Below are 562,442 nucleotides of genomic sequence, written 5' to 3'. Positions count from 1 at the left end.
CCTTCATCTGAGGTGGTTTTCGCCTCTGCAGAAGGAGCATCATCAGATCCCTTTCCTTTATCAGGAGCTTTAGATTTACAATCCCTTCTGAAGTGCCCTTCCTTTCCGCATTTCCAGCACACCACCTTTGTAGGTTTTCCTGGAGATTTAGATCTCCCTCTAGATTTAGATCTCCCACTCGATGACTTATTTTTGTTTCTGTTCTGGGACCGTCCTCGTACATACAAGGCATCACCATTCTGGTTGTCCATATTTTTCCGTCTCATCTCCTCCATCAGCAAGGCTGAGACTATTTCATCAAACTGCAAAGCAGTTGCATTGCTACCTATTGCAATAACCAGACTATCCCACGAATCTGGTAGAGAACACAATAGACTGATGCACTTATCTTCATCTAAAATTTTAATATCAACAGATAATAACTGACTTATCACAATATTAAATGCATTCAGATGCTCTGTCATCGAGTCTCCATCTTTCATCCTCAGGTTATACAGCATTTTCCGCAGGAACAATTTATTCACCAGAGACTTAGATTGGTACAAAGTCCCTAACTTGACCCACACAGCCTTTTCCGTAGCTTCCCCTGATACATTCAGCAATACTAAATCCGAGACACACAATCGTATTGTGCTCTTTGCCTTCCGATCCAACTTCTTCCATTCTTCATCGGTCACTCCCGATGGTTTAGTACCCGGATCTACCGCGATCCACTGATCTTTATCCACCAACAGATCCTCCATCTTGAGTTTCCACAACTCAAAATTCTGACCATTGAACTTCTCAATCTCTATCTTTCCACTGCTCGCCATCTTCTTTCACCACCAGAATCGATCTCGCAGATCTCCCATTGAACAGGGTCTACCACAGGCTCGAGCGAAACCCCTCAGCAACAAAGGCGTCCCATTGAAGCCAAAACAGCTCTGATACCAAATGTAGGTTTTAACCCTGTACAGAAATTACCTGCATACGAATTCTTAAACAAAGAAAATAAACAATTCGAGAGCATAACCCATAAAACACATATGCACAGAGATTTTTCCCTGGATCCCAAAACCGGGACTACCAGCTTGATTTTTCATTATGTTCCTTTCAATGTTACAATACATATTTATACATGCTGAAGCATCCAATACCATGGACCGAAAACCATTGCGTCCAAAAAACATGTGCGAAAATCATGCACAAAACCATAGGTGGGTCAGCCCAACCTAACATATGGTCCAAAACCAAAATTTTCTGGGGCGCTGCCCCGGACCCCATAAAGTGGGGTTACGGGTGCCCTTCAAACCCCCTATTAACTACGTGGAAAGAATATAACACAACCCAACACTGCGTTGAAAGACTTTAGCCATTTCATCGCATGTCTATCCATTTTTCTTTAATCATTAGTTCCCCATTGCCTAGCAAGTTTAGAGCCATCATTGTGCTGTGACCAAATAAATATCACTGCGCCCTCTTGAGACTTAGAGCCCGAAGGACTCACAAAGCTCCCAGTTACAGAGTCTGTCTCTTTATGAAAGTTTTAATGAAGGCAAGGTTTGTTTTTGGGCGTTTCTATCTTATCTCTCATAATCATAGCTAATGTTAATTATTTTTGTAGGCAAGGACCAAGAGTAGAAAAACGAGGTCAGCAAGCCGATGCATAAGCATCATGAAGGGCTGCAACGAAAGATGCAAAGGGAGCATGAGGTGGTAATAAAATTCGAGAAAGTAAAGCAGTCTCTGAATGATCATCATAGAAATAGTATGCTTAGTCCACATGATACCTCTACCAGCTGGATTTTCGCTACCATGTGTCGTGGCTTTGGGATAGAATGGGGTAGGATGTCCTAAAATTTTGAGAAGACTAGAAGCAGAAAAAACGTTGGTATAAGAGTTCTTATGTCGCTTTGGGACTCTAGATGACACCTTTGCACCACCGATGTCAATATTTCAAAGACATACTCCGCAAGAAATGGATATGGAACTGCCACAGTGCATAATGGAGGCACACTCTATGTTAAGTGGAGGTACTCCTGATAGCATAGATCCATCAAGTTGTTGTTACCTCCATATACACCTTAAATCATGCCAGATGTTCGATGATGAGTGTAATGTCCTCATTTGCCTTCAGGAAATAATAGGGAATAATGTTCAGTCAATACAAGTGCGAAGAGATGGCTTGCAGTCATTCTTCTTTCTGGCGGCATCCATTCATTTCCTCTAGGAAATGAAACGCTCCAAAAAATGTGGCCTCAACGTGTTAACGGTTTCATTTACCGTTCTATGTTTGTATATTTTAATTTGTATATTGAAAAGAACAGGAAGGTGGAAAGTCATGGAAGACCGAGGGTCAGTTTTCTTACTACATAAGTATTACCTCTGGATATGGGTAATGTACTTTCTTTTGGCAGAAGAGGAGTTGATTTTATTATGCTAATAAAGAAGATTGTTTCAGTCAAGAAGAAGCCTTTTTTCAGATTCATTTTCCTTTTTCTTTTATGTTTGGAATCAGGGTGTTGTGATTGACATGCGGATATATATGTTTTGTTTTTGTGCACAATGATAATAGACAGCTTATGACTAGTCTTGGTTATTTGAATATAATTCGTTATCATGGTTAACTCATGAGCGATCTCCGATTCAAAGCTATATTAAACATCAATTTCAAGTTTTATTTGTAGAAAAAGGAATGTGTATTCTTGTATGAATAACTAGATTGCAACTAATCTTAAATACAACCTTGTTCATCGGTGAACTTAGTAATTGATTCATTTGAACTTCGAATCTATATATGATGTTTAATCTCTTTTATTATGCTCATGTAGGATAGATTAGAATAGTTAGGACTAGCGTAAGTAGGTAGAATCAATATAGATAGGACTTGATACATATAGGTTAGTTGTTTCTTTTGTTGATTTAATGGAAGTCTTCCTCCGGGGAGCAATCTTTCAACACCTATAATAGTTTATGGAATCATTTAAAACCCATTGGAACTAGCCACTCCAAACGAAAGCGGATCTAATTGGGGTCTGCGATTGGGTTGGTTCCCTTTGTTGGCACAACGTTGTGTCAACAAAAGGGTCAAGAACACAAAGTATGCAAGCTTGTAAAATCCTTGTATAGCCTCAAGCAAGCACTGCAAGCCTTGTACGATAAGTTGATTGAGCATCTTTTGAAACTCAATTTCAAACATTATGATCTTGATGATGCAACTTTGGTTTTTTAATAAAGTTGGAAAAACAAGTGTATACCTTGTGGTGTATGTAGATGATCTTCTGATGACAGGGAACAATGAGAACTACATTGCATCCATAAAAAAATAAATGAGGAAAGGTTTTGAAATGACATATTTGTGCTATATTCACTACTATATCGGTATTTAAGTAACCCAACAATTGAAGTTTATATTTCTCTCTCATAAGAAGTACATTGGAGATATGTTGAACAAATTTTGCATGACTGAGTGCAATCCTTTAACCACTCCAATGGAACATAACTTAAATCTCACATCCATTGAAGGAAAATAATTTGAGGATGCAAAAAAGTATATACAACTCATAGGAAGTCTCAACTACCTAACTACTACCAAACCAAACATTTAATTTGTTATTGGAATCCTCTCCAAGTTTATGAAAAATCCTTGTGAGGGTCATTGGTCTGCTATAAAAAGAGTTCTAAAGCACTTGAAGGGAACTCCAAACTTTGGACCCAAGTATACGCAGGTGGGCGACTTTAGCTTGGTTGGATATTCTAATTCATATTTCGATGGAGATAAAGAAACTGGGGTATCTAATTCAGGTTATGTTATGAGTCTTGGATCAAGAGTTGTCTCTTGGAGGTCAAACAAACAATTAATTCTAACAGATTCCACAACTGCAGAAAAATATGTGGCAACAGGTGAAGCAATAAAATAAATTGTGTGGCTGAGGAAAATTTAGGAATATTTGCAGGAGAAACAAGTACATTCAACTCCTCTTTTGATTGACAAAGTTTATGTAATAAAATTGGTGAAAAACCCAAAGTTCCATGATCGAACGAAGCACATCAATACAAAATACCATTTGATTTGAAATCATGTTGAGGCCAAAACAATCCACCTACGAAATTGTTCCACAAATGAGCAGATTGCACACATCTTCACCAAAGCGCTTGGAAGATAAAATTTTGAAAGATTCATAATGATGCTTGGACTCACCAACATCCCTTCATATTAAGTGGGGGAATGTTGACACCCAATCTTTGGGATTAGGAAATCCTATGTAAATATTGTAAATAGAGAAATAAAGGAAGATGGAAGATGAAGATATATTAGGATGTTAAACCAAATAATATCCCTCTCCTTGCATATATTCACATCCTCTTTTAATCCAAAAGCAATAATTTCATTTGTGTTACTCCTATGCTGACAGTTCCATACCCAAGTATTTTTTGGACAAATTTTTGTAATATTTTTTAGATGGAATTTTGGCATTAGAAAATCCATGGGTATTGTTTTATGCTCATCTTGTTTTTTTATACATATTTTGTTGTATAGTTCAACAAAAACCTTTTATAATACAAAAACCTATCCATTTTTTTGAAAATAAAATATTGCAACTAGGCATGAAACAATTAGAGTTACCCTCTTCAATATTATACTCACTATTAAAGAGCGTTATTTAACTAGCACTAGAATAATACCAAATTATAAAATATTCTTTTATTATTTTAGCGTGAACCTAATATTAAAAGATGTATATCAGGGTGCTAGTATGTACACACACACACACACACCCCTTATTTCAAGGTAAACTGTATCAAATAATGGTATGAGAAAATGTGAAAACCAAGCACATAATTATCTTTGAATTAACCTTATATTCATGCCTTACTTTTCCTATGAACACATAGCCACATTTCTTGTTAAACTATTGTGTTGGTGCATTGTTCATGTTTATGCATACAACACTCATGGCAAGGAAGCATCATATGCATGCCACTATTTTCTATGGTTTCCTTAATTAATGTGCACAAAGGCCACTATTTCATGTTTCCTTATATGAGGCATTTAATTAACATTTTTACCATTTCAATTAGGTAAAAATAATAAAATAATACATTCAATAATAATTAGTAACATGAGGAACTACTAAGCCCCCAAGGGGTAGTTCAATTAGAAACTATCGTGATAATGAAGTGTTATGTACTAAGAGATTCCAAGTTCAAATCCCCCATATTTATCCATGTTTGCGAAGGGGGTGTATGTAGCAAACTAAAAGTCATAGTGGTAGTGGTCAAAATTGACCCCATGTTAGTAGATACCAAAAGATAAAAAAAAAGTGTCTTAAAAAAACAAAAACAAAAACATGAAAGAGTACTAAATTTCATTAATAATGAATATTAAATACATGGGGTGGAAGGAGGGGGAGGGATTCTCACTATTCACGAAGGAATTATTGTCGACCAATATGCCTGGGCTTGGGAAATAAGTCCAATAACCAAGATGAAGCTTATGGACTTTATCTTGGGCTCCTATTATCCCACCAAAGGGGAATCACAGACGTGACAATTCTGGGAGACTCCTTCCTAATCATAAAGCACATGCACTCCAACTCTTCTGCTCAGAACAACAAGCTCAATCAGCTGCTCCAGTGTGCCCATGGAATTCTCCCTCACTCTGCTAAATCATAATTCTATCATATTTTGAGAGGCTTAAACTCTTAGGCAAATTCACAAGCTAATAAGACATGTCATGGGCCCCTATTTCCTCCACCTCCTCCCTGTCTCTCTTGGGCTCTCCCCTCTGGTAGATCCACCTGGCTCTATTTTAGGACTCATCCTTCTTCTCTCGTGACACGAGGTGGTATGAATTCGACACATGTGAGGTCACCAAGTGTGAAGGACCCGATACGCATAGGATATCTCTTATATGTACCTTGGATTATGGTTTCTCACCAGTATTTTCAAGCGTTCTCCATGCGAATTCCCTGTTCGAGTGAGCCATATTTACTCCTCTTGGTTCAGATCAAACAAATCACTCATATGAAGGCAAGGATGCCTGAAGTTAAGGTCATTTCAATTTGCAGAGAAATTATGGAGCCACCATGGGATCTGGGAGGCATGCAGACCAATCCTCAATGTTGCTCGTGGCTCTTGTATAGCTCATTCTATATATCGTGGGGGTTCAGTTCGATCTTATTTATACCATTGGTGTTTAGCTCCTTCCTACAATTTGATAGTGTTCGAATCCTCTCAAAGGGCCTGGGTAGCCCTGAGCTAGTAGAATTGGCTAGGGGTTGTTCTTATTCCCAATATTGGGTGACTCTGCATTCTATGAAGTTGGTTCGGTTGGTAAAGCATCTGGGGAAGCATTCGGGGAAGCATTTGGTGCCTATGCATGCAGTCATAAGATGGTTCGAAGGGGTTCTCAATTGGATTCCCTCAATGGAATCTAGTTTTTGGGGCTGTCGTCATCCTCGCTCGGGCAGGGTGGCAAGGGCTTTATCGCATGACTGGGTCAAGGTCAAGATGTGCCCTCCCTTGGCCACCTTCTCTCCACCTACATGTGAAATGTGAAACAATGAGCATGAGGAATTGCGTGCAGAAATTACTGATTTGGAGGTGATGTTTCATCAGCAGAGGGAGTCAGCCACTAAGAACCTAGAAAAGATAATGGAAAAGAGAAAAAAAAATGGATGGCTGGAAGACGAGGTCAAGGTGCTTAGAATCATGCTTGAAGATATTCAAATGGAGTTCACCAAGCAAAATTCTCCACCCATAGAGGAAAATTTGGGCATGGAGCTTAATCACCTTGTTGTTTCTGAGGACTAGTATGTGTTTTTATGTCTGGGTTCTTATGTATCTTACTCTGATCACAATTATGTCGAATATATACTAGTAGAATAATAGGAATGCTTTTCAGTTTTGTAGTTTTGCTGGATAATTAGGCCTGCTTTGATAGACTGCATATGCAACTCATGAAGCCTAGCATTTTAATGAAATTGTAAATTTCCTGAGTTTATGCCACATCCGGGGGAGGAAGTAATATAATTAGTACCCGTTGGTGTTAAAAAAAATATTAAATACATATGCATTTTGTTTAGTGAAGAATTAAAAGCAAGGCAAGGTTGACTTGAAAATAAGGAGAAAAAAAAATAACTTTAAATGGTGTGAAGTGAATCTAAGTTTTGGACTTGTATATTTCTATTCTTCATATCCCTTGACATGGAATGCCTTCATTTAGTATGAAAGGATACTAAATTAAAGTATTCATTAATATTATTATGTATATTTTTAAATGAGATATAAAATTAAATGGTTTAATGTATTGTTTCTTTCAAAATTACTTTATTGAAATGGAAAATTCCTATTATTTAATAATTAACAAAATTTAGCCAAATACAATAATTAATAATATAATAAAAATCTTGTTACAAAGTTATACAACTTAAATAAATAAATAAATAAAATTAATTGCATGGTCTCCTATGCTTATCTTTTATTGGTTTATTTTTTACTTTTTACTACATAGTCTCTTTGTGCTGCAACCCTAGATCTTAGTAATGGCTTGCAATAAACAATAAATAACTTATATGTAATTGCTTTCTACTTACATTAAAGGGATCCTCTATTCACCCCTACATTTTATGGATGGTAACACTAACAAAGAAACGTTGCAAACAACCACAACACTATGCCCATCCATCATATTAATCTATGTGTTTCACTTATATGTAATTTTTTTCTACTTACATTAAAGGGATCCCCTATTCACCCGTACATTTTATGGATGGTAACACTAAAAAATAAAAGTTGCAAACAACCACAACACCATGCCTTCATCCATCCTATTAATGTGTGTGTTTCACTTATATATAATTTTTTTCTACTTACATTAAAGGGATCCCCTATTCACCTCTACATTTTATGGATGGTAACACTAAAAAAGAAAAGTTGCAAACAACCACAACACCATGCCTTCATCCATGCCTTCATCCATCCTATTAATGTGTGCGTTCATAAAACATGTTTTTATATGCATTGTTATATTATATATGCATTCATGACTTGGTTTATATAAATAATTCAAGTGTGGTGAAATGTAGAGCACCATAGACATAAACCATAACCAAGAGTGTTGGTCAATGGTTAGGTTACTAAAAACCATAATATTATTATATTCTTAAATGGTGATGGGAGTCCCATCACCATCTCAAACAAAAAGTCAATATGATCAAAACCCTTGCTAGAAGAGCATATATAATTTCAAACCCTAAACATTTAAATCATGAACTTTATCACCTTCAAAAAGTCTTTGAAAACAATGGATACCAAAGAAACATCATCAACAAGGCTATCCAACAATCCATAAACAAAAATCAACCTAGAAACCCTATAAACATCCCTAAAACCATCCTTCCTTACATCAAAGGAACCACAAACAAGATTGCAAAAATCCTAAGCAAGAAAGATATCAATGTTTCTTTCACCCCTCTTAATACCATTAGTAAAATTATTGGCTCTATTAAAGGCTTAGTTGACCCAAAGCAACACAAAGGAGTTTATTTAATTCCAAGCTTATGTGGGAGAGAATACGTAGGAGAAATGGGAAGGTCAGTTGGCATTAAGTTGAAGGAACACACAACTGACATAATAAGAAATAGGGCTTCTAAATCAGCCCTACCAAAACACACATGCTCCTCCCACTATATTTGTATGGAAAATTCCAAGCTCATTCAAAAGGAAGACCATTATTTAAAAAGAAATGTAAAATAAGCCATAGAGATAAAAAAAAGAACTAACACAATGAACTAAGATGATGGTTTAAATATCAACAATACCTGGAAACATTATTAATAAATATTGATAATAATAACGATGAGTCGACATGAAAATAAATCTCCACAATATAACCATTAATATCTCTATAATGCTCATATTAAAGACATCTCAATGAAAATTGTGATCCCCTGATGATAAACTCACCTGGAAGTCTGAAATGTTGGGTTAGAAAAAACTTCTAACAGGTTCTTTCCACGAAATTTTTGAAAAAAATTAAAGCCTCCAACAATATGAATATTATTTCACCTTCAGTTCTTATAGTGTATAATAAGGTAATTGACCAATGATAATGCACAACACTATAATATGGATCTATGTATAGTTGAAATTTCCTCAAGGAAAAGAAATCACCCAACGATGGTAATAAAGTTATAATTTCATGTAATCATGTAAAATATCCCTTAAAAATGTTGTCACACTGTTATCTAGGTAGTAGGCTTAGTGCAAATTGTTTGCTCAATTGGTTCTTGCTAATGTCGCTAGTCATTTGACTGGTTCCATGTTAATAGGTGCTTGGTTTGAATCCCTTTGTGTGAACTGTACTAGTCTATGTCAATGGTTATGTTATAGATTCCATATATGAATGTAGGAAAGCATATCTTAGGTTTCCATACAAGGTTTTTCTTGGAAAAAGTAAGATGCCAATGAGCCTTTATCAATATTTATTTTCGCAAGGTTAGGTGATAATTTTCATCTTATATGCAAAAACTAACTCATTAAAACCCTAATGGATTTTAAAGGTAGATGGGTGATTACCTTTTATGGCTATGAAAGACCTAAGATTAATCCCTTTAAAGTGAAAATAATTAAAACCTATAATACAAACATCTATGTTGTATTTATATGCACTTTATGATTAATACTAGCATAGATCCATCTATAACCCATATTTATTAACCACCAATAGTGATCAAATTTCTTATAGTGTAAATTTTATTATTATTTAATTCCATGTCATGTATTAATTCCTTCATATGAAATGATAAAATAAATTACACCTTAAGAAATTTGATCCCTCTCAATGCTTGATAGATCTAGGCATATGATGGATCTATGTTGGTTTATTCCTTTAGATATTGTTATGTACATATGTACACACATGGTTATCTATTTATTTTTGTTGTTATCATGCAACATAACATTATGTGACCCCCTGCATTGGGTGATAAAAGATGTGAGTAGGTAAGGGGAAGGTGTGGATGTCACCAACTTCCACACATAAAGAGGCTGACATTTCGCCCTCACTCTCTACAAGTTGAGACATGGTATTATTTCACAACATGTAGCTCAATGGCTTTAGGTGTGTTTTCATGGTTGAAGTGATGGGCCATATGATAGTGACATTCGATGCACGATCCACATGACTCCCCTTCACAATCCATCTGCTAGCTATCATTGAATTCAGATCCTTGGGTACAAATAGAGACAATCCCATAATCTTGACATATAGTTGGGATTCTAAGGTGGTTACTTGGTCATGTTATTTCCTTATTTGCAATTTCATCCCCTTTCTATGCATTGGCTTCTTAACAAACAATTGACATTGTTGACAAGTTTCCTTTTTATTCTTCGGCTCTTATACAATTGAATTTTGCTATGATTTTCAACATTTTTTCTTTACTTCTCTTTTGTGCACTCTGCTTTCTCTTTCATGGTTGCATTAACTTTGATTTTTCTTCATTTTGGTGGAGTGGTAGCCATGATCCAATAGAGATCTCACAATCTCCATGAGGAAGGTGGCAGGGGCTTGTCGAGAGGTTTGTGAGATTTTATGTATGTAGAGACCTCAACCCTCATCTATTATGAGAAAATATCTCAACAAATCAGGGAGAATATGGGTGAGGTTGAAGCCAAATTAATGTGGGAATTTTTTTTATATCAAATTTTGAAGTGGTGGATGTTGTGGCTATATGCATACCATATGCTAACCACACCCACGGTAGACAAAATCAAAATATGCATACCATAGATCTATATTGGTGTAAAAAGGCTCCAATTAGCAAGGTGAAAATAGGCTCCACTTAGGAAGGTATTATTGGATAGGAATGGTGACAAAGAGAAAATTCTATTGGCTTTGGATGATGTGGTGTTGCGTTTAAAATCAATTAATGCCTAATTGAAATATTGAATTGGTGTAAAAAGGCTCCAATTAGCAAGATGTAAAGAGGCTCCACTTAGGAAGGTATTATTGGATAGGAATGGTGACAAAGAGAAAATTCTATTGGCTTTGGATGATGTGGTGTTGTGTTTAAAATCAATTAATGCCTAATTGAAATATTGAGGAAGTTTTTGATCTAGGAATCACACTGAGCCACCCAAATCCCCATGTTATAGAGCCCATTGAGGTCAATGCCTCCACTTTCACCTAGTTTCCTCTTGCTTAACTACTTTCTATTAATTTTAGTTTTTGGAAGAACGCCTGATAAGGCTAGTAGGCTCAACATAGATAACTCCTCTAGGTAGTTATAGTTTGATGGCTCTTATGAATCCCATAGAAATTTATACATTATTTTGTACAACCCTGTTATATTTTTAGACAATTTCTTTTGGAGCTCTAATAAAGTTCTATTTTGTCAGTGGTATGGTTTCCCAAGTGGCAGGCCACTGACAGACAACAACAAATGACTTATGTAACTAGAAATTCCTATCTTAGTTATTAATTAAAAAAAAAACATAAAATTATCTGACAACATATCCCCCATACCAAGCTATAGAGTGCCTTGGTACTCTTGATGCAAGGACACAATCTTGACTTTCTATGGAGCTAAGAAGTATGAATTATAACTTTGTTTTTTTTATAACCAAAATGAAAATTTTATATTTGTATTCAAGTTTTCACCTAGTTCATAGCAAATACATAAAGTAGTACATAGCTATATCTTCAAAAAAAAAACTTGAGCCCTCTTATCTAGCAAAACTACATTTTTTTTTTGAGGGACTCCAAACTACATAACCAAAAACATGGTTTTGTAGTTATAAACCTTACAAAAAGGACCCACCATTTTTTTTTACAAGTTATAATACCAATTATTAATAATGCAACCCTTCAAAAATGTTTAATGCCAATCCATTTAGCTCTAAGGAATAGGAGAGGACCTAATTCAACGATTGATTTTTAAATCTCCCAATATTAATTTACACTGTTCAACAACACATAAGTGTGCATCTTTATTGTCAAGTGGAGACATTGTGTGCTCTAGATTCCCATGTGTTGTGACTTGAATGGTGTGTAATTCCCTTTAGCACTTCACTCCACAGGCTCTGAATCTGGCTCGGGGATGGTTAACCGCAAGAAAGGATACCAATGCAGTTGGCCTATGGTTGGTAGGAGAGTTGAAGTCCCTCTCTCATTTTCCAGTCATTTAGCTACTAAGATAAGTTTCTTACTTGTATCTCATAATTATTGGTGTAATATGAATGATGAATAATGTTATTACATGATAATGAGTGTATCAACACTATCAATGAGATTTGAAGTCCCTCTCTCAGTTTCCAGTCATTTAGCTACTAAGATAAGTTGATTACTTGTATCTCATACTTATAGGTGTAATATGAATGATGAATATTGTTATTACATGATAATGGGTGTATCAACACTATCAATGAGGATATGTATTCATGTATGTTGTAATGTGATGGTTTGCGAATGATTTCCATGGTTGTAAGGGGCTTGCAAATCCTCGTGATGTTGAAATACACTTGAATGGAAAGGTTACTTGCATGCTAAAGACTGGTTGTTTGACATGACCAACTGACTACGACTATGTGTGATTTTCCATTATATGATATGTGTGAATATTTTGCAAAATTGTTGTGTAAAGGTTGCTAAAGGCTTGTGGTAGTACTGTGTATCACTATTTAATAATACTCAGTAAACTATTGTGGTATGTGGAAATCCATGGGTTGTATGTTATATGGAGAAGGAGTCTCTGTGTCTTAGTACTAATGAGCTCTATTGTTAAAGTGCCAGATATGGCATGTTGAAACATTGTATGAATTTCTAATATGTATGATGGGCCATTGCCTTCCATTTCAGGTTATAATCCAAAATTGAGATCTTGCATTAGATATGTTGGGAATAAATATCCAAGGCCTCAAAGTCCTTAAGACTTCGAGTTTGGCTTCGCAGAAACAAGATTGTATTTGGGTCCAACAAACCTTGAAAATTTCTAAAGGAAGCACCATAAAGATACTAAGGAGCTAAGTTAAATAAGCGTGAGACGATAAAATTCCTATTACCTGCTATATATTATTCATGTTGCATTGTGCTAGGAATTCTAGGAGATTTTTTTTCCTAAGGAAAAGTCATAATTTTCATTAAGTAATAGTGAAAATTACATGTTGTAGATGCTTATAGGAAGCATATTCAAAATATTGCGTTCAAGATCACATGCTAGCAGAGTTCAGTATAGAGCTATACATATCCATCAACATAAATACTTCATAGTGACTAGTAATAACATTAGATCAGAAGAAAAGTATATGAACCAACCGGTTATATACATATAAGCATCTAATACAACCTCTATCAAAACTGAAAAAATTGGGCCTAATTTCCCTCTGATAATTGCTTAATAAAGGGCCTATGATAGTACTGGAAGAAGTCATGCTCAAAGTGTTCATGGATCAGCTAATGACCACAAGGTTGCTACGTTGCTTTCTTGGAAAGTTGATCGGAAAGCTGGTTTGTTTCCTTGTAAATAGGAATTACAAGAGATTTCTTGTGAAATGTAGCATGATTGATAGAAGGCATGGGATGAGAAAATTCTCATCACTTGCCTCCAAAATTGTTGTTGTGTTGCAAAGGTGTGACGGTGGGTACTTCCTAGTTGGGCATGTTGGCGTTGTTTATGGAGGGCACAACATAAATCCCTCTCCATGCTTAAATGGGAAAAAAATTGTTTCACAGAGGTCTAGGACCTAGTGTAACCTTTGAATTAAGTTGAGGTGGCATATGCCATGCGGGACACAAATGACTTATACTCGTGAAGTGGTCAAGCTGCTGATGTGGCATGCATTTATGGCCTTTTGGTGGGCCAAATGGATATATTTTGGGTGACACATGACACCCTTGAGGAATGCCACATGGTAGGATGGCATCACCCTAATGTTAGCATAACATCAATAGGGTGCCAAAGAAATGAGTGACGTGGATGCTAGGTTGATGTGTCACCTAGAAGACATGCGACAATGGCTTGTGGTGTCACCTGGATTGGGGATTTCCATGCGGTACTATTGTGGTGTTGCACATGGATGGGGGCCATGTTAACCCAAAGCTCAGGACCACAGAGGGAATATGTTGTGTCGTTTAATAAAGGGCCACAAAGTTAACAAAATTTTCTAGATAGATGAAAGGCATAGGACAAAGAATATCTCCATTACCTGGCAAAAATATTTATGATGCACCGCAAAGGTCAAGACTAAGTGTGTCGAGAGGTAAGGTGCAATTTGATGAGATTCCTAGAGGGGGATTCTCACCATTGGATGATGTGAATAAGTCTGTCAGGACATACTGTTTTTGAGTAGATCATTCTCAAAGGGTGGTTTGATGACGTTGTGTTGCTGTTAATTTTCTTAGGGTTGTGTTGGTATTTAGTCTAGATAATTGTATTTCACAAATTTTATTCAACACTTTTATATCTCATTCACCCCATAACATCTTAACATCATTAGAAATTATGTAGAAATAACAATAATGTAGCAGAACACTAAACAACAATAAAAGAAAAGCATGCACAAATAGAGACACCATGATTTAGGTCAGAGACCAGGGAAAAACCCACAAGGGGAAAACCCCATCCAAATTATTCTTCCTTTATTATATGTCCATGAATTGTTTAATTGAGATAAAAAAGTACAATGAGATACATCATGAACATGCCTCCTAGGTCCATCCCAACTCAGTTCACAAATACGATTACATACTAACATCCAATAATCCAAGAAAGATTCTACTATATCATAGTTACAAGAAACAATATCATTGGAAAAAGCAAGGTCACCATCACAACTAAAAACATATGTCATACTATCATGTCATGGCACCTTCATATCACGATCACTGTCATAAATGTCATATAGAGGTTAATGCCATATTTTGGGGTGTCTAACATATAAGAATCTTATTTCTTCCAAATAAGTATCATCACTGTCAAGGGAGATAGTTTAAATCATACATAAGAGAAGCATTACTAGTCATAGCCAAACATCAATGTCATTGTTATCATGTGTCAAAATGGCTAAGTCATCATCATGTGTCATAAGAACAACATCACTATAATCATGTATAATAAGAACAATGTCATAACTATCATGGAACTAGGCATCTGCTACTGCTATTGTCAGACATCAACAAAGGTCATTGTCTTAGTTAGGGTTACTATCACACGTTGGAATATTACTGTTACTTTCATAGGTACACCAAGTCTCATATCACTATTACAATATAAACATCTCTGTTATGAAAGAGTCATCCAAAACATACACTGTTAGAAATACACTGTAGATTACCTTTCCGTATACGTCCTTGGTGACAGTCAATACTAATCTCAAGGACATAGTTATGTATTATAAGATAAATCACTGCTCATTGAGTCATAACAAGTATCATAACATTGAGTCACAAATACTATTTTCGATCTACTAAAACATTGTGAACCAGAGTATGTGAACAATAATTTCAATGCAATGACTCTGCCTATGATTAAATGTGATGTAATTATTCTAATCCAATGTGATGCCTTTGTACATGAGACCACTTTGAACTATAGAGACATGCTACCCAAATGTTGCCACTTTGTGAGCCAATTATAAGTGTGATGCATACAGATAATGAACCTTTGTGATGTATATAATCAATGAAATCCTGTGATCTTTGTAATGCATATAGTCAATGTACCTTTGTGATATATATATAGCCAACGAAATTTTGCAATGTATATATTCAATGAACTTTTGTAATGTAATTGAAGTGATCCACAAATATATACAAGCTATCACAAAGAATTTAATGTGTGCCAATGATTGATGCAAGCTGCACTATAATAACTAGACGAGAGGTTCAGAGAAGGATATGCAAGACATTCATTGATGATGAACAATATCCATAGAAGTAGCCTGAATTCCACAAAAGAGAGAGGCCAAAAATCATAAATAAGAAGGGCCAAAAAACTTTCATGCCAAATTGACTAACCCAACTGGGTATTTATAGTGATTTCCATGAGTGAAAAAGTCATGTCTCTTGGATGAGCTGACTTGATTTTTTTTTTTTTGGTAGGTAAGACCCATGGGGGATTTGAACTAGTGACCTATCACACGGAGTGCCTTAACTATGCACCCATTCACCGTCAATCCAAAGCCCCATGGGCAACTTGAAATTTCAATATATATATATATATATATATATATATATATATATATATATATATATATATATATATATATATATATATATATATATATATATATATATATATATATATATATATATATATATATATATATATATATATATAGATATAGATATATATTGAAAGGAATTATTTATAACATTACTCCAAGTTGGTTATAAACCTTGAAGGGAAAATTGTTTAATAAAATTCAAATTTTCAAATTTAAGTCAACTCATTTGATCAAGTCGGCTTGGCAAATAGACTTGTCTTTTCGGACCCTCAAACAATTATAAATACCCTATTATATTAGTCACTTTTTCGATAATAAATTCATATCTCTTCGCAACTTCGGATGGCATATTTATTTTGATATCTTCAGATGCATCTTTCACAAGGGTTAAGGATATTTCGTAAAGGGTTATAACCTAAAGTGTGACAAGACTACGCCTATGTTTCAAGACTCTCACATACTGTTACAAACTCTCTTGCATTTTTCTACAAGATTCTTGCATTTTTCTACAAGTCTCTCACATATTATTCAAGACTCTTTTGCGTAGCCATACGTTAATCTCGCTCACCACAGGCCTACACTCTCTCTCTCTCACTCAATACAAGACTATAGTCTCTCACGTAAATATTCTGGATATGATCTCACATTTTTGGCATCGATATATATTAGGTATGGCATTATTCTTCTGCAATATTGTTGGCATCGATATACATTATGTATGGCATTATTCCTCTGTGATATTGTTGGAATCAATATATATTATGTAAGGCGTCAAATCTCTGTCTTGTATATATTTATGTGGCATCATTACTCTATGATCATTCAATTATCGTTCACTCAATGACATATTCTTATATGGTTCTCGAATGTACATCATGAGTATTTGACATTGTATGCATAATTATTTGTATCATATCGAATCTTCAATGAGGCAACAGTGGTATTACTACATTGGTTTATTGTGAAAGTTATGCAACAAAATACTATGGTACTTGTATAACAATATTTATACAGTGATACATTGTGCAAGTTATATAGTATGGTATCTCTAAATCGTATCATGGTAGCTCTTTGGTGACTATATATTATATTATATACTGACAAACATTGGTTGGAATACTTTTGTTGACTCGGGATGACTCAAACCTTGATATATATATAACTGTGAGCTTTGTACTTGATAGTGAACATATATATAGAACCTTGCCTGTTTAGATCAATGTATTCTGATAGTGATCTTATGTCTCATGCCATATGTTTTCAATGTGATAATGACCTGGCTCTTTTTAGTGATATTGTTTCTTACAACAGTGATATGGCAAAATATTTCTTGCATTATCATATGTCAGTTCACAAAGGTAGTTGTGAATTGACTTGGATTGGCCCTAGGAGGACAAATATGTTAGACGTATCTCACTATGATTATACTTCCTATCTCTGTTGAAAAATTGATGAATATCTAATAGAATAAGAGAATTGAATTCTAGGTTTCCCCCCTTGTGGGGTTTCCCCCTGGTCTTTGACTAAATCTTGGTGTCTCTGTTTGTGCATGCTTTTATTTTGTTGTTCCTTTATGTTCCACAACATTCCTAATGTTGTTTTTATTTCTACATAATTTCTAATGATGTTATAATTATGTGGGTTGAATTCAATGTGTAAAATATGTAATGAAATTATCCAAATCAAACAACAATATATCCCTAAGGAAATTTAACATGGATTCAGATTTAGGCTGAAGAAAAGTAATGGATATCACCCCTATGAAGACACCAATGGATTAGGTGGAATGAAAAATATTGGAGACCTAAAAGAATGCTAGGGTTTGAAGGAAACCCCAAGAAAATTTGTTCTAGCAAGAGAAGTTAGGGTTTGGAAGAAACTCCTAAAGTGTGCTTGGAAGAAGAGCCCGAATATGATAATGGCTTGAGTTATACAGTATTGAAACCCTAGCATGATTAGTGAGAAGTTGTTCTATCACTTGTTTATAGATTCAATATAACCCTAGATGGGTTAGTCTCACTATAAGAGATGATATGTTATTGATAGTTTGGCCTAACATTCCAATGAATTCGATCAAAAATATTGATGGCACCAAGATGAGGCATCTCCTCTTTTGCTGATATATGTTTGATGACCTATGGTATATCATGATAGGTATTATTTTGATGTATTTCATATAAAGGAAACATTAACATGTGGATTAGAAAAAGTAATGACTCTTGGAGGCTATTTCAAGATGGAGCTGATCACCTCTCATTAAAGATAAGCACCTTCCAAACTATGTTATTTCCTTATGGCACTGCTCTTATTTATATTTATTTTTTTGCTTCCTGCATGAATATTTTTGTATTTATAACCTCCTGATGAAGATGTGATCATCAGATCCTTCTTGATATCATATGGTTGCTGAAAAAGTGCAGGAAAAGAGAGCTAGTGCATAAAGAGAAAAACTGGAGCCTAAACAAGAAACTAGAATAGGAAAAGGAACTTGATGCAAATTTATCTAGGAGATAGTGAAAAGCATTCTGAACATATGCGAGAATATATGCTACAAGTTGCTAAGGTATTTGAATACTAGAAGGTATGTATAGTATAAAATATTTGTTACAATGTTATGATTTATCGACAATGTTGGATGGCAAGTTATTCCCTGAGGCATGCCAAGAATATTACCTTCAGAAAAGTATTGATTCATATAGCACACTTGAGTAATGTATATGTGAGTAAGTTTGATTCTAAATACATCTAATATACTGATGCACTTTATAATTTTAAATCTCATTAATATTTGAATATCCTGATTTTTTCTAAAAAGATAAAGCAAAGCCAAAAGCATTGACCCTGATATACCATAACTTGATACTATTGTCAATGCTTATAATAAGTATGGTAACCTTGATGGAAATAGTGTTGTTATAAGATTGATAACCAAAATTTACTGACTATCTTCATATTGATCTTCATAAGGTGTTAATAAGATGTAACTGCTATGATGACTTAACAACATGATAAATTTGACAATGTGAAAAAAATGGATGCCGAATTTGATAATGTTGGGACTCTAATGGAAATGATTGTATAAGTAATAGAGATGTGATATTGAATGGAGTTATACTTGTTAGTTACCCTAATTGAATAACCCTTGATGAATGATTAATAACATACACATGTGTGACAATGAAGCCAAATTGAATAGTCGATGATGACCTGTCATGAAAATGACATATATATATACATACATATATATATATATATATATATATATATATATATATATATATATATATATATATATATATATATATATATATATATATATATATATATATATATATATATATATATATATATATATATATATATATGTATATGCATATGTATATAATTTGACTCTGTGATCTGACATAAGACTGTTTTGTATGAACTAATATAACTATTCCTTGAAGAAACAATGATCTTGTAAAAAGTTAGACATGTTGAAGTCTTGATTGATGATGATTGAAGAGGGATCCCATTCAAAGGGAGAGACCCATGAGAAGATCCAAACACCTATTATTATTTGTGGTGGATGAATAAGAAATCCCATCATTGTAAAATGATACAAGGATTGATGAAACATTTGATGTTGTTGAAGGTATGTCTTTGTTAATTAACATGACTAGTTTACCTCAACCAGTTTCAGGATCCACTTCTTGTGTAGAAGTGTTTTTTCAAAATCATGATGGATTATTGTTGCTATATTTGGTGGCTCCCGTAATGAGAAAACATTTAATTGGGTCCTTGTGTTTCACACATGCATCCCAAGTTAGATAAAGCCCATACATATATAGCTGAGAAAGAGATGATCTTCATGAATTAAAATAATGTTGTTGTATGAGAAAAAATTAGGATTGTGGTTACTGCCTCCTTGTGTGAGAGGGAGAAAGGATGAATATGGTATTCTCTTCTTTATGTCATGTAATTTATCTAACATAGCATTTAATTTGATGTCTTGTATGAATAGGAAAATAGAGGACTGCTGCTCAAAACTACCACATAAGGCATTGTAATTTAACTCTTCAGTAATTTGTTTGAGCCAATACCAGATATGAACACTTCGATATGTTGCAAAAATAAGCAGTGATCGTATGTCATATTTTTTGATGTTTAGAGAGAAACTTGGAATGATGGATGTGACCCTCCTAGGTAAGGAACTTGACTAATCGAGAATAATAAGCATATCTCTTCCCCCTTGTTTGATCTCCCAAGGAGGGAATGGAGCTTTGAGGACTCCTAGGGTTGAGGGATCTCTAGACAATATGATGGTTGTGATCCTTACCCTTTGTGGTAAGTAGTATCTCTCATATTGTAACCATAGGTTCTATACGATCCTTGCCATAGGTGAAAATTTGAGTATCTCCCCTATCATGATTGACATAGTATACCCCAGTATGCATTCTACCCACAAGCAAGCTTGTCAGGATTGCCTCCCCATCTGGGTAATGGGTTGAGATGATTTGAGATGGTGTGATCCTTTCGTAGAAATTTATATCTCGCTCAAGTATTTAGGATGCAAGTGTTCTACCACTTGAATCTTGAGGATCAATGTGGGAAGATCAACATACATTGGGATGGATTTGATCACTACCTTCTATGGCAAGTTTGGTCTTTCCTGTTAACTTGACAATGAGATGGATGTGATCCTTGCTGGTAGATGGATCTCGCCGATTGTCATTGGATGATAGGATGGATGTGATCAGTACCTTCTATGGAAAGTTTGGTCTTTCCTGTTGACTTGACAATGAGATGGATGTGATCCTTGCTGGTAGATGGATCTCGCCGATTGTCATTGGATGATAGGATGGATGTGATCATTACCTTCTATGGCAAGTTTGGTCTTACTTGTCAATCTAATAACATGATGGATGTGATCCTTGCCAGGTATATGCATCTCACCTATTGTCATTGGATGATAGGATGGATGTGATCATTACCTTCTATGGCAATTTTGGTCTTGCTTGTTGATCTAATAACATGATGGATGCGATCCTTTCCAGGTATATGGATCTCGCCTATTTTCATTGGATAGAGGGTGGTAGATCGAGCTACCTTATGATGTCATATTATTCCTCTTTAGATTCAATATTGTTCAACAATGGGAGATGGGTAGAAATAATCCAAGACAAGATATGACTTGATGAATATGATGATTCATTTTCAAATGAAAAAACTGATTATTAGATATACAATGGAAGCTAGATGCTCCCCTATGATAAAGTTTACAGGGTGGTAGTCGAAGCTCCCCTATGATGATTCTTCTCCTTCTATTAGATCAATATTTTTCAACTAAAATCAAAGGAATCAAGTTGAGACAAGAAGAGACATGATGGATGCCATGTTGTAATGGCTGAGATAAAAGTCATGAATACAGGTAGGGTTTGGAGGATTGATCTCCCCTACCATTGGTTATGGGTTCCTCTTATTTTATGAGATAGGTCTTATTTATGATACAACTATCTGTTTTCACATGATTGAGAGATGCAACATCCTTGATGGTATTTTGGCTTGGTTGATGGAATTCCTCCCTAGTTGAGAGGGTAACGAGATAGGGCTTGAGTGTCTAGTAAGGAACTTACCTTGTTTAAATAATATAAGAATATTCGATATGATGGATCTCTTTCTGTGAGATATATTGAGATAAGATAATATTGCAGATACTTTGATTTGATGTAGTGACTAAATGACCTTGGGACTATGATGACCTGACACTCTTGGAATTCCTCCCTAGTAAAATAAGTATTCAATTATTCATGTAGGAGGAATAAACAATAGTCCAAAAGTGACACATCTAAACAAGAGCAATGTCATAACATAAGCCTTGAAAATACTTATCTTTAATGAGGTTTGAAAGAAGTTGTTAGCTCCCTCTAGATCCAACCTCCATGTGTCACCACTGTTCACCAACTATATGCCATCGCTAGAAGAAATGCATCCTGTTGAGTACCACTTGTATCCTTTATCTTCTTTCATTGGTAGCCAAGACCTACCATCAATGACCTATAAATATGTAACATACCCTTCTCCTAGGGTTTCTTTGAATCTATCAGGTACTTGAATAAATGAATGGCATCTTACATTTCATATTATATCATGAATACTTCTAAATAATACCAAGCCTCTTTCATATTAAGGCCATTCCTAGAGTTTCTTCCAAACCCTAGTTTCAATGGGATTTTCACTAATCATCTCATATAAAAGAGATTCACTCAAGGGTTTCATTGTTGTAAGTATTGACCATATCCAAGGTTGTTCTGAGGATTTTCTCACAAACCCTAACCTTTATTAAAAAACACGATTTTCCTAGGATTTCCTTAAAACCCTAACATTCTTTTAGGTCTCTGCCATCCACATCTCTTCCATTCTCCATGGACCATAGGTGTATTCATAGGGGTGATCTTCAATGACTTTTCTTCAGCCCAAATATGATACCATGTTAATTTTCTTAGGGTTGTATTGTTCTTTGTTGTAGAAAATTTCATTTTACACGTTTTATTCAATATTTACATATCTCATTCACCTCATAACATATTAACATCATTAGAAATTATGTAGAAAGAACAATAATGCAACAAAACATTAAACAACAACATAATAAAAGTATGTACAAATAGAGACACCATGATTTAGGTCACAAACAATGGAAAAACCCCACAAGGGGGAAAACTCATCCAAATTCTTCTTCTTCTATTAGATGCCCATCAATTTTTTAATTGAGATACATCAACAAGCCTGCTAGGGCCACCCCAAGTAAGTTCACAACTATGATTATGAACTTAAATCCAATAATCCAAGAAAGCTTCTGCTATATCATTGTTACAAGAAACAATATCATTGACAAGAGCAAGGTCACTATCACAACTGACAACATATGTCATACTATCATGTCATGGGCACATTCATATCACGATCACTATCATAAATGTCCTATAGAGGTTACTGCCATATGTTTGGGTGTCTATCATATATCAAGGTTACTTCTTCCAAATAAGTATCATCACTATTAAGATACATAATTCAAATCATACATAAGAGAAGCATTACTAGTCATAGCCAAACATCAATGTCACTACTATCATGTGTCATAAGGGCTAAGTCATCATCATATGTCATAAAAACAACTTCACTACAATCATGTATTATAAGAACAATGCCACATTTGTCATGGAACTAGGTATCTACTACTATTACTGTCAGACATTAACAAAGGTCACTGTCCTAGTTAGGGTTACTGCCACAAATCAGAAGATTATTGTTACTGTCATAGATACACCATGTCACATATCACTATTACAATATAAACATCTCTGTAATGAAAGAGCCATCCAAAACATACACTGTTAGAAATCCACTCTAGATTGAATTTCCATATATGTCCTTGTTAACATTCAATACTATGCTGAAGGGCATAGTTATGTACTGTAAGATAAATCACAGTTCACTGAGTCATACGAGTCATAACAGGTATCATAACAACGAGTCACAAATACTGTCGATGATTTACTGAAACATTGTGAATCATAGTATGTGAACAGTAATTTCAATGCACTGCCTCTGCCTCTAATTAAATGCGAAGTCATTTTTCTAATTCAATGTGATGTCTCTATACATGAGACCACTTCGAACCATAGAGATGTGCTACCCAAACATTGACACTTTGTGGGCCAATTAGAAGTGTGATGGATACACACAACAAACCTTTGCGATTTATATAGTCAACAAAATACTACGATCAAGGACATAGTTATGTATCAAAATATTAACCATAGTTCGTTGAGTCATATGAGTCATAACAGGTATCATAACACCAAGTCACAAATATGGTTGTCAATTTACTAAAACATTGTGAATCATAATATGTGAACAGTAATTTCAATGCAATGCCTCTGCCTATGATTAAATGCCAAGTCATTATTCTAATTCAATGTGATGCCTCTCTACATGAGATTAATTTGAACCATAGATATGTGTTAAATTTTTGTTAGGGATATATCGTTCTTTGCTTTGATAATTGCATTTCTTCATTTACACATTAAATTCACCCCACAACATCGTAATATTACTCAGATTTACATAATTATTCAGCAACATATGCAACTATGTAGAAAGAACAATATCATCATCATCAATGTAAGGGAACATCAAGGAACAATAGAAGAAAATAATTCACACATAGAGACACCAAGATTAGTCAGAGACCACGGAAAAACCCACTATGGGGAAAACCCTTTCAAATTCTTCTTCTTATTAGATTGTCATTGAATGATTCAGCAAAGGAGAGTACAATGATCCATATCTTCATCCATACATCCAGTAAAACTAAACTAAATAATATCCATGAGATGAACATAATCATGCTCATACTCAAAACCCTAATTCTAAAGCTTGTAATGAACTGTCACTGTCAGCAGTCAACTGCCAAACATTGCGGCCTATGAGTGAAAACTTCAGATAACTGAAAATGCAAACCCTAACTTCCGGCTGCATGGAGGACATGCTGTGTGAGTGACTGGAATGCTTCAATCTCACCGATAAGCCTACCAACGAGTGACTGTAGCCTAGATTTCTCTGTGTTATGCCTATGACTAAGGCCAAAAACCCTAAAACATAGATTCGAGCTTCAGACCCTGTAATTTCACCTTCGTGCGAACTCATTTCTTCGTGGATCTACCTTAGGCCTATGTGCCAAAAATAAGAAAGAGAATAGAATAATGTCTCTTGATGATGTCACAATGTGGTTGGGGTCACTTGTATTTATAACCTTTCAAGGTTGTCCAATTTTCTTTAGGTCTGACCTGATCAAATATGCACATGTGGGCTTATAATTCAAAAATTCACTTTCCCTTGTCCAAATTTGATGATCTATAGGTCGATTTTGGTCCTCTTGAAAAGAGGAATTGAATTCAATCATAATCTCCATCAAATGAGTTGTAAAAAGTGTAATTTTTCCATATCTGCCAATTTTAACATTCCCTCTCAATAAGGGGGAATTCTACCTGCATCATGTAATGTGTATCCTGTCATCATATCATATCCAATCTCAAGAATCTCATTATCATGTATCACCACGATTCATCTTTTGCTTATTCATGCTTATCTCTTAATTGTCCCTACTTATATGTTTAACATTCTCAAATCTAAAAGAATAAGAATTTGACATCAGAGGGAAGCCTAAGATACCACCCCTATTCATTTGGGAGCCACTACTACCACCCAAAATCACTACCAGCAGGGAGCCCAATGCTACTGCCCATGAAACATTAGTGGGGACCCAAATCTATAGTCCATATCAACATCGAAGAGCCTAGCTCAATTCAGATTAAGATCGGGGAGATTAATCTCAACCTGGAAACATGTTAGCGAGCACATCTCAACTAGAAACCTCATGGGAGAGCTAAATATATACAACCCCATATTGAGTAATAAGAGATATACGGGAGCACATCTCAACCCATCCTATTGCTTGCCAATCTTCCCAACAATGACCCTCAAGAATCATGTGGTACAACAATTGCATCATAATAATATCTTGGGATAAATATCTGACTTACCAAAAGGTAAGGATCATAGGCCCTAAGCCTCCTCAACCCGTTGTCCTAACGGGGAGGGACAATTCCAACAAGACCGACTTGTGGGTATGATGGCAACTGGGGTATAATCTCAAAGACCAAGATAGGGGAGAAACATCTCCAACCCTATGGGTAACAAATAGGTGTGATATCTTATTGCCCAGATATCCCTCAACCTCAGGAGCCCTCCATCTCAATTCCACACCCTGAGAGCTAAAACAAGGGGGAAGAGCTAGCTCAATGTTCTCGATTGATGATGCTCTCTATAGATCATAAACATATCATCGTGTTCATATATGGTAATAATTATTCCTCAATAGAAACAAACTCCTATTCATACAGGACATCAAATCAAATATTATATTAAAACAAAAATATAGATATCATGAAAAGGATACCATAGTCATCCTCCCTCTCATGGAGGTGCCAACCACAAGCCTAATCTTGTCTCGTATAGAAACATTGGGTGAATATATCTTAGTCCCAGCTATATATGATATTCTCTTCCAATGCACTCATTATTGTTGCAAAGTATCCATGTCATATCCATAACCCGCTCAAGCATCTCTCCAAAGAGCTTCTTCATCTTGCCTCACAGCTAGCCATGCTAGCAACATCGTACTCAACCTCAGTCATGCTTAATGATACAAAAATCTCATCCAAAATATCATGTATCTCATACTAAGGTAGCACCCAAATGTGCTCATCAATAATGATCCCAAACCTCATCAGTAAATCCATGCAATCACGTATTATAGAATGAATATCTTAGATAAAAAATGGTTGTCCCATGTAGATATCTCAAAGGTTGTTTGTCAAAATCTTGTGTTATCCCCTCATCTGGGTGAGAAGTTGGACACAATGAAGATGTAGTCCTACCAAGCTTACAAAAAAAAATCATATAAATTAACAAAGAGAGGGATTACACCCCATACGAAAATAGCAAAAGTGAAAATTCTGGAAGGTGGATGGAGTCAGCGCGACCACACCCTGACACGAGGTAGGTCCTCTGTGGTACACCTGGTACTAGCCTACAACTTAGGTCCATTCTCTTGCAGCTCCTCGACCGTAACCATTTCGTGACCTCTGTTCCTTCGCACCCCAGCTTACCTCTCGCAATGGTGACTAAACCCCATCGTTTTCGGTTTCACGTTATAGATTTTGGTCCCCGCCTGTGTTGGTTACTACGGAAAAATGTGGTAGCTAGCGTAATCCCTGGGGCATCAATGGAGACAGACCTTATAGATTATTCTGAGGACCCCCTTGAGGGCATCTCCATCTTTGGCAGGAAGTCCAGTTCTGAGGCATACTTCCCATTCAACAGGGAACTCACCGAGGTTATCGCTCCACTTACATCCCTCACGGGACACACCAATGCTGTTATCAACATCCTGGAAGTGCCTGTTACCTGGCCAGCTTCACTTGTGCCCCCTTTGATGCTCATCCCCTATAATTTTTCCTCTAGGTTATCTAGCCCAGATCAGGCAGCTAGGTCATCCGGCATATCCTCCCTCCAACCTTCGGCGGCCTCCCATTTCCCATCCCAATCTCTACTCGGAGAGGCCCTACCCTATCTTGCTCCCTCTTCCCTGCCATTGGAGCCTGCACAACCCTCTGGCTACTATACTAATGTCCCTCCCCTCCCGGACACTTTCCCTACTAGCCCAGATCCTTCATCCCCAAACCCTAACCCTAACCCTATCAACCCTAACCTTGAAGAAGCCCCTGAAGGTGCTCAGGACGTAGAGCCTAGTCTTGGGAAGAAGCAAAGGTGTGTCAAACCTAGGGTACATGAAGTATTCATCGATTTGGAAGAATATTTTTAGTGGCAAGATACCATGGACATGACAACGACAGTCCTGGTAGGCAGAGTCAGGGGTAGAAACTACATTGTGACAAGAATTAAGTAGTGGGTTGCGGAAATCTGGGGCCATCACCTGGCTGATCTACAAATTGTTTAAACATTTGTCTGTGGCTAGTTTTCCCTGCGCTTCGCCCGAGCATAACACACCAATTAGGTCTTATCCTCTTTCTGACACATTGAACAGGTCCCTGTTATGTTAAGGAGATGTAGCCTACTATTTTATCCAGACAGAGAACAACTCGACGCAGGGCCAATTTGGGTCCATCTCCCTGGTTTTCCACTCCATTTCTGGACCAATGATATCTTTAGAAGAATTGGGAATTCTCTAGGTACATACCTAGACTATGATAGATCTTATCTCTCTACTGGGGCCATGGCCTATTCGTGGATACTAGTTCATCTGGACATTAGAGGAGGGTTACAAGAAAAAGTCACTCTTCGATGGAGGAACTATAATCAGATCCAGATTCTGGACTATGAGGGTGTCCCCTTTTGTTGCAGGCACTGCCATAAGGTGGAACACCTCTACAAGGACTTCCCTCTTCTCGCAAAATCAAAGATGTGCAACAAAGGGAATACCTTTTTAGCTGGGGGAGCTTAGCCACAGGCGGATCACTAAGATGAGGCCGATCAAATGGAAACTGATGCAGATGGATCTAGGCTTACCTCAATGGCTTTGAAGAAGCACGAGAAAGAACCTCTTCAGCCACCTTCACCTCTGCTGACTAGGTCTAAGGCAACCACTGGAGTCGCGCTATCTTCGGGTATTTCCAATCCTGTCCCTTTCTTTGCATCTATTAATTGTACATCTGCTCATAAGGATAATTATAAGGGAACTCAACAGGACTCATATAAGCCTCAACCCTATCTAAGCCACCCTGTTTGTCCCCTCGACTCCCATGTACTTGTTCCATCCCATATTTCCCCTACCACCTTAGTGGAGACACCATGGGAATTGAAACCTGGATCTGATCCCACCCCTCACTGATATCACCTTTGGTCACATACTCGGACACCAAAGCTAGATGCTATTGGCATTGGACTCATCCCTCCCTCCACCACTCTAGAGCTCCCTCGAGGTAGACCTTCCTCCCTATCAAAAGCTAAACAGAAGGTAGGAATGGAGGTGGCCACCGAAAAACAACTTACACTCGATAGGGTCCTTAGAGCACAGAGCCCCTTGGAGTTGTCTCCCCCATGAAGATTCTTTCCTTCAACTGCAGAGGGACTACTGGTCCCGAGAAAAAACTAGCTTTGAGGAGGCTCCTCCAAAAGGAGCCGATTGATCTGGTCTTCCTACAAGAAATGTTGGGTGCGGCCGATACAATTTCCCCTCTAGTGGAATCCATGCTCCCAGGATGGCATTTCCAAGATATTGATGTAAATGGATGCTCATGGTGCATCGCTCTAGGGTACAATCCCTGCTCAATAAATCTAAAGGGAACTTGGGGGGGCATAGGGTTCATTGGGGTAGACATATACTCTACAGAGCTAGGATCAGAGATCAGAACGATAAACATATGGGCCCTACCACCGTCAAGAGAATTTCTGGGAGAGGCTTTTGGCAGCCAACATTTTACAATCTGATAATATCATACTAGGAGGAGACCTTAACTTCTCTCTAGGCTACTCAGAGTCTTGGGGGCACCACGCACAAGCTGACCCCTTAGCGGTTTTCTTTGAGTAGCTCCTAGATTCGCACAATCTCATTGATATCCCAACTGCTAAACTTTCCCCAACCTAGAGGAATAGAATAAGCCGGGAGGACAACCTTTCCAGGAGACTCGATCGTTTCCTCATCAAGGAACGATTCCTAGAGCAGGGCTTCACTTATCGCCAATGGGTGGGATTGGGTGGCCTCTCAGATCACCTGCCAATTTACCTTGACATCTGAGGTAATGTTAGCAAACCATGAGCACCTTCCAAATTCAACTCTACATGGTTGAAAGATAACTCCTACATCTACCTCGTCACAGAATTTTGGAAGACCCACCCACCGGTGAGTAGAGGGAACATAACTGAAGGGTTCGTGGCCAACCTGAAGGAATTGAAGAAGTTATCCAAGATATGGGCTCATAATAAGAGGTGTGCAGAAGAACATCTATTAAATAAGATCGAACTAGAGATATCCAATCTGGATGGCAACAGTTGGGGCACCTTCCCTTCAAATGAACCGAGGGACAAGCTCATAGAATTAACAGCCAAACGAGGAAACATTCTCAAGGAAAGGGAGGAACTTGGAGATTGTGGAGTAAAGCTATTTGGCTGAAGGAAGGTGATGATAATTCCAAAATTTTCCATAAATTTTCTAATGGAAGGAAAGTTATTAATACTATATGGAAACTGATAAATGAGCAAGGAGTTAAGGTAGACACCTTCCCTCATCTGGCTTCCCTGGCTACCTCTCACTTCAAATAGGTCTATCAGGCCCCCCCAATGCTACCCTAGTAGAGGTCATTAGAGTAGCACACCTTTTCCCTCAGTTCATTGAACAAGAGAATGCTATGGATCTTTACAGAGAAGTCACATTGGGGGAGATGGAGGCCACCCTGAAATGGTTTAAGAAGGATAAGAGCCATGGTCCAGATGGGTGGTCAGTAGAGTTCTATCTAGCTTTTGTGACATTCTAGGACAAGCTTTGCTTAAGGTCATCGAGGAATGTAGGATGACTGGCCATATGCATGGGGCCATCAATTCCACTTTCATCGCCCTCATCCCAAAATCAGACAATCCATCATCTTTAAATGATTTTCAACCCATCTCCCTGTGTAACTACCTATACAAAATCATATCCAAAATCATTGCAAACCGCCTCTGCCCCATCCTATCCGCCCACATTTCATCAAAATAATTTGCCTTCCTACAGGATCGTCAAATACATGAGGCCATAGGAACAACCCAAGAAGTACTGCATTCCATTCAGACTAAGAAGATGAAAGGTATGATCCTCAAATCTCATCTACCAAAAGACTTTGATCGAGTGAGTTGGATTTATATCAGAATGCACCTTACTCATCTAGGATTTCCTGCGAGAGTCATTAAATGGATCATGTGTTGCATTACCAATATATCCTTTAATGTACTAATAAATGGGACTGCATCTCATTTCTTTGGCTTTGAAATAAGACTCAGACAGGGGTGCCCTTTATCTTCCCTTCTTTTCCTCCTAGTCATGGAAGGTCTAAGCAGACTGATCAAGGACATGCACCATAGAGGTAGGCTCTCAGGAATCAGGATATCAGACAGATGCACGATAACACACCTCCTTTTCATGGATGATGTGCTAATGTTTCTAAATGGGGGGATAGGAGACCTTACCACCATCCATCACACCATCAATCTATTCAAAAGCACTACAGGCATGATCATTAATAACTCAAAGTCCACCATAACAATTTCAGAATGCTCTCCTCATGAGATACACTTTGCATTACAAAGGTTCCCATTTACCCTGATGCAACTAGATGAAGGCCTTTGGTACCTGGGATACAGACTGAAGCCACTTGGATATAAAATTGTGAACTGGATATGGTTGATCTCTAAGCTCGAGAGAAGACTCAATATATGGTATCAAAAGCATCTTTCCAGTGCCGAAAGATTGGTGCTCATCAAAGTGGTTCTGGAGGCCACCCCCATTTATTGGATGTCCCTCGCATGGATTCCAAGAGGCATCCTCAATTGAATACAAAACCTCTGCTGCAGATTCCTATGGAAAGGAAAACAAACAGGGAGGATATATGCATGGGCAAAATGGGATCTTATGTCTATCCCTAAGAAATGGTGCGGTTGGGGTATAAAGAATTTGGAAAATTCCTACTCTGCAATTGCGGCTAAGCTAGGGTGGCAATTAGTCACCACTAACAGTATCTAGACCAAAATTGTAGTTGCTAAGTATATTGAACCAATAAGGCCATTGGACTAGATGAGACAAACAAGCTGGAACAAATATGGGGTCTCAAATATATGGAAAGCGATTCTGAATTAAATGTCACTTATACAGGACAACCTTACTTAGAGAATATCGAATGGGACATCCGTTCAAATAGGCTGTGACCCTTGGATATGATGTGGGAATGCACACCTGCTACCAGAAGGCTTACTCCAGAACCTTAACGAGAAAGGAATCACACACTTAATGCACATTGTGGACTAGGAGAGATCAACTTTCCTGCACCAAGTGTGGAAGTCAACCCATAGCCTACTCCTTCCTATTTAGTGGCACCTAGCTTGGATCACTTACACAACGGCCCCCACTGAATCTCACATTTGAATAAGAGAAGGGGAGGATAAGATTACATGGGCCATCGCAAAAAATGGTTGGTACTCCCCAAAAGAGGGGTATCTACATCTGGCCAATCGACACAAGACTCAACACATAGATTCATGGTGGAAAGGAATGTGGAAGCTCATAACACCTCCTCAAACAAGGTTACTCATGTGGTCCATACTGAAGAATAAGGTACCAATGGGAGACAACTTGAATAGAAGAGGGCAATATGGACCTTATTGGTGTTGCCTTTGTAAGGACAACACTGAAACATTGGATCACCTTTTTCTCTCATGTCCCATCACAATCGAACTTTGGAGCTCCATTCTATCTCACACACCCTCATCCACCAATTGGAGGGGACATACCACTAAGGAGGTATGGGAAAATTGGTGGTCATTTGTACCTACTCCTAAAGCTAGGAACCTCCCCCTGCTCATTAGTTGGGAAATTTGGATAGCTAGGAACCGCACCATCTTTCAGGACTCCGCCCCCCATTGGCCATCCATCATAGCCAGAATTCTAGCTGACTACAACGCACTACCCGAGGATGAGGCCGACTCTCCTCCCAGAACTATCATCCCTGAGTCCATTGATCACTCACAGCCCTGGGCATATTTTGATGGATCGGCACAAGAGACAGGATGTGGTGGTGGGGCAGCACTATATATTATAGATTCACATTTCTATCATATTCAAATGGGACTTGGAAATGGCACAAACAACTATGTAGAGCTCATCACTACAAAAAATCTCATACAATTTGCAATTGAAAAAAATTGTCATAATCTACAAGTTTTTGGTGACTCGAAAATTGTCTGCAACTGGATTAACCAAACATAAACATGTCATGCATACACATTGTAGCACATATTGGATGAGGTGCATAGATACATTACATACTTTAACAAATTTTCTTGTCACCATATCTACAGGGAATGGAACACACTCATTGAAAAACTTTCCAAAGAGGCAGGAATCAGGCCATGCAACCTCTGGATGATCCAGGAGCATCCGAAAGGAGAACAATACTCGTACTACCACCGCCCATACATGGACCATGAAGCTCGGGCTCAACAAGAGCCTGAAATCATTTGATATTTGACCTGTTTATTTTTGTTTATATTTATTATGCTTATACATAATCAACACAAGTTTACAGGAGTAAATTAACAAAGTTTTGAGTTTATTAAACAACACTTTTTTAAGGATTGTCTCCCTGTGTGGAGAACATATTTTTGTTTCTTAATTTTGGACAGGCACACAACCTACTAAATTATTCATATGCTTATAGCATCTACAACATGTAATTTTCCTATCTTAATGAAAATTACGATTTTTCCAAGGGGAAAAAAATCTCGAAGGTTATTTGGCAGAAACTCAATGTGTATGAATTAGGTCAATCAATATATATATATATATATATATATATATATATATATATATATATATGAATGAGTGTTGGAACATCAATGCTTCAATCAACTATCGGTTGCCAAGGCAAGTTCAACAATATCTCTTCATAACTTCTTGAAAAAGGTAAGATGCCAATAAGCCTTTATCAATAACTATTTTCGCAAGGTTGGGTGATAATTTTCATCTTATATGAAAGAAACTAACTCATTAAAACCCTAATGGATTTTAAAGGTAGATTGGTGATTACCTTTTATGGCTATTAAAGACTTAAGATTAATCCCTTTAAAGTGAAATTCATTAAAACCTATAATACAAACATCTATGCTGCATTGATATGCACTTTACAATTAATACTAGCATAGATCCATCTTACACCCAAATTTATTAACCACCAATAGGGATCAAATTTCTTATAGTGTAAATTTTATTATTATTTAATTCCATGTCATGTATTAATTCCTTCATATTGATAAAATAAATTACACCTTAAGAAATTTGATCCCTCTCAATGCTTGATTGATCTAGGCATATGATGGATCTATGCTAGTTTATTCGTTTAGGTATTGTTATGTACATATGTACACACATGGTTATCTATTTATTTTTGTTGTTGTCATGTAACATAACATTATGTAACCCCCTACATTGGGTGATAAAAGATGTGAGTAGGTAAGGGGAAGGTGTGGATGTCACCAACTTCCACACATAAAGAGGCTGACATTTCGCCCTCACTCTCTACAAGTTGATACATGGTATTATTTCACAACATGTAGCTCAATGGCTTTAGGTGTGTTTTCATGGTTGAAGTGATGGGCCGTATGAGAGTGACATTCGATGCATGATCCACACGATTCCCCTTCACAATCCATTTGCTAGCTATCATGCAACTCAGATCCTTGGGTACAAATAGAGACAATCCCATAATCTTGACATATAGTTGGGATTCTATGGTGGTTACCTGGTCGTGATATTTCCTTATTTGCAATTTCATCCCCTTTATATGCATTGGATTCTTAACAAACAATTGACATTGTTGACAAGTTTTTTTTTATTCTCTGGCTCTTATACAACTGAATTTTGCTATGATTTTCAACATTTTTTCTTTACTTCTCTTCTGTGCACTCTGCTTTCTCTTTCATGGTTGCATCAACTTTGATTTTTCTTCATTTTGGTGGAGTGGTAGCCATGATCCAATAGAGATCTCACAGTTTCCATGAGGGAGGTGGAAGGGGCTTGTCGAGAGGTTTGTGAGCTTTTATGTATGTAGAGACCTCAATTCTCATCTATTGTCAGAAAATATCTCAACAAATCAGGGAGAATATGGGTGAGGTTGAAGCCAACTTAATGTGGGAATTTTTTTTATATCAAATTTTGAAGTGGTGGATGTTGTGGCTATATGGATACCGGGTGACAACCACACCCATGGTCAAAAAAATCAAAATATGCATACCATTGATCTATATTGGTGTACAAAGGCTCCACTTAGCAAGGTATTATTAGATAGGAATGGTGCCAAAGAGAAAATTCTATTGGATTTGGATGATGTGATGTTGCGTTTAAAATAAATTAATGCATAATTGATACATGTTGAGGAGGTTTTGATCTAGTAATCACACTCAGCCACCCAAATCCCCGTGTTATAGAGCCCATTGAGGTCAATGCCTCCACTTCCACCTAGTTTAATCTTGCTTAACTACTTTCTATTAATTTTAGTTTTTGGAAGAATGCCTGATATGGCTAGTAGGTTCAACATAGATAACTCCTCTAGGCAGTTATAGTTGGATGACTCTTATGAATCCCATAGAAATTTCTACATTATTTTGTACAACCCTATTATATTTTTAGACAGTTTCTTTTGGGGCTCTAATAAAGTTCTGTTTTGTCAGTGGTATGGTTTCCCAAGTGGCAAGCCACTGATAGACAACAACAAATGGCTTATGTAACTAGAAATTCCTATAATAATTATTAATTAAAAAAAAAACATAAAATTATGTGACAACATATCCCCCATACCAGGCTATAGAGTGCCTTGGTACTCTTGATGCAATGACACCATATTGACTTTCTATGGAGCTAAGAAGTATGAATTATAACTTTGTTTTTTTTTTTAACCAAAATGAAAATTTTATATTTTTATTCAAGTTTTCACCTAGTTCATAGCAAATACATAAAGTAGTACATCACTATATCTTCAAAAAAAAAAATTGAGCCCTATTTTCTAGCAAAACTAAATTTTGTTTTTTGAGGGATTCCAAACTACAAAACCAAAAACATGGTTTTGTAGGTATAAACCTTACAAAAATGACCCACCAATTTTTTTTACAAGCTATACTATCAATGATTGATAATGCAACCCTTCATAAATGTTTAATGCCAATCTATTTAGCTTTAAGGAATAGGAGAGGGCCTAATTTGACAATTGATTTTTAAATCTCCCAATATTAATTTACACTCTTCATCAACACATAAGTGTGCATCTTTATTGTCAAGTGGAGACATTGTGTGCTCTAGATTCCCATGTGTTGCGACTTGAATGGTGTGTAATTCTCTTTAGCACTTCACTCCACATGATCTGAATCTGGCTCGGGGATGGTTAACCGCAAGAGAGGATACCAATGCAGTTGGCCTGTGGTTGGTAGGAGAGTTGAATTCCCTCTCTCAATTTCCAGTAATTTAGCTGCTAAGATAAGTTGCTTACTTATATCTCATAATTATTGGTGTAATATGAATGATGAATAATGTTATTACATGATAATGAGTGTATCAACACTATCAATGAGAGTTGAAGTCCCTCTCTTAGTTGCTAGTCATTTAGCTACTAAGATAAGTTTCTTACTTGTATCTCATACTTATTGGTGTAATGTGAATGATGAATACTGTTATTACATGATAATGGGTGTATCAACACTATCAATGAGGATATGTATTCCTGTATGTTGTAATGTGATGGTTTGTGAATGATTTCCATGGTTGTAAGGGGCTTGCAAATCCTCATGATGTTGAAATACACTTGAATGGAAAGGTTACTTGCATGCTTATGTTTGGTTGTTTGACATGACCAATTGACTGCAGCTATGTGTGATTTTCCATTATATGATATACATGAATATTATTGAACAATTGTTGTGTAAAGGTTGTTAAAGGCCTGTGGCAGTACTGTGTATAACTGTTTAATAATACTTACTAAACTATTGTGGTATGTGTAAATCCATGGGTTGTATGCTGCAGGGAGAAGGAGTCTCCATGTCTTAGAACTAATGAGCTCTATTGTTAAAGTGCCACATATGGCGTGTTGAAACACTGTATGAATTTCTAATATGTATGAGGGGTCACTGCCTTCCATTCCAGGTTATAATCCAATATTGAGATCTTGCATTAGATATGTTAGGAATAACTATCCAAGGCCTCAAATTCCTTAACACTTCGAGTTTGGGTTCGTAGAAACAAGATTGTATTGATCAGGTCCAATGAACCTTGAAAATTTCTAAAGGAAACACCATAATGCTACTAAGGAGATAAGTTAAATGAGCGTGATACGAGAATATTCCTATTACCTGCTATATATTATTCATGTTGCATTGTGCTGGGAATTCTAGGAGATTTTTTTTCCCAAGGAAAAATCATAATTTTCATTAAGTAATAGTGAAAATTACATGTTGTAGATTCTTATAGGAAGCATATCCAAAATATTGTGATTGAGATAACATACTAGCAGTGTTCAATATAGAGCTATACATATCCATAAACACAAATACATCATAGTAATTGGTAATAACATTAGATCAGAAGAAAAGTCTATAAACCAACTAGTTATATACATATAAACATATAATATAGCCTATATAAAAACTGCAAAAGTTGGGCCTAATTTCCCTGTGAGAGCTGCTCAATAAAGGGCATGTGATAGTACTGGAAGAATTCATGGTCAAAGTGTTCATGGATCAGCCAACGACCACAAGGTTGTTGCACTGCTTGCTTGGAAAGTTGATCGGAAAGCTGGTTCCTTTGTTTGTAAATAGGAATTCCAGGAGATTGTTTGTGAAATGTAGCATGATTGACAGAGGGCACATGATGCAAAAATTCTCATCACTTTCCTCCAAAATTGTTTTTGTGTTGCAAAGGTGTGACGGTGAGTACTTCCCAATTGGGCATGTTAGCGTTGTTGATGGAGGGCACAACATAAATCCCTCTCCATCCTTAAATGGGAAAAAAAATTTGCATAGAGGTCTACGACCCAGTGTAACCTTTGAATTAATTTGAGGTGGCATATGCCATGTGGGACACAAATGAATTGTACTCGTGAAGTGGCCAAGCTGCTGATGTGGCATGCATATATGGCATTTTTGTGGGCCAAGTGGATATATTTTGGGTGACAGATGGCACCCTTGAGGAATGCCACATGGTAGGATGACATCAACCTGAAGTTAGCATAACGTCAATAGGGTGCTGAAGAAACAAGTGACGTGGATGCTAGGCTGATGTGTCACCTAGAAGACATGCAGCAATGGCTTGTGGTGTCACCTGGATTGGGGATTTCCATGCGGTACTATCATGGTGTTGCATGTGGATGGGGGCCACGTTAACCCAAAGCTCAGGACCACAGAGGAAATATGTTGTGTCGTTTAATAAAGGGCTACAAATTTAACAAAATTTGCTGGATTGATGAAAGGAATAGGACAAAGAATATCTCCATTACCTGGAAAAAATATTTACGATGCACCGCAAAGTTCAAGACTAAGTGTGTCGAGAGGTAAGGGTACAGTTTGATGAGATTCCTAGAGGGGGATTCTCATGATTTGATGACGTGATTAAGTCTGTCATGACACACTATTTTTGAGTAGATCATTATTAGAGGGTGGTTTGATGACATTGTGTTGCTGTTAATTTTCTTAGGGTTGTATTGGTCTTTAGTCTAGATAATTATATTTTACAAATTTTATTCAACAATTTTATATCTCATTCACCCCATAACATATAAAATCATTAGAAATTATGTAGAAATAACAATAATGTAGCAGAACACTAAACAACAATAAAATAAAAGCATGCATAAATAGAGACACTATGATTTAGGTCAGAGACCAGAGAAAAACCCACAAGGGGGAAACCCATCCAAATTATTCTTCCTTTATTATATGTCCATCAATTTTTTAATTGAGATAAAAAGTACAATGAGATACATCATGAACATGGCTCCTAGGTCCATCCCAAGTCAGTTCACAAATACGATTACAAACTGACATCCAATAATCTAAGAAAGCTTCTACTATATCGTAGTTACAAGAAACAATATCACTGACAAAAGCAAGGTCACCATCACAACTAAAAACATGTCTTATTATCATGTCATGGGCACCTTCATATCAAGATCACTGTCATAAATGTCATATAGAGGTTATTGTCATATTTTGGGGTGTCTAACATATAAGAAGCTTACTGCTTCCAAATAAGTATCATCATTTTCAAGGGACATAGTTTAAATCATACATAAGAGAAGCATTACTAGTCATAGCCAAACATCAATGTCACTGTTATCATGTGTAAAAAGGGCTAAGTCATCATCATGTGTCATAAGAACAACATCAATGCAATCATGTATTATAAGAACAATGTCACAACTATAATGGAACTAGGTATCTGCTACTGCTATTGTCAGACACCAACAAAGGTTATTGTCTTAGTTAGGGTTACTGTCACATATTCGAATATTATTGTTACTTTCATAGGTACATCAAGTCACATATCACTATTACAATATAAACATCTCTGTCATGAAAGAGTCATCCAAAACATAAACTGTTAGAAATACGCTGTAGATTACCTTTCCATATATGTCCTTGGTGACAGTTAATACTGTTGGAAATAATACTAAGAGGGGGGGGGGGGGGGGGGGTGAATCAGTATTTTCAGATCAATAATTTAATTTTCCAAATAGATTTGTATACGCTATTTCATCTAAGTGAACTAGCGTGTATACACGACTGTACTTAAAGCAACCAGTGTATATGTAGAGAAATTTTGATTTACGCAATTTTTCATGCATTGAACTTTAACTAGTATATCAGAGATTTATTAGACATTGCAGTAAAATCAGAATAAAGAATCACACATAAGCAACACACATGAACACCAAGATATAAGGTGGAAACCCAATGTGGGTGAAAACCACCTGCTATTGTCGTCTCTGTCTTCTTTTAATAATAAGAAAATATGTTTACAATTTTGTACTGGTGCAAACTTATACCAGTACATAGGCTTCTACCTGCAGAAGATTACAACCTTCTCTCGTTCTCCAGCTTCTACTGGAAGGGAGCTACAACCCCCTAAATCTTGTACTAGCCGATATGTTTACTAGTATGTAGGTTGTAACCTACAGAAGGCTATGACCTTCTTTCTTCCTCCAAGGACCACGTTTCATAAATTTTTAGACTGGATCCATCAACAACATTATAACTGTAATTCAATCATCAAATAAATCTGCATCAACCAATCACTTTCTAAACCAACCAAAACCGAATCAATCAATCACTTTGACAACCCATCAATCTAATCATTCAGAATACTGTTACCAAAATACAGTGACAAGAACCCAAACTAGAACCCAGAACTCTGCAACAATAAACATAAACAATTGAAACATAAATTATAAGGTATATGCTACTTCCATGTGTCGAACCTGCGTGTATACACGCTTTTCTCAAGGCCAACCACCGTATACATCTGCAAATATTAATTCATAATTCTACAGCTATTCCAGACTTCAGTTATACCCAGATCATAATATTTACAGAACAACATATGCGTTAGTATTCAGATCTAGAATAAACATGATCAAACCATATAAAGATAATTCATTTCAAGCCTTAAGATCTCCATCCATCATAAGATATTATCCTCTGTCAATTGCTAAGGTTCATCCCTAGTTCAGATCAAGCACAACACCATAAGCCAATAACCTGCATACTAGATCTCACACTTCATCAAATATTCGATACTTGCACACTTTGGGCTAATGATCTTCTCCTCCTTCTATATTTTTAGGCCTTTCTCAATACCATGGACCAAAACCACTTAGGACCAATACATTAGACCAAATACCTAGGGTCAATACCTTGGACCACATACCTTGGACCAATACCATGGATCAAAATACCATGGACCAAAAACTTAGTTTTCCAAGGTATACGCGCTTTTCCTTCTGTGAAAGTGCATGTGTACATACACACTACTTGTGGTTAGTGAACCTGCGTGTATACGCACCTTGGTCAAGGTGAACTTGCGTATACCTATCTTTCTTCATTCTGTGTAGACTGATCTGTAATTCTTTGCTTTTAACCTGTTGTACTGTGATATTTCATCTGAGTAAGTTACCATCAAGGACAATACCTGTATCATAATGCCAACAATCTCCCCCTTTGGACTTTATGGCAACAACAACACCAAGTCACTCTCCCCCTTTGACATCAAGGGAAAAGGGTCATGCTCCCCCTGAGTACATGCTGAATTCTCTGATATGCTGAAGTGTATTGATTGAGCTCCCATGATTGAGTCCATGCTCCCCATGAGCACAAGAAAAGTCTACAAACATGACTCTATACATACATCACCAATGACCTTCCTATCACCATTGACTCATACATACATCCATCTCCCAACCAAGTGGGGATATACCAAATTTGACTCATCCACCGAATCAAGTGGGGATATACCAATTGTTTATACATGAAAAAAACAAGAAATATTACATCATCCATCCCATGCATAGTGGGGTTATAAATTAGGTATTTTCATGACCTTTACATTAAATGATATACATGACATTTATAATAAGGACAACTGATCTAAACAAGACCATAATAGTCATCAACAACTATCATACACCATATATGATCTACACCATCAACAACATCAGGATCAATAGCCTGTATATTTCCATCATCAAAAGAGTCACCTGAATCAAAAAAATTATGCGGATTTGTACCAAGATCTAATATAATGTCAACAATGCATTATTAGAAGCATATGATCCCCCTGAACATGTGCCAGATGTTCGTTGTCAGATCTGATTATTGCATATTTCAGTAAGAAATATCAAGGCATCATCACCAATCAGATATACATCAAGTTATCAATAACTTATGAGGACCAATATATTTCCACATGTTGTCAGCAGATTTTATCCATCACCAAACAGATCAGATAATTAACAGAACCATAGCAGACCCCTTTTCCTTGATTCTGTCCCACTTCTTTTCTTCAAACCAACATATAAGTGACTGTGCCCATAGAAACCCGCGTATGTACGTGACTACGCTTTATGAAACTCGCGTATAACAACCTTTCTCTGAAAAATAGGATTTAACAGTAGGATGATGCAACAACTACTCCCAACTTTTGTCTGAGATATTCAAATGTCTCTCTAGGCAGTGGTTTAGTGAATATATCAGTAATATGTTCTTTGGAGGGAACATACTCCAATTTGACCTTTTGTTCAAGAACTTGTTCAAGTAGAAAATGATATTTGATGGGTATGTGTTTGGTCTTGGAGTGCATGACTAGATTTTTTTTTTTTTTTTTGGTAGGTAAGCACCCATGGGGGATTTGAACCAGTGACCTATTGCAAGGAGTTTCTTAATAATACACTCATTCACCATCAATCCATAGCCCCATGGGCTCATGACTGGATTCTTTGAAATGATGATGGCACTTGTATTATCACATAGAATGGAGATGGGTGGAGTAAATGTGATCTGAATGTCTTGCAAGGTTTGCATCATCCAAAGTAGTTGTGTGCAGCAAGATGTAACAGCCACATATTCTTCTTCAGCTATAGATAATGCAATTGAGCTTTGTTTCTTGATGAACCAAGACACTAACCTGGAACCCATATAGAATGCACCACCACTAGTTATTTTTCTATCATCAACACTTCCTGCCCAATCTGCATCTGTATATGCATGAAGAGTAAGATTTGTATTGTTGTCATTATGACTCAGGTTTGGTGCTATGGCACAGGTGTTGTCCTTGATGGCAACTCACTCAAGTGGCAAATCTCTGTTCAGGTTCTCAAAATGATAGAAAATGAGATACCCGCAGGTGAGCCTAACAAAAGTTGTGGACCCGCAGGTGCCCCAAACAAGAAGTGCGGGCATACCCGCAGGTTCTCCGAACAAAAGGTGCGGACGTCAATTGCACTCACTTCAATGCAGAGAAGCGCGCGCACGTGGAAATTTTTATGATTGATCCATGGTATTTAGGCTAACGTGTATGGTCCTATGGTTTTGGTCCGTGGTATAGCATCTAAAATATTGAACCCCAGTTTTTGGTCCCTTGTATTGGTTTTCTATGGTTTTGATCCATGGTTTGTGTAAGGGCTTGCCTATAAAAAGGAAAGGAGATCATTTGGCTAGGCACTTGTGAACATTGAATATCTTAAGATCTAAAATTTTGGTGATCGGTTTGTGAAGCTAGATCTAAATCAAGGAGAAAACCGTGAATTGTAAGGCAGATCTACTGATAGGTCGAGGTCTCTTTGGCGCATGATCAGATCTGTGAATTAGACAGACTAGGGTACAATTGAGGACTGATAAAGTGTTTATATCTGGAGGTCTGCAGGTGGGATACGGGTCAAGTGCGGAGGTCCGCATTGTAGTAGAAGGCATAGGTGCAGAGGTATGTAGTCCAGTAGACGGCGCAGGTGTGGAGGTCCGCAGTGCAGTAGAAGGCGCAGGTGCGGAGGTACGCAGTCCAGTAGACGGCGCAGGTGCAGAGGTCCGCAGAGCAGTATAAGGCGTAGGTGCGGGGGTCCGTAGAGTAGTAGAAGGCGCAGGTGTGGAGGTGCGCAGTCCAGTAGACGGATCAGGTGCAGAGGTGCGTTATCGAGTAGACAGAGCAGGTGCGGAGCTACGTAGGCTAGACACAGAAGAAGTGCGGATATTCACAGGTTTCTATTGGTGAAGTTGCGGACTTTTCTTGAAATATTTGTTGGCTGCCTTTTGTCTATTGCTGCAGAGTTCTGGGTTTAGATTTCTGGTATTCCTTGTCTGGTTATTGCATTCTGAGAAGCTATTGGTTGATTCATTAGTTGATTGTAAAAGGAGATTGGTTGATTCACATGTACTTGATGATTATTTGATGTTTATGGATCCAGTCTGAAAATTGATGAAACATGGTCCCTGGAAGAAAAGAAGTAGGTCAACACCTACGTACTAGTAGCTTAGCTAGTACAAGAGCTAAGGGGGTTGTAGCTCCCTTCCAGGAGAGTCTGGAAAATGAGAGAGGGTTGTAGCTCTCTGCAGGTTGTAGCCTGCGTACTGGTAAAGGACTGCACCAATACAAAATCATTGTAAAAGAAGTTTCTAATTGAAAGAAGATAGAGACACATTGCAGCAGGTGGTTTTCACCCACATTGGGTTTCCACCTTATATCTGGTGTTCTTTGGTGTGACTGTCTGTTTTTCTTATTCCTGTTCATTATTATATGGTACTAACATTCAAATTAATGGTCAACATCTGAAGAATAAATTAAATTATAAATCTAGAGGGAATATTGAAAAGAATTTGATAATACTGATTCACCCCCCCTCTCAGTATTATTTCCAACAATTGGGGTAATATCAGGTTCTTTAGAAGAAGCTTGATCGCTTGAAGGAAGATCTATCATCATGAGCAATGACGAGAGAGAAGCATCGATCAGGCCACCGATCATTGATGGGACAAACTTCGTATATTGGAAGGTAAGAGTCATTGCCTATCTTCAATCTCTTGGTACATAAGTATGGGATATCATAGATATAGGGTACACTTTTCCATCAGCAACACCTACAGATCTGGCTGGTAAGAAGCAATATCAAACAAATGCAAAGGCTATCAATACTCTATTAGGATGTCTATCTCAATTAGAATTTGTCAAGGTTATGCAGTATAAATCCGCAAAAGAAATATGGGACAATATTGTTCTGAACTATGAAGGAGATGAACAAGTAAAACAAGCAAAACTTCAAACCCTCAGAATTCAGTATGAAAATCTCAGATTGCACAATGATGAAAGTGTGGCTAACTATTTCCTTCGTGTAGATGAGATTGTTAATTGTATAAAAAACTTGGGTGAAGAAATAAAAGAGGTTGTTGTGGTTGAAAAGGTTCTAAGATCTTTGTCCCCTAAGTTTGAATCTAAAGTTTCTGCAATAGAAGAAAAAGAGAATCTACAAAACCTTACCATGTCACAGCTGCACGGAATTATTACCACTTACAAAATTAGGAAAGGAGGACCATCAGACAGAAGAGAAGCTGCATTCAAGGCTTCAGGCAAAGGAGATTACTATGAGTCAGGACATCTATCAGAAGGAGATGAAGAATCAAATTTTGTCAAGAACCTTCAATGGGGTGCTAGAAGATTCAGAGGTAAGTTACCTTTCAAATTCTTTGCTTGTGGAAGAGTCGGTCACTATGCTGCAAAGATTCCTCATAAAGGTAAGCTTGATAAAGGTATGGAACCTGTCAGATGGAACAAGAAACATAATGTAAATAAGAAAAGCTATTACACTCATGAAGACAGTGATGGACTTTCAAATAGTGATGAAGATGAACAAGGTAACAATTATAGACTTTTAATGGCTTTTGAAGATGATGATTTCATGGATGTTATAGATGAAGAAGGTTTGTATGAAGAGATTTCTAAACTCAAAATTTTTTAGAAGAGAAAAATATGATTATTGATACTTTGCAATTCCAACTGGCTGAAAAATAAAAACTTCATGAAAAATTAGAATGTGAAATTGTTGGTCTTAGAAAAGAGATTGAGAAAACAAAAGCTCTTAATCTTAGATTGTTAAAGGATCTAAAACTCTAGATGAGATTATTAATCTGCAGTGTTCTCCACTATTCAAGACAGGTCTGGGATATAATGAAGAAGCATCTCAAGCACAACAACCATCCACTTCCAAAAGTTATCTTGATGCAGCAAGGAAGAGTGAGCAAAGGTAAAATATAAATCATCAGGTAAATCAAGGACAATTTACCTCAAGAATTAACAAACACTACCAGGTAAATCAGGGGAAATCGACCTTAAGGATGAACATAAGCTACAACCAGCCACAGGTAAAATCTTCCCAATTTGCCTCAAGAATGGATGTCGGTAGAAACTACAATTGGTTGGGTGGTGGAGTTGATAATCGCAGGAGTTTATTCAATGGCCAATGTTTTTCTTGTCATAACTTTGGTCACAAAGTAGCTCAATGTGTTGCCTATAAGACAATCATGACTAGAGAAGCTCACAAACAAAAAAGTATGACTGGGATCACGAAAAGAACCTACAATAACTTTTCTACCCTTGAGAATGAAATTGAATGTTCTATTTGTAACAACTTCGGTCATGAAGATTCTGAATGCAGGAAAAGGTTTCGGCAAACAAAGGAACAAGACTCAAATGCCAAAACATGGAGAATCAAAGAACCACAACCAGAAAGATGTGGTATAGCCTTATATGCAGAAGGGCAAGAAAATCAATGGTACATCGACAGTGGATGTTCGAAACATATGACGGGTGATAAGGAAAAACTTCAATCATATAGTGCCTTAGAGAAGGAGAAGAAGGTCTCATTTGGAAATGACACCCCTGCGCTAATAAAAGGTAAAGGTTCTGTTCATTTGAAAGAAAAGGTCAAAGCTAGAAATGTTATGTATGTTGATGGGTTAAAGCATAATTTATTGAGTGTCAGTCAGATGTGTGATAAAGGAACGGAGGTAATATTTCGATCAAATGGATGTAGTGTTTGTGATCTTGATACAGGAAAAAACAGTGATCAAAGGCATAAGAACTCCAAATAATTTATACATATTCAAAGAAGGACAACATCAATGCTATCTAGAAAGAACGATGAACACTGGTTATGGCACAGAAGATTGGGGCATCTTAGCTTCTCACAGATAAGGAAAGCATGTAAATACCAGGCAGTTCGTGGTCTTCCAGACATCAGAATTCTAGACAATACAATTTGCAAATCATGTCAGTTTGGTAAGCAACCCAGAGCTAACTTCCCTGAGAAGGAAGGATCAGCTAGCAGGCCACTTGAACTTGTCCATACTGATGTATGTGGTCCATTTAGGAAAAGGTCACCTCAAGGAGAAGAATATTTCATATTATTCATTGACGACTTTTCCAGGATGTTTTGATAGGACTTATGAAGCACAAAGACGAAGCCTTTGAAAAGTTCAAATCATTCAAAGCCTTGGTGGAGAACGAATCAGATCAAAGAATCAAATGCCTCAGGTCTGATAGAGGTGGGGAGTTTACCTCAAATGAATTTTTCGACTTTTGTGAAGAACATGGAATAAGAAGGGAATTCTCTATAGCTAGGACTCCTCAGCAAAATGGAGTAGTGGAAAGGATGAACAGAACGGTTCAACAAATGGCCCGTGCTATGCTTGATGAGTTGGAACTCCCGCAACCTTCTGGGGTGAAGTGGCATTTGCTGCAGTTGTTATTCTCAACAAGACAAATATTCGGGTGAACAGCACTCAAACTCCTCATGAGCTTTGGTACGGTGGGACTCCTTCGGTAAAACATTTCAAAATTTTTGGAAGCAAATGCTATATTAAAAATAATGATGAAAATCTTGGCAAGTTTGAACCTAGAGCAGATGAAGGCATTCTCCTTGGTTATTCTCCTCACAGCAAAGCATACAAATGTTACAGTAAAAGGCTTGGAAGATGTCAACAACATTGATGTAGTGGTGGATGAAAAAGAAAACACTCCCAGGCAAGTAAGATCTGAAGACTTCGAAGATGATGAGGACTATCCATCAACATCAAATCAGATTCATGATGAAGAAGAAACCCATGAGGCACCAGAGAGGCAGATAAGGATAGAAGAAAAGACTCCATCCAGGTATGTTCAAAAGAATCATCTAGAATCTCAAATTTTGGGGCAAAAGGAGGCAGGGATACAAACGAGAAGAACAATTGCAGAAGCTTCAAGCTATTTGGCATTACTCTCCTCCACTGAACCAAAAAATATAAGAGAGGCATGCAAATATGAATGCTGGGTCAAGGCAATGGATGAAGAACTTGAGCATATCTAAAAGAACAACACTTGGGAGTTGGTTCCTAGAACAAAAGATAAGAATGTCATAGGGACAAAATGGATCTTCAAAAACAAGTTGAATGAAAATGGGGAAGTAATTAGAAACATGTCTAGACTTGTTTGTAAAGGGTACGCTCAACAAGAAGGAATAGACTTTGAAGAAAATTTTACTCCCTTTGCTAGACTTGAGGCCATCAGAATGTTCCTTGCCCTCTCTAGCTTTCAGAAGTTCAAAGTATTTCAAATGGATGTGAAATCAGCCTTTTTGAATAGAGACTTAGAAGAAGAAGTGTACTTTGAGAAACTAGATGGTTTCATCCTTGGGAATGATCCAAATCTTGTATGTAGACTAAAAAAGGCTCTCTATGGTCTTAAACAGGCTCCAGGGGCTTGGTACTATCGCTTGGACAAATACCTTCATCAACAAGGTTTTTCAAAAGGATCAACAGATATCAATCTTTATATAAAAATTGAAAATGACAAATTGATAATACTTGTTGTGTATGCAGATGATATTATCGTTGGCAGCAATGAAGAAGCTATGAGTCAAAACTTTGCCTTGGTGATGCAGAAAGAATTCGAAATGTCATTGCTTGGAGAACTGACATATTTTCTTGGTCTACAAATCCAACAAAATGAAGGCGGTATATTTTTATCTCAAACCAAGTACCTCAAGCAGATCTTGAAGAAATACGACATGGAAGATTCGAAACCAGTATGTACCCCTATGGTTACAGGATGCAGCCTCAGTGCAAATGATGAATCAGCAGCAGTGCATCAGCCAACCTATAGATCCATGATTGGAAGTCTGCTTTATTTGACAAGTACCCGACCAGACATCATGCATGCAGTGGGAATAGTTGGAAGATTTCAGGCAAATCCAAAGGAAACTCATCTTCAGGTAGTTAAGAGAATCTTCAATTACCTTCAAGGAACTCAAAAATATGGATTATGGTATCCTAGAGATACAGATCTCACACTTCATGCTTATACAGATGCAGATTGGGCCGGAAGCGTGGATGACAGAAAAAGCACTAGTGGTGGTGCATTCTTCATGGGTTCCAGATTAGTATCTTGGTTCAACAAGAAACAGAGTTCAATAGCATTATCTACAGCTGAAGCAGAGTATGTGGCTGCTGCATCTTGTTGCACACAACTTCTTTGGATGATGCAAAATTTGCAGGACTTTCAAATCACTTGTACTCCACCTATCTCCATCCTATGTGATAATACAAGTGCTATCAACATTTCAAAGAACCCAGTCATGCACTCAAATACCAAGCATATACCTATCAAATATCATTTTCTTCGGGAACAAGTGCTTGAACAAAAGGTCAAGTTGGAGTATGTTCCCTCTAAGGAACAAGTTGTTGATATACTCACCAAACCGCTACCCAGGGAGACCTTTGAATACCTCAGGAAAAAGCTGGGGGTAGTTGATGCATCATCTTGCTGTTGAATCTTGTTGGTTGTACGCGAGTTTCATATACGCGTACATTCGCTGGTTTATGGATTGGTCAAAGACCAAATGGCACAGGTTCAGGGGGAGCATATATTCTTCTAATAATGCATTGTTGGAATTATTGTAGAAGATCTTGGAGGAGCAAGTACAGAAGGAGAACATGGATGTTGATCTGAATATTGCTACTAATGTTTTGTCTCTATTTCTTTTGTCAAGGTCATGTCATGGCCTATGTCTGGGATGAATGATATAATGTACTGGGTTGTCATATATAAATTTCTGATGTAACCCCACTTGGTTGGGAGGATGATCCCCACTTGGTTGGGTGATGAATGTATGTATAGAGTCTTTTGGTGATAGGAAGGTCATTTATGGTGTATGGTGGATTATGGTTCTTCTTGAAGAAAATTTCTTTTGCAGATCTGGCCAACAGTTAGGGGGAGCACGATCAGCACAGCAGAGCAGAGTTTTTAGCATGTTCTCAGGGGGAGCATAACCCTTTTCCCTTGATGACAAAGGGGGAGAATGACTTTGAGGGTCTTGGGGTTGCCATCAAGTCCAAAGGGGGAGATTGTTGGCATTATGACTCAGGTTTGGCGCTATGGCACATGGGTTGTCCTTGATGGCAACTCACTCAAGTGGCAAATCTCTATTCAGGTTCTCAAAATGATAGAAAATGAGATACCCGCAGGTGAGCCTAAGAAAAGCTGCGGACCCGCAAGTGTCCTGAACAAGAAGTGCGGGCATACCCGCAGGTTCTCCGAACAAAAGGTGTGGACGCCAATTGCACTCACTTCAATGGAGAGAAGCGCGTGCACGTGGAAATTTTTATGATTGATCCATGGTATTTAGGCTGACGTGTATGGTCCTATGGTTTTGGTCCATGGTATAGCATCTAAAATATTGAACCCCGGTTTTGGGTCCCTTGTATTCGTTTTCTATGGTTTTGATCCATGGTTTGTGTAAGGGCTTGCCTATAAAAAGGAAAGGAGATCATTTGGCTAGGCACTTGTGAACATTGAATATCTTAAGATCTGAAATTTTGGTGATCAGTTTGTGAAGCTAGATCTAAATCAAGGACAAAACCGTGAATTGTAAGGCAGATCTACTGATAGGTTGAGGCCTCTTTGGCGCATGATCAGATCTATGAATTCAACAGACTGGGGTACAATTGAGGACTGATAAAGTGTTTATATCTGGAGGTCCGCAGGCGAGATACGGGTCAAGTGTGGAGGTCCACAGTGCAGTAGAAGGTGCAGGTGCGGAGGTACATAGTCCAGTAGACAGAGCAGGTGCGGAGGTCCACAATGCAGTAGAAGGTGCAGGTGTGGAGGTCTGCAGAGCAGTAGAAGGCGCAGGTGTGGAGGTTTGCAGTCTAGTAGACGAATCAGGTGCGGAGGTGCGCTATCGAGTAGGCAGAGCAGGTGCGGAGCTATGCAGGCTAGACACAGAAGAAGTGCAGATATTCGCAGGTTTCTATTGGTGAAGCTGTGGGCTTTTCTTGAAATATTTGTTGGCTGCCTTTTGTCTATTGCTGCAGAGTTCTGGGTTTAGATTTCTGGTATTCCTTGTCTAGTTACTGCATTCTGAGAAGCTATTGGATTGCTTGCCATTGTGAAAAGGTTGGAAGAGCTCAAATAAGAATAGGGGTCACCTAATAATAGTAAGTAGGGCGACACACTAATCTGAACCTATGGATGGAATCAACCCAATATATCTATCCTGTTGGCCCCGATTGGAATCCTGTAGGAAAAAACTGGCTTAGTCAATCAATGCTTGAGCAGAAACATCCCTCATCTCGCTGCCCATCCAATACAGCTGGGCATCCGATCTAAGTCAGACCTCATCAAGGTGTCGAGCATCCATAAGGTAATCCGATCAATAAGCAAGAACGAGCGCATGAATGAACCCTTTATAAGTCAGGGGCCTGCCTGTCACTTCAAACATAGAGTTGATTTTAAAAGGAGATTGGTTGATTCACATGTACTTGATGATTATTTGATGTTTATGGATCCAGTCTAAAAATTGATGAAATGTGGTCCCTGGAAGAAAAGAAGTAGGTCAGCACCTACGTACTAGTAGCTTAGCTAGTACAAGAGCTAAGGGGATTGTAGCTCCCTTCCAGGAGAGTCTGGAAAATGAGAGAGGGTTGTAGCTCTCTACAGGTTGCAGCCTGCGTACTGGTAAAGGACTGCACTAGTAAGAAATCATTGTAAAAGAAGTTTCTAATTGAAAGAAGATAGAGACACATTGCAGCAGGTGGTTTTCACCCACATTGGGTTTCCACCTTATATCTGGTGTTCTTTGGTGTGACTATCTGTTTTTCTTGTTCCTGTTCATTATTATATGGTACTGACATTCAAATTAATGGTCAACATCTGAAGAATAAATTAAATTATAAATCTAGAGGGAATATTGAAAAGAATTTGATAATACTGATTCACCCCCCTCTCAGTATTATTTCCAACGGATCTCTAGGATACCATAAACCAAAGTTCTGTGTTCTTTGAAGATATTTGAAAATCCTTTTGACTGCCCGAAGGTGTGATTCCTTTGGATTTGCTTGGAATCTTCCAACTATTCCTACTACATGCATGATATTAGGTCGGGTACCTGTTAGATAAAGCAGACTGCCAATCATGGATCTATAAGTTGGTTGATGTGATTTTGTTGATTCATCATTTGAGCTGAGACTGCATCTTGTGACCATTGGGGTACATAATGGTTTAGAATATTCCATGTCGTACTTTTTCAAGATCTGTTTGAGATATTTGGTTTGTGAAAGAAAAATACCATCTTTATTTTGTTGAACTTGTAGAACAAGAAAATAGGTAAGCTCACCAAGCAAGGACATTTCAAATTCTTGCTGCATTACTGAAGCAAAATTCTGACTCATGGATTCTTCATTGCTACCAAAAATGATGTCATCAACATAAACAACAATATTAGCAATTTATCAGTGTCAATATTTGTATATAGATTGCTATCTGCTGACCCCTTTGAAAAACCCCGTTGGTGGAGATATTTGTCAAGAAAGTAATACCAGACCCTTGGAGCCTGTTTTAGACCATATAGAGCCTTTCTGAGTCTACATACAAGTTTTGCATCATTTCCAAGAATGGATCCTTCTGGTTGCTCAATATAGACTTCTTCTTCTAAGTCTCCATTAAGGAAGGAATATTTTACATCCATTTGGTATACTTTGAATTTCTGAAAACTAGAAAGAGAAAAAAACATCCTTATGGCTTCAAGTCTAGCAACAGGTGCAAAAGTTTCTTCAAAATCTATACCTTCTTGTTGAGAATATCCTTTACAAACAAGTCTGGCCTTATTTCTAATAACTTCTCCATTTTCATTCAGCTTGTTTTTGAATATCCATTTAGTTCCTATCATATTCTTATCATGAGGTCTAGGAACTAATTCCCAAGTATTATTCTTTTCAATCTGCTCAAGTTCTTCATTCATGGCCTTGACCCAAAATTCATCTTTGCATGCTTCATTTACATTTTTAGGTTCGGTGGAGGATAGTAATGCTAGATAGCTTGAGGTTTTTGCAATAGTTTTTCTTGTTTCTACACCTGCCTCTTTTCCCCCTAAAATTTGAGTTTCTGGATGATTTTTTTGAACATACTTGGATGGAGTCTTTTCTTCTACCATTATCTCCTTTTTGTGCTTCATTGGTTTCTTCTTCAGAATCATTGTGATTTGATGTGGGAAAATAATCCCCATCTTCTTCATTTTCATAATCTTCGGTTTTTATCTATTTTGGATTTTTGCATGTTTCATCAACTACAACATCAATACTTTCAACAATTTTCCCAAGTCTTTTTTTATAACATTTATATCCTTTACTTAGGGAAGAGTAACCAAGAAGAATACCTTCATCTGCTTTGGGCTCAAACTTACCAAGTTTTTCATCAGTACTTTTGATATAGCATTTGCTTCCAAAAACTTTAAAGTATTTTACCATAGGAGTCTTACCATACCAAAGTTCATGTGGAGTTTGAGTGCTGTTTACCCGAACATTTTCTTGGTTGAGAATAGCTATAAAAATGAATGCAGCTTCACCCCAAAAGGTTTCAGGAGTTCCATATTCATCTAGCATAGCTGGAGCCATTTGTTGAATAGTTTTTTCATTATTTCTACCACTAAATTTTGCTAAGGAGTCCTTGTAGTGGAGAACTTCCTTTTTATTCCATGTTGTTCACAAAAGTCAAAGAATTCATTCGAGGTAAATTCCCCTCCTCGATTAGATCTGAGGCATTTGATTTTGTGATTTGATTCATTTTCAACCAAAGCTTTGAAGGCTTTGAACTTTTCAAATGCTTCATCTTTATGCTTTAGAAGACTTATCCAACACATTCTGGAAAAATCATCAATGAACAATATAAAGTATTCTTCTCTACGAGGTGACCTTTTCCTTGATGGTCCACATAAATCAGTATGAACAAGTTTAAGAGGCTTACTAGCTGACCCTTCTTTTTCAATGAAGTGAGATCTGGTTTGCTTACCGAATTGACATGGTTTGCATATTGTATTTTCAGGAATGATGATATCTAGAAGATCACAAACAACCTGGAATCTACATGCTTTTCTTATTTGAGAAAAGCTTAGATGTCCCAATCTTCTGCGCCATAGCCACTTTTCATCATTTTTGCTTAGATAACACTGTTGTTTTCCTCCCTTGAGTATGTATAAGTTGTTTGGAGTTCTTGTACCTTTGATCACGGTTTCTCCTGTATCAAGCTCACGAACAACACATCCGTTTAATCAAAACACCAATTCATTTCCTTGATCACACATTTGATAGGCACTCAATAGGTTATGCTTTAGACCATCTACATACATAGCATTCCTAGCTTTAACCTTTTCTTTCAAGAAAACAAATCCTTTACCTTTTATGACAGCAGAAGTGTTGTTCCCAAATGAGACATTCTTTTCTTTTTCTAAGACATTGTATGAGTGACGTTTTTCTTTGTCACCTGTCATGTGTTTTGAGCATCCACTGTCGATGTACCACTAATTTTCTTGTCCTTCTGCATACAAGGCTATACCACATCTTTCTATTTGAGGTTTTTTCCTTCTCCATATTTTGGGATTTAATGGAGTTTTCTCATTTTGAGATATTTGCCAAAATTTGCTCCTGCATTCAGATTCTTCATGGCCAAAGTTGTTACAAATTGAGCATTCTATTTAATTTTCAAGAAGAGAAAAGTTATTATAGGAACTTTTCTTGATCCATGTCACATTCCTTTGATTTCATGCTTCTATAGTCATGGTGGTTTTGTAAGCAACAAATTGAGCAACTTTGTGTCCAAAATTATGACATGAGAAACATTGACCATTAAAGAAGTTCTTGCGAGTATCGAATCTATTGACTTGGTGATTTTAGTTTCTATTGATATTCATCTTTGAAGTAAATTGAGTATGATTTACCTGAGGTTGGTTGTGTCTTATGTTCATCCTTGAAGTAAATTGAGCCTGATTTACTTGGTGATCTGCTTTATGCCTTTGCTGACAATTGTCATATTGTTCACTGTTCTTTGCTACATCAAGATAGCTTTTAGCGGAGGTTGACGACTTCTGTGATTGAGATGCTTCTTCAGTATATACAAGACCTTTCTTTATTAGAGGAGAACACTGCACTTTGATAATTTCATTAAAGGTTTCTGATCCTTTAGCATATCTAAGATTGAGATATTTTGTTTTCTCAAGATCCTTTCTTAGACCCACAATTTCACATTCTAGTTTTTCATTGTGTTTTTCTCTTTTACCAAGTTGGTATGTTAAGGTATCTATAATCATATTATTTTCTTCTAACAGATTTTGAGTTTAGAGATTTCTTCATGAAGGTCATCTTCTTCTAAAGCATCCAAAAAATTATCATCTTCATAAGCCATTAGAAGTCTATAGTCATTACTATTTTCATCTTCATCACTAATTGATAAACCATCGCTATCTTCATGAGTATAGTAACTATTTTTACTTATACTTTGTTTTCTATTCCATTTTGCAGATTCCTTCCCTTTATCATAATTATCTTTATGAGGACATTTGGCAGCATAATGATCGACTCTACCACAGGCAAAACATTTGAAAGGTAGTTTACCTCTAAATCTTTCGGAACCCCATTGAAGCTTCTTGACAAAGTTTACTTCATCTTCTTCTAAAATATGTCCTGATTCATTGAGTTCTTCCTTTCCTTTTGTTGAAGCTTTAAATGCGACTTCTCTCATATCTGAGGGGCCTCCTTTTCTTATCTCAAAGGCAGTTAAGATTCCGTGAAGTTGTGTCATAGTGATAGGCTGTAGATCCTGTTTTTCTTCTATGGCAGATACTTTTCATTCAAATTTAGCAGACAAGGATCTTAAAACTTTCTTAAATAAGGTAACTTCCTTTATCTCTTCACCCAAATTCTTCATGCAATTAACAACCTCATCTATATGTAACAAGTAACTAGCTATACTTTCATCATTATGCATCTTAAGAGTTTCATATTGAATTCTAAGAGTTTGCAATTTAGCATGTTTTACCTGAGAGTCTCCTTCGTAGCTTAGAAAGATTTTGTCCCATATTTCTTTGGCTGATTTGAGCTACATAACTTTGACAAACTTTGATTGTGACATACTTCCCAATAATGTATTTACAGCCCTGGCATTGGTTTCATATTGCTTTTCACCTTCTGTATTTGTAGGAATTACTAATGGAAATGTATATCCTCCTTCCACGATTTCCCAGATATCTATTCTAAGTGATTGTAGATAGGTTGTGGTTCTTGCCTTCCAATAAACAAAATTTCTCCCATCAAAGATTGGCGGTCTGATGGATCCCAAGCTTTCTTTATTACTCATGATGATGGATCTCCCTTCAAGCGATCAAGCTTCTTCTCTGCTTTGATACCAATTGTTGGAAATAATAATGAGAGGGGGGGGGTGAATCAATATTATCAGATCAATAATTTAATTTTCCAAACAGATTTGTATATGCTACTTTAACTAAGTGAACTAGCGTGTATACACAACTGTACTTAAAGCAACCAACGTATATGCAAAGAACTTTTGATTTACTCAATTTTTCATGCATTGAACTTTAACCAGTATATCAAAGATTTATTAGACAGTGCAGTAAAAGTAGAATAAAGCATCCCACATAAGAAACACACATGAACACCAACATATAAGGTGGAAACCCAATGTGGGTGAAAACCACATGCTGTTTTCGTCTCTGTCTTCTTTTAATAATAAGAAAATTTGTTTACAATTTTGTATTGGTGCAGACTTATACCAGTACACAGCCTTCTACCTGCAGAAGGTTACAACCTTCTCTCGTTCTCTATCTTCTATTGGAAGGGAGATACAACCCCCTAACTCTTGTACTAGCTAATATGTTTACTAGTACATAAGATGCAACCTACAAAAGGCTACAACCTTTTTTCTTCCTCCAAGGACCACGTTTCATAAATTTTCAGACTGGATCCATCAACAACATTATAAATGTAATTCAATCATCAAATACATCTGCATCAACCAATCACTTTTTGAACTAACCACAACTGAATCAATCAATCACTTTGACAACCCATAAATCTGATCATTCAAAATACTGTTACCAGAATATAGTAACAAGAACCCAAACCAGAACCCAGAACTCTGCAACAACAAACAGAAACAACTAAAACATACTTTATAAGGTATATGCTACTTCCATGTGTCAAACCTGCATGTATACGTGCTTTTCTCAAGGCCAACCAACATATACATCTGCATATATTAATTCATAATTCTACAGCTATTCCAGACTTTAGTTATACCTAGATCATAATATTTACAGAACAACATATGCGTCAATATTCAGATCTAGAATAAACATGATCAAACCATATAAAGATAATTCATTTCAAGCCTTAAGATCTCCATCCATCATTAGATATTATCCTCCGTCAACCGCTAAGGTTCATCCCTGGTTCAAATCAAGCACAACACCATAAGCTAATATCCTGCATACTAGATCTCACACTTCATCATATATTCGATACTTGCACACTTTGGCCTAATGATATTCTCCTCCTTTTATAGTTTTAGGCATTTCTCAATACCATGGACCAAAACCACTTAGGAACAATACCTTGGACCAAATACCTAGGGTCAATACCTTAGACCAGATACCTTGGACCAATACCATGGACCAAATACTTCGAACCAAAACTTAGTTTTCCAAGGTATACACACTTTTCCTTCTATGAAAGTGCATGTGTACGTATACACTACTTTTGGTCAATGAACCTGTGTGTATACGCACCTTGATTAAGGTGAACCTGTGTATACCTAACTTTCTTCATTTTTTGTAGACCGATCTATAATTCTTTGTTGTTAACCTATTATACTGTGATCTTTCATCTGAGTGAGTTGCCATCAAGGACAATACCTGTATCATAATGCCAACAAATACTAATCTCAAGGACATAGTTATGTATCGTAAGATAAATCATAGTTCATTGAGTCATAACAAGTATCATAACAATGAGTCACAAATAATATTTTCGATCTACTAAAACATTATGAACTAGAGTATGTGAACAATAATTTCAATGCAATGCCTCTGCCTATGATTAAATGTGATGTAACTATTCTAATTCAATGTGATGCCTTTGTACATGAGACCACTTTGAACCATAGAGACATGCTACCCAAATGTTTCCACTTTGTGAGCCAGTTATAAGTGTGATTCATACAGATAATGAACATTTGTGATGTATACAATCAACGAAATTTTGCGATCTTTGCAATACATATAGTCAATGTACCTTTGCGATATATATATAGTCAACGAAATTTTGTGATGTATATAGTCAATGAACTTTTTCAATGTAATTGAAGTGATCCATAGCTATATACGAACTATCTCAAAGAATGCAATGTGTACCAGTGATTGATGCAAGCTGCACTGTAATAATTAGATGAGAGGTTCAGAGAAGGATATGCAAGCCATTCATTGATGATGAACAATATCCATAGAAGTAGCACGAATTCGACAAAAGAGAGAGGCCAAAAATCACAGATAAGAAGGGCCAAAAAAATTTCATGCCAAATTGACTAACCCAACTAGGTATTTATAGTGATTTTCATGAGTGAAAAAGTCATGTCTCTTGGATGATCCGACTTGAAATTTCAATATATATATATATATATATATATATATCGTTATATTGTAGTCGACCCGTAATATTTTAATTTAATTTGCTAGTTATTTCTTTAACTAATTGAATTATTCTTTGGGGTTTAATGGATTTCCTTTGGAGAAGTAGGATTTCTCAAGGGAAATTCTTCCTAAAGTAGCTCTAAATTTTAACACTCCCTCTCAGCTAGGGAGAAATTTCCATTTGCATCATAAGTCTCATCTCATATCTATAGGCATGTATCAATAGATAACTTCATCATCATTACATCTCATTTCATCCCATAGAAGAAGAATAGTCCACAACCAAAGTTAGGGGAGATTGATTAGATCCTCTAAACCCTACAAGTATCCAAGTTAATTCACATGACTTGCATCTAAACTATATCAAAAAGATAACCATCTCATATCATGTCTCAACTTGTTTCCTTTGATCATTAGTTGAACAATTATGTCTCTATCTAAAGAACAAGAATCACCATAGGGTAGCTATGACTACCACCCTATATCCAAGGACAATAGGCGATATATACTTATCGCAAATGTAAGGATCACACTCTATCCTATTATCTAATGAGAAAAGCCAAGATCGACTTAAGGATCACACTCTGGCCTATTGTCTATTGATCCTCCATCTAAACCCTCAAGAGTCAAGTGGTAGAAAACCTACACCCAAGTCTTGAGAGAGATCAACTTACCTGACCGAGTAAGGTTAACACCCTATCTCAAGTCACCTTGAACCATGTTAATTTTGGTAGCTAGGGAGAAATCCCCTAGTCCTCCCTCTTAATTCAGAAATCAAATAATATATATATATATATATATATATATATATATATATATATATATATATATATATATATATATGAAAGGAATTAATTATAACATTACTCCAAGTTGGTTATAAAACTTGGAGGGAAAATTGTTTAATAAAATTCAAATTTTCAAATTTAAGTCAACTCATTTGATCAAGTCGGCTTGGCAAATAGACTTGTCTTTTCACACCCTCAAACAATTATAAATACCCTATTGTATTAGTCACTTTGTTGATAATAAATTCAGATGTCTTCACAACTTCGGATGGCATATTTGTTCTGAGATCTTCAAATGCATCTTTCACAAGGGTTAAGGATATTTCGTAAAGGATTATAACCAAAAGTGTGACAAGACTACGCATATGTTTCAAGACTCTCTCACATTCTGTTACAATACTCTCTCACATTCTGTTACAATACTCTCTTGCATTTTGCTACAAGATTCTCACATTTTTCTACAAGTCTCTCACATATGATTCAAGACTCTCTTGCGTAGCCATAGGTTAATCTCGCTCACCACATGTCTATACTCTCTCTCTCTCTCGCCCAGTACAAGACTATATTCTTTCACATACATATCCTGGATATGATATCACATTGTTGGCATTGATACATATTATGTATGGCATTATTCTTCTGCAATATTGTTGGCATTGATATACATTATGTATGGCATTATTCCTCTATGATATTGTTTGAATCAATATATAGTATGTAAGGCATCAAATCTATGTCTTGTCTATATTTATGTGGCATCATTACTCTATGATCATTCAATTAGCATTCACTCAATGACATCATCTTATATGGTTCTTGAAAGTACATCATGAGTATTTGACATTGTATGCATAATTATTTGTATCATATTGAATCTTCAGTGAGGCAACAATGATATTACTACAGTGGATTATTGTGATAGTTATGCAACAAAATAATATGGTACTTGTATAACAATATTTATATAGTGGTACATTGTGCAAGTTATATAGTATGGTATCTCTATAATCGTATCGTGGTAGCTCTTTGGTGACTATATATTATATTATATAGTGACAAACATTGGGTGGAATACTTTTGTTGACTTGGGATGACTCAAACCTTGATATATAACTATGAGCTTTGTACTTGATAGTCAACATATATATAGAACCTTGCATGTTTAGATCAATGTACTCTAAAAGTGATCTTATGTATCATGCCATATGTTTTCAATTGTGATAGTGACCTTGCTTTTGTTAGTGATATTGTTTCTTACAACAATGATATGGCAAAAGATTTCTTGCATTATGTTGGGTCCGTATAATACTAGTGATTACCCCATTACTAATGTAGTTATACCCCTTATTTATATCGTTGTGCCCCTATTACCCCCATGTTATTTCTGTGCCCCATATAATCCCTCTATTGTTATTTTTGTGGCTTTATATTATTATTGTTAGGTCGGCTGGATTATATTGTGACTCCTTAGACTCCTATATATAGAAAGGAGGTTTTGTCATTTGTATCATGGAAGAATTGTTCATTTATGTAATGTAAAGGAGGTTGCCCCCTCGAAGAGGCTAAATTCTAAGGCGTTGATCTATCTTTTCTATCTTTTCTTGAGTTGGTTTCATAACATTTGGTATCAGAGCTTTGGATTCTAGGGTTTCGCTGCTCCAAACAGGTCATCGTAGAATTTTCGCTATAACTTTTTTTCTGTGACATTTCAGAAGTCACAAAACAAACCCATTTGAGAAGAAATCATGCTGAACCTTGGGTCTGAATTTCAGAGCTTTTCGCACAATATTTGCGGAGATATGATTTGAGGAAGTTGGTCTTTTTGCAGACTCCTGAATTACATTCAAAACAGGTGACCTGGGGAAAATCTTCATAACTTTCTCTCTGGGGATCGGATTGAAATTTAGTAAGAAGGTATAGAAATAGGATGGACTGTAGTTTTTTGTATCCATGTTTCAGATCCAAAGGTTGAAACAGTGACTCGTGGCACGTCATACAAGTTCGCTCTACTGAACTAGTCTAAAAAAGAAAGTCACTGTGGGAGATTTCACATAACTCTTCCTTGGAGAATCCAATTTGGGTCAGACTTGTGGCATTGGAAAGAGGACGCAGAAGGATACTACAGGTCGCAATTTCAGAACTGGATGATCCAAAATTACAGAGATACATCAGATTAAATATCAGGCTTCTATAAAGTGAAAAAATGTGTGTAGTTTTTTTTAAATTTTTGTGTAAGCTTGGTTTAACAGAATTCAAAGGGCATAATAAAGCATTATTATCGGTAACTGATGCCCCGAGGAAAGAAAATGCAAACACCTAGTAAGGAACCTGAAAGCTCTAGCATGACTCATGAAGAGGAGGAAGAAATGCTGCATGATATATCAAAATTACAAGAACAAGTGCAACAAATGTCACGCTCACAAAAGCTAACAGAAGCTAAGATAAATGGCGTGGAATCTAAGATAAAGGGAATGGAAGCTAAGATGGATGATTCGAAGACAGATTTGAAGAGAGACATGGTAGATTTGAAGACATATTTGAAGATAGACATGGCAGATTTGAAGACAAATTTGACAAATTTTCTACAAGAAATACTTACTAATGGTGAAAAGGTTGTAAAGGAAACTCATGATGTGAAAAAAAGTAATGTTAATCATGATTCCATAGACTCTAATGTTGGATTGAAGACCCACCATATTCCAAAAATCGATATGAGGAAGTTTGATGGCAAGGATCCCGCCACATGGAAATTACAGATGGAGCAGTTCTTCGATCTCAATAATGTGCAAAACACACAAAAGGTACGTATGGAAACTGTATATTTGGAACCAAATCAGTTTGTATGGTATCAATGGCTTTGCTCTCGTAAAAAATTTATCACTTGGGCAATTTTTACGGAAGAATTGATAGCACATTATGAAGATACAAAAAGCAACACTTTTTTTAGCCAATTGATAAGTCTCAAACAAAAGGGTTCAGTAATGGAGCACATTGAGGAGTTCCAAAAATTGAACATAAGGGTAAAAGATATTCCAGAGGAGCATAGGATTGATGTGTTCATAGGATCTTTAAAGGATAATATCCAACATGATGTTCGCCTTTGGGAACCTGATTCATTAGAGAAGGCATTCAGGTTAGCAAGAAATGGAAAGCAAAATTATGGCAACCAGGAAGCATACCACTCACAACTATAAAGACGAAAGTGTTGTTGCCCCTAGTCTTCCACAACCTATAAGGTTGACACCACAACAATTGGAAGAAAAAAGAGCAAAAGGGCTTTGTTATAGTTGTGATAGCAAATACACTAAAGGTCATAAGTGTGCTGAGAAGAAATTATTCTACATAGATTGTGAAGAGGAAGAAGAAAAGGAGCAAGAAAGGTCAAAAGAAGAAGATATACTCCAGGAAAAAAGCCTAGATGAAAAACAAATAAATCCGACCATATCTTGTAATGCATTGGCGGGAATTACCACTCCTCAAACCATCAAGATAGAAGGACAAATCAAGAAGAAAAAGGTAATAGTGTTGATTGATTCAGGAAGCACCCACAATTTTATTCATTGTAGGGTAGCAAAAGAATTAAATTGCTTCCTATATCCAGCACCAGAGTGTCAAGTGATGATTGAAAATGGAGGAACAATAAATTTCTCTGGAAGGTGCCATAATATCAAGCTATCCATGGGAGAATATGTATTGACTAGCCCAATGCTTTCCATTCCAATGGGAGGTGCTGATGTTGTACTAGGAGTCCAATGGCTACAATCCTTGGGTACAATAGCTTTTAATTTTCAAGAACTTTTCATCAAATTTTCTGTGAAATGAAAGGAAGTTGAATTAAGGGGTATTGCAGGGAAACCAGGAAAGATAATTAGCTCTAATGGTATGACAAAGCTTCTAAAAAAGGAGCAAATAGGTGTAATTGCACAATTATGTTCGCTAGATGTTTCCACATCGGAATCATCTATTTCTCCAGATCTCCAAAAAGTCCTGGAAAATCATTCCAAGGTATTTGAGACTCCCAAAGGTCTCCCACCTATGCGTGATCATGATCATGCTATTCATCTGATTCCAGGAAGTGTTCCTCCAAACATCAGGCCGTACAGATATCCATATGTCCAAAAGAGTGAAATTGAACGTATGGTTGTAGAAATGCTAGAGGCTGGTATAATTCAACCAAGTCAAAGTTATTCTCTACTCCAGTAGTATTGGTGCACAAGAAGGATCGATCATGGAGCATGTGTCTGGATTATAGGGAGCTCAACAAGCTCACTATTAAAGATAAGTTCCCCATTCCTGTCATTGATGAATTACTGGATGAATTGCATGGATCAATTTACTTCACCAAGTTGGATCTTCGTTCGGGATATCATCAAATCATAATGAATATTGAAGACATTCCGTAAACGGCATTTAGAACTCATGAGGGTCATTATGAATTTTTGGTCATGCCTTTTGGCCTTACTAATGCACCTTCAACATTTAAAGGTTTGATGAATTCAATTTTCAAACCATTCCTTAGAAAATTTGTGTTAGTATTTTTTGATGATAGACTAATCTACAGCAAATCTTGGAAGGATCATGTTGAACATGTTGACAGGGTGCTACAACTATTGGAGGAGAAACAATTATATGCAAAAGGATCCAAATGTTTCTTTGGAGTCCAGGATGTGGAATATTTGGGTCATATTGTATCTCATGAAGGAGTTAAGGTAGACCCTAGCAAAATTAAAGCCATTAAGGAATGGAAAATCTCCACATCCATAAAGCATCTGCGAGGATTTCTTGGGTTGACAGGGTATTATCGCAAGTTTGTTAAGAATTATGGGAGAATAGCAGCACCTCTAACAACATTATTGAAGAAAGATGCATTTTCATGGACTCCGGAAGCAACAAAGGCCTTTGAACATCTTAAAGAGGCAATGTGCCAAGCACCGGTCTTAGCTACACTAGACTTCACAAAAACCTTTATTGTGGAATGTGATGCTTCAGGAAATGGAATTAGTGTTGTTCTAATGCAAGATGAAAGACCCATTGCTTTTGCAAGTCGTCCAATCAAGGGAAAGTTTTTAAGCAAAGATATTTATGAGAAGGAAATGTTGGCAATACTCCATGCACTTAAGAAATGGCGACCCTACCTAATGGGAAGACACTTCAAGGTAAAAACGGACCATGATAGCCTTAAATACTTTTTAGAACAAAGATTATCCTCTGAAGAGCAACAAAAGTGGGTCACAAAGATGTTGGGTTATGACTTTGAAATCATCTACAAAAAAGGGAAGCAAAATGTGCTGGCAGATGCACTCTCAAGAAAGGATGAGGATGTGGAAGCATTGTTGTGCGTCATTTCTATTTTCCAACCAGATTGGATAAACGAAGCAAGGGAGGAATGGAAGAATGATGAAGAAGTGTGGGCACTTATTCGAAAGCTACAACAAGATTCCAGTACGTCTGATACATTTAGCTGGAAAAATTATTCATTATGGTACAAAGATCGCTTATACCTCTGTAAGAATTCCCAGCTAAAACAAAATATTCTTATGGAATTGCACACTTCTCCCTTAGGAGGGCACTCAAGATTTTTAAAAAATTACAACTTGGTTAAGAAGGAATTTTTTTGGGATGGCCTTGAATCAGATATTCAAAAGTTTGTGGCAGAATGTTTGGTTTTCCAACAAAATAAAGTTGAAACAATTAAGACACCGGGTCTATTACAACCTTTATCCATTCCAAGCTAACGTTGGGAGGAGGTTTCAATGGATTTTATCACAGGTTTACCCAAGTCTGAGGGAAAGAGTGTCATCATGGTGGTAGTTGACAGACTTACCAAGTACGCACACTTTTGTGCATTATCACATCCATTTAAATCCAGTATAGTTTCTACTGCATTTATGGAAACAATTCAAAAGCTACATGGAAACCCAAAGATTATTGTAAGTGACAGAGATCCCATTTTCACTGGAAATTTTTGGACAAAATTATTTTCTTGTCTTGGTACTCAGTGAGCTCATATCTCATCTTATCATCCTCAATCTGATGGGCAAACTGAGATAGTAAACAAATGTTTAGAAGGATATCTTCGTTGCTTTGTATCTGATAAACAGACACAATGGGTCAAATGGTTGCCTCTGGCTGAATGGTGGTATAACACTTCTTTCCATACAGCAACAAAAATGACCCCATTTATGGCACTTTATGGGTATCAACCACCATCCATCACATCATATTTAAGAGAAAGTTCTAAGGTTCAGGCAGTGGAACATCACATCGAACATCAACAACAAGTCCTCCAACTCTTAAAGGATAACCTCGTGTTGGCACAAAATAGAATGAAACAACAGGCAAATCAACATTGCAATGAAAAAAGTTTTGATGTAGGTGATTGGGTATTCCTACGGCTACAACCATATAAAAAAATGTCCCTAAAGCAAGCTAAGAAGGATAATAAATTATCACCAAAGTATTATGGTCCGTACAAGGTGTTGCAAAAGATTGGTACTATGGTATACAAATTGGAGCTTCATGCAGCTTCTCGATTGCACCCAGTTTTCCATGTTTCATGTTTAAAGAAGGTTATAGGCGACAAGCTCCCAGTTCAAACAATATTGCCAGAACTTGACGAGGAGGGAAAAATTATATTGGAACCAGAAGCAGTCACAGAAACAAGAACTCGACAGCTACGAAATCGATCAATTTCAAAGTATCTTATCAAGTGGAAGAACTTATCCGCTGAAGATTCCACATGGGAGGATGAGAATTTTATGCAGAAGTATCCAGAACTACTCAAGCGTTGAGGACAACACTTTTTTGAAGGAGAGGGGAATGTTGGGTCCCTATAATAATACTGATTACCCCATTACTATTGTAGTTATACCCCTTATTTATATTGTGTGCCCCTATTACCCCCATGTTATTTCTGTGCCCCATAGAATCCCTCTATTGTTATTTTTGTGGCTTTATATTATTATTGTTAGGTCGGCTGGATTATATTGTGACTCCTTAGACTCCTATATATAGAAAGGAGGTTTTGTCATTTGTATCATGAAAGAATTGTTCAGTTATGTAATGTAAAGGAGGTTGCCCCCTCGAAGAGGTTGAATTCTAAGGCGTTGATCTATCTTTTCTATCTTTTTTGAGCTAGTTTCATAACACATTATCAAATGTCAATTCACAAACGTAGTTGTAAACTGACTTGGATTGGCCCTAGGAGGCCAAATATGTTAGATGTATCTCACTATGATTGCACTTTGTATGTCAGTTGAACAATTGATGAATATCTAATAGAAGAAGAAGAATTGAATTCCAAGTTCCCCCCCTTGTGGGGTTTCCCCCTGGTCTTTGACTAAATCTTGGTGTCTCTATTTGTGCATGCTTTTATTTTCTTGTTCCTTTATGTTCCACAACATTTCTAATGTCGTTATTCTTTCTACATAATTGATAATGATGTTATAATTATGTGGGGTGAATTCAATGTGTAAAAGATGTAATGCAATTATCCAAATCAAACAACAATATATCCCTAAGGAAATTTAACATGGTATCAGATTTGGGCTGAAGAAAAGTCATGGATATCACCCCTATGAAGACACCAATGGATCAGGTGGAATGAAAAATGTTGGAGACCTAAAAGAATGCTAATGTTTGAAGGAAACCCTAGGAAACTTTGGTCTACCAAGAGAAGTTAGGGTTTGGAAGAAACTCTTGAAGTGTGCTTGGAAGAAGAGCCTGAATATGATAAAGGCTTGAGTTATACAGTCTTTTAACCCTAGCATGATCAATGAGAAGTTGTTCTAACACCTGTGATAGATTCAATATAACCCTAGATGGGTTAGTCTCACTATAAGAGATGATATGTTATTGATAGTTGGTCCTAACTGCCGATGAAGTTGATCGAAAATATTGATGGCACCAAGATGAGGCATCTCCTCTTTTGCTTATATATGTTTGATGACCTGTGGTACATCACGATAGGTATTATTTTGATGCATTTCATCTAAAGGAAACATTAACATGTGGATTAAAACAATAATGACTCTTGGAGGCTAGTTCAAGATGGAGCTGATCACCTCTCGTTAAGATGAGTACCTTCCAATTTATGTTATTTCCTTATGGCACTGCTTGTTGGCATTATGACTCAGGTGTGGCGCTATGGCATAAGTGTTGTCCTTGATGGCAACTCACTCAAGTGGAAAATCACAGTTCAGGCTCTCAAAATGATAGAAAATGAGATACCTGCAGGTGCGTCGAACAAAAGCCGCGGGCCCGCAGGTGCTCCGAACAAGAGGTGTGGACATACCCACAGGTTCTCCGAACAAAAGGTGCAGACCTAAAGTTCACAGACTTTCATGCATAGAAAAGCACACACACGTGGGTGATCCATGGTATTTAGTACGACGCTTTTGATCCTATGGTTTTGGTCCGTGATTTTTGTTTCTAAAGTATTGAACCCCGGTTTTGGGCCCCTTGTATTGGCTTTCTATGGTTTTGATCCATGGTTTGAGTAAGGGCTTGTCTATAAAAAGGAAAGGAGATCATTTGGCTGAGCACTCATGCATTGAATATCTAAAAGTGAGAAAGATCTAAAATTTTGGTGATCGGTTGGTGAGTGATAGCTGGATCTGAATCAAGGAGAAACCTGAGCTTTATAAGGCAGATCTAGTGATGGGTCGAGATCTCCTTGGCACATGATCAGATCTATAAATCTGATAGTTTGGGGTATACTTGAAGGCTGAAAAACTCTATAACCGCAGGACCGCAGGTGCGACACAGTGCAGGTGCGGAGGTCCACAGGCCAGTAAAGGAGAAAGTGCATAGATATGCAGGTCTATCAAGGAAAAGGAGCAGAGGTACGCAGTTCAGACACGGGTTCAGTGCAGAGGTGCATAGTTCAGACACGGGTTCAAGTGCGGCAGTGCACAGTTCAGCGATAGGTGCAGGTGCGGAGGTCCGCAGGATCGACATAGACAAAGTGCAGATATCCGCAGGTTTATATTGGTGAAGTTGCGGAATTATATTTTTGAAGTTGCGGACTTTTCTTGAAACTTATTTTAGCTGCTTTTGTCTATTACTGCAGTGTTCTAGGTTTGTTTTCTGGTTACTGCATTCTGAGAAGATAGTGGTTGATTCAATAGTTGACTTTGGAAAGGAGATTGGTTGATACACATGTACTTGATGTTTGTTTGATGTTCATGGATCCAATCTGAAATTTTATGAAACGTGGTCCCTGGAAGAAAAGAAAAGGTTGAAGCCTTCAGTAGGTGAACACCTACATACTAGTAGCTCATCTAGTACAAGAGCTAAGGGGGTTGTAGCTCCCTTCTAGGAGAGTCTAGAAAATGAGAGAGGGTTGTAGCTCTCTGCAGGTTGCAGCCTGCATACTGGTAAAGGACCGGACCAGTACAGAATCATTGTAAAAAGAAGTTTCTCATTGAAAGAAGATAGAGACTTATTGCAGTAGGTGGTTTTCACCCACATTGGGTTTCCATCTTATATCTGGTGTTATTTGGTGTGACTGCCTGTTTTTCTTGTTCCTGTTCATTATTATATGGTACTAACATACAAATTAATGGTCAACATCTAAAGAATAAATTAAATTATAAATCTGGAAGGTATATTGAAAAGAATTTGATAATACTTATTCACCCCCCCTCTCAGTATTATTTTCAACAATTGGTTTCAAAGCGGGTCCTTCAGAAGAAGCTTGATCGCTTGAAGGAAGATCTCTCATCATGAGCAACTATGAGAGAGAAGCATCAATCAGGCCACCAATTTTTTATGGGACCAACTTCGTCTATTGGAAGGTAAGAGTCACAACCTATGTTCAATCTCTTGGTACAGAAGTCTGGGATATCATAGATACAGGGTACACTTCTCCTTCAGCAACTCCTACAGATCCGGCTGGTCAAAAGAAATATGAAACAAATGCAAAGGCTGTCAATACTCTATTAGGATGTCTATCTCAATCAGAATTCGTCAAGTTTATGCAGTACAAATCCGCAAAAGAAATATGGGATAAGATCGTTCTGAGCTATGAAGGAGATGAACAAGTAAAACGAGCAAAAATTCAAACCCTCAGAGTTTAGTATGAAAATCTCAAAATGTACAATGATGAAAGTGTGGCTAACTATTTCCTACGTATAGATGAGATTGTTAATTTCATGAAAAACTTGGGTGAAGAAATAAAAGAGGCTGTTTTTGTTGAAAAGGTTCTAAGATCTTTGTCCTCTAAGTTGAATCAAAAGTTTCTGCAATAGAAGAAAAACAGAATCTACAAAACCTTACCATGTCACAGTTGCACGGAATTTTAACTACTTACGAAATGAGGAAAGGAGGAGCATCAGACAGGAGAAAAGTTGCATTCAAGGCTTCAGGCAAAGGAGATTACTATGAGTCAGGACATCTATCAGAAGAAGAGGAAGAATCAAATTTTGTCAAGAACCTTCAACGAGGTGTTGGAAGATTCGGAGGTAAGTTACCTTTCAAATGCTTTGCTTGTGGAAGAGTCGGTCACTATGCTACAAAGTGTCCTCATAAAGATAAGCTTGACAAAGGTAAGGAACCTGTTAGATGGAACAAGAAACAGAATGTAAATAAGAAAAGCTATTACACTCATGAAGATAGTGATGGACTTTCAAATAGTTATGAAGATGAACAAGGTAATAATCATAGACTTCTAATGGCTTTTGAAGATGATGATTTCATGGATGCTATAGATGAAGAAGGTCCGTATGAAGAGATTTCTAAACTCAAAATTTGTTTAGAAGAGAAAAATATGATTATTGATACTCTACAATTCCAACTGGCTGAAAGGGAAAAACATCATGAAAAGTTAGAATGTGAAATTTTTGGTCTTAGAAAAGAGATTGAGAAAACAAAAGCTCTTAATCTTAGATTTGTTAAAGGATCTAAAACTCTAGATGAGATTATCAATGTGCAGCGTTCTCCACTAATCAAGACAGGTCTGGGATATAATGAAGAAGCATCTCAAGTGCAGAAACCATCCACCTCCAAAAGTTATCTTGATGCAGCAAGGAGGAGCGAGCAAAGGCCTAATAGAAATCACCAGGTAAATTGGGGGCAATATATTTTAAGGACAAACAGAAGCTACAACCAGCCTCAGGTAAAACCTTCTCAATTTGCCTCAAGAATGGATGTCAATAGAAACTACAATCATTTGGCTGGTAGATATGATAATCACAGGAGTTTCTTCAATGGCCAATGTTTCTCTTGTCATAACTTTGGTCACAAAGCAGCTCAATGTGTTGCCTATAAGACAATCATGACTATAGAAGCTCAAAAACTAAGGAGTATGACCGGGATCATGAAAAGAACCTACAATAACTTTTCTGCTCTTGAAAATGAAATAGAATGTTCTATTTGTAACAATTCCGATCATGAGGATTCTGAATGCAGGAGCAGGTTTCAGCAGACAACTCAGAAGGAGCAAGCCTCAAGTGCCAAAACATGGAGAATGAAGGAAACACAACCAGAGAGATGTGGTATAGCTTTATATGCGGAAGGGCAAGAAAATAAATGGTACATCGACAGTGGATGTTCGAAACATATGACAGGTGATAAAGAAAAAATTCAGTGATATAGTGCCTTAGAGAAGGAGAAGAAGGTCTCTTTTGGAAATGACACCCCTGCACTCATAAAAGGTAAAGGTTCTGTTCAGTTAAAGGAAAAGGTCAAAGCTGGTAATGTCATGTATGTTGATGGCTTAAAGCATAATCTATTGAGTGTCAGTCAGATGTGCGATCAAGGAATTGAGGTAATATTTCGATCAAATGGATGTAGTGTTCGTGATCTTGATACAGGAAAAATAGTGATCAAAGGCATAAGAACTCCAAATAATTTATACATATTCAAAGAAGGACAACATCAATGCTATCTAAGCAAGAATGATGAAAACTGGCTATGGCACAGGATATTGGGGCATCTAAGCTTCTCACAGATAAGGAAAGCATGCAAATAATAGGCAGTTCGTGGTCTTCTAGACATCAAAATTCCAGACAATACAATATGCAAATTATGTTAATTTGGTAAGAAAACCAGAACTAACTTGCATGAGAAGGAAGGATCAGCTAGCAGGCTGCTTGAACTTGTCCATACTGATGTATGTGGTCCATCTAGGAAAAGGTCACCTCGAGGAGAAGAATACTTTATATTATTCATTGGCGACTTTTCAAGGATGTGTTGGATAGGACTTATGAAGCACAAAGATGAAGCCTTCGAAAAATTCAAATCTTTCAAAACCTTGGTTGAAAACGAATCAGATCACAAAATTAAATGTCTCAGGTCTGACATAAGTGGGGAGTTTGCCCCAAATGAATTTTTAGATTTTTGTGAAGAACATGGAATAAGAAGGGAATTCTCTACTGCAAGGACTCCTCAGCAAAACAGAGTAGTGGAAAGGATGAACATAACAGTTCAACAAATGGCTCGTGTTATGATGGATGAGTCTGGAACTCCCGCAACTTTTTGGGGCGAAGCTGCATTTGCTGCAGTTGTTATTATTAACAAGAAAAATGTTTGGGTGAACAACACTCAAACTCCTCATGAGCTCTGGTATGGTAAGACTCCTACGGTAAAACATTTCAAAATTTTTGGAAGCAAATGCTATATTAAAAATAATGATGAAAATCTTGGCAAGTTTGAACCTAGAGCAGATGAAGGCATTCTCCTTGGTTATTCTCCCCATAGCAAAGCATATAAGTGTTACAATAAAATACTTGGAAGAATTGTTGACAGCATTGATGTAGTAGTTGATGAACAAGGAAACATTCCTAGGCAAGTAAATTCTGAATATTTCGAAGATGATGAGGACTATCCTTCAACATCAAATCAGACTTATAATGAAGAAGAAGCTCAAGAGGCACCAGAGGAACAGATAAGGATAGAAGAGAAGACTCCATCCAGATACGTTCAAAAGAATCATCCTGCAACTCAAATTCCGGGGCAGAAAGAGTCAGGTATACAAACAAGAAGAAAAATTGCAGAAGCCTCAAGCTATTTGGCATTGCTCTCCTCCACTGAACCACAAACTGTAAAAGAGGCATGCAAAGATGAATGCTGGGTCAAGGCAATGGATGAAGAACTTGAGCAGATTGAAAAGAATAACACTTGGGAGTTGGTTCCTAGACCAAAAGATAAGAATTTCATAGGGACAAAATGGATCTTCAAAAACAAGTTGAATGAAAATGGGGAAGTGATTAGAAACAAGGCCAGACTTGTTTGTAAAGGGTATGCTCAACAAGAAGGAATATACTTTGAAGAAAATTTTGCTCCCGTTGCTAGACTTGAGGCCATCAGAATGTTCCTTGCTCTCTCTAGCTTTCAGAAGTTCAAAGTATTTCAAATGGATGTGAAATCAGCCTTTTTGAATGGAGACTTAGAAGAAGAAGTGTACATTGAGCAACCAGATGGTTTCATCCTTGGGAATGATCCAAATCTTGTATGCAGACCAAAAAAAAGGCTCTCTATGGTCTTAAACAGGCTCCAAGGGCTTGGTACTATCGTTTGGACAAATACCTTCATCAACAAGGTTTTTCAAAAGGATCAGTAGATAGCAATCTTTATATAAAAATTGAAAATGACAAATTGTTAATACTTGTTGTGTATGTAGATGATATTATCTTTGGCAGCAATGAAGAAGCTATGAGTCAAAACTTTTCCTTGGTAATGCAGAAAGAATTTGAAATGTCATTGCTTGGAGAACTGACATATTTTCTTGGTCTACAAATTCAACAAAGTGAAGGCGGTATCTTTTTATCTCAAACCAAGTACCTCAAGCAGATCTTGAAGAAATATGGCATGGAAGATTCGAAACCAGTATGTACCCCTATGGTTACAGGATGCAACCTCAGTGCAAATGATGAATCAACAACAGTGCATCAACCAACCTATAGATCCATGATTGGAAGTCTGCTTTATTTGACAGGAACCCAACCAGACATCATGCATGCAGTGGGAATAGTTGGAAGATTTTAGGCAAATCCAAAGGAAACTCATCTTCAGGCAATTAAGAGAATCTTCCAGTATCTTCAAGGAACTCAAAACTATGGCTTATGGTATCCTAGAGATATAGATATCACACTTCATGCTTATATAGATGCAGATTGGGTCGGAAGCGTGGATGACAGAAAAAGCACTAGTGGTGGTGCATTCTTTATGGGTTCCAGATTAGTATCTTGGTTCAGCAAGAAACAGAGTTCAATAGCATTATCTACAGCTAAAGCAGAGTATGTGGCTGCTGCATCTTGTTGCACACAACTTATTTGGATGATGCAAACTTTGCAGGATTTTCAAATCACTTGTACTCCACCTATCTCCATCCTATGTGATAATACAAGTGCAATCAGCATTTCAAAGAACCCAGTCATGCATTCAAAGACCAAGCATATACCTATCAAATATCATTTTCTTCGGGAACAAGTGCTTGAACAAAAGGTCAAGTTGGAGTATGTTCCCTCTAAGGAACAAGTTGTTGATATACTCACCAAACCACTGCCCAGGGAAACATTTGAATACCTCAGACAAAAGCTGGGAGTAGTTGATGCATCATCTTACTGTTGAATCTTGTCTGTTGTACACAAATTTCATATGGGGTATACGTGTACATGGATTGGTCAGAGACCAGTTGGCACAGGTTCAGGGGGAGCATATATTCTTCTAAATATGCATTGTTGGCATTATGGTAGAAGATCTTGGAGGAGCAAGTACAGAAGAAGAACATGGATGCTGATCTGAATAATGTTGCTAATGTTTTGTCTCTATGTCTTATATCTCTTTTGTCAAGGTCATGTAATGGCCTATTCCTGGGATGAATGATATAATGTTCTTGGTTGTTTCTGGATGATCCTCACTTGGTTGGGTGATGAATGTATGTATAGAGTCTCTTGGTGATAGGAAGGTCATTTATGATGGATTATGGTCCTACTTGAAGATCATTTTTTTTACAGATCTGGCCTACAGTCAGGGGGAGCACGATCAACACAGCAGAACAAAGTTTTCAGCATGTTCTCAGGGGGAGCATAACCCTTTGCCCTTGATGACAAAGGGGGAGAATGACTTTAAGGATCTTGGGGTTGCCATCAAGTCCAAAGGGGGAGATTGTTGGCATTATGACTCAGGTGTGGCGCTATGGCATAAGTGTTGTCCTTGATGGCAACTCACTCAAGTGGCAAATCACAATTTAGGCTCTCAAAATGATAGAAAATGAGATATTCGCAGGTGCACAGAACAAAAGCCGCGGGCCCGCAAGTGCTCCGAACAAGAGGTGTGGACATACTCGCAGGTTCTTCGAACAAAAGGTGCGGACCTAAAGTTCACAAACTGTCATGCAGAGAAAAGAACACGCACGTGGGTGATCCATGGTATTTAGTCCGACGTTTTTGATCCTATAGTTTTTGTCCGTGGTTTTTGTTTCTAGAGTATTGAACCCCGGTTTTGGGCCCCTTGTATTGGCTTTCTATGGTTTTGATCCATGGTTTGAGTAAGGGCTTGTCTATAAAAAGGAAAGGAGATCATTTGGCTGAGCACTCATGCATTGAATATCTAAAAGTGAGCAAGATTTGAAATTTTGGTGATCGGTTGGTGAGTGATAGCTGGATCTGAATCAAGGAGAAACCTGAGCTTTATAAGGCAGATCTACTGATGGGTCGAGATCTCCTTGGCGCGATCAGATCTGTAAATCTGATAGTCTGGTGTATACTTGAAGGCTGAAAAACTCTATAACCGTAGGACCACAGGTGCGACACGATGCAGGTGCGGAGGTCCGCAGGCCAGTAAAGGAGAAAGTGCAGAGATCTGCAGGTCTATCAAGGAAAAGGAGCGGAGGTACGCAGTTCAGACACCGGTTCAGTGCGGAGGTGTGCAGTTCAGACACGAGTTCAGGTGTGGCAGTGCGCAGTTCAGCGATAGGTGCAGGTGCAGAGGTCCGCAGGATCGACACAGACAAAGTGCGAATATCCGCAGGTTTATATTGGTGAAGTTGTGGACTTTTCTTGAAACTTGTTTTAGCTGCTTTTGTCTATTACTGCATTGTTCTGGGTTTGTTTTCTGGTTACTTCATTTTGAGAAGATAGTGGTTGATTCAGTAGTTGATTTTGGAAAGGAGATTGGTTGATACACATGTAATTGATGTTTGTTTGATGTTCATGGATCTAGTCTGAAAATTTATGAAACGTGGTCCCTGGAAGAAAAGAGAAGGTTGAAGACTTCAGTAAGTGAACACCTACGTACTAGTAGCTCAGCTAGTACAAGAGCTAAGGGGGTTGTAGCTCCCTTCCAGGAGAGTCTGGAAATGAGAGAGGGTTGTAGCTATTTGCAGGTTTCAACATACGTATTGGTAAAGGACTGCACTAGTACAGAATCATTGTAAAAAGAAGTTTCTCATTGAAAGAAGATAGAGACATATTGCAGCAGGTGGTTTTCACCCACATTGGGTTTCCACCTTATATCTGGTGTTCTTTGGTGTGACTGTCTATTTTTCTTGTTCCTGTTCATTATTATATGGTACTAACATACAAATTAATGGTCAACATCTGAAGAATAAATTAAATTATAAATATGGAAGGTATATTGAAAAGAATTTGATAATACTGATTCACCCCCCCTCTCAGTATTATTTTCAACACTGCTCTTATTTATATTTATTTTTTTGCTTCCTACATGAATATTTATGTATTTCTAACCTCCCAATGAAGATGTGATAATCAAATCCTTCTTGAGCATCATTTGGATGCTGAAAAAGCACAGGAAAAGAGAGCTAGTGCATAAAGAGAAAAATAGAAGAAAAACATTCACACATAAAGGAAAAATAGAAGAAAAAAATTCACACATAGAGACACCAAGATTGGTTGGAGACCAGGGCAAAACCCACTATGGGGAAAACCTTTTCAAATTCTTCTTCTTATTAGCTTGTCATTGAGTGATTTAGAAAAAGAGAGTAGAATGATCCATATCTTCATCCATACACCTATCCAGTAAAAATAAACTAAACAATATCCATGAGATGAACCCAATCATGGTCATACTCAAAACCCTGATTCTGAAGCCTGTAATGAACTATCACTGTCTGTGGTCAACTGTCGTACACTGCAGTGAACGAGCGAAAACTTTGGATAACTGAAAAAGCAAACCCTAACTTCCAGTTGCATGGAGGACATGCTGTGCGAGACACTGTAATTCTTTAGTCACACGAATGAGTCAGCCAATGAGCGATTGTAGCTAATATTTCTCTGTGTTATGCATGCGACTGAGGCCTAAAACCCTAAAATATAGATGTGAGCTTCGAACCCTACAATTTCACCTTTGTGCGGAATCATTCCTCCACAGATCAGTCTCAAACCTGTATAGACCAAAAATAAGAAAGAGAATAGAAGAATGTCTCATAATGATGTCCAAATGAGGTTGAGGTCACTTGTATTTATAGCCTTCTAAGGGTGTTCAATTTGCTTTAGGGCCAACCCGATCAAATATGCACATGTGGGTTTATAATTCAAAAATACACTTTATCTTGTCCAAATTTGATGATCTTTAGGTCAATTTTGGTCCTCTCGAAAAGAGGAATTCAATGCAATCATCATATCCATCAAATGAGTTGTCCAAAGTGGAATTTTTACCTAGTTTTCTTAGTTGGAATTTGGACATAGTTATGTATCATAAGATAAACCACAGTTCATTGAGTCATACGAGTCATTACAGGTATCATAACATGGAGTCACAAATACTGTTTTCGATTTACTGAAACATTGTGAATCATGGTATGTGAATAATAATTTGAATGCAATGCCTCTGCCTCTAATTAAATGAAAATTCATTATTATAATTCAATGTGATGCCTCTATACATGATACCACTTCGAACCATAGAGATGTGCTACCCAAATGTTGCCACTTTGCAAGACAATTATAAGTGTGATACATACAAACAATGAACCTTTTTTATTTATACAGTCACCAAACTTTTGTAAGCTTTGCAATGCATACAATCAATGTACCTTTACGATGTATATAATCTATGAAATTTTGCAATGTATATAGTCAATGAAATTTTGTGATGTAATTGAAGCAATCCATAGATAGATATGAGCTATCACAAAAAATGCAAGGCATGCCATTGATTGATGCAAGTTGCACTGTAATAATCATATTAGAGATTCAGAGAAGGATATGAGAGCTATTTATTGATGATGATTGCATTTCATAGAAGTAGCCTGAATTCCACAAAAGAGAGAGGCCAAAAATCATAGAAAAGAAGGGACGAGAAAAATCCTTCCAAATTGACTAACCCGACTGGGTATTTATAAGTGATTTCCATGAGTGAAAAAGTCGTGTCTCTTGGATGAGCTGACTTGAAATTTTAATTTATATACATTTTTTTCTTTATATTGCAACCAACCCATAATATTTGAATTTAATTTGCTAATTCTTTCTTTGACTAATTGAATTCTTCTTTGCGGTTTAACAAATTTCCTTTGGGGTAGTAGGATTTCTCAAGGGAATATTTTCCCGAAGATGCCCCAAATTTTAACAGGTGCTATGATGTGGTGGGTTCCATGTTAGAACATGTGTAAGGAGGAAGTTCCATGTGGGTGCCACGTGGTTGATCCTTGTTGTCGTGGCAAGGTTAAGGGGCCCAAACTTCAAATGGGCATAATTTTTTATTTGGATGTTGGATTGACAAAAACTTTATATTGCCAGAAATTCTCGACACGCTGAATGTGATGATACCATCTAAACTTAATTTCAATAACTTCAAGGAAAGGAGAAAACTTATAAACCCATTTCCATGATGAGATAATGGAGGTTCGGTGATCAAAACTTATGCAGGAATGCAACAAAATATAGATACACACATAAACATAGAGATGCAACAGAAATAAAACTTCATTTCATTAATATCAAAGAATTGAAATCTTCTTACATATTGAAATAGAAATAACTAGCTTGGGTGATGGTAGCTTATCTATGAGAAGAGATGTGGTGGCTACATGCCTTTGAACTATGTTACAATGATGAACTATGTTACAATGAGGCTCAAAGGCCTATTTATTATTGAGAAATAATGGAAAACCTTAAACATCTAAAAACCTAACCCTAGGAGATGAAGCGCCAAAAATGTGGGCCCCCTTTTGGTAAATTGGTATATCAACTTTCCGGGGTCATAACTTTGACATATGATCTCGGTTTCACTATCATAATACCTCATTTTGAAGATATCGAAGAGGAGGCTGAAAACAAATTGGGAAGTCAATTTTGGTCTTTCTGTTTTCCCTAAAAACTTCTTTTAGTCCCTCAAAACGGCTCCGGAAGTTTAGGACCCAAAAAAATGTAAAAAAATAGTAGGTTGTGCTACAATTAAGGAAACTGAAAAGAAACAACGGTGGGGGTTCTAGTGGTATAGGCGGGTGGCCACCAATATTCACCTGGATCATTTAGTTAAATAAAAGTAACACCTCCCATTCATTCGAGATTAGTCCAAGGGGGTGGGAGGGAGTATTACAATAGGGAGAAGAAAATCTCATGTAAACACCAGATACTTGAAACTGTATCTAAAAATGAAAAATAAATGAAGGAGAAACCCCTCAAGCTCTCTAAAATAATGAAAAGTTATCTTGAACTATTTTGAAGGATTTTGGAACCTTAAAGTTGTTGAAGACCTTGGGAAACACACTACCTAATATTTTGTGCATGTGATTGGTGTTCTTAATTTGGAATATTTGATGTGTCATGCAATTATTTGTTTATCATTGTTGACTACATGTTTATGTTTTTGTTGATTGTGAGCATGACCATGCTTTGCGTTGTTGTCATGTGTTGCCATTGTGGTTCTTTTTGTTGACATTCTTTCTTCTTTCCTTCTTTGTTTGGTCTTGATTTTCTTGTTGGGTGTGACAAAAGTGAAGTGAAGAAGCTTACAAAAAAGAGATAAATAAAACCCACCAAGAGTTCAAGACCCCAATTAAATCCTATGAATGAGGTGAATTTGAGTAGAGGGTAGAAAAAGATAGTGGATTAGCAAAACTGGCTTAGCTAGATCCACTTCAACAAAATGGGCGATAATGTAATAGGTATGAATATAACATAAGAAGGAAATATTGTTAGATATAAGACTTTTGTGATTCATATTGTATATAAATTTCTTTCGGAATAATCACATTCTTAGGTAATATTCCTAAACCTAAATAATGCTTTGTTTGTGAAACCACTCAGTGCTTGTAGTTCAATTGTTATACCACCAACTGCATGCTTTGTCTATGAAACCACTTAGTGCATGCCGAACAATGATGTCTTCCTCAGTGGGAGATGATAATGAAGTTATGATGATATCTTCCTTGGGGGTAGATGATGATGGAGTTGTGATGATGTCTGCCTTGGGGGTAGATGATATTAAAGTTGTGATGATATTTGCCTTAGGGGCAGATGATATTGGAGTTTTGATGATAACTACCATGGTGGAAGATGATAATAGAGAAGTGATGATATATGCCTTGTTGGAAGATGATATTGGAGTTGTGGTGATGTCTTCCTTAGTGGCAAATAATATTGGGGTTGTGGTGGAAAATGATAATTTTGTCAATAGATCAATACCTCAATGGTATATGATATTCCCACAGTCACTGGGAGGTGAGAAAGAGGGGGAGGGGGCTTATTTGGAGTTGTACAAAAAGGTGCGTGTAGAAGTATATATGTCATTGAGTGCTAGCTTCGACCGAGAATCCACTTAGTGAGATGAACTTGACGACAAAGCTGACTTAAGGTTGCATGAAGACAAAGGAAGCAAAGAGTAACCATGAAGATAAATATTAGCTTTAAATAATTTTTTGATGAAAGTGTGGTTTAATTTGATTTAATTTTTTTACTATTAATCTCATAAGAATCTTGTGCTTATGATCTAGGTGAGGTACTGAACTATATAGCACATATATACAAGGATAATAAAAATTCAAAGTAATATCAACATAGTAATATCAAAGAGGGTAGAAAAAGCCTAGTGGAGTATACCAAACTGTTACTTGGCCATAAGACTCCATGCATATTACATTAGAGCATGCCAAACTGGTACTTGGCTGTAATACTCTAATGATTACCTCATGCACAAAATCCCTTGGATGGGTAGACTACTTGGAATGGGGTTTAACTAGGCCTGTGAAGATGAGTAGGTGATGGGAGACGATGTAGGAAAGCCTTTAGATAGGTAGAATTCCTAGAATGGGGGTTTCCTGGGCTCGTAAAGGTGAGTAGTTGATGAGAGAAGAAATATGCCTCAAGATCACTAAGATGTGACCATAAGTGGAATTGTTAGGTAAAGAAAAAGTTGTAGTGGTTCGGTAAAGACAAAGCTAGAATTATTACTTGAGAAGACAAAGGAAGAAAAAAATAACTATAGAGATAAGTATCTTCTTAAAGATTTTTCTATTGAAATTGTGGTTTAAGTTGATTTAAAATTATATGATGAAATATTACAATAATTGGATGCTTGTGATATAGGTGAACTGTAGCGTTAACCAACAAAGATATATGAGGATAATTACAAGTAATGTTAGAGTGATGTAGTGGAAGCATAGTGGATCTAAAGACTTCAGGAACTAGGTCATTGTGGTGAATTGGAACCCTATGATATGCATTGATTTCCATGAGATATGTTGTGAAAAAATAGTTATGTTGTTACAACAATCCAAAGGAACTCCTTGGTTGTGAGACTCCATCAAGAACATTATTGTGTGAGCAATCCTTTCCAAGGAATGGATTTCTCAAGGGACTGGGGAGGTAGAGAAGAGGATGCCTAATCTTGGAAGGCATGTGACTACACTGAAGATGAAACTTGAGTGAATTAATTTTTAAAGATTCATGTGCAAACTCATTGGGATCAAAAATGCATTGGGTGTACCCTAAGAAGAAATGAGCTAATTTTGTTCCTTGTGGAAGCCTTAAGGAGCAACAAACAACTAGGCATAAATGTTTCAGAATGCCAAGAAGTCTAGAGTTAACTAGGCTGTAATTTATGAATGACATTACTCAAAGTGGCAACTTAGGAAATGGAAGATGTTGTTGATACAAGAACTATGATTATAAAGCTCAAATTTTGTTTTTGTTTTCTTTTTATAGAACGCTAAGGACAATGTTCCTTTAGGGGGACAGGTTTCTAACATCCTTCACATTAACCTATTTTTTTTAAATTTAAAATTATGACTGTATGACACTAGCATGGAGGCCATGGCTGGCCGAGACATTATGTGTAAACATAAAATAAATTAGATGTAAATTTAATTGGTGGCTGGCCTGAACGGAGGGAAACAAAAATCCAAATTATGAGGGGGTTTCCTATAACATGCTTACTGGTTGCATATGGTTACACCTACTACATACAGGTTGGGTTCCTATTACATGATATGAGAAGGCCCATACCTGACAAACATCAAAATGGGTGAATGGAGAAGTGAGGATGGAATCCTCATCTTCAAGATAGAGAAGGTGGCATCAAAGACTTAGCCACCTTTGGACACATAGCAAAGATGTGAGTAGATGAGGGAAAAAATCCAAGTCTTCTTGAATTTTGAAGTATGGAAAAAGAAAAAGCACAACATCTTCAAGGGAGCAAGGAAGAGAGATTACATAGGGGAGAAAAGAAGGGGAAGCATTTAAGAAGGCGACACTCTCAAAGGAAATTGATAACAAAGGAAAATGGTCATAGAGGAGCAGTGAGAAAAACTTAAAGAACTAATTGTGCTAGAGCTTGGGCTGAGACGCTATGATTGAGATAAGAAGGGTGAGGGATTTTCTATGGTTCATACTGTCAAAGGGCAGGAAATATGCCCCATGAGAAATAGGCTTCACCTCCTGAGTGCATGACCCAACCTTTGGTGGGATTCTCTTAGACAAGCATCCCCTCATACTTTGGATCCAACTCGGGGGTGGTCATCGACAAGAAGGATTGTAGTGTAGTTGGCATATGGTTTTGTGGAGAGTTGAAGTCCCTCCTTCAATTTCCTGTTAAATCCACTCATACAAGTATATTGATTGATGCATATTTGATTTATGGACATTGACTATACTGATATAATGATTGGCTGATGTAGGGTCTTATTTTATTCATGAAAGAATACCTAAAGCACTATATATTCATGGTTAACAAACTAACTTATCTGTCCATGGTATTAATGAACGGTTGAATTATGTGGTTACTTCCATCCTAAGGGATTGCAGGTTGTCCAATATGTCTATGACGAGTGGTATGAGAAGTACTCAAGATAAACCTTTTATATTATAAGTTCTCTGATATATGATATATTTATGAATTGGAAGCTCATTATCATGCTCATGGTTGTAGAACATCCTACAAGCTAGAAGTCTCATGTTATATATATATATATAACATATATATATATATGTTATCATGCTCATGGTTGGAGTTAGAAGCTAGAACTCGGGTATATATATATATATATATATATATATATATATATATAGATACCCGAGTTGTATTGCTCATTGCATACTCATGAATAGAAGGATAACTTTAAGCTCGTGAATTTTAATGCATGTAAATGTGTTGTACTTTATTATGTTGATGCTGAATGAGAGAAATTGAGTATCCATATGTATTCTGATTTATTCCAAAGGGTTGTAAATCAAATATGTATAAATACGTAGACTAACTAGTTTTATGATGTGGTTTTATGTTAAATTTAAAGGTTTGGGCCATAGACCCTTGGGGTCATAGTTTCCAGAAGTTGACGATCTATGGTTTCTTTTCTATTACAAAATTATCACAAAGTGGAGGCCTCGATTTTTAGGTTCTTGGGCCATAAATAATCTTATTACATAAAATGGCTAGGTACGGGTGAGGTGTTCACTTCCTTGTATCATGACCCAACCCTAGGTTTATTGATTCATATGTATATACATCATAGGTACTAGCAAGGAGTGGAGTTAAGAATTATTTGTATGAGGGTGGGATCAACAAGGAATGGGGATGGGTGGAAGCAAGTCCCAATGAAACCAAACTCCATCGCCCACTACTCACCGCCCCTCACCTTTTTTGTATGGGAAATCGCAAGTTGCAACACACCTAAGCGACATGACATGGGTCTAGGAAATTTATATAGTGCGGAAACACTCACATGACATCATCGAGAAGGACTCGGTGCACCCTATGCCAATTCCACATGGTAGTGGCCATGTGGATCCCTGATACTTTACCATTTCTTGCCACCTACTACCCCTTCTCCTTTGTGTAATATTGAACATTGTGATGATGATAACATAAGCTACATGATGTGGATGTGAATAGCTGGGACCTTTATGAGGACTTGTCATGGTGACGTGGAGGTCATGTGGGTTCTACATGATCTTACCACTACCCACTTCCCATCACTCATTGATGCATATGGCACATTGGACTTTTATAATCAGGTGGTGACGACAAGTGAAGTGAATCTAGTTGTATAGTAGGGATGTCAATTGACTAGACTACCAACACTATTGGTTTGGCCTCTAGTAATGGTCGATCTCCTTTCGATGGTGCAATCATAGGTACTACCCAATCAACGACCCAAGTTCACTTTGTCCCCCCATCGCCAACCCCCACAAGGTTAACAATGGGGGGGGGGGGGGGTTCGACATTTGAACTCCCGCCATGGGCCCCAAGCTCAAAGGGGGATACTATGAATGGAAAAATCATAGAGTGGACCTGGTTTGGGTCCAATTTATGACCCTTTTTCAGTTCAAGCTCCTCATGGTCCAGTATGAGTTAATGAAGGAGGGTGGTCCAAAACCAGAATTCATCAGTGTAAACCCATTCTAGTATTCGAGGCTTACAACTGACCATAAGAGGGAAATGCCAAAAAGCATGAACAAGGACCAAGAGGGGCTAACTGTCATGTTAACATGGCAAGTGCCATGGGGTCCTGACAGTGGCCACATGAATGACACGTAAGGTGCCACACTGATGTGGACTTGTATTATGTTGACATGGCAATGCCACATGGTAGTATTATGATTTTGTGAACCTATGTGATGATTACACAATGATGCCACATGGGCAAAAAGAGAGCCACATGGTAGTTTAATGCTGGTGTGGCCATAATTGGTTGGTCAAACATTAGAAGGGCATAACTTTCAATCCAAGAGTTCAATTAAGATAAATTTTAGATCACCAGAAAGCTATTAATGAGCTAAATGCAATGGTGACATCGATTTCAAGTTTTAATGACATTGGAAAAATTGGACTTTTGTGAACCCATATTGATAATAGGCCTTGGAGGTCAGGTTAATTCATTAAGTGACACCTCTCGTAGCCTGAGATGGTATAAAGGGATAGGAGGGAGTGTTACAAAGTGGAATAAAAATGGATGAAAATGGATGAAATGAGCGATATTTATAAGGAGAATGGTGATAAAAGGGCGATTAAAGTGATAAATTCAACCCTCACTATTAAAATACCCATGCTATGGAAGATAAGTTTTAGGTGTGATGACTAATTCCATCTGTGAACCTTAAGTAGATTAGATCACCCATCGATACCTGCATAATCATACATGTCACCAAAAATCCAACACAGTAAAGATTGTTATGTAGATTAATTACAAAATAAAGAAAATGCTTGAGAAACATCTGAAGCCTAATACTTCTTGAGATAAAGCCCATTTATTGGCCCAGAAAACACATGTCCATCATAATCAAGCAATTCGTAAGGCCTTTTCTTTAACATGCATTTGACAATGTAAGGACTATACCACATGGGTTTGAATTTTACTACCCCCGGTGTGTCCTTGTCATGGTCATAAATCAACACAAGGTCCACTTCAGAGAAAACCCTAGGATGCACAAAATTATTATACTGAGCCTTCATATGCCGTTTATGGGTCTCATTCATCATGGTTGCATATTGATGTTGATCGTGAAGTTGTTCTAAGTGGATAAGGCATTCTTCAAGACTCGGTGTGTTAGGAAGAAGCTTAATTGGTAATATAAGAGATGGAGTATCACATTCAATTGGGAGTATTGATTCAATACCATATACAAGATGGAAAGGACTAAAACCTATAGTAGTTTTCATTGATGTATGGTATGCCCAAAGGGATGGATATAGAATGGTGTGCCAATTCAACTTAGATTCATTTATTATTTGCTGCAAAATGGTCTTTAAGGACTTGTCAACTACTTCTAATTGACCATTTTCTTGGGGATAGTATGGAGAGGAATGCTCCCACTTCAATCCCAATTTGGAAGAAAACTTGGTCATCATCCTATTCTGGAAATCACTGCCATGGTCAATGAAAATTTCCTTAGGGACACCGAAATGTGAAATGACTTGGTTGAACAAAAAGAGTGCATTCATATTAGGTTGGCATGGCCATAACCCACTTGGTGGAGTATTCTACTATCACAATAATGTACTTGTTCCCCTAGCCAAAGTTGTGCGACAAGTAGTTAAATCTTCCCCCAACTTAATGAATGGATCAACGGTGAGAACAGGGAACAGAAGAGCCGTATGGGCGTGCATTTTTCTTGTATATACATGAAAAAGGTGGCACTTCTTAACCGCCTCAATACCATCCTTGAATATAAAGGGCCAAAAGTACCCAACGCGTAAAATTTTCTGAGTTGTTGCCAAGCCTAACAAATGATCACCATATGCTCCACCATGGAAATCATTAAAAACTCTCTAGCCTCTTCACGGTTTAAGAATTGACATAGAATTTAATTGGCTCAACGATGATATGACACATCTTTGATGATTAAATACTGTTTAGCAAGATTACATAGACACCATCGATTGTCCCTTGGAAAGCACTTAGGGAACTTCAATGTCTAGAGATATATAAAAATGTCCCTATACCAAGGATCCTGTGAGGAGATTAGGAAGAGGCGCCCATCTAGAAAGGAATCCTCATTAGAAGCAACATCATCCTCCTGAGGTAACTATGCAATAAATTTGATGAAAACCAAATACTTTTAGCTTTTACTGACATAATTTCAAGATCAAATTCTTGCAAAATAACTATCCATTTATTAAATTTTCCCCCAATCACTCACTTACTGAGGGCATATAGAAATGAATTAACGTTAGCAATTAAAATGGTCTTCTTAAGAAGAATATAATGCAAAAGTCTCTGGACAACATGAACTTCTGCCAATATTAACTTCTTGACATGAGAATATCAAAGTTCAGGACTTGATAGGCCATGAATAAGGCAATATATGACATGTTGATGAGGCACATCATCCTCCTAAAGTAGAACCATACCTATGGTAGATTCTATCACTAGGAGATATAAAAGGAAATATCAACTATAATTAGGTGGAACGAGTAATGAACCAAAGATCAATGCCATTTTGAAGGCATTGAATGACCATTAAGAAAACTCGTCCCAAACAGATGAGGCTCCTTTCTTTAATAGATGCATGAATCCCTTAGTAATCTTAGTATAATTTACGATAAATCTCCTTAAGTAGTTTCCTTTTCCTTAGAGACTTTGAAGTTGATGCATATTGGGAAAGGGAGGCAACTGAAGTATTGCCTCAACCTAAAAGGATCATTCCTAATCCCTTCCTTCGACACTATGAATCCAAACAACCAACTAGAAATCACAAAAAAAATGCACTTGTGAGGATTAAATTGAATGCTATAAAACCAACATCACTCAAAAATATTTTTAAAATGACTTAGTGATATGCTCTTTTCTAAGAGCGAGCATCGAGATCATCCAAATAAGCTTCTCCAATATGCTTGATGTCATGGAAGGCATATGACATGTCCCATTGAAAAGTAGTGCCAATGTTTTGAGGCAGAAAGGAATTTCATAGTATGAGAACGTGCGCCATGGGAAAATGAAGGTTGTCTTATGTTGATCCTCCAAATGGATTTGTATCTTATTATAATTGGAAAATCCATCCATAAAGGAAAAAATCTCATTCCCTACACACTCATTAATAATTTGACCAGGTAAACGGTGTGGGAAAATTATCCTTCAGACAAGCCTTATTAAGATCTCTAAAATCTATGCATACATGAGTAATTCCTTAATTCTTATCTATAGGAACATGATTTGAAACCCATTCATTCAAAACAACAAGGTAGATAAAGCCTATTTTAAGTAGCTTTTCAACCTTAGCCTTAATAGCTATAGCCTTCCTAGGATTTATTAGTCGAGGCTTCTGGAAGACCCTTTTTATATTTTCATGTGACTTGATCTCATGTTGCATGATGCTAGGATCAATACTAGGCATCTCTTCATAAGACCAAGAAAATACATCATGAAATTATTTGAAAATATCTGTGTAGATCTTGACCTCACCGACATAACAATCTTCCCCTAGGAAGACATTCTCTATGACATTAAGATTCTTGGAAATATTTACTGCATAGTCTCATAAATTTTAGCCATATTCCCTTCAGCAAAAAAATCCAAAGGTTTTGAGAGGTAGTGAACACCTCCATATGAAGGCAAACATGAAAAACTTTACTCAACCATGTGCAAGTCTAGGAGTAAATATGACCAATGATGCAAATCATCCTGTGATCTCTTTGAACCAACCATTGCTTCAAGAATATCCTCATCAGATGGTAAGACAATATTGAGACAATCTATAGACATGGTTGAATCAATTTCCCAAACCGGTATGGTATTGTAGTCCAAATATTTTATCGAGGGAGGGTTTGGAACAAAGTTTGTAGCATTATCAAGGACCACTTGGTAAGATATTTCAGCTACAAACAAATGAACAACCATTCTCATGATTTATCCTTCTTAAAATGTGGCAGAAAGAGAAGGAAAAATTCCAAGGGTCCTCAAAATAATTGGTATTGAAAGAAAGGTTTTGAGGAATCAACATGGAAGCCATGGAAATGGTGTTAATAGACGTGAATGGGGATGATAAATGAAAAATACCTATTAAAGATGAATACATACCTACCCCAAGTTCTCTATAGGCTTATGGGAATTTTTAACCAATAAAACGATGGAATCTAGTGAATAATTTGGATTGGGATAGCTATAAGTGATTTGATCTATAGTAATGATTCTCCCTTCATGAGGGAAGCATAACATGTGGAAAAGGGTTGATATAATAGCTTGCATCACGTATATCCAAATTTTCCCCAACAAAAGAATGTAGTTGAGTTTAGTGTCGACCACTTCCACCTACACATTGACAATCTTCCCACCTACTGTGACTGGAAAGATGAGAATGATCCCATGAGGCCTATGTGAATGACCATAGAATATGGTTAAAAGAGTTGGAGATGGAACTGACTTTGGAGGCATGATCACTTTCCAACATGCCATAGACATGACACTTGTGGAAACTCCATCATCAACAATATTTTGGAAGATGTTCTTCTTACAATATTGTGCTTGATATAAACGGAAGCATGATAAGGGAGTCTAGGTTTGACACTAGAAGTATCAAATGTAATAACCTAAGAATTCTTAGGGTCAATTGTTCCAATCGTAGTGAGTAATGCGCTCCTTGGCGTGGGACATGAATTGAGCAAATCTACCACTGACATCACATAAGGTATTTGGGATAAATTCTCCAAAATGAAATAATTTTTGCAGCCCTAACATTGGGATTAAAATTTGAGCATTTTATAGATCCTTTCGGTATTCGAGGTACAAACTCAACTATAGGTATCTAAATTTGAAGAGACTCCTACAGATTGGATGTTCTTTTGGCCTTAGAAGACTAAGGGTCTCCATAATCATGCACTTGAGTGGACAAGTCTACTTGAGCATTAACCATATAGACATTCAATGGAAGATCCCCTTTAAACTGGTTTCCCCCTTGTGGGCTCTAGCATTAGAAGTGGTGCCAACAAGAAGTTTCTTGCCCTAGGGGAAAAGGTTGTCGAGCATAGTCTATGAACTAGAAGAAGCCTCTTGTGCCAATAATAATTGTGCATCCTAAAAGTTAGGGAAAAGATGAAATAGATGATCTCCCTTACAAATCTTACAATGGAACTTAACTTTCTTATTTTGTTCTTTCTTTCCCTCCGTGTTCTTATTCTTACCATGACCTTTCTTCTTCCCTACACAATGTTGGTTTCCTTTGGGATAAGAAGAATGGACTAAGTTGACTTTGGAAGACTGCGAGGAAGAAGTATATGACATAGTTTTCCTAGCAAATAAAGAATGTAAGGTCATTTGCTACAATTGATTAACTAGAAAATTAGTTGTAGTTAAATTTAGTGACCCCGCTACCCCATTGGTGTGGGGTCCCAGTTTCAGTTTAGCCGATTATGTTTGCGGCATTAGAGTGCTTGGAAGAAGATCATAGACACCAGATTGGGAATAGATCATATCCAACTCTTGGACCCTAAAGATGGCCAAATCTTCTCTATACACCCCTAAGAGGGACACATCTTTTGAAATTGGCAGTTGTAGTGATTTCAAAAACCATTTATGAAAACATTCATTAGGAATTTATGCTTTGATCATCCTCTTCCTTCTTCTCTACTCTTGTATGTGGCTTGAGATATTGGTGGCTTTGTCTTGTTTAAAATTATTCAAGAGATTAGTCTTGACATAATATCACATAGGCAATTGAAAATGGATAAAAAATATTGTATCTAAATTGTTGAACCTAGAAACGACCCCCCCTTCAATTCTATATACGACTTAGGCACACTCCCTTTCTGGGTGCATTGAAAAAGTCTTAACGTAATTGAATCATCAATCAAGGAATTTGATGAGCACTAAAGATGAAAAGTGGTAATATGGTGAGAAATATTTGCACTAAGCTTTGCTTCAAATTTTGGAATGTACGAGGGAAGTGTGGTGGGGAGTAGGGGCCAATTCGGGCCATACTGAACTGAGTCATTCATTAACTTAGATAAATTTAGAAAATTCAATGATGCTAGAGATAGGAAAAAATTTTGGCGCATGGGGTTCTATCCCTTAGAAGGAAAACCTCTTGATTGGCTATAGTTAGGAAAATATTAACTTGGAATTTGACTGACACTAGGCTTCCAAGGGTTGTTTGTAGAAAATCCCTGATTAAAATTAAAACCTTTGGGATTAATGAAGGAAACCCTCCACTCATACTAGATTTGTGAGTTGAAGAGGTATTTCCCCCCTTCGACATACCATATGAAGAAGAAATATCTTGAAAAGGGTTCCATAAATTTGGAAAAGGCATTATGCCTGCCAACACTATAGGTTTTAACTCTAAAAAAAAATACCTGCAAACAAATTCTTAAAACTAAACTAACAAAAATGATACAATGGAAATGACAAAAAAATATACACAAAGATTTTTCTCCTAGAACCCAAAAGTGAGAAAACTAGATTGATTTTTCATTATGTTCCTTTACAACGTTAGAATACATTATATAAATTCCTAGCATTCGTAAACCCCCAATCCATTAACCCTAGTTGGAATATAGCCATAGTTCCTTTGACTAGATCTACAAAACCATGGGAAAACCACCATGTGCCTAAAAAAAGCAGAGGAAAAAATCGGCCAATTCTTTTTGGGGGCACTACCTCAAACCCCATACAATGAGGTTACCACTCCCCTTGAAAAACTCCTGGTAGGGGTGGTTGTTCCCCCCCTTGTGACTCGCCCATTGCACACAACACATTCATTTTGTGCTGGAGCTAGTCATGCAAAAAATATAACACATACCCAATAAACACACTACTAGTAGGGAAGGGACCACTCCCATTTGACAAAGATCATCAACCACCAAACCACTTGAAGACAAAAAAACTCCACCACCCTGCCTCGATAGTCCTTGAAAAAAATTGAAGACCGAAGAGAAACCAGGAAATGGAAAGGAACCACTTCCTAAAGAGGACCTTGAAGGGGGCACATGTCCACCACCAATTGCAAAACCTTGCAAAAGGCTAAAGAACTCACCATGCTAGGCATGGATGAGGGAATTATAAACCAAAAAGCATATGAGGTTATGGAAATACAAACTGATGACATCTTAAAAGGAAAGGCATCAACGAAAGAATAAGAAGGTTGGGTTCCCCTGCTCGAATCAAGAGTGGAGGTAGGGAATACAACAACTAAAAATAGTGAAGTGGACACATTGCAGAAGGATAAAGTTCCTCCATTATGAATTGCAGGAGATGGGGTGTAAACACCCGCAGATTCAATAGTCAAACTAGTGCCACTCGCATTAGCCATACCAATAGAAGGATACCTCAGAAGAATACTTTGAACCAAAGCACCTACAAAATATACAAAAAGAGGATGGTCCTATTGGCATTATGATGAAAGTGTTGTCCTTGATGGAAAAACCCTTGTAATAGAACAAGTATTGGTAACCAGATGAATCCATAGGTTAGTTTAGAGGTAACAAAATGATGGAACAGAATACTAGAATGATGGGTCAAAGGTTTACAGATCAGAACTAGAAACTTGCTACGGGGAAATTGTTGGCATTATGAATTAGATGTTGTCCCTAATGGCAACCTACGTGATGAGTTGTCCTTGATGACAATCTATTTGATGAAATGGAATCCTACTTGATAAGTTGTCTCTTGATCTACTTGTTAAAGGTACAAGCATGATATGTTTACAGATGTGACAGAATGCATGGTAGTTGTGTTAACATATGTGACAAAATGTATGACAGTTCAAAGGATTCAGTTCAGAGAAATGATAAGTTCGGAAGTTCAAGAACTATACGCGGGTTCTGTTAATCAAAGTCGTGTACGCACGCGAGTTCAATGAAGAAAAATAACGTATGGTTTTTGCACCATGGAATTCTAAATACCAGGGGTTCTTACCATGGTATTGGCCCATAGAAATGAGCACAAAAATAATATTTATCCCGTCAAAGAATACCATCAAAATAACTATGCTTTTGTCCCGTGGCATTGAAAAAAGGCTAAAACTATATAGGTGATGAAGATAAATTATGCAAGGGGTGCAAGTGGTGGAAATATTATGAAGAGTTAGATCAAAATAAAATATGCATGTTATGGGTTTTTGATACTTTGCTTGATCTAAACTAAGTATGCACCTGAGAGTTTGATGATGGATGAGATCCAATAGATCTAAAATAATTATGCATGAATGAATACAATGATGGATCAAGATCATGAGACCTGAAATGAATTTTCATTGTATGATCTGCTCATGGATTGACTAGATCTATGTACTGATGCATGTTTTTATCTTTGAATATTATGATCTAGGTCTTTCTAAAGTTTTGAAGAGCTGCACAATTTTAGGTCAAAATTTGCAGATCTATATGCTGGTTGGTCTTGGGAAAAGTGCATATACACATGGGTTGGCCTCTACAAAGTAGCGTATACAAAGTAAGGGTTTTTGTTCATAAATGACTGATCAATCTGATCAATGTTGCTACTTCTCTGTTGTCTATCAATGATGTCCTCATGATTGATCTGGGTTAAATGATAATGTCTGAAGTAGATCTGATTGAATGATGAAGTTGAATGTGGTTATGAATAGTGTTAAGATTACTTGTTGATTGTTATTGAAGATCAAGTTCTATTTCGTGATTGGTTTAGAGTGTTGCAGTAGATTTGAGTATGGCTCAGTATTGTTTTCAGAATTGTAGTAGCCAAGTTTTCAATTTTTTGTATTTTAAGATTTGTACACGGGTTTCTCTACTGAAAAGCGCATATGCACGCGGGTTGCCTTAAGAGAAGTAGCATATGCATTTTGGAATTTGAATGATCAGGACTATAATTGATTCTATGTGTTGATGCAGTATTCTGGGTTCAGTTCTGTTTACTGGTTACAATGATCTAACTATTCCGGTTGATTGGTTTAATTTTGATTGTGTCAATTGATTTGGTTTTGAGTGAATGGTTGATTCAGTTGTATCAGAAATTGATGATTGGGTTTCGGTTATGTCAGATATTGTGATTGGGTTTCAGTGATTGATTGATTTAGATGTGTTAGAGATGGATGACTATGTTACAATGATGAGTTATAGTTTGATTTTTGATATTGAGCTTAAGTGTTGATAATGGGTTCAGTCTTAAAATTTTATGAAAAGTGGCTTACAAGTTATTATGTGTTGAAGCAGGTGGATCTAGTGTGAAAAATCATGAAACGTGGTCCATGGATGTTGCTGAGGGTTAGAGTCTTCATTGAGGAAGTCGAAGCTTCCTGCCAGAAGTGGCTGGTAATCAGATCAGGGGGTTGGAGATCTCTTCCAGTAGCAGTTGGAGAACGAGTGAAGGTTGTAGCCTTTTGTAGGTTGGTACATGCGTATTGGTACACGTTTATGCCAATACACAAACTAGGGGGTTGGAGCTCCCTTCCGAAAGGAGCTGGAGAATGGTAAAAGGTTGTGGCCTTTTGCAGGTGGGTGCCTGCGTACTGGTATAAGTATGTACCAGTACAAGATTGTAAAAAAAAAAATCTTTGTATAAAAAGAAGACAAAGACGACAACAATAGGTGGTTTTTCCTGCATCGGGTTTCCACCATAAATCATGGTGTTCATGTGTGTTGCTTATACATGACGGTTTATTTTGTTCTTACAACACATGGTTACTGTTTATCTAATGTTTAATGCACTGGTTGAAGACAAACATATGATGAATTAACTGAATCTAAGAACAATTGCATACACACGCAGATTCCTTTGAGTAAAGTGGCGTATAGAAATCTGAATATTAAATGTAAAAAGTTATTGATTTGAAAATATTGATTCCCCCCCCCCCCCCCCCCCCCCCCCCCCCCTAGTATTTTTCCCAAAAGGTCCCCCAGGAGGGGATATATACCAAGCTTGGAAGTCTCTGAGATATATTCAACCTCAACTTGATCCTCAAAAGATATTGACTAGAACATAATATGATTAGAATTATGAGTGTGAAGGTCATGAAGGAAACCCTAAGCTTCAATTTCATCCTCTGACTCGATGATCCCTATGAGGGAGGGTTTGATTCTAGTGCATTTGGCTGAACTAATTCAAAAGAACCAACATAACCCTACCTATGCCTTTGGGGTGAAGGATTGACACTCATAGGAGAAAGCCCATGAAGCCTCTCAAATTAGCAAATTTTCCAATCAAAAACTTTTGAAAAATGAGAATAAAAAAAATAGCAAGCACCCTAAGACAAGCTAGGAGCACAAAGCGTTCACTACAAAGATCCTAAAGATAACAAACAAGCAAACAACCTTCAAGTATTTATACTTTGAGTGACTAGGATTGAATACCAAAATATGAGAAAGTGGAGAAAGGGCCTTCCAAAGGCAAGCTTGGGATGATGAGGTCCCAAGTCCTACCAATGAAGGTAACAGACATAATTGTGGTGATCTCTTGACAATAGCCCTAATAGGTGCAAGTACCCTTGCTTCGCGAAACACCATTCAAAGCACTATGAAAATAATACAACATCTGTCTTAGGTACTGCATGTATTCCCCCTTATGGTGACATAGGTGGTCCGTATGAAATGAAACTAAGCTTCTAGTTCATGATCAAATAAGAACATTTAAATACATGCAATGCAACTCTCTTTATTCGATGAAAAATGATTTCAGTTTGAGTTCTATGAAATACTATTCAATATATTTATTTTCCTTTAAAATGCAAAAGATATTTTTTTCATAATATAGATCAAAGTCAACAAAGATACATAAAGATTTTTATCATGCAAAATGAACACTACACTAATCTAGCTAAATGGGATCTAAGATGCCAAAATGCACTTATAAATTTGTATGCAACAAAAGCAAGAACAAAATTTCAAGTAGCCAACAAAATACAGAAGTGACAAGTACTAAAAGGTAACAAAAAATAACCTTCAAGCACAGATAAAGATTGAAACAACTACTAGTTTCTTATGGTAGTATGGAAACCAAATAATTTTTTTTGTTTTGATTCCCATAGCAAGAGAAATGAGAAAAAAGAAATGAAACAAAAAGAAACACAAAGTAACTTCTTTTTTTCTTTTCTTAAAAGTGAAATCCACACTCTAATAAAAAAAATTCAAAGAAAATGCAATAGCTTACATTTGAGTATACAACAAGAGAAATGAATGAAAATGAATTAAATATTTCCAAACAAACAACAACAAATGGTTTCCAACAAGGCTTGAAGTAATTAAAAACTTAGAAACTAAGTCCAAGTATCCAACCCAAACCCTAACACACTTGCACAACAAGAAATCCTAAGCTTGTATAAGATAACCTTCACATAAACTAGCCAAGTATGCAAAAATATTTTCAATTTCAAGAATCTCACAATCATACTATCACAATGGACCACAAATAGATATTTCCAAGCCTCTTGGGCACAAAGAAGAGTGGATTTTTTTCCACCTTCAGGACAATACAAGTATGTTATTTAAACAAAATGCATGCATACACTTTAATTAACAATACAACCCACATATAAATGATTTACAAACAATAAATAAGAATATATACACCACTTTTATAAAATAAAAATACATATCCATGCAAAATTGAAAAAATAAAAAATAAACCCAGATCCAAAGGATTAGGCTAGAAAGATAGATCCAAGAAGGGATCTAGAGACTCATAAAGAAAGTAGGAAACTTACTAATCACCCAAATCAGGGATACAAACCTTATAAAAATACTCAAAGAGTATTTTTCCCAGTGGATTCGATAATTATGTTGTATGGTGAAACCCATGAGGCTAGGGTTGGTAACCCCAACAGAGCGAAAATAGAAAATCAACAAAGAACATTCGAAATATCATATAACTCACATAAAATTTACAAAAGAAGAAATGAGGATTCACAAGTAGTTCCTATATTTGATGTCAATCCACAAGGTTGAAACCCTTTTTTTCACTCCAAATATGCAAACCTACAATACAAGCAAGAAAACACAGAGAAGATTCACATGGTAAATTTTAGGGGCGAATTTTAGCCCAAGGGCGAAATTTAAGGGATTTTTCATTTTAGAGTGAAGGAATTTTTATAAAAACACCCATTTCATATATTTAGCCCAACTTTTATTTAAAAAATAATTATTTTTTTCATTTTAGCCCAAAAAAAATGGGCATATAAACTATGAAAAGACTCATTTGACCCGATTTTCTTGGTCTGGGAGATTATATTCCATTATAATTGCCCAATTTTCTGCTTTGCAATGTTAAATTCATTTGCAATCGCCCATTTTCTGATTTGGGAGGTTGTATTTGGTCCCGATAAATAAAAGTATAAATAAAGTGGAGGTATGGTAAATAAATAAAACCTCCTTTTATATTTAGTCCATAACCCTCTTTCGATTTAAGAAGGCTCAAAAAAGAGGTTTTATTTAAGTGAATCCTATGAGCCAAATACCATATTTATAAAAGAGGTATGGTAAATTAATAAAAATATGACTAAATGATAGGTATGGTAAATAAATAAAACATTTTTTTTTATTTACTCCATAAGACCTTATATTTATGAACACACAAGGGTTTAAATAAATAAAAATACAAATAAAGTGGATGTATGGTAAATAAATAAAACCTCTTTTTATACTTACTCCAAAGGTATGGTAAATAAATAAAAATATAAATAAACTAGAGGTATGGTAAATAAATATAAATATAAATAAACTAGAGGTATGGTAAATAAATAAAACCTCTTTTTATATTTAGTCCATAACCCTCTTTCTATTTAAGAAGGCTCAAAAAGGAGGTTTTATTTAAGTGAATCATATGGGTCAAATACCATATTTATAAAAGAGGTATGGTAAATTAATAAAAATATAAACAAACAAGAGGTATGGTAAATAAATAAAACAATTTTTTATATTTACTCCATAAGTCACTTTATATTCATGAACACTCAAAAAATGCGTTATATTTAGGTGAAGCCTATGGGCCAAATTATTATTAATACCATGCAAAAAACATTGTTAACCCTAATATTAGTATTAATAAAAATAAATATGGCACATGGTATTGACCCATGGTATTCACGTGGAATGTAGCCTATTTAAAAGGGGGAATTAAACCAACATAGATTCATCTTTACTCTAGATCTCCTGAGAGGGATCAAATATCGTGATATGTAAACTAGCATAGAGTGAAAAAAATATTTGATCCCTCTCAGGGTTTGGTAGATCAAGAGTAAAAATGGAACTTGTAATTTAATGTCACTTAAACATTTTAACTTGGTAATAAAAATTAAAACAAAAATCAATTATTAATTTTATTAATTTTTATAAATTACTAATAGTAGTTTTTGAGCTCCAGGTTTATGATAACCCGTGGTATTGATCCATGGTAATACCATGGAGTTCATGTGATCATAGACTATTTAAAGGGGAAATTCTATCATCTTGGATCCATCTTAATTCTGGTTCTACCAAGTGCTGAGAGGGATATAGAGATTTCATCCCACTAAGAGTGGTAGATGTGGAGTTAAGATGGATATAGGTTGGTTTTTATGATAACGAATATATTAAATAGACTTAGGAAATTATATTGTAAAAAACATCTTAAGGTGAATGGTTAAAGCTATATTTAGTCACTTCACAAAATTTAGTAAAAAACACCAATATCTCCATTAATATTGGTTTTTCTGATTTAACAAAAAATATTCAAAACGGTGAAATCTTATCACTCTTTCGACATCACCCTCACAAAAGAGAGATAGTTGCTTCCCAAATTTCCCACCATTTTTCAAACGTTCTCAATATGATATCTTCATGAAAATGTTAAGGTACTGATGTTGGATTAGTTGTTTGAAAAATATGTTGGTTTGTACAACCTTTCATCTTCTTTTTTATTCTTATTTTGTCGTAATGATCTGTAGGGGTTGGGCCACTACACCATATTGTCCTAAAAGGTGGAGATTGTGCACCAAAAAACAAATTAATCCACATGTTACAACGTTGTTAAAAAATGCAAGACGTATGAAGGTAGTGAATTATGTTAATAAGAAATTTATATTGGGAGAGACGTAATTAAATTTTATTATTTAATTGAAGATTTCTAATTAAAATAATAATAAATCTACATTTATATATTGATTGGAAGGCTTCTGACAACGGTCACTTCTTTCCATTAGATCCCCTTCAGGCCTTTGGGATACCTACTACTTTCTTATATTATATAGTTGGGGCTTGCTACTTGTTGGAATGTTGGGGTAAACAAACTTGATGCGTTTTTTTTATCTCGCAGTTGGAGTCTGTGGAATAAGAAAGAAATTTGATAGCTTGACAAAAGTGGTAGCTTGACAAAAGTGGTAGAGAAAAGATTAATCTCTCCTACCTTGACAGAATTAGTGGTCAAGATCAACACCTACAAGAACTTTGTTGTGGAATATTATCAAAACTAATAGAAGGATATGAAAGAGTGTACAATAAGAACCTTGACAAATACGACCACTGAAACTTGCAACATTTTTTGTAGGAAGAGAAAATTATGTTTCTTTTTTCCAAACATGTATGTTATTATATTACAGTAAAACGAATATGTTTCCTACTATCATATATGGTTTTATACTTTAACAAAACATTCGCCAAGACTTCACAATGTTTTATTATTTAGTGAAATATTTGCTAAGATTTTACAAGATTTTTTAATTCAGTGAAAGATTGTCCATGGCTTTACAAGAAAATATAATCTGGTGAGAGATTCAGCAAAAACATTATATATACATATTATATTATTGACAAAATCGCCTCCCATTTTTCCTGTGTATCATGGGGATTCACCCATTTATTATACATATAAATTTAGGGTGGTTCTTAAAATTTTCCCTGGAGAAGAACAACAAACTCAAACATATACAAGTACATATGACAATTTAGTCTATAAACAATTCCATTACATATCCACAATCATGAAACATAAACAATATGCTTGGGACAAGATATGAGTTTCTTTTATTGATACCCATAATAGATAGGTAGTTACATGATCACCTGATCTTGGTTGTTGACACTGAGAAAAACCTTCCTTTGGATCCTCCCTTCCCGATCTACTGAAGGTCTCCTGCTCGAATAGAATCTTGATGGATGTGAGATAGAAGGGACTCAACATCACAATGTGGAAACAAGGGTTTCCTAGAGATAAGGGAGTGCTTAAAAGCACGGTAACAACAAACCTAATTGAGGAATTTTTTCTAGAGTACTGATATGAAGGTTAATGATGCCAATGAGCGCCACCCAAGGTGTATATTTATACCACCATAAATTGGTTTGGGTGGTTATGCCATGGGATCCTATAGGTGATTTTCTAGTGTAACACATAAACCCCACTTGAAAAATCACATTTTTTCTATTTTTTCTATATGTTTTAATCCATATGCATGTTTCTTTAGGAGTAGCTACATATATACACGAGCTTCATGTGGGTAGCTTTTGTACATAATTTGGAATTTTTTTTTTGGGATAAATTTATGTCTGCATAGTGGAAAGAGATGCTTCCTTAGCCAATAAATGCATGTAATGATAAGTGAGGCACAATTTGCTATAACATATATGATTATTATAATGAGAAACAAAAGAAGAAAATAAACAATTTAAGTTGTTTTGAATACCATGATTGTTCTTTGAAAATTATACAAGATGAATATTAAAAAAATGAGAAAAATGTCAAATTATTTTTAATATAATAATAAATGATATGATTGTTGCTTGGTAATAAATTATTCATTTAGTATAAATGTTGATGAAATTGTGTGATGTGTTGCATACAATGGTAAGAGATGTTTCATTTAGGATGAATATTGGTGCAAGCATGTGATGTTTTGCATTGACATAGAGGATTGAAATGTGAACCTAATTAAACATTATACATTATATGTTATGATTTGATGTGTCATGATGATTATGAATGAAAGTTATTTTTTCTTCCAAATTTAGTAAATTAGAAGATATGGTTGGAAGTTATTCACAAGTGGACAATACTTATTATATATTACAGAAAATATGTTGATGTTAAAAATTTCAACTATCTTGTATGGATATAGGTTACTTGATCTCGATAGAGATGAATACAATATGCAATGATGATATCTCAAAGCATGATTCAAAATGATTTAGTAATTACATGAATATATGTAGGATGTGGTTATGATATATATGTTAAAAACTAGATGGAATTCCCAACAACTGATATTTGTGGATGGCAAATGAAATTGGCATTGTTGTGATCTTTCGATATAACATGAATTATTCATTGACGTTATGAACATGATGTTACATTGACTTTTCATATATTGTGTTAATATGGATGGAACTATAATGTGAATTTGTTATATTTTATGAAGCCATGTTGGACCTACATGTTCAGATTATGATGTTCTCACATGGACCATGATTAGCTTGACATATTGATGAGTGGAATGCACGTATCGTTCGAAGTGATAGATAATTGAGTGCTTTAAAACCATGACTACTTGATGATTACATATGTGGATATGTGATATGTTATGATCCAAGAAACTTGAAAATGATAACATTTTAATGAATATCATCCACTTTGAGTGGTAAAATTCCTTTTACAATTAATCCAATGTATAAGAAAATATATGATGATCCTAATACTAGGTCTCCTTGGTATATATATGGGAGACAAGGGTACACAATTATAATGAAAGGGTACAATGAAAAGACCTATTACACTTACTATTATAACAATTAAACTAATAATGAATGCTTATTAGGGTCTTAACATAGGGGCCTTAGGGCCTTAACATTTCCCCCTTCTTTTAAAAAATATTTTCCCTCAAAGCTTGTAATTGAAGATGTTTGTTCAAAAATTTCTTATTTTCCCATGTAGCTTCTTCTAGAGGCATATTATTTAATTTGATTAGGAATTTCATAATGGCTCTATTCCAAAGATATAGAGAACATTGATCTATGATTTTTTCTAGTTCAAGAATCAACTTCTATTCTTATAATTATGAAAGTTCTGTTTGCACTAGCATAGTTAGCTCCAAAACCTTTTCCAATAAAGATAGATGAAAAACCTTATGAATGTGAGAAGAAGGAAAATATAACTCATATGCCATTTGTCCAACCTTGAAAATAATAATGTAGGGTCCATAAAATTTTTGTGCTAATTTTTTGTTTTGTTTTGCTTGAGTGTAGATTGCGTATGGAGTTGTAGTCTAAAAAATATGCAATTACCCTCCTCAAATTGTCTTTCACTTCAATCTTGACATGTTTTCTACTTCATCTTGTTTTTCACCATTAGAAGGATTTACTTGAGAATTATCGAAGTTTCTCTAGTATTCTCCATATGTGATTCTATTGCATAGATTTTGGACTTATCTTGTAAAACATATGAGATACTAGGAGCTAGATATCCACAAATCATCTCACATGAGACATTTTAGTAGATGTGCAATAGCTAGTACTATACCACCATTCTACCAGAGGAAGCCCCATTATCCATTTAGTTTCTTGTCTAATGAATACAACTAAATATAACCCTCTAAACATTTGTTAACTATTTATATTTGACCATTTTCTTGTGGATGATATGGCGGATTCATAACTAGTATTGTTCTACTCATCTCTCATATTACTTTTCAAAAATTTGTTGTGAAATTTGGTTCTCTATTGCTTACTATTACTTTATTAAAACTATGAAGTTTATGGATTTATTTCATGAACATTTTTTTCACTTGTCTTGTTGCACATGTACTTTGAATTCCACAAAAATGCACATTTTTTGTGAGTCTATCCATAGGTAAACTTTTAAGGATGGAAATTCATCTTAAAGTGTAAAAACTTTGGCGAATCTCAATAGCCCCTTGTATGAAAAATGTGAAATATTTGATGATATTTTTATAAAAATATTCAAATTTCTAATGACTTTGTAGTCTCTACAAAATTTTGGTGATTTTTAATATAAAATAATTTTATCCTAAAAGATTCAGACAAGTCGTGTTTAGAAAATTGGAATTTGGAAAATCTTTTTTTGGAAACAACATTCAAAATTAGCTCATTTGTGAAATTTATCCCCTAAAATGTTCCCTACCTCTTAGCAATGACAAAATTGACATTCTTTCCTTCAAATTTTGGTAATCCTTTGATGAATTGCATTGATATCTCTTCCCATATTTGATTAAGGATATGTAACGGTTGAAGTAAACTTGGAGATTTTACTATCTATTTTTTATTTATTTGGAAAACTTGATATTTCTTTACAAATTTTTGAACATCTTTCTTCATTCCTTCCCCAAAAAATATTATTTGATCCTTTGATATGTTTTGAGGAACCCTGCATGTCCTGCCATCTGAGAATCGTGTGACTTTCTTAATATTCTTTGCTTCAAATTTGATTACAGATATAAATATATTCTACCCTTATATCAAAGTATATTTCCCTTCAATTCCTAATTTTCCTTAGATTTCATTGCTTCCTTTATACATTGTATCTTTTGTTTAGTATTATTTTCATTTTTCTATTCATGGAGAGCTTCTTCTAGCCATTCCTAAATAAAATATAAACTCGAGGCTTTTTTTTTATTCTAGAAAGAGCATCTACTACTATATTTTCCTTCCCCTTTTTGTAGATTATTTCAAAATCAAGGCCTTGCATTTTTTCTACCCATTTTTGTTTCTCTTTTTATGATAATGTTTTCTCCAAATGGTACTTTAGGATATCATGGTTTTTCCTCACTTTAAAGTACCTCCCATTTTGAGAAGTGTAGCAAGAAAGTCTCAATTTGACATAGCCTTGGTCAAATTGAGAAAATTTAAAATTTCCACATCAACAGACAACTTGGAGGTAGTTAACTAAGGTGACATGGATCTTATCACTTAGTTATCTTAGTAAATTCGAGTTAAGGGCTTGGAGTTCAATTTGCATGTGTTGATTCCTAATTTGTAGCAATTTGATTCAGTTATTTCCAGTTCTATTCAGTTAAACTAGTTCTAACTGTTGATAGAACTAGTTGGAGGTCAGTTGTGCAGTGGGACAATAGTCTAACTCAGTGATCATCTAATTAATTGATCAATCAACCAAAAATAGCTCATGCATGCAAGGAATTAAAATTGCTCAGTTGTGATGGAGATTCCAAGGCAGTGTAACATAAGTTGTAGAATAGTTTTGAGTGTACAAGTGTTGCATGCAATCAATGATCAATCCTTGCGAATTGCATAATCAATTGGAGGAAAATTCCTTAAAAATAGGGGTCTAATTCCTCAATATTTGCGCAAGGAAATAAGAGCTTAGATGGAGGCATAAATTGACTAAGTCTGGGTCAAAGCGTTTCATTGAGTAGAGATAACAATTATTCACTTGCAGGTAGAGATCAGAATGAGAAAGCAATTGTAAAACATTCTCTATTCACCTGATTAATGCAAGGAGGCTTAAGGGGTTTTTACCAGTTGGTTTCCCCTAGATAAATATGTGTACTTATGTATGTCATGGATGCATGTTTGTGAATGTTGTTCTAAATTATGAATTAATTTATGCATAGCCGTAGAGTAGAATTGTGTCTCTTGATTAGATTAAATTTCTTGAGTAGTTGCAATTCTATCGCTATATTTATACATCCCAATGACACACTGTCATCATTTTTATATTTCATGTAAAATTGCTTCCATTTTTTTCATATGTATATCTCACCAACTCTTTTACCTTAAATATTTTTCTTTCAAAAGAAAATGGTCTTCCTTCTTGTGTCAATATTTCTCCAATTCCTTATCCTAATGCATCACACTTTACTATGAATGTTTTACCAAACTCAAGTATTGCTAATAATAGTGTAGAAGACATAACATCATTTAAGAGAAATAATACCAAAGTAACATCATCAATCCATAAAAAAGGATTTTTCTTCAATAGAGATGTGAGTGGACCTATAATGCATGCATAAATTTTATCAAAATTGTTGATAATATTTTAAAGTCCACAAAATGCTCTAACACTCTTCATGTTCTTAGGAATATGATATTTTGTGATAGCTTGGATATTTCTCCTCCCTCTGAAACATTATGACCCAAATACTCTACTTTTTGTTTCCTAGAAGCAGATTTAGATATTTTTACATACATTTTTTTTCTTAAGAATTTGTGGAATTTATTCACATGTTTAATGTGGTATTCCTGTGATTTGATATAGATAAGTATAGCATCAAAGAAAACCATCCCAAATATTCCAAGATGGTGTTGAAAATTTTTGTTCATAAGGATTTTGAAAGGAGCAATAATCAAACCAAAAGACATGAGCAAGAACTTATAGTGCACTTAATGTGTTCTAAAAGTTGTTTTCGAATGCCTTTTTTTCTTAATCTAATATGGTGGTATCCTAATTTAAGATCAAAATTTCTAAAATAAGCCACTCCACGAGGCTCATCTAATAGTTCATCAGTTTTTTGGATAAAAAATGTATCCTTAATGGTAATTTTGCTAGATCTCTATAATCATGACACATTTGTTAAATTTTGCTAGTTAAGGTCAGTCTTCAAGTCAACAAAGTCAAAGAAAATTAAAATATTATTTTTAAGGTTCAGGTCAATGCCACCATATGAATGGGCTTTACCCTTGTTCAAAACCCTCCTTAATTGGCCTTTATATATTGACCAATTGACCTCCTTCATTTGGCATCAATTCAGATAATCTATTCTTATGTTTTTTGTTGGGTGTGTAGCCTGATTATCTTCTTGATTCAGAGGTCTCAGCCGCGTTGGACCCCAGTTCCTAAATAGGGTGGAAACACCACTCGTATGATAGCCGCCAAGGGGGGCAAGCAGCTACTTTTAAAGAGACCTCCCCCCCCCCCCCCTAGCGGGGGTTTGGGGGCACCACCCCCAAAGCTAAAAATAGATGAAAATTACCTTGTAAATATTGTGTTTTCATAGTCAATCTTGGTACTTCATTAGGCAAATGATATGATGATAAAAGTTATGTTTAATTTAGGTTTTATTTTGCCATAGAAGGAAACCCCTTAGTTTATATGAGGTAATTATATTGCGGTTGTGTATGATTATTCTAAGAGAGAGAGAGGAGGTTGTGTGAGAGAGAAGAGGAAATTACAGCGTATTTGTTGTAGGTTGTATGTCTTCATTTTGTTGGATAAAGGAAGGACTGATTATTTCTCTGTGGATGTAGCCCAAATTGGGTGAAACACGTATATCTGCATCTCTCTTGTTTTATGCATTTTTGTATTTGTGTTTCCACAATATTTTATGTGTTCCATTTCTCTATAATATATAATTTTCTAACAACTAGTATCAAGCTGAAGGTGTATTTGGCTAATAAACTCGCAGGAGAAAAGGGTTCCTAGTTCCAGTGGGAGAAATGGTGGAAGATGGTAGGTTTAGGGTCAAGAAATTTAACGGCCAAAAATTCTAGCCGTGGAAGATGAAGATGAACATTATCTGTATAAAAATTATTTGTACCTACCATTGAGTGGAAAATCAAAGAAGTCGACGAGTTTGACAAATGTAAAATGGGAGATTGTTGGCAGAAAGGAACTAGGAACAATACGACTATGTCTAGCAACGTTGATGGCATTCAAGATTTCAAAGGAAAAAACAACATAAGATTTAATGACGACATTGGCCAAACTATATGAAAAGTCCTCGACCTCAAATAAGGTATTTATTATGAAGCGTATATTTGAAATGAAGATGTCAGAAGGCAGATCTGTTGCTGATCACTTAAATGATTTTAACATGATTACCAATCAATTACGTTCTGTGGGGGTAAATTTTGATGATGAAGTTAGGGCTCTGTTATTTCTGTGTTCATTACCAGAAAGTTTGAATCGCTTAGTTATGGCTATTAGTAACTCTATCTACATATCTAGTAATTTAAAGTTTGATGATGTTGTTGGTGCCATCCTTAGCGAGGAAATGTGATGAAAAGCTCTGGTGAGACATCGAGTAATGCTTTGATTGCAGATACTAGGGGAAGAAAAATGGAAAGAGGAAGGAACCCAGGAAATCATAGTAAATCAAGAAAAGGCAGATCCAAATCTAGATTAGGGATAGTGTGCTGGAAATGTGGGAAGAAAGGACACATGAAGAAAGGTTGCATATATTGGAAAGGAAAAGAAGGAGATTGACAACAAGAGAATAATCATGAAGAAAATGTGAGAGGAGATGTGTTGCAAGATTCTTCGATTCTTTCATTAGAAAATATTATTGATGCTTGGGTGGTTGATTCAGGATCTTCATTCCATGCTACACCTAATAGGAAACATTTTCATGGCTATGTTCAAGGAGATTTTGGATATGTTCATTTGGGTGATGATAAACCCTGTAAAATCATTGGAATGGGTAAGATTTTTATAAAGCAACAAAATGGAAACCAATGGCTATTAAAGGAGGTAAGGCATGTTGCAGATTTGAAGAAAAATCCAATTTAAATAGGGCAGTTAGGCGGTGAAGGCTGTGTAACTACATTCACAAATAAAACCTAGAAGGTCACTAAAGGAGCCCTGGTAATAGAAAAAGGAGAAAAGGTTGGTACGTTGTATTTATGCAATGGTATTTCTAATTTTGTTAATTCTTTAACCTCTACAAGAGAAGATACAACATTGTGGCATCATAGGATCATACACATGAGTGAGAAAGGGATGCAAATTCTTCACTCAAGAAATTTTCTCCCAGGTTTGAAGCATGTTGATTTGGATTTCTGTGAGAATTGTGTTTACGGAAAACAGAAGAGAGTTAGATTTATCAGAGTTGGGAAGGAAAAGAAGAGAGAAAAATTAGAGCTTGCGCACATATGTATGGGAACCAGCTCAGGTATCATCTCTTGGTGGATCTCACTATTATGTTTCTTTTATTGATGATGCAACTAGGAAAACCTAGATTTATTGTATTGGAAATAAATTTGATGTATTTGATACATTAAATAAATGGAAAGCTTTGGTTGAGAATGAGACAAGAAAGAAGTTGAAGTGTCTCAAATCAGATAATGGAGGTGAATACTGCATAAAAGATTCTAATAACTACTATTTAGAACATGGAATTCACAGAGAAAAGATAGTTCCATGAACACCACAGGAAAATGGTGTGTCATAAAAGATGGACAGGAAAATCATGGAGTGTGCAAGGTGCATGAGATTGCATGCAAGATTGCCCTTACAATTTTGGGTAGATGTTGTAGATATTGTTGTTTATCTAATAAACAAAGGGCCTTCAATTTCTTTGGATGGTGGTATTCAAGAGGAGCCATGGATAGGTAAAAAGGTAAACTACTCATTTTTAAAGACTTCCGGTTGTGAAGCCTTTGTCCACATTAACAAAGAAAATAGAACAAATCTTGAGGAAAAATCAAAGAGGTGTACCTTTATTGGATATTGTGTTAATGATTTTGGTTATCGCTTATATGATTATGAAAATCACAAAATCATTAGGAGAAAATGTTATATAGAAAATGACCTCCTCATCACTTAGAGGAGAAGGACACTTTTTGATTGGAAGAAAACCTTACTTACAGGCCTATTTTCCAGAGTAATGTACCCCAGAAACAGACAAGAAGTGTTCTAACATGACCTATGACCAAGAAAGGTGCGTTAATCCCTAGGTTAATGCTCTGTTTTGAATAGAGGGAAGTGTTACTGGATTTTTATGGGATTCTGGAGGTCAAAGTGTGAGTTAAATGACTGAAACTTCGTCTTACACTCAATGTCATCTCCAAAAAGCTAGAAACATCCGCCACCAGACCTGCCAAAGGAAAGAGCAATAAAGCAAGGAAACATCTAACTTTTGCATAAATGGAACTTATGTAGAAATTGGCAAGGATTGTGCCTCTCAGCACCTACAAATTAAAGGACAAGCCAAAATATTGAGGATCAAATTTTGTGCATTATTATGTTGTCGAGAAGTTGATTGAGAGAGAGGAGCAAGGGGCTGAGGGAAGACTTGATTGAGAAATCGTGGTTGTAATCATTCTTCTCACATTTGATAATATATATTTGATCATGTTTTTTCTATGTGATGATATTGATACCTTCTTTCTATATATGTTGGTTCAATGGCAAGACTGATATTTATCATTGATGCATGCTAAATTTATATATCTTTATGTGTTAATGTCTTAAATTGTTAAGGTTTCATATGCTGTGAAGGTTACATCGTGTCTTTTCTATGTGCAGGTCCTCATATGAGAGCAGACTAGGGATATTTCCCCCGTCACACTGAAAAACTATAGTGGATCTACACCAAGGACTGAAAGGTAATCCTTATCTATTGCTTTTTCGATTCCTAGATTAACATGATTGTTTGCATGTATCTATGAACAATTATAGGTCACTTCATTCCATCTGCCTTAGGTTCTAGGAGACCTGGGAGGTTTTTATGTCTACAACCACCCATGCTTTAATCCCTACAGTAGAATTGGCGACTGCATTTGGGACACTCATAGTTCCCGACTTTGATATCCTAGTTCCTGGATCTCTATTTCTCTCCAGATCTTTTTGCGCCTCTCGATCTGAATTCTGATCACCCTATATGATTCCAGACTAGTTCTGTTGTTTAGAATTTCTACTTAGACCCTGATTAGACCCTTTTTGCATCCCAATCCTCTATAACACACCCCTCTAGTGTTGTCCATAGCATTATAACGCTCCCCTACTTCTTGGACAGAGAGTTAGCCCTGCTACTAACACTCTTCTTAACAAGTCAAATTCTTGGTATCCACCCAGTCTTGTGGACTCTTGGGTTGATAGGTTTCCTGAGGTCTATTCTTGGGATCTGTAGCTGTGAGATTTTTCTGGTTGGCTGCTTGCACGATCATTTTTCTTTTTGAAGAATAGCTTAATTGTGTTTAATTTTTGGAAAAAATAGAAAAGAAAATTGTTTAGCTTTCTGTTATTGTAGCTGGATCTATTCTGTTATATTGGGTTAGTTGTAAGAGCATGGTATGTCTGTCTTTCTTTGCATGTGTTTAGACTACGTTTAGATTTTTGGTTTCTGAAAATGGTGTATAGTTACTCTCTCCCTGTAAGAAACTCTTATTCATTGAATTGAAATATAAAAACATTTTTTGTTTTGCATGGTTTGAGTCAGAGTCCCACTAAATTCTATATGTGAACACCCCATCCAGAGACATTATTCAAGTTCACATAAAATGAATCACTTAATAAAAGTAATTAGCAACTCTTTTCTAGCATACACATAGATTAGTTTAAGCCAGAATCTTGGGCTAGGATGTGGTGAGTAAACTGCCCAAGGTTTCAAAATTGATACTAGTGTCATTAATGAGAGTAAAATCTTGCTACACCCATATCATCCAAGACCACTCCACTTACAATGGATTTAAGCTCTAGACAACATCAAAGTGTGAGAGAAGGTAGCCCGCCTTCGATTGCATTTCAGTGGGTATTCTTTGTATTGGGGATCCCCTCTAGGATATCAGAGATGAGTCGGGGACGCAGGTGTCCTGCCCATATAGCATACTGTCCATGACTGTGACACCCCCGGTGGTGTCTGTGATTTTAGGTAACCTTAGTAGCTATATTTTTAGGGACAAACACAAGGTGACTTGGGTGGGCTTCCTTGGTACCTAAACAGATGAACCTACTCCGCCTTTAGTTTTTTGGGAGGGTGCTCATCTTCACGAGAGTACTTGGACCCTTCTTACCAAGGTTCAGGTGAAGCTAAGGAGTAATCGTAACTGTACATTTGGAAAAATCTCTCTTTTAGCCCCTTAGATACTAGGTTTCATCTCCAACTAGTTGTGGTTATCAGACAAAGTTGTGTTCCTTGGCTGCTTGCTGATTGCCTTTAGAGTATTTTTTGATTTTAAGGTGCTTTCTCTTTTACACTTAGACTATAACATATATCACTTTCAAATTTTTTGATAAAATATATCTTTCTCTATGGCTACATTAGGCCCTTGTCATATATTTAGACGAAAACAGGGTCTTCCTCCACTGACTTTAGAGGACCTGTGGAGCTTTGGTGAATCACTCACAAGGATATCAGTCTCTAGTGTCAAACATTGAATCAAATAAAAATTCCCAAGAGACCTTGTTTCTTGAGGACTTTTCAATGAAGGTGTTGTACCTCACTTTAATCCTCCACTCATCGACCCTCTTGGACCTGTTTTGGTTTAGGTAACACCTGTGCCTGTTATGTCTTCATCAATTCCCACATCCAGTATTTTGATGGTGACTAGTGGGTTGTGGTATTTTGTGGACAATTTTGCTCCAACATCACTTCCTTGCCTACTGTCAGTCCTACACCGTTGATTGGTCACCCTTCTATTCAGACTATGCCTAGTCCAGGTAACCATGTTACACCTACTATGAGTGGAGTTCAGTATATTCCTATCTCCATCCCTTTTGTGTCAACTCCTGGACCTCTAGCTATCACCCCTAGTGGTTTTGTTAGCATGACCACCTTCAACAATCCATTTGGTTGGAATCCCTTTTTATGTTCTGACCCTAAGGTATCGATGCCTGGCGGTTATGTTTCCAGCATGCACATACCTGTCGAGGGAACCCCTATTCCCCTACCACTTATAGGACAACCTCGTCCTTTGCTAATAGACCTGCTTTCTCCCAATGGACACTCTGCAGGTGTTAGTCCTGCACCTACTGCAATCTATGTGGCTAGCCATACCCCTCAACCCGGTCCTGCTACATCTATTCAGGAACCTCCTCCTCAACGAACATTGAGTCAAGGGGGTAATTTCTATCTTGGGGGTAACCATCCTTTTATCAGCTAGCCTAGTATGACATATTGCCCACCATTTTATATGACCACACCATTATCCCTAGGAATTTATTATCCACTAAATGACACATATCCTCCTGGAAACCAATTGATGGGGGGCCCTACTGGTCCTTCAAGTCATCGTGCACCTCCTTGGTCAGATTCGGGGGCACCTACGCCTTTGCCTTTTCTGAAAACATTAGACATCCCGGATCTATATAAGTTTACTAATGACCCCATTAATCACAACTTACATTAGCCTCTAATCCCGCATAAGATATTTGCATACATCCCGAAGTTCAAAGGAAAATAGGGAGATGACCTAACTACACATGTGGCCACTTATCACATATGGTTGTCTCGATCTCCATAATTGACGATAGAATCTGGCTTAGACTCTTCCCCTACACCCTTACTGACAATACTACCAGGTGTTATATTGAGTTACCACACGCATCAATCAATACTTTTGGTTCCCTGACAATGGAATTTCTAGAGTACTTCTAGCGTCCTATTTGCTATGAAATTAGAACGAAACTCCTTACTACCTTATGCCAAGATACTTCCACCCATATCTATGATCATATACATGACTGGAGACATAGGTAGAGGCTTTTCAAGACCCCCATTCCATATTACCTCTTAGAAAACTAGTTATGCAAGTCTCTTCTTCCCCCCATTTCCAAGGAAATTGCCATGGATGGTATTTTTATTGAAGACCAATCTATTCATTATGCCCAACATTTAGATTTGATTAACTCGCAATCTGGTACACTTTATGATTTTCTCCCCAATTCCCCTCGAACTCCCAATGCTCCTGCTACTTAGCAACCCGACGCACATGCTGACGGTATCGTCGACACTACCTTTGGGTTTGTTTTTAAAAAACTGAGTGTAATTTTGGGTTGTTACACTGAGAGGGAAAGCTACCTAGTCATTTGTTACTGCCAATATCGCTCCTACAACAAAATCTATTGCTCATCCAACTGATGTGATCAACTCTATGCAGTTTACACAAAAAACCAATGATAAGAACAAGAAGAATAAGAAAAAGAACGCTCATTCTAAAGAGCAACAAACTACCCAGAATAATCCCAATCAGAAAGCTTCTGCTAAATCTAAGGAAGGGAAAGAAAAAATTGTCAAGTTCCCTTGCAAGATATGTGATGAGGATCATATGACTTATAAATGTCCTCATCTTCAAGAGTGCACAAACCTTCTTGCATAAAAGGATATTGGACGACCCCTGTGGCCCTCAACAACCCTTTCCGTACTCAGCAACAACAACATCTTGTATTGAACCCACCACAACCTCTGCAAGGGGCAACAACGTTTTGTATCCACCTCCTCCTCAAGAAAGATCATCATCTTTTTACACCTTTGGAATGGTTGATTTGCAAAAAATGAGCCAAGGATTATGGAAATCTAGTCGCTAACACTTCAGATGTTGCCTCGGGATCTAATCCACCATCGCCTAATGATCTGCATATTGAAAGGTTTTTCACTGACTCTATGATTCGTCCCCCCAAATGGACACTTTGTCAAAAAAGCCATAGTACATCTGCACGTGCTACCCAAAACTACAGTATTGTAGAATATTTGGTGCAAGTACCGTCTGGTATATCTACCCTCGAAGTATTACAAACCTGTCTAGCATAACGGAAAGATTTTCTTTTTACCATTGGTGGAATTGATCCTTAGGATTCCAATCTAGCAATTTTCGACATGGAAAAGAGTAAGCCTCGCCTCTCCCATCAACCTTGATTTCAAGTGCAGGTTGTGGTGAAGGGAAAATATATCCACCAAACTATCATTGAAGAAGGTGCTTCGACCTATGTAATGTCTACTTCCTTTTGACTTGCCTTCGGTCCTCCCACTCTCTCACCACCATCGAATTCCCTCAAAGTGTTTGATGGTCACAGTTTCATCCTGAAAGGATACCTTGTTAGCTACCCCATCACTCTGAGTTGGAAACTATAATGGTGGACATTAAAGTTGTAGATTGCCATCTCGACTATAATCTACTTTTGGGATGAAGTTGGAATAATGCCCTGACTGTTATTATTTCTTCAGTCTTCCTACTCATCCTTTTTCCTTTTGATGGGAAAATAGTCACAGTGGATCAACTATCCTTTTGTACCCTAGATTACTCCTCATTACCCAATGGAAACGTGCCCTCAGTGGGTGGCATACCTAACTCTTATGTCAGTGTTGGCTTGAGGGGGCTTGGACCCAGGTTCGGAGTCAGCTGCGCTAACCAACAAAATCCTACACTATCGGCCCTTTTGACAACAACCCGCGTAGCGCAGGTTGCAGTGTCACCCAAGGTAGTATTGGGGGATGCCATAACCAGGTTTTTGCATCCAGAGGACTATGTGATGTGTTTATGCCAAACTTAGGGCTTTATCTTGACCTTCGTGAATCCTTAACCCTCAAAAACCTGGAAATTACAGTATTTAACAGCTAACAGATTTATGCTCTTCGCCGTTTGCGCTAAACATACATAACATCATATAAATAAACAGATCTACATTTTCACGACTCTAATAAGTATTTTCCCTGATTAATTGCATTCAATAGATCATAAATATAGTAAATTTAGAAATAAACAACAATACTCAGATACACAAATAGTCTTTCAAAACAAGCCTTTATTATGCTTCATTTCCTTAATTACAGTTCCTTCCAACCCTCCGCACACAGCTACAGGGACCTGCGGACTCAGTTGTAGACTTACCAAGGTCTTCGCCCACACAGCTGCAAGAGCCTCCCCCTTCGCCCAAGAACAAAATAGACAAAACATACTCAAATCATGCACTATATTCTATTCCATGCTTAGTTACCCCCCTATGACTCTTTTATGACTCCTTTTTATATCCTTTTTCATTACAATACCATGGTCCGCGAGCCATATGCGGGTCTCAAAACAACTTGACTCTTAACAAAATAAGGGGCTTTGACCTTTTAAAATCCCCTTTGACTCCTATCAACTTGTGCTACTTGCGCTCCGCTCCTCAAAATGAGGAGACTTTACAATATTTAACAAAACTTTACAAAATTTGACCCAGGGGACCCTGTCCCAACAGGCCCCCAACACAAACTCGCGACTCGTCCCGAGTCACTCTGATGGTGTTGCCTCGATCCTTGCTTGTAGACCAGTGAACTCGATCATCAATGCTTGAATATCTACTTCTCCTTGCGCGATGTCCTGACGAACTTCTTCGACCAGTTTCTCCGTTGTTGGACCTTCAACTACAAGGCCCATGGTTCTTTGCATCTACTGTCGAGCCTTTAACTTACTCTATATTGTCTATGATAGTTGGCTTGCCTCATTAGCCCATGGTTGCGTCCTTAAGGAGATAATGGAGGCCTTCCAACGTATCTCATCAATCTGGGTCTAGATGAACTTTCCTTCCTGAAGTTTGGTGAACCTTTGCACAGGTGCTAAGGTCGGCACTATCACGTTGATCTCGTCAACCTGTTGTTGTTTTTCACAGATGTTTGCTTCGATCATCTGCAAGTGTGGATCCTCCTGCAGTGAGGTCCACATCTCCATTGTCTACTTGAGCAAGTGGTTGCAGTCCTTGACTGTAGCTTCCAGAGAGGTTATGTCTACTTTAATAGCAGCCTCATGCTTCTCTCTAACTTTCGGAGGAGTGGTTGGTTGCAGCTTAAGTTGAAGCTTGGAAATCTGCAACTGCAGCTCAAACTAGACCTTTCCAATTTCCTCCTTAGATTCCTTCACCATAGCAGCTAAATTCTTAATTTTCTCCTCTGGGGCTGCTTCTGCTAGAATTTGGAGCTCAAGGAGCTCACTGCACACTTGGGTAAGGGTGGTCTCTAGCTGCTGATTTTTCTCTATCACCTTGTTGCAGGCCTACAAGGCATGTGCTTTCTCTTCAAAAATATGTTGATTGTTAGTTTTTACCTTGTTGATAATCAACATTGCTCATTTCTCTCAGACGTGGAACTCATCTAAAACCCCTTGGTGCAGCTCATGCAAGGTATGGATCTGTAGTGCTACAAAGGTTGATGCTTAGATTTTTCTAGAACTGTGCACACTCCTGGTCTTCAGTTTTTTCAAACTGGAGAGAGCCCCTTGTCAATTGTACTGGGCAGAGACTGGATGTGATTTTGATTGCAATAAATCTTGACACACTCGCTTGATCCATGCTCGCTTGTCCCACGCTCACCTAGATCACCCCTGTCTAGACTTGCAATTCCTTCAGGCCCAGCTGTACTTTGTCCAAATCCTAATGGTACTGGTCTTCAATGTGTCCCTAGATAGCTTCAGTGGTGGAGTGGATAACATCTCCCATCTCATTAAGGTCCCCCTTCGTGAGGACCAATGGTGTCGCACTCACAGACTTATCATACTTAGGCTTTTTACGAGGTCCCATGGCACTGTGCTTCTGCCTCTTCTTGACCCTGAAGGGGGACTTTAAGTCTGCGCCCACTTCCTCTTCACCTTCGGTTTCCACCTCAAGATCGATGTGTGGTCTCAGGCTCTTCGAGATTAATAGTGACCTGCGATGTTGCTACTTGCAAAACTTTCTCCTTTGGCACTTCCTTTTCCTTTGCAGAAGCCTTTTCTTTCAATGCTTCCTTCTCTTTTATAGAGGTATTTTCTTACGGCGCTGACAGTTCTTTATGTGATGCCTTTTCTTTCTGCACTTCATTTTCTTTGGTAGAAGCATTCTATGATTCTTTCTCTTTGTCTTTCTTGGCCGCTGTCGCAGCTGCTATTTTGCTTGTTTCACGTTCTATGGCCTTTCTTGTTCCTGTGCCTTCATCAAATGGGGTGATCCATTCACTCAACCATTTACTGATGAACCCCAGAATGCCATCTTCTGAGGCTAAATATGGCAACTTATGCCATGTTCTTGCGACATCCTTTTTTGTGTGTATGGAAAAATTGTGAAAATCTGCCTTGAAATCTACAATATTTGTATACTGCACATGTAAACTAGGTGACAACTGCGGCCGTTTGTTGATCATCATACACAACTCTGACTTGAACAATACCCATAACATCTTAGTTTCGATGATGTGGTTAGGAGCCTTCATTGCCCACAGCAAGGCAAATTTCATAGCCTCACACAAATCTGGATCTTGTGTTGGGAACTGGCTATCCTTAGGCATCCTCCATGCTACCAGCACAATCAACAAAAGTAATCATGCATAGTGGAATTAATTTCCATCCTCTTGGGCTTCACAACAATCCTCTAGGAACTCATGACAAAGGTACTTGGCTCAATTTAATTGGACCCTTTTGTCGCATTGCATGGCTAAAGAGACTACTGGTGTCGACACTTCATTGATACGACACTTCCACATTATTTTTCCTGCCAAAATCTATGGAGAAAACTGCACAACTCCATCCGATATGGAGCTAATGGCATAGCCACGTGACTTTTTCACCAGCCCAAAGTCACTCTTCATCTGATCTGTGAGCTTCTTCTCCTATGAATTTCCCACAAATGCATCCGCGGGGTTCATGCCTTGATAAGGTAACAAGGTGATTCTATGGACTAGCATATCATCAATTGGAATGGACCCTCCTAGCCAGGCAACCATCATGAACCAACACCAACAATTGACACACACAGATAATATTAATTATGTTTCAGCTAAAGTGTGGAACCCATAACATGTTGACAAATCTTGCGCGCTTAATTCTGACTGCCCACTTCATTGGCTCAAGCCTTGTAACACCCGACTCCTCATAGTAGATTGATTTCAAATATTTGTTGGGTTCCAACTCTGGGAACTTCGCGTGATCACCTAGATCCCAGCCCTCCATTTTTATAAATGGTACCCGGGCCAACAAGTCGCCCTCCACAGGTATGTCCTTCAGAAGCAATCATGTGAAGACCTTGTATTTCACTAAGTTTGGGTCCTTAGCCACTTTGGCAGTGGATTTCCTAGGGGTTACATAAGGTGGTAGTTGAGTAATCGACAATGCTTCCTCTGCATCGATATCTTTGACCCCCATAGTCAATTATTCCTCATCCAAGTCTAGGGGTTCCGTCGGTTTCTTGCTTCTATCCATTTGACCATTCTGTGTTACGAATAAAATATATATAAATAATATAAATATAAGTAATGAGGATAATTGTAGTTATGCTTAAGTTAATAATAATTAGTAATTAGGTTGAAGAGGCATGTCTAAATAGGACATGACTCTCCATGAAGAGACACCTGCTTGATATATAAGCAAGCCTCTCGTTCTCATTGTAAATCATTCATTCTTATTCTTATTCATATATTTAATATAATATTTATATCCTCAATGGATAACTTCATATTCCAAGTCTTCTAGAGTAATTAATTTATAGAAGGAACTTTGTTCGCTTCATTTTGTATCAGAGTAGTCGATCCTTTGGCCGCTTCACTGCTACACAAAGCTCATTCTCCGGTCACCGGCCCTTGGCCATCAATTGTCATCAACCTTGTTGTTGTCATACTTGAAGCGTTTCGCTACACATTGGGAGATTCTCCATTTTTTAGGTCTTTGGCCATTTGTTAACAAAAAAAGAAATAAGAAATAAAATGATATATATATATATATATATATATATATATAACAAAAAAAAGGGGAGCATATTAATTTCAGCGGTAGCGGCATTGTCAACATACAGTCGTGGGAAGAACATACCACTATCCAAAATCAACAGTTCAAATAGCTACTAGTCACAATAGGATCCACGACATCCAAATTCAATAGTATATTTTTATGCTGATGCAGTCCACCTCGTCCCCACAATTATCTTCGACATTAAATTTTTGCAGTGGTATCATTGCCACTGCCAACAGTAAGTTTAATCATTGACTGTCATTGCTGCTGCCATTGCTTCATCTGTGTTGGTGCATTGCCACCTTGCAAGATAATGCCCTTGTTTGTCATCACGTCCATACCCATAGTCGTCTGCTGCACCCACTGCCGGAGCCCTGATTCCCATCTGCAGCACCCAGCAAACAGACACATTGTCACAACATCAGCAACTGAAGCGTTGTCCTCTGCTCGACTCCCTTCAGTCGCCGCTAGTTTCCACTCAAACACCATTCACATTGTCGCTTGAGCCACATCAACACGATCACAACAACTTGCGGCTAGCTGACTGTTGTCATCGTAGTGTTGCCACCAGTGCCTACTCCACTGCTATGCAAAGACATCCTTACAAATTTCTGTCACTGATTTTCGTTACATAAATTCACACCTATGTGAAGCTCAGACCCTCTTAAAGTGCATAAACACAGATCTGCGAGGTATTCCAAGTTTGTTGGTGCAATAGAAAATTGAAGGGTCACTCAAATTATATGGTGAACATTGTGACCCTGTCATATGAAAAGACGTGACCTTTATATTTATTTAGTGTGGTGACATCATACAAGTTTATATTAAGTGTGACCTTTATATTTATTAAGTGTGGTGACATCATAAAAATTTATAATAAGTGGGACTTTTATATTAAGTGGGGTGACATTAAAAAAGTTATCAAGGGAGTAATTAAGAATACAAAAAAAGGGACCAATTTGTTATTAAAAAAAAGAAGTGAAACTATTATTATTATAAGATAATAAAGTTATTTTGAAAAGGGGTCTTAATATAAAGAAAGACATACATACATAGAGGGCAACAATATAAAGGAGTATTTTTTTTAATAGAAGGGTATTCAAGTTTTAAACAATCCACATTAAAGGAGTTTGAAAAATATATATAGAAATAAGGGATATTTTATAATAAAAGTAGCTCAAGTTGACATATTGTTTACGTAAAAACATCAACGCAAAATGGAAACTAGTGAGGGAAGATTTCCTAAAACCTTCAGTAAGAGATATCATAATCTCTATCAAAGGATCACTCGCAGGAAGAGATATCATAACCTCTATCAATCCGACTGAAAGAAGTAATTATGTTAGTCCTAAATGTGCTAACCAATTGATGATTCCTGAATCAAATATAGTTGAAACAATTTTTGTTGACACAAGTGACAAACAATACGACATAAGCAATCTACACCTAAGTATTGGAGATTATATTTTTACCTCATAATTCACCGTGAAAACCTTATCTTTTGACGATAGTGACATTGTTTTGGGCTCACCCTGGATGGAATCTCTAGGGTCCTTTATTCTAATTACAAAAAATAATTTTTTAACATTTTCTTACAAGAAGAAGAAAATAACACTCCAAGATGTTACACTAAAACCAAATTCAGTAACGTTAGAAGATATATCAGATATTTCAAAAGTAATTTCTCAAGAAGGTAGAAAAGTATTACAAAATATGCGAAATGAAATTGAAAAAACCATTGTTGACAAAAATGAAGAAGTTTCTTGACTTAAAAACCATAGTGAAAAATTACTGAAACAAATTAATAAACTTAAGAAGGATAAGAAGTCATTAGAAAACAAGGTACAACAACTTATCGAGAAGGAAGCATCAAATGTAGGAATTCAAGTTGAGGACAAAACAACATATACCGATCTAGTGAAAGTCACAACTCAGGAAGAAGACAAGCAAGTTGAAGAAAAGACACGCTTGGATGTTGCAGTTCAGATGATAAACACCCCAAGTGAAGGTTTGGTAATGAACTCAACAACATTATCCCCTGAAGTAAATCAAAAAATTTCCACACACCTAATAAGCGAAAGTAAAGTCCCATATCGACATCTGAATCATGAGAGTAGACAACTCAACCAAGCTATGTATCGAAACCATTCAGAACAGAAACAACATATTGATGTTTTAGAGAATAATGACATACAATCAATCTCGTCTTATGCTGACAAGTCATTACAAAATTCCAGTGATCATAATACTACACAGAAGATTAATCTAGGATGGTCTGATCCCTTCTCAATGCGACAATTTTGTTTGTCACTTAGAAGATCATATGAGCTTGTATCGACAAAGATGATTGTTCCAAGAGAGAAAGTCATTTGAAGCCGAAAAAGAGATCAAGCATTTTTCATCGACAAGCTTTGAGGACAAAGCTTTTTGAGGAAGAAGGAAATGTTATGAATAAAATATATATAAATAATAAAAATATAAGTAATGAGGAAAATTGTAATAATGATTAGTTAATAATAATTGGTAATTAGGTTGAAGAGGCATGTCTAAATAGGACATGACTCTATGGAGAGTCATGTCCTATTTAGACAAGCCTCTTCAACCTAATTGCTAATTATTATTAACTAAGCATTATTAAAATTATCCTCATTACTTATATTTGTATTATTTATATATATTTTATTCGTAACATTCTGTCTAACCTCAGTTGGGTTTTTGCGTGATAATTGTTGAACTGGTGCTTCCTGGGGCTTCTTTTTCTTCTTCTCCCTTACCAGAGAGGAAATAGGTTTAGGCCTTGGTGACCTAGGCGTTTTGGTAGGGACTGGTGGAGTTGTAATCATTCTGTCAATGCTGTCCCAGAATAGTTTCTTCTGCCACTCAGACAAATCTGCCTCAAACCCAAACCCTTGTTGTGAAAACTCCTTCTCTATCTCTAGCCAATCTTGACTAGACATGCAGCAATCGTCTCGACTCAAACTCAGGCACAAAATTTCAAGGCAATCTATCTGGAAGGAGAGTGTTCGAATGTGGAGCAGGATGCTCTATTTATAATTTGTTTTGAATTAAAATCAATCTGTTCCCTCCAGATCTCCTTCATTAATGCTCTTTTGGCGACAAATTTCCAAAGATATGCTCCTTAAATGCTCCCCACCCCGCTCCCTTTAACGGAAAAATAACCATCCCATTATCTACAATGTTTCCAACGGTTACTTTCTGGCCAGACTACATGGAACCCACCTTGCTAGCATAAGTCCTTTTTTGCAACTCCCATCTGCGCCTTTCTCCTAATTGTCGTTCAACCCATTCTCTTCACCAAACTATACTTCTGGCAATGTAGTTTATAGTCCTAAACTTCCCTGCAACTTCGTGAAGTACTAAGACCGTCTTGCATCCATATAGTCATTGTGCATGGGTGGGATCACCCCTGTACAACTTCAACTGGCTACCATTGAATTTTCTTGGAAATAACTACCTGTTCAACTTCACGAGTTGAATGACACGTGCATCCATAATCTCTTGGATGATGTATGGTCCCAGCCAATGCATCTGAAACTTTCCCTGAATCTTAATAAAATTGCTATCATACATCAGTATTAAGTCTCCACTTTTAAAGGTGCGCTTCTTAATGTGGCGATCATGCCATGCCTTTTCTCTAGCTTTTTGTACCTGCAAAGAAGCGATCTTCTTCTAACTCAGGTATCTACACGAGGCGTTATTCGATTATATCCCAATCTTCCATCTCTGTGACTACAACAATCCTCAAACTGGGCATGATGTACTCCATTGGCATCATCTCTTCTTGTCCATAAACTAGTCTAAATGGTGTATGTCTAGTCAAATTCTTATAGGTAATTCTATAAACCTAGAGAATAGCTAGTATGCACATATCCCAATTGTTCCTATTTGCATTACAGAACTTTGTCAAATCATTCTCTAGGATCTTATTAAAGGCTTCAACTGTTCCATTTTCTTAAGGATGGTATGGCGTGCTCTTCTCGTGATACATTTGGAATTCTTCAAAAAAAACAACAATCGTTTTATTCAGGAAATGCGAACCCCCATCGCTCATCAAAATCTTAGGACATACAAACCTAGACATAATGTACTCAAATATAAACTTCGCAGTTGTCGGTGTGCTACAATCCTTCACGGTTGTGCCTCAGCCCACCTGGTCAAGTATTTTGTCACCGTGATGATGTATCGTGCTCCTGTCTTCTTTCCTAGTGGTTGAATAGGTCCCATAAAGTCTATTGCCCATTTGTAAAATGCCTATAACGAGACTTGCGGGTTCAGAGGTAATTCATCCCTTCACGATGAATTCTCGGTCCTCTGACACACATCACATGCCCTATAATATTCTTTATAATCTTTGTGTAGATTTGGCCACCACAACCCAACATGTAGGATTTTTTGCGCAGCCGCTCTTCTTGCATAATGTCCCCCAACAACTCTTCCATGCATTTCAGCTACGATACTTTGTATTTCATAATTTGGTACATACTTGTGAAAAACTTCATCTGAGCCCATTTTATACAAGTGCCCTCCAATGATGAAGAAATCTGTAGCCCTCACCACCAATTCTTTCTTCTACTACATTGTATATCCTTCAGGAGATGTACATGTAGTCAGGAATTGGATTGTATCTGCAAAATGTTCATCTGTGATGCGTGATGCAAGAGCATTCAACCCAAGAGAAAATCATTGTATTTTAGTAGACATAGGGGGGTCATGTGTTTTAAGGAAGTTGGATTCCTAAGTATTGAATTAATGTAATATTTAGGCTTTTGAGTGAGTAGGATAGGAATTAATTAGATAATGTGAGATATTTTGTAAATGCTCTTGAATGAAGGAGAACATGAGTGGTTAATAATGACAAGAGAGTTAGAAGTCAATTATAACTCTTAAGGTAGTTTCATGATTCGAGGAACTAGAGAGAGTTCTTTGGGATTAACTAGAGTTAGAAGTGGACATAGATGACATTTAGGAGTCAGTTCAGTAGATTAAGGATTTGAATCAGAATTAGTTCAACAGAACCTTTCTGGTATAAATGTAAGCCTACGGGCAGAGTGTAGAGGGGAGGCCACTGATATTGAAGACTAGGCCTGAGAGACAGAGAGTCTCAATATGTAATCAATTGTTTGTATTTATATAATACAGAGGTTTATCTTGAAACTGTATAAAGGAGTGTGTTTCGAGTATTGAATGATGTTTTATGAGTGAATCAGAATTTTGTATAATATATGTGTGCAGGAAGAGTTCTATAGAATACGAAGAGGAGAAGAATGATTCAGAGGAATCATAATGGATCATCGAGTCCAATTGAAGGATTAGAGTGAAGCTCTGGAGAGGAAACGAAGTGAGAATTTGCGAAGTTAAGCTCAGAGAGAGTTGAGCAGTGGAAGAATGGAAGAATGAAACCATGAAGAAAACCCGAAACCACAAAGTAAACATTGAAGAAATGAAGTAAAGTCAAAGTAAAGGGACGAACGAAGAAGCAAGTCGTCGATGGATGGAAATCATTGGATCTCGGAGATCAACGAATGAGGTCGAAGGAAATGAGCTGGCAAGATTAAATTGCGTAGGATTGAGTTAAGAATGAATGGTGGAGATTAACTTAAGAGTTGGTGGAAGAAGAATCGAGAGGAGCCGTCTTAGCCGTCGGTTGAAGATCTACAGTCATTAGGCACGAACAAGTCTGGAAGTTAACCAAGAAGAAAGGTGGGTTTATAAGCGGAAGTGGTATTTCAGGCGTGATAGAAATCATAAGTGGTAAAAAGGAGTGATCACCCGATTCCACTAACCGAGCGACACGTAGCAGCGAGGATGAGAGAGGAAATCACTTCATCGGGCAGTTAATCCTAATGCTTGTTGTCTACCCGAAATCATTTTGAACTATCAGATCAAGCGGGTCCAAATCAATGGTCAACAAGTGTCGTGCAAGTTTGATTGATCGGAACTAATAGGGATATACAGGCGCGGTTATTATATTTTTAGTTCCGGAGGTTAATTGCATATCGAAGGAGATGGGGAAACACATGTTAATGTGACCCGCAGAGATGCGATTGCAATTAGCGATAAAGAGAAACCTCAGAAACTATGCAAGGGCTTTAAAGGTGGAAAAGGTAAGTTACACATGATTATTGTGTATTTCTATTATATAAACATTATAATAGAAATAGCATGGATATAAGGGTTTCATGTGGTTAATTTCTATATAACCAATGTTAAGAGTGGTAAGGTTATATATATATATATATATATATATATATATATATATATATATATATATATATATATATATATATATATATATATATAAGGGTTAATGAAGATTTATAAGAGTTGAAAGAGTCCTGATAGAAAGGTAAGGATGGATTAAGTGTTAGACTTAGCTAGTCTATAAATTATCTTGCAGAGATTAAGAAAGGGGCCTTAACCATATTCTGAATGAATATTTGACTCCTTAGAGAGTTAAAATTCTTGGGACAAATGTGCTTATGCATTTTACATGCATACTGTGGGTGTAAGCGGGGGTAACCCTACGTCATTTGGTATCAGAGCATAATTGTTATTGGAACAATTGACAGTAGAATAGAATAAGGGAATTCTGTAGGAAAGGACTTAGAACAAATTTATGTGTTTTAAGATGTTTATGCAGGCAAGAAAGGATCAGATTCTAATCTGACAGAAAGTAGGCACACAGAGGTGATGTGTAGCAGAACTTGCAGATGCAAGAAACAGAGGACAATCCATTCAAGGTACAGGTGGAATGGTGGAACAAGATCATGCAGAGATCTTGAAGGTGAGGTGATATGTTCTGTTTTGATTTGATTGGAGAATGTGTGTTTGTACATTGATGCACAGATAACAACAAAAGAAGGTGAGAAGGTTGCAACATCTAGAGCAAGGAGTGCTTGAATTGGTTCCAGAGGAAAGAACCAGAGAAATGCTAAGAGACTGAGCTCAGGGAAGGGAAGCTTAGTACATCATATGTAGCAAGAAGAAGACTTGTTACTGCAGAGGTAGTGTTGTAGCTCACAAAGGCAATTCCACAAAGGATGTGGGTAGAATTGCTAAGGGATGAAGAAGCTGGTAAGACTTTCTAAGTGAAAGAAGAGGTGGTCAAAACCAAGTATTTCATTGTGATTGAAATACAAGAGGACAATTATGTTCTTGAGAAGTGCAGAAGAGTTGAAGCCTAGAAGGAGCAAAGAGAAGTGCTCAAAGGAGGTTCCACAGACAGAGAATTAAGTGCTTGCCAAAAGACCAAGTACAGAGGAAAGCTTGGTGAGGTAAGTTGCAACAAGGAGGACTTAATGCAGCTCATAATAAGTGAGTAAGGAGCTCATGAAGATAGAGAAGAAGAAGATGGCTACTAACAGTCATAGCAGAGGTTCTGAGGAAGACCACAACAGAAGAAAGATGAATAAAGAGGATGCCAAGGCAAATGGCAAGAGGATGAGTCAAGAGAAAATTGAAAAGGAAATTGTGGAGTTAAAAGAACAACTTGATGCATTAAGGAGAATACTTAAGGAAAGCCAGAGACTAGGTTGGGTCTTGAGGAAGAAGCCAGTGAAGTGGAATAAGTTGCAGAGAAGGCTACAACAGAGGTAAGTAAGGTGGATGATGGAAAAACTCAGAGAAGATGAGTTGGAAATGAAAATGGAAGTGTCCATTTGTGAAGCAGAACATGGTGAAGTTCTGAGTGAAGATGAAAAATTGAAGACTGACACTTCAAGTGAGGCCAAAAGGTTACATGGTTTTAAATCTGACAATTTGTGTATATTTGCAGGCGAAACATGTAAAGAAGGACAATTTGTTGATATTGTCATAAAGGAGGAAGAAGACAAGAAGAATCTAAATTCTGTTCTGGAAGAAGATGAGATAGATAGGCCTCGTATACAGTCGGGGAAAGATATCAAGCAACCAAGTGAAGGGCTTGAGGAGATTGAAGAGGATACCATCGAAGAATTTATGAGTCATAAAGAGAACTTGGAACAGCAAGGAGATATGATGGCTGAAACATCAAGTGGGACCACAGGGTCTTATGTTTTTAGGACTGATAGTTTGTTTGTGGATGAAGAACAAATGCACGAGAATATTAATGCAGATGGTGAGACAAGGATAGCTCTTGGAGAAAGTAAACATCAAGATATTAAAGGAAAACTTGAAGAAGAGACTATGTTAGCTGAAAACATAGTAAAGGATCATCATTCACCATGATGATAGGCACAATGGAAATAACCGTGAAAGATGTTAAGAAGGAAGAAACCTATGCAAAGGATTTAACCTTGGGAGAAAGGACATATGATGATTGTTCACTAACAAAGGAGGCTTTTTGCAGAGGATGAGAAATCTTTTGAAACTGTCAAAAGTATGAAAAATATCTTTCAGAAGATGAATACTCTGGAGTAAAGGATAAGGGAGAATATCTCTTGAATGAGGAAGGTAGTGACTTATTGTAGCAGAAAGAACTTAGTAATGAAACTGTTACCACACAGGGACGATTTCTTGTGGGAAAAAGAGATGAAGTTCAGTTTGAAGAACTGATATGTGAAACAACAGTTGAAACTATTGAGCCTTGTAATTTTCAAATTGATAATTCGTTTATAAATACAAGGATTATAAGTGATGATGAAGTACTTGCGAAGTGTCATAGAGAAATTGCATTGCTAGAGTATTTGCTGGGAAATTCAGAGTATGACAGTGTGATTGCAGAGGAAGAAGTTCACTACAGTGAACAAGGATAGAAAGACATCATTAGAGCAGATGGTGTGGAGGAGAGACTAGTTGACAATCTCATGAATTCTTTTGAGAATTCAAAACAACATACTGATGTGCTGACAGAGGAGAAAGAAACAGAGCAGCAAACTGAATTGTTGCCAAAGGAAGATAAGGCATAGAAACCTTATGTTTCTTATTTTAACAAGTGTTTTGTGAGTGCAGGTTTAGTTGTAGATGCTGGAGGAAATTTGGCACAGATGAGCAACCAAATAAATATGAAAGAAGAAGATTATGTAGAAGAATTTAATCAATGAAACAGAGATATTCAATTGCTGGAGAGAATGCTAGAAAGTCATGATTCAGTGCAGACAGAAATAATCATGAAAGAGGGTAAGGATGAAAGGGAGGTAGTAAGTGTAGGAGTCAAAGAAAAAGTTGGAGCAAGAGCAAGAGCAATGCCTACAATGGTAGCAAGAGCAAAAGTATAAGAAAAAGTAAACCAACAACTACAAAGTGGGAGTAACCTACAACAGTTTGAAGAGTTAGTGGACAACAACATCAACCTAAAGTAAAGAGAAAGAGGAAGAAGTAAAAGGCAGAATATGGACCAGTCCAAGGATGAATTGGAGACAGAGATTGAAGAATTATGGCAGTTGGTGATGAAACAATCCATGTGGAGGAAATTGATAGCAGCAAGAAGCATGACCAATCAGAACTTGAACATGATTGACAAGGAGAGGAAGATGAAACAGAATACAACAGACATACAACATCAACAAAGGTGCAAGGCATTTGGGTAGCTACAAAATAAAGTTTGGGACCTTGGAGGTTTTCTATCAACTTATGAAGACACATGATCAGGAGATCATGAATATTTTCTACTTTTGGAGTCTGATGCAGGAGCATTCAACCCAAGAGAAAATCATTGTATTTTAGTAGACATAGGGGGTTCATGTGTTTTAAGGAAGTTGGATTCCTAAGTATTGAATTAATTTAATATTTAGGCTTTTGAGTGAGTAGGATAGGAATTAATTAGATAATGTGAGATATTTTGTAAATGCTCTCTAATGAAGGAGAACATGAGTGGTTAATAATGACAAGAGAGTTAGAAGTCAATTATAACTCTTAAGGTAGTTTCATGATTCAAGGAATCAGAGAGAGTTCTTATGGATTAACTAGAGTTAGAAGTGGACATAGAGGACATTTAGGAGTCAGTTCAGTACATTAAGGATTTGAACCAGAATTAGTTCAACAGAACCTTTCTGGTATAAATGTAGGCCTACGGACAGAGTGTAGAGGGGAGGCCACTGATATTGAAGACTAGGCCTGAGAGACAAAGACTCTCGATATGTAATCAATTGTTTGGATTTATATAATACAGAGGTTTATCCTAAAACTATATAAAGGAGTGCGTTTCGAGTATTTAATGATGTTTTATGAGTGAATCAAAATTCTATTTAATATATGTGTGCAGGTAAATTTCTGTAGAATACGCAAAGGAGAAGAATGATTCAGAGGAATAATAATGGATCATCGAGTGCAATTGAAGGATCAGAGTGAAGCTCTAGAGAGGCAGAAAAGAGAGAATTCATGGAGTTAAGCTCAGAGAGAGTTGAGCAGCGGAAGAACGGAATAATGAAACCCTGAAGAAAACCCGAAACCATAGAGTAAACACTAAAGAAACAAAGTAAAGTCAAAGTAAAGGAATGAACGAAGAAGCAAGTCATCAATGGATGGAAACCGTTGGATCTCGGAGATCAACGGACGAGGTCAAAGGAAATGAGTGGGCAAGATTAAATCGCGTAGGATTGAGTTAAGAATGAATGGTGGAGATTAAATTAAGAGTTGGTAGAAGAAGAATTGAGAGGAGTCGTCATAGTTGTCGATGGTTGAAGATCTACGGTCATTGGGTGCGAACAAGTTTGGAAGTTAACCAAGAAGAAAGGCGGGTTTATAAGTGGAAGTGGTATTTCGGGCGAGATAGAAACCATAAGTGGTAAAAAGGAGTGATCACCCGATTCCACTAACTGAGTGACACATAGCATCGACGAGGAGAGAGGAAACTGCTTTATCGGGCGGTTAATCCTCGTGCTTGTTGTCTACTTGAAGTCGTTTTGAACCGTCAGATCAAGTGGGTCCAGATCAACAGTCAGCGAGTGTTGTGCAAGTTTGATTGATCGAAACCGATAGGGTTATACAGGCGCGGTTATTATATTTTGAGTTCCAGAGGTTAATCGCATATCGGAGGAGATGGGGAAACACATGTTAATGTGACCTGCAGAGATGCGATTGCGATTAGCGATAAAGGGAAACCTTTGAAATTGTGCAAGGGTTTTAAAAGGCGGAAAAGGTAATTTACGCATGATTATTATGTATTTCTATTATATAAACATTATAATAGAAATAGCGCGGATATAAGGGTTTCATGTGGTTAATTTCTATATAACCAATGTTAAGAGTGGGAAGGTTATATATATATATGTGTGTGTGTGTGTGTGTGTGTGTGTGTGTGTGTGTGTTATATATATATATATATATGTGTGTGTGTGTGTGTGTGTGTGTGTGGATAAGGGTTAATGAAGGTTTATAAGGGTTGGAGGAGTCCCAATAAAAAGGTAAGGACGGATTAAGGTTTAGACTTAGCTAGTCTATAAATTATTTTGCAAAGATTAAGAAAGGGATCTTAACCATATTCTAAATGAAGATTTGATTCCTTAGAGAGTTAAAATTCCTAGGACAAATGTGCTTATGCATTTTACATGCATACTGTGAGTGTAAGCGGGGGTAACCCTATATCAACGCGCACAACAAAGAGTTGCACATCAGGATATCCTTCATCAAGACTTCTAGGTGCTTCACCATTCTCCATCCACGAAAGGTGATCTGGTGAAAAATTTAATCTCTCGGGCTTCACAACTACTTCAAAGTTGTACTCCTAAAATAGCAATAACCACCTACAAATTCACCCCCCCCCCAACACAGGCTTTTTGACCAGGTAATTCAAAGCGGAATGGTCGGTGTACATTTTGAAGTGTGCACCCAAAAAATAATGTCTGAACTTATGGAGTGCATATACCATCGCCAACCCTTCGCACTCCGTGGTTGAGTAATTGTTCTTTGCCTTAGACAATTTTCTCTTGTGAATGCAATCGGGTGGTCGATATCTCCGATGCCTGGTTGGGTTAAAACTACTCCTAATGCTATGCAAGACGCATCCACGTGTACATGGAATTCCTTCTTCTAATTGGGGAACACTAGAATAGGTGCAGTAACCATTTTTTCCTTCAAAACATCTAAGATTTTATGGAAATCATCATCCCAACAAAATGTCACATCCTTCTTCAATAATTTTTCCATGGGCACAGTGATTTGCGCATATGCCTTGATGAACTTTCTATAGTATCCTGTATGGCCCAATGTTGTGCGCAACTGTTTTACATTCCTTGGAGGCTCCAAATTGATAATCACTGCAATTTTAGTAGGGTCCACCATCAACCCTTTCTTACAAACAATATGGCCCAAAAGTATCCCATATGATACACAAAATATGCACTTTTCAGATTGAGGGAGATTTGATACTTCCTACAAGTATCCAACATTAGGCAAAGACTTTCATCATGCTTTTTCATTAACCCAAACATTGTCCAATCATCAAAGTAAACCTCCAAAAGCTTATGAATAAATTCTTTAAAGGCTACGACTACCACCCTAGAAAAAATCACAGGGGCATTCTTAAGTCCAAAGGGCATAACTATATACTGAAAAGAGCCCCAATCTGTAGCAAAGGTAGTCTTACTTCAATCCTTTGGCATGATCTTGATCTGGTGATATCTCGAGAACCCATTTGTAAAAGAGTAGGCTTCTTAACCACCAACGTTTTCCAAAACTTCATCTGTGAACGACATAGGGAATGGATTATGTACACAAGCATTGTTCAACTTCCTTAGATCTACGTAGATTTTGATTTTTCCATTTGTCTTCTTCTCCTGAACCACCATAGGGCTAACCCAATCTGATTCCTTTACAGGTTCAATAATTCTGTATGTAAGCATCTTATCCAATTCTTTGTGCACCTTTTGTTCTTATATTTAGGATTCAACCGGTATGGGCGCTGCTTTACCGGTTTCACATTTGGCTTTAGATTGATATTCATAACACCCAAATCACCTACTATCCCCTTTATATCAAAGAATTTTGTTGGGAATAAGTCCTGATATTCCCACAATAACTCCTTGACCTTGTCAACTATGTCCTCATCCTAGTAGTCACCTATATTCATGAACTTCAGTTGTGCTTCTGACCCGATGTTTACTTTCTTGGTTTTCAACGGTTTTGAAATGTTAGGAACCTCTACATTAGGCCTGATGAATTCGCGTTGTCCTTTTGACTTAGGGATACTGATATTCCTAGGATCATCCTCACCTTCTTTTGTGGTAACATTGTAGCACTCCAGAGCATGACGCAACTATGTACTCCAATCTGGTTGTACCCATGTGACAGGCTCTACAGGCATTATGAATATCATAGCCTTGATTTCCTGTAATGCTTCATCAATACATTCGAATCCATCCTAAAAAATGAATGTTAACATAAATTCTTCCTTCAGAACATCCCCTCCATGGTTCCGTGCTACAACTCTGTTTCTAAATACCAGTTCATTGGAATAGTAGCCAAAGTATTGCAGAATATATGTACCCATTCAGGCTATGGTTCCTCTCCCCATGCTTTTGTCCAACGAGCCAGATGCTCGCGTAGATCATCCCTCCCTATATACTTTTCAATAATTCGGGTATTGGCATATCCAAACTGCAACTTCATCATCCTTTAGTACTCCTTTCAGTCTGCAAAATCGTTCTTATGTGTACCCCACCATCTGGTAGGTGTAGCTCTCAGCGCGATGTCTAATGCCTGGAACCAATGCTCCTCTGGTACATCCCTTTCCAATTTATCAAGAAACAAATTATGTCTTCTAAGCCATCATACAATGGTAAATTGTGTACCTCAGTAGATATACATCAAAGTGATTTAGTAAGTTGGTTGCATCGCAGCATTGATACTTCATGCAATCTATTTTTCCAATGCTCAAGCTCCTCATCCGAATCCGATTTGAAGGAGCTTTCCTTTTCCCAAGTAATTCGTCCATCCACCGTAGGATGATCCAATACTCATTCCGCATAGTAATCTTATAGATCTGTTCAATATCATCCTCCTCATACTAATCTCGGACTGGTTTAGTATACCGCGCACGCTCGAGTAGATCTAATGGAACAATGAATCTTAGTTCCTTCTTCTCAAACGTCATACTGTGCTTCTTCAAGTTGATGACCACATTCATATCAAACACCCAATCAATTCCAAGCAATGTCGGGTAGGGATTACTATCATCCACTATCTCGATTACCTCAAAATCAACTATAGTGTTTACCCCTTCAATGTCTATAGTTATTCCATGTAAGCGCCCCATAGGAATAATCTTCTGTTGGTTCGCCATTCACAGCTGAATTGGGGACCACTGTAGCACTGACTTTTCCATTTGTTTCCAGGTCTATTTAGGCAAAACATTCCCATCAGATCCCAAATCTAGGATCACCTATTCCATTTCAAATTCCTTGATCTGTGTAGTCAATCTCATCTCTTGATCAGTCCTTTTATTACCTTTGTCTACTTTATGCACTATGTGCTATTCAGGTAGCAGATTACCCTTGCTAGCGCAGTTGTCTTTCAACTCTTGCAGTCCCTTCACTACTTTCTAGTCCTTTAAGAGCTTCATGCAAGTCTGTAAGAAATATGTCAAAACTGAGGGATTTGTTTCCTGCGCAACAATGACTTCTTTAGGCTTCTCCATTCGTGCACTCCGAATCTTTGATGTGGAAGCTCCTGAATCCGCAAAACTCTTTTTCACCTCCATAAAAGTTTCCTTTTCCTTGTGCAAATAAAACTCAGCAGCCTTGCATACCCATATATTTGCTTCTAGTTATTTCCCTGCGGCTTTATTAACACTGGGCCATCGTCGTGTGGTTCTAATGTCATCATATGGATGTTCTGAGTGGGATGTTGGTTCTTCTTCTCTTGCATCTTTGCGATGAGTATGGGACAATATTCTATAACGTGGTCAAAATGTCAGCAATATTGGCAAGAGGAGTGTTCAAGTTCTGACAATCTCATGCAAAGTGGTCTGGTTCCTCACAATTGTAACAAATAATCTATCTGCGACCTCTTCCAGCTCCTCCCCCTTGTCCTCTTCCTTGTCCCTAGAATCCTCCGCACACTGTAGGTGCATCTTGATCCTGTTGAGGACGTGTCTCAACCTATACTCTATATGTCAGAGTTCTATCCATCATTAACTCATAACTTCGGAAATTGCACTCATCATGGCCTACAAACTTATAGAAATTGCAGAACAATTGTTGGGGAGTCTGTACAAACTTTTGCAACAAGTGGAAATTGTTTGTGGAGTGTTTCCCTATTATTTGGCAGATAACGCACCATGGCACTACACCATTACTCGATCCAACGGTATTTTTTGGTTCCAGGGGGATAAGACCTCCCCCAATTAGATAGTTATGATATACTAGGCAACGATCCTTGTCATGACCATGCCATTTGCACTTTAAGCACCATACTTCAAAATGAGTTTCATTTTGGACCTCTTTCCCCTTTTTGAGATTCTGCAACTCCATATGTAGGCTAGCCAACTACGACTAAATCTGCTACACTCCCATATTCGTATCCTGAATAGTTGAAGCCTCTAACTTCACAATGATTTGCAATTCTTCAGCCTGTGACTCAACCTTCTACTGCTACAATGGTAATCTCAAATGAGGTAACAACAAAGCAATATACCAATCCTTATGTTGCTCATATGAGATATGTAGATTAGCTTGTTGTAGCAGACATTTCAACCTTTGATCAAAATCCCATGCAAATTTATTCACCTTTTACTTAATTTCTTTTACCTCAGTCACAGATCGAGCTTGAGACTTAAGTTTCCTGAATTCATTATTCAACGCATCTTTTGTGTCTTTAAATGACGCAACTAGATGAGTCATACTGTACTTAATATACCAACTCATCGCCTTGTCTTGCAATGCTGTGACTAGCTATGCTTTCTTTAGATCGTCATCCACTATCTGTTGTGACTTCCACACAACATCTGCTACAAACCAGAATTTATGAGGGTCTTCTATCCCTAGACCCTTGAATATAGGCATCTTCATAGTGTTCACCATACTGAATAGCAGAGGTGGAGGTGGAGGTGGAGGTGCAAGTGTGTGAGGTGGATGTGATGACGGAGGAGTGGATGAATGTGGTATTCCCACAATTCCTTTATCTATTATCTGTGACACACCTTGAGGCGTCTTCAGACTATTACTTTCTTCGTCGTTATCATATGCTCCCAAAAAAGGACTGTATTCATCACTTGTGTCTAGATCTCTTCTTAATGGTTTCCCATTTCGTGTAGCTCTCATTGAGTCTTGTCTAAACATCAATTTAGTGGCATAACCTGTTTCTCACACAATATCATTTTAATCCAAGTTTTCAAAGACTTTAGATACTTACCTCTTGGTCCTTTGAAAAACCAGTGTTAAGCTTTGCTATACTTGGCAAACGTATCAATCGCAAACTCAGTAATAAATGCGCTCAAGATACTATTGACCCAATAATAGACAACCTTCGTGACCTTGTTTTCTGATCCTTCTAGGTGCTTCACTAACTCTAGAGTCCACACAATAGGGTTATCCAGATTCTAGGTAGGTTGACCATCCACCAGTTTAGCCAACATTCTTATAATTCAAATGGAAAAGAGAAGAAGAAAAATTTGTGTTCCTCTATATACAGGTATCGTTGTAGCCACTCTTCTTTCGACAGATGAGGATTCCTATTTTCTTGGGCTGAAAAACTCATGCAACTTCTGATCTATCCATATCCTTCTTAGTTGGTATCCACTTATGCCACATCACACATTCCTTAGATAGATCCCGGTCTTAAAAGTGAAACCATTTGTTGGCTTGAGGGGGTTTGGACTTGGGTTCAGAGTTAGTCATGCTAACCAACATAACCGTACACTATTGCCCCTTTCGGCAACAACCAGCGTAGTGCATGCTACAATCTCACCCGAGACAGTATTGTGGGATGCCAGAACCAAGTTTCTGCATCCAGAGAACTATGTGATGTGTTTCTGCCAAACTTAGGGCTTTATCTTGACCTTTGAGATCCCTTAACCCTTAAAAACCCAAAAATTACAATATTTAATAGTTAGCAGATTTATGCCCTTCATTGATTGTGCTAAACATGCATAACATCATATAAATAAACAGATCTATGTTTCTATGACTCTAATAAGCACTTTTCCTGATCAATTACATCCAATATATCATAAATACAACAAATTTAGAAATAAACAACAATACACAGATACACAGATAATCTTTCAAAACAAGCCTTTATTTTGCTTCAGTTCTTCAATTACAGATCCTTCCAACCCTGCACACAAAGTTGTAGGGGCATGCACAATAAACTACAGACTTACCAAGGTCTTTGCACACAGCTGAAGGATCCTTCCCCTTCGCCCAAGTACATAATAGACAAAATAAACTCAAATCATGTACTATATTCTATTCCATGCTTAGCTACCTTGCTATGACTCTTCTATGACTCCCCTTTATATCCTTCTTCATTACAATACCATGGTCCACAAACCATGGGCAGGTCTCAAAACAACTTGACTCTTAACAAACTAAAGGGATTTGACCTTCTAAAATCCCCTTTGACTCCTATCGACCTGTGCTACTCGATCTCTGCTCCTCAAAATGTAGAGATTTTAAAATCTTTAACAAAATTTTGCAAAATTTGACCTAGGGGACCCTGTCCCAAGAGTCAGTGTGGGTACTAGTCTTCTAAAGGGTTCATTGATTTTAGGTTATTTTCCTCACTCATTGCTTGACGTTCCACAGATGGTCTCAATGGTTTCTACCATTTTTAACGGCCCTACTGGTCCTTGGATCCTCCTGACCCCTTCTGCCATTGATTCCTATGGAGAATAGATGTCACTGTCACTAGTCGAATTGGCTTATCAAACCATTCAATCTGCACCCGAATCTCCCACTTCTTTGGGTATGATTGATGATACCTCTTCCTCTCCCATCACTTTTCCCTCTACTGATCTCCTTAATGAAGTCCTGCCTTCAAATGAAGCTATCTGGGAGATCATGTCTCTAGATGAGTGATCCTAGGACGATTCTCATCATTGCACTTCAATATCTGACTCAGATGAAAAATCCTTACAAATATTTCCTTTTGACCAACCTAAGATTGTTCCTTCTGCTTATACGACTATCCATACTATGGATTTAGAAGGTAACTTGGGTAACCTTTCCAAAACTTTACTCATCGATAGCTTGGTAAAAACAAGTATCATGGAAAATATTCAGATTGAAGCTGACTAGAGTCCCTAGGAAATTGCGAGCTTGCCATACCTCTTTAAGAAATTTTGTGATGTCTTCGCTTGGTCTTACAAGGAAATGCCTGGCATAGGCCCTTTTATTGTCGAGCATGAGATCAAGATTTATGACAATGGAAGGCATGTTCAGTGAAGAATTCGACCTTTCCACCCTTGCAAAATAATTTCCATCAAGGTTGAAGTCGAAAAACTGTTGCGTGCTGGCTTCATCTATCTCGTTCCCTTAACAGAATGGGTGTATAATCTGGTTCTTGTAGAAAAAAAATAAGGTATCATTCGTGAGTGTGTTGACTACTGCGATTTCAATGTTGCCTGTCCAAAAGACAACAATCCTATTCCATTCATTCACCAAATAATTGACGATTGTGATGGTTGCAAATCCTTCTCCTTCATGGATGTCTTCTTAGGATATAACCAAATCATTATTAAACCTGGCGACCAATACAAAACTACCTTCATCTGTCCTTCGGGAGAATTTTCATATCGTAATTTGCCATTTGATCTCAAGAATGTAGGCACAACCTTTCAGAGGGTTATGGACTATGCCTTTCATGATATCAAACACATTGTTCAAGCTTACTTGGATGATCTTCCTTCTCGTTCCAAGAAATGAGCCCAACACCTAGCCCATCTTCAAGCTATCTTTCTTAGCTGTAGGTTCTATAACATTCGTTTGAATCCGCATAAGTGTGTATTCTTTGTCGAGTCTGAGCATTTGCTTGGATTTATTGTCTCAGAACACAGGATACGGGTTGATCGCAATAAGGTCAAGGAAATTACTCAATTTCCCGTGCTACAATCCATTCTTCAACTCCAAAGATTGTAAGGGAAGGAAAAATTCTTACATTGTTTCATCGTAAATTATGTCGAATTAACGAAAGGTTTCATGCTCCTAGTCGAGGAAGCAGTACCTTTCTTGTGGGATGATCAAGCACAATGATTGTTCGACACCTTCAAAAATTGCTCATTTCAGCCCCACTGCTCAATCCTCCTGAATATACGCGTGACTTTCTCTTATACATGAAAGCCTCACAATCCACTATTGTAATAGTTTTGTTCCAAACACACGATGATCACAGTGAGCATGTGGTTTACCACCTCTTGAAAGGTCTTGTTGGACCTAAATTATGGTACTCACATGTGGAGAAGTTATCCTTGGAAGTTGTTTTTGTTGTCAATCACTTTCGATTACATCCTATTGCGTCAGACTACCATCATTGCCTTGGAGAATCCCATGAGACACATTATGTCTCATCAAGCTATTAGAGGAAAATATTCCAAGTTGATCGTCATCCTCCAACAATTTGATTTGGTTTTCACTATTGCCAAGGTGAAAAAATCCTTAGTCTTCGCAGAGTTATTGTCGGACCTTCCCAGAGTTGATCCAGATGAAGTATCCCATGACTCTATTCGATATGAATTTGTTTATCTGATTGAATCTACTAATCTATGGTATAGACACATCCTTATCTACCTTCAAACACAATGTTTCTGCCCATATCTATTGTCAGATGACCATCGTCACATTCACCATCAAGCTAAGCACTACTTAGTGCTCAACAATATTTTATATATTCACAACACTGACTCAGTTCTTCGACATTGTCTTATGCTAGCTAAAGCAGAACAAGTTCTAAATGGATGCCATGCTAGGGCGAGTGGCGATCATCTTGTGGGCATGGTTACTACCCAAAAAATCTTGCGCGCAGGATACTACTAGCCAATTCTATTCAAAGACTCTATTAGTGCAGTCCAGCAATATCATCCTTATCATGTCTATACAAAAAATGTGTGCGCCCCCTACTTCTCTACACTTGGTTGTCTCTAGCGGTCCCTTTTATAAATGGGGTATCGAATTCATCACTTGTTCCCACTTACTCTAAAAAACATGGCTACATTGTTGTTGTTGTGGACTATTTCAAGAAATGGGCTGAAGCCATTCCCACTTTTTTGGCTGATGGAGAAACTGTTACTTTATTCTTGTTCAATCATGTCATCTATCGCTTCGGTGTGCCCCGTACAATCATTACAAACCATGGTTCACACTTTCAAAACCATATGATGTCTGATTTAACATCCATCCTTTGTTTTTTCCAAGATCATTCTTCTCCCTACTACCCACAAGATAATGGTCAGGTTGAAGTCATTAACGACATCCTCAAGACTATGATCTACCGGCTAGTAGGAAATCACAAAACCTGATGGCATAGAATGTTATATTCTACACTTTGGGCATACTAAACGTCATTAAAAACTGCCACAGGCTTCACGCCATTTAAGCTTACTTATGGCCTCGAAGCAGTTCTTCCTATCGAGTGCCATATTCCATCCCTTAAACTTGTTGTTGAACTCCTACCCAGTACCACTACCGAAGAAGGGTGCTTTCTATCACTTAATCATTTGGATGAGACTTATTGAGACATTGCACTAGCTCTCGAAGCAAATAAACGTCGATTCAAAGCTCAATATGATAAACATGTCAAGCCTTGTTCTTACCAAGAGGGCGACCTCATCCTACTTTACAATAAAAAACATGATATCTTTGGGGCAGGAACACTTCAACCATTATTGGTTGATCCATATGTTTTCACTAAGGTTCTTTCCAAAGGATCCTACAAACTTCAAGACTATGACAGAATCCCACTCGCTAAGCCCCTTAACGGGATCTATCTCAAAAGAATTTCACCTAGTCTGCTACTAGGCATGTTCTTTGTAATTTTATGTATATAAGTTTTGTTTCATTTGGTGTGGCTGGATATTTTTGGCTTTTAATGGTTATTTGTCTCATGCACATATATTATTTTGCACAGATTCCCACCTCACTCTTACCATACGTCGGATATGCGAATGGTACCAATCATCACACACGACACATTGCATTAACTGCTTGGGTTCTTTACACACTTGAGTTGGAACTGCCTAGTCCCGAGGGGTTCTTCCTTAGTTATGCCACCAACAATATTATTGAGTATATGTTGGTCATTGAACTCCTTACAAAAGCTATATCTCATGACGTCTCTAATTTAGTGGTCAGGTTAGACTCTCATCTCATTGTTATGGATTTAACCAATCACTATCACCTTCAAAATCCAATATTGTTACATTATTTTTTAGGAGTAAGACTTTTAGGATGTCACTTTGAATCTCTTACTTATGAACACATTCCAAGGGAATATAATGCATTGACCGATTCATTGACAAATTGCGTATTATATTGGCATCTGTCACATTCTTTTTAGCTACACGCATGAATGTAGAATTTTCATTTTAAAATTTACATAAAAAACATCATGTACACCACAAAATTGCCAAAAAATATATGTATATATATAGATTGCTTCTAGTCATTTTACATCAAAAATTCCCAAAAGTTGGGCACTTTATACAAAATGGCTTCACTAAGCCTCGCTCTGACACCCTATGGCCATAATATACTCCTGCTAAACCTGTTGCTCATTTGTTGATGGTGATGGACCCGCCAACATGTCAGGGGATCTCCCCGTGAGAAGTCCCAATTAGACCTCAGACAATTTGGTGTAGGAGTCCCAACAGTGGGTCGTATTGTAATTCCTTGACCACAATTTCGCACAGAGGCAAGTAAGATAATTTTGTTGGTAGCAAGGGTGTGACAACTGCATCGAGCCAAGGAAGGTGCATGAGAGGTTCTAACACACGGGGGTTGAGATGAGTGTGCCCCTTGGAAACCTGTGATAGCACACAATTAAGAAGGGAACACACATGCACATATACATCACAACATGGAAGGAAAGTTAGAAAGCAATCCAAAGTGATTGTTAAACCAACAACACATCTCAGAAATATTCATACATACATACAAAGATAGTTATACATGCATGCGTAAGTAAACAAATACACATATCATTTAGAGTAAACTAGATAGCATAGAATACAATACAACATATGAATGAAATGTATTGGATCTTGTTATATTAAGAGATGTAAGTTCCAGTCATACAATACATCCATGTCCAAACACTAGTTCCGATAGCAGAACGTTACAACCACAACCACCTGCTCCTCCAAAGAGATGTACTAGCTCTGTGTAGTGGGGAAGCCAAGGCTCGTTACAATACTATCCAGGATCTCTCCAAGATAGTCTTATTGGAAGCTTGGCTAACCAAAAGCCTATACAATGACTTATGAGGGAATATTTATAGCAAAGGGTGGGGTGACCCTTGACATTCCCCTTTGTGACATTTCATCTACTCTCATGACTCTTCATCTACTCTATGACTGTTACATCCCACTATCGACAGTTGACTTACACTTGACATGACGTTACATTACAATGCACATGTACCCATGTGAGAAAAATGGCTTGAGAAAGCCATGCTAGACATCACTATGCCTTAGAAAACCATGGAAGTCCAACTCCTAAACATCCTCGCACTAATCAAAAGTAACATACTGATGCCAATATCGGTTGTCTGCGATGGTGTTCATGTGATCCAAGGTGACATCTTTCTGGAACCTAACTCTTGCCTCCATAGCATCCGGTTACACTGCTTGAGCTCCTCTATCCAACTCATCTGTAAGGATGTGCATCATTGTCCTCAATGTGGCCGGACCGACAACATACTTGTGCATGATGTCTACATTGATGGGAAAGTCAGTGCTGGTGGCGATGCACATCAACTTGTCAAAGTACGAGTCAAGCTCTAGTCGTACCTGTGCCTTTGTCTTTGCCTGGGTGAGAGTCCTAATAGATGGGATCGCATGTGTGTGCACCACAACATCCATACTCTTGAACACACGTGCATGGGAATCTTGTATATTAGTGACGAGAGCTCTTCATAGTTCTAGATCTAACTCAGGATACGTGCCTTTGGCTCGACTGCACTAGCCTTCATCATCTTAGGCAAGTGAAGCAGGGCTCCCTTGTATCTCATCATCCATGTTTTCATGTAATCAACAACATCATGCAAGTTCATCAAGATACATGCTCTTCTAGCACATTGCTGCTGCCATCCATTGAGATGGATGACTGCCTTATGTATGATGCCAAACTTGGAGTACAACGCTCGCATAATTGTGTCAAGGGACAATACTTCATCTAGTATTGCCTTCTTCAGTTCAGCTCAGGCAGATGTTGTCACCAACTCTCCTCCTTGCTTGGCCGTCTGAAGTTCTTTAGCCATTCGCTCATTTTCAGCTATCAGGAAGTGAAAATTTGAACTAGTGTCTTCAGCATACACTCTAGTTGCATCAGCCAAGGTTGCTGGATGTTTGTGCACACCAGACACGATCACTCGTTCCTCAACTTGCATAGGAAATGTATGATCATCTGGAGTCGACACTCTACGAGACTGCACAACTCTATGTTGAGACTCGTCGAATGAGATGTTTTGCATCTCTCCTTCTGGCTGTGATCTCTAAGGATCTCAGTGCCTCCTCGATCGCTTGAGACTTTCTCATCATTTGGATGCGGTGAATCAGGTAAGTCGACCTCTTGGTGATGAGGCATAAGATCGATGTCCTCTTTCGATTCCCGTTGCTTCATATCTGTATCCAATTGTTGAAGTGCTTGCTCTATCTCACAAGCAAAGTCTTTCTCCTGCAATGGTTAACCCTATCTACTTGATGCCAAATGTTCTGATGAATCCACTACATGTGCGGGTGTTGTTTCATCTGTTTGCACATGTTGCGCCCCCTGTTGTACCTGTTGCTCCTGTGCTTCCCTCTCCTGCTTGCGCAACTCTTGTTCCTTTTGGAGTTTCTCCTTTAGCTCATGCAACTCCTTCTCTGCTTCCTCCATTCTTCTCTTCTCCCTTTGCCTTTGCGCAATTTGCTTGTCACACTATTGCCTCTTCACCTCTATAGCCATAGTTGCTTTCTCTACCAATGGATCTTCTCGTAACTTGCAACTTTTCCCTTCCTCCATGCAATCGACAATCTTCCTCTTGCCCTTGTCATGCAATAGTATGATTGCCTTTGCTATTACTGTTGTTTCTGGTGCTGGTGCTCTCCGAGATGCTATTTCACATTGCTTTTCTAACCAATCCATAGCGAAGCCGATTGGTTCATTGAGTCTGGAGGATTTGTAATAATATATCCATGGGTCCTCCTTCGCCCAATGACATGCCTGTGGATCCAGTTGAACTGTACTCTCGTGCAGTGATCCTTCACAAGAAAATGTGGGTCATACAAATTGTAACTTCTGAGGTCAAATGGATATTTCTTCATCTGTTCTGCTTCGACATCCACTTGCTTGAAACTCTGAATCTCATATAACCTAATCCACAATGGAAGAGCAGGCCAAGGTGTCGCCTTCTTCGGATGTAGTCTAGCTATCAATCCTTCCGAGATGTGATATGCTACTTCCTACATGACGAGTATGTCCAAGGAAAACATCGATAGAACATGCAGAGGCTTCTCCACACTAAACATACATATGAAGGTGTCGAACGGTGAGGCATACCAATCAAAAATATCTATTAGTGCCTCCATTGCTTCCTTCGACATGTCGTGGGGATCCTTTTCGAACATCATCTTGTAAATTGGGGTGACAAAATGATCGGACAGTCGTGTGATTACTCCTCTAAAGCTGCATTCAGACAACAACTTACAATATGTGGTCACAACAGTCTCCGCCGGTGACCATGCCCACTCTAAGCTCGGGAACTCCTTTGGGTACAGATTGCATCTAATATATAGGCAGACATGTAGATCTCTTCTTGCATACCTCCGAGTGACTGTCGATCCTTCGTTACTTGTTCCTTCAGCTGATGAGCCAACATGCCGGACTAGTTACATGGTTTACCCTCTTTGGTCAGTTGGTCTAGCGCGATCACCCAACTCTGTGGGAAGGTTTCCATGCTTTCTTGGCCACATAGTTGACAGGAAAATATGAGAAAGTATTGATACGCATTCCGCAATATCTTCGTCTTATATATCTGGTTGGGTGTCATCCTGAATCTAGCCGGCGCCTTTACCCAGTTCTTCAGAATGTCTCTAGAGTTGGCACTGCTGTTGGGTAAGCTGAAAGGAGTCTCCAACATAGTTGCGGGCTTTGACATATGATATATCTCATCATAATCCTGTGCTCAGAAGGTGGCAAGTTTTGTCCCACTGACACTGCTCAGAGTCATCGTCTCGGGATTAGTGTGCGAGACGATTCAACATATCATGTCTACACATGGGAACGCAGGGTATCTGCATGAAATCTGGTACAAGCATGACTTGTTAATGTTCACATACACCTCACGGTCTTCGAGGTCTTCCCCAAAAGTGCCTGCAAATGTTTCATTGACCTCTTTCCATTTTAGCTTGATGTCCTTGTCTAGAAACAACTTGGTATCTTCATAGATTGGTAAACATGAGGACACTTTCTCAACTGCTGCTCCAGTTGCACTTCTGTTAGTGTCCTTTTATCCTGCTCTCTTGGAGGCCATTGATTCGGTACTGCTAAGAGGCAGATGAACACCTGAAAGATCTCGAGACAAAGAAACATGTATGGCAAGAAATCTGTGAGCGAAAACCAAAGCAAATTCGAGGAATGACATAACACATACTTGGGGAGTCATAGGCAAGGATTACACAATTTCTTTTGGGAGGTTGGGTGACAGGCTACCAAAACTACGCAAAAGGAAGTCTGGGTTCTCTGGGGGGCAAGACTGGCTGTTGGATTTGCGCAATGCCCATTCCATGTTGATTGCTGACTACTCGGATTACGCAATGCACAATTCCAGCTAGCAATGACTGCAGACTCAGGGAATCCATTGCGCAAATTTTTGAACCAGTAGTCACTATCCTTTAGAAATGCGCAAAGAATTCCTGGAGGACAGTGCCTGGGCAAAAATATGAATTTCTGGAGAGGAAGACAAAGTCTTCCTTCTCCAGATTGCGCAATGTTGTCTGGGGAGGCAGAATCCAGACCAAGGCTGCCTAGATCTGCCGACAGGCAACTGAAAAGAAAATCTGAAAGTGAATGCATGGCGACACTAAGTGAAATCAGAAGTGATTGATCGTGCATGAAAACATCGAATGAAAGATTTTGTGAATAGATCAACATGCATGTGGGTGAAGCAAGTCGCCGAATCGACGACCGTTCGAGCAAAACAGTTTCATGCATGCAACAACAATGAGATAGCAACAAAAACTGAAACAGTGCTAGTAAAGTCTAGTATGCATGTAAAAAACATCAAGCGTTTAAAGAAATCATGCAAACAACACTCACACAAGCGAAAACACAAAAAGTGACAGAAATGCTGAAAAAGACAAGTTGAGACCACTTACCCGTGAATAGTTGAGCCAGATATGTTGAAGAGACCCGGATGAGCTGTGGGATGTCAGAGCTCCAATATCGATGTGAAAGAATGAGCTATGATGCATCAAATAAATAAGTTTCAGCTCATGACACGCATGCCACAAATCTAGGAGAAAGCGACACTTAGAGGAAAGTTTCTATAACTAACTTTGCATGTAACCTCCGGCTGCTAAAAATATCTCCATGAATCAAGGGATGTTTTTTTCACGTTTCCTTTTGCAATTCTGGGAAAAAGAAAGCCATGCATGCAAGTCAAGTTGCCTTGTTCTCGGGTGCAACTGGTCAACCCAACTTCTCATGCATGAGGTTGCTCAACTGTTGGGAGGAAATACGCATTTCTAGATGGGAGTTGGGTTGACTGCCTAGGATATTTGTGCAATTTATGGGCAGAGCAGCTGACTACTGCCCAGGATTGTGCAATTCCTGGGCTGAGCAGGCTTGCTGGGAAGGATTGCGTAGTTTTCTGGGTGAATCCTGACTGGCAGGATATCGCACTTCTTGAGCCCAACATGCTGCTAGACAGAATTGCGCAATTTCTAGAGGGAAGGTTGGTTTCCCTCCAGAAATGCGCAATTTCTTGGGGGATTTGATCAACATGCATCTCGACCAAGTCTGGATGAAAAGCCTGTGAGGGGAATGCATCAAGCTTTGATTGACATATTGTCTTTGTGCAAGAAAAACTTTGAAGCTTGTGTACTTGACAAAGCAAGAAAAGGTGTTGAGAAAAATTGGTAGGGAGGCTCCAAAACGAAGCTAAGGAAAAATTTTGGAGGGTGGTTGTAGCCTCTACAACACTTTGCGACACACTAGTAAAACTCCAACTCTCTGAATGGACCTTGTTCGTGAAAATAAAGTCTAACACTTCAGGAAGTATTGTTCAATTCTCAGTTCGTCTTGGTTTCACACTAGCTTGATTGTAAGATGTAGCATCTGACAGGCTCTTGGTTGATTGACACACATTCCAAGCCAAGGAAACATAGTTGTTTCGATTGGGTAGGTTATACAATGATAGCCAAAGTGTCATTCATCTTGCAAATAACTCAACATCTCATTCCAAAATTAAACATATACAACTCAAGTACCATTTCATACAGTCAATGTTAGAAGATGGACAGTTGAAATTGGAAAAGATACACACTAGCTAGAATCCTGCAAACATGTTAACAAAGTTTTAAACAAGGAGAAACCGAGGTCCTACCCAGTTTCAATTAGTCTTCAAGTATGACGATGAAGGTGAGAAACAACCAGGTCCAAAGTGGAAGCATTATCCAACAAATGAAGTAGCGATGGAGTTGCTATAATCAGTGTCTAAGTGGGAGATTGTTGGGTGTGGAGCCTGGTTATCTTCTTGAGTTAGAGGTTTCAGCTGCATTGGATCCCAGTTCCTATACAGGGTGGAAACATCGCCTGTATGATAGTTTCCAGGGGGGCAAAAAATACTTTTAAAGAGCCCCCCCGACAGGGGTTCGAGCGTAGCGCCCCCTAGGTGTTCGAGAGGATAAACTGAGATCCTGCTCAGTTTCAATTAGTCTCCAAGTATGATGATGAAGATGAGAAACAACCAAGTCCAATGTGGAAGCATTGTCCAACAAATGAAGTAGCGGTGGAGTTGCTATAATCAATCTCCAAGTGGGAGATTTTTGGGTGTGGAGTTTGATTATCTTCTTGATTTAGAGATTTTAGCTGCGTTAGACCCCAGTTCCTGAATGAGGTGGCAACACCACCCATATGATAGTTTCTAGGGGGTTGAAAAATACTTTTAAAGAGCCCCCCCGATAGGGGTTCGAGGGTAGTGCCCCCAAAGCTAAAAATAGAGAAAAAATTTGTATTGTAAAATATTATAATTTTGTAGTCAATCTGGGCCTTTCATTAGGTGGATGATCTGACAGTGGAAATTATGTTTAATTTAGGGTTTTTTTATCCCTAGAAGGAAACCCCTCAATTTATATAAGGGAATTGTACTGCAGTTGTGTATGATTATTTTGAGAGAGAGGAGGTTGTGTGAGAGCGAAGAGGAAATTACAATGAACCTACTGTAGGTTGTATCTCTTCATTTTGTTGGATAATATAAAATGAAGGACTAACTATTTCTCTGTGGAAGTAGCCCAAATTGGGTGAACCACATATATCTTTGTCTCTCTTCTTTTATGCATTTATGTATTTATGTTTCCACAGTATTTTATGTGTTCCATTCCTATGTAATATATAATTTTCCAACATTTTTTTGTCCACACATGCGAAGGGAAGAGAGGGATAAGACTAACGAAGTACATCAACATTTTGACTTTCTTTGACAATCGATGATTGTGGATTTTTCAGGTTGTTTGACCTACATTGACTGAAACTGCTACCGCTCTATTTGACAGTAGTTTGATTGAGGCAGTTGCAGGGGTCAAAATTTGGCTTGTTGACTGAAGTTGCAGAGGCTAAAATTTAGCCTATTTGACCATATTTGATTGACCTTTGAAAATTTTGATTGTCTTTATTGCACTTGAAAAATCAAAAGGAGCATTAATCATTCCAAAAGGCATGACCAATAACTCATAGTGCCTTCATGTGTTCTAAAATTTGTTTTGGAATTCCATCTTTTTTTTTCTAATATGGTGGTATCCTAATTTAAGATCAAAAATTCTAAAATAAGCTACTCCATGAGGCTCATCTAATAACTCATCAATGTTTTGGATAGATAATTTATCCTTAATGGTAGTTTTGTTAGATCTCTATAATCCGGACACATCCTCCAAGATTTATCTTTTTTTCTCACAATTATATTGGAGGTGAAAATGAACTCATACTAGATTGAATATCAACTAAATATAGCATGTCTTGAATCATTTGCAGAATCTCCCCATTTTGTTGATGATAATATCTATAAGGAATTTTATTAGAAAGATTAATTCCAAGTATTAATTTTATTTGATATTCATGATTTCTAGAAAGGGATAAACCTTTAGGAATTTCTTGGAAGACCATATCATATTTTTCCAAGGTGTGTTTTAATTCCCTGAAATATTTTCATCTACCTTCTTAACTACCATAGATAAAATTTAACCACAACTCTATTGATTTTTAGGATCTTTTCCATTCTATGATAGCTAATGAATTGAGAAGGTCCATATTTTAAGCCTTTGATTTCATATTGAATTCCTTCTAATTCAAATCTTATGAGTAATTCTTTATAGTTTTAGAGATTGTACCAAATGTTCTCAACCATTGAATCCCTATAACAACATCTATACCACCAAGAGGAATGTTATACGTTGGGATTTCCAAATGGTATTTTCCTATACTTAGTTTAATGTTTTGGGATTTTCCCATACTTAGTTTAATGTTTTCAAATTTTCCCACACAATCAATTCTCCGACCATTAGCAACCCAAACTTATAAATTTGTTACTGGATATATAAAACAACTAAGGCACCTTGCTAATATTTCATTAACAAAGTCATGAGTACTATTTGAGTCAATAGGCACTATGAACTTTTGCTTCTTAATGAAACATACAATCTTCAAGGTTTGAGGTGCTGACAAACTTGATAATGGATGAACACATATTTCGCACTTGTATGAATCAATTTTGTTCACAACTTTAGCTTCTATTTCCTACTTTTAAATTGACAATTTCTTCCTTATTTCTTTGTGTAGATGCCTTTATTTTCTCTTCATCATTATTTTCCAAGGTGAACAATGTTATTTCTTAAACATTTATTCTTTTTTGACTAATTGTTCTTATAACTAAAGCATAGTCCTTTTGCTCATGTTTCCCGCTTTTCCTTTTGTGATATCCAAGTAGGTTTAGGTAAGGTTGTCCTATGAACCACAAAATGATCTTTGATCTTAAATATCTTCCAATGGTAGACTTATGTGTAGCCTTATTCTTGGCTTGAATAAGACAAGAAAATTGCATAACTTCCATGATATTTTTAGGATGTTTTAGGAAAAAATCATGTTAATGCCTTCTTTTAATCCACCTATGTAAGTTTCCAACAAATGTTCATGACTTACGTTATCCACCCTTGTGACCAATACCTGAAATTCTAAATTATAATGTTCATAATCACCTAACTACTTGATTCTTTTGTATGATTAAAGTGGTATTGCTCTCAAACATTCCCATAGTCTGCTTCTAACTTTGTTGTAAATATACACTAAGTATAATGATAAGCATGGGGATTCTTTTTAACTACTCATTGATACCATTGATAGGGTTTTATATCAAAGTTTAAAGTTTCAATGCGAATACTTTGTTTATCATCCATAATAATATACAATTAAAAATAATTATGTATTTGATTTACCTAGGTTAAGACCTCCATTCCATCAAACTTCTTCAATTCAATCTTGGGAAAGTTCACTCCCTTTGGAAACTATCCATATGTAACTCTATTATTGGAGTTAAATCCCCCTAAAATTTATTTTTTCTCAAAAAATATTCAACCTAAGCACAACCTTTATCTTCACGAGCCCCCTCAGTCACATTATCAATTTTAAGTAACTTCCATATGGGGATTGTATGATCATTTTTAGAGCATTCAAATTGTTATTTTAATCTTTCTTTTGTTGCAATTTCTAGACTTTTCATCCATATTTATTTCCATTTGTTCCTAACCTTTGTCCAACTTATCATTCAATTTGTTGATTTGATTGCCTAATTTGGATAATTGGTTTTGTAACTGTTGATCTTCTTCATGAGTAATGGAGGATTTTTCTCGAGGTTTAATTGGTGAAGCTATTTTGAGAACTTTCTTTGAAATCGTGGGAAAATTTATTAGTTCCTAAGGACAAGGGAGTTTGAGGTACTATAGCTCTCTGATATAAGTGCATGGTCAATCAATAGTATTCAGACCAATATCTTAGGGCACAAACTATGGAGGTTCGATCATGCCCATATCCAAGGCTTCCCGACAACCCAACTACTAGAGAGTTCCCCCCCCTCCAAAGTGATTTTGTTGGTGCACTATAGGAACAAGAAGGTTGAATAGCTTATCTGGTTTTAGGTATACCTAGGGCACTTCCTATACACGTAAAGGTATGTGGAAGTTATATTTTGTATATTGGTATTGTTTGATGTGTTACTACTCAGAGAAGTATCAAGAGGGGTTATAGGGGTTTCTAACAAGGTGAAACTATGTGCAGTTCCTACATATATTGTTCTTTACCAAAGTTTTATCCACAAGATGATAAATCATTATGTTATTTAAAGACACCAAAACATATCTCTAATTAAGAAAAAAAAAAAAAAAATTCTAACCTTAGAAAAAGCTCTCAAAATCAACCAAACTTCCATAGGGTATATTTCATAAATTATAATGAGCCAAAATCTGAAAAAAAATTCCACATGTAATTTGCGATCTCTCCTCAAGATTATGAAACTATTAGAGTCTAAAACTCTGACAAATTTTTATATTTAAAATTTTAGGATGGCTCTTTTAAAATTGATTTTAGGATTTCTCACGAACTCTATCATCCATAGACTATCTATGAAATTGCAATGAACCCAAATTTAAGTGTTTTTTCCCACATGTAATATGTTATTTCTCCTTGGTCTAAGAAATTTCATTGTTTGAAACCTCCTAGAAAAGAATTTATGATAAAAATAACAATATCACTTATTTGAGGATAATTTTAGGATTAGTCACAAACCCTAACTTCCATAGGCTATATCTCTAAAATTGTAGTAAAAAGAAACTTGAAATTTTTACCACATCTACTTCTATGTTTCATATCAGTCTCCTGAAAATTTTGTTGTCTACAACTTCTAAAAAATAAAAATAGAACAATTTATAAGTGGAAATAAAATTATGACTTGTTTGAGAAAAATTTCAGGATTAGCCACAAAACCTAACTTACATAAGATAAATTTATAAAATGATAGTGGAAAGAGCTTGAAATTTTGACCACATGTAATTTTCAATTGCACCTTAGTCTCCTCCAAGTTTTGATATGTGAAAAATTATGGAAGAAAATTTATAGTGAAAATTTCCATGTTTCTTGCTTGAGGAGAAAACAGATTGCAAGCTCTTGATATCAAATGATATAATCCAAGAACCTTGAAAATGATAAAAAATCAAAGAATATCATCCACTTTGAGGGGAAAATATCCCTTTACAATTAATCCAATGTATAATAAAATATATTGATCCAGGTGGATATTGGTGACCACCCACCTATTCCACCTAGACCTCCAATTGGTTTCATCCATTTCCTTGTTTATTGCATCATTTACTATTTTTGGCAGTTTTTCGGGTCTTGAACTTTCGGAGGAATTTTGACCCCCTAAATGATGTTTTCTTTAGGACTGTAGTAAACCTGTTGGTGTAGGCAGGGGCTTGCTACAAATGTTGTAGTAATCAGAGATATTTCCAACAAGGTATCATATGCGCCAAATAGAGATAATATGACCAAGTTACGACCCCATTAAGTTGGTTGCCCAAATAACCCCAATGGGGCCCACAAACTCTTGGCGTTTGATCTCTTGGGGTTAGGGTTTTGGTTGTTTATGGTTTTACCTTGTTGTTCAATAATAAATAAGCCCTTGAGCCTCATTGTAACATAGTTTAGAGGCATGTAGCCGCCACATCTCTTTTCAGAGATAACCTACCATCGCTCGGGCTAGTTTTATTTCCATTCTGTTTGTAAGCATTTGATATTAATGAAATGAAGTGTTATTTTTGCTCCATATATGTATTTATGGTTATATCTGTAATTTCTTGTGCTCTTGTTTAAGTTCAAATCAGCAGTATCAGAGCGATCTTCTCTTTCTTTGTTTTTCTTTGCATGTCCCCAATGAGGTCGGGATATAAGGAGTTAGGGATCGAACTGGTCAAACCTTTGCAAGACTAGCCTCACAAATCCCGACAACCTCCCATGGAGGAAAATAAGAAAGACAGGGGGCAGGAGATCATTTCAAAATCTTGCTCGAAGAAGCCCTCGAGTGACATTGGAATGCAATGATGGACAACTTTGTCCAGATTCTTCAGCGGCTACCCAAAGGTGACACATCGCCTTTCAACAACTACTCTGTAAGCGCCACACCCTTTAAGGTACAAGTTAATTTTAACATCCCCATATTTGAAGGCTAGATATATGCAAACGCCGTAGATAAATGGTTAAATCTGCTAGAAGGATATTTTTCTGTTCATGATTTTTCCAGCCGGGAAAAGATTACTTTTACACTTCTCAAAGCCGCCCCCATGTCAAGGACTAGTGGGAAACCTACTGTGAGAAGAAGGATGAGAGTACACCCTCACTATTTTCAACCGCACCCACTTGGAATTCATTCTGGGTTTCCAAAAAGGAGAAGTACTACCATGTCGGGAGCTATGAGGATAAATACATAAAGTGGACCACGCTACGATAGGGAAGGGACCAAGATGTGCCATACTTTACCAATGCTTTTCATACCCTTCGCACAAAGTTGGGTATCAAAGATTATGAGCGACATATGGTACTCAAGTACTACGACTTCCTACACAGGTACATCCATGACAAAATGGAGTTCCTAGACATCTCCTCACTCGGCACGATGTACTGATACACTTTCAATATTGAGAAAAATTTTAAGCAGAAGAAGCGAGACTTTGGATTTGTGAATCCAAAGCAAGGGAAAGGTGCCCCCAAACCATAGAGAAAAGGAAAAATCCAAGGCGGGGCGACCCAGGACAACCCGCTGAAGCTGCAAGAAAAGAAAAACATCTCGAAGACAAAGAAGGACATGGGAAAATGGTGTGAGTTCCATAAGAGCTCCACTCAAAACATGAGTGAGTGTTGGTCCAAGCAGTCACTAGTGGCCGAGTTGAAGGCTTCTGAATCAGATTCATGTTTCGACTCTAAGTCAGAACCTGACAAGGGGAATGACAAAGGAAAGTAGATTATTGGTGTGGAGCCCAGTGCCACTGTGGCCACAACCAATATCCAGAAGAATGAGCCTGAAGACCTAGAGGAGGGGGAACACCTCTTCCACTCACAGATGTGGGTGAAGGGTTCTCTACGGTAGTTCATTGTCGACAATGAGAGCCGAAAGAACCTCATTTCGGTAGAGTTCATGAAGTTGTTGGGCCTAGTGACTACAACACATCTATAGTTGTACACCGAGTGGCTTCACTAAGGATAAGATCTCCGCGTCAATCAACAGTGCCACCTTCCCTACAACATCAAGCCCCTCACAAATGAGGTATTGTGTGATGTTTCCCCTCTTGAAGTTTGTAATGTATTATTAGGACAACCATACTTGTGGAAGAAACATGTTGTATATGATTCTAGACCTCACCCTGTGATTATTACTTTGGGAAATAATTTGTACAGCATACCAGAGGTAACCCCGCCTACCACTATCTCTTTGATCACTGCAAAGCAATGCAATAAGATCATTTCACAGACTAGGAAATTGGCTTTCCTTATGATTTGCCCTCAGGGCAAGAAGAAGATTGTGGTCACGGTTCCTAGACAGGGCTCCTCCTAAGAAGATGGACAAGGTCATGGAGAAGTACAAAGACATTTTCTCCTCACTTACAGGGGTGCCTATGCATTATCAAGTCAAGCACTCCATTGATCTGACCCCGAGCGCATTGCTACCCAATGGACCAATCTATCGATGATCTGTTACAGAGAACAATGAGATTAAGAGGCAGATTCAGGAGTTGTTGCGGAAAGGGCACATCAGGCCAAGCTCATCACCCTGTGGGAGCTTGATTGTGCTGGTATAGAAGAAGGATGGGACCTGGAGACTTTGTATTGAATATCAGGAATCTAACAAGATCACTGTATGGAATAGGTACCCAATCCCACATATTGATGACCTTTTGGACCATTTCAAGGGGGCCAAATATTTCAGCAAGATTGATTTGAAGTTCGGTTATCACTAGGTGCCTATCGAACCCTCCGATGTGTGGAAGACTGCCTTCAAATCCAAGGAGAGCCTTTTCAAATGGTTGGTCATACCTTTCGGGTTGATGAATTCCCCTGCAACCTTCATGAGATTGATGGATGACATCTTGCAACCCTTCACCAATGCATCCGTGGTGGTGTATTTATATGACAATCTTCAGCCAAAGTTGGGAAGAGAACCTCCACCATATTCAACAGGTCCTCCAAAACATGCGACAATAAAATTTTTGTGCCAATTCGGAGAAATGAACTTTTAGCATGACCCAGGTTCAATATCTAGGGTACATCATTGATGAGAAGGGTGTGCATGCAGACCCAACCAAGATACATGTCATTTGGGATTGACTAGCCCCAACCACTTTAACAAAGCTTCGCAACTTTCTAGGTCTTTCCAATTTCTACCACAGGTTCATGTTGGGGTTCTCTCATATCACTTGGCCTTTAAGTCAAGTCACCAAGGGTGGAGCGAAAGCAAAGTTATTTTGGTCCAAAACCCAACAAAAGGTGTTTTCTGAGTTAAAGCATCGCCTCTTCTTTGCACCAGTGCTAACATTACCAGGCCTGCAATAACCATTTGAGATTTAGACATATGCCTCTAACTATGTTATTGGTGCAGTTCTTACTCAGCAGGGGCATCTTGTGGCTTACCACAGTGAGACAATTTCAGACAGTCTAAAAGTATCCCACCTATGACAAAAAAATGTATTCCATTGTACGTGCCTGTTTTAATGGAAGTGTTACATTCTGGTGAAGGAAACGATCATCCACACAGACCACCGACCCCTGCAACTCATATAGACATAGGGGAAGTTGCAGAACGATCACCATTAGAAATAGTCCACATACCTGCAACAATTCCATTTGAACATTAAGTACAAGAAGGAAAACACCAATAATGTTGCAGACTACCTCAACCGACCACTAGTCCTGGCACTGATCACTATGCTCGACTGACTTCGGGGTGGCTGCATCTTTATAAGAGCAACCCAGAATTCAGTAGCACATACCAAACACTCAGGGAAGGTAAGCAAGTTCCAAATTTTCACCTCTAGGATGCATTGTTATGCCACCTGGAACACATCTGTGTTCCTTCAAGAGAGTGTGCCAAGATGATTTTGGAGGTGCACTAGAGTCGGTTCGTTGGACATTTTAGAGTAGAGAAGATAGTGGACATATTGTAGAATTATTTTAATTAGCTCAACCTTCATCAGGATGTTGGGAAGTACATTCTATCCTGCACTGCCTGCGTCATTGCCAAATCAACCATCACTAAGAAAGGCCTATATACTCCTCTGCCTACTCCTAGTTGACCTTGGGAATCGATCTCCATGGATTACATATTGGGTCTTCCTTCTACTAAGCACAACAACAACTGTGTTTTTGTGGTCGTCGACAAATTCTCTAAGATGGCCATTATGGTGGCCTATAATAAGAATACCACAACATAGGCCACTGCTAAGCTCTTCTTTGAGAAAGTGTGGGTACACTTTGGTATCCCACAGTCCATTGTCTCAGATCGGGACAACATATTCCGAAGTACATTTTGGTCAAGTCTCTGGTTGATGCTAGATACCAAACTTATTATGTCCATGACATTCCACCCCTAAATTGATGGCCAAACAACAAGATGATCGTACACATTCTGTGTATGTGCAACCAAAAGCATCCACGCACATGGGATGAAATCCTCCCCTATGTCCATAACAACTACAATAGAGCTCTCCATAGCTCAACAAGCCACAACCCCTTTCAGGTAGGGTTGGGATTTCATCCATTATGTCCCATCGATGTGGCCATACCATTTGCAACCACTTAGGCAAATTTGGCTCACATCCAGTTTGAAGTTGACAGGGCTAACAACTTCATTGAGCACATTCAACACATCTTCCAGAAGTTCCATGATATATTGGACAAAGCCAATGCTAAGTATAAGCAGTGCCATCATCAACATCGGGTGTCGCACAAGTTCTAGGTGGGCGGCAAAGTTTGGCTACATTTGAATAAGGAGCGCCTCGCTGGACCTTGCTACAAGCTTAGCTCATTCCAATATGGGCCATACACCATCACCAAGGCTATAGGGGACAATGCCTTCAAGCTCAACATTCCACCCTTCCTTGGTATGCACCCAGTGTTCAATGTAGACTGCCTTCGACTATACTTTGCACCATTGTTGGACACATCCGACATTGCAGAACAACTCAAACCAACATAGATAAACCCATACTGCATGGAATAGGCCACAACTGATTAGACCATGGACATGCATATCAAGAACACTCGCCAATAGAGGATCTAGCTATATCGAGTTGTGAAAGAAGGCCAACTCCTCCACTAGGGCAAGTGATTCACCAGGGACTAGGTTCAACAAAAATTTCCTCACCTTATGGAGGCTCTGCACGCGATGGGGACCATTGCTTCCTAATTAGGGAGGTCTAATCCAAGTGGTTATTGGTAGCCACCCACCTATTCCACCTAGACCTCCAGTTGGTTTCAGCTGTTTCCTTGTTGACTGCAACATTTACTATTTTTAGCATTTTTTTTAAGTCTTGAACTTTCAGAGCAATTTTGACACCCTAAATGATGTTTTTTTAGGTTTGCAATAGTTTTCCACAAATCTAGTAGTACTCGGAGAGATATTTCCAACAATGTTAAAATTGGCAACTAGGGCCAAACTCCATATGGGTCAGCTTATTTATGGCAACTGATATTTTTATTGGATCCCTCTCATCAAGAGGTGCAGGATTGATCTAAAGATCATCCGATTCCGATAAGTATTTATGGAGATATGAATTTATTATGATTATGAAATTATTATCAAGCCAACCAGCAACCTGAGTAGGCTCAGAAGCCCAATAGTCATGTCTATTCATCATCTACGTTTTTAGTATAAATATAGAGGACTTGAAATCATTTGGAACACACACCTCTTCATGTGTAGTCTCCTCCTCTCCACGTCTGGGTTTTTGGTGAAGGAGAGAGACACCAAAGAGTGATACGCTGGTCTTCAAGTGATGCCCTAATTCCAGTCATGGAGACATCAAGACGTAGATGAAGAAAGAGGCTCCCGCCACATGAAGCTCTAAAACACCATGATGAACTATAGCCTTATGCATCCCTAAACGTAGGTACCTATACGCTGTCTAAACAGTCCTAATAAAGGGTAACCGCAGTCAATAGAGGCTGTAATGTTCTCGGATCTAGTAGCGTAGATCAGAGCATAGAAGACTCCTTTTACACAGTTCTTGAAGTCATTTATATGCAGGGCATAAAGATTAATACACAGGTCATGAAGATCTATCCGCCACCTAGCCGCAGTAAGGGAAGGAATTTATATGCTGTAATGGAACCTCTGTACATACGCAGATATACATACGCACAACATGAAGACACTTATCACGCAGTCATGAAGAACTCACTCACTCTCTTGAAGACTGTTATATGCAAGGCATAGACCTTACACGCAGTTCATGGAGACACATAGTCATGGTCATAGAATGATAAACCTATGATCGTATCACAGTCTTCTAGACGCAGATTGACCAAGGCCGTAATTCATGGAGGTATATATGCAGCAATCTAGCCGCAGTCACCTAGCTACAGTCTTTATGATGCTTAACCGATGTCAATAGAGGAGGCCTGTTTGATACAAGGGCTATTAAGCTACAACCAGGTTGTGTGTAGGTCGCAGGCCATACCACTACAATAAGGGATAGCGTGGGAAGTTTTGAAGTCTTGTTGTGCCTTAATCTTCAGCGTAACAACACCAAGAAAGGTTTCTGAGATTAAGGGTTGTTCGGATGACTGTTTGAGGACTACTACAGCAGTCTGAGGTGCCCTAACCAATCACCTTCACAACAGCTAGGACAACAAGCTTATTGGAGCATGGACGCCATCATGATGAATGAGATCATGAGCATGGGCAACATAATGATCATGGGCAGTATGTTAGAAGAGATCATGGGCAACATGATAGATGAGATCATGGGCAACATGATGCATGGGCAGCATGATGTATGAGATCATGGATAGCATGATGTATGGGCAGCATAGTGATCATGAGTAGCATGATGATGCATGATGCAGCATGATGGTGCTACAAGGTAAGGTGCAGCAAATGGACGAGATGTAGCACTATGAAAAGTGAATGAGTCACCTTAGAGAATCAATTGAAGCAATATGTCTTCAATTGATCTCTATAGATATCAAAAGTCAAAGCGTTGACTTCTATTGTAAATGTATTATCTCTCTCTATTTCTCTATTGAACATAGAAGAACATAAAAGAAGAATTGATCAAAGGTTTCGCCACATTGTGGGGTTTGTCCCTAGCTAGCACCACATCTTGTGTCCTCTTGTCTTGGCTTGTCTTCTGCGATTTATATTTATGTTCTATCTGCAGTTTACTTTATGTTGATATGATTGCTAATATGGAAAAGAAATTGAAATAAATTGCTCTAGCATAGAACATACCTAAAATTAACATCGTTTCAGAGCTATGGTGAAGACAATGCTTAAGCAAGAGTGAAAGAGTAATCACCAAAGACAGTTGGGACAAGGACAAAAGGATCCATGGGCTCCTCATCCCTCTTCAAATTCACCGAGGGTGAAGTGGAAGAAGAGAATATTATCAGAATGGCGCAGCAGAATTTTCTGATGGCCTTCGTTAAGATCACTTCATTGGGAAGTATGGATCTAAGGGTGGGAGAAAAGGAAGATGCCTTGGTTGCAATAAGTTCGGCCGTCATACAAAGGAGTGTCTGAATGATAGAGACACATCTCTTGATGAAGATAAAAATCATTCCAGGGGCATCTTCAATGATCAAAGGAATGACTGGTAATGCAGGTCATCAAGGAAATGATCGACTCTTCAAAGAAAGCAAGGAACCCCAGAATATCTTTTATGTACCTAATCGCAAGAAAAACTTGCTTTCCATCTCAAACATGGAAGTCAAAGGTTTCAGGGTGGCACTCATCAAAGGTTTTTGTCCTCTGGACACCTTCCTCATCGAGAAATACCCATCTTGGCCCTTGGAATAATTTAATTCGGTCAAGGAAAAGAAATGTTTTTGATGTGAAACCCACATGTGCACAAAAGTTCAAGTTGACCTGGAAGAGGAAATTCGACCACCTTGACCACATATAAATATACATAACTTGATATCATTTGGAGGCATCTCATCACACATCACATCATTCATTCATTGGTTCATACACTTTTGAAATTGCAGGGCTGAGCTACAAAAAGTCCGAAAGTAGAGAGCTACCGAAAGTTGTCTTTTTGTGATCTTCCAACTACAAAAAGTCTATGATCTGCGAGCTACTGAAAGTTGTCATTTTGCAGCTATCAAAAGTTGTCTTTCTGTGATTTGCGAGCTACATAAAGTTTTTTTTCTCTGAATTTGTTGACTTTTGCAGATTGGAATCTTTGACTAGATTTGAATTTGGGGCTCATCTATTGAATATTAGTTGGTTGATCTCTTGGATAGTCGAAGAATTGAATTTGACTCATTTTGTTGATGAATTGATTCATTGTACTCTCCGTTGAACATTTTATGACAATATAATATGAAGAAGAATTTGAGAGGGTTTTCCCCCCTGTGGGGTTTTTCCCTGGTCTTTGACCAAATTTGGTGTCTCTTGTTATTGCTATTGATTATCTCTTACTATTCATTGCATTTAATATTTTATCTACAATTACTACTAATCATTGGAAGATTAAATTGTTTTGAAAATATTGCTAATTAAAGTTAAAAATTGGGCTAAAGTGGTTGTAACAACATAGAACAATGGAAATTTAATAGAAGACAGAGACATCCCACATCTAGCCGAGTCAGACTTTCCTCACCTTTCAAGTAAGAAACAAGGCACTTCTGAGCCCATGGAGGTTGATGAGGGAGATCCTAGCTCGCAAAAAGCCATGATAGGCAAAGCCCTAAGAGACAAGAATGATGAAGACGATGAGGAGACAAAGTCACAAGCCTTGATATTATATAACTGTCAACTGGCTACTCCTTGAAAACATGGATTCACTATGGAGACCCTGCTCTCTTCCATGCCAGGATGAAAGGCAATGGAGTTAGGAGAAGTGTCCAAGCATGGACATGTGTCAATAGTAGAACAATTCATGGAAATACCTAAACAAGCCTCTAAAGAGAGGAAGAGAGGCATCAAAATAGCGAAGAACCAACCAATTCCTCCCATGTAGCTTAAGAGTGCATTGGATTATGAAAAGGGCATTTTCAAGCTGGTTGTGTTGCAATCTAAAGTGGAGAGGGTGATGCCCATGTCAGACTACTAGGTGCATCAAATTTCTTGCACATAGATAATATTCTGCATGCTAATCTCATGGACTTGACTTGTAAGTGACCCACATGGTGCATAGATAGATGCATCAGACAGATGATACAACTAGAAAGTTGCATGATCTCTACACCAAGGAAAACAACCAATAGAAGTATGAGAGGATGGTCTGCAAGACCAAGAAGATGAGGATTAAAGCCTTAGAGGACAAGGTCACGCACTTGGCCACTTACCCTAGGGATTTTAAGAAATATAAGGAAGTAATGTAGGAGAAAAACAGGGTTATAGCCTCAATGAAGAAACAACTCAAGATCTCAGATGCACATCCTGTGAAAATGGTTGAACTAGCAATCGTAGAAAAAAAAGTCAATATCTGAAAGTTAAGCTACATGAGGCACTCACAATGAACAAAGAGTATAAGGACCGAATTGTGCTACTGGATGCACGAGTCCAAGGGTCGAAAGAGAAGACAAATGAGACTATGTAGTCTCAATAGACCCCAGATGCGTTGATTAGGCAGGTGGAATCCATGACAATGTTAGAGGATGCGAAGAAGCTACAAGCTCTACTTTCAAGTCAAGAACAAGAACTGAAAGCAAAAAAAGAACAACATGAGGGGACATAGATAGAAATGTATTGAGCCTAATAGTATGGTCAAAACTTTGATTCTAAATTGGAAGTATTAAGGAGAAAACATCCCAACAAATCCTCTTTCAAGTCAGCTAAAAGGATCATTTAGGATAAAATCATGAAGTTAGTAGACAAACATTGGGGTCACCTATAGTTGGTCTAGGAAAGATAGAAGTTGTCAGGGTGGCCCGCAAGGAAATGAATGCACTTTAGGACATTATTGGAGAAACCCCGACTAAGGTCAGAGTGACCATAAATTTTCTTAACTGTATATCTAGGGAAGAGGTCACAAAGGCAAATCTCAATAGATCCCATTTGTTAGCCAAGGATAACCAATTGAAAAGGAAACAAAAGTTGATAACACTGGTAGAAACGAAAGCAAAAAAAATTGCCAATGAAGTACATGATTTTAAAGATTGATGTGAAGACTTGTATAAGAGAAAGTTCCCACCTTTTTTCAATGGGCATGTAGATTTGTATTCCAGAGAATCCCTTATGAAAAGCTTGAATGATATTAAGGAAGATCAAAGAGGATTTGGGGAGGAAAATTGCACATTACAGAAGAAGGATATCGTCAATTTATATCAGGACTATTTTGAACTTTTATTCATGCCAAAGATCATATTTAAATTACAAGGGAAGGTAGACTACGAACCAGTCACAACCTTGGAAGGGACAATTTTGGATGCATAGTTGTGTGATGTTTCCCTGGGAATGGAATGGAAAGGAATGTTAGACCTACACAAGTTAGCCATTCAGAGTGGATATGCACCAATGTCACAGGTGGCATCGACAAAGGAAGGTTCTAGTTCAGGACCTCCACCACAACAACAGGCATGATCTGGACCATTAGCATTAGCATCAACACGACCAACACCGTCGACAACCCAACCAAGGTAGCGCCCAGTTCAGTCAGCACCCCAACAAGAGAGAGAAGCTCAACGCACAGCCAATAGAGAGATAGACAAGCCACTACAACCAAATCAAGAGGGACCGACCCTACAACTTGTTAGGGTCCTATGATTCATAGGATTAAATGATGATTGCATATTTTTTTTCAGTATATCAAATTATAAATAATATTGCATGTTGCAAATGATTTCCAAAAAAATATAAATAAAAATAAACAATGAGTATATAAAATGAATAAAAGAATAATAAATAAAAAAAGATGAAAAGAACCCCATGAAAAGAAAAAAGAGTGAAAGTGATGCAAATTCAAATGCCACTAGAAGAAAAATAGTTTTGTTTTGAAAAATAAATTAGGGATTGTGTGTAGCTTGTTTTAAATGCCACAATCACATACCTTTGTTTGAATCATACAATATAATCATGGTCAAACACATTTGAATTTCTGTTGTGAGAATAGACAATAATTTAACCAAACTGTTTAAACTTGGTTAAAAGTAGGTAGATAGGTGAAGAAATTGATCCAATTGTTTAAGTTGGATCAATAATTTAAGATGTACGTTAAAACTTAGATTAGAATAAAATCTCTCCTTCAAATGAAAATAATAAGGGTTTGCACATTTGAATGCACCCTTAGTTGGTAGAAGATACTCCTTGATTCCAAAAGTTAGATAAGAAAGTATTTAAATGGTATTATGAATGTTTTAAAGCCATATAAGTTTTGGCCTAAGTTTAGCACTTATAAAACAAAAGGCACAAAAACAATACGTTTTGTCTTGTAGCGGATAAATGGCGGGCTCGATTCATTCTATGTGTCAAACCACGATTGTGATTGACAGTCTATAATGCCTTTAATCCCCCCTGCCCTTCATACCTTTATCAGCAGAGGAGGGTCCGAAAAGGTGGTTTCCTCCCCCTGACCCCACCTAACGTGTCATTCCCACATTCTTTCGCACCCCCCTCTCAATACTACATACTGCCCTCACCCCCCCTTTGAAAACAACCTAATCCGCTCCTTCCTACCAATGGCTCCCTATGCCTACACCACTAATCCCTCCCCGACACTCGTCTGACCGTTTCCGCTACATGTTATACATTAAATTCCCCACTAAATTACCGTTTAAACCCACCAACGGCCCCGCACATTCAACTGACTATTTCGTAAGCATAAAACAACTCATTATCCATTCCTATTACACCTTTGCTCAATCTGATCCTATGAACATTCTTTTTCTTATTCTCGATTTTCGTTCATACAGAAAATTGCCCAGACCCTGAGCAAGAAACCAAGATGTCATAGCACTAGTTTCCTATCATCGTCAACCTCTAGTTACAAGCTTTCCCGGGTAAATTGCATAACTCATCAACCTTTCTAAATTCCTTCAAATTCCCAATATGGCTCCCAAGAGAAAAACCAATGTCAATACTGAAAATATTATGGTTCCCCCATCAATTGACCTTGATCACATCCCCCTAGCGGACACAGATTATAAAATCTCAGAGCCGAAGTGTGAATTCGATTTATTCGAATTACACAACTGGCTCAAAGACATCTTCCTTGACCAGAGTGACGAAATTGGCCTCTCGGAATCTAATTTACCCCTCTACATGTTTCCCCGAACCCATCACTTCCTTGAATTTGTCCCCAAATCCCAAGCTTTCTACCAACCAGACCAGAGAGCCATTGTGGCCCACCATGGTGAAATTCTATTCACAATCAACTCTTAGTCAATTAATCAAATATTGCAGATCCCTCAAAATGATTCCACTATTCCTTTCTCAGTGGAAGCCCTGAATGAACTATATCAGAAATTGACCTTTTCTCAGAGATACAAGATTTTTGAAATCTTCCTACCTGAAGATGCCTAACTCCCAAAAAAGAATCCACCTTATCCCTCCATTTTTCCAGACAAAGTCAAACAAATCATTTCTATACTCTCATGTTTACTAGGGTATTATTTAGATGAATGGGTAGATGAACCTATTTTAGGTTTTTTGTCCATTTTCTCCACTGAAGAAAAACCCTCAGTAATTTTCAATTTTAGCCAGTTCCTTGCTGACAACATTCATGAAAAATTCCTTAAGCTTCCAACTGAAGGAATGTTCATATATGCCTCTATTATTGTGTATATGTTTTTATTTTTTCAAGCATACAAATTCCCATTTACTGTACAAAAGCTAAATGAATAGGGAGAGCCACACTCAATCATCTTTTGGACTTCCATACCAAGAAGAAATTAAGAAGAATACAACTTCAAAAACTTTATTGATCAATTTAAGCATCCAACGACATGTTTTTTGAGCAGTGAGAGAGTACTGAGGGTTAGTGCAAAGATTAAGAAGGTTTTATAATGTTGGGGCAAAGTGATTTCTTGTCATTTAATTTGTCAACTCGGGGGTTTCGTAAACTTGTGAAGCGTGCGTGCACTGTATGTGCTAGAAATTGTCTTTCAGTTTAGATCAATCTAACTACAAAATAACGAAAACCAATTCATCTAATCTATGAAATCAAATAATGAAAATGAAATTCAACTAACCTGTGAAATCAAGTAACGAAAAGAAAGAAAAAAATTCAAAAGAAAATATAGCACATGCAATCGCACTTGCATGAATTGAAATTTTAATCTAAGAAAGCATTTCAAAGCATGTAAGAAAAAAACAACTAATGTAACTTAGTTACTCTAGCATTCAATTATGAAGTGTTACCTTCTTGAGATGACGTGTAAGCAACTATCTATACTTTAAATTCTAATGTCTTAAAAAAGCAAATAAAGTGTGCAGAAAATAACTCAGTAATTGCATGTATTAAATATTCAACAATTCAATCTTGAAATATGATTAAATCAATTTCTTAGAATGATCTTTAGGAATATCAGTTAATGCAATTAAATGAGAATATTATAAGCAAATGTAAAAGCATAAAAAAAGTAAAGCTCAATGATTGCATAGTTGACCATTCAATCACTCAATTTGAAGTCACCTTCTTGGCCTGATCTTTTATTCAATTATACAATGAATTGATAGTTTGATCTAAGAAAGTAAATAATAAAACATGAAAAGAAACTAAATAACTATGAGCTCTTTCCTCAAACTTAATCCAATTGGAAAATAAATAAATATTTCCTATTGAAATGTTTTTAGAAAAGCAAAAATTACATAGACATTCTAAAACTAATACTAAGAAAGCAAATGAACATTAATCTATAAAAGCACTTAAATCTCACACATTTTAGGTAGTTGATCTAAAAGTGTGAGAGATGGTAAATCAAGATACTCCATGTGTAAGTAAAACCAAGTCAAAATGAAAGAACATTCATGATTAAGGTGCCACAATCTAATTTTGTATTCAAAGCTTGAGCATAACTCCAATTTTACACATAAACATGATAGGAGAAAACTTCCCCTATTTATACAAAAACATGAGAAGCTATCTCATTAATGAGAGTCTATTAATTTTTCCCTATATTTATAGAGTTACAATCAAAATAGAAAATGATAAGACACATGTCTTCTTAGAGTTTCAATACAAATAGGAAATGAAACACATATCTTCATGATCCCATGATCTTCTCCATTCAAATTCGAATTTGGCCTTAGGACGCCACATAAAGGTTTTTTAGAAACTTCCTTATGACCTACACATGTCAACAATCTCATCCGACTTGTTAGGTATAAGCATATGCACATTATTTTCTAATTTTTAACCATAAATTCACTTAAAAATGCTAAAAATTAATAAATTTTGGAAAAACATAAATGTGACCCAATAATGATAATGGTAACGTAAATGTAACGAAATGAAGGTAAATGTAATCAAATAGAGGTGGAGTGAAAGTGACAATATGGAAATATAAGTGAAAATGTAATGGAAGTGAATGACAATTTCAAGGCCCAACATACCCCCTAACTGAAGCTATTGCATGTTCTCATGCTCTATTACATTAATTCTTTTTTATCCTTGAGCTTTCGCTTAACTTTGCATGATATCATTTGATAACTTCAAACTTCTACAAAGTCTTTTAGTTGAATTGCAACATGGTTGGTTCTTGTGTTACAACCATATTTTGTTGTTGCATTCAATTTTGATCTTTGAACTTTGCATAATGATAATTTGATTATTGTTGCAAAGTATATCTTTATTGGATTGCATCATGGGTGGTTCTTGTGTGACAACCATGATTGTGTTTGTATCCAATTATCTTTTGAAGTACTTTTGAAAATCCATTGTATGCTCATAATAATAATGTAATAGTTAGTATCTTTTTGAAAGTGTGTGGGCTTCTGAATGTGATGTGAACATGGAAAAATATGAATATGAATGTATTACCTCCCCAACTAATGGTATTGACAATTTTATGAAATGAGAAAAATGAGAGTCTTTTTCCAAAAATTATCATTCTATCTTTTCAAGGAATTCTATGGTAAAAAGTTAGAAAATGACATACCTTAACTTACCCTTTTAAAATGGATGAGCTGAATGTGTGGTGGCTGCAAAATTCTGATCATAATCTTCTTCAAGTGGCTGGACAAGTCATGGAGAAAAGAGTCAAAATGACTTTTTATTCCTTTAATCAAAACTTGTTGAATCTACTATGGAATGGTATTGATTCTGTTGCTGCCATCTGATTCCGCAGTTGTTATTTGATTCTGCAGCGGTTAGCTTATTCCACAGTTGCATGTCTTCTACATTTGCTCCAAAACACTGAAAATGACAGTCTTCATGTCTTCAAAACTCATTAGCACAATTCCTGCTATGTGAATAGATGTTCTGATTTCGAACATAGTAGGAAATTGTTGACTTAGTGGCCATTAATGGATGCCACTAGTCAACACAAGAACTCTCACCATTGATGACAATGAGAGTCAAGATGCCCAAACACATCTTGCTAGGTACGAATAATTTTGTTGTTGTCGAGTACCTAGAAGATCTGATGAACAAGGGACATTAATGTATTCCCATTGTTCATCGACATGAGGACTTGCCATTAAGGCATGCAAGCCTCAAGGTGTTTTTTTGCAAGGATTTTAGACTCAAAGGACTATGGACTCAATAATTTGCATTGAAGCAGGGTTTATTTGCGAAATGAAAAGGACAGGAAAGGAAAAATGAAAATGGAAGATGACAATGGGCAATAAGCATGTAGGTGAGCTTCTTGCTTTTATTTGTGGGTTATAAGTTAGTGAAAGCAAGGAAGGAAAAATGATTGTGAAAGAAAATAAACAGTGAATGAAAATGAGATAAAGGTTTTATTGACTGAAAAAGAAGGAATGAAATAGTGAGACTGGCATCTGAAAGCTCTCAAGTGTTGCATCTAATCTGACATCATATGCTCATGCTTTTGATGTTTCATCTTTGATGTTGTTTTGATCATGTTGTTTTGAAATAAATATGGTCTTTGTGAAAGACATTGTTTGGTTATGGTAATCTATTCTTCCTCATGGAACTTGTAAGAAAAACTAGTACTTCTTTTGCAATGGAATGTAAGATTATCAAAAGAGAGAGGTGATCAATCTTCTCTATTAATGACATTTACACAAAAAAAAAACTGAGAATTGGTACTAATAAAACAAATTCACGAAATAAAACCAAATAATTTTTTTTATTTTTTTTGTATCGAAACTAGTGCCTCATGTTACCTGTTGTGTCTTGTCAGCAATTTATTCATTCTTTTTATGTTCAAACTCAGATGATAACTTTCTCATTATGTAGATCTCGTTGATATCTTTCCAATGATGTTTGAATCATTGAAATTTGATGTCGTATGAGAAAGTTAGGTCGATTTGAAATTTGGTTGAAACAGTGAAAATTGTCATGAGGTTTTTCAGCTACAGAATTGCGCCCTTCCTGCATCTAGAAAATCTTGTCAATCTTCTTTGACTGAGCCATGGCATAAGATTTTCCTTTTGTAATGCCTTCGTCTTTTGTACCTGCAAGACTCAAAGAAACATGATCATTCTTGTATAAAAACATGTTTAACAAAAAGCTATTAACCCAATAAAACCCAATCAACATAAGCAAGGGTTACGAAACCACTAGCAAAGGCAAAGGCTATGTGCATCTGCGCGCTGGAAATCTGGTTAGATAATTTATCCTGCAAGAACCTTCCAAGGGATACATCAAAACTTCCATAGTACTTGATACAAGAGAACTGGTTCCTCTCACATACCGTCCCCTTCAAAATACAACGTCGAGATAATGAAACCAGGATACTTGGATGATCAAAACAGGAAGGCGTTATTGTTGCTTTAGAGAATCCCTGTTCTTTCTTATGTTCAAATGTGTATTGAGGCTGTAATGAAATAGAATCGGCCTTCTTATCAGTTATTCCTTCATTCTTTAACTGCATGAGGTATCAAATAGTGAATATCACTGAATTGTTATTCGATCTCTTGAAATCCCTTCTCATTCTCTCTCATGGTGGCTCCTTCAACAGAGGAAATTAACAAGGCCAACGCATAGTGGATGACTTGGCACAAGCGATTGGGGCACCCAAACTCAAAGCGTTTTCTCCAACTATTTCAAGCTGGAATTTAGCCAGGGAAATTGGATCTGGGCGGATATTTCTCCTGAAGATCAGAGAAATCAGATCATGGCCGCAACTGTGCATTAAATCCGAAAATCCATTTTTCTCACGCAATCTAGAAAATAAGGCTCTAAAGAACCTTGAAATTCTCCTAAACGATTGCGAAATCCAGAAAATCTCTCACGGGTTACCTAATTGCCCCTGTTCCGGAGAAAACCCATGTCTCAGTCTTTTCTAATTTGCCTCAGTTTACCCAGAAAATTCGTTTTAAAATTGGGTGTCAAGACAGTTACACTTTCTGGCAATTACATTTTCTGCAAAAATCAATTTCGGATTTGTCAAATGATTATGCCTCCAGTTTCATTGTAGTTTCTGAGCAAATTTTTCGTCTCCCTTGGTTTTCCTCTCTACTTCTTCAATTGCAGCTTCTTCCTTATTCTACACTCTTCTATCTAAGAACGTTGTTGATGATCTCTTTGATCTGCAGAGAGATGATTATCACGAGCTTTTGCTCAGTTCAATCCAGCCTATGTGCATGCACATTAATGCCTTTATAGAGCCAGTAAAGACACTTGATGTTCAGACTTCAACACTCGTTGAATATGGAATATATTTTGGAACAGTAAAGATGTAAGCCTTATGAAACTCGGCAACACAAGATCCATTTCAATTAGAACCTGTGAAGTAATAAGAACAATCACACGTGCTAAGGCAAATGCAATAGAATTCAAGCTAAGTGTTTGTGTTTCATACTGGAGAAACAACCTTCACAGCAAAGCCTGTAAGTAGTATACACTGAGGAACATGAAGATCAGTGATCATTTTGAATAATTCAGTTGATTTTATCCCAACATATTTTCATCACAATTGCAAAAGTGTTAGGAACAAATTTACAAGTTGATGCAAATTTGAAGGCCAAAGCCCGACTAGCACACAAAACAAGGCCATTTAAATGTTGTTTCCAGCTTATTCGTTTGGAGTTCTAATCTCATTTTATTTTATGCTTTGAACTTTTTCATAACGTTGACCAACATATTTTTTTAAATGTTTTGTTTTAAAAATTATATATGTTACATTTAAAAAAAATTAAAAATATATACATATATATTTCATTTAAACAAAACAATTTATTAATAAAGAAAATGAATTTGGATTTTTTATTTTTATTTTAAATTTTAAAGTTTATTGAAAAATTAAATTAAATTAAATCGAATCATGAAAACAGAAATTAAATGCAGAATTGCATTCTTTAGCTAAATAATGTTTTATGATATACTAACAAAACAATTATTTTTTTTGATCCTCCAAGTCACACAAAGTGCAAAAGGAGAGCATACTTGAGATTTTTTAACTTTTTTTTTTTATATTGTTAGCATAGTCAAGATTTTATCAATCGATTCCTCTGTAAATTTTGCAAAAAAGAAATGAAAAGGATTAATCTCATACCTTAAATTATCGTTCGTGATCTTCACTTGCACTCCTTGTTTTCAATCAATTGTTTTATTACAAATCTTTCCTGCCAAGGGTTAGTAGATGGGTGGTTTTTACTGCACCACAAAACATCAAATTTATCCTAAAAACTATAATTTTTTTTCCTATCTATTTAAAAACTATTTTTTTATTTTTTAAGTATATTCATGCTTCCAATGAAGTCATTTACGGATTAGAATTTTTTAAATTCTCATATCCAAACTTGAAAATGGTACCTGATTGTTTGTAAGGATATGTGAAATCGATTTGACCTTTCGATTTGTCGCAAGGATCTCTTGAAAAATTGATGAATATTGTTGCGTAACCGTTTTTTGATACCATTCCTCAATGTAATCTTTGGGTGGCATTCTAGACTCTTTGTCCATAAATGGTTAGTAAAAACAAAAACAAATAAAATACACTCTAAACTGAATGCTAGTTCCTATGCACACTTCCTTGGCAACATCACCAAAATGTTGGGGCAAAGTGCTTTCATGTCATTTAATTTGTCAACCCCAGGGTTTCGTAAACTTGTGAAGCATGCGTGCACTGATGTGCTAGAAATTGTCTTTCAGTTTAAATCAATCTAACTACAAAATAATGAAAACCAATTCATTTAATATATGAAATCAAATTGAAAATGAAATTCAAATAACCTGTGAAATCAAGTAGCGAAAAGAAAGAAAACAGATTCAAAAAAAAATATAGCACGTGCAATCACACTTGTAGGAATTGAAGTTTTAATCTAAGAAAGCATTTCAAAGCATGTAAGCAAAAAAACAACTAATGTATACTTAGTTACTCCAGTATTCAATTATGAAGTGTTGCCTTCTTGAGATGATGTGTAAGCAACTATCTATACCTTAACTTCTAATGTCCTAGAAAAGTAAGTAAAGTGTGTAGAAAATAACTCAGTAATTGCATGTATTAAATATCCAACTATTCAATCTTGAAATATGATTAAATCAATTTCTTAGAATGATCTTTAGGAATATCAGTTAATGCAACTAAATGAGGATCTTAAAAGCAAATTTAAAAGCACGAAAAAGTAAAGCTCAATGCTTGCATAGGTTGAACATTCAATCACCCAATTTGAAGTCACCTTCTTGGCCTGATCTTTTATTCAATTATACAATGAATTGATAGTTTGATCTAAGAAAGTAAATAATAGAACATGAAAGGAAACTAAATTACTGTGAGCTCTTGCCTCAAACTTAATCCAATTGCAAAATAAATAAATCTTTCCTATTGAAATGTTTTTAGAAAAGAAAATATTACACAATCATTATAAAACTAATATTAAGAAAGAAAATGAACTTTAATCTATAAAAACAATTAAATCTCACACATTTTAGGTAGTTGATCTAAAAGTGTGAGATATGGTAAATCGAGGTGCTCCATACATAAGCAAAACCAAGTCAAAATGAAGGAACATTCATGAGTAAGCTGCCACAATCTAATTCTGTATTCAAAGCTCGAGCATAACTCCAATTTTACACATAAAAATGATAGGAGAAAACTTCCCCTATTTATACAAAAAGATGAGAAGCTATCTCATTAATAAGAGTCCATGAATCTCTCCCTATATCTATAGAGTTATAATCAAAATAGGAAATTATAATACACGTCTTTTTAGAGTTTCAACACAAATAGGAAATGATACACATATCTTTTTAGAGTTTCAACACAAATAAGAAATGAGACACATATATTTTTAGAGTTTCAACACAAATAGGAAATGAGACACATATCCTCATGATCCCATGATCTTCTCCATTCAAATTCGAATTTGGCCTTAGGAGGCCACATAAGGGTTTTTTAAAAGCTTCATTTTGACCTACACATGTCAACAATCTCATCCCACTTGTTAGGTATAAGCATATGCACATCATTTTCTAATTTTTAACCATAAATTCACTTAAAAATGCTAAGAATTAATAAAGTTTGGAAAAACATACATTGTCACCCAATAATGATAATGGTAAGGTAAATGTAATGAAATAGAAGTAGAGAAAAAGTAACAATATGGAAATATAAGTGAAAATGTAATGCAAGTGAATGACAATTTCAAGGCCCAACATATACCTAAGTGAGCAGGTCAGAATAGGTGACTGGTATTTATACCATAATTACACTGAAATAAGAGTATATGGGTGCAAGCTACCACTTTATAAACTATCCAGGTATCTCCCAATGTGGATGTTTTCTTTAGAATACATTCCCAATGTGGATGTTTGCTTTAGAATACATCAAGTAGATGATATACTCAGATGAAGTCCATTTTGTGTTAGCTAAAAAGAAATCACAATTCAGGATAAAGGCTCAAATAGGACCATTTATTTTTAACAACAGGAAAGCAAGAGAGGAGGCAGACATCCTCCTAAAACAAATGAATTTTCCCTTGAGTTGCACTTGGTCATATGAACCATTTGGTATGATCTCTAAATTAATAGTGGAACAAAAAACTACTCCATATGTTCACACTCAGATGCCTAAGATTGAGAAATACATGAACCAAGATGAGTGGGAAGAAAATACTCTATAGGAGGCAGAGGAGCAACTGTTGTCTGTTGTTACTTCACAAACTCTCATACCTCAGGAAAAAGCAGAGAAAATACCAAGGGAAGAAGACTTTCCTTCATTCATAGAGGTTTCAACCAAAGAATTTAAAATTTACACCAAGAAAGCAAGGACAAATCCTAAGATAGATTTTTCAAAAGGAGTAGGGCAAGCTCCTATAGTACTCAAGACTCCACATTTTCCAGCAAGAGATAATATATTTACAGGATCTCCATTCTCTTTAGTTTCACAAGAGAATCTATATACAACTCAGACATTAAAATTAATCCAAGGTCAAAGGGAAACAAGTATCTTTGACAAGTTTAAGGAAATAAAATGTAGGAATGAGCTTCTCAAGGTCAACACTTATGACCAATTTCATAAACAAACTTCTTCTACACAACATAGGCTCTTGTCATCCTTCGACACTGAGAAGGGAAGAATGCAGATGGCATTCTTGCAGGCATAGGTCCTCCACCCTAAATCTACAACAGACTACAAGAAAACTACATTTGAATTTGATACAAAGGATGTCCATCCTGTGGATCAAATGGACATGCACAAGAAGACTGGGGAGATGATCTATTCTACATTGACAAGTACTGCAATGACTGCTTCCAAATTGCAGGTGTCCCTCACTAATATTCAATCCCAATTAAAACTTGAAAATGCTTCTTCTTTAGAAAAATATAATAAGATAAAATCCTTGGAAGACTTGGTCATTAAGATAGGATATGACCCAAGTAATGTTAAGGCAACAGAAGAAATAGTCAAGAAGAAGAATGTTGACATAGTAGCACTCAGAAAACAATTAAAAATGTCAGCAACCGAGGATCCACAAGCAAAAGAAGTAGGGGAGACAGAGAGCCAAAAAGAATATATGCTCAGATTAATTATGGAGCAAAATGCACAGATAAGGGACATGGAAGTAGAAATGGACAAGCTGATCAAAGGGAGAACATAATGCACAACTAGCTATAATCCCACTTGATGAAGTACCTCTTGCAACAATAGTGCAAACAAGAGCTTCTACATCGAATACAACAGTAGCAGCTACAACAACTACAGTAAGAATTTCTACACCTACAGTACCCCCTGCACAAACTTTTGATGACCCAAATAAACTGGTAAAATCCATGGAAGACATGTCTTTACAAGGGGAGGAAATCAAGAAACTACAAGCATGGGTCAAGATTCTACAGGAACATAAAGAAACAATTGAGAATTCTAAATTGACAGAGATGTAGAAATCCCAAAGATTGATGCAAAGGATACAACAAATGGAAAAGGAATCTTCCATGGCTCATACCTTATCTCAGGCTAAGGAGAATATATGGATAGATATCAACCAATCAATAACAAAGATTTGGCCATTAATACATATTATTTTTTAAAGAAGGAGTTGATTCAAAAATCCAAAGAAGCCATTCAAGAAATTAGGAAAAAACTGGGAGACAAGCCAACTAAAGCCACAAAGCTCATCAAATTTCTGAATTCTAAAAACAAATATGAGTTGGAAGAACTAGAAATAGAAGACAAAACTGAGACCATATTGGAAATTAAGAAATTATTAACCAAAATAAATCTTATGTTGCAGCTAAAAAAAAAGTGTCAGGTTCTGGAGACTAGTGTCCAAAGATTCTTCAACAAGTTTAAGGTCCTCAATCAAAAAGGACTTCCAAGTTTGTTGTTATTGAATGACATGTTAATGACATTGCCTGATTACAGCCAGAAATTGATGGCTATTACCAGAGACAGTACCAAATTTGCAGGAATAAAGGGGACTATAACAGGGAAAGCCTTCTTACAGGCATTGGAATTTGATTTCTACATCCAGCGTGAAATCAAATACATTTTTATCACTAAGCCCACCTTTGCCAAATATACAGAGGTAGATGAAATTTACAGGAGGTTACTCAAATTGTCAATTCCAAGTGAAGAAAGGTGGGAAAAATTATGTGAGTTACTTGAGTAAAAAGTCAATTCTTCTCCAGCAACAGGACAAACAACGCAACAAAAGTCAAAGGCCACATCAACAAAAACTTCCACAACTATAGTGCCAACAACCCAAGTAGTTCAAGTTTTCCTATATTTTTGTAAATTAAGAAATTCCTAAATTACATCTTGTTCAATTATGACAAGATATTTTGTAAATAAACTTATAAATACTTCTCCTTTTGAAGTATTAGTGGTTGGTTTTTGTATCTAAGAAAGCTATTGTATATTTTTCGAGCCTCATTGGACTTATCAGTAATACAAAATCTCTTTCACAAGATTCTTGTGTCAAATCGTTGGTGAAGTTCCTCTATCGTTTTATGTGTTTATAATTATTTGTTTACCACACTTATGTGTTTCTTAATCTAAATTATTTAATAGAAAGTTAAAGAACAAAATTTGTTTTGATGTACACTCTGATTCTGGCTTTGAATAATTTTAATATTTTCAACTGATATTAAGTAAAATAATTCTTAATTGCTCTTTACTTAATGGAAATCCTTTCTCTTCTTCTTATTCACTTCATTTAAAATTAAAGAATCCAATTAGTTTGGCTACCTTGCCCTGTGAAATATATCTACAAAATACTGAAACATATCCATCTTTTAAGTCATAGACTCCATAGCCCAATGGTAATCTAGACACCAATCAACCATACAATTCAAACCAATTTATAAACCAAACCTTAAACCTTTATAAGTTGCCTAAGATTCGAAATCAAACAAATCTAAATTTGATAGAGAGATCCCTCTTTGAAGCTGGCAGGGCTAGATCAAACTTCCAACCTCAGAAATTACAGAGTGATAACATAGTGGCAACCATATTGGGGAAGAACAAACTTTCATTTCTAAAGATTCATTTCCCTAGTTCAAAAAACTTTATTTCAGGAAAAGTAATGGTTCAAATTTCAGAAATAAATGTTTAGAGGTTGTAAACTATGTAAATAATTGAGTTGTGTGTTTAATATTAAAGATCTGGCTCCAAAAAGAGTTCACACTAGATCACATCCTGATCCAAAACCCCCCAAGATCTTAGATGACCCTGAAAAATTGATTAGAAAAAGAAGTTTAGTTGAAAGTCAAGGAAGTAATAGTCCCCTACCTAGGGAAAACTCTCTCCCAGAGAAATTTGTCACTATACAGGATATTCAATTTGACTTACCATTTGAACATAGTCTATATATCTGAAGGTCATCTGTGGAACCAGATTTTGATCAGCAAGTCCTCCAAAATTTCAACAAGTTACAAGACCTGGTATCAGAATTATATCGTGTTGCACATGAAGCCTGTGTTCAACAATCTGTTGAACTTTCTGCCCTGATTGTTGCAACATCTTCCATTTCCTCTCAATTTGTTCATCCTGCATCAATTAGTCCTGCTTCTTCCATAATCTCCACTACTTCTCCGACAATATTACGGATAGTGACCCAACCTATTTTAAGGACTCCTACATTTGTACCTCCCATAAGCTCACATATTATTCAACCCAACATGGTAGCTCGTTACACTCTCTTGGTCTTACCTGGGAAATTGCATCCTATGCCCCAAGATTATCAAACCAGAATTCCTCAATTTGATGCCAGTGGTGCCATCATTGCACAACAACATGTAGACAAAATGATTGATTTCTTTGATCTTCAGGAAGTGGATGAAAGCGATGTAAAAATGAGACTTTTTTCCCAAAGTTTGGGTGGAGAGGTAAGAAAATGGTTTAAAAATTTAACAGCAACTAGTATAGCTAATCTTGATGCCTTTCATTAGGCTTTCTTAAATAGGTGGGAAACAAAAAAGAATCCCCTTTAGATTCTGAATGAATATAAAAACTTAAAAAGAGTGCCTAATGAAACCATGGAAGAATATTGTGATAGGTTTAATAAAGTTTATAACACAATTCCAGCTGCTATTAAACCTCCACCGGGCTTGGCCCTTATCCATTTCCCTGAAGGATTTGATGTGGATATGGCATATCAACTGAGAGAGAGACCCTACTACATTAGAGGAAATGCAAGCTAATTCCCTTAAATTTGAGGCTAATTTATTAGCCAAAAAAGGAAAACTAAAAACTGAACGAAGGGTTACTATCAAGGAGGAACCTTCCTCCTCTTTGTAGGAATTTATAGGGTAAGTTCCTCAAATAGAACACTGAAGGACACCACTCACAAACAGATCACAGATCAATACACCAGTATTCTCGACGTGGTTAAAACCCTCAAAGAGGGAAACAGTCCACGACCTGAGCCAATGCGGCCACTTCAGGAAATTTATTAATGTAAAAGAAAGAAAATTTACATAAGCTTCTCTCATGAACGGACACCTTACAAATGACCCTCTATGCTCTTTAAATAGAGATCATGGACAAATCAGGTGTTAAGCCACGATCAAGTGTCGGTAATACCGAGGAGAGAATGAATCGTCAAATCACTTCATGTATAGAACATATCGTGACCATCAGATTGTAAGTTACAAAAGTACATAGTAAAAAAACACACTTTACCTAGCTTTACACTAGACCAAGCTATACTTAACTATTTCCTATGTGTCAAAATATCCTAACATCCCCCCTTAAGAACAACTTGGGATAGGATTGAAGGATGTACAAATATGACACAATAAGAGGAGGGAGGCATTAAGGTATCCCCCCTTAGTGACAAATTCCTGAACTCCAACCATAAATCGAAGTTTAGTGAACTTTGCCTCTGTGAGAGTCTTTGTAAAGATGTCTGCAACTTGATCGTCGGTTGAACAATATTGCACTTCAAGAACATGGTCATGAATGAGCTTTCTGATGAAGTTCATGTGTAGTTCAATGTGTTTGCTGTGCTGATGTTGGACTGGATCTTTGCATTGTTGAAAGGAACTTTGATTATCACACCAAAGTGTAGTCGAACACTGCTGCTAAAAGCCAAACTTTGATAGGATTTGACAAAGCCACGGGGCTTCCTTACTAGCTTCCACGGTGCCAAGACACTCTGCTTCTGCTGAAGAAAGAGAAATGATACTTTGTTTCTTGTAAGCCCATGTAATAAGTCGAGAACCATTAGTGAAGACATAACCTGTAGTAGACTTCTAATCATTAGGGTCACCAGCACAATCAGAATCAGTGAAACCAACCAATAAAGGAGATGCTTCTGCACTATAATGAATCCCAAACTGAATTATACCTCGAACATAATGAAGTATTCCTTTAGCTTCTTTCCAATGAATTTCATGTGGTTTTGGCATAAATCGAGCAATAAGGCCAACGACAAAGGAAAGGTTAGGACGGGTATGGATGAGATACAAAAGGTTTCTTACAAGCTGATGATATAATGTAGCATCAACTTAAGGGGAAGTACAAGTGACTAAAAGTTTGGCTCTAGACTGAAAGGGAGAAGGTGCTGGCTTACAGTCTTCCATGTGAAAGTGGCGTAGAAGATCACATGCATACTTGGACTAGGAAAGGGAAATACCTTCCTTGGATTGCAAGACTTGAAGACCAAGAAAATAATGCAAGTGTCCTAAGTCTGTCATTTTAAACTGGTTTTTATGGTTGGACTTCACATGGTTTATAAGGTTGAGATCACTACCAGTAAGGATAAGATCATCAACATAAAGAACAAGAATAATAAGAGACTTACCCACCTCTTGGTGTAGACAGTATTGTTAGAATGACACCTAGAAAAGCCAGCATTTAAAAGAAAGTTATCCATTTTGGCATACCAAGCCCGAGGGGCTTGCTTGAGACCATAAAGGGATTTCTTAAGTCGACATACAAGGCTGGAGTTTGTTTGTATAAAGCGAACAGGTTGTTCCATATAGATTTCTTCATGCAAGTCTCCATGCAAGAAGGAAGATTTAACATCCATCTAATGGACTTCCCATTTGAAAGAGGCAGCAAGGGAAAGAACAAGGCAGATAGAGTTTGTTTTGGTAACAGGGGAGAAGGTTTCAGTATCTTCAGTGCCTTCAACTTGTGAAAAACCCTTAACAACAAGACGAGCTTTATGTTTATCAAATTTTTCATCTAGTCCAAACTTGGTTTTGTAAACCCATTTGCATCTAACAAGTTTTCGTCCCTTTGGAAGAGGAACAAGATCCTGTGTATCATTTGCCAATAATGAATGATATTCTTCATTCATAGTTGCATCCCAATCTGGATGGCCTGAAGCTTCTACAAAGGTGTCAGGATCATAATTCGTTGAAGCTTGAGCCAGTAAAGAAGAGGCTCTATCAAACTGAGAACGTGTGTGACGCTGATCTATAGGATCACCTGCAAGAGCACCTGCTGCATCCAAGTAGTGCAGACCCATTTTGGAACCTGAGGAGCTAAGGGAGGATCCCGAGAAGGTGGGGGAGGATTGTCATCCCCGCTTGTCATCATCTAAAGAAGAAATATTTTCAGAAGTAGAAGGGATAGAGAGAGGTGGCATATCCACAAAACTAGGCTCGTAGGCCGATATATTTTCAGCAAACTTTACATCTCTTCTAATGATAAACTTTTTATATTTAGGTGGAAGAAGTGTATATCCTTTGACATATTCAGAATATCCAACAAAAATAAATTTTTCTCTCTTAGTTTCTAAGGCTTTATCTTTCTCATCTAGAATATGGACCCATGCTTCACTTCCAAAAACACGAAAGTGAATTACATCTGGTTTAATTGAGCTCCATGCTTCTTCTAGAGTGATATACTTTAAAACCTTAGTAGGAGTGTGGTTTACTATGTAATTTGCACAGTTAATTGCTTTTGCCCAAAAATTAAGACTAAGTCCTTTAGATTGAAGCATACAATTAGTCAATTCCTTTATGGTGCGATTCTTCCTTTTAGCTACACTATTTTTTTATGGAGTATATGGAACAGTATGTTGCATTTGAATTCCATGCTCAGTGCAAAATTTGATGAATTTGTTGTTAACATATTCTCCGCCATTATCAGATCTTAGCTTAAGAATTTGATGTCTTAGCTTAAAGGCCAAGAACATGTTAAATACTTCACTCTTGAGTTTTAACAAGTATACCCAAGTGCATCTAGAGAAATCATCAATGAAAGTTAAGAAATACTTGTAGCCAGAGAATGAAACAACTAGAAGTGGACCACATAAATCACTATGCACAAGCTGTAAAGGGGTTGAGGCGTGCCAAGATGCACGTTTTTCAAAACTATCCCGATGATATTTTCTGAGTACACATCCGGAGCAAACACCATCTCTGCTGTTGTTGGGAAAAGTATCCAATTTGGAATGCCCCTATCCCACTCTAAGGTGTGATAGTGCCTTAGAAACAAACGAAGTAAACTAATTGAGTATTCTTCTTTATGAAATGTAAATGAGGAAGAAGGATCTAACTAACCTGTGTCTTCCGCTAGTTTGTCGACCCAAATCACTCCTCTCTTCAGTAGCTCCCAGCTTCCTGCTCCTTCACCGACCCAGCTTCACCGAATTCCTGCAAGATCACAAGAGAGAGAAACTACACGAAGATACAGATATACATTCATAAAAAGCTCAAGATCAGATTAAGCTAAACATGTAAGCATAACAAAACATCATTGGTACACAGCATGTAGGAGAAACTCAAATAGTTTATTGATATGATAATAAAGTCCAAGAGGAGATACAACCAAGTGAGTTCCAATCCAGCATCTACCTCCCAGCAAAGGAATCCCTTCCTCTCCTCCAACAAAGCATAAATCACCCAATGTACTAATCTCAATCTCAAACCAACAACAATTCTCTGCAAAGTACAAAATTCCAACCTTTTGAACCTCTGGGTGAGAGTTCCATATATAGATGTAAGCAGAGAGGATGAGTCAGCTTATGTTTTGACTTGTGGCTTCCCTCTGTCAGTTCTTGCTTCCACTTGGAGGTTGAGAACCTCTTACTCATCACTTAGTCGAATTCATTGAGGCAAGTGTCATTGGAGAAGATTCTGAAAGCTTCCAGGGTCTTTCCACCTCATTGAATGAGCTTGCCATTTGTCATTTCCCGCTCAACGCACCCTGGTAGTGCTTCCACCTGCGTTGCAGTGCACCTAGCCAGTGTAGACTCTGCATTTCAACGCAGGCAGCTAGTGGAGCCTCTGAATTGATCCTGAATTGACTATTTCTGAGTGGTTTTTCGGTGGAGAACTTCTAGGAGAAGCTGTCATTGGTTGACCTTGTTCCTTTAGGAGCTGTAACAACATCTTTAGGGACTTTGGATCCCTTGAATTATGGACATTTCATGCTTATAGCTGTAAGGCACAAAAATGTCTATAACAGTTGCCCCCTAAAGTATGAGGCCGTTTATCGGGTGAAATGCTTTATTAGGAGGATCCGAAGTTCATTCAATGCTGGGAGGAGACCTGTAATAAGATACAATACAATACATTATTTTTCATACTGTTTTCATGATCTAGCTGAGGCGGGCATTCCCATGCTCAACTTTATAAATTCATTTCTGTGTACATAGGACAGACAATCGTCTGATGATAGACTGATGATCCTGCTGAAATCATCATCCTTTGGTAGGATGATGGTCTGTGCTGCAATGTTGTACATGTCAATGTCTTTATTTTTCCTGAATATATATCGCAGCCCGGATGGATGAAACTAGATCCGGGGTCTTCAAACTCGTTCGATCTTCACTCTAAGTACAAGTCGATCCATATGAGAAATGTTCTGAAGTCGAACATGGAAAGACATCGCTTGATTACCGGTCAATAAGGTAAACCATTAACAAGCGCGAGAGGAATCACCGATAATGATAATGACCCTCAAGGTACTGCAGTACAATTCACGTGGCGTGAATAAAGGACTTGGCGTCGAACACCACGCAAAATCTTTCGGTCGAAGGTCATTGATGTATACCTGTCGCTGGAAGTGAGAAACTTGCCATTGAGGCATGCAAGCTTCAAAGTACTGAAGGGGTTGTTCCTAGATCAACTTCTTGGATAATGAGCTGATGTCGACAAGAAGCCATCCGTCAAAGGAGGGCCTTGATGTATCCCACATCAGTGACACGGAACGGAGCAAATGATTTTGATGGAGGTGAAAACGATCTGATGATATATGGTTCAGGGTGGCGGTCATGAAAGAATGAAGGATAATGTATGGTAGTGGATGGGACACGGTTGACTTCTCTGGATGACTTCCCTTGAACATGTCGGCGACACTTGTGTGATGGATTGTTAGCATTTACCCCAAAGGTGGATGGTATGGCGAGACCATGGCGATGTGACCGGTGAATGAAACAACCCAACCCGACTCAGGCACGGAGTGGAAGTGTCATGTTCAAGAGCGACTTGCTACCAATAAAGTTCTTTGAGTTTCTTCCCAATTTTTCCCCAGTCATTGCTGACCAGTACCTCTTTATTTTTGTCAAGCTTGAGGAGGATAACATATGCTTGTTCTATAATTTGCCCTTCGGGCAAACCCATCGCTATGTTTTAACGAGCCTAGCGATAGTGAAACTCGTTCTCGTCTAAAGACAAGTTTGTCGTTATTTAATGTTTTTAACGAGTCTAACGACAAAGATAACTCGGTCCTTTTCATTTTTAGAGAGTCTAAAAAGGTACGTAAAGTCAACTCCGAAAGTCCTTTTTCGTCATCTAATCCCTTAAGTCCGAAAAAGTATAAAACAATACAGAAGGGATGAGTTTTCGATAGTTTTAACGAGCCGAACAAAACAAGCGCTCGATCTTTTTGTGCAATAATCCCTCAGGTCCAAAAAGATTAAAATCTAGAGGAGGGATAGCACTTCCGGTCGCTTTAACGAGCTGGAAGGCCAAAACTCGGCAATCTTTTCATATTTTACGAGTCAGATGAAAAGAGCTTAAAGAAGACTCATCTTTTGAGGAACGAGTGATAAAACGGGTTAGCAGCTGATTCCAGGTAAGGGTTGGAATTTTCCAATCACGACAGTGTCACAAGGATGGCTAGTGAAATCACTCTTCGATCTGTTCCTCAAAATGGGTAAATAATCATATGGAGGTGAACGATCGGCCAAATGAAAAGTGGAGGTGACAGTGGAAACACGACCAAGGATTTAATGGCTGATAATGTTACATTCACGGTGGTTATTTACCCGAGGGTAGTTCATTTTTTAACGAGCTTAAACACGGAAAAGCACTGCTCGGTCTTATGTTTATTTTTTAACGAGCATGAACTATGTGCTAAAACTGCTCGATCTTATGTTTATTCTTTAACGAGCATGAACTATGTGCTAAAACTGCTCGATTATCCAGTCATATGATAAGAATGTCTCATGTAAGATGACATTTTTTATGGAGCTTGTGCCTTACAAAGCTATGCCCCACATCCTTTCGTTATGCAAGTTCGGAAACGACTAATCCTACGAGTTTAAAGGGTTAGACCTACAGGTTTCAAGGGAGGACCTAAAAATTTAAAAAAATAAATAGCCGCCCCTTGCTTGCACTCAAAAAGGTTTGCATGCCCCCAGGCATAAAGTACGATTTCAAAGTTACCCCTTCTTAGTCCAATAAAGCATTTGTTTTACCGGGAGAGGCCTACCTCTTTCAGGTTACCCAAAGATTGTCTCGTTAATCTTTCAAACAAAACATTTCTTCGGTGGTGTCTACCGAGATAGACAAAGGTGAGTGACAACGAGCGCCAAACACATAACTTTGACAAAAGAATCTTATTCTAGAATAACCCCTCTTCCAAGACGGACGGGGTACAAACTAGTCATATTCTCCCGCGAAACCTACCCTATACCCAAAGTTTTCCTACCGAAGCAGACCAAGACGCATGCCCCCTGGGTTCCAGCCATATCCTTCCGAATTACTCGCGCTCATCGGGAGGACGGACCGTGGGTTGAGACATTTCTCACGTGAAGAGACCATTTAGGGATGGTATATGACTATTTGCGATGCGTGATCCGGGAAATGAAAGCTGGTCCACGAGCTTGACCACTCTTCCTTCGTGCGGAAAACACATTACTCTAAAGAGTGAGGAGACGATGGCTCCCATGCAATATATATAGTCTCGTCCAAGGAGTAGGTTATAATCCAAGGGTCCTTGAACGACCATCACGTTCATTTGAACGGTCTTCCCTTTCAATGTGATAGGCACATTGGGGAGGATCCCTAAAGGTCGATTGGTTCCTTTATCAAAGCCTGTCAGATTTCTCATTTCAGGCAAAAGCGCTGGCGAACCAAGCACTTTCCAAGCAGTGGAGGAAAGGATACTCATAGATGCCCCTTCATCAATGATGGTGCCAGCCATCACCATTCTGTATATTTGGACGATAATTCTGAATGGTATGCTTGCTGGCAAACGAGGTCTGCCTAGTTGGTTCCAGTCGGAGGAGACAACTAGGTTGCTTGGTGGTGGGACCGAGTAAACGGTCGGGTATTGCTCTGACGAACTTCCTTCCTGCGATAAAGGAATGGGGGGAGTGCCCCCGTGCTCGTCGGAGTCCATGTTGATGAAGAGAATTTGGATGGTGTCATCTTTATCCTCTTCAGTGACTGTATCATTCGAAGATAAATCCTCTGAAGGCAAGACCGGGTCAACTGCCGCCTCGACCTTTTGACTTTCGTCGGGTATGGATTCAGCTGGTTCATCTTCAATGACCGGCGCTTCAGCTGACCACTTGAGCGGGCCAGCTGGATTTTCAACTAACGAAGGACTCGGCAAGAGTTTTTTATATCCAGGAGGAAGTCGTAACGGTGAAACCGGACAGTCATCCAAAACTCTTTTCGCTTCGTCTAAGAAGGGACAACGGTGGATGGCGTGATCGCCTTCGCACAGTCTACAGGGAGATCTAGCTCTCCCTTTTTGTCCAAGGACTTCACTTTCGCTAGTTGACGGTATGCATTCAACATGGCTATCAGAGGTTGATGCCACCGGATTGTGCAAACGGGGAGACCAGTCCCTTAGTATCTGAGGGATGCAGGGACAATCTCTGTGGAAGTGGTCTCCCTTGCATATGACACATGGCGATTTAGGCCTAGTCAGTGCTGTGTGTGGATTTTTGTCAAACGACACTTGTTTGCCCCCAGTCGCTTTTGGCTCCTTCTTCTTCTTCTCTTTCTTCTTCTTTTCCTTCTTCTCCTTAGGAACTTGGTTTTTTGTTTTACCAGTTCCGTCAAGCAAAGAGGAAGGAGGAGAGGAAGAATTAGAGGAAGTAGAAGGCTGGTGGGCAACCCTTGACTGGTCTAACTGTTGATTCGATTGTTCAGGAATAGTGGTGTTCTGAACGACATTGGTTGAGAAGAGCCAGACCGGCAAGCCAATTGTCAGTCCTGGAAGCGACAATGTGGCCATATGGGGCGCACCAACATCTCCCCAAGAGGAGAAGGGACTAGGATTTCCACCAAGGGGAATTCCTTGGTTGGTGGGCTCCATTTTTCTCAACCTAAATATCAACGCAGGAAAAAGGGGTGATTGTTCCGTTTAAAATAAATTTTAATGACGCTTTTTACACAACTTGCTTTTTCAGTTTTAAAGAGTCGAGAAAAAGCTAAAGATGACTCTAGTCTCCTTCGATGTTTTAACGAGCCCGAAGTGACAAATGCTCGGATGGACCTTTTCCGTTATAGAGTCTGAAAAAGGCCAAAAGGAACTACTCTGGAGTTCTAGGTAGAGGGTGTGCCAAACTTTTCGCAAAACCGCAGAATACTTTTTAAGGTACGGGCGGTCAATCTTCCCGAATGCTGTGTTCAGTGCATTGCGATCAGTAGGGCGGCCGACACGGCTTCCTAAGGATAAAGGTTTTATGCCTATAGGGGTCTCCCAATATATACTCGACGGTACGTGGGAGCACAATCCGTACTGGCACTATCGTCCCTCAGGAGGAATCACCCAACCATCAGCGAGATCGACAGTCACCAGGTTTTACGACGCCGGAACACGTCTCTAGCCTAGACCTCTATGTTGTGCGTTAAGTTACAAAGCGTTGTTAAGTTCATTCAATTTATTTTAGGTTGATCTTTCTTAGAAGTTTGCCTTTTTGGGTCACCACGAGATGTATGATACAATTCCTAAATGCAGTCTAAAGATGATAAGCAAGCTTTTATATCTTTTCAACAATGAAAATCCTAGCTACAAGGGGAAAAGAAAGACACAATCTTTTCTCAAAGAGAATAGAGCACACTGTAATGCATTTTTCCTAAATCAAAGCATGCAAACTATCAAAATGCAAATGCACAAATGCATGTATTTGTTTTCGCTTTCTTAATATTGATGCCTAAAAAGAAAGTTGTTGTACAAATTTGAATTTGATTTCAAGTGAAAACATAAACAAGTTCCTTTTTCAAAATCAAAAAGACGATTACGACACTTTATGATTTACTTGTTTCGACACTAGAAATGCATAAATTCAAACCAAACGACAAAAGTAAAAGCTCAATCAACTGTGAACAGCAAACAAACTTACTCCTAAGATCAAAACGACACTTACGACAGGTCTAGATCTAAGGGCGACAGTATGACTAGTTTACTTTTGTAATGGGAAACTGCAAATGATGTAACAAATACACAAAGAACAAATACAGTTTCTTTATACAACTGAGGCGGAATTGAGGCAAAGAAAAGGGGTTTCAGATAGGTACACTGACTAATAACAGGCTGCAAAACAGAGATAAAACTAAGCAAAAGGAAGCAGGGAACCACAGCTGCACAAGGCAAAGGTTGATCAGCGCACCCTCAGCACAGAGAAACTGAACTTCAGCGCAGGTAGCCTTCACGGGACCTGCGTTGAAATGCAGAACCTCTTCACAGAGTCTGCGCTGAAGCAGAAACGAGAGTTGTTTCTGGGTTCTGGGTTACGGTTTGCAGTTTAATCTACAGTTTTTGGCCGGATCAAAGCTATCAATTAGGTACAATTAGGAGGATGATTTAAAGGAGGACTAAGATCTATCACAAAGGGTTGTTAGAGCACTTGTGGATCAGTTTGTTCAGATCATAAAAACAGGCCCAGTGAGGGGACTAGAATGGCAGATCTCTACTTTGCATTTGAAAATGGCAAATGCATTTCGATTCGACACTCCTGAGTTTATGAGAAGAACAATAATAGAAACACAAATAAACTAACAAGATACTTTCCCCAGCGGAGTCGCCAATTTGTTGTTGGGAAAAGTATCCAATTTGGAATGCCCCTATCCCACTCTAAGGTGTGATAGTGCCTTAGCAACAAACGAAGTAAACTAATTGAGTATTCTTCTTTACGAAATGTAAATGAGGAAGAAGGATCTAACTAACCTGTGTCTTCCGCTAGTTTGTCGACCCAAATCACTCCTCTCTTCAGTAGCTCCCAGCTTCCTGCTCCTTCACCGGCCCAGCTTCACCGAATTCCTGCAAGATCACAAGAGAGAGAAACTACACGAAGATACAGATATACATTCATAAAAAGCCCAAAATCAGATTAAGCTAAACATGTAAGCATAACAAAACATCATTGGTACACAGCATGTAGGAGAAACTCAAATAGTTTATTTATATGATAATAAAGTCCAAGAGGAGATACAACCAAGTGAGTTTCGATCCAGCATCTACCTCCCAACAAAGGAATCCCTTCCTCTCCTCCAACAAAGCATAAATCACCCAATGTACTAATCTCAATCTCAAACCAACAGCAATTCTCTGCAAAGTACAAAATTCCAGCCTTTTGAACCTCTCGGTGAGAGATCCATATATAGATGTAAGCAGAGAGGATGAGTCAGCTTATGTTTTGACTTGTGGCTTCCCTCTGTCAGTTCTTGCTTCCACTTGGAGGTCAAGAACCTCTTACTCATCACTTAGTCGAATTCATTGAGGCAAGTGTCATTGGAGAAGATTTTGGAAGCTTCCAGGGTCTTTCCACCTCGTTGAATGAGCTTGCCATTTGTCATTTCCCGCTCAGCGCACCCTGGTAGTGCTTCCACCTGCGTTGCAGTGCACCTAGCCAGTGTAGACTCTGCATTTCAACGCAGGCAGCTAGTGGAGCCTCTGAATTGATCCTGAATTGACTATTTATGAGTGGTTTTTTGGTGGAGAACTTCTGGGAGAAGCTGTCATTGGTTGACCTTGTTCCTTTAGGAGCTGTAACAACATCTTTAGGGACTTTGGATCCCTTGAATTATGGACATTTCATGCTTATAGCTGTAAGGCACAAAAATTTCTATAACATCTGCAAGATACCATAGGAAGACTTGTCAGCATATTTTCTTTACATAGATTTTGAAGGGAGCGATAGCTTAAGTGACCAAATCGTTCATGCCAAAGTTTGCTCACTTCATCATTATGAGCTACAAATACCAAGGGAAGACTTGATGACCCAAATTTGTTAAACTTATACAACCTTATAGAATCATCAACAATTCCAGTAGCTAAAATCTGTCTAGGATCTGGTCCTTAATTACAACACCGTGAGGTGAAAATTCAACGTTTTATCTTCACCTGAATGAGTTATCTAAAATACAGATAGAAGGTTGTAGGATAAGGTTGGAACATATAATACATCATCAAATTGACCATTTTCTAGATGAATAGTGCTAGTCCCTACAACACTAAGAGATCTATCATCACCAACATATATATTTTTGGTGGTACAATCATTTAAAGAAGAAAACATGGTTTAGTTTTTGGCCATGTGTTTTGAAGCTCCAGAATCAATGAGTCACTCATGAGAATGAGAAGAAGAAGATACATTTAGTGCATAACCAGACCGAGATGCTTGACAACGACATGCAGAAAGTGTTATTCTTGAAGATGAATTTGAATTTGAAGAGTGCTCCAAATGGATGTTATGCATCTTCATTGTTGCTTCCAAGGCTTCCATCTTCTTAAAGCATTTGGATTCTAAGTGGTCATCTCGATTACAAAAGTTGCAATGTCTATCAGTATTCTTCCCTTTGTTTTTTTTTCCTTATCATTTTGTTGAATTGATTTTTCATTTTGAGACTGAAAGTGCTTAGGACCCTTGGTTGGTTTAGGACCATTCTTTTTAGGACGCTGCTTCTTAGAATTCTTTGAACTTTGTTGCTACTGGGTGGCTAAGGCTTTCTTAGAAGAGTTTCAAAGATTAAGAATACTAAGATGTAAGATTTTTTCTTGCTTTCTTATTAAAAAATCACAAAGACATCAAAAGAGGGGGACTTGTAGTCTTGTTCTTGAGAAATAAAGGCTTCTCTAGTAGAATGGAAGGTGGAAACAAACACAGAGTAGGCTAGTCCCAACTTAGTAAGAATGGAATAGATAAAGTTATCGTCTTCTTTCTTAACCTTAACACCTTCCAAGAGAAATCTAAGGGTCTTGAACTTGGACAAAAAATCTTTAATGGAAGAAAAATTATTGGGGTCCAATGTAAGAAACTCATTTTCGAGTTGATGGGCTCTAATTTCATTTTTAATTCCAAAATTTTTATTGAGTTGTTTCATTGCTTCATCAGGGGTATCAAGTTCTACGATATGGAATCTAAGGTCTGGAGAAATAAACATCCTATCAACCCACGTGCTTGATATTGCCTATTTTCCCATTTGGCTTGCTTATCTTCATCTTTAAGTTTAGACTCTTGGCCTGAGGCTATTCTATAAAGACCTTTACTTCTAAGTAAATCCTTCATGTAGGACACCCATTAGAAGTAGTTAGTGGTGTCAAGAATAATTTGGCATGGAATTTCCATTTTAACAGAAACTGAACCTGTAGATGTTGAAACTAAGTGTTCCAATAGAAAGATTCGAAAAATTAGGCTGATTAAAAAAAACGGCTCTGAAAATGGCTTCCAGATGAAGAAGTTATGACTTTTTGAAGAAAAGTTGTTGAAGATGTCGACGAAGTACGTGAATGTGCGGAAGTGAATGATAATGTTATATTTTTAAAAAAATCCCCCTCTTTCCAAACTTAATCTAATTAACTCACTTTTAAAAAACATATTATGTGACCCACTTTTATAAATAAATGAAAGTCACTTTTACAATGGTACTTTATGAGCTACCCACTAAATTGTAACTTAAATAAAAGATAAAGAGACTTTAGAATTATAAATTACTCATTTTTTATAATGGGTGAGAACACTTTTACATACAGTGACTTTAATTCATAAGTTACATGTGTTTTCTAAAAAAGTAATTCAACAAAAAGAAAGACTTGAACCCAAGACCTCTATTCTCATAAAGTAACTTTGGACCAAGTGAGGTAGTTTAAAAGGTTAAAAATTTTTGGAAAAGAGGAAAGAGTTGGTTATTTTTTTTAGTCACTAAAGCTTTGGAGTACATGCTTACTTGAGAAAACCATTTTTTCCTACAAAACAAAAAAACCACACAACCCAAAACGAACATGAAAAAAAACCAAACATTATGGCTTGAAGTTAGATTTCTCCGGGAACTATATATTTTTCTCAATGTTTCTGATTTTTCGAGATCACACTAAGACGTGACAGAAAAGAGCATACGCATGAAAAAATTCCTTCCTTTCTGTTTCTGATTTGTCCAGATCGCACAGAGTCGTGGGGCAAAGAGAATACACAAGAATGAAAGTTATGGATCTAGTAATAAAAACCAGAAAGATAAATAAACCAAAATAAACAAAGAGATAAATAACTAAAACTGCAAGTAAACACTGTATACCTCAAGATCTTAAAAATGACGTAGTTAGGGCTACCGGAAACCTTTTCGCATGAAACGAAAGGGGTTCTTCACTGGAACAGATGCTACTAACACAATAGAGCAGTCCTCTTGGCCCGAAAGTAGTAAAAAACAATACATCTGGGAAACGATAGTCGGATGCAATTGTATCGGCTTCGGATTTGGATCACCAACAGATGCGACCCTCAAATAGCTCTGATACCATGTAGGAATTTACAGGGTAGGTTCCTCAAATAGAACACCAAAGGACACCACTCACAAACAGATCACAGATCAATACACCAATATTCTTGACATGGTTAAAACCCTCAAAGAGGGAAACAATCCACTGCCTAAGCCAACGCGGCCACTTGAGGGAATTTATTAATGTAAAAGAAAGAAAATTTACATAAGCTTCTTTCATGAATGATCACCTTGCAAATGACCATCCATGCTCTTTAAATAGAGATCATGGACCAATCGGGTGTTAAGCCACAGATCAAGTGTCCGTAATACCGAGGAGAGAATGAACCGTCAATCACTTCATGTCTAGAACATATCGTAACTGTCGGATTATAAGTTACAAAAGTACATAGTAAAGAAACACACTTTACCTAACTCTACACTACACCAAGTTATACTTAACTATTTCCTATGTGTCGGAATTTCTTAACGCTCTTCTTCATCCGATTATAAAATAGATAATATTCTCAGGACAATAGAGAGGATGATAGAGAGGATAAGTATAGCTGATAGGGCTCCTCCTAGAGAAAACCAACCTACTCCCCAAATTAGAAATCCTAATTTTAGGAGAAATCCACCCCAAATCAAACAAAGGGAACAAAAAGGTCCAGATCAGTAGATCAAACCTCCATTTCAAGAGAACTATACAGATGAGGAGGGAGAATTAGCTGAAGACCTTAATGATACTCAAATCAATTTAATGGGAGTAAATGATAATGACTCTACATTTCTTACTCAATAGGAACAAGACCTTTTCCTACTTTCACAAGATGAAGTAGATCCTAAGGAATCAGAAGATTACAAGCAAGGTTTTGAAAATGCAATTATGGAAGTCCATAGGAAATATAACCTAAGGAGTAGGAAAACAACTGATAATCTTACTAAAAATAATGTTGATACTCCCAATAAAAAGGTAGCTGACACCCCTGCTAAGAAAAATCTTGACATTTTTGCTAAAAAGAATGCAGATGTTCCAACCCAAAAGACATCTGATACTATCTTCAAAGCAACTCAAACTGATAGTCCCTCTACTAGCCAGCAAAAAGATATTTCCCAAAAGGATGTTGTTGAGAAACAAGATGCCCTCAATCTAAACAAAACTCAAACATCATTCAGCATAGAACATGAATTGGCAAAACTTAAAATATCCATTCCTCTAACAAAACTTATGAATAAAACCGCATATAAATCACAAGTGATGAAAGCTTTGAATATAGGGGAAGATACAGATACAGTGAATGTATCTAATGATCAACCAGAAATATTGTTTGGGCCTGAAGTTGATGGAAAACTCCAAGATGGAGATGTACCTCCATTTTACATCAGTTTAAACATTCATGATAAAATTTTGCACAATGCAATGCTTGACTCAGGGGCTTCTCACAATCTCATGCCTAAGGTTGTCATGGAAAAATTGGGACTGGATATCACTAGAAAATACAAAGATTTGTATTCTTTTGATTCAAGTAATGTAAATTCGTCTCATTAAGGATTTATGTGTCAATTTAGCACAAATACCAGCTAAGATTTTGGTAATGGACATAGTTATTGTTGACATACCTCCTAAATATGGCATGTTATTGTCTCGCTCATGGGGAGCTAAACTGTAAGGAACCCTTCAAATGGATATGACCTATGCTACCATTCTAGTGTTTGGTCAGCAAAGGAGACTATATAGGGAAAAAATAATGAAATTTATGGTTACCAGTCAGGATAAACCCCACAATTATCCCTTATATTCAGTCCATTCAGACCTTGATTCTTTTATTTTGTACAATGATGGAAACATAAATGAACAAATTGCCAATTTAGAAATTGATTTGTGTGAAATTGAGGAATGAAAAATAGATATGGTGGAACATGATAAACAAAATGAACCTCTATGGAATTTGGGTTTTGATGGGGTTGTCAGTAAAGAGGGATCAGGGGCAGGTGTATGGGTTTCAAATTCACAAACTCGTCACTCAAAAGGCCATTCATATAAGCTAAACTTTCAATGTACTAACAACATAGTTGAATATGAAGCCTTAATTTTAGGGTTACAACTTTTAAAGAAGCTAGGTGCCAAGAGAATTTCAATTCATGGGGACTCTGAACTAATAATAAAACAGATTAAAGGGGAATACTCTGCCAAACACCCAAGGTTAAGGGCCTATAGGAATGTTGTTTTGGATTTTCTTGAATCTTTCATTGAGTATAACTTGTTTGTGGTCCCTAGAGGTCAAAACATCCTAGCTGATGGTCTGGCTACTTCAACTAGTACCTGCAAAATGCCATATCGTCCTAGTCACCAATACATTGTTGAAGTAAAAAATAGACCAACTGTACCAGACAATATCAGATACTGGCAAGTCTTTGGAAACGATGAACAAATTGAAAGTTTTTTGCAATCAAAGGATGAGCTTGAATGTGCTAATATAGATGTAGATGTTGACATAGAAGATAATGTACATAATAGTGTGACTAAATTAGAATTGAAAGAAATAGATCAAGAAAAATAAGAATTAGAAATCTTACAATTGAAAGACAATGTTTTGCCTAGAGGGTTAGTCCCCTTAGAGGATTTGTTTGATTTTAATGACGTAGCCAAAAAGCCTAAAATCGAACCTACTGGAGCTGAAGTTGAAGACTGTAACATAGGAACTGAACAAGAACCCAAGATGATTAAATTATCCAAATCTTTACCCCCAGCTGAAAAGAAAAAGTACATAAACTTGTTCAAAGAATTCATAGATGTGTTTGCATGGAGTTATGAAGATTTGAAATCTTATGACACCAACATTATACAACATAAGATTCCCATAAAAGAAGACCAAAAGCCTTTTAAACAGAAACTTAGGAGGATCAACCCAATGTTGATGCCTCTAATTGAAAAGGAGGTCAAAAAGATGTATGATGCCAAGATCATTGTACCATTGAGATATTCTAAGTGGGTGTCAAACTTAGTTCCAACTAGGAAAAAGACTGGAGAAATTAGACTTTGTATTGATTTCTGAAATCTTAATAAAGCCTCCCTAAAAGATAACTACCCTTTGCCTAAAATGGATCACATTTTGCAGAAGGTGGTTGGATCCAGTAGAATTTCTTTATTAGATGGTTTTTCTAGTTACAATCAAGTCCTAGTGCATCCTAAAGACCAAGAAAATACAACATTTACTACACCTTGGGGCACTTTCATGTATGTGAAGATGCCTTTTGGCTTAATGAATGTTGGCACTACATTTCAAAGAGCAATGGACTTTACCTTTGCAGATGAAATGGGCAGATTCATAGTCATATATCTTGATGATATCATTGTTTTTTCAAAAACATATGAAGAACATTTGCTTCACCTAAGAAGGGTCTTTGAAAAATGTAGGAGATTTGGTATTTCCCTAAACCCAAAGAAAATGTTGTTTGGCTTAAAAGAAGGAAAACTGCTAGGACATATCATTTCAAAAGATGGAATTAGAATAGATCCTAGCATAATTGAAGCTATTTTAAAAATAAATCCCCTTAGAAATGTAAAGGAAGTCCAATCCTTCATTGGCCAAATCAATTTTCTAAGGAGATTTATTCCTAATTTAGCAGAGCTTCTAAGAAATATAACAAATATGTTGAGAAAAGACACTGAGGTAAAGTGGAACAATGAGGCCAAACAATCATTTGATCAGGTAAAACAAGCCTTAACCCAAGCTCCTGTGTTAATCAGCCCTGATTTCACAAAATATTTTCTCATTTTCTCATTTGCTTCTGAGCATACTATTGCAACAGTTCTCTTACAGAAAAATAATGAAGGACATGAACAACCTATTGCTTTCTTTAGCAAAGCCTTAAGAGATGCTGCATTGAAATACAACATCATGGAAAAGAAAGCATTTGCTTTAGTGAAAGCAATTAAAGATTTTAGAGTTTATATTCTTCATTCACATATAATTGCTTTTGTTCCAAATGTTGTGGTAAAAGACATACTGACCCAAAATGATCCTGATGGGAAAAGAGGTAAATGGATTGCCATTATCCTGGAATATGACATTGAAATCAAACCTACCAAACTCATTAAGGGTCAGGGGTTAGCTAAATTGATGGTTGAATCTAATTTACATGCTTTGGATATAAATTTTCTAGCTATACTTGATGAACAAGAAGAGCAGGCAACTCCACAAGTAATAGAGGCTTTTGCAACCTCTCCCCGATATTTTTGTTTTGCATCATTTACAAGCTCCTCTTGGTTTGACCAAAATTAAAGCTAGATTTCTTAAACTCAAAGCTATGAAATTTTGTATTCTAGATAATAAATTGTATTGGAAAGATGCTGGAGGAATTTTACTAAATTTCTTGTTGAAAGATGAAGCAGATAAAGTAATGCAAGAATTTCATGAAGGAGATTGTGGAGGACACTTGTATTGGAAGACCACTGCCAACAAGATCCTAAGAGCTAGTTTTTACTGGCCAACCTTATTTGCTGATGTCCATAAGAAAGTCACCTCATGTCACAAATGCCAAATATTTGAAGGCAAAAGGAAACTGTTGCCTTTACCCTTGAAGCCCATATCAGCTGAAACTCCTTTTCAACAGTGGGGTTTGGATTTCATTGGAGAAATTCATCCTTCCTCCTCGGCCCAACACAAATGGATTCTTACAGCCACTGATTATTTTACCAAATGGATTGAAGCTATACCTACCAGGCAAGCTTCTGATGCAGTGATTATTAAATTCTTAGAAAATAATATTCTTTCAAGATTTGGATGTCCCAGGAAAATCATTACAGATAATGCAACAACATTCAAATCAAAGAATATGGTGGAGTTTTGCAACAAATATCAAATAACCTTAGGACACTCTACTGCCTATTACCCCAAGGGAATGGATTAGCAGAGTCTTCCAACAAAAGTCTGGTTAATATCATCAAGAAATTGTTGCAAGATAACAAGAAATCATGGCATAACAAATTGGTAAATGCATTATGGGTTAACAAACTCACCACTAAGAAATCAATTGGCATGTCTCCATACCAATTGGTTTATGGAATGGACAATGTTTTTCCAACTCCATTAGGTATCCCTGTTTTGAAAATGATGCAATAATTGCAAGTGGGACCGAATGACCTTCAAAGAATAATAAATCAAACAATTCAACTACAAAAATCAAGAGAAGAAGTTCACAATAGAACCTGTTGACGGTGTTGGACCCGCCAACATGTCTAGGGGATCTCCTGGGTAAGAAGTCCCAATTACACCTCAAATCGTTGGATGTAGGAGTCCTAGCAGTGGGTCGTAAGGTAATGCCTTGGCCTCGATGTCGCACATAGGCAAGTAGAATAACCCTATCAGCGGCAAGGGTGTGACTCATGCAGTGAGTCAAGGGAGGTGTATGAGAGGTTCCAACACTTCGAAAGGGGAAGGGGGTGAAGGTGACTTCTAGGTTGAAATGGATCAGTCCCAACTCGGCTAGGAACACACAACACAAAGGACATGCACAGCTTCCAGCAGAGCAAGTCCACTTGGATGCGGCAGTCACATCATACAAGGTAAGATAACACGTACAACACTCATGGACTAGTTTGAGACGAGTGTGACAGTTGTTATAGCAAGGATCAAGTGAAAGGTCTGTTTGATGTCCGGTAGAGCAGTCAACACGGGCGATGACAACATTAAAAACATATGCAACACATTAACAACAAGATTCATATAATTGCATGTGAATCAGTTCATACACAGGTATGTAAGTTAAACAACACATATCATTAAAGCAAACAGAGCAGTCCAACTACAATAACAACATATGCATGAAAATGTGTTGGCTCTCATTATATAAAAAACTATAAGTCACAATCATATAATACATCCATGTAAACCTGATAGCCCCAATAGTGGAACGTTACAGCCACATCTGCTTGCTCCTCAAAAGAGATGCACTAGCTCCGTGCAGTGTAAAAGCCAAGGCGCGTTACAATACTGTCCAAGCCTTCTTCAAGATAGTCTTAGTAGAAGCTTGGCTGACGAAAAGCCTATACAATGAGTTATGAGGGACTATGTATAACAAAGGGTGGGGTGAGCCTTGACATTCCCTTTTGTCATAGTTCAACTACCCTCATGACTCTTCACCTACACTATGACTGTTACATCCAACCATTGACAATTGACTTACACTTGACATGACTCAACATTGCAATGCACATGTACTCATGTGACACAACATGGCTTGAGCAAGCCTTGCAAGACACCACTGACACTCGGTCGCTATGGTGAGGCCAACTCTTTGAAATACTTGTGATGGTGAAGCTGGTGAGCCGATGCCAAGCTTGGTCGTCCATGATGGTGTGTATGCACCTCATGGTGACATCTTGCTGAAGCGAACTCTTGCCTCCGTTGCAACCGGTGCATTGGTTCGGCCCCTTCATCCAACTCGTCTGCTAACATGCACATGGTCTTCTTAGCTGCAGCTGAACTGACAACACACTGATGCATATTGTTTGTGCTGATCTTCAAGTGTGTACTGGTGGTCATGTGCATCAACTTGCCAAAATACATGTTCAGCTCCAGTTGGACTTGCTTCTTGTCTTTACCTAGGTGAGTGTGTTGAATGGGTTGGATTGCATGCGTGCACACATAGACACGCATGTCACTGAATCCCTTGCATGCAATCACCAACACTACTCACCATGTCTGCTTCGTGTTAGCTGGTAGGATGGATCTTTAACTTGTACGGCCGTAGTTTCATCCGTGAGTGAATGATGCAGCCACTGTTGTTCCTATTCCCGTTGTAACTCATTCGTCTGTCTATGCAACTTCATGTTCTTCCTCAGTTGTTTCTTTAGCACATGCAACTCCTTCTTTGTTCCATCTTCTGCCTTCACGCGATCTTCATGTCACACCGTCACTTCATAGCCGGAGTCTCCAAAGTTGCTTTCATCATCAATGGACATGCTTGAGCTTGCAACCTTTTTCTGCCTTTGTGTTGTCAACAACCTTCCTCTTGAATTCGTTGCGTTTGCTACATTCGGTATGTTGCCTTCAGCTGATGTTCATGATGCTTCTTGTTGTGATGTTGCTGCTTGATGGCCTTGTCTATGAACAACTTGATGTCTTCGTGAGTAGGAAAGCTCATAGACACTTGATCGACTGCATCCCCAAGCGTGCACGAAACGGTGTCTTCATCTATGGTCTCCTGGGAACCATTGTACATGTACTTTTGAGAGGCAGATGAACACCTGCAATACCTGGAGACATGGAAACACTCATAGCAAGCAATCTGTTGATTGAAAACCAAAATGAACATGAGAACTGACTTCCAGCATACTTGGGTAAATGATCATGAAGGTTGTGCAATTTCAGTCGAGAGGTCGGGAGACCGACTACCAATACTGCACAAGGGACAGCCTAGGCTGTTGGCAGACTAACTGACTGCTGGAACTACGTAATGCATAGTCCATTCTGGCTGCTGGCTGTTGGGATTGTGAAATGTGCAATTCCAGTTGGGAAAGACTGCTGGCCTAGGGATAGATTTGCGCAATTTCTTGGGCCAAGCAACCACTGTCCTCCAGAAATGCACAAAACAGTCCTAGAGGCCAGTGCTGGGCATGAATGCGCAAATCTGGAAAGGAAGGTGAGCCTTCATTTCCTATATTTTGCAATGCATCCTTAGTGAAGGTAGAGCCCGAGCCAAGGTTGGCCCAACTCGCCAACGGGTAACTAGAAGCAGGTAAGTCAGTGAATGCATGGCGAAACTAAGTGATAGAAGAAGTGATTAACAGTGCATGCAAAACATGAATGAAAGATTTAGCAAACAGATCAACATGCATGTGGGTGATGCAGTTCACCGGTTGCGCAAACGTTCGTGCAAAACAGTTTCATGCATGCGACAACAGTGACATAGTAACGAAAACTGAAACAGAGCTAGGACAAGCTAGTTTACATGTAAACGACAACAAGTGTTCAAATAAATCTAGCAAATAGTACTCCCACAAGCGAAAACACGAAAAGCGACAAAAATGCAACACAAGGCATGGGAAGTGGGCTTACCCCAAAACAATTGAGTTCAATGTGTTGACTGCTCCTAGATGTGATGTGGGATGTCAACGCTGCAAGTCTGATGTGAGGAATGAGCTCTGTAGCGTCCGATTGATGAGTTTTGATAACATCGAGGTCGTGACGTGCATGCCACGAATCTAGGGGAAGCGACACTTGGTGAGAGGTTTTAGAATTGCCCCTTGCATTCAACCCTCAAACTGTTAAACATAGATCCTTGAAACAAGGGATGCCTTTGCATGATGCCTTGGGAGAAGCAAACCATGCATGCAAGTTTGTTTTGCTCAGTCCTAGAGGGAACCGATCAACTTAGCTACAAATGCAAGACACTGCCTGACTGCTGGAGAAAAATGTGCATTTTTGGTTGGGATCTAGGCTGTCTGCCCAGGAGATTTGCGCAATTTCTGGGCAGAGCAGCTGGCTGCTGCCCAGATTTGTGCAAATCCTGGGATGAACAACTTGCTACTGGGAAAATTTGCACAAATCCTGCTAGGAGGGCTGGCTGGCAGGATTGCGCAATCCTGAAGCCCAGCAGGGTATCGGAGAGGATTGCGCAATTCTTGGAGGGAAGGTTGGTTGCTCTCCAGAAATGTGCAATTTTCAAGGGGAAACTGCTCAGCCTGTAGCTAGACCAAGTCCAGGTGAACAGCTTGTGAAGGGAATGGATCAAGTTGTGACCGACAGGCTGCCTTTGTTCAAGAAAGACACTAAAGCTTTTGAACTTGACGAAGCAAGGCAAGCTATTGTGAAAGGTTGGTAGTGAGGTTCCAAAACAGCTAAGGAAAAATTTTGGAGGGTGGTTGTAGCCTCTACAACAGAACCTAATGGGACCAGGAAAACATCAAGAAGATTTATGACAGAAGAACTAAGGCTGATGATTTTCAGATAGGGAATAGTGTCTTGAAATGGGATTCAAGAAGAGAAGAAAAAGATAAGCATGGAAAATTTGATAATTATGGATGGGACCTCACACTATCCATGCTTACAAGGGAAATAATGCATTTTTTTTGAAGGACATGGATGGAACAGAGCTGCCTAGTGGACCTGTCAATGGCAGAATGTTAAAACATTATGTTTTCCAAGAATAGAAGCATTTTTCACCAAAATCATTATAAATATCATTTTCTTTATACTATTTTGATTAGGTAGCTCATGTCGGAAATTTGAAGCCTGAAGAGAAGACCCTGAGCTTTTATTCATGTTTGTCATCATAACTACAGCAACAACAAAATTAGATGCAGAAAAACACTGAAGGAGATGATTTAAGGCTACTAGTCAACAATTATTGACACCTCACAAGGAGAGTGTCATCCCCAGCAGGAGTCACTGTTAGGGTCCTATGATTCATATCATCAAATGATGATTGAATATTTTCTTTCAGTATATCAAATTGTAAATAATATTGCATGTTACAAATGAATTCCAAAAAATATAAATAAAAATAAAAAATGAAAATAGGATATATAAAAATAATAAAAGAATAAAAAAAAAAAAAAAAAAAACATGAAAAAAACCCCATGAAAAGAAAAAAGAGTGGAAGAGGTGCAAATTCAAATGCCGCTAGAAGAAAACTAGTTTTGTTTTGAAAAATAAATTAGGGATTGTGTGCAACTTGTTTTAAATGCCATAATCACAAATTTTTGTTTGAATCATACAGTATAATCATGGTCAAACACACTTGAATTTCTGTTGTGAGAATAGAAAATAATTTAACCAAATTGTTTAAACTTAGTTAAAAGTAGGTAGATAGGTGAAGAAATTGATCCAATTGTTTAAGCTGGATCAATAATTTAAGTTGTAGGTTAGAACTTAGATTAGGATTAAATCTCTCCTTCAAATGAAAATAAGAAGGGTTTGCACATTTAAATGCACCCTTAGTTGGTAGAAGATACTCCTTGATTTCAAAAGTTAGAAAAAAGGTATTAAAATGGTATTATGAATGTTTTAAAACCATATAAGTTTTGGCCTAAGTTTGGCGCTTATAAAGCAAAAATGCACAACGACAATACTTTTTGTCGTGTAGCGGATAAAGGGTGGGCCCAAGACATGCTACGTGTCGAATCACAATTGTGATCAATGATCTATAATGCCTTTTGGTCCCCCTTGCCCTTCCTACCTTTATTGACAAAGGGGGGAGGGGGAGGGTGGGGTCCAAAAAGGCAGTTTCCTCTCCCCGACCCCACCTAACGTGTCATTCCCTGCTAAATTCCCTGCTAAATTACCGTTTAAACCCACCAATGGCCCCACGCCTTCAACAGACTATTCCTTAAGCATTAAACAACTCGTTATCCATTCATGTTACACCTTTGCTCAAACTGATCCCGCGAACATTCTTTTGGTTATTCTTGATTTTCATTCATACAAGAAAATTGCCCAGACCCTGACCAAGAAACCAGGATGTCGTAGCACCAATTTCCTATCATTGTCATCCTCCATTTACAAGCTTTCCTAGGTAAATTGCATAAATCATCAACCTTTCTAAATTCCGTCAAATTCCTAATATGGCTCCCAAGAGAAAAACCAATGTCAATACTGAAAATCTTATGGCTCCCCCATCAATTGACCTTGATCACATGCCCCTGGCCGACACAGATTATAAAATCTCAAAGTCGAAGTGTGAATTCAAATTATACGAATTACACAGTTGGCTCGAAGACATCTTCCTTGACGAGAGTGATGGGAATGGCCTCTAGGAATCCAATTTACCCCAAGATGATGAGTTCACCAAGATGCAATCCCTTGATGAATCACTCATTAACGAGGTTAAGAACTTAAAGTAAGAAAAGAGTAACAAAGAAAAGTTGAAAAATGATGAGCCAAGGGAAGAATTAAAAAGGAAAGATGATGAAATCAAAAGGTTGTGCAAGCATAATAAAGAAAAAATTAATGATGTTAAGAATGTGAAAAGGAGTTTACAAAAGTATGAACCAAGAATAAGGATGGAGATATTACCACAAAAACTTAAAGAGAATACCATCAAAAAAATTGAAGAGGATTTGCAAGAAGATTGAGGAATCCCTAAACATTGATGAGGTAGGGTTAGAAATGCAATCTAGAATTAAAGAATGGCATAAGAATTTGATAGATGGGGCCACATTGCAACTTCAAAAGAATATTTAATAAGGAAACCAAAGATACTTGAAGAAGTTGAACTCCATCTAGAGGATATACATGCCAAATATAATGGTATTATCTCCAAGGTTAGAGTAATGAAAGACCAAGCAAAGAGGACAGAGAATTCCATTATCTCTAAAAAGAAAACAAATGTAATGGGTGTGCCAAATGAAATAGAACCATCACATGTGAAGCCATGTCAACACCCTCATTACTAAGAAAGTTTACAATAAAGATAAGATTATCGACATCGAAGTTACTGATGAAGAAGATAGAATCATCAACAATAGTCATGGAATATGGCATCACAAAACCATTATTCAACATGATATTCTCTGAGACTAACAACTTAGAGAAGTCACAACAATAAAACATAAAATCAAAGGAAATAAAATTATGCAACAACTAAATATCAAGGATTAAGAACAAAGAGAATTGAGTTTGAATGGATTGATCATTATCAGTGGCAACAATAAAGGAGGAATAAAAGGAACTCCTATTATTTGGTTTCATCACATGTAACATCATTAATTGCAAAGCCTTGAGGACAAAGCTTTCTGAATGAGGGTATCATGGGATAACCCCCAAGGGTATATATGGGGTTAAATGTATATGATATAATCTTAAAGGGAATATATATGGGGTTAAATGTACATGTAATGGGTAAATATATATGTAATAGTGGTTGAACTAGTAAAAGGGCCATATGTGCAATGTGTGAATAGGTATTAAGAGCTACAAAATTGAGCTTTTTGCTACAAAATTACCACTATTATTTTTACTTATCCACCTCTTTTTCCCTCAAATTTATCATTAAACCTTGTATGTACACCATGGGAAACTTAAGGTATGAAATATGTGTTTACTAGTTTTCTTATCACGTTTATAGATTAGAATTGGAGGGAGTTAAAAGAGTAGTCATATGTGTGTGTGTGTGTGAAAAGGGGCTAACTTAAACTTGTAAAGGTGCACCACCGGTATTATGTGATTATAGGCATGTGGAAATCATAAGAATGAAACAAACGCATCTATGGATTTAATTACATCTTATAAAGAGGAAACGACTTTAGTTCAAGCATCTACAAGGAATCTAGATACACGTGTAGCCACTTGAGTATCATTCCATGGACGTTGTGCATGAGACCAATCACAAGACAAGCTATTATATGGATTTTATCCAAGTCCAAGAAGGGAATTTTGTGTCTAACAAGTTACTACATTAATGATTAAAGATTTTCTAAGATGCCTCGACACGTAACAATCGTTACAACGCCGAGGGAAAATCAATTATTGCTCGCAAGATTTCCTTGCTACATTTACTCTTTATTTAGACAATTCATGTATCATGTGGTAAATCATTTTGGTTAAAGCAACCTCTAATTTTAGATGGTCTGTTAGGACTTGGATTCTCCTCCATCATATAAAAATATGTACTCATAAGCATAAACAAAGATAGAAAATGTGTGAACTCTATTGTAACTTTGATTACTCTTAATATAAATCTTTCTCGTGGATGCATTGGTTTATTCACTGAAGTTGTGTGGGTGAATTCGTGAGTTCTTAGGCTTAGGCCAAACCTCGAGTTAGGCCCGCTTGAGGTAAGGTCCTGCGTTTTGTTTATTTCTTGTACGTTGTGTGTATAAATTTGAAAGTTGTTTCTTGCAAGTTGTGTATTTTAATTTAATTGCAGATTAGGTAGAATCGATGAGTTACTTCATGCAAAGTGTGCATGTTTGCTAATTTCATTTTTCTGCATTTTGTTAAAGTTCATTGTGTTTCTTTCTTGTATTTTTCTTGGGCCATATTTTAGTTTTCAAGTGTGAAGGGAAATGATCCAACTGTTGCAAAACTAGCAATAGTTGTTGCAAAACAACAACAATGTTTCAAAATCAGCAATCGTTGCTACGAAGCCATAGACCCGCATATATTTCTACTTCTAATTGGAAGAGTGACTTGGAGCTGAGTATTGGATTAGGAATTCAATACATAAGGCACCATGTGGCTGGACCAAGGTAGAGAAGTTAAGCTCTAATAGGACTTAGGATCCGCATCACCAATAGATTTTCATTTTTCTTAAGTCTCTGCACATAGGATTGGTAGGAACTCTAATGATTGTGTATATAACACCAAGAGTCCTGTAAGTCAAGTAGACCCCGGGTTAATAAATTAAATGATCAAGTGAATGCTTAACATCACTATAATTAGAAAACAAGTATTCACACTGTCAGGTATAGATAGAGATCATGTAATCATTATTGAGGATAGGAATTTGGATCTATGAATGTGTTGGGGTATTTGGAGGAGGTTCTCCTATTCCTTGAATTATTGCGTAGCTCATCTCTCTTATCTATCTTAGAGTCATGCTCCATGCTCACATTTGGTGTACATGTTGTGAACCCTCTTATCTATATATGTTATCTTAAGTATTTGGTTCAAAACATATTGAATCCCAATAGTAGGATTCTAGGGTCAACTAGAGGTCATCCATCTACCATGGGGAGGGTCATTGTGTTGGAAATAACACTGAGAGGGGGGTGAATCAGTATTATCAAGTCAATTATTTTTCATTTCACAATCAGATTTGTATACGCTACTTCTGTTAGTGAAAACTGCGTATATACGCAACTACAGTTAAGGAAACTAGCGTATAACCTGCAGACTTATAATTTGATTTATTCTTCAGATGTTGATCATTAATCTGTGCATCAGAATCATATAGACAGTAACCAAGAACAGTAAAACAAAGCAGACAGTCACACACAAGAACACAAGATATAAGGTGGAAACCCAATGTGGGTGAAAACCACCTGCTGCAATTCGTCTCTATCTTCTTTTAATGAGAAACTTCTTTTTACAATAGTTTTGTACTGGTGCAGTCTTATACCAGTACACGGGCTTCTACCTGCAGAAAGCTACAACCTTCTCTCGTTCTCCAGACTCTCCTGGAAGGGAGCTACTACCCCCTAAGCTCTTGCACTAGCTGATGTACTAGTACATAGGCGCTGACCTACAGAAGGCTACAACCTTCTCTTTTTCTTCCAGAGACCACGTTTCATAAATTTTCAGACTAGATCCATCAATAACAATAATCAAACATCAGATACATCTACATCAACCAATCTCCTTTGCTTCAATAAAAAATGAATCAAATAATTACTTCTCTGAATGCTGTAACCATAATACATTAACAATAACCAGAAACCAATCCTGAACCCAGAACACTGCAGCAATAAACAAAAGTAGCTAAAACATTTCATGAGACATATGCTACTTCAATATGTAGAACCAGCGTGCATATGTTGTTGTATTAAGGCCCACCTGCGTATACGCTGTTTTGAATTAATGAACCAGCATGTATACACGCCTCTGCTATGTCAAACCTGCGTACAGATCTATAAAAGATAATCTTACGCTTTTCAGATATTCAAACATCAGTAATACCCAGATCATCGGATTTATAGATCAAGTCATGCACCAAAAATAACAGATCAAATTCACACAAATATACTTCTCTTCAAGCCCTAAGATCTTGACCCATCAATAGAACTTATCCTTCTCCTTGAGCTTAGGTTCCTCCTTGATTCAGATCCAGCTATGCACCATAACCCAATGACCAGTATTCTAGATCTTGCTCTTCATAAGATATTCAATCCTTGAGTGAATGCCTTTGCCTAATGATCTCCTTCCCCTTTTATAGTCTTAGGCCTTACTCAATACCATGGTCCAAAACCATAGAGAATTAATACCATGGACCCAATACTTGGGTTCAACAGTTCGGACGAGATACCATGGTCCAAATACCAAGGACTAAATACCATGGACCAAAAAATAAGTTTTCCCACATGTACACGCTTTTTCTTGCATGAAAGTGCGTGTATATGTATACGCGTCTTTTGATTGGCAATCCCACGACTTGGTTAAGAGGAACCTGCGTATATCTATTTTTTTCTTCATTCTGAGAACCTGAATTATGATCTATCATTTGCGTGAGTTGCCATCAAGGACAACACCTGTGTCCTAGTGTCAAACATGTGTCATAATGCCAACAATCTCCCCCTTTGGACTTGATGGCAACCCCAAGTCACTTAAAGTCATTCTCCCCCTTTGTCATCAAGGGCAAAGGGTTATGCTCCCCTTGAGTACATGCTGAAATCTCTGTTATGTTGTGTTGTCCATGCTCCCCCTAACTGTAGGCAAGGTCTGCAAAAAGATGTTTTAAAAGAAGAAAAATGACATTATACATCATAAATGACCTTCCTATCACCACACATCGATCTCCCAACAAAGTGGGGATATAGCAATATTGACTCATCCACCCAACCAAGTGGGGATACACCAAATTTTTACACATGATAAAACAAGAACATTACATCATCCATCCCAGGCATAGTGGGGAAACCAAAATAGGACGTTACATAACCTTGATAATAACAGAAAAAGAGACTAAATATCTAAGACAAGTCTATGATAGTCATCAGCAACTAACATCAGCAACATCTGTCAATCATCATTCAGACCGGCAACCATGATCTCCCTCTGCACCTGTTCCACCTGAAACAAAAATAGATGTGAAATTGAACCAAGATCTTCTAAGATAATGCCAACAATGCATTATTAGAAGTATATGCTCCCCCTGAACCTGTGCCAGATGGTCCCTGTCAGACCTATATTAGACTCTTTTCATCCTGAGTCTGACCCCACTGTTTGTCTTCAAACCAACATATACGCGACTGTATCCACAGAAATCAGTGTGTGTATGCGGATACGCTTCATCAAACTCGCGTACACCCATTGTTCTCTGAAACAAATAATTTCAACAGCAAGATGATGCATCAACTACTCCTAGCTTCTGTCTGAGGTATTCAAATGTCTCCCTGGGCAACGGTTTGGTGAATATATCAACAACCTGTTCTTTGAAGGGAACATACTCCAATTTGACCTTTTGTTCAATCACTTGTTCCCGGAGAAAATGATATTTGATAGGTATGTGCTTGGTCTTCGAGCATGACTGGATCTTTTGAAATACTGATTGCACTTGTATTATCACAAAAAATGGAGATAGGTGGAGTACAAGTGATTTGAATGTCTTGCAATGTTTGCATTATCCAAAGGAGTTGTGTGCAGCAAGATGCAGCAGCCACATATTCTGCTTCAGCTGTAGACAATGCAATTGAACTTTGTTTCTTGCTGAACCAAGATACTAGTCTGGAGCCCATAAAGAATGCACCAACACTAATGCTTTTTCTGTCATCCACGCTTCCTGCCCAATTTGCGTCTGTATATGCATGAATTGTGAGATCTGTGTCTCTAGGATACCATAAACCATAGTTTTGTGTTCCTTGAAAATATTTGAAAATCCTCTTAACTGCCTGAAGGTGTGCTTCCTTTTGATTTGCCTGGAATCTTCCAACTATTCCCACTGCATGCATGATGTCTGGTCGGGTACCTGTCAGATAAAGCAGACTTCCAATCATGGATCTATATGTTGGTTGATGCACTGTTGTTGATTCATCATTTGCGCTGAGGCTGCATCCTGTCACCATAGGGGTACATACTGGTTTCGAATCCTCCATCCCATATTTCTTCAAGATCTGCTTGAGGTACTTGGTTTGTGATAGAAAGATACCGTCTTTGTTTTGTTGGACTTATAAACTAAGAAAATATGTGAGCTCACTAAGTAAGGACATTTCAAATTCTTTCTGCATCACCAAAGCAAAGTTTTGACTCATGGTTTCTTCATTGCTACCAAAGATGATATCATCAACATACACAACAAGTATTAGCAATTTATCATTGTCAATTTTTATATATAGATTGCTATGCGTTGATCCTTTTGAAAAAACTTGTTGATGGAGCTATTTGTCCAAACGAAAATACCAAGCCCTTGGAGCCTGTTTAAGGCCATAGAGAGCCTTTTTGAGTCTGCATACAAGTTTTGGATCATTCCCAAGGATGAATCCATCTGGTTGCTCGAGTACACTTCTTCTAAACTTCATTTAGAAAAGCAGATTTCACATCCATTTGATATACTTTGAACTCCTGAAAGCTAGAAAGAGCAAGGAACATTCTTATGGCATCAAGTCTAGCAACTGGTATAAAAGTTTCTTCAAAGTCTATGCCTTCTTGTTGAGCATACCCTTTACAAACAATTCTAGACTTGTTTCTACTAAGATCTCCATTTTCATTCAAATTGTTTTTGAATATCCATTTTGTCCCGATGACATTCTTATCATTTGGTCTAGGAACCAACTCCCAAGTGTTATTCTTTTCAATCTACTCAAGTTTTTCATTCATGGCCTTGACCCCGCATTCATCTTTGCATGCTTCGCTTACATTTCATGGTTCAATGGAGGAGAGCAATGCTAGATAGCTTGAAGCTTCTGAAATAGTTCTTCTTGTTTGTAAACCTGCCTCTTTCTGCCCCAAAATTTGAGTCTCTGTATGATTCTTCTGGGCGTACCTGGATGGAGTCTTTTCTTCTACCCTTATCTGTTCTTCTGGTGCCTCATAGGTTTCTTCTTCTTCATTAGTCTGATTTGATGTTGAAGGATAGTCCTCATCATCTTCGTAATCTTCGGATTTACCTGCCTAGGATTGTTTTCTGCTTCATCAGCCACTACATCAATACTTTCAACAATTTTTCCAAGTCTTTTATTGTAACACTTATATCCTTTACTTCGGGAAGAGTAACCAAGGAGAATGCCTTCATCTGCTCTAGGTTCAAACTTGCCAAGGTTTTCATTAGTCCTTTTGATGTAACATTTGCTTCCAAAAATTTTGAAGTATTTTACTGTAGGAGTCTTACCATACCAAAGTTCATGAGAAGTTTGAGTGTTGTTCACCCGGACGTTTATTTTGTTGAGAATAGTAACGGCAGCAAATGCAGCTTCACCCCAGAAGGCTGTGGGAGTTCCAGACTCATCAAGCATGGCATGAGCCATTTGTTGAACCGTTCTATTCATCCTTTCCACTACTCCATTTTGTTGAGGAGTCCTTATAGTAGAGAATTCCCTTCTTATTCCATGTTCTTCACAAAAGTCGAAAAATTCATCCGAGGTAAATTCCCCTCCTCGATCAGACCTGAGGCATTTGATTCTGCGATCTGATTCATTTTCAACCAAGGCTTTGAAAGCTTTGAACTTTTCGAAAGCTTCATCTTTATGCTTCAGAAGTCCTATCCAACACATCCTGGAAAAGTCGTCAATGAACAATATAAAGTATTCTTCTCCACGAGGTGACTTTTTCCTTGATGGACCACACAAATCAGTGTGGACAAGTTCAAGTGGCTTACTAGTTGATCCTTCTTTCTCAAGGAATTGAGTTCTGGTTTGCTTACCAAACTGACATGATTTGCATATTGTATTGTCTGGAATTTTGATGTCAGGAAGATCGCGAACAGCCTGATATTTGCATGCTTTCCTTATCTGAGGGAAGCTTAGATGCCCCAATCTTCTGTGCCATAGCCAGTGTTCATCATTCTTACCTAGATAGCATTGTTGTTGTCCTCCCTTGAGTATGTATAAATTATTTATTTGGAGTTCTTATGCCTTTGATCACTGTTTCTCATGTATCAAGCTCACGAACAATACATCCTTTGATCGAAATATTACCTCATTTCCTTGATCACACATTTGGCTAACACTCAATAGATTACCATCAACATACATAAAATTTCTAGCTTTGAGTTTTTCTTTCAAAATAACAAAACCTTTACCTTTTATGAGTGCAGGGGTGTCATTTCCAAATGAGACCTTCCTTTCTTTTTCTAAGGCACTATATGACTGAAGTTTTTCTTCATCACTTGTCATATGTTTCGAGCATCCACTGTCGATGTACCACTGATTTTCCTGTCCCTCTGCATATAAGGCTATACCACATCTTTCTGGTTGTGGTTCTTTCTTTCTCCATGTTTTGGGACCCAATGAAACTTGCTCCTTCTGAGATGTTTGCCGAAATCTACTCCTGCATTCAGAATCTTCATGACCGAAGTTGTTACAAATAGAACACTCTATTTCATTTTCAAGAGCGGAAAAGTTATTGTAGGTCCTTTTCATGATCCTAGTCATACTCGTTTGTTTTTGTGCTTCTTTAGTCATGATGATCTTGTAGGCAACACATTGAGTAGCTTTGTGTCCAAAGTTATGACAAGAGAAACATTGGCCATTGAAGAAATTCCTGCGATTATCAGACCTACCGACTAAATGATTGTATTTTCCATTGACATCCATTCTTGAGGCAAATTGAGAATGATTTACCTGCGGTTGGTTGTAGCTTCTGTTCATCCTAGAAGTTGATTGACCCCGATTTACTTGGTGATCTCTGTTCATCCTTGAAGCAGATTGACCCTGATTTCCCTGGTGATCTACTTTATGCCTTTGCTGACGATTGTCAACTTGTTCACTTCTCCTTGCTGAAAGTGCTTGAGATGCTTCTTCAGTATATCCAAGACCTGTCTTGATTAGAGGAGAACGCTGCACTTTGATAATCTCATCTAAAGTTTCAGATCCTTTAGCAAATTTAAGATTAAGAGCTTTTGTTTTCTCAATATTTTTTCTAAGTCCCACAATTTCACATTCTAACTTTTCATTGTGTTTTTCCCTTTCAGCAAGTTGGAATGTCAGAGTATCTATGATCATATTCTTTTCTTCTAAACATAGTTTAAGTTTAGAAATTTCTTCATAGAGATCATCTTCATCTATAGCATCCAAGAAATCATCATCTTCAAAAGCCATCAAAAGTCTATAATCATGTTCATCTTCATCACTATTTGAAAATCCATCATTGTCTTCATGTGTATAATAGCTCTTCTTACTTACATTCTGTTTTCTATTCCATCTAACTGGTTCCTTACCTTTGTCAAGCTTATCTTTATGAGGACACTTGGCTACATAGTGACCGACTCTTCCACAAGCAAAACATTTGAAAGGTAGCTTACCTCTGAATCTTCCTAAACCCGTTGAAAGTTCTTGACAAAGTTTGATTCTTCCTCTCCTTCTGACATATGTCCTGACTCATTGTATTCTCCTTTTCCTGAGGCTTTGAATTCAGCTTCTCTCATGTCTAATGGACCCCTTTTCTCATTTCGAAAGCAGTTAGGATTCCGTGCAGTTGTGACATGGTAATACTCTGAAGATTCTGCTTTTCTTCTATGGCAGAAACCTTTGATTCAAACTTAGAGGACAAAGATCTTAGAACCTTTTCAACTAAAGTGACTTGTTTTATTTCTTCACCCAAGTTTTTCATGCGATACACAATCTCATCTATACGTAAGAAATAATTAGCCACACTTTGATCATTTTGCATTCTAAGAGTTTCATATTGAATTCTGAGATATTGTAGTTTTGAACGTTTTACCTGATCGTCTCCTTCATAGCTTAGAATGATCTTGTCCCATATTTCTTTGGCAGTTTTGAGCTGCATAACCTTGACGAATTCTGATTGAGATAGACTCCCCAATAGAGTATTGACAGCGTTTGCATTTGTTTCATACTGCCTTTTACCAGCCGTATCTATAGGAGTTGCTGATGGAAATGTGTATCCTCCTTCCACGATATCCCAAACTTCTGTACCAAGAGATTGAAGATAGGTTGTGATTCTTACCTTCCAATAGACGAAGTTGCTCTCATCAAAGATTGGTGGCCTGATAGATGCCTCCTTTTCGTAGTTGCTCATGATGATAGATCTTCCTTCAAGCGATCAAGCTTCTTCTGAAGGACTTGCTATGATACCAATTGTTGGAAATAATACTGAGAGGGGGGGTGAATCAGTGTTATCAAGTCAATTATTTTCATTTCACAATCAGATTTGTATACACTACTTCTGTTAGTGAAAACTGCGTATATACACAACTACAGTTAAGGAAACTAGCATATAACCTGCAAACTTATAATTTGATTTATTCTTCAGATGTTGATCATTAATCTGTGCATCAGAATCATATAGACAGTGACCAAGAACAGTAAAACAAATAGACAGTCACACACAAGAACACAAGATATAAGGTGGAAACCCAATGTGGGTGAAAACCACCTGCTGCAATTCGTCTCTATCTTCTTTTAATGTGAAACTTCTTTTTACAATAGTTCTGTATTGGTGCAGTCTTATACAAGTACAAAGGCTTCTACCTGCAAAAAGCTACAACCTTCTCTCGTTCTCTAGACTCTCGTGGAAGGAAGCTACTACCCCCTAAGCTCTTGTACTAGCTAATGTACTAGTACGTAGGTGCTGACCTACAGAAGGCTACAACCTTCTCTTTTTCTTCTAGGGACCACGTTTCATAAATTTTCAGACTGGATCCATCAATAACAATAATCAAACATCAAATACATCTGCATCAACCAATCTCCTTTGATTCAATCAAAACTGAATCAAACAATTACTTCTCTGAATGTTGTAACCAAAATACATTAACAGTAACCAGAAGCCAATCCTGAACCCAGAACACTACAGCAATAAACAGAAGTAGTCAAAACATATTTCATGAGACGTACACTACTTCAATATGTAGAACTAGCGTGCATATGCTGTTGTATTAAGGCCAACCTGCGTATACGCTATTTTGAATTAATGAACCAGCGTGTATACGCGTCTCTGCTATGTCGAACCTACGTACATATCTATAAAAGATAATCTTACCCTTTTTAGATATTCAGAAATCAGTAATACCCAGATCATCAGATTTATAAATCAAGTCATGCGCCAAAAATAACAGATCAAAATCACACAAAGATACTTCTCTTCAAGCCTTAAGATCTTGACCCATCAATAAAACTTATCCTTCTCCTTGAGCTTAGGTTCCTCCTTGATTCAGATCCAGCTATGCACCATAACCCAGTGACTAGTATTCTAGATCTTGCTCTTCATAAGATATTCAATCCTTGAGTGAATCCCTTTGCCTAATGATCTCCTTCCCCTTTTATAGTCTTAGGCCTTATTCAATACCATGGTCCAAAACCATAAAGAATCAATACCATGGACCCAATACCTGGGTTCAACACTTCGGACGAGATACCATGGTCCAAATACCAAGGACTAAATACCATGGACCAAAAAATAAGTTTTCCCACATGTATGCGTTTTTCCTTGCATAAAAGTGTGTGTATACATATACACGTCTTTTGATCGGAGATCCCGCATGTATATGTGACTTGGTTAAGAGGAACCTACGTATATCTCTTTTTTCCTTCATTTTGAGAGCCTGAACTATGATCTGTCATTTGAGTGAGTTTCCATCGAGGAAAACACCTGTGTCATAACGCCAAACATGTATCATAATGCCAACACATTGATGACTGGTTGTGATGGGATTCGAACAATCACTTGAATCCCCACAACTCAAGGGTCCTCCATAATCATTCTTAACAACCTTCCATAGTCATTTGTTATATTTATCTATACCAATCAACTAAATTTTTTTGGTGATGCAATCTTAAATTATAATATTATTTGGATGTTCTTGTTTCATTACATGTAGCATGCATGCTTCCAATAAAAACCCACATGAAAATGATGGTGACAAGTGTGCATATATGTCTAGTTTATTACTTATTTGATTTGATTCACAAATTAAAATGAATCCACAATCAATGAAATTCTCTCTCTCTCTCACTATATATATATATAATATATATATATATATATATATATATATATATAGTGAAACCCTTCAAGAGCTTCCTGACATTCCATGAATGGCACCGAGTGTAAATTTCTTCAAAGTGCATGTAGTCTTGACCCATAGACACCCCACTAGACTTAAATCCATGACCTCTCAATGATCGTCACCTTGAAACTAGTTAGTTCGAAAAATTTGGGCAAACTAAATGAGATTAGATAAATTAGTTCAAACAAACTATTTCAAGGCATATTTCTCCATTAGTTAGCTAGTTCTAGTCTAACTGAGGTTCATTAGGTTACTAACGGCTATTATTGTTAGCGGTGGAACACCCACCATTTGGATATTCTAAGGAAGATGGGGAATCTAATGAAGGTTTCGTCAAAATGAATATATGAAAACATAAAAACAATATGGAAGAGGAAGGATCCCATGAGCTTTTGTTAGAAAAAGAAACAAAAATGTCACATGCAGTTAAATGGTCTTACAACATTGAGTTGTGTAAGATCTCTTGAAGTAATACCATTAATAAAATAGAATAGAAAAACAATGATATTCTATTTCCAATGTTAAAGAAGAAAATAACTATTATATATATAAACACACACACAAACATAGATCCACAAATGCCACATATTGTTAAATTTTCAGATTGTTCTATGTTGTACCAATTACATTAGCCCAAATCAATACTTCAATTAGCAATCTTTCTAATTACAATTAGTCTTTCCATTCATCAACAATAATTGACGATAGAACAATAAATGCAATGACAAAGGAGACAATCAACACATCATCAAGAGACACCAGGTTTGGTCAAAGACCAAGGAAAAACCCCACAAGGGGGAAATCCCTTTGAAATTCTTCTTCTATTAGATTGTCATAAAATGTTCAACAGAGAGTACAATGAGCCCAATACAATTTCATCGGCAAAACACCCCAATAACATTCAAAAATAAATTTCCAGCATTAGAATATATTAGAAAACTTTTCCCATTTGTAGTCAACTTTGGTCAATGGCAAATTTCAGTCAAACTTCCCAGTCACATGCATGAGGAGTTGTGCGAGCAACTAGAGGCTTCCGGTCGCACCCTTGATGCTTGCAAGCCAACGACTGTGGTCAAATTTGTCATGTTGTGTACCAGCGATTGTAATCCAAAAACCTTAAAACAAATGCGAGCCTCTGACCCTATAATTTCATAATTTTCCGAACTTTTGTTATCATCCCTGCCTTAGACCTGTGCAAGCCAATCAATGAAGAAGAAGATGCTTGGTGATATCCAAATGAGCTTGAGGTCACTTGTATTTATAAGCTTCCAAGGGTGTACAATTTGCTTTAGGGCCGAACTTGTCCAAACGTGCATATGTGGGATTTTCTTCATAAGTACACTTTCCCTTGCCCGATTTGAGTGATATTTAGGTCAATTTTGGTTATCTGGAAAAGATTAATTCAATGCAATCATGATCTCCATCTAATGAGTTGTCCAAGGTGGAATTTGACCTTAGTTTCATAATTAACACTCCATCTCAACTAGGGAGGATTCCACCTGTCAATATCTGACCATTGATCATCAATATTGTCGTCATGTCATGTCCCATCTCTGATCAACTCTATCTGCTGAAACATTCTCGAATCTAAAGAAGAAGAATCATCGGGGAGCTAACATTATCACCCTCTACATTGTCGAAGAGCATATCTCAATACGAAGCAAGATCAGGGAGTACATCTCAACTCGAAATCTCATGGGGGAGCTAGATATCTCTAATCCCATATCGAGCAATATGTGATATAAGGGAGCATATCTCAACCCGTCCTATTGCCTACCGATCTTCCCAACAATGACCCTTAAGAGTCATGTGGTAGAACACCTGCAACATAATCTGAGCTTGGGCGAGATACCCGACTTACCAAAACATAAGGATCGCAGGCCCCCAAGCCTCGTCAACCTGTTGGCCAGACGGGGAGGGACAATCCCAACAAGCCCGACTTGTGGGTATGATGCCAACTGGGGTATACTATGCAAAGATCAACATAGGGGAGCAACATCTCCAACCTTATGGGCAACAGATAGGAATGATACCCTATTGTCCAGAGATCCCTCAACCCCAAGAGCACTCCATCGCAATTCCTCACGCTGGGAGCTCAAATAGGGGGAAGAGTTGGCTCAATGTCCTTGATCAGTGATGCCCCTTATCAGGGGGGGTCACATCCATTAATCCAAGTCGCTCTCTGAAGACAGAGAACTTCCATTTCGGCAAAGTCTTGGTAAGAATATTTGAAATCTTCTCTGTCGATATGTGATGGAGTCTAACGGCTCCTCTCTGCACCATGTCTCAAATCAAGTGATATCGAATCTCTATGTGCTTAGACTTGTCATGAAATACGAGATTCTCTGCCAGGCAGATCCAACTCTTGTTGTCACAATATATCATTGTAGTATTTAGCACCTGCTCAAATAGTTCTCCAAAGAGCTTCCTCAACCAAACTGCTTCGTAGCTAGCCATGCTAATGACAATATACTCTGCTTCGACAGTACTCAATGCTACAGACTTATGCTTCTTGCTCATCCAAGATATCATGGCAGATCCAAGGCTAAAAGAACATCCAGACGTACTCTTTCAGTCGACAATGTTTCCTGCCCAGTCAACGTTGATGTATCCATGAAGTCGAACATCTCTCGAAGAATATCTCAGACCAAGTGTGATCATTGCATGCAAATATCTCAAAATATGTTTGGCAGCGATCCAGTGTGCATGGAGAGGCTCAATCATGAATTCGTTCAATGTATTCCCTACAAAGCATATGTGTGGATGGGTGTTCACTAGGAACATTAGAGCCCCAATCAACTGTTTATACTCAGATGGATTCGCCAAATCGGGTCTTGCAACTTCTCCACATAACTTCTTGAAGTTCATTTCCATTGGTGTGGGTAGTGACTTGCATTTTGTCATTCCAAATATTTCCAGCAGCTTCACAACATATTTTCCTTGTGAAATGATAATCACATCGGGCCTTTCCCACACCTCAAGGCCTAGAAAGTAGTGCATGAGTCCAAGGTCCTTCATCTTGAATTCAAAGGCTAGCTCCCTCTTACACTCGATTATCAGGGGCTTACTACCTGTCAAGAATAGATTGTCAACATATAAAACCAAAATCAACGACATATCTTGGACAACCTTGAAGTAGAGGTTAGTATCAACATTGCTTATTGTGAATCCCAACTTCATCAAATCACTGTCTATGTGGGTGTACCATGCTCTAGGGGCTGGCTTCAAACCATACAATAACTTTTTCAACATGCAAACATGTGTCTTTCGATCCTCTACTTCAAATCCATGTGGCTCCTCAATGTACACTTCTTCTTGTAACATGCCATGAAGGAATGCAGTCTTCCAATCCATCTGATGAAGGGTCCATCCTTGACTTGTGGCAAGGGCAACTATCGAACAAATGGTTGTATATTGAGCCACAGGTGCAAATATATCATCATAATATTCTCCCTCTTTCTAGGAGAATCTTCGATCCACAAGCCTTGTCTTGTATTTCCCAATGCTACCATCAACTCCATGCTTGATCTTGAATAACCACTTTAAATTCACCACAAATTTCTCCTTCAGTCGTGGCACAACATCCCATACATCATTCTTCAAAATTGATTCATATTCTTCGGCCATAGAATTTTTCCATACTTGTTCTTTTACGACTTCTTCGAATGTGGGAGGTTCGGCTTGAATCACAGTGCTCATGGCTACAACATCTCCCTGGTACCTTCACGGCTTCTTCCTTTCTCTAAATGATCTTCGAATGAGAGCTTGTCTATCATCATCCTGTAATGTGTCTTAAAGCCAATGTGGCCTCTTTTTGGCAGGAGGATCACATGGTGGACGATCTAAGGGATCCATGGGCTCCATGGGATCATCAACAATATCTATCTCTGATTCGGGCACGAAAGGACCATCTAAAATATCCATATCATCATTCTCCCTACAACGAGGAGGCGGAGGAAGGTCCCTTGGTTTTCCAAGGGCGACATCTCCATCGAATGTGACATCCCTTCTAATTTCAGCTTTCCTTTGACCAAGAATATATATTTTAAATGCTTTAGAATTTTCACAATATCCAACAAATGTAACTTTTCTTCCCACGGCTTCCAACTTGTTCCTTTTGTCCTTCAACACATGAAAGTATACGAGGTAGCCAAAGATACAGAGATGACCAACATCACGATTAGCACATGTGAATACTTCTTTGGGGGTCTTGTTGTCCAATGCTTGATGAGGTACCCTATTTTGAACATATACGACGACATTTGTTGCTTCTCCCCAAATGAACTTTGGAAACTTTTGATCATGGAGCATGACACAACATCTTTTATAATGAACCTATTCTTTCTTTCACGTACTCCATTTTGTTTAGGAGTATAGGGCATAATTGTTTCTTTCTTGCTTCCTTCTTGCAAAAATCAATGAACTCCTTTGATGTATACTATCCACCATTGTCAGACCTGAATCTTTTGATTTTCTTCATGTTTGATTTTCGATCAAAGTTTTGAACTCCTTGAACATTTCGAAGGCATCACCCTTATGCTTCAAATAATATATCCATGTCTTTCTTGAGAAGTCATCAATGAAGGTGATATAGTAGAGATGGCCACCAATAGAATGCATGACCATCAGGCCACATATGTCAGAATGGGTGAGATGGAGGATGTCATTTGTCTTGTTCAAGCTAGAGGGGAATCATCCCATTGTCTTCTTTCCACTGGCACAACCTAGACATACTCCATCATGATAGGCTTGAACCTTGGGAATCCCTGAGACCAATTTCTCCAATTTTGGAAGAGAATCATAATGTAGATGGACCAATCTTCGATGCCATAGCTCACTCAGATGATTAGTATCATGGACCAATGCTAAAAGTGGTCTTCCGGTAACCCTGTAGAGTCATTCATATCTTGATCCTAATGTGAATGCATCTCTCATAAGTGATCCAATAGACCAAGTAAGAACCTTTCCCTTGATGACGACAACCCTCATCCCATTGTCTTCCAAAGCGAATATTGATACCAAATTCTTCTTCAATCTAGACACATACATCACATAATGGAGCAAAATAGATTCTCCCAAATTCAAATGAAATTTGACGAACCCAAAACCTTTAATGGGATTAGTGGAGTTGTCTCCAAGAATGATTTTCAAATTTGACTCCCTCTCTACCAAATTAGAGAGAACTTCCTTATAACCAGAGAAGTGATGAGTGGCCCCACTATCAACCAACCAACTATCCCACAAATCCGGAGGAGATGAACTAGTAAGGGTAGAAATAAGAATATATTCAGATTGATTTGCAACATTGCTTTCATACCTGGAGAATTTTGACTTCTTTTGTGGACGATGATCTTCTTCATGATCACTTGGAGCATCTCTTCTTCTTCTTTCATCTCTTCCATTGCGATCATTCCTTCGGTCATCTCTCCTTCTTTGATCATTGAACATGTTGTTGTTGCTTCTAGTATCATAGCATGGTTCATCGTTCTTTTTGGGTAAACCTCGAGCATAGTGGCCTTTCTTATGTCAATTGTACCATTCAATGTGCATAAATTCCTTCCTTCTATTTCAATTTCGAGGAGGAGGTTTTCTTGAATTTGATGGACCTCATTTCTCTTTCTTCTTCTTCTTCTTCTTGTCATGAGTGATGAATGCAGCAGGCTCTCCTTCTCCATGCTTTTGAATCCTTCCTCTTAATATCATCCTTGATTCTTCTTGAGTGAGCTCTCTAACAATTTCATTGAATGATGGGAGGACATTATTGTTGCTTATAGTAGTAATAAAAAATTTTCAAATAAGAGAGAGACCTCTTAGAGTCAAAATTACCAATTCCCTGTCAGGCACAGATTCCCCAACTCTTTGCAACTGATCTCTAAGACGAGATATCCTCATTATGTAGGATTGCACAGACTCTCCTTTGTTCATCTTTGTGTCTTTGAGTTGATCTTTCAAGGAGATGATTTCATTCAGATTGTTGACTTCATACCTGCTAGCTACCTTATCATACATGTCCTTAGACCTTCTCAAGTTTCCAACACATGCAAGTAAATTATCTTGTAAACCATCAACTATTATATGCTTTGCTTTTAACTCACCTTTCTTGTGCTTTGTTCTTAACAACAACAAAAACATTTTCTGGAGGTTCAAGTACTCTTCCTTGAATGTAGTCCAAAACATCATTGTTATCAACGATGATCTCCAACCTGACTTTCCATGCAACAAAATTGTATGAGTCACCCAACTTCTCATTTTCTTTGAAGAAGGAAGACATCTTGACTTCACTTGATAGGTTCTTTCAACTTTCCAAATGATTACTTCAATGCTCGTCTCTTTTTGGGCTTGTCCTTCACCTTAGCTCTAATACCATGTTAAAATTTCAAATTGTTCTATGTTTTAGATAATATTTGTTTTGGGAGCTTGAGGTAAAAAAAAAGGAATTTATCTGCTATACTTTTGGAGTCATAGCCTATGGAAATTAGGGTTTTGACAAGTCCTGAAACTAGTCATAAATAGGTGTTCTTGGTAAAATGGTGGTAATTTTTCTTCTATAACATATCAAAGAAGAAAATTTTAAGGAGCATGAGCAGACATAACAAACCCTATGTTAAAAATTTCAAATTTGGATTCTCTATATTTTTTAAGTTTCAGGGTATGGAAGTTAGGGAGTTTGACAAGTCCAACAATTAGTCTCAAACAATTGTTTTAGGTTAAACAATCATATTTAATTATAGAAAAACCCAAACTAAATGTCATTTGTTCCATTGGAAAGAGGATGGACCATAGTGTTTCAAGTCAAAATTTTAGAATCATATCATAAAATTCAACATATGACATGCCATACAAGTTTTCTCTTTCTAAAGGGTAAAAAATCATGAAGTATTGGGAAACATACCATAAATTTCAGTTGACATATCAAATTTTGGTAAAACTAGTGGCATTATAGAGAAGGAAGGCATATAATAATACTATAGGTTGCAATCTACAATATAAAAGGACCAAAAGTTCAAAGGTACATCAGAAGAAATATTGGCTAACAATATAGTCTCAAAATTATGGTTTTAAAAGGTAAGGTAATTTAAAAATATCACAACTTTTGATTTTTTTGTTTAATGGAGGTGATTCACAAATCCTCTAGCAAGAGAAAACATAGGAGAATATAGTAGAAAAATGAACATAACTATTTGATATCATTATTGATAATATATTGAAGTTGTAAGTTGAGGGTTTAGGTTAGACCTCAATTAAGAATTAATGGATATACCTAACTTTACTAGAGATGAAGATAAAGATGAAATCAATGCCATGGAATGATTGAGGACGATAAAGGAAATTGATTTAAAGCCTAGGTCAATAGCTCTTAAATTTTTGGGTGAAGCTTCTAAGTGGTTAAATGGCATTGTTGAGGATACTATATGTTATTCTACCTGGGAGAAGATTGGAAAAAGATCTTCCCTAATAAGTGGATCAAGGATAAAAAATAAAGGAGATGCATAAAATTCAAGTTGCATTAAAGGAATTAAAAGAAAAAAATTCCAAATTACAAAAGGATATTGAATATATTATAAAGAAATGTGACGAGTTTGTTGAGAAGTAATCCCTTAATGAAACATTCATTAAGGAGGTTAGAAACTTAAAGTAAGAAAATAGTAGCAAAGGAAAATTTGAAAATGACGAATCAAGAGAAAAATTGACAAATAAAGATGAAGGAATCAAAAGGTTACAAAGCATAATTAATAACTTATTAATGATGTTAAGAATGTGAAAGGGGTTTTGCAGGAGTTTGAATTGAAGAATATGGATGGAGATATTAACACAAAAAAATGAAAATAATATTATCAAAAAACTTGAAGAGGAAATTTACAAGAAGGTTGAGGAATCCCTAAGTTTTGATGTCGTAAAATCACAAATGCAATATAGAATTAAAAGAGGATGCAAGAATTTGATAGATGGAGTCACATTGTAGCTTCAAAGGAGAAAGAAGACAAGGTCCAAGATGGACACTAAAAGATACTTAAATAAGTTGAACTCCATATAAGTGATATACACATCCAATATGAGGGTATAATCTCAAAGGTTAGAGTAATCGAAGACCAAGCAAAGAGGATAGAGGATGCAATTGTTTTTGGAAAAAAGAAATATGTAGTGGGTGTGCAGAATGAAAGAAAACCATTAGACATGAAACCATATCGACACTCTTATTACCAAGGGCATTTACAAGAAAGACAAGAAGATAAAGATTGACATTACCAAGGAAGAAGATTGAATAATCAACAATATTCATGGAACATGGCATCACAAAACAATTATTCAACAAGGATATTATTAGATAGCAACAATTACACAAATTGGAGAAGTTACAACAACACATGGAATCAAAGAAAATAAAATTATGCAACAACACATCTCTGTTTGGGGGGATCCACTTGTCAACACATGACAAGGATCTCACACATCCAAGTCTCATCTCTGCTTGGGGGGATCCACTTGTCAACACATGACAAGGATTTAGCACATCCAAGGTTCATCATCCATGACCACCCTCTCTAGGAAGGGTCACATCTGTTAGTCCAAGCTGCTCTTTGAAAACCAAGAACTTCCCTTTCTGCAAAGACTTGGTAAGAATGTCGACGATCTGGTCATTAGTCGCTATATGATGGAGTCTTACTGCTCCTCTCTGCACCATATCCTAGATATAGTGATATTTGATCTTAATATGCTTGGACTTTTCATGGAACACAAGATTTTTTGCAAGTCAAATCCCACTCTTATTGTCACAGTAAATTACCATTATGTCTAGAACATGCTCAAACAACTCCAAAGAGCTTCCTCAACCATACTGCCTCACAATTAGCCATGCTAGCAACAATGTACTCAGCTTCAACCGTGTTGAGGGATACAAACTTTTGCTTCTTGCTCATCGAGGATATCATGGTAGATCCTAAGTTGAAGTAGCACCCAAATGTGCCTTTTGTATCAGAAGAGTTATCAGTCCAATCAACATCTGAGTATCCCTGTAGTCTTATATCACCAACAATATATTTCAATCCCATATTGATGGTCCCATGCGAGTATCTCAACATATGCTTTGTGGCAATCTCGTGCGCATGTGATGGATCAATCATAAATTGGCTCAGAGTATTCACCGCAAAACATATGCCAGGTCTAGAGTTCACTAAAAACATCGGTGCCCCAATCATTTATCGATACTCGAAAGGATTTTTCAAATCAGGACCTGCAACTTCACCACCTAGCTTCTTGAAGTTCATCTCCATTGGAGTATTAATGGATTTACATTTTGTCATATCAAATCTTTCTAACAACTTGACAACATATTTTTCTTGAGAAAGGAAAATCTCACCAGGTTTTTGCCATACTTCAAGACCCAAAAAGTAGTGCATCAAATGAATATTTTTCATTTCAAATTCAGACGCTAACTCCCTCTTACGATGGAGGATAAGAGGTTCACCACCGGTCATAAATAAATCATCAAACATATAATACCAAAATCAAAAGGCATACCTTGGACTGCCTTGAAGTAAAGATATGGATCAACATTACTTCTACTAAAACCAAGCTTCATCAAAAAGTTATCAATGCATGCATACCAAGCTGTTGGAGCTTGTTTCAAACCATAGATGGCTTTCTTCAGTCTGCACACATGAGTTTTCCAATCATGTACTTCAAAGCCTTGTAGTTGTTTCACAAATACTTCTTCCTTGAGGAATCCATGCAAAAAAATAAATCTTCACATTCATTTGGTGAAGGGACCATCCTTTGTTAGCAGTTAGAGCCACAATAGATCAAATGGTTACATAATAGGTAACAGGTGCAAATATTTCATCATAGTATATTCCCTCTTTCTGAGAGAACCCTTTGGCCACAAATCTAGCTTTATCTTTTTTAATACAGTCATCAACACCATGTTTAATTTTATACAACCTTTTCGAAGACACAACAAATTTACCTTGGGGCAATGGAACCACTTCCCATATATCATTATGAATGATGGACTCATATTCTTCAGCCATTGCATCTTTCCACACTTAAGCCTTCATAGCTTTTTCAAAAGTGCATGGTTCAACTTCAATAATGTTGTTCATGGCTATAACATATCCTTGGAACTGGCATGGTTTCTTATTTTCTCAGTATCACAAAGCTATAAAGGTCTCCTTCTAGCACATAGAGAAGAATTCGAGGAGTCCATCGGATCCATGGGTTCATCAACAACATCAAGCTCAGACTTGGGATCTTCTTGTGCATCTAAGGCATCATCTTATCTTTCAACATTAGCAGGAGGAAGAGTTTCTACGGATTTTCAAAGAGTTGCATCTTCAAATGTTATATCTCTGCTAAACTCTATAGTTCTTTTACCAGGCACATATATTTTGTAAGCTTTCGAATTTTCACAATAACCAAAAATTATACTTTCTTACTTGAAGCTTCCAGCTTGGTACTCTATTCCTTTGGCACATGAAAGTAGACAAGGCATTCAAAGATCCTTAAGTGCCCATTTTGTTACGGGTTATATGGTACAGTGGTCTCTTTCTTGATTCCAGCTTCCTTGCAGAAGTCTTGAGCTCTTGTCCACTTCATTTCCACTTAAGTCATGGGATGGCTCGACATCTTCCTCAAACTCGATACAAAGGACTTGGTTCTCACATTCATCAAATGTACTTGTTGATCACATAACAAGAGCAAGAACAACAAAAGAAAGGTAAATAAACATAATCAAAGTATACCTGGTGATGAGGTAGGTCTTTCTTTCTTTTCTAGATGTGAGAGTCGCTCCTTCATTATCCTTGCACCAACTTCCTCTTGGAGTTTACTCTTCCTACACTATTTTGCACCTTAATGATCTTTAGGATTTTCTTTTCTTGATCGCATCCTCATCAAGAAATTAGTGAAAGAATCATTCAAATACTCATGTAGGAAGAATAACCAATGATCTATAAAAATAAATCTAAACAAGAACAGTGATAAAAGAAACAACATAAGACTTAAAAATTCTTTGGGATTAAAGGCAGTTGTTAGCTCCCTCTTGATCCGACTTCTATAAGTTACCATTGTCCATAAGTCATATGTCATTGGTTGAATAAATGCTTATTCTTGATCAACACTCGACAAACTCCAGCATGATACACTCTAATCTCAGGTATTTCAGAAACCATCTTTCTCACATGAGGTCATGCTTTATAGTGAAGAGTGAACTTATGGTGCCACAATTTATATTGATTATTATTTATCATGAATCAATGCATGGATAAGTCTTCTATTGATTTTATATAGATCTTCAAATCTTGATCCCAAAGTGAAGACATGTAATAATAATTATACATATTGACTTCATTGTCTGCAATGATATTAGTTATAATTCATCTTTGATCGCTGCAAAAGAGGTTAATTTAGAAAATTATCATTCCCTCTTTTGCAAAAACCATGATTCTTACATGCAACCACTATTGTTAGTAAACTCTAATATCAAAATTACCAAAACCCATAAGATTATGGACTTTCTCATATAATGTGAAAGAGTCAAAATCCCCCTATCTTTAGCATTCAATTTCTATCTATTATTCTTTCACAACCTTCTATGCATTATACTTTTTTTCAAGACAACACTTTCTTGCACATGCATAAACATAAGTAAAACTACTCTTTACTTTTGCATGCATCAAGAAGTACCAAAACCACAACTATTAAATACATGCAACACCCTAATTACTATTTGCAAAATTACTATCATATCTTGGGTCCCTTGAAATCTTGGACAAACAATAACAGCAAAATTTCAGTAGCAAAATTTTTTGAAGTAAAATTTCAACAACAAAAGAGGAGATATTTCAGCAAAAAGAGAACTGCAAATGGACCAGACATGAAGAGATATTTCAGCAAAAAGAGCAGACAACAAGAAATATTCCAGTGGAAAGAGAGTTGCAAATGGAGTAAAAAACAAGAGATATTCCAGCATAAAGAGAGTTGCAAATGGAGGTTGTCTTCCTGAGCTTGTCTTCACCAAGGCTCTGATACCATGTTGAAATTTTGATGTTTTGTGTTGTAACAATCACTTATTACAAAACTTCTTTATGTTGCAATATTAGATAGGCAATTATAGATAGAACATAAATCAAATGCACAATTGAAGACAACCAAGAACAAAATGAGACATGAAGAATTTAGGTCCAATGACCAGTGAAAAACCCACAAGGGGAAAACCCAACCAGTTTCTTCTTCTATTAGAAATCAATTGTTTAGCAGAGATACAAAGTATGATGAGAAATCAAGAGAATGAGTAAGTTCACCGAAATATGCACAAGTTGTAGCATGAAAATCATTGGTAGCAGCAATAGATGCAAACATTGAATCAATCTTCCCTTCAACTAAATCAACACGGAAACACTGAAGCACTTAATCAACCTTGGCTCACCAAGTTTTGCTCTTACTCTCCAAGTCTCTCTCTCACAATCTTCTTTAACTCTCTCCATATCTTTCTCAAGTTCGTATTCTTCTTTGGATCATGTTAATACAACTTTGGTTGTCATAGTAAATTGTAATTGGTATTAGCATCTTGACCAAATAGACCATGAAGCATCTTGCGAAGTCATAATGCCTTGCACCCTGTCTGACTAGTTGCCATGTACTCTGCCTCTGCGCTGCTCAATGCCACTAACTTTTGTTTCCTGCTGAACCATGACACAACTGCGGAGCCCAATGAGAAACATCATCCAGAAGTGCTCTTCCAGTCACTGACACTTCCAACCCAATCTAGTTTTGTGCAACCAATCAATCTGAACCCATCACATCTGACATAGTCCAACCCATAATCCAGTGTGCCCTGTATGTACCTCAACATATGTTTTACAACCACCCAACGTACTATCCTGGGCTCCATCATAAACTAACTCAATGAGTTGACTGCAACACAAACATTCGATCTAGTGTTGACCAGATACATCAATGACCCGATCAGCTGACGATACAAAGTGGGATCCTTCAACTCGGAATCAACATCATGAAGCTTCTCCTAATTGGTGATCAAAGGAGTAGCAATATGCCTGCAATAATCTATACATAACCTCCTCAAGGTATCTCCTGCATACTTGCCCCAACCCACAAAGATGTGCCCATCCTCTTGTCGAACATCCAACCCCAAAAAGTAATGCATAAGCCCCATATCGGTCATATAAAACTCTGAAGCAAGATCTCTCTTGCAGTATTGGATGATATTTTCCTCCCTTGTGATAAGCAAGTCATCCACTTACAGTACCAGAATGAGTGGATCGTCACCTTCTAGGATAAAGTATAGGATCGGATCTGCATCACTCTTTTGGAATCCCATCTACTGCAAGTAGGCATCTATCCTCTCGTACCATGCCCTCGGTGCCTGCTTCATTCCATACAAGGTTTTCTTCAGCCTACAAACATGAGACTCTCTCCCATGCAACTCAAAGCCCTCAGGTTTCTTAATGTACACCTCCTCCTGTATAACACCAATGAGAAAGGCGACCTTCACATCCATTTGGTGAATCCTCCATCCCATCTCAACTGCGATAAATATCACTGCTATAATGGAAGTATAATGAGCAATTGGTGCAAAGGTCTCCTCATAGTCAAATCCCTCTACTTGTGAGAACCCCCACACCACAAACCGAACTTTGAACTTCTCAACACTATCATCCATAGCATGTTTGACCTTGTAGAGCCACCTGGAAGTCACAACTCACTTCCCGGCAGGACGTGGCACTACTTCCCAGACATCATTCCTCATGATAGAGGCATACTCCTCCACCATGGCATCCCTCTAGATCTGTTGTCTAGTGGCCTCCTCAAAACTAGTTGGCTCTATCTCCACAACATCTGCCACAAAACCACCCAACCTCTCTAGTGATCTACTCTCCCTCACTGACCACTTGGGTCTCCCCACTGCCTCCTGAGCCTCCTTCAAGGTCTCCCGAAGCCATATTGGCTTCCTCTTCCCTGTAGTAGTCTCCTGTGGTGGTATGGGAAAATCCTGAACTGGTACCTCTCCTCCTAGCGAGGAAGGCTCTAAAATAACCAAAGGAGATCCTGAACTTTGAGATATTGCACCAAGTGAGCTTGTGTCAGGAGAAATTGTACCCTGTGAACCTGTCACCCCTGAAGAAGGTGAACCTCCTGATCCTGATGTACCACTTGATGCACTTGAAACATGTGGTATTCCCCCCTACTAAGGAACCTGCTGCTCTACCTGATCAACCTCCCGAGACCTCCTCAAAGCCCTCTCCTCCCCAAATGTCACATCCATCCTCAGGACAATCTTCTTATGTGCAAAAATATATATACGATAGGCTTTGTTGGTCTCGTTGTAACCCATTAGGATACCCCTCTTTGTTGTGGGTTCCAGCTTCATCCTCTTCTCTTCAAGGACGTGTGAATATGTAAGGCACCCAAATATCTTGATGTGCCCAAATTTCGACTTCTTCCTAGTATATATCTCCTCAGTAGTCTTACTCCCCAAGGCTTTGTGTGGGATCCTGTTATCCAAATAAACAACAATGTTACACGCCTTGACCCACAAGAAGAAAGGTAAACTATGATGATGCAACATCGCTCTGGCTGCACACATAATGGTCATGTTCTTCCTCTCTGTCACGCCATTATGCTGAGGGTTATAAAGCACAATGTGTTCTCTCTTGATGCCAACACTGCCACAAAGATCTCTCATCTCTATTGAAGTGTACTCACCCCAATTGTTTGATCTCAACACCTTGATCTGCCCCCCTATCTAGTTCTCCACAAGACCTTTAAACTCTTGGAATCATCGAAAGACCTCATCCTTGGTCTTCAGGAAGTAAATCCAGGTCCTCCTAGAGTGTGCATCAATGAATGTCACATAGTACTCATATCCACTAAATGAAAGATGGGAAATAGGACCACATACATCAAAATGAATCAAATCAAGGATACCTGTAGCTTTGTTGTCACTGCTCTGGAAAGGTGTCTTGGTATACTTTCCCAAAGCACACCCCCTACACACATCATGATGCTCAGTGCTGAAATCTGGGAACCCGGTAACAATCTCCCTCAACATCCTAAAAGCTCCATATTGCAAGTGGGTCATCCTCCTATACCAGAACTCACATAAATCACTGCTACTAGTCTGCGCTACCATAGCTCGAAGACATTGAAACATGAATATGTATAGTCTCCTACTGCGAGCTCCAATTACATGAGAAACCTCAGTATTGGATCCTCTTGGATATATCAACACTTGTCCCTTCTAGAACAATACCTCATATCCCTTGTCCTCCAAGCTAGAAACTGACAGCAAGCTCTTCTTCAACCCTTGAACATAATGAACATTTGTCACTTTCAAAGGAGGTGATGACTCCCTTTGAAATGAAACTATCCCCATACCTGCTGCCTTGACTGTGGAGTTGTCACTAAGCACAACCTCCAAGTCAATGTCAACCTCCAAAAGGCTCGTGAAGTGTTCTCTAACTTTGGTCATATGGCAGGATGCTCCACTGTCTATGAACCATGCATGGGAAGAAGTGACATGAGTGGCTAAACGCACCACCAAAGCACACTCTGAATCAAACAAAGCCACAAAATCATCCACATCTATTGAAGTTGCAACTCATTTTTTCTTCTTACCATTCTTGTTGGGACACTAAACAACATAGTGACCCATCTTCCCACAAGCAAAACATTTCACTTTGCTCATGTCCTTCTCCTTAGCCTTTTGCTTCCCCTCATCCTACTTTGCTCCACTAGAAGACCCCTTTGTCGCAAGAGCAACATTCTCCTCTTCACCTTCCCCCCCCACTCTTACTGCCACCTCTCATACTCCTCCTGATCTCCTCCTGGATGAAATCGCCCCACATCCTCCTTCAACTAGGAAAGTGCTCTCTAGCCACCAAGTTGTGGATAAAACTATCCCAATTCTTAGTGAACCCCTCTAAAGCAATCTGAACCAACTACTCCTCTAGAACAGTCTCTCCAACAACAGCTAACTCATCCTTCACATGTGAGACTCTGGTGAGGAAAGATGTCACATTGTTGGTCTTGGTCATCTTGGTGTTGCGTAGTTTTTGTCTTGACACCATCTTCCTGTTCTCATTAGAACCCTGGTGCAAAGAGATCAAGGACTCCCACATCTTATATGCATATCTCATCTCTGAAAAATGAGGGAATAAATGGTCCTTGATGGCATCTAGAAGGATACTCTTTTCCTTCACAATCTTCTTGTTGAACTCAACGAACTGAGTTGAATCAGTGGGAGCTTGCACAACTCTTTCAACTACATCCCACACTTCCACCTTAATCATCTCCTGCAATGGGCCAAAGTTTTCAGCCCCCATCGATCTGTCATGTACTCTCAATCCAGTAGCCATGACCCCACAACCAACAAAATGAAGCAAATCTGGAACCTAGAACCAACCTCCCTCTAAATTGTTGAAGTTTTTGGGTTTTTGGCGAAGTTTCAAAGATATGGTTCACTGTTTGAAAACTTTGGTAGGTCGTTGCCCTCTTTATTAGCTGTCTTAAAATGAAGATTTAAGCCTCAACTTTGCTCTGATTCCATGTAGAAAATTAATAATCTGCACCCTTATCCTTGTTTACAAGTTTGCATGTGTTTATTTGGCCCAACCCACATGTTTTGTTATGTTATAAATTTTAGAATGCAATAATTGTAAACATTCAAATAGTACTTCTATTATTTTTCACTTTTCCTATAAGCTGAAATTAATACAAAATTTAGGCAAGCATTCAAGCATGTGAAATACTTATTTTTGGTCAAGGTGACCCTAGAAAAACCCCACAACCTCTTCGGGAAAACCGATCTTCAAAGGAGGATTCTATTGTTTGAGAAATTAGTCTAAGTACATAAAATTAAGCACAATACTTATCTCCCTTCAGTTGAAACATTAAATGCAATTTCTGGAAATTTGTGCGCACCGATAATTTTCAGAGTTTACAAATTTTTCATGACCAATATTTTTTGTGCTTTCCCACAGCTCAGCTCCTCAATTTTTGTGCAAAAACAACCTCGATTTCTGTGCAAAAAGGGTGATTGTACCTCCTCAAAATTTGTGCCAAACAACAATTGGAAGCCTCTTCAATTTTCGAGCTTTCTAGAGTAGAATTCCCGAAATTTATGACTCAGATTTTGATCCTAAACTAAGATGATTCTTCCTTGAAATTTGCCTCTGAACCTCCTCGAAAATTGTGCCCAGCTCCATGATTTCCATATTCTTCTCCCTTGAAATTCATGTTGCCTCTTCCTCGAAATGCATGAAGTTGTTTGTACAATCTCCTCCTTGGAATTTGAACCTCCTATGGCTACCTCTCTCCTAGAAAATTGAGCCCTCCTCTTGCTGCAAATTCTCCTTGAAGTTCTCCTCTCCTCTTCTCCTCATGCTCTCTCAAGTGTGAAGTGAAGAATGAGCCTCCCTTTTCTCCTTTTGTCTCTTAGAAAAGATTGAATCCCTAAAACTAGGATCCAATGGATTAGATTTAACATCCAAATCTCAAGATGTGTGCTTGAGATTAACTCTCCCAATTGACCCCCTCACACATTAGCCCCATTACTTAAAAGCCTCCTAGTACCTTTTTCAAGTTGTGTACATTTTTCTATTTTTCTCATAAAGTGATTTTTCAACTCACTTTAATATTAGAAAAGTGCACTTAATACTTTACACATAAAGTCACCTTATAAATTACAAGTGACTTTAATATTAGAAAACTACATGGTACAACACTTTAAGTACCTTTTCCACCCATGCCATTAAAATAACTAATAAATGTCACTAAGACAAAAGTCATTAATGCGTCTACTAGGCTAAAAGGGATAAATGCCTAGTAACACAAAACACTCTCACCATAGGTATATCATGATGCACCATATGGTCGCTTAAAGATTGGGTTGTTGTGCATGACATGTAGATACAATGAATGAATTGGAAAACCGGCCACAAGCACCAAGCATTTTCTAACTAACCATCTAGAAAAGAACCATCACGCTATTGAGTATTGAAGCTCACAAACCTGAGAAACTGCTTAATAGCCATAACCAAGATAATGTGAATGCACCCCTCCTTACTACTTTCTCTTGGTTATAAATGGGAAGACGGTATGAGTTTTTGGGTTGTAGGCTCATTAAGGAGGTTTTAAGAAAAACACCATCCGTAGAAAAGAATTCCCATTCAATTCCATCTCACACAGTTTGTGATAACAACAATTGTTATTTGTTATGCTTCAGGGTTGAACCAAAACTTTTAATTGGATTTGAATGTGACCGATCCAAAGGGAAGTACAAATGTTTTTATGCACATTCACGAATTGTATAAACCTTTTCCTTACTTAGCTCTCTCACAAAATGAGGGGATTAGTTATGTGTGTTTTAGCTGCGACAGTTAGTGACTTGTGTCTGTGGGTCTTTCCCATCCTAAAATGATTTATTAGAATCAATGTAAAAAGAATATTGAAATAATCAGAATGATTAAAATTATATATGCACTACTCTAACTGACTCTTAAAAAAATCTGAATGAGACACTGGGCTAAGGAGTAATCTCCATGTTCTACCTTAAGATATCATTGTTTCACAGATTAAAAATGGTTATGCAGAAGCTATAAAATTGTATCCATCTCACTAAACCAGTAGATATGATCCCCGAAGATGACCGATCTTCAAGTTAAACATCAAATCAAGGTCACGACCATTCCAGAATAGAATTTCAATAACTGTGCAAACCCCCTTATGGTGAATAAAGCTCTCATTTGGCAAGATATCCATTAGGATTCAATAAAGTCTCCCTTGCACAACCATCATTCTAAATGACGTCGACATCCTAGAAGCCTCAACCACGTCAACAGTAATTCCAGAATTTTGTTTGCTTCAGGTCGTGATGAATACAACTGAAATAAAACTAGATACAGAAGATTGAAAGAAAGAATATGCATTAATACTCACCCAATTATTGAGAAACAAAAGAAACAAAGATGCCAATAGCAATGCCAGATCAGACAACAGAATCCAACATCTCATCATGTTCTATAGCCAGTGAGGACGACACCCATATCTTTCTTCGAGAATAGGGGATCAATGAATGTACACAGGTACAGGAAGGTTAAGTGAAGCACAAACATAGTGATTTTTTATGAATCTCTACGAAATTGACTTTCTATGTATTTCATACTGAACCTTAGTTAAGTGATATAGGTGATCTGCCAGATCCTTTCCATGATTTTCATTGTTCATTGATGATAGTGAGATCGTCTCTTAATTAGGGCTTGGGGCAGTGGCTGACAATTCCCTGACCAACAACTTCAATTTCCTCTTAGATGCATTGGCACTAATGAGTTCATTCCTGAATTACCCAAAAAAAAAAAAAAACAAAAACAAAAACATTTTCCGATGTTTATTTGGGCTATACTATTGTTATTCATCGAGTTGATCAATCCTTTCTAGGGAATCCATAACCGCAACTTGAGGTACAAGTGGGTAGATAGATAGTAGAAGTGACAGTTGTAAGAATTGATTCTTAACAGACCCTACTCTAGAAATTGTTGAAAATTGACAACTCAGTGATGAATTTCCTTAAATAAAAACTCATTTATGACAATTTTGGAGTGACTTTCTAAAAATAGAAAGTCATGTCTAGCATCTCAAGTATGAATTTCCAAAAATAGTAAATCACCTTGCATCAATTAGTAATCAAGTATAGTTGATGGAAAATCACTTAACTTATCATTAATCAATCCCAATAGTTCAACCTCGACTTAATCATCAGTATTATTATTATTATTATCATCATCATCATTTATGTTACTACGGTATTATTATTAAAAGGAATTACAAGTCACCTTACCTTCATGTCTCTCAATCACTTCACACCTCTCTCTCCTTGATGACTCTCATGGCTCTACATTACTCTCTCTAACTTAATGGATACATTACATTCTCTCTTATGCTCTCATTAAAGACATGGCATATTCCTTTTACACTCATTAAAGGGATGTCATAAAAGATTCATTTTATACTCTCTTTAATGCATATGTTACACTCTCCTCATTTAAAGTTATACATTTCTCTCCTAAATGATTATGCTTTTACACTTTCCTTAATGCCATACATTACACTTCTTTTAAGGCATGCGAGATTCCTCCATCTAGGCATGTGTTGTGTCACCTTAATGGCATATGTTACAAGGCATGTGTTGCCTCTCCATAATGACATAAGTTACTCTTCCCAAAGAGTGCATGCATTGCACCAACCTCAAGGCATGCAGGTTGCTCTCCTTTCTGGCATGAATCTGCTACTCCTTATATATATGTATCTCATATCATCTCATCTACTACTACTTGTGCATTGTGAAAGAAGAATTTGAACTTGAGAAAAGAGTTGGAGAGACTTGAAGAAGATTGTGAGAGAGAGACTTGGAGAGTAAGAGCAGAAATTGAAGAGCCAATGTTGATTCAATGTTTTAGTGTTAATTCAATTGAAGGAAGGTCGATTCAGTGTTTGCATCTATTGTTGCTACCAATGATCTTTATGCTTCAACTTGTTCAAGTTTGGGTGAACTTACTCATTCTCTTGATCTCTCATTTGTTGAAGAATCTAGGGCACACATAAATTAGGGTGATTCTTCTTATCATGATAACAATTTGTGAAGTATTTATACAATTAACCTTAACTTGATCTTTCATTCATTATTAGTGTGTGTGTGTTAGCTTCATCAAACTGCTATCAAGAACAAAAGAGACAAGAACACAAATATTTGGCTTTTTGCCAGGGCCAAAACCTCTCCCTCTTAGAGAGGAAAACCCATGCAAAATTCTTTTTATAGAGATTCCATTGACGAATACCAAGACCATGACCCTTGATACATTCTACCTCTCCAAGACCAAGACATCAATCATCTTGTTTGAACACTGCTGAGATCATTATCGTGTTGCACCTCTGAAGTCATCACTATTGCATCTCCAAGAACTTCATCACTGCTGCAAGGTTATTAAGAGCATCATACACCATGACTGCACCTTGAGGCTGAGATGATCACTGCACCTTCCTTGAGATCATGACTACACTTTACTGCACTGTCAGATCATGATCCTTGTCACTCACCTTTGTGGAGACTAACCCTCCTTACTACGGTGATCATTGTATCTTTCATTACTGCATATTGTGACTACTTCTGAGATACATGTTCCCATTGAGATCACTAGAGGTCAGATCTAAATACTGTAATATCATTGTGACTATATATCACGTCTCACAAGTATGTCGAGTATCACTGTCTTTACAGAGGCTTATTCCATTACCATGACAATATGTTGAGTATGTAGATCTATACCTTGTACTGTTTTTCAATATGTTTAGATTTCTATAAGGATGTCACCGAGATCTATATGCCAGGACTACTATGCGAGATCCATCAACACGGTATCTTCGTCTGAGATCTTCATTGTTTCATTCATCCGAGATCCTCACAGGTATGCCAAGAGTGTGGTTAGCCCAGAACATAGATCAATGAGGGCTAACATAGATCAATGATGCGTCTCCGAGATCTGGTCATGACTCCTTCTCTGTCATGCGAGATCAGTCTATCTTTGATGTCAAGATTGTCATCATGAAGATCAGTTATATGCTGAGAATGTGTTGAGCCCAGACTTCAACTCATTGTTGCGTCCTCATCCGAAATTATTTTTGCTCCATACATTCGAGATTATGACTGCACCTAAACCCCAAACGAGGTGCAGTCAAACCCTACTGTCGCTCTGCTGCTATATGTGGAATTTCAGAGGCATACGAAATTTTCCTTATGTCATTAGCGTTGACCCTTCGTGGGTATTTCTGGTAGTGTGTGCTCTTAATTTGAGCAGATTTTAACTTATGAACGGACATGTCTTTATGCCAAGCTCACATGACTTTCATTTATACATTTAATTCATTTTTGGAGCCGACATTAGGATTCCTTTGATGTTTTGCTTGTAGACTTCGATAGGCTTGCTTTTGAGTTATTGATCTTGGTCTTGGAGGGTTGTTACACAACTTTGAGGACATGAATACATTTACATAAACTCATGAAGAGTTTCTATACACATGACATGACTCTTTGACATATGAATAAATCCTAAAGACATCAAGAAGAAGACTTTCACCTAGTGACACTTCTTTCTCGTGAAACACATGTAGCAAGGCATAAAAAAAATAATGTATTTCCTTTTATTACATCGTTTACAAAGATCATGTCATTATGAAGACTGAACCTAGTTATACTTTCTTCAACACTCCCTCTTAACTAGGGAGGTATTCATAATGGTACTTGGTCATTCTCAATGTGAAGAATTTCTCATAAGAAGAATCGTACTTGCAATCCATCTGTTATAGCATCATTTCAACCAACATTGTTTACATATAGAAAGGCCTTGACTAACAACTTTATCTCTCATATAGATCAGATCACACAATGTTGGCAAGACCAATGATTGATAGACACAGATCATCATTGTCTCTCTTAGGGTCATACCCACCCGGGTGTTCTCCGAGTATGCCCCACTAGGACTATTCTCATCTTGGGTTCCCAACCCTCAAGAATATCAATCCTCTTGCCCACTCTTGTCTTGGATGCCCTACCACATCCTCAAAGGGTGTCGGATGCCAAGTGATTACCCAATCCTCCATTCTTTCTTCCAAACTAAAGACAAGAATGTCGTGTCTAACTCTCCCTCTTAATCAAGGACGAGTTCCAAGTTTCTCTTCACTCAGAGACTTGCTTGAGTTCCTTTTACTTAAAGGAACCTCCCAGAGCTCCCTCTTACCCAGGGACTATATCATCAATGCTTTATAGGGTCTTCTAGTTGACTAACGATCCAAGACTTCGATGTCATCAATTTCTTCATGTGTAGGGTTCAACCATCCATCACTTTCCTCCACCATGTCATTCCTTCTTTCCTGGAAAGTATCCTCCCTAGCTTTACATCTGGGGCTTCCTTCATAAGGCCATTTATCTTCACCTTTTCTTCAACGTTGATTCACAAGGTACATAGTTGTGACATCCTTCACAATTCTCCTTACCTTGGCCCAGCACACATACCCAGTGTTTTCCAAGAGGTTAGACACTAAAAGCAAATCACATATTACCTTTTGGTGATGGCCTTTTTCCAGTGACATCTTCTTGTAGGTATCAACATCCTGCATACATGTTGACTCATCTCCCAATGATATCAGTTGCTAAGGGTCTTCATCTTTTCATACTTTTATCAAAGTCTTCACATCATTCTGGTAGATTGCTTGGTCAAGTCTTCCTGATCCTCTCAATGTCGATTGCCTTCATCATAGTTGCATGCTTCACGATTTATTTCATCCTCATGTCTTTCATTCCCAAGAGCTCTTAGAGTTCTTCAATTATAGTCAACAACCTCATAACTTCATATGAGGACATATTATGTTGATTTCATCTAGTTTGACTTATGTCTTTCTGCATCCTTTCAGAGGAGGAGATCATTTCCCTATTGATCATGCTCGATCCATTTTACATGCAACCATGTATCATGACATTACTATATCAAATACAAGAATACATACCTCATTTTCCCTTCAGGGTACTTTTAGTAGCTTTCTTGATTGAAAGGATCTTCAATCCCTTGATCTGCTTCATCATGTCATCAGTTCTTCATCTCATGATTTCCATAAGTTGGAATTCTTGATGAAGCACTTGCTACCTTCCCAAACTAGGGGATTCTTCGTTGAGGTTTCCATTAGATATTCTTCAAGATCTAGTATATCCCCATCTGGAAAATGTTCCCTTTGACCTGGATGACTTCTTTTCCTTTAATATCCAAAGAGATTCCCAAGAGCTATGTTCTTCCTATATGAGCTCTTGATTCCATGATGCCACGATGCATCTTCTTACCATGGTCATATTTGTAAGGACTTCTGATAGGACCCATTTGAGAGGGATTCCATTTCATTTATACTGGAGATCTATTACTCCCTCTTTCCTTTAGCTTCCTCTATCCTTCAGATGATATGAACCCTTTTTCATAATCTTTTCATAGTGTTGTTCTGTTTTGTTAACCTTTCCTTTGCACATAGTTGAGTCCTTTCAACTTACCTTTCGCTATCTAGCATAGAGATCACAAACTGTTGATTGAGGTGAACTTGTTCATAAACAATTGTTGCCTTCTTTATCAATGATTATATATTCATCATTTTCCCAGATCTCTCAGTTGAGATCTCATGAAGATATTTCTTCATTCTTTGGCATCTTCTGCACTACATTTTAGAGAGTATGTCCTCTAGCATTTCAAGTATCCTTCTTATGTCTCCTTTCTTACTTTATAGAACCTTATGAGTTCTCATGACTTCAGAGGAGACTTTGATGTACTAACTTCTCTAAGGATAATGACAATCCTTCTTATTCCATGCAATACCTTTGTTGCCCCATCAATATATATAGGTCTTCTTACAATAATGAAGTCATAAAACCAAATTTGATTATAAAATGAAAAAGGTACTTACCTGATTGTGAAGATGACATAATCACCTTGATCAAGTTGGCAGTGGTTGGAGTAGACATCCAAATTGCCTCCTTTGCATTTAAGCTATCTTGATTATGTATTTGGGCTACATAAGGAACCTATGCTACATTTTCTTGTGATTGCTTGCCATGATATAGAGACCCATCAATTAGTGTTATCAACAAACACCTTCATTCTTCATCGAGGATTGTCTATCCAAATCATGTTGTAGATGATCCGCGTCTTTGAGTGGGAATCCAAATTGATCTTTATTGAAAGGATCAGTCATTGTAATGTTGAGATCATTCCATGATGTGAATTGAGGGAGTCACTAAGGTTGTTGCTATGCATCTTCAGATCTGACTATTTCATCCTCTGCTTGTTTGTCTTTCAAACCCTTTGTCATAGACTTCATGATGTAGGATGCCTCTTAGATCTAGGTTTTGTTCTTTGATTGTAGATCCTTCAACTAATTTAATGCCTTGACCTTAAATATCTCTCTTCTGCCCCTTTCCTTGACTGCTGAACCAACCTCCCTCTAATACCATGTTGAAGAATTTAGGGCACACATAAATTAGGTTGATTCTTCTTATCATGATAACAATTTGTTAAGTATTTACACATTTAACCTTAACTTGATCTTTCATTCATTATTAGTGTGTGTGTGTGTTAGCTTCATCAAACTGTTATCAAGAACAAAAGAGACAAGAACACAAATATTTGGCTTTCTGCCAAGGCCAAAACCTCTCCCTCTTGGAGAGGAAAACTCATGCAAAATTCTTCTTATAGAGATTCCATTGACGAATACCAAGACCATGACCCTTGACACATTCTGCCTCTCCAAGACCAAGACATCAATCCTCTTGTTTGAACATTGTTGAGATCATTATCTTGTTGCACCTCTGAAGTCATCACTATTGTATCTCCAAGAACTTCATCATTGTTGCAAGGTTATTGAGAGCATCATACACCATGACTGCACCTTGAGGCTGAGATGATCTCTGCACCTTGCTTGAGATCATGACTACACTTTACTGCACTATAAGATCATGATCCTTGTCACTTAACTTTGTTGGTATTGACCCTCCTTATTGTGGCGATCATTGTATCTTTCATTATTGTATATTTTGACTGCTTCTAAGATACATGTTCCTGATGAGATCACTAGAGGGCAGAATATTGTGATATCATTTTGACTATATATCACCTCTCACAAGTATGTCGAGCATCACTGTCCTTATAGAGACTTATTCCATTACCACGATAGTATGTTGAGCATGTAGATCTATACCTTGTACTATTGTTCAATATGTTTAGACTATTATAAGGATGTCATCGAGATCTATATGTCAGGACTGCTATGCGAGATCCATCAACATTGTATCTTCGTCCGAGATCTTCATTGCTTCATTCATCCGAGATCCTCACGGGTATGTCAAGAGTGTGGTTAGCCTAGAACATAGATCAATATTGCGTCTCCGAGATTTGGTCATGCCTGCTTCTCTATCATGTGAGATCAGTCTATCTTTGATGTCGAGATTGTCATCATGAAGATCAGCTATATGTCGAGAATGTGTTGAGCCTAGACTTCAACTCACTATTGTGTCCTCATTCAAAGTTATTTTTACTCCATACATCCGAGATTATGACTGCACCTAAACCCCAAACAAGGTGCAGTCAAACCCTACTGTCGCTCCGCTCCTATATGCGGAATTTCAGAGGCATACAAAATTTTCCTTGTGTCATTTGCGCTGACCCTTCATGGGTATTTATAGTAGTGTGTGCTCTTAATTTGGGCCGACTTGAACTTATGAACCAAGATGTATTTATGCCAAGCCGACATGACTTTGATTTATACATTTAATTCATTTTTGGAGCCGACATTAGGATTCCTTTGATGTTTTGCTTGCAGACTTTGGTAGGCTTGCTTTTGAGGTATTGATCTTGGTCTTGGAGGGTCGTTACACAACTTTGAGGACATGAATACATTTACATAAACTCATGAAGAGTTTCTATACACATGACACAACTCTTTGACATATAAATAAATCCTAAAGACATCAAGAAGTCTTTCACCTAGTGACACTTCTTGCTCATGAAACCCATGTAGCAAGGCATAAAAAAATATTTTATTTCCTTTTATTACATTGTTTACAAAGATCATGTCATTATGAAGACCGAACCTAGTTATACTTTCTTCAACATCAGTCTACTCAATCTTTGTGATGAACAACTCATATCTGATAGAAGAATCTGGTTGGGTTTTCCCCTTGTAGGTTTTTCCCTAGTTATTGGACCTAGATTCTTTGTGTCTCATTTTGTTCTTGGTTGCCTTCTATTGTGCATTTGGTTTATGTTCTATCTAAAATTGCTTAACTAATATTGCAGTAGAAAGAAGTTTTGAAATAAGTAACTGTATTAGCATAGATCAGAAATTCAACAGAAATCGAACTAGCCCATCAAATATACTCTCACGACCACTGAATTCTGAGCAAAGAATTCACTGGCCAAAACAAATAATATCTAAAGATCTTGACCATGCTTTCTTTTCTATGGTTAACAAAATCATATGCAGCAAGAAATCCAACCATTAATGTTTCCATACATTCTTGTATCTCGCAACTTGACCCTATGCATCAAAGTCTTGAAAAGCCTCACTTTACAACATTTCTAATATTAGGCATTCCACTACCATAAGCTTAGCAAATATGAGCTAAGTAATCAATCTCCAATATGGTAGTGTCGGGAGCATGCATGTAAGCCACAAAAAAAAAAAAAAACCATATAGACAGTAGAAGACCAGATTCAGGATCTTCCAATGATCTAAGAACTGATATTGGATTGTAGCAAGTCCTCCAATGAAAATGCATGAGAGCCCTGGCAGAAGGGAACATTATTATAAACTATATAAGGAAGACTTTCAAGAACTAATGCTTCAATAAGAACCAGAACAACCTGATCTTTGACATGTTGTAAAATCTTTGAAGCTTCTTCTGGTCCATAGTAGAGGAATAAAATGTGCATAATTAAGCTCTATTTAGCCCATAGGTCTGCATATCGAATATCCAGTTTTGAAGGTCACTTCGCCAAAAGCAAGACTATGAAAAAAGAAAAAGAAAAACTGCTAATTCCTTATCCTCCACACTCTGCTCCAATAGTTCGTTTGCTTCAAGAGAGCTCACATTCAAAAATGTAATTCAGGATTTTGTGACATTGAAATCTTTGAAAAATTCCAATTTATCATTTATATTGTGCTTTATGAGATGTTCTTGTACACCACCAAGGTGAAAAAAATGATAATTGGTTTCAAAACCTATAAAGATGCAACTTTCATAAAAGTAACACCTGTTTCTCAAAAAATTTACAACGCTTCCTTAAAAAAAAAGTATGTCGTTGGATTAGTGTTAGGTAAATCTACACATTTAAAAATGGGAAAAAGTGCAGGTCTGAGGCCCACTGGTGTGATAGATTATTCGGCCAATATATTGAAATGAATAATATTATTGGTTCAATAAAGTACAACATATTGGTTAAATGAAATACATCGTATCTATAGTGCAGTTGCTTCACATATGAAAATAAAATAAAATAAAGAGCATTGTATATAATGAAGAACAGACGACAATTGCAGATTGGTAGATTATGCATGCCCCTTGGTCTTTGGTTACGTAATACAGATATATACTATATAGTTTGTCTTTCATATGTGGGAATTTTCGGGAACCATAACCTTTTAATTACCTATAGTCACATAGTTTGTCTTTCATATGTGGGAATTTTTAGAACCATGACCTTTTAATTACCTATAGTCACAATTATTTTTAATTCTTTTAATCGTCCATGGTTGTCTTTGATTAAGTTGAAAACCATTGTTGCAAAGAAAATTCACAAAATCAAAACTCGTGCCGGTGAATTTTCTTGTAGTGCCGCACATTGTATGCAACCAACTTTATGTTGTATAAGTAAATGTGAATAAGGATGGTGAGTTCCGAATTTTCAGAAAACTCCTACGAGGTAGGGCTCGCCTTGCAGCTGGAAACCATTGGTGTTGGAGTACATTTCTTCCAATTAGTGTGCTTGTTTGCTGGAAAAAGTACTTTCTTCTAATTAGTTCCTGTTTTATTTTTCGAAATGTAATTTATTTTCAGTTGTTTCAATCGTTACAATGTTAAGATGAGATTGCATTTATTTTCAGTTGATTCAATCGTTACAATGTTAAGATAGGATTGTATCTTGTTTTTGACTTTCAAAACGGGGGATTTTTTTTTAAGAGTTTGGATTTATTTTATTTTTGACATGCAGTATGTGTTTGGGAATGTTTAGAAATAATTATTAACTAGGATTTATTTTTGTGATGCCATTTGGTGTTGAGAGTTGAGATGATCGAGTATTTAAACTGGTTCTATTTCATAAATGTAAAATATGAAACCAAATAAGAAATATTATTGTTAACGTTGAATATAATTTGAAAAGAATTCATAAATAACTAGATAGGCCATCATTACTTACAATGGGTTATCATTACACAAGGGATTTCACATGAACTTATGTACATAAAGGCATGTATTCATTAATTATATACATTTATATTTGTGTGTGTTAGGAAGTGTGCATATATATACACACATAAAGATATAGAGATATTCATAAGAAATTAATTCGTCTAAAGAGGGGTTATTGCTTCATATGATTCTAAATCTTAACACTATTGTTATTGGTAACAACTTTAATGAGTAACTTGGTAACATAAGTAGTGGCATCTTATGTTAGTGTTTGAAATATTTAATGAGTGTATTGTAATAAGGGTTTCTTCAAGATGGTATGAACTGTGGAACCATTGTCACTTTTCGTATCAAATTAAATTACAAGTTAGTCTAATGGAATTTGGTATTTTCGGAACAAGTACTCATGGTTAGAAGAGGAGCAAGAAGGAGCAGGGCTAATAGAGGGTGCAACATGGCACCAGCATAGCGACCAACTCATGTCACCCCACCCGATGATGGGGAACACATCACAACCCAAGAACAGATACCCTTGGAGAAGTGTTGAACTTAATGAAATCATTCCAACACATGTTGGAGGCATTAATAAACCATCTAGAATGGGAGCAAGGAGGACCTGTCACATAGAATGAAGCACCTCAAAACATCGCAAGAAATGATGTGCGTCGAGATTTGGAAAAGGTAAAATTTCTAGAATTTTTGGGGTCCATAGATAGTCAAATTGCAAAGGCACAACTAGAAAACATGGCTTTGTACTTTACCTTGAGGGACTACACCTCAAATTTGAAGGCCAAGATGGGTGTATTCCAGTTGAAGGGAAATGCATTACTTTGGTGGAAGACATTATTACCCTAGTTGGGGATGGATATCTCCAGGGTAACTTGGGAGTTATTTGAAGAAAAGTTTAGAGAATGTTACATGTCAAAATAATTCATCGAAAGAAAACTAAATGAATTCAATGCACTAAAGCAGGGCAGTCGCTAGTGCCCGAGTATGAGGCTTGTTTCGTGGAACTTCTTCGTTATGCTCCTCACTTAAACACTGAAAAACTCAAAGTGAACAAATTTGTGTATGTACTAAATTTTAACATTCGGGCTAAGGTTAGGATCTTGATGCCTCACACCTTGCATGAAGCAGTTCAACGGGCAATCATGGACAAGGAGGAGATCTTAAGCAATGGACCAAGTAGGCCACCAAAACCCGTAGGGTCAGGAGTGTCCAGTGGAAATAATTTGAATCACATAAACTTTCAGAGGGTATCGATGCATAGACATCAAAACCAGTCAACAGAAAACCAAAGAACACCAAATAGGCATCCATCTCAGCGCTCACACATGGTATCTTAACAAACTCGTCAGCAACTATAGTACTTCCCTATGCAGCAGCACCTTGCCATGCCAACTCAACACCAAAGACAATAGTCTGGCTCTTACTAGCAGGGATCCAAACCAACTCCTAGTTCAACCCAGTGTTGCAGGGGAGCGACCCCCCCCCCCCCCCCCCGGGATCCTGCTCCCAATCCGCGCTCCAGGCAGGGGCGACTCAGGGGCATGTCGGGAGCGCGCTCCCTAAAAAAAACACTCCCTGCCTAAAAAAAATTGCAATGATGTTCCAAATGCAATTTTTTTCAAAGAAACAAATAAGTTTTGAGTGGGGCAACTTAATGATCAAGCCTATGGCCCTAGTATTGATATGTGATTCATGGTAATGTTAAATTTTTAAAGTAAAAGGATGAAATACTTAAATTTTTAACATTACCATGAAATGACTCAAGATGTTTGAGAGTGGTTCCGACCTAATTGGATTTTGTATGGAGAAAGTAGAATTTTAGATTTCATTCAAAATCCAACAGACTTATCAATTTTTCAGGATTGCAATGTTTCCATTGAATTTTGTCATGTATTAGGGTATGGAACTCGTATTTAATCAAGAGCACCAATCCCTCTATGTACCTTGATGTTAGTGACATTGGTTGTCGAACTCCTCTATCATGACCCTCCTAAAAATGTACGCATCACTCAAACAAAATCTTGACTTGACATGCTGCTTTTTCTATCTTATGTTAATGCTTAGAGAGTGATATTAATGACAAAGATCCCTATACAGCTACAAAGGCAATGACAATGATACCTCTGGATATTAACGCTTAGAGGGTGATATTAATGACAAAGATCCTGATTTTCCAGCAAGACTAAAAAACTAGACATTTCTCGTGGTGGCAAGAGGCCCAAGCTTAAGCAATAGATAATAGATTTACTTGTCTTTTCTAGTTTCTAGTAGTTTTTATAACTATTGACTCTTTCATATTTATTAGGATATTTTTTTAAACAATATATGACAATTTAAGTTTGAAGTTGGCAATTATAACTCATTAGTAATGAATTATGAATATGATGCTTCATGAAAGTTGAAAGTTGTTTCATTTCATTTTATAACATTTCATTTCATGTTAGATATTATTTGTTGTAATGGTTACACTTAGCTTACAAGTACAACTTTGTGATCAATGATGATAAATGTTATATATTGAATTTTGAAAGCTTGAAACTTTAAGATTGATGAATCACGAGACTCAATATGTTGTATGTTACTATGTTACTAACTTGTGGACGTGGTTGATGAAGATTATAACTTCTAGATGATTGTTGTTATATGGTTCAATCTATGTTCTTTTTATGTTTTTATATCTAATTCATAATTCTACATGTTTTTGTTGACATATATGTATCAAAATACAAAAATATAAAAAAAAAAAAAAATATATATATATATATTATATAAAAAACGTTTCGGGATTCGCTCCCAAACTAGGAGCTATTAAAGATGTTGCTCCCGCACCCATTTTCGCTCCCGCTCCCAAGTAACACTGGTTCAACCGTTAGTAGAAGCCAAGCTCCTAAGAGGGGGTGTTGGACTTGCAGAGGCCCACACTACGAGGGGGATTGCCCTCAGAAGACAAGTGATACCAACTCAACCCAAACATCAACCACATTGGGAGATCTGGGGAAAGCTCATCGCATCCATGTGACGATGAACAATTGCCAACCTGAACACTAGTTTATTGTGCTAGAGGCATCAAGTAATGTTGATGGTACAAGTTTTGTCATTTTAATATATCTAAGAGCTACTGATTCTTTTATTTCTCTAAATGCATTATCAAAAATTAAACATGAAGCAATTGCACAACATGATTTTAGGCATGTAGAGATGACATGTGGTATGAAAATAAATGTAAGAAAAATGGTAAGGGATTGAGGTGGATTTGGGAGTATGTAAAACCAATGTATCCTTGTACTTTACAATTTTAGGATCCTATGATGTAGTCATAGCAATAGATTGGTTGGAACAACATCAGGCAATTATAGATTGCAAGGACAAGATATTGCATTTCACATATTTTAGGCATGTTAAGATGACACGTGGTATGAAAATAAAAGTAGGAAAAATGGCAAGGGATTAAGGTGGATTTGGGAGTATATAAAATCAAAGTATCCTTGTAGTTTACAATTTTAGGATCCTATGATGTAGACAGCAATGGATTGGTTGCGACATGAGGCAATTATAGGCTGCAAGGACAAGATAATGCATTTCACAGACGATAAAAGGCAAAAAAAGTCCTTGATGAGAAAGAATCAAGGGGTGTCCCTAAGGTTCATCTCATCAATGCAACTGATGAAATATAGACGAAGAAGATGTCGAATGTTCATTGTGGCAGCTCTAAATGATAAAGGGACTCTGAAAATCTTGATAAGCATCCAATTCTTGTTGAATTTAAGGATATATTTCCTAAAGAACTGCCTAGGATAACCCCAAAAAGGGAAATTGATTTCATCGTTGACCTTAAACCACGAACAAAGCTTATTTCAAATGCACCATATCGCATGTCAACTCTCGAATTAAAGGAATTATTGGACTTTGGTTTCATGCGACACAACATATCCTCATGGGGAGTGCCTGTAATTTTTGTTAAGAAAAAGGATGGGTCTTGGAGATTGTGCATTGGCTATCCCAATTGAATAAGGTGACGATAAAAAATCAATATCCTCTACCAAGGTGATCTGAAAATGGGGCACTTAGGTTTCTTGTCTAGCTTACAAGAACCTCTCCCACTTCCAAAGCTTGAATATTCCCAAGTCTTTAATGATTAACCAATGCAGAATTAAAAATGCTTGACAATATAGTGTATGCTTGTATTTGTTTTTAACTGATTATGCCTTAAATTCTATTGTTGTGCTGTAAGTTGAGGTGCTCAAACTGATATACAAATATACATAACAGTAAATAAAACAGCAGAGATAATGCAGCAATAAAGCAGACACGTGAATAGCAATATTAATTTGGAGTTCACCCACAACTCTTGGGCTACATCTCCGTGAGCTCTAGTTAATTCAACTAGGCTCTCTGGGAGTATGGTATAGTCCTTTTTACAAGCTCTTGACTCAACTCCTGTTGTTTTTCCCACAGAAACAGCGGGTTCAGACACCATTGTATCCACTGGCTCTTGAAGCTCTGGCTCTTGGCTCTGGCTTTTGACTCTGGCTCTTTGGCTCTTAGTTCTAGCTCTAGGCCCTCTGGCTCTTTGGCTCTAGTTTTGGCTCTTGGTTCTGACTATGGCTTCTTTCTGCCTTCTACAACCTTCAGCTCTCTGGCTTTTCACTTGAACTTCCAGTGACCCCAAAGACTCTCTCAATTGCTCTGCGCAGTAGCTCTTCAGCTCTCTCTCTCTCTGCTCTCTCGGCTCTCTGCTCTCTCGGCATTCAGCAACAAACAACAACTCGGCCACCGTCAACAACTCAGCAGCCCTTCTGTGTTTGACATCCACGGATTTTAAGCCAAAACGGCGCTATTGATTCATTTCCCTCTCAGGCTCATCGTCTTCCTATTTTGGTCCGCTCGAATCCCTTCTTTGAGCATTAGCAATCATTGCTAAACACCCTCGGGGATGGATGCCACCTATACCGTAACGAAAGGGACTATCAGTGCTTTAAATCCTTTGAAACAAACGTTTTCTGTTAACACAAGAAAACGCTGCAAAACACAAGAAAATCTATAGAAACACTGTTCCCTGGACTTGAAACATTCATAACTGTGCTTTATAGCGCCATCGGGTCCGCTTTGGAATCGCTATCGCATATCACAATTGGCCTGCCCTTTTGTATTTCGCAATACATTAAAACATGTGAAAATACATATAAAACTGCCTTTTGACAGATTTTAAAATATATAAACCCCGGTTCATATCGCCGTCGAGTCTGGCCATCGCATAGCATATACATATATATGTGACCCAACTCCATTGTAATGCACTGATACGATATTGCGATGCGACTTGTCACAATCGCAAATCGCTCATGCCCCGGGCCTGTGTAACGCTCCGTTATGGTCGTCGATTACGATATCGCTCCATTGCAATCGCCGATCGCAATCGCAATAACCGTAGATTGTGCTCCGATATCCTCTGATAGCCACTGCCGATTATGATTGCCAATTGGATCTGGACCATTGATCGGCCAAATCTGACGGCCCCTGTGCAACCACTGTTCAAGCCTCTGATAGCCTTGTTTTCATGATTTTCTTCATGTTTTTAAGGCCCAATAGTGTTATCCGATAAGTCCAAGACTTCTCCTTTTTTAGTGGTTTTGCCTTTTTGGGAGATTTGGAAGACTTACAAGGTCTTTAGAACCATTATTCAAGTGATTTTGCCTCTTTTTCCTTTGAAAAAGGGCAGCTTCATTTTATGATAGCTTTCCCATCTGAAGTTTGTTTTCGCCCATTTAAGTCGTGTTGGATTCAGAATGAAGGGATCCCTGCAATGAGACTATTTCTGAGAGCAACCTGTGACTTTCAGTTTCCTCTGATTTTCAAAGGATTTGTGCCATTTGGCACTTTTTACCTCTTATATGAAGTCTATTAGACTTAGAGATTTATCCAGGATCCATTTTTGGATCACGCCTTCCCACTAAAAGAACTTTTGGTCTCCAAAGACTGATATACTGATCTGAACAGTAAATGAGAGTGACTCACCCTCTTCTTTCAGCCTCCCTACACTTGCCTTTGCATAGTGCCTCTGAACCAAAGTTTCTGACCACTTCCCTTGGATGGGTTGGTATTCCAAGGAAGAACTGTCTTCCTCGTTGCCTTCCTGCAGAACTTCTGTTGAAATGGTCATAGAAAGTAGTTTGAGCTTCTTTACCTTGATCATTGATCCCAGGTGGCTCGACAAATGTGAAGTACATCTGCTCCACAAAACTTTCATTTGTACATCTGCATACAAATGATGGACTAGATAATAAGCCCACAAAACATGCCTTTAAGACAAATGACCCTTCAAGTCAAGCATGTAGAAAAAAGTCCTTCAGGACTCTTTTTCCAAAAGATAAAACTTTCATCATTATCTCCATTTGGAGACCAAGTTAACTTCTCCCAAGTCAACATGGCATCACATGCACGTCAAAGCAATCAACCCAATCTCTTTCAAAGGTACTACATTTGTCTGCACATCAGCGTTGTCATGTGAATCATTTTGAGACACATCATTCATGGAATCTTCACTTCCATTTCTGCCATCTTCTCTTTCCACTTTCTTCAGCTTTGGTGGAAGCATTATTGGATTCAGTGTCCAACATTTTGCAGCAAAATGTCCTTGCTTATGTCAGTAAGTGCATTGCATGTGCATCCTCTTGACCACATGATTTTCCTTGTCCAATGGACCTTTGGTTTCTTGCTTCTTTTCCTTCTTCTGCTTCTTGTATGTGGTCATTCTCTTCCAACATCTAGAAACATCATGGTTATCCAAACCACAAAAGGAACATGCAACTCTTTTCCCATACATATGTGGAAATTTATCATGCTTTGCACAATCAAAAGGAAAATGTTCAGAACTAGATTTATACCTTTCTCTTTCACCTTCATTGCCTTCATGAGGAGGTGAATTGAGTGAAGAAGTAGCTCCCTTTGGAACATCATCAATCTCTTCAAGGCTATTAGAGTCTCCCCAACTCTCTGGTTCAAGTGTGTGCTTCTGAACACTTACATCCTGCAATTGATGTTTCAAGCTATTGTATTCCTCTTGGATACAACCTTCACACTTCTGAGGTAGAGGACATGAACTGAAACTCCTTCTTGGGACTGTTTCAATGGCTTTCATGGTAGCTTTTGAATTCTCTCCATAAGACTGTCCATAGCCAAGACCTCAAATACTTAGGCCTTTCCTCAACCATTATTGGTTCAACAATACCTTGTGCATGCTTTCCCAAGCCCTTTCCTTCATAGCCCATTTTGGACATTACCTTGGAACCTATGCCTTTAGTATGTTTTTCAAAAGAACCAATAAATAATTCTCAGAGGAATTTGAAGACAAACTGGAATGGCTTACCTCTTCGTCAAGCTCGTATTTGACTAAGGCTTCTTGGGCAACAAAGAGTTGTGTTTCCAACTCATGCATCCTCTTCAGGTTCATATTTTCAATATGAAGTTGCCTCTCCATTTCCTGCAACCTATCAATAAGCAACTGCTTCTCTTCCTTCATGGAATTCAACTGCTCTCTAAGCATGTTGTTCTTCCTTCCATCCTCATACATTTCTCTCACCATATCCATCATGGTGGACAATTCTTGCTTCATGTCTTCATCAAAGAATCTTGTGAAGAACGCAGAATTTGAGGACCCACTTGTAGAAGTTGTCATTATGCCAATGACTTCTTCTTTCTTCTTGTCCTTGCTGGATTGAGCTTTCTCTTCACTTCTGCAAACTCAGAAAATAGTCAGTCTGCAAATAAGCATACAATCAATCAGACAATCAATCCTTGACTGCCCAAACACCCTTTAGACAAGCAGTCTCTGCTCTGTCAACCAAGAATTTTGATATAACCTTCTTAAAGGTGTGGTTAAGCAATCTTAAGCTCTGATACCACCTAATCTGAAAATGGGGCACTTAGGCTTCTTGTCTAGCTTACAAGAAACTCTCCCACTTCCAAAGCTTGAATATTCCCAAGTCTTTAATGATTAACCAATGCGGAATTAAAAATGCTTGACAATATAGTGTATGCTTGTATTTGTTTTTAACTGATTATGCCTTAAATTCTATTGTTGTGCTGTAAGTTGAGGTGCTCAAACTGATATACAAATATACATAACAGTAAATAAAGCAGCAGAGATAATGCAGCAATAAAGCAGACACATGAACAACAATATTAATTTGGAGTTCACCCACAACTCTTGGGCTACATCTCCATGAGCTCTAGTTAATTCAACTAGGCTCTCTGGGATTATGGTATAGTCCTTTTTACAAGCTCTTGGCTCAACTCCAGTTGTTTTTTACACAGAAACAGCGGGTTCAGACACCATTTTATCCCCTGGCTCTTGAAGCTCTAGCTCTTTGCTCTGGCTTTTGGCTCTGGCTCTTTGGCTCTTGGTTCTGGCTTTGGGCTCTGACTCTGGCTCTGTGGCTCTGTTTCTGGCTCTTGGCTCTGACTCTGGCTTCTTTCTACCTTCTGCAACCTTCAGCTCTCTGGCTTTTCACTTGAACTTCCAGTGACCCCAAAGGCTCCCTCAACTGCTTTGTGCAGTAGCTCTTCGGCTCTCTCTCTCTCTGTTCCCTCAGCTCTCTGCTACTACTACTTTCAGCATTCAACAACAAACAACAACTCGGCCACCGTCACCAACTCAGCAGCCTTTCTGTCTTTCACATCCATGGCTTTTAAGCCAAAACGGCGTTGTTGATTCGTTTCCCTCTCGGGCTCTTTGTCTTCCTGTTTTGGTCCGCTCGAATCCCTTCTTTCAGTGTTAGCAATCATTGCTAAACGCCCTCAGGGATGGATGCCACCTATACCGTAACGGAAGGGACTATCAGCGCTTTAAATCCTTTGAAACAATCATTTTCTGTTAACAAAGGAAAACGTTGCAAAACACGGGAAAATCCGTAGAAACACTGTTCCACGAACTTGAAACATTCATAACTGTGCTTTATAGCTGTTAGCTCTGCTACATATCTTTAATCTCTGAAGGTCAGAAATGAGCCTAATTCGCTTGGTAATGCTTAAAGGAGGCTCGTGGTGGTCATTCTCCCTTCCTTCCCTCACTCCGTTGATCTTCTGTTACCTCCATTTCCTTTGTTTTCCTTCTAAAACCCAACAAAGCCCCTTTGGTGGCCAACCCCAAGTGCTAAAGCCAAAACCCCATAAAACCGCGCTCATATGACTTTGCGCCCTTATGAAATCATCGCCCGTAACCTTCGTCGTTGGTTTTCCCCGTTGATCCAACGGCTCTCGTCGCGCCTGATAAAGCAACTTGCTCGATCATTTCTCCACCGTCCGATTAGCTTTGCCAAGATCAGACGGCCTTCGCACATTTCACGCCCACAAAGCGATGGGACGTTAGCGCGCGATGGATAGCAGTTTTTCTCTCTCCTCCGCCGCTATGTGTCACGCGCTGAATGGAATCATGCGCCCTCACCCTTTTACCGCCTAACGCCCAAAGGCAGTGTGATCAATACCACTTGCCGCTTAATCCTCTGTCCCCGCCCGATAACTGCCGCACACCTTCGCTGCCCGATCACCGTTGGATCTATCCGTTTGAGATCCAACGGCCCACGTTCATCCCGCTCCCACTTCTTCCGATATCCTCCGCCAGGCCATCTCCGCCATCTATCCTCCCGATCCAACGACCAATCTTGCTCCTTCATCTGACTCATCCACTCGCCATGAAGTCCACGTCCCTTGACCGTTCTGTGTGCCCGAAGGACGAAGGTGACCGGCTCCTCAACAACCACAATTAACAGACAGTATGGCCGAAGAGGAAAAGGACAGAACATGAGCATGTCACTGCATTTAGCAGTTATGGAACTTCATTTTATACGAACACTCCTGAGAGGACAGCAGAGCACCTGAAAAGATCAGATTCACCCACTGAAGCAAGCAAACGCACTCAGAGACTCCATCAGGCAGTTAAATGCAGTTGGTGGTCAATTATGACCCCTCCATACCTAAATCGGCCAAGTGCCTTTGTAACGAAACTCTATATATACCCTAAAACAAGATGTAAGCAGGGTTGATGGTTGATGTTTTGATGTAAGGTTCAACTTCTGGAGACTGTAACTATTTTGACACTTGCAGCGTCTCGTCTTCATTTTCAGCTAATACAAGCTTCTTTTGTTGTTAATTGCTCACTTTCCATTTCTCTTCTGTTCTAAGCTGTGCCTGATATGTTGTATGCTTGAACTCTTGATTTTTAGCATTAGAGTAGTTGTCATCCTATCTCTGTGTTAAAGACTTGTATGTATCATTGCATAAGTTATTCAGGTTTCTATTCATCTAGTGCCAGAGAGCTGTCATCCTGTCTGTGTATTAGGAGATTAGATTTGCAGACTTCTTTACTGGTTGCAGTCGGCCATCACATGGTCTTGTGCATCTGCTGGTGTGGTCAGTATTCTCCATATTCACCCAATCCTTAAACTGTGAGTAGTTGGTGGTCTAAAGCCTTGTAGTATGAGGGTGTTCACGCATGTTTGGAGTGAAACCAAATAGAAGTGGTTATCTGGCTTCAACAAGCATCATTCCTTCCATTCATCCATTTGCAACAATAAGTTGAATTTATATGTTACCAGGCATCTCCGAGCTACAACCTAGGAGAGTTTCTTGGAATCCTAACATAATTGGCGCCACTACCGGGGAGAGGAGATTGAAGCTTAGCTTCCCTGGGAGAATGACATAGATCCAGCTTTGATGATAGACAAGGTCTGGACACATTTCTGGTTGTAATCATCTATCTGGCGACTCTACTGGAGGACCAACTTTTGGCGACTCCACATTATAGTTCTAGCTCAGTTTGTGAGGCATACCCAGAGAAATCCTCAGAAATCACTAGCCAACCCAGTGCCTGACCCTGAGAAGATTGTTAAGCAGAAAAAGATCATTCAGAAAAGAGCATCATGATTAGGTAAGCCTAAACAATCTTATGTATCTCTGCAAGAGAGGCCTGTAATTGAGCAAGTACAGTTTGAAGATATAGAACCTAGCATTGTTATAGAAGAAATACCCTAAGAGATTCGTAAAGCTCCTTGTTCATTAAGTTCCCCCTTGGATCTCAGTCCAAAGAAAACCTCCCACACAGTCCATCATATTCCTTTGTACCTGTCATTCATTTCAAATCTCCCTACCTTTCAAACTGCCAGTATCCATTCACCTACCCCAATCATGGCAGGCCCACAAGCTCCTACTAAGATGGAAAGATTAATAGCGGCTAGGTATGGACCCCTGGTCCTACCTATTCCTTTGAATGCCATGCCTGCAGGAGAATACCAGAAGTACATGCCGAAATTCACTGGTACAGAGGGAGTAATAGCTGAAGAACACCTTGAATCTTTTTATAGTTATGCTGATAACCTTGATATCAACGAGGATGATGTGTGGATGAGAGTCTTTGTCCAAAGCCTTGATGGAGAGGCTAGAAAGTGGTTCAGAGAGCTGACCCCTAGGTCCATAGCAAACATTGAAGCATTGGATGATGTGTTTTTAAAGCATTGGGGAGACAAGAAAGACATGTTGTACTACCATACTGAGTTTGGAAACCTTAAGAGAGAGAATAGGGAATCATTGTCCGAGTTTAATAAAAGATTTAATCGTATGCATAGCAAGATACCAGTTGAAGTAAAGCCTACCCTAACCTCTGCGAAACTCGCCTATGCTAATGCATTTGACTCTGACTTTTGCCTACTGTTGAGAGAAAGAAGATGTGCTACTCTAGTCGAAATGCAAGATGCAGCCCTAGAGGTAGAATATAATATCCTGGCTGTAGAAAAAATCAAGGGTCATACTGACAGAAGGAGGCAAAGAGGTGAAGCTTCCACCTCTTCTTCATCTTCGGAACCCAAATTAGATAAAATGACTAAGATGATAGAGTCATTGGCTGTTGAAATATCTAAGCTGAAGGTTGAACAGAGTTCTGGGAAGGCGAGGCTGCCGAATTCATTTGCTCCTAGAAATCCAAGTTCCTTCAAAAGAGCAAATGATCATTGCAGATCATTCAGAGAGTAAAGGAGACTAATGAAGAACAAAGAGTTAAGACTCCTTTTCAGAACATAGTAATGGAGGAGGAACAATTCGATGAAGAGGATGAGATTCACTGCATGGAAGATAAGGGCAATGTTGCCTTCTTGACATTCGTTGCCTATGAAGAATCATTACTCCAGGACCAGACCAGTCAACAGTGGGACGGAGAAGCTGTTCTGCAGACTAATGAACAACAAAGGTATAATTTAAGGTCAAGAACGAGTAATGTTAAGGGGAACCCTGCCCAAAGAGTTGTTGTCCCCAAAGAACAGCAGATCAACAGACAAAAAAAGCCAGCAGCTAATCCAGTCATCCCCAAAGCTCCAGCTCAAGATGTAATAGGCCTTGACAAGTTCCCTTCCCCTTTCAGTTTTGAATCAATGTCCAGAAGTTAAAAATATCTGTGCCCCTGATAGAACTTGCAAAGAGTGAGGTATTTAGAAAGCCTATCCTTGATGCCCTTGAGCTAAAAGCCTCACCAGCCTCCAATGACTATGTAAATTTGCAAGATGACAAACATGCAATTGTGCTTAGCCCAATGACTGAACTCTCTGATAATAACTCCCCATCATTCTATGTCTCCTTGACCATTCATGACAAAACCCTCCATAATTGCGCACGAGACACCAGTGCCAGCCATAACCTGATGCCCAAAGCTGTCATGGAAGAGTTAGGCCTTGACATTACCAGACCTTATCATGATCTATTCTCCTTTGATTCAAGAAAGGTAAAATGTCTGGGATTAATCAAAGACTTGGCTATTACCCTAACTCAGCTGCCCATGAAGAGCATGATGATGGATATTGTGGTGGCAGATGTTCCCCCTAAGTTTGGTATGCTACTTTCTAGAGGGTGGATTAAGAGGCTGGGTGGAACATTACAAAATGATTTATCTTATGCCACTGTCCCAGTTTTTGGAGGGGAGAGCAGGAGATTGTACAGAGAAGCACAGTTGGCCTACATCATCAGTGATGAGAAGAATCCTACTAATCATCCCATCTATGTTGTGGACACTAATTTTGGAGCATGTATCCTCCAAATTGAAGAATCCCAGAAGGCCTCGTTGCAGCTCAAGAAACCAATAGCCCAGGCCATGGAAGAGCAAGGAAGTCAGGTTTGGGAGATGTTCTTTGATGGAACATGTTCAAGGGAAACTGCAGGGGCAGGGGTGGTGCTGATATCTCCGAAACAAGAAAGCATACATCTGTCTTTCAAGTAGACTTTTCAAGTCACCAACAATATAACAGAGTATGAGGCTCTAATATTGGGCCTTAACGCAGCGAAAGACAGAGGGATCAAAAACATAAGGGTGTTTGGAGATGCTAATCTCACCATTCAGCAAGTCAACAGAACGTTTCAAGCAAAGCACCCAAGGTTGAAAGCATATAGAGATGAGATATGGAAACTCAAAGATTCTTTTGACAGTTTTTGTATCTCATATATCCCTAGAGTCAAAAATCAGCTTGCTGATTCCCTTACTGTGTCTACTAGTATGTTTATCCCTCCCATGCCTCCCAGACTAATTTATGAAGTTCAGGTAAAATATAGACCATCCTTTCCTGATAATGTCCAACATTGGAAAGTTTTTGAAGATGATGATGAAGTAAATAGGTTTCTGCAAGTCATTGACGAATTCTCTGAAATGCAAATTGACCAAGAGAATGAAGCCTTGGAAGAAAACCCCCAATCCCAGCTAAAGAACAAAATTGGCAAAAATAGCATTGTCCAGCTGCCCAGCAATCATATACCTAAAGGCCTAGTTCCCTTAGAAAAGCGATTTGACTAGAATGACATGCCTTATAAGGCTACCCAAAAAGAGGATCAGACCGCAGTCCATAAGCATAACATAGGGAGTCCAGATCATCCAATGTATATAAATCTGTCCACCCATTTGTCTGCTACTCAGAGATCTGAATACTGCACCTTGATGAAGCAATTTGCTAATGTCTTTGCCTGGGAATACAGTGACCTCAAAACGTATGATAAAAAATCATCTAACATAAGATCCCCTTGGAAAAAGACACCATCACGTTCAAGCAGAAGCTGAGACCTATAAATCCTCTGCTCCTTCCTCTGATTGAAAAGGAGATCAAGAAGTTGTTGGCTACCAAAATCATAGTCCCTCTCAGATATTCAAAATGGGTAGCCAACTTGATAGTTGTGAGGAAGAAAAGTGGAGAAATTAGGCTCTGTGTTGATTTCAGACACTTAAACAAATGCTCCAAGAAAGACAACTATCCTCTACCTAAAATGGAGCATTTGCTGCAGAAGGTCTCAAGAGCCAAAGTGATGTCCTTCCTGGATGGATTTTTAGGGTATAATCAAGTGGTCTTGCATCCAGATGATCAAGAGAAGACTGCATTCACCACTCCTTGGGGCACTTTTATGTATTCCAAGATGCCTTTTGGGTTAATGAATGTTGGAGCAACCTTTCAGAGAGCTATGGATATAGCATTCGAAGGAGAGAAGGACAAGTTTGTCCTTATCTACCTTGATGACATAACAGTATACTCCAGCAGCCATCAAGATCATTTGCAGCACCTGAAGAATGTATTTCTAAAATGCAGAAGATTTGGGATATTCGTCAATCCTAAAAAGTCACAATTTTCTTTAGAACAGGGCAAGCGGTTAGGACACATTGTCTCTGCTGCGGGGGTCAAAATTGACCCAGAAAGAGTGAAAGCAATACAAACCTTGCCTATCCCGAGATCGAAGAGGGATATCCAGTCCTTTCTGGGCAAGATTAATTTTGTAAGGAGGTTTATTTCAAATTTTGCAGAGCTTGTAAAACACATCACCTCCATGTTGAAAAAGGGGTCAGAAATCAAATGGACTGAGGAAGCAAGAAGATCTTTTGAATCCATCAAGAGAGCCATTATGGAAGCTCCTACTTTGACCAGCCCAAATTATAGCAAGGAGTTCCATATATTTTCATTTGCCTCAAATGACACCCTTGCAGCAGTTCTATTACAGAAAGATGATGAAGGTTCAGAGCATCCAGTGGCATTCTTTAGCAAAACCTTAAGGGATGTTGAACTAAGGTATGACATTATAGAAAAACAGGCCTATGCTCTTATCAAATCCTTGAAAGCTTTCAAAATATACATTTTGCACTCCAAGGTAATTGCATATGTGCCCTCAGCTTCAATTAAAGATGTCTTAATGCAGCCAGATGTTGATGGTAGAAGGGCTAAATGGATCGCAAAACTGATAGAATTCAACATAGAGCTAAAGCCCACCAAGCTGGTCAGAGGTCAGGGTCTTGCCAAACTAATGGCTGAAGAAAACTGCAGAATGCTAGACATAAATCTCATAAGCACAGTTTCAGAAGATGGACAGACAGAAGAAACAGTTGAACCAAGATAGAGTCAATCAGTGGCAGAAAATCTAGCTTCTTGTGAATGGTATTCCACAATAGCTCAATTCTTGCTGAAGTTAGAGATCCCTTCAGGCCTAAGTTCAAACCAAGCCAGAACCATTAAGCTTAGAGCAGCCAAGTACTGCATTCATGAGGACCTGCTGTACTGGAGGGACCCCTCTGGAATCCTTCTCAGCTGTTTGGATAAAGAACAATCCATAGAGGTCATGCATCAGTTTCATTCCATCATTTGTGGAGGACATCACTACTGGAAAACCACAGCCCACAAGATCCTCAGAGCTGGGTATTATTGGCCCACCTTGTTTTCTGATGTCTTTTCATTTGTTAAATCTTGTGACAGGCACTAGAGGTTTGAGGGAAAACATCAGTTGAAGTCCTTGCCTTTGAAACTTATTCATACCAGTGGTCCTTTTCAGCAGTGGGGCTTGGATTTCATTGGAGAACTCAATCCACATTCCAGTGGCCAGCACAAATGGATCTTAGTAGCCACTGACTATTTCACTAAATGGATTGAGGCCATCCCTACTAGGAATGCTGACCATCATGTGGTCATAAAGTTCTTGACAAAGAATATCTTCACCAGGTTTGGTTGTCCACATAAACTAGTTACAGACAGTGCAGCACCCTTCAGGGCAAAAAAGTTGGTGGACATGTGTGACTCAATGGGCATTAAGCTAGTTCATTCCACCTCATATTACCCTCAAGGCAATGGTCTAGCAGAATCTTCCAACAAGAGCCTGATAAGGATAATTAAAAAGCTGTTGGAAGACAACAAAAGAATTGGGATTCTAAGCTCAAGTATGCATTGTGGGCTGACAGAGTGACCACCAAGAAATCCACAGGGAATTCTCCATTCAAGCTGGTATATGGCACTGAGGTTGTATTCCCAATTCAGTTAACCCTCCCTATGGCAAATTTCTTGCAAGAAGAGCAGAATGAGGAAGATGATATGGCAAAAAGGATTTGTGATTTGGCAGAAGTGCATCAAATCAGAGAACAATTGGTTGAAAAATCTGCAGCACATCAGGGAAGGATCAAGGAAGCCTTTGATAGGAAGGCAAAGACAGACAGTTTTCAGGTTGGAGACTTGGTTCTTAAGTGGGATGCACTGAAAGAGAAGAAAGGCAACCATGGGAAGTTTGATGCTCTGCGCACTGGGCCTCTTGTCATCACTCAGATCCAAGGGAACAATACTTTCATGCTGCAAAGTATGGAAGCAGAGACAGTTTTTGATGGCCCAGATAATGGGTGATTTTTGAAAATTTATGTTGTTTAAGGTCTTCAAGCCTTAAAAGTTGTAAATATGTCGTTTTATCAATTTTAGTGTAGGCATAATTATACTCCATGCCCAATGGAGCACTAGAAGATCTTACTAATCTAGTTTTCGTAGGAAAGGCGATGGTCTGCAGTTCTTGAGACCTCACAGGGAGGATCTCATCCCCAGAAGGAGCCAGTGTTAGCTCTGCTACATATCTTTGATTTCTGAAGGTCGGAAATGAGCCTAGTCCGCTTGGTGATGCTTAAAGGAGGCTCGTGGTGGTCATTCTCCCTTCCTTCCCTCACTCTGCTTATCCTCCATTACCTCCATTTCCTTTGTTTTCCTTCTAAAACCCAACAAAGCCCCTTTGGTGGCTAACCCCGAGCGTTAAAGCCAAAACCCCATAAAACCACACTCATATGACTTTGCGCCCTTATGAAATCATCGCCCGTAACCTTTGCTGTCGGTTTTCCCCGCTGATCTTACGACTCCCGTCGCGCCCGATAACGCAACTTGCCCGATCGTTTCTCCACTGTCCGATCAGCTCTGCCGAGATCGAACGGCCTTCGCACATTTCGTGCCCACAAAGCGATGGGACGTTAGCATGCGATGGAGAGCGGTTTTTCTCTCTCCTCCGCCGCTATGTGTCACGTGCTAAATGGAATCGTGCGCCCTCACCCTTTTACCGCCTAACACCCGAAGGCGGTGTGATCGATACCGCTTATCACTTAATCCTATGTCCCCGCCCGATAATCGCCGCGCGCCTTCACCGCCCGATCACCGTTGGATCTGTCCGTCTGAGATCCAACAGCCCATGTTCATCCCACTCCCACTTCTTCCAATACCCTATGCCAGCACATCTCCGCCGTCTATCCTCCCGATTCAACGGCCAATCTTGCTCCTTCATCCAACTCATCCACTCACCATGAAATCCACGTCCCTTGACCGTTCCGTGTGCCCGAAGGATGAAGGTGACCGGCCTTCCAGCACTAGTCACAGTTGCTCCTCAACAACCACATTTAACAGACAGTGTGGCCGAAGAGGAAAAGGACAAAACATGAGCATGTAACTGCATTTAGCAGTTATGGAACTTCATTTTATACGAACACTCTAGCCACCTGAGAGGACAGCAAAGCACCTGAAAAGATCATATTCACCCACTGAAGCAAGCAAACGCACTCAGAGACTCCATCAGGCAGTTAAATGTAGTTGGTGGTCAATTATGACCCCTCCATACCTAAATCGGCCAAGTGCCTTCGTAATGAAACTCTATATATACCCTAAAACAAGATGTAATCAGAGTTGATGGTTAATGTTTTGATGTAAGGTTCAACTTCTGGAGACTGTAACTATTTTGACACTTACAGCGTCTCGTCTTCATTTTCAACTAATACGAGCTTCTTTTGTTGTTAATTGCTCACTTTCCATTTCTCTTCTGTTCAAAGCTGTGCCTATGCTTGAACTCTTGATTTTTAGCATTAGAGTAGTTGTCATCCTATCTTTGTGTTAAAGACTTGTATGTATCATTGCATAAGTTATTCAGGTTTCTATTCTTCTAGTGCCAGAGAGTTGTCATCTTGTCTGTGTATTAGGAGATTAGATTTGCAGACTTCTTTACTGGTTGCAGCCGACCATCACATGGTGTGCATCTGCTGGTGTGGTCAGTATTCTCCATATTCACCCAATCCTTAAACTATGAATAGTTGGTGGTCTAAAGCCTTGTAGTCTAGGGGTGTTCACGCATGTCTGGAGTGAAACAAAATAGAAGTGGTTATCTGGCTTAGACAAGCATCATTCCTTCCATTCATCCATTTGCAGCAATAAGCTGAATTTATATGTTACCAAGCATCTCCAAGCTACAACCTAGGAGAGTTTCTTAGAATCCTAACAATAGCGCCATCGGGTCTGCTTGGAAATCGCTATCGCATATCGCAATTGGCCTGCCCCTTTGTATTTCGCAATACATTAAAACATGCAAACATATATATAAAACTACCTTTTGACAGATTTTAAAATATATAAAACCCGGTTCATATCGCATATATACATATATATGTGGCCCCGCTCCATTGTAATGCGTCGATGCAATATTACGACGTGACTTGTTGCAATCGCAAATCGCTCATGCCCTGGGCCTGTGTAGCGCTTCGTTATGGTCGCCGATTGAAATATCGCTCCGTTGCAATCGCCGATCATGATCGCAATAACCATAGATTGTGCTCCAATATCCTCTGATAGCCACTGCCGATTGCGATTGCCGATCGGATCTGGACCGTTGATCGGCCAGATTCGACGGCCCCTGTGCAACCACTGTTCAAGCCTCCGACAGCCTTGTTTTCATGATTTTCTTCATGTTTTAGGGCCCGATAGTGTTATCCGATAAGTCCAAGACTTCTCCTTTTTCAGTGGTTTTGCCCTTTTGGGAGATTTGGAAGACTTAGAGGGTCTTTAGACCCATTATTCAAGGGATTTTGCCTCTTTTTCCTTTGAAAAAGGGCAGCTTCATTTTATGATAGCTTTCCCATCTAAAGTCCGTTTTTACCCATTTAAGTTGTGTTGGATTCAAAATGGAGGGATCCCTGCAATGAGACTATTTCTGAGAGCAACCAGCGACTTTCATTTTCCTCTGATTTTCAAAGGATTTGTGCCATTTGGCACTTTTTACCTCTTATATGAAGTCTTTTAGACTTAGAGGTCTATCCAAGATCCATTTTTGGATCACGAAGATAGATGACTTGTTCGAACAAATGAGGGGAGCAACTGTGTTTTCAAAGATAGATCTGAGATCAAAATATCATCAGTTGAGAATAAAGGAAGAAAATATCCCAAAGATAGCCTTTAAGACAAGATTTGGGCATTATAAATTTGTAGTATTACCCTTTGGTCTGACAAATTCCCCAGGGGTTTTCATAAGTTTCATGAACGAAATATTTTGAGAATACCTAGACAACTTTGTACAAGTCTTTATTGACGATATTTTGATCTACTCAAAGACCCTAAAGGAGCATGATGAACACTTTAGGCTAGTTTTACAGTCTCTATGAGAGAACCAGTTGTATGGGAAGTTGTCAAAGTGTTCCATTTACCAATCCAAGATCTGCTATCTTGGGCACATTATCTTTGGGGAGAGTATTGTGGTAGACCCGACAAAGATCAAGGCCATCATCTCATGGCCAACACCAACCAATGTGTTAATTTGGCAATTCAGGGACAAATTCCCTCCTTTGGACAGTCTTCTCATCAAGAAAGACCCCTCCTAGCTTTTGGAAGAATTTAATTTGGTTAAGGAAAAATATATTTTTAATATGGAAACCCACATGTGCACAAAAGGATAGGTCGACCCTAAAAGGAAATTGGACACCCTTGGATGGCTATAAATACAAGTCAAGTGACCCTCATTTGGAGATCATCATCAAGCATTTTCTTCTTCTCTCTTCTTTGGTTTGGCTCGCACAGGTCTGAAGTTGGTTCGTGGAGATTGGTTCGTACAGGTCCGAGATTGTAGGGTTCGAAGCTTGCACGTACGAATTAGGGTTTTTGGTTCACAGCCACAGGGTTGTCACAGGAAATTTTTGGTTGTAGCCACACAAACAAAGCCTCTTTGTGCGGTCAGACCGCTTCAGCCGCACGCAGGATCACTTGCTCCATGCCACTGAGACCAAGGGTTTCACGTGATAGATGACCACAGATTCTGATAGTTGACCACTGATGTTGAAAGTTGACCACAAGCTTTTGAATCATGACTTTGATTAGTAGTGTTGTCAGGTTCATCTCTTAGATATTGTTTGGTTGATTTTGCTGGATAGTTTTGTGGTTGAAGGTCTGGATCATTGTACTCTCTCTTTGCTGAATATTTTACAACGATCTAATAAGAAGAGGAATTTGAAAGGGTTTTCCCCCCTGTGGAGTTTTTCCCTAGTCTCCAACCAATCCTGGCATCTCTATGTGTGAATGATTTTCTTCTATTGATCCTTTATGTTTCGTTGCATTAAAGATGATATTGTTCTTTCTATATAATTGCATATGTTTCTAATAATGTTATCATGTTGTGGGGTGAATTCAATGTGTAAATAATGAAATGCAATTATCAAAGCAAAGAACAATATAGCCCTAAGAAAAATCAACATGGTATTGGAGTTGTGCTGAAGAAAAATCATTGAAGATCACCCATGTGAAGACACCATTGATGGAATCAAGAGAAGATAGAGGAGACCTAAAAGAATGCTAGGGTTTGAAGGAAACCCTAGGCAATCTGGTTATTAGGGTTTGATGGATATTATGAGGTTAGGGTTTGGAAAAAACCTTTGAATATGATTAAGGCTTGAGTTTTGCAATTTTGAAATCCTAGCATGATCAATGAGAAGTTGTTCTAGCACTTGTGACGGATTCAGTGTAACCCTAGTTGGGTTAGTCTCAAATAGGCCTGGTTGTTGATGAAGTCAATGGAAATATTGAAGACAACATTGTTACATGGATAATGTACAGTGCTAACTCTTGAAGGTAGGTTCAAAAGGAAGATGATCACCTCTTGTTAAAGATAAGTACCTTTTAGATGTTATTTCTTTATGACAATATTTTGTTTTGACTTATTGTTTTTGCCTATACTTCCTGCATGAATACTACTAACCTACGGATGAGATGTGATAAGCAGATCCTTCTTAAGGATTAACTAAGGTGCAAGGAAAGAAAGCGAGTGTAGGAAGAGAAGAGTTGGTTGTTGGAAAGGAAAGAAGTACCTGGGGAAATTTTTTGAAATTTTTCAAAGTGGCATCTAGAAATTACAATAAGCAACTGCCACAACTGCTACAACTGCTAATGACAAATAAGTGCTACAAATTGCAAAGGTATTTGAATATTACAAGGTATGTATAGTATATTGTTTCAATTTAGCTATAATATTGGATGGCAAGTCAAGCCCTGAGGTACGTCGAGAATATCATCTTCCTAAATGACTCATGCATGCATATGAAAGTTTGATTTTTGTTCATGTGATGTATTGATATTTGGCAAGTATCTTACATTCTAGACATGGTGGATTCCCTGATATTATAAAGCAAGCTAGAAACATTGATTTTGATAACTTGATACTATTGTTAATGCTTGTGATAAGCATGGTAACCCTGATAATAAAAGTGATACTCAGTATCTTCTTGTTGATCTTGGTTAGGTTTTGTTAAGCTTAGTAAATTTGACAATGTTGCAAAATTGGATGCGCTGACTTGATGTTGTGATCCTTGAAGTATGAAGATACACTTATATGAAATTAACACCTGATGAATGTTTGATGACATGTTCATATCTAATAATGAGGCAACTGACGATGATTTGTTATGATAGATGTCTAAGAACCAGATATAGTTTGATTTCATAGTCTAACAGTTATGTTGATGCATGATAATATTATGATGGACAGGTTGATGTCATGAATGATGATGATTGAAGAGGCTTTCCATTCAGAGGGAGAAAGTCTCCATAAGATCCCAACACCTATTATTATTTGCAGTAAATAAATATAAGACTCGTAATTATTGAAGCAAGGTTTCTGAACATAAATAGATGATCTTGATGAAGGAAGAAGTTTTGACAAATTCTAGCCTGAGCAGAGAAGGTATCTCCTAGTCCAATCCCCAGTCATTGGGAGAAAGACTTAAAGGTGCGGCCATAGGCCTCCCAGCTGCACTGAAGAAGATCTATGGGTGCGGATGGGCCTGTAGGATACAAAAACTTAAAACCTATGCACGAAACATGGAGCACACCAAGAGTATGACATACCTACATACATGAAGCAGATGAGAGAGTTCCATGAGCAGGGAAGTTTAAGGAACTGTGAGATCTATATAATGTTTGACTAGTTGTGGAGAGTGTAAATGTCTTAACTTATCTTGTGTTTGTAGCGGTTTGTGGTATGCAGTGTTTTTATTCTAGCTATTGCAGAAATCTCACAACGAATGGATGGTAGAAACTTACATGACTTGTCCTTGGTATATGCATTCACATTTAGTGATAGAAATGATTCATATTACAATCATGTGGATGGTTTGATAAAGTTTGGCTTGATATTGCTTGGTAAATACCAATTGTTGTCATGACAATAGACAAGGTTGAAACCTGGTACTTGGGGACTTGGTTTGAAAACTTTAACAATGATATTGGCAGAAACTTTCATGGCTTTGATATTAGTTTTGGTTTAACATTTAAGGCTTAATAAGTAGACTTTTTTGATTTGATTACATAGTATTGATTTGTCTAAAGCTGGGTATATTGGTTTGGTCAGTGTTAAGTTTGCAGAAAGCATTGTATGATTAGAAAGCTCCACGAGATTGATATGTACGCATTGACAGTTACATGGTGAAGCTTGGAAGTAGTGTTGATCCAAACCTCTACTTCAAAGTGGTAAGCGATATGCTTTTGATTTTCGTTTTATACGTTGACAATCTACTCTTCACAAGTAATGAACCTCTGATGATCAAATTAAGAGGGAGTCGGCCTCTAAGTTCGAGATGAAAGATCTTGGCATGATGCAATACTTTCTAGGATTAGAAGTTTGGAAAAGGAAAATATGTCATGAAGTTATTGCAGAGATTTGGAAAGTGGGAATGCAAATCCTTGGACACCTCGATGGAATTACATTTCAAGAAATTATGCAGAAATGTTGCTAGACCTTAGTACCAACAATTGATTGAGACATTGATGTTCCTTGTGAACACCTATCTGAGCCGCTTCATACAAATTGGGTTGTCTGTTGATCACATTTTGAAATAATCAGCATGAGACAATCAATCTTGGTCTAAGATATACTACAAGAAATGTACGATTGCATGGATGCACTGATGTTGACTGGGTTGGAAATGTTATTGATAAGAAGAGCACATCTGGCCATTGCTTTAGCTAGGGATTTGCCATGACATCTTGGATGAGCAGGAAATATAACTCTATAGCTTTAAGCATGACCGAGCTTGAGTACATTATTGTGAGCATGGCTATCTGCAAGACAGTTTGGTTAAGGAAGCTCTTTGTAGAGTTGTTTGAGTAGGCCCTGGATATGATAGTGATATATTGCGACAATAAGACTGGGATCCAATTGGCAGAGAATCTCATATATAGTTGGTATAGAGATATATTCATAGATTGGGACAGTACTATTGTATGAGACAAGCTTAGGCTTGTGGTTGTTGCCTCCATGAGAGGGAAGATGAATAAGGTATCCTTTTATGACATATATTTTCTCTAACACAATATTTGATCTAATGTTACATAAACAGAGAATTGTTGCTCGAAAGAACTACATAAAGCAATATGATTGAACTCTTCAGTGAATTGTTTGATTCTGTACTAAATATGAGCACGTTGATATGTTTCTGTTCTACAGAGAGCAACATGGATTGATGGATTTGACCCTCTTGAATAAGGGTTCAAGTTGATCGAGAATGCTGAGCTAGCTCTTCTCCCCTGTCTAAGCTCCCAAGGTGAGGAATTGAGCTGTAGAACTCCTAGGGTTGAGGGATATCTGGACAATAGGGTATCTCCCCTATTTTTCACCCATAGGGTGTGTGTGATCCTTGTCCTTTTTGACAAGTTGGGTATCTCCCCCTATCTTGGTCTATGTAGAGTATACCCCAGTTGGCATTTGTCTTTCCCACCAATCTAGCTAATGGGTGTTGGTTGCTTGAGTTAGGCGATATCCTTACGATTTATGGTAAGTGGCATCTCGTTGAAGTTAGAGATGCAGGTGTTCTACCACATGACTCTTAAGGGTCATTGCTGGCAAGATTAGCAGGTAATAGGATGGTTGTGATCCTTACCTCATATAGCAAGTGGTATCTCGCCCAATGATTGCACAATGGGATGGTTGTGATCCTTGCTTGGTAAGTGGTATCTCGCCTATTGCTCAGTATAGGGTGGTGACCGGATGCTCCCCTATGTGAGATGACTTTGGGTGACAGTGTCCCATAGGACCTTCCCCAATTATCGTAGACATGAGGTGAGAGTGTCCCATAGGACCTTCCTCATTGTCATTGGTTCCTGGGTAGTAGCATTGGGCTCCTCGCTCGCAATGATTCTGAGTGGTGGCAGTGGCTCCCCAATGGATGGAGGGTGATAGATTGGGCTCCCCTCGATGTCAAATTCTTCTTCTTTTAGATTCGAGAGTGTTCAACATATGAGCAGAGATGAGCAGAGATGAGCAAGGATGAGCATATATGAGCATGGATGAGCAGAAATGAGCAAAGACGACATTTGTTGACGAGATATTTGTGATGGGACATATGTTACAGTCAGTAATTTCTCCCTAGCTGAGAGGGAGTGTTAATTTGGCAGCTCAAGGACAAATTCCCTCCTTTGGACAATCTTCCTCATCAAGAAAGGCCCCTCCTAGCCCTTGGAAGAATTTAATTTGGTTAAGGAAAAATATATTTTTAATATGGAAACCCACCTGTGCACAAGAGGACAGATCAACCCTAAAAGGAAATTGGACACCCTTGAATGATTATAAATACAAGTCAAGTGACCCCCATCTGGAGATCATCATCAAGCATTTTCGTCTCTCTTCTTTGGTTTGGCTCGCATATGTCTGAAGTTGGTTCGCGGAGATTGGTTTGTACAGCTCCAAGATTGAAAGGTTTGAAGCTCGCACGTACAGATTAGGGTTTTTGGTTCGCATCCACAAGGTTGTCCTAATAAATTTTTGGTTGTAACCGCATGCACAAAAGCATCTCCATGCAGATAGAACGCTTCAGCCGCATATAGGATCACTTGCTCCGTGCAATTGACACCTAGGGTTTTAGGTGACAATTGACCAAAGATTCTGATAGTTGACCGCAAATGTTCACAGTTGACTGCATGCTTGAGAATCATGATTTTGATTAGTAGTGTTGTTGGGTTCATCTCTTGGATATTGTTTGGTTGATTTTGCTAGATAGTTTTGTGGTTGAAGACATGGATCATTCTACTCTCTCTTTGCTAAACATTTTATGATTTTTCCCCATATGGGGTTTTGCCCTGTTCTCCAAACAATTCTAGTGTCTCTATGTGCGAATGTTTTTCTTCTATTGTTTCCTTATGTTCTATTGCATTGATGACGATATTGTTCTTTCTATATAATTGCATATGTTGCTAATAATGTTATGATGTTGTGGGGTGATTTCAATATGTTAATAAATGAAATGCAATTATCAAAACAAAGAACAATATATCCCTAAGAAAAATTAATACAATGTTCATGACATATGTAGTTTCATGGGCATGGCTAGGTATTGTCATAGATTTGTTGAAGGGTTTTTGAAGATAACAAACCCCATTACCGAACTCCAAAGAAAGAACAAGAAGTTTGTTTGGACTGAAAAATGTGAAGTGTTCCAAAGGTTAAAAGTATTACTAGCAACAACATCGATTTTGAAAGTACTAGATATGGAGCATGAAATTTTGGTTTGCACTAATGCCTCCAAGGAAGGATTGGGTTGTGTATTGATGCAAGAAGGAAGAGTAATAGTGTATGTGTTAAGAAAACTTAGAACCCACGAGGTGAACTACGCAATACATGATCTAGAAATGGTAGCTATTGTTTACACCCTAAATATTTGGAGACACTACCAACTAGGAAGGAAGTTTGAACTAAGGACTAATCATTATGGGCTACAACACATATTCACCCAAGACCATTTAAATGCCAAGCAAAGAAGGTGGTCAAAATTAATAAGTCTATGAGTTTCATATTACTTATATAAAGGGAATAGTAAACATGGTGGCAGATGCTTTAAGTAGGAGACCTCAAATATTTTCGACGATTCTCTTAAACACAAACCTGAGGGAGAAGTTGCTTAATTTACAAGTTGAGGAAACCTATTACAAGGAGGTTAGCAAGAATTTGAGGGATGATGAAATGATGGTCCCAAAGTATGAAGGATACTCCCTCGACTTATACGCTTCCATGGGAGGATATATGTGCCATCGAACGAGGATATACACCAATTAATCTTGAGCGAAGCACATCGAGTAGTATATATTACACACCCCGGTGTGAAGTGTTAATTTTGCAACTCAGTGATAAATTCCAACCACAGGACGAGATTATTCTTTTCGAGAGGACCAATTTTGACTATTGAAACGCTCAATTTGGAAAAGTTAAAATGTATTTTTGAATTAAAGCCCACATGTGCACATTTGATCAGGTCAGCCCTAAAGCAAGTTGGACACCCTTGGAAGACTATAAATACAAGTGACGTCAACCACATTCAGACATCATCATGCAACATTCTATTCCCTTCTTTGGTTTGGCTCACATAGGTCTGTAGCAAGTTCACGAAGATTGGTTGGCACAGGTTCAAAATTGTAGGGTCTGAGCTCGCATCTTGTTTTTAGGGTTTTGGGTCTCAATGGGAGGCATGCCATGGATAATTTTCGACTGCAGTCACAGGCATGTCATAGAGAAATTTCAATCAAAGCCTTTTAGCCGCATGGATGACACATCTTCCCTAAGATTGGGACCTAAAGGTTGAATTTTTCAGTTGACTGAAGTTTTTGTCAGGTTACCGCCGTATTCGGCAGTTGACCGCAGACAGTGACAGTTGATCGTAGTCATGAAAGGCAGGGTTTTGGGTTATTAGCTTCATTGGGTTCATCTTATGGATGTTGATTAGTTGTTTTTGCTCGATAGGGTTATGATTGAAGATATGGATTATTGTCCTCTCTTTTGTTCAATCATTCAATGAAAATCTAATAAAAAGAAGAATTTGAAAGGGTTTCCCTATAGTGGGTTTTTCCCTAGTCTTCAACCAATCTTGGTGTCTCTATGTGTCAATGCTTTTCTTTTATTGTTCCTTTATCTTCCGCCACATTGATGATGATGTTGTTCTTTCTATATAATTGCATATGTTGTTGAATAATGTTGTAAATCTAAATAATGTTATGGGGTGAATTCTATATGTAAATGATGAAATGCAATTATCAAAGCAAAGAACAATATAGCCCTAAGAAAAATTAACACGATATTAGAGTTGGGCTAAAGAAAAGTCAATGAAGATCACCCTTATGACGACACCTTTGATGGAAACATGATAAGATGGAGGAGACCTAAAAGAATTCTAGGGTTTGAAGTAAACCCTTGGCAATTTGGTTATTAGCATTTGATGGATACCGTGAGGTTAGGGTTTCGAAGAAACCTTGGTTTATGGAAAAGATTTGAGATATGCAATCTAGAAACCCTAGCATGATCAATGTGGAGATATTCAAGCACTTGTGACAAATTTGATGAAGCCCTAGACTGTATAGTCTCTATTAGACTTGGTTGTTGATGAAGTTGGTTGAAATATTGAAGGCAACAATGTTATATGGCCAATAGACACTCACGACTCTTGAAGGTTGGTTCAAGAGGTAGATGATCACCTCTCACTGAAGATAAGTATTCTTCAATTTATGTTACTCCTTTATGTCTTTACTTTTGTTTAGACTTATTGATTTGATCATTGATTATGTTTCCTACATGTATATTTGAGTATTTGGATACTTCTAACCTATTGATGAGATGTGATGAGTGGATCCTTCTTGAGGATCATCTGAGATGCAGGGAAGGATGGCTAGTGCAGGGAGAGGAGCTAGGACAAGGAAATTGACAAAATGCTACAACTGCCTATGTCTTTGAATACCACAAGGTATATATGATGTATTATTTCAATGTTATGTTTCAGCTGCAATATTGGATGGCAAGGTAAGCCCTAAGGTATGGTGAGCATATCACCTTCACAAATCGCTCATGCATGCATATGAAAGTGATTTTGATTCATAATACATATGATGAGATGGTGCACTTGGTATTGGACAAGTATCTTACATTCTATTGTAAAGCTACTGAGAAACATTGATTCTTGATATATTGGTATACCTGATATTTGGCAAAGAATCTCACATCTTAGACATGATGGATTTCATAACAAGGCTAGCTTTTTATTTTTGACATATGATAGCTTGATTCATGATTGTGATAAGCATGATAACCAGGATGATAGAAGTATAAAAATGAAAATGATATTCATGATCTTCTTGTTGATTGTGGTTAGGTTTTGTTGAGCTTAGTAACTATGACATATGGTAAAATTGAATGCCCTGACTTAATGGATTGAGTTATGTGATACAGGAGTGATGTTGTGATCATGATTCTTGAAGTATACTCCTTTTAGCTATTTGACACTAACCCTTGATGAAAGATTAATGTCATGATGTGATGATGAAGTTGATGCTAACATGTTATGACTATGATGAATATATGTTCTAGAACCTAATATAGTTTGATTCCATGATCTAACAGTTCTATTGATGCATGACAGTATTATAGACGGGCTAATGTCTTGAATAATGATGACTGAACTGGCTTCCCATTTAGAGGGAGAAACTCTCCATAAGATCCCTACACTTATTATCATTTGAATTATTGAAGTTCTTTTTATCATCTAGAAATTCTTTATTGTTGAAGTAATATTTCTAGACATAAATAGACAAATATCTGATATTGTTGGTTTGCAGCGAGTTTTGGTCTAAGAAGATATGGTTTTCCTTACTCTAAGCCCCAACCGCATGAAAGCAAGCTTAAGAGTGCGGTTGTAGCCTCTCAACCACACGGAAGAAAGCCTTTGGGTGCAATTATGCCTATGGGTCACAAAATATGAAGCCTCATGCAAAAGTGCACCTGGAATATGATAGTCCTACAAATATGGAGCAGACATCAAAAAGTTCTATGAGCAGGGAAGTTTGAATATTTGACTTACTAGAGAGAATGTGAATGTGTTGACTAAACTTGTGTTTGCAGGTGACCGGAATATGCATATCAATATGTCATTATGATTTAACCATTGAAGCTAGTGTATGACAATATTTGATAACAGTTGCAAAGGATTTACAAGATTTGGCTTGTTGGCTTCATTTAGTGAGCATATTGGGTTAGATGATTGATGATGCTTTAGAACTTTGACTTGATGCTTGATGGTTCATAGATATGTTTTGGCTTATGGATTGTTTGAATTCACAGTGATAACAAGTTAGAGTTTTGATCTGATTTGGTATTTGATGTTTGATGATTTGCCTTCATGACAATGCTATGTGGGCATAGTGACTTTCAGTGATTAATGTTGCCATGATTCTCTATATTAACTTCATTGGATTGGGCACATTGGTTGAAGTATAAAAAGTTGTGATTCAGTATGAAGTAATCTCACAATGAATGGATGGAACTTGTATGACTCATTTTTTATATATGCATGAAACTTATATGACTTGTCCCTGATGTATCCATTCATATTTAGTGGCAGAAATGATTCATGCTATGATCATAAGGATGACTTGATAAAGCTAGATTGGATAATGCTTGGTAAATAAAAGGTTGTTGTAACTTGGTATTTGGATGTGAGATCCTCCTGACATTTGGTCCAAAAAGTTTGTCACAAGGATATTGGCAGAAACTTTTATGATTTTGATATTAGTTTTGATCTGGCATCTAAGGCTTGATAAGCTGATTTGATTGCACAATATTGATTTTTGTAAGGTTGAGCATATCAGTATGCTTGCAGAAAGCATTATATGAAGCAAACTCCCCGAGCTCGATGTGTCCGCATTGACTGTTATCTGGTTAAGCCACGAAGACGTGCCAATCCAAACCTCTACTTCAAAAGTGGTCCAAGGTCTTTGATTTTGGTTTTATATACTGATGGTCTATTCTCTATAGGTAATGAGCCTCTGATGATTAAAGTAAGAGGGAGGTGGCCTTTGAAGTTTGAAATGAATAATCATGGCATGATGAATTACTCTTGGTAGTTTGGAAAGAAAAATCTACATCATGAAGCTATTGAAGAGTTTTTGGAAAGTGGAAATGTGAATCCTTGGACACCATGACTAAATTATGCACAAATATTGCTAGAGCTACCTTGGCAACTGATAGTCGATTGAAGCTTTGATGTCCATATGAACACTCGTCTGTATATATATGTTTTGCATAGAAAAACTTGAGTGGATTCATGATTGAGACACTTCATACACATTGAGTTTTCGCCGAGCACCCTTCAAGATATTTGCATAATATTCTTCCAATGATATGTGACTGCATGATGTACTGATGCTATTTGGGATCATTACTGATGAGACGAGCACATTTGGGTGCTACCTTAGTATGAGATCTGCCATGATTTTTTGGAATGAGAAGTCTAGCACAACTGGGGTTGAGTACGATGTTGCAAGCATGGCTAGTTGTGAGGCAAGATAAAGAATCTCTTCAGAAGTTCTGGATATGACATGGATACATTGCAATAATAATAAGTGGGATCCGATTGGCAGAGAATCCTGTATATGATTGGGACTAAGATATCTCCAACCGGGGTTGTAGGACGAGACAAGCTTAGGCTTGTGGTTGCTTCCTCCATGAGAGGGAGGATGAAAAAGATATCATTTTTGTGATATGTATATTTGTTCTAATATAATATTTGATTCGATGTCCTATATGAACATGAGACTGTTGCTATTGAGACATGATGATTACCATATATGAACACGATGATATGTTTCTGATCTACAGAGAGCAAGACTAATCAAGAATACTGAGCCAACTCTTCCCCCCTGTTTGAGCTCCTATGGTGGAATTGAGATGGAGAGCTCCGAGGGTTGAGGGAACTCTGGACAATAGGTGTGTGTGATCCCTACTCTTGCTGTAGGTCAGATATATACCCTATTGTCACCCATAGGTTGCATGATCCTTGTCTATTTTGACAAGTTGGGTATCTCCCCCTATCTTGTTCTAGCAGAGTATACCTCAATTAGCATCATACTTACAAGCTAGGCTTGATGGGATTGTCCTTCCCCATCTGGCCAACAAGTTGAGGAGGCTTGGGAGTGTGTGATCCTTACCTTTGGTAAGTCAAGTATCTCGCCCAAACTCGAATTATGATGCAGGTGTTCTACCACATGACTATTGAGGGTCATTGTTGGGAAGATCAGTGGGCAATAGGATGGTTGTGATCCTTATCTAGTAAAGGAAGTCGTATCTCGCCCATTGACTACACAATGGGATGGTTGTGATCCTTCCTTGGTAAGTGGCATCTCGCCTATTGCTTGACATGGGGTGAGAGTGTCCAATAGGACCTTCCTCATTGTCATTAGTACATCGTGAAGCTACTTGAGATATGTGGGATGGTGGATTGCAAGTTTCTGACTACTCTAATGGAACTTAACTTTAAGAAGCTATGTGGAAGTGTTGTTGGGCCCGGATTGGCGAACCCTACCGAGTATTGTCAACTTGTGGGGGCCCTGATGTTTTTGGTCAACTCTCGTCGTGACATATGCTTTGTTATGAACATGTTGATCAATATATGGCCGAGCCTCATCACATTCATTAGATTGCTGCTAAGAATCTCTTGAGATATCTTCGAGGCACGATCCACTATGGATATATAGATGCTAAATGGGCTGGCAGTGTGGTGGATCGTAAGAGAACGTTTGGGTGTTGCTTCTCTTTGGATTATGCTTCTATATCTTGGATGAGCAGGAAGCAAAAATCGGTTGCACTAAGCACCGCTGAGGCCGAATACATTGCTGCGATGAAGCAATTTGGTTGAGGAAGCTCTTCAGTGAGCTATTTGAGCACGTGCTAGATACCACCATAATCTTCTAGCCACAGTGGGATTCGTCTATCAGAAAATCTCATTTTCCAAGACCGCTCCAAGCACATTGACATCAGGTACCACTTTATTCGGGATATGGTACAACAAGGAGCAATTAGGCTCCAACACATCAGGATGGATGAGTAGGTTGCAAACATTCTCACGAAGCCTTTGGGGAAGATCAAATTTTTAACCTTCCAAGAGAGACTTGGAGTCATGGAACGACCCTCCTATGAGGATCCTGTATGAGTTGGACATAGAGCTCTGGGAGCTCCTGGTGCGTGGGGTACTTCTTGGAGCTATGAGCAACCATAGGGTGAGTGGTTCACCTTCCCCTCATGGTGCATTGGATACAGGGTGAGTGGTTCACCTTCCCCTGTGATACCCCATTATGGTTGACATCTGTGTAGGGTGAGTGATTCACCTTCCCCTACACATGCATGTACAATGAGTGGTTCACATTCCCCTACGATTGACATACACATAGGATGAGTGGTTCACCTCCTCCTATGGCATATGAGCGGGATGAGTGGTTCACCTTCTCCTGCAGATGCCTCGGCACACATCCTACCCATAGAGTTCTAGACTCATTGGAAGTACCTCTCATCTGGCCAATGAGTTGAGAAAAGATGGTTAGGGACCGTAGCACTATCGGTGGACGCATCGTGTACTGTCGTACTCCCTATCGCTAGGATGCATGGTGTTCAACAACTTGATTTGGGATCAAGGACCAGCTTTTGTCAGTGGAGAGTGGTATGATCTTATAACTCACTCTTGATCACTTCTTCTTCATGATAACTTCGTGGTTCATCTTCATGATAACTTCGTGGTTCAGAAGAGCAGGGCAGTGATGACAGGGATGGTACAGGATGATAGGTTGGTATGATGATGACAGTTGGATTGGCAAGTGGAATTCTCCCTAGTTGAGAGGGAGTGTTAAAATTGGCAACTAGAGCCAACTTCCACCTTAGGACAACTCATATGATCGAGATGATTATTGCATTGGATTCCTCTTTTCGAGAGGTACAGTTTTGATATAAAGATCATCTCATTCTGACAAGCAGAAATGGAATTTTGAATTTATTCTTTCTCATGGACAAATTGTCAAGGTCGGCCTCAGTCGAATGTAGGCTCATGAAGCCCAATGGATGTGTCTCCTCACCATCAACGAAGTGTATAAATGGAAGAGACCCTTCTCTCATTTGGACATCATCAAGTCATCACAGCAACTTCTCTCTCCTCTCTTGATTGGTTCATCCACCATGTAGGCTTCTCTACTTCACACGTGTGGAAGAGGATGAATTTCTGCACTGATTTTGGAGGCCAAAAATTTTAGAGATTAGGGCAGCGTTGACTTTGTGTAGTTTGACCATCCTTTAACTTTGATCTGGAGGGCAGAATTTCGATTTCTGTAGACCACATTCTTCGGCACGAATTTCGAGGTGATTAGGGACTGTTTGATAGAGTTGCTTGTTGTGTTGACTTTTTTATTTGACTGCAGAATTACAGCAGACTTTGACTGGGTTGACCAAGCAAGTTTTGGGTTGACTTTGACTCCCTTGGCAGGCTGCATTCTTCTGTTGTTGACCGAGCTGGTTGGAGGATGTTTTGGGGCAGCATTGACCACCGTTGACTTTCTCATTAGGGCTGCATTGACTGTTGATTTGGCAGAACTGTTTTGGGCATGTATTTATGATATTTGTACTCTCTCTCTCGCTGCTGAACTATTGAAGAATAATAAGAAGATTTGCTGAAAGGGTTTCCCCACATTGGGGATTGTCCCTGACATCTACCACATCTTGTGTCCTCTTGCCTTGGCTTGTCTTCTGCATACATTTTTATGTTCTATCTGCATTTACTGTCAATGTGTATAAGTTAATGTGATTGCTACTGAAGATAATTGGAAATTGTCATTGGGTTGATAAGGAACATTGAAGTAAATTTTGATAAAGCATAGAAGATACCATTGTTATCTAAAATTAACAGCGAGGCTCGTCTAGCCTTTCTTAGACCCTTCGCATGTCCTTTTTCCATCACAGATCAGATGAGAATATTTGTGCTTGTATGTATATCCAAATGGAGGTCAAAGTCCTCTTATTTATACTTTTCTCATAGCTTTTCAAGCCTGCATTAGGTCGACTTGAGGAAGGTTGGCCGACTTGGTCTTGGGAGCAAAGAGATATTTCTAGAATACAAAATAAATATTTTCTTCTTGATACAAAACCCTGAAAGGGTCTTCTACATAATTACATGGACCATGACGCATGACACAAACCTAAAAGCCCTCAATGGGTGCTTTGACCTAGAGACAGATGACTTTGAGCATGAAACCCATGCTTAATAAAATACTTTTTTTTTCTTTTACAATGCTATTATTTTTCTTCTTTTTCACAAATATAAGAATTACATCACATCATGAGTCAAACAACAATTATGAAGATCGATACTATTTACAGGTTCAACACTCCCTCTTAACTAGGGAGGTATTCATTGTTGAAGTTTCTAAGTTTACTTAGTTTAGAAACCCTTCATGCACTTTTTCTGATTTATTCCTACCTACTTGTTATTTTTATTTAACAAGTTATTTACAAAGTAAATACTGAAAATAAACACTAGTGCATGCTCAACATATTACAGATCAACAACTAAAAGAAACAAGAACAAACACACTACATGACACCATTATTTTTTGACCAATGTCCCTGGAAAAACCCAATGCGGGAAAATGGGTGCAGCTATCTGAGGGTTTTCTTATTAAGCAATATCATAGTACAATCTGGGTGCCGAAACTGGCCTATCCAACAAAGAATTTCCTTAGCAGCTATACCACACAGTTTGAGAGAAATCTCCTGGCTAAAACCCCGGAAAATCCTTCCGGTAGCTCCTCAGCACAAAACTGCTCTGCAACCTCAGGGTCTGCCCAATCTGGACTGCATCAGCCCCTCTTTGTCTCAAGTTGGCCCTGCATCAACCTTTCTTGGCGTTCGTAAGCCCCATGAGGCCCTGTGTCAGCTTTCCGGGCCTCTGCGTCAGACACACTGGCCTCTCTAGTGCTTTGCGCAACACTTGGTTGCCTCTGCGTGGCCCTACCTGAGCCCTTGTTGGCTCTACATCACTGTCCTTGGCTGCTACGCTGCTCTCCTGGCACAATCTCTACCTTCTTTGTTTCTCTGTACTCAATGCCCCTCAGCTGCTCTCTTAGAAAACCCCGCTCTAGAGAATAGAATTACTAATCACTCTAGTATTCTCTAACTGACCCTCAAGCCTCTTATACTCTCATCATTGACAAATCAACGGCCGAGATTAAGTCCCTAATCAACGGCTAATATTAGATCTGGCTTGATCCATGTCTTTTGGACCACTCTAACATAGATTCATATTAATACACATTAATATTTTATTTTCCCTAATTAAAAATATTAATTATTTTAATATCTTGGATTTAAGATATCTGTGGTTTTTATCTCCTGATCTGTTAGGGTCCCACCCTAACCCCCTTATTTATGTCATGGGATCACGTCATAGTCAAGAGTCAATAAAGCCCATATTAATATTTGTAAGTGGTTAACCCGCAATTAATGACGGGACCACAGTTAGTAGCAAATGGGCGGTAGTATTAGATATATGGTATTAATAAAACCCACGGTATTGGCCCGTGGTATTGCATGTATGAGTCATATATAAAGGATAGAGACTCCCTGCGAGGAGTATTGTGTCTTGTTTTTGTAATCGAGCTCTGCTCTATTGGAGGTTGCCCCCTCGAAGAGGCCTGTGAACATTTCTCTCTGAATAATAAAATCATTACTATTCTATGTTCTGGGTATCTTTTCTTCGCATATTATGTGTTCTGGGTATCTTTTCTTCGCATATTCTGTGTTTGGGTATTACTTTGCAGGTTAAGAGCATAACAAGTGGTATCAGAGCACTTTCCAGGGCTCGGTGGGATCTCCAATTTTTAGCAATTTTTTTTTTGGCTAGAGACGTGTTCCGGCGTCTTTAAACCACGGGATCTGTCGTTAAGCGCATAAACCTGCGGATTTGGGGAGGCATGCACGCAGGAAATACAGGAGGTGGTCACGTCTGTTGGACTCCCTTGTAACCCCTGTGGGTACCCCTTCAAGTAGTAGCGCATCAGACAGAACCGCGCACGGACTGTCTTCCACGTACCCTCTGGGTATATAGGAAGCCCCCTAGCTCCCTTGAAACCTCGCCATAGATAAACCTTCGGTCGTCTTGTGGCTACAGTACACCGAGAACAGCACTCGGAGAGATTACTCGCCCGTACGATAGGGTAGTCGGGTTGTACGGCTAAGGGTACGGTCGATCCTCCTTAGTTAGAGCCCTGAAACATTGGGCCGAGTACTACTGTCAGACCCTTATGTATATTGCGATCTGTAGGACCTGACACTCCTCAAGACCATAGTTCCCTTTCTATCGGGGGATCACAGATCATCTATTCCAGATCAGCAAGTGCAGCAGCAGCAGACATCAGTCCCGCAGCTCCATCAGATCAGCAGCAGCAATTGTTCCACCATTCAGATCTCTCAGATCCACCAGATCCGAGTAGTTGTGAAGGGTTCCTGTACCTGGATATAATTTTCGCAGGACTTTTGGCGGCATTGACATTTTGAGGATTTGGCGACTGCAGTATTGATCAGGAAGGAGTAAAACTCCGTTAGGATTTTTCTAAGCGCTTATTTGTGATCTAGCCCATCAACATCAGGACGACGAGCGGAGCACGGTGGTACCATTCAATTTATTAGAAAAAAAAAAAATTGGCGGTCCCAATTTTTCATCAAGTTGGTGTATGGTAGAAACTAGAGCTCAAGCAATGGCCAATGAAAGGCTAGACAAACTTGAAACAGATATGAACGAGCTCAAAAATCTGATTAACGGACTAACTAGCCAGGTATGGCAAGCAATCGATAAGGGCAAGGAGCCAGCTCTCGAGGAACCGTATAATGACCATGAACACCATGAGGGTGAGTCTAGCCACTCTCCTCACCTCTGGCACACCCATTCACCACCCAGTCAGCGACCTCCCAAGTTGGATATGTGGAAATTTGACGGTTCTCACTCGTCCGCATGGCTAGCACAAATGGACCAGTATTACAAATTGAATCGTCTCCAAGATGATTGGACTAAGCTTGGAGTGGGGACCATGTACTTGGACAATGAACGATGGCAATGGGCGGAATGGCATCAACGTCGCAATGGACCTTTTCCGAGTTGGGCCCAATTTGCCAAAGCTCTTCGAGATCACTTTGAACAGGGAGACTCCTTTTTGGGCCGTCTCACTAAGCTACGACAGACGGGTACAGTGGATGAATATATCACCGCTTTTGAAGCCTTAGCCTTCCGCACTCAGCATCTCTCAGATGAGTTCTACACGGAATGTTTTATCAGTGGTCTTAAAGAAGCCATCAAAGCTCAAGTTCTACTCCACCACCCTCCCACATGGACGGAGGCTTGCCAGGTAGCCCGTAAGGTGGAACATGCCATAACAGCCCAATACAGCCGCCCCAATTTCCCCACTAAAGGTCGTCCCCCACAAGCTCACAACACGACTCAGACACTTAAGGTCCAAAAGGTGTCACCTCAGGAAATGGCCGAAAGGAGGAAGCAAGGACTATGTTACTACTGTGATGAAAAATATTCCCCTGGTCATAAATGCAAGGAGCCCAAGTTTTTTCAAATAGATGCCACTGACTACAGCTCCACCGAGGAAGATCCACCTCTTGAGGAACCGGAGGCGATCGAAGAAGACAACCAAAAGGAGATTGTATCTGACGAACCAGTTATTTCGCTCAATGCGTTGGCAGGAATCTCTTCCCCTCAAACTCTCAAAATCAGGGGTTTTCTTAAACATCGCCCAATAATAGTCTTGATTGATAGTGGAAGTACCCATAATTTCATCCATCAAAAAATCGCTGAAGCGGCACATTGTTTTGTACGGGAAGTTTCTAACTTCCAAGTCCAAATTGCAGATGGGGGCACAATGAAATGTGAAGGCCGCTGTGAAAATGTCAAACTTCAAATGGGGGATTATCAGTTGAAAACCCACATGTTTGCCATACACATGGGGGGATGCGACATTGTCCTAGGCGCTGAATGGCTCCGCACCCTTGGGCCAATCACAATGGATTTCCAGGAGTTATATATGAGTTTTAAGCAGAACAACTCCACACATACCCTTCGTGGCCTCCAGGCGGGAGCCCCCTCTGTCATCAGCTCGCATCGGATGGAAAAATTGTTAAAAAAGGGCCATCATGGAGTGGTAGCTCAATTTAATGCCATCCAGGTAGTCGAAACCAGGTCTCTGCCAATTCATCCTGAGATGCAGCAGATTTTAAATAACTATCGGACGGTCTTTGACAAGCCTCATGAGCTTCCACCCTCGCGAGGGGAACATGATCATAGCATCACCTTGGTTCCAAGGGCCCAACCCCCAAATGTGCGGCCACATAGATATCCGTTCACTCAAAAGAATGAAATAGAAAAAATCATCAAGGAATTGTTGGAAGCAGGTGTCATTCGTCCCAGCATTAGTCCTTATTCATCCCCAGTGGTCATGGTCCTCAAGAAAGATGGGGAGTGGCGGATGTGTCCCGACTTCAGGGCCCTCAACAAGTTGACCATCAAAGATAAATTTCCCATTCCGGTGGTTGACGATTTGCTAGATGAACTTAATGGGGCTCAATTCTTCACTAAGTTGGATCTTCGCTCCGGCTACCACCAAATTCGCATGAAGGAAGTCGACATTCCCAAGACGGCTTTCAGAACTCATGAAGGCCATTATGAGTTCCTGGTCATGCCATTTGGTCTCTGTAATGCCCCTTCTACTTTTCAGAGTCTTATGAATCACATCCTCAAACCATATCTCAGAAAATTTGTCCTTGTCTTCTTCGATGACATTCTCATCTATAGTGGCACTTGGGCGGCACATCTTCAGCATGTAGATCTACTCTTGCAACTGCTCCGCAAGCACAAATTATTTGTCAAGATGTCTAAGTGTTTGTTTGGCATGGACGAAGTTGAGTATTTTGGCCACATTGTGGGGCGTGAAGGTGTCAAGGTGGACCCCAAAAAGATCCAGGCAATGCAAGAATGGCCTCAACCTAAGACTTTGAAGAGCTTGAGAGGATTTTTGGGTCTCACAGGCTATTATCGTAAATTTGTCCGCAACTATGGCCGCATAGCGAAGCCCCTCACTCAACTCCTAAAGAAAAATTCCTTCTTCTGGACCGAGGAAGCACAACAGGCATTTACCGCTCTCAAAAACGCCATGTGTACCACTCCAGTCTTAGCACTACCTGACTTCACCAAATCCTTTGTCATTGAATGTGATGCTTCGGGTACAGGTATTGGGGCGGTCTTAATGCAGGAAGGGCGACCATTGGCCTTCACAAGCCAACAACTCAGTGGGAGGAATCTGGGCCAATCTACCTACGAGAAGGAAATGATGGCCATCTTACATGCAGTCGAGACCTGGCGACCTTACTTATTGGGGCGACGTTTCCAAATCCGCACAGATCATCACAGCCTTAAATATTTTTTGGAGCAACGCCTATCCTCCCCACAACAAAATAAATGGTTAGCCAAAATGCTGGGATATGATTATGAGATCATTTACAAGAAAGGGAAAGACAACAGTGTAGCAGATGCATTATCGCGCCAATTTGAGGAGGAAAGTACTCTGCTCGCAATTTCCCTTCCCATTCTAGACTGGATTGAAGAGGCTCGCAGGGAATGGTTTTCACACCCAGGGCTCTCCCAACTCATTTCTCAATTGCAGGCAGATCCTAATTCCAGCAAGGGCTACTTGTGGCAGAATGATATTCTTCGCTACAAGGACAGAGTCGTAATATCACCAACATCTATCCTCAAAAGTCGCCTTTTGGCAGAATTGCACTCATCTCCCATTGCAGGACATTCGGGCTTTCAGAAGACGTATGCTCGCACCAGAAGATCATTCTTTTGGACAGGCATGAAAAAGGATGTCCTTACTTTTGTAGCCGAATGTGATGTCTGTCAACGCCACAAAGGGAAACCGTCAACACACCAGGCACCTTACAACCATTGCCCATTCCGGCCTCAATTTGGACGGAGGTTTCTATGGATTTCATTACAGGTCTTCCAAAGTCAGGGAACAAGTCAGTCATCATGGTGGTTGTGGACCGACTGTCGAAGTATGCTCATTTCTGCGCCCTACCCCACCCGTTTACACCAACCTTGGTTGCTCAAACTTTCATGGATCAGATCTTCAAATTACATGGCATGCCCACTTCTATAGTGTCCGACCGCGACCCGATCTTCACCAGCAATTTTTGGCAGGAACTCTTCAGAATACAAGGCACTCAACTCAAACTCAGTACTTCATATCATCCGCAAACAGATGGTCAAACCGAAGCCGTCAACAAATGTCTAGAAACCTACCTTAGGTGTTTCACTTCAGAAAAGCAACACCTTTGGGCACAGTGGTTACCTCTGGCTGAATGGTGGTATAACACCAACTATCATGCCACCACCAAAATGACTCCCTATGAAGCAGTCTATGGTCAACTTCCGCCTTCCCCTACTTCTTATCTCAAGGGATGCTCCAAAGTACAAGCAGTGGATCAACTCCTACAACACCGCGCAACCATGCTCGCCCATCTTCGAGAGACTCTTCATCAAGCTCAGAACCGCATGAAGCAACAGGCCGACCAACATCGCTCAGAGCGCCAATTTCAAGAAGGGGATCAGGTTTTTTTGAGGCTGCAACCATATAAGCAAACATCACTCAAAGATAAGGGTTGTCAAAAGCTCTCTCCAAAATTCTATGGACCATACCAAGTACTTCAGCGCATTGGAGAAGTGGCTTACAAGTTGGCTTTGCCACCTACGGCAAAAATCCATCCAGTTTTCCATGTATCATGCCTCAAGAAAGTGATTGGGAACAATTGCCGAGTTCAAACCAGTCTACCTGAATTAGACGAAGAAGGGTCAATCTGGCTTCAACCCGAACAGGTTCTAGACACACGAGACAAGCACCCGCGCGGCCGCATGATTAAGGAGGTCCTCGTCAAATGGAAAGACACCTCTCCGGAAGATGCAACTTGGGAACCAGCCACTATTCTTCAGCAGTTTCCGCAGCTTCAGCCTTGAGGACAAGGCTAGTCTTAAGGGGGAGGGCATGTTAGGGTCCCACCCTAACCCCCTTATTTATGTCATGGGATCACGTCATAGTCAAGAGTCAATAAAGCCCATATTAATATTTGTAAGTGGTTAACCCGCAATTAATGACGGGACCACAGTTAGTTGGAAATGGGCGGTAGTATTAGATAGATGGTATTAATAAAACCCACGGTATTGGCCCATGGTATTGCATGTATGAGTCATATATAAAGGATAGAGACTCCCTGCGAGGAGTATCATGTCTTGTTTTTGTAATCGAGCTCTGCTCTATTGGAGGTTGCCCCCTCGAAGAGGCCTGTGAACATTTCTCTCTGAATAATAAAATCATTGCTATTCTATGTTCTGGGTATCTTTTCTTCGCATATTCTGTGTTTGGGTATTACTTTGCAGGTTAAGAGCATAACATGATCTATTTAGAATCTGTCCAAACCCTTTCTGGGTATTGGAGATCTCATGTGCCCCAACCTCTCCACCAAATTTCATGGCTGGAGTACATCCAATGCTGCCCCAAATCAACATTCATAATTGTTTAGCCTATATAAGGACAATACTCACTTTGAAAAGTTCTCATAAGAAAGGTATCACAAACAACATGTACAGTGTTAGAGATCTACATACCATCTAGGCTAACTACCAAGATATCAACCCTAACAATCAAGATATCAACCATCTAGGCTACCTGCCAAGGTATGATCCCAACAGGGATCCAAGTGTCATCAAGGCTACCTGCCAAGACACCAGGTGTCATCTAGGCTACCTTCTAAGGCACCAATTCAACAAGGATCCAAGTGTCATCTAGGGTACCTGCCAAGACACCAACAAGGATCTAGGTACCATCTAGGCTATCTACCAAGGTACCAACCCTAACAGTAATCTAGATATCATCTAGGTCAAGATACCAACCCTAACTGGGATATAGGTATCATCTAGACCAAGATATCCAACCTAACAGGGATCTGGATATCATCTAGGCCAAGATATCCACCCTAACAAGGATCTAGGTATCGTCTAGGCTAACTGCCAAGATACCGACCCTAAGTACCATCATATGGGCTATTCAGCCTAAGGTACACCAACTCATCAAACCTCTTTCTGAGGTCATTATTTTCTTTGCACGTTCCATCTTCAAGTAACAATGAGGTACAGCTCCATCTTCAATCATCAATGTGGAATCTTCAATATCATCATAGTAGCTCCCTCTTTCCATCATCTATATTAATAGTGTTCCTACAGCTCCCTCTTTCCATCATGCCCATCATGAAGTCTTTCTTAAGCACGAGATTTACTTTTGTCTTGTTCTTACATCTTTTTCATACAATCATGTACCTGCAATTTTTATCAACAAGTACAACCAAGCAAAATATACATGTACAAGAGCATGATGTTAATTTTGTCAGTCTAGGGTTTTCAAAGGATACTACTAGGGTTTTAGTTACAAACCCTAGATATTCCATGACCTGACCCTAAATAGGGTTTTTATTTTCAGTGGAAACATCAGTCCTAGGGATTTTGACTTTCAAGCCCTAGGGTTTACTCAATTCAACCCTTGCTAGGGTTTGACCATATACCCTAGATTCTATCTATAAACCCTAAAAAATCAAGAGATAGGGTTTTATAAGAGGGAACAAATAGTTAGGGTTTCAGTTTTCATTATTCTAGGGGTTTTCTAATTCAAGTTCCGACAAGGATTTTCTAACCCTAGATACCAAAAATCTTCAACAATGTAAAACCCTAGATTCCTATCATGTAAAATATGCCATCTTCATACCCTAACATTTTCATAGTCTTTTGGATATAAGGAAATTGTAAAGATCCTAACATACTTCATAAGCAATGATAATGCATTAAATGATCATACCTCTTTTGTTTTTACTTACTTTTCAAGATAGGGGAGGTGCTTTGATTTTCCAAGTTTTAATACGAGGCTCTCTCTACGTCAAGGCTTCTTCTTCAAAGTTCTTTCAAGATGCAAATCTCCCTTCTAGGCTCCCTCGAATAGACTTTGGAATATACCTGCAATCCTCTTTCAGGGAGATCATAAAAAGAAAAGATATAGTTAAATAAAGTTAGACATGGAATCAACAACAATATAATGAAGGAAAGGGAATAGAATGCTTATCTCTTAAAAATAGAAGAAGCTCCCTCTTTTTCTTGCTTAGATTTAGACATCATTCGGGGATTTCTTCAACTCATTTTGGGGTCTTAAGACTTCGGTATTCTATCCACCATCTTCTTTTGAAATTCTGGGTTGCTTTTATCATAGACTTTCATTCAATTGTTGATGTTAATGACAATGTTTTCAAGATCCTTTGAAGGCTAGCTTCAAACTGGTCCCAAGATGCTTGATATATCCTTCAAGAACCTCTTCTAAAGTCTTCAAGAGTGGTATTCTTAAGATGCTCGATACTGCTACGAATGTCTTACAAACCTTCAACAAGATGAAGTCTACAGGCCCTAGAATTAAGACATGTAACAAAACCCTTAGTCCTTTGGAAGTTGCTACAAGGCCTTCTTTCACAATCCAAGGTATAGATACTTCCACTATTGTCACAAGTACTGTCATGAAGATGCTTTCCTCAAGGTGACTAACTGTAGCTTCTCTTGACTATGAATTTAGATGCTGCTACAGCCTTTCAATCTCGGCTTCTATACTTCTATTAGCTTCAGAAATTCCACAAAAACCTTCTTCTTAAATCAATGTCCTGAACAACAGGTCTGGTACCTATTGTAGCCCTTGTCCTACAAGATCTTTAAAGTCACTGTCACCTCCACTCTGGTTAGGGTATCCTGTAGATGCTGCTTCAGGTCTTCAAGCTTTGTTTTATTGTTGCTTAAAGCCTTAAATAATCCTTGGATAGACCCACCTTATTTCGCTGTCAACAATAGGTTTGACACTCACTTCAAGTCCTTATGGATACCAGAAGCTTTTACTGTAATTTTTGGGCTTCTCTGATTAAAGCTTCTCACTGTTATTACTGTAATAACTTTACAAACCAAACTTCAAATACTTCTTTTATCTTCGGTCCTTCATTTTCTTCAGAGGTCTTGATTCACTGGCCTTTTTCATCCATTGGAATCCTTCCAAACCACAGACCTTGCCATAAATGAAATAGGGCTTTGCAGTCTAAGTTAGGCCTTTCCTAGCGCTGCCTGTAGAAGTTTCTTATACCTCTAATTACAGTGGTTTAAATCCCTTTACAAGGTATTTTCGTTTGCTGGCTAGAATGACTGCTACCAGCCCACAAGACTTGCGTACAGAACTTTCGCACTTGAACTGAGCTCCTTGGTTTATTCGGCCCTTCCTCGGCAATTTTGGATCTAAGCCTAGGACTGCGGCCTTGTATTATGAAAATCTGCTCAGAAATTTAATTTGGCTTTCAAGATAGAAGTGAGCAGACCTTTTTCTGTCATAAATCTTTCTTTACTTATTTCAGCCTTCAAAACTAATGTGCACAGTCCCTTTATCTCAGCTACTTGGAGGAATGTAAGCCATTTCAAGTGATCTTCTTAGCTGCCTATGCCACTTACCTTAGCTCTGGTACCATGTTGAGAAATCCATTAGGGCAACATTATGTCTTTTATTAACTGATTTCTCTATTACTTGACAGTTATTTGTGATGTTATTATCTTTCTTTTCTTATGTTCTGATCATCAAATAAATGCCAATATACTGAAGATCACAAACACATGAAAAGAACACCAGAGATAGGCTCCAAGCCCAGGCAAAACCCCTCACTTGGGGGAAAACCCAGAAATTCTTTTCTTCTAGAATCAACTTCAAAGGAGATTTCCAAGACCAAAACCAATATCTCTGTTTCCTCCAAAGTCCAAGCCAACCAGCCTTTCTTCCTTCTGCAAGACAAACTTCTCCAAGGGGCAGTGAGAAAAACAAGATTAATAAAGCTTCAAGATCGAACTGTACATACTTCTGAAATTTTTGGAACTGAGGTAACCCTAGCAGCCTCAGAAATTTTCGCATTTGTGACCTGAACATAGATGGAGATCCGAATCATCCTCCTTGACTTTATCTCCTTTCTCGCTAGGCTCTTCTTTTTATCCTTCTTTCCTGATTGCAAAGCAAAAGATATATATGCGTGCTATCTCTCTTTCTTCACAAGGCTCATCTAGCATTTCTTAGACGCTTTGCATGTCCATTTTCCATCGCAGATCAGATGAGAATATCTGTGCTTGTATGTGTATCCAAATGGGGGTCGAAGTCCTCTTATTTATACTTTCATAGCTTTTCAAGCCTGCATTAGGCCAACTTGAGGAAGGCTGACCGACTTGGTCTTGGGAGCAAATAGATGTTTCAACTTTCTAGAATACAAAATAAATATTTTCTTGTTGATACAAATGCCCGAAAGGGTCTTTTACATAATGACATGGACCATGACTCATGACACAAACCTAGAAGCACTCACTGGGTGCTTTGACCTAGAGAGAAATGACTTTGAGCACAAAAACCATGCTTGATAAAATAATTATTTTTTCTTTTACAATATTTTTCTTTTTCTTCTTTTTGACAAATATAAGAATTACACCATGTCATGAGCCAAGCAACAATTATGGAGACCGATACTAGTTACACTTTCAACATAGGCCATAGAATTATTGGATTAAAACATTAGGAAAATATAGAACTGTTGCTTGGATTCCTCTTTGGAGTATGAATGTATGTTCATTTGCCTCTGGTCACCTGCATGAAGCATCTCTACTATGAATTTCTATTTTTGTTCATCACAGGGGCCAAACCTTACTGCAATATTCTTTGCAATTTCAATAGAGAAACGAACAATTTTTGCTTATAAACCTTGTTGGAGGAAAAAGGTTTTTTAGTAATTATTTGACTCGTGAAAACAGGTCTAAAGACCATTCCGCTAGGTAAACAAAGAGTTTAGGAGCATTCAATAGTAGAACTCTGCTACAGCAACAAAAAAATCTAGAATGGAGTGAGCATTAAGAATGATTACTTACCATTTTAAGTAGATTGCTATGGGATGCATGCGGTGATTCCTTTCAAGCGCTATTTTTATTCACATATAAAATCATAGTTTTCAGTATTTTCTTCACAACTTTTCTTTTTCTTTTTTCTTTTTGGCCTGGGGAATTTTATCTCTCGCAAGCGAATTTTATCTCTCTTATCTGCTAAATTTCTCTCATACCCAGCAATAATGCATAAAATCCCATAAATATTATATCCCCTTGGTTGTCCAGCACAGGATTTTGTAGGGGTAATCTTGATCACCCAGCGCTACTTAATGAGCAAAATTCACCCAAGAAGAGGAAGGTCACAGTTTCGGGACAGAAATGACTGAAACATATGTTATTCAGATATGATAGTTGAGAAAAATTCAAGTTCTCGGTAATGAACAAAATTTACCTAGAGACAAATGACTTTGAGCATGAAACCCATGCTTGATAAAATAATTATTTTTTGTTTTAAAGTATTTTTCTTTTTCTTCTTTCTAAAAAATATAAGAATTACATCATGTCATGAGCCAAACAACAATTATTAAGACCGATACTAGTTACACTTTCAACACAGGCCATAGAATTATTGGATTAAAACACTAGGAAAATATAGAACTGTTTCTTGGATTCCTCTTTGGAGTATGAATGTATGTTCATTTGCCTCTGGTCACCTGCATGAAGCATCTCTACTATGAATTTCTATTTTTGTTCATCACAGAGGGGCCTAACCTTGCTGCAATATTCTTTGCAATTTCAATAGAGAAACTAGCAATTTTTGCTTATAAACCTTGTTGGAGGAAAAAGGTTTTTTAGTAATTATTTGACTGATGAAAACAAGTCTAAAGAGCATTCCGCTAGGTAAACGAAGAGTTTAGATCCTAGGAGCACTCATCAGTAGTACTCTGCTACAGTAATGACAAAATCTAGAATGGATCGAGCATTAAGAATGATTACTTACCATTTTAAGTAGATTTCTATTGGATGCATGCAGTGATTCTTTTCAAGCGCTATATTTAATCATATATAAAATCGTAGTTTTCAGTATTTTCTTCACATCTTTTCTTTTTCTTTTTCTTTTTTCTTTTTTGCCCAGGGAATTTTATCTCTCGCAAGCGAATTTTATCTCTCTTACTGCTAAATTTCTCTCATACCCGGTAATTAATAATAATGCATAAAATCTCATAGATATTATATCCCCTTGGTTGTCCAGCACAATATGTTGTAGGGGTAATCTTGATCACCCAGCGCTACTTAATGAACAAAATTAACCTAAGAAGAGGAAGGTCACAATTTCGGGACAGAAATGACTGAAACATATGTTATTCAGATATGATAGTTGAGAAAAAGTCAAGTTCTCGATAATGAACAAAATTTACCTAACAAAAGGCAGGTCACAATTTCTGGATAGACAGATAACTCAAATATATGCTATTCAGATATGATGTAAAATATTCAAGTTCTGGATTTTAGCTAGCTTCTCAACACTGAAGAGCGTGAAGAGTCGAAGACTAGGGAAGGAACGGGGATTCATCATTTTTACAAGTAACCATAATGCCATATTTGTATAAGATCTTTGTACAACAGGCATATGGAGATAACTATTTACACAAGGGACCTTCATTATTCCCCGATTTCTAGAGAAGCATCCATCATACCTTGATTTTAACCCATCATCATTAAGGAAGCTAACATAATATGTACCTTGAAAAATTAATAAGAAACACATACACTATACACTATGAGGTGATGCTAATTTCATAAATGAAGATCAAGGAAGTTCACACCTTATACAAATACAAAAATGCACGCTTAGCGGTTTCGTTTACTTTGAATGATTGACATACAATTTGTGTTGCTTGATGTAGTCAATCACAGTGTCTGGTGTCAAGTACTTCACTGACAGTCCTCTGGTCAAGTTTTGCCTGTATCAAAAATAAATTACCAAGACATGCTGTTCAGCTGGATATGACATATCAAGAAAAAACATGAAACTTTTATTTTAACTTCAAGCATAAAAGAAAAATTGAAGTAGCTGGTCTTTCCTTCAGAACTTGGGCATACCATGAGCAAAATTTGCAGCAATATGCATGTCCCTCTCAAAACAAATCTCTTATAGTGTTCAACTTAACCAACTCTTTAGATTTTTTGACTAAGAGGTACATATATTATACCTTAAATTATATGCACAGAAAACTTAACCCCTATGGACATGGTTCATGCTTAAAAAGGGAATCAATATTATGGTAAATATCAAACGGCCATGTGAGCAAACTTCTAGTGAATGGCCTTAATAATGCACAAACTTTAAAAGAGAAGAAAGGATGCAGGGGGCTGGAACATCTCCTCTACTTGCCTTAGTTACTTATGGTTGTCTAATATATAATTGTTCATGCATCATGATTTTATTATGCTTGGTTTTGTTCATATTGTTCAATGCCCAGATGGGACTTGGAACTTTGTTACTTTTATAGTTTTGTGTATAGGCTCTGCTTTGTCACCATGCCTCGTAACTGTTTGGAAGATCACCAATCAGTCATGGTGGTCATATTGTGACTGTTTGGATCTTAGTTTATATTCTCTCTCTCTCTCTCTCTCTCTCTCTCTCTCACACACACACAAACATGGAGAAATAATTAAATGCATTTACGAAATCTGCCGAAAATGATACATGATCAAATATCGAAGTAAAAGCATGAGAATGGAATCGGTTTGTCTAATCTATAAGAAAAAAGGTTTTGGAGATCTCATTCGCTACAACAATTGCATCAAAAACCCTTCTATGTCTCCATAATATGCAATATCCCTATTAGCAATTGGTTAGGCTAAACAAAAATGCATGGCGGATAGAAAATTGAAAAAGGAAAGAAACATGTATTATAACTTTTGTAAATTTCAAAAACAATACTTTACCTAATTTTAGTGGAGCTAATGTCGTTCGGTACCAAATCATCCACAATAATAATATTTCTCTGAGGAAACAAAAGATTGATTAATAATTAAAGATGACAACATATTTTTTCTACAATAGTTTAGTTCTTCTATACTAGCAGTAAATAGCAATAGCCTATAATAAAATCATTCAAACAAAGGAATTATAAAAGAAAACAATTAAGTTTCACCAAAAAATTTAGCCATGAGTAGAAGTACCTTGTTTTCAAACAAGATATCATTCTCAAAGATGAGCTTTGCAATGTCCTTTCCTCCTCTAGAAATGCAAACAATACCATGATCTCGACAAATAGCCCTCACCTGCAAAGGAAAACCAAAGAAAGTAATTTGAGTTATACCCACCTAAATATTGGACTTGGTGTGCAACACATTAATGGAAAGCCTTGATGTTTGGCTTGATGTCTAAGTTTTGACTAATAGGAGATAGTGTTACAGATTCATCATCCCCTCAATGTTGCTTCCTTTGGTCGTTGATTACAATAAACCTAGACATCTATGTGATTGCTTAGATTGTGATGAGCATTGACATTTCTTTTCTGATGATTTGCTTAGCACCAATGTTCTTCATAATGGCTATGTAACGATGTCGTTGATATCATACAAACTTGTTGAATAACATGCCTAATGATGTAACTTCATGTCATGATTTACTTGTTTCACAAAGATGATGTTCCATGTACATTGGTATCAATGGAGGAATTAATATGTTACAAGTTGAAACACTAATGGAAAGACAAGGGAAACACACTCAAGGGAAAGGACTCGTGACTCAATGAGGGTGAAAACCATATCCTAGAACTTAGGAAGAATTGGCAAAGGAGAAAACTTGAGAAAATGATCTCTAAAGTTAACTAGGGTAAAAGGGCCAAGGGGAAAGAGTCGCAAGTTGTTTTTACCATATTCTTAACACTTGCAATTTCACTCTCTAGCTCAGTTTCACCCTTGCCCAAGAAGAGGAAAGGCCAAGAACCAAATCTTGAAAATGATCTTGCACCTAGGAAGGATTACAAAAGAAGTTGCTTGCCTTGCCAAAGGGCTAACTCATGAGGAAATGTTATGATATTTTACTATTGTTTTGCAAGATACTGTGATTTGAATTTGTACTTGGTAGAGCAGATTATTGATTGCTCTAACCTGGTCTAAGAAACTAAGATGTTGGGAATGTACAAATCATTCATAGGATACTAAGGCTCATTTTGTGCCTAGCTACTTCGTATTATTCTTTGCAAAGAGGCGCCACTACCAAGTGTCATTGTGACCCCAGAGATGAGGGTGTTAGTAAGACCCACGAACACCATACCAAGAAGGGTTTAGGAGTCCATTAGACCAAGAACCCCCCTGCCACATTGAGGTTGATCAGTTGGAAGTCTAATCTATGATAAAATACTTGTAAGGAGTTTCTGTGTGCCCTAAAATTCCTCACCTCATTGACTTTATGCCCTACTTGAGGGCTCACACTTGTGAAGATAGTTGCATCGGTTGGGTGGAAAATCAACCCTCGGATGCAATTTCCCCCCTTTTATTGATGAGTGAATTGTGGGATTCTAGAATATTGTTTGGATTAGCACTTGGACTTCAATGAGATAATGATTACAAGTAGTCATTATCATGTTTAATTATTTAATGATTAAATTCTGAAGTAATTATCTACGTCATGGGATCAATGGCATGCCTTCCATATCTTATGTACTTGTTGCATTTAAACTTTATACTATGTTTGACTTAGATCTGATTTATCTTGCAATGTTTTAATTTTAAGTAATGGAAAAATATTATTGTATTACACTCAAATGTGTTGTTAGAAAGTGCTATCAAAACTCCAGGGTTCTGCAATTGGGATATTTTAGGGAGATTTTAAAAATAGCAAATTAACCTAGGAACCTAAGATACTGAGGTACTCAGGAGTGAAGATTGAAAGTAATGATATTTTACTAACTAAATAACATTATATTAACTCATTGTTGCATGCTAACTATGTTTGTTTAGTTTTTAGATTACCTTTCATTTCCAATTTGTATTATTATTATTATTATTATTAGCTTCTTAACTTAGAAATTATTGATATTAATTCATTTCATTGATTGCTTTAGTATAGAGATAGTAATTGACCATTAGATGCCCTGTTTAGGATTGTTCATAGCTCTTGCCTGGTTCTGAATTATAACTTAATACCCAATCATTCAATATTGCATTGGTCTAAATTCATTTGAATCCTGCATAGCAATTAAAAATTGAAACAAATGGCCAAATAGAACATGTAACCCTAGGTCATATGGTGTATTCAGAAAGACTCTAGCCTTCTTAAAGAATCATACTATCAGCTATTACCATAACCTATGACAAAGCAAGGAGATCTTAAAACCAAATTCTTTTGAGTATAAGCATCATTACACACAAAAAATAGAAGGCGAACTTTTGTATTGTAGAATTAGAACACAACCCTTTCAAGAAACATTTAACAGAAATCAGAGCTGCAAGCATCCATAATTTGATCTATTCATTCACAAATGAGTGGTTTACATTTTACATCTATTGCAAGAAATAGTAAGACTGCATTGATTCATGTTATGCATTATCAAAATATATACATATATGTGGTATTGTAGAGTCCAAGTCGTGAAGATCCATTAAGCTTGTTACAAAAGAAATAAAGGTGTATAATCATGCAATGGAGCCATAGCTCACAACTCTACACTCATTTAACCCTATCCCAACTAGAATAGAAAAGCAACAAAGGTCTCAACCCTCATCTTCACTAAAATTTCCATGAATCAAGCCGTGCCCCAACGGATTAGCAGGAAAAGCTGACTTTTATGAAGCTATAATAACCTAAAAATTGTTGAATTTTCAACAAGATGCACAGTATAAACCAATTTTCTGCTATATAATTACTTCCTAATGATTTCACACAATATTCTTATTACACTAATATCATTGAACAATTACACTTCAGAAAATATCAACAGTAAGTACAATAGAAACAGTAAAGATCATAGAAAGACAGACATGCACAATAGAGACAATATTTTTACCCTGGGAAACCCAACTTTGGGAGAAAACCCAGAAACTTTTCTTTTAGGAGAAATTATTCTTCAGCACGGTTTACCAATAAAATTTGTCTAGAAATTTGTGCCAATAACCAAGTCAAAGATACCAGTCAAACCTGGTCAAATTCTAGCAAGACAACACTAGTCAAAACTAGTCAAAATCAACATTGGTGAAACTGTAAAATTTGTGGTCAACACCCTGGAGCCCTGCGGTCAAACAGTCATACTTCACTCAATCATACTGCAGTCAAACTCAGTCAACGTGACCTTCAAGAAGCTGGTCAAACTTGCCTTTTCTCCTCACATGTGTGGTTGTCCAAGAGAAAAGATAAATCTCAGAAAATCAGATCAGGCTTGCTCTTTGTTGGTTGTGAAAGTGAAAAGTCACATCATCTATATATACAAGTTGAATGGGGCAAAATCACCCAAGGGACACATCCCTTCATGAGTTGGGCTGACTTGTCTTCCTGGGCCGACGTAGTGCCCCAAAAATAAATTTCTATTTTAATTTTCTAAGGACGACTTAGGAGGCCCTTTAGCAAAGTGGGAATACCTCCCAATGCTACAAAAAATCAACACTCCCTCTTAGCGAAGGAGGTATTCTCCTTAGCTGCAAACGGATTTCCCCTTAGCTGAATTTTCTCCTTCCACAAGAAAAGTTCATGAGCTTGCTATGTTAATGCATGTCTATAGATCACTCCATTCTGGAGTAGGCAATGTGACTCTTCACATGCACGTCTATAGATCACTCCATCCTAGAGTAGGCAATGTGAGTATCCTGGGCCATTTACACTTGGCCAAATCAGCATGGCTCCTCAGGTAAATGTATCAATCTCTTCTGTTCAAATCATCATGACCCAGCTAAAGTCCTTGATGGCTTCTTAGGAGAGAATCTGCCCCTGGACCATTCACCGCTGGCCAAATCAGCATGGCCCATCCAAAGCCCTTCATGGATTCTTGGGTTAATTACATCTATCTCCTCTGGTCAAATCAACATGGTCCAACCAAGTCCCTCTGGCTTCTCAAGAGAAGATCTATCCAATCTGAAATTTTCCTGGGCCATTCACCCTTGACCAAATCAACATGGTCCAGCCAAATTCCTTCATGGTTACTCAATTAAATGTATCCACATCCCCTGGTCAAATCAACATGACCCAGCAAAGTATGTTTGGCTTCCAAGGAGATGGTTTGCCCGAGTCCTTGATAGCTACTCAAGTAAATGAATCCATCTCCCCTGGTTAAATCAACATGAGCTAGCCATGTACATCTAGCTTCTAAGGAGATGGTATGTCCAATCCTGCAAAGACATCAACACTCCCTCTCAACAAGGGAGGCATTTCGCATCAAGGCTCTGAGGCTCCTGTTGTGCTATAACTCCAATTGTGAATGTTGCCCCATCCACCACGTACCAACTCATCACCTCTCTCCAATCCAATTCTTCACATAAAAGAAGGTCAATCTCATCATGCTGATGTTGTGCTAAGACACTGATGAGTGGCCAACCTACATCCTGTTGCCAATTTAAGCATGTAATACCCCTCACATCTAAGGGCTCATGCAATACAATGCCTCTGACTAAAAATGATACTCTATCAGTAGGGTACCAACTCATGATCTCTCGCCAATCCAATGCATGGACTCTTGTGCAAGGAATACGTCTGCTATGTTGATACTGGTCCATGCTCAACTCCTAAAGCTCTACTTGGACAATCAAAACATGTCCAACAAAGGTTGCCTCTCTCCCTCTAATGGGAAAAAGTCGGCAAACTGTGCTACAAGCCCCATCTATATAAACCCAAAGAGAGCTATTATCTTGAAGTATTGCAACTCTGTTGACAGTTTGTGCATCTATCAGCTCTAAGTCAGTGGTTGGCCCCAAAGAAGACTACTCGTCCTCCTCCACCATGGGCTCAACATGAGTCACGAACTGCCCCTCCAAGACTAGGTCACACCCCTCTATGTGTTCTCCATGTTGTTGCAGGTGGTTGTCATCCCGCAACTCTGTCGTAGATTTGGGTGCCTCTGTACCTATCAGCTCCTCATCAAGGCTAGTGATGTCTCTCGGCACCTCATCATCCTGTCGTGCGCTGTTATCACCTGAAAACTTGGTCACGACCCCAGATACCTCAACAACAGATGTCACCTTCTCAATGGTGGACATGTTTGTGTCTCCTAGCACCTCATCAATGGATGGCCCGAAGGGTGTATTCTCTACACTCTTCCCCAAGGTGTCAACCGGTGCTATTAAAGAGGTCTCCAACAATGGTGACCTAAGTCACAGGACACGTCCTCCAAGGTCCGTGTCCCATATTTTACGTATTGGACATGAAAACGGCCCTAATACGTGTCAAATACGGTTTTTATCGTGTCCTGGAAAATTGAATACGTATTCTATGGTTTTCGTCATGTCCTGAATTTCGAAAACGCGTATTTCGTTTGTTGAAAATGTGGCCCTAACGTATTTCGACCGGTTGAATACGTATGCTACAAAAAGTGTAATTAAAAGGCCGCGTGATGGATTTTTGCGGGTTATTTCCGTCCTGTGTTGTCTGGAGTTGTCGTGTGGAGGAGTCTGGAGTAGATTGTGGTGCAGCTGGTGCGATTGCTGTGCAGCGTTCAAGACCGGCCCGTAAACCGGTGCAGCGTTCATTGTGGGTAAGCTCTGTTTACACTTCAGTTATCTTGACCAGTGTTTGGGGTACTGTGCATCATTGTCTGATGGTAACACAGTTGACAAAGATTTGAATCCTATTATCCTAACATATATTATCTTTCTTTAAACTTCACTGTGGATGCCTTTGTTCACTATCTATTTCATGCAGTTTTGTCAGTTGGAGCATTGCAAGATTAGCCATTGGACTGCGGTTTGAATGTTGGTGTCTTGACTTTGTTTAGAGCACTATAGGCATGTTGATTGGCTGCTAGTGCTAACTTTATCATATCACTCTATTATCACATGATCTCATCATTGTTTGACAATAGACCTCTGGCATGTCAGCTGGTGCATTTCATTCAATCGTAAGTACTGTTCACTGCTCCCTGAATCTACCTTTCAGTGCCATGGAAGAACAACACCTGGAATAACCTCAAAATTGATAGGAAAAATCAGAATTGATAATTTGATGATTCCCTTGAGTACAATGTGGCCTCCTTAACTGCCAGGCTGCTACAGGAATATGATCATTCTCTTGAATATATTGGAACACTTACCTACTGTAAAAAGAAACCAGACTTGATGATTACTCTAATTCTGTCCTCTTTAACAAGCTGCTACAACACTTGGTTTATGAACTCGGCCAAGACAAACCTGCATCTGAAGCTGACTGTAAACATATATTAGATAGCTCCCCTTTTTAATGAAGTGGCCTCCTTAAGAGATGACAGAAATTAGTTCTGGCCCTTTCACTGCTGGAAATTCATCATTACATCACTGACTAATTGTGGTGATTACACTCTTGATAACATACTATTCATGGTAACAATTTGTCCTAGATTACTGTGGTAAATGTGCTTGTAAAAAACTATATTTCGTTATATATATACATATTAAATATATATAAAACGTGTCCCCCGTGTCCTGTTTCCGGGTCGCTGCGTTTCGTATTGAATACTCGTATTTACATGTCCTTCGTGTCTCGTGTCCTCGTGTCATGTGACTTAGATGTGACTCTTATGTAACACTAGGTATACCAATGTCCTCCTCACACTCCTGTGTGTCCTCTGCCTCATGCTCAATCTCCTCCTCAGACCCTTGATGTCTAAAACTAGGTCTCCACCAGCAAAATCATCTCCTTGACTCATCCTCTAACTATCTCTGGCCTGCTTGCTCCTTTTGAGGAGATCTGGTGCTCTGATTATGTCGGCTTTCCCCACATAGTGTAGATGGTTGTACTCCCACGGCTTGTGCACCTCTAGTGTCTCTGTTGTAAGGACAAGGATGCACCTCTAGCATCTTTGTTGTAAGGACAAGGATGGATTTCATCTGACACCTTCCTCAACTGAGCCGGATTCCACCCCAGAATTCTTGCATCCTGAATCTCCATTGAGCCATGGGTGGTGTATCGTGTAACCCGTCACTGTGCATACATGCCCAAATCTCCCATGATCTTACTGGTTACCCACAGCTAGGCCAAGATCATGCTCGGATACCACCGTAAGGCCCCAAATGAAGAAAATTTGGAAAAAGAAATTCACATAAAGATTTTTATTCATAAACAAAAGATTACCATGTAAAAATAAACAAATAGAGCATTGCAATCTCACAACACAATGAATAAGAAAACTCTCAGCTTTATTATATTAAATAAGTGGGGTTTTACATGCACATACAACCCATACAGCTAAGATAATTTGGCCTCAACATATCTACAATAATGCTGCAAATTGGGCTCCAAAACATACTGAAAAACAATACACTGCAACCTATGAACCTTGAATGGTTTCACCAAGGGAAGAGATGGGTGCTCGCCCACTCTCACTGAATCACCCAAGGGTTTCTATCATGGGGCTACTGCTAGAGTAGAGAACCGGGTTCTCAACCTCTCACACAAAAAATATCAAATCCAAGATCCAAGATGTTTCCAAATGACCTTCTCCTCCTCTTTTATAGATCTCATGGATAGATCCCCAAGCCTTTAGAAACATCTTATTTTATTATTTTATTATTATTCTAGAAGCTCCTCCATTGACTTTATCAAGTGACCTTTTAATTAAATTTTATTTCACTTAAGTCACCCTTAGCCCTTTTTCTCTAATTAATTATCTTTCCTTAATTAAATAACTAATTAAAGTCATTTTTAACTAAGGAAAATGGAAAATCGCCCACCATACTCTCTTTGGCCACTGGAAGTCTCTTCTCAGCATCCCATCCTGTACATCTTCTTGTTCTGGTTCCAACAAGCTATTACACTGAGGTGTTCCACCAATTAATCTTCCCGGAATGCCACCTCGAGCATATTTAAATAAGTTATGCCCACTAATAACGTTGATTTTTGAAAGTTGTCGGAATGCAATGGAACAAAAGGAAAATTGTGCGGATGATGGAATAAGCCAAGCAAATGCAATCAAATCCCATAAAAACTCCTCAAAACTCCATCGGACCCCTGATGACATAAACCTGCTTCATTGACCTGGCCATCCCTTGCCTTGGAAATCCACCCTAGTTGTACTATCAAGAAGAATAAAAACGGGGACATGACATTTCCCCAGTAACATATTTTGTTACTTCTTGTTTTTTGAGTATCAAGTCAATTCTTTTCTTCCATGCTAGATAATTTGATGCCCTAACACACTTGTTGATCTCTTTGCAGAAAGAACCCATAGGACGTGAAGATTCAGGCATGATGTAATAATATGTTACTTAATTGAGATCAAGATTCTCCTCAATGACGTGTTCAACCTTGTTTTATGCCTTCAAGATTCTTGAAGAGTCTTCAACAAAAATAGCTTCCAAGATCCTTGATACCTTCTTCAAAGATGCCTTCCAAATAGATCTTCTTCTAGAGAGAGATCAACACTCTTCTTCTCATATCTTCCCTTGATGTGAGCTTGATGTAAACTTGATCTTCTTCAGTGTAGAAACCCTACTTCTAGGTCTTCTACCAATGAGTCTTCAATCCTTCTCAAAGTCTTCTTCTTTAGTCCTTTCTTGAGAGTTTCCTTTTTCCCTTCCCCTTGACAAGTAACTCCTTCTAGTGTCCTTCCAGCTGCCTTCCTTGCTCACTTTATCTCTGATACCATGTTGGAAAATGCAACATGGCAGTTATTAATCTTATTTTCCTTTCCTTTAATATTTGTTTGTGAACTTATTAGCTTTCTTGTGTTCTTTTAATTAGATCTTTCATCAAACAAATATCAAGAACATAAACTACAACAATAGAGGACATAGATATTAGGCTCTCATCCAAGGCAAAACCCATCCAAGGGGAAACCCGGAAACTCTTCTCTTCTTAGAATCTGCTTCAAATGAGATATAAAGACCCAAACCCTATACCATTCCTTCTCCTAGTACCAAGTCAGCCCTTTCTCAAGTCCTTCCTTGATTCTGCACCAAACTGTTACACACTACAACTTCAACCTGCCAGCTTCGACACTGCTACTCAGAATGCCACTTCGACCATGCAATTTCGATCTTGTAGCTTTCAAGGAAACACTAGAGTGTAGGTCCCTTTCCTTCCCTGGATGGTTTATCCTCGAGGAACCACAGATGCTTATCCAATCCTCTGCCAATATGTCTTCATCACCTGAAGAGTAGAATGCACATGTGATGTCCAACATCACTCCCTCTCAAATCGAGAGGTCATCCTTATTCTCCTTTAATCTTGAGAATAGAAACTTGCTCCTATACAAGGATACTCCTTTACTCCCTCTCAAAATTGGAGGAGATCAAGACTTCCTTTCCATTTGGGATGTCATCATCACAAGCCTTACAGCTTGTCTTCATAAGAGTGTCAACTACCAGTTCTTCATAGCTATCTGGCTCCCTCTTTATTATGCATCATCAAGCTTTCTTTCTTTCAAGAAATCATGGAGCCACCTTCTCTCTTCGATCTTGTGACACGTTCCAGGCCAATCTTCTCGTTCATCACTTTCTTCTTTGATATGAAGGCATTACATTGAGCCTTCACAAACTTCAAGTTGATCATAGCTTCTTCTTGAAAGTGATGTTCCTTTGAACTCCAAGTTATCTTGTCGAATTGCTACCTCTTAATCCCAAGATGTCCATATCTTGACTTCACAGTTGTCGGGTATCAGATATCGAGCATCCTTCAATATCCTTCATCCATACAGTTGAACTTGCCTCCACTACCATCATATATTCCTACAACATCTTCCAGGTAGCAAAGTAATATTTTAACTAGCTAACCAACAATAATGAAAATCAGACTTATCTCATCATGATGACCTTCTCGTTCCATCAACCATATCCACTTGAATCTTCCTACATGCATCAGAGTGCCCAAGGATCAAACTTGATTACCAAGTTACAACTTTTCTTCCGAAGAATCTACTGGATATTAATCATTTATATATATTCTAAAGAAAGTATTAAATTCTTTACACCTCCTTAAGTAAATCAAAACTTATTCTTATGAAGTATCATATATCCATATACTCAAGCATATTTTATGACCAAATTTCTTTTCACAAGATTCTATACATATCAATCTTATCCAAAGTTTTACATTCAACATGCATTCCTATGCTTTCATCAGATCATCTAGCTTTTTATATATCTCTCACAAAGCGCCTTGACCCATTGCATTCCTTCATCCCTTTACCAATATTGCTTCCACAGTACATGGAATGTCTACTAACCTTGTCATGATGCTTTTCTCAAGCACCTTCCAAAATGATGGTCTTTCCTGAATCATGATGATTCAACTAAGCAAGATGATAACTTCTAACATAATTCTAGACAATACATGGATGAACATTATACAAAAATGGTCTATCTATTCATCTATCTAGATGATCTCTATAAAGAAACCATGTAAGTTCTAGACATGCAACTATTATATGCTTCTTTCTATGATACCATACAAAACATATTATCCTAAAGGAAAGATTAATCTTCATAAAGAACCTGATAGTCAGTGAACCTTCTTTATTAGTAAAGATCCTTCACTTCTTCCTTTTTTGCCTTCTTCTCAAGTTCTCCCACTACCTCGGCTACATGAGCCTCACTCTTTTCCTTTATGTTGTTGTTCTGCTTGTTTCGACAGTCCCTCTTAAAGTGTCCAAATTCATTGCGTCAAAGGCATTGCACTTTGGACATATCTTTCTTCTTGGACTTACCAAACTTCCTTTTCTTCGGCTTCTTGACTCGGGCTAGAAAGGCTTGAGATTGCTCATCTGATCCAATATCATCCTTGACCTTGATCCTTGATTCTTCCAATATGCACTACGCCCACAACTCATCAAAGGGAGTTGAAGCTTTCTTGGAATAAATGCTTGCTGCAAAGATGCTCCATTCTGGGGCAATGCATTTAGTACACAAATGGTTACTTTAGAATCAGTGATTGGTTCCCCAAGTCCTTGCAGATGGTATCTTAGTTGAGAGACTCTCATGAGAAAGGATGCCACAGCCTCATACTTTGATTTCTTCAATCTATACAGTTTGTTCCTCAATGACATCTTTTGTCTTATTCTACTTACCAAGTACAAATTAACTAGCTTGTCATATGTGGCCTTGGAAGTCTTCAAATTTGCAATAAACGGAACAAGAGAATCCTTAATTCATTCAACTATGATCCTTTGAGCCCTTACTTCCCCTTTCTTGTACTTTGCTAGTACTTGTTGTAGGAATTTACAGGGTAAGTTCCTCAGAAAGAACACCAAAAGGACACCGCTCACAACCAGATCACAGATCAATACACCAGTATTTTTGACGTGGTTAAAACCCTCAAAGAGGGAAACAGTCCACGGCCTGCGCCAACGTGGCTACTACAGGCAATTTATTAATCAAAGAATGAAAATTTACATAAGCTTCTCTCATGCACGGATTACCCGAACAATGACCCTCTATGCGCTTTAAATAGAACTCATGGACCAATGGGGTGTCAAGCCACGGATCAAGTGTCGGTAATACCGAGGAGAGAGTGAACCGTCGGATCACTACATATCGTGACTGTCGGATCGTAAGTTACAAAATGTACAACGGTAAAGAAACACACTTTACCTAACTCTATACCTAACTCTATACTAGACCAAGTTGAACTTAACTATTTCCTATGTGTCGGAATATCCTAACATCCCCCCTTAAGAACAACTTGGGATAGGATTGAAGGATTTACAAATATGACACAATAGGAGAAGGAAGGAGGCACTAGAGCCTATCCCCCCTTAGTGACAACTTCCTGAACTCCAAGCATATATCGAAGTTTAGTGAACTTCGCCTCTGTGAGAGCCTTTGTGAAGATGTCTGCAACCTGATCATCTGTTGAACAATATTGCACTTCAAGAACATGGTCATGAATGAGCTTTCTGATGAAGTGCATGTGTAGTTCAATGTGTTTGCTGCGCTGATGCTGGACTGGATCTTTGCATAGCTGAATGGCACTTTGATTATCACACCAAAGTGTGGTTGGATGCTGCTGCTCAAAGCCAAACTCTAATAGGATCTGACGAAGCCACAAGGCTTCCTTACTAGCTTCCACGGCACCACGATACTCTGCTTCTGCTGACGAAAGAGAAATGGCAGCCTGTTTCTTACAAGCCCATGTAATAGGTCCTGAACCAAGAGTGAAGACATAACCGGCAGTAGACTTCCGATCATCAGGGTCACCAGCCCAATCAGAATCAGTGAAACCAACTAATAGAGGAGCTGCTTTGGCACTGTAATGAATCCCAAACTGTATTGTACCTCGAACATAACGAAGTATTCTTTTGGCTGCTTTCCAATGACTTTCACGGGGGTTTTGCATAAAACGAGCAACAAGGCCAACAGCAAAGGAAAGGTCAGGACGAGTATGGGTTAAATACAAGAGTTTTCCTACAAGTTGACGGTATAAGGTAGCATCAACTTCAGGAGAAGTACAAGAGGCTGAAAGTTTGACTCCAGACTGAAAGGGAGAAGGGGCTGGCTTACAGTCTTCCATGTGAAAATGATGAAGAATATCACAAGCATACTTGGACTGGGAAAGGGAAATACCCTCCTTGGATTGCAAGACTTGAAGACCGAGAAAATAGTGTAAGTGTCCTAAGTCTGTCATTTCAAATTTCTTTTTAAGGCTAGACTTCACATGGTTTATAAGGTTGGGATCACTACCAGTAAGAATAAGATCATCAACATAAAGAACAAGGATGATAAGAGAGTTGCCCACTTTCTTGGTGTAGACAGTATTGTCAGAATAACACCTAGAAAAGCCAGATTCTAAAAGAAAGCTATCCGTTTTGGCATACCAAGCCCGAGGAGCTTGCTTGAGACCATAAAGAGATTTCTTAAGTCGACATACAAGGCTGGAGTCTGTTTGGATGAAGCCAATGGGTTGTTCCATATAGATTTCTTCAAGCAAGTCCCCATGCAAGAAGGCAGATTTAACATCCATCTGATGGACTTCCCATTTTAAAGAGGCAGCAAGGGAAAGAACAAGGCGGATAGAGTTCATTTTGGCAACAGGGGAGAAGGTTTCAGTGTAGTCAATGCCTTCAACTTGTGAAAAGCCCTTAGCAACAAGACGAGCTTTATGTTTATCAACTTTCCCATCTGGTCCATACTTGGCTCTGTAAACCCATTTACATCTAGCAAGTTTGCGTCCCTTTGGTAGAGGAACAAGATCCCATGTATCATTTGCCAACAATGAATGATATTCTTCATTCATAGTTGCTTCCCAATGTGGATGGCCTGAAGCTTTTGCAGAAGTGTCAGGATAATGATTTACTGGAGCTTGAGCCAGTAAAGAAGAGGCTCTTTCAAACTGAGAACGTGTACGTCGCTGATCTGTAGGATCACCGGCAAGATCACCTGCTGCATCCCGAGTAGCACGGACCCATCTTGGAAGTTGAGGATCCTGAGAAGGTGGGGGAGGATTGTCATCCTCATTTTCATCATCTGAAGAAGAAATGTTTTCAAAAGTAGAAGAGATAGGAAAAGGTGGCACATCCGCCGGACTAGGCTCGCAGGCCGATTTATTTTCATCAAATTTTACATCTCTTCTAATGATAACATTTTTGGACTTAAATGGAATAAGTCTATAACCTTTTACATCTTCAGAATATCCAACAAAAGTACATTTCTCACTCTTAGGTTCTAAAGCTTTATGCTTTTCATCTGGAATATGGGCCCATGCTTCACTTCCAAAAACACGAAAATGACTTACATCTGGTTTAATGGAACTCCAAGCTTCTTCTGGAGTGATATTCTTTAGAACCTTAGTAGGAGTGCGATTGATTATATAATTTGCACAATTAATTGCTTCGGCCCAAAAACTAAGACTGAGTCCTTTAGATTGCAGCATACAATTAGCCATTTCCTTTAAGGTGCGATTTTTCCTTTCAGCTACACCATTTTGTTGTGGAGTGTATGGAACAGTATGTTGCATTTGAATTCTATTTTCGGTGCAAAAGTTGATGAATGTGTTTTTAACATATTCTCCACCATTATCAGTTCTTAGCTTAAGAATTTGATGTCCAGATTGTTTTTCAACAAAGGCTTTGAAGGCCAAAAAAGTGTTAAATACTTCGCTCTTGAGTTTTAAGAAGTATACCCAAGTGCGTCTGGAGAAATCATCAATGAAAGTTAAGAAATACTTGCAGCCAGAGAATGAAGCAACAGGAAGTGGACCACATAAATCACTGTGCACAAGCTGTAAAGGGGCTGAGGCGTGCCAAGAGGCACGTTTTTCAAAACTGTCTCGATGATGTTTTCCAAGTACACATCCAGAACAAACACCATCTCTGCAAGATACCATAGGAAGACCTGTCACCATATTTTCTTTACATAGATGCTGAAGGGAGCGATAGTTTAAGTGACCAAATCGCTCATGCCAAAGTTTGCTCACTTCATCATTATGAGCAACAAATACTGAGGGAAGATTTGATGACCCAAAGTTGTGAAACTTATACAACCTTGTGGAATCATCAGCAATACCAGTAGCTAGAATCTGTTTAGGATCTCTCAGATCCTTGATTACAACATCATGAGGTGAAAATTCAACAATTTTACCTTCCCCTGAATGAGTTATCTGATATACAGATAGAAGGTTGCAGGATAAGATTGGAACACATAATACATCATTAAACTGACCAGTGTCTAGATGAACAGTTCCAGTCCCTACAACATTAAGAGATCTATCATCACCAACATATATATTTTTGGTGTTACAATCATTTAAAGAAGAAAACATGGCTTGGTTTTTGGCCATGTGATAAGAGGCTCCAAAATCAATGAGCCACTCATGAGAATGAGAAGAAGAAGATACATTTAATGCATAACCAGACTGAGATGATTGACAGCGACATGCAGAAAGTGCCATTCCTGAAGATGAAGTTGAAGTTGAAGTTGAAGAATGCTCCACATGGATGTTATGTTTCTTCATTGCGGCTTCCAAGGCTTCCATCTTCTTAAAGCATTTAGATTCTAAGTGGCCATCTCAATTACAAAAGTTACAATGTCTATCAGTCGTCTTCCATTTGTTTTTATTGGTCTTATCATTTTGCTGAAATGATCTTTCATTTTGAGGTTGAGTTTGCTTAGTACCCTTGTTTGGTTTAGGACCATTCTTTTTAGGATATGACTTCTTAGGATTCTTTGAATTTGGTTGCTGCTGGGCGGCTAACGCTTTCTTGGAAGAGTTTCCAAGATTAAGAAGACCAAGGTGTAAGAGTTTTTCTTGTTCTCTTATTAAAGAATCACAAAAAGAGTCAAAGGAAGGGGCCTTGTAGTCTTTTCCTTGACAAATGAAAGCTTCCCTTGTAGAATGGAAGGTGGAAACAAATACAGAGTAGGCTGGTTCCAACTTAGTAAGGATGGAATAAATAAGGTTACTATCTTCTTTCTTAACCTTAACACCTTCCAAGAGATATCTAAGGGTCTTGAATTTGGATAAGAAATCTTCAATGCAAGAAAAATTATTAGGATCCAATGTAAGCAACTCATTTTCAAGTTGATGGGCTCTAATTTCATTTTTAATCCTAAAAACTTTAGTGATTTGTTCCAATGCTTCATGAGGAGTTTCAAGTTCTGCAATATGGAATCTAAGATCAGGAGAAATAGACATCCCTATCAAACCACGTGCTTGATCTTGTCTATTTTCCCATTTTGCAGCCTTGTCTTCATCTTTTGGTTTCTTCTCTTGGCCTGTGGCTATTCTGTAGAGACCTTTACTTCTAAGTAAATCTTCCATGTAGGATATCCATTGGAAGTAGTTAGTGCTGTCAAGAATGACTTGGCATGGAATTTCCATTTTTTTTTAAAAACTGAAGCTGAAGATGCTGAAAGTAAGTGTTCCAATGGATAGATCTCGAAAAATTAGGCTGTTTTAAAAAAAACGGCTCTGAAAAAGGCTTCCGGATGAAGAAGTTATGGCTTTTTGAAAAAAAATTGTTGAAGTTGCCGGCAAAGTGCGCGAATGTGCGGGAATGAAATAATCCGCCCCCACAAAATGGAGACTTGAACCCAAGACCTCTACTCTCTTAAAATAGCTTTGAACCAATTGATCTATACAAAAAATTTGAGAGAGAGAGAGAGAGGGGGGGCCTTGGTTTGCGTGCTTGCCTTGAGAAAGCTCTTTTTCCCTACAAAACACAAAACACAAAACCCAACACCGACATGCAAAGAAAACGAACCTTATGGCTCGAAGTTAGCTTTAGCCAAAAAACTAGATATTTTCAAAAATGAACCTTGCGGCTCAAAGTTAGCTTTAGCCGAAAAACTAAATATTTTTCTCAATGTTTCTGATTTTCCGAGATCACACTAAGGTGCAGGGAAAAGAGCATACGCATGAGAAAAATCCTTCCTTTCTGTTTCTGATTTGCCCAGATCGCACAGAGTCGCAGGGCAAAGAGCATACGCAAAAATGAAAGGTATAGATCCGGTTAAAAAAATCTAAATAAACCGAAACCGAAATAAGCAAAGAGAAAATAACAGTAAACTGCAAATGAAGACTGTATACCTCCAGATCTTAAAAATGACGCAGCTAGGGCTACCGGAAACCTTTTCGCGTGAAACGAAAGGGTTTCCTCACTGGAACAGATGCTCCGAACACAACAGAGCAGTCCTCTTGGCCCGAAAGCAGTCAGAAACAGCAGATCTAGGAAACGGCAATCGGATGCAGTTCTACCGGCTTCAGATTTGGATCACCAACGGACGCGGCCCTCAAATAGCTCTGATACCATGTAGGAATTTACAGGGTAAGTTCCTCAGAAAGAACACCAAAAGGACACCGCTCACAACCAGATCACAGATCAATACACCAGTATTTTTGACGTGGTTAAAACCCTCAAAGAGGGAAACAGTCCACGGCCTGCGCCAATGTGGCTACTACAGGCAATTTATTAATCAAAGAATGAAAATTTACATAAGCTTCTCTCATGCACGGATTACCCGAACAATGACCCTCCATGCGCTTTAAATAGAACTCATGGACCAACCGGGTGTCAAGCCACGGATCAAGTGTCGGTAATACCGAGGAGAGAGTGAACCGTCGGATCACTACATATCGTGACCGTCGGATCGTAAGTTACAAAATGTACAACGGTAAAGAAACACACTTTACCTAACTCTATACCTAACTCTATACTAGACCAAGTTGAACTTAACTATTTCCTATGTGTCGGAATATCCTAACACTTGTGTCTTTTCTTTCTCAGGTTCAGTAATTTCCCTAGTAACATATTCCAATACTTCTTATTTGGTGAGTATCAAGTCAAATCTTTTCTTCCATGCTAGATAGTTTGATGCCCCAATGAACTTGTTGCTCTCTTTGAAGAAAGAACCCATGTGACTTGAAGATTCAAGAATGATGTAATAATATGTTACTCACTTGATATCAAGATTCTCCTTAATGATGTCTTCAACCTTCTTTGATGCCTTCAAGATTCTTGAAGAGTCTTCAACGAAAACAACTTCCAAGATCCTTGATGCCTTCTTCAAAGATGACTCCAAATAGATCTTCTTGTAGAGACAGATCAACACTCTTCTTCTCAGATCTTCCCTTGATGTAGACTTGATCTTCTTCAGTGTAGAAAAACCCTACTTCTAGGTCTTTTACCGATGAGTCTTCAATCTTTATCAAAGTCTTCTTCTTTAGTCCTTTCTTGAGAGCTTCCTTTTTCCCTTCCCCTTGACAAGTAACTCCTATTGTCCTTCCAGCTGCCTTTCTTGCTCACCTTAGATTTAATACCATGTTGGAAAATGCAAATTGGCAGCGATTAATCTTATTTTCCTTTCCTTTAATATTTGCTTGTGAACTTATTAGCTTTCTTGTGTTCTTTTAATTAGATCTTCCATCAAACAAATATCAAGAACATAAACTGGAACAATAAAGGACACAGATATAAGGTTCTTAGCCAAGGCAAAACCCCTCCAAGGGGAAAACCCGAAAACTCTTCTCTTCTTAGAATCTGCTTCAAATGAGATACAAAGACACAAACCCTAGACCATTCCTTCTCCCAGTACCAAGTCAACCCTTCCTTAAGTCCTTCCTTGATTTTGCACCAAACTGCTACAGACTACAACTTCGACCTACCAGCTTCAATACTGCTACTCAGTGTACAAATTCAACCCTGCAATTTCGGTCTTGTATCTTTCAAGAAAACCCTAGATCAACCTCTTTTTGAGACCTTCATGGAGCAAGACAGCTCCTCCTAAGGTCAACGAGGTCTAGATAGAGTATCCTTCCCTCCAACTACAAGACGTTGCACTTCATCTTACTGCAACTCGATCTTGCAACTTCGGCCTTCTTCTGCAGCACCAGAAACCCTAAAACTTCGCACGAGTGAGAGAGATAGAGCCCAAAAACATGAAAAATTATGTCCTTTCTTCTATTCCTTGGCTTTCACTCTCCTTACTTCTCTTCCCAGCTATAGATCGAACTTCTTCTTGTAATATCAAACTTGTGGATTGAGTGTCTTCAAATGAGGTCGAACTACTCCTTTCTATAGCCTTCTCAAGGAGTCGAATTCCCTCCTTTAGTCCAACTTGATGTTCCCAAGGAAAACTTGTACTTTGGAGCTTCCACGACTTTCTAGACTCGAAAATAATTATTTTTAGAAATATATTTTTGCTCAAAAGGGTCTTATAAACATGATGTTGATTCCTTTGACTCAAGACAATAAATCCTAAGACCTAACAAACCCTAGAAGCACAAAGAACGTGCTTTTACCTAGAATACCATCAATAATGAACATGAAACCCATATTTTAATAATAATAACTTTTCTATTATTGTCTGTTGCATAGGATACATATTGAAATGATACAACAATTATGAAGACCGAAACTAGTTATATTTTCAATATAAAGCACACAGTCATTTATATATGTGTGTGTGTGTGTGTGTGTGTGTGTGCGCGCGCCTCTTTATATGTGAGAGTATATGCAATTTTGCTAACAATTTCACACATGATATATTGTAACATATGTATGTATGTGCATAAATAAGTGTGTTTGTGTAGTAGTAACACAACTTTTACATGCATTCCTTGTTTAGGTGTGTTTCCATTTGTGTAAATTTATGTTTGTATCTACACACATTGTCTGTTTATGTATAAATATATGCCTATATGTATAAACAAAGCTTATGTGTAGAGTCTAGACACACCACATGCATTGTAGATGAAGACAGCATGTTCTTCAAGGACAGTAGGACCCACATAAGCATCATAGCTGTCATGGAAAAATTGTTTGTTCCTGGTTAGAACCCCCTTAAACCTGCATTCTGGCTAGATCTTTCATAGAATAATGGCAAGGAAAAATCAGAATCTCGAATAATATCAGTGTTTATGGATTAAAGTTGAAAACATCCTCCTCCTCTATACCATTACTTGGATGAGGCCACCTTTTCCTTTTGTCAAATATCTTCAAAATAATGAAGAAACAAAATGAAAATGAACTCACTGTCCGAAAAATGCAAGTGGAAAAAAGTATAATAACCAGCAATTTATGTTTGAAACCCTATAAGAATGAGAGTTAAGGCAAACAGAGAAAGGAACACACCTGCTCAGGGATCCAAACTCCTGGATTCACAAAAGATTCAAGTAGATCTGCCCCACAAAGTAGCATGACTCTTAAAGACTCTGCAACATATAATACAGGTTCTCAATTTCATTAATAAAATATAATGCTTCTCTTAAAGCCTCCACAAGATACAGAACAAATATACAATAGTGCTAATAAAACATAATATATTCTAGTAATCCAACAACAGCATGTAAAAATATATATATGTGTGTGTGTGCGCACGCACATGTGCATGCAGGTGTGCATGATAAACACTTAATATCATTTTGGTTCACCATCCTTGGTACTTGTCCAACTGTATGAGAGACTGAACATAGTTTTTAAAAGAACTGTTAGCAAGCATGTGCAAGAATCCACAACATCATTATAATTAGGGACTGGACAGAGTCAGGTGACACTTCCTAATTGTAAGTTCGTGCATGTAAACTTAATGTAACATTTGAAGAAGTTACATGTCATTCATAAGCAAAGATCCCTCTCCTTGTTAAGGAACCCCCTGTTGATGTTTCTGCAATTTGCAGCATCGTGCCAACATTCTCCCAATGGGTCATGCTTATTTGACTAGGAGGGAATGATACATTCACTCATGGGACCATGCTGATTTGGCGAGGGGTGAATGGCCCGAGACAGTCTTTCTCACATTAGCTCTGGTGTCTGACTCGGGGAGATTGCAACACGGTCCTCACATTGCTTGCTCTGGGATGAAGTGATCTATTTTTTATAGATCAGAGTTGATTTTTTTATTTAATGGAGGTTTTCACCCAACAAGTGGAATATACAATTCTAGTCTAATGTTGAGTTGTAATTTAGGCTCAATATGTGAAAGGGCTTCTTGTGATGAGGGATTTCTTAATGTGTCTCGACTCAACATTAGAGCTCTATATAAATAGACGTGCATGTGAGAAGACACTACATCAACTTAGCAACCTCATTCATCTTTTCTAGTGGAGGAGAAATTCAACTAAGGAGAAATATGTTCATCATTCATCTTTTCTTCATCATTCTATCTCTCTTGGAGGCCACATGTGTGAAGGGTTTGACCAAGTTTGACCACCATCCGTACAGCCGCATGTGAGGATTTGACCAGGTTCGACTGCAGTCCATACAACTGCACGTGTGAGGATTTGACTGACCTTCACCACAAGCTGAGATGATCGTAGGCCACACATGCATGTTGACCGCAAGCCACACATTTGAGTTTGACCACAAGCTGAGTTGACCAGGCTGTTAATTTTCCACTATCCTATGCTGTTACAATCACTTTAGCCCAATTTCTTCAATTAACAATCAATTAATCTTCCAAAGATAAATAGCAATTGTAGATAGAATAGTAAATGCAATGACAGTAGAATAAAATCAGGAGCAATAACAAGAGACACCAAATTTGGTGAAAGACCAGGGAAAAAACCCACAAAGGGGAAAACCCTTTCAAATTCTTCTTCTTATTAGGTTATCATAAAATGTTCAGCAAAGAGAGTAAAATGTTCTAATTCATCAATCAAGAGTCTAAGTCAATCCTTTGTCTATCCAACAAAATCAACCAACCAAGATCCAAATGATGAGTCAAAAGTCAAATTTGTTCCAAGTCGAATCTAGTCAAAGTCAACAGCAGCAAATGATGCCCTAACCAGTCCTCAAGTCAGCCCTCCAAAAGTCTCGGTCAAACTTCTAGTCAATGCAGCCTTCCAAGCTGGTCAAAGGTTAATCAAAACAGTCCCAAAATCCACAGTCAAATTTGGTAAACAAAGAGAGAAAGTCTGCGGTCAGATCTGAAGTCAAAATTTGTGGTCAACAAAAGTAAAATTGCCCAAAAATCCTCGGTTTGTGTGCCAAAGAATTCGGTTTCCAAAAACAATCAAAATATCAAGGCAAACTATGCCCAATCTCAGATCTGAAGTCAAAATTTGTGGTCAACAAAAGTAAAATTGCCCAAAAATCCTCGGTTTGTGTGCCAAAGAATTCGGTCTCCAAAAACAATCAAAATACCAAGGCAAACTATGCCCAATCTCCAAAAATTCAATGTTGGTCAAAGGCTGATCCAAGGCAGATTTTCAGCCCTCCTAAATTCTCTCTCTCCTACTCGCACATGTGAGAAGATGACCTGCAATTTCAAATTGTACAAACCTCCAAAGGGAAGAAGAAAAATGTGTGAGATGTGTGTCCAAATGAGGTTTTATTAAGTTGTATCTATAGACATTGGAGGAGACCCAATTTGTCTTTAAAGTCGACCTCTGTTTTGGGCACATGAGGGTTTTCACATTAAAAATATATTTTCCTTTACCAAATTAAATTCTCCAATGGAAAAAAGAGTCTTCTCTGAATGGTTGTCCAAAAGAGGGAATTTGTCCATGTGCTGCCAAATTAACACTACCTCTCAGCTAGGGAGAAATTTCTGACTACATCATATGTCCCATCTCAAGTGTCTTGTCGTCATCAAGTCAGATGTCGTCTCTGCTCATCTCTACTCATCTCTGTTAAACACTCTCGAATCTAAAAGAAGAAGAGTTTGACATCATAGGGTAGCTCAAGCTACCACCTCCTATCAATAGGCAAGATCTACTTACCGCAAGAGCAAGAATCAAACTCTATCCTATTGACTTGTGACAATAGGTGAGATCGACTTAAGGATCACACTCTGTCCTATCATCTAATGATAATAGGCGAGATCGACTTAAGGATCACACTTTGCCCTATTGTCTATTAATCCTCCATCGAGACCCTTGAGAGTCAAGTGGTAGAACACTTGCATCCCAAGACTTGAGCAAGATCGACTTACCTGCTCGGGTAAGGATCACACCTAATCTCAAGTCACCTCAACCCATTGGCCAGATGGGGAAGACCAATCCCAACAAGCGCAGCTTGTGGGTAAGATGCCAACTAGGGTATACTCTGTTAAAGCGACAATAGGCAAGATCGACTTACCACAGGGGTAAAGATCACACCCTATGCTATTTTTCAGAGTTCCCTCAACCCCAGGAGCCCTTACTGCTCCATCTCACCCTAGGAGCTCTAGAAGGAGGAAGAGCACGCTCAGTGTTCTCAATCAACTGAGACCCTTAGCCAAGAGGGTCACATCCATCAGTCCAAGCTGCTCTCTAAAGACCAAGAACTTCCCTTTTGGCAAAGCCTTGGGGAGTGCATCCTCTATCTGCGCATTACTCAAAATGTGATGGTGTCTCACTGCTCCTCTCTGCACCATATCTCGAATGTATTGATACATGATCTCAATATGTTTGGAATTATCATGAAACACGAGATTCTCTACAAATCGAATCCCACTCTTGTTGTCGCAATATATCACAATCGTATCCAAAACCTGTTCAAACAACTCTCCAAATAGTTTCCTCAACCAAACTACCTCGCAACTAACCATGCCAGCAGTAATGTATTCTTCCTCGACCATGCTTAAAGCTACGGACTTTTGTTTCTTGCTCATCCAAGATATCATGGAAAACCCCAAGTTAAAGCAACACCTTGATGTGCTCTACCTGTCAATAACATTTTCGGCCCAATCAACGTTAGTGTATCCATGTAATTTCACATCTCCGACAGTATATCTCAAACCAAGATTGATCATCCCATGCAAATATCTCAGCAAGTGTTGTCAGCAAACCAGTGTGCATGAAGAGGCTCAATCATGAATTGACTCGAAGTGTCCATTGCAAGACATATGTCTGGACGGGTGTTCACAAGGAACATCAAATCCCCAATCAGTTGTCGATACTCAAAAGTGTTAGCCAAATCCGATCCAGCAACTTCTCCACATAGCTTCTTGAAGTTCATCTCCATCGGGGTGGCCAAGGATTTGCATTCAACCATTCCAAATCTTTCCAAGAGCTTCATGACATATTTTCCTTGAGAAAGGAAAATCTCACTAGGTCTTTGCCACACTTCTAATCCCAGGAAGTAATGCATCAAACAAGATCTTTCATCTCGAACTCAGAGGCTAGCTCCCTCTTACACTCGAGCACCGAGGGCTCACTACTTGTCAAGAATAAATCGTAAATATATAAAACCAAAATCAAATGCATACCTTGGACAACCTCGAAGTAGAGGTTCATGTCAGCACTGCTTCTTGTAAATCCAAGCTTCACCAAGTAACTGCCAATGCGGGCATACCTAGCTCTGGGGGCTTGCTTCAAGCCATATAGAGATTTCTTCAACTTGCAAACATGAGTCTTCCTGTCCTTCACTTCAAATCCCTGAGATTATTCAACATATACTTCTTCCTCAAGTATGGCATGAAGAAACGCAGTCTTCACATCCATCTGGTGAAGAGTCCATCCTTGATTGGCAGCAAGGGCAGCAATCGATTGAATAGTAGTGTATCGAGCAACAGGTGCAAGAATGTCATCATAATCTTCTCCCTCATTTTGGGAGAAACCTTGAGCCATGAACCTTGCTTTATACTTCTCAATGCTTCCATCAACTCCATGCTTGATTTTGTATAACCACTTCGAAGTTACGACAGAGTTTCCTTTAGGTCTCGGAACAACATCCCACACATCATTCTTCATAATCCATTCATAATCTTTGACCATGTTATTGTTCCAAACCTGCTCTTTCACTACTTCTTCAAAAGTGGGAGGTTCAGCCTGTATGATTTACCTCATAGCTACAACGTATCCCAGTACCAGCATGGCTTTTTGCTTTCTCTAAAGGTCCCTTTCGCAAGAACATGTCTCTCAACATCCTGTAATGTATCATGAATCCAGAGTAGTCTCTTCCTGCCAGGGGGATCACATGGAGGGGGATCTGTAATGTCCCAAATGAGAAAAATTTGGAACAAACCCATCACATAAAATTATCATCTACTTAACATAAAATTATCATCAAAAAACCAAACACCAGAAATATGATTGAAACAGTAAACCCACAAATTGCACGAAAATCACACTAAAAGATCACAACATGAGGAACAATGAGAAATGCAACAACAAAATCTGACTTTATTATATATAGATATGCCAATACAATAGCTAGGAATGAACCTCCAGTCTCCAGACTGAAACAAGAAAACAATCACTACACTTGTGGATTCTGAATGAATCCACTAAGGGCAAATGCATTCTCGCCCAATCTCTCTAAATCACTCGAGGGTTTTCATTCTCGAGCTACTGCTGAAGTGGAGAACCAGGTTCTCAACCTCTCATACAAGAAACAATACTCAATCCAAGATGTCTCCAAATGATCTCCTCCTCCCCTTTGATGGATAAATCTCCAAGCCTCTAGAAGCATCTTATTTTATTATTTTATTGTTATTCTAGAAGCTCCTCCATTGACTTTATCTTAAGTGACCTTTAATTTTATTTTATTTCACTTAAGTCACTTTTGGCCCTTTTTCTCCAATTAATTATTTTTCCTTAATTAAATGACTAATTAAAGCAATGTTCCACCAAGGTTCCGGGACGAGGGGGTGAGGGAACGAGGATACGTGGGAGCGGCCTATGCAAAAGCTCCCCACCAGTTTTTAGGAAACATGGAGGGACGTCAGGGTCTTAAAAACTTATAAATAAAAAATATAATTTATAAATTAAGTCCACCAATTTTTAGGAAACATGGGTGGATGTCAGGGTCTTAAAAACTTATAAATATAAAATATAATCTATAAATTGAGTCCACTATGACAATTGGGTTTGAATTGAAAAGTTACAAAGCATGATCATTGATATGAATATCATTATCTAATATCATATAAATTTAAAATTCTAATTTATAATCATACATCATACATTATGATTAAAGTTTAAACCATATTGATGTTCCACTTCCTACTATGAACATTGAATACTGAACAGTGAATATTGACATAAAATTATAAAAGTCAAGTCTGATACATCATACATCAAGAGTCAAAATTTTATAGAATTATTAAAGACTAAAGTCAAGTCTAATACATCAAGAGTCAAAATTTTATAGATTCAGAATAACATAAGAATATCAACATATTGAAAAATAAACGAGCATAATTTTGCTCAAGCCTCAATGTAATGCCTCGCTAGTCTCTGCATCCAGTTGATGCATGAATAAATCAGGATCAACCATATCACCATCTGAATCTGAATCACTAGCATTCTCAAACATGCTAAGTGGCACACCAACCAACCCCATCTGTCTCTCATCAAGTCTCTCCTTCATATCTACTTATGCATCATCCTCTGGATCAACATCCCATCGTGTTGTTGGTCCCTTCAAATACTCAGGTGTCTTCCTATGCTCAAGACGTAGAGCACTGTGCACAGCAACTATTTTCTCCGCTCTTTTAGGGGTAAGCTTGTTCCTCTTGATAGAGTGGATGAAGCTATATGTGGACCAATTCCTCTCTGCTGCAGAGGAACTAGGAACATCTTGCGAATGGAGTAAGGGGCCACGACGAATAATGAATTAAATTTATAAAAAAATGAATTGAAACCCTAAAGTATTAAAACTAATGTTAAATTTTAATTATAAACAAAAGTTTATTTATAAAAATCGGGACCCTCGACCCCCCACGTCCCCCCTCAACCCCCCACAACCCCTCACGACCCCCTTTTCGAAAACGACCCCTCAGCACAAGGAAACGACCCCCTGGCACGTCCCCCTGCGTACCCTATTTTTTGGGAGCGTGGGGGAACGACCCCTTCTCTTCCCCAAGTCTCTGGAGGGCAGGGGAGCTAGGAAACAAGACCCCTGGGGTGGCGAGTCTCCGCGGAACACTGAATTAAAGTCATTTTTAACTAAGGAAAATGGAAAATCGCCCACCATACTTTCTTCGGCCATTGGAAATCTCTTCTCAGCATCCCATCCTGTAGATCTTCTCGTTCTGATTCCTTACACTGAGGTGTTCCATCAATTAATCTCCCCTAAATGCCACCTCGAGCATAATTAATTAAGTTATGCCCAATAATAACGCTAATTTTTGAAAGTTGTCAAAATGCGATGGAACGAAAGGCAAACTGTGCGGATGATGGAATATGCCAAGCGAATGCCATCAAATCCCATAAAAACTCTTCAAAACTCCATCGAGACCCCTGATGACATAAACCTCCTCTGTTAACCTCGCCATCTCCTACCCTGGAAATCCACCCTGGTTGTACTATGAAGAAGAATAAAAATGGGGACATGACAGGCCTCCCGCCCCAAGATTTCTTTCCCTCAAGCAATCCAAATCTGTGGACCAATCTGGTGGCTCGACACAACTAAGACCCAATGCCAAGGTCCCATACGAACCACTGGGTGATGTTATACTCTTGTTTCAACCCACCATGAACGGACTCCTCAGTGCCCAGATCCCAGACCAATCTCTAACAGAACCTGTCATCAACAAATCCTCTTGGATCCTAATGCCACCAAGAAGGAGCATTAATGCTCCATGGCTCCGGTTGTGCTATAACTCCAATTGTGAGTGCTACTCCATCCACCGCGTACCAATGCATCACCTCTCTCCAATACAACCCGTGGCATAGACGAAGGTCAATCTCATCATGTTTATGCCATGCTAAAATACTTATTAGTGGCCAGCCTACATCATGCTGCTAACTGAAGCATGTGATATCCCTCACCTCTGAGGGCTCCTACAATACAATGCTCCTGACTAAAAATGATTCTCCATCACAAGGATACCAACTCATGATCTCTTGCCAATCCCATGCATGGACACCAGTGCAAGGGATATGCCTGCTATGCTGAAATTGGTCCATGCTTAACTCCTGATGCTCTACCTAGACAATCAAAACATGTCCAAGAAATCCAGCCTCTCTCCCTCTAATGGAAAAAAGTGGGAAAACTGTGCTGCAAGCCCCATCTATGTACTCCTGGAGAGGGATGCTCCCTGAAAATGCTACAGCTCATTTGGCTACCACTACATCCGTTTGCACCTCATCAATGGGTAGTCCCAATGATGGATGCACTATCATCTCCTTCGCCTAATAGGAAACTCCACGCTCCTCTAGTCCACCAATCTCCTGCCAAACTGTCCTATCATACTCTAGCATCTTCTGAGGACAAGTGTCAACAACTATTGTCACCTTGCCAATGGTCTATACATGTCTGCTCCTCATCAATCGCTGACCCCAAGGGTGATTTCTCATCCTCCACCATCATGGGTTCAATATGAACCTCCAACTGGCTCTCCCAAAAAGGCTCGTCATGCATATTGTGCATATCATCCTCATGAGTTGACTCATGCTCCACCATATGCTGCTCTTGCTGAATCATCATTGGTAACCCATCATCCTGAATGTCTCCCATAGGGTCCACTGACTCCTCACCATATACACTCGAATATAAATCTAACCTGCTACCAACAACTTCATATGATGGTACATGAGAACCAATGGGCTCATCTATAGTAGACTCTTGTCCAATTAAGGACCCTTCAATCTTCTTCATAATCAATTGACATGAGTTCCTTACCAACTCTGCTTTAATTGTAGCAATCTCGTCTACTTCTCTGTCCCCTTTAACTTTACTTTCGTGATCCAATATCCACGCTTCGTGACATGTAAAACAAATTTTCTATCTTCTCATTTGATTTCTACTCTTCTTTGGGGGTTCTGGAGACTGCTCTTTTTTTGGCTCCTCATCTTTCCCAGATCTGAACCCTCCAAAAATTATCCTTATCAAATTTCTTCTAACAAGAGGGTCAGCACTAAGGGCTGCAAGTGTTGATTTGGGGTAGCATCGGATGTGCTCTAGCCACGAAATTTTGTGGAGAGGTTGGAGCACATGAGATCTCCAATGCCCAGAAAAGGTTTGGGCAGATTCTAAACAAATCAGGAGATATTAAAATAATTAATATTTTTAATGGAGTCCCTAAGTCTAAACTTAGGAAAAATAAAATATTAATGTGTATTAATATGAATCTGTGTTAGAGTGGTCCCAAAGACATGGATCAAGCCAGATCTAATCTTAGTTGTTGATTAGGGACTTAATCTCGATCGTTGAGATGTCAATAGGAAAAGTATAAGAGGAGGCTTGAGGGTCACTTGAAGAACACACCAGATGATCAGTGATTCTATTCTCTAGAGCGGGGTTTGCTAAGAGATATAGAATCAGTGATCGGGAGAGCAGCTGAGGGGCATTGAGTACAGAGAAACAGAGAAGGCAGAGATTGCACCGGGAGAGCAGCGCAACAGCCAAGGAGAGTGACACAGAGCCAGCAAGGACTCACGCAGGGCCACACAAAGGCAACCAAGTGTTGCGCAGAGCACTAGAGGGGCCAGCGTGGCTGACGCAGAGGCTCCCAAAGCTGACGCAGGGCCTCCTAGGGCTGACGCAGGGCCAGTGCTGGGCTAGGAGTGGCTAACGCAGTCCAGATTAGGCAGACGCTGGGGTTGCAGAGCAGTTTTGCGTTGAGGAACTGCCGGAAGGGTTTTCCAGGGTTTCAGCCAGGAGATTTCTCTCAAACTGTAAGGTATAGCAATTAAGGGAATTCTCTGTTGGGTAGGCCAGTTTCGGCACCCAGATTGTACTCTGATATTGCTTAATAAGAAAACCCTCAGATAGCTGCATCAGTTTTCCAGCACTGGGATTTTCTGGGGACATTGGTCCAAAAATAATGGTGTCATGTGGTGTGTTTATTCTTGTTTCTTTTAGTTGTTGATCTGTAATATGTTGAGCATGCACTGGTGTTTATTTTCAGTAGTTACTTTGTAAATAACTTGTTAAAGAAAAATAACAAGTAGGTAGGAATAAATCAGAAAAAGTGCATGAAGGGTTTCTAAACTAAGTAAATTTAGAAACTTCAACATGGTATCGGAGCGTGATTCCAGATCACAGGAGGACTAAGAGACATCAGTTGAGCGGAGCAATAGCAGCAAAAAACAGATGTCCCGAGGTGACAGAAGTTGTTTCTAGCAGCGCAAAGGCCAAGCAGTGTGACGTAGAGAGAGCCAGAGCCACACAGAAGAAGTCGGGAGTTGCGCAGAGCCTCAGAGAGGCCAACGTTGCTGACGCAGAGGGCTAGAGGGCTGACGCAGGGCATCCCAACGGTGACGCAGACCCATCTGGGGTGATGTAGAGCCAGCATGAGGCAGAGAGGGGCTGATGCAATTCACAGAGAGGCAGTGACTGGAGTCTAGAAGGCTGCAGAAACATTGCAGAGTGGAGCTAGTGAGGTACTGTAGTCAGAACAGTACCTGACAGAACAGGGCAAGAGGAGTTGTTACCGAGGGTTTCTAGCCGAGGAACCTGGATTAGCAGTGCAGTTGCACAAGACGATCAGAGTAGGGGACATCTCGACAAGCGGTAGAAGGATTTCCAAGAGGGAAATTAGGGCTCAAAGGGAGTCCAGAAGAGAACTTCCAGACGGAGAGTAGAGACTCAGAGGAGTCGGACAGAGAACTTCCAGGAGGTAAGTAGAGGAGAGCCATGGCACTACACGGGGTAAGAGACCAGGATAGGTTGGACGGAGCATCGAACTTCGCAATTTGGAAGGCCAGAATCTTATCAGTGCTTGATAGGAATCGTGTCAAGAACTTCGCCTTGAAGACGATAGCTATCCCAGTCGACCCAAATGATAATGACAAGTACGAAGAGGCGATGGCGAGGGCCAAGTGCATTACCCTTGACGAGGTCAAGGATCATGTGGTACCACATATAACCGAGAAGTAAATGGCAGTTGAGATGTGGGAGGCTCTCAAGAACCTGTACCAACATACTTCTATGCAGAGAAGAATGTTGCTCGAGAAGCAAATGAGGTCATATCAGATGAAGAAGGGTCAAACGGTTGATTGCTTCCTCGGAGGACTGAATGAGATCCGAGATCAGTTGACTGCTATAGGAGCGATACCAGATCAGGAGCTTATGGTGAGGACAGCCCTAAATGTTGTCTCAGAAGAGTGGGAAGTGTTTGTCCAAAGCATCCTGGACAGAGGGACTCTCCTATCTTGGGACAAGATGTGGGCAACTCTTCCCCAGGAAGAGATCAGATGGCAGTCAAAGACAGGTAGTAGCAGCAAAGGGATCAAGGTTCAGCAGGAGGAGGAGGATGTGGCCCTAACATCTAAGGGAAAGCAAGAGAAGCGGAAGAAGAAAGATCTCTCCAAGATCAAGTGCTTCCACTGTGGGGAGATGGGTCATTATGCGACCCAGTGCCCAAGGAAGAAGAGTAAGGGAGAGTCTTCCGAGACTAAGGCAGCGCCAGCACGGGCAAAGAAGAAAGTTTTGACAGACGATCATTGTGCCATGAGTGCACACGCACCACTTGAGCGGAAGTGGGGAGACATCGAGTTGTAGTCAGGCGGACTATAGGCGATGAGGGGCAGGATCCTTGACGTACCCAGCCTTTTGGATTAGACCTTACTACGGGAGCCCCGACGAGGAGTAGCAGGACTAGTTGAGTAGGTAGAGACGGATGTGGATGGAGCGGTAGAGAGAGCTACAGTGCAGGAGTCCCAAGACAACGCAGAGCTAGCAAGCTGCAGTAGTGCGAGAGGCACAGGAGTGTTGCACCAGTGCAGGAAGGCACAGCGAGGTGTGCAACGGTGCGAGATGCAGGGTGTTGTTGTAGCAGCGCAGAGGTAACAGAGGGAGCACTTGTCAACGACAGAGGGAGCTTCAACATCAGAGGGTGTTTCTAGCCCAACAAGGAGGTCAGTTGGGAGATCAGTTACTTACTTCTCAGTAATTGAGTTGCAGTGCAGCAGTGGGCAGCGCGATGCAACATGATGAGAGGAGGTGCAATGCAGATGCAATGTTGGGAGGAAGGACCAGCAGCAGCACAGATGCAGAGGGAGTTGCAGTGCTGGCCCCTGGGAGGAAGGACCAGCAGCAGCGCTGATGCAGAGGGAGCTGTCATATAGAGGCAGCAGTGGCAGAACCATGGGCAGCAGTACAAGAGGCAGCAATGCAGAGGATGGTGGGCAGGAAGGCCTAGCATCAACACAGGTACCGATGCCGGATGATCAGAGTAATACTCAGTCAGGGGTATTGCTAGAGCACAGTCCTCGCTAAGAGGGAATTTTGATTTGGGGTAGCGCAGATGTGCTCTAACCACGAAATTTGGTGGAGAGGTAGGGGCACATGAGATCTCCAATACCCAGAAAGGGTTTGGGCAGATTCTAAACAGATCAGGAGATATTAAAATAATTAATATTTTTAATGGAGTCCCTAAGTCTAAACTTAGGGAAATAAAATATTAATGTGTATTAATATGAATCTGTGTTAGAGTGGTCCAAAAGACATGGATCAAGCCAGATCTAATCTTAGCCGTTGATTAGGGACTTAATCTCGGTCGTTGAGATGTCCACAGGAAAAGTATAAGAGGAAGCTTAAAGGTCACTTGGAGAACACACTAGATGATTAGTCATTCTATTCTCTAGAGCGGGGTTTGCTAAGAGAGATAGAATCTGTGATCGGGAGAGTAGTTGAGGGGCATTGAATACAAAGAAACAGAGAAGGCAAAGAATGTGTCGGGAGAGCAGCGAAGTAGCCAAGGAGAGTGACGTAGAGCCAACAAGGGCTCACGCAGGCCCACGCAGAGGCAGCCAAGTGTTGTGCAGAGCACCAGAGGGGCCAACGTGGTTGATGCAGAGGCTCCCAGAGCTAACGTAGGGCCTCTTGGGGTTGACGCAGGGCTAGCGCTGGGCTAGGAGTGGCTGACACAGTCCAGATTGGGCAGACGCTAGGGTTGCAGAGCAATTTTGTGCTGAGGAACTGCCGGAAGGATTTTCTGGGGTTTCAGCCAGGAGATTTCTCTCAAACTGTGAGGTATAGCTGCTAAGGAAATTCTCTGTTGGGTAGGGCAATTTCGGCACCCAGATTGTACTCTGATATTGCTTAATAAGAAAACCCTAAGATAGCTGCACCGATTTTCCCACATTGGGTTTTTCCGGGGACATTGGTCTAAAAATAATGGTGTCATGTGGTGTGTTTGTTCTTGTTTCTTTTAGTTGCTAATCTGCAATATGTTCAGCATGGACTGGTGTTTATTTTCAGTATTTACTTTGTAAATAACTTGTTAAAGAAAAATAACAAGTAGGTAGGAATAAATCAGAAAAAGTGCATGAAGGGTTTCTCAACTATGTAAATTTAGAAACTTCAATAGCGAGCTGCCTCCGTGACTCGTCCATGAGCCAATAAATTTGAAAATTTCAAGCTCCCCTTACTATTATTGCAAAGGCCCAACAAAATAACCCAAATAATTAATTTGCACTGCCCAAAAATTATGTTGTTGCTACTGAAGATGAACTGGTGGTTTTTCCCTCAATACTACTCCAAAAATTCTAAAAATTTACACTGAGGCTCCTCACACCAAACCCATAAAAACCCAAAAATGGTTTGTCTTAAATCCAAGCCAAGATCAAGTCCACCAAGTGGTGTGAATTACCCAGTTCACTGTAAAACGCATTGTTGAATATTTCCAGCTTCAATATTGCCCTGAAAAATTCTGAAATTTCAACCATGGGCTCCTCTCACAAAACCCAAAAAAATATTGGGCAAATTCTAGCTGATCTATAAAATCTTTAATTTAGTGTGAGTTTCTCAGTCTGCCTAGCTTTGCACACTGCTCCAAATAAGATAAATTAATATCACAATGCTCCAACTCTTCAATCCATCAAATTCACTGCAAAATCACTAGCAACAACATTCACGGCACAAAAATAAAAATTCTGCAAGAAAGGATGACTTTGGCACTTCCAAAATAAACCCTCAAATACTTAAAACTAGAAACCCAAACCCGCAGGCTGAGCCAAGTTCGATGCTCTGATACCATTGTAATGTCCCAAATGAAAAAACTTTGGAACAAACCTATCACATAAAATTATCATCTACATAACAGAGAATTGCCATGAAAAACCCAAACACCAGAAATTTGATTGAAACCATAAACCCACAAATTGCACAAAAATCTCACTAAAAGATCACAACATGAGGAACAATAAGAAATGCAGCGACAAAATCCAGCTTTATGATATATATATGCCAATACAATCGCTAGGAATGACCCTCCTGTCTCTAGACTGAAACAGGAAAACAATCACTACACCTATGGATTCTGAATGAATCCACCAAGGGGAGATGGGTACTCGCCCAATTTCTCTAAATTACCCGAGGATTTTCATCCTAGGGCTACTACTGGAGTAAAGAACCGGGTTCTCAACCTCTCATACAAGAAACAATAGTCAATGCAAGATGTCTCCAAATGATCTCCTCCTACCATTTTATAGATTTGATGGATAGATCTCTAAGCCTCTAGAAGCATCTTATTTTATTATTTTATTATTACTCTAAAAGCTCCTCCATTGAATTTATCTTAAGTGACCTTTAATTTTATTTTATTTCACTTAAGTCACTTTTGGCCCATTTTCTCCAATTAATTATTTTTCCTTAATTAAATGACTAATTAAAGTCATTTTTAACTAAGGAAAATGGCAAATCGCCCACCATACTGTCTTCAACCACTGGAAATATCTTCTCAGCGTCCAATCCTGTAGATCTTCTCTTTCCGGTTCCAACGAGCTATTACACTGAGGTGTTCCATCAATTAATCTCCCCGAAATGCCACCTCGAGCATAATTAATTAAGCTATGCCCAATAATAAGTTGATTTCTTAAAGTTGTCGGAATGCGACGAAACGAAAGGCAAATTGTGTGTATGATGGAATATGCCAAGCGAATGCCACCAAATCCCATAAAAACTCCTCAAAACTCCATCGGGACCCCTCATGACATAAACCTGCTCCACTAACCTGGCCCTCTCCTGCCATGGAAATCCACCCTGGCTGTACTATGAAGAAGAATAAAAATAGGGACATTACAGGATCCAAGGGGTCCATAGGCTCCATGGGATCATCAACAATATCCTTCTCAGATTCCAACACAGAAGGACCTTCTAGTAGGTTCATGTCATCATCATTATTCTCAACATGAGGAGGTGGAGGAAGGTCCCTTGCTTTTCTAAGGGCAGCATCTTCATCGAAAGTTACAACCCTGCTAAACTCGACCTTTCTTTGAACAGATATATATATATATATATATATATTCTAATGCTTTAGAGCTTTCACAATATCCAACAAACGTACATTTCATTTTGGTAGCTTCCAGCTTGTTCCTCTTGTCCTTTGGCACATGAAAATATATGGGGCAGCCAAATATCCTGAGATGTCCAACATCGAGCTTCATACCTTTGAATACTTCTTTGGGAGTCTTGTTATCCAAGGCTTGATGAGAAACCTTGTTTTGAACATAGACTGTTGTATTTGTAGCTTTTCCCCAAAGAAACCTTGATAGCTTTTGATCATGCAGCAGAGATCGGGCAGCTTCCATGATGGACATGTTCTTTCTTTCAACCACATCATTCTGCTCGAGATTGTAAGGTACAATAATTTCCTTCTTGATTCCAGCCTCCTTGCAAAAGTCAACAAACTCATTTGAAGTATATTCTCCACCATTGTTAAACCAAAAGACCGTGATCTTCTTCCTTGTTTAATTTTCTATCAGCGCCTTGAAGTCCTTGAACATATCAAATGCCTCACCCTTATGCTTCAAGTAAAATATCCACGTCTTCCTAGAGAAGTCATCAATGAAGATTATGTAGTAGAGATGGCCACTAATAGAGTGCACTAGCATAGGTCCACATATGTCAGAATGAATAAGTTGAAGAATATCACTGGTCTTGTTCTTGCTGGAGGGGAATGGTCCCCTTGTCTTCTTTCCACTGGCACATCCCAGACATACTCCATCATGACTAGCTTGAACATCAGTCATCCCAGAAACTAACTTCTTTAATTTCGGGAGGGCTTCATAATGTAGGTGTGCCATCCATCGGTGCCATAACTCACTTTGATGATTGATGTCATGGACCATTGCTCGCATAGGTCTTCCATCGACTCTATAGAATCCTTCATTTCTAGACCCCAAGGTAAAAGCATCCCTCATGCGAGATTCCATAAGCCAGGTGAGGACTTTTCCTCTTATGAAGGCTACTCTCATCCCTTTGTCTTCCAAAGTAGATATAGATACCAAGTTCTTCTTTAGTCCCAAAACATGCATAACATCGTGAAGAAGAACGGATTCACCAGGGTCCAAATGAAATTTAACAGAACCAAAACCCTTCACGGGATGAGTAGAGTTGTCTCCAAGGATGATTTTCAAATTTGTCCCTCTCAACTAGGTTTGAGAGGACTTCCTAGAATACAAAGAAATGTCTAGAAGCCCCACTATCTACCAACTAATTATCATACGAATCCAGAGGGGAAGAACTAAAAAGAGCAGAAATAAGCATATATTCAGATTGACTAGCAGCTGCATTATTTTCATACCTAGAATTCCTTGCCCTCTTTTGAGGACAACGGCCTTCTTCACGATCATTTGGAGCATCTCTTTTTCTTCTATCATTCCTTCTTCTTCAATCATCTCCTCTTCTTCGATCATATCCTCCTCTTTTATTATTGAACATGTTGTTGTTGAAGCCACGATTGTTGTTGTAGTTGGATCTTGAATCATTTCTCTTTTCCGGACATTCTCGGGCATAGTGACCATGCTTGTGATAGTTGAAGCATTCAATTCTCCTTCCTCTTCTATTAAAGTCCTTTGATTCAAGGGGAGGCCTTCTTGAATCAGATGGTCTTCCTCTTCCTTTTCTCTTCTTGTCTTGAGCAACAAATGTAGAGGGCTCTGCTTCATGCTTTTGAATCCTCCCTTTGGAAATCATACCAGTCTCCTCTGGAGTACATTTACAAACAAGTTCATCAAATGTCGGGAGTACATTATTGTTGCTTATAGTAGTAATGAAGGTTTCCCAAATAGGAGGAAGACCTTGAAAAGCAATCATCACCAACTCTCTATCAGATATATGCTCACCAACAGTTTGCAATTAATCCCTTAGTTGGGATACCCTCATGACATAGGATTGCACAGATTCCCTCTTATTCATCTTCATATCCTTGAGTTGATTTTTCAAGGAGAGGATATGATTCAAGTTGTTTACCCCATACATTCCAACCAACTTATCATAGATTTCCTTAGACTTCTTCAAGCTTCCAACAAAAATAAGCAAATGATCATGCAAACCATCAATGAGAATTTTCTTGGCTTTGAGCTCACCTTTCTTGTACTTGGATTTGGCAATAGTAGGAGCACTATCTGGAGGTACAGGAACTTTTCCTTCCAAATATTCCAAGACATCATTTTTATCCAATATCACTTCCAACCTAATCTTCCAAACAGCAAAGTGTGATGAGTCACCAAGCTTCTTGGAATCCTTCAAGAGGTAGACATCTTGACCAAGTCAAATAGGCTCCTTTCGCTTCTTCCAAAGATGATTTCTCTTGTCTCTTGTCTCCTTGGGCTCGTCTTCACCTTAGCTCTAATCCCATATTAATTTTCCATTGTTATATGATGTTACAATCACTTTAGCCCAATTATTTTCTTCAATTAGAAATCAATTAATCATCCAACGATAAATAGCAATTGTAGATAGAATAGTAAATGTAATGACAGTAGAAGACAATCAAGAGAAATAACAAGAGACACTAGATTTGGTCAAAGACCAGGGAAAACCCCCACAAGGGGGAAGCCCTTTCAAATTCTTCTTATTAGATCGTCACAAAATATTCAGCAAAGAAAGTGCAATGTTTCAATTCAGCAATCAAGAGGCAAAGTTAATCCTTTGACTATCCAACAAAATCAACCAACCAAGATCCAAATGATGAGTCAAAAGTTAAAAATGTTCCAAGTCAAATTGGAAAAAATCAACAGCAGCAAATGATGCCCTAACCAGTCCTCAAGTAAATAGTGAACAACCCTCCAAAAGTCTTGGTCAAACTGCCAGTCAATGTCGCCTTCCAAGCTGGTCAAAGATCAATCAAAACAATTCTAAAATCCAGAGTCAAACTTACTCAACGAAGAGAGAAAGTCTGCAGTAAGATCTGAACTCGAACTCTGCGGTCAACAAAAGTCAAACTACCTAGAAATTCTCAATTTTTGTGCAAAAGAATTCAGCCTCCAAAAATAGTCCAAAATGCCAAGTCAAACTATGCCTAATCTCCAAAAAGTCAACGTTAGTCAAAGGCTGATCCAAGACAGATTTCAACGCCTCTAAATTCTCTCTCTCCTACTCGCAGTCCAATGTTTTAAAACTCCGACTCCAACTCAGAAACGGCCGAGGGGACTCTGACTCGATATCGACTCGGCCGGTTTGATTTCAATGACTCGGTCGCTGTAAAAAATACATTAAATATTTTTTTTTATAAAAAACATAATTTTAAAGATTTTCATTCATGTTTCCAAACACAGAGCTTTAGAATATAGAGAGAAGACAACATATGATCAAAGTAGGATCATGAATATATCCATTATATCAAAATGGCACCTAGTGCACTATCCAATACAAAGTTCATACTTAGCCACCAATACCAGGATTCTTTTCTACCTCAGCCTAAGGAAAATCACTAGACTACAACAACAATAATACCAATTCTCTGCCCCTAATGAAGTCTCAAAACCCTTGATTTAATTCTGGTCAAGCTCCAGAACAATCAGAGGTAAATATGTATTTATTAGTCCATTGCCAGAACATTTGCCTTTTTAAAAATATTGTATGGCTCAATGGATTGTTTCAGTTTTCTAATTCATGCCACTAGGATAACCACACTCCGGCCTTGTAATTTTCAAAACTTTCTCACAATGATAGATTACTTTAGGGCTATAAATATGCAATAAACAACAACCCAACCATTGATATGTAGGAGGCGGAACAACTTTTGACAAATGTGCTTAAGTATTTTTGTCAAAGAGCCGAGTCGGCTGAGTTGTTACCGAGCCGGTCGAGTCATTACCGAGTCGGCCGAGTTGTTACCGAGTCAACCGAGTCAATGACTGGCTTAGTAACAATCCGGCCAGCCGTTCCATTTCGACCACCGAGACGACCCGGCCAGGCATTAGGTCAATCTGACTCGGTCAACTCAGAGTCGACTTGATTGTTTTTTAGAACAATGACTCGCACATGTGAGAAGATGACTTGCAATTTCAGATTGTACGAAACTCTAAAGAGAATAAGAAGAATGTGTGATATGTTTGTCAAAATTGGATGCTATTGAGTTGTATTTATAGGTGTTCGAGGACACCCAATTTGTCTTTAAAGCAGACCAATATTTTGTGCATGTGGGTTGTCACATTAGAAATATATTTTCCTTGACCAAATTAAATTCTTCTAAGGGCAAAGAGGGTCTTTTCTTAATGAGGAAGGCTATCCAAAGGAGCGAATTTGTCCCTGAGCTGCCAAATTAACACAGCCCACATGTTTCAGTTTGACCACAGACCACAGTTTGACCAGTGTTGACCATAGTATATTTTTTTACAGATTTGACAAGCAACAGCTTTGACCAAGTTTGATAGGAAAAACTTGACTTGTAATGTTGGCAAAGATTTCTAGACAAACTCTGATTTGTAAACCTTGCTAAAAAGGCAATTTCTCCTCAAGAAAAGATTGTTGGGTTTTCTCCCGGATTGGGTTTTGTTGATTTTGGGTAGCACCAGATGTGCTCTAGCTCCAAAATTTTGTGGAGGGGCTAGAATACATGAGATCTCCAGAACCAGAAATCGTTTGGAGAAATTCCACCTGGATGAGGAGTTATTAGAATAATTAATATTTTTAATGGATTCCTAAGTTTAGACTTAGAAAAATAAAAATATTAATGGGATTAATAAAGATATGGTTGGGAAACTTCTAAGTGACGAGGATCAAGTCTGTTTTAGAGGGTGACGCAAAAGCCAGAGGGGCTGACACAATCATTTAGAGGCGATGTTGGGGTTTCTGTGAGGCAGAGAGAGCAACAATTCAGCATACCAATTTCTGAGCAAGGAAGGCTCACTGGGAGGGTGACGCAGTTTATTTCAGTTCATGATCTGTATGTATTTGTAGTCTGCAATAGTGTTTTCACCGTTGTTTGAATATTTAAATAACTTGTGAAATGAAAAGAACAAGTAGGAGATGATAAACCAATGATTGCAGTAGGATTTCTGATGTGTAGATTCAGAAATTCTCACATGGTATCAGAGCATTGCAGATCATAGGAGATTGAAGACACCATATGAAAGATCCAGAGAATTTGCTACAGATAAGTAGTTGTCCCAAGTGACAACGTTGCAAAGGCAAAGGAGCAACTGCAGGAGTTACGCAAAGCCAGAAGAGTGACGCAGATGTTCACGCAGTGCCTGTGTCAGCATTTCGAGCCTGCAGGGGTGATGCAGAGCCAGAGAAGAGCCCACGCAATGACTACATCAACTCTCTGGGCCAAGGAGAGCCTGAGAGGCTCAATTGAGTCAGTTGTCGAAGCTGGAGAAGCAGTGCAGATTCGATCAGTGGAGCTAGTGGGACGTTGTTGTTGTTGGTGCAGAATGGTGTCTATGGAGACAGAACCGAGGTAGAGGGAGTCAGTTCCTTGACAGATTTCTAGCCAAAGAAATCTAGATTCGGGTTGCAGCAGCAAAGGAGGATTGGAGAGGCGTGATTCGACATTTGGCCAGAGGATTTCTGTGAAGGAAATCAGGACTCAGAGAGAGTCTAGAGGAGCTTGTTCCTTAGAGGGTTTCTTGCGTCAAAGAAATCCCGATCCAAGTCTTGCTAGATTGACAGCAAGAGAGGGAGAAGAGAACCAGTCCTACTTTTTAGCAGAGATGGTAGTGAATGGGTTGAGGGATCAAGACAGATTGGATGGAGCATCCAATTTTGTCATCTAGAAGGTCAGGATGCTAGCAATCCTAGACAAACATCACATCAAGGACTATGCCTTGAAGGTAGTTGTTGTGTCGATCGATGTTGATCCGTTGAAGAAGTATGAGGAGGCCCAGGCTAAGGCCAAGTGCATGATCCTAGACAGGGTCAAAGATCATGTAGTACCACACATTGCTAAGAAGGACACGGAGAGGGAGATGTGGGAAGCGTTAACCACCTTGTATCAGGGCTCTTCCATCCAACGAAAGATGCTATTAGAAAATCAGTTGAGAAAGTACCAGATGCAGAAAGGAGAGGAGATCGATCCCTTCCTTCTCGGTTGCAAGGGCGACCAATTGACTTCCGTGGGGTTTACACCAGATCTTGAGTTCATGGTCAAGACTACCATAAATGCAGTCACCAAAGACTGGGAGACTTTTGTCCAAAGTATCTTGAGCAGAGCGACTCTACCCAATTGGGAGGAGATGTGAGCAACTCTTCGACAAAAAGAGCTCAGGAGATTGACCAAGACAAGGAGCAGCGACAAGGGAGCTCGGGTCAAGAAGGCGGAGGAGGAGGATGCAGCTCTCGCATCATCGGGACAGTAAGGGCAGCAGAAGAGAAAGAAAAAGGACATAACCAAGGTCAGATACTTCAACTATGGGGAACTAGGACATTATGCCACTCAGTGCCCCCGGAAGAAGGGCAAAGGGTAGACTTCTCACTCGAAGGTTGCTCTAGCGAAAGCTAACAAGGAAGGCGAGGATGACGATTGTGCCATGAGTGCTCATGCGCCTCTTGAGAAGAGGTGGGGCGACATAGAGTTGTAGTCGAGAGGATTACATGAAGAGGGCAGGATCCTTGAGGTGACCAAACTCTTGGATCACATATGGCTACAGGAGCCCTCAACGACAGTAGAAAAATGACGGGTGTCGATTGTGATGGAGCGACAGTGGCAGAGCTAGAGTGCCAAAGTCTGAGGCAGCGCAGTAGATGTTGTAGCAGTGCGAGAGGCACAGAGCAGTTTGCAGCAGCGCAGTAGCAGCAGAGGGTGAGCACAAATTAGCAGCAAAGGTAGATTCAGCATCACGAGGCATCCATACTAACCAACATGTCAGTTTTTTGGGTGAAGTTTCAGTTACTTACTTCTCAGTAACTGAGTTGCAGTGCAGCAATTAGCAGTTAGCAGTGGCAGTGCTATGGGCAACATGAAGCAGCATTTTTGAGAGGGAGTTGTAGTACAGATGTAGCAGTGGCAGTGGCAAAGTCATGTGCAGCAGTACAAGAAGCAGCAGTGCAGTGGATGAAGGGCATCAGGCCAAGCATCAGCAGCACAGAGGACCAATGATGTGGACCAATGTAGTACTTCTGTTGAGAAGTGTTACTAGAGCACATTCCTCACTAAAAGGGAGTGTTGATTTTGGGTAGCATCAAATGTGCTCTAGCTCCGAAATTTTGTGGAGGGGCTAGAATACACAAGATCTCTAGAACTCAGAAACTATTTGGCGAAATTCCACCTGGATGAGGAGTTATTAAAATAATATTTTTAATGGGTTCCTAAGTCTAAACTTAGGAAAATAAAAATATTAATGGGTATTAATAAATATATGGGGCCTGGGCGAGAATCTTCTAAGTGACGAGGATCAAGTCTGTTTTAATCTTAACCATTGATTAGGGACTTAATCTCGGTCGTTGATTCATCAACAGGAAAAGTATAAGAGGAGGCTTGAGGGTTAGTTGGAGACACATGGGAGAGATCAAAGAGTTCGATTTTTCTGGGGCGTGGTTCGTTGAGAAAATCGAGCTAATGATCTGAGCTGTAGTGGGAGGGACAGTTCGGCAGAGGGACTTCAGTCCAAGGCCAAGAATACATAGCAAAGAGGCAAAGCAGCATCAGGGGAGACAATGGAGCTCCAAAGAGGGTGATGCAAAAGCCAGAGGGGTTGACGTAGTCATTTAGAGGCGGCACTGGGGTTTCTGTGAGGCAAAGAGAGTAGCAATTCAGCATATTGATTTCTGAGCAAGGAAGGCTCACTGGTAGGGTGACGTAGCTCCTAGAGGAGGTGACACAATTCCACCGCAGATCTTGGAGCAGCCATCGCTGCCCAGCACTAGGAACAGCATTATCATCTGTGGGGTTTGATCATCCAGTTGTTGGATTTCCCAAAATATCTGTCTTCGGATAGAGGTACTTCTGCTAGGTTTATTCTCTATTAGGTGAGTCGTATTTGGCACCCTAATTGTATTCAGGAACCTGCTTAATAATACAAACCCTCTATATGTTGCACCGGTTTTCCCACATTGGGTTTTTCCGGGGATGTTTGTCCAAAAATAACGGTGTCCCTTGTGTGATTGTCTCAATTTATTTCAGTTCATGATCTATATGTATGTGTAGTCTGCAATAGTGTTTTCTTTGATGTTTATATATTTAAATAACTTGTTAAATGAAAAGAACAAGTAGGAGATGACAAACCAGTGATTGCAGTAGGATTTCTGATGTGTAGATTCAGAAATTCTCACAGGTTTCCCAAGTTAAAAAATATTGTGTCTATTTTGCATGGCTATCTTTCTATGATCGTTATTGTTTCCATTGCATTTACAATTGATATTTTATGTGTGTAATTATTCAACAACAACAGTGGCAAGAAGTAATTATTATTGATTTATGTAGCTTGGGCGGTACTCCACAACACTGGGAACTAGGTTTGTTTGAGTCGACAACACAAAAGGGCTATAAGTAGAACTTCGGCGTAAATCAGATAAAGAGAGACATTTGTCGACGCGTTTCAAACCAACCAGTGTGGCTCATCGTCAGGACAAGTTGAAGAAACAGATCCAGCTTTGCATGCTAAATAGTCTGAGCAGAGCCTCCAACGGCTATCTTCATCAACGGCTAATTTTGACTTAGGGACAGTAGTCAAAAAGTCAAAATGATAATTTAATGGGAGTTATTTATCATACCATAGATTATATAAAAGAAATAATTCTAGAAGTTGATTACGTTAATAGTTTATTAAAGAACGTGACTTATATGGGAATTAGTTAGATCAAGGACCTGACATCTATATATATATATATATATATATATAAGGCAATTTCAAGATGATAGTTAGTTATAATAACTATATATTACTAGAAAGTTCAAATTAAATAGATAAATATATATATATATATAAATAAAAATAATAAAAGTTAGTGGAAAGGTATAATTTAAAAATTCAATTAAGTGAGAATTAGTTATATTAAAGACCAATATATATATAAAAATATATAAAGTAGGTTAGTTAGTTATAATTACTAGAAACTTATAAATGAACTAATTTTATATGGTGATTACTTATAAAATTATAAATTCAAAGGATATTAGTTATATAAAAGATAAATATATTTATGTATATAAGGTAACTTTAGGGTTATAGTAATTAAATATTACTAATCTGTTAGAATAAGATGGATAGATAGCTAAAAAATAAAAATGAGTAAAAACTAATTAAGAATGTATATAAAAAATAATAATAATAATAATAATAAATAAATAAAATAAATAAATAAATAAATAATAATAATAATAATAATAATAATAATAATAATAATATATAATAGTTACGATTATATTCAATAATAACCATCAGGAAGAAATAAATGGAAAGAACGCCTAACAAAAAAAGAAGGAGAAGGACCGGAAAAAGTCTAAAACAAGAAAGGACAAAACCCTAACGAAAGCAAAGAAGATGAAAAGGGGGGAGCGGGGGGGGAAGAGGGAGGAAGAGAAAGACTAGGATGAAAGGGCAGGGATCCAGCATCTACTTATCTTCCAGCCATCATCTCTATTGAGATTGTTTGACCTTCTTTCAATCTCAATAGCTTCCCTGAATTTACGATGATGGAACTGAGCAACTTTGGCGACAACCTTGGCCTCCTCTATACACACCTGATGCTTGGTCTTTTCTACATGCTCCGCCAATGCTGAAGACTCGGATCTCCCATGTCTTAGGTCGGCAGCATGGTCGTTGATCCTCTAATGGATGGAGCGCCCTATTCCCCCAATATAGGGGGTCCCACAAGAACAAGGGATCAAGTAGACACCCTTCATGTCCTTAGGGTTAATGGGATCTTTCACCGATCGGAGGGAATTGCGAATGGTGTTGAGGGGCCTAAATGTTGAGAGAATCTCATACCTCTTAAGGATCCGAGCAATCTTGTTTGTGGTTCCTTGGACATAGGGAAGATGGACACCTAGACGGCGCTCTTTAGGCTCTTTCTTAATTAACGCATTTTTAGAGGCTTTACGGAAAGCCTTCTGACCTAGGCGCCTACTATATCCATTTTCCACAAAGACATCAAGGAGATGGGATCTCTCCTTATCAAAGCTCTCACTATCAGAAATCCTAAGGGCACGAGTAGCGAGGGTGTTTAAAACACCCATCTTCTGAGCAGGGAAATGATGGGAATCGGCATGAAGATACTGCTCAGTGTGCGTGTTCTTTCGGAACACACAGTGAGAGAGATAGCCATCCTTATTCTTGGATAAAAGAATATCCAGGAAAGGGAGGCAACCATTGACCTCTTTTTCCATGGTGAACTTGATGGTAGAGGACTTGTTGTTGAGGTGATTAAAGAAGTGATCCAACTCCTCTGGGCCATGGGGCCAGATGACATTAGTGTCATCTACATACCTTTTCCAAAGCTTGGGAAGGAGACGAGCCGACGCTAAAGCTTTGGCTTCGAAATCTTCCATAAAAAGATTCGCAACAATAGGGGAAAGAGGGGAACCCATGGCAACACCACAAGTCTGCTCAAAGAACTCACCCTCGAAACAGAAGAAAGTGGAAGTGAGGCAAATCTCCACCAGATGTGCGGTATCGGGATCTGTTAGGCGAAAGATCACTTCCAAGGCCTCCTTTATAGGGATGCAAGGAAGGCCTTAGAAGTGATCTTTCGCCTAACAGATCCCGATACCGCGCATCTGGTGGAGATCTGTCTCACTTCCACTTTCTTTTGTTTCGACGGTGAGTTCTTTGAGCAGACTTGTGGTGTTGCCATGGGTTCCCCTCTTTCCCCTATTGTTGAGAATCTTTTTATGGAAGATTTTGAAGCCAAAGCTTTAGCGTCGGCTCGTCTCCTTCCCAATCTTTGGAAAAGGTATGTAGATGACACTAATGTCATTTGGCCCCATGGCCCAGAGGAGCTGGATCACTTCTTTAATCACCTCAACAGCCAGTCCTCTGCCATCAAGTTCACCATGGAAAAAGAGGTCAATGGTTGCCTCCCTTTCCTGGATATTCTTTTATCCAAGAATAAGGATGGCTATCTCTCTCACTCTGTGTTCCGAAAGAACACGCACACTGAGCAGTATCTTCATGCCGATTCCCATCATTTCCCTGCTTAGAAGATGGGTGTTCTTAACACCCTCGCTACTCGTGCCCTTAGGATTTCTGATAGTGAGAGCATTGATAAGGAGAGATCCCATCTCCTTGATGTCATTGTGGAAAATGGATATAGTAGGCACCTAGGTCAGAAAGCTTTCTGTAAAGCCTCTAAAAATGCGTTAATTAAGAAAGAGCCTAAAGAGCGTCGTCTAGGTGTCCATCTTCCCTATGTCCAAGGAACCACGGACAAGATTGCTCAAATCCTTAAGAGGTATGAGATTCCCTCAACCTTTAGGCCCCTCAACACCATTCGCAATTCCCTCCGATCGGAGAAAGATCGCATTAACCCTAAGGACATGAAGGGTGTCTACTTGATCCCTTGTTCTTGTGGGACCCCCTATATTGGGGAAACAGGGCGCTCCATCCATCAGAGGATCAGCGAACATGCTGTCGACCTAAGACATGGGAGATCCAAGTCTTCAGCATTGGCAGAGCATGTAGAAAAGACCAAGCATCAGGTGTATATAGAGGAGGCCAAGGTTGTCGCCGAAGTTGCTCAGTTCCATCATCGTAAATTCAGGGAAGCTATTGAGATTGAAAGAAGGTCAAACAATCTCAATAGAGATGATGGCTGGAAGATTAGTAGATGTTGGATCCCTGCCCTTTCATCCTAGTCTTTCTCTTCCTCCCTCTTCCCCCCCCCCCCCCTCCCCCCTTTTCATCTTCTTTGCTTTCGTTAGGGTTTTGTCCTTCTTGTTTTAGACTTTTTCCGGTCCTTCTCCTTCTTTTTTTGTTAGGCGTTCTTTCCATTTATTTCTTCCTGATGGTTATTATTGAATATAATCGTAACTATTATTATTATTATTATTATTATTATTATTATTATTATTATTTATTTATTTATTTTTTATTTTTATTTATTTATTATTATTATTATTATTTATTTATTTATTTTATATACATTCTTAATTAGTTTTTACTCATTTTTATTTTTTAGCTATCTATCCATCTTATTCTAACAGATTAGTAATACTATAACCCTAAAGTTACCTTATATACATAAATATATTTATCTTTTATATAACTAATGTCCTTTGAATTTATAATTTTATAAGTAATCACCATATAAAATTAGTTCATTTTTAAGTTTCTAGTAATTATAACTAACTAACCTACTTTATATATTTATATATATATATATATATATTGGTCTTTAATATAACTAATTCCCACTTAATTGAATTTTTAAATTACACCTTTCCACTAACTTTTATTATTTTTATTTATATATATATATTTATCTATTTAATTTGAACTTTCTAGTAATATATAGTTATTATAACTAACTATCATCTTGAAATTGCCTTACATTTATATATATATATAGATGTCAGGTCCTTGATCTAACTAATTCCCATATAAGTCACGTTCTTTAATAAACTATTAATGTAATCAACTTCTAGAATTATTTCTTTTATATAATCTATGGTATGATAAATAACTCCCATTAAATTATCATTTTGACTTTTTGACTACTATCCCTAAGTCAAAATTAGCCATTGATGAAGATAGTCGTTGGAGGCTCTGCTCAGACTATTTAGCATGCAAAGCTGGCTCTGTTTCTTCAACTTGTCCTGATGATGAGCCACACTGGTTGGTTCGAAACGCGTCGACAAATGTCTCTCTTTATGTGATTTACGCCGAAGTTCTACTTATAATTATTATGGATCACAGAAGCCTCAATTCAACAACACAAAAGGGCATTGTGAGCGAAGTACCTAAGCAATGGATTTTGCACCCAAAACCAAGAGGTATTTTGATGGTTTGACCATTGTTGCATGTGTGACACCCTTAATGGCAACTAAGGCAACCATGGACGCATTGATCAAATGGGAGAAAAGAATTTTTATTTACATGTAATGGGCTAAATGACATGAAGATCAAGTCGGCTTGGCTTGAGAAGTGCCCTTCAAAGGGCTAGACATGGAACCCTAAGATCATATAAATAAGAGGAGGCTCATTTGATCAAAATACACATCACAAGTGCAGAACATCAAAGGAGAAGGACACATGTGGTAGCTGCAGCGTTGAGAGCCCTAGCCGAAGTGGAGAGAAGGAGAGTTTATTGTCTTTTTCTTGTAATTGGTCTAGGACAAGAAGGCAGATGCTAGCTGAGTTTGAGGATGACAAGTCTAGGCAGTTTTGTGCACATTTTGGTGGAGCATTTCTCTGTGACAAGCTGCTAGTAATTTTTTTACATTGCAAGTAGGCAGAGTCTCTAATTTGGTGGGTTGAGAGGCCTAGAAGGAAGCTGAAACAGGGTCGCATTTACCTAGAGCAATAGCACAGGAGTAGAGGACCTAAGGTGGAGGAAAAGCGCTGGCTTTTTAGGAGATTGGGCTTTTTAGGGTTGACATGGTGTTTTAGGAAGCCCTAATCAGATGGCCAAAACCTCAAGGTTGTCTGCACGGGCCATGGATTAAAAAAGGCAAAAGAAAATTGTCCTAAAGGTATGTCGGTTGTCCTTCCAAGAATGATATTTTGCTAGAAGGAATGTAGTGGCTTGCTTCAAGCCCTAACTGCAGAGGACAGAAGGGCAGATTTGTTCTGTTAGTGAGCAATCTCGTGAGGCCTTAAGGATTGACTCCTTGAAGGAGAATAGGAGCATTCAAGTGGGCTAGTCATCAAGCCCTAGTTCATTGAGTTGCAGAGAGATCATCTTCAGTGATAGACGGCAGCCTCCAAGCCCTAAGTCAGTGATCCTTGGTGTAGCAGAGAGGCAGAAGTGGATAGTGTTGTGAATACCCTATCAATTGGAGTCTTTCAAGGAAGAAAGAGCAGCTAGAGGGCAGATTGTGTTGGGTCAAAGTTCAATGACCTAAAGGAGTAGCAATCATTGGTAGTCGCAGATTGTTGAGCTGCAAAAGAGAAGGCAAAGGACCACTAGATGTGTTTAAGGTACGTGGACTGAAAGGGGTTGTGGAGCACTACATCAGCAAGTAGGTCAGTTGTACTTTGTTCAGGGTAGATTGGTCATCATAGTTGTTGATACCGGGCCCTATTTGTTGTCTTGTATTAGGGTTGATTGAAAGGGCCATGATACCTGGAAGGGATCTCTAAGATTGTTGTATTAAAGTTTTGTAATATAACAAAGTTGGGTTGAAAAATTTGCCTTGTGTACTAGTTGATTCACTGTTGTGTATTTTCTGTTGTGCAAAGTAGAAGTGTTGTGGCATTTGAGTGTGTTTGTGATCGTGATTTTAGACTCAAACCAAATTCTTGAGTGTCGTGGAAAAATCAACATGGGATCAGAGCTACTTTGAAGGGTCGGTGAATCAAAGTGTGCACAGCATATAGCTCAAGAGGAAGTTGGTTCCATTGTTGTTGAAGGACTGATAGCAATGGCGAAGTTGTCGATTGGTCTACAATATGAGGACAAGTTGGATGGGTTGTCTAACTATAGTCCATGGGAGGAAAGGCTCAAGTTGGTCTTGATGGTGAACAAGATCTGGGAATTTGTCGACAAAGAGATCATGAAACCGACTAACCCTAAGGAGTTGAAAGTGTACGAGGATTTGGATATGAAGGCGAAGTTGATCATCCTATATCAGAAAGAGATCAGAGGATCAGTAAGAAAGAGTCAGAAAGAGATCAGAGGATCAAGTGTCATACCATTCAAAATGGAGTCAAGTTGGTTTTTATTGTATCAGAGCTCAGATACAATGTTATGTTTGTCTCAATGATCAAGTAGAAGGGGTTTGACATGATTTTCCAGGATGGGAAAGAAAGACTCAGGCCCAAAGGCTCTAACTCTATTGGAGTTGTCATTGGAGTTAGGGAGCAAGGTCTATTCTGATTGACAGGCAAGCTTATAAACCATAAGAAGAAGCATTGAAAGTACCTAAGGCTTAGAGGGAGCCAAGCTCTAGTGGGAGTATGCAGGTTCAGAGGGAGAATCTGCAACCCAAGAAGAGTGCATCGTCAATGGGGAGTAAGCAGACTTCTACAGTTGGCAAGAAGAAACCATGGGATGGCATGAAGGCCTATCAGGAAAGGAAGAAACAATAAGTTCCTCATGGCAGAGACACTACCGAGAAGAGTGTGGTTCATTCTATAGAGTATGTTGTAGTGGTGAACCCCAGGAGTTGGGCTAGTGTCGCAAGTAGTGATGATGATGACGAGAGACTTCCAAGTGGTAGAAGTACCTCTGTCGCTTAGAGGGAGTGTTGATTTATGTAGCTTGGGAGGTACTCCACAACCTTGGGTACTAGGTTTGTGTCAGTTGGCACCACAAAAGGGCTTTGTGGGCAAAGTACCCAAGCAGTGGGTTTTGCACCCAAAGTTGTGGTCGCGAAACCAAGAGGTATTTTCATGGTTTGACCATCATTGCATGTGTGTCACCCTTAATAGAGCAAGGGGAAACTAAGGCAACTATGGATGCGTTGATCAAATGAAATAAAAGAATTTTTATTTATATGTGGTGGGCTAAATGGCATGAAGATCAAGTCGGCTTGGCCATGTTGTTGCTCAAATTGTATAGGCACTGCGACAACAACTTAGGGTGGGGGTTGTCACTTTGATCCCCAAAAACTCCATTCTAGTTGTCTCCCAACAACAGGCTATGGGGGGCAGTTCCTATGGAAATGTGAAGATGAAGGACAAGTTGGCAACCAACGAGTCCAGGAGACACGATCGAATGGTCTAGCTACATGGTTAATCTTAGCAAGATTTAAAGATTAAATTAGATTAAACGTGAGCCCAGTGCCTTATGGAGTCAACTTCTTGCTTTATATTAATTAGAGACCAAGTAACCGAATGAACAATCGCTGCTTAGAAGCTTGACTATCCTAGATGAAATGCAAATCTTGCAAGCTAGGTGAAATGCAAAATCTTGGTTACTTTTAATTATATGCCTATTCTAAGTGTGACCTTCATCTTAGCTATTTTGCAACTAGTCTCAAGAGTAGGTTGTGGGATGGAAGCCAACGTGAAGCAAGCAAAGGATTGATTAACGATACATCCCCCTGTGTTCCAACCACCTGATGCCTCCAGCGCTACAGACACTGTGGCTCTGACGACTGCAAGGACACCGTGCTAGCCACTAAAGAGGTGTTAGGCTCTTCAAGCTAGATGAGAAAGGGAGGCATTAAATGTCTATCAACCAAGCTTACGCTTGGAGTTAATTATTAGATGCAAGACTAGTCCTAAAATGAGATGCAAGGAGTAGGAGTGATACAATCTTATCAATAAGATACAATCTTAACCACAAGAAAGTGTGCCAAGTTACCAAGTGCCAATAAGATACAATACATACCCACAATATACAATTATTCAACGATTACGAGATGTGCCCAAATCCTGCAATGACTTATCCAATGAAGCACTTAGAATAATTTAACCAATGCTTAACAAGATACCAACGATTAATATCACAAGATTAAAAAGCTTCCAAGATATTTAGACAAGATAAATTCCAATATGCCAAGGATTCAGTGCAACCATAAACCAATAATGGAAAAAGAGAACAAGAGCTATTATCCAATGATTCATTTTGAGATTAGCAATGTTTTTTAGACAATTAGATGCTCAACACAATAATGCCAATTAGATTTCTCAATGCCAATAACTTTAGGTAACAAGTAGATCAAGATGCCCAAAGAAACTTGAAACATTCAACATAATGCAACTTGAGATTAGAGTGCAATAGTGAATGAGCTTGTTAGTTCTAAACTTTATTAAGTTATGAACTCACAAGAAACACACAATATTAGCTCCACAAAAATACAAGCAACTCCTTATACAATGAGCAACTAGATCATAGGTAAAAGTAAACCTTTTGTGCTACTTATGTTCTTATGATACATAGTGACATAAATGAGCAATTATAACAGCAGTAAGATGATGCATGACAACAAAAGATTACTTGTATTTAGAGAACTCTTAGATGAAAACTTGAGATGCTAATATGTAAGTGAAACAAGCTATTATCAGATCACTTTTCAAAATGCCAATTGTCTCAATGTATTAGGCCTTTTAATGACGCAAATGGCACTGTTAGATCAGACTTTAGCATGCAGAGATAACAGTCACCAAACTATTAGATCTACATCGAATGATGAATGCCCAACTCATGCAACGATCAATTAATGAATCTATGTGACTTGTTAATGAGTTTATGCCACTTGCATGGATTATTTACCACTGTTATGAATGATTTATGTTGACTGTAATAGAACAGTGAATATGAGAGGGTTTAGATATCAAACCCTTGAACTTAAGGCCTTGAAGAGAATTACCTAGCACTTTCAAAATTTTCCAATGGCTATGGCACCTGTAAACACAAATTTTCAACCCAAGATCTCCGCAAAAAACACACCATCTTCAACTCAGAAATTTGATATTCAAACGTTTCCAACAGAACAGTGACTTCACACTAGCATTTACAAAATTACATCAGATTCAGATCATCCTAAGATGTCTAATAGAAGTAAAATGTCTTCTATTTATAGAGAAATTCCTCCAAGTAGAAAATAACAGCTAGTTGGCTTGATCTCCATCAAAATAATCTCGATTGTCGATAAATCCTTGATCAACTTTTAATCTCTTCCCTCGAAAATAATTATTTTTGAGGAATTTTCGAATTTCTCATTAAAACCATTTTTTATTAGTTCAAAAATAATCATTTTGAGCTAATTTCCTCAAAAAAAATGACTTTCACTTAACCACCAAGGTCCAAGGGTCCAAATTTTCTTCAAATTTCCAATATTCCCTTGGTGTGGGACCTCCAAAAATTCATTTCTTTTAGACCCACGAATTTTTCTACTTGGAAAAATTAATTTCTCTAACATTCTAATTTTGACTCTAAATTAATTAATTTTATGTCTTGGGATTTAAGTTTATTTTTGCCAGAAAGATTAATTAATTGACTCATGAGGGGATTAATTGTTTTTCCACCCTCAAATATTTTATCCATGGTGTTTAAGTATGAGGGACTATGCACTAAAATATTTTTACTTAAGATTTTACAAATTCAACCCTCAAAGGGGGATACCCGTTTGTTATAGACCTTCAAAATATTTACCAAATTCTGCGACACAATATGATCTAGTCAACCAAATGATTTGTAATAAAATAATTTAGCCAATTAGCTTAAATTATTCTCAAATCACTTTTAGAATAGACTCGACTAAATCACTAGGGCTCACCTAAGACCTTGACGATAAATTTCACCCTAGCTTTGGGGTGAGGCTGGAGGGAAAAAACTCTATCAATCATTAGTGTTTAGAAACACAGATAATCAGTGAGACGAAAAACCTCCAAGGATGAAATTCATTACCAAAACAATAGGCTTACTAGCATTTACATTACAAATTTGCAGAATCAGTTTACAATGACATAAAAAAGTCATACACAGCTGGTTGATGATCTTGACTTTGAAAAAAATTCCTTCAAGACTTTGGGTCTTGCTTCCTTCTGAAAAGTTGAAAAATTGGGTGCAATAGGCTTTAGATTTCCGCCCTACCTTTAGGGGGCTGAAATTTAGAAGGAGAAAATAATGGAAAAAGAGGAGTTTGATCACCAAAATCCTTGGACTAGTGCCTAGTCCTTTGGACAATGGAGTCTTGAGATGCTTGAGATAAGATAAAACATCTTCTAAGGAGGCTTGAAATCGATCCCCTAGGTACCAATTTCAAACATTTACCCTCTTCATGATATAATGGAGTTTCATGAAGAATTCAAAGACATTATTTCATTAGGAACATTCATTGAATGCCTTGCATTGGATAACATATGCAATACTCTACTAGAAAAGCTTTCCAAATTTAATCTTCAACAATTCGGGCACAAATTTGCATATTCTATAGCAGCAATTCCATATAGTAAACAATTTTCAAAGAGAAAATCCTTCAACATTAAGCACTTACGAAGAGACATGCAATATATCCATCCTTAATTCAAGAAGAAGCTCCAAAGAAGAAAAGTGAATCATCTTCTACACATTGAAATGCATAAAAGGAGTCTCCAATAGCTCCAAAGAAAAAGTGTGAATTCTTTAACAAGAGAACCAATCCAAGTGTGATGATCATCTCTCACAATTGAAAGTGAGTTCTATTTATATGAGACCTTAGAGGTCAAATTATTAGCCTAAGGGGCCCTAACATTATAAAAATGTGCAAAATAAAAGCCTTGGTCACAAGTTGACCAAGTAGTTTTTTCATATGGGGACTCCCTTCTAGATTTGGGCCTTTGAGCTCAAAGTATTGTTACCTCCCTAGGTAGGAGTGGTTAATAAACAACCCTATTAGGTGTTCCCAACCCCTAAGGGGAAAGCAAGTACAAAATACATACTTCAAGTGATAGGGAGCATGCGAATAATGATGAGATGGATGAGGACACAAGGTTCTCAAGGCCAAATGTCATGGGTATAAGGGTGGCAATTATAGTGGGAGAAACAGTGGATACATGAGTTACCCCGGCCTTTGTTTCTCCAACCATTCTTCATTTGCCTTCTTCCATTTCTTGATTTTATTTTGTATTATTGCTTGGGACTCCACGACATGAGAGCATGTTGCGTATGATGTAAGCAGTTATTACACCCTTAAGGTGGAGTTGTTCATTGCCCACCAGGGGTTGGGATGTGCATGGGTTCCTAATGATGTGGGGGCACTCATAGGCCCTAGGAATCAGGGTGATGGCCATAATGATATGTTGAAGAATCTAGAGCAATTAGGTTTAGTATGATTCTCCCTGACCTGATAACAATTCGTGGCGTCTTTTCACTTTTCTTGTTAGCTTAATCTTCTTCTTATTATTAATGCATGTGTGTGTACTTCATCAAACTGCTATCAAAAACATAAGAACAATAACTCAAGATGTTGGCTCTCTGCCAGGGCCAAAACCTCTCTTCTCTTGAGAGGAAAACCCTTTAGTAAGTTTCTCTTATTGAACCTTCTTGTTGATTAATACCAAACCCTAGACTCTTGACTAGAATGTCCTCCAAGCACAAGTCAAGTCTTTCCTCTTTTCTGCACTATGTTTCCCGGCACATGGACTTCCTCCTTCCGGCACTTTGCTCCCTAGCACTTAGTCATTTTCTTCACTGCTTTGTCTAGAGATAAACCTAAGCTATGTTAGCTTCTTGATGAGATATTCTTCTTCCTTCCTCCCCAGCACTTAGTCATTTTCTTCACTGCTTTGTCTAGAGATAGACCTAAACTATGTTAGCTTCTTGATGAGATATTCTTATTCCTTCCTTCGAGATGTTCTTCACTTAAAAAGACACCCTTCTCTTAATCCAACGAAACTCTTCTTGAAGCCTAGGTGTATGATTGTACAACTAACCTAGTTTTACCACGTGTGATACGTACCCTAGAGAAATAGGGTTCCTTTCTTTTGCTAGAGAGATAGGCTTCTTCACTTTACTTGGGAAGCCTTGTAAGCCTAGTTTCAAGCCCAAACAACACTAGTTAATGGATTTTTTGTCCCTGCTGTCATACCCGCATATTTAACCATCTTTTCTTTGCACGTGTGACTGTTTCTAGCCCTAGAAACAGTCCTCTTCACTTCGGTTTTTCTCCTCCTTCCTTCGCTGCACCAGGGGACCTATTCTTCATCCTTCGTTACCCTTTCTCATGCATGTTTTCTTCGCAGATTTCAGAACTACTTGGTTGACGTTGTAATGGAGTGGACAGCCTCTATATATAGAGGATTGTCCCTCCTTTTAGGCTGACTTGAAAATTGTTTGCAAGCCGACTTGTTATGCTTACTTTTGATGGCTTTTTTTGTTGTGTCATATACATGGAGGAGACTCTTTAATAGTGCCTTTGCTTTGGAGGAGACTTGACTTTGCTTGGAGGAGTATTCTTTGACTTCTATACAAACATATACATGATGCAACATGCCCTTAAGGTCTTCAACATTTTCTTTTGACTATTTGACTCACCTATAGCACTTTAACTTGTGCTAGACCTATTTCAATGAGCAAGAAACTCATTGACATATATTATAAAAATAATATTTATTTTCTTGAATAAATACAAATATCAAAAGTACCTTTATGAAGACCGAACCTAGTTACATTTCCTTAAACATGATAAACGGTAGAGCTCATGTTTGGCTTTTGCCCACGTGCTATTTTTAATGTCTTGGCCATCTTTTGCATTTTATAATAATCTGTTTTTTGTTCCTTGCTTGTGGCCATGATATTCTTTTAACTTTCTTTTAGCTAGATCGACATTCAGGACAATGTTTCCAGGCCCAACCCTGTTAAAATTGGCAACTAGGGCCAAACGCCATGTGGGTCATATTATTAATGGAAGATGATATTTTTCTTGGATCCCTCTCATCGAGAGGTGTACGATTGATCTAAAGATCATCCGATTCTGATAAGTATTCATGGAGATATGAATTTATTTGTGTTATGGGACAATTCGTCAAGGTCGGCCAACAACCAAATAAACCCCTCTTGTGCTCAACGTTTTAGTATAAATAGAGGTGGCCTTCAAGTCATTTCAACACACTTGGGATCTCTTCCTCTCTACATGTCTTTGGGTTTTAGTAGGAGGAGAGATCCTAAGGGATAACGCTGCCCTAATCCAGAGGGAAGAAGTCGGAACTGCTAGAACTGTCAGGAAAAGCCGGAACTATGGGGAATAGTCAGAATTGCCAGAACTGTCGGGAACTGCTGGAACTGTCGAGAATAGCCAGAATCGCTGGAATTGTCGGAACTGTCGAAACTGATAGGAATAGCCGAAACTGCCAGGAAAAGTCGGAACTGTCGGGAATAGTCGAAATTGTCGAAATTGTTGGAACTGTCGGAACTGTCGAGAATAGTCTGAACTGCCGGGAATAGCCGGAATTGCCGAAACTGCCAAAACTGCCGGGAACTATCGGAACAGGCAGGAAAGCTGACGCAGAGGGTAGAAGTCGAAACTGTCGGGAACAGCCGGAACTGTCGGAACTGTCGGGAACAACCGAAATTGCTGGAACTGCCGGGAATAGCCGAAATTGCTAGAACTGTCGGGAACAGCAGAAACTGTCGGAACTGTCGGAACAGCTAGAGCATCTATCTCCGAAAGAGAGCAGCATGCAAGGGACAACTAACTAACATTGGGACAGTTGTATGGTACTTAGCAGCAAATACACCAAGCATGCAATGTTACATATAGCATGCAACAACAAGCATGCAAAGAACAACACGCATGCTAGGGACAACAAGCAAGCAAGATGCAGCCAGCACATAGGTCAGTATGGAAACATGGTGCAGCAATGGCACATAACGCAGTACAGTGATGTGTACAGTCATGATTAATGAAGCATGATGAGATGCAACATAGTGATGATGGGTGCAGCACAGTGAGTTGCAGCATGATGACGAAATGCAGCACAACGATAGGTGAAGTAGTCACCTTGGAGAATCAGTTGAAGCAGCATGTCTTCAACTGATCTCATGTATCATCTTCTTAGAGATGATCTATGCTCTTATCTAGATAAGTCAAAGTGTTGACTTCTGTTGTAAACGTACTATCTCTCTCTCTCTTTGCTGAACTATTGAAGAACATATAAGAAGAATTGACCAAGGGTTTCCCCACATTGGGATTTGTCCCTGGCTAGCACCACATCTTGTGTCCTCTTGTCTTGGCTTGTCTTCTGCGATTTATGTTTATGTTCTATCTACAGTTTACTTTAATGCTGATGTGATTACTAATCTAGAAAAGATATTGAGCTAATTGTGAAAATTGAAATAAATTGCTCTAATTACAGAACACACCTAAAATTTAACATGGTATCAGAGTTGAGGTGAAGACAATGCCCAAGCAAGAGTGAGAGAAATCACCGAAGACAATTGGGAAAGGACAAAAGGATCAGTGGATTCCTCGTCCCTCTTCAAATTCACCAAGGGTGAAGTCGAAGCAGAGAATATTATCAAAATGGCGCAGCAGAAGTTTTTGATGGCCTACCTAAAGATCACTTCATTGGGAAGTCTGGATCTAAGGGTGGAAGGAAAGGCAGATGCCTTGGTTGCAATAAGTTCGGCCATTATGTGAAGGAGTGTCCAAATGGCAGAGACACATATCTTGATGAAGATAACAATCATTCCAGGGACATCTTCAATGATCAAAGGAATGGCAGGTAATGCAAGTCATCAAGGAAATGGCCGACTCTTCAAAGAAAGCAAGGAAACCAAGGAATGAAGAATCGAATGTTGTTTTTGATAAGATAAAGAAGTGTTATCTTGTTTGGCCCTATCCTTCAGATTCTTTGGGAATCTGGCTTATTGATTGTAGTGCTTCAAGGCACTTCATCGGATAGAAGGGTGCACTCTCTAATTTGGTAGAGATGGAAACAATCGTGGGATTATACTTGGAGCCGATGCCACCTATCCCAGAAAGGGTGTAGGGAATGTTACCCCTCAATTGAATGAGGGTAACTTGATTCATTTACAAAATCTCTTTTATGTACCTGATCACAAGAAGAACCTAGTGTCTATTTCAGCAATGGAAGTCGAAGGTTACAGGGTGGCACTCATCGATGGAAAGATACGTGTTTGAAAATAGAATTTTCAAAGATGTTTTTGAATTCAGGGATGTATAAAGTTGCAGGAAGTCCACTGGGGACCATGTCCAATGACACATAGCACCAGAGGTCTGTGAGTCAAATGGTGACGGATGCCTGAATTCAAAAAGAGCATGAAAGTACATGTCTGAGATGTACCGAAGGAAAATATTACAAGGGGACCATTCCCCTCATGTAGCAGGTCCACAAGTTTAGAACAACCCTAGGGGTTTGAGATTGATGATCAGGAATCTCACGTATGTAGGTGGAAGACATCCCTCTATGGCTTGAAGCAAAACTCCTCGGGCGTAGTATGAGAGGATTGATAGCTGTCAGATGAAGCTGAGATTCACTAAGAGTGAAGTCGATCCAAACCATTGTTTGAGGGTTGTGGATGATAGACCTCTCATACTAGCACCTTATGAGGACGACCTATTTCTGACAGGTGCAGACCCTCTCATTTGCAGAAGCAAGAGGGAGTTGGATTCCGGATGTGGAATGATAAACTGCAAACCTATGACTACCTTGAGGATCTTAACTTTCAGAAGTTATATGGTAGTGATGTCAGACCAGATTTAGGAAATGCCTCTGAGTTTCATTAACTCATTTGCGTTGATGTTCTTGGTGAACTTCCATCCGGAAATATGTTTTGTAGTTAGCATGGTGAGGTCATATTTGGTTGAGCCTCATGGGATTGGTGCCAAGAATCTTCTGAGATATCTTCGAGGCACAATCTCTCATGGATTGAGATACACTGCCAGAAATATGAAACTGCATGATTATTCGAATGTTGACTGGGCAGCCAGTGTGGAGGATCACTAGAGCACTTCTCAGTGCTAGTTCTCTTTGGATTCTGCTTCATATCATGGATGAGTAGGAAGCAGAGGTCGGTTGCTATCAGCACTGCCGAGATCGAATACATAGCTACGAGTATGATCTCGTGTGAAGTTTCTTGGTTGCAGAAGCTCTTAAGTGAGCTGTTTGTACACATGATGAATAACATTGTGATTCTCTGTGACAACCAGAGGGGGGATTCGATTATTGAGGAATCTCGTATTCAATGATTGCTCCAGCAGATAGACATCAGATACTGCCTTATCTGGGATATGGTAACTCGATGAGCAAGGAGGCTCCATCACATTGAGACTAATGTACAGGTCGCAGACATTTTGTTAAAGCCCCGGGGAAAGGTCAAATCTGTGACTTTCCAGAACGACTTGGAGTCATTGAGAGACCTTCCTATAAGGGTCATGCATGTTGCATGCATTGAGCTCTAGGAGATCTGGGGGCTTGGGGTACTTAATGGAGCAACATACGACCACAGGGCGACTCACCCTCCCTTAGTGGTGCGCTATGTACAAGATAATAGGTTCAACCTTCCCTTGTGATACCCCGTGGCGATTGTGGAACAAGATGATTAGTTCTCCTGTGGGTCGGGATGATTAGTTCTCCTATGGGCCAGGATGATTAGTTCTCCTGTGGGTCATGATGATTAGTTCTCCTGTGGCAACTGTGGAACAGGATGATTAGTTCTCCTCTAGGCACGGATGATTAGTTCTCCTGTGGGCCGGGATGATTAGTTCTCCCATGGCAACTATGGAACAGGATGATTAGTTCTCTTGTGGGTCGGGATGATTAGTTCTCCCGTGTTAACTGTGAAATAGGATTATTAGTTCTCCTGTGGGCCGGGATGATTAGTTCTCCCGTGGCAACTGTGAAACACGATGATTAGTTCTCTTGTGGGCCGGGATGATTAGTTCTCCCGTGGTGACTGTGGAGCAGGATGATTCGTTCTCCTGTGGACAGGATGATTAGTTCTCCTGTCGAGGCATCCTACCCATGCAGTCTGGGACTCATGGGAAGTACCTCTCATCTGATCAATGAGCAGGGAAATGGGATTAGGGACCATAGTAGTACTATCGATGGACACATCGATGTATCTACTGTACTCCCTATGCTAGGATGACATCCATTGATCCGGGATCAGTATGAGTGGTTTGAGACACTGTCTTGTGATATTGATCTGGGATCAATAAAACTGACTGCGGGCTAGTAAGAGTGATGTGACACACTCTCTTAAGATGAAAGTGACTTTGGGTCAGTAGAGAATGGTATGAGACATTCTCGATCAATTCTTCTTCTTCATGGTTCAGCGGAGCAAAGCAATGCAGGGCACTGTTGGCAGAGATAATACAGTCGGACATATGGATCAGCGGATGGAGTTCTCCCTAGTTGAGAGGGAGTGTTAAAATTGGCAACTAGGGCCAAACTCCATGTGAGTCATCTTATTAATGGAAGCTGATATTTTTCTTGGATCCCTCTCATCAAGAGGTGTAGGATTGATCTAAAGATCATCCGATTTCGATAAGTACTCATGGAGATATGAATTTATTTGTGTTATGGGACAATTTGTCAAGGTCGGCCAACAACCAAATAAACCCCTCTTGTGCTCAGCATTTTAATATAAATAGAAGTGGCCTTCAAGTCCTTTCAACACACTTGGGATCTCTTCCTCTCTACTTGTCTTTGGGTTTTAGTAGGAGTAGAGATCCTAAGGGATAATGCTACCCTAATCCAGAGGGCAGAAGCCGAAACTGCCAGAACTGCCAAGAATAACCGAAAATGTCAGAACTGCCGGGAACTGTCGGGAATAGCCGGAATTGTTGGAACTGCCGGAACTGTCGGGAATAGGCAGAGCTGTCGGAATTGCCAAAATTGCTGGAACTGTCGGAACTGCCGAGAATAGTTGGAACTGCCAAGAAAAGTCGGAACTGCCGGGAATAACCAAAATTGTCGGAATTTCCGAAACTGCTGGGAACTGCCGGAACTGCCGGGAATAGCCGAAATTGCCGAAACTACCGGAACTGTCGGGAACTCCCGAAACAAGCAGGAAAGCTGACGCAGAGGGCAGAAACCGAAACTGCCAAGAATAGTCGGAATTGCCGGAACTGCCAAAACTGTCGGGAATAACCGGAATTGCCGGAATTGTCGGAACTGTCGGGAATAGCCGGAATTGCCAGCACTATTGGGAACTGCCGAAACTTCCAGAACATCCAGATCATTTGTCACCGAAGGAGAGCAGCATGCAAGGGACAACTAACTAACATTGGGACAGTTGTATGGTACTTAGCAGCAAATACACCAAGCATGCAATGTTACAGCTAGCATGCAAGGGATAGCTAGCATGCAACAGCAAGCATGCAAAGGACAACAAGCATGCTAGGGAAAGCAAGCATGCTAGGGACAACAAGCAAGCAAGATGCAGCCAGCACATAGGTCAATATGGCAACATGGTGCAACAATGGCACATAATGCAGTATAGTGATGGGTACAGTCATGATTAATGAAGCATGATGAGATGCAACATAGTGATGATGGGTGCAGCACGGTGAGGTGCAACATGATGACGAAATGCAGCACAATCATAGGTGAAGGTGTCACCTTGGAGAATCAGTTGAAGCAGCATGTCTTCAACTGATCTCATCTATCATCTTCTTAGAGATTATCTATGCTCTTATCTAGATAAGTCAAAGTGTTGACTTTTGTTGTAACTGAACTCTCTCTCTCACTTTGCTCAACTATTGAAGAACATATAAGAAGAATTGACCAAGGGTTTCCCCACATTGGGGTTTGTCCCTGGCTAGTGCCACATCTTGTGTCCTCTTGTCTTGGCTTATCTTCTGCGATTTATGCTTATGTTCTATCTGCAGTTTACTTTAATAATAATGTGATTGCTAATCTGGAAAAGATATTGAGCTAACTATGAAAATTGAAATAAATTGCTCTGAGCATAGAACATACCTAAAATTTAACATGGTATCAGAGCTGAGGTGAAGACAATGCCCAAGCAAGTGTGAGAGCAATCACCGAAGACAGTTGGGAAAGGACAAAAGGCTCAGTGGATTCCTCATCCCTCTTCAAATTCACCGAGGGTGAAGTCGAAGCAGAGAATATTATCACAATGGCGCAGCAGAAGTTTTTGATGGCCTACCTAAAGATCACTTCATTGGGAAGTCCGAATCTAAGGGTGGAAAGAAAGGCAGATGCCTTGGTTACAATAAGTTCGGCCATTATGTGAAGGAGTGTCTGAATGGCAGAGGCACATCTCTTGGTGAAGATAACAATCATTCCAGGGACATCTTCAATGATAAAAGGAATGACAAGTAATGCAGGTCATCAAGGAAATGGCTGACTCTTCAAAGAAAGCAAGGAAACCCAGGAATGAAGAATCAAATGTTATTTTTGATAAGATAAAGAAGCGTTATCTTGTATTGGCCCTCTCCTTCAGATTCTTTTGGAATCTGGCTTATTGATTGTAGTGCTTCAAGGCACTTCATTGGATAGAAGGGTGCACTCTCTAATTTGGTAGAGATGGAAACAATCGTGGGATTATACTTGGGGCCGATGCCACCTATCCCAAAAAGGCTGTAGGGAATGTTACCCCCCAATTGAATGAGGTTAACTCGATTCATTTACAGAATCTCTTTTATGCACCTGATCACAAGAAGAACCTAGTGTCCATTTCAGTAATGGAAGTCAAAGGTTACAAGGTGGCACTCATCGATGGAAAGGTACGTGTTTGAAAATAGAATTTTCAAAGATGTTTTTGAGTTCAGGGTTGTATCAAGTTGCAGGAAGTCCACTGGGGACCACGTCCATTGACACATAGCGTTGGAGGTCTATGAGTTAGATGGTGACAGGGATGCCTGAATTCAAAAAGAGCATGAAAGTACATGTCTGAGATGTACCGAAGGAAAATCTTACAAGGGGACCATTCCCCTCATGTAGCAGGTCCACAGGTTTGGAACAACCTGAGGAGTTTGAGATTGATGATCGGGAATCTCACGTATGTAGGTGGAAGAAATCCCTCTATGGCTTGAAGCAAAACTCCCCGAGCGTAGTATGAGAGGATTGATAGCTGTCAGATGAAGCTGAGATTCACTAAGAGTGAAGATGATGTCGGACCAAATTTGGGAAGTGCCTCTGAGTTTCATAAACTCATTCACGTTGATGTTCTTGGTGAACTTCCGTCCAGAAATATGTTTTGTAGTTAGCATGGTGAGCTCATATTTGGTTGAGCCTCACTGGATTGGTGCCAAGAATCTTCTGAGATATCTTCGAGTCACAATCTCTCATGGATTGAGATACACTGCCAGAAATATGAAACTTCATGATTATTCGAATGTTGACTAGGCAGCCAGTGTGGAGGATCACTAAAGCACTTCTCAACATTGGTTCTCTTTGGAATCTGCTTCAATATCATGGATGAGTAGGAAGCAGAAGTCAGTTGCTATAAGCATTGTTGAGACCGAATACATAGCTACGAGTATGATCTCGTGTGAAGTTGCATGGTTGCAGAAGCTCTTAAGTGAGTTGTTTGTACACATGATGAATACCACTGTGATTCTCTGTGACAACCGGAGGGGGGATTCGATTATTGAGGAATCCCGTATTCGATGATTGCTCTAGCAGATAGACCTCAGATACTGCCTTATCTGGGATATGGTAAGTCGATGAGCTAGGAGGCTCCATCACATTGAGACTGATGTACAGGTCATAGACATTTTGTCAAAGCCCCAAGGAAAGGTCAAATCTGTGACTTTCCCAAATGACTTGGAGTCATCGAGAGACCTTCTTATAAGGGTCCTGCATTTTTCATGCAATGAGCTCTGGGAGCTCTGGGGGGATTGGGGTACTTACTGGAGCAACATACGACCACAGGTTGACTCACCCTCCCCTAGTGGTGCGCTATGTACAGGATGACAGGTTCAACCTCCCCTGTGATACCCCGTGGAGACTGTGGAACAAGATGATTAGTTCTCCTGTGGGCCGGGATGATTAGTTCTTCTGTGAAACAGGATGATTAGTTCTCCTGCGGGCCGGGATTATTAGTTCTCCTGTGGCAACTATGGAATAGGATGATTAGTTCTCTTGTGGGCCAGGATGATTAGTTCTCCCGTGGCAACTGTGGAACGGGATGATTAGTTCTCCTGTGGGTCGGGATGATTATCTCTTTCGTGTTAACTGCGAAACAGGATGATTAATTATCCTGTGGGCCAGGATGATTAGTTCTCTCGTGGCAACTGTGAAACAGGATGATTAGTTTTCCTATGGGCCGGGATGATTAGTTCTCCCATGGCGACTATGGGGCAGGATGATTCGTTCTCTTGTGGACAGGATGATTAGTTCTCCTGTCGAGGTATCCTACCCATGCAGTCTGGGATTCATGGGAAGTACCTCTCATCTGATCAATGAGCACGGAAATGGGGTTAGGGACCATAGTAGTACTATCGATGGACGCATCGATGTATCTATCGTACTCCCTATGATAGGATGACCTCCATTAATCTGGGATCAGTATGAGTGGTTTGAGACTCTCTCTTGTGATATTGATCTGGGATCAATAAAACTAACTCGGGCCAGTAAGAATGATGTGACACACTCTCTTCAGATGAAACTGACTTCGGGTCAGTAGAGAATGGTATGAGATATTCTCAATCAATTCTTCTTCTTCATGATTCAGCAAAGCAGAGTAGTGCAGGGCACTGATGGCAAAGATAGTACAGTCAGACGTATGGATCAGCGGATGGAGTTCTCCCTAGTTGAGAGGGAATGTTAAAATTGGAAACTAGGGCCAAACTCCATGTGGGTCATCTTATTAATGGAAGTTGATATTTTTCTTGGATCCCTCTCATCGAGAGGTGTAGAATTGATCTAAAGATCATCCGATTCCGATAAGTATTCATGGAGATATGAATTTATTTGTGTTATGGGACAATTCGTCAAGGTCGGCCAAAAACCAAATAAACCTCTCTTGTGCTTAGCTTTTTAGTATAAATAGAGGTGGCCTTCAACTCATTTCAACACACTTGGGATCTCTTCCTCTCTACATGTCTTTGGGTTTTAGTAGGAGGAGAGATCCTAAGGGATAACGCTGCCCTAGTCTAGAGGGTAGAAGGCGGAAGTGCCAGAACTGTCGGGAAAGCCGCAACTGCCGAAACTGCTGGGAATAGCCGGAATTGCTAGAACTGTAGGGAACTGCCAAAACTGTCGGGAATAGTCGGAATAGCCGGAATTGCCAAAACTGCCAGGAATAGCCGGAACTGTCGGGAAAAGCCGGAACTGCCAGTAATAGCCGGAATTCCCAGAACTGCTGGAACTGCCAGGAAAAGCCGGAACTGTCGAAACTGCCTGGAAAAGTCGGAATTACCGAAACTGTTAGGAACTTCCAGAACTGCCAGGAATAGCCAGAATTGCCAAAACTGTCGGAACTGCTGGGAACTGCCGGAACAAGCAAGAAAGCTGACGCAGAGGGCAGAAGCCGGAACTGCTGGGAACAGCCAGAATTGTCGGAACTGCCTGAACTGCCGAGAAGAATCGGAATTGTCGGAACTGCCGAGAATAGCCGGAATTGTCGGAACTGTTAGGAACAGCCGGAACTACCAAAGCATCTGTCTCCGCAGGAACAGCCGGAACTGCCAAAGCATCTGTCTCCGAAGGAACAGCCGGAACTGCCGAAACAGCCGGAACTGCCGAAACAGCCAGAGCATCTGTCTCCGAAGGAAAGCAGCATGCAAGGGACAACTAACTAACATTGGGACAGTTGTATGGTACTTCGCAGTAAATACACCAAGCATGCAATGTTACAGCTAGCATGCAACAGCAAGCATGCAAAGGACAACAAGCATGCTAGGGACAACAAGCAAGCTAGGGACAACAAGCATGCTAGGAGCAACAAGCAAGCAAGATGCAGCCAGCACATAGGTCAATATGGCAACATGGTGCAGCAATGGCACGTAATGCAGTACAATGATGGGTACAGTCATGATTAATGAAGCATGATGAGATGCAACATAGTGATGATGGGTGCAGCATGGTGCACCACAGTGAGGTGCAGCATGATGACGAAATGCAGCACAATGATAAATGAAGAAGTCACCTTGGAGAATCAATTGAAGCAGCATGTCTTCAACTGATCTCATGTATCATCTTCTTAGAGATGATCTATGCTCTTATCTAGATAAGTCAAAGTGTTGACTTCTATTGTAAACATACTATCTCTCTCTCTCTTTGTTGAACTATTGAAGAACATATAAGAAGAATTGATCAAGGGTTTCCCCATATTGGGGTTTGTCCCTGGCTAGAGCCACATCTTGTGTCCTCTTGTCTTGGCTTGTCTTCTGCGATTTATGTTTATGTTCTATCTGCAGTTTACTTTAATGCTGATGTGATTGCTAATCTGGAAAAGATATTGAGCTAACTGTGAAAATTGAAATAAATTGCTCTAAGCATAGAACATACCTAAAATTTAACAAGGGGAGGGGGTGTGCCAGTGCCTTGTAGACTCAGTGATCATGTGGACCCAAAGAGGGAAGAGATGAAATATGGTTTGTAATGTGAGGGGAGTGAAAAATGTGGAATGAAAGAATGGGACCGCGCTACCAAAATAAAGGTTTCCCAAGTAGTTCCCTTCCTAAAGCTATAAGCCAATATGGGAGATCCCACAAGACTAGGGTTAAGGATTAACCCCCCATTAAGATGAGGAAAAAAGACTCCGATCAAAACCCACCCTTCTTTCAAGTCACCCAATAATCCATGCCCATAATGCCCAATGAAAAACAAGCATAAGCACTCAATTGCACAATAAAAAACATACCTTCCGGGCTGGAGTGTCCACCTTTGAACATATGCTCTCAACAAATGGGCAAGTGGACATATGTCTGATTCAAGGAGCAAAGATCAAATGGCACAATACATCAGCTACATCATTGGTTGTCAAAGGTTGCTAGTTGTTGGCTAAAGAGATGTCTAGAAGAAGAAATTCTCCTATGGGGTCACCCACTTTTGGTGGGTAACAGGCCCAACTTAGAAAATACAAATTACAATATACCTTGGATCTGGTCCAGCAAATCAGGCCCTAGATCAGTGCTCAAGCTCCCCGTTCTACACTTCCTCAAACCCAGCACACCAGATTATCACACCACTCAATGAGATGCCTCTATCAATCTTGTGTTGCTATATGGTATCTCTTCTACCACTCATTAGCCTTGCTTTTATAACTTTACATTGAGCTAACTCCCTAACTCTAATCTCCAAAGTGATTGACGGCTAAGATTAGATCTCGCCTCACTTGAGATTAAGGGATGAAATTAGAAAATAATTACCAAAGTACTTATTTCACTTTTCCTAAGTTAATTTTAGCTCTATTAGCCAACATAATAATTATGTGTTTTTTCTACGTTAGACATAGGCTAAGTTACAAATGCAACTTGCTCACACTAGAGCAAGTGTCTAAGAAGATCTTGGGTGACTCCTGCATGCCTAGACACCTAAGCCTGTGCAGAAGTACCTGCCCAAGTTACAAACATCAGCAGAATATAGAATCCAATCAAATTTTATTAATAAGAAAATTTGAAACACACCAAATTAGCGAGTACCAGAACTCCTCGTTGTCCTTCTTGAAATAAAAGAGAACAACATAGATCTGCAAAATATGATGAAGCATGTATACTTGCACATTACCTGTATTCACAAGCCCACTAGCACGCAAGGAAGACTCCACTCTCCTAAGAACTACCAAAGTCCGTTGGTAACTGCTTTGCTTTGCCTGTTTCATGCATTTCAGTATGAGTATTATGATATGAAAAAACTTATCAACTAACAAAAGGGAGAAAATACCAATCATTAGCAGCTTATGTCTCTTGAGTGATAAAAAAAAAACATGTTCAAAATCTTAAGTTCATTTTCATTTTAGCAAATAAAATTATGTTCCCAATTTTGAAAAATGGGAAACAGGAAACACCAGGCAATGAGTTCCCAGAAATGGGAACAACTAAGGTATACAAAGGAGAGGAAACATTGGATAGGTGTTGTAGGAATCTGCGGGAAATGGAAAAGATATGCCAGGAAATAGTTATCAGCAATGAGTAAAAAAATTTAAGTAAATCTTTCATCTGTCCCATAGTACTACTAGCATTGTCCTTCAACTCTGATGATTTCTTTATTTATTTTAGTTTTTAATGTTTTAGACATATTGTTTTGGTCTATAGTGGATTAAGGTAAGGTTAAAAAGCCACTCTCTCTGTTTTTTTCTTGCCTTTTGTTCTATATTAAAAAAAAAAAAGTTAAAAAGAAAAGGCAAGATCTCTGGAAAGTAACACCAATTTCTAGAAACTGTTGAGAAATGGTCTTAGCAGTCTCTAGAAATGGCCAGAAACTGCTTACGTGTTTCCCACCTTCTGGAAATATCTCAGGAACACAACCTGGAGTGACATGAAATGGTTTCAAGAATTCACCGAAATAAAATATAATATGTAACGACGCCATCTCTGTTTTGTTGACACAAATAATACTAGCAAAAGAATATCCTTTATAGGCTGAGAAGATGGTATTGTAAGAGTCCCACTTTAGGATGCCATCCCTTTTTATTGTTAAATTTTCAGTACAAGGTAAACATTTGTGCACTTTAGTAATTTATCCTACAACTGAAACTGAAATGTTAGGAAACACCTATCAAAACTTCACATCTGGAATGACAAAAACATAGGATTAATAAAACTTAAAAAGTACAAACACTGCATATCACGAGATTAGATCAATCCAGCACAAAACACACAATAGATTTACAAAGCATGAAATCTGGAAATCCAGGACAGCATACTAAATGTTGTAGTAGCAAACACATATTTCTCTATTAATCTGAAAAAAAAAAATTACAACAGCATGTATATACTATATCCCACAAGCTGCCTACACAGAAACTCTCATCGACTCTCACTGCAAAACTCATTTACTACTTAGATAAGTACACCCTGCTCTATGAATAGCTCAAGAGTAGTGAACCCTAAATGCTCATGCATGCATCTCATGTGCATGGAATACATGCACTATGCATGAATTGCGACTCCCAAAATCGCGCATGCCATGCATGACTTGAACTCCAAGACTATTACACCACATGCAAGAGTGTAACTCCAAGATTAAGTGGGCCATGCATGAATGGAACTCCTGGAATGGTACACAACATGCAAGAGAGGAAATCCAAGAATAACTGTGCAATGCATGAAGAAATCTCTCCCAAGCTAGTGCACCACGTGCAAGAATTAACTACCACAATAATTGTGCCTCACATGCCTAGGTAAATGTACCCTACTAAAAATAACATAAAAAGGTCTACAAAAACCAACTCACCTACACGATAAACTATTCAACAATTGCACCCTCTCTCTCTAACAAAATCAAGTGCTCTAGCAAAACAAGGGAGAATGCAAAAGGAGCAACCAGGCAACTAACAAATTTCTATCTTAACAAATGCTTTGAAGATCGAAGTCATCTTGATATCAACTACAAGGAGATCAACAAATCAAGGAAAGTTCAAACACAACAACAAGGATGAGACAAACATAAGGTTGACACTAAAGTTGAAGTGAAGATATTAATTTATGGTCATATTTGCTATGTTACCGGATCCGTCAACCTTGGGGGCTGGATTCGCGGATCCCCGGATCTGATCCGGATCCGGATCCGGATTCGCTTGGATACGCCTAGGAACCGGTTTAAAAATGTTTCCTTCGTTGTAACACGCATCCCGGTGATTTTTGGTTTTTTACAGGTCCACTGTGTTGTTTCATGGCTCGTGAACTCTCCCATTTGTTTTCGGCATCTCGCATGACCCGCATTATATATATTAATTAAGCTTTATTATATTTTAACGTTACTTTTTATATTTAGATATTAATTAAACTTTGTTATATTTTAAAGTTACTTTTTATATTTATATATTAATTATTATATTTTAACGTTACTTTTTATATTTAGATATTAATTAAACTTTGTTATATTTTAAAGTTACTTTTTATATTTATATATTAATTATTATATTTTAACGTTACTTTTTATATTTAGATATTAATTAAACTTTGTTATATTTTAAAGTTACTTTTTATATTTATATATTAATTATTATATTCTAACGTTACTTTTTATATTTAGATATTAATTAAACTTTGTTATATTTTAAAGTTACTTTTTATATTTATATATTAATTAAACTTTATTATATTTTAAAGTTACTTTTTATATTTGTATATTAATTAAACTTTATGATATTTTAAAGTTACTTTTTACATTTATATTTATACCGTTCAAAATTTATAATTTATAATTATTATAAACTTGTCTTTTAAAAATTATAATTTAAAATTATGTTCTATTACTTATGTTATAATTTGTGTTGCAGGATAAATAGAAATATTAAAATTTATATATTTATAAAATTAAATATATTAATTTATTGTATCATATATTTAAAATATATATTAAATATTATACAAGTTATACATTTAAAATTTTGTATTTTTACAAGTTGTAATTTTTTTGACTAGCTACGGTTTATCTTCTCCGAAAGTAAGTAAACATATTAATTCCTCAAGGTCTAGAGGCATCTTGCAAGTTTGCAAGTCACCCTTGTTACAAACCACACACAACTTACAAATTATTTTTAGAGGTGGTCAATTTTGTCTACACATAATGATGTAGCGACATGTTGAGGTCTTCAGATTGTACCAATAGAGGTTAGACTAGTGACCATAAATATTGAAGCCTTTTACCTACCATGGAAAATATTTATATACTATATATACCTGCCGTTTCCCCGCCGTATCCGGATCCTGACTTTTAAAAAATCTGACGGATCCGTATCCGGATCCGCATCCGGATCCGTATCCGGATCCGAATCCTGGTAACTTAGCATATTTGTGACCTGTTACTGCAAAATCTAGCAACCCTAATGCAAAGCCTTAGTAGCTAGGTCCAGATCTGAGGCCAACAAGAGATCAGCTACCACAATCACCTCAGCAGCCTTTCTCCATCAATTTGGTGGTATCTGAACCACAAGGGAGGCTTCCCTACATATATCACCTAAGGATATTCAATAAGAAGGGTTCCAGGTGATGGATAAGGTATAATGACTGGGATAGGCTATTGGCCAAGCCTAGAGGGATTCGATAATCTTTCCCAAAATACACACACTTTGTCCCTAAACCACTTGAGTAAATTCGATACTCTTTCCCAAAATACACACACTTTGTCCCTAAACCACTTGAGTTAAAATTTGATAGATTTTCAATGATTGGGCATGCAACGTCATATAACAACCAGAAGAAATAACCTTACAATGATAAATCAACAAAGGATCAAGACTATCGAATAGCTATGCAAGCTTTAGGGTTTGCAATTGAGTTTGTATGGTTGTGTTACCGCCCAATTTAGCAGGGATTCGGGGTTCCTAAGGGACTACTACTAGATCAAGTGGCAACAATGGCATAAGGACCCACTGTCACCTCAGCCAATGTCCCTTGTGTTGAGAAATCAATGCTAGTAGTAATTAGCGTTGGATTTCTTCTTCTTGATAATTACTTGTGAATTATGTTGCCTTCTTTCACTTCTTTATTATATTATGTTTCATCAAGCAATTACCAATTATGTGTATATGAAGATCACAAGAACAAGAGACGCAAGATGTAGGTGGACAGCTAGGGAAAATACCCTATAAGGGAAAAACCCAATCAGAACTCTTCCTTCAGTAGATTCAAAGACAAGATGAGATAGTCCAAGACTCTTTGACCTACATACACAAACTTCCTCCAATCACCAAGTCATCCCTTCCTTCTTCTCCAAGTGATAATCTTTCAGTAGCAACTTCGACCTAGAGTTTCGACCTTGCAGCAGCAGAATTTCGCCCAACCCAACAGTGGAATTTTGCCCACCCCAACAGCAGAACTTCGACCCAGCAGTGGAACTTCGACCTGCAGTAGAATTTAGAATTTTGGCCCCAGCAATAGCCCAGTAACTTCGCATGTGTGAGAGAAAAATAGCCCAAAAATTCGATTTTGTCTTCTCTTGCAATCTTCTTCCTTCTCTAGCAACTTTGAACTTTTTCTGCCTCTCTTTCTTGTGTATTGAACTTGTTGAGTAAGTGATACAAATGGATCGAACTGCCTCTCTATATATAGCCTCTTCTGTGGATCGAATTGCCCTAATGTAGGCCAACTTCATCAGGATAGGACCGACTTGGTGTGGAGGTGTCAAATGACCTATTTTACTCAAAAATAATTCTTTTTACATGATACAAAAACCCAAGAAGGGTCTAATAAAATTGACAATGACTCTATTGACTCAATATAAAACCTAGAAGCCTACAATGGAAACTTTGACCTAAAAATGATGACCCAAACATGAAACACATGCTTTAATAAGTCATTTTTATTAATAATAAAATTTCTTTTGACAAATAAATTACATTATACAATTATGAAGACCAAACCTAGTTACATTCTCCAACACTCCCTCTTAACTAAGGAGATATTCATACACATATATACAAGTACATGGAAGATCTCAAAAACACATGAACTACAAAGAGTTTAGGCACACTCAGTGCCACGGACTAGATACCTAACCAAGGTTATCTATCTGGGAGGGACTAAGATGGACTAAAGTTTTCAACCAATCTAGGTACCATAAGGTTTACTAACTAACCATCAACCTAAGGATTTAGGTGTGTATCCAAGATTAGAGCTTCAAGACCAACGCCAGCCTCCCTCTTTAGGATCAGGACATCAAATACACATAGGTCAGCTAGATGTCCTCCCAAGCATCCACCATTACATGCTTCATCTCTCCTTATCAACCAAAACTGCAATGTCAACCAATCCAAGCATGCTTCTAAAATACTCAAACCTCTTATTTGGAAGAGACTTCGTGAGAACATCAGCTACCTATTCATCTATCAGAATATATTGTAGCTTTACGATCCCATCTTGTACAAAACTCCTAATATAATGGTACTTGTCGTTGATATGCTTTGTCCATGAATGGAATACAGGGTCTTCAGACATCTTGATGCTATGATTATCACAATTTATTATTGTAGGATCTAGAGGCTTTCCAAATAAATCTGACAAGAGTTTTCTTAACCAAACAGCTTCCTTTCCTACTTCACATGCAGCAACGTATTCGGCTTCAGCACTACTTAAGCAACAGGATCTTGTTTCCTACTCATCCATGAAATCATTGCAAGATCCTAAACTGAAACATCCACCAGTAGTGCTTCTTCCATCAGTCTCACTGCCACCCAAATCTGAATTTGTAAAACCTGTCAACTTAACTTCCTTTCCATCATACTTTAGATAGTGATGTATAGTGCCACAAAGATATCTAATAATATGCTTAGCAGTTATTAAATTCATAGTTGCAGGAACCGTCCCCCCCCAAGTATCAGGAGAAAGAACCGCGTCTCGAACGGATTTGCCACTGATCCTCCGACAAAACCGTGGATCAGAAAAATTGGATCCGCGGTTCCGCCATTTTTTGGCGATCCCTATAAAATCGGATCTGCGAGGGTCCGATCAACGGTTCCAGCTTCCCAATCCGCGGATCCGTCAAGGTTCAGTTGTGTATCTGTCGTGGATCGCGAGCGGATCGGAGAGAAGTTGGACAGTTCCGCAAGGCTTTTTTTGCTTTTTGTTTTTTGGAAATTGCGAATTACGTGAGGAACTATGCTTCCTAAATCCTCCCAAGGTGCCCCTTGATGCTCCCTAGACACTTCTTAGATGCTCCCTAATGGTAATGTTAAATTCTTAAAATAAAAGTGACATTCCCTTTTATCTTTCATTTTCATCCTTTTACTTAAATTTTCAACATTACCATGAAATGACTCAGGATGTTTGAGAGTGGTTCCGATCTCATCAGACTTCATATGGAGAAAATAGAATTTTATATCCCATTCAAAATTCAGCAAACTTAAGAGTTTTCAATATGAATGGGATTGTGTTGTTTAATTGGATTAATCATGTATGAGGGCATGTGATTGGCATTTAAATAAGAGCACCGAGCCCTATATGTACCACAGTGTTCGTGTTGTTGATTGTTGACTCCTTTGTCATGGCCTTAGAAAAAATGTACCCTTCACTCAAGTCAAAATCACTGATTAAGCATGCTAAGCTTTCTCTACCATATTATAAGGCTTGGATTGAGCCATTTGACCAAAATTGGGCAATGTTGACTAATATCCCTAGAGAATCGAAGTAGAGGTAAAGGCTAGACAAGAGAAGAGGAATCTAGATTCTAGATGGTTGATGCTCAAATAATTAATCATTGATGTACAATGGATGCCATATCTATCTTGATTTATGTAAAAATATGCATGTTTTCATGTCTTTTACAACTAATTTGGTATTTTGGATGTTTTTTTAATATAAATGCAAAAAATATATATAAATATATATATAGTAGACACTTCCGAGACACTTCACTTCCTAGAGTTTTGTAAAATGACGCTTTCGCAAATCCGCTTCCGAAAAACGTCCCTGATTCGTGTAACATTGATCCAATGGTCATGATGAGGCTCCAACTGAAATTGACTAAGGATATTTACAGCAAAACATATATCAGGTCTTGTATTTACCAGGTACATTAGAGAGCCCACCAACTTACGATAGCTAGTGGGATCGACAGGACTGGAGTCAGAGCTTCTCAACTTCTTAATCATCATCGGAGTAGCCATAGGCTTGGAATCCATCATACCGAATTTCTGTAAAATCTTGATTGTATTTGCCTTGACGCAGATATATTTATCCAGGTTTCTGCCAGACTTCCAAACCCAACTAATAGTGCATAAGTCCCACATCTTTCATTTTGAATTCAGCTGCCAGCATCTTCTTGCATTCTTGTATCCTACGCTTCACACCTGTAATAAACAAATAATCTACATAAATAAGTATAATCATTGGTTCATTGTTCACTAGCTTGATGTAGAGATTTGGATCTGCAGAACTTTTGGCAAACCCAATTCTTAAGAGATATGCATCCATCCTTGCATACCATGCCCTAGGAGCTTGCTTTAAGCCATATAAGGCTTTCTTAAGTCTGCAAACATGTGTGGCCTTACTATTTATTTCAAAGCCTTCCAGTTGTTCAATGTATACTTCTTCATCAATGGTCCCATTCAAAAATGTTGTTTTTATGTCTGTTTGATAAATATTTCATCCCATTGAAGCAGCTAGCGAAACCAACAATCTTATAGTACTATATCTAGCAGTAGGTGCAAAGGTTTCTTCATAGTATATACCTTCCTTTTGAGAGAAGCCCCTTGCAACAAATCTAGCTTAATATTTATCTATACTTCCATCGATAGCATGTTTGATTTTGTAAATCCATTTTGAAGTTCCATCGATAGCATGTTTGATTTTGTAAATCCATTTTGAAGTGACAATTGATTTGTCACTTGGCCTAGGAACAACTTCCCAGACTCCATTCTTCATGATGGATTGATATTCTTCTCGCATCGCCTTCTTCCATTCCTCTTGATGAGTAGTGTCTTCAAATGTAGTTGGTTCAGTTTCTATCAATTGTATCATCTATTTTGCATATCCTGAATATCTTTTTGGTCTTTTGCTTTCTCTAAAGTTCCTTTAGCAGCTCCATGTACTTTGGTAGCTTCAAGAGTAGCTTTCAACCAATTTGGCCTCTTCTTTGTTTCGAGTATGATCATAGGTTGAATCGGCTCACTTGGTCCTTCAACTTCTTCTTCTTGGTTTGCAGTTGTCTTATCATGATGTTCTTCTTCTTCAAATAGTGGTGTATCTTCGTCATCAAAATCAATTGGAATGTCCTTGGATCCCTTGTAGGCATTATTCTCATCAAATATAACATCCCTTCTTACTTCAATTTGTCTTCCTTCCTTGATGTAGATTCTATATGCCTTTGAAGAAACACTGTAGCCAACAAAGATCCCTTTAATGCTTGTAGAATCTAGTTTCTTTCGCTTGTCCTTTGGAACATGGATGTATGTGGGACACCCAAAGATTCGAAGATGGTCCACACATGGCTTCTTTCCTATGAATGCTTCTTTAGGTGTCATATTCTCAAGAATTCTATGAGGACTTCTATTTTGTATATATATTGTTGTCATAATTGCTTCACCCCATAGAAACTTTGGAAGGTCTTGATCAAATATCATAGTTCGTATGCATTCTTCAATTGTTCTATTTTTCCTTTTTGCAACTCCATTTTGTTCGAGATTGTAGGGAACAATGAGCTCCATCTTAATACCTTCTTCTTTACAATATGTAGCCAATTGTTTTGAAGTGTATTCCCCACCATTGTCGAATCTCAATGTCTTTATCTTTCTTTCGATTAAGGTCTCCACTTCAGATCTAAACTCCTTGAATTTTTCAAATACTTCATCCTTTGTCTTGAGAAGGTAGAGCCATGTCTTTCTAGAGTGATCATCAATGAAGGTCACATAATAAAGATGGCCTCCAAGTGATTTGTTAGACATAGGCACACACACATCGGAATGAATGAGATCTAATATTTCTTTAGACCTTGTATCGCTACTTGTGAAAGTATTCCTTGTATTCTTTCCAAAAGCACATCCCTTACATATTCCTTCACAATCTTCCTCGATGTTAGGGATGCCATTTACCATTTGATTGAGAAGGGGAATGATCTTGTAGTGTATGTGCCCATATCTTCTATGCCATGGTTCGATAGGATTGATCTCCATGTGAACTAGGGCTTGAGGAGATAGTGTTATAACTCTATATAGTCTTCCTTCATGAACTCCAATAACCTTCGCCTTTTCAATCCTTGAATCCTTTCCCCAAACCAAGACTTTACCATCTACAAAGGCAACCCTATCTCCTTTATATTCTAAACAAGAAATTGAAAGTAAATTCTTTTCCAAACCTAGAACATAGAGTATATTGTTGAGTTGTAGCTTTGCTCCATTTTCCAGCTTCAAAGATGTAGATACAAGACCCTTACTACATAACTATTGTTGTCTCCTAGCTCCACTGCATGAGATGAGTGTTCCTTTGATAGAGTATGAAGTTGTCCGCTTTCTCCTGCCATGTGTCTTGATGCCCCACTATCAATGATCCATGCATTGTCATCGTCAAGAGTACCTGTAAGTGCAGCCAAGAACCCTTCGCTTTTGACCTTCTTAGATAAGTTGTAGATGATCCTTCCAATCCAGCCTCTTGCAATTCTTATGATATTGAACCCCATCCTCAACTAACTTATTATAGAGGGAGTAGCCTTCTTTTTCAAGCCAACAAAGTGATCTCCAACCTTTTTCGACCTTAGCTCTGATACCATGTTGAGAAATCAATGCTAGTAGTAATTAGGTTTTGATTTCTTCTTTATATTATATTATGTTTCATCAAGCAATTACCAATTTATGTGTATATGAAGATCACAAGAACAAGAGACACGAGATGTATGTGGACAACCATAGCAAAACCCCTATAAGGGGAAACCCAGTCAGAACTCTTCCTTCAGAAAATTCAAAGACAATATGAGATAGTCGAAGACTCTTTGATCTAGACACAAACTTCCTCCAATCACCAAGTCAGCCCTTCCTTCTTCTCCAAGTGATAGTCTTTCAACAGCAACTTCGACCTAGAGTTTCAACCTTGTAGCAACAAAATTTCGACCTCCCCAGCGGCAAAACTTCGATCCAGCAGCAAAACTTCGACCTGCAGCAGAATTCAGAATTTTCACCCTAGCAACAGCCCAGAAAGTTCGCACGTGTGAGAGAAAAATAGCCCAAAACTTCAATTTTTTCTTCTCTTGCAATCTTCTTCCTTCTCTAGCAACTTCACACTTTTTTTGCCTCTCTTTCTTGTGTATCGAACTTGTTGAGTGAGTGATACAAATGGATCAAACTTCCTCTCTATATATAACCTCTTCTGTGGGTCGAATTGCCCTAATGTAGGCCGACTTCATCAAGATACGGCCGACTTGGTGTGGAGGTGTCAAATGACCTATTTTTCGAGACCTGGAGTTCATAATTGACAATTTTTAATGATATTAAAGTTCTAAAAGCAGTTGGTGAAACGCTAAATTGGGAATTTAACATGGTATAATTAATACAATTTTCATAATACACTACTCTGCAATATATGTACAGAATTTATCAATTTTACAATTGAGTACCAACCTAGGGTTCTGTGGTTGAAGGTGCCTCTGCTCTGTCGTGGTTCTCACTCCCGCTTCTGTCACCAAAATGACCAAAACCTCCCTGCCAAAGCACAACTTCAATACCCATCTCCAAAGTACTTCAAATTCGAGGTACTCTGGCCCTCGTGCCCAAAATTTCAAGAACAATTGAGCTCAGACTTCCTTCTATCAGTGACATGGAATTTCCTCCTCTCTGTAATTCCTCCTCTCTGTCATGGCCTTCTTCACTCCCTTATATCTTTAATTCCACCGTCTTCAACCTTCTTGTTGTCTACCTCCTTCCTCCACCGCTTCCTATTTCTTTTCGCTGGCATCCTCCTAACACCTTCTCGACACTTATTTCTTTTGGATGGAGGCGATTCTTAATTTAAATGAATCATTTGAAATAGTTTATTAACTTTTAGATCTTATTCGTATTTTATTAAATTTTAGTTTCTAAAGTTGTTTTATTCATATATTTAAAAAAATTACTTTATTTAACATTTAATTAAATTCTTTTATTTACTATAACTAATTATAAATTAATTAAATTTTAATTTATATCTTCATTATATATAGTTCTATCTATATATATATATATATATATATATATTTGATTTAAAATATTAGTCATATATATAGTTCTATCAGGGTGGTACATATATCAATGCCCCACTTGGTATATTTATTATATTCTGGCGAGTTCAAGAATTTATTTTGATAATCGATTCATCCACCTAAACTTAAACTTTTTCAATATTAGCATGTAAGTATAGTAGTGCAATACATGTAGTTCATGCATATGTAGCTATCATATGGATGTCCCGCGTGTATGCTAATATTCACATTTCGTTTATAATTGTAGGCAGGTCATTAAATATCTGACTCAAAAATAATTATTTTTACATGATACAAAAGCCCAAGAAGGGTCTAATAAAATTGACAATGGCTCTATTGACTCAATATAAAACCTAGAAGCCTACAATGGAGGCTTTGGCCTAAAAATGATGACCCAAGCATGAAACCCATGCTTGAAAAAGTCATTTAAAATTTCTTGTGACAAATAAATTACATTATACAATTATGAAGACCGAACCTAGTTACATTCTTCAACATCCTACTCTTCACGGACTTTCATCGATGGGAGGAGCCTCGGTATGAGGGAAATCACTATGAATGGTAAGTCAATGATGAGATAAATAGTGATTTTAAGAGCCCATTCATTGGAGAGACTCAAATTATGGGGATTCTTTGCTTTAGAAGCAAGGTGTGGGGCTCTCCAAGAAAGGCTCAAAGGAGGCCTAGACCTAGAGAATAGAGATATTCCTTGATAAGGGAAGCCCTAGACCTAAGATGCCTAAGAGAAGAGGGTCTTCTAAAGTAGCCTTGTAAGATAGGTAGTGATGAAGGTATGGGACCACAAAGAAGCTCGAGAGGACCCAAGCAAGGCCTAGGGTTTGTTGAGAAATCTATGGCATCAATAGTTAGGTGATTTCTCTACTTATGATAATTACTTGCGATAGACTTTTGCTTCCTGATTATGATCTTCTCTTTCTTGTAATTATTGTTGTGTTCTTTTCATCAAGACAATTACCATATCATCAACAATAAAGAGACAAGAGACATAGTATATAGGCTTGTCATCTAGGGCCAAAACCTCTCACTCTTTGAGAGGAAAACCTAAACGAAATTCTTCTTATAGATCTTAAATTGACGAACACCAAGACCATGACAAAGACCCTTGATACTAGAGTCCTCCCAAGACCAAGTCACTAGCCTCCACTCGAATGCAGCTCTTCCTCTTCTCCTTCTCGTCTTTCCTCGGAATCTCAGTCTCTTCTTGTAGGTTTGCAACCCTACCACAAAAACCCTAGATCACTTTCGCTTCCTTGAATAGTCTCCTTAAGAGAGACTTATTGCACTTCTACTCGGCTCCTTCTAGCGAGGTCTTCTACCCAAACAAGATCACCTCAATGTAGCTGCAATCCTTCGACCTTCTCTAGACACCTTCGGATTTGCTACCTTCGCACATGGGAAGACAAAATAGCCCAAAATAGTCACAACTATCTCCACTAACCTTCCTTCTTGCTGCACTAATATAGAGGCTCCTTCTACTATCATTTTTGCACTTCTTTGTAGACTTGTTCCACCGAATTCCTTGTCTCCAAAAGAGGACAAGAACTTGTACATATAGTTGTTAGTCATGATTGTTTAGGCCGACATGTTCTTTGGAGAAGGCCGCCTTCATCTTCTAGAATAATCTCTTCGTTGTAGGCTGACTTGATGAGGGCTATTGACAAGGTCTTGGAGGATGACTTTACATAGGCAAGTATGACTCTTTACAATGTGTAACATGTCTTCATTACATGACAATGACTCTTTAGACTTATATGACTAGATGACAAAAATTCCTAAGGGCTCTCAATGGGAACCTATACCAAAAATAAAATCTCTTGCTCATGAAACGCATGATGCAAGAATTACAATAATTTTATTTTTCTTCTTTACATCTCTTACATAAAATCATAATTACATGTCATTATGAAGACCAAACCTAGTTACACTTTTCAACACCCTCTCTTAACTATGGAGGTATTCGTAATGGTACTTGGTCATTCTCAATCTAAAGAATTTCTCATAAGAAGAATCGGATTAGTAACCCATTTGTTTAGCATCATATCAAACAGCATTGTTACATAGCAAGTCCTTGACTAATAGCTCTATCTCTCCACAAGATCTGAGCTCAATGCTGGCGAGACCAATGATTTATAGACACTCTCATCATTGTCTCTCTCGAAACATACCCCACCCAGGTTCTCAAGATGCATTCCATGAGGACTATTATCTTGGACTCCCTAGCACTCAAAAAATATCGATCCTCCACGACTACTCTTATCTTGGATGCCCTATCTCATCCTCAAAGAGTATCGGATGCCAAATGATTACCCAATCCTCTCATTTTGTCTTCCCAAGTGAAGACCAGAATGATGTGTCTATCTCTCCCTCTTAATTAGGGACGACATATCTATTCCAATAAAAGAATATACTCATTCCTACAGAAGGAATGAACCTAATCTCCGTCTTGGCTTAAGAATTTCCAAGTTTCTTCCAAGTAAGAAACTTGTTTCCATGCTCCCTCTTAATTATGGACCTTTGATGCCATGAATTTTCTTTGTCTCGAAGTCTTAATCTTTTGGGGACTTCTTCATAGGGCACAAACCATCCATCACTTTCGTCCATGAGTCAGTCATGTCATCATTCCTTTCATTAGAAAGTGATCTATCAGTCTACATTTGGCATTGCTTCAAGTTATGCTACCTTCATCATGTTTTCCTTTTTGGAAGGATCTTGCATCTTGGAAGATATCCACAGTTGTTCCTTTTGGTAGCCTTCCATAAGCCCATCCAGATACTAGTTCATAAACAAGAAATGAACACTTAAATCATAATTACCTTTGTGATGGTCATTTATCATGACATCTTCCTGTAGGCATCAGCATCCAGCGTACATGTTGACACATCTCCTAAAGAAATGTGTTTTCAAGGATCTCTATCTTTTCCACACTTCCATCAAAGTCTTCATATCTTTTTGGGAGATATCATAGTCAAATCTTCTTGGTCTTTCAAATGTTGACTGCTTTTAGCATTGTTGCTTATTCCACAATCTCTTCCTTTCTTTCTTCACATATTTCATTCCCAAGAACTTCCAATTAGAGTTTCTCAATTGTAGTCAGTTACCTCATATTCCATATGAAGACATATTATGTTGATTTCATCTAGTAAATATGTGATCTATGCATTCTTGCATCCTGGGAGGAGATCCTTTCTCTGATCATGCTTCTCAAGATAGAACATTGATCCATGTTGTCTGCAACCATATGACATGACTTCCATAATATCACCTGTGAGCATACATACCTCATCTTTCCTTTGGGTCATCCAAACTTCCTGCAGCAGCTTTCTCTGAATGAAGGAGCTCCATTGACCTTCTTCCCTGTTATGTCATCATGCCATCATCCCATGAATTCCACAAGTTTGGAATTCTTGATGGAACGTTTGTCTCTCCTCATGATCTGTGAACCTTACAATGAAGATTCCATCAAATAATCTGAAGGATCTTGCATATCCTATCCTACAGATGTTATCTTATTGACTAATGTATGATGAGCCTTGTCCTAGATGACTTCTTCCTTTTTCCATAAGTATCTTTTGAGCTTTCAATGAGGTTTCCAAGAGCTATACCCTACATAGCTATAGATTTTGTCCCAGACATCTTTCATGTTACCTATGTCATGAGCTCTTATATCTAATGCTTCTACCATGATGCCATTCTCTAATATGATGCATCCTATCTTATTTACAAAGCTTCCTATCTATAATTTACACAACAGAAGAATACCTTTTAGTGAAGGAGATTATCTCAATCATAGTAGAGATCTCTCACTTCCTCCTTCTTAGGTTTATTAATTTCAAGTTCTTGCATTTCTTCAGTAATATGAGCTTCTTCCTTGTTTCTCTTGTTATTGTCCCTTTTTAGTTTAGGACAATCTCTTTTATAGTGCACATATTCTTGATATCCATAGCACTGCACCTTAGCCATGTCCTTCCTTTTCTTTTGAGGACCAAAATTTCCAAATTTCCCTTTCCTTTTGTCATAGAAGCATATGCTTGATTATGCTCATTTGATCCCACATCAATTTTTGCCTTCAGTATGGTTTCTTCGATCTTGCATAATGACCACAGATCTTGGAACGAGGTGGCTTCTTTCTTTCCATAAATGCTTGAAGTGAAGTTGCCCCATTCCTCTGATAGTGCATTCAATACTACAATGGTCATTTCTTTGTCAGACATTATTTCACCCAGATCTTGAAGTTGATCTCTTATTTCTTAAAATCCTTATAAAATATGATGCTATTCCTTCTTCCCTTGAGATCTTCAATTTGTAGACTTCTTGTCTTAGAGAGATAACTTCTCTTGTAGTACTTACAGAAAACAACTCTACCAATTTGCCATATATTGCTTTTGAAGTGTCTAATTTTGATATATATGGGATAAGAGTGTTTGATGGATTCCATGAGAATCCTCTGGGCCCTCACTTCCCCTTTCATGTATTTAGCAAGTGCTTGAGTATCTTCTTTGGGAGGTTGGGTTATTGGCCCCTTGATGTGATCCATGACTTCATTCTCAATGACGTTTAGGTATGTTCTTTTCTTCCATGCAAGGAAATTTGAAGCCCTAACTAATTTGTTGCTCTCCTTACAAAAAGACATTTTGATAGATTCAGATGAAGTCATATACTTACTTGAGTAGATGTTGCTTTCTTCCCTTGCTTCCTTCTTAATTTTGATAGTAGAAGATTATTCCTTAAAGTATTCTTTGATGAGCGATAACTTGCTTTACGAACCCCTTTTGAAGATGATGAATGAGTGATAATCTCAGAAATGCTTCTAGGTTTTTTGGTCTTTCTTTCTGCTTCCTCCTCGATGATGATTCCAAGACTCTCGTTGAAGTAGATTTCTTTGATCTCTTGCTTGGAACTTTGTCTTGCTTTGATCCCTTTCTTGAACCTCGATCCTTATATGTCTTCTTGATTAGATGCCCCTCCTCAATTCTAGCACCTTAGCTCTGATACCATGTTGAGAAATCTAGGGCATCAATGTTAGGTGATTTCTCTACTTATGATAATGACTTGTGATAGACTTTTGCTTCTTGATTATGATCTTCTCTTTCTTGTAATTATTGTTGTGTTCTTTTCATCAAGACAATTACCATATCATGAACAATAAAGAGCCAAGAGACAAAGTATATAGGATTGTTAGCCAGGGCCAAAACCTCTGACTCTTTAAGAGGAAAACCCAAACAAAATTCTTCTTATAGATCTTCAATTGACAAACACCAAGATCATGACAAAGACCCTTGACACTAGAGTCCTCCCAAGACCAAGTCACTAGCCTCCTCTCCAACGCAGCGCTTCCTCTTCTCCTTCTCGCCTTTCCTCAAAATCTTGATCTCTTCTTGTAGGTTTGCAACCCTACCACAAAAACCCTAGATCACTTTCGCTTCCATGAATAGTCTCCTTAAGAGAGAGACTTATAGCACTTCTACTTGGCTCCTTCTAGCGAGGTCTTCTACCCAAACAAGATCACCTCAATGTAGCTGCAATCCTTCCACCTTCTTTAAACACCTTCAGATCTGCTACCTTTGCACGTGGGAAGACAAAATAAATCAAAACAATCACAGCTATCTTAGCTAACCTTCCTTCTTGCTACGTTGATATAGAGGCTCCTTCTAATATATTTTTCGCACTTCTTTGTAGACTTGTTCCAACAAATTGCTAATCAAGAAGCTAATCGGAGTTAAGGTTATCTAAGGGCATCACAAAGATATCCTCTACAGTGAAGAAATTAATCAAGAAGATCGCAACCCATCTCAAGAAAAGTATCAAGGAAGCATGTAGTTTCTTATCTTCTTCAAGGAAGGTATCAATCAAAGAAAAAGATGAAGGTCTCTTCTCGGCTCTCTCTGGCACATTCCAAGATGAAGACATTTGGGTAATTGATAGTGGTGCATCAAGGCACATGATTGGCCATTCCAATCGATTGAAGACCTTATCAAAAGGAAAATCCACTTATTCAGTGGAACTTGGAGATAACAAGAGCTATCTCGTGAAAGGTATTGGATCAACCTCCATAAAGCTGGAAGATGGAAGCAACATTCACCTCAACAACATTTTATTTGTTCCAAGTTTACACAAAAACTTACTTTCCATTTCAAGTCTAGAAGATAAGGGTGATAGAGTAGCCTTCATTAATGGAAAGGTCGTTGTATGGAGTAAAGACTCAAGTATAGATCAAGCTAAAGTCATTGGCATTCAAGAAGGAAAACTCTACAGGTTGATATCTCCTGTGGCCCAAGCCCTAGTTCACATTGAAATTAGCCCATGTGAACTTTGGCATAGAATATTTGGTCATGTACTTCCCCTCACTTAATGCATAAGTTACTCTCCTCTCTCTTGATAGATTCATTACTCTCTCTCTTTAATGGTCTTACGCACCTCTTTCACTCTCTTACACACTTTAATGACTCGTCATAAAAAGATTCCTCTCACACCTCTTTAATGCATAAGTTACACTTCTCTCCTAAATGCATAAGTTACATTGCTCTCCTTTATAGCATAAGTTACACTCCTATTTTGGCATATGTAACTCCTCCTCAAGGCATAGGAGTTACTCCCTCGTGAATTCAATCTCCTTGCTCTTCCTATATATTTTGTGCCCCTCATCCTCACACTTGACACACTTACTTGAGCTTGTGAAAGGAGAATTCAAACTTGAGAAAGAGAGAGTTGGATATTCTAGACTCTATAGGAGGATTGAGAGAGAGAGAGAGAATCCTGAAGAGCAAGAGCAGATATTGGAGAGCCAAAGTAATTTAGTGTTTGCATCAGCTATTGCTATCAAAGATCTTCTTTAGATTTGGGTGAACTTCTTCATTCTCTCATTGTACTTTGTATATCTGCTAAACAAATGATTTCTAATAGCAAAAGAATCTGGTTGGGTTTTCCCTTGTGGGTTTTTCCCTGGTCATTGACCTAACTTCTTAATGAATTAAGTTCTTGACTATCTTCCATTGTGCATATGGTTTATGTTCTATCTACAATAAGTTAACTTATTTTGCAACATTAAAAAAAAAGTTATGGATCTAAGTGATTGTAACAGCATAGAACATCAAAATTTCAACATGCTAGTCTATGCATAGCCGCAAAGAACCATACTTCTTCTTGAAAAAAATTACAGGTGCACCCCAAGGTGAAAGACTAGGTCGGATGTATCCTATATCCAGTAGTTCCTTCAGTGGAATTTTCAATTCTTGAAGTTTTGGAGCCGTCATTCTGTATGGTGTTTTAGAGATACCAAGTTTCAATTCTATTGTGAGATCAAGCTCCCTTTTAGGAGGTAATCCTGGTAGTTCCTTAGGAATATCATCCAAAATTCAAATAACACCGGATATTGCTCTAGGGATGGTCCTTTTTCCTTGCTCACTTACTTTACTGCATATACCTGACAACCTTTTCTTAGGCAATGCTTAATTTGCATTGTTGAGATAAAGCGTAAAGATAACTTCCTCTTAATACCCTGGATTTGGATCATCTCTCCTTCATCATTTATGTAGTGAATTCTTTTTCCATAACAGTCTACCCAAACTTGATGAACGTCCGACCAATCCATCCCTATGACGAGATCATAAGTTCCACAGGTTTTAACATATACTTCTAACTTAGTCGAACAGACCCCTAGATCAACTTTGCATTCCTCGACACTTAAACCTAAGGACTGAAGTTCTCCTGAAGCCATTTCTACCTGTCTGAAATCGTTTTGCTTCTACCCACATTTATTTAATGCATATGACAAAATGAAACAATCAGTAGCACCAGTGTCAAATAATATTTTGAGTTTTATGTCATTAATAGTACTTGAGAACTCCACTACAGTGGACTGATGTTTGACCTGATTATTGTTGACTATTGTATGGATTCGATGATTGCCTTTGGTATTTGACGATGGCTCTTTTCCTTCTCGTTGCATTACATTTCACGAGGCCTCTAGACAATCACGTTGAAAATGCGGTCCTCCACATCCCCAACAATTAACTTGGGGTGATCCCCTTGTGTCAGATTGTGAGTTTCTAGAAAAGGAGCTTCGTCCTCTTGTGCTACTTCCTCTCACACTTCTTCTTTTGTTAGTAGTTCCTCGAGAGTTCCACTAACTTGTGTTAAATCTTATTGATTCTGCAGATATAGCATTAACTGCCATGGGAGCCCTTGCTCCTATTCCTCTTGGAGTAAATCTATTACCATAAGGAGGTGGTCTCGAACTACTCCATCTGAATAAATTTCAAGGAGTCTTCCCTGGAAATCTTGGATGTGCGTGTCCTATCAGCCTGACATCCCTTTTGATCCCTAGATGCTCCTCTGCATATTGCGCATATTCAACTGCCTCTGCTACTGATGATGGCTTCCACATTCTAACCATGGCCCTGATTCGACAATTTAATCCATACATGAAACGCTCAGCGTGATGTTCATTAGTATCTAGATAAGGAACATACTTTATGAGTTCCATAAACCTTACCTCATAATCTTCCACTGTTTTGTTACCTTGGACTAACATGTGAAAAGCTATGGCTTCTTGTTTTTGAAGGTAGGGCGGTAAGTACTTTGCACGAAATCTTTCCTCTAACAATTCCCAGGGAATGTTGTCTAATGTGAGATGCAATTGTTTTTCTAGATTTCCCCACCAAATCAAAGCACTTTCCCTTAGCTGAAATATTGTGATATTTGTCTTAGAGGTAGAAGAATATTCTCTTAACACGAAACACCTTGTCATTCCTTCCACCCATGCTTCAGCACGTTCTTCGGCTCCCCCTCAAGAAAATTTTGGAAGCTTATTCTTTTGTAGCTCCTTAGAAATATCCTCCTACGATTGTCTATAATCTAAACCTTTGGACCCCTCTGGATTTCCTCCATCAAGGTGAATTCGCCCTTCCTTGGTACTAGTTGTCGACAGCCCTTTTAGTGTTTCCAAGATTGCTTCTAATGAGCGCATTATAATGGTTAGTTCAGACGTCGAAGCAGTTGGTGGTGATGACAGTACTGGTGGTGGTGGTGGTGGTGGCGACACTACGAGAGGGCGTCGTCGTTGGTATGTCTTTACCATCACAGCTTTTCCCTGGTTATCAAAATATGGTAATGAGTATCCGAGGTGCAATTTAAATTAACAAATACAACTTCGTAAATTACGGCTCACATACAAGTATAAGTTTTCTGCTATTATTAACTACAAGAAGGTATTACTGATATTGAGGTCAAGGAGGGTGGTATTGTTACCTCCTTGTCCTAAACTGAAGGAGAATTCGTTCCAATTTGTAACAATGTGTATCACTACTTATTACACTACGTAGGTCTTTATAGTCTATCAAGGTTTCTTTATTAATAGTTTCAGCTCAAAGTTTTCAATATTTTGCAAATGTCATTCATAAATAATTTCGCCATGTTACAATCCATCCGTATGATACTTACATGGCTTCTCCCTCATGATGTTTAGTTATCTTTGATGTTTTCGAGAATATATATTCGAAATGTAATTCCAATTTACAAATAAACCAACAAATGTGAATAAAGGGATAAACTCAAATCAACTTGTAGACATATGCTTATATTGAATTTATATTTATATTTAGATAACAATTGCAGGTATATGCAATAGATGATATAAATATTAACTTTCGTCATTTACGAATGACAAAGATATGCTTAAATATAACTATTTAATTAAGTAGTAAAAGTTTAGACATCTTTCACCTATGGTGAAGGAGCAAAGTCCATATATATATATATATATATATATATATATATATATATATAGTTTTAAAAACTGGAACCGCTAACCGGACCAGTCCACCTAATAAATCGGGTTTCAAACCAGAACTGGTCAAACCAAGACTGGTCAGATCTCAATGAACCGGTTTAAAAAAAAAACATGAAATAATTAATTTTTAATGAAAAAATTTAAGATTTAAAAATTAAAACCATGATTCTAAACCAATAGAGACAAAATATGCAAAATTTTCTCATCTATATACCATGTAAAGATTAATATATCAAAATGGCACTGAGTGCAATACATATCATCGACAAAATACATAAGTAATAAGCCTAAATGGCTTATAAAGTCCAAAATCAATGCTACAAGTTATGGAGCCATTTGCCTAGACTACAAGTCTACATATATGATATTAGTGATCAACATTATCACTTGAAAGTTGAAACTTCTCATCATGATCAAACTCAGTTGGTTGAGTCTCGACTCCCAAACTTTGCAACTGCTTGAGTCACAAACTTCTTTGTTGGTTCAGTGACTTGAGTCTCAAACTTCTAAAGGTATTCTGCCCTAATATGCCCTATTACTTCATTTGGTGCTCCACATGGCTTTACATGGCCTCCTACCCCAGCCAAGTGTTGCTTGAACCTATTAATACCCCCTCCTTCAATATATTTTAGGCAATATTTGTAGATCATTTTGCCATCAATCATATCACAATGAGCCCATGTAGTGTCCTTGGCCTTTAGAGGCATGGTGCCTAGTACTTAGCTCAAAGTCTTTGTTGTTCCACTACTCTAGCAAAAACTCAACACTCTCCAAGCTCCCAATGAAACTAACAAAAACTCCAATGAAAAGTGTGAGGCAAATGAGAGGGGAGACCTACATTTATTGGCTTGGAGGGGATGTTTTTGGAAGGAAAAAACACTTAGTTTCCCTCCAAACCACCTCAGAAGCCGCCAAAAAGCCACCCGGTGGGTCCACAGCCAGCATAACAATGAACCACCCAGTTTATGACGAAACCAATCGGTTTACCCATAAACTGATTGGTTTAGAATTCGGCACAATGGAGGCTTGAAAATGGTTTTTAGGCCAGTCCGAATGGTTTAGCCAATGAACTGGCCGATTTGACCGGTTTTCGATTCAGACCAGCCGTTTTTAATTTTCGATTCAGACCAGCCGTTTTTATATATATATATATATATATATATATATATATATATATATATATATATATATATATATATACAATGTTTAATGCCTAGTGAATACACTACCTTTTTTAATGCTTGGGCTTAATGTTTAATGTTTATTACTTTAATTTTTTGATTATAACTAATTTTAATCGTTGCCTTTTACCACCATTTTCATTTTTATTTTGTTTTGCCTATTTTGCCATCATACTTTACTTTCATTCCTTATGTTTAACTATTTTTATTACTGCTATCTATTATTGTAATAAATAAAATAATAAAGTGAAGGAAAGGTAGGACATAGGGAAGAACAATGAAAAATGGTAGCCGTCAATATTAGCAAATAGTTAAGGGATATAATATATAATAGCAAATTAAAATTTTGGAAACTTATTCTAAAATAAAGACACTTATCAACATAGTAATTCTTATCTCTCTTTATATATATATATATATATATATATATATATATATATATATATTCAAATTTAACAATAATTCCTTAGAAATTTAAACCTATAAAAAAATATAAAGTGAACAATATAATAAATAACATAATTAGTACAATGTGAATAATATAATATAATAAATAACATGAAATAATATAATTAATACAAAATCACCAATAATACATAAACTCTGACCATAACCTCAACACTGTAGCAATCAATTACGATAATGTCATATAATGTCAACAGAAACTAAAGGAATAAATCTCTTTGTCTTTGATAGAATTCTATGGATTCAAGAGACTTTGTAATGGCATTATGTAGAGACTTTGTAAGAAAAAAAAAATTACATTTTTTGTTTTAAGGCACAGCGATCACTTGAATCCTTTATGTGGCCGCTCTTCGTCGGGTTGATCGAGCGGTCAACCAAGTGGAACCTAAGTCGATATCTAAGACCACTATGGTGCTAAAAATATGATGTTTACCCCTAGCCCATACTATTCATCAAAGTTCTGACTCATATAAATAAAGGAATAGGCAAAATCGAAATGTGTATATTTGTGTAAGGGATGCACATGACAGCATGACAGTGATTCATATGCACAAATTTTATCAATAAAATTCTCAGGCAAGCGAGGATTTTCCTCATGGGCATGTTGAATCGTGTGAATTCCCTTATATGTGTTGGCAATCCAAGCTAGCCAACCCGCACTCCTAGTGCCACCCACCTCCACACTAGCATCTGAGCTCCTAGTTATATCTCGTATGGTCTAAACATAGGAGTCACATGTAATGCTCCCACAACCCACTAGTTATTAGGCCAAGCCCTTGTGAGGACGAATTAGAAAGACAAGAAATTTGATTCCCACCCTCTCTAATCATGCTGATCTCCACAGTGAACACTTGAAACACAAGTTCGAGTGACACCACTTTTGAGCCGTATGAGGAAAAGTCGTATTATAACTTATGGGGAAGACAATTTGGTAAAATATTTATAAAATTTTAAAGGTACTTTCATAAGCAATGGAGGCAATACAAGCCAAGAAAATCACAAAATAATTAAAGAGAAACCCGTCAGGTCCAGCAGAGTTTGAAACCTGCACTGATACAGAATGTAGTGCTCACTTTTGAATTGAAATAGAGAACCTAAATTTAATTAAATTTAAACCAATTTTAATGTTGTAACTTGCAATTTAACCAGACAATCTGAATTTAACAATTTCTTTGCAAGTACATACTTGAAAATCTTATTTGAAGGTGAATCTGTATTGTCCTTGCTCCCACTCCTGATACCCAACCGACCCTTTTCCTCCCAACCTATCTAGGATCAACCTATCCGGTTCCTAGATCCAAAAGACTTCAAAATAGAGGTCTTTTGGCCCCCGTGCCCAAAACTCCGAGAACAATAGCTCAAATCTCCAAATTGTGGTTCTCTCAGTATTCCTTCCTCCATTTTCGCTTCTCCCTGGATTGATCCTCAGAATGCCCAGACCTACGCCCCCTGGTTTTATGCCCTCTTCCTCCTTGTACAAAATGGTCAAGATTTTTGCGGAAAACATTATTCATAAGATTCATGAACACTGCTAATGCATTGGTCAACCCAAGTGGTACCAATGTGAACTCGCAATACCCGAAGCGTGTTCGGAAAGTAGTCTTTGATATATCGTTGTCCTTAATTCTTAATTGATGATAACCCAACCGTAGAACGATTTTTGAAAAGATCGAAACTCCTTTCATTTGGTCGAAAAGGTCATCAATTCGGGGCATTGGATACCAATTCTTTACAGTAGTTCGGTTTAAGTCTCGATAGTCTATGCATAGCCGCAAGAAACCATGCTTCTTCTTGACAAAAATCACAGGTGCACCCACGATGATACTAGGTCGGATATGTCCTATATCCAATAGTTCCTTCAATTGAATTTGCAATTCTTGAAGTTATAGAGTTGTCATTCTGTAAGGTGTTTTAGAGATTGGTTTTGTACTAGGTTTCAATTCTATTGTGAGATCAAGCTCCCTTTTAGGAGGTAATCCTGGTAGTTCCTTAGGAAAAACATCCGGAAATTCGAATAACACCAGGATATTGCTCTAGGGATGGCCCTTTTTTCCTTACTCACTTCCTTTACTACATATAGTTGACAATCTTTTATTAGCAACCACTTCATTTGCATCATTGAGATGAAGCGTAAAGATAATTTCCTCTTAATACCCTGGATTTGGATCGTCTCTCCTTCATCATTTATGCAAAGAATTCTTTTTCCATAATAATCTACCCAAGCTTGATGAGCTTCTAACCAATCCATCCCTATGATGAGATCATAAGTTCCTAGGATTGTGACATATACTTTTAACTTAGTCGAACAGACCCCTAAATCAATTTTGCAGTCCTCAACACTTAAGTCTACGGACTGAAGTTCCCTTGAAGCAATTTCTACCTGTCTGAAATCATTTTGCTTGTGAGCTACCAACCCACATTTATTTAATACATATGACAAAATGAAACTATCAGTAGCACTAGTATGAAATAAGATTTTGAGTTTTATGTCGTTAATAGTACCTAAGGACTCCACTACAATGGACTTATGTTCTGCCTGATTGTTGTTGAGTCTTGACTACTGCAGGGATTCTATAATTGCCTTTGGTATTTGATAATGGCTCTTTCCCTTCTCGTTGCATTACATTTGACGAGGCCTCTGGACAATCACGTTGAAAACGCGGTCCTCCGCATCTCCAACAATTAACCTGGGGTGATCCCCTTGTGTCAAATTCTGAGTTTCTAGAAAAGGGGCTTCGTCCTCTTGTGCTACTTCCTCTCGCGCTTCTTCCTGTTGATCAGTGGTTGTCATTGATGTCAACCCAAGCAGCACCCAGGGCTACCCGATCTCGCATGGGCATTTTGACTTGACAACTTACTCTATTTTGAGTCAAGGATCTTCTAAATGGATTCTACTCGTCGAGATGTTTCCGTTGATATATGGCACGCCAAGTAATACCTCACGGTTTGAGAGATATTCATGTTTCAAGTTAGTAACCCCAGTTAGTGTGCTAAAACCCTATGGGTTGTGGCATGGCACTCATAATTGGTTGTGGTCATTGAATAGTCAATAATTAATAAAAAAAATTGCTCCTAAAATCACTCCAACATTCACTTGTTGAGAGCCTTCTCAACTCAAGACATTCATATAAATAATGACCCTCATATCCTCCTCTAGAAGGGATTTTGTGGTTTCAAACAGGTCATCGTGGCATTTTCGCTATAACTTTTTTTCCTGCGAAGCTTCAGAAGCTATAATTGAAGCTAATTTGAGCCGAAATCTTGATGAACCTCGTGATTGAATTTCAGATCTTGGTTTGTTATATTTTCGAAGATATGATCTGAGGAAGTTAGGGTTTTTGCAGGCTCCCGAATTCCATGTCAAACAGGGGACGTTGGGAAAATCGTCATAAGTTTCTCTCTAAGCATTGGATTCAAATTTCGTAAATAGTCACAGAAAGAGGACAAACTGTGGTTTGTTGAGTAGCGTTTTCAAGGTCGAAGGTCGCAATAGTGATATGTGGCACTTCGTACAAGTCCGCGCTATTGAACCAATCTATAATCAGGTCATCGTGGGAGATTAAGCATAACTCTTTCTTGAAGAATCCAATCTTGATCAAATTTGTGGGGTTGGAAAGAGGACTCAGACGGCTACCACAGGAGGAAACTTCACACCCTAGAGATCTAAAATTACATAGATACAACAGATTCAATATCGAGCTCCTAGAAGGAAAGAAAAAGCATGCATTCAAGGATAGCTGCAGTAAGGACCACACATCAACAGTCAAGGGTAAGTCTCCTACAGCAAGTGTGTATGATTAGTGTTTACATTTGAAATATGTGTATCATCTCTTACATATGTTTTTGCAGGACATAAGTACACACATGGTCGCAGTTATATCTCTATGTCTCTATATGTCACAGTTAGTTTTGATACCACATTTCGGATATCCTATTCTTGATACTACACATTTGATGCTGCATATTCTTGATGCTACACCAAGTTTGCTAAATCTATATGATGTTGTAAGTTCATGTTACTTGTCTTGTATAGTTTATAGAATGGTCTATGTTGTTGTACTTAGAACTTGGTCCATCACAAGTCTAGGGTTTGTCATCAGTTTTTATTGTATATATCTTTAGGTCAGTTTTGGATATAGTCTTGTATAGAGTCCAGGCCTATATCAAGAGTGGGAGTCATTGTCTACTGCTGCAACAAGTCAACAACAAAAGTGACAAGCACACTTCAAGTACGCATTGTAATTTTAATTTGTATTCATTCATTATTATGCACTTTCATGTGGTTTGCAGGCAGAGATAAGTTGAAGGGTATTTTGTTTTATTTTGGGATTGGTTTCGTCAGGCATATTTTGCATGCAGGGAGAAGAAGATTCAAGTACAACTTCAAGCAAGAATTCAAGAGCAGAAGTATCAAATCAAAGGAAGCATTGCAGCGGGACATCCTTTGAAGACATGACAGCCATCCATATATTGTGAAGAAGTTCCAAGGCCAAGAGTCATCATTGTAAAGTTGTAAAAGAGTCATTTGTAAAAGCGTCATCATTGGAAAAGTCATTATTGTAACAGAGGCAATCTGCCTAGAGTCGAAAAGGCATTATTGGGAGGTATAGGAGTCTCTGTTGGGATGATGTCATGGTTGTGTTGCAGGTCATACTGTGATTGGGTGTTCGGTCAAAATCATTGTAATTCATAATGTATCGTGGATCGTTGTCCCTGGTGTGGGAATCCACACTCTTGTCTCATTTCAGTCATTATAGGGTGGCAGGGAGGTGCTAGGCTGGTGCATGAAGTCACCTACAAGTTGGAGCCTGTGAACACTTCAGGGTCATAGGTTGGTCTAGGATGCTAGGGCATCCATTCAGTTGACTACTGAAGAAAGCAGGGCATTGGGGCGTCCTTCCAAGTGGGAGCTGGAGAAGAATGCTTTTCTAGAATTCTAGGAACTTGTAGCTTTCATTTCAATTGGGGCTGAAGATTAAAGAATTTATTAGAAAAACATTCGGTGCTTTTTGACCCGGAGGGGGTTTTCCACCTAAAATTCTTGTGTCTATTGTGTTCTTTTATTTAATGTTATCACTGCATAAACATTAATAATAATTGAAGATTAACTAATGCTCTGAAAAGATTTAAAAGTGCTAATTGCTAAGGAATATTGATTCACCCCCCACCCCCCTCTCAGTATTTCCAACAATTAGTATCAGAGCTTGGTTCCTTCAATAACAGTCTAACAACTAGAAGGAGATCATGGAGTATACTAAGAATAGAATTCTTTTGTTCAATGGAAATAACTATGCACTTTGGAGTGGAAGAATGCAAGTTCATTTGCTGGCGCAAGGATGCAAAGTATGCGAAATCGTTGACAAAGGCTTCACACCGACCCAGGATGAACAGGGTAAGAAAAATATAGTATATGATGCAAAGGCTAAAGATCTTATTATTAGTGGGCTTATCAAATTTTTTTATCTTAAGGTATTGAGTTGCAAAACTGCTAAAGAGGTATGGGGCAAGCTTGAAAATATATATGCAGGTGACTCAAAGGTGAAAAAAGCAAAGCTTCAAATTTTCAGGACAAAATTTGAGCAACTCAAAATGAGGGAAGATGAAGATATTGTTGCATAATTTCAGCATGTTGATGAAACAACAAATACATTGGAAGGTTTGGGAGAACCTATTGAAACAAAAATTGTTGTCCGAAAGGCCCTCAGAACCTTGCCAGCAAGATTTAACCCTAAGGTATCTATATATGAAGATAGATCAAATCTGACCAATCTCAGCATAGATGAATTGCATGGAATTCTTACGGCATATGAAATGATGATTGAAGAAGAGGATGGCACATCTCACTTAGAAATAGCATTTGTCGCATCCAAGAAGAATAGTAAGGACAAGCAGACTCAGAAAGCAAAAATTTGCAGTTGTGAGAATGAAGAAAAGGAAGAAGAGGAAGAAGAACTCTCCGATAAAGAATTCGCCTACTTCACGCGGAAAATGAGAACAGGTACAGGAAAGTTCAAAGGTAAACTTCCATTAATATGTTTTGCTTGCGGTGAGGTTGGGCATTTTGCAGCCAAATGTCCTCACAAAAATGAGGTTGTTACAAATGGAAAGAAAGGTCCTAGGAAGTTCAACAAGCAAGACAAGAAAAAATGGTTTAAGAAAAGTTTTTTCACCAAAGAAGATAGTTTCATCTGAAGAAGACAGTGATAACGAAGAAGAATTCAACAGAAGAGTATTGTTTATGGCCAAGCACAATAAGCAAGAGGGACCTGACGAAGAAGGAGATGAAGAAGAACAAATGACTGAGGTTGAATTTCAAAACGAAGTGATCAAGGTTATCAAAGAGCTCAAAGTCAAGAAGAAGCATGTCAACACTCTTGAAGATGAATTGAAGGCAGAAAGATAACATGTCCTCAACCTTAAAATCAAGGTTAAAGAAAACAAGCAAATTGAAGAATCTCTCAAGAAAGAATTAAAGGAAAACAACAAGGAAAGAGAAGCATTAGAAGCTGAAATAATTGCTCTACGAAAGGAAGTAAAAAATGGAAAAACTTTTCAAAACTATGCCAACAATTCAAAGACTTTGGACGAACTCATCAACAACCAATGATCATACAATGACAAGACTAGTCTTGGTTACAAAGAAATATTTGAAAAGGAGTCGGGTCCTTCTATGACAATTAGAGAAGATGGATATGCAAAATCTACCAAGTAGATAGATCTCTCGGCTATATCAAGAGATCAAGACTTGCAGGAAGAACCTTGGAAGACAATTCCTCGAAGAATTTCCTCCTAGGTACCAACCTATCTTTTATGGTCATTGTTATTCATGTGGAAGGTTTGGACATAAAGCTCCAGAATGTCGCATGTATGTTTGGAATGAATATAATTCCAAGAGATCCTTCAGAAATGGATATTCCAGAAATCAGCATAATATAAACAAATTTGATCATTTGAGAGATGATGTCAAATGTTACAAATGTAACAATTATGGCCATTTGGCTAGGGATTGTGAAGTTTTTGATAGGTACAATAATTATCTGCAAAACCCTAGAAGCAAGTTTGCAGAATCACGAGACAGGTTCCATGATGATTTTTGTCAAAAGAGAATACGTGCTAGATGGGCCAAACATTGAACGTTTCAAATGCCATAACTATGGCCATAGCGCTCGCAGTTGCAGATATCAGATGGAATCACCTATGGACAACATTGAATGCTTCAAGTGTCATAACTATGGGCACATGGCTCGAGATTGCAGGAATAGGAAGGTCTGGAAAAGGAAACAGGTACAGGAAGACCAAGCAGATAACAAGGTTTCAGCGCTTTTCTTTGGGGATTTGTAAAAGCAAAAGGTCATGAGGAATTAGCAGTTGCTTTAGCTAATGACTCAAGTCTAGCTGGCCCGTTAGGTGACTCACTATTTTGAACAATCTAGCTTGTTGACTCCTTAACGTTTGTAGAGGAGTCTATGCAGCAGTATGTGACAAAATTCTATGATTGACAGGAAGGTAGTTTGAACAAGATGGCAGTTTCATCACAGGTTAAGGGGAGCAAAACAGTTGAAGGATTACAGGTTACCAAGAACAAGGCAAGATTACTCTGCAAAGGATATCACAGGTTGAAGGAATCGATTTTGAAGAAAAATTTGCTCCCGTTGCAAGAATGGAAGCTATCAGGATGTTTCTCGCTCATGTTTGCTCGAGAAAAATCAAGGTCTACCAAATGGATGTTAAGTCAGCTTTCCTAAATGGTGAATTGGGGGAAGAAGTTTACATTGAAAAACCAGAAGGTTTTCTGCTCTCTGACAAAAGAAGACTACGTCTGCAAATTAAAGAAGGCTCTATATGGTCTCAAGCAAGCTCCTAGGGCTTGGAATGCTTGTCTTAACAGATATCTACATCAACAGGGATTCAAGAAAGGAAATGCTGACACCAATCTTTATGTGAAAGTGCATCGAGATAACCTAAAAACTATCAAAGCATATGTGGATGATATAATCTTTGCAAGAAATGATAACAGATTAAGTAAAGACTTTGCCACAAAATGCAAAGTGAGTTTGAAATGACTATGCTTGGCGAACTGACATACTTTTTAGGGCTTCAAATTTCTCAGCAGGACAAAGGAATATTGATATATCAAACCAAGTACATCAAAGAAATGCTCAAGAAATTCTAGATGGAAGATTGCAAGCCAGTCCTTACCCCCATGGTAACATGTTGCAAGTTAAGCTTAGAAAATTCATCAAAGGATGTGGACCAAAGGTTGTATAGATCCATGATTGGTAGTCTCTTATATGTGACAGCCTCCCGGCCTGATGTGATGTAGGTAGTTGGACAAGTAGCAAGATTCCAAGCAGCACCAAAAGAATCTCATATTATTTCCGTCAAAAGAATTCTTCGGTATCTTAAGGGCACAATGGAATATGGTCTATGGTATCCCAAAGGAAATGATCTGGTCATCCAAGCTTATACAGATGCAGATTGGGCAGGAAGTGTTGATGATCGTAAGAGTACCAGTGGAGCAACATTCTATCTAGGTGGTTGTCTTGTTTCATGGTTAAGTAAAAAGAAGTCTTCAATCTCGTTATCCACAGCAGAAGCAGAATATGTCACAGTAGTAGCTTGTTGTACTCAAGTTCTTTGGATGAAGCAAACTTTGCAAGATCTTCAAGTCAAGTTCAATGAGCCTATTCCCATCTTTTGTGATAACACCAGCGCCATCAGTATCTCCAAGAATCCTGTGATGCATTCCAAATCAAAGCACATTCTAATTAAATATCATTTCGTTAGAGAGCGGGTCGCTAAAAAGAATATCAAGCTTGAATATGTTGGCACAAAGGAACAAATTGCTGACATCCTTACCAAACCATTACCTCATGAAGCATTTGAGTATCTTCACCAAAAGTTTAGGATTCTCCCAAGTTTTCATTAGACTCTTTCTATTATCTACTCGAGTAGAAAGTGGGGGTGGGGGTGTGTACAGGTCCGCAAGATCGTTGTTTGTCAGGGGGGAGTTACCCTTTGCCATTGATGACAAACGGGGAGAGAAGGCAGTAGGAAGAGCTATCATGAATGCAGGGGGAGTACTTCAGTTGCCATCAATGCCAAAGGGGGAGATTGTTGATCAGTGGTTGTCATTGATGTCAACCCAAGTAGCACCAGGGGCTACCCTGATCTTGCATGGGCATTTTGACTTGACAACTTACTCTATTCTGAGTCAAGGATCTTCTAGATGGATTCTACTCGTCGAGATGTTTCCGTTGATATATGGCACACCAATTAATTCTTCAAAATTTGAGAGATATTCAGGTTTGAAGTTAGTAACCCCAGTTAGTGGGCTAAAACCTTATGGGGTTGTGGCATGGCACTCATAATTGTATGTGGTCATTGAATAGTCAATAATTAATAAATATTTTTGCTCCTAAAATCCCTCCAACGTTCGCTTGTTGAGGACCCTCTCAACTCAAGACATTCATATAAATAATGACCCTCATATCCTCCTCTAGTAGGGATTTTGTGGCTTCAAACAGGTCATTGTGGCATTTTCGCTATAATTTTTTTCTGCGAAGCTTCAGAAGCTGAAAGTAAAACCCATTTGAGCTGAAATCTTGATGAACCTCGTGACCAAATTTCAGATCTTAGTTCGCTACATTTTTGGAGATATGATCTAAGGAAGTTAGGGTTTTTGCAAGCTCCCGAATTCCATGTGAAACATGTGACGTTGGGAAAATCGTCATAACTTTCTCTCTGAGCATTGGATATAGTCACAAATAGAGGACGGACTTTAGTTTGTTGAGTAGCGTTTTCAGAGCCAAAGGTCACAATGATGACACGTGGCACTTCGCACAAGTTTTCTCTACTCAACCAGTCTATAATCAGGTCATCGTGGGAGATTAGGCATAACTCTTTCTTGAAGAATCCAATCTTGATCAAACCTGTGGGGTTGAAAAGAGGACTCAAAGGGCTACCACAAGATGAAATTTCAGACCCTGGAGATCCGAATTTACATAGATACAACAGATTCAATATCAAGCTCCTAGAAGGCAAGAAAAAGCATGCATTCAAGGATCACTGTAGTAAGGACCACACATCAACAGTCAAGGGTAAGTCTCCTACAGCAAGCTATGTATGATTAGTGTTTATATTTTAAATATGTGTATCATCTCTTACATATGTTTCTGCATGACAACGTAAGTACATACATGGTCGCAATTATATCTCTACGTCTCTATATGTCACAGTTAGTTTTGATACCACATTTTGGATGTCCTATTCTTGATACTACACATTTGATGCTACATATTCTTGATGCTACACCAAGTCTGCTAAATCTATATGATGTTGTAAGTTCATGTTACTTCTCTTGTCATAGTTTATAGAATGGTCTCTATTGTTGTACTTAGAACTTGGTCCATCACAAGTCTAGGGTCTGTCATCAATTTTTATTGTATATATCTTTAGGTCAGTTTTGGATATAGTCTTGTATAGAGTCTAGGCCTATATCAAGAGTGGGAGTCTTTATCTATTGCTGCAACAAGTCAACAACAAAAGTGACAAGCACACTTCAAGTACGCATTGTAATTTTGATTTGTATTCATTCATTATTATGCACTTACATGTGTTTTGCAGGCAGAGATAAGTTGAAGGGTATTTTGTTTTATTTTGGGATTGGTTTCGTCAGGCAAATTTTGCATGCAAGGAGAAGAAGATTCAAGTACAATTTCAAGCAAGAATTCAAGAGCAGAAGTATCAAATCAAAGGAAGCATTGCAGCGGGACATCCTTTGAAGACATGACAGCCATCCATATACTGTGAAGAAGTGTCAAGGCCAAGAGTCATCATTATAACGTTGTAAAAGAGTCATTTGTAAAAGTGTCATCATTAGAAAAGTCATTATTGTAACAGAGTCAATCTGCCTAGAGTCGAAACGGCATTATAGGGAGGTATAGGAGTCTCCGTTGGGATGATGTCATGATTGGGTTGCAAGTCATAGTGTGATTGGGTGTTCGGTCAAAATCATTGTAAATCATATTGTATCATGGATCGTTATCCCTGGTACGGGAATCCACACTCTTGTCTCATTCCAGTCATTATAGGGTGGCAAGGAGGTGCTAGGCTGGTGCATGAAGTCGCCTACAGGTTGGAGCCTGTGAACACTTCAGGGTTGTAGGTTGGTTGTCATGTCCCTTCTCAAATACATTTGTAACAGGGTGCTGCTACACAATTTTGCACAATTTTGGCAAAGGAAGAGAACACATCATTTTCGACTTAGGGACTAAGGAGGCAATTCGACTTTATTTGCTTGCTAGTGGAATGTGGGGGCCACCCACATGGGAGTTCGAATTGGCCCATTCAAATAGCTTGGAGGGAAAGTCGAATAGGTGGATGGAGGGGCCCACATGATGCTAGGGAGGCCCAAGGACTTATAAGGAGGGAGCAGCTCTCATTTTGGATGCATTCTTACACCTTGCAATCAAAATTACTTGATTGTTCGCTCTGATGTTTAGCTTAGTCAACCGGTTGTTTAGCCACGGATCGCTCAAGCGGGAGATTCAACCTTTACTTCGGGGGCCCATCCGTGCCCACCCTAGTGAGGCAGTTGCATAAGTATTTTAGGAGTTCTGGGAGTGTGTTACAGCAATACCATTCAGCCACAACATGGAGTGCGTATTCCTGGGCAGCCAGAGAATACGCAAAGGGAGATAGAGGCCAACAGAGATCAGATTGTTTGCCGGGGAGTTAGAGAGCTGAGGTAGCAGCAATAGACCAGCATTCTTGTTGGGTTTTACAGCCAGCATCCCAGCAGTTCGAATTACTGGGCTTGGGTATAGCGCAGATGGCCAGTCCAGCAATTTTGTGGAGCTAAGGACCAGGTGACATAGGACAGAAGCCCATCCAGGAAGTCATGGGATTGATAGTAGAGGTCAGCCCAGCATTTTCGGTCCATTTCCAGGAGGATTTACAAGCAGATTCCAGCAAACCGAATTTTGTAGTTGCAGATGAAGCTGGGCTCCAAGGGGGTCGATTTTCCAAAGTCTAAACCAGCCAAATTCCTTTCTGAGGTTTTCTGGGTTTTGGGTAAGGTTCACACTCCTAAATTTATAGAATTTTATAGGCAGATCTAAGGGGGAAAACAGGCGTCCCAACTGAGCCAACAGCTAGAGGAGCCAAGAGGAATTTGGGCCAAAATTTCGAGGTCAACATTTGGCCAATTCCTTCGTGGGTTTTTCTGGGTTTAGGCCAAGGAGCAAGGAGCTGAAATCTCATAATTTTCTGAGCAAGGGAAGCAATGATTCCAGCCCTTTGAAGTCAGCAAACAAAACAATTTTATGGCGCAACACAGTGCATTTGGTGTTGCGGTTGTAGTAGCCTTCAGTTCAGCATTTTCTCACCTGGGCTTTGTCATGCTTGTCCATTGAGACAAGCCCAGGTGCACCATTCTATTTTACTATTGTATTTCCTCCTGAAGAAGTAATAAAATGGCTTAGAAGTTCTCTATTTCCAGCGTTCCCATGGGTGCTTAATGTATATTTCGTTTTTCTGATTGCTGGACTGTTTTCAAGTCTTGTATATCAGTTATATTGTTGTTTAGGAACATTACAGTGGTATCAGAGCCATAATCTTAGCTCAGCCTATGGGAAAAATTAGAATCAAACAACATGGCAGTCACCTGGAATGAGGTGGCAAGGATACAACAAATGATGATTGATGTGGGGAAGAAGTTGATTCATTCCTTAGTTGGGAATCCGGACATGATTGCAACTGATGTGGAGTTATTGGGGGAGAACTGGAGGGCATACCAATCATTGGGTTGTGGCATTCAGGCGTCCCTCTCTTTTCGGGAATTCTGTGAACTAAGGGGTATGCACAAACCAATGGAGATTCAGTGGGATTTTGCGAGGATGATGAGAAGTATTAAGGAAAAAGATGAAAGAGTAGTTGAAGGGGCCATGGTTGGCAAGGAGACAGTTGAGAATGCACCCATTCATGAGGCGTCATCCATTGATGAGGTATTCGGGGTTGTGACCGAGTTCTCAAGTGATAACAATGCACCACAAGTTGATGAGGTGTTAGAAGACAGCTCCACCATTGTTGAGGCACCGATAGGTACAGAGTCCTCTAGATCTATGACGAAGTTGCCAGACGACAATCGCCTACTGCTGACTAGTGAGCATATCCTGCACATCGAACTGACTATGGAGGAGCAGTCAAAGGCTCATGTTGAGGCTGTGATGGAGGAGGATGTGCAGCCATCCCTTGGGCTAGCCATGGATGAGGGGCAGCATAGAGGCTGCACGTTGGGTTTTCAGCACAATTCACTTCAGAGGTCCACTGGCGAGATCTATAGTGTCATCAACCCACCCTTATGCGTTGATTTGAGGAAGGTCGAGTTGTCTAGACGTACCCGAGGGGGTAGGCAGGTTAGCAGGATTGAGATGAGCATGAAACCACATCAGCTTGGAGGGCTTGTTCCTTCCATAAAGGATTACACATTCGATCTCTCCCTTGGGATTAGATGGCGAGAGGTACTGAGCTAGCACTCAATGGAGTAAGTTAGGCGATTGGATACATCCATGGCCACATGTCAACAAATGCCATGGATTACCAGAGGGACTCGAGGGCTGGACTATTTTTGGGATCCAGGTGGGATTGCCCATCACATCATAGAGCTGGTAGGTGATGGTAGCAGCTACGTGATCGACTTGATGCTTGAGCACACCCACATTTTCAGATCTCCATCAGAGCCCCAGCCAGTACTAGTGACAGGATGGTTTGGCAGGTGAGCAGACAGATTTCATGAGTTGTCTTGGCATATTGACGGTGCGTGGAGTCACAAGGTGACTAACTCACTCTGGCAGGAGCTGGTAGGAGAAGGTAGCATTTGCAGGCTATCAGATAGGGCATGGTATGGAGAGAGTGCTCTCTTACTAACATATGGGATGCAGAGACTATTGAGGATAGGCGCAGTAGTGTCATTTCTGTTAGCATGCGGGGAGTCATGCTGCTCAGGTCTTTCAGAGCAGATGGGGGGATGTAGCCCACATCATGGAGGGTGTACTACTAGAGAGGTGGATACTTTGGCCCATGCAGGTTACTGTATGTTATAGAGTGGTACAACAGTGGGCAATGGTACACAGGACTACACAGAGTTATGTCATAGGGTCCAGTGTTATGTAGAGGGATACAGTCTGATGCATATAGACCCAATGTTAGGCCATAGCATCCAGGGGCGTGTGGGGCTATGAAGCGAGGAGCAGGGGCTTGCAGAGGAGCATGGAGATGCAGGGTGGTGTGTTGTAGTATGTTGGATTGTGCTATGGAGTGGGAGTGCCTCACACCGCATTCAGTACATGCGAGGAGTGACAAGTACAGTGACACAGGCTGGACACAGGCCAATACAGGATGGCATATCCGTAGCTGAGGGTATCCAGCAGTGTACAGGGGTAGGTCGTTGTGTACAGTGGAATGTTTAGGAGTAGTAGGATGATCAGTGCTATGCAGGGGTGTATAGTGTCACACAATGAGGTCTTGGAGTGTTGCCTCTAGGGAGACCCTTGGATGAAAACACCGGGCACAACTTTGGGCATAGTTCACCCAGGATCAACGAGGACACAAATGAGCGATGCTTGATGGTATCCGCGAGTACTCACACACCTGACCCTCTTTTACATCCCTCATGGGTGCAATCGATTTTGTTGTCGACTTTCTGCACTCTGGGCATGAGCAGCGAAGGACGAGGAGCTCACCAGAGATATTTGGGTGACACTCAGCACACTAGGGGGGAGATTTTTCAGCAGTGGCACTGGATTGTTGCGTCAGTTGACAGCCACAGATTGGGGGATGAGGTGATCATCTACAGGGGTGGCATATCGTTCATCACCGAGCCTGTGTCTAGGGAACTAGTCACGAGGGAGACATGTGTCACTCTTCTCTCAGGGCATGTCGAGACCATGCATGAGCAGAGGATACTGAGTACAACTGACATAGTTTCCCAGTATGTGTCTGGGCTCCAGACCTTATATTGGCACATTATCGAGAGGGCGAATGGCAAACCCAGGGGAGATGGTTGGCAGGGACAGGAGGGATCCACATACCCTCAGTTGATTACGAGTATCGGATACCCATATTTTGGTTGCATTCAGGGGGTAGCTCTTTGGCACACATGACTTCCAGCAATCATCGTTACTACATAGTGGCATGCACCGAGCAAATTAGCATGCATCAGATTAGCCCACGATATATGGAGCCTATATAGTGATCACATGCAAGGACTAGAGACGAGGGCCAGAGGGATTCCATACAGGGCTATACCGTAGCAGGTCTGGCTATGGGATACAGGGATTCAGTTGATTGATAGATCACTCATGATGAGTGGAGTCGTGGTAGAGAGTGATATAGTTCGCTCTTGTGATGAAACATGGGGCTTCACAGAGGGTTTCATCATATGGGGAGGCAAACATTCTTTGTTGCTGCATAGGTTCAGAGTTAGATTTGGATGGGTAGGCCTTGGTGCCATGGAGATGCCCAGGCAAGATGTGTCTCGCCTCTTTCAATATTCCACCATCGAGTTCCCGGAGAGGAGGATACTGACTGCACACGATGGGGAGTATGACATAGTCAGAGTAGTGCAGCATCAGCATGGTGGCACTACTCTAGGACTAGCAGGGAACTGGGGCATCACAGCTCTTCACAGCTCAATAACCTTTAGGGATGCATCGGCTACTGCAGGGGGAGATCATATAGATCTTCCATTGGGCTTTAGCGAGTTACTCATCGACCAAGGGACTTCTGATACTTTCACCGGGCAGGATAGTGAGTGGAGTGAGGGGAGCTTCATGTTGGACAGGATTGCCTGGGATCTTGGCATTGAAGGATTCTTTCATATCAGGACAATGAAGAGGTCAGACACGATCCAACGGCACATCTTTGACCCTAGCACACTTTGCAATGACAGTGTAGAGCAACAGTTAGAGAGGATGCTTGCCCAGGCATTGCTTGAGAACAAGCAATTTTTGGTGCAAGGAGGAGCTTGCCGAATGAGGATACCACCTGGGAAGGTGAGCACATTTTGGAGCACCCATCTTTGACGTTGCGTGAGGGCAAGCAACATTTGGGAGGGAAGGATTGTCATGTTCCTTCCAAATACATTTGTAACACGGTACTGCTACACAATTTTGCACAATTTTAGCTAAGGAAGAAAACCCATCATTTTCGACTTAGGGACTTAGGAGGCAATTCGACTTTATTTGGTTGCTAATGGAATATGGGGACCACCCACATGGGAGTTTCAATTGGCCCATTTGAATAGCTTGGAGGGAAAGTCAAATAGGTGGATAGAGGGGCCCACATGAGGCTAGAGAGGCCCAAGGAGTTATAAGGAGGGAGCAGCTCTCATTTTGGATGCATTCTTACACCTTGCAATCAAAATTACTTGACTGCTCACTCTGCTGTTTAGCTGAGTCAACCGGTTGTTTAGCCACGAATCTCTCAAGCGGGAGATTCAACCTCTACTTCGAGGGACCATCTGTCCCTGCCCTAAAGAGGCAGTTCCATAAGTATTTCAGGAGTTTTGGGAGTGTGTTACAGCACTACCATGCATCCACAACAGGGAGTGCATATTCCTGGGCAGCTAGAAAATACACAAAGGGAGATAGAGGCCAACAGAGATTAGATTGTTTGTCGGGGAGTTAGAGAGCTGAGGTAGCAACAATAGACCAGCATTCTTGTTGGGTTTTACAGCCAACAGAGCCAGCATCCTAGCAGTTTGAATTACTGGGCTTGGGGACAGTGCAGAGGGCCAGTCCAATAATTTCATGGAGCTAAGGAGCAGGTGTCATAGGACGGAAGCCCATCCGAGAAGTCAGGGGATTGATAGCAGAGGTCATCCCAGCACTTTATGTCCATTTCCGGGAGGATTTATAAGCAAATTCTAGCAGGCTGAATTTTGCAGTTGCAGCTGAAGTTGGGCTCCAAGAGGGTCGATTTTTGGAAGTCTAAACCAGCCAAATTCCTTTTTGGGTTTTTCTGGGTTTTGGGCAAGGATCACACTCCTAATTTTATAGAATTTTCTAGGCAGATCTACGGGGGGAAATTGGGGTCCCAATTGAGCCAGCAACTAGAGGAGCCAAGAGGAATTTGGGCCAAAATTATGAGGTCAAAATTTGGCCAATTCCTTCGTGGGTTTTTCTGGGTTTAGGCCAAGGAGCAAGGAGCTGAAATCTCATAATTTACTGAGCACGGGAAGCAGTGATTCCAGCACTTCGAAGTCAGCAGACAGAACAGTTTTATGGGGCAGTGCAATTCATTTGGTGCAGCGGTTGTAGCAGCCTTCAATTCAGCATTTTCTCACCTGGGTTTTGTCATGCTTGTCCATTGAGACAAGCAGGTGCACCATTCTATTTTACTATTGTATTTGCTCCTAAAGAAATAATAAAATGGCTCAACAGTTTTCTATTTCCAGTGTTTCCATGGGTGCTTAATGTACATTTCGTTTTTCTGATTGTTGGATTGTTTGCATGCATTCATTCAGTTGACTACTGAAGAAACCAGGGCGTTGGGGCGTCCTTCCAAGTCGGAGCTGGAGAAGAATGCTTTTCTAGGATTCTAGGAAGTTGTTGCTTTCACTTCAGTTGGAGCTGAATATTAAAGAATTTATTAGAAAAGCGTTCTGTGGTTTTTGATCTGGGGGGGATTTTCCACCTAAAATTTTTTGTGTCTATTGTGTTCTTTCATTTACTATTATTACTGCATAAACATTAATAATAATTGGAGATTAACTAATGCTCTGAAAAGATTTAGAAGTGTTAATTGCTAAGGAATACCGATTCACCCCCCCCTCTCAGTATTTCCAACACTTCCTCTATTAGTAGTTCCTCGAGAGTTCCATTGACTTGCGTTAGATCTTGATGATTCTGCAAATATAGCATTAGCTGCCATGGGAGCCCTTGCTCCTACTCCTCTTGGAGTAAATCTATTACCATAAGGAGGTGGTCTCGAACTACTCCCCCTAAAGAAGTTTCGGGGATTCTTCCCTGGAAATCCTGGTTGTGGGGGTCTATTGGGCCCGACATCCCTTTTGATTCCTAGATGCTCCTTTGCATATCGGGCACATTCCACTGTCTCTGCTACTAATGATGGCTTCCACATTCTAACCATGGCCCTAATTCGAGGATTTAATCCATATACGAAATGCTCAGCTTGACGTTCATCAGTATCTAGATAAGGAACGTATTCTGATGTTCCATAAACCTTATCTCATATTCTTCCATTGTTTTGTTACCTTGGAGACTTGGACTAACATCTGAAAAGCTCTCACTTGTTGTCCTTGAAGGTAAAGTGGTAAGTACTTTGCATAGAATCATTTCTCGAACAATTCCTACGGAATGTTGTCTGATGTGATATGGAATTGTTTTTCTAGATTTCCCCACCAAATCAAAGCACTTTCCCTTAGCTGAAATATAGTGATCTTTGTCTTAAAGGTAGAAGAATATTCTCTTAGCATGAAACACCTTGTCATTCCTTCCAGCCATGCTTCAGCAGGTTCTCCAACTCACCCTCCTGAAAATTCTGCAAGTTTAATCTTTTGTAGCTCCCTAGAAATATCCTCTTACGGTTGTCTATAATCTAAACCTTTGGACACCTCTAGATTTCCTCCCTGAAGGTGAGATCACTCTTCCTTGGTACTACCTATTGGCGGCCCTTTTAGTGTTTCCAGGATTGCTTCTAATCAGCACATTATAATTACAAACATACATTAAATTTTTAAGCATATTATAAAACATAAAACATTTAAGCATATTATAAAACATAAAACATAAAGCATATTATCTAGCAAGTGAGCAACTATCAACATTAATCATGTCCAAAAACTATCAACATTAATCATGTCCAAAATTCAAATAATAGTGTTTACAAAATAGGCCACTTGGTCACCACCAAGACAAAAAGGTTCAAATTCACAACAAGCCTACAAGTCTAATAATTAATCTATGACAAAAGTAGTAAATTGTGAATATATCTACAAATCTCTCCTCCTTCCACCACAAAGAGAACATGGTCATGGGCCTCCATGTGGTGGCAATGAAGAAGGTGCCTATGGAAGTTGTGGAATTGGGATTGAAACTGATGAAGACGAAGCCCCTGTTGTTGGTGTTGAACCATGGAACCTGGGAACCAAGGGACCAGATGGGGGTGGCATCTCAACTCGATCATCATCATCCTAGAATCACTCAAAAAAATCATACCAAAAAAAACCACTAGTTAACAAAAAAAAATTAAAAACAGGAATTAGAGAAATGCTTTATAAGTAAAATTCATACCACAATGGACATACGTGGATAATATCATCCTCTAATTGCTCTAATCGCAACACTCCATCCTCCAAATTGGGCTCCTCTAGATTCATGTTCCAAACCTTAAGGTCTTTATTAGTCTTTGCATCATCACAGTAATGGGACAACAATCGCAAGTTGTAATGAACATAAACGAAGCACTCTGCCCGATCTAAACTCAACCTGTTCCTTTTAACACTGTGGATGAAAGAATAAGATTTCCAACAGCTCTCTGCAAAAGAAGTGTTTACCACCTATGATGATAGCACCTGCAATGCCAAAGTTTGCAGAAGTGGAGTAGCACCTCCATACATGTTTCACCACTCGAGAAGAAAAAATCTCTCGATGTCTAATTGCATGCATGCTCCCAAATGGAGCGGTGCTAAACGTATAGTTGCTCAACTGTCTTTGTACCATGGCAGCCTGCTCCTCATCAAGGACTAATTTACTCTATGCAATCATATATTTTGTCGAACCTCTAGATCTAGGTGTGGTTTTCTCCTGGTCCCCCCCCCCAGGTGCTGGTGTTGAAAGCCATGATGGATCATAGTATTTAGGTGTCAAAACATATGCTAATGCATGCAATGGAACATTTAGCATTTCCCATCGTTTTCCACCTCTACATGAATATAATTGTAAAAGGTGATATCTCTAGGCTCAACAATGTCTTTAATCTGCCCCAACATGCTATCCATTTGCTCAAACACCATCCCAATTATTGGTTGATCTGAATCTGCAAACTTGATCATGTAATAAATTGGTTTGGTGATTTGAAAAACATATTTAACCTATGACCAAAAGAACATGTCAAGAATAGTATCCTTGGCTACATTAGCACCATCACTATCAGTGTTAATTTCATCCAATGATTCAAAGGTCACCATATTAGTTAAAGCTTGTCTCACTTTCACTAGCCGCCTAAAGTTGAGGTAATAACTTACAAATCTTGTTTTTGCAATTTTAAGCAACTGCAACTTGGAGTAAGTGCCATAGAATTAGTTTACCCTTGTATGCCCTGTGATAAATTTAAGGATTTGCATCCCTCTCCTGTAAAGCTCATTAATCCACCTACATTCTTTATGTTTCACAATATCATGCATCAAAAGGTTCAATGTGTGCACCAGGCACCCAGACCAAAAGATGGGTGGATGAGTACGCTCAATAACTTTTCTTGTTGCCTTACAATTAGCTGCATTATGTAGAAATTTCTGTTTTCCCACCCCGGTTTTCAGTTTCTCCTTAGTTCTCCCATGTAGTTAAATGCCCATTCCCATAACCATACATTTAACAGACTGAAAAAAATAAATATTGCTGAAAACACAAATTCTGGAAATTTTTCAGAATGCTGGAAATTGCAGAATTAAAAATCAGCAACCAAAAACAGCCATTAAAACACATTAAAACACTGATATTTTTGGTCAACTTGACCCTGGAAAAACCCCCTACAACTCTTGGGGAAAACCAGTTTGAGAGCTCTTCTTTATTTCTGAAAATTGTCTTTTTACAGTGAGAATTATTCAGCAAAAAATCAGCAAGCAAATTTACAACTTATCTCCTTTCCCGTGCCTCACAGCAATCTGGAAATTACAGCAAACAGGACAGCAATAAATGCTGTACGACCTCCGTTTTGTGTGCAGAAAAATCAGCAAACTGCTCCTCGATTTTTGTGCAAAAATCTGCCTTTCACTATGTGCTGAATCAGCTGTACAAATCTGCTCAACTGCTGCCTTGGAATGTGTGCCAAGCTGCTGTCTCCTTCTCCTCCCTGCTCAGAAATCTCTTTTGCTCTCTTGCTCTCCTTCTCCCAATCTGCTCATGAAAGAATGAATGACCTTTTCCTCCTTTTCCTCCTTTAATATAACTCCAAGTGACTTTTGGGTGATCCAAGTGACTTTTGGGTGATCTCTAAATCCAATGGCTGAAATAGATTTAGATCAATGGTTGAGATTAAATGCTCATTTAAATCTCACTTTCTATTTTTTAATTCACCCCACTTTAATAAAGACCCACTTAGTCATTTATTTCCAAAGTCACTTTTCCTTTCTAATTTTTCATTTACTTTATAAAAGTTACTTTAAAATTAGACTTAATAACTTTATCACTTAAAGTCACTTTTAAATTAGATTTAACTTTATAAAATTATAAAGTCACTTTAGGAGAAAAATTAAATTCTTTTGGACACTTTTCCCTAGGCCAAAGATCAAAGCCTAAGGGAACCACCTGTCCTCCGGTACCAAATTTCAACACTCCCTCTTACCGAGGAAGGTGTTCCTCACCACACCCATCTTGTCCCTGAAGTAGACATGCTTGCCCCGTGGTAAGGCTTTGGTAAGGATATCTGCAACCTGCTCATCAGTGGAAATATACTCAAGCTTCACAACTCCCTTCTGAACATAGTCTCTGATGAAATGATATCTGATCCCGATATGCTTTGACCTGTCATGAAATACTGGATTCTCCGTGAGTTTAATGCAACTTTGATTATCACAGTAAATCACTGAAGGTCTCAACGGCTGACCAAATAAGCCAAACAACATCTTGCGAAGCCAGATGGCCTCACAACTAGCTAGACTGGCTGCCATATACTCTGCTTCCGCTGAACTCAGTGCTACTGACTGCTGCTTCCGGCTGAACCATGACACTACTGCTGAACCCAACCCAAAACAGCACCCTGAAGTGCTCTTCCTATCAGAAGCACAACCTGCCCAATCAGAATCAGTGTATCCTGCCAATCTCACTCCATCTCCCTGCCTGTAGTCCAGACCATAATCCACTGTCCCCTGCAAGTACCGCAAAATGTGTTTTGCAGCCACCCAGTGAACCTTCCTAGGCTCACACATAAACTGACTCATCGTGTTGACTGCAAAACAGATATCTGGTCTAGTGTTGACCAAATACATCAAGGAACCAATCAGCTGCCTGTACAATGTGGGATCCACCAACTCGGAATCTGAAGCATGAAGCTTCTTCCAGTTGGTGATCATCGGTGTCGACATGGGTCTACAATCCTCCATGTGGAATCTGCTAAGGATGTCCACAATATACTTCCCCTGCCCCAGGAAGAAATGCCCCTCCTCCTGCCACACCTCCAAACCCAAAAAGTAATGCATCAAGCCGATGTCCTTCATCTCAAACTCCGCCGCAAGATCTCTCTTGCAGTGCTCTATGAATCTCTCTGCACCTGTAATGATCAAGTCATCCACATACAGCACCAGAATGGAGGCTCCTCACCAATCACAATAAAGTAAAGGTTCGGATCTGCCTCACTCTTTGTGAAACCCATCCCCTGCAAGTATGCATCTATCCTGGAGTACCAAGCTCTGGGAGCTTGCTTCAGGCCATAAAGGGCCTTCTTCAATCTGCACACATGGGACTCCTTCCCATGCACCTCAAAGCCCTGTGGCTGCTCAATGTACACCTCCTCCTGTATGAAGCCATTGAGAAATGCGGTCTTCACATCCATCTGGTGGATCTTCCAACCCATCTCTGCTGCTATCGATATAATGGAGCGGATCGAAGTATATCGAGCCACGGGAGCGAAGGTCTCCTCATAATCAACTCCCTCTACCTGGGAGAACCCTCTAGCCACAAACCTCGCTTTGAATTTCTCAATGCTGCCATCTGCAGCATGCTTTACCTTGTAAAGCCATCTGGAAGTAACCACGGATTTGCCCTCAGGCCTCGGCACCACCTCCCAAACATCATTCTTCATGATAGAAGAATACTCCTCCTGCATGGCCTCTCTCCAGACCTGCTGGCTAGCTGCCTCCTCATAGCTAGAAGGCTCAGAGTCAAGGATGCTGGTAACCATCGCCATATAGCTACAAAACCTCTCAGGTGGTCTACTCTCTCTGACCGACCTCTTCGGCTCAGCAACAGATGTGGCATCTCTCAAGGTGTCCTGAAGCCACTTGGGCTTCCTCTTCCCTGAGCATGCTTCTCCCATAGGAGAATGAAACTCCTCCTCCTCATCATCATCAGTAGCCTGAACTCCTGACTGTCTGTCTGCTGTCCTCCTGCCTGCACCTGAACCTGTAGAAGCTGAGGTACCGTGTGAACTGTCCATCAGTGGACTCCCTAGTGAACTGCTCTGCATGCTGCCCGGAGCACCACCCCTCTGGCTCGATGAGCCACTGCTCACTGACGGACCTGACATCCTCATAGATGTACCTCCTGATCCTCCTGATCCCTGCCCACTGGATCCCTGCGACTGACTCAACTGCTGCTGAGGGTCTGGCTGATCCAGATACTCTAACTCCCGTGACCTCCTAAAGGCCCTGTCCTCCTTGAACTTCACATCCCGTCTGACAACAACTCTCCTCTGTGCAAGAATGTAAATCCGAAAGGCCTTTGAGGTCTCACTGTAGCCCACAAAGATACCCTTCTCTGCGGTGGGCTCTAGTTTGGTCCTCTTCTCCTTGGGTATATAGGAGTATGTAATGCATCCAAAGATATGAAGATGACCAATATCAGGCTTCTTCCCAGAGAAAGCCTCCTCCGGAGTCATGTGCCCCAAGGCACGATGCGGACTCCTGTTCTGCAAGTAAACAGCTGTGTTGCAGGCCTCTGCCCACAAGAACAATGGCAACCCCTGATCATGTATCATGGCTTTGGCAGCCTCTATGATGGATCTGTTCTTCCTCTCCGCAACCCCGTCCTGCTGGGGGTTGTAAGGAACAGTGAACTCCCTCCTAATGCCTGCCTCCGCACAATAGTCAACAAACTCTCCAAGGGTGTACTCTCCTCCATTGTCCGACCTCAAGGACTTGATCTTTCGACCTGTCTGAGTCTCCACAAGAGCTCTGAACTCCTGAAACCGCTTGAAGACCTCACTCTTGGTCTTCAAAAAATAAATCCAGGTCCTCCTGGAGTGATCATCAATGAATAAAACATAGTACTCATATCCACTCAAGGAAACATGAGACATCCGACCGCTCACATCGGAATGAATCAAATCAAGTATCCCCGTCGCTCTGCTGTCACTGCTGGGAAAAGGGGATTTGGCAAACTTGCCCATCGCACAACCTCTGCAAGTATCAAAGTGATCAGTACTGAAATCTGGCACACCTGTAGTGATCTCCCGCAATGTCCTCAAGGCTCCATGATACATATGTCCCATCCTGCGGTGCCAAATCTCACACAGCTCAGAACTGCTAGCTCTGTTGTTGGTACTACTGCTCAATGCCAAAAGGGGCTGAAATGCAAACTTGTACACCTTTGCATGGCGTACACCTATCACTCTAGCTGAATCAGCTGGAGTGCCCCCGGGATACATCAACACCTGTCCTCCCCTGAACAGTACCTCATATCCTCTGTCCTCCAAAGCTGAGACGGATATGAGGTTCTTCCTCATCCCTGGCACATAAAGAACCTCTGACACCTTCAAGGGAGGTTTGGACTCCCTCTGAAATGTCACTGTCCCCACCCCGACTGCTCTAACAACTCTGTCATCACCGAGTACTACCTCAACATCAGTGCCACTCTCTGAAAGCTCTGAGAAGTACTCACGGACTCCTGTCATATGACGTGAAGCCCCATTGTCCACATACCAGATACCTGTAGATGCTCCGCTAATCGAGGGAAAAGCATGCTCCCTCTGAACCTGTGTGGCAGGTGATCCTGCACTAGAGGACTCACATGTAGTGAACGCAAACTCCCGTTCAAAACGACCTGCAAAGTCCTCAATCTCAGCTGAAGCTGCCACGTCCTGGTTCTTTCCCTTCTTCTTCTTCTTCTCCGGACACACAACTGCATAGTGTCCCATCTTTTGACAATTCCAACACTTCACCTTGGAATAGTCCTTCTGTGTGTTCCCCTGTTTACCTTTACCTTTGCCTTTGCCCCCACCACCGCTTGTGGAAGCCTGCTTCTTCCCTTTGCCTTTCTTGCCTCCTGCCACCAGTGCTACATCCTCATCCAGCTCAACTGGCTTGGCTGCCCCAAGCTGACCTTTCCTGATCTCTGTCTGAATGCAATCATCCCAAAACCTCTCCCATGTGGGAAGGGTCTCACGTGCACAAACCCCATCAGCAAAGTTCAACCATGAACGGGGGAGGCCATTCACTGCAATCCGCACCAACTCAGTGGGTGGAATGGCCTCTCCAATCGCTGCCAACTCATCTCTCACATTGGTAATCTTTGTGAGATATCCAGCTGCACTATCATTCCCCATCTTAATGTTCTTCAGCTTCTCCTTCAGGACCATCTTCCGGTTCTCATTGGTACTCTGGTAGAGATTGGACAATGCTGTCCACATCTCATGGGCATTGCTCTTTCCTCTCACATGAGGAATGCAATGGTCTTTGATTCCGTCTAGAATCAGCCTCTTACCCTTATTGTTCTTCTTTTTATACTCAGCCAACTGAGTAACATCAGTGGGCACAACAACAGGGTTCTGTGCGGTATGCACCATGATATCCCAGACTTCTGCCTCCTCAAAGATACTCTGCATTCTCTCCTTCCAACCGCTGTAATTTATATGCCCATCCAGCCTATCCTCCACCCTCAATCCCAATGACATCCTGCTGTCCTAAAACTGAAAAATAGCACTGCTGTAGTAAAGATAAAACTGATGTTTATGAAAAAATCAGCTTGCTGGAATTTTCTGAGTGAAAAATCAGCAACTGTAATTTTTCCTTTTGCTGTCCCAAACTGCCCTTCAGCACTCAAGTTCTGATACCATGTAGAAATTTCTGTTTTCCCACCCCGGTTTTCAGTTTCTCCTTATTTCTCCCATGTAGTTAAATGCCCATTCCCATAACCATACATTTAATAGACTGAAAAAAATAAATATTGCTGAAAACACAAATTCTGGAAATTTTTCAGAATGCTGGAAATTGCAGAATTAAAAATCAGCAATCAAAAACAGCCATTAAAACACATTAAAACACTGATATTTTTGGTCAACTTGACCCTGGAAAAACCCCCTACAACTCTTGGGGAAAACCAGTTTGAGAGCTCTTCTTTATTTCTGAAAATTGCCTTTTTACAGTGAGAATTATTCAGCAAAAAATCAGCAAGCAAATTTACAACTTATCTCCTTTCCCGTGCCTCACAGCAATCTGGAAATTACAGCAAACAGGACAGCAATAAATGCTGTACGACCTCCGTTTTGTGTGCAGAAAAATCAGCAAACTGCTCCTCGATTTTTGTGCAAAAATTTGCCTTTCACTATGTGCTGAATCAGCTGTACAAATCTGCTCAACTGTTGCCTTGGAATGTGTGCCAAGCTGCTGTCTCCTTCTCCTCCCTGCTCAGAAATCTCTTTTGCTCTCTTGCTCTCCTTCTCCCAATCTGCTCATGAAAGAATGAATGACCTTTTCCTCCTTTTCCTCCTTTAATATAACTCCAAGTGACTTTTGGGTGATCCAAGTGACTTTTGGGTGATCTCTAAATCCAATGGCTGAAATAGATTTAGATCAATGGTTGAGATTAAATGCTCATTTAAATCTCACTTTCTATTTTTTAATTCACCCCACTTTAATAAAGACCCACTTAGTCATTTATTTCCAAAGTCACTTTTCCTTTCTAATTTTTCATTTACTTTATAAAAGTTACTTTAAAATTAGACTTAATAACTTTATCACTTAAAGTCACTTTTAAATTAGATTTAACTTTATAAAATTATAAAGTCACTTTAGGAGAAAAATTAAATTCTTTTGGACACTTTTCCCTAGGCCAAAGATCAAAGCCTAAGGGAACCACCTGTCCTCCGGTACCAAATTTCAACACATTATTTGTGATCACTTGAGCCACATTATTCAGACCAACATCTCTGATTGATTGCAATAGGAGATCTACAATGTTTTGGGAAGATGCACTGATGGAGGAGGAGTCATGACATGTAATAACTAATAAGTATTGCACCACTAGCAGAAACACCAAGAACATCTATCAAATGTTGGTTTCTAATATTTGTCCACCCATCTGATACAATGGATACCCCACAATCCACCCACTCATTTGTAAAATGTGTCAAAGCTCTTTGAACCTTTGCTTTTTCTCTTTCTAATAACATTGTTCTAGCTTTCTCATAGTTGGGGGACTTGTATCCTTTTGGGGCTTCATTGATGGCCTTTACCATTTCAAGCCAATAGGGAGGGCGAAGCACATTGAATGGTACACAGCAAGCACAAAGATATCAGACTATCTTTCTATCCACATCATCCCTCCCAACAACATTCAGGAAATCCCCTATTGTTCTTTTACCTCCAGAGCTTGCAGAAGTACCATGAGGAGATGAGCTACCAAATCTAGAGGTTGCACTTGATTCAGTCTAAGTTTTTTGTTTCTTGATTTTTTGTTGTGCAACCTCCTCTATTTGGATATATTTTCTTCTTTGTTCAGTTGAAACGTTTGGGCAAATTTGTATCCCCACAACACCCTTTTTATCATCACGGTCCATCACCCCACAAAGATGCCTCCTCACACGGGTATATGAACCACTAAGTTTTCCTCCATGACAACCATGAGGGCACAAAAATTTGTGGCTTCCACCATCTTTTCCCCCTTCAAGTTTGGTCACATAGTTCCACAAGGGTGTTAATGCAGCTTTCCCCTCTAGTGTTTCAGTGTTCCCTTCAAGTTCATCCCCTTCCTCTTCAAACTCTTCCTCCTCATCATACATTGGGTAACTCATATGGGGGCCATTATCCTCTTGTTCTTCTTCCCTTCTATTCCTACTCCCCCTTGCCATCATTAAAACCAAAAGTGGAATAATACATAGAAGCCAAAAGAAAGTGGAATGATACATAGAAGCCAAAAGAACACCATCTTGGAATATGAATATAGGTGGTGGACAGCTTGCAATTAAATGAGCAAGAAGAAGAAATGGGAAAGAGTAGTAGAGAGAGGAGAAAAATATAAAAAACAATGACAAAAAAATGAGGGAGTTTGGGGTTTGCACTTACCTCTTTAGCTCCTGTAGATGGAAGCCCTTCTTTACTCCTCCAAGCACCTCCCTCCTTCCCCTAGCTCCTCCTTCATCACTTCTCCAAGCTTTCCTCAAGTCTCTCCTCTCTTTCTCCTCTCTTCTCCAAGCTCTCATAAACTAGAAGTGACAAAATGAGAGATGAAAGGGCCTTTTAATCCCTTCACTCCTCACCCTAACCCAACTTGGACCCACCCCCAACCAATAGAAAAGAAAAAAAAAAAACGAATGAGTGGGCCACGCGGCAGAAACGTTCGGCTACCCATGGAAACAGTCGCGATCCATACGGATCTGTAATCTCCCCTATCAGGGATATCCCTCAAACACAAGCAAACTCCAACTAGAGAAATAACAATAGTGCAACATACAATGACAGTAGTGCAACATACAATAATGTATACATGGAATATAAGCAGATACTCGAGAAATGCAGAGAGAAATGCTAAGTCGTTTTATTATACTAAGTAATGTAAACAGTACAAGAGGTGATCAGAAAGATAGCACCTCGACTTGCACAAGGGAAGTGAAGCAATACACTCAGAATGGTAAGGAAATGGCCTCTCTCTGAACTGTGTCCAAGCTGTCGGAGAACTGCTGTGCTGCTGCTACTGCTGGAATCAAGTGATGATTTGGGGTTGTTTCCCTCAGAAAATGTTGAAACTCTGGAATCAACCTCTGCTCAAGAAACCCAAAAAAGCCCAGAAATCTTTTCTAAAATAGCTGACCCCCGAAAATCACCCCCTTGAGGATCTACACTATCCCTCAAGGTTTTGCGTTGCTCTTGAAGAGAATCCTCCAAAACTCTACTCGAAACTCTGCCAAAATCCTCCAATATGCAAGGGTTGATCCCTTGCTCAATCCCCAGGCTCAAATCCACCACATAAACCCAATCCGGAGCTCCTGCCAAAAGAGATTGTGTCCTCCCCTCTCAAGACTGCGCAGTCACCAAAATGCTCAGCTCCTCCTCAACTCCAGAAATCGCCCCCCCTGCAAAATACTAATTAAACTACCTTGCCCGAGCAGACACTCGAAGTCCCTCGGGGCTAAGGATGAGATCTCCGAACGGAGACACTTGATGCACTAAACAGTGCTGCAAATAGGCTAAACAGACAGCGTGCTCTAAGTCAAAGTGACTAGCTCAAATGCAACATAATCGAATGATCAAAATGAGGAGGTTCCTCTCTCCTTTATAGTGTTGGCCTCTCTCAAAACCCTAAGGCCCACCTCCTCCAACGTAGCCTCTCTCTTGCCACGTACTCCTTCTCCATCTGCGCAGTCCCTCCAAGTATCTACGTGGGCCCCCTTCTCTACGTGGTCCTTTGGCCCCCTTGGCTCCCCTTTTAAGTTACAACGTTGTGCTACTAGGGAGTGTTTTTATTCAAAAAGTGAGTTATGTCCCCCTTTCCTCACCTTTTTATTTATAAATAACTATAGAAGGCAAAATTGAGCAAAATCGAATATTCCAATTAGCCATGGCTAATTAGGAATATTACAGGATCCAGCCCCGAAGCGCGGCAAGTCGTACGACCAATCCGTCGGCCAAAACACGGTTCATAAATTCTGAAACTCGGATCGAGCCAAATAGTTTTGACAAGGAAAGAACCTCTTTTCCAGCCTAATCCACGTTTCGGTCGGCGGATCACCCACGGATCCATACGAATCGTTTTTCGGGCTTTTCATCCAGGGGGGCGTTTCGTGCAACACTGGTCTGGATTGAAGAAGAACCTAGTCTCAATTTTTGCTATGGAAGACAAGGGTTTCAAAGTTGTTTTCATAGATGGAAAGGTACTTGCTTGGCCAAGGAAGTCTAGCTTGAAAGATGCCCTCACTCTTGGATCTAGAATTGAAGGCCTTTACAAAGTCAATGGAAGACCAGTCCAAGCATTGGCCCATGATAGTAATCATCAGTGTGAGTTGTGGCATTTAAGATTTGTTCACCATCACTACAAAGCTTTGCTTGGTGTGGGAAAGATGGTTTCTGGAATGCCTGAGATACGTATAGATCATGATGGAGTGTGTCAAGGATGTGCCAATGGAAAACATGTGAAGGGACCATTCCCTTCTAGTAGTAGCATGTCTAATGGAATACTTCAGCTTATACCTTCCAATCTCCATGGACCCATGCCTTTGACCTCTCTTGGTGGCTATTTGTACTATATAATCTTTGTGGATGACTTTTCCCGCAAGACATGGATTTTCTTCTTAAATAAAAAGGACCAAGCATTTGACATGTTCAAGGACTTCAAGGCACTAGTGGAAAATCAAACCGGAAAGAAGATCAAAATTTTGAGGAATGACAATGGAGGAGAATTCACTTCAAATGAATTCATAGACTTTTGCAAGGAAGTTGGAATTAAGAAGGAGACCATCGTACCTTATAACCCTCAACAAAATGGTGCAGCTGAAAGGAAGAACAACACTGTCATGGAAGCAGCAAAATCTATGTTGCATAATCAAAATTTGCCAATGTTTCTATGGGGAGAAGCTACTAACACTACAATCTATGTTCAAGGAAGAAGTCCTCACCAAGTCTTAGGTGACACAACACTCAAAGAAGTCTTCAAAGGTGTGAAGCCCGAGGTTGGCCACTTGAGGATTTGTGGTTGCCCTATTTACTTTCAAGTGCTGAGGGAGAAGAGGACCAAACTAGAAGCTTCAGGAAAGAAAGGTATTTTTGTTGGTTATTGTGACAATTCTAAAGCTTATAGAATATATGTACATGGTCAAAGGAACATAGAGTTTAGCAGGGATGTGACATTTGATGAAGATGTTGCTCTTGGGAAAGCAAGGGACACTCCTCCCCCTGCCAATGTTGAGAGAAAGGATGATGCCATGGATGTACAAGAAGAGCCTCATATGCCTGAGCCTGAGCCTGAGCCTAATTTTGTTGATGAACCCATGGCACCTTTGGATCCCCCTCCATGTGATCCTTCCTCTACTAGAAAGAGACCATTATGGCTTCGTGACACTTTACAGGATGTTGAGAGACATGTTCGCCCGAGAATAACCTTCATAGATAGCAAGAAGCCACGCCAATACTAGGATACGTTGTAACTATGAACAACATTATATAGGCTGAACCATGCAATTTTGAAGAAGTTGTGAAAGAAAAAGTTTGGAAGGATGCCATGGCTAAAGAATATGAGTCCATCATAAAGAATGATGTATGGATGTGGTTCCGAGAATGAAAGGTAAATCTGTTGCGGCTTCAAAGTGGATCTGCAAAATCAAGCATGGTGTTGATGGAAGTGTTGAAAAGTACAAGGCGAGGTTTGTGGCTAGAGGATTCTCCCAGGAAGAGGGAGAGGACTATGATGAGATTGTTTCACCTGTTGCCCGATATACTACCATCTGATCTATCATTGTACTTGTTGCTAGCCAAGGATGGACACGTCATCAAATGGATGTGAGGACTACATTTCTAAATCGCATACTCAAGGAAGAAGTATACTTGGAGCAACCACCAAGATTTGAGGAGCATGACAGGAAGACTCATGTGTGCAGTTTGAAGAAAGCCCTTTATGGATTGAAGCAAGCCCTAGGGTTTGGTATGCCCGCACTAATAGTTATCTAATGAAGCTTGGATTTACTAGAAGCAATGCTAATCCGAACCTCTACTACAAAGTTGACCAAGGTGTTGGATGGAGTTGTCATTGATGTGCATGGAGTTGACTAGGTTTGACTTTGACCAAAAACACAAGTCATTGATGTCAAATGGTTAATGAACGCTTCCTCGTAATTGTTAGGTCACATCAAGTTGGCAGCTCCAATGTTGGATAGCTGAAAACCCAAGTCCTAGCGTTTGGATTCCCTGGACTAAGGATGTACCCCAACTTTGTTGAGGGTTTTTGAATGGTCAAACCATTTAGTTTGGGTTGGATATCTAGGTCATTAGATTTTCCTCTAAGAGATGTTTCAGTTGATATGTGGTACGGCCCATGGTTCCCCCTGGTTTGAGAGAAAATTGAGTTTGAAGTTGAAGACCCAGTTTTATGGGCCAAAACCCCAGGGGTAGTGACATGACACCTTATTCACCTACGCTTGTCAATATATGACAATGATTCTCACCGCAATCTCATTGTGTATAATTTGAATAACTTCAAGAACCAAAGAAAATAAACCAATCATTGACTTCACAATCTTGGTAAGACCAAATGCACTAAGCCAATCATTGATTTCAAATTGTAGTAGAATTAGAAATATGTCTAGGCATAATCCTTAAAACAAATATTCAAATAAGGTTATTAAGGGCTATTTATTCTATTGAGTGGACACGTCAACCTTTCACTAACTCAATTGGTATATGGGCTTTGCTTAGGGCCTAAGTTTATACATTCATAATGCTAATTGAACAAACAAATAAAAATATTTACACTTCCTAAAAGGCCTCTCTCCAACATCTATTGGCATGAAGCCCCTATTAACCCAAACTATCACTATAAAAGAGAGACCTCACACCTTATCTCAATCACACAAACTCAACAAACCCTTCATGATCTTTCTCTCTAAAATTTTCAGACCTCCTGTAGCAATTATTTTCGACCTCCTGTGGAAGAAAAATTCAGACTCCCTGAGGCAAAGTACAGTGAATAGCCCTCTCTTTCTCAATTAAAGTTTTGGGTATATCTCTTCTCCAACTCCTCTACCTGAGGGCAGCAAGTGTTGAAGGCAATCACATCCAGTTGTGTAGCGTATTGAAGAAGAATGGATAGCAAGGCTTGATCAGTCAAACAAACGTGTTTACATATATGTTGGTAGCTCTTTGGGGGCAGAGTTTGAGAGCCCAAATTGTAGGTCATTGTGATGACCTGAGGAACCTTGGCCTGTGTCATTGTTTGATAGAAGTAACAGATGGTTGTAGCATCAAGTGTAGCCTGATACAATAATGACAATGGTTGTGCATTGATGACTATTCATTCATGAGCAATGACATGCAGTGATAGCCAACAGTTGTGTAGTGATTTGCAATGACAGTGATATACAGTGTGTAGTGATAGTGATGTGCAGTTGAATAGTGATAGCTCGATATGTATTATTGTGTAGTGATCAGTTTGTGGGAACAATGATCAGCGGCTACCAGGATTCGACATGTATTCTACATCTTTCTTATAGCTATTCTACATTGATTTAGAGTACAGGGGATCTAATGTGAAAATTGTGAAATGTGATCTACCGACTCTTCTAGGTGATTGGAGTCACCTTTAGGTTGTGGCCTAAGAACACTTCAGGGTGGCAGGGTGGTGCTAGGGCAAGTTTTGGCTTGCACAAGGCGTTGTAGCATCCATTCAGTTGTGGTTGATAAACTAACAAGGTAGCAAAGCATCCTTTCCGACAGCAGCTGGTAAACAAAGTGTTGGGGCACTCATCAGGTTGTGGCCTGATCTACAGGGCGTTGGGGTGTCCCTCTGGTTGCAACAGGATATTAGGGTTTACTAGTGTCCTACAAGTTGTGGCCTATGAATTAGGAGGTTGACACATCCCTCAATTGTAGCTCAAATCTTGATGTAATTAATATTTCTTTTAAAGAGAGAAGAAGACAACTACTAGAGAATCGTCCGGTGGTTTTTGACCCGGAGGGGGTTTTCCACCTGAAAATCTGTGTCTATCTAAGTCACAGGACACGTCCTCCAGGGTCCCGTGTCCCGTATTTTACGTATTGGACACGAAAACGGCCCTAATACGTGTCGAATACGGTTTTTATCGTGTCCTGGAAAATTGAATATGTATTCTATGGTTTTCGTCGTGTCCTGAATTTCGAAAAAGCGTATTTCGTTTGTTGAAAACGTGGCCCTAACGTATTTCGACCGGTTGAATACGTGTGCTGCAAAAAGTGTAATTTAAAGGCCACGCCATGGATTTTTGCAGGTTATTTTCGTCCTGTGCTGTCTGGAGTTGTCGTGTGGAGGAGTCTGGAGAAGATTGTGGTGCGGCTGGTGCAATTGTTGTGCAGCGTTCAAGACCGACCCGTAAACCGGTGCAGCGTTCATTGTGGGCAAGCTCTGTTAACACTTCAGTTATCTTGACCAGTGTTTGGGGTACTGTGCATCATTGTCTGATGGTAACACAGTTGACAAAGATTTGAATCCTATTATCCTAACATATATTATCTTTCTTTAAACTTCATTGTGGATGCCTTTGTTCACTATCTATTTCATGCAGTTTTGTCAGTTGGAGCATTGCAAGATTAGCCATTGGACTGTGGTTTGAATGTTGGTGTCTTGACTTTGTTTAGAGCACTATAGGCATGTTGATTGGCTGCTAGTGCTAACTTTATCATATCACTCTATTATCACATGATCTCATCATTGTTTGACAATAGACCTCTGGCATGTCAAGCTGGTGCATTTAATTCAATTGTAAGTATTGTTCACTGCTCCCTGAATCTACCTTTCAGTGCCATGGAAGAACAACACCTGGGATAACCTCGAAATTGATAGGAAAAATCAGAATTGATAATTTGATGATTCCCTTGAGTACAATGTGGCCTCCTTAACTGCCAGGTTGCTATAGGAATATGATAATTCTCTTGCATATATTGGAACACTTACCTACTGTAAAAAGAAACCAGACTCGATGATTACTCTAATTCTGTCCTCTTTAACAAGATGCTACAGCACTTGGTTTATGAACTCGGCCAAGACAAACCTGCATCCGAAGCTGACTGTAAACATATATTAGATAGCTCCCCTTTTTAATGAAGTGGCCTCCTTAAGAGATGACAGAAATTAGTTCTGGCCCTTTCACTGCTGGAAATTCATCATTACATCACTGACTAATTGTGGTGATTACACTCTTGATAACATACTATTCATGGTAACAATTTGTCCTAGATTACTGTGGTAAATGTGCTTGTAAAAAACTATACTTCGTTATATATATATATATATATATATATATATAAACGCGTCCCCTGTGTCCTGTTTCCGGGTCGCTGCGTTTCATATTGAATACTCGTATTTACGTGTCCTCCGTGTCTCGTGTCCTCGTGTCATGTGACTTAGGTGTCTATTGCTTTATCTTCCTGCATTGCTGTATGGTGTTGTCTGTTGCTGATTATTGTTTATAATTGTTGAAGAATAACATTAATAACAATTGAAGAATAACTAATGCTCTGAAAAGGGTTAAATAGTGTTAATTGCTAAGAAACATTGGTTCACCCCCCCCCCAGTATTTCCAACAGAAGGTATGCCTTTGATTCTAGCATTATATGTTGATGATTTATTCTTGACAGGTGGAGACCCTCTCATTCTCCAATGTAAGAGGGAGCTGGCCTATGAGTTTGAGATGAAATACCTTGGTTTGATGCACTACTTCCTAGGCTTAGAAGTGTGGCAGAGACCTGGGCAGATTTTCCTTTCTCAGGGAAAATATGTTGTCAAGTTGTTGGAAAGATTTGGGATGGTGGAGTGCAAGTCTATGGCCACTCCAATGGAAATAAACTTCAAGAAACTATGTGGTGAAGTTGTTGGACCAGACTTGGCAAATCATTCTAAGTACCGAAAATTCATTAGGTCACTAATGTTCTTGGTGAACACTAGACCAGACATATGTTTTGTTGTGAACACTTTGAGTCAGTTTATGGTGGAGTCATTACTTGCGCACTAGGTTGCTGCTAAGCATGTGCTGATATACCTACATGGGACTATAAATAATGGAGTGAGATATACTTCTGGCAAGTTGAGACTTCATGGATATATTGATGTAGGCTGGGTTGGTAGCGTTGTCGATAGGAAGAGCACATCTGGGTGTTGTTTTAGCTTGAGGTTTGCCATGATATCTTGGATGAGCAGGAAACAAAAGTTTGTTTCCCTTAGTACGGTTGAGGCTGAGTATATTGCTACTAGCATGGCTAACTGTGAGAGAGTATGGTTGAGGAAGCTCTTTAGAGAGTTGTTTGAGTAGGTACTGGATACGACTATGATATACTGTGACAACTAGGTGGGATTCGACTTTCCGAGAATCCCGCGTTTCATGATAGGTCAAAGCACATTAAGACTAAATATCACTATATTTGGGATATGCTGCAAAGAGGAGTAGTGACGCCCCAACACATCTCGATTGATGAGCAGATAGTTGACATTCTTACCAAGCCTTCGTCGAAAGGGGATTCCTTGGTCTTCAGAGAGTAGCATGGACTAGTGGAGGTGACCCTTCTAGGAAGGGGTCACGGCTGATCGCGAACACTAAGCTTTGGGAGCTCCTGGGGGAATGGGGTACTCCTTGGAGCTATAGGGTTTGAAGGATCCTTATCATTTTGATAAGTTGATCTCCCCTAGTCAAGTCCAAGACTTGACGGAGTACATACCCTAGCATGCATCCTAATCACAAGATGGGCTTGTTGGGATTGCCACTCATATGGCCTATGAGTGAAGAGACTTAGATATGGAGGATCTTTACTTATGGCGGACGCATGTGATAAATTGAACTCCCTAAGTCCAGGATGCATTGTGTTCAACCACTTGATCACTGGGAATCATGTTGGATATAACATAGGGTATGGAGGATCTTTACCACTTGTGGTAATCGATCTCCCTATGGTTGATGAGCATCAACTGGTGGATATAGGGTTTGGAGGATCTTTACCCTAGATCTCCCCTATGATGATTCTTCTTCTTCAGCAGAGATGAGCAGAGACGAGATGAGATATGATGTAGCGATGTTGAGACATGTACATCCAAGATGAGACTTATGATGCAGATGGAAATTCCTCCCTAGCTGAGAGGGAGTGTTGATAATTGGCAGCTAAGGGAGCAATTTCCCCCATGGAGAATCCCACACTTCTACTTGGGAAAAATTCAATTTTGCACAAAGAAATTATTATTATCCTATTGGCTCAAGTCAGCCTAAGATGGTAAAGTTGGCCCCACTGATGAAGGGGTGTGACCCCTTGGGTTAAACCCACCTTGGTTGACCTCATATGAATACACCTAAGGAGGACTTCATTTGGACATCACATCTTCTCATTTGCAATTTGGACAAGGACAAGGAGACCTCCACACGTGTGAAGGACGAATCTCGGTTGACTATATTGACTTTATGTTTTGGGATTCTTTTGACAAGTGTTAACTCAGTTTGACTTGGGACTGTTGGAGCTGCTTTGACCAAATATTTTGACTTTCTTGGAAGTCGAGCTGAGGGAGACTTTGACCGAACTGTTCTAGACATTTTGAATGAGGTTTACCATAGCGTTGACTAGAGTTTGACTGCACATTTGAACTGATATTTTCTCTCTCCTTTGACCGAATCTTTTGCTATTGTTTTGACTGGGTTTGACTAAGGAAGGAAGGCCACACTCATTGTTGGGTTGATCGAATTCTTCTTAGCTGTTTTGACCATTGACTTTGACCAGTTAGGGCAGGTCATTGACTGTTGTCGACTATACTTCCATAGCGCCAAAAATTACAGACTGGTACTTTGACGGTTGACCAGATTTGACTTTATCTCTCATCATTGATTGGCTTTTGGATTGCTGATTTAGAAAGCCAAGGCATTGACTTTGACTAGTTGATGGATGTACTATTGGATTATTTCTCTGCTAAACGTTTGATCTAACAAGAAGAATTTGGTTGGGTTTTCCCCCTTGTGGGGTTTTGCCCTGGTCTTTGGCCTAAATATCTGTCTCTCGTTGATCTTGGCTGTCTTCTATGGTGCATACTGTTTATTGTTCTATCTACAATTGCTTATTGTTATTGTGTGATTGAATATAAATTGGAAAAGTGAATGCTACTACAAGAAGAAATTGTTTAAGTGATTGTTACAGCATAGAACATTGTGAAAAATAATAATAAGTTAATCATTTATCCATGTGTCTGCATGGTTAGTCATTTGTGTTGATCATTTAGTTATTTCTGTAGTGTTTTCAGTTAAGTTTGAATTATGCAAAAATATATATTATTGTTTGATTGAAGAAATTTCCTAAATTTTACTTTTACTTAAAATCAAAACATGACATCAATACAAGGAAAAGCAATGCACAATAAAGATGATTCTACGGGTTAGGAACAAATAGCCTGAATTACATAATAGGTAGACCTATTCTTAAGATCTAAAAAATATAAAGTATGATTATCATTGAGGTAAAAAAAGTACGATCAAAGGCATTAGCACACCTGAGCATTGTTAACCCTGAAAAGCATGGTGAAATTAGTGAGATGGATTTGTAAGTATGCTCACAAGAATACAACAAATCAAACAAGGTTTTGGTTCTCTAGATGAAGTACAACTAGAAGTGCCACTTGGTGTGCAATTCATAACACTAGGGTAAAATATGTATGCTAAAAACACAGGGCCATATTTGTAGCACAAACTCCTAAGATTTATAGGGTACAGTATAAGGTCATTATTTTTCTATTGTGCATATTTATTTTTTTTCCAAGGAAAACCTCATGGGGAGAACCAAAGGAGGTTTCCCCACATTTGTAGATGGATTCCCTAGTAGACCCATCAGCATAGATTAGTGCAACTCACCCAAAGAGATTTGAACCAGGCACCTGCTCGCACAAAACTAGCCAGCTCCCAAATGTCCACTAACATTGGTGATAAGCAGTTGAAGTAATGTTTTGGGCTCTCTTTGTACAATTTTATTATATGCATAGTATTAGTAAAATATTTTCTATAAGAAAATATGTTTATCTTGCTTTGCCCCTTCACAGTGACCCTCATTGAGAGGTAACCTTCCTACTACGGTATTAAGTTGGCATACCTCATCATATTCTACACATTAAGTAGGGGATTCCACTACACTAAAATCTAAATGCTAGGCTTTCCCTAGAAGGTTGGTCCCCAATCACTAAAAGGATATTAAGTGATAAAATGAAATCTATGATAAAACTAACTACATGTGATTCCTAAAATGAATGTTTGCATGCTTCTTTTAATTATTCCTGGCATGCTAAAATTCATAGCTAGCTCTACAATGCTTATCACAGTGTTGTATTATTCACGACTAAATTTCATTCATTTTACATATTTAAGTACGAAAAGGTTTAGACAACGACAACATTGTAATTGGGAAAAGCATGGAGTATCAATGAGCTAAAATATGCTCACCTCCCATGGGTCCACCATTATAAATGATGAATCTTCAGATGCAAGCTGACATAAATTAATTCTATGCTCCGCAGATGCCAGGCCCTAAAAAGAGAGAACACCAAGCCTCAAATTATCAAGTTGTGATAGGAATCATTGGGAAAAGAGAAAATATCAATCAGTCATGTACTGATCGCATGTTTAGACATTTAAATTTACTCCTAGGATTAAAATAAGGAGAAAGCACTCTCAAGTTGAATGTTACAAATCTTATGTTATTAAAGCATAACAATTCACAATACAAAATCAAAACACATATCCTATGAAAAGCATTGCCTTTGATTGGCTATGATGGATATAAGGAAAAAGTATATTACCTGCCTAAACTGAAATTTTATACATATTCAAATCCATTTAATTAAATGAGATCTTTTCCCCGAATCTTATTCTGAACTAAATCCAAAATTATGAAGATTCATCATTTATTTGTTTGTTAGCATACACCCATAAAAACACATTTACATATAGGTCAGTAAAAGCAAGTACATATATGTACTCAGATACATGTACACATGCAATTGTGCACATGGCACATACCTATACACAAACATGTCCATCTATATACCCACAGATTTATAAATGTGTGGATGTACATTTGTATGTATCTTTTACCTATATGTATATAACATCAATGTCTTTCTACGCAAACACATGCATACATATTGACACAGAAATACAAACAAGTATTTATAATTATATTGACACTAAGTTAAATCATAGCTTACAATTGCCGCAACAAACAAAATATACAAATTTCTACTCATTTTTTCTTTTGATGAAATTGCATTGTATATTCATTAGTATTCAATATACTTGCATCAAATGTTACATTGAGGAGCTAAGGAGTTATTTATGTGCCACCCCTTACCCCCTTCCCTGTCCCAACATAAGCAATAAGAGCTGCAATGTCAGCTATAAACCAAAACTCTAAAGAAACAAATTTTAAAAAATACTTAACTTGGATCTTTGCATACATTCCTGTAACTTTTGGATGGGCACAGGGAGACACATTCTCGAACATACTCTATGATTATAAAGATCTTGATACAAGGAAGGAGATTACGTCTCAGTGTAGTTATAAAGATCTCAATACACGGAAGGAACACAACCATGGTCGCGTTAATGATAATCTCTGTGATCACACAGTAAATCCACCCTCAGCTATACACAGAATACTCTGTCTCGGCATCTCATAGGAAATACATTCATGGTATAAGTTGAGATCTCGGCATAATAACTATGGTCTCAGTCATAAAAACAGAGTCATGATTATGATCTTTGTGTATCGATGATGACATGAAATTAAAGTCATGACGAAAATCTTGAAGAAGGTAAGATCAGTATAGTAATCTCATGAACGTGATGATGATCTTAGAAAAGGGACAGAGATGATTTCAGTGAAGGTATAGTGACAATCTCAGAGAAGGTGCAGTAATGATCTCGATGAAGGTAACCTCAGTAATGGAAGTGAACTTCCAAACACATCAGTGATGATGATGACCTCAACAGTGACAAAGAAGAGGATTGGTGTCTTGGTCTTGGAGCGGCATTATAATTCAAGGGTCATGGTCTTGGTGTTCGTCAATTAGAATCTCTATAAGAAGAATTATGTGCGGGTTTTTCTCTCAAAGAGGGAGAGGTTTTGGCCCTGGCAGAATGCCAACACTTTGTGTTCTTGTCTCTTTGTTTTTGGTAGCTATTTGATGAACTAAAGAAAACACACTAAAGAACATGCTAATAATAAAAATGTTAAATACCTTTCAAATAGTTATCATGTAAGAAGAATCTCATTAACTCCTTGCCCTAGATTCTTCAACACTAAGAGGCTAAGGAACACTAGATCTCCAAAACCCAGAAAAGGTTTCATGAGATAAGCTTGGGAAACACCTTAATTAAATTAATTTGCCATAATTAAATTATTTCCTAAGTCTAACTTAGGAAAAGTGGTAAATTAAAGTTAATTAATTAAGGATGTTCGAGATTGCTCTAAAGGCTTCTATTGATGAAGTCTAATTGATCTTAGCCGTCGATGGAGATTAAATCATGGTCGTTGAGACTCCAACGAGAGATTATAAGAGCAAGTCAAAGGGCTTGGAGATAGCATCGGTGTGATCATTGTCAGCAAGGCAGATCGAGCTACCCAGATCGTGTTTTTAGTGAGTGCATAGTTCGAGCCAGGAAAGCGCAACAGAGAGAGGGAGCAGCAGAGAATTGGGAGCAAAGATTCAAAGGAGATCTTCCTCAATTTACCACTGTCAGGAGGCAAGAAAAGAGGAGGTTGAATTATCTTTAGAAGAGGTCGATTTGTGCAGTGCGAGTTAGCCAGTCCAGTAGTGCAAGTTGCCAGAAGAGGGTTTGTTCAGTCAGTTGTTCGAGGTTAGATCATTGTCCAAAAGATAGAGCGAATTCATTCTAGAGGCAGAGGGAGGCTAGATGGCCAAGTTGGAGGAAAATCCAGGGTTGTGCGAATTGTACAGAGACAATAATGAGTATTCCAAGAAGCAGTGTGAGTTGCCAGTGTGGGGTGCGAGCAGGCCAGAGAAGGCCAAGATGATTTGCAGAGGAGATCTGTGATCTCCAATATATTTCGTCAGTGTATTACCAGACGTTTTCTAGTTGGGCAACCAGTTGTAATTATAATTCTCAAATTGTTGCATAATAAAATAAACCCTCATTTGTTGCACTAGTTTTTCCTTTGGGTTTTTTTCCGGGGAAGTTTAGTCCAAAATACCGGTGTCATTATTTTGTATATGTGCATCTATTTCTCAGTTCCTATTTTATTTCCATAGCATATTTTATTTGGTGAAGAATTACAGTGTGGTTTATTTGCTATTTGTCGTTAAAATTTAACAAAAGACAAATAAATTGTTAAGTTTGGAGAATAATACTCAATCGCTGCAATTCAAGGAATTTGCACATGGTATCAGAGCATTGTTGATCAGATCAAAGGCTCAGAGGCAAAAGGAAGGGAAATCATGCAGTTTCAGAGGGAAATCTGAAGCACTATATCCAGATCTATGTAGGCCAGCTAGGTAGTGCAAAATTGAATTGTTGGAGACACGAAAATCTAATTCCAATTCAGGGTGAAGAAAAAATTTGATTGGCCCTAGAAGAAGTAGTAGCAGCAAGTAGATTTGTCGAAGAGAGGGTTCCAGTGAGCAGATTAGTTAATTTGCAGAGATGATCTGGGTGTAGAGATTTGCAGCAAGGGTTTGCAGTTGCAAATTTGCGCAGGGTAGGAAGAAAACAACACAGAAGCAGAATTTCCATTTTATTTTCTTAGGAGGTTTCCAGTTTTCCAATTGCAGGAAAGGAGGTTGTGATTTCTGGCAACAGAAGGTCATAGCAGACTTGTTAATCCAGCTAGTACGAGTTTCAAAGTTAGTAGTGTGTGTGCCAAATTCCAAAGAAGGACTTCCAAGAGGTAGAGCGAGTTACCCAGTAGAAGCAGCACGCAGTGCAAATTCCAGGAAGGACACTTGAAGGAAAGTGAAAAAGCAGATTTGTGCATTAGAAGGGGAGTGCGTGTAGTAGAGAGAAGGTCAAGTTGTCGAAAGGAGGAGATTTACAGCGTAAAATTCTCCAGCTATTTAAGTTTCACAAAGATGCCTGCAGTAGGACTCAGAGATCAAGACAGACTTAATGAAGCCTCAAACTTCGGTGTCTAGAAGGTCCGGATGCAATTCCTCTTGGATGAGCATGGTCGTAAGGCATTCGTCACAGCACTTGTAATTGAACCGACAAACCCTATTCAATATCTTGATTTCATGAAGGATATGGTCAAAGCCAAGAGGATGGTCATAGACAGGGTTCGAAATCATATCGTCCCGCACACTGTAGAGAAGAATGAGGCAAAGGACATTTGGAATGACGTTGTGAAGTTGTACCAGGATCCATCAAGAATCAAAAAACGATTCTCAAGGAGAAGTCGAGGACAACAGAGATGTAAAAGGGCGAAAGTGTTACATCCTACCTCACTAGAATTCAGAGAGTCTGAGGTGATCTTGCAGTTGTAGGAGAGAAACCTGCAGATAGTGAACTGGTGTGAACAGCTCTAAACAGGTTTACGAAGGAATGGCGAACTTTCGTTCAGGGGATCACTGGATGAGATATGCTACCAGATTGGGAACGCCTGTGGAGTGACTTCACTCAGGAGGAGCTAAGGGTCAGTCTTGCAAAGGGTGCTACCGGTAGCAGTGGCAAGGGACCGAAGGTGGAAGAGGAGGAAGAAAATGTAGCCCTTGCAGGTAAGGGAAAGGCAAAGAAAGATCCCAGTCAAGGACAAGACTCAAAGGGAGAGAAGAAGAAAAAGGAGCAGTCGAAGGTCAAGTGCTTCGAATGTGGTGAGTTTGGTCACTACATCGCCTAATGCCCTAAGAGGAAGATGGACAAGAAGGGGCAGCAAACAGCAGCTTCGACAAAAATCGATGAGTTGACCTCTAAATTGGAGGAATTCGCATTGATAGTAGCGAAACCTCCAGATGGAGGGGGAGCATGATGCTTCAGATAGAAAGTGTGGACAAGGTCCATGAGTGACTAGCAAGAAGTCCAGATTAGATCCAATTATTGTTCACATGGATCAATACCTATGCTACAAGAACCCACAGTTAATGTAGCAAGAGGATCCAGATGTCAGCAAGGCACAGGCATATCTTGAGGGACAGTACAGAACTAGTTGCAGTCAGATACTTGAGAGGTAGTTGCAAAGCTAGTTGGGCATAGTCAAGTGCTCAGGATATAGTGTAGAGCTAGTTGTAGTGAGGGACTCAAGGGATAATTGCAGAGCCAGTTGTAGTGACACAATAGATCAAAGATTGATTCAGCTACAATTGGTGGCAGATGAATCAAAGTATGCGCAGCAGCATGGTGGACAATGTTTGCCAGTTTAACTTATTCACGAGTGATTTCCAGTGACTGGGAGTCAGATCAGTTGCGATGTGAAGAAAGGAGGTACAACCGACGTCAAACATTAGCAACGTGTGAAAGTCCAACTATAGGTTGTTAAATTTTAGGGCTAATATTGTGCTTTGTTGTAGATAATTGCATTTTTAGACATTATTCATTACATTATATCCACCCCATATCATCTTATCATTATCAACAATTATATAGAGAGAAAAATAATATAAACAATGCAGCAAAACAGTAAGAATCCACAGAACAAAAGCATACACAAATAGAGACACCATGACTTAGGTCCGCGACTAGGGAAAAACCCCACAAGGGCAAGAACCGATCCAAATTTTTCTTCTATTAGATTGTCATTAAATGCTCATCAAAAAGAGATACAAGGATCAGTTACATAGAGAAATATTGTCTCACCAACATCAAGTACATTAGGTGGCAGGCCACCTAGGGCTCAAGCATTTGGAGTCACTATCAAGGAGATGAGTCATCCATCACTGCTATAGTACATCTAGACTAGGTCAAAGTTACTGCTCAAGCATCATGGTTGCAATGAGGCCGAATCATACATTATTGTTGTCAAGTCAGGCTGCCTTATTCCATAATCAAGTCAAATTATAAATTAAGTCAAAGGTCCCTGTCTTAACATCTCAATACTGTCAAATAAACCAATCAATATTGATAAACGGTCATATATGTAATGTCAAGGAGTCTGCCATTCACCACAAAAGTTATTGCCATAGTTAGGTTGTCATATATCAAGTCATCTTACATAAGTATCACCTATGTAGCATACTTGCACCTATACTGTAACAACTTCAGTTATTACCTACACATAGCATATCTCGGATCACCTTAGATTATATATTGTAGCACCATGACATAACATAACTTGGATCACCTTTGATCATAATAACTTCGGATCACATGGCATGCATCATTAATATGAATCACAACCAGTGCTAAAGTATACTAAGCATCATAACTGAAGAAGCTCGGCATACCTTGAATATATATACTATGCCAGATTACATGTATTGTGGCAGTCATATGTTGTTATCAAACCCTAGCATCATAAAGCATACATTATTCACCATACACTTGCATCTTGTACATGATGTTGTAGATTAGTTGGACAAGCTTGCTTTAGCACTTCTTATAACCACCACAGAACAAGTCGGCCTACAAAGGATGAAGTCGGCCTCATTAGGGTTGTTCGAGCTCCATGAAAGTGTATATATACAATATCATTCGACCTCATTTGAAGGTCATCCAAGCAAGTTTGATCTAAGCAAGGAAGAAGAGCAAAGAACAAAGGAAGACTAGAAAACAACAAAAAGAACCGAAATCTGAATTTTTTTCTACCCATCTCTCTCACACATGCGAAGAATTAGAGCATATTTAGTTGCAGCAACATCTAAATTGCAGCCATCTAAAGGAGTCGAAGTTTGGTGTCAAAAAGATATAGCTTTGAAGTTGAATCATTAAGGAGAGAGAAGCACCCTATGTGAAGGAAGGAGACTTATTTTACCATATTACTTCCACACATGCGAAATTGCAGCTATTGCAGGAAGGCCGAAAATTGCAGATATGAATAAGGGAGTGAAAAAGTATTGCAGGGGTCGAAGTTGAGGATTTGAAGAAGTTGGACTATAATTGACTTTGTCAAGCAGCGGTACATTGAAAGGAAGGTTGACTTGGTCTTGGAGGGGTCTTTGTTTTTGAGTCTAAAGGTCTTGGAATTCGTCATTTGAATATTCTATAAGAAGAGGAATTCTTGAGGGTTTTCCTCTCTTGGAGAGGTTTTCGCCCTAGCTAGCAGCCTATATCTTGTGTCCACTTGTTCTATTGATATTCATGTTTTTGGTAGTTGTTTGATGATAAGAACACAATAATAATCAAGAGAAGAAGAAGCTAATTATAAATTCTACAAGTTGAAGTAAAAGAACATCACAAACAGTTATCAAAGTAAGAGAAATCACCCTAATCTAGCTGCCCTAGATTTCTCAACATGGTATCAGAGCTAAGGTGACAAGGAAAGGCAGCTTGAAGATCAATCAATTGAAAAAGGATACATAAGGGCTAAATACAAGAGGAAGAGCATCAAGAAGATCTAGTCATCACAATCCCAAAGACCTTATCATCTTGAAAGAAGAAAAAAAGACCTCAAGGACCCCACCTCCATCTCAAAGAAAGAAGGACTCTACAAATTTGAAGTATTTTGGGCAGTCTCCACATTCTTCATCATCTTCAAAGGAATCAAAGTGATCTCCCTCATATTGAAGAAAACATCATGCCTCAAACACTTGTGATGGAAGAAGAACATCTCACTCATCTAGAAGAAAAGAAACTATCATTTTGAAGAAGATAGATCATCCTACCTTATTCTAAATCTCACACTCTAGTGGAAGACATCATCAGTGTTGATTTTTGGTAGCATCAAATGTGCTCTAAGTCTCAAAACTTGCAAGGAGGCTTACACACATGCATTCTCCAATACCCAGAAATTGTTTTGGGAAATTCCACCTAGACACTGTTTTATTAAAATAATTAATTATTTTTAATGGGTGCCTAAGTCTAAACTTAGGAAATTAAAATAAATAAAGGGTATTAATCTCACTGTCGGTGAAACTTCTAGAAGAAGGCGGAGATCGAGTCCAAATGATCTGAACCATTGATTAGAATCTAATCTGGCCATTGGTTCTCAACTGGACGATTATAAGAAGAACATCGATGGGCACTTGGAGAATACATCGAGTGGAGATCAAAAGATCGAATTTCTGAAACACAGCAGTTGTCGGGAAGAGAATTCGAAGTGATTTTTTGCAGTGAGGGGCAGGGATGGTTTCGATTGGAGATTTCTCCTGAGCCAGGAATATTCAGCAAGGAAGGCAGAGAGAGATCCACCAGAGGTAGCGCAGAGCCAAAGAGGCTAACGTAGGGCCACGAAGCAGCAACACAGAAGCCCAGATGGAATCCGTAAATTTGTTGGAGAATCGATTTCCAGAGCCAGAAGTCAGGGTGTGAGACTGGGAGGGTAGAAGTCGAAATCTCAAAGGCAAATCGATCAGCTGGGAGGAGTGATGCAAACCCCAATAGCTGTGACGCAGGGCCTACGCAGTGATTGTGTAGGAACTATGCAAAGGCAGCCAGGGGCTAGCCATTCAATGGTTGGATCAGCTAGGATTTCCAGTGATAGTGTGAGGTAATCTCACTCATCTCTTTGTCAATAATATTCTCTGTACTGGATAACCAGCAGGGCATCCAGAGATTGTATTCAGAATTGCTACTGCATAATAATAAAACCCTCAGTTGTTGCACCAGTTTTCCTGCATTGGGTTTTTCCAGGGACATCTGTCCAAAACTAACTGTGTAGATGTGTTGTGTATCTCTTTCTTGTTCAGTTTCTTGTTTCCGCATTTTATTTAAATGGTGAGGGCTGCAGTGTATTAGTTTCGGTGTTTACTCTAGGAAACAGTAAATAATTTGTTCAATAATTAACAAATAGAAGAAACTTAATCAACTGCTACAATAGAGATTTGGGGCTTCCAAAGTTTCACATGGTATCGGAGTTGTAGGTGAAACAAGAGAGCAATGTCGGAAGAGCCCAGCGCTGAAGGAAGAAGGGAAGTCGAAGTGTTGCATACGCAACAAATCGAATCCCCAGAGGGAGTGTGCAATTCAGGCCAGGAGGGCAAGATTTTCGTGGTAAATCTCTCTCTAAGTGAGTTGACAGAGAGGTAGGATTTCTAGATCGAGATTTGTCAGCAGCAGAGGGAGCAATGCAGCAAAAGCTTCAGCAAAGAGGGGTTCCTGGTGTGACGCAATTTTCTGCAGGCAATTGTTGGGTAGAAAGGCATCAGAAGAAAGAAGAGACACTTAAGGGAATTTCTTCCTCAGAGAATTCCTAGCCAGGGAATTTGAATTATCATTTGCTGAACAACAACAGGAGAGAGGAGGTCATTCAACTTTTTTGAGTGTCAGAAATGGCAGCCAGTGGGTTGAGAGATTAGGATCGGCACTATGTGATCTGGAAGGCAAAGATGTCATGCCTTCTAGATGAACATTTTCTCAAGATCTACGTCAACAACGTGGTAGTTGTGCTCGCGAATCTAGATCCGCTCAAAAATTACAAGGGAGAGATGGCAAAGAGAAAGAGAATGATCCTCGATGGAGTGAAGAATCATGTGGTCTGTCACATTGCTAGCAGAGGGACTGCCAAGGAGATGTGGGACGCATTGTCGACATTGTATCAAGGATCTTCTGAGCAACAGAATATGTACTTAGAGCAGAAGAAGAGGTCCACGCATATGCAGAAGGGGAACGCATTAATTTGTTCCTTGCAAAGCTTCAGGAGACCCGAGATGAGCTAGCAGTTGTGGGGTCTACACCTCAGTCTTCTGAGATGGTAAGACTGGCCCTCAACTTAGTTTCAGAGGAGTGGAAAGTATTTGTCCAGAGCATCCTGGGCAAGGAGAACTTGTCGAACTGGGAAGGAATGTGGACAGCTCTTAAGCAAGAGGAGCTGAGGCGAGACTTGGTCAACTGTAAACTTGACGAAAGCAGCAGCAGTGGGTCAAAGCCCAAGGAGAAGGAAGAGAATGCAACCCTCGCATCCAAGGGGCAGCAGGAGCAGCGGAGACAGAAGAAGGACATCTCGAATATTAAATGCTTCAAGTGTGGTGAATTCAGTCACTACGCAACACAATGTCCTCTCAAAAAGAAGGACAAAGATGAGATGAATGATTCAAAGGATACACCCGCAAAGATCAAGGAGGAGGAGTTTTCCATGACAGCCCAGATACTTCCAGGAGGGAGGTATGGTGATCTAAAGTTGTAGTTTGAAAGGACTACAGATGGGCAGGATCCTTGAGGAGCCCACCTCTTCAATCAATTCCTTGCTACGAGAGCCCAAATCAGAAGTAGCAAGATGGACCAGTGTCAATTGGTGCACAGGAGTGTCGGAGTGACAGTTGCAGTGGCTAGGAGCGCCAGAGACTAAGTAGCGCAGAGCAGAGTTGGCAGCAGTGCAGTTGGCACAGAGCTGGGGTCAGCAGCAGCGCAGAGGCTTCAGAGGGTCAACGTAGAGACTAGCAGCAATCAGATTCCAGCAACGAGATGGATCATACTGAACACTTGTTCAATAATTTGGGATGCTTTTCTGTTGCTGATGTAGTAGCAACAATTGTTGGAGAAGGTTGCAATGTTGGCAATGGCAGTGCCAGCAGCAGCACGGATGCAAAATTTGAGAGGGAATTGTAGTACGAATGCAATGTTGACAGTGGCAGGGCCAACAGAGGTACAGATGCAGCATTCGCGCAGTAGTTGATGGGCAGCGATGTCAGACATCAGTAGCGCAGAGGGAGATGTTTCAGAGTCAGAGTGATACTTCAGCAGGTTGCATTACTAGAGCACATTCCTTGCTAAAAGGGAGTGTTGATTTCTGGAAGCATCGGATGTGCTCCTCAAAATTTGCACGGAGGCTTAGACACATGCATTCTCCAATACCCAGAAATCGTTTTGGAAAATTCCACTCGAAGACAATTTTATTAAAATAATTAATTATTTTTAAAGGGTGCCTAAGTCTAAACTTAGGAAATTAAAATAATTAAAGGGTATTAATCTAACTGTGGGTGAAACTTCTAGAAGAAGGCGGAGATCGAGTCCAAATGATCTAAACCATTCATTAGAATCTAATTTGGGCCATTGGTTCTCGACTAAAGGATTATAAGGACATCGATGGGCACTTGGAGAACACATTGAGTGGAGATCAGAAGATCGAATTTCTAAAGCACAGCAGTTGTCGGGAAGAGAATTCGAAGTGATCTTTTGTAGTGAGGGGCAGGGATAGTTCCGGTTGGAGATTTCTCCTAATCTGGGAATACTCAACAGAGAAGGCAGAGAGAGATCCAACAAAGGCAGCGCAAAGCCAAAGAGGCTGACACAGGGCCACACAGAGGCAGTGCAGAAGCCCAGAGGGGATCTGTAAATTTGTTGGAGAATAAATTTCCAGAGCCAGAAGTCGGGGTGTGAGACCGGGAGGGAAAAAGTCGAAATCTCAGAGACAAATCGATCAGCGGGGAGGAGTGACACAGACCCCAGTAGCTGTGATGCAGGGCCTACGCAGTGATTGCGTAGAGACCGCGCAGAGTTAGTCAGGGGCTGGCCATTCACTGGCTGGATCAGCCAGGATTACCAGTGATAGTGTGAGGTAATCTCACTCATTTCTCTATCAGTAATGTTCTCTGTACTGGATAGCCAGCAAGGCATCCAAAGATTCTATTCATAATTACTACTGCATAATAATAAAACCCTCAATTGTTGCACCAGTTTTCCCACATTAGGTTTTTTCGGGGACATTTGTCCAAAAATAATTGTGTAGATGTGTTGTGTATCTCTTTCTTGTTCAGTTTCTTGCTTCCACATTTTATTTAAATGGTGATGGTTGCAGTGTATTAGTTTCGGTGTTTACTCTAGGAAACAGTTAATAATTTGTTCAGTAATTAACAGATAGAAGAAACTTAATCAGTTGTTGGAATAGAAATTTGGGGCTTCCAAATTTTCACAATCAGCAAGGAGGCATCTTCATTTGTCAAGTAAGTACTTTATAATTATGTCTCATCCTACAAATCAAATGACAACTTTCTGCAAGGAGAACAATAAACTTGTTGGTACATCAAACTACCTTGCATGGAAAAAGAGAACGGATTTGAATCTCATAGAAAATGAAGTTTCTAAGATGTCAAGGGCTCCATCACAAAGCCTCCTCAAGGACAATCTCAAGCATTGTCAAAGTATATGAAAGGAGAAATAAGGGCTCAAAAAGTCCTCATTAGATCTATCAAGGATTCTCTCATTCCCTTTGTAGAGAAATTGAAGGCATCAAAAGAAATCTATGACAGGTTGGTAGAGTTGTACTCTGTACGTACAAATGGGGAAATAATATCTTTAAGAAATGAATTATACAAGGTGAAAGTATCAAAAGAAGAAGGGATGGCTTCATATCTCATGAAGGTATCTAAATTTGAGGTCAACTACAAGAGCTAGGAGAAACAATGTCAGATCTAGAGATGACCACTTGTGTACTCAATGCATTACTAGATGAATGGGGCAACTTTGTATCAGGCATCTGTGCAACGAAGGATGCTACACCATTCAGTTATCTATGGGCATTATTTAAGATTGAAGAAACCAAATTAAAAGCAAAGAATGACATTGGATCAAATGAGCAAACACAAGCATTTGCAACTATGACAAGGAAGAAAGCAAAGTTCGGAAAATTTGAGCCTCGAAAGAAGTTTCAAAAGAAAATTGACATGTCTAAGATGCAGTGTTATGAATGTAATGAATATGGACACCTCGAAAGAAATTGTCCTAACCTCAAGAAGGGCAATGATCCATAAATTGTCGTGGATATTCCACTGGACAGTTTGTCACAATAGATCTGATAATATTATATTAAAAATTTTGTATTTCTACACTATTATAGTTTTATTAATCCTCTAGATCTATAAATTTAACTGTAATTAGTCCATGCATGCGAATGAAAATTATGCAGAAAAGTGCAGAACGACAAAATAAGCTCACACACCCACATAAGACACAAGATATGCTCTAGGAAACCCTTTCGGGAGAAAACCCAACTAGAAGGTGAGACTGCTTCGCTCTCTTTCTCGTGTTATGAAAATAAGGTTGCAAGTACAAAGAAGTAAGGCATGTGGCTCATGGGCTGCTATAATACACAGATCCTCTTTGTGTGCTCTACCTCCTATCTCTCTTGGCCATCTTTGCTCAGCTATGAAGAAAATGCTCTCAAAAGAATGGAATGCCTCCTCCTCTTAGTGACCCGATTATAACACAGTCCAATAGCCTACTAGTGGTTAAGTTTGACGACATCAACTCTTAACTAGAGTTACAATATAGACTCTTCTAGAGTCTTTTACATCACAAACACGTGGGTAGCCTCCCTTCCATGAATAATGGGGGCTAACACACCATCCTCCCAAATTATAGGTGTGAAAACAGGAAGGTCAACTTCTGAGTGGCATAACTTTTGCATACAGACTCCAATTGACATGCTTCTTGCACCATTGGAAAGATTTTTGAGTGTAGAATAGCATGAGAAGGTGTGGCGCTAAATTGTCGAAGTTTTACCCACCAAAAAATTCGTTTGATGCCTCAAAACACTCTAGGAAGGTTTCAGACCTCGTTTTGCCAAACTGGGTCCCGTCAGTCAAAGCAGTACCATTAGCTGATTCCTCCACTTTTTCCACTCCAAATGCATCAAGACGGATGACAAACAATATAATAATCCAATTCAGATCACACCTCCCCATTTTGGGATGCTTTTGGTCCCAAAAAGCTTTTACTGAATGAGGTGAGGAAATTTTTCCTCTACCTTCTCTCTTGTGTACCATTTATCTTTGCTTAGAAGTTGTCCCTTCAAGCCAATTTTCCAAAGATCATGTTGCCCCTGTCTTGTAGTTTTGGACCTCTTCTGCAATACTATCTTTGAGCATCTGGTGCCAAATCCTCCACAAAAGGTAGGACCTATTCCTCTTCCTAATCTAGCATGGAAGGCTCATAGAGTTTCAAATTTTTTACATTCACAACTCAATAAATGCGCATATATGGTGGTAAACTGAGTCGATAGGCATTAACCATACCTCAAAGCCTTGATTTTCTTACCAAGCCCCTGTAGCCTCTCCTTGTTAAATTTGGCCATACTTTGTCTCCCACCTTAAACGATTTCTCTATTCTGTGTTGATCATGCCTGGCCTTATACTACTCATGTGACTTCTGCAGTGTTTCTTATACTTGTAGATGGATCTGCTTGATCCTGTCTATAAATTTTTCAGCCCTCAAAGCATCTCCTGTAAGATCTTCCCTCGCTTCTCCTTGTTGCCCATATGCAATATCCAAAGGTGAAGGTGGAAAATATCCAAAACAAGTTTCAAATAGGGACTTTCCTGTGTAAGTGTGGATTGCTATGTTGTAAGAATGTTGTATATATACCAAATTTTCATCCCAAGACTTTGGATTCTTCTAGTTGTATCCCCTGAAAAGTTGCACCAAAGTCCTGTTGACTACTATTTTCCTATCTGTCTGTGGATGGAATGTTGTAGATATCTTCAACTTCGTGTCCATCTTGCCCCACAATGTAGTCCAAAATGCACTAATAAATCTTGTGTACCTGTCTGAAACGAAGCTCCTTGGTATCCTAAGTGCACCTAGACTTGTCCAAAGAACAAGTTTGATGCTTCATGCCCAGTGATGGTCTTTTTACAAGGCATCAGAACACACATCTAGCTGAACCTGTCAACTATCACGAACAGGTAGTCATGTCCCTTCATGGTCGTTGGTAAACCTCCCACAAAGTCCATGGAAATGCTTTCCAAAGGACGAGTAGGTATAGGTAAGGGATGATATAGACCCTGTTTCTTGTTGTTAGGCTTGCTGGTACAACAAAGCATGCATCCTCTTATGAACCTAGCTACCTTCTCTTACATCTTGGGCCAATACACATACCTCTACAAATTAGCCATGGTCTTCCCCACACCAAAGTGCCCTGCAACCTTGGAGGTGTGAGCCTCTTTGATCAGCTACAATCGCTCACCTTTAGGAACACATAGCTTATCTAGTCTGTAGAGTAACCCATCCTAGAGATAGTAGTCAACAGTGTCGCCATCGTGCACATGACTCTAACTCTGCAACTGTTGATACACCTCCTTGAAGTCCTCATCCTCTGAATATGCCTCCCTGTATGCATCATGGTTGAATAGCTCCATGTGCATAAGAGTCCCCAAAGCTGTGATCTTTGATGTGCGTGGCCTTGAAAGCATGTCAGCCAACTTGTTTGTGTTGGCCTTCTTATACTGGATCAGTAAATGAAACTGTTGTAAAAACCCCATCTACTTGTAATGTATGGGTTGTTGTAGCTTACTCTGTGCCTGCAAGACTTGTAACAGTTGGTGATATGTGTGGATTACTGTCTCCTTTCCCATCAGATAATGCTTCCACTTCTTCACACCTTGCACCATGGCATAGAGCTCCTTATCCTAGGTAGGGTAGTTAAGAGCAATGTTTTAAGATTCGGCCGAGTTGGTTCGAGTCAAGGCCTCACCGGGTCAACTCGGCCAGTGAACCGGTTCAGCAGGCCAGGTTATTACCGAGCCAGCCGAGTTGTCTAACAACTCAATCGGCTCGGTAATAACCCGGCCGGCTCGGCCGAGTCCGAGCCTACTCGGGCGGGTTGGATGACAGCGGCACGTGAACTAAAAAACAACGATTTTTTTTATTTTTTTCTTTTGCAGGACTCCAAAGTTTTCACTATGATACTTTAATGGTTTTTTGTCCCTAAATAAGTTTATCTCGTTTGACCTTAAGAGGTTTGTTTAGGTGGTATCACATATGTAGTAGAGATTCCTTAAGGGATAGCTTCATTCTTCTTCAAAACCTTCCAATAGGTTCTTTGCCCCTTTCTTAAAGCAAACCTAACTTTGTGGCCCCAACCTTGGCCCTCCAAAGATGAGCATCGAGCCTTGAGTTGATTCCACATGATGCTACACCCCTTGATGAGCCTCCAAATGCTAAAACACTAAACTTAAAACCTTGGACGTTGGACTATTTGATGATATGCTCAAATGGACTGAAGATGCCCCCTGGCTGGCCTTGACCCTATTTTGGTGGATGGTGCCTTCTTCCAAAGCACAGATGAGGATGGTTGTCATTGAGATGATTTAGGAGGGCTAGCACATCCCTCTTTGATGCCAATGCTTACCCTTAGGAGTGCCATGTCACTCACATGCTTGAAAAGGGTGACATAAGGTCTCTCCTAGATGACATCATGGTGGAGGATGCACCTTTTGAAGATGTACACCTGCACTTTGGGACTTTCTTGGAGTGAGGGACACTCTTGGACCCTTATATTAGTTCCTTGATGACTTACAATCTATTTTGGAGGATAACGCCATTTCTAGCCTTCTTGGTTATGTGTTTTTGTTTTAATCTCTATATCATCATCATGTATGTATTGGACAGTGCAATGGGTGCCATTTTGATATAATGGATATATTCATGAGCCTCCTTTAATCATTGTTGTCTTCTATCTATATTCTAATGTTGTGTTTGGAAACATGATGAAAATCTTTAAAATTATGTTTTTTATAAATAAATAAAAATATTTAATGTATTTTTTACAACGACCGAGTCATTGAAATCGAGCCGACCGAGTCGATATCGAGTCGGAGTCGGAGTCTAAGTGGACCCTCGGCCGAGTTGGAGTCGGAGCAGAATAGTAGCATACAGGCCTTCCTTCCTGCTTCAAGACAGCTCCCATAGCATACCCACCAGCATTTGTCTCCACTTCAAAGGGTCGTTGCAAGTTTGGTAAAGTCAGAACTGGTGTTTGACTGATCTTCTTCTTTAGCTCATCAAAAGCCTTATGCTGGCTTTTTCCCCACTAGAAACCGTTGCCACTTGCTGTTATGGAATGGAGCAGTGCTGCTAGTGCTAAAAATGAGGCTATGAATTTCCTCAGGTACTGTGTTACCCCAATCAAACTCTTGACCTCAGAAACGTTAGTAGGCACCAGCCATTTCATATTGGCCTCCATCTTGGAAGGATCTATCTCTAGTTCTCCTCCACCGATCTCATACCCCAATACAACAAAGACTGTTGCGCAAACTCACTTCCTGAGATTTTCTAGTAGCTCATGCTTCTTCAATGCTTCCAGCACCTGTGTCAAATGTGAAATATGCCCTCCCAAGTAGCATTATATACCAGTATATCATCCAAATAGACAATAACAAATGAATCTATAAAAGGGCACAGTACATCATTCGTTAATCTCATAAACGTAGTTGGTGCATTACATAGGCCAAGTGGCATAACTAACCACTCATACAAACCTTGTTTAGTTTTGAAGGCAATGTATTGTAAGTAATATTTTTATTAATAAGATGATTGTACAAGTATATTGAATGTTACAATGTTAGGTCCCTATATTACTAGTGTAACCCTTTATTGTTATTAGTACAACCCCCTTATTATATTGTTGTGCCCATGTAGTCCCCATATTGTTATTATTGTGCCCTATAGAAGCCCACTATTGTTATTATTGTGCCCTTACATTATTATTGTTATGTCGGCTCTGATTATATTATGACCCCTCAGATTCCTATATATAGAAAGGAGGTCTTGTCATTTGTATGATCCAAGAATTGTTCAATTGTGTAATTTAAAGGAGGTCGCCCCCTCGAAGACGTTGATTTCTAAGGCGTTCATCTATCTTTTCTATCTTTTTGTGCGTTGGTTTCATAACATTTGGTATCAGAGTTGTGGATTCTAGGGTTTCGTTGCTCCAAATAGGTCATTGTGGCATTTTCGCTATGACTTTTTGTTTGCGACGTTTCAGAAGCGAAAATAAAAACCCATTTGAGACGAAATCCCGTTGAACCTCGGGTCCGAATTTCAGAGCTTGTCTTGCTATATTTACGGAGATATGATCTGAGGAAGTTAGGCTTTTTGCAAGCTCCAGAATTTAAGCTAAAACAGGTCATCGTGGGATTTTCCCTATAACTATTTCACTACGAAGTTTCAAAAGCTAAAACAAAAACCCATTTGAGAAGAAATTGGTCTGAACCTCGGCTCCGAATTTCAAATCCTATCTCACTATATTTTCGGAGATATAGTCTGATGAAGTTAGGGTTTTTGCAGACTCCCGAATTACATCCTAAACAGGTGACCTTGGGAAAATCGTCATAACTTTCTCTCTGAGCAACAAACTGAATTTTGTAAGAAGTTACAGAAAGAGGACAAACAGTAGTTTTCTGTGCATAGTTTTCAGATCCGAAGGTCGAAACAGTGACACGTGGCACGTCGTACAAGTTCCCTCTACTGAAACATCATATAATCAGGGCATCTTAGGAGATTGAGCATAACACTTTCTTGGAGAATCAAATTTTGATCAGACTTGCGGGGTTAGAAAGAGGACTCAGAGGGCTACTGCAAGAGACAATTTCAGAACTTTGAGATCTGAAAGTACATAGTTACAGCCATTTCAAGATCGAGCTCCTGAAATCAAGAAAATGCGATATGAGGAAGTTTGATGGAAAGGATCCAGTAAATTGGATACTACAGATGGATCAATATTTTGATCTACATGGTGTACCACTGTTATAAAAGGTATGTATTGCATCTTCATATTTAGGACTGGATCAATTTTTATGGTATAAAGGGCTTTGTTCTCGTAAACAACTTGTTATGTGGTACATTTTCACAGAGGAAATGATAGCACATTATGAGGATACAAAGAGCAACACCACAACAATTGGAAGAAAAAAAGAGAAAAAGGGCTTTGTTACAAAGTGGAAAGCAAAATTATGGCAACAAGTAAGTCTACCCCTCACAACTATAAAGATGGAAGTGTTGTTTCTCCTAGACTTCCACAACCTACAAGGGTTACACCACAACAATTGGAAGAAAAAAGAGAAAAAGGGCTTTGTTACAATTGTGATAACGAATAGATTAACGGTCATAAGTGTGCTGAGAAGAAATTATTTTACATTGGTTGTGGAGAGGAGGAAGAAAATGATCAAGAAATGTCAAAAGAAGAGTATATACACCAGGAACCAACCCCAGAGAAAGAAGAAATGAATCCGACCATATTTTGTAAAGCATTGGAAAGAAATACCACTCATAAAACTCTCAAGATAGAAGGACATATCAAGAAGAAAAAGGTTCAAGAAGTGAAATATCACATCGAGAAAGAAGAAATGAATCCAACCATATCTTGTAATGCATTCGATGGAATTACCACTCCTCAAACTATCAATATAGAAGGACATATCAAAAAGAAAAATGTTCAAGAATTGAAAGATCACATCGAGTCTCAATAAATCAATCCGACCATATCTTGTAATGCATTGGAAGAAATTACCACTCCTCAAACTATCAAGATAGAAGGACATTTCAAGAAGAAAAAGGTAAGAGTGTTGATTGATTCGAGCAGTACCCATAATTTTATTGATTGTAAGATAGCCAAGGAATTGAATTGCTTCCTATATCCAACACGGGAGTGTCAAGTGATGGTTGCAAGTGGAGGAACCATAAATTGCTCTAGAAAGTGCCATAATATCAAGTTATCCATGGGAGAATATGTATTGAATAGCCCAATTCTTTCCATTCCAATGGGTGGTGTTGATGTTTTACTAGGAGTTTAATGGCTACAATCTTTGGGTACGATAGCTTTTAATTTTCAAGAACTTTTCTTGAAATTTTTTTGGGAAGGAAGTTGAATTGAGGGGTATCGAAGGAAAACCTGGAAAGATAATGAACTCTAACAGCGTAATAAAGCTTCTAAATAAAGAACAACGGGGTGTAATTGCACAATTATGTTCACTAGAGGATCCCACATCGAAATCATGTATTTCTCCAGATCTCCAAAACGTTTTGGACATCATTCCAAGGTATTTGACACTCCCAAAGGCCTCCCACCTATTCGTGATCATGATCATGCTATTCATTTGATTCCAATAAGTGTTCCTCCAAACATCAGGCCTTACAGATATCCATATGCCCAAAGGAGTGGGAACTCATTCAAAAGTTGCAGAAGATCCCAGTTCAAACAGTGTTGTGAGAACTTGACAAGGAAGGAAAAATCATATTGGAACCTGAAGCAGGCACATAACCGAGAAATTGACAGCTACGAAATAGATCAATTTCAGAGTATCTTATCAAGTGGAAGAACTTACCCGCTGAAGATTCCACATGGGAGGACAAGAATTTATACAAAAGCATCAAGAACTACTCAAGCGTTGAGGACAACACTTTTTGAAGGAGAGGGGCATGTTAGGTCCCTATACTACTGTAACCCCTTATTGTTATTAGTACAACCCCCTTATTATATTGTTGTGCCCATGTAGTCCCCATATTGTTATTATTGTGCCCCATAGAATCCCATTATTGTTATTATTGTGCCCTTACATTATTATTGTTATGTCAACTCTAATTATATTATGACCCCTTAGATTCCTATATATAGAAAGGAGGTCTTGTCATTTGTATCATCCAATAATTGTTCATTTATGTAATGTAAAGGAGGTTGCCCCCTCGAAGAGGCTGAATTCTAAAGCGTTTATCTACCTTTTCTATCTTTTTGTGAGCTAGTTTCATAACATACAATGAGGGCCCGCTTATATACCTACGCAGGTGCCCCTTTACGAGTGGGTATGTCTTCTAGACATGCCTTTTCATTTAACTAATGACTATTAAAATAATCATTACTTTGATTATTTATTATTTACATTTATTTTTATTTATTTTATTTTATATAAATTATATTTGTAACATTGCCCCTCTTCAAAAAGCTTTGTCCTCAAATCTTATTTGGTAACAATTTCTTCACTTTCTCATGTCTTTTAGAAAGTGTATGTGATCCTACTAACCTTATCCATTTTATTTTTATTTTTTATTTATTTACATAATTTTTTATATTATTATATAAATTTAATTATTGTTATTATTTTTTTAAAGTAACTTTATAAAATTTATTATAATATAACTTTATAATTAATAAAGTTAAATTATAACCACTTTATAAAGAACATTATAATTTAATAATTTGATAAGTTAGTTGTATTTTTTTTGTTATCCCAGATAATCATTGCATATGTTTGTACAGTCGTGACCCTTTGATATGCTTTCGGTCACAATAATGGCGAACTGGCCACTTTGATAGGATTCTCAGACATGGATCGCATTGCAGAACAAGTTTAGTTTCTTGTTTGCAGTACCTTTTACCTTCTTGTTCCTGTTTCGCCAAGGGCGAGTCATTAGGGTTCTGGCACGAGGAATTTGGCTCAGCCCAGCTCCATCGACTTCAATGTTGAACCATGGAATTTCCATGATCTCCGAAATGGTAATCGAAGTTTTCTCCTCCAATGTGGATGACCTTTATGGAAAACTCTAATCGCGGTCCTTTCATCAGGGTAAACATGGCGGTCGACACGTCTCATCTCACGACTCCATCCCTGCACAAAAAGGGGCCACTCATATTTTTCCACAATTGTTGTTTTTCGGTGATCCAAATGTGGCTTGTAAATGAACACTCCACCAAAGGCGATTGTCATGTAACAGAAATCACAATGGGTCATGATTTGCCATGGTTTGTTACAGTTTCTTCTGCTTCTGTCTCCATCTTTATTTAAATTGGGAAACATAAGAAGATAGAGGGGTTTATGTACACCAAATGGTAGTTTCTCTGTCAAAGTATATTCAGGAATTAGGGAGTGGAGATCCCTAGTAAAGAATGTGAGACCAAACATTGTCACCATGTTGTTCGTGAAATTCGACATACAAGGGGCGCCTCTCGTTGATGGAAGTGTAACTAGGTTTAGTCTTCATAAATGTAAGGTTGACTTTTGTATTTATTCAAGAAAAGAAAAATTACTTTTATGATATTTGTCAATGAGTTTCTTGCTCATTGAATTAGGTCAAGCACATGTTTAAGTGCTTCTAGGAAGTCAAGGGTCAATATATTTATAAAAGACCCTTTGAGGGCACATTAAACTATGTATAAAATAATATAAAGGTCAAAGGAATACCTCCAAGACAAGTGCAAGTCCTCTCCATGCAGCAATGTTCTCCTCAAGAAGCAAAACAAAGGAAATATTGAAGAAATAGTCAAGTCGGCCTAAAGACAGCTAGTCGGCCTAAAGGAGGGGCAGTCCTCTATATACAGAGGTTGTCCACTCCTCCAAAGATAGTGAAGATCAAGCTTTGAAAGCAGCAAAGAGATAAGCCGAGAAAAAGGAAGTTAAGGGAAGTCTAAAGGGTCTCCAAAGGTGCAGCGAAGAAAGGAGGAAACGCAACGAAGGTTAGGACTGTTTCTAGGGCTAAGAAACAGTCACACGTGCGAGGATAAGGAGAACAGATTGCAGTTTTAGCAGCAGCAAGAATTCAGTGCAAGATTTGGTGGTATTTGGTCTAGTCACTAGGCCTATAAGGCCCTCCCTCTAAGAGCGAAGAAGAGACCCTCACAAATGAATGAAGAAGGAATAAGATCACGGAGAAGAGGATTGTTTCTAGGGCTAGAAACAGTCACACGTGCAGAAAAGAAGAGGATAAGTCTACAGCTGGTAAATAGTCCATGACATATCATTGTTTGGGTGAGAAATCAAGTCTACAAGGACTCCCAAGCCTAGCAAAGGAGCCTATCTCTCTAGCAAAGGTAAAAGAACCCTAAGTCGCTAAGGGTACCTTCCACACATAAGAAAACTAGGGCAGCAGAACAGCAGTACAGTCATACACCCATACATCAAGAAGTATCTCACTGAAGAACTCTACTTGAGCAAGGGATAGAAGAGGAACACCTCATCTAGAAGGCTCACTCAATGAAGGTCTATTCCAAGACAACAAACAAAGGAGGACAAAGTGCTGGGGAGCAAAGAGCCAGAAGAAGGAAGCCTATTTGTCGGGGAACAAAGTGCAGAGAAGAGGAGAGGACTAGACTTGTGCTTGGAGGATATCCTAGTCAAGGGTCTAGGGTTTGGCATTGATCAATAGAATCTTCAATAAGAGAAATTCACAAAAGGGTTTTCCTCTCAAGAGAAGAGAGGTTTTGGCCCTAGCAAAGAGCCAACTTCGTGTGTTCTTGTTTTTATGTTTTGGTAGCAGTTTGATGAAGTACACACATATGCACTAATAAGAAGAAAAAGAAGAATAAGCTAATAAGGAAAAGTAAAAATACTCCACAAATTGTTATCAAGAAGAATCACACTACACTACTTTTCCCTAAGATTCTTCAACACCTCTCGGAGATATCAAGGTACAAGGTTCTCGAAGGCGCAGAATCAAGCTTCTCATATCGCCAGTGCCATCCACTATTATAGTCATATTTGAGTTTGCAGTAATGAAACTTATGGTTTTGTTTTGGCTACCATGCTATACCAATATTGTTGAACTCCATCTAAAGAAGCAGAAGCATATACATGATTTTCCATCATTGGCAATGGGGGGAGTCTCTTCCCAAGATGGTTGAAGTCTCTTAAATTGAGCATCCATATATCATACTCGATGAGTGTCTTTGATGCAACAGATAGAGTGAGAAAATACTCAGTGAGTGTCGCACACGAACTTGGTATCGTTGTGTTTACTTTTAATGAATATAGGCTCTAGAAGCCTTTTGTGATGCAACCCTCGCCAATGTTGTTGTCCCCCCCAGAGGGTACGCATATCCAAAGGCTGCACTTGCCTCGAGTTCGCATTCGATAATTAAGGGACAAAATTAGAGCCCGTGACAGAATATTCGAAGGTTTGTGAATACGTTCATTGTAAATTGGAAAATGATGTATAATAGCTTCATTCCACTTCTTGTTTATTGCCTTCAAAACTAGTCTTTTTTTCCATGGTAATCTATATAACCGTGGAATAACTTCACCCCAAACCACTTCATCTATAAATCCAACGATTAAATCTCTATCTCCTGCAGATACAATAACAATAACTCTCTCCTTGCAACCTAGAATACCCTCCTCAATTTTGATCTTTGCACCTGTCTCTTGCCTGCTTTGCTTTATAATGTTGCTTCCCTTGCCAATTATACCTCTAGTCTTTGATGTTGAAGAAAGTGTAACTAGGTTCGGTCTTCATGTCATTATAATTATGATTTTGAATTTATTATTATACCTTGCTGCATGGGTTTCATGAGCAAGAAGTTTATTTTATAGATGGCTCCCAATGAGAGCCTTCGTATTTATTATTAAAGAGTCAAAATCATGAAGAGCTCTTCTTGAGCAAATATAAAATGTATATGAGTCAACCTAGAGTCTAGATCAGCCCTCCAAGACAAGCACAATCCTCATGAAGAAGGCAGCAAGAAAAACAATGAAGAGAGCAGCTATGTCAGCCTCAAAATATATATTAATATCAAGTCGGCTCATAAAAAGGTGACACATCGGTTCAATGGACATGTTGGTTTATTATGGAGACGTAACAACTATATATACCCCGCTGGAGTCACCACAGGAAAACAGAATTTCGAGCATACCTCTGCAACTTCGTATGGCACAGTGAGTGTAGGAATCTCGGACAAGATACAGTGGTACAGAATCTCGAGCAAGCACAAGAGTACAGACACTTTAGATTCTCTCGGAAGGGTACAAGGATCTAATCCACATTACAGGAGGACACTGTCTTGTGGAAAACTTTAGTGAATAGATTACAGTCTCGATCTAACTATGATGACAATCTCAGTGCAAGAATGTCACTGTCTCTTATGCAAGTATGAGGTGGTTGACCACAATTAAGAAATTGAAAGAACCTAGGAATGGAATGTGTGGAGAAGGAAGAGATCGTGAGATATGCAACCCTGATGATGGCAATCAACATCCAAAAGACCAAAAAGACTTAGCTAGGAAATCTCCCAGAAAGATATGAAGACTTTGATGGAAAAGATGAAGACCCTTGACAATGGATATCTTTGGAAGATGTGTCAACATGTATGCAAGATGTTGATACCCACAGAAATATGTCATGATGAAAAGCCATCTCGTAAGGTATGATTTAATTTAATATGCTTTGATTTCTTGAATAATATTTGGATAAGTTCATGCAAGACTACTCAAACAAGAGTTGTAGATACAGGCACAACTAGCATTCATGTGATGGATGAAAGAAGCGTGATGAGAAAGAAGCAGTCATATGACGAAGATTCCAGATATGAAGAAGGCCACTTTCCATGAAGAAAGGAATGACATGACGGACTAAGGAGGAAAGTGATCGATGGTTGTTGCCCCACAAGTAAGAAGCTCAACTAAATTTCATGACATCAAGGACAGAAGTTGATCAAGCAGCCGAAGAACCCACGAAGAAGAAGTTATTGATGTATAGAAGAGTCCCTAGCTAAGAGGGAGCTCTGACAAGCTCCTGATTGAAAGGGAGCTTGGGCATATCTTCCGCAGTTGAGAGGGAGAGATAGACACAACATTCTTGTCTTCACTTTGGAAGAAAGAATGGAGGATTGGGTAATCATCTGGCATCTGATGCTCTTTGAGGATGTGTAGGGCATCCAAGACAAGAGTAGGCAAGAGGACCGATATTCTTTGAGAGTTGGGAACCCAAGATAAGAATAGTCCTAGAAGGTCATACTCAGTGAATACCCGGGTGGGTATGTACCTTGAGAGACAATGATGAAGGTGTCTATAGTCATTGGTCTCGCCAACATTGTGCTCTGATATAATGAGAGAAAGAGTTGCCAATCAAGGCCTTGCAGTGGAAACAATGTTGGTTACTATAATGCTATACAGATGGGTTACCAATCTGATTCTTCTTATGAGAAATTCTTCAGATTGAGAATGACCAAGTACCATTATGAATACCTCCCTAGTTAAGAGGGAGTGTTGAAGAAAGTGTAACTAGGTTCGGTCTTCATGTCATTATAATTTTGATTTTGAATTTATTATTATACCTTGTTGTAAGGGTTTCATGAGCAAGAAGTTTATTTTATAGATGGCTCCCATTGAGAGCCTTAGGATTTATTATTAAAGAGTCAAAGACATGAAGAGCTCTTCTTGAGCAAATATAAAATGTATATGAGTCAACCTAGAGTATAGATCAGCCCTCCAAGACAAGCACAATCTGCTTGAAGAAGGAAGCAAGCAAAACAATGAAGAGAGCAGCTATGTCGGCCTCAAAATATATATTAATATCAAGTTGGCTCATAAAAAGGTGACACATCAATTCAATGGACATGTCGGCTTATTATGGAGACGTAACAACTATATATACCCAGCTGGAGTCACCACAGGAAAACAGAATTTTAGACATACCTCTGCAACTTTGGATGGCATAGTGAGTGCAGGAATCTCGAACAAGATATAGTGGTAGAGAATCTCGGGAAAGCATGGGAGTACAGACACTTCGGATTGTCTCATATGGGTACAAGGATCTAATCCGCATTACAGGAGGACATTGTCTTGTGGAAAACTTCAGTGAGTAGATTACAGTCTCGGTCTAACTATGATGACAATCTCGATGCAAGAATGTCATTGTCTCGGTATAGATAAGATGATAAAGATCACAGTGCTAATCACTGTCTCAACATATCAGATGGAGAAGATACACTCACTGTCTCGGCACAACTGTGATCTCACAAGTAATACACTCTCAGCATACTAACTACAGTCATGACCTTAATAGATAAGATCACTGTCTCGATGAATCTAAGTGCAGCTCTCCTATATATATATCAGATCTCTTTGTTATGAAGATCTCGGTGAGGATATAGCAGTGATGAAGATCTTTGTGATAGTGCAGCAAGGTGCAATAATGATGTAACAGTAATGGTGGTAGAGATGATCTCAGTATGCAGCAATGATCTAAGTAAAGATGGAACAATGATGAAGCAGCAGTGATGATGATCTCAGCAGTGACAAAGAAGAGGATTGTTGTCTTAGTCTTGGAGTGGCATGATAGGTCAAGGGTCATGGTCTTGGTATTCGTCAATTGGAATCTCTATAAGAAGAATTTTGTGTGGGTTTTCCTCTCCAAGAGGGAGAGGTTTTGGCCCTGGCAGAAAGCCAATATCATGTGTTCTTGTCTCTTTGATTTTGGTAGCTATTTGATGAGAAGACACACTCTAATAATCAATTATAATAACATGTGAAGATTGTGCTAAGAAGTAAAGTTAAATAACTCACAAATAGTTATCATGCAAGAAGAATCTCATTAACCCTACATTTTCCCTAGATTCTTCAACATTTGACCCATCACAAAGTATACAAAAAATTGCTTTATCGAGTCCAATTTTCAGAGGAGGTGGTGGGATCTTACACATCTGTATTACATTAATTTCACCAATTGTATCAAAAACTTTCTTCAAATCTTCTCATCATCTTCTTTATCAAGACCATTTATAAAAATTTCAGATTGCTTTTGTTTCTTCCTTTCCCTTAATGGAGCAAGCGTGTCATTAGTTTCATGTTTATTATCTTTGTTAGCTATTGCAAATGCAGGTTCATCATTATTTTGTTCTGCATCCTCCTCTTCTATAGGTTGGCTTGTTTCATTCAGGTGATACATAGGGTCCTTGACATTTTCCTCACCTTTAGTAGCATCCACTTATTTTCCAAGAATACCCTCTTCATAATTATCTTTTTGAAAAATATCATCTTCTTTTTCTTCTTCTACTTTGACATGCTCAGTATTATCTTCAACACTCAAGTCAACTGCAGTTTTTGTGCCTTCAAAATCATCATCGAACGATTCTGCATTTGAATCATTGTCAGAGTCGCTTTCCTTTTCTATGACACATTATTTTTCCTAGTGAGAGCATTCTTTATTGTTAGTCTCTTTCATGTCAATGTCAACTTCCATTGTAGGTGTTGAATCTGGTGTTTTGAAAGCTTTTAATGATTCTGTAAATGATTTTTTTATTTGTTGTATTTGTTGTAATGCTTCTCCAATTTCATTTAATAGTTTAGATTTATGATATTCACTTAATTCCATGATTTCAGGACCTAAACTTAATGGCAGATTGTGCAGCGGATAACATCCAGGGATCGAATGGCTCTAATACCACTGAAGTGACAAAACTTAGAGTTGTTTGTGCTTTAAACTGTTAAATACACAATGTATTGTAAGTAATAATTTTATTAATAAGATCAAATGTACAAGTATATTGAATGTCGCAATGAAGGCCCGCTTATATACCTAGGCAGGTGCCCCTTTATGAGTGGGCATGTCTTCTAGACATGCCTTTTCATTTAACTAATGCTTATTTAAATAATCATTACTTTGATTATTTATTATTTACATTTATTTTTATTTATTTCATTTTATATGAATTATATTTGTAACAAAACACCATTATGAGCTCAAGGCCCCAATTTTGGAAGGGAAGCCTTCTTTGAAGTATTAAATAGCCATTTACATTTAAGCTTTGTTCGCTTTAATGCAAAAATGATTATTTTCCCTAATGACAGGTTACTTTCACTAGACTTTACGTTGTAATTGTTAAGTGGTTCAACAGCCCATGACCTGAGCAACTTTCCCACAGGTACCCAGGCACTAGAGAAGTATATTAACACCCACAAGTGAAGTGTTGAGAGCCTCGAATCTCTGAGCAACAAAAACACATCATGCATGCCCCTGGACACCTCCTGCACCAAGGTGTTCTGCCACTTTGCACTACATTTGATGATTCTTCATGATGATACACCTAGACCCAGCACGCCCCTAGACCGGCCTTAGCACCTTATGAGGGATGGTAGTTGATTCAGGTCCCATATGTGGATGGCCTCACCTTCAGAGACTTGGGATGGCTAGTAGCACCTGAAAGTTCAACCTCTTTTAGCTACATCAACCTCCTAGGGCAAAGTTTTGGGCCCTACCCAAGCATGTGAATGTATGGGTGCCAAACCCCAGAGAACCAATGGTCAATTGGACCTGAAGAATGGAGGTGGAATATGGTCTTGTAATGTAAGATGGAAAGTGGTAAGTATGGATTATGGATAGATAGAACAACGCTATCTCAATCAAGGCTTCTCATGTAGTGCCCCTCCTATACCCATTGGGCCATTAGGAGAGGTCCCACTAGATTAGGATCAAATATTAACCCGCACTTAAACTGAGGGAACAAGATCACAGTCAAAACCCCTCCTTCCATTTCACCCATAATCCATATCAAATGCCTAAATACAAACAAGCATAAGCCCCTTGTTGGAAATACTGAGAGGGGGGGTGAATCAGTATTTCTTTTTCCGACTAGTGTTGTACTAGTTACAACATTTATATTCAAAACACAAGATGAACAACAAGAATAAATGCTTTTATTAATATAATCTTTGCAGTAAAATAGATACAATATATAGATGGTTACAATCAGTTGCCAAGCACCAACTTGGACTTTTGTGAGGCTCCAACCTCCAGAGCTCCAACTCTATTTCGCCAAGGCACCAATCTTGGACTTAAAAGCACCAACTCCCAAGGACTTCTATCCTTCCAATTTCTGAGACACCAGTCCCAAGGACTCCTATCCTTCCTATCTCTGAGGCACCAATCCCAAAGACTCCAATCCCTCTTACTTCTGAGGCATCAACCCCAAGGACTTCAATCCTACTTATTTCTGACGCACCAGCCCCAAGGAAACCGACCCAATCTTGTTAAGGCACATTTGATCGTAATGTTCTTCTCTCAGGACTCTTCATTACTAAGTTCTATCTGTTTATGGCTTCATTGTAGCCTCCATGCCACAGCATCAATGACAACCAGTCTTCTTATGAAGTAGTCTTTACAACTCCTCATACTGCCCCACACAGAGTCTCCAATAGCCTTCATGACCTCTGATAATGTCTTCACACAGCTTTAGTCAATCTACTGTTAGCTGCACTAAGCTCTGCATAAAGAACAACTTTTTGTTCAAGCATCTGTTCTAATGCCACGGTGAATGCTTCAGCATGACTGTTTCTCTGCTGACTACTTCTCCCCTTTGATTGTCTATTGTCCTGTTGGTCCTTCGGCCCTCTTTCTGTTCTACTAGACCCTCTAACTTCTTTCAACTGTTTCAACAACACAACAACCAACCCAGTCAAACAATTCTTTGTTTTCTTATACCTGACACCCCTGGCCTTTGGCTTCCTTTCTCCGCAGGCTCTTTGGCTTCCTCAACGCTCGCTTATCCTATCAGCTTCCTCCTCAGTCGCTGTCATTTCCTCTGCGCTCGCTTGCTTCTTCAGCTTCCCGGCTTTCAGTTTCCTCTATCTATTCGAGCTCACCAGCACTCCTGAGACACGTTGATTCAACGGCGAGGACCGAATGATCCACGGAGAACACATATTCCCAGTTAAAACTGTAACAGCATTCCTTTTGACAATAATTACAGGCATACATAGGACTTTACAGTGTAACGAACATGCCATGTCCCAATCGCAATCGCAATCGGCTTGATTCAGCCTACTGAACTATCGTTCAGGCCTCCTGAACTATCGGGAGCATTCCTTAGTGTATTTCTGCCTCCAAACACCATGCAAGCCAAATATTCAATTACACAGGAAATAGGAGCAAAAACAGGCAAAAAGGCTAAAGGGTGGACTTCAAGAATCAATACACCTGCATCTATACTGTATCGGGTCCGCAATATAATCACAATCGGCGCTCAAGACTTCCGGGGTCCTTTATACATCGAGACCATGGCATCGCCGATGGCCGACGACCGATCCTCCACTGGACGCGATATTATATTAAGCCCATCTATAATGTTGCATCGGGTCCGGTCTTGCAATCGCAATTGGCGCTTGCCCTTGGCGGAGGTCTGATGCGATATCGCTAATCACTATTAGCTATTGCAATGGGCCGCTTAACACTTTATGACTTCCGCTCCCGAAGTGCCGATGCGATATACGTCGACAATCGCAAATCGCAAAGGTTCAGGGCTCGACGTTAACGTAGGCCACTCGCTTATAGCGATGCGATAATATGTGCCGGACCCGATAGGACTCAACACTCCCGTGCATAAAATTTCAAGTCCACTTTCCCAAATCCGCTAAGTGTTTAGCGTGATTTCTCTGTGTAAAAGGCATTCGGCGATAAACAAGTAAATACATAGGGGTGATGCTATATGGGTTCTACGGGCTCGATAGCGTTAACACTTCCGCCTCCAATAGTGTATTTGCAATACACCCAAGTCTTTTTGCCCCCAATGGTGTTAAACGCATATATATATATATATGGGTTTATGCCTCTGATAATGTTAAACGCATATATATGGGTTTATGCCTCCGATAGTGTTAAATACATATATATATATATATATATGATATATGCTCCTGATAGTGTATTCCTTTGGCATTCTTGCTCCGATAGCTCCAGATAGTTGTTAAATGCATCCATTGCTCCTCTGATGGCTCCCGATAGTGCAATTGCACACATACATGTGATTTCTGCTCCCGATAGCTGTTAAATGCATGCATATAAGCTCTCCGATGGCTCTGTTTTGCTCTCTGCTTCCTCTGTTTGCTCTGTTTTGGCATATATATATGGCTCCTCCTGTAGCTCCTCTTATGCTTCGTGGGCATGTATTACATGCAATGCTCCTTCCATATGGCTCCTCTTGCTCCAATGTGGCTCCTCTAGCTTGGCAATGTCTTTCAAAAACCTCCTCTTATACCTTCATACCTAGATGGCTTCTGCCTCTTCCAATATGCCTCTCTTGCTCTGATATTTTGTAATATGCTTTGATATGCCTCCTTTGTTAACTCCTCTAGCTTATGGCTTAACTATCTTGATGGCCTTGCTCTTGTCTCTTCATGGATCTGTTCTGCTCAGTGTTTTACGAAACGGCCGTACCGGTACGGAAACGGTCGTTTCGTTCCGTTTCGTTGCAAAAAACCTTGACCCGGTGGCTGACCCGGGCTCCGAGTCAGCTGACTCGCCGAGTCAGCCAATGAATCGGCCGAGTCATAGCTGACCCGGTCAACCCGGCCGGGTCCCGTCATGACTCGGCCGTACCAATAAAAACCGGCTGTGGCAGCGTATTTACCCAAAAAAAATGACTTTTTTGCTGTTTTTTAATAAAGTTAGTTAGGGTTTGTGGAGCTGAAAGGGTTATTGTGATTTGTTTAATGCTTTTGGGGTCCATTTCCCCTCCCAAACTCTATTTAAGACAGCCAAATGCTCTCATTTCACTCACAGCAGTCTTATGCATTTGAGTGAGAGTCTTCTTTGAGAGTTAGTGAGCAGTTCTTGAGCTTGTTTTGGAGCAGCAGTGAGGAGTCTTGGAGGAGCATTGTAGCTGGAGTGAGGAGCTTCTTGGGCAGCCATTTGGAGCAGCATTGAGGAGCTGATTTTTGGAGCAAGCTTGAGGAGGCAGTTTGTGCCTGGAGGTATTTTTTTCCACCTCTATAAATCTGTTTTTACTTAGTAAATTTTAGGTGCATATCAAGATAGCTTAGAGAGTGTTTTTAGTCAAATAAATGAACATTGAATCAATTTTATTTTATTTTTTTCATTTTCAGATTGTTTTCCTAGTCAAAAAATGGCACCTAGAGCAAAGGATCCTGCTTGGGCATATGTTGAAATGGTTGATGATGAGATGTGTTGCAAGTTTTGCCATAGGAAAATTAAGTCAGGTCCTGGGGGGATTAATAGGCTGAAACAACACTTGGCAGGGATTAAAGGCAATATTACTGCATGTAAATCTGAGGAAATTGGGGAGATTAGAAAGAATTTGTTGGAAAGCTTTGAAAAATTTAATGCAGAAAAGACTAGGCAAAAAGAGATACAGGCTGAAATTGGGAGGAAGAGGGAGATACAAAGAATGATGGCTGCCAACCCCCACTATGAGTTTGAGGGTTCTTCCTCTATCCCTCAAACTGATGCATCAAACCCTTTCCGTTATGTTCCTCCCTCTTTTGCTTCTGTTCAAGATAAGGGAAAGGGTAGAATGAAGGGTGATGGGACTATCAAAAGTTTTTTCACTCACTCAGGCTCCTCTCCATCAGATGCACATGGTCCTGAAGTTAGTAAAGGTCTTGCTCAGCCCACTTTAGATGACCATTGGAAGAAAGAATTGAGGGAGACTGCTTGTGACTACATAGCTAGATGGTGGTATGATGCTGATATCCCCTTTAATGCTGCTCGTTCACCATATTATGAGCCTATGTTTGAGGCCATACATGCTGCTGGAAAAGGCTTCAAAGGCCCTACTATGCAAGAGCTAAGGGGGTTTCGTTTGCAGAAAGAAATTAAATCAATTAATGAGTATTTGCATGATTTCAAGGAATCATGGGCAAGAACAGGGTGTACCATCATGTCAGATGGATGGACTGATCAAAGAAACCGTACCATCATAAACTTTCTTGTCTTCTGCCCACAGGGAACCATGTTTTTAAAATCAGTTGATGCATCTGATAAGGTAAAAGATGGCCACTTGTTGTTTCAGCTATTGGATGAGGTTATTCAGGATGTGGGGGTGGCTAATGTTGTTCAAATCATCACAGACAATGCCTCTAACTATGTTCTTGCTGGTAGACTGTTAGAGGAAAAACACAAGACCATCTTTTGGACCCCATGCGCTGCACATTGCATAGACCTCATGCTTGAGGATATTGGAAAATTAGATTGGGTCAGAAACACTGTAGATAATGCCAAAAGCATAACAAAATTTATCTACAATCATACACTGGTTTTGAGTCTCATGAGGAAACACACTGGAGGCAAGGATATTATTAGGCCTGCCATCACTAGATTTGCTACACATTTTTTGACATTGCAATCTATGCTTTCCCAACATAGAAACTTGCAAAAGATGTTTTCTAGTGATGATTGGAATCAAAGCAGTTGGTCTAACAAACCAGAAGGCAGAGAATTGAAAAGGAAAGTCCATGATGAAACTTTTTGGAGAAAGACAGCAGAGATTGTGAAGCTTGCTGAGCCACTAGTTAAGGTGTTGCGGTTGGTGGATGGGGAAAGGTTGGCTATGGGCTTCATTTATGAGGCTATGGATCAAGCAAAGGAGCAAATAAAGACAGCATACAAGGATAGAGTGGCAAAGTATGGGCCCATTTGGGCAATCATTGATGAAAGATGGAACAATCAACTCCATCGCCCTATACATGCAGCTGGGTATTTTTTGAACCCACGGTATCATTATAAAGCTAAGGAGTCAGGAGCTTTGAGGGGGGAGGTCAGAGATGGACTGGTTGATTGCATTGAGCGCATGGTCCCATCGGAGTCTGATCAGCTGCTGATACATCAGCAGGTCACATCCTTCAGCAATGCAACAGGTACCTTTGGGAAGAACCTAGCAAAGATTGCAAGAGAAGCAGATGAGCCAGGTAAACAAAAATTTCAATTTTCAATTTCTTAATGGTTTTACTTTTTTTATTAAAGTTTGTTAAATCATTTATAATTTGAAAGTTAGATATAATTTGTAATTTTGTTGAGCTTCAGCCTTCATCTAACTCATAATTCATTACATTCCTATGTTTTTTGCAGCACAATGGTGGGAGGCCTTTGGTGGTCAGTGCCCTGAATTGCAAAGGTTTGCAATTCGTATTTTGAGTCAAACTTGCAGTGCATCTGGGTGTGAGCGCAATTGGTCTGTCTTTGAGAGGATTCACACAAAGAAGAGAAACCGTTTGGAGCAAAAACAGTTGAATGATCTAGTTTTTGTCCAATACAACCTTCGGCTCAGACGGAACCAATTGCTGAACAAAAGACCTGATTCAGATCCCATTGTGTTGGAAGACATTGATCCAACATCAAATTGGGTAGTGGAGAGTCGTCTACCAGAGTTTGATCCTGATGAGGATCTTGATGAACTTGATGTTGGAGATCCACTGCAGCATGTTCAGTTGAATGCAGATCCCAATCCACCAGCCTCAGTCTCACAGCCAGCTAGTAGGACTCCAGTTGTAGGTGCTTCGCCTTCCTCTGCTCAGCCACGACAGAAGCGCAGCCGCATTTGTACTCTATCTCAGCTTGCATCTGCTGCACAGCCTAGTGGTACTGGCACCACTTCTACAGTTGCAGTTGGAGACGATGATGATGAGGAGGAGCCATGGGGCCCCTTGTCTGACTCTGATGATGATGATCCAGAGATTGGTCGAGATGATCTTGGCTCCTCTGGCAGTAGCTACTAGCCTCCTTGGTTATTTGTATTTTGTTTTGACTCTTGAGTCTTTGATCATGTATGACAGACTACAGTTGACTATGTATTTACTATTGCCATTGGGTACCACCGTACCATTTTGATATAATGGATTGGTTCATGAGCCTACTTTGATCATATGTTGTCTTCCATGTATATTATAATGTTGTGTGTTTGGAAACTTGAATGAAAATCTTTAAAATTATGTTTAAAATATTTAAAATTATGTTTTTTTATAAAAAAAATAAATATTTAATGTATTTTTTACAACGACCGAGTCATTGAAATCGAGCCGGCCGAGTCATTACCGAGTCCGAGTCCGAGTCCGAGTCGATCCTCGGCCGAGTCCGAATCCGAGTCCGAGTTGTAAAACATTGGTTCTGCTTCCCCTTGGCTTCATATCATCATCTAGTATCTAGAATATTGCCATATTGACATCAATGACAACCTAGGTCAACACCCCTAATTGCAAAATTAATAATGTACCTTTTGATCGAAAGCCCACCTCAATCCATGTGCTCTAACTGGATGGGTGAGAAGTATAGACCGATGCAGGTGGTGGAGATATAATGGCACATCATCATCTAGTGGTGGTTGTTAAGGGATGCATGGTTCGTCGGTTGGGTGTAGAGAATAGGAGGAAAGTTTTCTCCTATAGGGCTATTTATTATGGTGGGTAACACAGCGAAAGATCCTTTTGACTTTCCTTCTTTTGACATCAGATGTTAGAGTATCCCTCACTGGTAAATTCCCCTTCGGATCATACAGTTCGAGCCCACAATGGTTCTAAAGGACTTTGATAGCAAGTCAATGCTATGTTTGCCCCCTTCACCCTCAATCGTTAGACTCAAGAGTTCTTGACGTCATCGGCCTCATTATCTAATCTCTCTCTCTCTCTCTCTCACAACAGGTTCTTGAGTTGCCCAAACTCAATTGGTATTTCATAACACCGTACCTTTGTCACAGTTTTATATATTTATACATATGTTTGATGTTATACCTATGTAGGTTTCTTTCTTTATATTAGTTTTAGCATTCATGGGAGTTGCACTTGCACTCCCACATTGTATTCATATTGGTTGTACTCCTCAATCCCATTGACCTACTTTTGTGGTCATTGGACACTAATATAATTATCTTATCTGATCTCCTCGTAAGTGCTCCATGTCAAATGACCTTTTAGTCCTTTACAATGAGCCTTATCTGTCTATTTTTCAATTTGGACCAGACCAACCTCATCAATAATAAAGGTCATTCTTTAAGAAATATTTTCCTTTAGTTAAGACCCCTTTCATTAGGGCCAACCTCTTTAACGATAAATGTAATGCCCAAATTTGTCAGTTTCTAGTGTACCACACCTCCTTTATGCTTAGGCATTCCTCCACAAGGGTCATTTATTATGTTTGAAGCGGGTTTTGGATATGTCAAGGGTGTTTTAGTATCACTCCAACAAGGATGTTTTCCTTGAAGCTCTCCCAATTTGCACATCAAAGATTCAAGTGGTAACATGACAAACTACTCTTGGTGACCAACCTTCCTGCACTGTTAGCCCCAAATTCACCATCTAGAACATCAAGATGGCTGAAATTGCAAGAGGCCTCAAGATCAAATCTCCATCACAATATACAGAAAATAAACTCCCCAGTGCTTAAACAGTGGATGGATGAAATCTCATGATCAGCTTCTTCTCAACCTTGGACGTTAGGAGAGTTGCAGGATGACATCATTCTTGGTTCAAGGCTTCTCTCTAGTTGACATTCATCTCATTCTTTTGGCTTCTTCATGCTTGGCCTCCTCTCTTTGTATCCCTTTTCTCTCCCATCTATTGCTCATCCTGCTTCTTCAGAGAGATGCTTTGGCACTCCCCCAGATATGATCTCTGTTTCTCTTACTGTTTTGCTTTCAGAGATGTGTTAACACCCCCAATGCTCATTTGATCTTGTTGTTATACCTTTTACAGTCCCATTAGCCAAGTTTGGCCATTTGTGGACATTAATATTTATATTAAATTAGATATTGAACATAGGGAATCACACAAATTGATAGTTCTACAATGATTGTCATTCTCTAAATTGATTAAATGGAAATCATAGGTGCAGAATCATCTAATAGCCACGTATATGGTTTCTTAGTTTTCATACAGTTCATATGTTAAGGAGAGGTCTTTGAGAGGAATACCTACGAAGTATGATGAGTTTCAAGAATAAATCAGGCTTCCACACTTGGCATCTAAGACCAAAATATCAGTTGCAGAAGAAAGGAAAATGAGAATGATAATGATTCATATAAACTGTTAGATTTAACCAAAAATATATATATATGGGTTCCTTTGAAAACTGAAAGGCTGGACAACCGATACCCATTTATCACTGCTTGGTGTATAACATCTGCTCCTATATTAAAGTGTTGCATCTTCCAATTTTTCTGGAAAGGAGGACAAATTCGTTTCAAAGCAATATGTAAAGCTTAGAACACCTTTCCTTCAATGGAAATAAAATGACCTGGGATATCTATTCATCTCCTATATTAATATCTGAAAGAATATTAGCAAAAATTTACTTGACCATAGCAGATGACCAAACAAAGGGGAAAGAATACACTCCTTACTTTGTTACCCATGGCAAAAGTACTTTATAGGATATTTGCATAAATTGTGATAAGAACTTATCATATTATTACTAAAGAAAGAAAATTTGAAATAGCGACTTTAGAAAAGAAGAAGAAATTTAATAGTTAATGGCACCTAATCAATTGAGATCAAAGAATATTTCAAACAAAAGAGCATCGATTGTACCTTTTTGCCATATGCATCATTGACAGGGGATATGTAACCCCCAAGAACCACATATCCATCTGATAGCAATTGATCCCTAGCCAGTTCTAGAGTAAAAGGTACAGATCAAAAATTAAGACAATTTGCAAGTAAAAGTGAAAAGTACTCTGAAATACCTTAACCGCTGAACACATTGAAAGCTTTTTCCAGTTTTTAAGAGTAAAAAGAAGGGAGAAAAGGCACAGCATACCATTAAAATAAATAAGCCCCATAGCAGTCATGACATAAAAGATAGCATGTATACATTTCCCTCTTCATAAAAGAAACATTATTCCTTTTAAAAATTTACTTTCAAAGATAAAATATGCATCATATTTTGAACAGAACAATCTACTGCACATCCTGAAGCTCCACACACTTTGCAGCACACTCAGAGGGAAGTAAATTTGGAAATAACTAAAGCCCCAAGAGATGCAGTTGTTGCTCCGAGGAGGAAAGAACAATGAATAAATTGAGACCCTATAAAGTAGAAAGTAAGCCTTCATATAGAGGAGAAGCCACACATCTCAAAGTGGAAACTAAATGGCCCCCACTATGCATTGAAGTTATCATCAATAATTTTAGCCAGTATAGTTAAGTATCTGCCAGAATGCAAATCAAAATTTGAAGCATAATTCCAGAGACATTTCTGAATATAAAATAGAATGTTACCTGAAAAAACCTACAAAAACAATCTCTCCAAGATCAACCCTAATCATGCAAGTAAAGTAATACACATAGAACATGATGGATGAAAGCATTGTCTACAAAGATAACAACCACCTAATAATTATCCCATTTTGTGGTCATACAATAGAGAGATCACAAATTCATTATTTCAGAAAAAAGGATGTTGTTTGTACAAGCATCCCAACTTGATGCACTTAACTAATAGAATTTTGGAAGAAATGACCAAATTTTGTGACAGATTGATCTCCCTTCATCTCGAACCTTCACCTTGCACCCATCATTGCAAGTTAGCTTGCTATGCAGCATACTCAAAATTTACAGGAGAAGTTGGTAATGCATTCTTGATATTCAGTAGCTTGAGTGAGAGGACTGTTATCCACCAAAAAGTGGGTAACCCATAGGAGAAATTTTCCTCCTCCTTGGATAGCCATCCAACTAGCAGCCCTATTGATCAGAACATGACATGATGCCATAGATCCTCCATATTGCTCTGGTCAGATTTTTTTCTCCCATCTGGCATTCCTTCTTGAAGGAAGGTGGGTCATCCATCGGCAAGTACTAACCATTTTGAAATCATGTGCTTTTACTTAATGTTTTGGGGCATAGTGATATAAATCAAGGGGTGATCCAGATGATTGACTGATCTTGACTGTATTCTTGTTCCCTCACTTCACCTAGGACTCAAGAGGTTAGTCTTTGACTCTATTCTAGTGGGACCTACTCTAAGACCTTAGGGTTATAGGAAAGACACTACTAGGGAGGCTCTGACTGAAGTAGTGTGCCCATGATATTCCATACTCACCACTTTCCATCATTCCCTCTATTCAATATCCATTCTTCGAGCGGGTGGTCATTGGTCATGGGATATGCCACATTCTCATCCTCATCCTTGAGTATGGGCTAGAAACTTTTCCGTGGAGCTTGATGCAGCTAAAAGAAAGGTAAAAGTAAAAGAAAGCCACCATGAAAGAAAAAGATGAATTACAAAACATGGATGGGACAAAAATTAGTGCACGGGAAAAATCCTAGCATGAGATCTACCCCCCTCATTAGCCATCACCTGGTTCCTAGAGCACTTGATGCTCCATACACAAAAAGGGTCCCTTGTATTGTCCCAAACCTGATGAGCAATAAACCGCCTCATCATTAAGGGGTAATAAATGCTAAATCCCTCAAATGCAAGCTCGGGCTCCTGAGCTATTCACCCAAATCAAAACATTACAATAAAGAAGTAAAAGGCGCACTAAAGGGGGGGAAAGCAGGCCAAGGAAAGGGGTAACTCTTGCCTCCATGATTGCTCACTCCTTACATCTATACACTCAACAAGTTGGACCACCATTAGTTGGTCACTTGGTTATGGCACCTTGCCCTAAAGTCATGCCCACTCCATTGCTACCATCATCAGTTGTACCTATAGATTGATGGGGTAACCTGGGACATGTTACTTCCCATTGGGGGTTGGAAACACTTAATAGGAGTATCCATCTAGCCATCCCTAACATAAGAAAGGGAACACTTATACGGGACTTGGTCTAGTTAGATATTTGAGGGTGATCTTTGTGTGAAGTATTGGTTGTGCCCCTAACATTAAGTATGGTCCACTATGATGCATCCATGGTTTTTGTTACCTAATGATTGTTGATTTACACAAGATCTTGAGGAGGTTTTCCAGGGAGGCTTTGTTAGGTTTTGTCAATAGATGGCTTCTTGAGGTGATTGCCCCACCTCCTAAGCAAAGCAGTAGAGGCCATACTCTCCACTGCAGAGAGAGAGAGAGAGAGAGAGAGAGAGAGAGAGAGTGACTTTGAAGATGTAGCATTGCCTACCAAGAGTAGCGCATTGAGTTGTTGATGACTTCACATGATGCTTAACACCCGAGGGACCCCCAGATGTTGAGATGATGAGCCCATAGTACTTGGTGTTGGAGATATTGATGATGTGCCCAGTGGACCCAGGATGCCCTCAAGCTAGCCTTGACACTGTTTGATGGGCATCACTTGTTCTAGAGCCTAGATAATGATGGTCATCCTTGAGATGACAAGGGAGGGCTTATACGTGACCTTGGAGCCCCAATGCTTGAGTTATTGAGTGCCATGTCACCCCTCTTCCTCCTTCGAGGGTGATGTAGGATACCATGGACATGATATGTTGGCATAGAGTGACTTTGGATAGCTTGCACATGATCCTTGAGATGCATTTTGGAGTATGGAACATTCATTAGCCCTTATTACACCTTTTGTCAGCTTATTGAGGTCATTTAAAGGATGACCTCATGCTTTAGGAGCATTTATTCCTAAACGTGCGAACTTTTATGGCACTTGTGTTATTGTTTTGAGCTATGAGGTTGACTTGTAACGTCTTTCTTGTGGAACACTTAAAGTAAACTTGTCAATGGGGCTTTTTAGTAAATTATTGTAAAAAGGAGTGGGAGAAGGTTCATATAAATAGAGCCTACCCCTCAATTGTCTTTTCATCATAACACATGTAATTTGGCCTCTCCTAAAGAGAGTGGGACTTGAGTCTTTGTGGATGCAACTTGTTATTTGAAATCATTTTTGCTTGGAGACATTATTTCGGGATTCAAAGAAGAGATCTTGTGGAAGATTTTTGTAGGTTTATTGTCTATCATTAAAATTTTGCATGCTTTGATGTTTAAAGTAGGGATTCACTTGTTCCATGACTAAATGCTTATCATTGCTGAAATTTTGCTTCATAATTGCATGTAAAATTGTCTTCTTCAAAACATATAAGGAAACTCTATACGTGCAGACCTTATACTTAATTTCTCCTCTCACAAGAATAATAATTAGGGTTTAGAAGTGGACGCCCTAGAGCATCCGCCCTTACTCTATTGTCCTTCCTTCGAATTTTATGCCATAAGATTCCATTAGCCCTTCTAGGAGAAGGTGTCAGTCCAAAAGTGTTTTCATCACCTTAAAAACTAAATAAAATCCTTTTCTTATTCTCCCTCCTAGACAGCTAGGGCAGCCACTAGGGTTTAGGAGTTGGTTTATGTGTAAAAGTGTTGTTTAATTACTTGAGGGTGGCCTTGAATTGTAGGCTAGTCTCTATAAATCTTATAAAAGCAAAATCTAGCATAGTGGATAGCCTTGCATGCCCTAGAAGGGCTGATGTCACCTTCTATTTTTTGTTGTTTATGCATATGTAACAGCCCTAAAGTTTTTTACCCTAGTTCAGCCCTAGTCTTTATTTGAAACCCTTGTTGATTTCTTGTTGAAGATCATTTGGAAGGATTTTCTTGTTAAAATCTTAAAGTTCTAAACAGAAACTTGAAAATTCTTTGCAAAAACTTGAAAGTACTTTGCAGAAAGTTGAATGTACTTTGCAAAAAACTGAACGTTCTATTGTGGAACTTAAAAGTACATTTTAGAAAACTAAAATTTCTATGTTGTTACAATTACTTAGAATGCAGATTTCTTCTTCAAAACTTTTCAGATCAACAATTGTAGATAGAACATAAACTTAAGGATCATATGAAAACAACCTAGCAAGAATATGACACACTCATATTTAGGTCCAATGACCAGGGCAAAACCCATCAAAGGGGAAAACTCGAATGATTCTTCTTCTATTAGATTTCTTCAATTGTTTAGCAAAGTACAGAGAGAGAGAGAGAATGAGAATGATTAAAGTCGCCAATGTCTAATCAACTTGCAGCCTATGTTGCCAGGAAATGTGGGTTCGGGGATGGGGACAAGAACGAGTACACATTTTTTGAAACAGGGTGCGTGGGTTCGTCGGGAGTGTATTATAATTTATATGTATAATATATAAATATTATATTTTATAAATTATAATATATATGAATTTGTATATTTTCCAACTTTAAACAAAAAAACTAAAATATTTATGACTTAAACTTTAAAGATTTAAACATGCACATCATTGAACATTCAACATTCACATTGAAATTTCAAAATTTCTAGTTTGATATCAAGTGTAAATTGAAGTTTACGTATTAATAAGAATCATGATATATGTCCATTGTCATACTACTTTCAAAATTTTCTTTAAGGCATCTCTAAACATGAACTAGGAAATTTCAAAATATCAAAATAAAAATAGTGAACAATGGCTTCCTCAAGCCATGTCATCAGCATCACTTAGATCTTCAGTCAGCATGCTCTCCAGGTAGGAATCACTCTCATCTTGAGGCTCCTGCTCATCCATAGCAACTAGAGGTAGCTCAATAAGGCCATCTGGTTGTATCTCCTCGTCCACACATAGCATCCTCTGTGTATTGGTCCCATCTCTTGAAAGGACCCTCCTTGTACCCAGGGTCTTTTCGAGATATGAGACGAAGTGTGATATGAATGTACACTAAGTTCTTTGCCTTCTTTGAGCCCAACCTATTTCTCTTTACTGAATGGATAAAGGCATAAGTACTTGAATTCCTCTCGCAAGATGAAGAACTATCTACCTGGAATATTAGGGGAAGCCCATTAAATTAATTAAAAATTTAAAAATAAATACTAAAATGAAAATTTAAAAATTAATACAGAAATTTAATTGAAAAATAAGATGAGGAGCTTCAAACTAGCTACCTGTCCAAGTAACCGTATGGCAAATTGTTGCAACTCAACAGCATCAACACCATGAAGCCACCACCAATCAACTGGATCCCTCTTCTTGCATCTATCGGCCAGATATGCATGTGAACCAAAGACACCTCGGCCATGTGAAAATTGGGCAAACTGAGATCGAATGTCAGAGGCTTCTTCTATACAACCATAAATTTTGTTGATAGTGGTCAAGAATCCTTTGAACACCTCTCTATCTTGGGAAGAGGCCCCCTTCCTGTTGTGGGATCATACCATTTTGGATTAACTACATAAGCTGCCATATGAAGAGGGGTGTTCAGTTTATTCCACTGCCCATGTATAAACTCTTTCAGTTGTGACCATAAAGTAGGATCCTTCCTACCTGTGACGGTTTGCATCCTCTCACACATGGAGTCCATGTTCTCATAAATCTCACCTAAACATGGACTATTTTTGTCTGCATAGCGGATCATATCACAAATTGGTTCTATAATTTCCACAACAAATTTGGCATCAACCTCTTATTGTCACAATATATAACTGTTGTGTCTAGAACTTGCTCAAATAGTGCTCCAAAAAGCTTTCTCAGCCAAACTGCCTCACAACTAGCCATGCTAGCAACAACGTACTCAACTTCGGTTGTACTCAGTGTAACAGACTTATGCTTTCTACTCAACCAAGAGATCATCGCAGATCCCAAGCTAAAACAGCACTCAGAAGTGTTATTTCTATCAGCAGAGTTATCAACCTGATCAGCATAGTATATCCATGAAGTCTTACATTTTTAGTTGTGTATTTCAATCCTAGATTGATAGTTCCATGCAAGTATCTGAGTACATGTTTTGCATCAATCCAATGGGCATGATGTTGAAGAATGTAAATAGTGTCGGTCTTCATAATTATATTTGATTTATCATGTAAAAATATGTTTTATTGTGTAAGAAAAAATATTTTGAAGCACAAGTTTCATGCTCTTTTATTTATTTTCTAGATCATAGCCTCCATTGAAGGCTTCTAGGTTTTGTCATGAGTCATAAGAATCATTGTCACATTTATTAGACCCTTCTTGGGCTTTTGTATCATGTAAAGAAAATTATTTTTGAGTCAAAAATGTCATTTGTCACCTCCTCACCAAGTCGGCCCTATCCTGATAAAGTCGGCCCAGATTAGGGCTATTCGACCTAGCATAAGCAATATAAATAGAAGTGGAGCTTGACCTATTTGGCATCATCTCATTCACAAGTTCGATCTGCAATTCAAGGACAAGAAAAGGAGAGTGAAGTCAAGGAGAAGGAAGATAGAAGCTAAGGAAGACCAAATCGAAGTTCTTGGGCATCTCTCTCGCACGTGCGAAGTTCTCTAGGGTTTCTAGGCAAGTTGCAGTGACCGAAATTTCTGAAGTAGTTGCAGGTTCGAAATTTTGTAGCTGGGGGGGGCAAAATTCTGGATAGAAGCTGCATTTGAGAAGTTGTGTCCTTGGAGACATTGGCAGAGATCATCGACTTGGAGGGCTGATTTGGTGATTGGAGGAGGTCTTTGCGTAGGTCAAAAGGGTCTTTGATTATCTCATTTGAATCTAATATTAGAAGAGTTTGATTGGGTTTTCCCCTAGATATGGGTTTTGCCCTAGTTGAGTGCATATATCTTGTGTTCCTTGTCCTTGTGATCTTCAAACATTTTGATTTGGTAATTGCTTGATGAAATAATTAAGAAGTAAAAAAAGCCAACACACATCACAAGTAATTATCAAGAAAAGAGGAATCAAACCCTAATATCTACATGCATTGATTTCTCAACATGGTATTAGAGCTAAGGTGAAGGAAAGACTATTTGAAGATCACTTTGTTGGCTATCACTTGAAGGAAGGAAAGCAATCTTGATAGAAAAGATCACTCTCTCAATGGCAAGTTATTTGAAGATGGGACTCAATCTCTTGAGAATTGCACGAAACTTGGTTGGAAGGATTCATATACAATCTATATAGGAGAGTCAAGAGTGAAGGATTCTTGGCTGCATTTACAGGTACACTTGATGATGACAATGCATGGATTATTGATAGTGGAGCCTCAAGACACATGACAAGCAAAAGTGGAGGAAGGCTACATCTCAACAACATTCTCTATGTACCAAGTTGGGATAGGGTTGCTTTTGTAGATGGTAAAGTTTTGGTTTGGGGAAAGAATTCTAGTTTTGATAAAGCAAGGGTTATTGGGATTCGTGAAGGAAGATTATATAGAGTTATAATTGTTGAATTGCCATAACCCTGGTATCTAGGATAGAATCTTAACTCTTTGATGCTACCAAACCAAGAATCTCAACAGAGCTACTTTGCAAAGCGGAATAATACATTGCAATAAATCAATCATGTGCAAAATAAGAACAACAACAACAATATATGTAACCCAACTTCGTTATATTATCAACATATAATACAACTATCTAGGGCTCCCGTACAAGGGATAATGGCCCTCAAATATCCACAAGTACAATAATACAAGATACTATGACAATCTCGTTGATCTAGTGCACCATCACATCCTCTATGTCATATCTTGGCCTATCAGTCTATCACTCCTGATCTGCTCTCTAGCTGCCACTTAGTCCATCAAGGAACAACAGATAGAGACTCTAGGAGGGCTGCCTGCAATCACTGTTGCAAGTCGCTTTTGCTACAATGAACTTTGGCTCATCCAATCTGCTCCTTTAGGTCGGCCAATCCTTGAGCTACAAACTGCCTTTGCTCGTGGTCACTTTAGTCCATCAAAGTGCCACATAGGCCTTCAAATCTTCACCCAACGCACAGTTGTCCAATGTCCTTCTTGTCCACCTGTTCTAGGGCTACTTTGGACACTCTCTTGCTGCCCTCAACCAACCAAGCAAGTGCCCAATACTTATGTCCAAGCTTGGACCTCTTCCCTAGCAACGATTCAGCATGAAAACATCAACATACATGTACTCATGAGATGGTGCAACTGTTGTAGCTTATCAATCTGGTTAGGGCATAAATACAGTTCACGTCATCCCTCTCTAACCCCTTCAACAGTCATTTCTTCTAGCTCGCCTTGCCTCCTTTTCCTTGTTGCCTCCCACGCTGCATGTTCCTTTGCTTCTACACTAGGGAATAGGCCTTACAGCCCCTCCAACAAGCCCAGAACAAGCCTATGGTGCCTCTATAATGGCTACAGGACCTGCAGCCTACTAAAACAAGGAGGATCCACCCTTAAACATGCACCAAAAAGCCCAAATCTTACTCGGCTTGCCTCTGCTACACCTCGGCCCTGTCAAACCCAAATAACAAACCTCAAATCAGCCCTTATGCTCCTCGTCCCTCTCCTTCTTGTGTTGTGGCTACCACAGGTGATGTTTTCTCAATGAATTGCTACACTTGGATGCTCAAATCAACTCTTGCTCACCTCATATTTATAAGCAATCATGAGGGCTTCTTCAAACCATCCAAATGAGCTTGTCTAGTTGTCATAAGGCCTCCAATCACTAGGCTGACCTTAACCATGCCCACCTATTAACTTCAAAAATTCATATCTCATCGTAGACAACTCGAAATTCGATGATTTTTGTTTCGTTGGATTCCTCTCAACGTCCTCTATCATCTCCATCCATCACATGTCCAAAAATAGTTATGGATTCACACCCACCAACTTGGGTGCAAAATCCACACCTTGGGTTCCATGCCCACAATGCCCTACTGTGGTGCTCCAACCTTCAAACCCCAAATCCTAAGGCTTGGAGTACCTCCCAAGCTACCAAAAATCAACAATAACACCATCTCCTCAAGTCCTTGTTCATATGGAAATTAGTCCCATCGAACTTTAGCATAGAAGATATGGACACATTCACTACAAGATAATACCCTCTCTAAGTCAAATGGTGAAGGGCATCCCCAACATTAAAGAGGAACATGAAGCAGTTTGCAAGGGATTTTGTTTGGGAAAGAATACTAGGAAACCTTTTACATGCAGTGATACAAGGTCTAAAGAAATACAAGAGCTCATTCATTCCGATGTATGTGGACCTATGTCTGTTAAATCTCTTGGAGGCCACCTATACTATGTGACCTTCATTGATGATCACTCTAGAAAGACATGGCTCTATCTTCTCAAGTCAAAGGATGAAGTATTTGAAAAGTTCAAGGAATTTAGATCCGAAGTAGAAACCCTAACCAAAAGAAAGATAAAGACCCTTAGATCCGACAATGGGGGTGAATATACTTCTAAGGAACTTATAGCTTATTGCAAAGAAGCAGGCATTAAGAGGGAGCTCATAGTTCCCTACAATCCCGAACAAAATGGAGTAGCAGAAAGGAAGAATAGAACCATTGAAGAATGCATAAGAACTATGACATTTGATCAAGACCTACCAAAATTTCTATGGGGAGAAGCAGCCATGACAGTAGTATACATACAAAATAGAAGTCCCCATAGAATCCTTGATAATATGACACCAGAGGAAGCATTCTCAGGAAGGAAGCCATGTGTAGACCATCTCTGAATCTTTGGATGTCTTGCATACATTCATGTTCCAAAATATAAGCGAAAGAAGTTAGACTCTACAAGTATAAAAGGTATCTTCGTTGGTTATAGTCTTTCATCAAAGGCTTATAGAATCTACATCAAAGAAGAAAGGCGAATTGAAGTTAGCAAGGATGTCATATTTGACGAAAATCATGCCTACAAAAGATCCAAGGATATACCTATTGAATCTGATGAAGAAGATGCACCACTATTTGAAGAAGAAGACCAACATGACAAGTCACCTACAAATCAAGAAGAAGAAGGACCAAGTGAACCTATTCAACCTATTACCATTCCTGAAGCAAAGAAGAGACCAACCTGGTTGAGAGCTACACTTGAAGAAGCAGAAGGACACAAAGAAGCAAAGGACGCATTCAGAGAAACAAAGAATCCTAAAAGATACTCAAGTTATGCAACATACATGACAAAATTGATTGAAGCAAAACCAACTACTTTTGAAGAAGCAGCTCATCAAGAAGAATGGAAGAAAGCAATTCAAGAAGAATATTAATCTATCATGAATAGTGGGGTTTGGGAAATCGTTCCTAGAGCAAGTGACAAATCTGTTGTCACTTCCAAATGGATTTATAAGATCAAACATGTCGTTGATGGAAGCATAGACAAATACAAAGCAAGATTTGTTGCAAGGGGTTTCTCTCAAAAGGAAGGAATAGACTATGAAGAAACGTTTGCTCCTACTGCCAAGTACACTACTATTAGATCTTTGGTTTCTTTAGTAGCCACTATGGGATGGAATATACATTAAATTGATGTCAAAACAGCCTTCCTAAATGGAAACATATATGAGGAAGTATATATTGAACAACCAGAAGGCTTTGAGATAAATAGCAAGGAAACTCATGTTTGCAGATTAAAGAAAGCTCTATATGGCTTGAAGCAAGCTCCTAGGGCTTGGTACACAAGAATGGATGCCTATCTTCTAAGGATTGGCTTTGTCAAAAGTTTTGTTGATGCAAACCTCTACATCAAGATAGTGAAGAATGAACCAGTCATCATACTTCTATATGTGGATGATTTATTTGTTATAGGTGTGGAGCACAGAATTCTAGAATGTAAGAAAATGTTGGCAACTGAATTTGAAATGAAGGATCTAGGACTTATGCATTACTACTTGGGCTTGGAAGTTTGGCAGAAACCCGGTGAGATATATCTTGGTCAAGGAAAATACATAATCAAGATGTTACAAAAGTTTGGTATGATGGATTCCAAGCCTATGACAACTCCCATGATCACAAATCTCAAAAAGTTAAGAAGTTTTGATTCTAGTCCTGTTGATCCCACAAGTTATCGAAAGTTGGTTGGCTCCTTGATGTACTTGGTGAACACTAGACCTGATATATGCTTTGTTGTAAATGTTCTAAGTCAATTTCAGATGGAACCTCGTCATGATCATTGGATAGTTGCAAAGAACATTTTGAGATACCTACGTGTAACTATTCATCATTGCCTAAGATATGATGGGAAGGAGATTCAATTGATAAGTTTTACCGATTCTGATTGGATTGGCAGTGTGACAAATGGAAGAAGCATTACCAATGGCTGTTTTAGTTTAGGATTTGCAATGATTTCCTACATGAGTAGAAAACAATATACAATTGCTTTGAGTAGTGTTGAAGCCGAATATATTGTTGCATGTGAAGTAGGAAAAGAAGCAGAAAGCTTCTATCAAATTTGTTTGGAGGACCATTAGATCCTACAGTTATCAATTGTGATAACCAAAGCAACATCAAGATGTCTGAAGACCCTGTGTTCCATGACAAGACAAAGCATATCAATAACATGTATCATTATATTAGAAGTTTGGTGCAGGATAGGGTGGTGAAGCTACAATACATTCCCACTGATGAACAAGTAGTTGATGTGTTGACGAAATCTCTTACAAATAAGAAGTTCAAATATTTCAAAAGCATGCTTGGATTAATAGACATTACAGATTTAGTAGATAGGGAGAGATGAAGCATCTTGGGGCGATAAGATGCTTGGGAGGACATCTGGAGGCCTATGATGATGTCTAGATCCCGGAGTAGGGAGGGTATCATTGGTCTTGCGGAGCTTCAACCTTGGATATGATACCTAGATTCCTGGGTTGGTGTTAGAGATAAAGCCTAATGATACCTATAGTGGCTAAAGCTTGGAACACACCTTTGTCCCAACCGATTAGATACCTTGGTCAAGTATCTAATCCATAGAACTGAGTGTGTTGTGACTCTTCATGTCATTTTGAGATTTTCCAAGCACCTTTGTATATATATAATTATGAATACCTCCCTAGTTAAGAGGGAGTGTTGAAGAATGTAACTAGTGTTGGTCTTCATAATTGTATTTGAGTCATCATGTAAAAAGAAATTTTATTGTAAAAGAAAAATTATTTTGAAGCATGGGTTTCATGCTCTTTTATTTATTTTCTAGGTCATAACCTCCATTGAAGGCTTCTAGGTTTTGTCATGAGTCATAAGAATCATTGTCACATTTATTAGACCCTTCTTGGGCTTTTGTATCATGTAAAGAAAATTATTTTTAAGTCAAAAATGTCATTTGTCACCTCCTCACCAAGTCGTCCCTATCTTGATGAAGTCGACCCAGATTAGGGATATTCAACCCAACAGAATCAGTGTAAATAGAAGTGGAGCTCGACCTATTTGGCATCATCTCATTCGCAAGTTCGATCTGCAATTCAAGGACAAGAAAAGGAGAGTGAAGTCAAGGAAAAGGAAGACAAAAGCTAAAGACCAAATCGAAGTTCTTGGGCATCTCTCTCTCATATGTGTGAAGTTTTCTAAGGTTTTTGGACAAGTTGCAGGGGCCGAAATTTCTGAAGTAGTTGCAGGCTGAAATTTTGTAGTTGGGTGGCTGAAATTTTGGATAGAAGTTGCATTTGAGAAGCTAGCACTTAGAGACTTTGGCAAAGTTCATCTACTTGAAGGAAGGGCTAACTTAATGATTGGAGGAGGTATTTGTCTAGGTCAAAAGGGTCATGGATTATCTAATTTGAATCTACTATTGGAAGAGTTTGACTGGGTTTTCCCCTAGATAGGGGTTTTGCCTTGGCTGAGTGCCTATATCTTTTGTTCCTTGTTCTTGTTATCTTCATAAATTTTTATTTGGTAATTGCTTGATGAAATATAACATAATTAAGAAGTAAAAGAAGCCCACACACATCACAAATAATTATCAAGAAAAGATGAATCAAACCCTAATATCTACATGCATTGATTTCTCAACACATGAAAGGGATCAATCATATGTTGACTTAAAGTGTTTCTAGCAAAGCATATGTCAGGCCTAGTGTTTACTAAAAACATCAAAGCACCAATGAGTTGTCTATACTCTGTGGGATTTGCCAAATTAGGTCCTGCAGCTTTGCCACATAATTTCTTAAAGTTCATTTCCATAGGAGTATGCATGGACTTACATTCTACCATAGCAAATCTTTCAAGAAGCTTAACAACATATTTTCCTTGAGAAAGATAAATTTCACCAAGTCTTTGCCAGACCTCTAGACCCAGAAAGTAATGCATCAAACCAAGGTCTTTCATTTCAAATTCAGTAGCTAACTCTCTCTTACACTAGAGAATAAGAGGTTCGCCTCTTGTCAAGAATAAATCATCAACATACAAAACCAATATCAAATGTATACCTTGGACAGTCTTGAAGTAGAGGTTTGGGTCTGCATTGCTTCTGCTGAAACCAAGCTTCATCAGGAAGCTATCAATGCAAGCATACCAAGCTCTTGGAGCTTGCTTCAGCCCATATAAGGCTTTCTTCTGTCTGCATACATGAGTTTCTTTGTCATGCTCTTCAAAGCCTTGTGGTTGTTCCACAGATACCACTTCCTTGAGGAAGCCATGCAAGAAAGCAGTTTTCACGTCCATTTGGTGAAGAGTTCATCCCTGGCTAGCAGCTAAGGCAATAACAAATCGAATAGTAGTATATGGAGCTACAAGTGCAAAAATCTCATCATAATCTATTCCCTCGTCGTGTCCCTTCTCAAATACACTTGTAAAGCAGTGCTGCTACACAATTTTGCACAATTTTGGCTAAGGAAAAGAACCCAGCATTTTCAACTCAAGGACTTAGGAGGAAATTCAACTTTATTTGGCTGCTAGTGGAATGTGGGGGCCACCCACATGTGAATTCGAACTAGGCCATTCGAATGGCTTGGAGGGAAGTCAAATAGATGGATGGAGGGGCGCACATGAGGCAAGGAAGGCCCAAGGAGTTAAAAGGAGGAGGAGGCTCTCATTTGGATGCATTCTTACACCTTGCAATCAAAATTACTTCTTCGCTCTGCTGTTTAGCTAAGTCAACCGGTTGTTTAGCCACAAATCTCTCAAGCGGGAGATCCAACCCTTCCTTCGGGGGACCTTCTGTGCTCACCCTAGGGAGGTAGTTCCATAAGCATTTCAGGAGATCCGGGAGTGTGTTACAGCACTACCATTCAGCTACAAACAGGGAGTGCGTATTTCTGGCTAGCTGGAGAATACGCAGGAGGAGTTAGAGCCATCAGTGATCATACAATTGCCGGGAGAGTTAGAGGATTGGGAGAGTAGCAGGAGGGCAGCATTTCTTGTGAGTTTTGGAGCCAACAGAGCCAGCATCCCAGCAGTTCAAATTATTGGACTTGGGGACAGCGTAGATGGCCAGTCCAGCATTTTCGTGGAGCTTAGGAGCAGGTGCTACAAGTCGGAAGCCCATCCGGGAAGTTACGGGACTTATAGTAGTGGTCATCCCAGCACTTTGGGACTATTTCCGGGAGGATTTACAGGCAATTTCCAGCAGGCCGAGTTTTGCAGTTGCAGCTAAAGTTGGGCTCCTTGGGGGTCGAATTTCAGAAGTCTAAACAATCTAAATTCCTTCGTGGGTTTTTCTAGGTTTAGGTCAAGGAGTCCGAGGTTAAAAGCTTATAATTTTTGAGAACAGGAAGTGGACTTTCTAGCCATTCGAACTTAGCAAAAAAGGCAATTTTTTGGGTAGCGCAGTGCATATTGGTGCAGCAGTTGGAGCAGTCATCAGTTCAGCGATTTCTCACCTGGGTTTGGTCATGCTTGTCCATTGAAACAAACCCAAGCGCACCATTCTGTCATCCATTGTATTTTTCCCTCAAAGAAGTAATAAAATGTCTCAACAGTTCCTTATTTGCAGCATTTCCATGGGTGTTGTTGACCACTGGAGTGGAACCTGATGACTATATGAAGACTCCATGCCCAAGGATGATCCAAAGGACACTTTTACCATCAGATATCGTCAGTCAACAGAGTTTTTTAACTCTACTTCTATCTTCTCATCATCTTTCTTGTACCCAAATTCCACACCCTACGAGGAATTGTAATAAGTGATACTTGTAACGATGAGTTTTGAGTCTGTAACAAGCCTAGGATGTTGGGACTCGATCAACAAACGAGTACACCTTGGAGTGTTTTTTTTATCTGATTAATTATCCCTTCTTCTTCAGAGGCGGATAATTTTCTAAGTTTTTTCACTCACGTTTTACCCCAAAGCCGGGGTGACAGTTTGAAGATTGAGCACCTGACACATCTTAGTGTCTAGAGTCGATGTATATTACCATACTAGATCACACAAAAAATTTCGTGGAATTTGACTAGGTCTAAGTAGGATTTTTTAAATAATTAAAAATTTCTCGCAAAACAAGATTTTTTAATTATTTTCTATGTAATGGTGTAAATAAGTGGCCTTAGGAAATGTCTGAGGTGTATGACTACTCGAAATTCATCCTCAGAGGTCTAGCATTATCCTAGGACCCACTTTGGGGGTCAAAAAAATGACTTAGAGTCCCTTAAAAGCCGATTTTTCAAATGACAGTGGCAAAAATGAAGAAAAAAATCAAAAAATTGAATAATTGGAAAAATTTCATAGTCAAAATAAATCAAATTTTGACATGGAAAGTTAAAGGAATATCAAGGGTGATGTGGCAATCACGTGGGGCCACCAAGCAAGCCACAAGTCAATTACAAAATCAAAACTTTCAAGTCAAAGTCAAAGGGGCCCACAATGAGCTCATGAGAAGTACATACAAGCAAATGTATGAAGTGACTTTGATTTAATTTAAATCAAATGTTAATTAAAGTCTAAGGTGAAAAAGTTGAAAGAAGTTGGAGGGACCCCACATAACTATAGTCTACGCATTGGTTTGATAAAATGCACATGATAAAAGAAGCTTCCATGTACAGCTACAGCAAAGGAATATCCACGTTAGTCAAAGATATCTCCACGCAGCAAAAGAAAATCAGCATAGACTTTGATGGAATGTTAAGTAAGGTTAACTCAAGCTTTTGTGAGGACTGTCTACGCATTAAACTCCACTTAGCCTCCACGCTGCCAGCGAAAAGGCACCTACAGCAGACTGCAGTCAACGCAGGCCAGCAAGAGACAATACTCAGCTATCATTTAAATGAGGATTTATCACAGGAATCAAAACTTTGGTTTGGTGGCAGTTTACAACAGCAAATTGTGGGAGCTTGTCTCCCATTTACTTCAATTATATATGCACTTGGCAGCCATAAAGAATGTGCACCAGCAGTAGGATGAACGTTGATTCTCAAGGGAGATATACACAATCAGTTAGGGAGCAGTTTACAACAGTGATCTCCAACACTTGGACAGTTCTTGCAACCACTTGAAAATTCGTTTTTGCTTTGGGATCTTCACCCTTCCACTTGTCACTTGCACTCACATTGGGATTGGCTCCCATTTGCCTATTTAAATGAGCTTTGACCTTCATTTTTGTATATAGAACGGGTTGTTGGGCTTGCAGAAACTCTGTTGGATTTTGTATTCATCTTTCATATAAATAAATAAAAGTCTTTGGGGTTACTAGCTTCTCTTGTGGTGCATTCTTTGGTTGATGAGATATACATGTGTCATTTGATGTTATTATTCATTTGATTTTACATTGCTATCTAGTGTTTTTTGTGCATTTGCCTGAAGGCATTATTGTCTAGGGAGGAGAGATTTGCAGCTATCTCAAATCTCCTTTGGGCTTGGTATATTTTGTGCTCTTGTTGTAGCTTGTTATTTTTGGTTGAATGAATGACAAGCTCAACTTGGTCTCTATATGCCAAGTCTCTTTTGCACTAACAATTGGTTTGCAGTTATTTTTGTGTTCAAAGGATAGGTTGCCAACTCTATTGGAGTGTGAGGACTTCTTCGATTGGAATAGTCACCTCCAAGGATATCAAAGATCTCACAAGTTGTTCAAGCCAACAATCTCATAAGACATCAAGAGATTTATTTAAGAGTGAGTTTCATGAGCCCTTTGCTTCTTTTCTATCTTGAAAAAATATCATATATTTTCTTCTTTCATTTATGTGCATATTGGTTTTATCTAGCATTTGAGGCCCTATTTCTTTTGCATGCTAACTCGTTTGCTTGCTTTCCTACAGGTGTTCTTGAAGGCAATTCAAGTTTGAAGAAAGAGAGCTGAAGCATAAGCTAAGTAACCCTTTTCCATTTGAAAACCCAAGTCCAAGGTTATTTGGGCTTTTATTTGAAAGCATTTCACTTCATTCTAAGCAAAAAAACAATTTCATTTCTTAAAGAGCAATACTTTGAAGGCACTGGTTGTTTATGTATTTCATGCTTATCTTATGTGTTTATGGTTATTGCTCATATCAGGTTTGCTTATAAATCTTAAATAAATAGTCTATTTAACTCTAACAATTCTCCTAGAAACTCACATCTTTTTTAACTTAACTTTTCATTAGGGACCACCCCCCTTAGCTAACCTAAGAGATAACTCAAATGGAGAGAGTCGGGATTAGTGTGGCAGCCCCTTCTCTGAGTTCCCTGCCACCAACCACACCTTGTGGGGTTAAAGGCTTTTCTCACTGACTTGTAGGTAGGTGTAGGCAACAGGGTCAATAGGTGTTTAATGTGTATTTCGTTTTTATATTTTGCTGCACAGATTATTTGCTTTTTATCACTTGTATTCCTATTTAGGAATATTACATCCCTCTTTCTGAGAGAAACCTCTAGCTACAAATCTAACCTTATGTTTTTCAATATTACCATTTGCACCGTGTTTAATCTCAAACAACCATTTGGAAGTGATAATAGATTTATCTTGAGGTCTAGGAACCACTTCCCAGACATCATTCCAGATGATGGACTTGTATTCTTCAGTCATGGCATCTTTCCAGACTTGTTATGTTGCAGCTTCTTCAATGGTGCATGGTTATGCCTAAATGATGTTGCTGATGGCAGCAACATACCCTTGAAATTGACTTGGCTTCTTACTTTCTCTAAACATTCCTCTTGGGGCAGCATGTTGCTCAGCATTTTGCAAGGTATCTTGCAGCCATAGTGGTCTCTTTCTGGTAGGAGGATCATGTGGCGGAGGATCTAGAGGATCCATGGAACCCATAGGATTATCATCAAACTCATTCTCAGGTTCCAGTTCGGACTCAAATGCAGGCTCTCTTTCATTAACAACTTGTTTTTCAGCAATGGCGGGAGAAGGAGAGTCTCTTGCTTTTCCAAGGGCTGCATCTTCATCAAATGTTACACCTCTACTAAACTCTATAGTTCTTTGACCATGTATATAAATTCTATAAGCTTTTGAATTATCATAATAACCAACAAAAGTACCTTTCTTACCTGAAGCTTCTTGTTTGTTCATTTTCTCTTTTGGCACATGGAAGTACACAAGATAACCAAGAATTTTCAAATGACTCACCTCAGGCCTTTCACCAGTGAAGACTTCTTTAGGAGGTTTATTGTCCAAGTCCTGATGAGTATTTATGTTTTGCACAAACAATAGTATTTGCAACTTCTCCCCATAGAAACTTTGGTAGCTTTTGATCATGCAGCATGGCTCTGACCGCTTCCATAATGGTTTTGTTCTTCCTCATAGCCACAGCATTTTGTTATGGATTGTATGACACACTGGTTTCTTTCTTTATTCTGACGTCTTTGCAAAGATCATTAAAATCATTGGAGATGAACTCTCCCCCATTATCAAATCTGAAAGCTTTGATCAGCTTTCCAGTTTGATTTTCAATCAGAGCCTTGAAATCTCTGAACATGTCAAATGCTTCCCCTTTCTTTTTCAAAAAGAATATCCATGACTTGCGAGAAAATCATCAACAAAAATCATGAAATACAAGTAGCCATCAAGAGAAGTAACATGCATAGGTCCACATAAATCAGAATGTATGAGCTGAAGTACATATTTAGTTTTTGTTCTGGTTGAAGGGAATGGTCCCTTTACATGTTTTCCACTTGCACATCCTCGGCAAACTCTTTCATGATCCATTACGATCTCAGGCATTCCAGAAACCATCTTCTTCACATGAGGTAAGGCTATGTAATGTAGGTGAACAAATCTTCTATGCCATAGCTCACAATGAACATCGATATCATGGACCAGTGCATGAATGGGTTTACCATTGATTTTGTAAATCCCTTCAAATCTTGATCCAAGAGTGAAGGCTTCCCTCATACTTGTGTTCAAAAGTTAGGTTAGAACTTTTCCATTAATAAAAGAAATTTTCATTCCTTTATCTTCTAGAGCAAATATGAATACAAAGTTATTTTTCAAACTAAGCACATACAAAACTTCTTGCAGAAAAATAGATTTGCCGTCATCTAACTGAAATAAAACTGAACCATAAACTTTAACTTGGTGAGTAAAATTATCTCCAAGGATAACATTTAAACTAGTCTCCCTTTCAACTAGATTACAGAGTTCTTCTTTGTAACCCGTAAGATGTTTGGAAGCACCACTATCAACTAATCAACTATCAAATGAATCTGCAGAAGAAGAAGTAGAAAGAACAGAAACAAGAAAATATTTTGATTGAGTTTCCCCTACGTTATTTTTATACCTTGGATTTATTATTTTTTTAGGATGGTCTCTTCTTTGATTTTCAGAAGTGTGTTTTCTATAATCAGATTTGTTTTTGAATCTAGGTTCTCTTCTTCTTTCTATACAATCGCGAGCAAAGTGACCACGCTTTTGACAGTTAAAGCATCTAACTTTTGACATGTCCAGATTCCCTTTAAAGGAATCATTTGATTCGAAAGCAGATTTCTTTGAAAAATGATGAGTCTTTATTACCTTTCTTTCTCTTGTCATAGGCTAAAAATGTAGTAGGTTCTCTTTCTTCATGATGTGAAATTCTCCCTCTAGAGATCATTCTAGCCTACTCTTGAATACACTTTCCCAAGAGTTCATCAAATGTGAGAATAGTGTTGATATTGCTAATGGTGGTGATAAAAGTCTCTCAAACAGGAAAAAGGCCTCCAAGCGCAGTCAACACCATTTCTTTGTTAAGTACAACTTCACCAACTGTTGACAATTGATTCTTGATTTTGGTCATTCTCAGAAAGTATGCTTGAATTGTCTCTCCTCTGTTCATCTTGATGTCCTCTAGTTGATTCTTCAAGGCAATAATTTGGTTCAAATTACTAATTGCAAAAATACCAATTATTTTGTCATACATTTCTTTAGCTTTCTTCAAACCAGAAACATAAGTAATGTGATGATCATTGAGAGAATCAAAAATAATTTTTCTAGCTTGAATTCCACCCTTTTTATGTTTGGATTTGACAGCAGCACTTGCATTCTCTAGTGGATCAGCTATTGTGCCTTTAACATACTTCAAAACTTCATGTTCTTCAAGAGTGATATCTAGACTTGCTTTTCATGGACCAAAGTTTAAAGCATCATTCAGTTTCTCCTCTGCCTTGAAGTAAGACGAAGTCATCTTGATCAAAAAACTTTGGTAGCGAGTGGGGTCTCTTCAGGTGATCTTTGGTCTCCTTGGACTTGTCTTCACCAGGTCTTTGATACCATGTTAAAATCTGAAAGTTCTATGCAGAAACTTAAAAATTCTTTGCAAAAAGTTGAATGTACTTTGCAGAAAACTAAATGTTCTATGTTGTTACAATTACTTAGAATGCAGATTTCTTCTTCAAAACTTTTCAGATCAGTAGTTGTAGATACAACGTAAACTTAAGGATCATATGAAGACATCCAAGCACAAATATGAGACACTAAGATTTAGGTCCAATGACTAGGGCAAAACCCCTCAAGGGGGAAAACCCAAATGATTCTTCTTCTATTAGATTTCTTCAATTATTTAGCAGGTTACAGAGAGAGAGAGAGAGAGAATGAGAATGAATAAAATCACCAATGTCTGATCAACTTGAAATTGAAGTGCTCTTTCTCTTTGCTTGAAGATCTCCTCCTACACTTGCTCCAGCTCGTCCCTTGCTCTTTCTCTTCACTTGCTCTCACACTTCTCTTGCACACACTCAACATTTTCTCTCCTTCTTCACAATGAACATGCATCTCTCAACTCTCACTTGCTCTTGCTTAAATAGATGAAAAAGGAGAGGAGTTACAAAATGAATTCATGCCTTGATCCAAAAATAGGAGAATCGAATTCACTGAGGGAGGAGTTACTTGAGGAAAGGTGTAACTCATCCCAAGAATAGAGAGAGAAGTACACTTCTCTTGAAGAGTTGCAATTTGAATTAGGGAGAGAGAGAGAGTTACACTTAGACATGAGAGAATATTTGGTGAGAGTCACAAACCGAATTGAGTGAGGGAGTTACAAGTGCATTTAATGAGAAGTTACACTTTTGCCATACATCGAATTAGTGAGGGAGAGTTACATTCCCTTAAGTGTGTAGTTACTATTTTATTCCAAGAGAGAGGTTTGATTTGCCAAGTAAGAGATTCTCAATTTAATTGACTTATTCCATGAGACTATTGAGAATTCGGTTTTTATAATCCATTAAAAGTGAATGACTTTAGACTATTTTATAAATAAGTATCATAATAATAATAATAATACTAATAAGGATAAAATATTAATTCTTGACTTGTATAATCATGATTGATTTGATTTTAAAGTGGATTCCATAAGTCGAGATCATCCTTGATCATTTAGATATGATTTTCTATTTTTAGAAAGTCATTTCCAAATTGAGATGTGACTTACTATTTTTGGACAGTTATATTAGAATTGTTAAGAATGAAATTTCATTATAAGTGGTTCAAACAAAACTGAAAGATATGGTTTCTTCTAAGAGAAATTCATCCCTGAGCTGCCAAATTTTAACATTTCTTAGGTTGTTATATGCCATTGCATGCCCTATTATTGAAGATCATTCAAACCCTAACTTATAGCAGCCCATTTATCGATCTAACTATTGAGTGCCTGAACCCTAGCATTGAATACCTTTGTCATATTTGGAGTAGCCAAGCCCTCTATCCAATTTTAGACACCCAAAAATTAATCATCTTGAGCCCTATTATTAAAATACTTTTATAGGTGATTTAGGGAAGCCTCCCTTGTGGTTGAAATTGTTGAAAATGTAACTAGTGTTGGTATTCATAATGTACTAAAATGTAACATTTAACATTGATTATATTTATTATTATTATTTCCAGACAAAGCATGTCCTACATGCTTATACGGTCAATTGAGTCAAAAAAATAACAGAATTTATTGACTCAAAAGAATTTGTAATTGAGTCAAAGTCCCATTTGGACTTTTGAAAGAAAAACACAAGAATTTTTTATTGAGTCAAAAAGTCAAAATGTTAACCACAAGACCAAGTCAACCCTCCTTGGACAAGTCGGCCCTAGGGGTAGCTATTTGACCCTCCTAGACAGCGATAAATACAAGACAGTTTGACCTCTTAGAAGCTCATTCATTCACCACATCATTCACATTGATTATTGTGCCAAACAAGAAGAAGACAACCGAAGTCAAAGGAGAAAGAGGAAAGTCAAAGGAGACAGAAGCCGAGTTTTTTTTCCCTAGTTCTACTCACATGAATTTTTTTGAGGTACTGCAGGCCGGAAATTTCAAAGCCCAAAATTTCAGGGGGCGAAATTTTAGGAGTTGACTAGATTTCAAAAGATTGACAAATGTTGACTTTGACTTGATTGGAGGAGACTTGGAGAATCTTTGACTTGGATCTTTGTGGTAGTTTTTGGTCTTCGTCTTGGGTCTTGGATATTTCACTTTCATCTAATTCTATAAGAAGAAGGATTTTGGGTTTTCCCCCTTGTGGGGTTTTTCCCTGGCTTGGAACCTAATTTATGGTGTCTTTTGTCTCTTGTGCATTATGTTCTCTATAATTTGCTAATGTGTAATTGCTTGATGACATAACTAAAACAAGAAAAAGAATGCATATCAATCACAAGTAATTACCATGATAAGAAATTCTATCATCTAACAGAATTTCAACATGGTATCAGAGCTAAGGAAGATCAAAGAAGCAAGATAGTCCTCTTTCTCTCACTGAAGCCTACTTCATCTTGAGACACCTAAGAAGTTTGATCTTGACAGAAGTCTAAAGTACTTATCCAAATTCTCTAGTGTAAGTCTGTTGCATTGATCTGAAGGAAGCAAGCAATAGTTATAGGACATCAGATCTGAATCAAAACGTGAGTTGTAGGAAGACACAGTGTTTTGTTCTTGTACATAATACAAGTTCTGCTCCTATATATATATATATATATATATATGATGGAAATCTTGTTATATGTAATGCAAGTCTTTGTGGCTATGATAAAAAATTCTATGGAGACATATTTCTCTCTGTGATACGAAGTTTTTTGTGATGTATCTCTCTCTGAAATGCAAGCTATAGTATCTTTGTGTGATGTTGATAGTCTCTCTATGATGACAGTTTCTCTATGACATAAATCTGTGATGGAATCATGGATCCTTCTATGATGTACCTGTAATAAATGTAATGACCTGAGGCAAAGAAGAGTTATGGCTTATGACAAACAAGAATATGACAGAGTTTGGAAAGAATGTAGGACCCTAGTGTAATGTGGCATGCGAAATATACCTGTGGCATTATTCTTTTGCAATTTGGATCAAGAACTATGAGGCATCCAAATTTCCTAAAGTGTTATACCAAGAACAACGAAGTGTTTAAAAAAAATAGAAAATGGCCTGAACCAATGACAAATCCGAACTTAATATGGTATCATATTGTACCATATCTCCGAAATCCAAGTTGTCATCCCAAAGTTACCTGTTGATAAAAGACCAAGACCAAGACCTTGTAGTTGATCTCTGTGACATAAAAAAAAATTGGCGATAGAGTAAGGAAGTGTGATTTATCTTCTTGAAAAGAAAAAGAAAACTATTGACTCAAAGTTATCCAAATTTACTCCTGCGACTAGAGGTTCGAACAATCCATAGTATTCAAGTTATTCTATGTGGCAAGTATCAAAGTCGAAGGCATTATGTTGGCACTGAGAATATATCTGAAGGTTTATTTTGTGACACGAGTATGATAAGCAACTTTTCCATTGAAACTTATACTTGAAAGAAGGATGATTTAAATCATAAAGTTGACCTGTCTATGAAGCCTGAAAGGAACCAAGACAAAGCAAGCAGCCCACAAGAATTTCCTTGGTTTGTATCCTAGTTTGAAGACCAAGACGTTAAGAGCTCTATGGAAGAACTGTGACATGACAATTGAAGTTTATCCCTGTGACACCAGTACATGAAGCAGATATGCTACCGAGATTACCCTCTTATACATAAAAGAAAGAAAAAATTACATTAACAAAGTTGATTCACTGAAGTCTGATTTGTAGTATCTATGTTGGAAGAAAAGGACACATGTCAACTAAAGAGAAGATCAAAGGATCATATCTCTACAAGGATGGACAGGTAATATTAAAAGAGGTATGTATATTCTTTGCAACTAATGACCTATGCTAACTTTAGTATATATAATGATTAAATATTTTAGGTCATGAATAAGTTGCTCTCGTGAAAAGATAAAGATGTGTTAGAAAAAGGGTTTGTGTAGATCGTTGATATGTTAGCATACAAATTCTTTCCTTGCATAAGAAAACTAGGTTTTTGTGATCAACAAATGAAATGATCTCCATGTCATAGATAGATTGACTATAGCATCTATAGGGTTTTGCATCTAACTCTCTAGTATGCTTCTAGAATTTGCAATTCTTAGATGGAAAATCTTGAAGACCATGGAGAATCTAGAGTTTGTAAACCCTAGCAAAGGTTTGGGATTTGGGATGATGGACTAGAAGTCCATGGCCACTCCCATGGTGACCAATTTGAAGAAGTTGAGAGGTTCTGACTCAAATTTGGTGGATTCCTCTATGCATCAACAGTTGATTGGGTCCTTGATGTATCTGGTTAATACCAAACCTAATATTTGCTTTGCAGTGAACACTCTGAGCCAATTCATGGTGGAACCTAGGCATGTACATTGGATTGTGGTAAAGCATATGTTGAGATAACTGTGTGGTATAGTCAGTTATAGATTGAGATATGTCTCAAATGGTGAAGTACAGTTGCAGGGATACTCCGATTAGGCAAGAAGTGACCAAGACAAGAAGAGCACATCAGAATGTTGCTTCAGTTTAGGTTCTACTACAATATCCTGGATGAGCAAGAAGCAAACATTTACCACACTCTACACTGCAAAGGCTGAGTATATTGCACCTAGTCTAGCAAGTTGTGAAGCAATGTGGCTTCAAAAGTTGCTCACAAGATTGTTTGATCAGGGGCTTGAGACGACCATGATATATTGTGACAATCAAAGCTATGTGAAACTTTCAAAAAATCCAGTCTTCCATGACTGGTCGAAGCACATTAAGATCAAGTACCACTACATCAGAGACATGGTACAAAAGAGAACAATAAAGCTCCAATATATTTCTACGGATGATCAAGTTGTTGACATTCTCACAAAGCCTCTATTCTGGATGAAGTTTGTATACTTTAGGGACAAGCTTGTAGTGGTTGAGAATGCCTACCTCGTTGAGAGGGAGTGTTGATGTTGTAGCATCAGGGCAAACATTCTCCCTAGGTCAAGGGTATTGACCGGGTGCCATGTAATGCGGCTAGGGAGAATGGCCCAAATAGCATCAAGGCCCGAAGTGCTCCCCCAATCAGAAGGTTCTAACCATATTGCCAAGGGTCGCTTGGCTAGTGGGTAGAGTGATGTCCTCAAAGCATTGGGCAAGTATTTTTTTTACCATTCAAGTGTCGTGTGACGACATGGAGGAATGTTAAATGGGCCCAGGATCTCAGCGTTGGTGAGGGAAAATTGACCCGGTTCCAACTGACAACTTGGTTAGTTGGTGACGCAGGACTAGTTTTGTTTTTTACCCCAATCAGGGAGTACTTAACCATGTCGCCAAAGGGTATTTGGCTAGTGGGTTGACTAGATCCTTTGCATGATGTTGATGCAGAATTCTTTCCACATAGTTTTGGAATAGAACATTAAGTTGATGAATACATTAACATAGCGGACTCATTCAATCTTTTCTTGGGATGGAGAAATTTTCAGTAAAAAAAACATCTGAAGAAGTCAAGATGAATAGCTCCCTAGCTAAAAGGGAATGTTGATTTTTGGGTAACTGCAGGAGGTATTCCTAGCTACTTAATTCAGCCCATTAAATAATTAAAAGGAAATTATTTTTTCTTCAAGTCAGCCCAACAAGGAGACATGCCCCTTGGGCACCTCATGAACACTATATATAGGCATTCAACCTTCTCACTCGGAAACTCACACATTTCTCTCTCTCACATGTGGGAAGCAATCTGAGGGAGAAGCTGAAGTTTCTAAGGAGCTGAATTTCTGAGACCGCCAAAGTTTGACCAGCATTTGACTAGCATTGACCGAGACTTTCTAAGATATGTTTTGACCAGTTTTGACCTAGGTTTTGAGGTATGTTTGACTTGCGTTGACCAAGCTTCTATGTGATCTGTTTGCCCTGCAGTTGGCTGAGTTTGACCTCACATGTGTGGGCCGCACTGTCTGATTGTTTGACCAAGTATTTCTAGGCAATTTGACCGAACCGATTTGCTGGCTGCATAAGGCTGAATTTCAGCCTGTTTGACCAGGTTTGACCAATGCTATATTTTTAATCTGGGTTGACCAAGTTTGACTTGTAAATATCAGATAGTACTTTTGCTGAACTGAACAATTTCTCCTAGAAAAGATTGCAGGGTTTTCTCCCAAGTTTGGGTTTCTCAGGGCGAAATTCTGGTGTCTACTGTGCATGGCTATTCTACTGTGATAATTACTGTTTCTGTTGCATTTACAGTTGAATTTTCTGAGTGTAATTGCTTAATGATGTTCTCAGGTGTGCTAAAGTCATGACATATATCATTGGAAGTAAGAGTCAGTTGCAGAAAATTGTGCTTGTCTAATTAGCACTTGAAAATCAACACACTCCATTCAAATTTGTGATATAGGTTACCAAATTAAGGCTGTTGTTGTTAGTTGTTACACATCATTTGTTATCAGCAACCCCTTAATCTCTCTCAAGAAAATCCCTCTTCAAGAGCTAATTTGACCCCATTTTCCCAACAATTCAAGGCACTGATTATTCCTTCCAAACAACCAAAAATTACAAAAAATATATCTTTTAATTATGTTTTAACAATCTGAATTTACAGCAAAGAAAAACTATTAGATCAGATTGCTTTACAAGTCATTTATGCCTCAAATATCTATCACTAAGTTGGCTTCTTGTTTCTTGAAGTAAATCGTTGTTTTCCTGGCTCCAATCCCAAATCAATTTGCTTGATATAGCCCTTCATTGTTACTGTTGTATATTTCTGAAAAAGGTATATAATAAGCTGATTTAAATCTGGAAATCGTATCAAGAAAATTAATCAAAACAGAATTGTAAATCAGCTTGCATTTTCAAAAGGCAATTCTATCTTTTTTATGGTTAAATCCCTCAGTGATTTGCTAGCCTAGGCCTTAATTTCAATTTTCATCATTGTTACATTTTCAAGAAAAGGCATGTAGTAAATCTCATTGAAATCTGAATTTTCAGCATATAACGTCTTTAAGACAGATTAAATAATTGATTTATTGTTTCAAGAAGCAAGGTCATCAAATTTTAGTGCACAAATTTAAATCAACTTGCATTTCTCAGCCTTTCTTGTATTGATCTACAAATCTAAAGGGCTAATTAGATTATGGTTTAAGTCTGGAATCTAAATTGTTAATCACAAACACTAAATCAGATAATAAAACTAAGTTATCTTCCCTTCCAAACCCTACAATGTTACAAGCTTACCTTGACCTTGGGGATTCCCCCTTCACTAGTAATCACTTAGTCTAAACTCTAAAGTGAGAAAAGAAAGACTATTGAAGTGACAGTGGGTAGTTTTCCTTAATTTCCCTTGGGGCTTCACACATTGTGCTTGAGGGACTTTTGCACCAAGTGAGAACTTGGGAGGTAACAAGGACAATGTATGGAATTAGTTAGATGTTATAATTCTCTTGTTGTATATATCTCCCATCGTAATACATGACACATCTAAATGAAAAAGGAGTTTAAGGGGAAGAGATGATGACTGCAGTCCTATTTGACATATTTTTCAGTTTCTTGCTATTGATGATTTCTCAAGTGAATTCACATGCTTATGTGGTTAAAAAGACTAATCTAGAAAAAAAACCATACATAGTAGGAACCCTCCAAAAATCACAATTCCAGGTTGGTCATTGATTAACTTCAGATGTTCTGAAGTATCTCATGAATCCAAATTATAAGAACCATTGGTAGGTTCAAATCTACGAAAGTTATTGAAGGGATATATTAACATTAAACGAATGAAAAATAAAAATAAAAAACTGCACAGATAGCATAAGTACTATGCCAAAGAAATGAAAAGATACATAAACAAGTGGCTCTAACTTCAGCTTGAATCCAACACACCAAAGTTTCAGGGATAGCATAAGTACTATGCCAAAGGAATTACATGATACATAAAAAACTGTTTCTCCTTTCATGTTTAAACCAACACACCAAAGTTACACAAATAGCATCAGTACGATGCCAAAGGAATGAAAAGATACATCAACTAGTGGTTATAACTTCATATTTAAACCAACATACCAAACATGCGCAAGTGCATATAAGTTGGTGGATTGAAACTGCCTGGTAATAGAAGAACCACTTGCATTCGTTTTCTGCGAGCATTAGCAAATCAAAACAAGTCAAAAGCATGTAAAAATTTAAAAGCCAACCTCCAGCAAAATTATACATGATCCTTAGACTGTTTGTCAACTGTGCATTGGATGTCAACTATTAACTCCATGCCAAAATTTAGCTGCTTGGAATTGGAAAGATGGCAAAAGTCTTTGATTTAAAGGCAAGATATCAAAAAAACACCAAATTGTTTTATGCATATGCAAAGAATAAACATAACAGTTTGTGAGAATTAGGAAATAATATAGACAATAAAGATAAAGTTTGTCTATGAACTTCTCGTGGCTTTTCACCTTGTGGTTGAATATTTCATGTTTTATGCAGTTGTGTAGATAGTCTCTTGCCTCTATTTTGATTTTACTAATCACCTAGAGAGCATTCTCTTCTCTCTTCTCTCATATTTTGCTAATTGCAGATTGAAATTCTCACATATATTTTCAATTATCAATCTTCTAAACCCTTGGTTTTCTAATCACATGCCAAGGATCCATCTTTACTCGTTGATTCCTTTTACTAATGTGCAGATTTTTAGATGATTTTCAGCACATGAGAAACTAGGGACAGCCACTTGAGATAGGAAAAGCACCAATCCAAACGGAGAGGCAATCAGTTAGTGATCTTTGGGCTAACTATCTATTAGTTATCATTCAATAATACTGGCTGCAGGTCTCAGAATCATTGATGTTCTGTGGGTGTTGTTTTGTGTAATAACATGACTTCATCTCTCTAGTTAGTTAAAAAGATAATAGTTCGTTATGGGTTCCAAATTTATAACTAGGATTTATTGTTATTCTAATGAGGTGGTTGTTTCTCTTATCCATCTATGAGAAACTCCTCTCATTGTAAATTTCTCTAGAAGCTTGTAACTAATACACTCTTCAACTCTTGTCTAGTTACTATTATTATGCTATGGATGGTGGATTGGAGAACTCAAGCGGAATATCTCTTTTGTATGGATGCTTATTGATGGTTGAATTTTCAAATGCATGATCTTGAGTCAATTTCTGAGTAGTTCTTTCTCTAAATTTTTGTAGTATTTGCTATTAGAATAGTTAAGTGTGATCATATTATTCAATGCATGGTTGTATGCCCTCTTAGCTCTAGCATAGTTGATCCCTTTTCAAGATTTGTGAAGATCTTTATTTTAGAGTCTTCCTTGGTTATCTCTAAAATCAATCAAGCCACTAAAAGATTGCTAGGGTTTGAACACTTCAGCCCTATCCAGTTTTAATTCTACCTTGAGCTTCCATGAAGAGCATTAGCTGAACCGATATGTCCAAATTTGGTAACTAGGCACTACTCACTTCTTCTAGTCAAAACAGAATTATATTTTCATTCCTTTCTTCCTGTTTTATGTAGATCTAGTATTTTCTGTTTGCTGACACCTAAATTTTGAGCCCTAGATTGCATGGTAGATTGCCTTTGTTTTGAACTGGAAATTACATCTTTTTGGAAATATATCTAGCTGTCGCAAAAAATATGCATTTAATAGGGTAATTAGATAATCTTACATGGCTATTTATTGATTGTAATTTTCAGATTTAGTATGTAACTGACATTTTGCATATTTACAAGTGTTTTAACCTTAGATTCTCACAAGTTCATATATAGTTGAAGGCTAAAATAATTTGTTGTAATAAACTTGAATGCTAGTTTAAAAATCATCAATATTTTGATTATTAATAGAAGTTGGGATTTCACTGCGCGTAACAATCATCATTCATTTCACTTAGAGTTGGGCGTTATCTTACATACGTATTTACAAATGACAGGTCGAGTGTCTTTTCGATCAAATTCAATTTACTTATTGGGTGGGGGGGGGGGGCATTGGTCGAGCCCTCTCCTTAACAGTCGAGCGTTCGTACCTCACCCTGCCTGGGGCATGACGGCGGCCCGTTGGTCGAGCGTGCTCCGCATCCTCTCCTTAACAGTCGAGCCCTGCCAGACCTTGCCCTCAGAAGCACAAGCCCTCCGGACCTTCATTTGGCCGCGATTGAGCTCTCTATTATATTTCTTTGTGTGTTTGCTCCTCTACTTTTCCTGCCTTTCATTTTGTTCATTATTCTCGGCTCATTATTGTTTCTTAGTGCATGTCCCCAACAAGGTCAGGGAATAAAAAATTAGATCTCGAGCTAGTATCACTTGAGGATGACCACTCTCACCAGCCCAAGCAACCTCCTGTTGACCACACCTGTGTCAACACCCCCAAGAAGCAGAGTGCATGTTAGCAGATAGAAATTTTTCAAGATCATCTTAATCATGCAGCTTCCATATTATCATTGTAATCCAAATTTTGCAGCCCTATGGGCCTTCAATGTAAAAATAATTCTAGTATGACTATGAAGCCATGTAACAACACCTAGGTAAGCCTATGATTCTTCTCAAAGGGTTTCACTCTAGGGAGTTTTTTAACCTCCCTAATTATTTGTGTTTCTAGACACGAATAATTAGCAAATCTTTTCTCTTAAATATACCCCAAAGCTAGGGTGGAACTCATTGATAAGGTCTTAGTCAATCCTAATATTATTGAGTCTATGTAAATTCTCATACTAGACCATGTCTTGCTTCTCGCAGAATTTGTTTAAGTGTTTATTAAATTTCGAACTAGTCGGAGTTTTAAAGATTTGGATGTAAATTATAAAATCAAATGTTTGTAAAAGTTGAAGGGGGTAGAGTACTCAAAATTAGAACCTCTACACCTCAACTTTGTGTTTAGACACCTTTTGAGGGTTGAAATTATCTCTATCCCCTCAAATTATTTTTATTTTAGTTTTCTAGCAAAAAACGGTAAAATAATAGCCAGAAAATAGTCAAAAAAATTAAAATTGAGAGAAAATAAAATTCTTTCCAAATGGAAAAACGAATTTTTGAGAAGGTAGTCAAAAAAACAAACTTAAACATTGATGAGAAAATAAAATTTTTTCTTAATTTTATGGGTCCAAATTCGGGGTCTAAAAAAATTACAAGATCATTTTTTGAGAAAATTTGAACTTATGGACCAAGGTGGTTAAGTCAAAAGTGATTTTTTGAGGAAAAAGTTCAAAATCATATTTTTGGGAACATGAAAAAAGGGGTTTATTATGGAATTCGAATTTCTTCATCCAGATCAAGGGATTTTTAATTTTGGCATGGATCAAGCATTAACTAGCCATTATTCTTCAAGATCAAGTCAAAATTGCGCACATTTTTTGACCTAGACATTTTCTACTTGGAGGGGGATCTAGATCTTTCTATTTTCTATATAAGAAAGCTATTTGCTCCTCATTTTGTCATCGAAAAAAATTGTAATCGAACTCTGAGTCAAGCTCTGTTGGTTGTAATACTTTTTTGGATTAATAAAGTAAAAGGTTTTGGGGTTTATTTGTGATGGTGTTCCTCTTCACTTTCTTGAGGTAATGTTTTATGAATCATGTGCTTAATACTCTGCTGAATAAATTTTATAGATTATTATTTCTTTAGCCATCTCTTGGATAAACTATTTACACTGGTATCTTCTATTAGTTGATGGGTTTCAGGAAAACATTTTATTTCGATCTATCTAGCAAGTATCTCTAGATTTTGAAGGTTATTATGTTATCTATTCCTCTATTGATCTAATAATTTGATTTTAAGTGTAGACACTTCAGGTATTCAAATCTTGGGCGTGAGGGGAAGTCTTCGACTAGACCAACCCACTCTCAAATCAAGAAAGCTTAAGAGCCCATTTAATTAAACTTTATGGCTTATCTAACGATTTGATTTGCATAGATTTTGATTATTACTCGCCATAAAAAATTATCTCTCCTTTATTTGAATTTATTTGTGCATTAACGAATAGATCTGCTTTTAAGAGCCATATTTCATTGTAAATATTGTAAATTATTTCATTAATATCTTCATTCTAATCCGTGTGCATATATTTTTCATTTTTTGCATATATCTATTTGTGGTTTTAATTGATTATTGCAGGTCTGAACGGCAGATCGATTTCTTGAGGGTTTTAGCCCTTAGCCAACCTAAACAGCTAGGCTTTGGGACTCAAAATCTCATATTTTAAGGTGTCATCTAGCCTTTCTTCAGGGTCGCAGGATTATTTAAGGCCTCTCTAGGCCTATCAAGTGTTTGATCTTAAAAATTTTGTGGCTTCTTTTCCCTCAACGAAAATTCCAAGAGGGCCACAAGCTTTTTTTTTACGCTGTTCTAGCCACTACATAAGAAAATCTAGCATTTTCGTGACATATAAAAAAATCTAAGGGTATTTGAAGGAAACCGCAGGATTTATAGGCCAAATCTCCCCCTGATTCATTTTGGAACGGCTAACGCTTTGTTTTGCAGACATTTTCAAGGGTTTTAGAGGGTATTTGTAATATCCCGTTTCTGGGATATCCCTCAAACCCAAGCAAACTCCAACCAAACACGTCCAAATGATATAGTGACCAGGAAACTCAAAGTGATAAAAATAACAGTGGTACAACATATAATAATGTGAACATGAAATAAAAGCAGATACTCAAGAAATGCAGAGAGAAATGCTAAGCCATTTTATTATACTGAGTAATGGAAAGAGTACAAGAGGTGATCAGACAGGTAGCACCTCAACTTGCACAAGGCAAGTGAAGAAATACACTCAGAGTAGCAAAGGAATGCCCTCTCTCTGAACTGCGTCCAAGCTGCTGGAGAACTGTCGTGCTGCTGCCACTGCTGGAGATCAAATGAGGATTTGGGGCTGTTCCCCTCCTCAAAAAAGGTTGAAACTCTGGAATCAGACTCTACTCAAGAAACCCAGAATAACCCAGAAAACCCAGAAATCTTTTCTCAAATAACTGACCCCCGAAAAACACCCCCTTGGGGATCTACATTGTCCCTCAATGCTCTGCGCTGCCACTGAATAGAATCCTCTAAAACCCCACCTGGAACTCTGCCAAAATCCTCCAATATGCAAGGGTTGATCCCCTACTCAATCTCCCAGCTCAAATCCTCCACAAAACCCTCAATCTGGAACTCGCACCAAAAGAACTGCGTCCCTCTCTCAAGACTGCGCAATTATCCAAAATGCTCAGTTCCTCCTCCCTCCAAAGATCAGTCCTCCTGCAAAAGACTGTTGAAAACTACCTTGCCCGAGAAGGCACTCGAAGTCCCCCATGGCTAAGGGTGAGATCTCCGAACGAAGACACTTGATGCACTAAACAATGTTGCAGATCGGCTAAACAGCCAGCGTGCTCTAAGTCGAAGCGACTAGCTCAAATGCACATAATCGAATGACAAAATGAGGAGGCTCCCCTCTCCTTTATAGCGTTGGCCTCTCTCAATCCCAAGGCCCACCTCCTCCAACACAGTCCCTTTCTTGCCACATGTTCCTTTCCATCTGCGCAGTCCCTCCAAGTGTCTGCGTGGTCCTTTGGCCCCCTTGGCTCCCCTTTAAGTCACAACGTTGTGCTACTAGGAAGTGACTTTATTCTAAAGGTGAGTTATGTCCCCCTTTTCCTCACCTTTTTATTTATAAATAACTATAGAAGGCAAAATTGAGCAAAATCGAATATTCCAATTAGCCATGGCTAATTAGGAATATTACAGTCTCCCCCGGCAAAATGTTGCTTGTCCTCAAGCAATTGAAGTGATGGATGCTACAAAATTTTCTCACTTTCCCAAGTGGCATCCTCATCCGGTAAATTCTTCCACCTCACAAAGAATCCCCGGACTGTCTTGCTCTGTAGCTGCCTCTCCCTGGTATCAATAATAGCCTCTGGTTGCAACACCAAATGCCCCTCATCATCCGTGGGCAGTAGCTTATCTGTCACTGTCACACGCTGTCCCAATGTCTTCTTCAAGCATGATACATGAAAGACGTTATGAATCTTGCTGCCTTAGGGCAGCTCCAACTCATACGCAACCTGTCCAATCCTGCGTATCACCCTGTATGGCCCATAAAAGCGGGGTTTGAGCTTTTCAGCCCCTTTTTGCTTTAGTGACGACTGTCGATATGGCTGTAACCGTAGGTAGACCAGGTCCCCTACCTCAAACTATCTCTTTACCCAACCCCTGTCGGCATACAGCTTCTGCTGGTTCTGTGTTGTAGCCATATTATCCTTGAGAGCTCGGAGAATACCTGACTCTCTTGGATCCAAATCTTGGCCCTTGGAGCCTTGCTAGCACCAAACATCAGGGCAGCAAAAGATAAAGGATGATATCCATACAACGCATAGAATGGTGACATACCGATGGACATGTGATGTGTAGTGTTGTAGCAATACTCCCCCAGATGCAACCACTTCAGCCATGCTCGTTGCTGCCCACTGACATAGTTACACAAGTAGCCCTCCAGCCACTTGTTAACTATCTCTGTCTACCCGTCCGTCTGTGGGTGATAACTGGTACTCGGTGTCAACTCCGTCCCCACCAACCGGAAAAGCTCCTGCCAAAACCCGCCCATGAAACGGTTGTCCCTGTCACTGATGATGGTCTTAGGAAGACCATGTAGCCTGAAGACCTCTCTGAAGAATAGCTCGGCCACCTGTGCTGTTGTGTAGTGTGCGGATATGGCGAAAAAATGTGCGTACTTTGTCAGTCGATCAATGACGACAAAGATACAATCCTTGCCCTGCACCATGGGCAACCCTGTGATGAAGTCCATCGAAATACTCTCCCATTTCCCCTCCAGAATGGGAAGAGGCTGCAATAATCCTGCAGGATGGCTCATCTCCCCCTTGTTCCTCTGGCAAACGTCGCACTCCCGGACATGCTGGAGTACGTCCTCCTTGAGGCCCTTCCATGAGAACCTCTCTCTAATGGCCTTGTAGGTTTTCGTAAACCCCTATTGGCCTGCCAATGGTGAATCATGTGATGCCTGAAGTATCTTCTTCTTGAGCTGAGATCTCTCAGTCAAGAAGATCCGGTCCCTGTAGTAGATGATCTCATCGACCACCCTGTACCTGTCATCCGCCACCTGCCCATCCAGAACCTCACATGCAAATCTGTCCTTGGAGTACTCTACTAAGAGTCGAGCCCTCCAGTCTGCATCCAAGCTCATAAGAGACAACATGGTTGGTCTACGTGAAAGGGCATTTGCTACCACGTTGTTCTTACGCTTGACATACTCAATGTCGAAGTCATATGCTTGGATCTTACTGATCCACTTCTGCTGCCTCTCTAGTAGCTGCTTCTGCTCCAAAAAGAACCTGAGGCTGTTGTGATTAGTCCTCACCCTGAACCTGTTACCCACTAAATACTGCCGGAACTTGGCCAATGCATGCATGATGGCCAACATCTCCTTGTCATATATAGAATACAACCTCTCATGCGGAAGGAGCTTCCGGCTCTCAAAGGCTATAGGGTGACCTCCCTGCATCAATACTGCGCCAATCCCCTCTCCCGACGCATCACACTCCAAAACAAATGGCTGCAAAAAATCTGGCAATACAAGCACTAGGCAGCTGCTCATCACCTCCTTGAGCCTGTCAAAGGCTTGTTGCGCTGTATCCGACCAACTAAATGCCCCCTTCATCGTCAAATCTGTCAGGGGTGCAGCAAGCTTTGAGAAACTCTTGACGAAATTCCGGTAGTAAGTACAAATACCAATGAATCCCCGAAGTTACGTCACGTTCCTCGGCTCTGGCCAATCTCGGATGGCCCTAATCTTTTCCTCGTGGACTCTCACTCTGTCCACCCCTATGATGTGTCCCAAATACAACATCTCTGTCAATCCAAACTCACACTTGGAGAGCTTGGCATAGAACTGCTGCTCCTCCAAGATGCGCAACACTGTCTCAATGTGTTGGAGATGCTCCTCCCAAGTCCTGTTGTAAATGAGTATATCATCAAAGAATACCAACACAAACTTCCTCAAGTGGCTGCAGAAGATGTGATTCATGCAAGACTAGAATGTAGCTGGGGCGTTGGTTAGCCCGAAGGGAATCACCAAAAACTCAAAGTGCCCATAGTGACACCTGAAGGCGGTCTTGGGAATGTTCTATTCCCTCACGCGAATCTGATGGTACCGAGATCTCAAATCAATTTTTGAGAAGAACCGGGCTCCTCACAACTCATCCATCAACTCATCGATCCTAGGTATGGGGTACCTGTTCTTCAGGGTCTTCTTGTTCAGGGCCCTGTAGTCAATACACATCCTCAATGTGTCGTCCTTCTTCTTCACCAACGCCACGGAAGAAGCAAAAGTACTCGTGCTCGGTCGAATGTGCCCAAGGGCCAGCAACTTCTAAATGACCCACTCAATCTCATCCCGATAGGCCTTGGGATGCCTATAGGGGGTAGTAATCACTGCCTGTATGCCCTGCTTAAGCTCAATGGTGTGCTCAAACCCCCAGTCCGGTGGCTGTCCTGGCGGAATCTCCCCAAATACTATGGCATACCGATCAAGGATGGACTGTATCTCTGGGTGCATTGTCTGCCCTGTAGTCCCTGCCTCTGATGCACGTAGCTCTACTGTGCACTCTATGTCTCCATTCCGGAAGACTGCCTCCATCCAATGAGCCGAAACAATCTGAGGCGGATATGTGTGTTGTCCCCATATCTTCTCATGCCTCCCTGTCTTCTCATCATCCCACTCCATCTCTAGTGTCTTCCAATCTATTGTGACCTTCCCTAGAGTGATAAGCCACTGAACACTCAATATCATGTTGGTGTCCGGAATATCGACCACGAAAAAGTGGTCAGTCAGTGTGTAGGTGCCCATCGTCATTGATAACTCTCGAACATAACAAGCACACACCATGGTATGATCTCCTGGGACCAAAACTGAAAAGCCATCAAAGCTCTCTGTCTGTATACCTCTCTGCTCAACCATTTGTGCATCGATGAAGTTGTGGGTTGCCCCACTGTCAACCAAAACTGACATTCGCTGGCCACGTACTATCCCCCATACACGTAGCGTCAAATACTTGGGAACTCCTCGCAATGCTGCAAGGGCCCCTCCGGTAGGTGCAAAAGCCGCACCACCCGCTGCTGGTGGTGGGGGTGGCAAACGATCCTGCGCGGCATGACTACCTCTTGCCTCCACATCATCCTCCTCATCCTCTTCCCGCTGCTCTCGGAGAAGACCTTAATAAAATGTGCTTTGCCAGTAGCACATCTATGTCCCGGTGCCCACGGCTCCTGACGGGTGAAGCACAACCGCTTCTTCTTCAACTCCCTCCTGGCATCATCATCAATCTGTGCTCGTCCTGGATTCCCCTTTGGAGGCGAAATCCTCACATCATTCCCCTTAGGCTGGAAAGCCTGTCGCTAGGGGTAAGGTGTTTGGGTCCTGGGTAAGGCATCTTGTAAGTCCCGGGTCCTGCTAATAGAATCCTGGAGTGTGGCTAGTCTAGTGGACCTGACTAGACCCCGAAGTGGCTCTGCTAACCCCTCAACATACATGTAGATCCTCTGTGCCGTGGATAGATCTGGCACCATCACTGAAATCCTCAAGAAGTCTGCAATGTAGGTCTTTGGGCTCCCTGTCTGCTTGAGCCTTGTCAGCTCAACGAAATGTTGTTCTGGATCCCTCCGGTCAAACCTCTCCATCAATCTCCTAGTAAACTCGGCATACGTCGTCACTGTGGAATGTCCGAGTGTAACCATCCCATGGAACCACCAATCCTGGGCCTCACCATCCAAATGTAATGTCGCCACCTTGATGACCTCTGTCTCTGACATCTGGTTAAGCTGGAAATAGATGTCCAGCGTCTCCACCCAAGACTTTGTCGAACTGTTTGATGAGCCATCAAACGTAGGCAAGTGAAATCTACTAGCTGTGCGGTGGGTGTCTCCATCATGATAATGTCGGTATCCTCTGTGATGGTCGCGGGATCTACTATCCCGCTGGAGCTGAACAAAGCCTCTGAATGAGAGAGCATCCCTGAACTCCTGCCCATAGGCCTAGTACTTCGCAAAATAATCGCCCATATGACCGGGCTCTACCTCCTGCTGTGCTTCGGCCCCCGTATCTGCTCCTAGGAAAGTGGGCATGGTAGAGAGTAGAGGCCACCTGCTGAGTAGTATCACGCTGAGTGGCACCCTGCTCTAGCAAATGGTGAGATGCACCAGATCCCTCTCCAAATTTCTTCCCGTCATCATCTGCCATCGGTTCCTCCTGCTCTGCGTCCACCACAGGCTCCTCCTGTCCTGCGTCCACCACAGGCTCCTCATGTCCTGCGTCCACCACAGGCTCCTCCTGTTCTGCGTTCACCACTAGAACACAGTCTCCCTCTCCGTAGGTGTTCTCCAACCTACGCCCAGTGTCTCTGTATCTCCTACCTTTGTAACAAATGTAGGGCTTTTCCCCCGATGTCATAGATTACTAGCTCCACAGGCTGAGCCAGATCTATGCTCTGATACCACTGTAATATCCCATTTCCGGGATATCCCTCAAACCCAAGAAAACTCCATCCAAACACATCCAAATGATATAGTGACTGGGAAACTCAAAGTGATAAAAATAACAGTGGTACAACATATAATAATGTGAACATGAAATAAAAGCAGATACTCAAGAAATGCAGAGAGAAATGTTAAGCCATTTTACTATATTGAGTAATGGAAAGAGTACAAGAGGTGATCAAATAGGTAGCACCTCAACTTGCACAAGGCAAGTGAAGATATACACTCAGAATAGCAAAGGAATGCCCTCTCTCTGAACTGCGTCCAAGCTGCTGGAGAACTGTCGTGCTACTGCCACTCCTAGAGATCAAATGAGGATTTGGGGTTGTTCCCCTCCTAAGAAAAAGCTGAAACTCTGGAATCAGACTCTACTCAAGAAACCCAGAATAACCCAAAAAGCTTTTCTAAAATAACCGACCCCCGAAAATCACCCCCTTGGGGATCTACGTTATCCCTCAATGCTCTGCGCTGCCACTGAATAGAATCCTCTAAAACCCCACCTGGAACTCTGCCAAAATCCTCCAATATGCAAGGGTTGATCCCCTGCTCAATATCCCAGCTCAAATCCTCCGCAAAACCCTCAATCCGGAACTCGCACCAAAAGAACTGCGTCCCTCCCTCAAGACTGCGCAGTTATCCAAAATGCTCAGTTCCTCCTCCCTCCAAAGATCAATCCTCCTGCAAAAGATTGCTGAAAACTACCTTGCCCGAGAAGGTACTCGAAGTCCCCCGGGGCTAAGGGTGAGATCTCCAAACGGAGACACTCAATGCACTAAACAGTGCTGCAGACCAGCTAAACAGCCAGCGTGCTCTAAGTCGAAGTGACTAGCTCAAATGCACATAATCGAATGACAAAATGAGGAGGCTCCCCTCTCCTTTATAGCATTGGCCTCTCTCAATCCCAAGGCCCACCTCCTCCAACGCAGTCCCTTTCTTGCCACGTGTTCCTTCCCATCTGCGCAGTCCCTCCAAGTGTCTGCGTGGGCCCCATCTCTGCGTGGTCCTTTGGCCCCCTTGGCTCCCCCTTAAGTCACAACGTTGTGCTACTAGGAAGTGACTTTATTCTAAAGGTGAGTTATGTCCCCCTTTTCCTCACCTTTTTATTTATCAATAACTATAGAAGGCAAAATTGAGCAAAATCGAATATTCCAATTAGCCATGGCTAATTAGGAATATTACAGTATTTTTATTTGCTTTAATTTTCTGTCTCTAACCCTCGTTTTGCAGGAAATCCGAGCCATTTTTAGGGGATTTTTTAACACAAAATTTTTGTAAGACATTGCTTTGATCCATTGGCAATTTTTTCTAGGTATAGCAGCTAGGGTTTGGATCCTTTTGAGGCCTGGCCACAGGCCTATTTAAGCCTATCTGCCTTAGCCGCAAGCATTTTAAGGCTCTTTGATTGCTTTCTGATTTAAGGACTACTCCTTGGGGTTTTTTGCAGGCCTTGATCCATCTCTTTGCAGGGGTTTTATCTTTTGTTTGAGGGGCAGAAACTAGCATTTTTCATATCTGGTCACTGGGAGATTGCCTTGAAGGGTATTGCTCCATCATTTGAAGAATTTTATCACCGGTTTTGATGCTAGGGCTTTGCCCTTTGGTCCCTCATCTTGGCATATCAATTTCTAAAGGAAAGCCGCAGGCCTAAAGGACTTATCTCTGCTAGTCGTGAGCCGACAAGGATGGCTGCTACCTTCTGATCTGAAAGCACTATTCTGTGGAGGGCTTTACATATTAAGTATTCAATGCGAAGGGCTTGAAAATAATTCATCTAGCTAGGCTGAGAGCCTTAGCCTCCTCTAGATCACTTGAGCAGTGGGTTTTAGGACTCATATATTGCAGTGAATTTAGGAGGGTTTGATGGTCATTGTTTGTGGCTCATATTAAACTTTAGAAACTACCCTTTGTAGGCTGCAGGCATTATTAGCCCTTTTCTCTTGGCCATTAGCCCATCTAGGGCTTAATCTTTATCATTGAATTCCATTTGCTAATTCTTGTTATTTTGCAGGTGTTTCAGTGAAATTTTGAAAAGGGTTTCATCATAAACCTTGGCATAAAAACTGATTTCAAAAAAGGGAAGGTCTCATCAAATTTTGAGCCAGCACATTGAGCTTGAAACCAAGGAATTTTTAGGGCCTATCTCTCCTCTGGCCATTAATGATCCTGATCACTGATTGTAAAGACATTTTCAGAGGCTAATCTCATTGTTTTTTTGCAGAGATAAATTACTAGCGTCTGCATGCAGAACCTTTAGAGGAAGGTAGGGCATATTCTTTGGCATTCAGACCACTGCTATAAGTTGCGGCCAAGTTCGGATAGGCTCATATAACTGAAATTTCACACCAATCTTATTGCAAAGATTCATCACTCATTTTCTGAGCTTGAAATTCAGATTTTCAGAGGTTCTTATTTTCTAAGCAATGTGCAAATTTGACTGACAATTACACCATAGCTGAAGCAATCTAGGTACAGAACCTAATCACATTGAAAGCACATAACAATAAGCCTAAAAATACTCTAAATCAACACAAGTGTTTGGCTCTTATTCCTTGACTCATCTTGGTTCTTTGAGGACTGATCTGATTCTACAGCTGACTGATTTTTTGAGCTACAGTGACTGATCTTTGCTTACAGTGGTATTTTAGTGGCATCTTCACATTGATTCTAGCATCAAATTTGGTTTCTTGCATTTGGTGGTTAATTTTGAACTGATCTTGTAGACTGATCTCATCATAATAGTGGTCTGATATACACTGATTAGTAACTACAGTGAGCTTGTCCTTGTCGGTAGTGAGTTAATAGGATTTGATCATTGGTCTTTGTGCTAATCATTGTTTTGCAGGGATATTGTCACTGAAGTTCTGACTCTCCTTTGTATCAAAAAATCCTCACACTTGTGAACCATTTGACTAAGGAGATACACTTAGGCAGAGAGCCTTTCTCACTGTTATCATTGTCATCATTATTGGAGAGCCAAAGCTTTTGAGGTCTGATCATTGAGGAGATTTCTGAAGACATCTCAAGAGGATTTTTGTCTTTAAGTCTTTTGGTTATTAAAGCTCATTCTTGTTGTGGAGTTCCTTGAAGAACATCCTTTCTCTATTATCCAGGAGGCTTCTTCGAGGCTTCTTCCATCTTTGTAGTTCTCATTAATAAAAGATAAAAAAAATTCTCTTGGGGAGCTTGGGACCTAGATCCCTTGGCATCCTCCATCTCCTTATTTAAAAGGGAGAACTTACTAACTCTCTCTAACTTAGATCTAGAACTTACTAACTTACTAACTCTCTCTAACTTAGATCTAGACACTAACCCTTTCACTTTGCATTTTCATTCATTGCATCCTCGTTACATTTCCTAACTTGCATTGCTACTTGATCCAAGTGCTACTGCTCTTGAGTATCTTGTCTCTTAAAGATTAAGTAGTAGTTTTATTTATAGCTTGTTAGCAATCTCATTTGCCATCTTATAAGTGTGATATCTCTATAAATTTCTTGCTTATTCAACTGTCTAAATAAGTGAGAACATCTAATAAGCACACTGTTAAACTTGGACAACTAGGTCCAAACTCCATGTTCTGATGCTCAGATTAAGAGGCTAATATTTTTGTTGGATTCCTCTTTCTGAGAGGTGTAAAATCCATATAAAAATAGTCTTAATCCGATGAGCAGAACTTATATTTTGAATTTATTATTCTTAATAAATTATATGTGCAAAGGTCAGCCAGTTTTGTAATGTAGGCTCACATGCCCAACAGATGTGTCACACACCCTCATTGATGGATATATATATACAGGAAAAGTTGGAGAGAATTTGATCACAACACAACTCACATCTTCCTCTCTCTCATCCTAAAAAGTACGAGCTACCTGGAGAACGAATTTCAGCCACACGTGGGAAGGACGAAGAGGATTTTTCTGCTGCTAGGGTTTCTGCTGCTAGGGTTTCGCAGAAGTTTGACCAGCGTTGACTTTGGTCAACGCTTGGTCCAAACAAGCTGAAAACTTGTGGGAGGTTCGATTTTTGAAGGCCATACTACCTGGCACAAAAATCGAGGTCAAAGGGTTGACCATTTTGCTGCTGCGTTGACTTTTAGCTTGCTTCCCCTGCGTTGACTTTTCAAGACAGCGTTGACTTTTGTAGAACTGACTTGGGTTGAGTCATCTACTGGTTGGAGGGTTGTTGTGACACATGCTGGGCTGGCTGACCAAAGGAGACTTTGCTGGTTGAAGCATCCTGTTGACCGCCGAAACAAACACATACATTTTTCTTGTTTCTGATTTGTCTTCTGTAAGATCTGCTTATATGTTCTATCTGCATTTTGCTTATCTACTTGTATGATTGCTGTGAGAAAAGTGAAATTGCTCTTAGCATAGAACATCTACAAAACTTTACATGGGATCAGAGCTGAGGTGAAGACAAACTCTATCTATAGCAATCATCATCGAAGGAAATGGATTCCTCTAAGCTTGAATTCAGGGAGAATGACAAGCTGACTGGAAGTGACGACTTCCATGCCTGGAAGATGTTATTAGATCTCAAATTAGAAGATCATGATCTCCTAGATCATGTGACAGGGAAGATTCAAGAACCTCCATCAAATGCCTCTGCTGCTGTTAAACACAAGTATAAGAAGGGAGAAATCAGAGCAAAACTGTTGATCAGGGAATCCATAAATAAGAGTCTGGTTGCCTACATATCTGAACTAGGGACATCCAAGGAGATGTATGACAAACTGATACTTATGTTCCGAGTAAACAATGTGAACCAAGTGCTATTCCTCAAGAACAAGTTGAAGAATATGAAGAAGGGCCGAGACGAGTCTATTCAAACTTTCTTTATGAAGTTGACCAAAACCAGGAACAATTTGCTAGCTATTGGGGAGACAATAGCTGATCGTGAGATGGTTCTCACCGCACTTGGAGGACTTCCATATGAATGGCAAGTATTCACAACTACCATTCTCAACAATAATACCATCCCTAACTTTGATGAGCTTCTGTCTAGATGTATGCAAGAAGAAACAAGGATGAAGGAATTTGATAATGAAAGAAATGCTGCCTATGTTGCTCATTCCCAAAAGAAGAACTCTGGTGGTTCCAAGGACAAAGGAAGGACTAAGACTCAAAAGAAGAAGGGTAAATGTTTCACCTGCCATAGGACTGGACACTATGCTAGAGAATGCCCCTTCCAGAAGAATTCTCCCGATAGTGACGACAACAACAACAACCGAAGGAATGGGAATCAAAGAAATGACAAATCCAAAGGAAAGAGGAAGGCTCACTTTGAAGGAAACCATCCACCTTCTAAAAGGACCAGAAATACCAGGTATGAGGAGTCTAATGTTGTTGATAAAAGAAATGAGTATATTCTAATATCTGCTCTCTCAGCTGCATCTCCGCCCGACACTATGGATGTCTGGCTAATCGATAGTGGTGCCTCAAGACACATCACCGGATTCAAGGAAGCACTTTCTGACATGGTTGAAAGGGATACTAATCTAGAAATTATCCTTGGGGATAATGCCACTTATCCTGTGAAAGGGACCGGGACTGTGACCCTCCACTTGTCTCAAGGACAAGTCCTCCATCTACAAGATGTACTCTATGTACCCAAATTGAAGAAGAACCTTGTGTCTGTATCTGCCATGGAAGACAAAGGATTCAATGTAACTTTCTCTGATGGAAAGGTACTCATGTGGAAGAAGAGCTTCAAGGAAGCTATCTCAATTGGTTTTAGAGTTGGTACACTCTACCAGGTTGGAGGGAGTCCGTTGGGAGCTATGACTTGTGATACTATCCGTCAAACCGAACTATGGCACCGAAGATTTGGACACCTTCATTACAAGGCTCTTCCCGAAGCAAGGAAGGTGGTGACAGGGATGCCTAATTTTGGAAATAATCATAAAGGTGTATGTAAGGGCTGTGCTGAAGGAAAACATACAAGGGGACCTTTCCCCTCAAGTGTCACAAAGACATCTGAGATATTGCAACTGGTCCATTCTGATCTTTCCGGTATGTTGCCTGTAACATCCCTGGGGGGATGTTCTTACTATATGACATTTACTGATGACTTCTCTCGCAAAACCTGGATATACTTCTTGAAGAAGAAGGATGAGGCTTTCATGTGGTTCCGTACCTTCAAAGCCTTGGTGGAAAATATGACCGGAAAGAAGATCAAGATTTTGAGGACTGACAATGGCACTGAATATGAGTCAAATGAGTTCAAAGACTTTTGCAGAGAAGATGGCATTAAGAGGGAGACTACCACTGCATATACTCCTGAGCAGAATGGTGTTGCTGAACGCAAGAATAGGACTATTGTGGAAGCTGCCCGTGCCATGCTATGTGACCAGGGTCTTCCAAAGTTTCTGTGGGGAGAAGCTGCAAATACTGCTGTGTACATTCAAAACCGATGCCCTCATTCCGCTTTGGACTCCAAAACTCCCGAAGAGGTTTTCTCTGGTAAGAAACCTGATGTCTCACATTTTAGAATTTTTGGATGTCCTGTCTATTTTCATGTGCCGAAAGAAAAGAGAAGTAAGCTGGATGCTACTGGGAAGAAAGGAATGTTTGTGGGCTACAGTGAGACTTCTAAGGCATATAGAGTCTATGTACCTGGTCAAAGGGAAGTAGAGATAAGCCATGATGTCACTTTTGACGAAGATGCTTCCCTGAAGAAAGTAGTAGATCTTACTAGATCTGAAGAAAACCATGAAGAAAGACCTGGAAATCTGGAAGAACCCCAGGATGAGACTATGCCTGATGTTGAAGGGCCAATGGACCCTATTGATCCTTCCCCTTCTCTAGGAAAGAGGCCATCATGGCTCAGGGACACCCTCGAAGATGCTGAGGGTCATGCTGCCCCAAGGGGAACATTCCGAGAAAGCAAGAAGCCGTGTAGATACCAAGGGTATCTAGCTGCCATGAGTACTATTATACAATCTGAACCTGGATCTTTTGAAGAAGCCATCAAGCATCAAGTTTGGAAGGATGCTATGCATGAAGAATATGAGGCTATTATGAAGAATGATGTCTGGGATGTGGTCCCGAGACCGAAGGACAAATCTGTTGTCACCGCTAAATGGCTCTACAAGATTAAACATGGATCTGATGGGAGTGCTGAAAAGTTTAAGGCAAGATTTGTTGCCCGTGGCTTCTCTCAAAAGGAAGGAATTGACTATGACGATATATTTGCACCTGTGGCTCGATATACCACCATCCGATCCATCATAGCCCTTGCTGCTACGCAAGGATGGAGTCTTCATCAGATGGATGTCAAGACCGCTTTTCTGCATGGTGCAATAAAGGAAGAGGTGTATGTAGAACAACCTCTGGGATTTGAAGTTCAAGATCGAGACACTTATGTCTGCAGGTTGAAGAAAGCCCTCTATGGGTTAAAGCAAGCACCCAGAGCTTGGTATGAGAGGATGGATAGTTACTTGATGAAGCTGGGCTTCACTCGAAGCAATGCTGATCCAAACCTTTACTTTAAGGTTGAGGAAGGAAAGCCTCTCATTCTAGTGCTGTATGTGGACGACCTCTTCCTGACAGGTGATGACCCTCTCATTCATCAATGTAAGAGGGAGCTTGCTGCTGAGTTCGAGATGAAAGACCTAGGACTGATGCACTATTTCCTAGGCCTGGAGGTCTGGCAGAGACCTGGAGAGATTTTCCTTTCTCAAGGAAAGTATATTGTGAAGCTTCTGGAAAGATTTGGGATGGTGACTGTAAGTCCGTGTCGACACCAATGGAACTCAACTTTAAGAAGTTGAGTGGCAGCGCTGCAGGGCCTATCTTGGCCAATCCTACTGAGTATCGTCAACTCATAGGAGCTTTGATGTTCTTAGTGAACACCCGTCCGGACATATGCTTTGCAGTGAATACTTTGAGTCAACAGATGGTTGAGCCTCATCATTTTCACTGGGTTGGTGCCAAGAATCTTTTGAGATATCTTCGGGGCACGATAAACCATGGGCTGAGATACACTGTCGGGAGTGTGATACTCCGGGGATATACTGATGCCGATTGGGCTGGCAGTGTGGTGGATCGTAAGAGCACATCTGGATGCTGTTTCAATCTTGGTTCTGCTTCGATCTCATGGATGAGCAGGAAGCAGAAGTCGGTGGCTTTGAGCACCGCGGAGGCCGAATACATTGCTGCTAGTATGGCCTGTTGTGAAGCAGTTTGGTTGAGGAAGCTCTTTAGTGAGCTGTTCCAACATGTGCTAGATACCACTGTAATACTCTGTGATAATCAGAGTGGGATTCGTATGACTGAGAATCCTGTGTTCCACGACCGATCCAAGCATATTGATATCAGGTACCACTTTATCCGGGATATGGTACAGCGAGGCGCCATAAGGCTCGATCATATAGGAACTGATGAGCAGGTCGCGGATATTCTCACTAAGCCCCTGGGGAAGGTCAAGTTCCTAACCTTTCGTGAGAGTCTTGGTGTCGTGGAAAGACCCTATGATGTGGGTCCTGTTGGACGATGAGCTCTGGGAGCTCTGGGGGGCTTTGGGGATAGCTTCTCGGAGCTATAAGCACTCATAATGCTTCTGCCCCACCCTTGTGATTATTGAGCTGGTTCGCCACTCATTTAATCTGTGCCCCGTATGCATCCTACCCATTGAGTTCAGGGCTCATGGGAAGTACCTCTCATTTGGCCAATGAGGTGTGGAAAAGCTAGAGACTATTAGCAAAGACTGATGGACGCATCAGAGATTGTCGTACTCTCTATCTAGGATGGCATGGTCCAACCACTTGATCTGGGATCAAGATTTGTGAGGTCTGGGACCTCTGGACTGATTATGTCAGTCGGGGAATGATGTCTTTGTGACTGACCCACTTCTGTTCTGAAATAAAGAAGCCAGCAAAGCAAGTTTCGGTGGGATGACTCACGATGTTAATTGCACTAATAGATGGAGTTCTCCCTAGTTGAGAGGGAGTGTTAAACTTGGACAACTAGGTCCAAACTCCATGTTCTGATGCTCAGATTAAGAGGCTAATATTTTTGTTGGATTCCTCTTTCTGAGAGGTGTAAAATCCATATAAAAATAGTCTTAATCCGATGAGCAGAACTTATATTTTGAATTTATTATTCTTAATAAATTATATGTGCAAAGGTCAGCCAGTTTTGTAATGTAGGCTCACATGCCCAACAGATGTGTCACACAACCTCATTGATGGATATATATATACAGGAAAAGTTGGAGAGAATTTGATCACAACACAACTCACATCTTCCTCTCTCTCATCCTAAAAAGTACGAGCTACCTGGAGAACGAATTTCAGCCACACGTGGGAAGGACGAAGAGGATTTTTCTGCTGCTAGGGTTTCGCAGAAGTTTGACCAGCGTTGACTTTGGTCAACGCTTGGTCCAAACAAGCTGAAAACTCGTGGGAGGTTCGATTTTTGAAGGCCATACTACCTGGCACAAAAATCGAGGTCAAAGGGTTGACCATTTTGCTGCTGCGTTGACTTTTAGCTTGCTGCCCCTGCGTTGACTTTTCAAGACAGCATTGACTTTTGTAGAACTGACTTGGGTTGACTCATCTACTGGTTGGAGGGTTGTTGTGACACATGCTGGGCTGGCTGACCAAAGGAGACTTTGCTGGTTGAAGCATCCTGTTGACCGCCGAAACAAACACATACATTTTTCTTGTTTCTGATTTGTCTTCTGTAAGATCTGCTTATATGTTCTATCTGCATTTGCTTATCTACTTGTATGATTGCTGTGAGAAAAGTGAAATTGCTCTTAGCATAGAACATCTACAAAACTTTACAACACTATTATCTAAAGGCATTGTAGTTTTGCTCTAAAAGTTATTTGTCATCTAATTGTTTCATTGAGTTGTCTTGGAACATTGTCATAAGATAGCAGTCTTGTATCTTGGAAGTATCTTTTTCGTTTGTGGTTGCAAGCATGTTGGCATCTTATTCCTATTTGAAGCATTTTGATATCATTATCATCTCATTGAAGCAACTACATTTGTATTTTAGTTTAGATTGCATCCTTCAAATTTACCTCCAAGCATAAGCTTGGTTGTATAGAAAGTTAGAATCACCTTTTCCACTATTCAATTTGAGAGGCTAGACCCTTACTCAACGATTAAAACAGGTGACCTTGCAGTTCTATTGTGGGCAATCCCTTGTAGGAACAGAGACACTTGGGTCGTTAGAAGCAAGAGGAGGTATCGTTAATAAAGCCCTAGCTTTCTTCGTCGGAACTTCTTCTTACAACCTTGTTTAAGACTAGTATCAAAACAATTGAGAAGGATTTCATCTAGATTAGGCATTTTAACTAAAATCAACCAAGATTTTGCACTTCACCTAGTTTATATTTGCATCTCATCTTTCTAACTCTCTTTTTCTTGTGGCATATCGATCATTGTGGCCATTATATACTTCCTTGTAATATCATATTTATCATTCTTGTACTTGTCCTCAATTTATTTGCTCATTGTTCATTTACAATGTTATACTTTATTTGAGCATTTCTCTTGAAGTACAAGTTATTTTCCTTGCAAGTTATAATCATTTGTTCATACTTTGAATATTGTGTCATCTTTCTTGTACTAACATTTCTCTTGCAGCATTGTTGTTATTGTGACTTGAGCATCCATTTATTTGCAAGTATCTTAATCTCCATTGAGCATTGTTAAGGCACTAGTCTATCATTCACATATTGTATCTGCCATATTGATCTTAATTGAATTCATTTAGATATCTCATTGCTTGTAAATGTTTACACTTGCTCTAATTAATAATCAAGTTATACTAATAATAATTGCCTTGCCTCTAAATCTCCTAGAACTTGTTGTTCCAACAAGTTTCCTCTCAATTTTCCATCTTTAGGGACTACCCCCCTTAGCTTACCTAGGAGAGAGCTAGAACAAAGTGAGTAGGGATTAGAATCCCCTATTTTGAGCATTGCACCTTAGGTGTACACTTTAGGCAACAACACCTTATTTTACTTTCAGGTCATCGAGGCTTCTTCCAACAGCTTCCTTGATTGAAAAGATCTTCAATCCCTTGATCAACTTCATGTCATCACAACATCATCTCATGGATTCCATAGGTTGGAGTTCTTGTTGAATACTTGCTTCCTCTCTAGATTAGTGAACCCTATGAGGAGGATTCCATCAGAGAATTTTGAGGATCTTGTATATCACCCACTGGCAGATGTTTCCTTCTTGACTTGATGTATGATGAGCCTTGTCCTAGATGACTTCTTCCTTCATTGTTCACTGAGGTTCCCAAGAGCTATATCCTTCATGTTTTGTCTGTCATAGATTTTGTCCTTCATGATTCCATGTTGATGTCATGAGCTCTTGTTTCTAATGCTTCCATGATGCCACGATGCATCTTATCATCATTGTCATATCTTATAACAGAAGCTTATGATAGGACCCTTTTGTGAGGGATATTATCCCAATCATAGTTGAGATCTGTTACTCCCTCTTTCCTTGGCCCTTTTCTTCAGCTTCCTCCATCTATCTGGTGATATGAGCTTCCATAATTTTTAGCTATACCTATTCTGCCTTGTTTGAGGACCAACTCCTTTCCTTCCTGCACATGATTTAGTCCTTTACCCTTTAATACTCTTACCATCAACTTGTCTTTCTCTATTTAGCATAGAGACCATAAGTTTTCGAATGAGGTAACCTTCTTACCCCATGGATATTTGTTACCTTGATTATCTATTAATGCATTATAGATCAATGATGGTTATCTTCCTTCCTAGATCTTGTAGATGAGACCTTATGAAGATATCCCACATGTTGAGAATTAGGTAGGGCAGCGTTTAATTTGAATTCTCTTTCGTTGATTACTACTTGTGTACTTCTTAACATTATCTTTGTTCCTTAATTGTTCATGTTCGATACATCAAAATAGCAATCAAACCAATAAGACAATGACACAATAATTAGGCACTAAGCCAAGGCTAAAACCCCTCCTCTTGAGGGGAAAACCCGTAAACCTCTTCTTATAGGTTCTTCACAAGATGAATACCAAGACCCTTGACAAAGACAATTGACACAAGTTTACCTCCAAGACATTTGTCACTATCTCTTGCATTCCTCGGCTTTCATACTTTGGTCCTTCTTCTTCACTCTATATGGCATTGTCACCTGGAGAGTCTCGATCTCTATCTCACAGTCCTTGACACAGTCTTTTGACATAGTCTTTCTCCTTTGCATTGTATGGCAAAGTCTCAGTTTTCACTAGCACTATCCCATAATTGTCATAGCCCTCAACTGAACAGTCTTCGGTCCTTCGTTGGTCATTCGTTAATGAAAAAGTCTTCGGTCCTTCATTAGTCCTTCGTTAATGAGACAGTCTTTGGTCCTTCGTTAATGAGTCACTTACGCACTGTTACAGCTTTTCCTTCTCACAGTATTACCCTTGTTAATTCGCATTGAGATCCGCACTCCTGCAGTTATGATGTCCGAATTCTTGTCTCTATGATGAGGTCAAGTCACTCTTTATATAGTGACTTATTCTTGCTATCTAGGCCGACATAAGATCTTGGAGGTAAGCCGACTTCTTCACAAGGAGAATATAGTTTTCTTTTAACCAACCATAAGAGAGATAGTGACAATGTCTTGGAGTGCAACTTTTACATATGACTTCATATACATAATTATATTTATGACAAGACGACAAACTCCTAAAGACATCGAGAAGAAGTCTTTGACCTATAAAAACTCCTTGCTCATGAAACCCATGATGCAAGTATTACAAAATACATTTTGTTATCTTTGTATTCTTCATAAATTCATAATTACAAGTCATTATGAAGACCAAAACTAGTTACATTCTACAACACTACATACTTAGATACCCTTTACTTTTATGTAGATCAGATTTCATGTGATCTTCTTCATTGCACCTTTAGAGACTAAGTTTATCATATACATCTTTGTGATGTCTCCTTTCTTGCTACATAGGGATGAGAGAACCTTAAGAGTTTCCTCCCATGAATTTAAAGGAGACCTTTTTCCTTGGTATGTTTACTTGACTTCTCTTATCTATGAGGATTATGACAATCCTCCTTGTTCCATGCAAGGACCTTTGATGACCCATCCAACCTATAGATCTCCTTGCAATCATGAAGTCATTTAACCAAACTTGATTATAAAATGAAAGATACTTACTTGGCAAGTGAAGATGAACTCTTCCACTTGATTACTTTGATGATGGTTGAAGCAGATGCATTGATGCTTCCTCCGGATGAGATCCTTGATGTAATGGTATGAGGCTTGCCTTCTTGCCTTCAAGTTACTTCGACTTATACATCTGATTCTTGTGATTAACAAACTGTTGATGAACTTGAGATGGCATTGTCTTGTTATCACATAAGTGGATCATGGAACCTTGTAGTATGCAACATTGTGTAGAACCATAGAGTCTTGATGTTGCTTGCCATGATGATCATCTTGAGACCCATCAACGGACACCTTCATTCTATATTGAGATTACTATGGTATGACATATACTAAGACTGTGAAAATTGTTGCCATGAACTTCATTCTTTGACTGAGTTATGAGTACTTGTGATCTAACATCGAAACTTCATTCTTTGACTGAGATTATTTAATCCTATTGTGGCACCGAGATCTCAATAGCATAGCACCAAGACTATGGGTAGTATAGACTGTTGAAGGTTGTCTCCTTGATTATATAGACAAAAGCCTTTGTTGTTGTAGACTAATCCTTTAATCTTGACAAAGCTCTTGCTTTGATGCCCTTCTTGAAGATTGATCCTTGTATGTCTCTTTTGTTGCCCTTCCTTTGACTTCAGCACCTTAGTTCTGATTCCATGTTGAAGAATCTAGGGCAAGTAGGATTAATGTGATTCTTCTTAGCTTGATAACTATTTGTGAGGTGTTTTAACTTTTCTTCTTAGCATAGTCTTCACTTGTTATTATTAGAGTGTATCTTCGTTAGTTCATCAAATAGCTACCAAAACAAAGAGACAAGAACACACGATGTTGGCTTTCTGCCAGGGCCAAAACCTCTCCCTCTTAGAGAGGAAAACTCGCACAAAATTCTTCTTATAGAGATTCCAATTGACGAATACCAAGACCATGACCCTTGACCTATGAAGCCACTCCAAGACCAAGACACCAATCCTCTTCTTTGTCACTGTTGAGATCATCATCATTGTTGCACCATTGAGGTCATCATTTACTACATCATTGTTGCATCATTGTTATTCCTTCACCTAGATCATTGTTGCACTCTTCACTGATATCATCATCATGCTTTCATCGATGCACTGAGATTTCCATCATGACCTTGTCTTCATCAAGATCATTGTGCCAAGGTCATGTGTAGTATGTTGAGAGAGCATTATTGTAGGATCACAATTATGTTGAGACAGTGATCAGTGTATCATCTTCACCTTCTTCATAACAAACATGCCGAGACAGTGACTAGCACTGAGGTCTTCATCATCACATCTATAACAAGATTGTGATGTTGTTCTTTCCTTGCATCCTAGACTGTCACCACCAAGGAGAAGATTGTAATCTGCTCACTGAACTTGTACATAAAATTGCAGGGGTATCCAAGATGTGTTGTTAGGCCCCTATACTACTAGTGTAACCCCTTATTGTTATTAGTACAACCCTCTTATTATATTGATGTACCCATGTAGTGCCCATATTGTTACTATTGTGCCCCATAGAAGCCCACTATTGTTATTATTGTGCCCTTACATTATTAGTGTTATGTCGGCTCTGATTATATTATGACCCCTTAGACTCCTATATATAGAAAGGAGTTCTTTTCATTTGCATCATCCAAGAATTGTTCATTAATGTAATGTGAAGGAGGTTGCCCCCTCGAAGGGGCTGAATTCTAAAGTGTTGATTAATCTTTTCTATCTTTTTGTGCGCTGGTTTCATAAAATTTGGTATCAGAGCTTTGGATTCTAGGGTTTCGCTGCTCCAAATAGGTCATCGTGGCATTTTCGCTATAACTTTTTTTCTGTGAAGTTTCAGAAGCGAAAAAAACCCCCTTTGAGACGAATCGCACTAAATCTCGGGTCCAAATTTCAGATCTTTTCATGCTATATTTGCGGAGATATGATCTGAGGAAGTTGGTCTTTTTGCAAACTCCTGAATTACATTCCAAACAGGTGACTTGGGGAATATCGTCATAACATTCTCTCTGAGCATCGGATTGAAATTTCGTAAGAAGGTACAGAAAGAAGATGCACTGTAGCTTCTTGTATATATCTTTCAGAGCTAAAGGTCTAAACAGTGACACGTGGCACGTCATACAATTTCGCTCTACTGAACTAGTCTATAATCAAGTCACTGTGGGAGATTTGGCATAACTCTTCCTTGGAGAATCCTATTTGGATCAGACTAGTGGCATTGGAAAGAGGACGCAGAGGGCTACTGCAGATCGCAATTTCAGAACTTAAAGATCCGAAAGTACAGAGTTACAGTCGTTTCAAGATCAAGCTCCTAAAATCAAGAAAAAGCAAGATGAAGAAGTTTGATGGCAAGGATCCGGTAAATTGGATACTTTAGATGGAGCAATATTTTGATCTACATGGTGTACCACTGTTACAAAAGGTATGTATTGCATCTTCATATTCAGAACCGGATCAATTTTTATGGTATAAAGGGCTTTGTTCTCGTAAACAACTTGTTACGTGGTCAATTTTCACGGAGGAAATGATAGCACATTATGAGGATACAAAGAGCAACGCCTTCTTTAAAGCAACACCACAACAATTGGAAATAGTAAAAGGGCTTTGTTGCATAGTGGAAAGTAAAATTATGGCAACAAGGAAGTCTACCCCTCACAACTATAAAGATGGAAGTGTTGTTTCTTTTAGCCTTCCACAACCTACAAGGGTTACACCACAAAATTGGAAGAAAAAAAAAAGAAAAAGGGCTTTGTTATAATTGTGATAGCAAATGCACTAAAGGTCATAAGTATGTTGAGAAGAAATTATTTTACATAGAGTATGAAGGGGAAGAAGAAAAGGATCAAGAAACATCAAAAGAAGAGGATATACGCCAGGACCCAACCCCAGAGAAAGAAGAAATGAATCAAACCATATCTTGTAAAGCATTGGCAAGAATTACCACTCCTCAAACTCTCAAGATAGAAGGACATATCAAGAAGAAAAAGGCGCAAGAAGTGAAAGATCACATTGAGAAAGAAGAAATGAATCCAACCATATCTTGTAATTCATTGTTCGGAATTACCACTCCTCAAACTATCAAGATAGAAGGGCATATCAAGAAGAAAAATGTTCAAGAAGTGAAAGATCACATCGAGCATCAAGAAATGAATCCGACCATATCTTGTAAAGGATTGGAAGAAATTACCACTCCTCAAACTCTAAAGATAGAAGGACATATCAACAAGAAAAAGGTTCAAGCAGTGAAAGATCACATTGAGCTGCAATGTTTTCAAAACCATTTTTAAAAACCGGTTACCGGTCTAACCGGCCGGTTAGCAAGGCCGTCGGTCTAAACCGGCCAAAAAACCCGGTTGGAAAGGTCATTTCGCCATTTTTTTGCCCTAACCGGTGAAAACAGGCCGGTTTGTATCAAACCGGCCGATTCTGTCCTAAACCAGCCGGTTTTAGGCACGTCCATCGTAAAGTTAAAAAAAACATATTTTTGACTGTGTTTTAGGGGTTTTGGGGGGAAACTAAGGGTGTTTCAACCCTAACAATGTTGGAATTTTATGGTAATGTTAAATTCTTAAAGTAAAAGTGGCATTTCCTTTAATTTTCATTTTCATCCTTTTACTTAAATTTTTAACATTACCATGAAATGACTCAGGATGTTTGAGAGTGGTTTCGACCTCATTGGATTTCATATGGAGAAACTAGAATTTTAGATTTCACTCAAAATTCAGCAGACTTAATGGTTTTCAGGATTTCATGGTTTGGGGGTAAACAATAAATGCAATCGGAGCTCCAAATGATGAGCAAAACTCCTGATCTAGATCCCATTGTGTTGGACGATATTGATCCAACATCAGAATGGGTGGAGGAGACTGAAGAACCTGTGTTTGAGGCTGATTTTGATATCGACATGGCTTTAGCAGGGGATGAAGCAGATTATGTGGTGGCATTAGAACCAGGATTAGTAGCGGCATCAGGGAAAGGCAAAGAACCAATGGAAGGCACTAGTCATGCAGGTCGACAAACTCATGCTTCCATTAGGTCCACTTCTATTGTCGTTGGTGGCATTGATACTGAGGTTGCAGATCAGGCTGAGGCATCCTCAGACTCTGAACCAGATGATGTCTATGTAGCTCCCGATGATGATCCTGTGTCTAGTAGTGGTGATGAACTTGATGATTGATCATGTGTACACCGTACACTTGTAGTAGGCCAATGGCCTCATAGCTTGAGGCATTGTTTTTGGACTTTATAGGCCATTTAGAGCCTCATTTCTTATGTATTTTGCTATTTTGTCGATGATATGTATTGCACTCGGTGCTATTTTGATATATTCACCTTTACATGGTATATAAATGAGCAAACTTTGCATATTTTGTCTCTATTAGCTTGGAATCATGGTTTTACATGTTAAAAATAGTTTTGTTTCATTAAAAATTAATTATTTAATGTATTTTTTTAAAACCGGTTCGTTTAGACCAAACCAGTCCGGTTAGACCGGTTCCGGTCGGTAAACTGGTTCATTAGGTGGACCGCTCCGCTCACCGGTTCCGATTTTAAAAACATTGCATTGAGCATCAACAAGAAGTTCTCAAACTTTTAAAGGATAACGCCACTTTGGTGCAAAATCAAATGAAACAACTGGTAGATCAACATCGTAGTGAAAAATGTTTTGATGTAGGTGATTGGGTATTTTTACTGCTACATCTCAAGCAAGCTATTTATGAGAAGGAAATGTTGATAATACTATATACACTTAAGAAATGGCGACCTTACCGAATGGGAAGACACTTCAAAGTAAAAATGGATCATGATAGTCTTAAATACTTTTTAGAACAACTATTATCTTTAGAAGAACAAACAAAATGGGTCACAAATATGTTGGGTTATGACTTTGACATCATCTATACAAAAGGGAAGCAAAATTTTGTTTCAGATGCACTCTCAAGAAAGAATGAGGATGTGGAAACATTGTTTTGTGCTATTTCTATTATCCAACCAAATTGGATAAACGAAGCAAGGGATGAATGGAAGAAGGACGAAGAACTATGGCCACTTATTCAAAAGTTGCAAAATATCCCAATTCAAATATTATTGCCAGAAATTGAAGAGGAAGGAAAAATCATATTTAAGAGTATCTCATCAAATGGAAGAACTTACCCGCTGAAGATTCCACATGGGAGGACAAGAATTTTATACAGAAGCATCAAGAACTACTCAAGCGTTGAGGACAACACTTTTTGAAGGAGAGGGGCATGTTAGGCCCCTATACTACTAGAGTAACTCCTTATTGTTATTAGTACAACCCCCTTATTATATTGATGTACCCATGTAGTGCCCATATTGTTACTATTGTGCCCCATAGAAGCCCACTATTGTTATTATTGTGTCCTTGCATTATTATTGTTGTGTCGGCTCTGATTATATTATGACCCCTTAGATTCCTATATATAGAAAGGAGGTCTTTTCATTTGTATCATCCAAGAATTGTTCATTTATGTAATGTAAAGGAGGTTGCCCCCTCGAAGAGGTTGAATTCTAAGGCGTTGATCTATCTTTTCTATCTTTTTGTAAGCTGGTTTCATAACATGTGTCCTCCTATAATGCGAAGTTTAGATTCCTGTACCCATCCAAGAGGATCTGAGGTCTTATCCTTACCCGAAGTTTCAGATATCCGAGACACTATTCTGTTGCCTTGACCCAAGATTCCTGTACCTCCTGCACCCATCCAAAGTTCAGAGAAGAATCTGAAATCTGTGTTTTTCTGTGGTGACCCTAGAGGGGTATTTATAGTAATTTTGCCTCCATAAATAAGCCGACATGTCACCATGAATTGTTGTGTCTCCACATAGGAGTCGACTTGTCATTGAAATATATTTTGAGGCCGACATTCCTGTCTTCTTCATCGTTTAGCTTGCAAACTTATTTCTTGTGCCTGTCTTGGAAGATTGTGTTTGTCTTGGAGGGTTGTTTAGACTTAGAGACTCATACACAAGACATTGACTCTTTGACATCCTAAGGCTCTCAATGGGAGCCACTAAATAAATAACCTCTTATTCATGAAACCCATGTAGCAAGGAATAATAAATTCATTTTACAAAAATCATAATTAAAATGTCATGAAGACCGAACCTAGTTACGCTTTCTTCAATAGGGGAAAAACCAAAAAACTCTTCTCTTCTAATAGAATCTTCAAATGAGACAACAAAAACCCAAACCCTAGACCAAGTCCTTCTCCAAGTGCCAAGTCAACCCCTCCAAGAGAACTGACTTCTAGCTACAACTTCGACCACAGCTTTTGCCATGCAATTTCGTCCTGCAACTTTGTCCTACAATGTCGACCCTGTAGTTGTTGCAAAAACCCTAATCTAGCATCTTTAAGAGACCTTCCTTTGAGCATAACAGATCCTCCCAAGGTCATTGAGGTCAAAAATAGAGTATTATTTCTTCCAGCAACTTGATACAACTCTCCCTCCTATAGTTCTGACCTGCAGTTTCGGCCTTCTTTGTAGCTGCAGAAACCCTAGAACTTTGTAGGTGTAAGAGAGATAGAGCCCAAAAACAAGTTTTTCCTTGACTTCTTGGATTCCTTTTGCCTTCTAGACCTTCACTCCTCCTTTGCCTTTCGTAGCCTTAGATCGAACCTTTTCTTGGAATATCAAATTTGTTGGTGAGAGTGTGTCAAATGAGGTCGAATTTTCTCCTTTATATAGCCTTTCCAAGGGGTTGAATTCCCTTCTTTAGGCCGACTTGAAGCATCTGGGGCTGACTTGTGCTTTGGAGGTTTTCAGGACTCTCTAGATTCAAAATAAATTCTTTTACAAGATATATTTTGCCCAGAAGGGTATAAACATGATGTTGACTCTCTTGACTCGTGACAATACATCCTATGACCTAACAAACCCTAGAAGCATGAATAACATGTTTTTACCTAGAAGACCATCAATAATGAGGATGAAACCCATGCTTTAAAAATAATAACTTTTCTTTTCTTCTTTTGTTTGTTATGTAAGATATATATTGAAATGAGTACAACAAAAATTATGAAGACCAAAACTAGTTACATTCCCAACACCTTTTAGGGAGATCTTTCAATAGAATGTTTTGTAATTCTTTTCTTTCTTTCCTGATGGATTTTTTCATCTCTTCCTTACTTTCATTCGTCTTCTTTTCTATTTCTCTTTTTATCTTTTCTTGAGAACCTGATAAATCCACCTTTTTCAACATATTCACTACCATCCATTTCATCAAATTTTTTCTCTAATCAAGATAACCTTAATTCGATGTCTTCACTTTCTTTACGAGTCAAGGAAGAACCTTTAGTAGATTTAATTGGTATAGTAATTTTCTTCAGAGGCATGTTGGAAAATAATAATAGTGCTACTCTTTATCACAACTTTCAATCACCAAAAAATGGGAATCTTCTAATCAACAGTTAAGTCACTTGTAAGTTACATACCTTAATTTTGAGAATATCTTAATGGTAGATTTTAGGTTTCTGTGGTGTGCTTTTGCAGATAAAGAACTGGGATTCTCCACAGTGACGTTTGACAGCTTTTGAGCATTACTGTGGAGAATCTAAGTTCTTTATCTACAACATCTAAGTTTTTCTCAATATATCTCTGAGATTTGAGTCCTTCTGGAATTGAAACTTTAGTCTGTAATACTTTGATATGTCCTTTTTACAATTCCACAGATGTGAACAGAATTGGATGTGCCAAGTGAAAGTCATGATAACTTTCCCAAAACTTGATTATTTTTGGCCTCTTCCCGCAAGCAAACTTGTATAGCATGCTACGTATTCAATTCTTCAAATATAATTCTGAAATATGTATGTGACGTACATTTGTATGTAATCTAAAATTCCTGAAGATTTCACAGTTTGAAAGTACCAGAAAAGAAAATATAGCAAAAATACCAACCTGACCTGTTCAAAATTTATTTCAGGATCATTCACAAACCATAACTTCCAAAGGGTCAACTCCGAAAATATAGCTAAACGAATTATAAAATTTGAACCAGATGTTCCCCGATATTTCTCCTTAATATGGTCCAAGTTTCACTATCTGAAACCTCTTAGAAAAAGGGTTATTGTGGAAATTTGAAACTGATTCCATGAGCATTCAGGAACCCAAAATTCCTTAAAGCATGCATCTGAAATTATAGAAAACCAAGATTTGAAATTTGAACCAAATGTTCCCTGCAATTTTGCCTCAAAATCTCCAAAAAAAAAGTTATAGCAAAACTGCAGAATTGACGTGTTTGAGACTGATTTCAGAAGCATTCAAGAACCCTAACTTCCTAGGAGCGTATCTCCAAAAATATGGCAAACCAATATCTGAAATTTGAACCAAGTATTACCCATGATTTCTCCTCAATACTCTCGAAGTTTCATTGTCTGAAACCTCCGAAAAAAAGTTATAGCGAAAATGTTATGAACCTCGCGCCATAAAAATGATAACAAACCAATAATTACCAAATGCTTTGGTAATTAAATTTTCATTCCTTTCTTTTTTTATGTAGATCTAGAACATTGTATTGCTTTCACATAAAAATTAAGCCCTAGAAACCCTGAGTTGCATGGCAGATTGCCTTTGCTTTGATCTGAAAATTACATCATTTTGGAAGTCTATCTGGTTGTCCCAAAAAATAAAGAATTTAAATAGGGTAATTGATCATCTTACATGGCTGTCTATTGATTGTAATATTCAGATTTAGTAAGTGACTAAGATTTTTCAGATTTACAAGTGTTTTAGCCCCAGATTCATATATTTTCATATTGAATTCAAGGTTAAAGTTTAAACAATCCACCTTGATATGTGTGTAGAACAACTTTTCACATAAATAAGGACTTATGACAGACGTATCACTGTAAAGTAAGGGCATTACTAATTTTCAGATGTTATAGGAATTTTTCTAGGAGTAGGGAATACGATGAAAAACTTTTACATAATTACAAAGAACAGATAAGCTTTCATTACTTGTAAAGTTGATTTTAATGACTAAGACAAATGTCTGTTTCCACTCTACAAAAGAAATAATTGTCCCAAGAAAGGTTCCTTGATATGAACCAGATCTAGAATCTGGGTCTGGAACCCGACTTATACCAACATTGGAATGTTTTATGAATCAATCTAAGACTAGTAAACATCAACTATTAATGCTGTCTTGAATTTTGTATGTTTAATATGTGCATTGTTGCCATCATAATAACACCAGAAATGATGAACCTCATTACTTACTGTTCCAAAGGATCTGTTGTGCATTTTGTATTCAGCTGACGAGAAAGTTTTTCCAATGGCAGAGGAACATCCATAGAACCTGATGTGCATATTATTCAATTAGACTTCACATGAGCTTCTAGAAATAGTTCAGAACAGTATACTAAAGAATCATTCAAAAAACAAAGACTCGCTAAATTCATATGAAAATCTGTGAATGCTAATAAATTACAAGAAGAAAACATAAAAAACAGTGAATCTGAGCTCTGCCGAGTATAAAAGCTAACACTCAATGTGATCCAAAAAGCATAGTCATCTTTTGTTATTAAAAAAATTAAATTAAACATTAAAGCAGACTTATTTAGTAATGTATGCACCTAAATACAATTTGTACTTCATTTTTCAAAATATATTCCTTTTTTATCTGATGGCGAACTTTCTGTCCATATGTTTGACATATACTGCATACCATCAATATCACAAGAGTTTCGCTCAACACTCTGATTATGTCCTGACTTTAAATACCACATGGTGTATATCAGAAACCCCCAAAATGCAACTTCTGTCCTAGACCAGAGAAATAAAGTTTTGACCTTTAAAATCATTGTTAGATAAATCATAAAAATGTATCTGTTGTATACAGGAGAAAGAAATGTATAAAATGTTCCACAATCACATTACATTGTATCCAACAAAATAAGACAATATAATAATTGGACTAGAAATATAGCATCCACTACAAGCACAAACAAATTATCCATATACCTCAAATATCCACATAAGATGGCCCAACAGGGAAACAACCAATGACCAATGAGATTGATAAACAACCAGCAAATTGGTACAAACAATCACTTTCACTGTTCTGATAAGATATCTTCAAGAGAACTTGTGCTTGAGATAATGTGTAAATGAAAGGCCTACACCAAAGATAATGTGAACAGAAGATGTACTACCAGCGATAGTAGATCCAATGGAATCTTGGATCTTCTGGACTCTGAATTTTGTGGGCCTGTGTCTGACAAGAGGGTGGCAACTTGTATTATGTATCTTTCATTGATGATTATTCTCGCAAAACATGGATTTATCTTCTAAAGTCCAAGGATCAAGTATTTGAGAAGTTTCATGAGTTCAAAGCTCACGTTGAAAATGCTACAGGAAAAAAGGATCAAGACTTTGAGGTCTGATAATGGTGGCAAATATGTATCCAAGGAATTGATTGATTCCTGCAGGGATACTGGAATGAAGAGGGAGTTGATAATTCCCTACGATCTTCAACAAAATAGAACTTTCGAAAGGAAGAATAGGACCATTATGGAAGCTGCCAAAGCCATGCTTCATCATCAAGAGTTACCAATGTTTCTATGGGGAGAAGCTGTGAAGGCTGTTGTGTATGTTCAAAATAGATGCCCACATCAAGTCTTGGATTACAAGACTCCCGAAGAAGTCTTTACAAGTGAGAGACCCAATGTTGAGCATTTGAGAATTTTTGGTTGTCTTGTTTATGTTCATGTTCCTAAGGAGAAGAGGACAAAGTTGAAGCCTTCTGGGAAGAAGGGAACTTTTGTCGGCTACAATGAAGATTCAAAGGCCTTTAGGGTCTATGTTCCTAGGGCAACCTTATATTGAAACTTGCAAGGATGTTCGATTTTTAGAAATCTAGAGGATCACACAGACTCTGATGATGAGATTCAAATGGCTCCAAAGAATGTGGAATCAAAACCTAAGAACCTGAACCAATGGAACAAGATCCTCGTGAAAAATCTGATGATCATGAATTTGTTGAATCTCCAAGAGCCACTATACCCGAGACTAGAAAGAGACCTTCCTGGCTTGAAAGAACATTGAAGGAAGTTGAAGGACATGTTGCACCTTGTGGGACCTTCAGGGAAAGCAAGAAGTCAAAGAAATACTTTCGTTATCCTAATATGATGTGCAAGATTATTGAATCCGATCCATCCACATATGAAGAAGCAGTTGAGGAACAAGTTTGGAGAGATGCCATGACTGAAGAATATCAATCTATAATAAAGAATGATGTTTGGGAGATTGTGCCAAGGCCTGAAGGAAGGTTTGTTGTGCCTTCAAAGTGGATCTACAAAATTAAGCATGTTGTTGATGGAACTGTTGAAAAATACAAGGCTAGATTTGTGGCTCGTGGATTCTCCCAGAAAGAGGGAGAGGATTATGAAGACACATTTGCTCCTCTTGCCAGGTATGCATCTATTAGATCTGTCATTGCTCTTGCTTTTGTTGCAGATTAGAAATTACATCAAATGGATGTCAAAACTGCTCTTTTGAATGGGGTCAATGAAGAGGATGTCTATATTGAGGAACCTCAGGGTTTTGACGTCCATGATAGAGAAACACATGTTTGCAAATTGAAGAAAGCCCTGTATGGGCTGAAGCAAGCCCCTCGTGCGTGGTATTCCCGTATTGATAGCTATCTATTGAGAACCCCTCTCTGAGAGAGAGGGCACTAACTGTACAGCATCATGTGATGGACAATCTTCCTTAGGCTGCAACTGGGAGATCTATGGATTGGTCGGGAAGATTGTCACTCCTCTAGGTCAATGGAATGGGAGACCAGTGAGTTTGGTCGGGGAGCTTGTTTCTGAGGTATGGATTGATCTTGTGTTCTCTCCCTTAGGTCGTGAACCAGGAGACTATATAGTCGGGGATTGAGATAGGGATTCCTCCCTTAGGTTGTGGGCCAAGAGACCTTGTTTGTGGTCGAGGAGATGTACCCTCTGTATATGATTAGATAGGGATTCCCTCCTTAGGCTGTGGGCCAGGAGACCTTGTGTGTGGTCGAGAAGATGAACCTTGTGCATGTGTTTGGTTTGGTCCCACTGGTTAGTGGGACACTGACCTGAATGCCATGGGGTTATGGCTTTTGGGATGTGTTGGATGTTGTGTATCTTTCCTTAAGATGAGATTGATGATCTCTCCCTTAGGTTGTGTGTCGGGAGACATATGGATTGGTCAAATTGGTCGGGGAGATTGACCCTCAGAGAGAATGAAAAATACCTCCCTAGCTAAGAGGGAGTGTTCAAAATTTAGGTAGCTATGGTCGGCATTTTCATTGGCAAGCAAAGGAGAAAATTCATACTTTTGAGTTTGACCAAGTCGGCCTCGTGATTATCATATAGGCCCACATGTGTGAAAAGACACCTCCTCAAACTAATATAAATAAGGCATTGTTGGAGCTCATTTTGGCATTGCATCATCACACACATTCATTTAAAAATCGCAGAGGCTAATCCACAAAAGCCAAGGAGTCAAAGGAGGATTTCTGACCAGCGTTGACCAACTTCTTTCTATGACTTTATTTGACTTGCATTGACTTGGGCTATTTTGGATATGTTTTGACCAAGGAAATGATTGTGCTTGGAGGCCGAAGATTGAAAATGGTTCATTGACTTGTCTTGACCAAAACTTTGCCTCTGTTCTGGACCACTGACTGCAAGTCAACTCTCTCTCCTTTGACCAAGAATTGTAGGGAATGTTGACTGAGCCTTGATGACTTGAATGAATTTCAGCCTCCTATTCGAAGCTTCCACAAGCCAAAATTCAGCCTTATTGTTGCAGACATATACTTTGACCAGAGTTGACTTTCTCTCTCTTCATTGATTGGTTTTGACTTGGACATTTTGAGGTCAGATTTGGAATCTTGTTGGAATATTTTTTTATTTACTATTGATGAACAGAATTTCTCTCATAAGGAAAGAATTAGTTGGATTTTCCCCTCGTGGGTTTTGCCCTGGCTTGAAGCCTAATTTTTGGTGTCTCTTGTCTCTTGTTTACGGTTAATGTGATCTCTACTGCTCTATTGATGAAATTGCATGGTTGAAGTTTCTCATGTATAACTGCTTAATGATTGGAATGCAAAAGGAATATTGAATATATCATTGGAAGTAGTTATCAATTTTGAAAAACTATACTAGTCTTGAATGCACTAGAAATCAACAGTTAATTGTATGCTTGTGTCTTTATGAATTTATTTTCCGCCGCAAATTCGTTAGAATACTCAATATATTTGATTAGTGAATTTCGGAGTTCAGTTTCTAGTTCTTGCATCTCAAAATGCTATTCAAATTAGTTGTTGGGTATTAGAAAACTAACAAAAGATTACAATATGAGGATAAAATGTTGATCATCAAGGGCTTAAGGGGTAAGTCTTCAAAGCAAATAGTTGTTCACCCATTAAGCTATCAACGGTACCAACAAGCCATATTGACCTTGCACCCAAAGCTTTGAGGCCATCCTCCCTTCAACCTCAAATGTTTGCGACAATGTGGGCCCTCCAAGCCCATAATTTGAGCCCTTATATCATGGAAATAGTTAGTTGAAGCCTTGGAAGCCATAGACCCCAAGGACTTGATCATCAAAGCCCCAAAGAGTTGTCTACCACCTTTCTGAATTCTCTCACTCATGCAAAGTACGTGTGCACATTCTAAAACCCCTAGTTTATATTTTTGGATTTCAAGAGAAAAGACGTTTTCATTCTGAAAATGAGTATTCTTGTTAAAGCATCAAACACCACAAAACAATGTCACCTACTAAAGCATTAGGCGTCATAAGATGCACAAGAAGCAATCACAATGACAAGAGATTTCCAAATTCATACATTCATCTATGCCATCTCTTTGTCTTAAAACTAAAAGACCTTGGAATCTCCTTCTTTGTCCTATGGGATGAAATTCCCATGACCCATCATTGCACTTCAGAGTGTTTTCTTTTGAACCTAAATGATTTAAATTATGTTCAATCATTCAAGCTTTCATAATGATACTCAGTAATTAATATACAAAATCCTACCTTACCCATGGACCTAGGCACCTCAAGCAGCTTATTCAGTATGCCTGGAGGCCTCATTTGAATAGGCTATGTCTCCAACCCATAGCCCTTGTGCTCTACTAGAGACAACTCTTGTACCAATCTTGTTAAATTTGGCAACTATGGCCAAACTTCACCTTGGACAACTTATATGAGGCATCTGATATTGTTATTCGATTCCTCTCTTCGAGAGGTGTAGGATTGATCTAAAGATCATCTCATTCTAACATGAACAAATGGAATTATGAATTTATTTTGTTTATGGACAAATTGTCAAGGTCGGCCAGCAAACTAATGTAGGCTCAGAAGCCCAACAATCACGTCTATTCATCCTCAATGTTGCATATAAATAGAAGGAGCCTCCTCCTCATTTAGACACTTCACTCGATCACATATCTCTATCTCCTTCATTGATTGGGTACGGATTTCTGAGGCAACTCTCCACACGTGCGAAGAAGGGCAGTTATGTTTCCGCATTGACCAGCGATGACCGAAGTCACAGGAAGGGTTTTTGACTAGCAGCGTTGACCTATTTGACTGTAGTTTTGTGAGGGTCATCTCTGTTTGGATGGGCCACATTTCTGGGCACAAAAAACGAGGCAAACCGTAATGTTTGACCAGTGTTGACTGCAAAAGGGTTTGACTACAACGTTGACTTTCGCTGACCAAGTTTGACTGGATATTTTCGGACTGTTTTTGGGCTGATTTGACTTGTTGTTGGAGGCTGAGTTGACCAAGTTTGACCGCGTTGTTTTGGAGGTCAAATTCTGCCCTGTTGACCAGCGTTGACTTTCAGGTTAGGACTTTCTGTAGCTATTGTTTGTTGGGACAGATTTCACTGTGATTGGGCGAGTGAAAATTGCATATTGTACTCTCTCTCTGCTGAACTTTTGAAGAATAATAAGAAGAATTGATCAAAGAGTTTCCCCACATTGGGGTTTATCCCTCGCTGGTGCCATATCTTGTGTCCTCTTGTCTTGGCTTGTCTTCTACTGTTATTGTTTATGTTCTATCTGCATTTTACTATCATGTTGATGTGATTGCTAATCTGGATATTGATATTGGGCTAATAAGAAAATTGAAGTAAAATTGCTCTTAAGCATAGAACATACCATTGTTATCTAAAAATAACAAATCTTCATCGAGGATTGCACAACAAGTTCTAATTCATAAATACTACATTCAAATTGCCAAATAATCTATACATTGGGATACTACCGAGACTAATCCACGAGATTATTTTGAAGATAATACACAATCACATGTTGAAAACACATGAGAAATAAAATCCAAAAGAGTTGTTGCTCCTACCAAACCAACACCAAAAGAAGTAGCCACCATAGCATATACAAATCTTGCCCCAAACAAAAGAATCAAGATTACCAAATGATAAATCCTATGGTCAGCTCTTTGAGATGTATTGGAATGCAAGCCCTTACCCGTTGCCAACAAATTCAGGGATGGGGAAAGATACACTTTATGAATGAGAATGGAATAAGAATGGACTACATAGTATGCAGGTATCACTTTCACCAAGTAGCTGTGAGCACATCACTATTCCCATGTTCAGATATAATCCATGGTTGATAAATATAGCTAACACAGCTAAAAGGCAGATAAAAACACAAGATGGCAGCTGCACAGGCTCCTATGCTCAAGGCAGTGTTTATGTTATTTACAAATTTCCTACACCTGATTTGCATTTGACTCTCGAATGTGTGGAGCATTTCATTAATATGCATGACACTAGAGGAATTATAGAGAGATTATGGGAATCAAGCAAAATTCTCTGAAGGAACCCCTCAAAGAAGTATGAATCTACAAATTGAAAGTGCCAGTAAGAGCTTCCCTAGTTTTAATTTGGAAGTTATACAGAGAAAAATATGCAACGCACTTGAAAGAAACATTAATGCATCAAGTCCTCTATAATGGTATGATTTTCAATTGTAGTGATATTCTCTCATTTAATTTAAATGCAACAATAAAATGAGCATGTGCACCTCCAGCAGAACAAAAGCCTGAATATTACATGGCCTCCTATTGTTGATTTGTGTAGCTTGGGAGGTACTTCAAGCCCTAGGGTTCAGGGTTTGGAGGGAAAAGCACCACAAGGGCAGGTTGTGGGCTTGGAAGCCAAGTGTGGGGTTTTCCACCCATCATGATTTGATCCAAAACTATGATGGAGGTACGACATGTGATGGATGAGGATGATAGTGCTCGATGATACGATTCCAACACATCAAGAATCGTCCAAATCCGAGTTGTCATTAGAGAGAAATAAATTTTGAAGTTGACAAGGTATTTATTGGTTACCAAGTCATGTAGGCTTGGTGTAAAAGCAGTCCAGTAGATGGGTCTTCTCATCAATTCGTTGAGCCCTTGTATGTGTATAAATACAAGGTGTATTGGAGTGTTTTAGAGCATCCAAGTGTGACAATACATCACCAAGAGGAGCTCTGTAATTTTCGTGAGGCTTAGCCGCAGTAAAGGAGCTAGAAGGGACATCGTGGAGGAGCCAAGGACAATGTAAGGTTTTCAATTTGTTGTAGCTGACAGCGTGGAAGTCTAAGGGTTGTTTGAGGGTTGTTTAAGGGTTGTCTTGGGTGTGGATTGCTGGGCAGTGAAGGCTGCAGATCTAGAGGGCAAAGCGGAGCTGTTTGGAGGTTGTTTGGTGGAGCTTTGGAGGGGGTTGAAGGGTACAGCAACTACTGTGCTAGGCCACATGCCATAGCCAGCAGCAAGGCTACTTCTTGGTGCTGCGTTTTGGGTTAAACAAGGCCAAAAGGAGCAACATAGGTGTGGAGGGTTATTCCCTTGGAGAACCGCAGTCTTTAGAGGGTTGTGTTGTTGACTGCATGGAGGAGAAGGGTTGTAGGTGATGCCCTAACCAGTGGTGCAGGAGTGCAACAAGGCGAAACAGCAGTATTTGTGGAGGTGTATTGGGTCAAGGAGTGACCGGATTGGATCAGTTTGTGAGCAGCCTATTGATGCCATGTATATGACATTCTGAGGTGGTGAAGTGTCATATTAGGAGTAGATTCAACAGTGAGTGGATTGGGTGTCATTGAATTGATTGGAGGGCAGCGAGTTGGCTACCCAAAGTAACCCTAGAGCAGCAAACAAAAAGGACATTGTTGGTACATGATTAGGTGAAGTATTGCAGCCTTATGTGCAACACTTTGATGGATGAAACTGATTGTTAGATTCGCAGATTGAAGCTCAGGAATTAGGCCTACCCAAAGAGCAATTTGATGAGCCTGTTTTCATTGTAGCAGACGTGACTTGCAGTAGTGATAGGAGGCAGCGCTCTTGGAGTCTCAATGTGTAGTGGCCTTGATGGACTAAGGCACTACTAGTGAGCAGTACGAAAGCAAAGGACCGACAAGACGAGAAACGACATAGAAGTTGTAATGAAGATTGTCATTGTATCTTGTATACCATAGACTATTGTATTATTCAGATTTGGTTTAATATAATGAAGATTGGGATTGTACAATATTGTACAATTTTGTTAAAAACCGTGTATATTTATGCATATGTGATTTACTGCTTTATGTTTCCGTTGTGCAAAAAAGTTTATGGTTGAGATTCTTGATTTGGTAGCGTCAGTGATTTTAAGACTCTAACCTAGACCCAAGGTTGTGGAAATTCAACATGGTATCGGAGCGTGTCTGAGCTACTTTGGAAGTAAGTAAATCAGAGTTGTGCACAGCGAAGTACAGCATGAGAGGGAGTTGGTCACATTGTGAGTGAAGGATTCACTACAATGTCGAAGTTGCAAGCAGGTCTCCGGTATGAGGACAGGTTGGAGGGGTTGTCCAACTATAGTCCTTGGAAGAAAAGGATCAAGTTGGTCTTACAGGTCAACAGGCTCTGGGAGTTCGTCGAGAAAGAGATCAAGAAGCCAACTAACCCTAAGGAGCTAGAAATATATGAAGATTTGGATGTGAGGACGATATTGATCATCCTAGATGGTGTGAGGGATGCCCTAATACCTCATTTGTCCGAGAAGAACAATGCACATGAGATGTGGATGGCTCTTCAGAATTTGTTCCAGAATAAGAACGAGAACCAAGTACTGGTATTGGAGGATAAGTTGAAGTCCACCAAGATGATAAAGGGTGAAAGCGTGACCTTGTATCTAACGAGATTGTCTCGGGTCAGGGATGAGCTTGCTGCCATCGATGTGTCTACTACCTCAGACGGAGATATAAGGATTGCCTTGAAAGGGTTCATTGAGGAATGGAAACCTTCATTAAAGGGATCGTTGCCAGGGAGAAGTTGCCAGACTAGGATAGACTGTGGGATGACTTCATTCAGGAAGAGTTACGAGACGAGGATCTACATCCGAAGCAGAAGGCTCCAAATGATGACATGGCACTTGCATCACGAATGAAGGGTAAGCAAAAAAAGGACTCGAGTAAAGTCAAGTGTTTCAACTGTGGCAAGATGGGTCATTTGTTGTCGAGACGTCTGATGAAGAAGAAGGGAAATGATGGGAATAAGAAAGGAAAGCAAGTTGTCGATGTTGCCACTTCAGCATAGATAGATGATCTCTCCAGGAGATTGGAAGAGGGGGACTTTGCTATGATTTCTCATTTCTCGCAGAGTACTATCACTAAAGATGGATGGTACGTGGACTGTGGTGCGACGAAGCATATGACAGGGTCACAGGAGGTTTTTGAGACTAGCTAGATGGGACTCGAAGTTGCACATGGTGTTGAGCAACAAGAGTCAATTGGAGATCCAAGGATTGAGCGTTATGCCATTCAAGATGGAGACAGGACATATGATGCGGGTCCAAGATGTATTGTTTGTACCAAGACTCAAATATAGCGTGATTTCCGTCTCAATGATCGAGAGGAAAGGGTTTGAGGTCTTGTTCTAAGATGGGAAGGCAAGACTCAGGCTCAGAGGCTCTAAGTCCGATGGGATTGTACTCAGAGTTAGAGAGCATGGTCTCTACAAGTTGACAGCCAAGCCTATGGATCATGTAAAGAAGCAGGTGGAGCAGGTACAGGTTCCAGAGAAGCAAGAACAGGTGCAGATGTAGGCTTCAGAGGAGAAGGTACAGGTTCCCGAGAAGAAGGTACACTTTCCCGAGAAGGTCCAGGTTCCAGAGACTTAAAAAGAGTCTAGTTCGAGAGGGAGCTTGCAGATTCAAAGGGAGACTCTACAACCCAAGAAGAGTGCGTTGTCAGTGGTGAGCAAGGGTGCTCCTACAACTACCAAGAAGGAATCATGGAAAGAGTGGAAGACGTTACAGGATAAGAAGAAGAAGCAAGTTGCTTCCAACAGTGATAGCGACACTTCCGAGAAGGGCGCAGTTCATCGTACAGGGATACTCTGATACCATGTTAACAATTAGGTAGGGCAACGTTTAATTCAAATTCTCTTTCATTGATTACTACTTGTGTACTTCTTAACATTATCTTTGTTCCTTATTATTGTTCATGTTTAAGACATCAAAATAGCAATCAAACCAATAAGACAGTGACACAATAATTTGGCTCTAAGCCAGGGCTAAAACCCCTCCTCTTGAGGGGAAAACCCGCAAACCTCTTCTTATAGATTCTTCACAAGGTGAGTACAAAGACCATGACAAAACCTTGACCTAAGCTGCCTCTCCTAAACCAAAACACAGTCACCTTTCTTTCTTACTCATTTTGCACCATGTAGCACTAATAGCTTGACTCCTCCTTAGTTCTGAGGATATCACTGCGACTGCTCATCTTCCACTGAACTGAGTCACCTATCCACAATCTGTCTCTCCATCCAAAATTGATCCATTGTCTTGACACCCGAACTGGCAGAGACATCTGATCCACGATCTGTCTCTCCATTCGAAATTGATCCATTGTCTTGACACCCGAACTAGCAGAGACATCTGCACCTATCTTGGCATCTGAACTATCTTCGTTGTCCTTTCACTTCCTCGTTGTCCCTTCCTTCACTTGCTGACCCTTTCACATGTACTATCCGAAGCCTCAGTCTTCCTGTACCATACTTTCGAAAATCTCAGAGAAGTTGTCCGAGTTCTATGTTCTATGGAAGTGATACGAGTTGCCTTTATATAGTTGTTGGTGCCTATATTGGAGCCGACATGAATCAGTGAACCGATGTGTCTTTAGTCTGAGCCCACATGAGCTTTATATATATTTATTGAGGTCAGTATTTATCAAAGGTTGTGTCTCTATTTGAAGCCGGCATGAAGTCTCCATCATATATATATATTGAAGCCGACATAGGATGATTGTGCTTGTTTATTCTGGAGGACTCCTACAAGTGTAACAACACTTCATATACATAACTTTGAATTATACATTTATGACAAGATGACAAATTCCTAAAGACATCAAGAAGTCTTTGACCTTATAATAAAAACTCCTTGCTCATGAAACCCATGATGAAAGTAAAAAATTCAATTTATTATCTGTCTTCTTCATAAATTCATAATTACAAGTCATTATGAAGACCGAACCTAGTTACACTTTTCAACACTCCCTCTTAACTTAGGGAGGTATTCATAATGATACCTGGTCACACTCAATAACTTTGAAGAGATCTCATAAGAAGAGTCGGATTAGTAACCCATATGTTTTAGCATCATAGTAACCAACATTGTTTCCATAGCAAGGCCTTGACTGACAACTCTATCTCTCATCAGATCAGAGCAAAATGTTGGCAAGAGCAATGACTATAAACACCTTCATCATTGTCTCTCAAGGTACATACCCACCTGGGTGTTCACTGAGTATGACCTTCTAGGACTATTCTTATCTTGGGTTCCCAACCCTCAAAGAATATCAGTCCTCTTGCCTACTCTTCTCTTGGATGCCCTACACATCCTCAAAGAGTATCGGATGGCAAATGATTACCCAATCCTTCATTCTTTCTTCCCAAGTGAAGACAAGAATGTTGTCTCTATCACTCCCTCTCAGTTAGGGAAGATATGTCGATTCATGTATAGGAATGTACCCAAGCTCCCTATGATCAAGGACTTTCCCAAGCTCCCTCTTAATTAGGGACTTTTCAGAGCTCCCTCTCAACTAGGGACTCTCTTTTCATCAGCAGCTTCTTCTTCGTGGGTCCTTCAGCTGCTTGATCAATTTCTTTCCTTGATGTCATGAAATTCACTCGAGCTTCTTCCTTGTAGGGCATTAGCCATCGATCACTTTCCTCCTTGGTTCGTCATGTCATTCCTTTCTTCATGGAAAGTGGCTATCTTGGTAAATATCTGGAACCTTCCTCATATGGGGACTTCTTTCTCATCATGCTTCTTTCAAGAATTTCCATTCACCACATGAGTGCTAGTTGTACTTGCGCTTATGACTCTTGTTCCAGTAGCCCTGCATGAACTCATCCAGACATTATTCAAGAAATCAAAATATAACATCAAATCAAATAGTACCTTACGAGATGGCTCTTTATCGTGACATCTTCCTGTAGGTATCAGCATCCTTCATACATGTTGACACATCTCCCAAAGATATCCATTGTCAAGGTCTCCATCTTTTTATTAGAGTCTTCATATCTTTCTAGGAGATTTCCTAGTCAAATCTTCTCGGTCTTTTGGATGTTGATAGCCTTCATCATGGTTGCATATCTCACGATCTCTTCCTTTCTTTCTTCACACATTCTTTTCCCAAGAGCTTCCAATCAGAGTTCCTTAATTGTAGTCAACCACCTTATACTTCATATGAGGACATATTATGTTGATTTCATCTAGTGGGATTCATGCCTTTCGGCAACCTATTATAGGAGGAGATCCCTTTTTCCTTCGATCATGCTTCTCAAGATAGAAGTAGTGATCCATGTTACATGCAACCATACGACATGACATTATAATATTAAATACAAGCATACATACCTCATTTTACCTTTAGGTCATCTATGCTTCTTCCAGCAGCTTTCTTGATTGAAGTGTCTTCAACCCCTTGATCTACTTCATCTCTTATGTCATCATAACATCATCCATGAATTTCACAAGTTGGAGTTTCTGATGAAACACTTGCTTCCTCTCTAGATTAGTGAACCCTCCGATGAGGATTCCATCAGAGAATCTAGAGGATCTTACATATCCCCATCTAGTAGATGTTTCCTTTTTGACTTGATGTATGATGAGCCTTGATTACTTCTTCCTTTCCTTCAATGTCCAACGAGGTACCCAAGAGCTATATCCTTCATGTTTGACTGCCATGGATTTTTTATCCTTCTATTCTTCATGATTCCCTATGGTGATATCACGAGCTCTTGCTTCTAATGCTTTCATGATGTCGTAATGCATCTTATTATTTATCATGGTCATATCCATAACAAAATATTTAGGAGCTTATGATAAGACCCTTTTGTGAAGGAGACCATCTCAAACATAGTAGAGATTTGTTACTCCCTCTTTCCTTGGTCCTTTTCAGCTACCTCCATCTTTTCGGTGATATGAGCTTTCTTTCCATAATCTTTCCATAGCGTTGAATCTTAGCTATATTGTTTTGTCTTGCTTGAGGACGAAACTTCCCTTTCCTTTCTGCAAATGTTTGAGTCCTTTAGCCTTTAACACTTTTGCCCACAACTTGTCCTTTTTCTATCTTGCATAGATACCACAAGTTGTTAAATGAGGTAACTTTCTTGTCCCAAGGACACTTGTTACCTTGCTTATCAGTTAGTGTATTTAAGAACAATGATGATTATCTTCTTATCATCTCCCCCAGATCTCCCAATTGAGATCTTGTGAAGATATCCCTTCATTCTTTGATACCTTTACTTTTGTGTAGATCAGGTCTAAAAGATATGACCTTCTTTTCTGCATTTCCAGAGAATATATCTTCTAGCATTTCATATATCTCTTTGATGTCTCCTCTCCTGCTACATAGGGATGAGAGGACCTTTGACTGATTTCATCAGAATCCTATGAGTCCCTTGATCCTTTTCCATGCATTCAAACAATGCTTGACCTTCAGAGACTTTTCCATAGATATCAATGACTTCTCTTTCGGGGACTATATCTATCCTCCTTTCTCATGCAAGGAATTTCGATGACCCAACCAGTTTATAAATCTCCTTGCAAACACAAAGTCATTTAACCAAACTTGATTATAGAATGAAAAATACTTACTTGGCAAGTGAAGATGAAATCTTCACCTTGATCACGTTGAAGATGCATTGATGCTTCCTCCGGGTGATCTTTGAGTTGATGTGATTTTGTTTCTCTATACATTGTAGATCCTTGTGGTCTTGTTATAGAGTTTAATCCTTCTTGCTGGTATAGAATCCTAGATACTTTGATTTGTAGATCCTTGAGGCATATTACTGTGGCATTATTTGTACCATTCTACATTGAACCGAGATTACTTGTGCCCTTATGCTTGACTGAGATAGCATCGAGACTCTTACCAGGATTCCATCGAGATTGTATCACCAAAATGTAGGATCAAGAACATGTGACTATGATGATATTGATGTCCTTTCTGTGTTGATAACTTCAGCACTGAACCATACTCTAATATGTCACCGAAACTTTGTTTTATTATCCTTACTGTAATCCGCTTCTGTGCAATGTGATTTAGCATCGAAACTTTGTCCAAGTTCTGTGTACTGTAATCTAGGTTGAACCAATCATTGTTTGGCACATCTGTGGTATGTCATCCAATTATAAAGGTATGTATTGCAAAGCCTTCGAACAATCACTGCAATTTTGCCCAACAAAAACTAAGTTGCCTATCCGAGATTTACTGAGATCCTCCTACCTGTGATTGTGTCGAGACATTAATGTTGTGATCTGAGCTTGATGTCACTGTTACCTTGACTTTGATGCCCTTATTTTCCTTAGACTGTAACCATAACTCTAATACCATGTTGAGAATTAGGTAGGGCAACGTTTAATTCAAATTCTCTTTCATTGATTACTACTTGTGTACTTCTTAACATTATCTTTGTTCCTTATTATTGTTCATGTTCAATACATCAAAATAGCAATCAAACCAATAAGACAGTGACACAATAATTAGGCTCTAAGCTAGGGCTAAAACCCCTCCTCTTGAGGGGAAAACCCGCAAACCTCTTCTTATAGATTCTTCACAAGATGAGTACAAATACCATGACAAAACCTTGACCTAAACTGCCTCTCCTAGACCAAGACACAATCACCCTTCTTTCTTGCTCATTCTGCACCATGTAGCACTAATAGCTTGACTTCTCCTTAGCTCTGAGGATATCTCTGTGACTGCTCATCTTCCACTAAACCGAGTCACCTATCCATGATTTGTCTCTCCATCCGAAATTGATCCATTTTCTTGACACCTGAACTGGCAGAGACATCTGATCCGCGATTTGTCTCTCCATTCGAAACTGATCCATTGTCTTGACACCCGAACTAGCAGATACATCTGATCCATGATCAGTCTCTCCATTCGAAATTGATCCACTGTCTTGACACCCAAACTGGCAGAGACATCTGCACCTATCTTGGCATCCAAACTGTCTTCGTTGTCCTTTCACTTCCTCGTTGTCCCTTCCTTCACTTGTTGACCCTTTCACATGTACTATCCGAAGCCTCAGTCTTCTTGTACCATACCTCCGAAAATCTCAGAGAAGTTGTCTGAGTTCTGTGTTCTACGGAAGTGATCCGAGCTGCCTTTATATAGTTGTTGGTGCCTATATTGGAGCCGACATGAATCAGTGAACCGATGTGTCTTTTATTCTGAGCCGACATGAGTATATATATATATATATATATATATATATATTGAGGTCAGTATTTATCAAAGGTTGTGTCTCTATTTGAAGCCGACATGAAGTCTCCATCATATATATATTGAAGCCGACATAGGATGACTGTGCTTGTCTATTCTGGAGGACTCTTACAAGTGTAACAACACTTCATATACATAACTGTTAATTATACATTTATGACAAGATGACAAATTCCTAAAGACATCAAGAAGAAGTCTTTGACCTTATAATAAAAACTCCTTGCCCATGAAACCTGTGATGCAAGTAAAAAATTCATTTTATTATCTTTGTCTTCTTCATAAATTCGTAATTACAAGTCATTATGAAGACCGAACCTAGTTACACTTTTCAACAATTTGGGCCACAACCGTGATGGAGTTACGACATGTGATGGATGAGGATGATAGTGCTCGACTATATGATTCCAACGCCTCAAGAATCGCCCAAATCCGACTTGTCGTTAGAGAGAAATGAATTTTTGAAGTTGACAAGGTAATTATTGGTTACCAAGTCATGTAGGGTTGGTGTAAAAGCAGTCCAATAGATGGGTCTCCTCATCGATACGTTGAGCCCTTGTATGTGTATATATACAAGGTGTATTGGAGTGTTTTAGAGCATCCAAGTGTGACAATACATCACCAAGAGGAGCTCTGAAATTTTTGTGAGGCTTAGCCGCAGCAAAGGAGCTAGAAGGGACAGCGTGCAGGAACCAAGGACAGCGTAAGGGTTTCAGTTTGCTGTAGGTGACAGCGTGGAAGTCTAAGGGTTGTTTGACGGTTGTCTAAGGGTTATCTTGGGTGCGGATTGCTGGGCAGGAAAGGCCATAGATCTGGAGGGCAAAGCGGAGCTGTTTGGAGGCTGTTTGGTGGGGCTTTGGAGGGGGGCGAAAGCTACAGCAGCTGCTATGCTAGGCCACAGGACATAGCCAGCAGCAAGGCTACTTTCTGTTGCTGTGTTTGGGGTTAAACAAGGCCAAAAGGAGCAGCGTAGGTGTGGAGGGTTATTATGTTGGAGAACCGCAGTCTTTAGAGGGCTGTGCCATTGACTGCGTGGAGGAGAAAGGCTGTAGGTGATGCCCTAACCAGTGGTGCAGCAGTGCAGCAAGGTATTGGGTCAAGGAGTGACCAAATTGGATCAGTTTGTGAGCAGCCTGTTGATGCCATGTATATGACATTCGGAGGTGGTAAAGTGTCATATTAGGAGCAGATTCAGCAGTGAGTGGATTGGGTGTCATAGAGCTGATTGGAGGGCAGCGAGTTGGCTGAACAAAGTAGCCCTAGAGCAGCAGATAAGAAGGACGTTGTTGGTACATGATTGGGTGAAGTATTGCAGCCTTATGTGCAGCACTTTGATGGACGAAAGTGACTGCTAGATTGGCAGATTGGAGCTCGGGAATTAGGCCTACCCAAAGAGCAGTTTGATGAGCCCAAGTTCATTGTAGCAGACGTGACTTGCAGCAGTGATAGGAGGCAGCCCTCTTGGAGTCTCGATATGTAGTGACCTGGATGGACTAAGGCACTACTAGTGAGCAGTACGGAGGCAAAGGACCGGCAGGACGAAATATGACATAGAAGCTGCAGCAAAGTTTGTCATTGTATCTTTTATACCATAGACTGTTGTATTATTCAGATTTGGTTTAATATAACGAAGATTGGGATTGTACAATTTTGTTAAAAAACGTGTATATTTGTGCATATGTGATTTACTGCTTTATATTTCTGCTGTGCAAAGTAGTTTATGGTTGAGATTCTTGATTTGGTAGCGTCAGTGATTTTAAGACTCTAACCTAGACCCAAGGTCATGGAAATTCAACACCTATCTCATGGATACAATTTCTGTGCTAAATCCCCTCCCTATACTACATTGGTCCTAGAACAACTAAACCCATTATCCATGTCTATTATCAGATACTATGATAATAAAAAATGTGATTCATTATGGACCTCTATGCGATGATTGCTTAGCCCCTCTGCACCAACTTTCTTGGAAAACCTTGTCTCACGTTCTCAAACAAAGCTCTACAAGATATAGCACCAACAGGCGATTGTTACATAGACAAACGCTTTAACTACATCAGATTCTCTGATGCTCCAAAAACCCCTCATTTGCTACCAGAGCATGCCCTAGACAAATTGGTATTAAGCGAAACTGCATATCAAGCAGCTCCATATGGATTTAATGAAGCTTTAAAAGAAAAGCAGAAGTGTTTCCTAACTTAACCCATTATTATTTGTATTTATAGCTTCCCTAATATCGTTTATGCTCAAATGGAAGCAAATGCAGTACTAGACTACAGGTTCAAAGAAGAATAATTTAAAATGCACGGTCCTTTGAAAATAGTCAAAAACCATATCACAATATTGAACATAGGATGGGCTTATGCCCACCAAGAAAGTCCAAAAAAGAGTGGACTCTTTGGATTATAAGACTAAAGAGGAAAAGTGTATCTGCCAACAAAAAGAAGACTTTGAAATGATCACTGAGGATGATCCCCACAGATATATATTTGTCAAGGGACAGTCTCCTATCACTCAGAATGAAGAAACTCCTCCACTTGCAAGAGATAGCTAGGGAACAAGCAAGTGAACAACATCAATCAAATCCAGATAACCTGGGAAACCTGGAGACAATGTTCACACGGATTTGAGATTGACTGGGGGACTTTTCATTTCTGTTGTAGAAGAATCATAGTTCCAACAATTCTTGAGGGAACTACCTCAATCTTAAAAGTATGACCCTATGGCAATATTGGAAACAATTTCTTTTGATAAGAAGAAGGAAACACTAAAGAAGCAAGTGCACAAGCAAAAGAAAACTGGCACAGAGGAAGAAATGATTGAAACTAATGAAACTGTTATTGCAGATCTAAGAACAGTAACCTGTGTGTTGCCATAGCAACAATGGGTGTAGCTGCAACAAAAGCAACTCAAACTACTATAACGGACACGACGAGGGATCTCAAGCTGAGAGATGAAGAGATTGCCACCTTGAGAAATCATATTGAATATTGTCAAAGAAATACTAGATCAAGCCATAACCCTAAATCAGCAAGCTGGAGAGGATACAAGGAAATGGCAAGATTGTTTAGACAGAATAATCTTACGGGAACACAAACACCCTCCCATTCCTGTCAACATTTATTCAGGGACAACCAAAACTATTGGTCAGTACAGGACCAGTGTCAATCACACATGTGAGAAAGCCAAACCAACTTTCAAAGATGTGCAAGAGTTGGTCCATGATATCAACAAATGTTTTGTTGATGCACTAGCAATGACAGCTGAATGTAAGTTCCCTGTTTTCAAAGCTGAAAATGCATTCAAACCACTCCCTACTCTGATTGCCCAAGAGAAGGATTCTGACCTGGAAGATCAACAATACCTACAAAACTTGCAAAGTGTAAGCAAGGATCCAAAAAAGAAGTACGTTGAAGACCCAATCACAAGAAGACAAGTTTTCTTGGCATTTGCCTCTAGAATTGACGCTGGTATTGATGATTTCAATCATGCCTTGCGCAAAATTTGCTCTTTCCATGAGAATAAGAATTTCCCCAGATCCTTTCGATTGCGTGAAACTTTCATTAAAGTGAAAAATTACATGGGAAATGCTTGAAGGAAATATAGTTTAGGAAGTCGAAGAGTCTAAGGAAGTTGAACAGTGTCTTCGTAACTTCCATTTTTTATTTTGCATAGATACATGAGGCAGAGCCAAAACAAGGGCTCTTGGATTTTGGAAGGCATATGTGTATGTATCTGAAACTCTAAGAACACTAAGCCATGTTTTAGTAAAGCTATGGTAGATTTTGTGGATCGAGGATGTGTCTTACACTCTGTCTCTTATCATGGTCTATTTGCGAGTATACTCATGTGATTGTTTTCTTGGATGTCCTGCTCATTAACATCTCATTGATGTTTGTAGCTCGGGCAGTTACCTACACAGGCTTAAGTGTCTAGGCATGCAGAAGTCACCCAAAGATCTCCTTAGACACTTGCTCTCGTGTGAGCAACGAGAGCAAGTTGCTAATGTAACTTGGCCATAGTTAGACTTAGGAAAAGCACATAATTATTATGTTGGCTAATTGAGCTAAAGTAAACATAGGAAAAGTAAATTAATAACTATAGTGATTATGTTTCAATCTCATCCCTTGATCTCAAATGAGGCAATAACTAATCTCGATCGACAATCAATTTGGATATTAGGGTTAGGGATTTAGCTCAATGAAAAGTTATAAAAGCAAGGCTAAGGAGAGGGGGAAGACACGCCATACAACAACACAAGATAGAGAGAGGCATCTCAGTGAGCGTGTTGGATCCAAGAAAGAGAGCAGCAAGGCAATCCAAATCAGCCAAGGAGGGCTTGATCAGCTGGATCAAATCCAGTTGTTGCAGTTGTATGTATTTCCTCGGTTGGGCCATTATGTGAGAATGGGAGCCCAAGTAGGCTCTAAAGAATTCAATGATGAACTGATTTGATTAGGCAGAATCTGTTGTGTCAAATTTTTATGAGATTGGTTCTGTTTTGCTTCTGCTAATTAATGTTAGGAACCTAGCTGTGTAATTAACCAGTAGATCCGTAATCTGCTAGGAATTAGGTGCCCGGCACTAGATTTGCAGGAAAACTAACACATTTGAAAGTTAATCTGGAAAGAGTTGAGTTTGAATTTAGCAGTTTATACTATATAGCAATCTTGTTGTCTGAAATTTGTTCTTTTGAATCTGCTCATGATTTAGATTTTGTTTGGTTTCATGACCACTGCACACATAAGTGGATCAAAGCCCACCCACATGTCTTCCTTTCAAGAATGGCCAAACTGCATCTCAAAATTTCTTGAATCCTGGCATAAATGCTATCTAGGAACATTTGTGGGAAAACCGGTCTTCAAAAGAATCTGGTTGGCCCTATCAAAGTTCATCCGTTGGAAAATATGGCTGGCCACAAATAATGCTATCTTCCAAGAGAAGAGGTGTCAGACTATAGAAGTCCCTGGGTGAGCGGTGTCTTTGTTGACTGACAATTTCAATTTTAATCTTTAAAACTTTCCTCTTTTCAGCAGATGGATGGATTGGAAGAAAAATGATGGTCAAAGCTTAACCTATAGATCCTTCCCTCTCAGAATATATCAAATTCGGTAAGTTGGCAGCTGCATATGTCTTCTAAAGAATACAAGCAATGACTTCCCACTCAGAAAGAATCAGTTTTATGTTTTGATGGTGCTTCCAAGAATAATCCAGGGGTGGCAGGAGTCGGGAAGGAGAGTGATCATTCACCCTGGAGGACAAACCCCTGCTCTCAATCTAAACAATCTAACTGTTGTGGGAGACTCCAACACCTTAATTCGTCATCTCCATCCGAGTTCCTGTATAGTGGATCTGATGCTAGAATATATTTTCAAAAGCATTTACACTATATTAAACAGGTTATCCTCACACACACTCTTTCATGTTCTTCCCCATGATAACCAAGAAGCCAATATCCTCGCTAACAGGGGCACCACTTTGGAACCAAGCACCCTTCATATTAATGAATGGGTGGATTTTAATACAATCCCTTAGTAATTGAATTTATGCTTATAAGGAGAATGAGCATTACACAGTTGTGCTCTCATTTGAGAGACCATGTGGCTGGCTGCATCAATTCAAGTGTATAGAGAAGGTCAGCCACGCCATGAATGCGTGAGTGCAGTTAAGCTCCGTATGTGATCTGTGGGAACTGATGGGCTCATCATTTTTTGGAGAGGATAGCGATGGAGCGTGCACTCCTCTTGAGCCTCCATTTCCCTAGCTTGATGAAAGCTGAGTGGCATGATGCATTATGTCTGATGCAAGGGCAATTTTGTTCCCTGCATCAGCCGTTGGAGGTGGTTAGTGGTTTGCAGGTCTCTCGAACCCTGTAGGAAGTTGACAAGTACAGGCAGGTGATCATGGAGGTGGATAGTGTGGAATTTATTGGTGTTCTGAGTTGGATTGTTGGCCATATGGTAAGGTTTTACACTACGAGAGTTGAAGCACAAAAAGGTGAATGGGATATTGGCTGCTATGCTACGGATAGAGTGGTGGAAGGTACAAATTTTGATTAATGATCAGGTTCACTGTTGGGCTGGCAAGTTTTCATTTTGATCCTTGGGTGGCTTGATTTTCTCCTCGGCCATCAAAACTTCATTTTCTTCAGGGGAATACAGAACAAGGGCACAGAGGGTGGTTGGAATCAATATTCCGAGGCTGGAAATGTTGTCTCATGATGGCTGTCTGCCTCTGCTGCAATTCATGGTTTATATATTGGTCTGCTCTCCTACTATCGAGATCATTTGGGTATATTGTGTATCGCAGGGATAATGTTTCAAAGAGATCCCTAGCATAGAATTGATCAAAAGATCCTAAGCTTTTAGGAACATGTGCTCCAACTTCAACTCAGGTATCACCAATTGGCTTCTAGTCTCACGGAAACCATGGAAATTATGGTGGAATAGAGGACATACCTTGGGCAAGTAGAAGAGGAAATTGAAAGTCTTCAATGTCAAATTGAAGAGCTTCAGCAAGGCAAGGAACATGCCGCTCGGCTTTCCATGGTTTCTAGTAACTCTGTCTTTAATGTACAAGTTTTACTTACAGATTTAAATCACGCTGCCCTCTTTTTGGAATATGTACCTCAGCTCAAGGAGGATCCCCTTCATCAGCTCTAGTTGTTATGGTGTGTAAATTTTGCTGGTTATTATGTTTGTCCTGGTGGGTTTATCAGTATAATGATGTTAGAATAGGTGGCATCTGCATTAGTCTTGTGTTGGAAGGTTTGAGGAACCAGTAGATATTATCAGCCTGATATTCCCAAAATTTGTCCATCTGATGTAATGTTGCACCTCACAGTGCAGATTTTTAATACAAAAGATTTTCTGTTCTGGTTAAAAGAATGATTTAGATTTTATTGTATATGCTTACTCCCTTATCTGATGCTCTTCAAGTTATTTCCAACATTTCAATGCTGCCTCTTTAACTTTAGATTTCGTTTTCCATACTTCAACTTTAACATTTGAAAATACAAAAACCTAATAATTTTTCAAATACATAATAAAATAAATGAATCCAGCATGTAGTGTGCTTGTGAAATTTTAGCCCTAGTTTACCCCAGGGTTTTCAAATAAAATTCACGTACAGTATGCCACCAGATAACGACAATATATAAATTGTAATAATCAATACTGCAATTATTGCTCACAATATAATTCTACAGTCCATCCAATACAATTGCAATTGCATTAGTGAGACAAAAGTGATATACGACTTCCCACTATGTAATTCAACAGTTCATGATTAGACAGTCCGAACCCAATCCCCACAAATTATAATCAACAATATCCGTGTTTGAACAGAGACTGGTCAGTTCAACAGTTTTATAAATCAATACCCAACTACTATAGTTCATACGATATATCAATGTCCAACAGAAAATAATATCTACTTCTGATCTGATGACCCGAAACCTTCAAACCGTTCAACTCTCTGAGATTTGGCTATGTTGACAGGACCCGAGCTTCAGGTTTTAACCACCGAGATGCTTTGCTTGTGCACAAGGGGATGTTCCTTTCACGTAACGGTACCGACCTATGTAAGAATCTACACCTCAGACGAAACCTTCTTTGACCTCGCATTTAATCCAGAGTGATGCCGGATCCCACAGAGTACTAAAATATGTTCTCTCCAATTCGGATGGCTCCTCAGACTTCAGATTGTTCCTTCGCTGGTCTTCCAGAGAATCACCCTTCCAAAAAATCTTTATCCTGCCTCAGAATAATTACAGACCTTGCACGATACTTCGCTGCCAAATTAGAAGGGATCCGAAGGCAAGAACAGAAATAGCCCAAGGTAATTTCACTGCCTTTTAAAAGGGCGTTCTGTGCCAGAGCAAGGGGATAGACAGAGTTTGCTTCCCTTTTAGAAGTATAATTCCTGTGTTAATACCAAATATCCAAACCAACAAGAACTTCGCTGTCCTCCAGAAAACTCTCCTGTGCCAGAACAGATTGAAGAGAAAAAAGGAGTTGTGTCAACTAGGGTGGAATCTTTCTCCACCGAAATTGACCAGAAGGGGTCTTAAAAACCCTCATAGCTAATGCTCAAAAGGCAAATGAGATAATCCACCATGATGATGCAAAATGAATTCAACCTTTTTGTATTTATAGATTTTCTAGAGGAGTCTCTTCTCCTTGAATAATTAATTGAGTATATTTTACTCCAAACACTAATTTTGGATTTCTTCACCCAACTGCCCCAAAACTCGCCCGGACATTGGGTATTTTGGGGTTTTCCCTTTATGAAGGATTATAACCTACTATGAGGATTGATAGGCTATTTAGTCCTTCATTCATCTTCAAATCGTAGAGGACATTACACAGTAGCCAATACCACGAATTGGAGGATTATCCAATAAAGGTGGGAACCCCTATCAAGGGTTTTAATTTGGTGAATCCCTTAGGTTGATGACAAGCCCCTTTAAAAAGATTATTAGTAATTTAATTTTAAGGTCATTGCGAAGCCAGAGTAGGAAAATATCCAAAAATGATTACAGAGATTGACTTCCACAGGCATGGCCATTCGTGGAAAATGGTAATATTGTATAGGAACATCCATACCCAAAAGAGAATCGCCAAAAACCACCAGCAGGAAGCACCACTCATGTCATGATTTGAGAATTAAATCTGATCATCTCGGATTTCCGATATTAACTTTAACACGATAAAAATTGAGATAGCAACCTAACATAGTAGCCTTCATATTGTTCTAGAGGTTTCACACACTATCAAGCCAACATTGAATAGAAACTAGGCAATTTAGGTCCCATCAACTGTTTTAGCTCGAGGGTATTCTAACATTTCAAGTATGCTTACTACGACTGCATAGGATTTTCTTCACCTATAACGATGCTTAGAGTTTCAGTGATGGCGATGTAAAGAAGCATGTAAATATGCAAAAAAAACAAGAGTCCACTGCCACTATTCAGTCAGAAAGAAGGAAAGAAAGAGGATTACCTGAAGTTGCTGCAGCAGTCCCACAACAATCAGAATTGTCAGATGTTGATGGATAAAAAGTGGGGGGAGCATTCGAATGATTACTCTGCCTACTCTTCTTGCCACCGGTGTCACCCAAGAACTCAGCCATGGATTCAAACATCTGCATACGAAAGCTTGCAGGTAATTCTTTTGCCTTCGTTTTCTCCCTCTTCAATACTTCGTCCAAATCCCAATAGCTTGGCTGCCCTGCCTGCCTGTTCCAATCAGCTATCTGCTTGAAAGCAGTGAGCAAGTTGGACCATTTTCGCTCAATTTCTTTTGGCTGGCGATCAACTCCAGCTATGAGCAACAAGTTTCTGACTTCTGTCCACTTGTCATTAGCAGATTTGAAGATGTGCCTTCCTTTATTTCCAGCAGACATGAGCTTCGAATGAATTTGCCTGTAAGCGCCGACGAGTGCATCCATTTCTGCATCCTGCCACAGCTCTGCCCTCTTCTTCTTTCCACTATGATCCCTGCTTTCTTCTAATTTCTCTATCTCTTCTGCTTCGGCTGCTGCTTCTCCTTCTCCCGATCCCCCATCAACGAGGAGTGCTCCACCTCCACTTCTGCTTGTGGCTACAGCCATCATCACGTGCCCACTTCCAACTTCGCTATACCCTCTGTCTTTCTCATACATTGCGCCTCTTCCTTCCTTCCCTCCGTATGTTTTTGTGGTTGTTCCCATTCCTACTACTGCAGCCGAACCATTTTCAGCTCTAACGTCATCTTCTGACTTTAAATTTATATAGCCAGTGTCAGTGGCAGTGGTAGTGGCACTACTGCCCAATTCATTCCACCAATTTGTCTGATTGGCCATTTTTTGATGATTGCTGCGCTGGTGGTAGATTCATACAGATGAATTAGCTCGCTATAACAGCAATTCAGAAATATCATTTAAACACAAAGGGATATCAGCAAAAACATGTGTCAATTAATCTCTTAACCTCACCTCAGTTTGAGCAGCTGTGTTCAGGTCATGCACGCAAACATCTGATCTAATGAGATGCCCGCAATCATTGTATACATAGCGTGTGTTTTAATGTTATACCACGACCACCGTGGAAATTTTCCATTTTACTAGGTTGGAGATTATTCTCAAACCCTGGTATTAAACATCAATTGACAACATTCCCAAATTGTAATTCATCTGTACATGGTGCGTACACGAATGCCCATTCCAAACCAAAAACATGTTGTGGAAAAGAATACCTGTAACATCATGGTGCGTGCATGAATGCCTAATCCAAACCAAAAACATGTTGTGGAAAAGAATACCTATAACATCGCACATGAGGAAAAGCATATCGTGTATACTTGAGGAGTAGTGTCATAGTTCCATGGTACAAGAGAAATATTAAAGATTTGTGATTGAGAGACTTTCATCAAACATAGGTAAAATTGAGGTTTTTCCATTTCAAATTGAAAGTGAAAATTTAAAATTATGTTCAGATTAGTAAAAGTAGGGGTGTGTTTGGACCATATTAGTATCGATATTCAAAGAAAGATATTAATTTGGGGAAAAATTTACCTATTAAAATTTTAATATGATGTAGAAATAAAGTAAATATTATAAATATATTTGATTTTTATTTTTACTATTTTATATTTTTTATTGATTAATTTATATTAAATATAATATTTATTGATTAATTTATAGTAAATTAGTGTTATAGAAATTTGTGAGTTAACATTTTTTCCTTAATATAGAATATATATTTAGTATAAAGATGGATTATATAAATTTTTGGTACTTTTATCATTTTTAACATAGTGTAAATCTACAAAGGAGGCAAGTGTGATGAGGGGTTATATTTAGCTTTGGAGGAATAATCATAGACAAATACTCATAAAAACTTGAAGAGTAATCTAATAATGCAACATAAGCATATACTCTTTTCAAAGGCAATTCCTTGGTTAGATCCTTTCATCCCACTCGTCTAAAGGTGTTTGGGGATTCTCAACTAATAATTTGGCACATGGTTAAGGGAACAGAGGGTAAAGATATAAGATTAGAAGTCATTGTCAATCAAATCTAAGATCAAATCCTTTGTCTATAATGGAAGGTAGATTGATTTCATATTAAGCAACAAAATAATCAGAAGTGAACATCCAAGCCAATAAAGGTTATAGCAATGAACCAAAAAGGGGGTTTTGTTTCAATGAAATACATGTCATCCATCTAATTCCTTAGCATCGAAGGCCAGCAAATGTCAACTCATAAATGTACCAAGTGGAATCATTATGGAACACTATATTGTAATGCTCCCTCCCACCCCCTTAGACTAATCCAGGTTGAATGGGAGGTGTTACTTTTAATTGACCAACCTCCATCGTCTCATTATGAAGATGAGGTTACAAAATTCCTTATCACCAAAGTTTGTGGAACTCACTTTAGACAACGTCATCGTGTTTAGCTCATTGAGAGGTTTCCAGCGATATAATTTTTTCCTTAATCAGACCTCTAGATTGAAAGTTATGACCATTTGAAGTTTGGACCCCATAACCCCTGCCACATCATAAGGATCTACCACGTGGTACCCACATGGCATTGCCACATCATAGGAGGTCCATCATGGCACCTGTCATGTCATAACGCCACAATGTTACCACACCATAGCACCACTCCTCAACCTCTAAGAGCATTCTGCTCCCAAACACCAACGGCACAACAAACATTTCCACTCTAAGTAACAAGGATGATCTCCATCCCACTACTTCTGTCTCCTCTACGACATCTTCCAACCCGCACCCTCGCCTATGGAATGCACTGCAAACACCTTCACAAGCTCGAGATCCATCATGACATGGCTTCTAGCCACATATAAGTCCATGTCAAGAACCACATGGCACCCTAAGCTAGGTGGCATCACAACCATTGACATGTGTCACCTAAGTGCCACATTAGCACCATCCTCCACGTCCCTCACTTCTATCAACCTAATGACATCAAGGTGACATCACCTTTCTGCATGGTAATCCCTCACAATGCCACGTGTTACTTGAGATTCAACCACTTCACCTTCCGAAATGCCATTCTTGTTTTCCACGTGTCATGTTGTCAACGTGCCACATCAGTGGCTTTGTCACATCATCTAGAACACTACGTGGCAACCTGTTATAGACATTTTTGTGCCTTACAACATTGAGCATGAAATGTCCATAATCTAAGGGATCCAAAGTCCCTAAACATGTTGTTCCTACCCCTAGAGGAACAAGGCTAACAAACCACAGCAATTCACAAAAGTTCTCCACCTGAAACTGCTCAAAAACAAGTCAATTCAGGATCATGTCAACTGCTCCATTGACCATCTGCGCTGAATGTCAGTGGCTCCACTGTCTACCTGCGTTGAATGTCAACTCCAACACTAGCTACCTGCGCTGAGCGAGTTTGGACAAGTGGCAGACTCATTCCTCAAGGTGTCAATACCCAGGAAGCTTCCAAAATGACACTTGCCTCAGGGAATTCGACTGGTGATGAGTAAGAGGTTCCAAATCTCCAAGTCGAAGCAAGAACCTCCAAGTGGACTCAAGAACTGATAGAGGGAGAGGACACTAGTCAGATCTCAAGCTGACTCATCCTCTCTCCAAACATCTATATATGGATCTCTTCTCCATGAGATCTAGAGGCTGGGATTTTGTTATTGCAAAGAATTGTTGTTGGTTTGAGACTGGAATCATTGGGTGCTTAATGCTTTGAAGGGGATGAAGATAGGAATTCCAATCGCTGGGAAGGAGATGCTGGATTGGAGCCCTCTGGGTTGTATCTCTTCCTGAACCTTGTTATTCATCAATAAAGCTATCTTGGTTTCTCCTATATGCTGATGTATTTTGATGTATGAATGTATTAGTGTATTTGGTTTATTTCTAATCCTAAATCAGTTATGAATGTGAATATCTGTCTTTGTGTAGTGTTCTTCTCTTGTCTCAAGTAGCTGTTCTCTTGTCGCAAGTAGCTGTTCTCTTGTGATCTTGCAGGAAGTTGTAGCTGGATAAGCAAGAAGGCAAGTAGCTGTGAACACCCAAAGAGAAGGGAGATTGGATCGGGGGACAAACGGAAGACACCGGTAAGTCTATTGATCTCTCTTCTTTCACATTTCATAAAGGAAGAAACCAGTGTAGTTGTACTCGTTTGTTGCTAAGGCACTGTCACATCTTAGGTGGATAGGATCGTCCTGCATAGGTATTTTTCCCCACAACACAACCACATAATCTTACCCTACCTACGTGGCATTTAACACTTCAACTCAAGTTAGGGGTCCCACCGACTCCTGGACCTCCATGCAAAACTATGCTTTCCCATTTAACGACAGAGAGGGTTTTTTGTTGTGCCCTTCATCAACAATACCAACGCACCCACACTTGGAAGAAACCATTATTACACCTCCGCGGTGGATGAAAAAACTCAGTGGCAGGTGAAGATCATTTTATGATCTTATGCCTTCTATCGGCCACACCAACTTCCACTAGAGCTTCATGGCAACCATAGCACGACGTGGAACTCCTTGTCAAGTAATGAAAATTTTCTTGTCTTATGCTCTCGTCATTGAACGCCTTCTGTTACTTCACTCCAACTCCAAATATGGTACTCTTAGAAATTGGTGTGGCATAGTATTAGCTCTAATCACCATTGTTAGGTGATTAATCCTAGGATTAACAGTAATCACATAGATTAAATCAACACTCTACCTTTATATATTTATAGTTTTTCCTTTATAAAATTATCCAACTTCTTTTGCCCGAACACAAGTTTGAATCTTTGTGATATGTAGACTAAACATTCTAAGGAAATTCCAAGGACTTAGCCTAGACTTGCATTGACGCACAATGTTACTTAGCACACAGATTCCCTCGGGATTGAAACATTCACTCCCATTTCAAGAGCTTCAATTATCAATTCAAGTCATAACTTTAATAATGTAATTCAATATCATGCCCACTATCAAGAGCTTGTTTACTCTTACTTCCATCCAAAGCTTGATCAAGTTCATGATGATGAATTAAATGATCAAGTTCAGATAATCATGGTTGTGGAAAACAATCTAAGGTTCAAGAAATTGCAATACTCTAAAATAAATGCTAACCAATGCTAAGCAAGTTCAAGTTATGACCAAAAGAAGGACGAATTGCACATGCAATCTAAAAACGTACCCAAGCCAACACCTCAAAACTCCGATGTTGCGTTGGATGTTGATTTGAAAAATGTTTTGGCTAAAGTAAACATATAGGTTCCTATTTTGGAGATAACGAAACTTGGGTCCCAAAGAGGGAAATTTAGGAAGGCTTTCGAGTTTGAAGAAGAGCTCGATGATCTTGAAGTCATTTTACAGAACATGTATATTGATAAAAGGATTGGAGGATGCGAGGCATTATTCTTGTCTCTAGTGATAATCAATCTCATTACGCATAATTGCATGCTTTATTTGGTGCCTCTTCAATTGTAATGCCTTTGAGGGTCACGCATCAATTACAGATGGACATCACTATGTCCTTCAAAAATGTATGTGGCTTTTATTCAAAATCTACACCCGTATATGGCCTTATCAAAGATGTCAAGGTATATCTAGCAGGAAATAAAGATATATCTATGCTGATGGTTATTGTATTCAAGTATGTTCCAGATGCTCATGGGAATGCTATTGTCAAGAAAACGATGTGCCTCAATCGGGAGACAATTACAAATGGACTTGTCATATGCCACTATACCTACTTCTGACGAGATTCCATTTGTCTTGTATAGGAAACCACATATGCTTGATCATGTAGAAGATATGGAGCCTTTCCCTTCCCCCAAGCTCATTGAAAAGCCAAGGATTACTAATGATCATAAGGGTGCAGGTCAAAATCAACCTAAGGGGCCACCAAATTTGAAAGAGCCCAATCCTTCTCATAATGTTTTGCACATCAATAACACCAACAAGAAACAAACAATTTCCAAGAGGCAATGGGTCCAAAAACCAAAAAGAGAATCCCAAGTAGGTGACCTAATTTTGATATATAATGACCCGATGCTAGTTAGGATCCATGGAAATTAAGGGGTTGGATACTTTTGCATTGCTAATCTTGATGGTGAATCCTTACCCTCACCAACAAGAGGGAGCTATCTCACTTTGTTTGATAGAAACTAATATACTTATGCATATAATTAGTTGCATTGCATATTATGCGAGCATTCTAAAATCTTACATTTTTTCATATTATTCTATTTCATTGTAGATTAATCTACACTTACATAGATTTTATTTTATGTATGGATTTTATTGTCATCACATAAAACCAAGGTGATAACTAACACCTAATGTACATGCTCCTAAACAAGTTGACTTGGATGTGTACGTAACAGGTCTACGAGCCCAACGATTGTAGGAGTTCTCATGGAATCTGTGTTCAAGCATATGCATCATGCACTCTACTGTGAGCTCATGTCCCCAAGTTGGAGCTAGATGTTACCCACCAAAATGGGTAATCCCATAGGAGGAAAATTTTCTCCTATATTTGATAGTATTCTAGATAGCCAACCACTATTTCATGATGATATGACATGTACCTCTATGATTTGCATCATCCATATGTTAGAAATAATCAAAACCATGACACTATTGTGAGGGGGGGGGTTGAATCAGTAGTGTGATAAAATTATACAACTCTTGACAATTTATACTTTTCAATAACCTTAGCATCCACTCATGTAATCAACATCATAACTCAATCATGTAAAACATAACATCATAACCATTATCTTACACATGCAACATAAGACATCAATCTTCCTTTAATTTATTTTGACAAATACAAGCTTCAACTTACGGTTACATCATTTCCCCACAAGCATTAAGCTACTACTTCTAGGTTTATCAACTGCTACTGAAAGGAACTTCTATCCCTGCTCGTTTATCAGCTTTCGTTAAAAGGGATTGTTGCCCCTGCTCATTTATCAACCACTACTGAAAGGGACTCTTGCCCTTGCTTGTTTATCAACCACTACTGAAAGGGACTCTTGCCCTTGCTCATTTATCAACCACTCCTGAAAGGGACTCTTGCCCCTAGAATGCAAGCTGCCACTTGCTAGCCCTATTGATCTATCTTTCATCAATTTTCAAACTAAAATCAACAAGAAACTTTCCTTCATAAATAAATAAACTAATCTCTTCAACTGCCCACCAAAACCACCATTAAAACACCTTCAACAATCTTTGATTAGTGAAACAAAGGCAAACACATCAATAATCACTAATTATTGATCAAACACTGAGCATACACACCAACAACATTAATCCTTATACCAAAACACCAATCACCAATTCATTCTTTACCTTCTGAACACCTTTTAGACACCACAATTGGTCTTTGGTTCACCTCTTATGCATTACAACACTATGCATCCCGTTTCACCAACAACCTTCCACTCCCGTTCATAACCAACACAGTTGCTCACATTTGCACCCTGCAAATTTGATTATGCTTATAAAGGAATATGGACTAATATTCTTGGATTGAGGCTTTAGTTAGCTTGCTCTTGAATGGTTTCATGAATCTTATATTTGTGTCTTTTTCTCGTGTCAATTGACTCTTCTGAATATGCTCTTTAAGTCTCCAAATTCTGCTATGTTGTTTCCCTAAGAAGAGTTGAGTTAAATTGGTGTTTTCCTCAATTTTAGTGAGTTACAGGATTTAGCAGAGGTTCTTCTAAATTTGGTTGGCTCCAAATTTAGCTTAACTTCCAAATCTTCCTTTTAGCTGCCTATTTCACCATTCTAAGTTGCCAACTCGTTCATGTGTTCATTATCAAGCTTTAGCACTTTGTTGTTATTTTTGTCACAACTGCTGAAATCCAAAGCTCTCGATACACTCCGCCAAATATAACTCCGCTCGACTCTTTCATGCTTTATAGCCCCAAGCACTTTATTTAACTGTTGGCAATTGTATAGCCGTGGGCCCGTGGTTCTTTTGACTAGTTGTTGACTTGTTCAGACTTAAGGTGTTGAGCCTTTTTAATTGTGCACATGACGATTTTGTATTGAAATTAGCGCGAAGGCCTATGGATCAATACACATGAAATCACTACAAAAATGTGTCCTGAACCGCCTTCTATCATTTGACGGAACTGTAGATGTCAACAATTATTTGTCTCCCAGGCTCGTCATCCAAACCATGTTTACCTATGCGCCTTTGTTTTCCCTATGGGATTTACGTTGCAGAATGATGTGTTGTGTGGGGACACCCTGCACCTTACTCCATTGGCCTGTATCTTGGTTATTAGTTGCCAACTCATTCTAACGCTCTGTTAGCCCGGAGGTAACTCCTTTGTACTCTTTACAAACCTTCTGGGGTTGCTGATCCAGGATGACATGTCCCTATGGGTTCACCCGGTGCACCTGAGCACAAATCAAATGCATGTTAGGTTGATCTATCTTCAATAAATGCCACATGCACCTAATGCCTAGTTAGCCCACATGATCCTCTTTTGTGCACTTTATAAACTTTCCACAATAAAGCCTTTGGGATGATGTCATGCTCATGTCATCAACACCATGTGGTGCCATCTAAGTGGTGATACTTATCATTCAGTTTTGGCCCACTAGGTCACCCAAAATTTCCAAATATGCCTGCCACGTGTCCTCCATATCTATAGCGTGATGACATCATCTTAGCACCTATGCATCTACATCATCTCTGCGAAACAATCACATTGTGTCCTTTGTCTTCGGCGAGGAGAGAGAAAAGGGTATGAGCCTTTGTGTTTTGTGTTATTTTCCTTTGTAAAACCTTATAAGGGTATTGTAATTTTCATGATAAAAATTCAAAGGGTCCCCACTCCATTGTTGTGCTCTTGCCACATTGCCCGACCGTTTACCATCCTTGGTCTTCACCTTCTATGCACATCTATGTTTCTTCTAAGTTAGCCTTCCCAGGTTTAGCTATTAGTATGGACCTCCCCTTTTAAAATTCTGCAAATGAAATGTGCCTTTCCACTGTTGTTGTTAGACCACCTCCGTTCATGCTAACATCATCCCAGGTGTTCACCTTGTGCACTCTTTTGAATCCTTTGGGGAAACACCCATTGGGATGATGTGTTAACATGATCCACCTCCTGGCCAATAGAAATGCTTGTCAATACTGCGGTTAGAGTCACATTTTCCCAGTCCTTTGGTTTGGGTGCTCTACTAAAGACTCCATTGGGTTTGATAATGCACTAAATTTAAACATACTCCAGAGGCCCTCCACCGCTTTAGTTCTGTAATATTTGACTTTTGGGGTACCTTCCTTTAACTGGAAATAAATTTCAATCCAAGAGGCCATTTTGAACTTCCACATACCACTGGAAATCTCTTTTAGAGCTTTATCCATTTGAGTGGGTTCCAATTGCATTTGAGGTGAATTTCTATACAAGAAATAACTCTGAAGTCTCTGCATCTTTACCGATTAGCTCTAGCACTATTGTTCACCAATATACTTGGAAACATCTGAGATTTGCAAAACCTTTGCCATACATATGCTGGTCTTTCTTCTTCTTGTAGTATTCTCTATTTTTTCCATTTCATTACCTTTGATTTGGATACACCACCATTGACACATGTGATATCAATGAACTAATGACATCACCTTTGTCAATACTTGGCATCAATGACTTGACATCAATGAGCACCTCCTTTTCCAACATATTATAACAATCTTCCATCATTTTCTTTGCCTTTGCCTTCATCCTCATTGCCTTTTCCATCAATGACAACACATTTCTAACACCATATGCCTCTCCCCATCCAACACTTCCACTTGGATAAAAGTGGGCTACTATTCAAAAGGTATTTTGATCATTTTGCAATCAGGTGCTTATACTTGTTTATTTTGGGCATTTAGTATGGGTAAAGGTTTGATCTAGAAGATTGGATGATATTGACTGTAAATATATTCTCTCACCTTACTAGGAGGGTTAATCTTTATCCCTAGTCCCATGGGACTTCCCTTGAGGCCTTAGGGTCATACGAGGGGCACTACTTGGAAAACGTGGATTGAGATAGCGTGTTCATTATCCCCTACACCATACTTGACACTTTCCATCACAAATTACAAGCCCCATATACCACATCCATTCTTCATGTCAAACTTGTCATTGGTTCTTTGTGATTTGGCACCCACATGTCCACACTCCTTGAGTAGGGTCGAAAAATCTTACCCTGGAGGTTGATGCAACTAAAAGAATGGGAAAGCATATCATGGCCACAATAAAAGAAAAAGAAGAAAATCAAAATGAAAAATATGGCTAGGACATAAGTTAGCTCATTGGAAAAATCCCAACATGAGCTCTACCCTCCTTATTAGCCAGCACCCAATTCTAGAGCACGTGATGACCCTTTACATCAAAAGGAACCCCTGCATGTCCTAACCCTAATGAACGATGAACTATCTCATATTAAGGTGTAATATAAAATTCTACATCATAAAGAGAAGTCTCTAACCCTTGAGCTATGCACTGTTATACAAAGCATTATCAAGAAGAAGTAAAAGTTGCATAGAGGATTGGAAAAACTAGGCCAAGCAGAGTAACTCATGACTCCATCATGGATCCCTCCTTTACATTCATACACTCAGGATGTCCACTCCCCATCAACTAGTGCCTTTGACCGTGACGCTTGTCCATGAAGCCATTTCCCCTTCATCGTCATATATTTACACTAGCACCTATTAATTGAGGGTTTGACCTTGTAAATTCCACTTCCCCTTGGGGGTTGAAAGCACCTAATAGGGTTGACCATTATCCACCTATATCAAGGTACAAAACACCTTTATGGGATTTGGTTTAGTTAGATATCGAAACATAATCCTTGTTTGAAGTATTAACATGCCCCTAACATATAAGTTTGGTCCACTTAGATGATCATATGATCTTAGTCTCTGATGGATGGTTGTTTTCACTTGATTTCATTTTGGTTTGTTAGGTGGTCCATAGTAGCCTAGGATTTAAGGGCACCCACTCCAAAGGTACCCAAGCCTTTTTAGAGAGGTGTATGGCTTAACAGATGTAACACTAAGAGAGTTAGGCCTCTTGATGACTTGAGAATATGTTACATGTCCTAAAGAACCCTCATGACCAAGGATATTGGTCTAGTTTAACCCAACATAGAGGATTTTTTATTATGGCATCACTAGACCCACCATGCCCCTAGGTTTGCCTTGACACAACCTGATGGGAAGGACATGATTTAGAGCCGTTATGAGTATGGTCTTCCATTAATAGACTAGGGAGGGCTTGCTGCACTTGGAGAAGCCCTAACACTAGAGAGAGGAGGCCATGTTTTGACCGTTGGAGACCCTTAGAGATGACATGGAGACACCACAATGGATTTGGGACACCAGGGGAGGGTTTGAGAGAAATTTCTCAAATTTTTAATGGTTTTGGTAGTATGACATTTTTCCATACCTCGTCAAACCATGACATGGCATTTGGAGCCCTAAAATGGAATGATGTCAATATTACTCGAGTCTATGACTCACATGGGTGGCTTGTAATTGAAGGCCCAATTCAAGTCGAACTTGTTATAGGGAATTTCATTAGTTAAAATTCATTGATGTAGACCTCATATAAAAAGAGGTCACCTCACTTTCATTTCTCATCATAACTTATAGAGAATTCAACCTAGTTAGAGGATTTCGGCCTAGCTGAAAGTGTCTTGTGTACTTGTGGAGATGTGATCTATTATGAAGATTTAACTTTTAGAGACCTTCTCTTGTTGTGGAGACATCATTTTGGGATAATAAAGGATTGTTTCTCGCATTTCTTGTAAGTATTGTATATTGTTGAATATATTTTTATGGTTATTGCATGGAATGGTTGTTGTTAGGGTTTCTATGTGCTAGCTTTATTGGATATATCTTTATGAAATATTTGCAAAGCATTATATGAATTATCATAAAGACTATGTGACAATCCCTTGAATGAATCTTCATGTTAAGTTCTCTTCAACAATTTTATCCCCTCATAAAATTATAGCTGGGGTTTTGAGAACTAAGGTTTTTCTTGCCCTTACTCCATACTAGGGTTTGCTTTTTCCATTAGTAGGTCTCCCTTTAGACTCCATAACACAAGGATAAAGCACTAACCATCCACGTAGGTGATCACACCATAAAAAGACCATTTGAAATTTATCTTTGTCTCTTTTCTCACATTTTCAGCCCTTTAAGGCAAGCCATTAGGCTAGGGCTAGGGTTAAATTCAATTAGGAGGAATTCACCTTTGGGAGGGTCCTTCATGTGGTTTAAGCCTAACTGCATCAAGATCCATCGTTTTCCATGGGAAATTCTTCCATTTTAGAGTTGATGTCACAAGCCCTAGGTAATTTTTCCCTAGGGTAAAACCTAACCTAACCCTAGGCTTCTATTTGGGGGAAGGCTTTTTGCTTTATTGTTGGTCATACCTATCTTTATCAAGCCTTTTCTTGGCCTTGTGCACCTTGGTAAGCCTTTATTATTTTCCATTCATTAATCCCTAGGTCACAAGCGCCCTAGATAGGCTTTTGGAGGGCACACTTTTCCTTGTCTTTTCTGGATTATGCCTTGTCCTTGAGTTGAGTGTATTTCTTTAGCCTATCCTTGTCACTTCTAAGCCATAGAATTTGAATATATATTATGTGACCTAAATAGGGAAGCAACCCTTGTGGTGAAATTCCACTAAAGAGAAGGAGGCGGTGAGCTATGGTGACAATGCGCCTCCACCTCATATTGTTGTCCCTTGGTCTTGCCCTTGTCTCTTGAGGCCTATCACGAGACCTGCTAGATTTTGAGGCAACATGCTCATTATGCAATAAAAAATTGCCCCATATTTCCAAGATTCAACTTCATTTTCTTAGAAATTGTGCTCCAAAATCTTTACTGAGAAATTGAAGGAAATCTTCAACTAAGAGCTTGATCAAGTGTTGGAGGCTCACATGTGCAACTTGGGTGAGTTTTCAACAACGTAAATCCATATTGGAGGTACAAGTAACAAAACCCATGTGGTTGATTTTATTCTAGAACTATGTCAGTGTCTTAATCATGGAGATGGATACCAAAACTAAATTGGGCTATAGAAATTGAACTGAAAAATTATTACTAGTAAAGTCAAAGTATAATCCCTAATTAATTCATAAAAAATAAACGAAATACAAATTAACAACTTGAGATTTAGAGATGTATCGTGGTGTTTTTATGGGGAATTATGGCAAATGGGTGATCAATGGGTGAATGAATAACAAAAATGGTTAAATTGATGACTGTAAATGATGACAAATCAATGACCCAACAGGCGATGTGGAAGGTGACATTATTATGATGTATGTCGACATGACCCTTGATATTTTTGGGAAAATTCTTTCTAGTTAGTTTTTCATCTAATCAACAGCTACCACATACCCAAAGGTCACAAATTCAAGGTTAAAGGGAAAGCAAGATAGGTAAATTGTCATATTTGTGAGTTAGCTAATAGAGTGAAGACTGTTAGAGCAAAAGAGGAAATACTGTGTGAACTGTGTGAAAAGGGCTTTTTGCTAATTAAAGTTATTAGTTTAGCCCAAGTCATTAATTATCTTTTTTTTGGAATTTGTCCTAGCTTTTACTTTATTTTTTATTTAAAAGAAAAATGAAGAGATCAAGCTCCACAACCTATACAACAATTCACCCTCTTATCCCCTAAGAAATGAGCCTAGTAGACCAAGATGTCGATGTTTTTGATACAATCCTTTCCCAATATGATCTATATGAGTTACACTAGCAATATTTATCCTCATTCAATGACCTCCACAATTATTTTCAAGCCCAAGAATCACATTTGGCTAGGTTCATTGTTCCACATGTTTACCCTTTTCCAAAATTCCTCATGTAGTGTGCTCAAAATTATGACTGGAGCAAAAGGAATGTGATTTCTTGAAACAACATTATTCTTTTCATAGAAAACCATGAGTCCATTATTGAAATGCTAAAAATGATCATAATTGATGAAACCCAAATGATACAAAAAGAAGTTTTATTTGCTTCTTATCATGAATTATCAATTGAAGAGAAAACAACCATGATTTTTCATTCCTTGCTCTAGATGTTATTGTTATAGAAAACCCACTACCTTACATCACCCATATTTTCCCAATATCTCAAAACAAAGCATTACTATGATAAGTTAACGTTATGGTATGATCATGACCAAAAAGTTGATGAAACAATCCTAGGTTTCATGTTTACTCTTTGTCATATGAATAAACCCTTAATCAAATTTCATTACAACCAATATTTAGTAGATACAATAAAATTTTCACTAACCCATTTTAATGCAAATAGGTATTTTAGTTTTCAACCCTTCTTGTCTATTTGATTTTGTATTTTCAAGTTTACATTTATATCTCCAATATGAGACTAAAAACTTTTCTTCAGTTACTAGTTGGACTTATGTAGTTAGGAAACAACCCCAAAATGTTGGATTATTGAGTTTATAAATAAATTCATGTTAGGTGTATACTTTGTCATTCATGAAGAATCCCTCTAGAGTTTTTTGATAAATTAAAGACACCCTTCAATTAAGCCCAAACACTAAGGTTGACGATTGGTACCTTTTCTAACACCATAAAAAAATAAGGATTTATGGTTTTGAATCTCCTCCTTATCAACCATCAATTTTCTTGACTATGAGAGTCTTTCCCTTAGAGTACATTAGACAAATATTGAAATTTGATTAGGTCCATTTTGTAACAAAAAAACAACAAGCTACTTTTGAATTAAAGAAGGGGTTGGGCCATTCATTGTTAATGCCGGATCAACTTTATAGGAGGTGGAAACAATGTTGAAGGAAATGAATTTCTCAAAAGGAGAATATTGGACTTATGATCCTCATATGTCTACTTCAAATAAAAGAGTAAAACAAGGACCAACTCCATATGGTCATTTGATGAAACTAGACAAAGGAAAATTGGCAAGTAAATATGATTGTGAACCTGAATAGTAGGTACTCTAGTGGTAAGTCACAGAAGTAATTCAGTTCCCAACCACCTATTATAGATACTCCTCATCAACAAGAGATAACTCGTAAGAGGACCCATCACGAAACTTCTCAAACAATTTCAGTGATGGATGAAGAAGATCAATAATTAGGAAAAAGGAAAATCACAAAATAATAAGACGTAGATAGAGAGGTGTCAGTTCTTATTGCATAAGAGGCTTTGTCAAGCATGCATGTGTTTTCTTTGGAGTATGTTTCATTATCACTCATACTAAATCCTAGTGATCCAAACAACTCACAACTCAACAAGTACATATCAAAGCCTACAAAGGAGAACTAGTTTTCCCAATATTTAGAAATAAAGATCAAAAAGTTAAAATTAAACAAGATTTATATTTGAATTTACGCTTTTGTGATCCATATTATGAAAATTAAGAAAACTTTCAGTAAAAATCACATCATCAGAGTTTTGTCGACCCGTTTAGAACCGTCCAGTGTGGTTCATCGTTAGTACAAGATGAAGAACAAGATCTTGGCATCAAGTTAAACAAATGAAGAGCAAAAAATTTAGCCATTAGATTTGACTAAATAAATAATATTATTAACAAATAATATTTTCGTATAAAGAAAACAGTTAGATTTGACTAAATAAATAATATTTTAATATAAATAAATAATTGTTAGGATATAATTATTAATATTGAATTAAGGAAAATAATTAATCTACGGGAAATTTTTAGTGAAATGAATATCTAAATATAAAAATAATATTTAGTTCAAACCTAAATTATCAAAACAATAAGCAATTAATAAAATCAATATAATAATATAATAAAATTGAAAATAATATTTGGGTCAAACTTAAATAATCGAAACAATTAATTCTAAAAACTTAAAAATAAATAAAAATAATAAATGGTCAAACTTAAAAAATAAAAATAAATAAATTAAATAATAATAGTAATAATAAATTAATTTCCCCATTGGGGGTGTGGAGTCAGCAACACGTGGTTGTGTCACCACATGGCTAAATCCAAATGTTCGAGGTGGGGGGTATAGGCCTCCTAGTCCTTTTAGGCATTAATAGCCGTGGGGAATGGTACAGTGGAGCAGGTGGTTAAGTGTGCGACGACCATTCTTGAGAATGTTGTTGAGGGTGGCGGGATGAAATACGACGGAGTGATGGTGATCCCGGGTATTTTCACCTGTGTTTGCATTTGCGTATGGAGGAAGGTGACGGGCTGGTGGCTGGAAAGGCATGGCGAGCTAGTAAACCTGGTTTTTGTGGGCAAAGAGATTTGGTGGTGTGTTGGGGAGGGTGCCGAGCATAGGGAAGAGGGAGGCTTCCATTGCTTGTAGAGTTGCATTCTCTGGTGTGTTCGGTGTATTCGGGTATGGAGAGTCTCTGCTTCGGCTCCAATGGTTAATTGGCAGTGTAGCAGTGGGATAGGGTGGTGGCAGTCACTGGACCGACCTTCGTTCTTTATGCAATGGCAATCGACCCACCCTCATGGTGTCCATGTTCATCCGGAACGGAAAACCAGGAGGGCCTGCTATCGAGTTTGGTTTGTCAAATTCTGTGGTGGAATCTCTTCTAATTTCTATTCTAATTTGGTAATAATCCACTTAACTCTAGAGGATGTCATTTTCCTGGAGAAAGTTCGGAAGACGGTGACATTCGGTGGATTGTGTTCTGGGTAATTTTCGTTTGGTGTGAGTGTGGGCCAGTGGGGTTCAATTTGGAGCTGGAATCTCTGTGCAATTCCCCGTCTGGGACAGTTGCCATGAATACCCCATCACGGAAGGTTTCCTCCTATGGTCCTCTTGCTACTGAGGAATCGCCTACCCAAGTGTTGGTTCCGACTCTGCCTTATCGTGGTGGAAAAACGACTGGGAGCTCGCGGCGAGGTGCCGACGGGTCACGAGGTGGAGGAAGGCTCGGGGTCTGTCGTGGGGGAGGCGTTAGGAGAGGTGGAAAATAGGGGATGAGTCAGGGTGACGTGGAGAGCAGTCGCGGACAGAGGAGCCAGGGTGGTGGACGTCGAGGTGGAGTGAAAAGCGGCCCGGGAGTGTCTGAAGCTCAAGAAGGGAAAGTCCACCACCAATGTTGTGGGGAAAGCTTCCGAGACCTCATTGTTAATCTAATGAATCGAATGGATGTTTTTGAACACATCCAGAGATAAGAACATGCACTACAGATGGTAACCTTGGAGCGGATTCACTACTTCCAGAGTCAACTCAGGGAGCGTTTATTTTTGGTGTGGAGAGGTCAGAATCTGCTCTCAGAGAAAGTTGAAATGCTGAAGACCTGGATGGAACACTTCAAAGGGCACATCCAGTGTGACTTCTGCCCTCCACCGCCTCCTGGAATTGGTTCTGGTTTCCGCCTTTAGAGGCCCTTTTATATTTTTGTCATATGGTGAACTTTTTGGTCAACAAACCTAGTCGAGGTGAGACCACCTGTTTAGATGACATCTCTATGTACTCTTTTCTCCGAAATTAATAGAAGATTGACTTACAAAAAAATAAATAATAATTAATTAATTAATTAGATAACCAAATAAATAAATCAATAATGAAAAAAAATAATCGTTTATTATTATTCAAGACAAAAAATACAAATAAATAATAAAAATTAGGAAATTAGAAATATATATATATATATATATATATATATATATATAGAAATGACATGGATCCAACAACTGCTAATTTTCCAGCCATCGTCTCTATTCAGATTGCTTGGCCTCCTTTCAATCTCTATAGCTTCCCTAAACTTACGGTGATGGAAATGATCTATCTTAGCAATGACTCGGGCGTCTTCAATGCAGATGTGGTATTTCATATTTTCTGCTTGTTCTGCTAATGACGAGGAGTGGGTCCTCCCATGTTTGATGTTTGCCGCATGTTCTTGAATCCTCTGATTTATTAAGCAGTCAATTTCACCAACATAGGGTGTTCCACATGAACAAGGGATTACATAAACACCTTTCATATTCTTAGGGTCCAATGGGTCTTTTATCGATATTAGGGAACTTTGAATAATGTTAAGGGGCCTAAAGGTTGAGAGAACCTTTTACTTTCTTAGGATCCTTACAATCTTTCTAGTGGTCCCTTGTATAAAAGGAAGGTGTACCCTAGAAAACCTATCATTGGGTTATTTTTTAATCTTGGAACCCTTTCCAACCTTAAGGAAAACCCTAAGACATTGGAGCTTATTATAACCATTATTTTTGAAAACCTTTAAGAGATGGGGTTTTCTCATCTTCAAGATGACTTTCATAAGAAACTCTAAATGCATGAGTGGATAAAGTGTTGAGAACACCCAAATTTTGAGGAGGGAAATGATGGGACTTAGCGTGAAGATACTGCTCTGTGTGAGTTTTCTTCTGAGATACCTAGTGTAAGAATGATCCATCATCCTTCTTTGAAATAAGGATGTCAAGAAAAGGAAGGCTCATATTGATTTCACATTCCATAGTAAACTTTATGGAGTTAGACTGATTATTAATATGATGGAGAAAGAGATCCAACTTGTCCCGACCATGAGGCCAGATGACGCAGGTGTTGTCCAAAAATCTCTTCCAAAGCTCCATAAGGATCTATGGTCTTCCCAAGATCCATAAGGAGGGGGCTCCTTTTAGACCCACTGTCAACACTATAGGAGGACCAACCTATCTTCTGGCAAAGAATTTAGCCCAAAAGCTAAAACCCCTTGTAGGCCTTATAGAGTCCTTTGTCAAAGACTCTTCATCGTTTGTCAACGAGTTAAAGGGTATAAGTTTTGAGCCTGGGGATTTTCTTGTGTGTTTCGACGCGGTCTCCATTTACACTAATATCCCCATCAATGAGGCCATTAAGGTCATCAACTCTATCACAAATCCTGATACTGCTAAATTGATTGAGATTTGTCTAACCTCTACTTTCTTCAGCTTTGAAGTGGAATTCTATGAACACATGTGTGGTGTTACCATGGGCTCACCCCTTTCCCCTATTGTAGCTAATATGTTCATGGAGGACTTGAATCCAAAGCTTTGTCCTCAACTCAATACAAACCAAATATTTGGAAGAGATTTGTGGATGACACTTGCATCATCTGGCCTCATGGTCAGGATAAGTTGGATATCTTTCTCCATTATCTTAATAATTAGTTTAGCTCCATAAATTTTACTATGGAATGTGAAATAAATGGGAGCCTTCCTTTTCTTGACATCCTTATTTCAAAGGAGGAGGATGGATCATTCTCACACCAGGTCTTTCGAAAGAAAAATCATACAGAGCAACATCTTCACACTAAGTCCCATCATTTCCCTCCTCAAAAGTTGGGTGTTCTCAACACTTTAGCCACTTATGCGTTTAGAGTTTATGATGAAAGTCATCTTGAAGATGAGAAAACCCATCTCCTCAAGGTTATAAAAAATAGTGGTTATAATAAGCTCCAATGTCTTAGGGATTTCCTTAAGGATGGCAAGGGTTCCAAGATTAAAAAAGAACCTAATGATCAGTTTTCTGGGGTACACCTTCCTTTTATACAGGGGACCAATGACAAGAT

The 562,442-nt window shown here is 38.8% G+C and overlaps 1 protein-coding gene across 16 annotated transcripts; it reads right to left on the bottom strand.

The window, feature by feature from the left end:
• Positions 1–163,643: 163,643 nt before the first annotated feature.
• LOC149222965 (uncharacterized) lies at positions 163,644–544,224 on the bottom strand. 16 transcript variants are annotated; one of them, XM_089385694.1, is made up of 12 exons: positions 543,884–544,221; positions 542,911–543,769; positions 518,346–518,424; positions 485,491–485,564; positions 456,776–456,861; positions 419,391–419,474; positions 357,531–357,615; positions 309,424–309,503; positions 289,919–290,020; positions 289,682–289,740; positions 288,616–288,693; positions 163,644–163,842 (listed from the first exon to the last, which is right to left on the bottom strand). In XM_089385694.1, the coding sequence occupies exons 2-12, from the start codon at positions 543,749–543,751 to the stop codon at positions 163,836–163,838; spliced, it is 1,575 nt and encodes a 524-aa protein (XP_089241820.1). In that variant the 5' UTR covers positions 543,752–543,769; positions 543,884–544,221; the 3' UTR covers positions 163,644–163,835. The 16 variants fall into 16 exon arrangements, 15 of the variants coding, with proteins under 15 accessions (XP_089241820.1, XP_089241813.1, XP_089241819.1 ...); XM_089385687.1 differs by having other exon boundaries at positions 163,645–163,842; positions 288,556–288,693; positions 543,884–544,220; XM_089385693.1 differs by lacking the exon at positions 163,644–163,842 and adding an exon at positions 169,644–170,038.
• Positions 544,225–562,442: the final 18,218 nt, after the last annotated feature.

The sequence above is a fragment of the Pinus tabuliformis genome, chromosome Q, assembly GCF_031772625.1.
Source record: "Pinus tabuliformis cultivar Carrire ecotype Pingquan chromosome Q, CPIR1, whole genome shotgun sequence".
NCBI classification, from domain to species: Eukaryota; Viridiplantae; Streptophyta; class Pinopsida; order Pinales; family Pinaceae; genus Pinus; species Pinus tabuliformis.
The sequence above is the reverse complement of the archived record's forward strand: the minus strand, read 5'-3'. Positions and strand labels throughout refer to the sequence as shown.

Excerpts from the sequence above, each read along its gene's own strand:
- LOC149222965 (XM_089385682.1), bottom strand. The coding sequence starts at position 543,751 with ATGGCCAATCAGACAAATTGGTGGAATGAATTGGGCAGTAGTGCCACT. Across the intron at positions 485,565-518,345 it reads ACAACAGATCCTTTGGAACA|AAAACGAATGCAAGTGGTTC; the intron begins GTAAGTAATGAG and ends TAATGCTCGCAG. Across the intron at positions 290,021-309,423 it reads GAGTTTGGATCCCTGAGCAG|GTGAGGGCTATTTGTCGAGA; the intron begins GTGTGTTCCTTT and ends TTTCCTTTGCAG.